Consider the following 489715-nt stretch of genomic DNA (forward strand, 5'->3'; position numbering starts at 1 on the left):
TTTCTGCCCATTTCCATTTATTCCTATTACTCATCTGCCCCTACCCCCCAGCTTCTAATTCAAGAATACCAAAAAGTATACAAAACACAACAAAAGTTAAAACACACTCCTAAAAGTTCAGTTACCTAAAAATTACTACTATTAATGTTAGAACATTTTTCTAAATATCTTTCCATGTACAAATGTATACACATTCAGACACTAGAATACAGTAGATGGAATCTAAAAATAGGGTAATAGTATTTCTTTTTTTGGTAATGATTTCCATCTTGCTCAAGGAAGGCAATTTTGTCCACATTTTCCTTTTACTCCGATGCTAATTATTTTTTTATCTTTTCCTATTTCTGAGCTACAGGATTGAGTTTATCGGTGATTTGGTTTGGTGTTCTACAGCCTAAGAGCCTGGTAACACAGGTAGGTCATGGATGGACCTATGAACAATCTTTATTTCGAGGGAAAGATGATGTTCTCTCTAGGAAGGGGCATTTCCAGTTCCCATAAAGGAAATACACTCTAGATTTAGATCATTCAACTTAGACCCTTGGAGCTTGTCTTTCAATCAGGAAGACTGACACCCACATATATTCAGTCACTTGACTCCTGCCAGCTGCTGTTTCTACTTCCTATCAGTTAGAAAAAGGAAAGCAAAGTATACTTTAGTCACCTTTTCTCCAAATTTGGGGAGTATCTGAGTAACTAAATATTCTGGGCCAAGTACTGCTCAAGGCAGTGGGGTTTCTTCACCCATCAGCAGAAGTCAAAGTCCTGACCTCAAGGGGCTAACCTTAAGGTGCCTCCGGGTGGCAGACTGGAAACAAGTAAACACGTGAACAAGGAAATTTTTTTTTTAAAACAAGCTCTGGCCAGTTTTAGTAAAGAAAAATTGTACATGATTTACTTTTCACCAGTCTGTTCTGGCATGCTTCTAATATCAGAATCACCCGGATCAATGATAGCCAGTGTGCATCCTCTGTAGTATTTTCCACATGCTGTGCCCAATTCAATATTATTGCCACTGGAGTGATGGACCACCAGTTTTGGCCAACACGACATAATATGGAAATTTCTTTATAGTGACAAGTGCTAGAGGGAAACAGAAAAACTGGCGTGACAGAGAAGTGATAGAGGATGCTTTACACGGGGACAGATCACGCGTCAGGACGGAGACTCCAAGCGGTTGGTCAAAACTCGCCCCCCCCCCCCGCGCCGGCCTCTCTGGCCTTCCGCTCCACCCCTACTCTCCGCCCCCCCCCCCATCTCCCCGCTCTCCCTTGCGCCCAGGCCCGCGATCGGACATCTCCAGCGCAGCCTACTTACACCTTCAGCTCCGAGGTGCAGTCCTCCTTGAGCATCGAATCGGCCAGTTGCTGCAGAAGAGCATCCTCCGTGCCCACCAGCTGCCCAAAGAGAGAAGGTGGCCAATGGAACCCTGGATACAGCAGCCCCGCCGCTGGGCCGGGACGGCCGCGACCCCGGGTGTAGCGCGCGAGGCACTCTTTATCGAGAGGACTACGGCAGGCATGGGTGAGGGTCTGAGGTTTGCACCCGCTCCGGTTCCGCTCACTAATCCCCCCGGACCCTCCATGGGACAGCCTTGTTTCTACCGGAGGCCTGACACGGGTACTGGGGGAAACCACGTCTTGGACCGCCCGCATCCACCCTGCGCGCGGGCGCCCGGCCCAGCCGCTTCACCAATCAGAAACTCAGAAAGAGCCCGCCGCGCACTTATTGGTGGAGACGGCCACGGCGTCAAGAGGACCGCTAACTCTGATTGGTTCGGAGAGGGGCTCTCCCGCCCACCAGACTCCAGCTGGAGCAGCCCCGGCCAGAATCGCAGAGCCGCAGAAGGCCAGGCCGCTCAGGCGCGGCCCAGGAGGAAAGGCGGGCGCGGGAATCGGAGGTGCTGACGCCTACCAAGATGGTGGCCGTGTTCAGGCCAGGCAGCTTGTCCAGCGGCCGTAACGCCGACATCCTCGCTGACAGACGGAACTGCCGCTCGTAGGGTGCGCGCCGGGCTTTCAAACGGCCCTCTGGCCCGCCCCTTGTGCGTAACCGTGGGTCACGTGACGCTGTCTGGGCGGGGCTTAGTGTGGGCGGGGCAGGGCAGGGCCTTCTTAAAGGAGAAACTACCGCTTTTCCTTTTCTTTTAAAAATTTTTTTATTTTGTATTGGGGGATAGCCGATTAACAAACCATGTTGTGATTGTTTCAGGTGAACAGAGAAGGGACTCAGCAATACAAGCACATGTATCCATTCCGCACCCCCCCAACCCTGCTCCCCTCCTGGATGCCACATAACACTGAGCAGAGTTCCATGTGCTAGGCAGTAGGTCCTTTCTAAGGGGAAGTGTTCCACGGCTGGCTCTAGGCACCAAAAGTGCTGCCTTCGAGACAGGACTTTTATTTCACTCCTGGGAGAAAGACAGTATTCAGTGATTTGTTTATTCATTTTTCCTTCACTCCTGATCATTCCAGGTGCTCTTGTTATTCAGTCGCTCAGTCAGTTCAGTTCAGTTGTTCAGTCGTGTCCGACTCTTTGAGACCCGATGGACTGCAGCACGCCAGGCTTCCCTGTCCATCACTAACTGCTGGAGTTTACTCAAACTCATGTCCATTGTGTGATGCCGTCCAACCATCGCATCCTCTGTTGTCCCCTTCTCCTCCTGCCTTCAATCTTTCCCAGCATCAGGGTCTTTTCCAGTGAGTCAGTTCTTTGCATCAGGTGGCCCAAGTAGTGGAGTTTCAGCTTCAGCATCAGTCCTTCCAATGAATATTCAGGACTGTTCAGTCGCTAAATCATTTTTAACTCTTTGCGACCCCATGGACTGCAGCATGCCAGGCTTCCCTGTCCTTCACCGTCTCTTGGAGCTTACTCAGACTCATGTCCATTGAGTTGGTGATGCCATCCAACCATCTCATCCTCTGCTGCCTCCTTCTTCTCTTGTGCTCAATCTTATCCAGCATCAGGGTCTTTTCCTATGAGGCAGCTCTTCACATCAGGTGGCCAAAGTATTGGAGCTTCAGCTTCAACATCAGTCTTTCCAATGAATATTCATGGTTGATTTCCTTTAGGATTGACAGGTTTGATCTCCTTGCTGTCCAAGGGACTCTCAAGAGTCTTCTCCAGCACCACATTTCAAAAGCATTCTTTGGCACTCAGCCTTTTTTATGGTTCCAACTCTCACATCCATACATGACTATTGGAAAAACCATAACTTTGACTATATGGACCTTTCCTGACAAGTGATGTCTCTGCTTTTTAATATGCTAAGTTTGTCTCCTCCAGCTCAGTTGACTCATTCCTTGCAGCTGCTCAGAAGAAAATCTTGGGTCATTCTTGGCTCCTTTTCTCTGCACCTCACAGCCAATTTGTGGTTCTGTTCTTAAAATGCATCCAGAAGCTGACCATGTCTCACCACATCCACCCCCCAACCAGGAGAAGACGCTGGCATCTCTCGTTGGGTCGCCTGTAATAGACTTTTCACAAGCTCCCTGTGTCCACACTGATCCCCAGAGCTAATGGCTGTCCTCATACAGCAGTAAGAGTCTTCCTTTTGAAAGAGAAATCGGAGCAGGCCACTTCTCTGCTCAAAACCCACTGGTGGTCCCCCTCTCACTCAGAGTACGTTGCAGACGCCTTACATGACCTTTGAGGTACTGTGTGTTCTGGCCCTTGACGGACTCTCCAGCCTCATCTTCTGCCTTTCTCTCTTTAACACCTGCTCCCAAGGGCTCCCCTGTTGGCTCAGCTTGTAAAGAATCCCACCTGCAATGAGGAAGACCTGGGTTTGATCCTTGGGTTGGGAAGATCCCCTGGAGAAGGGAAAGTCTACCCATTCCAGAATTATAGCTTAGAGAATTCCATGGACTGTATAGTTCATGGGGTTGCAAAGAGTTGGACAGGACTGAGTGACTTTCACTTTATTCACCAGGACCTTTGCCCCTGTGGTTCTGGCTGAAATGCACTTCCAAATAGTCACTTAGCTTGTTTCCTCACTTTATTCATATATCTGCATCAATGTCACTTGATCAGAGGAGGCTTTCTGAACTACCTCATCTCAAATAACGAGCATGGGACTTACCTGGTGGTCCAGTGGTGAAGACTGAGCTCCCAAAGCAGGGGGCCTGGGTTTGATCTCTGATCAGGGAACTAGAGCCTGCATGCCGAGACTAAAGATTCCGAGTGCCTCAATGAAGATCCTGTGTTCTGCAACAGAGACCCGACACAAAAAAGTAGAAAATAATAATAAAATAAAGTAGCAAGCACTGGGATTTCCCTGGTGGTCCATTGGTTAAGACTCTGAGCTTCCAATGCAGGAGTCCTGGGTTCGATCCCTGCTTGGGTAACTAAGATCCTACGTGCTGTTCAGCTCAGAAAAAGAAAAAATAATAATAAATAAATAAATAAATAAATAAATATATATATATATATAGCAAGCCTTGCCATAATTCGTCTCTCTTCTTTTCTGCTCAGTTTTCTCAAAAGCATTTCACATATTGCTTACAAATGTACAGCATCTGAGATTTTGCAAACTAATAAACTGTTTCTATTTATTACTGTTTAGCAAAAGTCTTTTGATGGATGCTGCAGGAGGCATGGAACTCCTGGGTAAGGGACAAAAGACATCATTATTACTCATGGTAAAAGCAGTCGCTGATACTTTATTTTTGTGTAATTTTTCCCCCATGTCCCCCAAGCCCTCATTGTGTTTGTTTGTGTACCTTGTGCATGGCATTATGGGAGAGGAACACAGAGGTTAATACTGCTTTTATAGTGAGTGATAAGCATGCTTGTTCTTTTTCCAGGAGGAGGTATTACCTCATCCCTCAACGTTGCTTGAGAAATGGCCCAGCAAGAACCTGTAGGGACTCAAAGCCCATGGCAGACTGCTTCTCCTAACAGTTATATAGTTACCAGCTCATTGTCTCTCCAACTAAAGTATAAAATACGAAAGACAAGGATTGTGTCGGTTTGAACATCCAGCACTTTAGAAAGTGCTTAGTAGGGACTTCCCTGGTGGTCCAGTGGCTAAGACTCCATGTTCCCAGTGCAGCGGTCCCAAGTTGGATCCCTGGTCAGGGAACTAGATCCCACATGCTGCAACTAAGAGTCTGCATGCTGAAACTAATGATCCTGCAGTCGACGATGAAGACTGAAAATCCTGTGTGCCAGAACTAAGGCCTGCAGCAGCCAAGATCAATAAATAAATATTTTTAAAAGGAAAACCTTTCTTATTCATGTAAGAAAAATACTTTTTAAAATAAATACAGGGGTACTCTTTCTGCCTCTTTCTGATGCCTATATCAGAAGCTTTCTGTCTCCTTCATACTTTAATAAAACTTTATTACACAAAAGCTCTGAGCGATCAAGCCTCGTCTCTGGCCCCGGATTGAATTCTTCTCCGAAGGCCAAGAACCCCAGTGTCTTTTCATGATTCAGCAAACAAACTTTCATCTTGGGGGCTCGTCAGGGATTCTTCAGGACAAAGTAAGGATGCTTGGAGCTCGAGTTCTCCTAGCGAACACGTTTTCTGCTGTACTTTACTAACTCTACGGTGTGCTTGTGTGAATGAATGAAAAGCCCTGTGCGAAGCAGTAAGGAGCCCTGCTCTGCGGTTCCGCGGTGACCTCATACGGCTTATGGCAGAAACCTGTCGGGGGTTTATACCGACCTGCCAATGCCAAGAGGTACCCAATGTCTCCTTTGGACCGGCCAGAAATGGGCAAAGTGTGTGGACCGAACTCTCCTTTCTCGGTCAAACTTTTCGGTCTCTTTGACCGTTTCATAACTCCTTGGAAATTAGAAGCACTAACCTAATCTATCGGATCATAGACTTTCAAGGGACTTGTGATCTGTGCTGTTACTGTGTACTGTGACTTAGGTCCCAAGCTTGGATTGGTAGTCAGGAAGCGCCTAGCCTCGTTAGGAATCGAAAGTTCAGAAGTTAGACGGAGCTCTAGCTACAAGAACATCTCTAAGGTTAAAGGATATTCGGATTGGAACTGCAATGGTTATTTCCTTTGATAGCGCTGGCTCTTAGTGGACCAGAGGAGACTCTTACCCTGGTGTGGTGACACGTGGAAGGAACATCTCAGTTTTACGTTCGTATCGGTCTTATTGTGGTCAGCAATATACTCAGGGTCGTGCACAGGCACTCAGGTGACGAATGTTTCCCCCAGTGGTCTTAGCCTGGGAGGCATTCCGGAAGGTTACTCTGATTGCACCCCGGGTGGCATCAGAGGCAAGCAAGGTTTTAATGGTGAAGAGCTGGATCTCAGTTAAGGGTGCCATCAGGTCTACCCCTGGTGCATCCGCACCCCACCTTGGTGGTAGAACCGGGAGGGACGAGTATGTCACCTGCGTCGGTAAGGGACAGACTAAGTCAGACCAGGAAGGAACAGCTTTGGTGTAAAGTCTGTCTACACCCCCATCTAGAGCAGGGAGTGACTCCGGTAGAAAGAGGGCGCTGGTCGCTTTTTTTCTCTCTTACAGATGGGAGCTAACAATTCCAGCCTCACTCCTTGGAACTGTATCCTGAAAAACTGAGATAGATTTGATCCCCAGGGCTTAAAGAAGACACACCTGGTCTTCCAGCGAACGGTGGCCGGTTGGAGGGTCTCTTAGTATAATACTGTTTTACAATTAGACTGGTTTTGTAGAAAACAGGGAAATGGATAGAAGTAGCATATGTGTTGCCCTTTGTCTCTCTGTGAAATATGCCAGACTTGTGTCCTAAGGGTATAGATTTGGGTGTTACTCCTTCAGCTCCTTCCTGTCCTCCTACTTTGCCCCCGTACCCGGGGCTCCCAACTGAACAAACTGAAAGCCAGAGAAACCCCCCAAGAAGGGCTCCCTTGGTCTCAGTGGAAACCCACACTGAGATTCAAACTGCCCATATAGAGGTCCAAACAACTCCTGTCTCAGTACAACATCAGACTACTCTGGTTTCCGTAGAAACTCAGACCATCGGAGTGAGAGATGAGGAGGAGGACAGGAGACAAGGAGAGAAAGCGAAGCAGGTTCCTCCACTCCATCCCTGGGATCATAGGTGCAGAGCAGCCAGAGAGACTGAGGAACAGCCGCACAAGCTGTTGGCTCTTCATGAAGCACCCACCAGGAGAAATAATCAGTCTATGAGAGTTAGTAAGCCTTTTTCTTATCAAGAAATACAAAGAATTAAGGAGGAGCTGGGAGACTATTTAGAGGACTCAGAAAAATATATTAGAGCTTTTAAAGGTGTTACTCTGCTTTACGACCTTACTTGGAAGGATGTGATGTATATCTTGGGACAAACGCTGACTCCCGACTCAAAGAATTGAGTTTAGGGGAAAGTGGTTGCTTACGGAGATGAATGGCTTAGTAATGAATCAGTAGGGAAGAGGGAGGACGAGATAGCCGCCCTCCCCACTGGGAATCAGTTCAGTTCAGTCGCTCAGTCGTGTCCGACTCTTTGCGACCCCATGAATTGCAGCACGCCAGGCCTCTCTGTCCATCACCAACTCCCGGAGTCTACCCAAATCCATGTCCATCGAGTCGGTGATGCCATCCAACCATCTCATCCTCTGTTGTCCCCTTCTCCTCCTGCCCCCAATCCTACCCAGCATTAGGGTCTTTTCCAATGAGTCAACTCTTCGTATGAGGTGGCCAAAGTATTGGAGTTTCAGCTTCAACATCAGACCTTCCAATGAACACCCAGGATTGATCTCTTTTAGGATGGATTGATTGGATCTCCTTGCAGTCCAAGGGACTCTCAAGAGTCCTCTCCAACACCACAGTTCAAAAGCATCAATTCTTCGGCACTCAGCTTCCTTCACCGTCCAACTCTCACATCCATACATGACCACTGGAAAAACCATAGCCTTGACTAGACGGACTTTTGTTGGCAAAGTAATGTCTCTGCTTTTACATATGCTATCTAGGTTGGCCATAACCTTCCTTCCAAGGAGTAAGCGTCTTTTAATTTCATGGCTGCAATCACCATCAGCAGTGATTCTGGAGCCCAAAAAAATAAAGTCTGACACTGTTTCCACTGTTTCCCCATCTATTTCCCATGAAGTGATGGGACCAGATGCCATGATCTTAGTTTTCTGAACGTTGAGCTTTAAGCCAACTTTTTCACTCTCCTCTTTCACCTTCATCAAGAGGCTCTTTAGTTCTTCTTCACTTTCTGCCATAAGGGTGGTGTCATCCGCATGTCTGAGGTTATTGATATTTCTCCCAGCAATCTTGATTCCAGCTTGTGTTTCTTCCAGCCCAGCGTTTTCAGGCGGTCCCAACTATAGAACCAGATTGGGACTGCAACACAGATAAAGGAAGATGGGATCAGAGTCATTTTGTCAGATGCATTCCTGAAGGACTCAGGCAGGCTCGTGCTAAGCCTTTAAACTATGTCAAACTAGCAAGCATAGAACAAGAGGAGAAGGAAGCTCCTGGTAAGTTCCCAGATAGACTGAGAAAAGCCCTTCGCAGATTCACTGAGATTGATCCTCAAGACAATGTCCTCCTGTCCTGGGCTCACTCCTACACTGCCTTTCATAATCAGTCTAACTGCTGGGTCTGTGGAGCACTCCCCTCTTCATCAGTGAAAGACTTCCCGTGGTAGATATCGCCACTTTGAAGAAAAGACTTTCTCCAAGTCTGCAAATATCTTCAACAACAATCACATGTGATGCCTCTTCGTAAACTGATGACATCTAACAACCTTAAGATGGACTGATGTAACTATGGACATATTGTGACTTTTCATTTTGATTTTAACTTGGTTAAATGACTATTTGCTTTACGTCTGTAACTGTATAATAGGGTTTTCTAACCGTCTAAAACCTTTTAAGTTACAAATGGTTGTCTGAGCTCCTACGAGTGCCACAGCCTCCTCCAACTATTACTTGGGGCCCCTGGATCAGAGACCCTCAATATGAGGGTTAGGAGAATATGTTGCCTCAACAATTTAGGGACTATGCCCCTAAACAGCAGGAAGTAGTTATGGAATGAAAACGACACCCCTTTCCCTTGGCAACATAATTCTCCTAAAAGCAAAGGAGGGAATGAGAGAGTCCTTTCCTAGGCAGGTTGATAAGAAGTCTAGGGGTCCCCAAGGAGAGAGGGGTCTGGAATCCTCAAGGAGGAAGAAAGGACAAACTTTTTTTTTCTTTCCTCTCTATATTCCTTAGGATTATATAACAATAATATATCCTGTCTGAGGACAGTCTCTGGATTAAACTTTCTGGCTAATTCTGTTATCTTAAAATGTAAATTATGGGAGTAGGTCTGTCTTTACAAGGATTATATAACAATAATATATCCTGCCTGAGGACAGTCTCTGGATTAAACCTGGCTAATCCTGTTATCTTAGAGTATATAACTCCACTGCTAACACTAGCAAGCGGGTCCTCTTTCTGCCCCCTTCTGATGCCTATGTCAGAAGCTTTCTCTGTCTCCTTTATACTTTAATAAAACTTTATTACACACACACACACAAATAAAATAAATAAATAAAATAAATACAAGTACCTACACCTACAGAGTAGTCACTTAATAAATATTTGTCGAATGAGTGAATTGATTGATTTATATTCATTCGTTCATTCTCAGCGGTGATTCAGTCACTCATTTCCTCGGGCAGACCCAATGCCCTACCCTGGGAACAGAGATGAACCAGACAGGACTGACCAGCTCAGTGTGATAGAGGAGTCAGGCCGTAATCACACAGTGTGACATCTGGGAGAGCAGGGGGGTACTTCCTGTCTAATCTAAATCCTTCCCCCCTGCAGATCAAAGTAGTTAAACCTTGTTTAGAAAGAGCAGGAAGCTCTTGCCCCAGCCCGGATGGCGCTTCGATTCCCCATGGCCTGCGGCATGGAGGGGAGTCCCTGACAGCCAGTTAGTAGTTAGTACTAGGAAAATAAAGCAAGGTGGCCTCGGGGATAGAACGTGATGGGCTGGAGGAGCTGCTTTAGGTTGGAGGGGGCCTTGCTAAGAGGGTGATGTTTGGGGAGATGCCTGAGTGCAGTGATAGAGGAGCCAATTAAATGTAGTAAGGAAGAGGATTCAGGCAGAAGGAGCAGGAAGTGCTAAGACCCCAAGTGGAGAGCATTCCTGAGGCTTCTGAGGGGCAGCAAGGAGGCCAGCGGCTCAAGCAGGTGGGGTGAGGAGTGGAGATGAAGTTGGAGAGGTGATCGAGGCCCAGGGAATTGAGGCCCTTAGAGAGTCAAGGAAAGACTTTGGACCCTGCTCATCATGTTCCAGGAGAGGCTGAGCTGAGATCCTTTCAGTCCCACCTGTGCGGAGTGCCTGCCTGGGCCTGATGCTGGGCCCTGTGACTCAGGCACAGAGGTGTCCTTCCTGCTCTCTGGAGTGGAGAGGTGTCCTTCATGCTCTCTTCAGGGTGGAGGGCAGATAACAGCAACGAAAGGCAGCACAGTGGGTCAGAGTCACACTGGCAAGCAGCTGGAGCCCAGATGAAGGTGCATTAAAGCTCCCTGGGGAGAGCCCCGTTACACTTTGCTGACTGTTGGCTGAGACGTCAAGGCGAGTTGATGCTTGTCCCCCAGGTAGTGCAATAGCAAACAGTGGTGTGTAAAATCCATCCTGTTATGAATGGTAGATATTGGCAGGAAGCCCATATCCAGGCCTGGAAGTTCTTGTATTTATATCATCAGAACCCAGAAATGGAAAGGCCATCAGAGACCCTCTGGGCCAGTGTGTTTTGAACTGACTTCTGTGGAACCCTGGGGAGATTCTGCTTCGGTGGCGGTGGTGTGGGCACTGTGAGGGGCAGGGGGAAGCTGAGTGGGTGAGATCGGGAAACCTCTTCCCACCATTTAACAGAAGCAGCTCTGGCTTTATCTCTATTGCATATTGAGCTTCCCACCAACTTTTGTGTGGGACTTCCCTGGTGACTCAGTGGTAAAAAATCTGCCTGCCAATGCAGCAGACAAGGGTTTGATCCCTGATCTGAGAAGATCCCATGTGCTGTGAAGCAACTAAGCCCGAGTACCACAACTATTGAAGTCGGCGTCTTAGAGCCTGTGCTCTGCAATAAGAGAAGCCACCGCATGAGAAGTTTGCCCACCACAGCTAGAGAGTAAGCTGGTGCAGCCACCAAGACCCAGCACAGCCAAAAATAAATAGCTAAATAAAAATTATAAAAAACCTTTTGTGTGAATAAAGAATCACGTGACTAAAACAATATCCAAGGGCCACTGATCACTTTAAAAAAACAGATTTATTAAGGTGTCATTGACACGTAATAAGCTACACATATTTAATGTGCATGATTTGATAAACTTTGACATAAAGATACACCCAGGAAGGCACCATCCCAATCATTTCATAATGAACATATCCATTACCTCTGAAGTTTCTCTGTGCCCCTTCGTCACCCTCCCCTACCTCCTCTCGGCCCTCCTACTCAGAACTGTTGAACAGCACTTTGGCAGCTTCACTCATCAGAGTCCAACACTGGAAATGCCCCAAACGTCCTTCCATGGTGAATAGATAAACAAGCTGTGGGACGCTGGTACGGGCATCATCATCAATGGAGTGAGCGTTGTGCTGAGCAGCAGAAGTCAGACACAAAAGAGCATGGACTGTGAGATTCCATTTGAGTGAAACGCAAGTCCAGGAAAAACTGACCTATGGTGACGGAAATCAGGTCACTGAGTGCCTGTGGGAAGGGAAGGTGGTGTTGACTGGCAAGAGGCAGGAGGGAACTGTCTGGGATGATGAAAACACCCTAGACGTGATCTGGGTGCTGATTGCAAAAGTGTATACACAGGTAAAAATTCATCACTAAGGTTTATATTTTACAGGCTTCAGTTGGGCTTCCCTGGTGGCTCCGATGGTAAAGAATCTGTCTGCAATGCAGGAGACCCGGGTTTGATCCCTGGACCTGGAAGATCCCCTGGAGAAGGGAATGGCAACCCACTCCAGTGTTCTTGTCTAGAGAATCTCATGGACAGAGGTTGCCTGGCAGGCTACAGTTCACTGGGTTGCAAAGAGTCAGACACAACTGAGCAACTAACACTTTCACACCTTATATCTTAATAAAACCCCTCTGGAGGACTTCCTTGGTGGTACAGTGTGGATAAGAATCTGCCAGACAATGCAAGGGACATGGGTTCGATCCCTGGTCTAGGAAGATTCCACATGCTGTGGGGTAACTAAGCCTGTGTGCTGCAAGTACTAAAGCCTGTGTGCCTAGAGCCTGTGCTCTGCAACAAGAGATGCCACCGCAATGAGAAGCCTGCACAGCAAAGAAGAATAGCCCCTGCTTGCTGCAACAAAGACCCAGCAGAGCCAAAATAATAATAATAAAAATTAAAAATTAATTTAAAGTCTTTGAAAAGATGTGAGAATGAAAGTTGCTCAGTCGTGTCTGACTCTTTGTGACCCCACGGACTATACAGTCCGTGGAATTCTCCAGGCCAGAATATTGGAGTGGGTAGCCTTTCGCTTCTCCAGGAGATCTTCCCAACTGAGGGATTGAACCCAGGTCGCCTGCATTGCAGGCAGATTCTTTACCAGCTGAGCCCAAGGGAAGCCCAAGAACACTTCTCCAGCAGATCTTCCCAACCCAGGAATCAAACCAGGGTCTCCTGCATCGCAGGTGGATTCTTTACCAACTGAACTATCAGGGAAGTCTGAAAAGATGTCAACATTATTAAAAAAATTCCCTCTGGAAACTCAAACTCACTCCCCTTGGATATAGGGGAGAGGATCCTTGCAGGACTCCCAGATGGTCTCAGAGCTGGCAGAGTGTGTGTGGAATGGGGCGGGGGACCCAGAGACCCAAAGCCACTTTACCCATGGCCATTCCCACCTGCCCGTCCTCAGCTTCTGGGAATGGACTCCCAGGGAGACGGTTCCTTGGACCTTCTTCCCCGCCCTGTGGGCCTCTGGGGCTGCTCTCTCCTCCTGAGACAGTAACCACTGCTGTTTCACGGAATGTTCACCAGGCACGTGAAACTCTGCACACACTCTGTCTGTAGCACAGGAGGGAGGACCCAGGCTTGGGCACGGGACCACCCCCCCACCCCCAGCCCCTCTGGCTTTGTCACTGAGAAGCCGAATGATCTTGGAGAAGGAGAAGATAAGATGCACCTCTCTGAGACGAAGCTACATCATCCCCAAAATGGGCTTTGACACCCACTCAGCTGGAGGAGCAAATGAAGTGACGTGGGAGTAAGGCCTGGCATGGGCAGGGAGGGCTCGGGGCCTGAAAGCCACGACCACCTCAGGCTACACCCCAGCCCGGGGGGCTCTGGGTTTGTGAGGAGGAACCCAGAGGGGCAGCCCCTGCGAGGCAGCCTGCAGCCCAGGCTAGGGCTCTGACCCTAGCATTGAGACTTATTTGCCATGTGACCTTGGAGGACCAGTAAATGAGTTAATATAAACAAAGCACTGAAGCAGTGCCTGGCATACGGTAAGTGCTACATTGGACCAATGTGTCCAGACTCTCAGTCTTGGTTCTTCCCTCTATAGCATATGACCCTCATTGGCTCTATCTGTTATTGCTTTTGTGTTCCACCCCCATGCCAGGGACCCCAATCTCTCCGTACCCTCAGACGACAAGCCTCCAAATCATCCTAGTTATCTTGGTCGGGGCCACTTCCTCTTGGGGTCCAGCAGCCTGCTGGGTGACTCCCATCCGTCCCAAATTTATCCTGCCCTGCCTGTCATCTCTGTACCACGTGCACAGTGCGGGGGATCCAGAGGAGAAGGCTGGTTGCCAGGGCAACGGAGGATAAAGCCCTTGCTCTGCCAGGCTGCTGATTGGCTGAGGCGGGCCCCACCTCCTGCTATCCTGAGGGTGGGGGGCAGAGGGAAGGGTCTCTTATGGGCGGGGAGAGGTACAGGCTGACCAGCCCAGGACCGCCCCTGGCCCAGTCAGAGCCCCTGGGCCTGAGAAACTGTCTCCCGTGGGGGGCATTGGCCTCGCCCCTTCTCTGCTTCCCGCACCCAGGGTGGCTGTAGATGGCAGCATCTCTGGGGACAGCAGCTACGACTGAGTCCACAGGCCGACACTGAGCTGTTTGGGCCGAAGTGGTGCGCTCAGCCCAGAGCCCCCCGGAACAGGCTTCTGCAGGGCTTGAGGTGGGTCTGCGGGCGCGGGGGTTGGGCTGCCGGGTTGAGAGGTAGGAGCGGCTTAAGAGGCAGGGAAAGGAGGTCTGCAGCTCTCACACTGCCCTGGATGGGACTTTCTCTGGAATGGGGGCTAGAAAATTCCTTATAGATCATCTAGTAACCCCCATCCTTACCTCGTCATTGTGCAGCGACATGCTGAAGTTCAGAGAGGGTAAGGAGTGACCCCAAGGTCACACAGAAGGCCAGTGGAGGTTTTGTTTCAGCTGAGCCAGTCCTCTGAGAAACCAGGAGAAGGTCTGGGGTCCTCAGTTGCCCCAGAATGCCTGGGATTTTCTTCACAGGGCTGAACAGGGTGGGAGACCCAGACCACTGCTCCATGGGCCCTCAGCACTGCGGCTGAAACGGCTCCTGCTCTGTCCAAGTCCCCCATTCTCATGTTTAAGCTCAAAGGAGCCTGGGGTCCTGGGTGGGCCAGGGGAGGGGGCGCGAACCTCTTGGCCTCAGTCAGGCTAGTTTGGAGCAGCCTTCCTGCTCATAGGTCCCCTTCTCCACCTCCCCCAAACCCAGGCCACATCAAGAAATTCAGAGCCCTCTCTTTGGCTCTCCAGAAAGGCAGACGGTTAGGAGGACAGGCTCTAGCCCTGACTCTGGGCCGTGAGCACACTCTTCATTTTATTTCCGGTGAAGAGAATAGGGCACCTTGAGACACTGTGGTCCGGAGCAGCCAGTGGGGACCCTGGAGGGCGTGGGAGGGCTTCCGAGTGGATGCAGGATTGGGGAGCAGCACCTCTTCCTCCCCTGGGGCCACAGCCCTCCTCGGAGACCCACCCGGCAGTGGAGGGACAAGAGGACTGGAGTCTGGAGCCCGAGGTCTGAGAACCTGGGGCTTCTCCTCAGCCAGCGCTGGAGGTCATTCTTCCCTCCCTAGAAGACAAGCTGGGCCTTTGCTCATTTCATTCAGTTCAGGCGTCCTTCCCCATCAAATCTCAGGACATCGCTGGGGGATTGGAGCCCAACTCCGTCACTTCTCAGCTGGGTAACTCAGGGCAAGTTAGCGAGCTTCTCCAGGCCTCAGTTGCTCCATCTATAAAATGTGGACAATAATACTTACCCCAGAGGCCTGTTGCAAGGTCCGTGACTCCATTCTGACCATGGTCTCCTTGCCTGGCAGGCAGAGGTGGGGCTCCTCACCCTTCCCCTTTCTCACACCTCAGGAGCCATTCGAGGGTGGATTCAATGGGACCTGATTTGTCCCATGTCTGGAGGAGATAATCTGTGGTGTGGCTTTTGAAGTATGTATAGGAGTTTGCCAGATGAACATGAACGCAAAGGACGTTCCTGGAAAATGAAAGCACATGCAGAGATGGAGACTGTATAATATGCAGGCACATGCAGGTGATTGACAAGCGGTTCCCTCTGATGGTGTGGCATGCGGGAGATGAGGCTGGCAAGGTTGGCAGAGAGCAGGGGTAGGCCACTCCAAGGAGCTGGATACATGTAACACTTGTGAATCACCTTAAACCTGCCAGCTTCCATTTCCTGCTCTCCCCGCCTCTGGTGCCCTGGAAATAACATCAGCTAGTATTCATCGAGTGCTGATTCTGCACCAGGCATCATGATGTTAAAGGCACTTTAGGCATTGTCTTGTTAAACATTCACAGAGACCTTAAGAACTGGGTCCTACTTCTATGCCCATTTTACAGATAAGAAAACTGAGGCTCAGAGAATAAGAACAGAGTACTATGTAGCATTCAGGAAGTGTCAGGCACTGGTTCTGAGCATTTTATATAAATTATCTCTTTTAACAGTTACAACAGCCCTATAATTTCCCATTTTTATGGATGTGGAAATCAAGGCCCGTCTTTGGGGGCTGCTGCCTGTGTCCACGCTCTTATAATTATGACATGGGGCATGGGCCTGAATTCAGGAGCCTGTGCAGACCTTGTTGATATCAACCAGGTCCCCTGGGGATGGGTGGCTGTTCACCACGCTTTCACCAAGCGACGCCTGGCCAGGATGTGCGGGTGGCTGGGGACCCACTCATCTGTGAAGGGGCTGGCAAGTGGCAGCCTCTGCAGACGCCCAGTCAGAGCCGGGAGGGGGGCTCGGAGGAGGACTGCCCGAGTTATCCTTTACTGAGAGCTCTGAGAGGTCAGTCACCTCACCCCATCCCCTCAAGTCTCTGGTAGTTGTCCCTCCTTCTGCCGAGGATAATGCTGAGGCCCGAAGAGGTTAGGCAACTGGCCTGAGGCCACACGTTCTGTTGAGGGACTGAGCCATAGCGGGCCCTCTGCTATAAGCTTCCTTGTAAAGGGGTGAGTAGGAGCTGGGTGGGCCCCTGGGTGGGTGGATGAGTGGGTGGGGCAGCTGTGTGTTTGCTCAGGGGCCAGGGTGCTGAGTCACTGCCGTCCACTCTCCGGGTCTCGGTCTGCCCACCTGCGAGGTGATGCTCTGGCCTCCTGGCTCCGTGAAGGCCGCGGGTCCCCCCTTTGGGAGGGTGGGTGGCTGCGTGGGTGGACAAGCCGCCCCTCTGCTGGTTCTCACCGACCGTGTCTCAGCAGCCAAGGTCGCCGCGATGCCGCAATTCCTGGACTGGTTCGTGCCTGTTTACCTGTTCATCTCTGTCCTCATCCTGGTGGGCTTTGGCGCCTGCATCTACTACTTCGAGCCCGGCTTGCAGGAGGCTCACAAGTGGCGCATGCAGCGCCCTCTGGTGGACCGCGACTTCCGCAAGACGCTGATGGTCCGCGACAACCTGGCCTTTGGGGGCCCCGAGGTCTGAGCTGACCTGTCTTGGTGGCGGTGGGGGGGTGCCCTCTCCTGCGCCACCCAGCTTGGAGACCCTGGGGCAGAGGGAGGCCACCCCTGGTCCTCCGGGCGATCGCTCTGCAGCCTGGCTCCCCCCAGGAGGAGGTGCTCTGGGAGGATCCCGGCTGTGCAGGGATGGGGCACCTGGGGTGCCTTGAGATGTCGCTGCTGCTGATGGTCCCGGGCTTGCTCTCCAGGTCAAGCCGGCTCACTCCACACCTGCCCTCCCCAGATCCGGGGACACCGCCCCACTCCCCCCAGTGCCTTTGTGCTGCCCAGCGCTCCTGGCCCTCCACGCAGAGCCAGACACTCTGCCTGTCCTGAGCCTCCAGGTCTCCCACGTCCCTTCTGGATCCTGGGTGACAATCAGCTCCCCACTCCAGCTGATGGTCTCAACCCTGCAGCTCTACTACTCTGGACCCAAACTTAGCATGGATGAGTGTGTGTGATGGGGCGTGCCAGGGGCAAGACCGTAGAGGAAGAAGGTGTGCGTGTGTGTGTGTGTGTGTGTGTGTGTGTGTGATAGAGGGAGAGAAAGTTTGGGAGGAGTGAGCAGCCTTGGGGGGGGGAGAAGCATGTATGTGTGAGAAGGAGAGGGGGGCCCCAAGCAGGGTGGGAAGTGGGGGACGGGTGAGTTCCGTGGGCATTATGGAGGCCACCAGCAGCAGTTCCCGCCCCCCTCCCTTGGCTGGACTTCCTTCTTTCTCTCCTTTCCCAAGACTGAGGCTGCTGGCAGGAGCCCTGCCTCCTCTCCTGGTCCTGTGCTGCCTCCCAAGCCCACCCCAGAACCCCTTCCTTTGAGGAGCACCGCTCTTTCTTTTTGGACATCTATTGGCCACCCACCTCACTCCCCTCCTCTGGGGCTTCCACCTTAATTTATTGCAATAATAAAGACTCCATGACTATCTCAGCAGGACTGTCTCCTTTCCTAATAGTAGGGTCATATCTATCATCTCACCGGGTCCTCATAAAAAACATGATACTTCAGGGACTTCCCTGGTGGTGCAGTGGATAAGACTCCTCCTGCCAATGCAGAGGACACGGGTTCGATCCCTGGTCTGGGAAGATCCCACATGCCACGGAGCAACTAGGTCCATGCACCGCAACATCTGAGCCCACACTCTAGAGCCTGTGAGCCACAACTACTGAGCCTGAATGCTGCAACTACTGAAGCCCGCATGTCCAGAGCCTGTGCCCTGAAACAAGAGAAGCCACCACAGTGACGAGCCCAAGAACCACAACAAAGAGTAGCCCCCACTCGCTGCAACTAGAGAAAGCCCGTGCCCAGTGATGAAGACCCAGTGCAAGCAGAAACAAACAAAAACAAACAAAAAAACCCATGATCGTTCAATATCCCCCATTTAGGGGATTGGAACTGAATCTCCAAAAGGAACGAGCAGTTTCTCAGCGGGTGCGCCGTTGACTTTTCGGATGAGATCATTCTTAGCTGTGGGGGGTTGTCCTGTGTGTGGTAGGGTCATGAGCACCTCTGGGCTCCACCCACTAGAAACCAGTAGCCCTGTGCCCTCCCCTGACCTGGGACAACCAAAAATGCTAACTGGAATCCCTGGGGGTAGAGAACAGGTGAGGATATAAATTCAGGCACAGAGATGCAAAACAGCATGACCTGGCACCAAATAGAACGTTCCTTCTTTCTCATGATTCTTTAGTATGGAGGTTGTCCAGACTGGTCTGGTGGCTAGGTCCACGCAGTGTTCAGGGACCCAAGTTGCTCCTCTCTTGCTGAAGGGATATTGTCGGTTGGTGCCTACCTCCCCCAGGGGGGTCTTCTGCATCCTGAAGAGCAATGTGGAAGGAGGGTGGAAGGGGTCATCTGCCCTCTTGAGGGACACTGTGGCTGGCTGGACCCTTATTTCCCCTTACACCTCACGGGCCAATACTTAGTCACATGGCCACTCCTAGCTGCAAGGGAGGCTGGGAAGAGCTGTATGTCCATTAAAAAAGTCCTTCCTTTGGAATTTTGGTTCGACATGTGCACACTACTATATTTAAAATGGATCACCAACAAGGTCCTACTACAGCGCATGAAACTCTGCTCAATGTTATGTGGCAGCCTGGATGGCAGGGGAGTTTGAGGGAGAATGGATTCATGTATTAATATATGTATGGCTGAGTCCCTTTACTGTTCACCCGAAACTATCAGAGCATTGTTAATTGGCTATACTCCAATATAAATAAAAAGTTAAAAAAAAATCCTCCCTCCTTGAAAGGAGGAGAACGCATGGAGGCAGCTGGCATTCCATCTTTTCTTTTAAATTTTTGGCTGTACCCCACAGGATCAGGGGTCCTGCAATCAGGGGTCTTAGTTCCCTAACCAGGGATTGAACCCATGCTCCCTGCATTGGAAGGTGGAGTCTTAACCACTGAACCATCAGGGAAGTCCCTGCCATTCCGTTTTCATAGAGATTTGCCAAGGGCACAGGGCAAGGGGCTGAGATTTGGACCGGATCTCCTTACCCCAGGCCCAGGCTTGCTCTTGAACAAGCCCCATCTTAGGAATGAGCCAGGATAAAAGCTACCTTCTCTCAGCTCGAAGGGTGGGGCTACCCTCCTCCCTGGAGCGAACCCAGGAATTGCAGGGGCTGTCTTGCAGAATCAGGTTAGAGCGAGGTAAGAGGGGCATCAGTCCTGGGTACCTCTCTTGTCTCAACCTGGCCCGGCTCTGTTGTTTCTGAGTCTCACCACCCTGACCTCCGTCTGACCCAGCAGAGCGTTCTGTAGCTTTCAGAGATTGTCCCACACTACCACCCAAGACTCCTGCAGCCGCAGGGCACCAAACTAGAAACAGCTGCAGTCAAAGGGTTTGCTTCTGGACTCAGGCTCGGCTGGACCCTGGGGCTCAAGGATGTCACCGGTGCTCCATCGAGCCATCCTTCTCTCTCCCCATCTCGCTCAGCCCTGCGGGCTTCATCCAGGAGGATTTTTCTTCTCCACGAGGCAGTAAGTTGCCCAGGCAGTCCCAGGCTCACACAGTCCTTGGTGCCTTGATCTCAGGAGGGAGCACACGTCGTGTTCAAGCAAAAAGTTCCCATCAGCCCCCAGGCTCTTGGGTGCGCTGATCACCAGGCAGCTCCGGCTCCAACCACAGGGGATGGGGCTGGAGTTGCTCTGCTGATCTCGTGGTCTGAGGGGGTAGGTTGCAGCTGTTACCTAAGGGAAAGGGAGAGGAGGGGAGGGGAGGGGAGGGAAGGGAAGGGAAGGGAAGGGAAAGGAAGGGAAGGGAAGGGAAGGGAAGGGAAGGGATGCTGGGTGAAAACCAAAAGAGACTCAGGCTGCTGCTTTATGGAGGAGGATACAAGGGTGGAGAGAAGTGAACCAGGGTGACCCAGGGGGTTCCTAGCCCCTGGGTTTGAGACTGGGAGTCTGGGATGGGGAGGATGGACAGAAACCCTCAGCGTTTGGTGGGTATGTGAGTCGGGGCTCTCTGTGCGGACTTTCAGGGCAGGCAGGGCAGAGTGGAGGCAGGTGAGCAGGTGAGTGGGTTCTGTAGGGACCCACTGGAGAGCAGGGCCCTTCCGGTGTCTTCCATCACCCCACACCAGAAAGAGGGGCGACAGCACCACCCACACCAGCCACTCGGCAGCCAGTTCCACATGCCTCAGTGTCTCTGGCAGCGCCAGCCCCAATGTATTCTGAGCTCTCTTCCCTTTGAGGGGTCGGGAGGGGGCGGGTGATGAACTTCTTACTTTACAAGGCTGAGTGGGTAGAGGTGTGAGGCACGGGGGAGGGGGCTGGGAGGCCAGGACCAGGAGCTGGCTGCTGCCCCTGTTTATCAGGAAAGTGGAAAGTGCCCCAGCAGAAGCCACGTGCATGAGTTAGGACCAATGATTGCCAGGACAGAAAAACCCTGACTTGACTGGCTTTGGTAAGAAGGGGAAAGTTATCACAAAAAACACTGGGGTGGTCCAGCCCTGTAGGACAGGAGAGTGGCAGGGGCTCAGGACAGCTAGACCAGGCACTGCCTCTTAGGACTCTCTTTCAAATCATTTTTTTTTTTGGCTACATCACATGGTCTGTAGGATCCTAGTTCCCCAACCAAGAATCAAACCCATGCCCTCTGCAGTGGAAGTGTAGAGTCTTAATCACTGGGCCACCAGGGAAGTCCCCTCAAACTGTTTTTTATTCCTGTTTCTGTATACCCATTTCACTAACCACCCCTGCTGCCCCCATCATGGAAAATGCAGTAGCCAACTGCTGGCAAATTTTATGTCTTACAGCTCCAGGCACTGAAGAGAGAGTTACCCGTCCCTCTCTCTGGCTGCAGGGCTTCCCAGGTGGCGCTTGTGGTAAAGACCCCGCCTGCCAGAGCAGGAGACGTAAGAGATGTAGGTTTGATCCTGGGATCTGGAAGATCCCCTGGAGAAGGAAATGGCAACCCACTCCAGTATGCTTGCCTGGAGAATCCCATGGACAGAGGAGCCCGGTGGGCTACAATGACTTTGCACGCATGCACAGACTCTCTGGCTGCAAGCACAGATATCTCAGGCGAAGGATTCATGCCTCATCCTAGGTCAGACGCCCATTTTAGACTCACCACCCGAGGCTGGGGCAGGGTCCTCTGTAAGGTCCAGCTTGGATCAGGGTCTGTCTGGACCAGCCCACACGACTTGGGCTCCGGTCCTCTCAGAACCTGACTCTGACTCCTGCTGTCAGATCTCTTGGGATGTTATGGAAGGAAGCCAGGGCTCAGAAGGAATGATGCAAAATTCTCCCTCACCCCTAGTCCAGACTCATCAGACAGTCCCTCTTGGACTATTAGGCTTAACTGACTGAGCCAGGGAAGGCCTCAAACTAGATCTGGCTTGCAGCCAAGTTTGAACAAATGCGAATTAATTGGCAACCTTTTTAAGTCAGGAGATTTCACATGAAAGTCTTTTTCTGACTCCTCTTTTTTTTCAAGCTGCACCACACTGCTTGCAGGATATTAGTTCCCTGCCCAGGGATGGACCCCATGCCTCCTACGTGGGTGAAAGCATGGAGTCCCAACCACTGCACTGCCCGGAGAATCCCCCGATTCCTCTTTAAAAATAAAAATTCTGGCCGTACTGGATCTAAAGTGTGAAGGTGCTCAAGGTTACAAGCTTCACAGCCTCAGCAGGGTTGGGGGGGGTAGTGAAACGGGTATACGGAAACAGGGGGAGGTTGACTGTGATCCTACCCGAGGCCTGAGCAGTGGCTGGTCTTCTTCACAGTAAGGCTGGCTGTATCCAAGAGTCTTGGCAGAATCTACCATCCCAGGTTGCCAAGGAGACTGAGGCTGAGAGGATAGGGAATTTACCCAACCTTCTGCTCTTAAGCCTGGATCCTTTCCCAGTGCTCTCCCCAAGGCTTATCACATTAATATTTATTTATTTAGTCTTTCTTTTTTTTTAACTGGAGGACAATTGTTTTACAGTGTGTTGGTTTTTGCCATGCATCAATGAGAATCAGCCATAATTATATGTGTGTGTGTGTGTGTGTGTATATATATATATATCCCCTCCCTCTTTTTGTTGTCATTCAGTCATTAAGTTATGTCTGACTCTTTGTGACCCCATGAACTGCAGCATGCTAGGCTGCCCTGTCCTTCACTATCTCCCAAAGTGTGCTCAGATTCATGTCCATTGAGTCAGTGATGCTATCTAACCATCTCATCCTCTGCTGGCTCCTTCTCCTCTTGCCCTCAATCTTTCCCAGCATCAGGGTTTTTCCAATGAGTCGACTCTTTGCATCAGGTGGCCAAAGCATTGGAGCTTCAGCTTCAGTCCTTCCAATGATCATTGCACCCCTCTAGGTCATCACAGAGCACCAGGCTGGGCTCCACGTGTTAGACAGCAGCTTCCTGCTAGTTATCTATTTCACATGTGATAGTGTACATACGTCAATGCTACTTTCTCAGTTTGTCCTACCCTCTCCCCCTGCTGTGTCCATCAGTCCCTTCTCTACATCTGTATCTCCATTTCTTCTCTATAAGTAGGTTCATCAGCACTATTTTTCTAGATTCCATGTATATGCAAATATTTATTTATATGTGCTCTTCCCATGAAGGACCTAAGAAGTTTCTGCTGAAGGAGCCATGTACACGGGGGTGAGAAGGAAATATTCTGACTCTGACTCCTGCTGTATTATTGCTCCTTGTCCCTGAGCTTCCTGGCAGCCAGAGGGAAAGAGGAAAGACAAAGAGGTCATTTTATTCCCATTAGGTGATAGAAGGAAGAGGTCGACCCTTAATGAAAGACAAGTTATCTGGTTCTAAATGCTAAAAAGAATGTCTCAAATGGGATGTTAAGAGCAACACAGTAGATGGCGCCTTCAGCATCATTTTTACGACCTTGACCCAGATGGCAGAGATCACAGAAACAGGCCAGTGTCCATGGAGGCAGATTTTTCCATTTACCAGGGCATACCAGGGAGCAACTTGATGTCAGGGCTCGACAATAGTAAACCTATAAAGCTGTTCATTTAAATTGCGTTTTTAGGGGGACTTCCCTGATGGTCCAGTGGTTAAGAATCCGCCTGCCAATGCAGGGGACACAGGCCCAATCCCTGGCTGGTGTTCTAGAGCCTGTGCTCTGCAACAAGAGAAACCACTCCAGTGAGAAGCCTGTGCCCCGCAACGAAGAGTAGCCTCCGCTCACCGCAACTAGAGAAAGCCCGTGCACAGCAACGAAGACTCGGTGTGGCCAAAAATAAAATAAATAAAAATCAGTTGCATTTTGGGGGGCAAGTTTCCTGTTCTCAGACACACAACTGAATTCACCAAGCATTTCTGTGTACCAGGCAGAGAGATTTCATAGATGATTAAGGCCCAGAGAAATGACCCCTGTCAGCGCCTGGCATTGTGCTCAGCTCATGTCAGGTTCTTGTAGCGACCTGGTTGTTTGTATATCGCTCCTGCCCTGCCTGTCTCACTGGGTTGTGGCAAATGTCAAAGGAAATAGTTGGCAAGAAAGCAGTGTATGAATGGTGTGCAGAATATAGTTCTTCTCCTGAACCCCACAGAGGCATGTCACATACCTGCTCCATGCCAGCACTAGGACTGGCACCAAGAATTCAAAGACAAAGAAGATATAATCTCCCAATCAAAGGAACTCACAGACTGGAGGGGCAGATGGATATGTAAACAAATAACAACACTGTAATTGTAGCAAGAGAAGGATGTGTGAGAAACTGAAAATAGAATTGAATCCCAGGGAAGGGGTTTATCAAGGAGGATATGACTGCTAGTGTGCGTTTTGAAGGCTGAATAAGAGTTTTCCCTGTAAAGAGAAGAGGAGCTGGCAAGTGCAAAGCTGCATAAGTTAGGGAGGACCCAGTCCTTTTTGATGATTGTGAGGGGTGTCACGTGGTCGCAACACAGAATATCAGTGCGTAAGTTGTGGGAGAGGAGCCTGAACAAGCCGAAAGTTGTGTTTCAAGTAAGGCTTAGGTAGGGAGAGAACCTGATCACTCTCTAGTTGCCACCTCCTCCAGGAAGGCTTCCCTGACCCCACCAGCAGCTTTCCCCATTTAGGCCCCAGTCTTGTGCTGTGATTTTGTGCATATGTCTGTGCAGAGCTGGCATGAGGCATCATGCTTGTTGGATGAATGGCGCCTGTCTCTTTTTCTTGCCAGGGGCTGCCCAGCTGCTGAGAGACAAAGATTTTAGAGAGGCTTGGAGGCTTCTTGGAGGTCAGGTTGTTATGCAGGTTTTAAAAATAATTTGGGAGGTTTTGAAGAGCCCTGGGAGCTCTCCTTTCCCACCATCTAGTTGCTGTCAGGATACAGTGGGTGTGTCTGGGCTGGGCCCAGGACAGGAGGCGGGAATGTGCAGGGTCCCTGCGTAGGCTTGGCTGCAATGTTCGGACTCTGGCCCCGGAGGGCGGCATAGGCTGCTTATTGTTCTACACCCTCGCTCTCCACTTGGGACTGAACGAGCTGGCCTTGAGAAGGCTTGAGGGGCCAGCTTTGGGAGGAGGGTGGCAGCTACCCCCCCGACCCCCCACAAAAGACCATCACATGGCCAGCCAGCATCCTTACCGAGAACCCTGGGAAGGCAAAGCCCCTTCTCCTACACCCCATCAAATGAGGGATGTGGGGCTCAGAATTTGGAGCCCTGGAGACGTGGGTGTCCAGCCACTCGTTCATTGGGTAAAGCCTGGCAAGTCCACTACCCTCTTCTGTAGCTGAAATTGATGCAGCTACTGCTGCTGCTGCTAAGTCGCTTCAGTCGTGTCCGACTCTGTGCGACCCCATAGATGGCAGCCCACCAGGCAGAGGTCCCTGGAAATCACAAGGGTAAATATAAGAAGAAATCAGAACTACCAGCAACTATTTCCTTTTTTAAAGGGTTTTTTTTCTTTTGATGGTAACTGTTTTGTGAAGTCTTCACTTTGTTACAATATTGTTTCTGTTTTATGTTTTGGTTTTTTGGCCACAAGGCACATGGGATCTTAGGTCCTCAGTCGGGCATTAAACTCACACCCTTTGCATGGGAAGGCGAGATCTTAACCACTAGACCACCAGGGAAGTCCCCAAGACAGTAATCTCAGTGGCAAAGGACTGAACTCTTTGTATGATGGTTAATGCGTTGGCACTGCTCACTGCCTCCTCACAGCCGTGCGTGTGGGCCAGCAGTGCTGCTCACCAAATACTTCTGGCTGTTCAGTTCTTATACACAGTAGGGTTAATCTCCTTGCTTCCTTGTAATGGCTGGGACCATTCGACTAGTTCTTGCCGGTGTGTTGTGATTGGAAAAGTCCAGGCCAATGCATTTCAGAGCTACTGCACACTTCACCACTGTCTCCTTCCTTCTGCCTCAATGACCAGCCCAGCTCCAGAAGGTGGCTGTTCCATCAGCCTGGGTCACCGAGATGACATGGAGCAGAGCCAAACCACAGTGGACCCAAATCACAGTGGACACGAGGCATGAATCAGAAACAAGCATTCAGTATTACAAGTCACTGAGATTTTGGAATTGTTTGTGACTGCGACATAATTTAACCTGTCTTGACTGATACAATTTCCAATTCACAGATGAAGAAACAGGAGCTCACAGAGATCGACTTGTTCAAAATCGCACAGCTGTAACACGCCCAGGTTGGAGACTCTAGAGCTCGAGTCACTTGTCTGGGAGGCTACCACGAGGATTTTTTGCTTGGGTGGCGGTCTGTCCTTTGAGGCCACTTTCAGACCCGTCAATCTTTCCTTTGGTGGCAAAGAAACTTGGGTACAGACACAAGGGGGGTGGTCATTGTCACTTTGGGCCACTAGAGGGCAGCTGAACCCAAGCTTGCAATTGGGCAGGCAGTTTTCTCTAGGACCCCCAGAATGGAAGAGAGAGCTGGGGAAGATGGGCAGTAGGAATACCGAGATGAACAAGACTCATACCTTGCTTTCAAGGCCCTAACATTCTGGCGTGGGGCAAGATGGAGGCATTCTAGACCTTCAAGAGGCCACATGGAGGCATCCGGTCCCTGTTTGAAAAGGCAACTTGAGGGCCAGATGGGCAAGAGATCTGATAGAAGCTGCAGACTGAGTCACTGGCCGAAGAGAGGAGAGAAGCTAAGACCCCTGACTCCAGCACAGGGTTTCTGCATCTCAGAGATAATGCGATCCAGTGGGGTGGGCGGTAAAGTCTCCCCCCAACACAACCTATCCAGAAAGAGCTGTGCCAGCCCCTCCCCCAGCCTCCACTGTTCTTCTGGGAGCCAGGCTGGTCCTCAGGCCTCAAAGGCAGGGGAGAAGGGGAGAGAACTCCAGGCAGATCCCCTCCCCCACCCAACCTTCCAGCAGGTTGCCCTGGCAACCAGAGCACAGCCAAGTTTGAAAACCTAAAGCTGAAGGGGGAGTGAATGAATAAGAAGAGGGACAGTTCCTGGGTCCACATATCCGCCATTCATTGAATCATTTTTTTCCTTTCATTCATTCATTCTACAGAAACTTAAGAGGCTAACCCTTGCCAGGCCCTGGGGGAGACCCAGAGAATAAAATCCAGGCCCTTCAGAACTGTGCTGTCCAATATGATAACCATAAATTAAAATGAAATAAACATTCAGTTCTGTGGTCGCTGTAGCCACATGGTAAGTGCTCACTAGCTGCGTGTGGTCAGTGGCTATCACATTGGACAGCACAGATATAGAACATTCCTATTATTGCAGAAAGTTCTATTGGCCAATGCGGCTCCAGAAGCTCGCTGGCTAAGGAGAGCGACACGCAGGAAAATGGATCAGACCACACAGCATGATATGGGCCGCCATGTCCTCATCAGGAAAAAGCAGGAGATGAGGCGAAGAGTGAAGGAGATGCCGGAAGAATGCTGAGTCTAGTTCCTGGCTCGGGGTCAGTGCTCAATGTCCGCTGTCACTGCTGTACTATAGTTACTGTAAGGATTGTTTACATTCCCATTTCTCTGAGCAGGCTGCATGCTCCTTCCCAGACCTGATGTAGTGCCGGGCACATAGTAAGTGTTCAGTAAATGGTAGCTATCATTAGCACCATAATTATTATAACTATTCCTATGACTCATTGGAAAAGAACCTGATGCTGGGAAAGACTGAAGGCGGGAGGAGAAGGGGATGACAGAGGATGAGATGGTTGGATGGCGTCACCGACACGATGAACATGAGTTTGAGTCAACTCTGGGTGTTGGTGATGGACAGGGAGGCCTGGTGTGCTGCAGTCCATGGGGTCACAAAGAGTCAGACACGACTGAGTGACTGAACTGAACTGATTCCTTTGAAACAGACAGAAGAAGACACCTAGCCCAGCCCAAGGGCCAGGGTGTGCAGACAGCCCACAATGCCAGCGCCAGGCTGGGAGGCCTTGTGGGTTTTCTCAACCCCAGGGGAGGGTCATCTTCGCAAGCTCAGGGGCTCAGTACAGGATCCGGCTGGAGTGAGTACAGGCTCTGGGGAGAGTTGTTGAAGCAGACAGCCCCTGCTGTAGTCTCCAGCTTGCTCCACGAAAGACCTCAGACAGGTGGGCAAGACCGTCTGAGGGTCAGAGAACTAAACAGAATGCGCGGCGATGCAGAGGGCAGGCAGAAGTGAGGTTAGGTCTGGGACCACCACAGTGTAGCTGTATTTGGAGTCTCGCTGTTCTTACTGTAGACATCTCTCCAAGGGTCAGAGTCTGGGGGAGACAGAGGAGATTTGGGGACGGCAGACAGCAGGGCACCACCCCCCAGGAGCCCTCGAGTCCAGGGCGGCCCAGCCTGGCTGTTACGAGCCTCCCATGGCCCTTTGGGATTCCAGAGGCTCAGAGCAGCCATTCAGTGACGCCCACTGCCGAGAAGCCAGCCCCTCCCTGCCTCGGAGCCCAGCCCAGCTGGGGACGACGCTGGTGGGACAGGTCAGGGGAGGGCTGGGCCCTGGGCCTAAGACCACAAGCCTGGACACTGAGCGAAAGCCCGTGAGGGGACCAGAGGGATGAGGCCCCAGAACTGGTCACCACCCGAGCTGGCCAGAATCTGGGCGTGGAGGAGGTGAGGGCCCTGCCCTGGAGTCCGCTTCCCAGACCGAGGACCTTCAGACCTTTCTTGTTCTCTGATCAAGGTGGGTGAGTCTTTGTGGCTGGGGGGAGGACAGGACCAAGTGATTGATGGGGGGCGGGGGGAGGCTCAGGGAGGGGAAGGCATCTGGGGACGTTAGAACAGATTCGGAAATTCTGTCCTCTGGCCAGCCGTGTGTGTGTGTGTACACCGAGGGTAGATGTTTGTGGTTACGTGCAGGGTAAGTGCACCTGTGCCCCGGTGCATATGGTTGTGAGTAAGGGCCCGCAAGCAGGGCTGCAGGGACATGCCAAGTGGGGAGGTGATAAAGCCTGTGACAGCGTTGGGGACAAATATGCAACTAGAGGGGGACGAGGGGCTGGGGCGCCGCCGTGAAGGATGATGAAGAGCCTTTGGTGTCCTGCCCTGTCCCTGCTCCAGACCTTAGGGCCTTAGCCACAGAGTCACACTCCCCCGTGAACCCCTACTGCCAGTCCTGCACCCCCCGCCAGCATCACATCCCTGCCTGCTGTGTTGAAAGCAACAGAAACAACTTTGTTCCAGAAGGAGGGTTCCATGGAGCCCAGTGTGTGCCCCAGCTGGCCTTCTGGGCACTCTGGAGCTCCCCTCCGGGGATGGCTTACCCATGCAGACCACCAGCCAGATTCCTGGATGCCCCCCTACCCCTGCCCCAACTCCCCGCAGCCAGATGGTCCCTCTGCTTCTTCCTCTGTGCTGCTCAGCCTTCACCAGCCCCAACCCAGCCCACAGAGTGGCGGCTCTCCTTGCCGCGCAGCTTGTGGGATCTCAGTTCCCCTGATCGGACTGAACTGGGGCCACAGCCGTGAAAGCACCACGTCCTAACCATTAGACACCAGGGGACTCCCTCTTTGCCTCCTCCTCTGTTCCCCCGGTCTCTCTGCCACACAGCCACGGAGTGACCACCTGCAAGATCCCACCAGGTCCCCTTCCAGGGCCTGAGCATCATGGTGGCCTGGCCTGGGTCCCAGCACACCTGCATCCTGGCCTCCCCTCTCCCCCAGACACAGCCTGGAAGCCCCAGGGGGGGTTTTCAGAAAGACACCACGTTTCCTCGCCCTTGGGCCCTCCGTGTGAATTCCCCCAGCCCCAGGTCAGCCTCCCTCCTTGAACCCCAAAGGCTGAGCTAACACTTCCGCCACAGGGAAGCTGTAGGGGAAGCTCAGATGTAGCTCAGCCTGCTTTGCTGCCCTGCAACTCTGGGGACCACACGTCCCCAGGGGCGGGGACAGAGGTGCATCGAGACCCCCCACCGTGAACGCTCGTTACTTCTGCACTTCTCAAGCCTCCCCTCGTCCAGGGCCATCTTCAGCTCCAATTCCGGCTCCCATTTCGGCTCCAGAAGCAGGCAGCCCAGGGCTCTTCCCTGGTTCTGGGAGGAGCCCCAGATCTGACCCTGTTCCCAAGCCAAAGGGGTCGTCTCTCGGCCTCCTAACTGGATGCCGGCACTCCTATTTTGGGGGCTGTGTGTGGGAACCCAGAGTCCTCTGGCCCCTTCTGGAAAAGGCAGAGAGGTCTCCAATAACCACCATCCTCCCCTGGGGTCCCCAGACATGTATATGTGGCCTCCATGGAGTTGTCCACAGACAGAGGGGCTGTGCTCAGGCCCAGGTAAAGAGAGAGGTTTCATCCATCACGCCAGGCAGCCTGCTCACTGGGTGCCACCTTCACCTGGCATCCAGGTAGGTGTGTGTGTGTGTGAGGTGTGCAGGCATGCAGCGGTGGGAGCTGTAGGAAGGGACGCATGTACCCCACTGAGGACCTGACAGCTCCCTCCAAACAAGGCCCCTTCAGAGGAGGGCTAGCCACTGGTCAGGTGGGGGAGGACCGGCACCTCCAGGCTCGAGCGCCTCACCCCTGCTTGGCCCCCTTTGCTCTGTTGATCAGGAGAAGGTGGAAGACCTGGATGGACCACGACTTTGAGATGCAGCCGCATGGTGCCCCCAGCCCCAGAAACTCCTTCTCCCGCAGCCACCTGCTGGGCCGCCCGGCCCACCCCTCGAAGCTTCCTGGCGGGGTGTCACCTCTCGTACCTGTTCTCAGGAAGACCTTCCATCTGGATGCTTTTCCCCCGAGCCACATCCCACAGGCTTCCAGCCGGCCGGGCCTCGGGGCGAGGGCCTGGAGCGTGTCCCCGCAGGAGACTGGCAAGAGCCTGGCATCCAGGAAGTTCAGTTCCATCTCCCTAACAGTCCGTCCGCACAGCCAGACACGGCCCCTGGGCCCCCTACCTTCTCACTGGGAAGAGCTGTCCAGCCCGGGCAGGGAGGCTGCCCCCCACGGAGGAGGGAGGCTGCCCACAGTTGGCTCGTCATCTGTGACCCTAGTGCCAGGGGACAGGGTCCACTCTGAGGGCCCAGGGAACCCAGGTCTGGCCAAACCCAGCAGGATGCCCACAGTGGAGAGGCCCCTGGTGAGTTCATACCTGACCCTACCGTTCCAGTCCCGCTTGGCTCCGAGTCCACCAGGTCCTGCAGGGCCAGGCTCAGTGGGTGTGAGGCACTCTGTCCCAGTGGCTGCACACGTGCCTGCCAGGGCTTCTCCAGGAAGAGGCAAGCCCCGGTCCAGGGGTATTCCGAGACCCCGGCTGCATCTCCAAAGGGCCTCCCCTACCGCGGGGCCTGCAATGGCCATGGACTTGGCTGCTCTGGATACGAGGCCAGGCACAGCCAGCTGTTTATCCACAAGGGCCACCAACAGACCCGGCTTGACCGTCAACTTGGCTACACCAAATCCATCCAGACTGGACACAGGCACTGAGACCCCTGACCTGGATACCAATCTGGGCTCTGCCGTGGACGTGGCTACAGCAGGCACAACCAAGCCTGGCAGGGGCATGGACTTGGTAACCACAGACCCGGACAAGGTGGGCAAAGCCATAGCTACAGTGGGCACAGCCAAGCCAGAAACCACCACAGGGGGTTCAGCCATGGAACGGGCAGCCCCAGATCCAGTCAAGCTGGGCACAGCCAGGCCGGACACAGTCATGCTGGCTAGGGTGAACACAGCCAAGCTGGGCGTCACTATGAATTCTCCAGCTCTGGATACAAGCAGGCTGGGCATAGCTATGGGTCCCGCTGTGCCAGTCACCCCAGACCCGGCCGCTGGCGAGACCACACTGGACAGTGTCATTAACCTGATGACACCAGACGTTGCCACCCACCCATCAATGCTGAGCCGAAGCACAGACGCAGCCCTGGGCCATGCTACAGCAGATGCTGCCATGGACTGGGCCAGAGAGCTGGACCGGGCCAGAGAAACCAAAGGTAAATGCAAAGATCTGGGCTGGGGAGGCACTGGACTGCTGAGGGGGGCGCAGGGGTGTAAGGGCCTGGAGATAGATTATGCTTGGCTAGATCTGGAAAGGGAGGGAAGATTTTTTGTTAAGGTGAGAATGCCATTTCTTTCAATATCTTTGTATTTAGTTTATTTATCCGGCTGCACTGGGTCTTAGTTGTGGCACATGCAACGTGTGGGATCTTAGTTCCCTGACCAGGGATTCAACCTGCATCCCCTGCATGGGAAGGTGGATTCTGAACCACTGGACCACCAGGGAAGTCCTGGGAGGGAAGATTTTAACTCTTATTTAAAGATTTTAACTCAGTTTCGGCACGTGGGATCTAGTTCCTCGACCAGGGACCAAACCCAGAACCCTTGCTTTGGGAGCTCGCAGTCTTAGCCACTGGGGGGAAGAAACCCTGATAGCTGTTGCTTAAAAGGTGTCTCACCTGGAATTCTTTCTTGGTCCCCCAGCCCCAGCACTGTAGTCCTAAAGGGTGAGTTGGAGATTTGTATGTTGGAAGTCCTACACGGAACTATAAACAGGTCAACACAAGGGCCAGAAGTTCATCTGGTCTTCGAGAGGCTGTGACTTGCCTAAATCACATAGCTGACATGTCTAAAGTGGCAGTAGTGGTAAAGAACCCACCTTCAGTGCAGGAGATGTATAATAAGAGACTCGGGTTTGATCCCTGGGATGGGAAGATCCCTTGGAGGAGGGCATGGCAACCCACTCCATGGGCAGAGGAGCCTGGAGAATCCCATGGGCAGAGGAGCCTGGTGGGCTATAGTCCATAGAGTTGCAAAGAATCAGACGCGACTAAAGTGACTTAGCACACATCCATGCAAGGTAATGGGGACCCAGTGATTGGAATTCTTCCGGCAGTCTCATTCCCAACCTTTCAAAGGCTCAGAGATTCTGGGTCTGGTGGATGCTCAGAAAGCATCTGGTCCTGCAGCTTAACTGGGGTTGGGGGTTGTCAGTCCCCTTCCCACTGCACTCTGCATACTCAGTCTGGGGGAGCCCACTCAGGCTCTCGTCTTCCCTCCTCCGGGACCCCAGCTCTCTCTCCATCTTCAGCCCAGGCCTCTCTTCTGAAATGCAGGTGTGGACAGCCAGCGGCCTGCTGAGCCCCTCCGCCCAGACAGCTCTGAGGCAGGTCCAGAGGTGGCCCTTTTCTTCCTGACTTCTGCCTTCGCTGATATCACTCCTGTAGCTGCAGGCCCCACACAACTAGAGACCCGGGCATCCTCCTCTTTCTCTCCCCTTCATCCCAGCCAGTCTGATTCCAACTCTGTGGCCCAACCTCCTCAGTCCTAGGCTCTGTGTCCCTTTCTCTCCACCTCTCTGCCCCTGCGAGACCACTCACCCCCTTCAACTGGCATGAGATGAGGGACTCCTCTCATGGGAGCACTTTCTGCTTAACAGCTGTTGGTGACTCACCATTGTCTTCTTTTAAAGTCCAGCCCCTTAGCTTGGCTCCCAAGGCTGTGGACTTCTCCAGCCTCTTAGCTCTATATCCCTGTCTGGAATTTTCCCTGCTTCCTTGCACCCAGGAGCTCTGTTGTCCCCAGCACCACGCAGGTCTCACCTCTGGTCTCCTCACCTCAGCCCTCTTCTCTCCATGGACTGATTTCCCTTCTTCCCTCCCACCTACATTTGCCTTTCCATCTTGGCCCTCACCCCCTCCAAGAAATCCTACAAAACTCCTCTCCCCAGAGTGTCCACCTCCCTGCACCCACCGTTCCCTGTGTACATCCCACTCCCTGTATTAGGACAGTCCAGCTTTCTGTCTTACCCCACCAGACCCAGAGCTCTTTGAGGACATAAACCATGGTCCTCATTCCTGTGCCCGCCTGGCCTGGAAATATGCTATCCATTCATGTGGATTAAATGCAAGAAAGATGATTTTTTTTCTGATCCGTAAATTGAGGCCCAGGAAAGAAATTTCCTGACCAGTTCAAGGTCATAGGGCTCGTCATCCCAGAGTCAGGCCTTGAACTCCGGCTCCTGAATCAGGCAGGGCTCTACCGGCACTCGCGCCTCGGCAGAACCCCACGGAACCAGCCCAACATCCCAACCAGCGCGTGACTCACGCTTGCGCACCGCATCCCGCAGCTGTCACCGGTCCCCCGCGCTCCCGCCCCACCCCAGCCTTAGAGAGTTAGAGGCCGGGAGCCAGATCCGGGCGGAGGGCTGGGATGGGGGCGTCGCCCCCCGCCCAGCATCTCTAGCCTGCGAGGCTCAGCGCCCCCGCTCAGCCGGCGCTGGGTGCCCGCGCTCCCGTGAGCGGGCTGGCCGGCGGAAAGCCGGTGCGGGCGCCGACGCCGTGGGAGGGGGAGGGGCCCTCGGCGGGGCGGGCGGCGCGCGGGTCACGTGGTGCGGGTGGCAGCGGCGGCGGCGGCGGCGGCGGCATCGGTGCGCGCGGGCAGGGGCAGCGCGGCGCCGAGCCACGGAGTCGAAGTCTCGGGCGGGCGCGGCGGCGCGGGGCGCTGGGGCGGCGCGGCCGGGCCGCGGGCCGGGCGGGTGGGCGGAGAGCGCCGAAGGGCGAGGCCCGGCTGCAGGGTCTACTCGGCCCAGGAGGAGCCCGCGTCCCGCTCAGCCTTGCAGCCCCGCGCCCTTGAGCATCTTCCCGGAGGAAACGGAGACAAAGGAGGATTCATGTCCAAAGGTAAGGAGGCCGGCCGGGCCATCGGCGCGCGCCGGGAGGCGGAGGCTGCGGCCCCTACCAGCCCAGCTGGAGATGCTACCGAGGGAGGGTTGATGCGCGGAGGAGCCCAAGCACGGTGACATATGTGCATGGACACACACACGGTGGCACACTCCCCAAGATGTCCAAGCCCGGAGAAATGCACAGACGGGAAGGCGGAGAGACACGGAGACCCCCGAACACGCAAGCGGGCACCGCGATGCGCGCTGGAGCACACGAAGACGTGCCCACACATGCACACCACGCGCAGGTATCGGGACCACCTACAGCCGGGCTCAGAGACCTGTGCGCTGACACAGAGACCCCTTCCCCCACACGGGGCGGGCGGGCGCACGCTGAGACAGGCACCAGCTGGTGGTCTCCAAGGGAACCCGTTGGCCTCCAGAGGACTGGGATGGAGGAAGGGGTATATATCAGGGCCCTTTGCTTCTGTGAATGGGAAAGTACTAAGATATCTTTTGTGATTTCTCCGCTGAGAGCCAGGGGCTGGAGCTAGGGGTGGACTGAAATTGCCTCTGCGGGTGGGGGTGGAGTCTTAAAGACTGCTGGGGTCTGGGGGTTGGGAATGATCTCTGGCTCCGGCTCCGGAAGGAAGAACCTCCCCACCCCCTGGATCCCCACGAAGCCAGGAAGGCAGGTGCTATTCTGGAAAGGTCCCCTCTCTTTGCGGCCACCTTCCCAGCAGAGGGGTGGGGTCCCTGGGCCGGACAAAGACAAAGCCCATTCATTTCCCTGTAAGAGAAAGCACCAGGGTTCTTGCTTGGCAGGGAGGTGGGGGGGCCGGGGTGGGGGGTTGCAGTTTCTGTGGGGACTAAGCCAGAGCTGAGCAGGGGGTGGACAGGGTCTCTCCCCGGAGCAAGGTTGGGGCAGGTGGCTCCCAGCAGGAGGTGCTGCAGGCAGGGCCCCGAGAAAGCTGGGAGCTCAGAAGGAGCCCCAGGAACCACGTAGGCAGGATGGCATATATGAGTTACATCTGGCTGTGAGCCCACCCCGAGCTCTTCCCCAGCCCTGGGGAGCCCCTCCTCCAATCCCTGTTGTGGAGGGAGGGAAAGGTCTCATAACAGAGTCTATCTACGTGTCTGGGGCCCGCCCAGGTTGGAGGTCAGCCGCTCCACCAAGGGAGCAGCATCCAAAGGAGAAGAAAGGTGATGGTTCTGAGTAACATCAGCCTTGCAGTGAGGCTTGCATTCATTCATTCATTACTGAGTGAGGCTTGCATTCATTCATTCATTCATATTGCTGAGTGAGGCTTGCATTCATTCATTCATTGCTGAGTGCCTTGTTATACTAGGTCCATCGGGGCACAGAAATCCATAAGACATGGCTCCTGCCCTGAAGAAGGGTGGCAATTGGCATGTGTTCAGTGCCAGGTTTATGCCCACACTTTTGTGTAAGGATCAAAGCAACCCAGTGAAGTCGGGACTGTCCCTGTCTTCCTGAGGAGAACACTGAGGCTCCCAGAGGCCATCTGGCTGGGAGTCAAGGATGGGCCAGCTGCCCGTCTGGAGCTGGCATGGCCGGACCTGGAGGGGCTGCAGGGGCAGAGGAGGGAGCTACAGAATTCAACTTTGGAGCTGCCTACGCCCTGTGCTCTGGAGGTCTCCTCACTAGACAGTGTGAGGCAAGGACCTTGTCTGGGGTCCAGAAGTGTCCTTGGCATTTAGTCCAGGGTTTGGCTGGAGTTGGCTGTCACTGGAGGGCCTATAGAGTGGCCCGGATGGGATGGAGTGAGTGAGTGAGTGATGAATGAATGAATGAATGAATGTAAAGACTACAGAGGTACTCGGGGCTGAGGCAGCACAGAAGGGAGGCATCCATGTGGGATGGGAAAGCGGAGGCTTTCCTGTGTAGTGAAGGAAAATCGCCAGAGGCTGGAGCAGGCAAAGGGTCTTCCAGCAAAGGCTGTGACACCGTGACCTGCCGCAGGTTTGCAATACTTGTGGCTGATGAGTGGTCGTCGTTAGCACTTGACTAGTGTGTAATCGCCATGTGGTTGGGAGGGGCATCTTGCCAGCAGGAGCTCTGTGGGTGGTGACAGGTGCTCGATGGAGGAATGAAAGTGGTGGGCTCTGCTCCTGGCCTGCTGGAGCCCCTAGAAGTTGCCCGAGAATCTGGTCAGCTGGCCTCTTCTCAAAACCAGGTTGTGTTTGGGGAGTGGTCTTTGAGGCTGCTGCGTTGATAGGCTGGGGCTGAGAAGGCCAGGGTAAGGATGCAGACTTTATAAAAATACTTATAAAAACTCCCATAAATAGATACCAGACTCATTTTCCAGGTCTGCAGTGTAAGACCCTGACCCCCCAAAACACACACGTGCACACAGATGGCTCCATCTCACAACAGTGGTTGTGGCGACCCCGTGGGCTGGCCGTAGAGGCATCCGGGGGATGCAGAGGACCGGCCTGGCGAGCAGCTAGACAGGGAAATTGGGGCATTGGCCCCAGCGCAGGTGTGCTGAGTCGGGCCCGGGAACCACGTGCGGAGTGGAGGCGCAGGCCAGGCTGCTGATAGTCAGCTGCTTCAGGCCCGAGCCAATCTGGGTGCCTTCTGGAGCCGCCTGGCTGGCAACAACTTCCTGGGAAGCAGGAGGGAACCACGCCAGGCCCTGGGGAGGTCCCGAGACTCCGTCAGATTTGGCTGTGTCCGCAGATGACAGGGAAAGAACGGTTTCCAGTGGAGAGAGAGAGAGTCATGCCAGGACCAGAGAAAGGACCAGGCAGTGTGGGGGTTCAAGAACAGACTCCTGGCTGGCTTTGGGAGTAGGGGAGGGAGGTGCTCCTGTCCCCTCTCTCTCTTTCCCATCTGCTGCTCCATCAGTTCTCCCTATGAGCCGGAGACCCTGCAGGGTGGTAACCAGGAGTCATAGGATTCTAGAATGGCCAGGCTGGAAGGGGGCCTCCAGAGAGCGTGGAGTCCAGTGACTGTGCTGGGTAATTAGCATCTCGGGCACCTCCCTTTAACAAGTGCTTTCACATGCACCACTTCATTCCCCCTCCTGACTGGGAACTGGAAAGAGGCAGAACCAAGAGGGTTTGCAGCAGTGAGGCAGAGTGGGGGTGCATCTCACGTGCGGGGCTCCCCGCAGTCTTAATCACAATCCTAAGCAGTTTACAGAAGAGGAAGCAGGTGCATGGGGGCAGGTGGTTCACCCGAGGCCATGGAGAAGGCAAGTCACAGAGCCAGGCTCTTCCCACGTCACCACACACCCCCGTCTTACGAGGAGGGAAATGGAGATGCCGTGTCCCGAAACCCACCCTGGAGGACTGTGCCCTGATGAGGGAACACACAGATTTCTCGTGTATATGAGCATACCCATGATGTGCCAGACCAGGGAAGGGCTGTGATCTCAGGCTCTCCTTTCTCCTGTTACCCACCACGCCAAGAACACAGCGTGTCATGTCATCTTAGGCCCGTGACTGCCCCTGCTTGGGTCTCATCCTCTCCTCATTGGTCAGCAGGGGAGGCTTATTCCTCCTCAGATTTAAAACTAAGGCTTGGAGAGGATTTCCCTGGTGGGCCAGTGGTTAAGACTCCATGCTTCCACTGCAGGTGGCATGGGTTTGATCCCTGGTCGGGCAACGAAGGTCCTAAATGCTGTGCGGTGCAGCCAAACAAAAAATTTGAAAGCAATAAATGACTTGAAAAATAAAAACAAGGCGTGGAGGCTGTCTGGGGCTCCTCAGGGCACAGAGACCCCTACTTTGCAGCAGTGCTCATGGAATAGAGGGGACACGGAGACTGGGAGACACAAGTGATGCTCACTCTGCTGAGCTGAGGTAGCCCCATGTGCTGCTTTTTTTAAAAAATTTATTTTGCTGCGTCAGGTCTTAGCTGTGGCACGCTGGATCTTTCGTTGTGGTGCACAGACTCTATTTGCAGTGCACAGGCTTAGTCGTTCCTCAGCATGTGGGATCTTAGTTCCCCTACCAGGGATCGAACCCACATGCCCTGCCTTGCAAGGCAGATTCTTAACCACTGGACTGCCAGGGAAGTCCCAGACCCATGGGTTTCTAAAACACTAAGCAACTGGGTCAGGGACAGGCAGTCAATAGACGTTAGATCCAGAATCCTAAAAGGTCTTTGCTTTGCCCTTTATTTGGGTGAGGCAGGACTCAGGTTGGAATAACCCCAGACATCTCTTAGGTCAGCGGTTCTCAACTGTTGGCAGTGCCAGCCAACATCTGGCACTGTCTGAAAATACTTTTGATCATTAAATTGGGAGCTACTACTGATATCTAGTAGTGGAGAAGGAAATGACAACCCACTCCAGTATTCTTGCCTGAAAAATCCTATGGACAGAAGAGCCTGGTGGGCTATAGTCCAAAGGTTTGCAAAGAGTCAGACACACCTGAGTGACTAAGCATGCACTGGCATCTAGTGAGGCCAAGGATATCCCTAAATGGACTACAATGCCCAGGACAGCTCCCTATGCTAATGATCTGACTTAGCATGTCAATAGTGCCAAGGCGAAGAAACCCCTGGGTTAGAGACACAGATCTGGTGCTTTGGAGCAGCGAAGTGCATTTGAGAGTACCCCAGCAACTGGAGGGTCTGGGTACTGGTCCAGATTTTCCATCTGACTTGCTCTGTGTTCTTAGGTGAGCCCTTACCACCGCCTCCTACCCCCAGGCCTCAGTCTCCACATCTATGAGATGGGAGACCTGTACTGGAGGACATCCATGGTCCCGTCCAGGCCGACCTCTGTATGGTTCTATATCCAAAGAAGAATACAGTGGTGTCCACGTGACCTCAGCCCGCCCCTCCCACCTTGGCTTTGCAGGGCTCCCGGAGACCAGGACGGACGCAGCCATGTCAGAGCTGGTGCCTGAGCCCAGGCCTAAGCCGGCAGTGCCCATGAAGCCCGTCGGCATCAACCCCAACCTGCTGGGCTACATCGGCATCGACACCATCATCGAGCAGATGCGCAAGAAGACCATGAAGACCGGTTTCGACTTCAACATCATGGTGGTCGGTATGGAGGCCATGGGCTCCCTGGAGACCCTGGTGGCAGGCAGCACCCTTTAGAATCCCACTTCTTTCTTTATGATGGCCTCAGCTCTGGCTTCTCTAGAATGAGCTCTTCCTCAGAGGAAAGATCTCAGCGTGCTGATCATAAAGGCCTGACTCCTTTCTCCCCACAAGGCTGGCTGATCTGAGGGTGGGAGATGTGGGTGGACGATGGCCAACCTGGTCCCATCACCCCCTGTCTGTACACTGGCAGCCTTATGTCTGTGCTCAAGGCTTGGGAGCATCACCCTTGTTCTTCCCCACCTTCAAGAGTTGGGGGAGAGTCAGAGGAAGGGTGGTCTTCTTTCTGATCTTAGGTAGTGCTTTCAAGCTTGAAGAGAATTTCCAGGACATTGGTCACTAAGTAGGGTCACTGGGCCACAGAATGTAAGAGCAGGGAGGGTCCTTTGCCTTTGATCGCAATGACATATTCTCTCAGTTGCTGAAACTGGGATCTAGGAATCATCTTTCTTCCTCCTGCTTTATCCCCAATCCAGTCAGCCATCAAATACCGTCAATTTTACCTCACAAATATCTCTCCAGTCTGTCTACCCTCTCCGTCTCCACTGCCAGCACCCTAGGCTACCATCTGCTACTACCCTGGGTTACCACGGCCACCTGACTCAGAGCTGCTCATACATCTGGGCCAGAGTGTAAATCATCTGAAACATCTTGCTCTAAAAAATACTGGCTAAACTAGACAGCGTGCATGATGACATAACTTCTTTTTCTCCTGGTTCTCTGTCTTCTTCAATCCATTGTCTACCAGTTACCGAATAATTTTTCCAGGCTGCAAAACTCATCATCACCCATCCTACTTAACAATCTTTCATAAGTGTAAGGGTTTGAATTCCTAGCTTCTCCACTCATCTCTTACCACTTCCCATGTAGCATCTTTGTTGTTCAATCGCTAAGCCACGTCTTACTCTTTACAATCCCATAGACTGCAGCACACCAGGTTCCCCTGTCCTTTACTATCTCCCAGAGTTTGCTCAAATTCATGTCCATTGAGTTGGTGATGCCATCCAACCATCTCATCCTCTGTCGTCCCCTTCTCCTCCTACCTTCAATCTTTCCCAGCATCGGGGTCTTTTCCAATGAGTCGGCTCTTTGCATCAGGTGCCCAAAATATTGGAGTTGCAGCTTCAGCATCAGTCTTTCCAATAAATATTCGAGGTTGATTTCCTTTGGGTTTGTTTGGTTTGATCTCCTTGCAGTCCAAGGGACTCTCAAGAGTCTTATCCAGAACCACAATTCAAACGCATCTTCACTCAGCCTTCTTTATTATCCTGTGATTCTTGTGCATGTTTGAGAAACACTCTGCTCAGACCAGTGGTTTTCACCTATCTTTCAGTTGTGGAGCTCTTCCTTAGAATGAAATCTTCTTCAGAAGTACAGTGTCAGTATGCAAAGTAATTCCATCTTTAAGTGTGATTAAAGACTAAACACTTAGGTCAAGCAAAAACGAAATGGAAAACCAGTACACAAGGGCAGAGGTTGCCCCTTTCCCAGTGCTCCCAGGGCTCCAGAAGGAGAGAATGTGCAATTCGACTGACGTTTTCCCAGGTCCTTCACCAGTAAGTAGGAAAGCATTCCCACCTACTCGCTCTCCCTGCTCAGCCTCCAGCCTCTCCAGTGAGCATTCAGTCAAGGACCTGGATTACAGCTCTAGAATTCTGTAAGCTCAGGGGAGAGATGCTAGGCTTGGGAGCTGGGCCTGGGGTCTCCCTGCCTTCTCATCCTCCTCCTGTATTGCTGCAGGTCAGAGTGGACTGGGCAAGTCAACACTGGTCAACACCCTCTTCAAATCCCAAGTGAGCCGCAAGGCCTCCAGCTGGAACCGGGAGGAGAAGATTCCCAAGACAGTGGAGATCAAAGCTATTGGGCATGGTGAGGACCCGGCAGGGACCCTGATGGGCGTTGTTCCAAGGGCCTCTGCCAGAAAAGGGGAAGAGTGGGGCATCTGGGGGATGAGACAAATGAAAGACAACCTGAAGACAGGATAGAATTAAGCCCTTGAACACAATGGAGCCAACTCTTTAGACTGTAAGTCCAGAAAAGGGTGTGAGGGAATTCGAGAGGAATGAAGGAGGATTTGAGTGGGATGATAAAGCCTGGTGGATTTTTTTTTTCATTAAAAAAAAAACATTTTTTTAACTTGGCTGCACCAGGTCTTAGTTACATCACGAGGGATCTTTAGTGGGGCACTCGAACTCTTTGCAGCATGCAAACAGTTCACGTTTGCAACCCGAATTCCCTGACCAAGAGTTGAACCTGGGCCCCCTGCATTGGGAGCATGGAGTCTTAGCCACTGGCCCACCAGAGAAGTCCCAAGACTGGGTAGATTTAGACAGACAGAAGGGGTAAGGAGGGCATTTCAGGTGCAGGGAACGGCATGAACAAAGGTGTTGAAGTGTTGAGGACCCTGAACTTGATTTTTCCAATCATTGGTCTTGTAGAAGTAAGGAGCCCAGGTCTCCCCCAGCTGGTAGGCAGTGGGGCACTTGGTGTCAGCTGGAGGAGTGACCCCCTGGGTGCCTTTTTTGTTTGCTACCCAGTGATCGAGGAAGGTGGTGTCAAGATGAAGCTGACTGTCATCGACACCCCGGGCTTTGGAGACCAGATCAACAATGAAAACTGGTATGTCTGCCCGAGTGTGAGACCTTCACCCTAAAGACTGCAACACAGATACTGCATGCAGTGCAGATTCACTCAAACTGAGAACCATCTGTGCCCTCCACGCTGAGGGCTTAAGTGGGAAGACTTGCTGAAAGAGGGGAGGAGGGTTGTTGGGAAGCAAGTGGAGAGGCCCAAATGGGGCCTGGGCGTGAGGATAGGAAGGACAGAGCAGAGGGAATGTCAGCCGAGGCATTGCCTGGAGATGGGAGTGGGTCTGGAGCTGGAGAGACGGATCGGGGGGAACTGGGGTGCAAACCAGGCGGGCCTGGAGGTTGTGGCAGAGAGCTTGGCCTGAGGGCCAGGTGTTGGCCTCCTGGACAAAGAGAGGGAGGGAGGAAAACACGGGGGAGGGCAGTTTCCATGAGGAGAGAGCCTCTGGGGATCCAGTGTCCAGCCGAAAGGGGGGAAGTACACTGCCCAGGTGAGGATGGAAGTGTCGGGCTGTGAGCAGAACACACAGTGCCTGCCTCATGGTGCGGCCAAAAAAAAAAAAGGAAGCAGGAGCACAATGTAAGAGTCATGAGTTGGGTCTTATTCACTCTCTTACTGAGGGCTTCCCAGGTGGCTCAGTGGTAAACAATCTGCCTGCCAATGCAGGAGACATAGGAGACGCGGGTTCATTCCCTGGTTCAGAAAGATCCCCTAGAGAAGGAAATGGCACTCCAGTATTCTTGCCTGGAGAATCCCATGGACAGAGGAGCCTGGCAGGCTGCAGTCCTTGGGGTCACAAAGAGTCGGGCATGACTTAGCGACTGAGCATATACTCACACATTGAGGACTGTACCCTGAGAGTCAGCCTGCCAGATGGCTCTGAGGACCTGCTCTGAAAAGGTGGGCAGAGGCCAATATACATGTGAGTTTTGACTGGGGATACGTGAAGTCAAGCATACATCTCAGCAGAAGGCTACTGCCAGTCAAGAGGAGCAGAGATCTCTGTTAATGATTTTAGTGCTTTTCTAAGTCGGGGAAGGTACAAGAATTTGGGTCCAAATTTTTTTTCCTGAAATACAACTATTGAAGGGCCTGTTTCCCCAAAGCACAGAGAGCCTTATCTTGTTATTTGTCCCAAATTCCTTCCAGGATATATTGTAGGTCAGTGACTACAGTGGCTAATGACTTAATCCTTGTAAAACCAGATGGCAAGTGACATTCCTTGCTTCACAGAAGGTTCTGGGCAGAAGTTTGCTCCCAGAGAGGGATGAAGACAGCTGTGCATCTGTGAGGGAGCCTGGGGCTACCCTAGACAGACAGGGCCTCTCAACAACACACCTTGGAATTGGCTGTGTTGATCTTAGAAAGTGGCTGGTCACCTTCTTCTCTGGCTATCCACACACTCCTAGACAGAGAAAGGTTACTATTATAGCAACAGCCATGATAATGATGAATTATTATGCTGGGATTATTGTATGGTTATGATTATAATATGAATTATTATAATGCCAGGACTGAGTACTTTCTATGGGCTGTTTCTCTGTTCAGTACTGTGCTGTTGTTGTTTAGTGCCTCCGTCATGTCCAACTCCCTGCAGCCTCTTGGACTATAGACCACTAAGTTACTCTGTCTGTGGGATTTCCCAGGTGGAGGTGGTGGTTTAGTTGCTAAGTCATGTCCGACTCTTGCGACCCCATGAACTGTAGCCTGCCAGACTCCTCCGTCCATGGGATTTCCCAGGCAAATGGGTGGCCATTTCCTTCTCTAGGGGATCTTCCTGACCCAGGGGTCGAACCTGCATCTCTTGCATTGCAGGCGGACTCTTTACCACTGAGCCACCAGGGAAGCCCCATTATATCTCTGTTCCAATTCTTACATGAATCTCTCCAGGCACCTGTTGTTACTCTCTTTTCACTTTTGAGAAAAGAGCTTCAGAGAAGGGCAGAGACTTCCCCAGAGTGGCCCAGCTAATAAGTGATGGATGTGAGGAAAGTGTGTACTGCTGTCAGGAGTAGGGTGGGGTTCTGCAGGTTCCCAAAGATCAATCAGAGGGCTCGGACCCCAGGGGAGTTCTACCCTTGCTAACAGGGAAAGCCATCCATGGGGGCCAAGGGAGAATAGTCAACAGGTCATCTAGAGCCCTCGGGAGGCAGGGAATGAGACGGATGTGAGAGCCTGACTCCTGACTCTGGTAAGAGGAGCTCCCAGCTCGTGTCCTTCTGGGTCCTCCACCTGCTGTCTTCCCCCATCCCCTAGCTGGGAGCCCATTGAGAAGTACATCAACGAGCAGTACGAGAAGTTCCTGAAGGAGGAGGTGAACATCGCCAGGAAGAAACGCATCCCTGACACCCGCGTCCACTGCTGCCTCTACTTCATCTCCCCAACCGGACACTCGTATGTACCAGTCCTGCCCCCGTCACTGGGCCTGCCTCTGGTTTGCATCATTTGATCCCAACCTATAGTGAATGAGCGATATCTAGGCTCAGCTAGGGAGGTCAGGTGGGCCCCCACATAGTCATGGCCTTGGGAGTCCCCCAGAGATTCTTGACAGGAGAGAGAAGCTCACCATTAGCCCCACGCTGCCTATCAGTGTGTTAGCACCATAGCACGACTGTGCCAGCAGACAGACTGTGGGCAAAGGGCTCCTCGTTTGCTCAACAGATTCCTGCCATGCAGAGGCCTGGGGTCAGGGGCAGCAAGAAGAATGAGATAGGAAGGGCCCGGGCTACTGGATTGGGGCTGGTGTTTAGGTGGAGGTGGGGAGGGGGGTCCCAGGCATTTGGATCCAGCTGGAGGAGGGACCCAGGCATTTGGAGGGTGGCCAGCCCAGCAAGAGGAGCCAGGTGTCCAGTGATGAAGGCTGACAACCAGCAGGGCATGCCGGGAACTCGGGTTGTATCAGGTGGGGCTGAACCATAGGGAGTGCCCGCAGAGAATGGAGCCATCCAAATGGACAAGCAGGCCACCTTCCTGCTGGGGAGGTCTCCTAACTGTCACTGAGCCCAGCGGCTAGGCAAGAATTTCATTCTTAAGACGATGGCACAAGCGCGGCAGGCCCCCAGTTTTGGAGGAGCCAGATGTTTAGCAGGTTTTCGACGGTGCAGCTCAGGAACTTGGCAGGAAGGTTAGCATTTATCCCTCCCTAGAGCCTGGAGCCAAGGTCAGACAGGCTAGCAGGCAGCCTGACTTAAATGAGTCCAGTGGACTTCAAACTAGAGCCAGATTGGGGGCCCAGAGTCCAGAGGCCCTCGGGTAGAGGAGGGGCCAGGCCCCAACTGGACCCCTGCAGGATTACTTGGGGACTAGGGGGAGGCCTGTCCAAAAGCACTGTCCTGTAGGCAGAATAGACACAGGTATAACCATGACACAAGGATGCATGGGTAGGGACCACAGTCCATGGCTGTTCGCAGGAGAAAGAAATCTCAGGTCAGAAAAGGTGTCGTGAAGGAGTGGTTTGAGTGGGGCTTAAAGAAAGCCAGGATATGCCCCAGAGCCAAGGGAGAGAGAAAGGGAGTTGGTGGACCACGTGTGGGTAGAGAGTTGAGTTCTGTTCTGCAGACGGGAGACGGTGGCTACCTCAGCCAGTTCCCAGCCCAGTCCTCCTGTCCCAAGGGTGCCCCTGGAGTGGTGGCAGTGGCTGAATGGGGGAGGGCATGGTGGCTCTGACACCCCGCTTCTCTGGGCCCCAGCTTGCGACCTCTCGACCTGGAGTTCATGAAACACCTCAGCAAAGTTGTGAACATCATCCCCGTCATTGCTAAGGCTGACACCATGACCCTGGAGGAGAAGTCTGAATTCAAGCAAAGGGTGAGAAGGCCCCTCCTCCTTTTCTTGTCCCCATGCTTGCCTCTCCGCCTCTGGTGCAAGCACTCTCCTATCCTCTATTACTATATCCACCTCCTACCCCACTTCCCCCCTGGCTCCTACTCAACTGTTAAAGAGGTGAGGCTGGTGGAGAAGAGAAGTTAATGCAGCTCCAGCCTTCTCACCCTCCAAACTTACCTGCAAATACCACTAAATGCATAAATCACCTTGAATGTGAGAAACCACTCCTCACTGTTAGGTTGCTTGAAGGACGAGACTAATTAATCAACTGCCCACTGGTCTTTATCATTATTTTCCATAAGCTCTGTCCTGTGACGGACACACAGGGGACTGGGTTGGGGAGATGCTGGAAAAGTATAAAGACGGTTGCTGCCTTTAAGAAACTTCATCAAGATTACTGAAAAGCACTGGATGGCTTCCTGGAGGAGGAAACTTAAGCTGAGCTTTGAAAAGGACAAACGGGGAGAGCCTGGGGCTGGCGAGCTGGACCTCTCTTCCCTGCAAAGAGGAGTGAAACAAGTATGGCATGAGCACTGCCCACGTGGAGTCTGTTCTCAGTCGTCCTGCTTGTCTGGATCTTGATTTTACACACCCTGAGAGGAACAGACTGCACCCCCAGATTCTTCCTCATGGCAGGCTGGGGTGGGCAATGGTAACCGTAGGACTGGGGCTCCCATTCATTCAGGATCCTCCTGCTGCCCAGGGCCTCAGAGTTCAAAGATGACCAGACTGCCATTTACCACTCTGGCTTCAGTATGCACACATTTGCACAAGCATGCGCGTGCATACATAGCCCTCTCTCTATCCTGACGCTTGGCTACCATGCTTCTCCTGCCTGCCTCTAGGTTCGAAAGGAGCTTGAAGTGAATGGCATTGAATTCTACCCCCAGAAGGAATTTGATGAGGATTTGGAGGACAAGACAGAGAATGACAAAATCCGGGTAGGTGCCTAGGACTCTGTTCATCACACAGATGCCCGCCTTGGTCCCCCTGGGATATGTATCATGTACCATTTCTGTTTTTCCTCCTGCTTTCCCCTTTGCAAACTCCCTGCCCCACCTTGCCTGACCCAGACCAGGAGTGGCGTGGGAGAGGATGAGGACTGGGGGCCCTGGCCAAGACTGTGAACCCTGCACCCAGAAAGCCAAATTCTCCTGTTCATCCCCAGACCCCACAAAAGCCTCTGGTTCCCCCACAGGGCCAAGCAAAACCAGAGTATGGGGTGATGGAAGGATACAGGCAGGAAAAGACTCAGGCAGGGCTCCTCCTCAGTTTCTCCTTCTTTAAAACTCAGAGATCAGGCTAGATGAGTGGCTTATTGGCTCTTGCTCCCCTAGAAGAACCTTTAAAAAAAAACTAATGTCAGACAGACTCCAGTATGTTGTTGTTCAGTCGCTCAGTCGTGTCCGACTCTTTGCGGTCCCATGGACTGCAGCACCCCAGACTTCCCTGTCCTTCACCATCTCCTGGAAGAATTTGCTCAAATTCATGCATTGAGTCGATGATGCCATCCAACCATCTCATCCTCTGCTGCCCCCTTCTCCTCCTGCCTTCAATCTTTCCCAGCATCAGGGTCTTTTCTAATGAGTTGGCTCTTCGCATCAGGTAGCCAAAGTATTGGAGCTTCAGCTTCAGCATCAGTCCTTCCAGTGAATATTCAGGGTTGATTTCCTTTAGGAATGACTGGTTTGATCTCCTTGCAGTCCAAGCACCATAGTCTTCTCCAGACTCCAGTATATAAAACATAAAAATAGAGCTGCTTTGGCTGAGTGACACAGGTACAGCCCTACCTTCTGAGCAGCCCCTGGGGTGTTTCCTGGGAATCTTAAGGCTTCATGAAACCTGGCTGGGAAACCACTGATCTTTATGATTTCCAAGATCCCTCTCAATTCTAAACTTCTACTGTTCTGTGATTCCTCATCAGAATCCTGGGTTCTAGTCTGAGCTTTTCCACTAATGACTGTAACCTGGGACAAATCCCTCGCTTTGGCCTTGAGTCCATCAAGTGTGGTAACCTAGGAGAAGCCCCTCACCTGATGTAGTTGAGACAGGTAGTTCATTGAAAAAATCAATTGAAGAAATCATTTTAAATACAAATCTTAAATGTTTTAAAATAGATGTTTTACTAAATTATTAAAAAATATCAAAAACACATCATGTTCATTAAGCATTCTTTTTATATAGAGACAAGGCCTCTTCTTTGGAGATAAGTCCACTCTTTTTTTTAATTCAGTGCTTTTTAAAAATAATAATACATTTTTTACTACGTCGAGTCTTAGTTGTGGCATGCAGGCTTTTCATTGCAGCATGTGGGCTTCTCTCTCGTCGGGGCCAGAGCACATGGGTTCTGTAATTTGCAGCATGCAGGCTCTCTAGTTGAGGCACTTGGGCTCTGTGGCATGTGGGATCTTAATTCCCTGACCTAAGGGATCAAACTCACGTCCCTTGTATTGGAAGGCAGATTCTTAACCACTGGGCCACCAGGGAAGTCCTGCTAAATCCACTCTTAATGCAAAAGGAACTCACCTTTATCAAGTCTTTCTGAAACATTCAATTTTCAGAGAAACACATCTCCACACTGATATGTCCTCAGCTTATATAATAGTTAATTTATCCAAAAGCAATAATAGTACACACCAGGCAGATAAACTTGGGAACAGACGCCTGCTGGAGCAGAGGAGCCTAGGTACATCAGAAAGTGGTCTGAACTCTGGCAGGTCTCTGCCAGTGTGGGAGACCATGTAAAACTTGTTACTTTGGCTGGATGTCATCTAAGAGGTCTGTCTTTCTTGGCTAGCTCACAGAGTTGTTCCAAATCAAACCAAACCTGTTAAAAGTGCTAAAGACTACAAAACGTTCTCCAATTGTGGGAAAGCTGACTTCCTGAGGTTAACCAGCCAGGCAGGGGAGCAATCAGGTCTGGGACCCAGGGACTTCAGACTCCCAGTCCAGTGCTCTTTTTAAGAGACAAGAGCCTGGCCTCTGCCATCAGTGAGATCACTGAATGAGCTTCAGAAGTGTGCAATTCAGGACCGTATGCCATCCTACCCTTGGAGGCGCAAAGAGTAGAAGGATGACATGCGTGTGTGTCTGCTTTGTCAGCAGGAGAGCATGCCTTTCGCTGTGGTGGGAAGTGACAAGGAGTACCAAGTGAATGGCAAGCGGGTCCTCGGCAGAAAAACTCCCTGGGGCATCATTGAAGGTAATTCAATGCATCTTCTTGAAGAACTGGTTGCCAGTCAATTATGCTTATTAATTAAGCATCTGTAGGTCAAGGCACAGTCCTAGGATGCAAGATATAAAATGAATGCCAGCCAGAGCCAGCCAGACCCTGCCGTAAGGGGCTTACAGTCTAATTGAGAAGCTGAGACTCATGAGCAGGAAGCAATAAAAGATGGATTTAGCACCTGACCGGGAGGCACTAGCTCGAGGGTCAAAGGAGCTCAGAACATGGAGAGATTAATAAGGATCCGAAAAACCAGAGAAAGGTTTTCACATGAAAGGAGGCATGATCTGAAAAGCTGCTGAAGGGTTGTTCAGATGTTGCCATTTTCATTTTATTAGGAATGATGTGACCTTAAGAAGGTCACAGTGATTCTGAGAGCTCTCAGAGAATCACTTCGGTGATGAATTCATCATGATACCCTCGGAGGGGGGTAGGGTAGGCGTGACTGTTCTCAGATCATCCTCCCCGAGGCACTCAGGTCTCTGGTTAAGTGTCCTGTTCAAGATCACATGACGTGTTAGTGGTGAAACCTGGATTTTAGACCTGGATATTTTGATTTCAAAACCAAGTTCATCCCATTATATCATGTTGTCTTTCATTTTTCTATCCTTTGTTGGGATTTTAAAAAAAATAGCCTTTTTCTCATTATTTGCATTGAATGAAATTATAAGAATATCTGTCCTACCCATAGATTGTGAGAAAGAGGGTTCACGACTTAATTCTTTTCGGCTTCCATAGTCTTTGTCAAGTGATTTGTAAATAGTAGGCACTTGATCTATGTTGAATTAGATTTATCAAGCCATCATGACCTTTTTAAGATGGCTCGATTATTCTCTGTGTGTTTACTGTCTTCCAATCAGATTATAAGCTCCTTCAAGATAGAAATTGTGTCTTCGGCCTTGGGCAAGTTTCTTAGACTCCCTGTATCAGTTTCTTTTCCTATAAAATGGGGAATATAATACTCCATATGAGAGATTATTCCACAGACTCTAGAATAGTATTGTGCCCTTGTCTCTGCTTCATGCATCCTTGTTCAATGAGTAAAATCCAGTGCAGTCGAGCGCCAAGATGAGCACACCTCTGGAAGGTGGCAGATGCCTGGCCCGTGGCTCAGTCCGTGACCTGAACAGAAATTCACCTGCTGGTACCTGCATTAGTGAAGTGACCACCTGTTTTCGTTTGTTTGTTCACAGTGGAAAACCTCAACCACTGTGAGTTTGCTCTGCTTCGAGACTTTGTCATCAGGTAAGACGCACCCCTCCCACCCGATGGCAGGTTTAATTATTTGGGGTCCCGAGGCCACTTGTTCAGATCCACTTCCTCGGTCCCCAGGCCCCTCTGACAGAGCTTCTGCCACAGTCCCAGCTCCCATCTTGAAGGACAAGGGGCTCAAGAGGTGTCATTGGCTCTCCGGTCCCAGTCATTGGGTCCAGACCCTGGAAGCAATGTGTTTACCTCAGACGTGGGTCCTCTCTCCCTCCTCCTGCCCCTAATCCCATCCCTCTTTCTCTTGCCCTGTGTCCTTCAGGACCCACCTCCAGGACCTCAAGGAAGTCACACACAACATCCACTACGAGACCTACAGGGCCAAGCGTCTTAATGACAATGGAGGCCTCCCTCCGGTGAGCGTGGACACAGAGGAAAGCCACGACAGTAACCCCTGACGACCCTTTCTCTGCATCATCACACATACCCGCTTCTCCACACACACATCCTCAGACCACCACCCACCACCTTCTTCCTTTCTACTCTGTCCCACAGGCCTGTCTGGTGATTGTGGATCATCTTGTCTACAGTGTGTGTGTGTTGTGTGTGTATGTGTGTGTGCGCGCGCTCATGTGTGTGTGTGTGTGTGTGTGTGTGTGCGTGTGCCTGTGCAGGGCTGAGGTACTGATACTGCCTCCCTAGAAAGTTCTAGTAAGTTTGGTTCTTCCGTGGCTGTCCATTATCTGTCTCCTTTCCTTGTGTCCCAGAACAAGGCCGTGTGCCTCACTCAAGAGGTCTGGGGGAGGCTTCATTTAAAAATGATGGGAACAGGTGAGCCTCAGGTAACGCTTTCTTATCTCTGAACCCACCTGTGAGCAGGGACCGCAGAGATTCTCCAAAGACGGTCTGTGGAGCTCTACCTGGGATGGTGGGGCGGGGGGGAGTTGAGGACTTAACCCTCCCTGTAAGCCCAGGGTGGTCTGTGGTGAGGCTAGGACTTTTTGGGAAAAGAAAGATCAGCGGAGAACAGAGAAGTCGGCCAGTGCTGGGCTCCTGCAGAATTAGTGCCTACAAGTGGGGGAAAGTGCTCCCCCCTTCGGTCTGTGTGGTGTTCACTGTCCAGAAGCTACCACCTGTCTCTGTCGCAGACTGCTGCTTTCCACACATCCCACCCCCGCCCCCCGCCTCACTCTCCTCTGCTCCAACCTTCTCTCTTTGTCCCCTTTTCCTCCTTCCTTTGTCCTGCCCCCTCTGACTTCTTTCATTTCCTTTTAGCCTAATCCACTTGAGCTGCACTTCTATGTTTAGGATTTATGTCCAGGTTACTTCCAAAAGTGACTTTAGGCCACTTAACATCCCCAGTAAAATCACAGGACAGTACAAAAGGAGATTACAAGGGAAATCAGATCTGTAGAGAAGCACAGGAAACAAAGTTTCTGCAGTCGAGCGATGAAAAGGGCCCTACGCTTGTGGCCAGCCCAGCAAAGAATGGGTCATAGCGAGCTATGTGGTTCCCAGTGTCTGGTTAAAGAAACTCATGTGCTGGTCAAGTGAGACGACCTTTTTTTTAGGTGTTAGGTCCTAGCAGAACTGGGTCTAAAGAAGTATCGAGAACAATATACAGTGTTTGTCTTTCTTGGTCATTTGGCTTCAGAGACAGTTTTGAACCTCATCTCCCTTCTGTCCATCAGGATTCTTCCTCCTTAAGGCTGGCTTCTGTTTTTCCTCCTTCTTGTATATATTTGACCTCCCTTTCCTTCTCTTCTATTCTCTCTCTTTCTCGTGTTGAAGCTACTTGCATTTTTGTCTGTCTGTCTTTCTCAGCTTTTAGCACTTCTTCTTCCTCACCCTTGTAGACATGCCCAGTGACACTCACAAGCCTACATGTAGCCTTTTCTTGCCTTCCCCTCCAGCCCTGTATTTATTAATGCATATATTTTCCATGTTGTTTGACACACAAGTTACTCTTTCTCCTTTAGTCTGTAAGGTGGCTGAAATTTCAAGCTGGGGAAACAGTTTAGCCTCAGGCAAGGGGGAAAATTGATACAGTTTACAGTAACCTCTTACAACCTCCTGTTTCATCTCCTGATCCAACCTGAGGTGTTTTACTGGTCCTCTACAAATCCCAGCATTTATAGGCCCTTATCACTCAGGTGCTAGGAAAACATATAGACTTAAGACCAAGATTCAGCAGACCAGGAGAAAGAGGTGGGTGATCAGATTGCTAGTGGCCCCAAGCTCATGGTCTCCAATCTTTCCTGGAAGCTCATTAGCAGTCCAACCCCCATCTTTCCTCACCCGCATGGTTATTCCAGGTTAGGCACCAGTCAGAGCAGAACAGCGCAGGGTTAGAGCCAGAGGGTGCTGTGTTTCAACAGAAGGGGGACCCCTGGCTTATATGAAGACGTGGGACTAGACACCTTGGCCTCACAGGGAAGATCTGGGGTGGGAGTGGGGGGCCACTGGCGAGGCTGAGGAAGAGAATAGGAGAATAATGCTTGGTGCTCCTAAACCATGGTCTCAGCCTCCCTGGAGCTGTTCTGTATGTCTGCTGTCAGCTGCCGGTCTCCACACCCTCAACCGTTCTCAACCCCCCTGCAGGGAGAAGGCCTCCTGGGCACTGTCCTTCCACCTGTGCCAGCCACCCCCTGCCCCACTGCCGAATGAAGGCCATTCCAAGCACCGCTCCTCCCTCCATTCCTCTCAGCTCTTCTTGCTGCAGGGCCACGCGCTCTTTAGTTCTGTGCGTGTCGGGCCCACCACCACAGCCCCTCTCAGCCCTCAGCCGATGGGAGGGGCCAGCTGCCTCTTTAGGACAGTTGCTGCTTCCATTTATCCACACCATCCCTCTCCTCCCAGTGGAATGGAGTTCCCGCCAGCACTGCCCTCCTCCATCGTCTGTGTCGGCCCGGTCCTAGCCCATCCGTAGGGTGAAAGAACTCACCAAGAGCTTCTTCTGCCCTTGCAAACCCATATCAGCTACTTGTAACCATCTCCAAAGGATATGGCGTTGCTCCCTATCCATTCATCTGCATGAGCTGCTCTTGACTTCCTTAAAGGGTCAAGAAAGCAACTTTTCTGCTTGTCGGATTTGTTGACGTCAGCTGTGTGAGCCCCAACGTGGGACAAGGGTGTCTCCTTCATTGCTTAAAGCTTATTTGTAAGGATGGGTCACTCCAGATGTGGGGGAGCAAGGGCTAGGGTCACTTTTTAAAAAGAATCACTGCTGGTGACTGGCCCAGAGTGCAGCCACCCACCCACCCTACCCCATATAGCAGCCATTTAGGAATGGTGGTTTTCCTGAAGAGACATTCCTGGAGTTGACTTCCTTATCCTTAGATTTTAAATAAGAACTATCACACACCGAATTCCAGAAGCTCACGAAATGTGAACTCTAGGAAGAAAAAAAGCACCCTTCTGTCCACTTAGCAATAAGAGGGAATCTTTTCCCACCTACCCTGGCTACTCCTACACCCCACCCCTCCCCCACTCCATTAATGTGAGTAATGAATTAACCTGGCCACAGTCGGTCACTGTAGGCTAGTGGAAAATCCCCAGTGGAGGGGAAAGCCCTCCCATCAGATGCATGAATGTTTGCGAATGTCGGCTGCCACTGCCCACCCCTGCACTGTGTCTTTATGGAATACCCCTTGCCCACTGCCTGACCACTTCCACCTGGACACAACTTGCTCAAAGGCTGGTGACTTGTGGGCCATTCATCTACAACCAAGTCGGGATGGAGCAAGAGGCCCAAGCCTAGGGGATGCAAGAACGACCCATTTCTTAAATGTTACCGGTCCCAGCCAACCTTTTGGTGACATTACGGTGAATTTTCCCAATTGAAAGTAAGCCAACAGACACTCAAACTGGTTGTGTAAATGTTGCTAGACTTTATGTGTTGTACAACTAAACATTGCTGTTTGAACAATAACTGTCTGAACTGTGTTTTATTTGTGCTCGTCAATCCTTGGCCAAATTAGCTATTACATCATCTCACTCGTGTAGAGGGTGAGACAGGACCATGTTGGTAAGAAGCAGACACAGAAATTAGAGATGGAAAAATTTTGTTCATCTTCATTTGGCAAGAAGTTGGTCGCCAGACATTATTCCCTGGAGTTTTGTATCCAAAATGAGTTATAGGTCTTTCACAGGACCTTGAGGGATGTGATACTCTGCGTAGCCTGTCCTTCCAATGGAAACAATGCTTATTTTCATTCAATTTCTGAGCCATCCTCCTTTTTCCAAAGGCATAAAACCAAATCTGTGAGAGGAGTGGATCCATCTTGCTAGAAACCTGCCTATTTTGCACTGGAGACTTTTTAAGAGTTAAGAATTTAAACTTAAAGCACTTGCTTTTCTCTTGTCCTTTTTGAACTTAAATCAGTCCTTCCTCTCTATGGGGTTCACACTCTCTTCTATAGTCGGCAAATAACACAACTCTACCTGCACATTATTTCTCTGAATTTGAATGTGACGACCATATGCAATTGTGTTTGGGTCCTCAACGTTCTGTTTGATGATCTCAAGGCATAAATGAATGGTGGGGGTCAAGACTAGAGGAAGCAGTCAGTAGGCTCTTGGGGTCATTCAAGTTAAATGATGAGGGCTAGAACTGGAGCCACAAGGAGATGGAGAAAAGTGAGAAGATTTGAGAGATAGTTTGGCAAACATAAAATATTACAGCTGAAAGAAACCTAAGAATTCTTCTAATTCTTCAAACAGATAAGGAAACAAGCCTAGGAAGCATGATCATCTTGCCCAAGGTTATATACTTAGTTAGCAATGCAGGACAGGACCTAGGGCTCAATGCGCGATGTTTTTTCCACTGCTTCACACCATTCCTATGGTCGTCATACTTAAAAATATATGTATATACATATATATTTCTGAAATCAGGATACATATTAACAACAGATGTCAGTTGATTTAGCAGCTTTTCCCCCTTAGAGTTACACTTTTTATAACTGTTGTTTAGTTGCTAAGTTGTATCTGACTCTTCACTACCCCATGGACTGTAGCCCCCCAGGCTCCTCTGTCCAGGGGATTTCCCAGGCAAGAATACTCACGTGGGTTGCCATTTCCTTCTCCAGGGGATCTTCCTGACCCAGTGATCAAACTAGTGTCTCCTGCTTGTCAGGCAGTCCTCTGAGCCACCTGAGAAGCCCCTGTTTTATAACTGACAACACCTTAAATTTAATGAAATATATGGTAGGTAATCCATATGTTTAAAGCTCAACGTTCAGAAAACTAAGATCATGGCATCTGGTCCCATCACTCCATGGGAAATAGATGGGGAAACAGTGGAAACAGTGTCAGACTTTACTTTTTTGGGCTCCAGAATCACTGCTGATGGTGACTGCAGCCATGAAATTAAAAGACGCTTACTCCTTGGAAGGAAGGTTATGGCCAACCTAGATAGCATGTTTAAAAGCAGAGACATTACTTTGCCAACAAAAGTCCGTCTAGTCAAGACTATGGTTTTTCCAGTGGTCATGTATGGATGTGAGAGTTGGACAGTGAAGAAAGCTGAGCGCCGCAGAATTGATGCTTTTGAACTGTGGTGTTGGAGAAGACTCTTGAGAGTCCCTTGGACTGCAAGGAGATCCAATCAATCCATCCTAAAAGAGATCAATCCTGGGTGTTCATTGGAAGGTCTGATGTTGAAGCTGAAGCTCCAATACTTTGGCCACCTCATGCGAAGGGTTGAGTCATTGGAAAAGACCCTAATGCTGGGTAGGATTGGGGGCGGGAGGAGAAGGGGACGACAGAGGATGAGATGGTTGGATGGCATCACCGACTCGATGAACATGGGTTTGGGTAGACTCCAGGAGTTGGTGATGGACAGGGAGGCCTGGCGTGCCGCAATTCATGGGGTCGCAGAGAGTCGGACACGACTGAGCGACTGAACTGAACTGAACTGAATCCAGATGTTAACATCCTTTTGTTGGAAAACCTCTGGTCCTATTGGTGAAGTTCAAGGAAATAAGAAAACATTTTAGTCTTAAAAGCAACTCTGATAAAATGTATCACCTGATCCTCACAATCACCCTTTGGAGGAGGCAGGGCAGGTATGATGGGAGACACAGAGACAAAAGGCTCTCTCCATGTTGGAGCTGGAACGGACTCACTCAGGGTCGAAATCCCCCCTTGGATTTCCTCACCCATCTCTTGCACCATTTCCTGGACGCTGCCTCACAAAAAATCGGCTCTGATTTCAGTCTTTCTCTGGGGGAAGAGAGTTCTGCTCGCCTCAGGAGAAATGAGGAATCATTTCGAACTCTTTCTCCAAAAGGCAACAGTTTTCTGACTCGGGTCAGGAAGGGTGTAGGAAAATCCCGCTTTTAATTTTGATTCCTGAGAGGACCAATTCAAGTCCATACTCGTGGGCAGCGGGGCAGCTAGGAAGGCGCGACAGAGCAGCGGCCAAGACTGCGTCTGGCTGTGGCGATCACCGCCTCATCCCTCACTCCTCGGCGCTCTGGGGGCGGAGCCAATCCCCTGGACACGCCCCCTTTCCCTCAGGGCTGTCTCAACCTTGACTCTGCCTGGTCCTCCGACCGAGGCCCCTCACGTGACCAGCCACCTGATTCACTCACTCCAGGTCCTTGCGCCATAATCTCCGCCCTCCCCTTCAGAACCCCACCCAACAGCTCGGCGCAGGCCCCGCCCCTTTCCATCTGCGGGGCCGCAGGAAGGGGCCTGGGCAGGATGGCAGTGAACCAGAGCCACACCGAGAGCCGTCGTGGGGCCCTCATCCCCTCTGGAGAAAGGTGCCTGAAAGGAAGCCTGTGGAACTGTCGAAGGGAGGAGAAGCCAGGAGAATTGGCAGCGGGCAAACTCTCAGTCAATCAGAGACTTTCCCGCCATTTTTGCGCTCACGAGCAAGCGTAGCTCTTCCCGGACCTTTAGGGCCGGCGCTGCCTCGCGGGTGTTCCGTATGTGAATGTGGTGGAGGCGGGAATAGGGGTGTCACACGTGTGAAGGGCACGTGCGCAGGGAGTGAGCTGCGTGCTGCCTCAGAAAAAAGTTGGAAGTGCAGTGGCAGGAAAGGAAAGTCACACCAACCCTTGGGGTGGCCTGCGGTGCCGTTAGGAGTGTGCTACCTTTGTAGAGTGAGGGCAACAAAGTCCCAGGCTTCTGGGAGGTAGAAGAGGCACGAGTGTGGATCTTTCTAGAAAGATCCTGAACTGGGGCCTCTCTTCACCCTCAGAACTTCAAAAAGCCCTCTCTCTTCTTCGCCCCCAACCAAGGAGACGACTGATCTTACTTTTTTGAAAAGAAGGGGACCAAAAGAAGACACGTCTGGGAAGAGTGATGTTTTCTCACCTCCCACGGTGGCCCTGGGGTTTGCACCCATGGCTTTGTGTGGTGCTAGCAGTGCCTGCCGCTCACCCGTTTCCTCCAGCCTCTGTCAGGTTCAGCCCAGAGTTGCCCATTTTTACTTCCCTACCCAATACCTCGGCCCCTGCTTCACTCCCCTCCTCAATCCCCTGCCCAGGCTGTTAGAGTCCTGTTCGAACTCCCCAACAGTTCTTGGATATGCTCTCTCTGCTCAGATTTGCCCTCGTTTTCCTAGCTGTGAGACTCTGAAGCCCAATGCAGTGCTCAGGTGAGGCAAAACACACCCAGATTACGTTGAATGCGTCTGTCAGGAAGATCCTTTAAGACAGTACATCATGCTGATGTCCAGATCTTTTTTTTCTATGCTCCCTTCCCCAGAATATTTTCTTGACAGATTTATACACTCTGTCAAGGCTGTACATTCTTCCTTGGTCCCAAAGGACCGCTGCTGTTTTGTTCAGTTTTCCTAGTAGTGAGATGATTGCCTACCATGCTGATGCCTTGCACACTGGCCTGGAGAACTGTGACCTGTGTGCCTGTGACTCTGTTCCAAGAAGCCACTTCTAATCTGGTGTTTGAGTGTCTTCTTATCTAGGCTACGGGTTTGTGTCTCTGCTTTTCTGTTTGTGTGCTGGAGGCAAGGAATGAAGCGTGGTCTTAAAAAAATTATAACATTGATTTTTTGTGAATTATCTTTGTGGAGTCCTTTCTGTGGTTGACCTTATCGGGGCACTGTTCTAAGGGCTTTATGGTTATAACTGCTTATCTGCAATGAGGATCAGTACTATTTTCCTCATTTCACAGGTGGAAAAACTGAAGCAAAAAGTAATTTGCTTAAAATCGTATGGTCAGGCATGTGGAAGAGCTCTGAATTTTGGTAGTGTGTATTCATGTCTCTACTCTGGCTGCCCCTCGAAAAGGATGAGGACTATGTCTCTGTTTTCTCCTCTGCAAACGAGGCTGTCAGTGCTCTAGCTTTTTGGATAGAAACTACTTTACAGAAATAGCTTGAGAGAGAGAAGATTGGTTATATTTTGACTTCTCCTGACTATTCACAATACGCAGTTAAGAAATTCATCACAGCTTGGCTGTGTTGTGTGGAGATTTTTTTTCTGATCCCAGCTGAAGAGTCATAATAAATGTATGAGCCAGACTGTACTGGTAAAAAGGAAGATACTGACTGAGTTTTGTTTTTTTTAAAAAATCCATATTCTAAAATGTGCAGGTAATACCATGTAGAAAAATTGGGAAACATTTAATTACCCCAAATTCTTACATTCAGTGCTTTTTATATTTTGATATGTATCCTTTTGCTTGTCCCCCTGTGGAAATACACACACCTTCCCCTATCAGACTGCTTTATAATTTGTTTTTCTCATTTACTGATGTATTGAGAATGCTTTGCAGTATTGGCATCTATTAATACATCATTATTTTCAGTGTCTGGTATTCCAATATGCAGACATTTTTGCTCAAGCCACTATCTGGGATAAGTCAGGTTTGTCATTGCTATAAACATTGCCACAGTGAATTTCTTAAAGATTTATTTTTGCTCACCTGTCAAAATGTTTCTTTCAGACATATTCCTGAAAGTGAAATTGTGGGGTCAGAAGACATAGACTTTTAAAAAAGTATTTATTTGTTCTTTATTTAAATATTTATTTTTATTTATTTGGCTGTGCCGAGTCTTGATTTTGGCACACAAACCTTTGCTGCAGCCTGTGGGATCTTTAGTTGTGGTGTGCAGGATCTAGTTCCTGGACCAGGAATTGAACCCAGGCTTCCTGCATTGGGAGCTCACAGTCTTAACTGCTGGACCACCAGGGAAGTCCCCAGAGGACATAGACTTTTTAAAAAAATTTTATATATTTATAATATAAAAATCCTTGTAAAAATATTTTAAAATATTACACATATTTTATATTTAACATATTTATAAATGGAAATATATTTATTGCAAAATCCCCCTACAGAATTGTATCAATTTACATTCCTTTTAATACTTTGTGTCCAATTTCACCTTGCCACCACTGAATGTTAATCTTTGATAGCTCTGCCAGTCTGATAGGCAAGGAAAGGAAAGTGAAGTCGCTCAGTCCAACTGTTTGCGACTCCATGGACTGTAGCTTACCAGGCTCCTCCATCCATGGAATTTTTCAAGCAAGAGTACTGGAGTGGGTTGCCATTTCTTTCTCCAGAGGATCTTCCCAACTCAGGGATCGAACCCAGGTCTCCCATGTTGCAGGCAGATGCTTTACCATCTGAGCCACCAGGGAAGCTAGTCTGATAATGGAATCCAAATAATGAAATCTTTTTTAAAAGTTTTATTGTTAATGAAATTATTTTTGTCTTATGGTTATCAACTATATATGTATTTGGTGAATTTTCTTAGTTCATAAATATCCTCCATTTTTTTGCTAATTTGTTCATCATTTTTGTGTGTGGTAAAAACACATAACAAAATTTACTATCTTAGCCATTAAAAAATAAAAATTGTATATAAAGTATATAACAATAATGTAATGTACATAGTGAAATGATTATTGCAGTCAAGTTAATTAACATTTCATTTCCTCAAATAATTACCTTTTTGTTTTAGTGTGATGAAAGCACTTCAAATTTACTCTCTTAGCATATTTCCAGTGTTCAATACAGAATTATTAGATATAGTCTTCACGCCTGCATATTAGATCTCTAGACTTATTCATCTTCAGTTCAGTTCAGTTCCTCAGTTGTGTCCTACTCTTTGCAGCCCCATGGACTACAACACGCCAGGCTTCCCTGACCATCAGCAACTCCCAGAGCTTGCTCAAACTCATGTCCATCAAGTCGGTGATGCCATCCAATCATCTCATCCTCTGTCGACCCCTTCTCATGCTGCCTTCAATCTTTCCCAGCATCAGGGTCTTTTCCAGTGAGTCAGTTCTTTGCATCAGGTGGCCAAACTATTGGAGCTTCAGCTTCAGCATCAGTCCTTCCAATGAATAATCAGGACTGATTTCCTTTAGGATTGACTAGTTGGATCTCCTTGTAGTCCAAGGAACTCTCAAGAGTCTTCTCCAACACCAGAGTTCAAAAGCATCAATTCTTTGGCACTCAGCTTTCTTTATGGTCCAAGTCTCATATCCATACATGACTAATGGAAAAACCAGAGCTTTGACTAGATGGACCTTTGTTGGCAAAGTAATGTCTCTGCTTTTTAATATGCTGTCTAGGTTGGTCATAGCTTTTCTTCCAAGGAGCAAGCATCTTTTAATTTCATGGCTGCAGTCACCATCGTGATTTTGGAGACCAAGAAAATAAAGTCTGTCACTGTTTCCATTATTCCCCTATTTGCCATAAAGTGACAGGACCAGACACCATGATCTTCGTTTTTTGAATATTGAATTTCAAGCCATCTTTTTCACTCTCCTCTTTCACTTTCATCAAGAGGCCGTTCAGTTCCTCTTCACTTTCTGTCATGAGGGTGGTGTTGGCTGCATATCTGAGGTTATTGACATTTCTTCCAGCATTCTTGATTCCAGCTTGTGCTGGAACTGAACAGCGTCTTGATGAAAGTGAAAGAGGAGAGTGAAAAAGATAGCTTGAAACTCAACATTCAAAAAATGATCATGGTGTCCAGTCCCACCACTTCACAAGTAACTGTGAGTTGTCAGAGAATAAGATCATTTCAATTCCTTTCTATTTTAATAAAATAGTAGCAGTAGCACCAGTAGCAGCAAATAACATTTATTAAAGTCTCCCTCCAGGCTAGAAACTGCCCCGAGAGCTTTGTTTGTATCATTTTTATATAACTCCTAAACCGTGTGCTGTCTGCCCTTTCTTTTCTGCAGTGTCTTGAAGCAGTGTGAGGATGTGGACCTCTCCTTCCTACAGAAGCCAGTGGAATCCTATCTCTTTAATGGTACAAAGAGAGGAACGTTGTTTCTCACTTCATACCGGGTAATTTCTCTCTTTTAATCTAATTTATTTTTCATTTTTTTTCACTGTGCTGGGTCTTCATTGCTATGTGCGGGCTTTTTCTAGTTGTGCCGAGTGGGGGTTACTCTGTAGTTGCGGTGCTCGGGCTTCTCATTGCAGTGGCTTCTCTTGTTCAGGAGCACAGGCTCTAGGGCACTCGGGCTCAGGAGTTGTGGCATACAGGCTTAGTTGCCCTGTGGCATGTGAAATCTTCTTGGGCTAGGAATTGAACCCATGTCCCCTGCATTGGCAGGCAGATTCCTAACCATTGAACCACCAGGAAAGTCCCATACCAGGTAATTTCTGCTTCTACTTTGATCTAATTAACTCTACGTTTGTTTCCCTTAAAACGGAGAGAGGTTAAACCTTGACTTTCAAAATGTTTTGAAACATTTCCACTTGGAGATTTTCCCTGTTGAAGAGTGATGGAAGAAAATCAGTGATGTTTCTCAATTAGGCCAGGATGCCAAAGCAGCCTTGACTTTAGAATTGCTCTTCTACGTTTCAACCCATGGACGAATTGCCTTCCTTTCCCAAAGTTTCTTTCTTCTCTTAGGTGGTCTTCGTGACTTCACACTTAGTCAATGACCCCATGCTTTCTTTTATGATGCCGTTTGGCCTGATGGGTGGCTGCACCATTGAACAACCAATTTTTGCCCCCAACTACATTAAAGGAACCATTCAGGCAGCTCCGGGTGGTAAGTGTCCCCCTCAGAAGTATATTTTTTCTCAAAAGCTTACAGAAAGTTTAAGATTCAGACTTCGCTGGGTCATGCTTCTCTCCATGTTTTTGGCAGTGCTTCTGTTACCAGTGTGCCAGCCTCTTAGTGAGTGTGTGCCATTTCTCCCCCCAGGTGGCTGGGAAGGACAAGCTGTTTTTAAGTTGTCCTTCAGGAAAGGAGGTGCCATCGAATTTGCCCAACTGATGGTAAAAGCTGCTTCTGCTGGTGAGCAATGCTGATAAAGATATCAAGCGCTTTGGGGTTTGGGGACCTGTATACTTGGAGTAGATCTGTTAACCAGTGAAGACTTCTGGCCTCTGTGGTCAGGACGTTGGTATTTGCCCATGTTGTTGTTGTTTAGTTGCTAAGCTGTGTCCAGCTTTTTTCAACCTCATGTACTGTGTAGCCTGCCAGGCTCCTCTGTCCATGGGATTTCCCAGGCAAGAATACTAGAGTGGGTTGCCATTTCCTTTTCCAGATTTCACATGTATTCAGTGGGTATTACCTGAGCCTACTGACTATGTACCAAGTACCCTACTACATGCTAAGAACAGAAGATTTAGTCCTTCCTTAACCTGAAGGAGTTCACAATCTAGTGGGAATTTACAGTCAGACACCCGAATGATTATGCCTGATAGTCTCTTGTCCATTTAAGTGCCTGTATCATTGAGTACTCTTGTTTTTGGTAGAGTTACCTTGGCTCTTCTTCCTCTGGCATGCCTTCTTGTCTTCTCTCTGGCTATACATTTGCTCTTCTTGGGTTTAATTCTCATTTTTCATGGGACTAAAGCATGGGAAGAGATACTGTCAAGTCTTGCAGCACTGATCTAATACATTTAGCAGAGGACTCTTTCAAACTTATAATACAAGTAATCTTTTAATTCAATGTAGCTTCACTTTATATCCCTCACTGTCTGAGTTTTTGTATTCCAATCCAACTGGACTTCTTTGCATCTTGCTCTCCCATCTCTGAGCCTTCAGGCTATTTGCTCTGTCTGGAATGCTCTTCCTCTTTCTCCCTTACTTTCCACCACCAACTCCAATCTAGTTGAGAATGAACACAGTCTAGTGGAAATAGACATATGCAAGAATAATACATTATCCTATCTTATGGTGGGGCTTCCCTGGTGGCTCAGAGGTAAAGAATCTGCTTGCAATGGAGGAAATACAGAAGTGGATTTGATCCCTGGGCTGGGAAGGTCCCCTGGAGAAGGAAATGGTAATCCACTCCAGTATTCTTGCCTTGGAAACCCCATGGACAGAGGAACCTGGTGGGCTACAGTCCATGGGGTCACAAAGAGTCGGACACAACTGAGCACATCCTACCCAGTTAAGATAATGCTAGCTATTGAAACAGATAAACCCCAAATTATCAGTGACTTAAGATAATGGTGGAGAAGGAAATGACAGCCCATTCCAGTATTCTTTCCTGGGAAATCCTATGGACAGAGGAGCCTGTCTGGCTACAGTCCATGGGGTCACAAAAAGTCAGATACAACTAAGCAACTAAATAAACAACAATAAGGTAATGGCTATTACTGCTTATATAAAGGCCAGTTGGAAACTTCTCTGACAGTTTGGTGGTTAAAATTTCCCCTTCCATTGCAGACAGTGTGAGTTCTATCCCTAGTCCGGAGTTCAGACCCCACATGCCTCGGGGCCAAAAAACCAAAGCATAAAACAGAAGCAGTATTGCAACGAATTCAATAAAGACTTTAAAAATGGCTCACATCAAAATAAATCTTAAAAAGAGGCTAATCAGCAGAGGTTAAAGGGACCTCTGTTCCACACAGCCCTTCAGGGACCCAAGGTAGTAGAGTCTCATCATTAACACATGGCTTCCACAGCCTCTTTGGGTGGCCAGCAGAGTGAGGAAGAGAGTAAAGATCTCACTTGGGAAGTTTTCATGGGCCAGGCGTGGAAGCTGTGTACATTGCTTCTGGTCATATGCCAGAAGCATATGTAAATATGGCTCTGAAAATATAATCCTCAGAATCTTTGAATATTACTTTGTAAAAAAAAAAAAAAGCTTTTCAGATATAATTAAGGATCTTGAGATGAGAGAATTACTGTAGATTACTCAAATACCATCAAATACTAACTACCATTAAAGTGTCCTTATAAAAGAGATGCAGAGGAGACCAGCAGAAGCTTTCTTTGGTAATGCCATTGTTGTTGTTCAGTCGGTAAGTCATGTCCGACGCTTTATGACCCCATGGATTGCAACATGCCAAGCTTCCCTGTCCTTCACTATCTCCCAGATTTTGCTCAAACTCATGCCCACTGAGTCAATGATGCCATCCAACCATCTCATCCTCTGTCTCTCCTTGTCCTCCTGCCCTCAATATTTCCCAGCATCAGGGTCTTTTCCAATGAGTCGTCTCTTCACATCAGGTGGCCAAAGTATTGGAGTGTCAGCTTCAGTATCAGTCCTTCCAATGCATATTCAGGGTTGATTTCCTTTAGGGTTGACGGGTTTGATCTCCTTGCTGTCCAAAGGACTCTCAATAGTCTTCTCCAGCATCACAGTTCAAAAACATCAATTCTTCAGTGCTCAGCCTTCTTTATGGCCCAACTCTCACATCCATACATGACGACTGGAAAAACCATAGCTTTGACTATATGGACCTTTGTCGGCAAAGTGATGTCTCTGCTTTTTAAAACACTGTCTAGGTTTGTCATAGCTTTTCTTCCAAAGAGCAAGCGTCTTAATTTCATGGCTGCAGTCACCACCTGCAGGGTACTGCCAGTATGTTGGCCTTTAATGGAGTTATCTTGACAGCTTGATAGAATCCTCACTTGAAAATTTTTTCTGAATCTCTATTATGGTGGGTGTTATGCTAGGCCTTCAATAAGCACAGGAAAATATACACAATCACTGCCTTCAGGAAGCATACAGTTGAGGTCAAGGACAGAGTATATTTTAAGTCTTGTATCTTGGGAGCATTGCCGGGCACACATGTAACATGTTGGTTAATACTCTGTTAATTATTTGGTTGACAGTTGCTGTGTATCTGTCTTAAAAGAATTAAAGAGCCCTTATTTTGCCAAATTTGTCTTCTCAGCTGCCAGAGGAATTCCACTTGGAAGTGTAAATTACTGGTTTGACACTTCAGGACTATACATAATTACTCTCCCAGGGGGTGCAGTGTGCTCCCCACAGACACCTTGTCCAGGTAAGGTATGGCAGGGAGGTTCTTCCTGGGAGGTAGAAAGGTGTGCCCAGGGCTCAGAGATCTAATCACTGATAACTTGCCTCCAATTCTGCTGCAGAAGAAGCAGCAGAGTTTTGGGGGTTGGAAAATAGTTGAGTCCATGATTCAAACCCGGTGGCAAGTCAGTAAGTGACCGGCTTTCCATTTCATGCTTTTTTGTTGTTGTTCAGTCACTCAGTCATGTCCTACTCTTTGCAACCCCATGGACTGCGGCACGCCAGGCTTCCCTGTCCTTCACCATCTCCCGGAGCTTGCTCAAGCTCATGTCCATTGAGTCGGTGATCCCATCCAACCATCTCGTCCTCTGTCATCTCCTTCTCCTCCTGCCTTCAATCTTCCCAGCATCAGAGTATATTCTATTGAGTTGGCTCTTCGCATCAGGTGGCCAAAGTATTGGAGTTTCAGCTTCAGCAGCAGTCCTTCCAATGAATATTCAAGATTGATCTCCTTTAGGATTGACTGGTTTGATCTCCTTGCAGTCGTAGGGACTCTCAAGAGTCTTCTCCAACACCACAGTTCAAAAGCATCAATTTCAGGTTTATTTTGATGTACAAATATGGAGGATATTGGGCAACTCTGATCAGTAGGAAGTCACTTGTGCTTACAACCTGAGCAGAAACATGTGCTCTTGCATACTTCCCCCTTCCTCTCTCACACAAGCACAGCCATCCTGCTTGTGCCACGCCCTTCATCCTCAATGAGGACGCCAATCCTCGGCTTTGTGACCTCTACCCTTTCCTGTAGCAGCTGTGTTTGTCCACAGTTGCTGAGCCATGTTCTCCAGAGATGCAGATCAGTGATTCTCAAATGTGGTTCACAGTCTGTGGGTGGACCACGAAAGGTCTCCTAAGAGGCTGCTAACAGACTCCCAGATGCAGGCCATTTTTGGGGTTTTCCTTGGAGCATGACATGCATGTCCATCAGCATTTAGTTTGTATACAACTGATGGGTAGTTCGGAGAAGGCAATGGCACCCCACTCCAGTACTCTTGCCTGGAAAATCCCATGGACGGAGGAGCCTGGTAGGCTACAGTCCATGGGGTCGCTAAGAGTCGGACACGACTGAGCGACTTCCCTTTCACTTTTCCCTTTCATGCACTGGAGAAGGAAATGGCAACCCACTCCAGTATTCTTGCCTGGAGAATCCTAGGGACGGCGGAGCCTGGTGGGCTGCCGTCTACAGGGTCGCACAGAGTTGGAAACGACTGAAGCGACTTAGCAGCAGCAGCAGCAGATGGGTAGTTATTTCTGGTCTTTATAGTTACCTTAATTTCTAAGTGTTAATCAACTGAAATTCAAAATTTTGAAGTAAGTATTGCTAAAGTTTTATAAAAATGTTTTTAAGTTGAAATTTGTATAACATACAATTAACCATTTTGAAACATAAAAATTCAATGGTATTTAGTGTATCACAATGCTGTGCAGCCATCAGCTCTCTCCAGTTTCTTTTTTTTTTTTTTTTTTTTTTTTTTTTTTTTTTTTTTTTTTTTAGCTCTCTCCAGTTTCAAAACTTTTCCAGGACTTCCCTGGCAGTCCAGTGGTTGACTCTGCCCTTTCACTTAAGGGGTGCAGGTTTGATCCCTGCTCAGGGAACTGAGATCCTGCATGCTATGCAGCACAGTCAAAAAGCAAACAAGCAAACAAAATGGAAAACTTTTCCATTACCCCATGAGAATACCCCATACACACGAAGTAATCATTCCTCGTTGTCCTCTCTCCTTTGTCTCTTGGTTTCCTCTAATCTGCTTTTTGTCTTTTTGGATTTGCCTGTTCTGTGTATATCACATAAAAGAAGCCAAGCAACATGTGACTTTGTGTTCAGCTTATCTCACTTAACATGATGTTTTCAAGGCTCGTCCAAGATGTAGCATGTATCAATACCTCACTTTTTGTGTCTGACTAGTGCTCCATTGTATATATCATAGTTTGTTTATTCATTCGTGCATTGATGCACATTTGGCTTGTTTCCACCTTTTGGTTATTATGAATAATAGCTGTTATAATCATTTGTATATAGGTTTCTCTGTAGACATAATTTTTCATTTCTCTTGAGTACATACTTAGGTTTGGAATCATTGGGTGATATGGTAATTCAATGTTTAACTTTTTTGAAAAACCACCAAACTCTTTTACCACAGTAACTGCAGTGTTTTTTTACTCTCACCAGCAAAGTACAAGTTCCTATCTCTCCATATCATTGTCAATGCTTGTTATTTTCCTTTCTTTTTGCTTGTTGTTTATATTAAAGTCATCCTAGTGAGGTGAGGTGATATCTCATTATAATTTTAATTTGCATTTTCTTAATGACCAATGGTATTGAACATCTTTTCATGTGCTTGTTGACCATTTGTGTATCTTCAAGTATCTATTGAAGAGATGTATCTATTCAAGTCCTTTCCCCATTTTTAAATATTTATTTATTTATTCATTTTTGGCCACACTATGTGTTTGTTGCTGCTCTTGGGCAGCAAGCAGGGGCTACTTTTTTTTGCATTGTGTTTCCTTGCAGGCTTCTCATTGCAGTGGCTTCTCTTGCTGCAGAGCATGGACCCTAGAGAGTGTGGGCTTCAGTAGTTGTGGTGCACAGGCCTAGTTGCTCTGCAGCATGTGGGATCTTCCTGGACCAGAGATTGAACCCATGTCACCTGCATTGGCAGGCAGATTCTTAACTGCTGGACCACCAGGGAAGCCTGAGTGTGGTGTTTAATTTCCAGAAATTTGTGAATTTTCTAGTTTTACTTCTGTTGTTGATTTATTAATGGTATGGACCTAACAGAAGCAGAAGATATTAAGAAGAGGTGGCAAGAATACACAGAAGAACTACACAAAAAAGATCTTCACGACCCAGATAATCACGATGGTGTGATCACTCACCTAGAGCCAGACATCCTGGAATGTGAAGTCAAGTGGGCCTTAGAAAGCATCACTACGAACAAAGCTAGTGGAGGTGATGGAATTCCAGTTGAGCTATTTCAAATCCTCAAAGGTGATGCTGTGAAAGTGCTGCACTCAATATGCCAGCAAATTTGGAAAACTCAGCAGTGGCCACAGGACTGGAAAAGGTCAGTTTTTGTTCCAATCCCAAAGAAAGTCAATGCCAAAGAATGCTCAAACTACTGCACAATTGCACTCATCTCACATGCTAGTAAAGTAATGCTCAAAATTCTCCAAGCCAGGCTTCAGCAATACGTGAACCGTGAACTTCCAGATGTTCAAGCTGGTTTTAGAAAAGGCAGAGGAACCAGAGATCAAATTGCCAATATCCGCTGGATCATCGAAAAAGCAAGAGAGTTCCAGAAAAAAAATCTATTTCTGCTTTATTGACTATGCCAAAGCCTTTGACTGTGTGGATCACAATAAACTGTGGAAAATTCTGAAAGAAATGGGAATACCAGACCATCTGACCTGTCTCTTGAGAAACCTGTATGCAGGTCAGGAAGCAACAGTTAGAACTGGACATGGAACAACAGACTGGTTCCAAATAGGAAAAGGAGTACGTCAAGGCTGTATATTGTCACCCTGCTTATTTAACTTATATGCAGAGTACATCGTGAGAAACGCTGGGCTGGAAGAAACACAAGCTGGAATCAAGATTGCCGGGAGAAATATCAACAACCTCAGATATGCGGATGACACCACCCTTATGGCAGAAAGTGAAGAAGAACTAAAGAGCCTCTTGATGAAGGTGAAGGAGGAGAGTGAAAAAGTTGGCTTAAAGCTCAACGTTCAGAAAACTAAGATCATGGCATCTGGTCCCATCACTCCATGGGAAATAGATGGGGAAACAGTGGAAACAGTGCCAGACTTTACTTTTTTGGGCTCCAGAATCACTGTTGATGGTGACTGCAGCCATGAAATTAAAAGACGCTTACTCCTTGGAAGGAAGGTTATGACCAACCTAGATAGCATGTTTAAAAGCAGAGACATTACTTTGCCAACAAAAGTCCGTCTAGTCAAGGCTATGGTTTTTCCAGTGGCCACGTATGGATGTGAGAGTTGGACGGTGAAGAAAGCTGAGCGCCGCAGAATTGATGCTTTTGAACTGTGGTGTTGGAGAAGACTCTTGAGAGTTTCTTGGACTGCAAGGAGATCCAATCAATCCATCCTAAAAGAGATCAATCCTGGGTGTTCATTGGAAGGTCTGATGTTGAAGCTGAAACTCCAATACTTTGGCCACCTCATGCGAAGGGTTGACTCATTGGAAAAGACCCTAATGCTGAGTAGGATTGGGGGTGGGAGGAGAAGGGGACGACAGAGGATGAGATGGTTGGATGGCATCACCGACTCGATGAACATGGGTTTGGGTAGACTCCGGGAGTTTGTGATGGACAGAGAGGCCTGGCGTGCTGCAATTCATGGGGTCGCAGAGAGTCGGACACGACTGAGCGACTGAACTGAACTGAACTGATTTATAAATTAATCCCTTTGTGATCAGAGAAGCTACTTTGTATGACATCTATCTTTTAAAATCTATCCAGACTTTATTTGTTACCTAGTATATGGTCTATTCTGAAAAATATCACACGTGTCCTTGAGAGTACCAGGGTCCCAGGTGGCACTAGTGGTAAAGAATCCGCCTACCAATGCAGGAGACATAAGAGATGTAGGTTCGGTCCCTGGGTCGGGAAGATCCCCTGGAGAACGAAATGGCAACCCACTCCAGTATTCTTGCCTGGAAAATTCCATGGGCAGAGGAGCCTGGTGGGCTACAGTCCATGGGATCACAAAGAGTTGACATGGCTCATCAACCGAGCATTTGAGAGTAATGTGTATTCTGTTGTTGGGTAGAGTGTCCTGTGTTTGTTAGATCCAGTTGGTTTGTTCCTCTTCTTCCTTATTTATCTTCTCTCTGGTTGTTCTATCCATCAGTGTGAGTGAGGGATATTGAAATCTTCAAATATTACTGTAAAACTGCTTCTTCCTTCAATTCTGTCAGTTTTTGCTTCATATATGTGATGGTCTGTTATCAGCTGTGTAAATGTTTGTAATTGTTATATTCTTTGGCTGTATATATGATGTGATATTTTATTAATATGTAATTTTCTTCTTTATCTCTTAATCTTTTTGATGTAAAGTCTATCTTGTCTGATATTAGTATAGTTACTTTTGCTCTCTTTTGGTTACTATTTACATGGAATATCTTTTTTCATCCTTTACTTTCAATTTATTTATGTCTTTGTATCTAGAACAAGTCTCTTAAACACATAGCATGTAGTTGAATCATGAATTTTCATTCATCCTACCAATCTCTGTCTTTTGATTGGGGAATTTAATCCATTTGCATTTCAAGTAATTACTGATGATGGGAGCCTTACTTCTACTGTTTTACTATTTGGTTTTTATATGCCTTATAGCTTTTTTGTCCCTCGTTTTCTGCATCACTGTCTTCTTTTGTATTTAGTTGATTTTTTGATAGTGAAAAGTTTGAATTCCTTTCTCATTTCCTTTTGTTTATATTTTATAGCTTTCTTTTTTTGGTGTGACTACCATGGAGGTTACATTAAACATCCTAAAGTTATAACTCTGATTTGAATTTTACAATCTTAACTTCAATAACATACAAATATTCTGTACCTTTACAAGCCCTCCATCTCACTCCTTTCAGTTGATATCACAAAATTATATCTCTATACATTGTGTCCCCAAAGACATAATCTAATATTTCCTTTAAATGCATTTGTCTCTTAAGTTATGTAGAAAACAAAAATGAAATTACAAACCTTTGTTATAATAATATTGACTTTTATAATTGCTCAGTGATTTACCTTTATTGAGATATTTGTTTCTTCATATGGCTTCAAATTATTATCTAGTGTCCTTTCATTTGACTCCCTTAAGCATTTCTTGCAAGACAAGTCTAGTTGTAATCAACTCCCTCAGGTTTTGTTTATCTGGAAACATCTTACTGTCTTTCTCTAGCTGAAAGGAGTTTGGCCAGATATAAGATTCTTGTTGGATAGTTTATTTCTGGCCTCCAACATTCCTGAAGAGAAATCTGCTAATCTTCTTACTGAGGATCTCTTGTATGTGATTATTCACTTCCCTCTTGCTGCTGTCAAGATTCTCTTTTTTGCAAGTTTGACTGTAATGTGTCCGTGTGGATCTCTTTGAGTTCATCTTATTTGGAGTTTATTGAGCTTCTTGGATGTTTATATTCATGTGTTTCATCAGATTTGAGAAGTTTTCAGTCATTATTTTTTCAAATACTTTCTCTACATCTTTCTCTCTTCTTTTTCTGAAACTTTCACAATGTATATGTTGGTCCCCTTGGTAGTGTCCCACTGGTCCCTTGGGCTCTGTTCACTTTTCTTCAGTCTTTTTCTTTCTATTCCTCTCTATCTACAGTTTTTATTGTTCTGTATTCAGGTTTACTGATTCTTTCTTCTGCCTATTCAAATATGAATTTGAATCCCTCTAGTGAATTTTTCATTTCAGTTATTGTACTTTTCAGCTCCAGGATTTTGTTTGTTTTGGTTTCCTGTTATGTTTTCTATCTCTTTATTGCTGTTTCTATTTTGTTCATATATCACTTTTCTTGACTTTATATACATTTTTCCTTTTGTTCTTTGAGCATCTTAATGACGATTCTTTTAATTTTTTTTCTAGATAGCTTAAATATGGATTATAGAAAAGTAACTTGACAGTTATCCATTCACATTGACACAGTTAAATCATTTTGGGAATGTAGCCAAGGAAATAAATAAAACCCATGTTTATTATAATATTAATTGGAGGGACTTCCCTGGTGGCACAGTGGAAAAGAATCTGCCTGCCAATGCAGGGGACGCAGGTTCAATCCCTGGTCCAGGAAGATTCCACATGCCACAGAATAACTAAGCCATGCTCTAGAGCCAGAGCACCACAGCTACTGAGCCCGTGTGACACAACTACTGCAGCCCACATGCCTAGAGCCCAGGCTCTGCCAACAAGAGAAGCCACCACAGTGAGAAGCCCGCACACCACAGCGAAGAGCAGCCCCTGCTCATGGCAACTACAGAAAGGCCCCGCAAAACCACAAAGGCCCAGTGCGGCCAAAAGTAAATAAATAAATACTTTAAAAAAATATATATATTAATTGGAAAGTTGGAAGCAACATAACTCTCTGACAATCAGGTAGCACTTATCATAAGTAGCATTTATCCATATGATAAAATATTGTCCAGATTTTAATTTGTGAAATACATTAATGATATAAAGAACTTTCTTGGCAGTTCAGTGGTTAGGACTTGGCATTTTCATTGCTGAGGGCCAGATTCAATCCCTGGTTGGGAAACTAAGATCCCACAAGCCATGCAGAGCAGCCAGGAAAAAAAGAAAAAATAATATAAAGAACATTCTCACAATGTCAAGTAAAAAGAGCCAGATTTTTAAAAATTGTGTGATTGTCATAATCATGACTGTATAAAAAATATTAACAGAGATCCTACCTATAAATATACCAAAATAATAAGTTTTTGTCTTTGATGATGGAATTATAGATGACTTTTAAAAATTTATCTCTTCTCTATTTCCCAAATACATATTCCTCATTGAGCATTTTTTTTTTATGATCAAAACAAACTTTACTGAGTTAAGTGTGTATCTGTGTACAACTATTAGTATATAGAGATTTAACTATAGGTTATTTTCATGTTAATTTGAATTCTTCCACAACAGGAAATGTTAAAACATCCAACTTATCTGCCACTTCCTTACTTATTCCTTGTCTGCTCTAAAAAATGAGTAACTGATTTTTTTTTCCTTCTCAGCATATCCAGTTGTGATCTATGGACCCCCACCACCAGGATATGGAGCCCAACCAGGGGAATATGGAACTCCACCAGAAGGATATGGAGCCCAACTAGGGGGATATGGAGCCCCACCTGGGGGATATGGAGCCCCTCCTGGGGGATATGGAGCCCCTCCTGCGGGATATGGAGTCCCACCTGGGGGATATGGAGCCCCACCTGGGGGATATGGAGTCCCACCTGCGGGATATGGAGCCCCACCTGGGGGATATGGACCCCCACCTGGGGGATATGGAGCCCCTCCTGGGGGATATGGTGCCCCACCTGGGGGATATGGAGCCCCACCTGCGGGATATGGAGCCCCACCAGCTGGAAATGAAACCCTACCCCCGGCATATGAAGCTCCATCTGCTGGAAATACAGCTGCCTCTCACAAATCTGTGGCAGCTGAGCAGGAGACTTCTCTTCCTTCTACCTCATCTTCTCAGGTCCATTTACCACCTTCTCAGAGTTAAACCTTGAAGACTCATCAAGCAAAGGGCACCCTAAAACTGAAGTCACAGTAAGAAGGAAGACTCAGGTAGGTGGTTGAAGTCCCATCCCAGGTAGTTGTCATACCCTGTGGAAGCACAACCTTGGAAGATGAAGCTTTACTTCCATGCCTAGATTTTAGAGGCCAAGTCAGCTCTTGATTGGGCTTCCCTGGTGGCTCAGTTGGTAAAGAATCTGCCTGCAATGCAGGAGATGCAGGTTTGATCCCTAGATCAGGAAGATCCCCTGAGAGAAGGAAATGGCAACCCACTCCAGTATGCTTGCCTGCGAAATCCCATGGACAGAGGAGCCTGGCAGGCTACAGTCCATGGGGTTGCAAAGAGTCAGACACGACTTGGTGACTAAACCACAACCACCAACTCTTGATTAGATGGGCTAAAGGAGAAGTACATTTGTACAGCTAATTCTCCAACAATTTGGTTGACATTGGCTGCATTTTTTTTATTACATTTTTTTAAACATGGCTTGAGTCAGTTTGGAAAAACTGTTCTGCATTTCCACCACCACCCCCAACCCAAGAAATATCCATTATGCTAAGTTTGCTAGGAACTAAGATATATGTTAAAAATACCAAGTTGAGGGATCTTCCTAGAGATCCAGTAGTTAAGACTAAATGTTTCCAATGCAAAGGGCATGGGTTCTATCCCTGGTTGGGAAACTAAGATCCCACATGCCATGTGGCATGGCCAAAAATTTTTTAAAAATCAAGTTGAACACTTATTTTTCTTTTTTTTTTTCTTCACTCTCCAAAGTTGTAGAAGTAAACTTATTTGAAGCAACAAACATCCGACATAAATAATAAAAACATGTGTTGCATAACTCCCCCCTGAACACTTATTTTTCATAGCATTATTTATATTAGTGAAAGGATATAACAACTTAAATTTTCAGTAGTAAGAGAGAATTTCGCAAATTATACAATGAAATTTTGTGCAGCCATTGAAAATGATATCTAAAGATATCTAAAGACTTCTTTAAGAAGTCCAAAACCAATGAAGCAATAAAGGAAAACGGTGATAATTTGACTATATCAAAACTTTAAACTTCTGTATGACCAAAGTTAGAAGATAGGCAATAGACTAGGAGGAACTAATTGCCAACATATATATTAAACAAAATATTTGTAGTCAAAATATAAGAAGAACTTTACAAATCAACTCAAAAGAAAATATGGACAAAAGATGTGAATTCTCAATTAACTGAAGTAATAGCCTCAAGAAACATTTGAGGACTTCCTTGGTGGCACAGTGGATAGGAATCCACCTTCGAATGCAGGGGACATGGGTTCAGTCCCTGGTTTGGGAAGATTCCACATGCCAAGGAGCATGAAAAGATGTTGAACTTGACTTGTGTTAGATAAATGAAGCTTGAAATGAGAAACAATTTTTATCTCTAAAGATTCAGAAGCATTAAAAAGATTGAGACAGTAGATGAGGTCACTTCCACCTTGAGACTTTTTCCATGCTCCTTGTTACAAACTGCTTGTGAGTGGCATCCATCCAAGTGAGAAACTGGTGTAGGCTGCTGTGGAAATCACTGTGCAAAGGTAGCCCCAGCTGGCAAGGGATGGTCTGGGTTTCTGGACTCTGTATTTTTCTAGTAAAGGAACTCAGATCTTGCAGGTCTAAAACCATGGCTCATGGACCAATAACATTCAGGTATGTGGCCATAGAGTTGTTTCAGCATGAGATGGAATTTCTCAACCCTGTTCCAAAGTTGTACTGCAGTGAGAACTATAGTAACTTGGTCTCACTGGGCCATCCCATTTCTTTTTAAAATGTTTATTTATTTGGCTATGCCAAGTCTTAGTTTTGGCATGTGGAATATAGTTCCTTGACCAGGGTTTGAACCTGGGGCCTCTGCACTGAGAGTGTGGAGTCTCAGCCATTGCAGCACCAGGGAAGGATCCCCAAGTACCTTTTAAAAGTTAAAATATTTCTACTCTTGATTTAGCAGCTTCACTCAATATCCATCCCTAAGAAAAGGAAAGATATCCCCATTTGAATGCAGAGTTCCAAAGAATAGCAAGGAGAGATAAGAAAGCCTTCCTCAGTGATCAATGCAAAGAAATAGAGGAAAACAATAGAATGGGAAAGACTAGAGATCTCTTCAAGAAAATTAGAGATACCAAGGGAACATGTCATGCAAAGATGTGCGCAATAAAGGACAGAAATGATATGGACCTAACAGAAGCGAAGATACTAAGAAGAGGTGGCAAGAATATACAGAAGAACTATACAAAAAAGATCTTCATGACCCAGATAACCACGATAGTGTGGTCATTCACCTAGAGCCAGACATCCTGGAATGTGAAGTCAAATGGGCCTTAGGAAGCATCACTACAAACAAAGCTAGTGGAAGTGATGGAATTCCAGTTGAGCTATTTCAAATCCTAACAGATGATGTTGTGAAAGTGCTGCACTCAATATGCCAGCAAATTTGGAAAACTCAGCAGTGGTCACAGGACTGGAAAAGGTCAGTTTTCATCCCAATCCCAAAGAAAGGCAATGCCTAAGAATGCTCAAGCTACTGCACAATTGCACTCATCTCACACGCTAGCAAAATGATGCTCAAAATTCTCCAAGAAGGCTTCAACAGTATGTGAGCCGTGAAATTCCAGATGTTCAAGCTGGATTTAGAAAGGGCAGAGGAACCAGAGATCAAATTGCCAACATCCACTGGATCATCAAAAAAGCATGAGCGTTTTAGAAAACATCTATTTCTGCTTTATTTACTATGCCAAAGCCTTTGACTGTGTGGATCACAACAAACTGTGGAAAATTCTGAAAGAGATGGGAATACCAGACCATCTGACCTGCCTCCTGAGAAATCTGTATGCAGGTCAAGAAGCAACAGTTAGAATAGGACATGGAACAACAGACTGGTTCCAAATCAGGAAAGGAGTACATCAAGGCTGTATATTGTCACCCTGCTTATTTAACTTATATGCAGAGTACATCATGAGAAATGCCATGCTGGATGAAGCACAAGCTGAAATCAAGACTGCTGGAGAAATATCAATAACCTCATACATGCAGATGACATCACCCTTATGGCAGAAAGTGAAGAAGAACTAAAGAGCCTCTTGATGAAAGTGAAAGAGGAGAGTGAAAAAGTTGGCTTAAAGCTCAACATTCAGAAAACTAAGATCATGGCACCCAGTTCCATAACTTCATGCCAAATAGATGGAGAAACAATGGAAACAGTAACAGACTTTATTTGGGGGGCTCCAAAATCACTGCAGATGGTGACTGCACCCATGAAATTAAAAGACGCTTACTCCTTGAATGAAAAGTTATGACCAACCTAGACAGCATATTAAAAAGCAGAGACATCACTTTGCCAACGAAGGTCTGTCTAGCCAAAGCTCTGGTTTTTCCAGTAGTCATGTATGGATGTGAGAGTTGGACTATAAAGAAAGCTGAGTGCCAAAGAATTGATGCTTTTGAACTGTGGTGTTGGTGAAGACTCTTGAGAGTCCGCTGGACTGAAAGGAGATCGAACTAGTCAATCCTAAAGGAAATCAACCCTGAATATTCATTGGAAGCACTGATGCTGAAACTGAAACTCCAATACTTTGGCCACCTGATGGGAAGAGCTGAGTCCTTGGAAAAGACCCTGATGCTGGGAAAGATTGAAGGCAGGAGGAGAAGGGGAAGACAGAGGATGAGATGATTGGGTGGCATCACCGACTCGATGGACATGAATTTGAGTAAGCTTGGGAGTTGTTGATGGACAGGGAGGCCTGGTGTGCTGCAGCCCATGAGGTCGCAAAGAGTCGGACATGGCTGAGCGACTGAACTGAAGAAATACTTGCACATGTGCACAAAGTTGTCTGTGGGAGGATTTCATTACATTCAAAGTTTCTAATGGCAGCAAATTAGAAATATCCTATATGTCTGTTACTAGTAAATATTAAATAAACTATTCTATGTCCAGGCTATGGCATGGACCAGTGGTTAAGGCTCTGTGCTTTCACTGCAGGGGGCATGGGTTTGATCCCTGGTCAGGGAAATAAGCTCCTGCATGCCACTCAGCCAAAAAAATAAATAAATAATTTCTTGAACTGAATAAAAATGAAAATACAGCATACCAAATTAAAAATTTATATGGGGAAAGTAATAACTTTGTAAAATAAAAGAAGATATAGAGGGCAGCTGGCTGCTGCTCTTCCTATTTAAGTTACCAGCATTGAGTCATGTATGAGTCTAGGAAACTGGAATGTCAGTAGCACAAGGGAATGTCAATAGCACTGCCAGTATGCCCAGACTGGCACATTATGCTCCTTAGGATTGAAGGCCCTGCATGATCTGGCCATTCCAGTGACCTCTCCAGCCGAGTGATCCAGCAGAGCATGACCTTTGCCTCTTCCTTCCTCTCTGCATGTTCTACTCATCTTTCAAAGGAGCCCAGAAGAGCTTTTTCTGAACTCCCCTTCTAGGATAATCGGGCTTCCTTGATGGCTCAGCGGTAAAGAATCCACCTGCAGTACAGGAGATACAAGAGACACAGGTTCAATCCCTGGGTTGGGAAGATCTCCTGGGGTAGGAAATGGCAACCCACTCCAATGTTCTGCCTGGGAAATCCCGTGAACAGAGGATTCTGGATGACTAGAGTCCATAGGGTCGCAAAGAGTTGGCACTTGCACACACACACACACACACACACACACACACACATGCCCTCCAGGATAATTGCCCTTCTGCTGAATTTTACTGTAATCCTGGAGTGTTTCTCGTGAAATACCATGCCAATCTTATTGGGATCGTTTGTGTCCTCATCTCCTCCATAACCTGTGAGGTCCTTGAAAGCAGAGCCTGTATCTCATTGCAGGGGCCCCTAGCAGAAGGCACAGCATAGAGTGGGTGAGTAAACATTCCTAGAGTGAATAAAGACATGAATAAATTGTGTTTCTTGATTTATGATATACACATACAACACATTCATACCTCCCTGAGTTCTGGTCATCAACTGAAGATTATAATTTGCAGAATCAGTTTTGCTTGGCAGACAGGATTAAAAATTAAAATTTCAGGGACTTCCCTGGTGGCCCAGTGCAGTGACTAAGATTCCAGGCACCTAATGCAGAGGGCTCAGGTTCCATCCCTGGTTGGAGAACCAGATCCCACATGCCGCAAATAAGAGTTCTCATGTCACAACTAATGATCCTACATGACACAGTGAAGATCAAAGATCTTGCATGCCTCCACTAAGACCCGGTGCAGCCAAATCAATAAATATTTTTTAAAAAGAAATTAAAATTTCAGACTTTGTAACAAGTGTTGGTGAGAATGTGAAGAAAAGGGAACCTCCGTAAACTATTCGTGGGAATATAAATTGGTGCAGCCACTGTAGAAAACCATATGGAGTGTCCTCAAAACACTAAAAGTAGAACTACCATATGATCCAGCAATTTCACTCCTGGAATTTCATTATCTGAAGAAAACGAAAACACTATTTCATAAATATACATATACACCAGTGTTCATAGTAGCATTATTTACAATAGCCAAGATATGGAAGCAACCTAAGTGTCAATCAACAGATGAATGAATAAAAAGGATGTGATACACACACACACACAATGGAATACTACCCAACCATAATAAAGGATGAAATGTTGCCATTTGCAACAACGTGGATGGACCTGGAGGATATTATACTAAGTGAATTAGGTCAGACAAAGACAAATACTATATGATATCACTTATAGGTGGAATCTAAAAGATAAAACAAAAATATAAAACAAAGTAGTGAATATAACGAAGAAAGAAACAGACTCACAGATATAGTGAACAAACTAGCGGTTATCACTCGGGAGAGGGAAGGGGAGGGGGCAAGATAAGGGTAGGGTTCATACTACTATGTATAAAATAAACTACAAGGATATACTGTACAGCACAGAGAATTTAGCCAATATTTTATCATAACTATAAATGGCATATAATCTTCTTTTTTTCTTGGCTGTGCTGCACGTCTTGTGGGATCTTAATTCCCCGACAAGGGATTAAACCAGGGCCCTGGCCTTCAAAGTGCCAAGTTCTAACTACTGGACCACCAGGGAATTCCCAAATGGAGTATAATCTTTAAAAATTGTGAATCACTGTTGTACCCCTGAAACATATAATATTGTAAATCAACTATACCCCAATTAAAAATTAGTAAATAAACTGACAGACAAAAAAATTATTTTTTCAGATTTTGGAGAAAGCTGTTCCCTCTCTAGCTGACTGGGCCAAACAGTCCTGAAGGCATGATGCATTTCCCTCCTTCCTATCTCACAGCCATAGTTTGTATGGTTCCTACTGGCCTAAGCCACCACTGGTGAGGTGGTCCTATAGAACTCATCTGGTGTTTGAAGATGACCTAATGAGGTGCCAGGCATGTGCTAAAGCACTTCAGAACTGTATCTCACCATAACAATCCAGTGAGGTGTTACTGTCTCATGTTACTGCTAAGCACAATGAAGCTTGGAGACCTTAGGAAACCAAAGAATCCCGATTGTTGAGCAGTGGAGGCAGGACATGGGACCCTAACCTCTGACTTGGGAACTGCTCTTTGAGCATCTCCTTTTCATCCCACAGGTGCCAAGCGGTAGGAGGTGTTCATGTGCAAGCAGTGGCCTGATCTTCTCCACACACCTGTGAGGTCCTGGTGAGCTGAGTCCCTTTCCCTGCTGCAGACTTGATCAGAGGGCTTAGAAAATCGAGTGTGTCAGAGGTGGTTTAGCAGGTCAAAGGAGGGCTCAGATTTCTCACGGGACCAGAGGACTGGTTCCAGATCTGTGGCTGCCATGTAACTGAGAGCTGAGAGTGTGAGGTCAACTGCCCCTGAGTCAGCTCAACTAGCCTAGGAAAAAGAGAATCCCGAGATCTTTGGCTGTTCACTGCCTCATGCCCTCCTGCCCTCATCACAGCCTCAGAGCTGAAGGCTCTGGTGCATTAATTGTCTCTGTGATGGCCCTGAGTAACGGGTACTTATAACAGATGGAAGGTGAAGAGTTTGAGAGGCAGTAATTATATCAATTAGACAGAATGGTTATTAACTATCTCTCCATGCCTAGCATCCTGACAGGCACTTCACATGCATAATCTGGTGAGGTGGGTGCTTGGACTCCAATCTCATAAATGAAGAAACTGCGGTTGAGGGAGAAGCAAATTGCCAAAGGCCCACAGCCGGCTAATAACCAAAAGGGCGGGATCTGAACTTGGGTTTCCCTTTTCATTCACACGCTCGTTTGTTGAGTGCTTTTTGTGTGCCATTTCTGTGAGCTTTGGTGGTGGTGGTTTAGTCGCTATATCGTGTCTGACTCTTGCAACCCCATGGACTGTAGCCCGCCAGGCTCCTCTGCCTACGGGATTTCCCAGGCAAGAATACTGGAGTGGGTGGCTATTTCCTTCTTCAGGGGATCTTCCCAACCCAGGGATCCAAGCCGAGTCTCCTATATTGCAGGCAGATTCCTTACCACTGAGCCAGCAGGGAAGCCTTCTGTGTGCTTTGTGTTCAACAAAATGAACGAAAATTCCTGCTCTTATGGAGCTAACATTCTAGTGATACTAAAACACTGTCTATATGTATATATACTATATGTATTATATATTATATAATGTGATGATATAACTAGGCATATCATACTCAAACTGCAGAAAAGGCAAAGACAGAGAACTTATTGAGAGCTGTGAAAAATATAGACCAAAGTAAGGGAGACTGGGAACCCTGGGGGTTGGCAGAGGGAGCAGATTGTACCTTGTTGAGAAGGTGACATTTCAGTAACGATATGAAGGGTGAAGAAGATGAGGGAGGTGGCCATGCAGATATCTGGGGAAGAGTACCTGAGGTAGAGGGAACAGCTAGTGCAAAGGCAGCTTAATTCCAGGTGCCTTCGCTTATACCTAGTGCCTCAAAACATTGATGAAGGTGAGAAGACGACTCCTGTTCTCAAGGAAGGAAGATGCTTGAAAACAGACTGCAAGCCAACTAGAGTGAGAGAGATGGGATCCGGCACATAAAACAGCTTGAAGATGGAGACTGACTCTCTTTAGAAAACAGGCCTTCTTCCTGCCTCTGACCTGAGCAGAAAAGAGAAGTTGCTGGAACCAAAGAGGCTAGGGTCACCCTGCTTAGACACCCTCGATTAAAGCCTGCTTGCTGTTGCATACCTTGGCTGTGGCCCTGGCTCTCTCTGTTTCTGAGGGCATCTCTGACATGCATCTCTTGGTGCTGGTCCCTTGGGGCCTCCCAGGAGGGCAGCTTGGATGTACCTAGGCTCTCAGCTTCAGGGTGGGCACCGCAGTTGTCTGGTTTCCAGAGAGTTGGGTCTTAGTGCTGAGGTCTCTGAATCCTCTTGATGGAGCACTTGCCCAAGTCAGGGAAGCCTATTCTCGGACTCTCTGTGGAGAGGAGGGCCAGAGTAAATTGATGTGAGAGCTTGTGAGCTGACCACTTGTTTGTTGTACTACCCCATACTGTATTGCCGTGGGCTTCCCAAGGACCAGTTCAGGTTAAGTATGTACTGAGGCTGCTTTCTGCCAGTCCTATGCTCTAAGGAATCTGACACAGCCTGATCTTGAGGACTACACGGACTGCTCCAGAGATAGATAATTTCATTACATTTCCCAAGTGTCCACCTTGTCCTGGACTCCACCCACCCCTAAAATGTAAGATGGAAGCAGGTAGGTACTGCACCCTCGGTGTGGTCCCCCTGGGGAGGTTGTCTAGGCCTCCTCCTGTTGACTTGCTCTGCCGGTCTTATTTTCCCTGGTCCTCGGACCTGTGATATGGCCTTGGCATACCTCAATGTAGGAACTATTTTAGAAATATTTCTGCTCAAGCTTGGGTTTCTCCCTTAGACCCAATTCTGGCATAGACTCCTGGCTTTAACCCAATGACCAGTTAGAGAGACACTTCTAATTCCAGACAAAAGTGCAGTGATAGATGTCTGCACAGGGTTTGGAGGAGGAGTCTGGCCAGCTTGAACTGGCTCTGTAGGCTTCCTGAAGGAGGGGGGATGCCTGCGTTGTTTTGTTTTGTTTTTTAAAAATATTTATTTATTTATTTGGCTGCACTGAGTCTTAGTTGCTGCATGCAAGATCTTTTAGTTGCAGCACACTAACTCTCAGTTGCAGCATGTGGGATCTAGTTCCGTGACCAGAGATTGAACCCCGGCACCTTGCTTTGGGAGTTCGGACTCTTAGCCACTGAACAACCAGGGAAGCCTCACCTGTGTTGTTTTGATGCCCCAACCAGGAAGGCCTTGGTGGTCCAGTCTTAGTAGGGAAGCTAGTCCATGTACAGGGATAGGAAGAATCAATATTGTCAAGATGTCAGTTCTTCCTAATTTGGTCTATTGATTCAACATAATCCTAATCAAAATTCTAGCAAGTTATTTTATAGATATCAACCAACTGATCCTAGATTTTATATGAAGAAGCAAAAGACCAGTAATAGCCAACACAATATCAAAGAATGGCAACAAAGTTGGAAAACTGTCTCTATCCACCTCCAAGACTTTATATAAAGCTACAATAATCAGGACAGTATGGTGTTGGTGAAAGAATAGACAAACATCAGTGAAACAGAATAGAGAGCCTAGAAACAGACCACACAAATGTAATCAACCTATCTTTGAAAAAGAAAGAGAATTTAGTGGGCAAAGGATAGTCTTGTCAACAAATGGCACTGGAAAAACTGGATATGCACATGTATAAAAAATCTAGACACAGATATTTTACAAAAATTAACTCACTGTGCATCGTAAGAGAACAACTAATGACCCTGGCTTTGCGATGAGTTTTTAGAAACAACACCAAAAATCACTATCCATGAAAGAAAAAATTGTTAAGTTGGACTTTATTAAAATTAAAAAATTCTGCTCTGTGATGGACATTGTTAAGAAAATGAAAAAAGCCACAGACTTGGAGAAAATATTTGCAAAAGACATCTGGTAAAGGACTAATACCCAAAATATATAAAGAATTCCTACAACTGAACAATAATAAGAAAAATGACCCGATTAAAAATGGGCAGAAGGAATTTCCCTGGTGGTCCAGTGGTTAAGAATCCACCTTCCAGTGGAGGAGACACAGGTTAGATCCCTAGTCTGGGAAGATTCCACCTGCCACGGAATCTTGTGGACTCTTCCAAGTGCTGTGCACCACAACTACTGAAGCCCTAACACCCTAGAGCCTGTGCTCTGCAACAAGAGACGCCACCACAGTGAGAAACCTGTGCAACTGGAGAGCAGCCCCCACTTGACACAGCTAGAAAAAACCCGTGCACAGCAACGAAGACCCAGCACAGCCGAAAAGAAAATGGGGACAAGATCTGAACAGGTATTTCACCAAAGAAGATATTCGGATGGCAAATAAGCATATAAAAAGATGCTCAGCATCATATGTCATTAGGGAATTGCAAATTAAAACAATGAGTTACAACTACACATCTATTAGAATGGCTAAAATTCAAAACACTGTCCACACCAAATGCTGGCAAGGATGTGAAGCATCCATTCATTTGCTGGTAGAAATATAAAATGGCATAGCTACTTGGAATACAGTTTGGTAGTTTCTTACAAAACTAAACATACTTGAGACTTCCCTGGCAGTCCAGTGGTTAAGACTCCATGCATCTACGCAGGGGATTTGGGCTTAATCCCTCATCGGGGAACTAAGATCTTGCATGCCACATGACTTGGAGGAAAAAAAAAACCCCTACAAACAAACAAAAAACAACTAATCACACTTTTACCACATGATCCAGCAATTGAGCTCCTTGGTATTTATCCAAATGAGTTGAAAAACTATATCCTCACAAAACTCAACGTAAATGTTTATAGTAGCTTTATTCATAATTGCCAAGATACAGAGGCAGCCAGATGGCTATTCTTCAGTATTCGAGTGGATAAACAGTGGTACATCCATACAATGGAATATTTTCAGCAATAAAAGGAAATGAGTTATCAAGTCATTAAAGCATACCTTGAAGCAAATTGCCAAGTGAGAAAAGCCAATCTGAAAAGGCCACATACTGTATAATTCCAATTCTCTTTTTTTTTCAAACAAAAAAAAATCCAATAGCATTGACTTTTATTCATTCATGTTGTCACCTGAAATGATATCTATTGCATTTAAATGCTCATTAATGTAAATGGCTGAGCAAATCCATTTTAATGGATATTCAATCCATTAAAAAAAAAAAACTCAATATCTGCATAGTTGAAGTCACTTCGGTTCTCTACATACTAGAAAAGGAAAAATTATGAAGACTGCAAAAATTATGGAGACTGAAAAAATGGGTGGTTTGGGGGCTGAGATGGGGGTAGGGAGGGATGAGTAAATGAAGCATAGAGGAGTTTAGGGCAGTGACACTTTTGTGCAGGACTGTAATGGTGGCTACAGGTCAAGACCTATAGAATGTACAACACAAAAGGTGAACCCTAATGTAAATTATGGACTTTATTTTTATTTATTTTTTAAAATTTGTCTGCACCACGCAGCTTTTGAGATCTTAGTTCCCCAATCAGGTATTGAACTCTGGTCCTGTCAGTGAAAGCACCTAACCACTGAACCACCAGGGAACTCCCTTAAGGACTTTAGCTAGTTGTATGCATCAGTGTCATCATCTGTTACAACAAATGCACTACACTAATGCAGGATGCCAACAGTGAAGATGCTGGAGGAGACTTGAGGGAAGAGGGTGTATGGAAACTCTCTTCCCAATTTTTCAGTAAGCCTAAAATCGCTCTTTTGAAAAAGGGGATGGGGGGAGACATGAGGACTGGGAAACCCATTAAGAGCGAGAGCCTGTCACTTCCCAAGGCTTCCCACAGAGCTCTTCTGGGCTTAGTGGCAAAAACCACAATGTGGAAACGTCAGGCCTAAATAATGACTTATTCAGGTGCCCTTCTAAAGTGCTTTACATGAATGATCTCATTTTATTCTCTAGCACAATCCTATGAGGTAGGAACTATTAACAGCCGTGCTTCATAGAAGAGGAAGTGGAAGCACAGGGAAATTAAGTAACTTGTTCAAGATTGCTGTAAGTGGAGCCAAGATTTAGATCTAGATACTAGAATATATAACTTAAATTACCATATGCAGCTTTTTTCTCATTCTATAAACTAGACAGTCGATTTTAATGAAGCAAATCATCCTAGTTTATTATATTGCACATCCTGATTCAGTACAAATAACCTCTGTTCCAATCTGGGCAGTATAGGATCTCTTTCAGCTGGGAGGTCAGTCTTTGCAGGACCCCTCCCATATACAGCCTCTCCAGGGACTGTATGGGGAAATAGCTTCTGAAGATGGGTTGAGTTTCTTTAAACAGGCATCCAGTTTTATTGTTTTTATCAGGGGATTCTAGAAATGTTAAACCGTTGCTCAGTTCAGTTCAGTTCAGTCACTCAGTCGTGTCCGATTCTTTGCGACCCCATGAACCGCAGTACGCCAGGCCTCCTTGTCCATTACCAACTCCCTGAGTCTACCCAAACCCATGTCCATCGAGTCGGTGATGCCATCCAACCATCTCATCCTCTGTCATCCCCTTCTCCTCTTGCCCTCAATCTTCCCAGCATCAAGGTCTTTTCCAATGAGTCAGCTCTTCGCATCAGGTGGCCAAAGTATTGGAGTTTCAGCTTCAACATCAGTCCTTCCAATGAACACCCAGGATTGATCTCCTTTAGGATGGACTGGTTGGAACTCCTTGCAGTCCAAGGGACTCTCAAGAGTCTTCTCCAACACCACAGTTCAAAAGCATCAATTCTTGCAGCGCTCAGCTTTCTTCACCGTCCAACTCTCACATCCATACATGACCACTGGAAAAACCATAGCCTTGACTAGACGGACTTTTGTTGGCAAAGTGATGTCTCTGCTTTTTAACATGCTGTCTAGGTTGGTCATAACTTTCTTTCCAAGGAGTAAGCATCTTTTAATTTCATGGCTACAGTCACCATCTGCAGTGATTTTGGAACCCAGAAAAATAAAGTCAGCCACTGTTTCCGCTGTTTCCCCATCTATTTGCCATGAAGTGTGGGACCGGATGCCATGATCTTAGGTTTCTGAATGTTGAGCTTTAAGCTAACTTTTTCACTCTCCTCTTTCACCCTCATCAAGAGGCTCTTTAGTTCCTCTTCAGTTCACGTATTGCTGAAGCCTGGCTTGGAAAATTTTAAGCATTACTTTACTAGCGTGCGAGATGAGTGCAATTGTGCAGTAGTTTGAGCATTCTTTGGCATTGACTTTCTTTGGGATTGGGGTGAAAACTGACCCTTTCCAGTCCTGTGGCCACTGCTGAGTTTTCCAAATTTGCTGGCATATTGAGTGCAGCACTTTCACAGCATCATCTTTCAGGATTTGAAATAGCTCAACTGGAATTCCATCACCTCCACTAGCTTTGTTCGTAGTGATGCTTTCTAAGGCCCACTGGACTTCACATTCCAGGATGTCTGGCTCTAGGTGAGTGATCACACCATTGTGATTATCTGGGTCATGAAGATCTTTTTTGTGTAGTTCTTCTGTGTATTCTTGCCACCTCTTCTTAATATCTTCTGCTTCTGTTAGGTCCATACCATTTCTGTCCTTTATCGAGCCCATCTTTGCATGAAATGTTCCCTTTGTATCTCTCATTTTCTTGAAGAGATCTCTAGTCTTTCCCATTCTGTTGTTTTCCTCTATTCCTTTGCATTGATCGCTGAGGAAGGCTTTCTTATCTCTCCTTGCTATTCTTTGGAACTCTGCATTCAAATGGGTGTATCTTTCCTTTTCTCCTTTGCTTTTCGCTTCCCTTCTTTTCACAGCTATTTGTAAGGCCTCCTCAGATGGCCATGTTGCTTTTTTGCATTTCTTTTCCATGGGGATGGTCTTGATCCCTGTCTCCTGTACAATGTCACAAACCTCTGTCCATAGTTCATCAGGCACTCTGTCAGATCTAGTCCCTTAAATCTGCTTCTCACTTCCACTGTGTAGTCATAAGGGATTTGATTTAGGTCATACCTGAATGGCCTAGTGGTTTTCCCCACTTTCTTCAATTTCAGTCTGAATTTGGCAAAAACTGTTGCTAGAGGCAGTGTTATGAAATACGTAATTTTCAACCACTCCCTAACACTTCTGTCTTTATTTACCACCAGTGTCCCCTGCCCACTGCCACTCAGTCATGGGGGTCTGGCCAGTCCCTCTTTCTTCATCTTCACTACAATCACCCCTGTCCCTGTCTTCCTGTCTCTCACTTGGACCTTTGAATGGCCAGTTCCAGGCTCCCTGGGTACCTGTCAAGGTCCAGCCAGATATCAGAAACCACACCAGTTACTTGAAGACAGCCCATTCTGCTGGTCCACTGACACTCTGTATTGAATTTTTCATTTCATTCATTGTATTATTCACCTCCAAAATTTCTGTTGATTCTTTTTAAAAATGATTTCTATCTCTGTTAAACTTCTCATTTGACTCATGTGTTGTTCTCTTGATCTTGCTGAATTGCGTTTCTGTTTTCTTGTCACTCACTGAACTTCCTTAAAACAGCTATTTTGAATTCTCCATCAGGTAAACTGCAGATCTCCATGTCTTTGAGTTGTTACTGTTGTTGTTCAGTCACTCAATCATGTCTAGCTCTTTGCCACCCCATCGGCTGCATCATTCCAGGCTTCCCTGTCCTTCACTATCTTCCAGAGTTTGCTCAAAGTCATGTCCATTGAATCAGTGATGCCATCCAACCATCCCATCCTTTGTCATCCCCTTCTCCTCCTGCCCTCAATCTTCCCCAGCATCAGGATCTTTTCCAATGAAAAGATTTTTGCATCAGCTTTTTGCATCAGGTGACCAAAGTCTTGGAGCTTCAGCTTCAGCATCATTCCTTCCAATGAATATTCAGAGTTGAATTCCTTTAGGATTGACTGGTTTGATCTTCTTGGTGTCCAAGGGACTCTCAAGAGTCTTCACCAACACCACAGTTTGAAAGCACCAGTTCTTTGGGGCTCAGTCTTCTTTATGTTCCAACTCTTGCATCCATCCATGACTACTGGAAAAATCATAGCTTTGACTATACGGACCTTTGTTGGCAAAGTGATATCTCTGCTTTTTAATACAACGTCTAGGTTTGTCATAGTTTTTCTTCCAATGAGCAAGCATCTTTTAATTTCGTGGCTGCAATCACTGTCCACAGTGGTTTTGGATCCCAAGAGAATAAAATTTGTCACTGTTTCCACTCTTCTCCCATCTATTTGCCATGAAGTGGTGGGACTGGATGCCATGATCTTAGTTTTTTGAATGCTGAGTTTTAAGCCAACTTTTTCACACTCCTCTTTCACCCTCATCAAGAGGCTCTTTAGTTCCTCTTCATTTCAGTTCAGTCCAGTCGCTCAGTCGTGCCCGACTCTTTGCGACCCCATGAACTGCAGCACACCGGGTCTCCCTGTCCATCACCAGCTCCTGGAGTTTACCCACACTAATGTCCATTGAGTCAGTGATGCCATCCAACCATCTCATCCTCTGTTGACCCCTTCTCCTTCCACCTTCAATCTTTCCCAGCCTCTTCACTTGCCACCAATAGAGTGTTATCATCTGCATATCTGAGGTTATTGATATATCTCCCAGGAATCTTGATTCCAGCTTGTGCTTCATGCAGTCTGGCATTTCGCATGATGTACTCTGCATATAAGTTAAATAGGCAGTGTGACAATACATAGCCTTGATGTTCTTCTCGCAGTTTGGAACCAGCCCGTTGTTCCATGTCCAGTTCTAACTGTTGCTTCTTGTGTTGTTACAGGTTTCTCAGGAGGCAGGTCGGGCGTTCTGGTATTCCTATCTCTCTAAGAATTTTCCACAGTTTGTTGTGATCTACACAGTAAAAGGCTTTAGTATAGTCAGTGAAGCAGAAGTAGATGTTCTCTTTTAATTTCCTTTTTCTATGATCCAATGGATGTTGGCGATTTGATCTCTGGTCCCTCTGCCTTTTCTAAATCCAGTTCGTACATCTGGAAGTTCTCAGTTCATGTACTGTTGGAGCCTAGCTTGAAGGAGGTTTGAGCTACCTTGAACGAAGTCAGTTCCTAGAAGACTGTTGCGATCCTTTGGTCGTGTCATGTTTCTTTGGTTTTTCACGTTCCTTGAAGTCTCGAATGGTTGTGTTCACACTTGCAGTAGCAGTCACCCCTCCAGACTTTTTACCAGCTGACTTTGGGAGAGAAATCCCTTTGGTCAGTGCTGCTAGAATCTGAGGCTTTCCCAGACCTCTATGGATACACCGCCACCATACTTGTTGCTCCCCCTTGTGGCAGAATTCTTAAGCTTGTTTGCCTTCCCTTGATCCTGAGATACACCAGGCCAGGAGCTGACAGCCTCCGCTTCCTTGGCCCAAGTTCTGATCTAAAGCTCAAGTCTCAGGTCTCTCCCTGGCCTGCACACTCAGGCTGGCTTTCTACATGTGCTCAAAAGCCATCTGCCAAAGGGCACACTCACCACCATCAGGATGTGCACAGAGAGCTGGCCACAGGGTAGTGGTGTGAGTGGATGAGGTGCACGGAGCTCGGGGTGTCGGGGGGTGGTGGGGGGTGGGCGGCCTATGAGCCAGGTGGGGGGACCTACCGGCAAGGAGTCCCCAGCAACTCACAGCAGGCTCCGTGGCGCCTCAGTACAGGTAGTGGGATCTGCATCCTTTAATGCCCTCCACGAGTCCTATCGGCCCCTCTCCCCCCCTTTTCCCACCCCCGCGTCAGGCAGCCATGACCCTGGCCTCTGGGTGGAGTGAGAGAAGTGTGCCTCTTTGGCACAGCCAGGAAGTCAGGTGCGTGCTCGCACGCTTCCCCTGTGGGAGAAATCAAGGGCCAAGCACATGCCCCTGGGCAGCGCTGTGCTGCCTGGGGGGCGGGGTGATGTGGTAAGTCTTTCTCTTTTCCTCTCCAGTGTGTCCAAACCACTGTTTCCTTTCTGCAGCCGTGCGCTGAACTTCTCCACTGGAAACCTAGACTTCCACATAGGCTCTCCTGTCTGTGGGTGATGGTCTAAGACAGAGCTTGTTCTCCAGGGTCTCCCAGACTGTGGCTGAGAGGGACTGGGGCCAGTTTAGAGGCCACTTTCTACAGTCAGGACGGGAGTCTATGCCTATTACCTGATGCATGGGTGGGTAAGGCTTCTGGGTCCCTTGACACATGGTTTTACATTGCTACCAGCAGCATATGAGGGTTCCAATTTCTCCACATCCTTGCCAACACTTATGATTATCTGACTCTTTCTAGTCATCCTTTTGGGTGTGGAGTGGTATCTCACTGTTGTTTTTATTTACATTTAGTGAGTATTAGCCATTTGCACATCTTCCTTGGAAAAATGTCTATTCAGATCCTTTGCCCGGTTTGAAATTAGGTTGCCTTTTTATTGAGTTACAATTTCTTAATATATTTTAAATCCAAGTCCCTTATCAGATACATGAAGTGCAGATATTTTCTCCCATCGTGTAGGTTGTCTTTCCGGTGATTTTAACATGGGCAAATTATGGCTATTAATTTCCCTCTGGTTATTACTTTGACTCCATAAGCCTTAGTATGTTCTGTTTTAGTATTTTTGGTGTTTCATATTCATTCTCATTCATCTCAAAGTATATTCCCTTGTATGTGATGGGTCACTTCTGTCTGACTTGCAAAATTTTCCCTTTATCTTCTGCTTATGCTATGTGGTATGGTCTGTCGTTCAGTCATCTCTGACTCCTTGTGACCCTCTGGACTGTAGCCCTCCAGGCTCCTTTGTCCATGAAATTTCCCAAGCAAGAATACTCGAGTAAGTTGCCATTCCCTCCCCCAAGGGATCTTCCCCACCCAGGGATGGAACCTGGGTCTCCTGCATTGCAGGTGAATTCTTTACTGCTGAGCCACCAGGAAACACTTTGTCTTCTGAGAGTTTGATTATGATGTGTTGAGATATGGATCTCTGACTTTATCCCACTGGTTGTTCGTTGAGCTCTTTGATGTGTAGATTAGTATTTGTCATCAAATATGCAAAGTTTTCATCCAATGTTTCTGTATTCTTTCACCCTTTCTCTTCTCGTGTCTGTGCTGCATGGTATCTCACAGGTCTCTGAGCCTATTAGTTTTTCTTCATCTTCCTTTCTATCCCTTGGGTAGGTTAGTTTCTATGGACCTATCTTCAAGTTTGTTGATTTTTTTTTCTGCGTGGTTATGTCTGCTGAGCCCCTCTAGTGAAATTTTTATCTCAGTTATTATACGTTTCAACTCAAGAATTTCTATTTGGTTCCCTTCTGTAAGTTCTGTCTCTTTGCTGGTATTCTCTATTTGGCGAGACACTATTCTTATTCTTTCCTCTAGTTCTTTGGATATGGTTTCCTTTAGTTCTTTGGACATATTTTAAATAGTGATTTTAAATCTGATACTGTTGTTGTTTAGTCGCTTGGTTGTGTCAGACTCTTTGCCACCCCATGGACTGCAGCATGCCAGGCTTCCCTGTCTGTCACTATATCCCAGAGTTTATCAAACTTATGTCCATTGAGTCGATGATGCCATCCAACCATCTCATCCTCTGTCACCCCCTTCTCCTCCTGCCCTCAATCTTTCCCAGCATCAGGGTCTTTTCCAATGAGTCGGTTCTTTGCACAAGGTGGCCAAAGTATTGGAACTTCAGCTTCAGCATCAATCCTTCCAATGAATATTCAGGGTTGATTTCCTTTCAGATTGACTGGTTTAATCAAAAGACTCCTTGCAGTCCCAAGAGTCTTCTCTAGCACCACAGTTCGAAAGCATCATTTCTTCAGGGTTCAGCCTGCTTTATGGTCCAACTCTCACATCCACTCATGACTACTGGAAAAACCATAGCTTTGACTATATGTACCTTTGTCAGCAAGTGATGTCACTGGTTTTTAATATGCTGTCTAGCCCCGAGACAATATCTGGTACTAGGGTAAATTAAAAACTCTACAAAGCTTACTGTTCTTACCAACACTCTACTGTCTTTCTTGACTGAGCACTCTCTGGGTTACTGGAAGCCTTTGGTTAATTTCCAGAGTTTAAAGCTAATTCTGATTATATACAGCAGATTTTTCATTGCTTTTATAGAACAAGCAAACTTTCAGTGGTTTTTACTGGACTACTTTTTTGACCCTTTGCTTGGATTTTGATCCAAATAAACTATAGAAAAATATTTTGAAGACAACCAGTGGGAGTTCCCTGGTGGCCTAGTGGTTAGGATTCTGGGCTTTCACTGCAATAGCCTGGGTTCAATCTCTGGTCAGAGAACTGTGATCCTGCAAGCTGCACGGTGTGGCCAAAAACAAAAAAGCAAAAACCCCTAAAAAACCACATTTGGCAAAAACTGAACACAGACTGGTCATCAGATTAAAATTTTTATTAAGGACATGTATTCTTTTCAAGGCCCTATGATCAGTTAGAGCTACACAGCGGTGTTTAGAGTTTTCTTTGATTTGCTCTCAAATACTCCAGCTCACGTGCAAAAAAGTATGTGTGGGATGAGAGAGATGAAACAATGGCACAGGTTGATGGTTGTTGGATCTGGGTGATGGGTACATGAAGGTTTAATTATCAGTCTATTTTTATTTTAAAAAATTTCCATAATAAAAAGTTTTTTAAAAACAGAAGAGGTACTCTTGGGTCCAAACAAAGCTGAACTTGGAAAAAATAATTGAGTCCCAAATTGGCCTTTGGTGAAAGGCAGTAAAACAATGTCCTAGAAGACAGGCACACTGCATGTTAAGAGAATAAAGGCTAAACCTATAGTATCGATCAGGTACCTCAGGATCAAGTTATACATCAAGTAAAAACTCTCTCTGGGTCTGGAAGGGCACAGTAATCAACTGGTCAAGCCCAGGCTGATCCCTGGCCCCAAGTCTTTTGTTCTCGACTACTATACAGCACATCCCAGGGTGGTGGAAAAGATTTCTTTCCTGGGACTGGCAAAAGAAGTGTTCCTGCCCAGACTGTTCCATTTGGCTCGAACAGCACTATGACCAAGACGTGAAGCTGGAGCTGACAGGCCTCGGAGGGCAGAGGCCGGGGCTAAGTAGGCGTCGGTCCTCCTGAGTGACCCACAGCCTCAAGGCATCAGCTGGGAAAAGGGAGCTTCCTCTGATGACCCTGGACTCCAGAGATCTTAAATTACACTACAAAATGCACATTTGTGAGTTCTTTCCACCATACTCTAAACATAAGGACCTCAGACCCTCGAGGAAGGGAACATGGGAGAGACACCCAGAGGAGTTCCCACAGGGAGGACCATGCAAAGCCTGAGGCCTGGGTGCCCCAGTGTGTGCCCCAAAGCACAAGGAACACCTACCTCACCTGGTCTGCTGCCCCTTTCCAAAGGGGAACGAGAGCCACCACGGAAGACAGACGCCCTGAGGCCTTAGCTAAAGAGAGGGCTTGGCAACGAGGAACCGAAGTCAAGAACCAGCTGTTCTTTGGATACCCCTTTCCCTAGGGGGAGGAGCAGAAAAGGTACTTCAGGTCACAAAGGGAGCCCCTGGACTTTCCTTTGGACACAGCTGAGGGATCTGAAAGTCCTCTCAGCCATGTTAGGAGAGGAGAAACTAAGGGGGAAGTTGGAGCAGTGATGGGCAGAGGACAAGCTGTGTGGGCCCTGTGGGGGAACGACGGAGCTCACTGCCCTTGGCTGCTCCCAGCCTGAGGCCGCACTGACTGAAGGCCTGTCAGAAAGGGGGAGGGCACCTGAAAGACGCCCTAGACAGTAACGCAGCATCCCTCAGCAGACCAGGGCCTTTCCCTGTGCAGCCGAGGGGGCCGCTGAGGGCCGTCGTGGCAGGCAGACCCTGTAACATCTGGACGGGGTGGGGGAGACGGCCCAGGACATCACTAGCCGGCCGCACTGTGTTGTCACCACCATGATGCTGGGTGGAGCAGGGATGGCCTGGGGCGGGAGGCAAGCCTGGCATGGTCAGAAGTACAGTCTGCTGGTCACTGTGGGGTGAGGGGCCGGAAGATGCCATATGTCTTCCCTGTGAGGCGAAGTCTGAAACCGGCACTTTGTGTCGGGCTCCCCAGAGTCCCTACCTGAAGGTACCCACGGCCCCAGGTCCATGGTGCAACTGCTTGACAGAAGAACAGCTTTATTAGTGACCCGAAGGAGCCAAGGTCACTCCCAGGCCACGTGAGCCTGCAAGGCCTTCTCCGGGCAGGAAAGTCAATCACATAATTCGTGGGGGTTCCTGACAAGAGGTCAGAGCTCCACTCCTAATTATAAGAAAAAGTCCCCAAATTCCTGATTTCAGAGTCAACAAAAAGAAGGTCTGAGGCTCGTGTCCTGACAGATATTTGTGTCCCTGCCTGTCCCCACAGGGGAGGCTGACCGAGCTGTTCAGCTGTATCTGTGGGGCTGTGCAGACAAGGTAGAGGCCCACAAAGCCACAGGAAATCTTCTCGAGACGTTTCCTGGAGAGTTCACGCTCGGGCAGGGCGCGGGACCTGGCCCTCAGCTTGCACCCTGAGTCTGATGAGGGCGGGTCGCTGAGCAGGCCAGGGAAGCAGAGAACCCCACCGCACTGGCCCTCAGCACATGGACCCTCCACTGTCCGGGCTCGGTGGTGCCGCCACAGCCTGTCACTGGCCCCAGCCCCTCACTGCTGGGGTGTCCACAGGTTCCTGATGGGGTACAGGTACCACATCACCACCCCCGAAGGGTTGATGATCACGGTGAAGTTGGTTTTATCCTGGAGGCCACTGATGATGTCACCCGTGTAGACGTCCTGGGCCTGCAGGGGGAGGACAGCACCAATGCCACCCTAAGCATGGCTGCACAGACCCCACCCCACCCCGCATAGGATGTAAACGCCTGGACTTTGGCCTGTGTGGAGCCTCCAGTATGCCCTGCAGAAGTGGGAGCGTGAACCCCCATCATGTCCCCTCTGGCAAAGCCAAGCGGTGCCCAAGCACAGGCAGGAGTGAGAACCAGAGAAACATGCCAGCAAGACCGAAGAGGGCAACCCACGGCCTCAGGGGCTGGCAGGACTCTGTTACACACAGCAGTTCATCTGTGTAGCTGGAAAACACAGGAATAGAGAACCGCACCGGCCGGAGGACCCACGGCTTAGGGGGGCGGGTGTGTGAGTGAGGACCCAGCAGCGCCCCCAGGGAAGCCCGAAGTCCTGAGATAGCAGGGCACTCACCTCATACACCTTGGAGCTGCTGAAGTTCAGGCGGGCGAGGGAGGAATGGTAGTGATAAGGCATGTCCATCCTGCGGCTGAAGAAGACGATGGCGCTGGCCTCATCGGCCAGGGGCCGCAAGTACACTTCAATGTGGGATTTCTCCTGGGCACGGAAGATGGCTAACTGGCTGGGGCCCCTGTGCATCAGGCCCCGAAGCCCCCTTCCCAACCCTCCCTTGAGCTCTGGGTCCCGCCAGCCCACAGAAGCTTAGAGGAAAAACACAGCCCTCCAGCACCAACTCCTCTAACTCCACCTTCCTTCCTCCATTCTTTCTTTCTTCCCTTCTTCCTTCCTTCTTTCCTTTCCCTTTCTTTTCCTCCCCTGACTCAACAGACGCTCCTGGACACTTCCTCTGTGTCAGGCCCCCTGTTTGGACGTGACAAATGCTGCCTGAGGTCCTAACGTCAGAGAGCTCACAGGGTAACAGGAGGGACACCGTGGACAGCCCCTGGCACTAGACCGGAAGGCACCGTCCAGTGGGAATGACGAGCTCTGCCCCGAGGAGCCAGGAGGGTGCGGCCCCATCCTCCAGAAGGTCTCCGGGCCTGGCTCCACTGTCAAGCCCCTCTGCAGGATCAGATGCCTCCTCTGGGCATCACCGGGTCAACGGGTGGCTTCCAGAGTGGTGGAGATTCCTTTTCACTAGAGGAGCAAGGGTTCTCCGCAGAGAGCACAAGCTTTGAGGCGACACTGCCGGCCTCTAGTCCTGTTGTGCCACTTACCAACTGTGTGGCCTTGGGGCAAAGTCACTGAGACTCTTCAAGTTTAAGTTTCCTCATTTGTAAAACCAGGAAGGAGCATCTACCCTCTGAGAAAATGTATCTAGAATGCCTAGCACACAGCAGGTGCTCAAGAACTAGTAAACGCTACTACTAGTACTTAGTTATACTCCTTGGTTCAAGCAAGTCCTAAACTCTGAAGGCAAGCCCCAGTTCTCTGCCATACATCACAGACTTGTGCGGACGTCTTGTATTAATACTTCCAAACCAGGGGGCCACGCTGTTCCCGTGTGCGTTTGTGGTGATGTCTCCCTTCCCCCAGTCCCATGAGCTGTCCTGCTCTGGCCCTGCTATTACCCCGGTAAGTAGGGGACAGTCAGAGCAGCTGCCAGTAGAGCCTCTGACTGAAAGCAACCAGGAGGGACTGAGTGGATTTCAGAGACCCTCGTCCCGACCACTTAACCTCCGGCTTGCAGCCTTGTTTTCAGGGAAGCCCAGTCTCTCAGCCTCCCCCCTTCCCTGCCCCCATACCCCAGTACCCTGAGAATCCTGCGTCCCTGGATGCCTAAAGGATCCTGGTTGATTTTGATCATGAGTGGATTCTGTAGGATGTCCATGTTCTGGGCGGAGATGGTACGCAGGTCTGTGGACATGAACAGGGGGGCCGCCAGCACCGTCCACAGGGCCATCTGGGCTTGGGCTTGATCGAAGCTGAGGCCAAAGTTCCCGATGAGCAACTGGGGGCAGGAGAGAGGAGTGCTCAGCTCTGCCTTCTACAGGGCGGTGGGCATGGGGACCAACCCTAAATGTTTGTAGCAAGACAAGATAGAGATGGGGAGGATGGCCAGGTGTGGGCCCTAGTTCTGCCAATATCATTCCCTGGAACTGTGGCTTTGGGGTGGGTCACACCACTTTTCAGAGCCTCATTGTCTTTTTTTTTTTCCACCCAGAGTGTAGGGGTGATAATATGCTCTGCCCATGTCACAGGTTGTTGAAAGGATCCAATAAATCCTACTGCCGAAGGCATTTATAAACTGGAACATGGAAGAAATACAGCCAGGGTGGTACGAAGTCAGACCTGAACAGTGTCTGCTCCTGCCATTAGCTACCCACCTGCCCTAAAGATAGCTGACTGCACCAATGGGCACTCCTGACCCCAGGGCAACCAGTATACCTACAGGACACAAACGATTATTGCTAACTCAACACTGTAATTAATGAGACCAATTTAGTTACACACTGCATATGTGCCAAACAGTGCCAAGCATTTAAAGGACCATCCGTTTGGGGACTTCCCTGGTGGTCAGTGGTTAAGACTCCACGCTTCCACTGCAGGGGGCACGGGTTCAATCCCTGGGCGGAGAACTAAGATTCTCCATGCCATGTGGCATGACCAGAAAATAAAAGTACTTGGCCTTGGGCCTAGCGCTTAGTAGGTCAATGAAGGTCAGCTCCTCCCTAACCCCTGGGGAGCTGAGTCCTGTTTACAATAACATACACTGGCCTAGAAAAATTAAAATAAAGGGTCATCCTTTTAACCCTCAAAACAATCTCATTACGGGAGCTACTATTATTTCAATTTTCCAAATGACAAAGCTGAGGCACAGAAAAAATGAAGTCAAGTGCCCAAGGTAAGTGGCAGAGCTAGAGCTCAAACTCTATCAAGCAGGTCCATTTCTCACCCTCACCTGGCCTAGTATTTGTAATTATTGTAACCATCACTGGGGGTAAATACTTGGTGACTAAGTGAAGAGACAGCTATAAAACTGTAGGAGAAATTGCAAGGGAATTTAAGTGGTCAGGGCTATGAGTGAGGTAGGTATGAGGGGTCAGTTCTGCCTGTGGAGGGAACAGCACAGAGTGTTGAGAGGGGGCTCAGAGGCAGACCTGGCAAAGCCAGTCTAGGGAGGGAATGACAGGAGAGTGGGGGCTCATGGTGCTCTCCACCCTACGGAGGGATGATGCACCAGAGTCACTCCAGACCAAGTTCTCAAGTTTCAGAAAACATCAGAACCATCTGGGAAGACTGTTAACAATGGGCATTCCGAGGCCCTCCCTGAACATTCTGATCCAAGAGGTGGGGGTGGGGCCCTGGGAAAGAATGGTAAGCAAGCTCCCACAGCGTGTCCCACATGGTGGTTCAAGGACACGCTTCAGAGGTGCCGAGCTAGAGCCTGGCAAAGAGCATCCAGGAAAACAGCATGGGGCCATGGGCCTCAGGCCAGCCCCCTCCATGCTGGTACCATGTCTGGGTCGTTCCAGTGCCCTGGGCCGGCCACTGGCTGCAGCACGTCCTGGTGGATCACAAACCAGTCCAGGATGGACAGCACGCTCCTCCAGGAGTCCTGGATGTCATAGAAGTTGCGCCAGAGGTTGCAGATGTCCGCCAGCAGGGTATAGTTCACCTGGATTTGGGGGCAGGCAGAGAGTCCCGGGCCAGCGTCACACTCTGTGGCCTGGAGGCCTGTCCAGGGGCCGGGGAGCCTCAGCAGGAGACACAGAGGGTGGGAAGGGGGAAGAGATCAGCCTGTGAGCCTGCTCAGGATGAGGAAGGGCCTCAGAGGGAGCGCTCCTCCTCTGGGGCTGCCCAGGCCTCCCCTCCAGGCATGCTGCTTGCCAGAAACCGACCCTTCCCTCTCAGGCCAGTGGGGACTAAGCCCAGGGTATAGACCTGGGCTGGGGTACCTACCCATAGCCTTCCTCCCACACGCCACCCCTGTGTTCTCTCAGGGAGAGTCTCACCCTCCACCAGGGTTCTTCCTTCAGTCTGCATGATTGATTCCACCCTTTCTAGCATCCCACATGCTGAGGGGCCCCTGGCAAGGTGCCCACGAGGCCTTTCAAAGGCTAGGCCCCACCTGCCTGGCTTCACCAGTCTTCTGGCCCTCCAAGCCCACTCAGTACCACCCAGGATTCTGACTGCTTGCAGGGGTGCCATGTTAGCACCTGACCCACGGCTCCCATGCCCTTCAGCCCACCTGACAACTGTCTCTTCTAAGACCCTAGGCTGGCTCTGGCCCCTCAGGTATTTATGACCCTCCTACAAATCAGCATGTGAGCAACTAAGATGAGAGCAGCTCTGGCTGCACAGAAGGCAAGAAGGCCTGGGTACTGAGGGGGCACTGCCAGGTGTGGAGAATGGCTCACCTTTGGGGGGAGGCCACCTTCGTAGGCTGGCCAACTGCAGGAGAAGGCGATAGGGCGGCCTGTGGCATTCAGGGCAGCAGCCATCTTGGGGTACCCTGGGGAAATCCAACCACCACGTTTTAGGATGAAGAGACCCAAGGTGATATCAGGCCTCAGCTCAAACCTCCCCCCACACATGAGGACACTAATGCTCAAAAGAGGAGGTGCCTCCCCTGTACCCAGAGCTGCAAACACACCCTGGGTGGAGCAAAGCACCAGCCCTCTGGGAGCCAAGATACCCCTAGGCCCTAAGGGAGAGGAACTGGGAAACGCTACCCACTAGGGGCCATACAGACGGGCACTGAGGGACCTTCCACGGCCACCCCTCCCTGTCTACCTAATGGCTTCCAGCCAGCTGCGGGACCCACCCTCGGCCCGCTCCTTGGGGCTTGAGTAGCAGCCATCCAGCTTCAGCATGTCCACTTTCCACTCGGCGAAGGTTTGTGCATCCTGCACCACCTTGTCTAGCGTCGTGCCCGGGTAACCCATGCAGGTGAAGTTGCCCAAGTCCTCATAGATGCCCAGCTTCAGGCCCAGGGAGTGAGCCTGGGGCGGGCAGGGGTTGAGAACACAGTGGATACCTCAGGGAACCACTCACAGGCACAGCTGACCAGGCCCCATTACAACCTTCAGTGGCTCCCGAAAGCCCGGAGGGAAGGGTCCCAGCTTTCTGGCCTGGCCTCGCCTCTGCCACCATGACCTTTCCCCTCCCTCCTACACACACACCTTGCATGGGCTGTCTCTGGCCTCTAGGCATTTCCTCCTGCCATCCCCTCTGCCTTGAATGCCCTCTCTGGGATCAGCCTCCTCCGGAGAACTTTCCTGAAATCCCAGGCTGAATAAGAGGTCCTTCCTTGCTCTTGCCCACGACCGTGGCTCACAACTACCTGTTCACCTATCTATTTCCTCCACTAGACTGTTTGTTCTCAGGCAGGGATTATAGAAATGAGCCCTAAGTAGGAGGGGGTGGAAAGAGTGGTCTGGCCCACAGGCCAACGGGCAGGGCAGGGCTGAGGTGGAGGGCTCACATAGTCAGCCAGGAAGGCAATGCCATGGGGGAAGCGCTTGCGATCCGGCACCAGGTTGCCCTTGGCATCACGTCCACCAATCCAGCAGTCATCGATGTTAAGGTATACGTAGCCCAGGTCCCGCCATCCATCCTGCACCAGCCGGTCAGCCATCTCCATGAAGAGCTGCTCGCTGGCGAGGGGCAGGGGAGAGGGCTGCTCAGTGGCCCAGCGTGGGCCTCGCCCTAACCCCACCCTGCTTCCTCAGAGCATTTCAAATTTCTTAGATACTCTGAGTGTGGATCCAGTCTGTAAGTACCATGGCCTTTGCTGTCAAGCTGAAGACTAAGCCAGGCAACCAAGGGTTACGTCCTGAGCCATAAGCAGGGTGGAGCAAAAGGGGTGATTTGGCTTCCAGGCCAAGAAGCAAGACTGGACCAGTGGGAAGCACGTGGGGTCAGACCCGACCCTTAACCATGATCTCCTTTTCCTTATCTCAGGGGCTGGGTCCCCTACAGGCTTGACTGAAGTCACCACAGATGCCCCCACGCTGGTCATGAGGCTGAGTGTCAGATGTCTCAAAAGTTACCTCCGGTTGCTTCCTCTCGGATGGGGCGGGGGCCCTAACCCTGCCCTCTTTTCGAGCTGAGCCCCCCTCCCTGCCCCCACTCTTGTCAGGTGGTGCAGACCTGACTCACCTGATGCAGTTCTTCGGGTCCTCACTGCAGTCGATGTTGCAGCGGAAGCGTTCCCAGGCCAGCCAGCCCATGGGTGGCTTCCGCAGGAGCCCATTCTCCAGTACTAGCACCTGGGCCACCAAGGCCAGCAAGAGCACTGCGGGGAGTGGGGGGTGGACTGTGAGTGGCTCCCACAGCCCCAGTCCTCTCCCCACCCCATCCGTATGCCGCCCCTGCCCCCACATTCGGGGAACTAGACTCTCCAGCTTAAGGTGGAATGGGCTCTTCCTGCAACTGCTGGCTCCCATCGGGCTGTGAGTGGGTGGACAGTGCCAGGTGCAGGGCGTTGTCTGAGGCCTGGATTCCCCCCTGCTGTCGCCACAACAGTGCTGGGATCACCAAAATCTAACACCTGGGGTCACAGCCTTTCTACATCCTGACCAGCTCCCCCCACTCCATTCACACAGAACTTGACAGGACACTGTAGCCAGGCTCCAGGTCTCCTGAGCCTCACCCATGGCTCAGGGTTCTCTGTAGGCACCTAAGAGGCTTTGGAAGGGCTTAAGAGGTCAGCTGGTGGGAACAGCACTGTAGGGCCTTAATTTGCTTATCTGTAAAATGGAATTTCTATACTGACTTTATAGGGTTGTTCTCAGCACACCTTGATGTTACAGAAGATAGGGCCTCTGGCTGTGAGGTAGAGGGTGTGAGCAAAGAAGAGGCCTCTTTGGAGGGGAACTGATGTCTTGCGTGGGAAGGATCTCCTCCTTTCCCAGCCCACCTCCAAGAATAAGAGAGGGACATGTCTCCCCATATGCCCACATAAGGGAACGAGGCCCAGAAACCACAGGACTGGAACTTCCTCCAGGCAGCCCCCACCCCCAAGTGGTCCCTTACCCTCCCAAAGCCACCCCCTCCCCCCCGTCCGTGTAGGTACCTGTCTTCAGCAACATTGCTCTGGACTCAGCGGTCTCAGGACCCGACCAGATTTGCTCCGCTTTTACCAGCTTCCGTATGTCGGGATTTGGAAGCTAAGAAACGTTAGAAACGCACTGAAAAAAAAAAGAAATAAAAGCACTGGGGTCCCTCCTGCCTGGCTAGCCCTGCTGCCCTTAACTTTGGGTGTGGATCCCACACTGGGTGCCCAAGCCGCCCTCACAGGCCCCAGTCTCTCCCCCCCAGCCATCACTTCCTCGAGCCTGGGTTCTTCCATCGGAAATACTAAACAAGGTATCGTGGACGTTAGACCGCACCTCCTCTGCCGTGCTGGGAACCCCGAGTGCCCAAGAGCGACCTTCTGCCAGGCTAGGGTCAGAGAGGCAGCGACAGATTTGAGGACGCCCAGGAAGAACGAAGGTGGCGGGCTGGGGGCCAGGCCTCTGGACTCCCACCGGGGCTGGGATGCCGCCCCCGCCCCCAAAGACCGCAGGCCCAGCGCCCCAGCTCTGGGATCCCACCCAGAGTCGCCCATCCTCAGCGGCTCACCGACTCTTCCGCTGCCATCAGAGCCGCCGCCTGGTGCGGCCTCCCGAGTAGACTACCGCCGCAGTCACCTGATTCGTTTACCGCGTTCCAGCGGGGCGGGGCCTGACGGAGGCAAACCTTCCCGGCGGAACCTATCAGAATCCCCCTAGCAACGTCCTGCCCCGCCCTACACGGGCCCAGCAAGCCCTCGGAACCTCCCAAAGCCCCTCCTCCTTCGAGCTCCGGCTCTGCGCGCTCCCGAGGCAGGCACGCGCCCACCGCACGGACTCCCCATCTCCGCCGAGCTAGTCCTTTCACTTCTGCCGGGTCCTTAAGGCGAGGATTCAGTTCAGTTCAGTCGCTCAGTCGTGTCCGACTCTTTGCGACCCCATGGACTGCAGCACGCCAGGCCTCCCTGTCCATCACCAACTCCCGGAGTTTACTCAAACTCATGTCCATTGAGTCGGTGATGCCATCCAACCATCTCATCCTCTGTCGTCCCCTTCTCCTCCCGCCTTCAGTCTTTCCCAGCATCAGGGTCTTTTCCAGTGAGTCAGTTCTTCGCATCAGGTGGCCAAAGTTTTGGAGTTTCAGCTTCAGCATCAGTCCTTCCAAAGAATATTCCGGACTGATTTCCTTTAGGATGGACTGGATGGATCTCCTTGCAGTCCAAGGGACACTCAAGAGTCTTCTGGATAGGGCACTGTCGATGCTCATTTAATAGCTGTGGTGTGGATACTTGCTGAGGGCTTTTTTAAAGAAAAATGAGACCATGCCCTGGAGTAGGGCCCTTAGTAAACCGCTCAGAAACGGTAGTGGAAGATGAATAGGCGCTACGAACCGCTTTTTAAAGCCGGGAGACTCTCCTTCCCTGCCTGACACTTGGGCCACCCGTTATGCTCATCCAGACACTCTGCATTCTTTCCTCTTTCATTCATCGCATACCTATTGAGCAACGACTAGATACCAAACACTTTATTCTTGGCACCTTCACTTGGATGGTCAAAGGCATCTCAAACAGAACTGGCTCCAAACACCTGCCACTTTCATATTTCAGGTTAATGGCAACTTTCCTTCCAGATGCTCAGGCCAAAACGTTCGAGTTCTCCTTGGCTCCTCTTCCCCTCACTCCCTACGTCCAGTCTCTGCAAACCTAGTACTCTCCACCTTCAAACGCCATGCTGAGCCCTCACACACCCCCCGCCCCGCCATGCTGAGGAATTTCCCCGCGGTCCAGTGGTTAAGACTCCGTACTTCCACCGCAGGGGGCGCTGGTTCCATACTTGGCTGGGGAAGGAAGATGCTGCATGCCCACGCAGTGCGTCCAAAAAAATAAACAAACCAACCTGAATTTGGCCATCTCTACTCTCCCAGCCCCCATCACATCTTGCCTGGATTACTCCAGCATTCTCCTCACTGGTCTGTTTCCACTCATATTTTTTTCTTCTTAGCAGCCAGAGAAATCTTTTAAAACATAGCTCAAGACCTCACTCGAAGGCTTCCCTGGTGAAGGGAAGAGGTGAAGAATTCAGATTCAGTGGTAAAGAATCTCCCTGCCAATGCAGGAGACATGGGTTTGATCCGTGGTCCAGAAAGATTGGACATGACGCACAGCAACTAAGCCCAGGCGCCACAACTATTGAGCCTGTGCTCTGGAGCCTGGGAATTGAACTACTGAGCCCAGGGGCCGCAACTACTGAAGCCTTCTCACCCTAGAGCAGGTGCTCATCAAGGAGAAGCCACGGTGATGAGAAGCCTGCACACTCCAACTAGAGAGTAGCTCCCGCTCCCCGTAACTAGAGACAAGCCTGGGCAGCGATGAAGATAGAGCACAATAAATAAATTATTATTTTAAAAAAAAAACAACAACAAACCTCACTGAAGACCTGGTGATGGTTGTTCATTTCAGTCTGGAGTAGCAACCCTCACAGATTTACAAAGCCCCACCCCACACATTCTAACCCTATATCCTGCTGCTCCTGCCACTCCCCAACACACACACACACACACACACACACACACACACACACACAGGTCTCCTTGCAGTTCCTCAAACACAGCAGGTCTCAGAGCCATTGCACTGGAACGTTCCCTCTGCCTGGAATACTCTCCCTCTCGATTCTGGCATGACCGGCTCCCTCATTTCCTTCAATTATTTCTCAAATATCACCTTCTCCGTGAGGCCTACTGTGACCATTCTATTTAAAACTGAAACCTTCCTACCCCCCCCACCCCCCATTCCCAGACTCCTTGCCCCAGCTCTATATTTTCTACAGAACTTATTGCCTCCTAACTCATTTATTATGGTGTCTATTAGTAACTGAATAAAAGTTAGTGGGAGAGACAGATAATAAACAGGAAATAAAAGCATGAATGTAGGGAAGTTTTTTTTTATAAGCGGTTAGTGCTATCATACAAATACAAACCAGGGATGTGACAGGGCTGCGGAGGGGACAGGAGCTGAGGCCTAAATAATGTGAAGGAGTTAAGAGCCTCGGGGTAGGGCTGGGAAGGAGGAGTGTTCTTGCAGGAACTGCCAGGGCCAGAACTCTCCGAGGTGACAACCATCAAGTTCATGGGCAGATGTTCTGAGCTCACCAGCCTCCCAGGGCTGTCAGGAAAGCCTCCCCCGTGTTTGGTTGTGCACCCCTGCGTCCTTCGACCGCAGGCCTAGCTGTCCACTGACCCCAGGCAGAGCCTGGGCGCTGAAGATGGGTTGCAGGCTGGCATGAGTGAAGGGAGCAGAAACGGATAATGTCTCCCCCACGAAGCGGAGATCCAGCCGAGTCCAGGGGGCCGGGTTGGGTGGCTGGGAAGCTGGGCTGGGCCTCGTAGGCTGGATAGGAGCCCGCCCAGAGGAGGCGTCTGGGCCGTCCCAGACTTGGCTGTGTGCGAGAAGTGGGCCGGGCGGGTAGAGGGGGGCTGGAGGGAAAGAGAAGGTCTCGAAGTTCCCCGGGAGGTGGCCTGGGTCCGAGGCCCCCGGATGGCCCGAGGTGGGACTGCGGGTTCGAGGCCGCCCACCGCCGACCAGCACTGGGCCTCAAGCCGGGCACGGCCGGCCGGGCCTCAGTTTCCCTCTGGCGTGGATCGCGGAGCCTAGTGAGTCGAGGGCGGGGAGGGGTGAGGGCGGAAACTCGAGCCGCCCAGGCGGGGTCTCTCGGCTCCCGCGGCCACGTTTAGCGGCCCGGACGGACGGAAGCATGGGGTCTGGAGTCGAAATGGCCCCGGGCCAGCCCGCGGGCCGCGCTCCTGGGCTTCGGGGGCGTGGAGGTGAGAGCGGGCCCGGCGGGCTCGGGAGGAGGCGGCCCCGGGAAGGCGTGGCCCGCGGGGACGTGGCGGGGCCGCTCCCCGCGCGATGGGGAAACCGAGGCGGCAGCCGCGCCCCGAGTCTGCGGCGCTGGCCGCAGAGTTCCCGGAGAGGCCACCCCGTTTCCGGGCGACAGCGGGTCAGACACCACCACCACCCCCCGCGGTGGCCATGGCCAGTGGGTCCCACGCGCCAGCCCGCCGCTCCTCTAACAAAAGAATCTAGAAAAATGTGGTGCAGCGGATTCCCGCCGGGGTTGAAGTGCGGGCCTCGCTAACCCGGGAAGCGGGTGGGGAGGAGACGCCCTTCCCTGGGGAGGGGAGACAGTTCGGTCGGCTCCGGATCTCCTCTTCGCGCCCCAGTGCTGGACGGCCGGGAGGTGAGGCCACTGCTCAAGGAACCAACCATCTGTGTTTTTCTCTTCCTTCTCCTCCGACCACCATCGGAGACCGGCCCCGCCCCCATCTCAGGACCCTGCTTGCTTCTCTCCATAGCCCTTATCAAGGCGGGTCTTCACGTTATTTAATTGATTTTAAAAGACACTAATTATTATTTATCTTTGTCCTTTTTTTTTTTTACAGTGTGCCGCCCCCTAGGAAATGTAGGCTCCAGAAGAGAGGGGCTTTATTTTGTCCACTATTGTATTCAGTTATTTTAACAAATACTTTCAGAGAGCCTCCCCAAGCCCTGCAAGGGGCTGGTTATTGGGGAGGATCCACCGGCAACCAAGTCCAGTTGGTTGGTTCTAGACATTCTGGGGCTGGGGACAGCGCTGTAAACACAAAGGAGATCATTGTGGAATGAAGGCTGCTGTTGGGTCACCTTAGATCTGACCACCTTCCTGATCAGGACCACCTTACATATAGTGATCAGGGCAGGCCTCTCAGATTAGGTTACTTAAAGACCACAGATAAACTGTGTGGCAAGTGCTAAAATGGAAAAGCAACAAGCCATGTGGGCATTTAACTCTGTCCTAACCTTAGAGGGCAGGGAGCTGAGGTCCAAAGAGTGATGATCAGGACAATGGGACTCAGATCCTTAAACTGCTCATAAGTGCAGGGCCTGGGTGGACCTCTGTGTGTGTGTGTGTGTGTGTGTGTGTTTGTGTGTGTTTGGGGCAGGGCTGTAGATTATCAGGGGCCAGGGAAGGCTTCCTGGAGGAGGTGGTGGTTTCATTTGGCCCGAGGTTGAGTAGGAGTTTTCATCCTTTAGGATGGATTGACTGGGTTTGAGAATTCTTTTGCAGGTGTCCTGGAAACCACGTGGTCAAAGGGCTGAGCTGTGTGGCTAGACAAGAGAGGCCCCCACCCCTGCCCACGGAGCTCTGCTGGTAAGTGGGTCACTGCCAGGACTTGCCCCCCAAAGAGGTGAGGGAATCAGAAGACCAAGCTCTGCTTCTCACTGGCCACATGATCCTGGAAAGTTCACCTTCACTGTTCTGGGCTCAGTTTTCTGAGTCAGGAGAACAGTTGGATTATATGACATTTGTGTGGGTTCCCTGGTGGCTCATATGGTAAAGAATCTGCCTGCAACATGGGAGATCTGTGTTCGATTCCTGGGTCGGGAAGATCCCCTGGAGAAGGAAATGGCAACCCACTCCAGTATTCTTGCCTGGAGAATCCCATAGACAGAGGAGCCTGGCGGGTTACAGTCCATGGAGTCACAAAGAGTCGGACACAATTGAAGTGACTTAGCACACAAGTATGGGGCACCAACACTCGGTAGTGGAGGTTGATCCTACACCACGCCCTGTGTCTGTACTTGTTTACTGAGAAGGTCCCTATCTGAACCCACACTGATTGAGGAACGAGGCAGGCCTGCCCCACCCCAGCCCTATCTGACCCTGCAGTCTGCTAAAGGACAACTGTGCCATTAACAAATGAGAGGCCAGCAGGGACCCACAGAGCCCATGGAAACCCTGGATGTTTGGCTTCAGGGTTGGAGCTAAGGGGCCCTCAGATTAAGGAGTGACGTAAGCAAAATGTTTTTTATGAGTTTGGGGTCCATTTCAGCCCAGCTAATGCCTTTTTCTTTGGGTTTTAAAAAGCTGTTCACAGCCCTGCCATACTTCCTGGTCTGACACAAATGACATTTTCCTTTTCTCTGAGTCCTCTGATAACCAATTTTTTTTTTTTTTTTTGCATGATCCTCACAACCCTTTGAGAGCAAAGGCAGGGAGACTAGCCCATTTCACAGATGGAGACACTGAGAATCTCAGGGCACAGAAAGTAAGAAGAGGCCACAGGGCTCGGGCCCAGATCTCCTCCAGAGCCAGTACTCTTTTTCCCACGGGGCGCAAGAGCTGCCTCCCTCCCTGATCGCTGTTCGCCTCTGTCATCTCACAGTTCTCATGGGAGCCATGAAGCTGAACGAGAGGAGTGTGGCCCACTATGCGCTGAGCGATTCCCCGGCAGACCACACAGGCTTCCTGCGCACCTGGGGAGGTGCAGGGATGCCACCCACCCCCAGTGGCGCTGGCCGAAGGTGCTGGTTTGTCCTCAAGGGCAACCTGCTGTTCTCCTTTGAGAGTCGAGAGGGCCGGGCCCCCCTGAGCCTGGTGGTGCTGGAGGGCTGCACGGTGGAGCTGGCCGAGGCTCCCGTGCCTGAAGAGTTTGCCTTCGCCATCCGCTTCAACGCTCCTGGGGTGCGCCCACACCTGCTCGCAGCGGATGGGCCGGCGGCCCAGGAGGCCTGGGTGAAGGCGCTGTCTCGGGCAAGCTTTGGCTATATGCGCCTGGTGGTGCGTGAGCTGGAGAGCCAGTTGCGTGAAGCCCGCCAAAGCCTGGACCTGCACCGCTGCTCATCCTGGAAGGCCGTTTCCAGCCGCTGCAAGCCCCCGGCTCCTGACCGCTGGTCTCCTAGCCTGGAGAACGGCCACTCCCTCCCCAGAGATTGCAGCCCAATGGGCTTGGTGGAAGAAGGGGGCAGCCGGACAGCAGGGCGGGGCTTGGCCTTGGCCGAGTGGGAGCTGCAGGGCCCTGCCAGCCTCCTCCTAGGCAGGGGGCAGAGCCCCGTGTCCCCTGAGACCTCCTGCTTCTCTACCCTGCATGAGTGGTACGGCCGGGAGATTATGGAGCTGAGGCGGGCCTGGCTGCAGAGGGCCCAGGAGAACCAGCCAGAACGCAAGGACCAGGACAGACCCTGAGCTTGGGCCCTTTGGGTTCAGCCCTTGTCCTGCTGGTCAGGACGCCAGGGTCAGTGCTTTTTCACGAGTTTAAGGTTTTACTGGTTCTTTTTTTTTTTTAAACTGGTTTCTGAAGTTGCTTTTGAGGTGAGCACTCTCCTTCCAGCTTTTTAGGTTTTCCCCCCAGGTTCCAAGTCTACCTTCATGCCTAGAGGGAACTGAGAAATCATTAACTTTCAACCCATTTATTTCCTGAGGCCCAGAGAGGAGAGGTGGCTTGCTCAGCAGTCACAGAGCAAGACTCAGGCCTGCTGACTCTGTGCTGGACTGCCCCTCTCTCAGGGGATATTAATGAAGTAGGTAATATCACATGACCACAGGCCACTCCGCCTTCACCTATACGATTCTACAGTTTCCAACACGGGGAATCTTGTGTAAATACCCGAAGTCGCCTGCAGTGTTGGCTTGAGGGACTGACATTGTCAGAAAAAGTGGATTTACTGTGTCACAGGGGTTTCTGGGGCCTCGCTCCTCCTGAGTGGTGAGAAGATTGGACATGGGATGCCTATCCTGCAGTGCAGACAGGGCCCTCTGGAGGGAGAGGGTCTTTAGCTAGTAAAGAGGGATTTATCCTGATTAGAAAGTGTTAGGGCCCCTCTTCTTTCCCTGACTGCCCTGTCAACAGATGGTGCTGGTCACTGCCCCAGGAGGGGCCAGTAGCTCTTCTGTTAGCAGAAACTCTGTCCTCAGCTGCCAAGCGGGAAGCTGAAGTGGGCTCCCTGGGAAAGTCAGTGCCTTTGATTTTCAGTCCTGGGCATTCTAGGAGCTTGGACATAGGATTCCTGGCACCCTGTGATAAACTCTTCTCTCTTGACTGGGCCCCTAAAGGTATTCCTGACCCAGACACCCCTAGGAACTCCTTCAGTCTTTCTTATTACCCTCTGGTTCCTACTCTCACCACCATGGTGCCAAGCATTTTCTTTACTAGGTGTTCTGAGAGCCAAAGTGACTGGGTAGACAGGGCCAGAGGCCGATCAGCCTGGCACCCTAAGGATTCTGGTGGCAGAGACTGGATGGAAGATTCAGAGCCTGGCCCAGTATACACAGTCTCTCGCTGGGGTCTTATGAGGCCTGACAAGGGGCCAACTAGGCCTAGAGTCTTCGGCTTAAGAGCCTGTTTCAGTCCAGGAGGCTGTGATGCTGCCCAGGGTCCAGGACCTGCTCCGAGGAAGCTAGGTTTGTTTCCTAAGAAGAGGGGCTACCTTCCTAGCCTGTATGGGAGCCCCACAGCTTGTGTCTCTTGTTTTATGCACAGATATTATAGATTTTTTGGTTATATATTTTATTGTTACAGTGCTTTTTATACAATTAAAACACCATGTTTATTACTCGTATTGGTTCCTTTTTAGCAGTTTGTGTGAAAGCCCCCATTTTCCCCCTTTTCATATATATTTTCCCCCTTTTCAGATATATTTTCCATTTGGTTGTATATAACATATACTGTGGCATGAAATAAAATTCCAAAATCATTTAGCACAAGTAATAAATTTGAATTGTATTTTTAAAATGTTAAAAAAAATAACGATAGTTTGAAGTTCAATTAAAGTGGTCTTTCATTTCAATAACTCCCTGCTCGGCCAAGCCCTGGCCGTCCTGGGTGCCGGAACAATAACAGAAATCTGCAGGTTTCACAAGAACAACCCCAGCCAGATGGTCCCGCCCACCAAGCCTGGAATGAGGCGTGTACCCAGGCCCTGGCGTCATCCTCGTGACGTCACCATGTGCCGCAGCAGGAACTAGGCGCACTGCGCAAGTCTGTGAGCCGGACCTCTCGTCCGATCCCTACAGTCTCGCGAGGCTTAGGGCGGCTTTCTTCCTGAGGGCGTCACTGGGGCCGGGCAGTGGGGTCCTGGGGCCCGGACTAGGGGCGGAGCTGGGAGATGGCGTCCGGAGCAGCTCGGTGGCTGGCGTTGGTACGCGTCGGATCTGGGGCTTCCCGGAGCGGGCTAAACCTGAGGAAAGGTGGTGATGTCTACGCCGGACGGAGCTGCTCAGGTCGGAGTCTGGTACCGTCGAGGTCAGTCATCGTTACTCGCAGCGGCGCCATTTTGCCCAAACCGGTGAAAGTGAGTGTCTGCCTGGAGGTGGGGCGAGGGGGCCGAGGCCAATCATTGTGGGGAGTGTGTGCAGGTTGACGCTGATTGATAGGAGCAAAGGCCAGTCGAACGACTGCCTTAGACCGGAAGTCGGATCAAGGACAAAGTTTTGCGCTGATGCACTGCTAGTTTTGACAAATGGGAGGAAGTGGCCGGTTTAGTTTGGTCGTTGTTGAGCCGGGTACAAGGAGACAGGAGATGGGGGTCAAGAGCGGAGAAAGACAGCACTTTGCACTAGCTCATCCAGAGGAGCGCAGTGCCCTGGCTTTTTGGAGCCAAAGGACTCGGCTTTATGCATACGGTATAGACAAGTTTTGCAACTTCTCTACTTCATAGTTGATGGGATGAAAAACGAATTGGTAAATAAACGGTTCGTGTGACAGACCTTATCTTTTTGTGAGTTTGGACCTAGTATTTAATTCATGTGACTAGGTGTGCAGGGAATTACTTCCTGTTGGTACAGCCCGCACCAGATACTGTTTTCCCACTACTAAGTGTTATTACATGCCCTCAGTACCCTTGGAGTTTTTTCAATAAAATAAGAACAATCCCTTATACAGAATAAGGTTGCTTTTTTTTTTTTTTTTAATTCCAGGGCTGTGTAATAGTTACAAAACAAAAACAAATACTTCTAAAGCTAGTGTGGCCAACGCAAGCTTATACAAAGTGAGTTCAAGCCTGTTTCACAGCAAGAAACAGGGTCCATGTTAGGGAAAAGCTGCCTTTAAAGAGGCACGATTAAAAAAAAAACATTTTTGGGGGGGAACCCTTGTAGGGAAATAATGAGAGGAAATGTTGAGATTTTATTGAAACTTCTCAAGTTTCTTTAAATAGCTAGTCTTTTACTATAAAGACATACTCAATTTTCAAAATACACGTTTCTAAAATGTCATATAGTGAAGTCAAATTTGTCAGGCACCAGGGAACCAGTTAAAGAACTGTACAGAATATCTCCAGTGTACATGTTCATAATTTTGTAATCGATTTACATGTATTTAGTGACTTGTTAGAACTTTTTGTGAGAATATATTGTTTCTAGCACATTTACAGGGTATGCAGGAGAAGGCAATGGCACCCCACTCCAGTACTCTTGCCTGGAAAATCCCACGGATGGAGGAGCCTGGTAGGCTGCAGACAATGGGGTCGCTAAGAGTCAGAAATGACTAAGCGACTTCACTTTCCCTTTTCACTTTCATACATTGGAGAAGGAAATGGCAACCCACTCCAGTGTTCTTGCCTGGAGAGTCCCAGGGACGGGGGAGCCTAATGGGCTGCCGTCTATGGGGTCGCACAGAGTCGGACACGACTGAAGCGATTTAGCAGCAGCAGCAGTGACTTGCTGAAGCAGAACTGAACTTTTATTTCCCTAGTCCACCTCCTAGTACCTTTTCACCTGTTTAAAAGCATCTGCAAGTAATTAATAGCTTGTGCCCTAATTTTTAGATGTCTGTAAGAGCGCCTTGTATTTTTCTTTCTGGTGTACAGTTTGATGGCCATAGAATCACTTTATCTCTTCTAATCATTTTTCTTGCTCCGAATTTTTCCAAGGACTTTAAAATCAAATTGCTTATGATGAATCTGAGGTCCACAGGAGGGAATGCCCCTGAGAGGGCCGGGCCTTCTGTGGTCTTGCTAGAGTGGGCACTGGAGCTCACAGCCACCACTCTGACCCTCTGCAGATGTCCTTCGGCCTTCTCCGCGTGTTCTCCATTGTGATCCCCTTTCTCTATGTCGGGACGCTCATTAGCAAGAACTTTGCTGCTCTACTTGAGGAGCATGACATTTTTGTTCCAGAGGACGACGATGATGATGACTAACAGGTAAGATTTGCTTCTGCCCCCAACATGGCCCAGGAGCCGGAAGTGGGGTGGAGCATTTGAACTGTGATGTGGTTTGGATACTCCAAGCAGGAGCACAGACTTTTAATGAATTGACACACTTGCTGACTAACCTCTTATGTCACCTTTTCTCTATGTTGGATAAAGGAAACTATCTTATTGACTTACAAATTCACTGGGGTCTCTACCAACCAGGTTGAATCCCAACCACCCTTTTCTGTTTGCCCTTTGAAAGTGTTAGTCGCTCAGTCGTGTCTGATTTTTTTTGTGACCCCGATGAACTGTAGCTCTTGAGGCTCTTCTGTCCATGGAATTCTCCAGGCAAGAATACTGAAGTGGGTAGCCATTCCCTTCTCCACGGGATCGTCCCTTCTGACCCAGGATTGAACGCCAGTCTCCTGCATTGCAGGCAGATTCTTTGCAGTTTGAGCCACTAGGGAAGCCCAGTTGCCCTTTATGTACCCTCAATTCTCTCAACCCACAAATTTTGTAGACAATTTAATATGCCTTGCACACCTACCACAGCTTCATTTCACCAGCTCCATACTGAAATTTAGAAACTACAGGCCCTTATCAGTGAGCTCCGGTTACCAGTACAGTCTGTACACAGGCACTGCAGCCTGGCTCATACACTGCTCACAAACCTTTCCCCAGGGCCAGTTCCATTCAGCTTTCTTGTTTTGACTTCCGGTGCCCTAATAGGTGCTGACTGGCTGTATTACTGTTGTAAATAAGAGTCATCCTGACTCTTTGGTCTGGTTTTTAAGGCTTGCCATGATCTGGTTACACCTATTATTCCAGCCTTATCTTCCATATTCCCAACCACATACCTGTCTCCAGTTATTCACGATTTCTTGAATTCTCCACACTCTTACCCACTGCCAGGCAATAGCCCATTATTCCTCCCAACTGAAAGGCTATTTCCCACTGGGCTTATTTCTACCAGTTCTTCATTATCTTTGATGAAGTGTTTCCTCATTCCTCCACTTGAAAGTGTCTGCTCTGCCCCCTTACTGACCAGTACCTCTTGTGGTCTTCAGTATTATACGCTTAAGATATACCCTAAACTCGACTCAACTACATTCTTGCTGCAGGAAACATGTTTTGTTTTGTTTTTTTATATCTTTGGGGCCCCAGTGCCCGGTCTTTGGTGAATGTAAATATATGAATGAATAATTGAATGTACTCAAAATTGCCTTTCTCCTGCCATGTTTGGTAGAACCTCTGTAGAATTCTCTTTCAGTATATGGTTAGAGGTCTGTTCTGTCAGCCAGTTCATTGCTGCTTTCCTTTTTTGCAGGGCATGGAAGAAGGACAGAAAGGAGAAAGCCCTAACTTAAGAAATGGTGATGCTTGGAGCCTCTCCTCCTTTCCCATCAGTAGATGGGCCTGGGGAAAGCCCTCAGCCTCCCAACCCCAGTGAAGACCCCTGCATGGTCTGTGACCACAGCCCAAACCCCCAGGCTCTGGGAGGTTCCCAGAGATGTGCTGTCCACTGAGCATAATCAGATTATGAAAAAACATAATAAACATCAGCTCTGTGTGACTGAATGATGGCTGAAGTCTCTCAAGTTGGCTTTAGCTGCAGTTTCTTGTCCTCGCTGTCCTGTCTCTATCTGCTGAACAAATAGGTCTTTGATTTACAACCCAGGGTCTTCAGGCCCCTGTGGATCCACAAAGTAATTTGGGGAATCTGGGACAAATTTTCATTATTTACAAAAGCCTAACAGCTGCACAGGCTAACTAAAGGCTGAAGCTTTTGTGCTGAGTAACACTGGCTAGCTATCACATGCAATCAGAAGAAGCTTTGAGTGTTTAAAGAAGTCCTTGAGAAATACCACTTTTTAGCAAAATGTGGGTTCCTTAGCTGAAAAAATAATAAAGGGGTTGTTGGTGCTGAAAGTGGAGAAGAACTAAAGAGCCTCTTGATGAAAGTGAAAGAGGAGAGTGAAAAAGTTGGCTTAAAGTTCAACGTTCAGAAAACTAAGATCATGGCATCTGGTCCCATCACTTCATGGGAAGTAGATGGGGAAACAGTGGAAACAGTGTCAGACTTTATTTTGGGGGGGCTCCATAATCACTGCTGATGGTGATTGCAGCCATGAAATTAAAAGACGCTTACTCCTTGGAAGCAAGGTTATGACCAACCTAGATAGCATATTTAAAAGCAGAGACATTACTCTGCCAACAAAAGTCTGTCTAGTCAAGGCTATGGTTTTTCCAGTGGTCATGAATGGATGTGAGAGTTGGACGGTGAAGAAAGCTGAGCACCGAAGAATTGATGCTTTTGAACTGTGGTGTTGGAGAAGACTCTTGAGAGTCCCTTGGACTGCAAGAAAATCCAACCAGTCCATCCTAAAGGAGATCAGTCCTGGGTATTCATTGGAAGGACTGATGTTGAAGTTGAAACACCAATACTTTGGCCACCTGATGTGAAGAGCTGACTCATTGGAAAAGACCCTGATGCTGGGAAGGATTGGGGGCAGGAGGAGAAGGGGACGACAGAGGATGAGATGGTTGGATGGCATCACCGACTTGATGGAATTGGGTTTGTGTAAACTCCGGGAGTTGGTGATGGACAGGGAGGCCTGGCATGCTGCGATTCATGGGGTTGCAAAGAGTCAGACATGACTGAGCCACTGAACTGAACTGGTGCTGAAAAATTTGGGACTCCTCAGGGTGATTGTACCTATAGATACTGAAGCCCCTTCTCCAGCATTTAGACTGTCGAGGGATGGAACAGAGACCACCACCATCCAGAGCAAACAGTTCTTTAAATGGGGTCAAAATGCATTCTTGTCACTTGAGCTACACCTCAGTTTACAAAGGGAATATTTCTGTTCTGTGTGTGCATTGAACAGCTGGGTCTCTAGCAGAATGCCTGAGAAGGAAGTTGACTTCATTTTTAGGACCAGCATTGTTGCAAGTAGAGGGCTCGGCAGCTGGGCAGACATTTTCTTCAGAACCCAGGGAAAAACAGCCCAGCTTGTCAGCTCCACCTCTCAGCCCCTTAGTGCTGCTCTAACCCTTTCCAGTAGTAAAAGCTGGTTAATTTTGGATAATCTGTGCCATTACACCAAGCTATCCACTCCTGGTGGCTGTAGAAACAGCAAAGTTAACGAAGCCATCCAGCACCATACCCAGAATGACAGTTTCTGAGCAGATGGCCTCTTCCTTCTGTTTACCGACATGCAAGGCTCGGATAAAAGAGAATCTAATTTACTGGAAACACCACACTTCAGGAAAAGGGAAAGAACAGGTGGTGTGTATACTGGACCCAACTTGTTCAGACAAAAAGTGAGAGACTGCAGAAGTAGAGCTTCCCGCTGAGGAACCAATGGAATATCTTGAAATGACCGTCATATGTTGAGTTTATTTTTGCTTTAAAATATTTAAATATCAACATGCACCTTTTCCATTGAGTGATTTCATGGGTCATGCCCAACATAGAACTTGGACAGGAAATCCTTTGGCCTTGGTGCTTCTGTTTCATGGAAAAATCGCATAACATGTGTCCGCTGCTTCCACACTTTAATTGTTTCTTCCAGTTCCATCTTTCCCTGTACAAGTGAGGGGACAGGTCTCAGTCAAGAGTGGCTGGGTGGAAGGAATACAACACTGAAGGCCAGGGTTAGATCATCTCTAGCACTGACTTGTTGAGTGACCTTGGGCAAGTAATATGCCCTGTCCAGACCATAGTTTCTGCATCTGGAAAACTTAAGTGGTGGACTAAATAATCTCTGAGGCCTGTCAAATATATATATTTTTAACCCTTTGGCTGACTGGTTCCAAGGGGATAACTTTTGGTCACCAGGCCTCTGCCCCATGACTGCCTAACCTGACTGGCTTTAACATGTACCATTCTTTCAGCGTTACTTACTGGCCCATGCTGAAGTTGCCATTGATGCTAGCGAGACAGACCAGAGAGACAGAATCAAGCTCAGGATCTGACTCCACTTACTCAGCCAACTGGCCTGCTCTTCTGGCTGTAAACTGGCAACGTGGTGAAGCGGTAACTTGCATGGATTAGGTTCAGGAAGAATTCAAACTTCCCTCTTTTTAATTTTAAAATGCAAGCCCCAATGAATTTTCCCTTGAATAATCTTATAATCTATTTAACCAGGTGAGAACCTCCAATCAACTGTTCCTTTGAAACACTAGGTTAACAGTTGCTGACCCAGTTGTTGCTTTTAAACTTGGTGATAAAATATTCATCTGGAAAGCTCTGGACAAGTTGGCTCCTCTTTTAAATCAGTCAGGGAGAGTCAGTTACCTTAATTACCAGAAGATCAACCACCCTGGGGTCTGTGACGTGCGCATTCTTCTTAAACATTTCCCGGACTTTATCCCGTCCCTGTTTCACAGAGATGTCTAGCTGGAATAAATGCACTAGAGAGAAAACATGATTCAGGGTAGAGATGATTAAAATGTGTTTTTAAAAAATTGAGTCAATGTCTACTCACTGAATACAGAGGTTGCCCATTCACTCCATTCATCAAATTTTAGCCTGACCCTAAGCTAGGTACTTGAGGATGTGAAGAAGCATGAGATATGGTATTATCTCAAGAGCTTACGTTTTGTTTGGGGAGGCAAGCCCACTACATTTGAAGAGGCAGCATAGCACAGTTCAAGAGTATGAATAACCTGGGTTCAAATCCCAGCTTTGTTGTCCATCAGCTATATTATTCTGTATACATTAACTTCTCTATGCCTGAGGGTATTTATTTGCTAGTGAAATGAGGATGGGAGCTGCTGCTGCTGCTAAGTTGCTTCAGTCGTGTCCGACTCTCTGCGACCCCATAGACGGCAGCCCACCAGGCTCCGCCGTATTAACTCCAGGGCTACTGTAAGGATTCTATGAAAGTGAAAGATGCTTAGGCCAGTGCCTGGCATGGAATAAGCTCTCAATAAATGTCAGCATTATTATTACATGGAACAACTGGCAAGAGATGCAGGGCTGACATTAATGTACAACGATATGGTGGAGGTTTGTGTACCATGCAAACTTAAGAGCTGAGGGAGACTGCTGAGTGTGCAGGTAGGGAAAGGCGTCAATCCAGCAGGCAGTTACTACCATATTAGGTTTACCAGGGGGAAGTAGAGGGAAGTTTAAGATGTAACAGCTCCTGCTTTCTAGGTCTTAAATCCACCAGTGCAAATACTGCAAAAATCACAATATTCAGTAATCCCTGATTAAGTGCTAAAACAGTGGGACAGACTCAGTGACCTGGGAGTTTGACAAAGTAGATATATGTCTTGAAAATTAGGTTTTAGTCATTTTATTCTCATCTTCTGGCAGTTGGCCTTCAGTGGATTTTCTGATGACAAGGAAATGAACGGAGCCTTGTATGGTAGGTAGTTGGGGTAAGGAGGGAAGAAAGGGGCGCATGAGGCTAAGCGGACAGCATAACCAGGCTCACACGCCAGAAGTAGCACTGTGGTTGAGGAGACCAGTGGGCTCACTGGTGAGAATACCCTGTGGTGTGGCCATTCCTGTGACAGGTCCACTCGACGGAGCTATCACAGCCAGCTCTGAAAACCACAAGGGCCATCTCGTGACCGAATTAACCAACAACAAAGTGTGAATCTTTAATTACACAGGTAGCTTAGTGACAGCAATAGAAAAATAAAGCTTCTGCTGAGGGAAAGACCATGCCAGGCTGACTCAATCAAAGAATAAGCAATAGCAGAATCTAATAGGAGAAACTGCATCCCAGCTTTACAGGAAAGTGTTAACAGAGGACAGAAGATCACATGAGAAGGAACTCAGTCTCCAGTGGAGTGCTGGAGCAGCCTGCCACAGTGAGCCAACTATACACAGCTCTTCCCAAATGCGGCATCACCGACTTCACTGAGAGCCTAAAATCAGCCGTGCAGGGGGGTATTCATGGCACTGAAAATGGCAGGGGCTTTCCTGGTGGTCCAGTGGTTAAGAATCCACCTGCCAATGAAGGCGACACAGGTTTGATCCCTGCTTCAGGAAGATCCCACACGCTGGAGCAATTAAGCCCGCGTGCCACAACTATTGAGCCCATGTGCCTAGAGCCCATGCTTCTGGGATAAGAGAAGCCCATGCACCACAATGAAGGGTAGCCTCAGCTCTCTCACGGCAACTAAAGAAAGCCTGTGAGCAGCCACGAAGACCCAGCACAGCCAAAAACACACCATAGTATCACATTAGGAATTTTAGAGAAGAGCCAACAAAGAGAAAAGACGACAGAGACACAAATTAATGCAAACTAATATGGATCCTGAACGTTGGAATCTTACCACTAGAGCACTGTGGGGACCTGCCTGAAGTCAGACAACTGATCCCTGGCAAACACAGGCCAAGAATCCAGGTTGTTGGTTCTTTAATTTATAATTTTGTGTTCTGCTGCCGTCTATGGGATTGCACCGAGTCGGACACGACTGAAGCAACTTAGCAGCAGCAGCAAGGAAAGGAGTATGAGGAATCTTCCCCTGCTATCAGTGCTTACCTTTCCTACATTTTCATATTAGAATTTGGTCCAACCTTAGGAGAAAAAACCAAGGTGCCTCTATGCACACGAGGGGAGCTGGTGTCTACCCGATTTCCATTCCCCAAGGTCTCCCGAACCACACACCAGCACACTGGGCATATGAATCTTCTCAGGAGAATGTTCACAGGCACAAAGGCAAAGTTTTGCTTACAATGTTGTTCAAAGATCCCCAAAAGTCCCTCCTGTCAGGTTAAGAATCCTTGTTTCTAGAGGGACAAATGCCATAGCTTTCACCCAGCTATCCTCCTCCTATCCCACCCCCCTGAACACACCCATTCACCAGTGAGACAGGCTGTGGGAAGGTAATCAGGAACAGCTAAGCAACAGTCTGCTGAACTGTTCTTTGGTCTAAATCAGTGGTTGTCAAACCTGTGATGATTCTGCCCACCAGAACATTTGGCAACATCTGGAGGCAATTTTGACAGTCACAGCAAGGGGGAAAGAGTGCTAATGGTACCACTGGGTGGAGGCCAGGCATGTTGCTAAACATCCTACAAGGCACAGGGCAGTCTCCACAACAAGGACCTATCCAGCACAGATGCTGCTGTCGAGAAGCCCTGGTGTAAACCAATTCTAACTGTTCCTTCTCAACTCACAGATTCCTGGCTTACTCTTTGAATCCTGAATATTTTAATTTCAATTTTAAAAACATCTGTGAGGCTCAAAAGGAAGATATGAAAGTGCCCCTTCTGGATGAAGGTGACTTCCACGGTGTGTGTTTTCCTCAAGTAACTGTTAAGAATTTTCTGAGTCAGGAAGTCTTGACACATTAGGAAAGATGACACTGGTACGGTTCTCAGTCATTTGCTCCAATTCATTTTGGGAGCATTTATACCAAGTGCCAGGAGATCCTTAGATGGGAAGGTAGCAAGGTGCGATGAAAAAGAGCATGGGATCTGGGGTCAAACGAGCTGGGTAAGGTCTCCACACCATCATGAACTATGACCTTGGCTGGGGTACAACCTCCTCAGTCTGTTTCCTCATCTAAAACACAGGCGAGAAAATAACCTCTGACCTAACTCCTCTACAGGAATGTGGTGAAAATCAAATGACAACATCTTATTAACAGTAAAGCACTGATACAGATGTTAACTGTTAAAAATTTCAGCACTTATTTCCCATACCTCTATTATGTTTGGGGTTTTAATGATCTGGTTATATGCCTATTTTCCTGACTAGACCATGAAGGCAGAGTTGTGTTTTAATCACTTTTCTATCTCTCTAGGCATCTAGTACTGACCCTGTAGTACAAGAAGTACCCAATAAAATGGAAATTAAATGAATAGTTTCTATAGAAAGTCTCCTATTACACTGTAACCAGCAAGCAGCATGTATTATTTTTTTCAAAGGAGGGAATCTGGGGTGGTTTTGTTCTGTGCTTCCGAGCAGAGGCAACCAGCCAGGCAAATGGCAGTCTGTTCCAAGTGTGCAGCATAACTGGGCCCTGTGAGATTCACGGAAAACTACAGTAGGAGCTGAGCTAAGCATAACAGCTGACAATCAGGGTCTGATGGTGTGATGTGAGATCAGCTTATGTGCCTCAGTTCTCTCATCTGTAAGACAGGGAAACAATTGGAACCCACACTACAATGAGGCGATGTAAAGCATCTGGCATAGTCTGGGCCATATGTTTGCATTTCAGTGAATGCTGTGTGTGTGTGCGTGTGTGCATGCGTGTGTTCCGTTACTCAGTTGTGTCCAAATCTTTGCAACCCCACAGACTGTAGCCCACCAGGATCCTCTGTCCATGGGATTCTCCGAGCAAAAATGCTGGAGTGGGCTGCCATTTCCTCTTCCAGGGTATCTTTCCAACCCAGGGACTGAACCCGTGTCTCCTGCATCTCCTTGCATTGGCAGGCGGATTCTTTACCACTGAGCCACCTGGGAAGCCCCAGTGAATGTTGATCAGGCCAGTGTGTACACTAGTGTCATGATATCCATCACTGGGGATTTCAGCTGAGGATCCAAACTAAGGATTGGGAATAAGTAAAAGTATAGTATTGATAATAACTAACAGAGTAATTATTATGCAATTGTGCAATCTCAAAAATGACAGAATGATCTTGGTTCGTTTCTAAGGCAAACCATTCAATATCACAGTAATCCAAGTCTATGCCCCAACCACTAATGCCAAAGAAGCTGAAGTTGAACAGTTCTATGCAGACCAGAAGACCTTCTAGAACTAACACCAAAAAAAGATGTCCTTTTCATCACAGGGACTAGAATGCAAAATGAGGAGGTCAACAGATACCTGGAGTAACAGGCAAGTTTGGCCTTGGAGTACAAAATGAAGCAGGGCAAAGGCTAATAGAGTCTTGCCAAGAGAATGCACTGGTCATAGCAAACACCCTCTTCCAACAACACAAGAGACGACTCTACATAGACATGGTCAGATGGTCAATAATGAAATCAGATTGATTCTATTCTTCACAGGCAAAGATGGAGAAGCTCTACACAGTCAGCAAAAACAAGACTGGGAGCTGACTGTGGCTCAGATCATGAACTCTTTATTGCAAAATTCAGACTTAAACTGAAGAAAGTAGGGAAAACCACTAGACCATTCAGGTATGACATAAATCAAATCCCTTACGATTATACAGTGGAAGTGACAAATAGATTCAAGGGATTAGATCTGATAGAGTGCCTGAAGAACTATGGACAGAGGTTCCTAACACTGTACAGAAGAGCTGATCAAAACCATCCCCAAGAAAAAGAAATGCAAAAAGGCAAAACAGTTGTCTGAAGAGGCCTTACAAATAGCTGAGAAAAGAGAAGTGAAACGCAAAGAAGAAAAGGGAAGATAGATCCATCTGAATGCAGAGTTCCAAAGAATAGCAAGGAGAAGTAAGAAAGCCTTCCTAAGGATCAATGCAAAGAAATAGAGGAAAACAATACAATGGGAAAGATGAAAGAGCTCTTCAAGAAAATTAGAGATACCAAGGGAACATGTCATGCAAAGATAGGCACAATAAAGGGCAGAAACAGTATGGACCTAACAGAAGCAGAAGATATTAAGAGGTGGCAAGAATACACAGAAGAACTACACAAAAAAGATCTTCACGACCCAGAAAACCACGATGGTGTGACCACTCACCTAGAGCCAGACATCCTGGAGTGCGAAGTCGAGTGGGCCTTAGGAAGCATCACTACAAACAAAGCTAGTGGAGGTGATGGAATTCCAATTGAGCTATTTCAAATCCTGAAAGATGATGCTGTGAAAGTGCTGCACTCAATATGCCAGCAAATTTGGAAAACTCAGCAGTGGCCACAGGACTGGAAAAGGCCAGTTTTCATTCCAATCCCAAAGAAAGGCAATGCCAAAGAATGTTCAAACTACAGCACAATTGCACTCATCTCACACGCTAGCAAAGTAATGTTCAAAATTCTCCAAGCCAGGCTTCAACAGTACATGAACTGAAAATTTCCAGGTATTCAAGCTGGATTTAGAAAACACAGAGGAACCAGACAGAGATCAAATTGCAAACATCCATTCGATCATAGAAAAAGCAAGAGAATTCCAGAAAACCACTTCCTTCTGCTTCACTGACTATACCAAAGCCTTTGACTGTGTGGATCACAACAAACTGGAAAATTCTTAAAGAGATGGGAATACCAGATCACCTGACCTGCCTCTTGAGAAATCTACATGCAGGTCAAGAAGCAACAGTTAGAACTGGACATGGAACAACAGACTGGTTCCAAATTGGGAAAGGAGTACGTCAAGGCTGTATATTGTCACCCTGCTTATTTAACTTATATGCAGAGTATATCATGCAAAATGCCGGGCTGGATGAAGCACAAGCTGGAATCAAGACTGCCGGGAGAAATATCAATAACCTCAGATATGCAGATGACACTACCCTTATGGCAGAAAGTGAAGAAGAACTAAAGAGCCTCTTGATGAAAGTGAAAGAGTGAAAAAGTTGGCTTAAAACTCAACATTCAGAAAACTAAGATCACGGCATCCGGTCCCAACACTTCATGGCAAATAGATGGGGAAACAGTGGAAACAGTGACAGACTTTTTTGAGCTTCAAAATCACTGCAGATGGTGACTGCAGCCATGAAATTAAAAGACACTTGCTCCTTGGAAGGAAAGCTGTGATCAACCTAGACAGTATATTAAAAAGCAGAGACATTACTTTGCCAACAAAGGTCTGTCTAGTCAAGGCTATGGCTTTTCCAGTGGTCATGTATGGATGTGCGAGTTGGACTATAAAGAAAGCTGAGCACTGAAGAATTGATGCTTTTGAACTGTGGTGTTGGAGAAGACTCTTGAGAGTCCCTTGGACTGCAAGGAGATCCAACCAGTCCACCCTAAAGGAGATCAGTCCTGGGTGTTCATTGGAAGGACTGATGCTGAAGCTGAAACTCCAGTACTTTGGCCACCTGATGGGAAGAGCTGATTCACTAGAAAAGACCCTGATGCTGGGAAAGATGAAGGCAGGAGAAGGGGACAACAGAGGATGAGATGGTCGGATGGCATCACTGACTCAATGGACATGAGTTTGAGCAAGCTCCAGGAGTTAGTGACGGACAGGGAAGCCTGGCCTGCTGCAGTCCATGGGGTCGCAAAGAGTTGAACACGACTGAGCGACTGAACTGAACATAATAATTACAATGATGAATGTTAGATATGAATGAATGTCAGTTATTATCAATACTTCTACTTATTCCCAATCCTTAGTTTGGATCCTCAGCTGAAATCCCGTGATGGATATCATGACATCAGTGTACACAGGCCTGAGCAAACAACAAGCTACAGATCACCGATCCTCCCCACAAAGGTGTTGCACCCCCTTTGAGCGTCCCCTACCCGAAATCTCCCCTGCTCTACAGGCTCCTATAATCTCCTGGTTTTTCCTCTTCTCAGGACCCTCCTGACTCTGGGCTTATCTTCTCAAACAGTATTTGAGGGTCAGTCTTGGAGTGTGTTGGTTCTGAATGAACTGAATACCTGGGTTCTATCCTCAGTTCAGCCACTGATGTTTTACCCTTTGCAGAGTATGCTTCCTGTCACCTGGGTCTTGCTGCCCACCTCCTGTCCTCCCTGCAACAAGAAAACGTTCTTGGACACCCATGAAGTGTTCTGCCAGGCAAACCTATTTTTAAACATCTGCATTTGAACACACACACCACCTCACACACTAGCTACTGTCACTGCTCAACACTTATCCCTCTGTTCCCTGGAGGTTTGTGAATTTGTAGTCCCTGAACCCGTGGATCACTCAGGTTTCTCCCTCCCTTGTATCCTATGGGTTTAAAGTTTAAATTCTGATCCTTGATAACCTCTAAAAAAGTCAACCTGAGGGCAGTGACACTGTGGAGCAGACGCAGCTCTCATACAGTAAAGAGCTGGGTTCTGCATGGAGAGTAAGCCCTATAAATAACAGTAACAGTAACAAGACAAGAGGAGCAGCCAGCATTTAATGAGTGTCTAAATGTCAGACCCTATGACAAGTACTTTAGATGCATAAACATTTAATAGAGCAACTCTCTAAAGAAGGTACTGAGGAAAACTAAAGGCATAGTTTAGGAAACTATGGCATAGTGGAAATGGAGGAAAAGTAAGGAAACTGAGGCATAGTGAGATGAAATAGCTTGCTCTCGGTAACACGGCTAGTAAGGGCCAGGGTTTGGAGGCAAGTCCACGTAACTACATTCTACTGCTTCTCACACACAGGCAAGGAAGTGGCAGCCCTGAGAGCTATGGTGCTGAGGTCACTTAAAAACATTCCCTCTCAGACCACCAGTGGTGGCCTCCATTAAAATACACTTCTCCAGATCTTTCCAACCCAGGGATCAAACCCTGGTCTCCAGCACTGCAGGCAGATTCTTTACCAACAGAGCTAGCAGGGAAGCCCTAAATCACACTAAGTCAGATTAGACAGTTACAAACTATGGACAGTGCCTGACATTTGTACTGCCTTTGACAGTTTGCCCAAGTTTTCTTTGGCCAGGTACACTGGGCAGCAGCACTGATGGAGATGCCAAGACAAAATCTCTCTGAACCCAGGGAACTTACGTTTTAGTCCTTGAGGAGGAAAGACTGATTCTCTGACATCTAAGTGAAGACAGGGGCTCTGGTGCGGGCAGGGAAAGGAGTTCCTAAGGAATATTAGGGGCCTGTGGAGTTAGGGAAAAAGACCTGGGAGACTGCAGAAGGAGGCCACCTCACCCGGAGGGACTGGAAAAGGCACCACCATCTTACTGGATGACCTTGGGAAACTCACTTCCCTTCTCCGGTACTGTTTCTTCTCTGTGGTGGATGTGGGAACCAGGTGATCGCTGAAACCCCACAACCCTTTTATTTATATAACCTAATGGGAGTCTGTAAATACATTCAGGAACTCGAGTTGGGTTCCAGATCCAACACGGGCGGGCCCTCGGCCTTGCACAGATCACTTCGACTCTGAGTGCCTCGATTACTTCATCTACAAAACGAAGTGTGTCACTGACAGTCCCTGCTCTCCCTCCCAAGGGTTCAGGAAGAATTAGGGGGCCAAACAGCGAGGGCGTCTAGAAGAGCGGTTCCGACGCACAGCACGGCTGGTCTGACCCCCGCGCCGCCGCCAGGTCAGGTCCACCAAGGCTCGTGTGACCCTACTCGCCTGAAGCGCTCGGAATCACCTCTGCTCAAGTTGGTGACCTCAGCTCGGCCCGGCAGAAACGGGAGGCCGGGACGGCTGCGACCTTGGGCGGCTGTCTCCAGGGCCCCGCGTGAGCCGCTGCCTCTCACCAGTGTTCGGAACCTCCCGATACCAGGCGCGGTAGAGCTCGCGCACCCTCCTCTTGGCCTCGTTCATGTCCCGACTGAAAATGGGCTTCACCGAAGTGCTGGCCGCAACAGCAGCCTGGCGGACTCCGCTCGCCGCCATCTTGCTGAGAAAATCACTTCCCAACTCCACCCCGTTTCAACCTGTAAGACCGGCCGAGGTACGAGTCTTTTTTCTCATTGGCTAGAACAAGACCGGCCGAGGTACGAGTCTTTTTTCTCATTGGCTAGAACGTAAAGTCCCGCCCCTAAATGCCACTGGTGGAGGGAGAACGGCTACAGAGCTCTCTGATTGGCGGAGAAACTCTCTCTCTCTCTCTCTCTCTCTCTCTCTCTCTCTCTCGGGGAGACAAGCAGGTGCAGACTGCGCATGCTCACCTGGGGAATCTTACGGTCTGCCCCTTGGGCATCCTAACTGTCGCCCGACCGCGCTGACAGGGGGCGCTCGGGCCCACGCTGGCGGCAGTGCCGCGAGCTGGACCCTGGCTGCTGACTGGCGTCCACTGCATCACCCCCGCGAGCTGCCCCGAGCGCTGGTGTGGTAAAAGTACATCGGCGCGCACTTCGTGGAGGTTCTGTATCAGCTCGCCGCGCTCGGGTCACGGGCCCTCCTGAGGTAGATAATGGCGCCTGGGCTGCTGTGTCGTCGGCCTGGCCCTCTGCAGATTTTCTGCAACTGTTTTTCCTCACCTTTAAGCCAACTCTTTCGAAGCTCGATATAGATGTGCACGCGCTCTCCTGGCCTTGAGCTTCTCTGCGCTTCTCCACAGCCCAGGGAGGTAGCTTATATCATCTGTTCCCATTTTAGACGGGGACGTTTTCATCCCAAACTCTGGATGAAACTCTGTGAAAACAGGCCAGAATTTTGGAGCCGGAAGGAACCTTAGGTCGTCCATTCTGGGTACCTCTCTTTTTCCTGGTATTTTTCTTTTATTTATTTATTTAGTTTTCAGCCACGCCTGTGTGGCATGTGGCGTCTCATTTCCCAGACCATGATTGAACCCATGGCCCCTGTAGTGGAAGCTTAGAGTCTTAACCGCTGGACTGCTGGGGAAGCCCCTTTCCTGACATTTGTCTACTGAGGCTATCTATGAACGTCACGGGGGGAGCCTGGAAGGGTAAAACGAAAAATAACCGCTAACAACATGTCAGGCGGTGGGTAGATATTGTTAGTCTTCCTTCATCTCCTAGATCAGGTAGGTCCTGTTAGCACCCCCATGTTACAGGTGAGGAAGCTGAGATGGTACAGGCTGTCACTTGCCATTTTAGTTTCTGCCCCAGACTGCCTGCTGTCTGGAGTCTGTCGGTCTCTTCTGAAAATGCAGTTGACAAACACCTTATGAGTGTTAGGGAAGGAGAAGTCAGGGCTGAACTTAGCTTTGAGACAGCCACCATAGGGGATGGACCTGAATCTAGCCCAGTCTTTCCCATTTTAAAGGGTAGAAAATTGGATTTCTCCCATTGTGTTATTTTTTTAATGTACATTTAAACGAGTCATGCATTTAAAGAAAGCATGTAACATGTGTAAGTTATAAGGGATAACAGAATGGGAACTTTTGAACTTCAGTACCCTCCTCAAGAAGTTATAGTACAGTTAAGATTTATGTAAAGTGTTCAGTCGCTCAGTCATGTCTAACTCTTTGTGACCCTGTGGACTACAGCAGGCCAGGCCTCCCTGTCCATCACCAACTCCCAGAGCTTGCATTTAAAGTGTACGGTGCTCCTATTAACCACTGTTTTACCTTCTTCAGGCACATTAACTAGTTGAAGCTTCCCGACACACCTGTAAGATAAATGCTGTTATACCCATTTTACAGATGAGAAAACTGAAACACAGTGGCCAAGTTACTTGACAATATTGGCTTGACACCCAGGTAGCTGACCTGGTTCATGCTCCTGCCTCCTCTAGGAGTAACCACTATCATGAATTTAGTGTTTAATATTCTTATCCATTGAAAAAAGTAAGCTCTGGACTTCCGTGGTGGCCCAGTGGTTAGAATCTGATTGCCAAATGGATTTGATCCCTGGTCCAGAAAGATTCCACATGCCTCCAGGCATCTGGGGCTTCCCTTGTGGCTCAGCTGCTAAAGAATCCACCTGCAATGCAGGAGACCTGGGTTCGATCTCTGGGTTGGGAAGATGCCCTGGAGAAGGGAATGGCTACCCACTCCAGTATTCTGGCCTGAAGAATTCCATGGACTGTATAATCCATGAGGTCACAAAGAGTCGGACACGTCTGAGCAACTTTCACTTTTCTTTCTAGGCATCTAAGCCGCTGTGCCCTAACACCTGCGAGCCACAACTACTGAACCCTGCACGGCTAAAGCCTGTGCTCTCCTGCAAGAGAAGCTGCTGCTATGAGAAGCCCATGTACCACAATGGGAGGAAAGCTCAAATGCAGCAATGAAGACCCAACGCAGTCAGAAATAAATAAAGTCTGTGGGGAAAAGTCTCTAACACAGCTCACAACTAGAGGGAGAATATTTGCAAATCATCTATTCCATAAGGGACTTCTATCTAGATATATAAAAGACAACTCAATTTTTTAAAAAGCCCTATTTGAAAATAAGCAAAGGTGACACCACCAAATGCTAATGAGAATGCTGAGCTGCAGGAACTCGCATTGTTGATGAGAATACAGCCAGTGTAGAAAACAGCTTGGCAGTTTCTTACAAAACTATCATACTCTGGACTTGCCGGTGGTCCAGTGGCTAAGACTTCAATCTTTCACTTCACGGGACTCATATTTGATCCCTGGTTAGGAAACTTTAAGATCCCACATGCCACAAGGCATGGCCAAAACACAAAAAACTAGCATACTCTTACCATATAAGCCAGTAATCACATACCTTGGTATTTACCCAAATGAGATGAAAAATTATGTCCACACAAAAACCTGCATGTGGATATTTATAACAGCTTTATTTATAGTTGTCAAAACTTGGAACTCTGTTCATTTCCAAGGCAAACCATTCAATATCACGGTAATCCAAGTCTATGCCCCGACCAGTAACGCTGAAGAAGCTGAAGTTGAACAGTTCTATGAAGACCTACAAGACCTTCTAGAACTAACACCCAAAAAAGATGTCCCTTTCATTATAGGGGACTGGAATGCAAAAGTAGGAAGTCAGGAAACACCTGGAGTAACAGGCAAATTTGGCCTTGGAGTACAGAATGAAGCAGGGCAAAGGCTAATAGAGTTCTGCCAAGAGAACGCACTGGTCAAAGCAAACGCCCTTGTCCAACAACACAAAAGAAGACTACACATGAACATCACTGGATGGTCGACACCAAAATCAGATTGATTATATTCTTTGCAGCGAAAGATGGAGAAGCTCTATACAGTCAGCAAAAACAAGACTGGGAGCTAACTGTGGCTCAGATCATGAACTCCTTATTGCCAAATTCAGACTGAAATTGAAGAAAGTGGAAAAAACCACTAGACCATTCAAATGACCTAAATCAAATCCCTTTTGACGATACAGTGGAAGTGAGAAATAGATTTAAGGGACTAGATCTGACAGACAGAGTGCCTGATGAACTATGGATGGAGGTTCATGACATTGTACAGGAGACAGGAATCAAGACCATCCCCAAGAAAAAGAAATGCAAAAAAGCAAAATGGCTGTCTGATGAGGCCTTACAAATAGCTGTGAAAAGAAGGGAAGTGAAAAGCAAAGGAGAAAAGGAAAGATATACCCATTTGAATGCAGAGTTCCAAAGAATAGCAAGGAGAGATAAGAAAGCCTTCCTAAGTGATCGATGCAAAGGAATAGAGGAAAACAACAGAATGGGAAAGACTAGAGATCTCTTCAAGAAAATGAGAGATACCAAGGGAACATTTCATGCAAAGATGGGCTCAATAAAGGACAGAAATGGTATGGACCTAACAGAAGCAGAAGATATTAAGAAGAGGTGGCAAGAATACACAGAAGAACTGTACAAGAAAGATCTTCACGACCCAGATAATCACGATGGTGTGACCACTCACCTAGAGCCAGACATCCTGGAATGTGAAGTCCAGTGGGCCTTAGGAAGCATCACTACAAACAAAGCTAGTGGAGGTGATGGAATTCCAATTGAGCTATTTCAAATCCTGAAAGATGATGCTGTGAAAGTGCTGCACTCAATATGCCAGCAAATTTGGAAAACTCAGCAGTGACCACAGGACTGGAAAAGGTCAGTTTTCATTCCAATCCCAAAGAAAGTCAATGCCAAAGAATGTTCAAACTACCACACAATTGCACTCATCTCACATGCTAATAAAGTAATGCTTAAAATTCTCCAAGCCAGGCTTCAACAATACGTGAACTGTGAACTTCCAGATGTTCATGCTGGTTTTAGAAAAGGCAGAGGAACCAGAGATCAAATTGCCAATATCCACTGGATCATCGAAAAAGCAAGAGAGTTCCAGAAAAACATCTATTTCTGCTTTATTGACTATGCCAAAGCCTTTGACTGTGTGGGTCACAATAAACGGTGGAAAATTCTGAAAGAGATGGGAGTACCAGACCATCTGACCTGTCTCTTGAGAAACCTGTACGCAGGACAGGAAGCAACAGTTAGAACTGGACATGGAACAACAGACTGGTTCCAAATAGGAAAAGGAGTACGTCAAGGCTGTATATTGTCACACTGCTTATTTAACTTCTATGCAGAGTACATCATGAGAAACGCTGGGCTGGAAGAAACACAAACTTGAATCAAGATTGCTGGGAGAAATATCAATAACCTCCGATATGCAGATGACACCACCCTTATGGCAGAAAGTGAAGAAGAACTAAAGAGCCTCTTGATGAAAGTGAAAGAGGAGAGTGAAAAAGTTGGCTTAAAGCTCAACATTCAGAAAACTAAGATCATGGCATCTGGTCCCATCACTTCATGGGAAATAGATGGGGAAACAGTGGAAACGGTGTCAGACTTTATTTTTTTGGGCTCCAAAATCACTGCTGATCGTGATTGCAGCCATGAAATTAAAAGACGCTTACTCCTTGGAAGCAAGGTTATGACCAACCTAGATAGCATATTTAAAAGCAGAGACATTACTCTGCCAACAAAAGTCCGTCTAGTCAAGGCTATGGTTTTTCCAGTGGTCATGTATGGATGTGAGAGTTGGACGGTGAAGAAAGCTGAGTGCTGCAGAATTGATGCGTTTGAACTGTGGTGTTGGAGAAGACTCTGGAGAGCCCCTTGGACTGCAAGGAGATCCAATCAGTCCATCCTAAAGGAGATCAATCCTGGGTGTTCATTGGAAGGTCTGATGTTGAAGCTGAAACTCCAATACTTTGGCCACCTCATGCGACGAGTTGACTCATTGGAAAAGACCCTAATGCTGGGTAGGATTGGGGGCAGGAAGAGAAGGGGATGACAGAGGATGAGATGGTTGGATGGCATCACTGACTCGATGGACATGGGTTTGTGTAAACTCCGGGAGTTGGTGATGGACAGGGAGGCCTGGCATGCTGCAATTCATGGGGTCGCAAAGAGTCGGACACGACTGAGCGACTGAACTACTCCTTGGAAGGAAAGTTATGACCAACCTAGATAGCATATTGAAAAGCAGAGACATTACTTTGCCAACAAATGTCCATTTAGTCAAGGCTATGGTTTTTCCAGAGGTCATGTATAGATGTGAGAGTTGGACTGTAAAGAAAGCTGAGCACCAAAGAATTGATGCTTTTGAACTGTGGTGTTGGAGAAGACTCTTGAGAGTCCCTTGGACTGCAAGGAGATCCAACCAGTCCATCCTAAAGGAGATCAGTCCTGGGTGTTCAGTGGAAGGACTGATGTTGAAGCTGTAACTCTAATGCTTTGGCCACCTGATGCGAAGAGCTGACTCATTTGAAAAGACCTTGATGCTGGGAAAGATTGAGGGCAGGAGGAGAAGGGGACGACAGAGGATGAGATGGTTGGATGGCATCACCGACTCAGTGGACATGGGTTTGGGTAGACTCCAGGAGTTAGTGATGGACAGGGAGGCCTGGTGTGCTGCAGTCAATGAGATGACAAAGAGACATGACTGAGCGACTGAACTGAACTGACTGAAATGCAAATCAAAGCCATAAGAAGATACCATTTCTCACCCACTAGAATACATTTTTTTGGTGGGGGTTATTGATAATAGGTTAAGGAATAACCGCTTTTCTGTGCCCCCTCTTGCTGCTGTCGTTGGTGCTCAGTGAATGTTAAATTGGGTTGAATTGAAGACTTCAGCATGTAAGAGACTTGTGCTGTTGGTAGTGGAGTGAGAACTAGATCCCAGAACTTTTTACCCAGGCCTGATGCTTTTCTTCTGCTCCATCCCTCCTCTCACCCTACTTTTGGCCTTGACTTGAAGCTCGTCTAAGATGGTTGCATCCTTCTTCCTGAAACAACCTTACAATCAGAGATTCAAGCGGAGGGTCTTTTGGTTTCCAGTGGTATATGAGGTCATGGGGTCCCAAGATGAAAGCAAAAACAAGGGGGAGGTATCAGGAACTGATTCATGAGGTCTGAGATACTCAGCCACACATTGCCCTATACCCTTTTCTTTCTAGCCTCTATTATTTTTCTGGCCTCTATAGGGACAGGAAAGCAGCTTTTATAATTTTCCCTGTGTTATATTTAGGGACTTCCCAGGTGGTGCTAGTAAAGAACCCACCTGCTAATGCAGGAGACGTTAAGAGACACAGGTTCGATCTCTGGGTCGGGAAGGTCCCCTGGAGAAGGTCATGGCAACCCACTCCAGTATTCTTGCCTGGAGAATCCCATGGACAGAGGAGCCTGGAGGGCTGCAGTTCATAGGGTCACAAATAGTTGGACATGACTGAAGCAACTTAGCACGCGCTGTGTTATATACTACACGTTTTATTTATTTTTGGCTGTTCTGGGGCTTCATTGCTCCATGGACTTTTCTCTAATTGTAGCGAGCAGTGGCTACTCTCCAGTTGTAGTGCACAGTTTTCTCATTGTGGTGGCTTCTCTTGTTGCTGAGCACAGGCTCTAGGGTGTGTGGGCTTCAGTAGTTGCTCCTTATGGGCTCTAGATAGCAGAGGCTTAGTAGTTGTGGAGCACTCATGGGCTTAGTTGCTCCGAGACATGTGGAATCTCCCCAGACCAGGTATTGAAGCCATGTCCCCTGCATTGCCAGGAAGATTCTTAACCACTGGGCCACCAGGGAAGTCCCAAACTACACATTTTAAATTAAATGTATATGATAACTATAGATTCCTCTGTATAGAAATAACAGAGAAAGGTCAGATGCACATTTTACCCAGTTTTTCCCAGTGATAACATACTGTAAAACAATGGTACCATATCACAAGGATACTGACACTGATAAAATCAAGACACAGAACATTTTCCTCACCACAAGGATCCCTCGTGTTGCCCTTCTCCTTTGTTGTTGTTCAGTTGCTGTCATGTCCAACTCTTTTGCGGCCCTGTGGACTGTAGCCCACTAGGCTCCTCTGTTCATGGGGTTTCCCAGGCAAGAATACTGGGGTGGGTTGCCATTTCTTTCTCCAGGGGATCTTCACAAGTCAGTGATAGAACCCATGTCTCCTGTATTGACAGGGGGATTCTTTACCACTGAACCCCCTGGGAAGCCCTCTCCTTTATCTCCTCCCTAATCAGGAGACTCCACTTTGATAATTTTGTTAATTTCTAGAATATTATATAAATGAAATCATACAATATGTAACCTTTTAGATAGGATTTTATTTTGTTTTGTTTTCCCTCAACATAATTCCTTTGAGATTCATCCAGCTTGTTTTGTGTGTCAGTAGTTTATTCCTTTTTTTTTTTCTGAATAGTGTTCCATGGTATGGATTTATCACAAGTTAATCATTCACCCTTAAAGGACATCTGGGTGTTTCCAGTTTGGGGCTATTATAAATAAAACTGTACATATTTGTGTACAGCTTTGTGTTAACACAAGACTTCATTTCTCTGGTATAAATGCCCTGGTATGCAATTGTTGGGTCATGTATTTGTTGAATATTTAGTTGTGTAGAAAACTACTAAATTGTTTTCCAGAGCAACTGTACAATTTTGCTTTCCATTTAGCAATATATGAGTGACCCAGTTCCTGTTCTACTTTTGGTGCAGCAACTTTTTAATTTTAGCCATTTGATAGATGTGTAGGGATATCTCATTATTGCTTTAATTTACATTATGGCTAGTGATAAGCATTCTTTCACATGCTTATTTCCCATCTTATATTCTCTCTAGTGAAATGGATTTTCATGTCTTTTACCCCAATTTAAAAAAATATTTTTGCTTATTTATTTTTTGCGGTCTTCACTGTGTCATGCAGGATCTTTTGTTTCAACACACAAGACTGTCTAGTTGTGGCATCCCGGCCCAGTAGTGACTTGTGAGCTCCAGAACAAGACAGTTTCAGTAGTTGCTACTCTTAGGCTTAGCTGCTCCATGGCATGTGGGATCTTAGTTCCCCAACAAGGGATCATACCTGCATCCTCTGCATTGCAAGGCGTATTCTCAACCACTGGACCACCAGGGAAGTCTGTGACAGTGTTCTAATCAGATTGTCTACTTGTTGAGTTTTGAGAGTTCTTTGTATGTTCTAGGTGCTAGTCCTTTGTCAGATACATGGTTTGCAAATATTTTCTCCCACTCTGTAGCTTGATTTTCCATCTTTTCAGCAGGGTCTTTCACAGAACAGGAGTGTTTAATTTTGATGAAAGCCAATTTTTTTTTTCCTTTTATGGATTGTGTTTTTGGTGTCAAATTGAAGAACCCTAGCTGTAGATTCAGCAGATTTTCTTTGATTGTTTTCCTAAGAGTTTTATGTTTTACATTTAAGTACATGGTCCACTTTGAGTTAATTTTCATATAGGGTGTTAACTTAGATTGGGGGATTTTTGTTTTGTTTTTGCTGATGGATGTCCGATTACTCCAGAACGATTTGTGAAAAACCCAGCTTTTCTCCATTGAATTGCTTTTGTACCTTTACCAAAATTCAGTTAAAAGCTACAATAATCAGGACTTGCCTGGTGGTCCAGTGGTAGATAATCAGCTTGCCAATGCAGGGGACATGGGTTTGATCCCTGATGCAGGAAGATTCCACATGTATGCCAAGGAGCAACTAAGCCCGTGGACAACTACTAGCCTGCACTCTAGGGCCTGCTAGCCACAGCTACTGAGTCTATGTGCTGCAACTACTGAAGCCTGCACACCTACAGCCTGTGCCCCACAATAGGAGAAGCCACCACAATGAAAAGCTCAAGCACTGCAACTGGAGAGTAGCCCCTGCTCATTGCAACTAGAGGTAGCCTGCAAGCAGCAATGAAGACCCAGCACAGCCAAAAATAATAATAAATAATTTTTTAAAGTAAATTCTAACAGTTCTCATAATAAGGAGAATTTTTTATTTTATCTATGTGAGAAGGTGGATGTTAACCATTTGTGGTAATTATTTCACAATATATGTAAATAAAACCATCATGCTATATGTGTTTAAGTTTTACAGTGATATATGGCAGTTATTTCTCAATACAACTTAAAAAACTAAATAAAAATTATATAATCAGGATTTTGATTGAGATTGCATTGAATATGGATTGAAATTGAATATAGAAATGACATCTTGGGAATCCCTGGTGGTCCAGTGGTTAGGATTCCATTCTTTCACGGCCAAGGGTGTGGGTTCAATCCCTGGTGGGTTTAATCCCTAAGAACGCACCAGCCGTTTGGTGTGGCTAAAAAAAAAAAAAATAGAAATGACATCTTTATACTGTTGAGTTTTCCAAACAGGAAACACAGCATATTTTATACATAGTATGTGTATGTATGGTCACACTCTAAGAGAAACTCAAGACCTCTGGATGGGGATCAGAGAACGGAGCATTTATTACTCACAAAGCATCTTGTACTTGTTCCCCACATTAACTCTATTTTCTGCTGTATCTGCTGTTAACCCATAAGTACAGAGAATTTTTAATGTCAGATATTGTATTTTGTGTTCTGGAATGTCTATTTTATCTATTGCTATGAACAAATTACCTCAAAACTCTCAGCTGAAACAATAAATATGTATTATCTTACAGTTTCCTGTGGACCAGGAATCCAGGTGAGGCTTATTTGTGTGCCTCTGTCTCGAGGCCCCTCAGGAGGTGGCATCAGTCAGCTGGCACTGTGGTATCATTGAGGGCTCACCTGAGCCAGGGAAGAGAGTGTGAGCTGGTACCCACATCATGGTTGTCGACAGGCCTTGATCCCTCATCACTTGGACCTCTCCACAGGATGCGTCATTATAAGGCAACTGTCTTCCCCCTCATGGTAAGTGTTCAGAGAGTGAGTGAGTATTCAGGATGGAAGCCACAGTCCTGTTTTTTGTAAACTTATTTGGGAAGTAACATCTCACTTCTACCAAATTTATTCAATAAATCCAGGCCACATTCAAATGAATAGTAGGAGGTTGAGATTATTAGGGACTGTCTTAGAGATTGTCCTACCACAATGTCTATTTGATTTTTTTTTTACAGGCTTGAATTCTCTGTTGAATTACTCTAACTATTCATCTGTTTTGTCTATCTTTTCATCTGTTTTCTTTAACATACTAATCATAGCCATTTTTAAAGTCCTTATCTGGTAACTCCAATATTTAAATTATCATTGGGTCAACTTCTCTGACTATTTATCTCTTAATTATCAGTTAAATTTTCCTGTTTCTTTGTAAGTTTAGTAACTTTTTATTGTAAGCTTGAAATCATGGATATGTTGTAGATTATGTTAATTTTTCTCTAAAGGAATATCAAGAAAAAGGATGTATGTATATGAATAACTTAATCACTTTGCTGTACACCTGAAATTAATACAACACTGTAAATCAACAATACTCCAATACAAAATAAAACCAACCACAAAAGATAAAAAGGAATGTCAAGTTTTGTTTTGACAGGCTTTGAGGCTTGAATTTAGGCTTCAGTTGATTGGAGCTGTTTTAATTCTGCCTATACTTGTAGATGTAGTCCTTATTCCTAGGGCGATGCTTTTCTGGAGTCTTAACTGGTGCCTGGAACACGCACCAAAGTCTCTTCTCTTTGCAGGCCCAGTCTCCAGGGTCATCCAGCAGCTGTGTTCGATCCCTAGGTTGGGAAGAGCCCCTGGTGAAGGAAATGGCAACCCAGTCCAGTGTTCTTGCCTGGAGAATTCCGTGGACAGAGGAGCCTAGTGGGCTATTGTCCATGGGGTTGCAAAGAGTTGAATGCAACTGAGCACGTATGCCTATAAATAGTTGAATGTGTTTTGTCCCCTTTTATATTTGTTTATTGTGGGAGGGTAAATCCAACATGAGCCACTCCCTCATGGTTGAAACTTTTAAGTCCTCAAAAAGTGTAAGTGTAGTGGGAAGCCAGTATTTTACCAGCTTTATTTTTATTTCCACAATAGCTGTTTATTTTCCCCAATCGATAAGTCACTTTCTCGGGGTGCCACATCCTTTCTTATCTTTTTGAGAATTTTAATAATGTTTAAAGTTTCTTGTGATTTTCTCTATTCACTCTTTTCCTAGTCATTAGGGTTTTTTTTTGTTTGTTTATTTCTTTGTATAGTGTTGCGCCTCTCTTTTCTAGTGTTGGTTTTCTTAAATATTTGGCAAGTTCTACTCAAATGTTCAGGTCTGTCTTTGAGAGTCTCTGATGGATTCTTCTTGAATGTTTTTATTTTCTGAGAAGTATCATTATTCTCTGTGGAGCCAGGATAAGACAATGCTAGGCAGGGTATACTTTGTGGTTAGTTTGCGACACTGGAGCTCCTGTTCCTGCTGGTGTTACCAACCATCCAGCACTTCTCTGGCCAAGGAGTCTCACAGTCACTGCTCTTTCCTGGTGCTTGATACATCTGTCTTGTCTGCTTGCCACGGGTGGAAAGAGAGGAAGTTGGTCATCTTTTTGCTTCACATGAATCCCCAAACCAATCATCCTGATGAGTTTCTCTCCTGCTTCCCAGGTCTGTCACTTTGATGGACAGAGACACCCAGGGACCCTCCACCTCTCACAGTGATGTCTTCCTGCCTGTATTTTGTCCTTTGGTTTCCTCTGTCGACCTCATCCTGCCTGACTTCCATTTTTGAGAGATTCCTTATGGCTTCTGATTCAACAGGGTATTATTTTTTGCTTTCTGAAACTATTATGAATTTATTTAAAGATTTGCTTTATTTTACCTCTGTTGTTTGAGGTGTAGGAGACAGAAGCAGTGTACACAGGTGTCAGTTTGACATCATGGACTTAGTGGCTCCTGAGAACCTTTCTGTTGTCCTAATGCCAAAAGCTGACTTGGCTCAGTATAGAATTCTTGAGTCACAATCATTTTCCCTCAAAATTCTATAGAACAGTATCCCACTGTGCTTTAACACTTAGTTCTTCTTGTGGTAATTCTGATGTTGAACTGATTTCTGACTCTTATTCTTTTTAGGTAACCTGTGTTTCTTTTCCCCCTATTGTAGTGTTTTCTTGTTCTTTATATTAAAAAATCTTACCAGGATATGTATACGTATGGAAACTTTTGTGTTACTTTTTCCTCATTAAGTTAACTTAAAATTATGTGATTCAAGAGTTAAGGCTTCCTTTACTTCAAGGAAAAATTAATTAATTGTCTGAAATCAATTAACAATATATGAGTCTACATCCAGTCTTTATTCTGTTCCATCTATCTTGACGTCAGTAATCCTATACTGTATTGATTATTGTCCAACTTTGTTTTTTCAAAATTCCAGGTCCTTGGTGCTTCTGTATGAAGTTTAGGAATAGCATATCCATTTCAACAACCAAGAGAGTTTGCTGAAATTTTTATTGAGATTACACTGAATCTATAGATCAATTTGAGGGTGGAATTCACATTTTAATAATTTTGAATCTTCTGATTCATGACCATGGTATATCTCTTCACTTGCTTAGATCTTTAACTTCTTTTAACAGTGTTTTGTAGTTTTAGGTGTACAGATCTTCCACATATATTTTGTCAGAATATTTCATATTTTTGACACCATAATACATTTTAAAATTTTCTCTTTCTAATTGTTCATTGCTGTTATATAGAAATGTAATTGATTTTTAATACATTTTAGAGCAGTTTTGGGTCACAGCAAATGCAGTTGACTTTTATATATTGATCATATATCCTTCACTTTGCTAAACTCTAGTAGCTTTTTGGATGACCCCATAGGATTTTATATATGATCATGTTGTCTGCAAAATAAAGGTAGCTTTACTTCTTCCTTTCCAATATAGTTACCTTTTACGTCTCTTTTATTTTTTATTTTATTTGTTTAACTGCACTGGGTCTTTGTTGCTTCACACAGCATCCTTAGTTGTGTCATGTGAACTCTTAGTTGCGGCATCTGGGATCTAGATACTTGTTCAGGGATTGAACTTGGGCACTCTGCATTGGGAGCTCAGAGTCTTAGCTAATGGACCACCAGGGAAGTCCTTATTTTTTATTTTTAATCTTTGTAGTTCATTGAAAGAAGTGGTCATTATTTAATGACTGAATGTGTCAAATTTGAAAAACATTAGTGTAATCAATAAGTAAACTTATGATATAGATACGAGTGAAAAGTTTTGTCTCATTTGCAATTTGCAGCATAAATTAATGGAGAAAATGTTATAACTTATAAAATTAACACCAATAGTTTTGTAAATTATATATGTAAAGGGCTGAATCACTGCAATCATGAGGTTCTGGGTTTTTTTTCTGTTTTTTTGTTGGCCTCTCCATGGGGCATGTGAGATCTTAGTTCCTTGACCAGGGACTGACCTCTCATTTCTGCACTGGAAATGTGAAGTCATGACAATTAGACTGCCTGGGAAGTACCCCACCATATATATATTTTTTTAAATTGTGGTTCTGACTCTAGAAAACTGTTACTCAAAGTATACAGTTTGACTTCAGGAAAAAGATCAACAAATGATAATAAATCAGATTTTTGAATGTTAGGTTGATTTCTGGACTAGACTAGGCATGGGAAGGGAAGTCACAGTTATGTGAACCATGAACTTCCAGATGTTCAAGCTGGATTTAGAAAAGGCAGAGGAACCAGAGATCAAATTACCAACATCCGTTGGATCATAGAAAAAGCAAGAGTTCCAGAAAAACATCTACTTCTGCTTTATTGACTACCCCAAAGTCTTTGACTGTGTGTATCACAACAAACTGTGGAAAATTCTTCAAGGGATGGGAACACCAGACCACCTGATCTGCCTCCTGAGAAATCTGTATGTAGGTCAGGAAGCAACAGATAGAACTGGACATGGAACAACAGACTGGTTCCAAATAGGGAAAGGAGTATGTCAACACTGTATATTGTCACCCTGCTTATTTAACTTATATGCAGAGTACATCATGAGAAACTCTGGGCTGGATGAAACACAAGCTGGAATCAAGATTGCCAGGAGAATTATCAATAACCTCAGATATGCAGATGACATCACCCTTATGGCAGAAAGCAAAGAAGAACTAAAAGAGCCTCTTTATGAAAGTGAAAGAAGAGAGTGAAAAAGTTGGCTTAAAGCTCAGCATTCAGAAAACTAAGATCATGGCATCTGGCCCCATCACTTCATGGCAAATAGATGGGGGTGGCAGACTTTATCTTTTTGGGCTCCAAAATCATTGCAGATAGTGACTGCAGCCATGAAATTAAAAGACACTTGCTCCTTGGAAGAAAAGTTATGACCAACCTAGACAGCATATTAAAAAGAAGAGATACTATTTTGCCAACAAAGGTCTGTCTAGTAAAGGCTATGGTGTTTCCAGCAGTCATGTATGGATGTGAGAGTTGGACCATAAAGAGAGCTGAGCACAGAAGAATTGATGCTTTTGAAATGTGGTGTTGGAGAAGACTCTTGAGAGTCCCTTGGACTGCAAGGAGATCCAACCAGTCCATCCTAAAGGAAATCAGTCCTGAATATTCATTGGAAGGACTGATGCTGAAGCTGAAACTCCAATACTTTGGCCACCTGATGTGGAGAACTGACTCATTGGAAAAGACCCTGATGCTGGGGAAGATTGAAGGTAGGAGGATGAGGGGACGACAGAGGATGCGATAGTTAGATGGCATCACTGACTCAATGGACATGAGTTTGAATAAACTCCGGGAGTTGGTGATGGACAGGGAGGCCTGGCGTGCTGCAGTCCATGGGGTCACAAGGAGTTGAACACGACTGAGCAACTGAACTGAGCTAGGCATGGGAAGGGAAGTCTGGTGTTATGCTTCTTATTTGACATCATTGCCCCATTCAGGAGTGTGGTAGGTTTACTGATGGGGTAAGGGAAAATAACTTCTCTTTCTTGACTTAGTTTACGGCCTAAAACCTCCAGTACCGTGTTGTATAGAAGCAAAGAGGGCTGATATCCTTGCCTTTTTCCTAAATTTAAGGAGAAAACATTCAGTATTTTACCATCAGGTATATTGGTAGCTCTATTTTTCATAGATGGCCTTCATCAAGTTGAGGATGTTCCAACTACTCCTAGTTTGCTGGGAGATTTTTTTTTTGTTTCAGGAAGAGATGTTGATTTTGTTAAATGTTTTTTGTGCATTTGTTGAGATAATCTTATGATTTTTGTTTTTTAGTCTATTAATATGGTAAACTGTATTGATTGGTTTTGGAATGTTGAAACAGCCCTGCATTCCTGAGGGTAATGTATTATCTTTTTATATGTTGCTGGTTTCAATTTGATGAGATTTTGTTAATAATATTTGCATCAATGTTTATGAAAGATGCTGTTTTGTAGTTTTCTGGTGTCATCTTTGTCTGGTTTTGGTGTATCTAATAATGATGCCGCGTTCAGAAAATGAGATGGGAAACACTTCCTCCTTTTTTTCTGGAAGAGTTTGTATAGAATCGGTATTATTTCTTCCTCCAAAGTTTGGTATAACTAACTAGTGAAGCCATGTGGACCTGAAGTTTTCTTTGTGGGAAAGTTAAGTAAATTCAATGTCTTTAATAAATATAGAATTGTTCCAGGTTATATGTTTCTTCTTGAGCTTTAGTACTTGGTGTCTTTTAAAAATATTGTCCATTTCATCTACATTGTCAAACTTATTGGCACAGTGTCTTGTTTATAATGTTCTCCGCATTAGCCACCTTTTGCCATTCTTTTTTAAAAATAGTTTTATTTATTGATTTGTTATTTTTGACTGTGCTGGGTCTTCATTACTGCTTGGGCTTTTTTTTTTTCCTCTAGCTGGCAGTGAGCAGAGGCTGCTCTCTAGTTGTGATGTGTGGGCATCTCATTGCCGTGACTTCTCTTGTTTTGGAGCACAGGTTCTAGAGCATAGCCTCAGCTGGGTTTATCACTGCATGACACGTGGGATCCTCCCAGACCAGGGATCCAGCCTGTGTCTCCTGCATTGGCAGGTGGATTCTTTACCACTGAGCTCCACCTTAATCATTCTTGATATTGATCATTTGCATTTTATTTTATTTTTCCTGATCTGTTCTATCTAGAGAATTGTACATTTTGTTGATCTTCTGATTTTATTGATTTTAGCTGAGGCATGTGGGATCTAGTCCCCTGATCAGGGATTGAACCCGGGTCCCCTGCACTCAGAGTGCAGCGTCTTAGCCACTGGACCACCAGGGGAGTCCCTCTTTTTCTGTTTTCTGTTTCATTTCTTTTCACTCTGATCTTTAAAATTTCTTTTGCTTACTTTGATTTTTATTTGCTCTTCCATTTCTACTTTCTTAAAGTAGAAACTGAGGTCACTGATTTGAGACATTTCTTATTTTCTTTTTTAATTAATTATTTATTGAACTATAGTTGATCTACGATGTTGCATTAGTTTCTGGTGCACAGCAAAGTGAGTGTTATACATATATTTATATATATATATATATATATATATATATACACACACACATATGCTTTATATTCTTTTCCATTATCTTTTTTTACAGGATAGTGAATACAGTTCCCTGTGCTCTACATTAGGACCTTGTTGTTGATCTATCATATGTATAGCAGTTTATATCTACTAATCCCGATCTCCTAATTTATCCCTCCCCCACTCTCTTTCCCCTTTGGTAACCATAAGTTTGTTTTCTACAGACATTTATTATTTTCTAATATGGGCATTTTAGTGCTGTAAATTTCCCTCTATGTAGGGCTTTAGCTGCATCCCACAAATTTTGATATATTTTAAAAATATTTGTTTATTTGGCTGTGTCGAGTCCTAGTTGCAGCATGTGGAATCCTTGTGGTGCACAGTCTCTCCAGTTGTGGCACATGGGCTTTGTTGCTCCTCAATATTCAGGATCTTAGCTCCCCGACCAGGAATTGAACCCATGTCCCCTGCACTGTATGGCAGACTTCCAACTACTGGACCATCAGGGAAGTCCCTGATATATATATATTTTTTTCTTTTCTTTTTGTTTAACATTCTTTCTTTTTTATCTTTTTATTTTATAAACTTACATGAATTTTTTTTTTTTTAAGGCTGTATGGCAAAGCTTCCAAGGATCGAACTTGGGCCCTTAACAGTGAAAGTGCAGAGTTCTAACCACCGGACAGCTGGGGAATTATCTGTTTCACACACTCGCACACATATACATGTGCATTTATTTATTTTTGTCTGCACTGGTCTTCAGTGCTTTGCTTGGCTTTCTCTAGTTGCCGTGAGTGAGGGCTACTCTTCACTGTGGTGCAGGGGCTTTTCCTGTTGCAGAGTACAGGCTCTAGGCGAGAGGGGTTCTATAGTTGCAGCACGCAGGCTCAGTAATTGCAACTGGAGGACTTAGTTGCTCCATGGCATGTGGAATCTTCCCAGACCAGAGATTGAACCCATGTCCCCTGCATTGGCAGGCAGATTCTTATCCTCTGCACCACCAGGGAAGTCTTATTGTCATTATTTTTTAATTTATTTGGCTGCACTGGGTCTTAGTTGTGGCACATGGGATCTAGTTCTCTGGCCAGGAATAGAAAATCTGCATTGGGAGTGTGGACCACTGGGTCTTAACCACTGGACCACCATGGAAGTCCCCACACATACATTCTTTAAAGTGTGTTGTTTAGTTTCCAAATATTTGGGCATTTTTCAGGGATCTCTCTGTTACTGATTTATAATTTAATTCTACATGGTCCAAGAACATACTTGCAATTACTTAAAACTTTTAAGGGATAGAGGCTTGTTTTGTGGTTGAGAATATGGTGTTCCATGGTAAATATTTCATATATATGTGGAACTAAGGTATTCTTCTGTTTTAACCACCGTGGTTTTGTAGTTATTATTTAGTTACAGTTGTAGTAATTTGGGGAGGGTGTAAAAGCTATTGTCTTGACTCAGAAGATGTCTGATGTCTTCAAGCTCCTCAAGGGCAGTCTCCATCCTGTTTGCCTTTCTGTGTGCTCAGTTGCTCAGTCGTGTCTGACTCTGCGACCTCATAGACTGTTACCCACCAGGCTTCTCTCTCCATGGGATTCTCCAGGCAAGAATACTGGAGTGGGTTGCCATTTCCTTCTCCAGGGGATCTTCCTGACCCAGGGGTCGAACTTGCATCTCCTTATGTCTGCTGTATTGGCAGGTGGATTCTTTAGCACTGAGCCACCTGGGACCCTCACCATATTCCTGGCCCAAACTGAAAGCTCAGCAGACATTGGTTGAATAAATGGATGACACTTAGAAATGGTCCGGTTGTGTTCTGGCTTTTTATTTAAAAAACAAGATTACTGAGCCATGTGAGTGAGTCTTATGCACCTTTATGTCCCTGCAGAACTTTGCGTGGAGCTTGGCACATCGTGGGTGCTCAGGCAGCACTGATGGCACTGAATGGACCGGAAGAGATATCTACAAAGGTGCTGCCTCTGACTGATGGGGATTTACATCCACCCTGAGGCAATGACAAGCTACTCTGGTCAAGGTTGGGGAGGTTGTCCTGTCATAAAGCCTCCAAAGACATGATGTCACACACAGACACTGCTTGTGAAAGGGAGGGGCTGTGTGCTGGGCTCCCAGGCTTAGCTGTGCTCCAGTGCCCTTCTCAGTGTGTCCTGGAGCCTGAGGGGAGGTGAATAGGCTGCCTGCACACTGATTGGTCAAAGAACACTCTGCAGATCGCTAACATCCTTAAGGTTGGTAGATCTGGTAAGCAGTTTCAAAAGGCCACCCTCAGTAAACCACCCAAGCAGGTGATAATTGTCTTCACGACTCCTAGCCTAACTTTTCTGCCTCCCTTCCTATGTGGTGTTCTCTCTTCCCTCCTCTTCTCTCACTCAGGACTCATTTTCTCTCCTCCAAGGCTTCGTTCAGAAAAAGCCTGATATCTTGCTTTTTGAAAGCTTACCGAAAGCTTACTGTTGAATATGTTGCTAGCAGTATTCTCAGAGAAGGTGGTTCAATAGGAAGGGAGGTCTAGTAGTGCCCCGGAGAGAGACAAAATGAGCTGAGGCCCCAAAAAGGCCCCCTGGGTTTGGGGACTAGGAGCTTATTGATGACTTTGGTGAGAGAGGTCTCAGAGGTTGATGGGAACAGAAAGAGTCTGAAGTGGGTTGTGGAGCGAGGGAGCGGTGGAGAGGAGCCGAGACACGCATGGCAGAGTCTCTCAAGGAGATGGTGTGAAGGGAAGGGGACAATTAGGATGGCACCTGGAGAAAGGATATGGGCTGAAAGGACAAGAGCTGGGTGATATGATTACATACGGATGGGAAGAGAAGGAAGACAAGTGAGAGAGGGGACCCCCAAACACCAGGTTGTGAGAAGATCAGAGGGATGGAGCACAGGAGGGGGTGAGCCCCAGAGAAGAGGGCACGGTCTCCTCCCCTGAAGAGGAAATGGCCTGTGAGAAGCAGGGAATGGACGAGTCTAGTGGCGGGAAGTCTGGGAACACCCGTCTGATAGAGCCTGTGGGCCTGGGTGAAAGTGAGGAAGGCGGACAAGGGGCTGAAGGTTGAAAGAGAGATTCCCTAACAGTTCCTGTGGAGAATGGGGGACTCAAGGGGAACAGAGGCTCCCCAGGCCATGCTGAGGTCCACCTCACCCTGGAGACCTTGACTTAACCTGGTGTTAGTTTATATGCAATTCAATGCTGAAGGTGGGATTCTAGACAGACAGGGTGCTTTTGAAAGGCTAAGGAATCTCCCCCTGTCCTCCCAAGATTATTCCAAATCTGCTGCATAACACCGAAAATACTTTAAACTGGTGGTAGTTTTTAATCATTTTTATTTACTATTAGCTGCCTAGCCCCTGGGGTCATTTTTCATCAGATGTTCAGTAGAGCTGTATCTTTTCCCTTAATCCTCTCCCAGCCCGCTCTCCCCATCCTGACCCCTGCTTTTCCAATGGGAGGTCTGAGGTCTTGGGAGAAATTCCTGAGCATTTTCCAAGCTCCGAGTACTAACTCACTCCATCGTCCTGAGTTTAGCCTCAAGCTGCGACCAGCGGGCTCTCCCTTGGATGAACCCTGCTGGTGGAGGTTCTGCCATTCCCCCAGCTGCCTCTGGCCCATTGCAGTTCCCGCCAGCCACAGCGTAAAGGAATACCAGGCCCCTGGGGCGACGTGATGCACTGACTAATACCCATCTTCTCTCCTTAGACTGAAAATGGTGTTTGGTCTGTGCAGCCAGAGAGAGAGGTAAAGTTTATGTGGGCCCTGTTATCATGCCCTCATCGACCAGGAAAGGGGACCCCCTCACTGGGTCCCATGAGGAAGGGAAAATGGGGTTCTGTATGGCCCTTTTCCTGACTATTACAGTGTCTCTGGGACTCAGGGTCAGAGTGGAGAGCCTGGTGCAGACAAATGGGACATGCCTCTGTGTGTGTGTGTGTGTGAGAGAGAGAGAGAGAGCATGTGTGTATGTGTATAGACAGAGTGCCAGTATCCTGGCAGTGTCAAGATGCTGTGTTTGAGGGGGTTCTCAGGTGGCCTAATGGTTAGGATTTGGCACTTTCACTGTGGAAGTTCGATCCCTGGTAGGGGAACCGTCTCACGTGCTATTCAGAGTGGCCATAAAAAGCTCTTTTTGTCCCAAAGAAGGTGCTCTAGAAGAGCAAGATGGACAATGGGATATTATTTCTAATTCAGGCTGGGGGACCTGTCAGTCCAGAGGAGGGAGGGAGGGCTTTGGTGGGCCATGGGCCAAAGAGCTAATACAACCCTTGAACGAACAGCTATAAATGCTGAGCCAAGGCTAAGCCCCTACCTTCAGGCTGGAAAGGCAAGATGGACCTATGTAAACAAGAAGGCAAGGAGAAGGGAGTGGGTCAGAGGAGCTGTGTGGGCTCCAGGCTCCAAGTCTGACTTTCTGAATAAGCAGAGGCCAGTCAGCAGGGAGCCTGGGCTGAGCCCTGTTACAGCTGCAGATTTATTCATCCACAAGTGTTAATTGGACGCATCCTGGTGGAGTAGGTGCTGGGGCTTGGATGGGGGAGGAAAACCGTGAGGGCACGAGACCCCAGCCTCACACTCTGCTCTGCTTTCCTTCCAGGCTCTATAGTCTCTTCTACGCAGTACAAATCTTCATTCTTACAGGTGAGGGCCTGGGTGCTGGGGTGGTCAGGGGAGTGATGGCAGGACCCAGGGAATGGGTGCTCATCTCTGAGCCACTTCCATCTCCAGCTACTCCCCGAGATTCCCAGAGGCCCCTTCCTGAGATCACCATGTGCCTGGCTCCCCAGGGCTGGTCACACTGCTCAGAACCAAGGCTGGCCTTCTTTCGCCCTTTCCTCCCTCTGTACCTCCATGGTGAATTGGGATTTGAACCTGTGTCTGACTCTAAAACCCATGCATCCTCCCAAAAAACTCACAAACTACCCCCTCAAAACATATATAACCAAGTCATACCCTATACCAGTGATCTTCAAATATTTACTTATACCTTTTGAATAACACTACTTCCCTGGTGGCTCAAACGGTAAAAAGCGTCCGCCTACAATGCAGGAGACCAGGGTTTGATGCCTGGGTTGGGAAGGTCCCCTGAAGTAGGAAATGGAAACCCACTCCAGTACGCTTGCCTGGAGAATACCATTGATGGAGGAGCCTGGTAGGCTACTGTCCATGGGGTCACAAAGAGTCAGACACGACTGAGCAACTTCACTTTCTTTTCTTTCACTGTCACTTTAAAATAACTGTCCCCTCACACATTTGTAAGTTAATGTCTAATGTCTTTCATCACACATCAAAATAGTTTAAAAATATACCACTATTGCCATATTGTACATACTGACATTTAAAACTAATTGTTATTTTTTAAATGTTTTAACTAGTATTTCTTTATCTACCTGCAGGCGTGGTGTACTACTATTTTCAGGGGTCTGTGGGGAAAACAGCCCCTGCCCATGAGATTGCTGTGGAGTCATCACAGGTGGGGACCTCTGATAGGGGCTAAGGGGACTGTCTTATGCACCACAAAGAGAGGTCATACTGCTTGATCAGAATTTGTTGACCAACTGTGTGTGTGTGTGTGTGTGTGTGTGTGTGTGTGTGTGTACTCTGGAGAAATTCCCTGTGTTCTCTGCAAAGTGTCAAACAAAGCCCCCCTCTGCCACCATCCCCAATCGCCCCCACCACCATGGGCTGCCTATGTGGTCATCTCAGGGCTCCGTGGCAGGCACCTAGACACAGCAACAGGAACGGATGACCCCTAATGTGTGTGAGTAGTCTTGGAATATTGTTCCACATTCATACGTGAAGGGGGTGGTGGTGAGCAGGACACCTGCCTGGGGTTACATATCCTCTTGGACATTCCAGGTCCCGGAACCAATGACCGAAGCCCCTCATCTCAGCCCTCTGTCAGGAAAACATACACGGAAGCTGGATGTCTACTGAGGGCCGTATGCTGGATTAGGTGTTGCCCATCTGTTGAAACCTCACGGCACCCCAGCAGCATTTTTCGTGTGTGTGTTGGGGCATAGCCAGTAAACATGTTGTGAGAGTTTCAGGTGTCCAGTGAAGGGACTCAGCCATACATGCACATGTATCCATTCTCCCCCCTCCCACCAGCAGCTCCCACTTTGTAGAGGAGGAGACTTAGGCTCCCAGAGGGACAGTGACTGGACCCAGGCTGCCCAGGATGACAAGTTAGAGTGACATGCCTGGTCTCTGGAGCCCTCCTGCTCTCCTTCTGGTGCTACTGGGAGGAGAGGATTTTCACAGGAACAAGCTTCTCTGTGACCCAGCAACATGGAGACGGGTGGGCTCCGTAGTCAGGGAGTGACTGTCAGGGGTTGGAGAGCCCCTACGAAGGCCCAGGTGGGCAGGTGCCTTAGGGCTTCCCTGAGGGCTCAGTTGGTAAAGAATCTGCCTGCAATGCAGAAGACCCCAGTTCGATTCGTGGGTCAGGAAGATCCGCTGGAGAAGGGATAGGCTACCCACTCCAGGATTCTTGGGCTTCAGTTGTGGCTCAGCTGGTAAAGAGTCCGCCCAAAATGCGGGAGACCTGGGTTCAATCCCTGAGTTGGGAATGTCTTCCCCTGCAGAAGGGAAGGGCTACCCACTCCAGTATTCTGGCCTGGAGAATTCCATGGATTGTATAGATTTTCAAAGAGTTGGACACCACTGAGCAACTTTCACTTTCGGAGACAGACTCCTATGTTGCTTCCTTCATGTTTTTTTTTTTTTAATTAACCAAACTTTCATTTTAAAAACTTTATTGTCATCAAAGAAATGTGTATACATAGTTTGATGAGTCAAAGTTTTAAGACTTGGAAAAAGTCTGCTGTTTGTCCTGACCCTCTTCACTCACAATTCCCACAGCCCAGGGTGGAAATGTTTCTAGCTTCAACTTTCTGGCTGAAGCCTTTGATTTTGCCTCCAGTGCGCTAAATAGAAAGCTTATCTTGCATTGTCTTGATTGTTCAGATTTAAACATTATCCAATGAATTCTTACAAAGAAAGATGAGGATTTAGCTCTCGTAACCGCTGAACACTTACTGCCACCTCCAACTCACATTTCACCTCTCTCTAGTCTTCCTCATGATTATATCCTAGGTTTTGGCATTCTAAATGTTTTGAGTAATGACGTCTTTGTTAAAAATTTTTAAGTGTCATTTTTGCTTTTTTTGCTTTTATATCATTTTGGCTTTTAAATCCCTCTCCCATACAGTGGGCTTTTTTAATTCATTTCTTAAAACTTAAGGAGCTATTTAAATAGAGTGATATCCATTCTTTTTAGCGTACCGTTCTAAGTTTTGACAGATGTATACAACTGTGTAATTGCGACTACAGCTAAGATATAGAACAGTTTCAATCAGTTCAGAAAATTCCCCCCTGCTCACTTATACTCAATCCTTGCCCTGCTCCCAGCCCCTGGCATCCAGTGAATGGTTTTCTGGCCCCATAGTTTTGCCTTTGCAAGATGGTCATATAAATGGAAACATACCAGTACGTAGTCTGTATTCATTTGGCCACGCAGCAGGCTTGGGGGATCTCAGTTCCCCGACCAGGGAGCAAACCGGGCCCCCTGCAGTGGAAGCAGAGAGTCCTGAGCCCAGGACCACAGGGAAGTCCCCAGTATGTCGCTGTGAGGCTTTCACTGAGTACAGGACACCTAGCTGTGTGTCGTGGTGGTTTGTTCCTTCTCATTGCCGGGTAATTGACCCTTGTATGGACGGACCGCTGTGTATCCACTGACCAGGTAAGAAGCATTTGGATTGTTTCCAGCTCTGGGCAGTTTCAGATAAAACCACTATAATATTCATGTACCAGTTTTGTGTGAACATAGGCTTTCCTTTTACTTAGGTAAACACCTCACAGTGGGGGTGGGTCATGTGGTCATGTGTACTTAGTTTGTAGGAAACTGTGAAACTTTCCAAAGTGGCTGGTATCCACTTTGCATTCTCACCAGCAATGAACCAGAGGATCCGTTTTTTCCATATCATTTCCAGCATTTTCCTTTTTTAAAGTCATTCTAATAGGCTTGTAGCATCATTATGTTTAGCTCAAAATTGAGGGTTTACATTTTAAAACTATGTAAACAGTATTCCTGGGTCATCTAGTATACTATAATCAGTCTTTGCATATAATTTGGCCATTTTCCTCTTTTTTAAATGTTAGTTTTCTCTGTACCTATAATTAATACATCTAAATTTTCTATTAAAAACAACTAATCTCCTTGCTATACATTTAAGACAAATTAGGTGGTTTATCAATATGATCATTTCCCTGGGGACATACTTCATGAAACCCTCCACCCTTTTCCCACCCAGACGGACGTCCTTGACGTCGGAAGCTCACTGTCCTGGGACCTCCCTTCACCGCCATTCTGCAGAGTAGGTCACGTCTTTCACGTGTGGGAGCCCATGTTATCTTTTATTTTAGGGGGAGCACAACCTCCAGTTGCTTCCTGAGGGGTAGTCCTGAGATATTATTACCTGTCTAAAAAGGTCTTACTGCGTATTTAACTCAGTTTGGCTAGGTACAGAATTTTAGACGAGAAATAATTTTCTCACAGACTTTGAAAATCCTCCTTTTCTTCTGGCTTCAAAGGTTGGTGTTGAAAAGTCTGATGAAACTTAATAGACTTCTTTTCTCATATCTCTGGAAGTTTTTAGGTTCTTCTTTTCATCCTAGGTATTTCAATATTTCCTGATGACATAATCTGGAGTGGGTCTCCTTCATCCATTTTCCTGGACACTTGGCGATTCCTTCTCTTCTGCAAACTCAGGTCCTGCATCTTCAGAAAAGTTCTCAATAACACATGAATGGTATTTATTTGGGATCTTTCCCTGCCACCCCAGTTTGCTGACTCTGTTCCTTCTTTCAGAAAGATCTATGATTTAGCTGTTGGAGTTCCTGATCGCTCAATTCTTTCTGAGAAAATGCGTTTTTTTTTCAATTTTATCTTCTACACTCTGATTGGATTTTTAATTCCCATGATCATATTTCTGTTTTTGAATAACTAGAAGTTGTAGGGACTTCCTGGTGGTCCAGTGGTTAAGAATCCACCTTCCAATTCAGGGAATGCCGGTTAGATCCCTGGTCGGGGACTAAGATCCCACATGCCATGGGGCAGCTAAGCCTGTGGCCAGCAACTAGAGAGAAGCCTGTGCATTTGAGCTAGAGAAAAAAAAAAAAAAGCCCAAGCGCCGAAATGAAGAGTCCATGCACCACTACAGGCTCAATGCAGCCAAACGAAATTTAAAAAAAGAAAGAAAGAATAAAAGATTATTGTTGGAACATTTTTATTTTAGCACCTGTCCTTGTTTTGTGAATGCAGCATTTATGTCTAAAGACATCAACTATTGATAGTCTCTAGTGTCGGCAGCATGCACTGACAGTGGACCAATGCATAACTGAGCCCTTGACATGTCGCCTCAGGCTTCTCTCTTCCTCCTTGTCATGCAGCCCGTCGGGGAGACCTTAAGGCCAGTGTGGGGGCCGATGGATAAGTGCTACCCCATGACCACTCAGGTGGGTAAGGGCTGGGGTCTCCACCTTCCCTGGAGTGGGGTGGCTGTCCTGGGCCTCCTTGGTGGGCACACACAGAAAGAGGATGGCCCAGGCAGGGAAGGACTCCCGGGCACTCAGAGCTGTATGTGACGGCCGCTGTTTCCCTCTGTAGAGACGCAGAGTCAGGAGTGGGAAGAAGCGCGACTCTGCGGTAAGTGAGGCCTGGCCAGGAAGGGCCCTGGGCTGGGGGCTGTCGCCTGTCAGTGCTCCCTGAGACAGGAACTCTGTGACCAGCACAGGGTCAGGGTCCCAGGGATAGCGGCGGGGCTCCTTTAGGAAACTTACAGCCCGACCACACCTCAAGCTGGGAAGGAAGGGGCTTCCCTGGAGAAACAAAGAACTATACACCCCAAGTGTGCACAGCAGGAGGCGGGATACACCTTCCAAGTGTGCGCAGCAGGAGGGGGGATACACACTCCAAGTGTGCCCAGCAGGAGGGGTAGGGCATCAGGGGGCCTTTCTGCCCATATTCTGCCCTCTTGCTCCTCCTTGCAGGCCATGACCCCCAAGGCAATGGGAGCACCGAACCATGCTGCCCCCAAGAAGGAGACTGCTGTCTTGTCTAGGGAGGAGGGGGAGCTGGGGCCCCTGGGGGAGGAAGCAGCCAGCCTCATCCCTGGTGCGAAGGGGGTGACTGAGAAGGAAGAGGTGGCAGGGACCCCAGGATGGCCGGTAAGGAAGCCTGGTGCTCAACTGCAACACTGTCCCCGTGTAGGTCCTACTGGGAAGTCCCCGGGCTCTGCAGGGTGGAGTGCAGAGGCCAGGCCCATGCCACCGTGGCAACGGTAGGGGGAGGCCGGGGCATGCCAAGACCACTGGGTCAAACTGCCATCCCGGTGGAGCAACAGATCTGTGTGCAGGGGAGAGGTGCAGACACGGTCTGAGCGGCGAGTGGATCTGAACCCTGGCCTCCCCCGACTTCTTGTGAAGCGAGGCCCGTTTCCAACCTGCACAATGTAGAACCTGCCTCATCCCACCCCGTGCCCCTTCTCCCTCCCTAGGAGAATAAGAAGGCCCGAAAGGAGATGGCCCTGTACATTTCTGGTAAGACAGCAGATCCCACCCTGTGCAGTAGGACTGCCCTGCTCCCTCATCTCAGGGACCCTGCAGAGGTCACAGATGGCTGAGCTCCTCCCCGACCCTCCTGGCCCAGGGAGGGGGCGGGGACGAAGCCCAGGTAGCCCGATGCCCAGTCTTTCCTGAACGAGCCCCCCTGCGTCCTTCTTCCTTCTTGGGTTGAAAGGACTTGAGGCCACTCCCGTTGGGCTGCAGGAAGGTTTCTGGCCTTTTAGCAATGCTGACCTGTTCTCTTGGCAACAGAGGGTACCCTAGCCCTGGGCAAGGTGCCTTCCAGCAAGGAACCCACAGGGCGTGTCTGTTTGTGCTTTTTAGCGGCTTCTGAGATGGACATCGTGGAGGAAAGGCCCAGGGGCTGGGTCCCCCAGCTCTTGAGGAAGCTCTGGCTGGGCTGGTTCCCCGCCTCTGACATCCCCAAGACTCAGAGCCACGAGTGACACTGCGTCCAATAAATGCACAGTTGTTGCTTCTGCAGGCCCGGTTTCGTCCTTGCAGGGGCCTCAAGTTTCCACAAACTCAGTGCGGCTTCGTCCACGCCCCCTGTCCCCACAAGCTGCAGGAACACCACCTCCTGCCACTAAGCCCACGACAGTGGGTATGCTGGAGACTCAAGGGGGCCCTGGCTGGTCTCCTGAGTCAGTGTCAAGGGATAGACCCAGTTCCCTGAATGTTAACATCTGACACGAAGGCACAACTGGCTTCATTAGGGGCTGGTGCTTCTGACCTGTCTGTGGTCTCCTAGCAGTTAACCTCAATGTACCAGGGGGTCTGCCTAAGACTCAGGTGAAGAGTCAGTCATGAGCCCTTGGGCGGTGCCTGTGTGATCTCAGTTCAGACCAGAGTGGGGGCTGGAGGGGGAGGTGGAGGATGGGGGGTCCCCTGCGCTTGGCCGGGGCTCCAGGCTTAGAAGGTCACAGCCTTAGAGTCGGCGCAGGAAGACAGGACCCGGCAGCCATCAGAGGCAAACCTCCTATTGGCTGAAGGGCAAACAGAAGCCCAAGGTCACATGGAGTCATAGCATAGCAAGGAGGAGAGCCAGGGTGTCCTCCTCTGAGCTCCTGCAGGGCTTCCTTCTGCTCTGCCATCCTGCTGTCCCAAGGTCCAAGGTTGACCCTGTCCCCAGGGCACGTCCACGGTCCACAGGGGCTCATTCCCGACCCCTGCCTAGCCTCCTGCGAGCCCGGCCTCACCTGGCCACTCAGAGGATGGAACCCCGGGTTGGAGCCGAGCTCTAGCGTGGCCGTGAGTGGCAGTTCCTACTGGGCAGCGGCTGGGGGATGAGTGTCGTTAAGGGGCAGGGAAAGGGGGCCCATCCTAGAAAGAGGCACAGGGAGGGGCTCCCTCCTCGGAAGAGCTCCGGCCTGAAGAGCACTGAGCGCTGGGGTCTCACTCGGCGTATCGCTTCCCAGTCCCCCCCCAACCACCACCTTCTGGGGCAGCAGACTTGAGGTGCTGGCTGCGGCCTGTGGAGCAAGTGGGTGTGGCTGGTCCTGAAATGTCGGTGTCTGAGCTGATGCGCTCCTCTTTATCCCATGGGCGCCTGAAAACCCTCCCTAACCTATGTGAGCTCCTCCCAGCAGAAGCCAGGGCCTGTTTATATAGGGTTGGTCACTATGCCCAGTAACCAAGGTTTGGTCTCCCAAGGTGACTGGGGTTAGGCCTCAGTACACCCATCTCACAGTACAGCCCAGTACACCTTCTGAGCCTCAGTAGAGCCATCTGTTAAATAAGGTCAAATGCCAGGTAAGGATGAATCAGACCGGGGGGTGGGGGCTGGTTTTGGGGAGACTGCCGAGGCTACATGACTGCTAAGGGGCTGGTCAGGGGCCCCAGGTGGGGCTAAAGTCAGCATGGAGCCACCAGACACTGGTTTATTGAACATCAGGGCTACCCCTGAGGAGCGGGATGGGGCTGGGTGCCTGCTTCTAGCGGGGCACAGCACAGAGCTGGTAGGGAGATGGGGTCACCAGGAAGGCAAAGACACCGTGGTCGCTGGGGCGGGGCTGCCCGGCAGGCACCGAGAAGCTGAAGTGCTGCAGGAGGCTGGTGAAGAAGAGGAAGAGCTCCATGCGGGCCAAGGGCTCCCCGAGGCATGCACGGCGGCCTGTGGGTGGGCACGGGGGCTCTGTGAGCCTGGGTCTACCCCTCCAAGACGCCCTCAGGTGGGGAAGCAAACGGGGCACCCTCCGCGCAAGCTACCTGCGGAGAAGGGTATGAAGGCCTCCTGCTTGACGAAGCGGCCCTGGGCATCCAGGAAGTGCTCCGGGTGGAAGCGGAAGGGCTTCTCCCAGATGGTCTCGTCCTTCAGCACTGACGACAGGTTGGTGATGAGTGTCGTCCCCTGGTGGCAAATATCTGGCTTGGGTGAGGTCTGGACTGGGTGGGGGGTGGTGCTGAGACCCGTGGCAGCAAACACACGTGGGCACACACGCTGCCTGTCACACACCCGGACTGTTCAAGTAACCCTCAGCCCAAGAAGCTTCTCAGCACCATCCCTGTCCCCATGGCAGGGTGCCCTTACTGCCCCTCAGTGCACGGGCTCCTCCAACACGTGACACATTCTAGTTTGTCTTCCCTGCCCGACTAGGGGCTCCGAGTGGACAGAGCCAGCCCTGCCTCTGCTCTCGTCTCCACGCCCACCCAGGCTGGGACATTCAGTACCTGTGGCCGTGAGGACGGGGTGGCTCGGATTGCAGTCCCGGCCACACCTGGCCACACTCACACTGGGGCTACCAGGTGGAGGTGGTGCGGAGCCGGGGCGGGGAGAGCCCCAGGCCTACCTTTGGGACGTGGAAGCCCTGCACCTCGATGTCACGGGATGTCATGTGGGGCACTCCCAGGGGGATGATGTCCGCAAAGCGTTGCACCTCATGGACCACGGCCATGGTGAAGGGCATGAGGGCCTGATCCCCCATCTCTGGTCGCCTCACCTGCCCTATCACCTCATCGATTTCCTGCTGGACCCGTCCTGCAAAACAAGTGTCCTCGCGGTGGTCAGACCCAAGGGCTGGGCTCCCGCCTCCTCCTGACGCCCAGGTAGGGCTGCATCCAGGCTGAGGAGGGCGCTGTGACCTACGAGCAGGGGCTCAGCCCCTGCACGGAGCTGCTGCCTGTGGCCAAACCAACCGAGCTCAGGGCCACGGGCTGGCCCCATCATACCTCGCCTATCTTACCCCCCCACCCCCACCCCGGGCTAGACTCACGCTGCACGTCTGGGTGCAGGATCATGAGCAGGAGAGCCCAGGCCAGCGTGGTCGAGGTGGTGACCATCCCGGCGGAGAACAGGTCGGCCACCACCAGGCGCAGGTTCTCATCATTGAAGCTGCTCTCGGGGTTCCCCTTGGCCTGGGTCACACCGGGAAGGTAAGCTCAAGGACGGAGAGAGGAAGTCCCCACATGGCCTCCCACCCTGCTCCGCTCAGCCCAGGCGTCTGATCTCTGGCTGATACAGAGGCCTGAGTTTGCCTCCTGGGCTCCCAACACACATCCCTGTCCCGATCACCTTACCTCCTTCACGTCATCCAGGAAGGCATCGATCAGGTGTCGGGGTGGCTGGGTCGGGTCCCGGGTCATCTTCTGCTCAGTGATCAGCTCATCAATCAGGGCCATGAAGGCCTTCTGCCCCGGGAAGATCTTGGCGGCCAGCCCTGGGATCCGTAGGAGCACTGGCACAGCTTCCACCACCTGTGCGGGTCACAGCTGTGGGGCCCTGGGAAGCTGGGACCTCCTGGTGCTCATGCACTCACCAGTCAAGTCCCAGCCTCTTCCAGTGGCCCCACCATCGACATTGCTCCTCCCTAAGTTCAGACCCTGCACCTCTCTCCTGGCCCTGTGCCCGGAAAGATGGACCTAAAACGTACATCTCATGGGTGCTGCTGCCTTCCAAAGAGTCCTTCCACCCCTAAGCGCGGTGACTTCCACCCGGCCTCTCTCATCTGGGTTGTCTGCCATCTCGCCACTTCCAAGCCTTTTCCTTGCAGCCCTTGGAAAGCCCTCTCCCGCACTGGCCGTCGACACAAGTCCTCCTCCTGGGGGGACCCGTTGGAGGACCGAGGCCGCCTCTACGGAGCTCCCTTCTCGTACCTGGCGCACTAAGTTAGACTCTTCCTTCAGGGCATCCTCCGTGAAGTCCAACAGCTTGACGAGGCGAGGATCCTTGTACTCGAAGCGGCACCCGAAGGTCAGGGAGGCGATCACGTTGCTCACTGCTTTATTCAGGAGGTCCTTGGGGCTAAAGGGGCGTCCTGGAAGGGGACGGTGCAAGGCAGGGTGTCGCCTCCATCTCTTCTTTCCCAGACCTCTCCAAACCTGTGCCATGGGCCTCAGCCCCAGCACTCACTCACCGGCCTGGTCGGCGAAGGCGGCACAGAGGCACGAGGCCTCCTCGGTCACCCACTGCTCCAGTGACTTCTTCCCCAGGCCGAAGTTGCGCAGGGTGGACAGGGAGAAGCGCCGCTGCTCGCGCCAGGCGTTCCCATAACGCGCGAGGATCACTCCTGGGGGCGGGGCGGGCTCGTGGGCGTGGCTCGTGCCTGGCCCCGCCCCGCTCGGGGCTCTGCCCACAGCCCCGCCCCGTGGGGGAGGTCTCGGCCCCGCCCCGCCCACACTGGCCTCGCCCTCCCCTCCCAAATCCCGCCCACTTTGACACCCCCTTCCATCTGGGGACTGGTCCCATTTGCTGTCGGCCCACAACTGCTCCCAGAGTCTCCGCTTCTAGGGGCCTGTCTTGGCTCCACTGTTTATTTTACCCACCGAGACCCCGTTTGCCACGTGGGGAAGCTCCTGGTCCGCCCCTGCCCTGCTCACCCCAACTTTGTCCTCTTCCCTGCCCACCCCGACGTCCCCTTCTCGCTCGTAATGGCCCTTGGCCGCCCTCTCTTAGTAAGGCCCCGGCTGTCTGCCTCATCCAGTTTCTCCTTCCCCAACGCTTGGCACAGTCTCCTTTCGCCACGTGCCGCCCCCTCAAATCTTTTGCTCTTTCCTGCACCGAATGTCCCTAACCCTGCCTATGCCTTCAGGGACGCGGCCTGCCGTCTCCGCTTGCCTTCCGCGCGCGGCCCGTAACCTATGTGCTCGTAGACGGCCGGAGGTGGACGGTCGGAAGTGTCCTGGCTGCGGTCCACCAGCGCCTCGTGCACCGCCGCCAGCCCGTTGAGCACGACCACCGGCGTCCAGACCTGCTGCAGGCTGAAGACGTTCCCGAAGCGGCGCTGCAGCTGCAGGCCAAAGGTCGAGGGTGTTTGGCAAGCCCAGGCCCCGCCAGGCTGTGGGCCCAGCCTCCTGGCGATACTCTTGGGGCACCTCTGAGCCGGCCTCCTTTCGCGAGCAACTGCAAGGACTTTAGTCTTGTGAACTGGGGTCTTACATCCACTAGTTTTGAGGATCTCAAGTTGGATCAGACCATCCTACTCATAGAGCCACCTATGACTGTGCCAGGGTCACCAAAATGGTCAGTAGGCCAAGTTAGCATCCTATTTTACAGGTGAAGAAACTGAGGGTCATAGCGGGGAGCAGGGAGGCCCAAGGTCTCATGGAGGCAAAAGATTTGAACTGTGCCTCTCTCAACCTCAACTTTCCTGATTTAAACAGGGCTCATGACCAGACCCGTCTCCCCCATTCTCAAGACCTTTCCTCCCAATGTAACCCTCAGGGACTCGGGCTCACATAATTTAAGAGCTGGCCGACTGAATCCCCAGCCTGTCGCCATGCTGTAAACCACTCCCACCCTCTGGCCTTTGTCCTCTCTGACCTCTGTTGGGAAAATCCAAACTGTCCTGGGGCCCAGAACAAACGCCCTCCCTTAGGAAGTCTCTCAAATCCGCCTCCTCTTCTTGGCCCAGTTCCTCTTCCGGCCTGTGGCTTCACCCAGCGCCCACTGTCTGCTGCTAGGTGGGGCCCTAGGACCACCGCTGCCCACTCCCTACCCCACCGTCCTCACCTGGTTAAAGCTGGGACGCGGGTCCTCGAAGTCCACCTGCAGCAGGTTACCCAGCACCGGCAGCGGCGTGGGGCCTGGGGGGTAGCGTGCGGCCCAACGTGCGCGCCGGTGCATCAGGTCCAGCAAGAGCAGGAAGATGAGCACGGCCACGGCCAGGGGCCCCAGCGTGTCCCCAGACAGCAGCCCCATGGCTGCCTCCGTGTGTGCTGGGCTCCTCACCACACCGGCACCTAGGACCAGGCCAGCAGGGCACTCTCACCCCACCTCCAGGGCTCGGCCAGTCCGGGGCCTCTTTATAAAGGGAGCGGAGAACCGGCCTTTGCCCTCTGCCCTGAGGTATCTTGTCAGGGAGATTGTGCTGCCAGAGGGGACAGAGAGGGGTCAAGGAGAGTCACGTGCAGGGGCGGACACTGTCCCTCCTGTGTGCGCTCCACGTGCTTCGGGAGGGTGGCTGGAGATCACAAGAAGTGCCCTCTCCCCCGAGCCTGACTCCCCAGCTCGGCAGATTCCGAGGAAGAATCCAGGGGCTTGGGAATGGATTCTGCCACCCACCTGTCACCTGTCACCCTCTAATGGGGTCACAGTCTCATTCCCAGAACCTGTCCCTGTCCTCCTCCTGAGCGGCCTTCACCTCCCAAGTACGTTGCTGGTCCTTGCCCAGTGCTGGACGGAGGACCTAATGCTCAGAGGGACCACCGGTAAAGTTCTTGGTGTCCCCTCACTTCTGACTAATACACTCAACACACAACAGAACCACACACTCATAAACCACATTTACACATATTCACATACTGACTACCCCATGCTCACATGCCTATCTACACACCCACAGAACCACATGCATGAACGCCTGTGTGACCCCTTTCCACTCACAGAGACCCAGCACCAAGGTCTCCAGTTCTCAGTAGCTGCCTGGACTCAACCAACCTCCCCGCACCTGGAGGCTGCTCACGCTGATGCCGGCACCTTCACCTGGCTGGCTGCTGCCTCAGTTTCCACCTGTTGTGGCTGTGGAGTTCGAATCTGGGGTAGGGAGGCAGCAGGATTGTTTTCTAAAACCCGTGCATCCTCCCCACAAACCCACAAACTACCCCCTCAAAACACATATAACCAAGTCATATTTACAGCAGTGATCTTCAAATATTTACTTATACCTTTTGAATAACTGTCCCCTCACACATTGTACGTTAATGTCTAATGTTTTTCATCACACATCAAAATAGTTTAAAAATATACCATTTCTGCCATATTGTACATAGTGACATTTAAAAATAATTATGTTACTCTTTTAAATGTTTTACTAGTCTTCCTTCATCTACCTGCCGGCGCGGTGTACTATTTTCAGGGGTCTGTGGGGAAAACAGCCCCTCCCCATGAGGTTGCTGTGGAGTCATCACAGGTGGGGACCGCTGACAGGTCCTAAGGGGACTGACTCATGTAGCACAAAGAGAGGTCATACAGCTTGATCAGAAATGGTTGACCAATGGTGTGCGTGTGTGAGAAGACTCTGTAGGGATTCCCTGTGTTCTCAGCAAAGTGTCAAACAAAGCCCCCCTCTACAGCCCCCTGTCGCCCCCCCCCCCACGGGCTGCCTGTGTGGTCATCTCAGGGCTCCGTGGCAGGAACCTAGACACGCCGACAGGAACGGATGACCCCTAACGTGTGTGAGTAGTCTTGGAATATGGTTCCACATTCATACGTGAAGGGGGTAGTGGTGAGCGGGACATCTGCCTGGGGTTACACATCCTCTTGACATTCCAGGTCCAGGAACCTACGACCGAAGCCCCTACTCCTAGCCCTCTGTCAGGAAAACGCACACAGAAGCTGGATGTCCACTGAGGGCCATGTGCCGGATTAGGTGTTGCCCATCTGTTGAAACCTCGCGGCACCCCAGCAGCAATTTTTGTGTGTGTGTTGGGGCATAGCCAGTAAACATGTTGTGACAGTTTCAGGTGAAGAGTGAAGGGAAACTTTTTATTTTGTATTGGGGCATAGCCAGTTAACATGTTGTGAGAGTTTCAGGTGTCCAGTGAAGGGACTCAGCCATACATGCGCGTGCATCCATTCTCCCCCCTCCCACCAGCAGCTCCCACTTTGTAGAGGAGGAGACTTAGGCTCCCAGAGGGACAGTGACTGGACCCAGGATGCCCAGGATGACAGGTTAGAGTTACATGCCTGGTCTCTGGAGCCCTCCTGCTCTCCTTCTGGTGCTACTGGGAGGAGAGCATTTTCACGGGGACAAGCTTCTCTGTGACCCAGCAACATGGAGACGGGTGGGCTCCGTAGTCAGGGAATGACTGTCAGGGGTTGGAGAGCCCCAACGAAGGCCCAGGTAGGCAGGTGCCTTAGGGCTTCCCTGAGAGCTCAGTTGGTAAAGAATATGCCTGCAATACAGGTTCGATTCGTGGGTCAGGAAGATCCACTGGAGAAGGGATAGGCTACCCACTCCAGGATTCTTGGGCTTCAATTGTGGCTCAGCTGGTAAAGAATCCGCCCACAATGCGGGAGACCTGGGTTCAATCCCTGGGTTGGGAATGTCTTCCCCTGGAGAAGGGAAGGGCTACCCACTCCAGTATTCTGGCCTGGAGAATTCCATGGATTGTATAGGTTTGCAAAGAGTTGGACATCATTGAGCAACTTTCACTTTCGGAGACAGACTCCTATGTTGCTTCCTTCCTGTGTTTTTTTTTTTTTAATTAACCAAACTTTCATTTTAAAAAGCTTAATTGTCATCAAAGAAATATGTATACATAGTTTGATGAGTCAAAGTTTTATAACTTGGAAAAAGTCTGCTGTTTGTCCTGACCCTCTTTACCCACAGTTCTCACGGCCCAGGGTGGAAATCTTTCTAGCTTCCAACTTTCTAGATGGAGCTTTTGATTTTGCCTCCAGTGTTCTAAATAGAAAGCTTATCCTGCTTTGTCTTGATTGCTCAGATATAAACAGTATCTAATGAATTCTTACATCGCAAGATGAGGATTTACCTCTGAGAACAACTGAACACTTTATGCCACCTCCAACACACATCTCACCTCTCTCTAGTCTTCCACTATAATTATATCCTAGGTTTTGGCATTCTAAGTGTTTTGAGTGATGACATGTTTCAGTTCAGTTGCTCAGTCATGTCTGACTCTTTGCGACCCCATGGATCACAGCAAGCCAGGCCTTCCTGTCCATCACCAACTCCCAGAGCTTGCTCAAGCTCATGTCCATTGAGTTGGTCCAGCCATCTCATCCTCTGTCGTCCCCTTTTCCTCCCTTCAATCTTTTCCAGCATCAGGGTCTTTTCCAATGAGTCAGCTCTTTGCATCATGTGGCCAAAGTATTGGAGTTTCAGCCTCAACATCAGTCCTTCCAATGAATATTCAGGACTGATTTCTTTTAGGATGGACTTGTTGGATCTCCTTGCAATCCAAGGGACTCTCAGGAGTCTTCTCCAACACCAGAGTTCAAAAGCATCAATTCTTTGGCACTCAGCTTTCTTTATAGTCCAACTCTCACATCCATTCATGACTACTGGAAAAACCATAGCCTTGAGTAGATGGACCTTTGTTGGCAAAGTAATGTCTCTGCTTTTTAATATGCTGTCTAGGTTGGTCATAACTTTCCTTCCAAGGAGTAAGCGTCTTTTAATTTCTTGGCTGTAATCACCATCGTCAGTGATTTTGGAGCCCCCCAAAATAAAGTCTGTCACTGTTTTCATTGTTTTCCCATCTATTTGCCATGAAGTGATGGGACCGGTAGCCATGATCTTAGTTTTCTAAATGTTGAGGTTTTCACTCTTTTTCACTCTCCTCTTTCACTTTCATCAAGAAGCTCTTTAGTTCTTCTTCACTTTCTGCCATAAGGGTGGTGTCATCTGCATATTGAGGTTATTGATATTTCTCCCGGCAATCTTGATTCCAGCTTGCGCTTCATCAGCCCAGTGTTTCTGCGTATAAGCTAAATAAGCAGGGTGACAATATACAGCTTTGACGTACTCCTTTTCCTATTTGGAACCTGTTATTCCATCTCCAGTTCTGTTTTTTCCTGACCTGCATGCACATTTCTCAAGAGGCAGGTCAGGTGGTCTGGTATTCCCATCTCTTGAAGAATTTTCCACAGTTTATTGTGATCCACACAAAGGCTTTGGCATAAACAATAAAGCAGAAATAGATATTTTCCTGGAACTCTCCTGCTTTTTCGATGATGCAACGGATGTTGGCAAATTGATTTCTGGTTCCTCTGCCTTTTCTAAAGCCAGCATGAACATCTGGAAGTTCACGGTTCACATACTGTTGAAGCCGGGCTTGGAGAATTTTGAGCATTACTTTACTAGAGTGTGAGATGAGTGCAATTGTACGGTAGTTTCAGCATTCTTTGGCATTGCCTTTCTTTGGGACTGGAATGAAAACTGACCTTTTCCAGTCCTGTGGTCACTGAGTTTTCCAAATTTGCTGGCTTATTGAGTGCAGCACTTTCACAGCATCATCTTTTAGGATTTGTAGTAGCTCAACCGGAATTCCATCACCTCCTCTAGCTTTGTTTGTAGTGATGTTTCCTAAGGCCCACTTGACTTCACATTCCAGGATGTCTGGCTCTAGGTGAGTGATCACACCATTGTGATTATCTGGGTTGTCAAGATCCTTTTTGTCCAGTTCTTCTGTGTATTCTTGACATCTTTAGTTGCTAAGAATTAAGTATCATTTTTGCTTTATTTGCTGACTTTTATATCATTTTGGCTTTTAAATCCCTCTCCCACACAGTGGGCTCTTTTTGATTCATTTCTTAAACATTAAGGAACTATTTCAATAGAGTAAAATCCATTCTTTTTAGCGTACCATTCTGTGAGTTTTGACAGATGTATACAACTGTTAAATTGCCAACAGCCAAGATACAGAACAGATCTAATCAGTGCAGAAAATTCCCCCATACTCGATTATACTCAACCCTTGCCCCACTTCCAGCCCCTGACATCCAGTGAATGGTTTTCTGGCCCCATAGTTTTGCCTTGGCAAGATGGTCTTATACCTGGAAACATGCCAGTACATAGTCTGTATTCATTTGGCCATGCAGCAGGCTTCCAGGATCTCAGTTCCCCGACCAGGGAGCAAACCGGGCCCCCTGCAGTGGAAGCAGAGAGCCCTGAGCCCAGGACCACAGGGACGTCCCCAGTATGTCGCTGTGAGGCTTTCACTGAGCACAGGACACCTAGCTGTGTGTCGTGGTGGTTTGTTCCTTCTCATTGCCGGGTAGTTGACCCTTGTATGGACGGACCACAGTCTATCCACCGACCACGAAAGAAGCATTTGGATTGTTTCCAGCTCTGGGCACTTTCAGCTGAAACCACTATAATATTCATGTACCAGTTTTGTGTGAATATAGGCTTTCCTTTTACTTAGGTAAACACCTCACAGTGGGGGTGAGGTCATGTGGTCATGTGTACTTAGTTTGTAGGAAACTGTGAAACTTTCCAAAGTGGCTGGTTTCCACTTTGCATTCTCACCAGCAATGAACGAGAGGGTCCATTTGATCCATATCATTTCCAGCATTTTCCTTTTTTAAAGTCATTCTAATAGGCTGGTGACTGTATAGTCCATGGAATTCTCCAGGCCAGAATACTGGAGTGGGTAGCCTTTGCCTTCTCCAGGGGATCTTCCTGACCCAGGAATCGAACCAGGATCTCCTGCCTTGCAGGCAGATTCTTTACCAACTGAGCTATGAGGGAAGCTCATTCATGCAGCCATGAATTTAAAAGATATTTGCTCCTTGGAAGTAAAGCTATGACAAACCTAGACAGTGTATTAAAAATCAGAGACATTACTTTGCCAAAAAAGGTCCATATAGTCAAAGCTATGGAGAAGGAAATGGCAACGCACTCCAGTATTCTTGCCTGGAGAATCCTAGGGATGGTGGAGCCTGGTGGGCTGCCGTCTATAGGATCGCACGGAGTCGGACACGACTGAAGCAACTTAGCAGCAGCAGCAATAGGCTTGTAGCATCATTTTGTTTAGCTCAAAATTGAGGGTTTACATTTTAAAACTATGTAAACAGTATTCCTGGGTCATCTAGTATACTATAATCAGTCTTTGCATATAATTTGGCCATTTTCCTCTTTTTTAAATGTTAGTTTTCTCTGTACCTATAATTAATACATCTAAATTTTCTATTAAAAACAACTAATCTCCTTGCTATACATTTAAGACAAATTAGGTGGTTTATCAATATGATCATTTCCCTGGGGACATACTTCATGAAACCCTCCACCCTTTTCCCACCCAGACGGACGTCCTTGACGTCGGAAGCTCACTGTCCTGGGACCTCCCTTCACCGCCATTCTGCAGAGTAGGTCACGTCTTTCACGTGTGGGAGCCCATGTTATCTTTTATTTTAGGGGGAGCACAACCTCCAGTTGCTTCCTGAGGGGTAGTCCTGAGATATTATTACCTGTCTAAAAAGGTCTTACTGCGTATTTAACTCAGTTTGGCTAGGTACAGAATTTTAGACGAGAAATAATTTTCTCACAGACTTTGAAAATCCTCCTTTTCTTCTGGCTTCAAAGGTTGGTGTTGAAAAGTCTGATGAAACTTAATAGACTTCTTTTCTCATATCTCTGGAAGTTTTTAGGTTCTTCTTTTCATCCTAGGTATTTCAATATTTCCTGATGACATAATCTGGGGTGGGTCTCCTTCATCCATTTTCCTGGACACTTGGCGATTCCTTCTCTTCTGCAAACTCAGGTCCTGCATCTTCAGAAAAGTTCTCAATAACACATGAATGGTATTTATTTGGGATCTTTCCCTGCCACCCCAGTTTGCTGACTCTGTTCCTTCTTTCAGAAAGATCTATGATTTAGCTGTTGGAGTTCCTGATCGCTCAGTTCTTTCTGAGAAAATGCCTTTTTTTTTCAATTTTATCTTCTACACTCTGATTGGATTTTTAATTCCCATGATCATATTTCTGTTTTTGAATAACTAGAAGTTGTAGGGACTTCCTGGTGGTCCAGTGGTTAAGAATCCACCTTCCAATTCAGGGAATGCCGGTTAGATCCCTGGTCGGGGACTAAGATCCCACATGCCATGGGGCAGCTAAGCCCGTGGCCAGCAACTAGAGAGAAGCCTGTGCATTTGAGCTAGAGAAAAAAAAAAAAAAGCCCAAGCGCCGAAATGAAGAGTCCATGCACCACCAGAGGCTCAATGCAGCCAAACGAAATTTAAAAAAAGAAAGAAAGAATAAAAGATTATTGTTGGAACATTTTTATTTTAGCACCTGTCCTTGTTTTGTGAATGCAGCATTTATGTCTAAAGACATCAACTATTGATAGTCTCTAGTGTCGGCAGCATGCACTGACAGTGGACCAATGCATAACTGAGCCCTTGACATGTCGCCTCAGGCTTCTCTCTTCCTCCTTGTCATGCAGCCCGTCGGGGAGACCTTAAGGCCAGTGTGGGGGCCGATGGATAAGTGCTACCCCATGACCACTCAGGTGGGTAAGGGCTGGGGTCTCCACCTTCCCTGGAGTGGGGTGGCTGTCCTGGGCCTCCTTGGTGGGCACACACAGAAAGAGGATGGCCCAGGCAGGGAAGGACTCCCGGGCACTCAGAGCTGTATGTGACGGCCGCTGTTTCCCTCTGTAGAGACGCAGAGTCAGGAGTGGGAAGAAGCGCGACTCTGCGGTAAGTGAGGCCTGGCCAGGAAGGGCCCTGGGCTGGGGGCTGTCGCCTGTCAGTGCTCCCTGAGACAGGAACTCTGTGACCAGCACAGGGTCAGGGTCCCAGGGATAGCGGCGGGGCTCCTTAGGAAACTTACAGCCCGACCACACCTCAAGCTGGGAAGGAAGGGGCTTCCCTGGAGAAACAAAGAACTATACACCCCAAGTGTGCACAGCAGGAGGGGGGATACACACTCCAAGTGTGCCCAGCAGGAGGGGTAGGGCATCAGGGGGCCTTTCTGCCCATATTCTGCCCTCTTGCTCCTCCTTGCAGGCCATGACCCCCAAGGCAATGGGAGGACCGAATCATGCTGCCCCCAAGAAGGAGACTGCTGTCTTGTCTAGGGAGGAGGGGGAGCTGGGGCCCCTGGGGGAGGAAGCAGCCAGCCTCATCCCTGGTGCGAAGGGGGTGACTGAGAAGGAAGAGGTGGCAGGGACCCCAGGATGGCCGGTAAGGAAGCCTGGTGCTCAACTGCAACACTGTCCCCGTGTAGGTCCTACTGGGAAGTCCCCGGGCTCTGCAGGGTGGAGTGCAGAGGCCAGGCCCATGCCACCGTGGCAACGGTAGGGGGAGGCCGGGGCATGCCAAGACCACTGGGTCAAAATGCCATCCCGCTGGAGCAACAGCTCTGTGTGCAGGGGAGAGGTGCAGACACGGTCTGAGCGGCGAGTGGATCTGAACCCTGGCCTCCCCCGACTTCTTGTGAAGCGAGGCCCGTTTCCAACCTGCACAATGTAGAACCTGCCTCATCCCACCCCGTGCCCCTTCTCCCTCCCTAGGAGAATAAGAAGGCCCGAAAGGAGATGGCCCTGTACATTTCTGGTAAGACAGCAGACCCCACCCTGTACAGTAGGACTGCCCTGCTCCCTCATCTCAGGGACCCTGCAGAGGTCACAGATGGCTGAGCTCCTCCCCGACCCTCCTGGCCCAGGGAGGGGTTGGGGACGAAGCCTAGGTAGCCCGATGCCCAGTCTTTCCTGAACGAGCCCCCTGCGTCCTTCTTCCTTCTTGGGTTGAAAGGACTTGAGGCCACTCCCGTTGGGCTGCAGGAAGGTTTCTGGCCTTTTAGCAATGCTGACCTGTTCTCTTGGCAACAGAGGGTACCCTAGCCCTGGGCAAGGTGCCTTCCAGCAAGGAACCCACAGGGCGTGTCTGTTTGTGCTTTTTAGCGGCTTCTGAGGTGGACATCGTGGAGGAAAGGCCCAGGGGCTGGGTCCCCCAGCTCTTGAGGAAGCTCTGGCTGGGCTGGTTCCCCGCCTCTGACATCCCCAAGACTCAGAGCCACGAGTGACACTGCGTCCAATAAATGCACAGTTGTTGCTTCTGCAGGCCCGGTTTCGTCCTTGCAGGGGCCTCAAGTTTCCACAAACTCAGTGCGGCTTCGTCCACGCCCCCTGTCCCCACAAGCTGCAGGAACACCACCTCCTGCCACTAAGCCCACGACAGTGGGTATGCTGGAGACTCAAGGGGGCCCTGGCTGGTCTCCTGAGTCAGTGTCAAGGGATAGACCCAGTTCCCTGAATGTTAACATCTGACACGAAGGCACAACTGGCTTCATTAGGGGCTGGTGCTTCTGACCTGTCTGTGGTCTCCTAGCAGTTAACCTCAATGTACCAGGGGGTCTGCCTAAGACTCAGGTGAAGAGTCAGTCATGAGCCCTTGGGCGGTGCCTGTGTGATCTCAGTTCAGACCAGAGTGGGGGCTGGAGGGGGAGGTGGAGGATGGGGGGTCCCCTGCGCTTGGCCGGGGCTCCAGGCTTAGAAGGTCACAGCCTTAGAGTCGGCGCAGGAAGACAGGACCCGGCAGCCATCAGAGGCAAACCTCCTATTGGCTGAAGGGCAAACAGAAGCCCAAGGTCACATGGAGTCATAGCATAGCAAGGAGGAGAGCCAGGGTGTCCTCCTCTGAGCTCCTGCAGGGCTTCCTTCTGCTCTGCCATCCTGCTGTCCCAAGGTCCAAGGTTGACCCTGTCCCCAGGGCACGTCCACGGTCCACAGGGGCTCATTCCTGGCCCCCGCCTAGACTCCTGCGAGCCCGGCCTCACCTGGCCACTCAGAGGATGGAACCCCGGGTTGGAGCCGAGCTCTAGCGTGGCCGTGAGCGGCAGTTCCTACTGGGCAGCGGCTGGGGGATGAGTGTCGTTAAGGGGCAGGGAAAGGGGGCCCATCCTAGAAAGAGGCACAGGGAGGGGCTCCCTCCTCGGAAGAGCTCCGGCCTGAAGAGCACTGAGCGCTGGGGTCTCACTCGGCGTATCGCTTCCCAGTCCCCTCCCCCGACCACCACCTTCTGGGGCAGCAGACTTGAGGTGCTGGCTGACCTGCGGCCGGTGGAGCAAAGTGAGAGTGGCCTGAAATGTCGGTGTCTGAGCTGATGCGCTCCTCTTTATCCCATGGGCGCCTGAAAACCCTCCCTAACCTATGTGAGCTCCTCCCAGCAGAAGCCAGGGCCTGTTTATATAGGGTTGGTCACTATGCCCAGTAACCAAGGTTGGGTCTCCCAAGGTGACTGGGGTTAGGCCTCAGTACACCCATCTCACAGTACAGCCCAGTACACCTTCTGAGCCTCAGTAGAGCCATCTGTTAAATGAGGTCAAATGCTAGGTAAGGATGAATCAGACCGGGGGGTGGGGGCTGGTTTTGGGGAGACTGCCGAGGCTACATGACTGCTAAGGGGCTGGTCAGGGGCCCCAGGTGGGGCTAAAGTCAGCATGGAGCCACCAAACACTGGTTTATTGAACATCAGGGCTACCCCTGAGGAGTGGGATGGGGCTGGGTGCCTGCTTCTAGCGGGGCACAGCACAGAGCTGGTAGGCAGATGGGGTCACCAGGAAGGCAAAGACACCGTGGTCGCTGGGGCGGGGCTGCCCGGCAGGCACTGAGAAACTGAAGTGCTGCAGGAGGCTGGTGAAGAAGAGGAAGAGCTCCATGCGGGCCAAGGGCTCCCCGAGGCATGCACGGCGGCCTGTGGGTGGGCACGGGGGCTCTGTGAGCCTGGGTCTACCCCTCCAAGACGCCCTCAGGTGGGGAAGCAAACGGGGCACCCTCCGCGCAAGCTACCTGCGGAGAAGGGTATGAAGGCCTCCTGCTTGACGAAGCGGCCCTGGGCATCCAGGAAGTGCTCCGGGTGGAAGCGGAAGGGCTTCTCCCAGATGGTCTCGTCCTTCAGCACTGACGACAGGTTGGTGATGAGTGTCGTCCCCTGGTGGCAAATATCTGGCTTGGGTGAGGTCTGGACTGGGGGGTGGGGTGGTGCTGAGACCCGTGGCAGCAAACACACGTGGGCACACACGCTGCCTGTCACACACCCGGACTGTTCAAGTAACCCTCAGCCCAAGAAGCTTCTCAGCACCATCCCTGTCCCCATGGCAGGGTGCCCTTACTGCCCCTCAGTGCACGGGCTCCTCCAACACGTGACACATTCTAGTTTGTCTTCCCTGCCCGACTAGGGGCTCCGAGTGGACAGAGCCAGCCCTGCCTCTGCTCTCGTCTCCACGCCCACCCAGGCTGGGACATTCAGTACCTGTGGCCGTGAGGACGGGGTGGCTCGGATTGCAGTCCCGGCCACACCTGGCCACACTCACACTGGGGCTACCAGGTGGAGGTGGTGCGGAGCCGGGGCGGGGAGAGCCCCAGGCCTACCTTTGGGACGTGGAAGCCCTGCACCTCGATGTCACGGGATGTCATGTGGGGCACTCCCAGGGGGATGATGTCCGCAAAGCGTTGCACCTCATGGACCACGGCCATGGTGAAGGGCATGAGGGCCTGATCCCCCATCTCTGGTCGCCTCACCTGCCCTATCACCTCATCGATTTCCTGCTGGACCCGTCCTGCAAAACAAGTGTCCTCGTGGTGGTCAGACCCAAGGGCTGGGCTCCCGCCTCCTCCTGACGCCCAGGTAGGGCTGCATCCAGGCTGAGGAGGGCACTGTGACCTATGAGCAGGGGCTCAGCCCCTGCACGGAGCTGCTGCCTGTGGCCAAACCAACCGAGCTCAGGGCCACGGGCTGGCCCCATCATACCTCGCCTATCTTACGCCCCCACCCCCACCCCGGGCTAGACTCACGCTGCACGTCTGGGTGCAGGATCATGAGCAGGAGGGCCCAGGCCAGCGTGGTCGAGGTGGTGGCCATCCCAGCGGAGAACAGGTCGGCCACCACCAGGCGCAGGTTCTCATCATTGAAGCTGCTCTCGGGGTTCCCCTTGGCCTGGGTCACACCGGGAAGGTAAGCTCAGGGACGGAGAGAGGAAGTCCCCACATGGCCTCCCACCCTGCTCCGCTCAGCCCAGCGTCTGATCTCTGGCTGATACAGAGGCCTGAGTTTGCCTCCTGGGCTCCCAACACACATCCCTGTCCCGATCACCTTACCTCCTTCACGTCATCCAGGAAGGCATCGGTCAGGTGTCGGGGTGGCTGGGTCAGGTCCCGGGTCATCTTCTGCTCAGTGATCAGCTCATCGATCAGGGCCATGAAGGCCTTCTGCCCCGGGAAGATCTTGTCGGCCAGCCCTGGGATCCGTAGGAGCACTGGCACAGCTTCCACCACCTGTGCGGGTCACAGCCGTGGGGCCCTGGGAAGCTGGGACCTCCTGGTGCTCAGGGACTCAATTGCCAGGTCCCAGCCCCCTCTAGTGTCCCACCATCGACATTGTTCCTCCCTAAGTTCAGACCCTGCACCTCTCTCCTGGCCCTGGGCCCAGAAAGATAAACCTAAAATGTACATTTCATGGGTGCCGGTCCCTTACAGTGAAAGAGCCCTCCCACCCTAAGCACACTGACCCTCGGCCTTGCTGACCCCTGCACGGCCTCTCTAATCTGGGCTGTCTGTCATCTCCCCACTTCCAAGCAGTTTCCTTGCAGGTGCCTTTTCCGGAAAGCCTTTTCCTGTGCTGGCCCTTTATACAAGTCCTCCTCCTGGGGGGACCCGCTGGAGGACCGAGGCTTCCTCTAAGGAGCTCTCTTCTCGCACCTGGCGCACTAAGGTTATCTCTTCCTTCAGCCCATCCTCCATCACGTCCAACAGCTTGGCGATGCGAGGATCCTTGTACTCGAAGCGGAACCCGAAGGTCAGGGAGGCGATCACGTTGCTCACTGCTTTATTCAGGAGGTCCTTGGGGCTAAAGGGGCGTCCTGGAAGGGGACGGTGCAAGGCAGGGCGTCGCCTCCATCTCTTCTTTCCCAGACCTCTCCAAACCTGTGCCATGGGCCTCAGCCCCAGCACTCACTCACCGGCCTGGTCGGCGAAGGCGGCACAGAGGCACGAGGCCTCCTCGGTCACCCACTGCTCCAGTGACTTCTTCCCCAGGCCGAAGTTGCGCAGGGTGGACAGGGAGAAGCGCCGCTGCTCGCGCCAGGCGTTCCCATAACGCGCGAGGATCACTCCTGGGGGCGGGGCGGGCTCGTGGGCGTGGCTCGTGCCTGGCCCCGCCCCGCTCGGGGCTCTGCCCACAGCCCCGCCCCCGCGGGGGAGGTCTCGGCCCCGCCCCGCCCACACTGGCCTCGCCCTCCCCTCCCAAATCCCGCCCACTTTGACACCCTGTTCCTTTTGGGGACTGGTCCCATTCGCTGTCGGCCCACACTGCTCCCAGAGTCTCCGCTTCTAGGGGCCTGTCTTGGCTCCACTTTTTATTTTACCCACCGAGACCCCGTTTGCCACGTGGATAAGCTCCTGGCCCGCCCCTGCCCTGCCCACCCCTACGTCCTCCTTGCTCTTCAGTGGCCCTAGGCCGCCCTCTCTTAGTAAGCCCCACCGCAACCCCCCAACCGCCCCCCCCCCCCGCCGCTTCATCCAATTTCTCCTCCCCCAACGCTTGGCACAGTCGCCTTCGCCACATGCCGCCCCCTCAAATTCGTTGGCTCTTTCCTGCACCCAAGGTCCGCGACCCTGTCTCCGCCTTCAGGGATGTGGCCTGCCGTCTCCGCTTGCCTTCGGCGCGAGGCCCGTAACCCAGGTGCTCGTAGACGGCCGGAGGTGGACGGTCGGAAGTGTCCTGGCTGCGGTCCACCAGCGCCTCGCGCACAGCCGCCAGCCCGTTGAGCACGACCACCGGCGTCCAGACCTGCTGCAGGCTGAACACGTTCCCGAAGCGGAGCCGCAGCTGCAGGCCAAAGGTCGAGGGTGTTTGGCAAGCCCAGGCCCCGCCAGGCTGTGGGCCCAGCCTCCTGGCAATACCCTCGGCGCACCTCTGAGCCGGCCTCCTTCTGCGAGCAACCTCAAGGACTTTATCTAGTCTTGTCAACCCGGGTGTTACATCCACTAGTTTTGAGGATCTCAAAACAAGTTAGATCAGACCATCCTACTCATAGAGCCACCTACGACTGTGCCAGGGTCACCAAAATGGTCAGTAGGCCAAGTTACCACCCTATTTTACAGGTGAAGGAACTGAGGGTCATAGCGGGGAGCAGGGAGGCCCAAGGTCTCATGGAGGCAAAAGATTTGAACTGTGCCTCTCTCAACCTCAACTTTCCTGATTTAAATAGGGCTCATGATCAGACCCCTCTCCCCCATTCTCAAGACCTTTCCTCCCAATGTAACCCTCAGGGACTCGGGCTCACATAATTTAAGAGCTGGCCGACTGAATCCCCAGCCTGTCGCCATGCTGTAAACCACTCCCACCCTCTGGCCTTTGACCTCTCTGACCTCTGTTGGGAAAATCCAAACTGTCCTGGGGCCCAGAACAAACGCCCTCCCTTAGGAAGTCTCTCAAATCCGCCTCCTCTTCTTGGCCCAGTTCCTCTTCCGGCCTGTGGCTTCACCCAGCGCCCACTGTCTGCTGCTAGGTGGGGCCCTAGGACCACCGCTGCCCACTCCCTACCCCACCGTCCTCACCTGGTTAAAGCTGGGACGCGGGTCCTCGAAATCCACCTGCAGCAGGTTACCCAGCACCGGCAGCGGCGTGGGGCCTGGTGGGTAGCGTGCGGCCCAACGTGCGCGCCGGTGCATCAGGTCCAGCAAGAGCAGGAAGATGAGCACGGCCACGGCCAGGGGCCCCAGCGTGTCCCCAGACAGCAGCCCCATGGCTGCCTCCGTGTGCGCTGGGCTCCTCACCACACCGGCACCTAGGACCAGGCCAGCAGGGCACTCTCACCCCACCTCCAGGGCTCGGCCAGTCCGGGGCCTCTTTATAAAGGGAGCGGGGAACCGGCCTTTGCCCTCTGCCCTGAGGTATCTTGTCAGGGAGATTGTGCTGCCAGAGGGGACAGAGAGGGGTCAAGGAGAGTCACGTGCAGGGGCGGACACTGTCCCTCCTGTGTGCGCTCCACGTGCTTCGGGAGGGTGGCTGGAGATCACAAGAAGTGCCCTCTCCCCCGAGCCTGACTCCCCAGCTCGGCAGATTCCGAGGAAGAATCCAGGGGCTTGGGAATGGATTCTGCCACCCACCTGTCACCTGTCACCCTCTAATGGGGTCACAGTCTCATTCCCAGAACCTGTCCCTGTCCTCCTCCTGAGCGGCCTTCACCTCCCAAGTACGTTGCTGGTCCTTGCCCAGTGCTGGACGGAGGACCTAATGCTCAGAGGGACCACCGGTAAAGTTCTTGGTGTCCCCTCACTTCTGACTAATACACTCAACACACAACAGAACCATACACTCATAAACCACATTTACACATATTCACATACTGACTACCCCATGCTCACATGCCTATCTACACACCCACAGAACCACATGCATGAACGCCTGTGTGACCCCTTTCCACTCACAGAGACCCAGCACCAAGGTCTCCAGTTCTCAGTAGCTGCCTGGACTCAACCGACCTCCCCGCACCTGGAGGCTGCTCACGCTGATGCCGGCACCTTCACCTGGCTGGCTGCTGCCTCAGTTTCCACCTGTTGTGGCTGTGGAGTTCGAATCTGGGGTAGGGAGGCAGCAGGATTGTTTTCGGAGTTCCCTAGTCACCCTGACCCACCAGTTTGGTGGCCCAGAGGCCCCTTCCTAAGTTTGTTACAAATTGGTCCCTGGACTTTTGAGCTGTTGTGGCCTCGAGGTGATGAATCTCCTCATGCAGGTGTCCATTTCCTGACTTGGAAAAATAAGGTGGGCACCTTACCTTGTTGACTGGGCTGCCAGTAAGCTCAGGGTACTAGGGTGGCTTAGCACAGGCTGTGACTGTCCTTAGAGAAGTGGGCCTGCTTCCTCCTCCTCAATTTGTCCTTCAGTTCAGTTCAGTCGCTCAGTCGTGTCTGACTGTTTGGAACCCATGAACCGCAGCACACCAGGCTTCCTTGTACATCACCAACCCTGGAACTTGCTCAAACTCATGTTCATAAAGTCAGTGATGCCATCCAACCATCTCATCCTCTGTCGTCCCCTTCTCCTCCCACCTTCAGTCTTTCCCAGCATCAGGGTCTTTTCCAGTGAGTCAGTTCTTCCCATCAGGTGGCCAAAGTATTGGAGCTTCAGCTTCAGCATCAATCCTTCCAATGAACAGTCAGGGTTGATCTCCTTTAGGACTGACTGGTTTGATCTCCTTGCAGTCCAAGGGACTCTCAAGAGTCTTCTCCCACAGTTCAAAAGCATCAATTCTTTGGCACTCAGCCTTCTTTATAGTCCAACTCTCATGTCCATACATGACTACTGGAAAAACAAGAGCTTTGACTAGATGGACCTTTGTCGGCAAAGGAACGTCTCTACTTTTTAATATGCTGTCTAAGTTGGTCATTGAAAAAGCAAGAGAGTTCCAGAAGAACATCTATTTCTGCTTTATTGACAATGCCAAAGCCTTTGAATGTGTGGATCACAATAAACTGTGGAAAATTCTGAAAGAGATGGGAATACCAGACCACCTGACCTGCCTCTTGAGAAACCTTTATGTAGGTCAGGAAGCAACAATTAGAACTGGACATGGAACAACAGACTGGTTCCAAATAGGAAAAGGAGTACGTCAAGGCTGTATATTGTCACCCTGCTTATTTAACTTATATGCAGAGTACATCATGAGAAATGCTGGGCTGGAAGACGTACAAGCTGGAATCAAGATTGCCGGGAGAAACATCAGTAATCTCAGATATGCAGATGACACTACCCTTATGGCAGAAAGTGAAGGAACTAAAAAGCCTCTTGATGAAAGTGAAAGAGGAGAGTGAAAAAGTTGGCTTAAAGCTCAACATTTAGAAAACTAAGATCATGGCATCTGGTCGCATCACTTCATGGCAAATAGATGGGGAAATAGTGGAAACAGTGGCTGACTTTATTTTTCTGGGCTCCAAAATCACTGCAGATGGTGACTGCAGCCATGAAATTAAAAGACGGTTACTCCTTGGAAGGAAAGTTATGACCAACCCAGATAGCATACTAAAAAGCAGAGACATTACTTTGCCAACAAAGGTCTGTCTAATCAAGGCTATGGTTTTTCCAGTAGTCATGTATGGATGTGAGAGTTGTACTGTGAAGAAAGCTGAGCACCGAAGAATTGATGCTTTTGAACTGTGGTGTTGGAGAAGACTCTTGAGAGTCCCTTGGACTGCAAGGAGATCCAACCAGTCCATCCTAAAGGAGATCATTCCTGGGTGTTCACTGGAAGGAGTGATGTTGAAGCTGAAACTCCAATACTTTGGCCACCTCATGCGAAGAGTTGACTCACTGGAAAAGACCCTGATGCTGGGAAGGATTGGGGGCAGGAGGAGAAAGGGACGACAGAGGATGAGATGGCTGGATGGCATCATCGACTCGAAGGACATGAGTTTGGGTAAACTCCGGGAGTTGGTGATGGACAGGGAGGCCTGGCGTGCTGCGATTCATGGGGTCGCAAAGAGTCGGACACAACTGAGCGACTGAACTGAACTAGGTTGGTCATAGCTTTTCTTCCAAGGAGCAAGCATCTTTTAATTTCATGGCTGCAGTCACCATCTGCAGTGATTTTAGAGCCCAAGAAAATAAAGTCTCTTACTGTTTCCATTGTTTCCCCATCTATTTGCCATGAAGTGACGGGACTAGATGCCATGATCTTAGCTTTTTGCATGTTGAGTTTTAAGCCAGCTTTTTCACTCTCTTCTTTCAGTTTCATCAAGAGGCTCTTCAGTTCCTCTTCTATTAAAACTTCAGAAGACAAGCGGATGGAAACCAGACAGGAATATAGTTTCTTGACCCTCTCCCAGGCCTGCCAAGGGCCTCATGGAACGGATTCCTGGGCCTCCCCCTCTCCATGGGTCCAGCGCACTCTGGCTGCGCCCCATGCCCTCCGCCCCTGACTCTCCGGTTCCTCCCAGTCCTCCAGCAAAGGTGTAAATGCAAACCTTGGTACCACCCTGCGCCAGTGTGTGCCACCTCCAGACTGCAATCATGGCTGCCAGGCACTCCCTCTTGGTCAGCCTCTTGCCTCCTCCAGGCAGGCGGTTGGTGACATTATGCCAGGGTTCTACTAGCCTCAGAACCCTCTAACAACTCAAGGGGTAAGATTTGAAGTTGAGTTTTTAAACCAGTGAAGCTGATGGGAACTCAGAGGCCCAAACCCATTCAAATGTAAAGGTGTGGGAACTCAGAGGGTGGGGAAGGGGGCATTTCCTGGGCAGGGGTGTATGTGAGGCAACCTTTCTTTCTGAACACAGCTGGAGTAGTTCAGGGTCCTGGAGGCTCTCCCCTAGCTTACTGAGAGCCTGGAGGAGGCGCTCTGCCCTCCTGTACCCCCCCTTACCCTGTTCCCTCCCTCACACCCCCCCTCCAATGGTGAGAGTTCTTCCCAGGTGCTTGTGGTCTGCAGGTGGGAGTCATCAACATTTGCAATCCCTGCTTGGCTTGTGCAAGCGGCTCCTCCCCTTCCAAATTCCCACATCCCCACTCTCCTGCCAGGCCTGGGGCCGGAGGGCGGGCGGGGCTGGCTGGGGCCCAACTGGCCTTCCTCAGTTTATTCAGCCTTTCCTGAGTCTTGCCTTGGCCAAGGCTTGGATTCCGTTCCGCTCTATCAGGACACACCCTGAGCCGGTTGCTGGGCTGGGTGGAGGGATGGTGAGGGTGGGTCCCTGCTTCAAAGTGCTCACGACCAAGAGGAGGAGTGGGAGCCAGGGAGGTGACATGCCAGGCCAGCAGTTGCAGGGATGGCTTTGAGGGCTGTGGGGTCGTTTCCCCAGGCTGGAGAAGACTTTCTGGGAAAACCTCCTGGAGGCCTTTGGGTGGCTTGGGACTGTAAACCGAGGTAACCTGACTGCGCGGCATTAAGGCACCACTGCCAAGTTGCTAAGAGTTGGACACGACTGAGCGACTTCACTTTCACTTTTCCCTTTCATGCACTGGAGAAGGAAATGGCAATCCACTCCAGTATTCTTGCCTGGAGAATCCCAGGGACGGCGGAGCCTGATGGGCTGCCGTCTATGGGGTCGCACAGAGTCGGACATGACTGAAGCGACTTAGCAGCAGCAGCAGCCAAGCAGCAGGACAGTGGCAGCTCCAGGTGGGGCTTGTAGTCTGGCAGAGGACTGGATCGTGGGAAACTCGGGTTCTTGGGCCTCAAGGAGGCAGGGAGACCAGCTTTGAGGCCCCTGAAAAGGCCAAGAGGGGAAGACCTGTGGGGAACCCTGGGGACTTCTTAGAGCCAGCGGATGGGCGGTCACCCATCTGGCCTCAGCTGAATGTTTCTGTCCCAGTTGGCAGCAATTTTCCACCCTGGATGGCCAGAGAGTCCGGTGGTATGGTGGGGCTGGCAGGATGGTCGTCACAGCTTTGTCACAGTGGCCCCGTTAAACTGCCCCCATCTACCCTTTGTTTTGTGTCATGCCCTCTGCAAACAGTCACCCTAATGGATGTATGAAGGGCAGTGACAGATATGCTTGTAATTCAGGCAGTGCTCTCCAAACATCGGGGCTGGGGGGCTCTAGTCCAGGACAGAGTGGCCTTGAGGAACACCTCAATCATGAGGCCAAGGGCCTGTTTCAATCATTGTGCTATCGTAGCCTTGGATTACCCTGCACTCACATGCCAGGCACTGCTGTTCACGCCCCATCCTCCCCACCCCATATAAGATAGGCGGCTTTATGGTTCCCAAGGCACAGAGTCTCAGGGGTCACAGCAGCAGGTCAAAGTCATAGAGCACCATTAGGGTCGATCTCAAAACTCAGGCTCTGGACCACTGCTCTACAGCGGAAATAAACTTCTATGAGGCCCGAGGGCCAGCATTTAAGTTCCTGCAGGCTTACTATTCTAGAAACATGCTCAGGCGGCCCTTGCTGGCTTCTGCTCTGGTGAAGCGGCTGGTGTTGGAGGGATGGGCACCCTCCCTCCCCCACCCCGCACACCTCGGGCTCGCAGGTGTTGGTCCTGGGAGGGAAGGCGCTTCGGGACCCCGGAGACCTGGGCCTGAGTCCGGGAGACGTCAGCAAGATGGCGGGCGAGCAGCGCCCCGGGCCTGATGCCCCCAGGCACGGAGACCCGGCCCTGGGCCCCCAAGGCGATGCGGAGCAAGCTCCCTGGAAAGCAAGTGAGCAGCTGCAGTGCCCGGGGAGGGCGCGGGGTCAGTTGGTGGCATTTCGCTCGCCCCCCGCCCCGCACCCGCGGCAGACACCCCCTCAGTTCCCGCTCCTGCCTGGGGGGCGAGCGAGAGGACTGGGAGCCGGCTCCGGCCGATGCGGGGGTCCCGCGGGCCCAGCGGGCTCACCTGACTCCGGTACCGCCCGCTGGGGTCCAGAATGCGACCGCGCCTGCAAGTCCGGCCGGGGGACAACGGCGGGGCGGGGCCGGGAGCCGCGGGGAGGAGGCCGATCCCGTGGTTTTCTGGGAACTGGGTTGGGCAAGATGGGAAAGTTCTGGAGCTCGCCTGCACAATGTGAACTTGCCTCAGGCTACTTACAGGTTAAGGTGGTCACCTTAACCTTGTGTTTTTGAACCACGGTTTAAAAACTTAACTTTTAAAAAATACACCTACACTGCACACCTATCATAGAATGGTCAAAATCCAGAACACTGACACTACCCAACGCCGACAGGGGTGAACTCTCATTCCCTACGAGTGGGTGGGAATGCAGACTGGGGCAGCCACTTTGGAAGACAGTTTGGCAGTTGCTTATTAAAAAAAAAAAAAACAGCCCTGCACACTTGTGTTTATAGCAGTTTTATTCATAATTGCTGAAGAGTGGAACAACTGTCTTCCAGTAGGTGAATGGATAAACTGGGGTGCATCCGGGCAACAGAATATTCACGAGACGAGGAACTGAGCCTCTTAAAGGTGAAAGAGAGTGAAAAAGCTTGAAACAACATCCAAAACACTAAGCTCGTGACATCTGGTCCCATCACTTCATGGTAAATAGATGGGGGAAAAAACGGAAAAAGCGACTTTATTTTCTTGGGCTCCAAAATCACTGCGGATGTGACTGCAGCCACAAAAGTAAAAGATGCGTGCTTCTTGGAAGAAAAGCTATGACAAACCTAGACAGTGTATTCAAGCAGAGACATCACTCTGCCAACAAAGGTCCATATAATTAAAGCTATGGTTTTCCAAGCAGTCACGTATGGATGTGAGAGTTGGACCATAAAGAGGGCTGAGTGCCGAAGAAGTGATGCTTTTTAACTGTGGTGCTGGAGAACAGTGTCTCTTGGACAGCAAGGGACCAGTCAGTCCTAAAGGAAATCAACTCTGAATATTCATTGGAAGGACTGATGCTGCAGTTGAAGCTCCAATACTTTGGCCACTTGATGTGAAGAGCCATCTCATTGGAAGAGACTCTGATGCTGGGAAAGGTTGAGAGCAGAAGGGGATGATAGAGGATGAGATAGTTTGATGGCATCACTGACTCAATGGACATGAGTTTAAGCAAACTCTGGGATATTGTGAAGGACAGGGAAGCCTGGGGTGCTGCAGTCCACAGCATCACAAAGAGTCGGACCCTGAGCAACTGAACAACAAAGAAATGAGCTATCATGCCATGAAAAGACTTGGAGGAACCTTAAATGCCTATTAACAAATGAAAGAAACCAATGTGAAAAGGCTACATACTGTGTAACTCCAAGCATATGACATTCTGGAAAAGACAAAAACTATGGACACAGTAAAAGATCCGTGGTTGCCAAGGGTAAGAGGAGGGAGGGATAAAGAGAGGAAGCACAGAGAGTTTTTACAGCAGTGAAGCTGCTCTGTATGATACAACTGGTGTGTACATGTCATTATGGGCTTCCCTGGTGGCTCAGAGGTAAAGAATCTGCCTGCCAATGCAGGAGATGTGGGTTTGAACCCTGGGGTCGAAAGATCCCCTGGAGAAGGAAATGGCAGCCCACTCCAGTATTCTTGCCTGGGAAATCCCACGGACAGAGGAGCCTGGCGGGCAACAGTCCATGAGGCTGCAGAGTTGGACAGGACTTAATGATTAAACAACAGCAAACCCATGTCACTGTACGTTTGTCCAAACTCAGAGCGCACATCAAGAGTGAACCCCAACATAAACTATGGGCTGTGGCTGACAATGATGTGTTGATGCAAGTTCACCACAGAAAAGGCACTCCTCTGGTGGGGAATGTTGATACTGAGAGAGGCTGTGCATGAGTGGGGGGGTAGAGGATACACGGGGAATCGCTGTACCTTCTGCTCAACACTGCAATGAACCTAACACTGCTCTAGAAATAAATTCTGTCCAAAAAATACAGAGAACTCAGGAGTGGCAGGAGTTGAAATGCCCATGAACAGCTGAGGCTTCTTGCAGAAGCCGGGAAGCTAGAGTTGGGAGTGACGTGTGGAACAGGGCCACTCCCCAGTGAGTGGTCATTCCAGGAGCCAGTTTGAGGAACCATCACCAGCGCTTTACTCCCCAGCCAAAAAATGGAATAAAGAAAAGGAAAATGATAAAGAACCAACCATCTGCTGTCAGGAAAGTATTTTCCTGAAGATACGTTCAAGTTTTGTGGTTTAAGCCCAACACCTGCAATCTCTCAATCTCATTTGAACTGTGTTAATGCCAAGTTAAGACCAGATGGGATGCCAAGGAAATAAAAAAAGATCATTCTTATGCAGGTTCCATGGCCCACACAGTACACCCACCCGTACCTCCATCCTGGTGGAGCAAAATGAGAAATGGACCACACTGCTGGATGGAGCCATTACAACAAAATTAATCTGCCATTTCTGCAGCCTCAAACTGATAAGCACACCAGAACTCATTTATAATTGCTTGTTTCTACTTCACGACACTCCTTCCAGTGTTTCTGTTCTCTAAAACAAAGTCCATTAACATTGCATTATTTTTTAATAAGCTTTAAAATTCACGTTGATTGGAATTTTGTCATCTCAAGTAATCTGGCCATCTCCACACACGGCTGAGTTCCACCTGCCAGGCTGAGCGGCTAGAACTGTCCTTGGTTGGGATCATTCCAGGGTCTGCTGCCAGGGCCCTGGGCCTGTGGGAGGCCTGGGTGGCTGGGGCAGTCCGATGGCAGCCACCTCTGCAGCAGAACCAGAGCCACCCTGGGGACTGGGATGGGAGGAGAAAGAGACGCGTTTTCTTCAAACAAAAAAGGAAACAAGGTTAAAATGAAGTTTATTATTTTTTTGATTTTTTTGTTTTGTTTTTTAAATAAAACTGTTTGTGAAACAGCTATTTTATCCCCACGGCAGAGTGACCCCTGAAAGATGCACTAACCCCTTCTTAAGGCCTTAACAAGATTTTTTTTTTGTATTTTTTTCTTCTTTTTTTAAAACTCAGATATTTAAAAATTATACAGTTTACAAAACAAAACAACACAACAGAGAGAATCATGTAGCGTGGGGCTGCTCAACTGACAGGCTGCCTTTTCCTTTATAAAAATGAAACCAAAAGAATAAAGGGTGGAGTGGGTGCTCCTGGTCAACTCACCCCACATGACCACACCTGACACTCCCTCCCTGCGTCCACTCCTACGGCTTAGGTTCGGCTTAGGTTCGTCCCGTCCGCCCTGGGGGTCAGGGCACAACAGCTGCCTGAAATATGCCCAGGGATCCTGCCGGCAGAGCTGCTTTGGTGGGATGCTTGGGGCTCTCACCGGCCAAGGACCCAGAACACAGTTGTGACTGTGGGGCCTCCGCCTTGGGGCATCCGCCAATGTCCCCCCCAAAAAATAAAAATTTAAAAAATAATAAATAAATAGTGTTTCTGGAAATGAAAAAGATTTATTTTTGTGTTTAAACATCATTCTCCCATTCTTGAAAACATGGACCATCCCCCACTTCCCTCCCCCTCAACCTTCCCACTTTGAGACAAATTACTGACAAAGACATGGTTTGGTGTGGTTTGTCTGTTCTTCCGGCCCCGGGTCTAGAGTCTCTGAATTGTGTGAGCTGGGCCAAGGATCTAAGCCACCCCTGTCCTTGTGAGATCAGAGTTTGTTCGGTTCAATTTCACATTTAAATTTCATGTTATTGGAACAAATTTGGAGTTCATTAACTAGATAATTTTAAAATAGAATCAAAAGGGATAGCGCACCTTTCATTTAAACAAAGTCTTTCCAGACTAAAAATAGATTTATATATATATATTTTTATCCCTCCCTTTTAATTCCCCCCACCCTTTCCCATCATCCCCCCTCCCCCCTCCCCCCACACTGTCACTATGGAGATTGTGTCCATGGAAACAGCCATTCCAACTTCTTGGGTCTTTCTTTCCTGTGGTGTCACCGGTTTGAGAGTGATGTAAGAACTTAGGAAGGAAGTGCTGGCGTGGGCAGGCACGCGGGGTGGGGCGGGGTGGGATGTGGCTGCACAGGAGGACCGTTTCCATTCCATCACGAGTGTCCACCACCTTCTCATCTCCACAGTCTCACCTGCAAGACAAAGAGATACTCGGTGCTGGGAACCTCTGTGTGGTGCTGTAGCCCACAACCCCCGCTCTGTGGTGGCGCCAGGGTGCGGGGCTCTGCAGGGTCCGGCAGCCAGCACCCGAGACACCCAGGGCCAATGGTGGAGCCGGTGGTGTGGCCCTGGGCCTGCAGCAGGGCAAAGGCAGCAGTGACCTGGCTGGCCACAGCGGGAATGGACTCGGAGTGCCCCTCCCCAGTGCGTGGAGGGAGCCGGGAGCAGGAGAGACTCCCCTGACCCCCGAGGTGGGGCTGCCCGCAGAGGGGCAGCTCTCGGGGTGACCCTTGCTAAGGACGCTGCCCCCTGGGGCCTACAGCGGGACTCAGCACGTGGGCCTGGGGACCTGTCCTCACAGAGGTAGCTGAGCACCCAGCTGATCTGTGGAAGAACCGGCTCAGGACCATACCCGGGCCACCTCCGCCACAGGCGGCTCACACCTAACAGGGAACACTCCTGGGAGCTCTGATGGGAGGGCGGCTCTCAGGTCACCCTCTGGGGCTCCCCAGGCCCTGCCACTGGTGTCTGTTTCTCCTTCCTGCCCGGGCTCCAGGATTAGGAAGACTCTCCTGGTGACCACAGAGGGTACACAGGCTTGTACCAAGGACTTCGTCAAGGTACTTCATCGGTCCTTGTGTGTGCAAAGATCTCAGAGAGACACAGCAGTTTCTGAGGAATTCAGTCCAGAAAAATTAAGCCAAAAGTCATATGTGGTGACACCCTTGTGTGTAGGGGGGGCTCACCTGGCTTCTTCCTCAAACCCTTTCCAGTGCCCTCCACCAACCAGTAAACCTTAGGAAAACCCAGGCATCACCAGTGCCTTCTCTGCTTCTGTAAAACTTACTAATACACGAACCAGTTAAGACTAGCCTGTGTGTACGAGCTAACAACAGACGTTCCCGCCCGCCCTTGCCAGAAAGAGATTCCTCACTGCTTGGCAGAAAACATGAATCAACAGTAAGAGACTCGCAGGGACAGCAGGACAGTGTCACCGCCCTCAGGTAAAAGCAAACCCTGGGACTCCGGCTGCCTGAGCCAGCAGCTGAGCCGTCCTGCCACAGGCCACAGTGTGGCTTCCCCTGCACCCAGGGGGTCACCCCAGCCTGGGTGTGTCACCCCAGCTCCCTCTCCCGCAGCACAGACACTCTCCACTCCGGTTTCCTGAGGCTGAGGCTGCCAGGAAGCGGGGAGAAGCGGCCTTCTCTGGTGTTGCTCCAGGAACCAAAGGCCCTCTCTCAAAGCAATGCCACGGCAGGGCTGGCAGGGCGCCTCAAACAAGGACCAAAGGGGTCAAACCTTGCCGGGGATGTGGGCCACTGGCGGGAACAGAGGACAGGTGCCCGCATATCCTGCAAAGCTCGGCTCGTGGAGCGAGGGCCAGGGCGGGGTCTGCCCCCTCCCCAGCGCTTGGCACAGTCTCCGGCCTGCACCCCCCTCAGAATGCAGGTGGTCTCCACACCAGGGTCTGCCTGGTTGGAGGGCTCTGCAGGCTGCTGGCCCTGGGGTCCTTCCCTTGGTGCCACTGGGGGGCCTGGTGGTCCGTCCACCCCCTCGGCCTGCGCCTGGCCTTCCAGCCTTCCCCGCAGGGACCTCCCCCGGGTCGGATACTTGACTGGCCCAAACACCTGGTACCCTGAATATAATGGGACCCTAACTTCTCCGTTATTCCTAAAAACTATTTCTTTAGTAGGAAGAATGGAAGAAAACCCTTGAAACGTCTAGTAGGGGCCAGGCACTATGCTAGGAGCCCTGCAGACATTACTTCACTGGGACACTGTGAGGCCTGACCCCCGTTATCTTGGAGACACAGCCCTAAGGGAGGGGACCTGTGTGGTCCAAAGCCCTGGGGCTGGTTAGACTTGGGACTGGGGCTCACGGCCAGCAAACCTCTTCTGACTGGGCCCCTGGGATTCTGCCTTGGAGCCTCCATCGCTGCAGGTCTTCTCTAAAGGTGCTGGACATGGCTGAGGAGGCACCCGGGCAGAGCCGTGGCCCGTGAGTGAGCGGGCGGCCCTCTGTGCTGAGGCCTCTCCCTTCTCTGTAGAAAGGCACCAGCATGTTCGGCTGTCGGCGAACGATCCGGCCTTCATCCCAGGCCAAAGCGTTCCCGTCAGCCTCTTCCCGCTGCCCTTCAGCTTCACCTCGGCTGCCTGGACCTGGGCGGGCGCCCCCCCCCCCCCAGCTGTGTCTGTCCCTCACGCTGGGGCTTCCCACAACCTGCAGAGAGCCGACGAGTGAACCCAGGAGAAGGGCCCTGCCTTGACATGACGACAAGCACTTCAGGGGGACGAGACGGCGTTCTGTCCCTCCCTTCCCTCCAAGAGGGAAAGGTCTGACCTCAACAGACTTGAAACAACCCCAAACTGAGGGAGAGGCCACTTAATCACTCAGTGCCTCATTTCTTTGGTATTAACAGGACAGCAACACCAACCCTGTGAGGAATGAACCATGAGGCTTGTTGTCCTATGAGAGCCGAGGGCTCTGTCAACTGCCAGAGCCCAAGAATGGGCAGAGAGGATGAACAAAATTAAAATTTCGTAGAGGAAACTGGGCCCAGACTTCCTATTTTTCTCAAACACAGGCTGGGACTCCAGGACAGGAACAAAAGGCCCCAAGTAACCCATGGTTCTCCCCCAACCGACTCTTCCCGGACACTTCTGGGAACACTCCCCCCGGCCTCCGCTCCAAGCGGCTGTAAACACTGGGGCCGGGAAGGTGGCAGAGCTGCCCAGAAACAGTGACGCCATCAAGCCGAGGGACAAGCGGAAGGGCCAACAGAAACGGGCCTGGAAACCACCCAGACTGCTGCTGGCCCGAGGGTCTCTGGACCCTGTGAGTTCTAGAAACGCGGAGAGCTCCACGTGCTGGTCAGCCTCCCGCCCCCCTGCGCCCTCCATTCCCAGCCCCTCCTCCTGCAAGAGCAGGAGAAAAAAGAGAGCGTGGAGTCCTCACTTGACACCTTCATGAGAGCACTGTAACTCCCACGGGCCCCATGGACTCGTCACTCAGTGGAGGGGCCTTCTCTGGAGGCTGGTACCGGGACCCACCTAAGAAACAAGTGACTTCCCAGACGAAAACTGCCATGTCCTGATATGAATTTTAGGCAGACTCCCGCCCCGGTAACAAGGACGCTCAGTTGTGTCCGACTCTTTGCGACCCCATGGTAGTCAGCCAGGCTCCTCTGTCCATGGGATTTTCAGGTAAGAAAACTGGAGTGGGTAGCCAGGCCCTCCACTGGGGATCTTCCTGACCCAGGGATCGAACCCAAGTCTCCTGTCTCCTGCACTGCAGGCAGATTCTTTACCCGCTGAGCCCCCGGGGAAGATTCATAACAAGGGGGAGGGAACATTCCAGAGACTCAGGCACACAGTGCTGCCCCGGAGAGCCAGGCCTTGCACACCCGTGTGGGTTGCAGACGCCTGGAGTAAACAGATGCCCTCACCTGAAGAGAAATAATCCCTTAATGAACATTTCTGAGACAACCACCCCGTTCTGTAGAAGCAAGTGCCCCAGGTTACATTTTGCTTTTTCTTCTCATAATCTGTTTTGCTTTTCCCTCAGTGACTCAGTAAGGAGGGGGAGGACATGGAAGGCGGGGTGGGGGTGGGCACTGCGGCCCCACTGCTTCGAGAGACCCAAGTCATATAATCCTGCTCTCACAGGCACACGCTACCAGCCCTGACCACAAACCCACAGACACACTCACAGATAGCACAACTCAATCTCCCGAGATTTTTAAAAGTAAGATTAAATGTGGTGCTAAAGTCTACTAAATCTTTGAGGGGATTTTCCTTCTCTTTGTAGTGCTATGAAAGGAATCTTTCATAGCACCGGGAGGAGGCGGAAGATTTCACATAAAACTTGGGGAATTTTTTGTTTTTCAAAGGAGAACTCACTCAAAGGTTCAGAGTGGTGGTGGTGGTGTAGTCGCTAAGTCGTGACTCTTTGCGACCCCATGGACTGTAGCCCACCAGGCTCCTCTGTCCATGCGATTTCCTAGGCAAGAATACTGGAGTGGGTTGCCATTTCCTTCTCCAGGGGATCTTCCGCACCCAGGTATGGAACCTGCGTTTCATACACTGCAGGCAGATTCCTTCCGGCTGAGCCACCAGGGAAGCCCAAGCTTTAGAGACATCAAGCAAACTAAAAGGAAAAGATCTCTGGTGAGAAGCCTTTCTGAGATGGGGAAAGAGCAAGGGCTGCAGGCAAAAGCACCCTCACCTTAGAGGCTCCGTCCTGGAAGCCAGCTGCCCCCAGGAACCCCACACAAGGCCTGACTTCAGGAACAGTCCCCTGGACCCTAGTGGATGATGGTATCATTTTAAAGCCCCACATTATCTTTCTACACGTATTCTGAGGGGCTAAGCAACAAACGGAGAAGTGCTTTATCCACCAGGTGTTGGCTCCATGCAATTAGGTACCGTGGTGCCGCCTGGCCTGGGCGAGCAGGAGGCAGAGGCCACGACACCCCCTCGCAGTCCGCAGGGGCGGTGGCCCCGACTCACCTGTGCTTGCTGTACTTTCCATTCCCACGAGCACACTGCCCCCCTCACCCCCGCTCCGACTGCTCTGTGCTGAGGCTGCCTTTCGCTGTCTTGTTCTGCAAGGGGGGGACAGGGCATGGGAGGGGAGGCTGACACCAGCAAAGCCAAGGAGACGAGACAGGAGGGACAGAGAACGAGCATGCGGGTCAGGGCAGGCAGAGGTGAGGCGAGGAACGCACATGGAAAAGGAAAGAAAAAGCAGAGAGTCAGTACTGAACGACATACAGGAGATACTCAAGACAGGGTTTGCTGAGGCAAAATGTGACCCTTCAAAAAGGGAAGTTTAAAAAAATAAAAATACAAATTAAGTAAAAAATAAAGACAAAATTGTAAGATCCAAGGATCCATCTCAGGAAATAATTTTTAAAGAAAAGCATCAGTAAGCATCCTTCAGAAGCAATGAGGGCAGACCGTCAGGATGACCTCTTTCTAGTACCTTCTGGCCCCCTTGAGCGGAGACTGAAGACTGTGAGCACCAGTGGCCACCAGGGGTCAGTGTGACCTCAGCCGGAGGAGAGCCGCCGCTGCAGGAGCACCGGGTGGAGGGCTCCACCAGCCCAGTCCTTCCCGGGGGGGCCCTTCTCCACACCCCCCCACACCCGTGAGTGGTGTCTTGGAACAGGCCATTCACACACTCCGCCCACATCTTCCTTCCCTTCCTAAATTTGAGAGGTGACCAAGAGACCAACTCTTGAACCAAATGCAGACACCATGGGCTGTGTCTATGGAAGCAGAACCTGGCGGGGCAGCGTTTCCCCAAGAGCTGGGCGTCAACTCTCTCTAGTCGGGAAGCCGCCTCTGCTCTGCCTCCAGGCCCACAGCCAACCTCACCCCACGCCAGTCTGTGGTCTGGGGCCTCCACTAAACTAAGGCGGAAACCAGGAGTTTCATGCGTTTCTCTTAACAGACAAACACCTTCTCCAGAGCTGCCCCACCACACCGTGCCGACCTGACATCACAGGGCTCCCTCCGGTTTGCCCCTCTGCCCACCGAGCCCTGGCCTGAGACTGAATATCAGGTCTCCAGGTCTTTCAGGAGGAGCCCCCGAGCCCCTAGTCCTGCGGGGACCACTGGCTCTGCAGGCTGACTCACCTTGTGCTTGGGGCACCTCACCGAGAAGTTCTCCTCGTGGAGCAAACAATCTGCAAGACAGAGGGAACAGTCAGGAGGAGCCTGGCATAGGGCACAGCCCGGGGGGGTGGGGGTCACACATGGAGATAGAGGACCCCGCACTGTGATTTCTAATAGGAGAACACGAGAGACACCCCCAAATAACCTATGGCACCTCAACATGGTGGAATATCCGTCGGTTAGACAAGGTTTCAGAGTAGGGGAAACACGATATAGACCGCTCGGACACATGCCTGCGCAAGCGCAGTCCTATCTGTCACAATGCTTCTATGCATAAAAGAGGACAAAGAAATCCACCAAAATATGGCAGTATCCAAAGTCTTACTCTTTGGATAGTAAGATTATAGGTGACACTGATTTTATTTTTTCTGTATTCCCATGATCATATCCTGTTATTTTAACAATCTCCAGTAAATATTCTTTTTAGACTTTCTCATCCTAGGCTAAGCCCACTCCACAGGCCCACGCCAAGGCTTCCTTGTGAAAACACTGAATCTGCAGGCCTCTTTTCTCCTGTCGAGTCACAGGTCAGAGGCAGAAAGGAGGCCAGGCCCAGCCCTGCTGCCGCCCTCTCCCCCCAACCATGGAGGTGCTAGAGAAGTCCCGCAAGCCACGCTGAGGGCTTCAGAGGACAGTGAAACCCCCAAGGGGCTGTGAATCCTCGGCCCTAGAGCCAGAGGTGGTGGCAGGACGTTTATACTGGTCACACGTTCTCAGAGAGTTCCCGGGCACCGCGGCTGGAGGCGGCATGGTACTTAGCCTTGTTAAATTTACAATTTAACTCAGCTTTAAAGCGAGGTCCAGATGAGCAGCCTGTGTAGCCACAGATTTCAAGTGAAATAATAATAAGCAAGGGGACACACAAACGGAGACTTCTGAGGCCCTCTACATTTTATATAAACCAACAGAGACCCTCTCACAGTTTGGCTGAGCCACCTCCCCTCTGGAGTCCCAGGATCCTAGGACTGGGCGGGTTTAGTCCTCCCAGCCCCTGGTAAGCCTGAGGGCGGGATACAGCAAGTCCTGCTCACCTCTGCCTCACCCCCCACCCCCAAGCAAACAGCACGGCAGTAAATGAAACGTGCTCATTTACAACCCACAAGTACACGGTGTGACCCAGGCTCCTGCCACTCCAGCTGGCCAGAGAGCTCCCGCACAGCAGGGACAGACGGCCGGAGCCCGAAGGAGGTGCCTTCGCCTCACCTGGGCGGTGGCCGCAGCATGCAGGTAGAGACGGCACAGGCCACGCGGGGCGAGGCCACCCTCCCACCCCAGGGTTTTACAGAAACGAGGAGGGGGGCGTGTGAGGTGGGAAAGATACCATCTGGAAGGCAGAGGTCTGAGAGGGTCCTCACACAGCCAGGGAACAGTGACCAGTGGCGATGAACCATTAGTAAAACGTGCTTCTAGTTAGGAAACATGTTCCTTCAAAGTCAAAAAGCAGAAAAGAAAGAAAACGATAGAACTGCACGCTAAAGGTAACTTGGAACTAATGCCTGGTACTTCTGGAAACGGAGTGTCCTGAACCAATCTACGAGACCTTCTGGCAAGGCCTCCCACGCAGGCAAAGGCGTGCCTCATTCTGGTGAAGTCACAGGCCCGCAGGACATGCACTTCCCCTTCCTGGCAGGACGAGAAGCTCAGCTGAAGAGCGCAGACACCTGCAGGGGCCGGGGAGCCTCTTCTTGACGGCCTCCCGCCAGCCTCTGCCAGGGGAGAGTGAAGAAAGGCGGGAGGCTCACAGCAGGCGCCCAGCCCCACACCCGCCGCCGGTTTACACAGTCGGCTTACACAGTGCAGAGGGCCCGGTCAGCACTTTCCCACGGTGAAGTCAGATCATCACACAGGCTGGCAGAGACTCACCAGGTTGTCGGGTCGGCAGGGTGGCTTCCAGACACGGACGCTAACACCTCAGGACGGTGCTCTGCTTTGAGAGTCCTTTCTAGGCGTAGGGGCAAAGGACTCTGCTGAGCTCCTCTCAACAAGCTATGTGGAGCCTCAGATACCCACGTGTACCCACATACGCTCCAGCTAGGGTGGTGAGCCCCAGAAGGGAGAAAACGGAAGGACGTCTAGTGTCCTTGGGATCTGCCAGGCCCCAGCAGTCTCCAGCTCAGCTACAGTCTCTTGGGGCTACACTGAGTCCTCACAATGGCAAAATCCAGGCTGGGACTCGGGGACCGGCCAGCCTCACCCCACCTCATCGAGGAGCAGTCTCCTGGAGCTGGAGGAAGGGGGAAGAGGGCAGAAGCAAGGCCTTGAACTGGCTTCTGTGATGCAGACAGCTCCTCTGCAGGGAGTGGCCAGACCACCAGTCGTTTCACAAAACCCATCAGGGGCTCTAAACCTGCTGCCAAGATCAAAGTTGGTGGAGAGAGCAGCTTTAAAATGCTGCAGGAAAGCAGGCCGGCAGGTGAAATTCCCAGCTGTGCTTCCTCATGAAGCCCCTCTAGGCAAGATTCTCTCTGCACAGCAGGATTACTGCTGAGCCACCACAGGTCTTCTGTCTCTGGTCTCTGTGTGGTGGCTCGTTGCATTAAATACGTTCCATCTTTTCCTTTTTAACTGATGCTCATGCTCTTATGACTGCCTCTTCCTCTGGGAGACAAATCCCGTGTCTGCGACATAACGAGCACACAACAGAGAGAACCACGATGTCACGAGTGTGTGACCACGGTTAGCAGGAGCCACAGATCCTCAGGTTTCCACGGAGATACGCCCGGAGGTAAAAGTTTCCCCTTCAACACCAACGACTCTGTAAGGTTTGGGCAGCTGGCGAGAAGGCAGAGACGAAAATGCTAAACTGTTCCTTAGTCTGCACAGACGGGGGACTTGAACCAGAGGACTTAATTTTTATTATAATTAGAAAAGAAATCAATGAAGTCTTTTCTGGACACAAAGACTCACCACTTACAGAATTCCTGGGAAGAGTGTGGATAAATCCAGGCATCAGTCCACAGAGTGACGCGGGCTCTGGGTTACTGTGACTCAGGTCATGAGAGACCAACAAATGCCCCAGACATGGTCACCCTGTGAAGCTGCTGCTCTGGGACCAGCTCCACGTGGAGGAGCAGAGCTTGCAGCGGCTGGGGCGGCAAAGCCAGAGGGCCAGGGCCCCGACCGGACAGCCTCCCTCTACCTGGACACTCGGCCACCAACTTCTGCCCAATAGAGATGGTACCAGCTTACCTGGCAGGCCACACCAGACAGGCTCAAACAGACCGACGAGGAAGTCACTGACTTGCTAACCCTCAGCCTGCAGAGCAGGCCCTGCCTCCTCCATCAGAGGGAGGAAAGCCCAGAGCCTTTCCCAAAGAACGCCCACCGCCCCGCCTGACCAAGGCGGCGCCAAGCCTGTGCTGCCGGCCACCAAGGGAAGTAAGATAAAACAGAAACTCAGTCTCTCCCTTCCACCAGCTCCCTTCCAAGCACTCAGTGGTAATACATGGCTTGTGGCTGCTATATTGGACAGTACAGGTCTGGAACATCCCCCCATGGCAGCAAGTTTATCGAGCAGCACTGCTCAATCCCTGGAGGCAGGTGCCCAGTGTGCGCACTGGGAGCACGCCTGCAGGGGGCGAGGTGGCCTGCCTGCTGCTCACTTGGTGCTTCTGGGCAGAGCCCCTGTGCAGGAGACCTCCGCTCACTGGCCAATAAGGGGGAGGTAATTCTTGCTGCATTTCCCCCATAAAACTTACAAACCACCGCCAAAACCCCAAGACTTAAAAATCTTCATTTAAAGACCACAAAGCTTAAACTAGAAAAAGAAACAAAACATTCTGACGGAACCCTGACTGTATCATGAAAATGAGAAAAGGAAGTGGTTGGCCCTGAGAGAGAAGGATTTAGTGGCTGTTCTACAGAACACCCCAGACCATGGTCCAGGTGAATTACAGCTCAGACTCAACCTGGAAACACGCAGAGGAGGACAGGGGACGGAAGGGACAGACCGGAACCCAAACTCCCTGAGCTGACGTTTCAAGGCTGTCTTCTCATGCCCACTTCCCCCTCTGGTCACACGGGGCCCTGGCCACCAGCTGCCCTTCAGCATGTGCAAACGCACTGTCACCAGAATTTAACTTCCGCATGGAGTTAGAGTGTTATCTTTCTCTATCTGTCTTGTTTTTTGGCTGTGCCGTGTGGCTCGTGTGGTCCTAGCTCTCAATCAGGGACTGAACCTGGGCGCCCGGCAGTGAAACCCCAGAATCCCATCCACTGGACCACTGGGGAATTCCCTTTCTTATTCTTTTCAGCTGCAGCCCCTACAGAAACCTGGAAAGACGAGAAAAGGGAGGGGGAAAGGCGGGACAATGAGAAGGATGTGAGAGGCAGGAGTGCGCGCTTCAGCAAATGTAGGTGAGCAGGGTGAAGGGTAGTCGAGAGGAACTTGGATTCCTCCTTGACTGCCAGACCTGACTCCAAGCGCTCTGCGCCTCTGCAGAGCTGTCACCTGCTCAGCCCCCAGGCCCCGTCAGCACTCTCATCTGTCTTCCCCTTTTCTCGCCCTCCACCCTGACTGCCAACATGATGCTCGACCTGCCAGGTGAAGGTGTCAGACCCATCTAACACTCAAAAAGTAACTGGTGAAGACAGTCAACAAAGAGCTATGAGTCAGGAGAAAGAAAGAGGATTCTCCCAGGCCCTGAAGCTCTGAGTCAGACTCGAGTCTCCTGCACTGCTCACTGGATGGCACTTCTCAGACAGAAGGGATCCTTCTTTCAACAGTTGTCACACTGCAAAACACCACTCTGATTACCTCCAGAGACCTGGAAAAATGTCTGACAAAATCCAACACCAGTTCATGATAAAAACACACATCAAACTAGGAGCAGAAGGGAACCTCCTCAGCTGCATCAAGAACGTCTATGAAAATCCCACAGCTATCATCATAAGGGGTCAGAAACAAGGCAAGTGTACCAGCTCTTGTCACTTCTATCCAACATTATGTGGAAGATCCAGCCAGAGAACTAAGGCATCTCTCTGATTGGAAAAGAAGTAAAACGACCTATGACTGGGATCCATATGGGAAGGAATGAACTGGGCCCCCTACTGCTTACCATATACAAAAAATAACTCAGAACGGATCAAAGCCTCGTCTTAGGGCTAAAACTAAAACACAGTATAAATCTTTGTGATTTTGGATTATGCAATGGTTTCTTAAATATAAGAAAAGCAACAAACAGCAGAAGCAGCAAAAGAAAAATAAACTGGATTTGCTTAATGTCATTAGCCATCAGGGATGTGCAAACCCAAATCACAAAACGAGACACCACTTCACAGTATCTCGTGATACCGTGGGGATAGCCACAGTGAAAAAGACAGATAAAAACAGGTGCTGGTGATGATGGAGAAGATAGACGATGGACAAGATAGACGTATCTTGTCTACAGAAATCCACTAAACCACTATTAGAACTAATCAATGAGTTGAGCAGAGTTCCAACATCCATGATCAATACATATACATACTCAATCAATTATACTTCTATACACTCACAGTGAACACCCTGAAAACTGACTTAAAAAAACAATCCTATTTATAATTGTACTAAAAATAATAAAAATACTTAGGAATAAATTTAACAGAGAAAGTGCAAAACGTCTACTCTGAAAATTACAAAACACTATTGAAAGAAATTAAAGACTGAAATAAATGGAAAGACAGACATCTCGTGATCATGGCTTGGAGGATACATTATTACCAAGATAGCAGCACTCCTAATTGATTTTCAGAATCAGTGTAATCCTTATCCAAGTTTCAATGGCTGTTTCCCCTCTCATCCACAGAAATGGACAAGCTGATCCTAAAATTCATCACAGAACAGCAAAAGACCCAGAAGAGCCAAAAAATCTTGAAAAAAAGGAACAAAGTTGGAGGACTCACACTTTTCACTTTCAAAGTCTACTACAAAGCTACCATAATCAAGACAGTGCGATACTGGAGAGTCCAGAAATAACCCTGTACGTCTGCAGTCAACTGGTTTTCGACAAAGGTGACAAGGTCACTGAATGAGCAAAGAGTAGCCTTTTACACAAATGGTGTGGGACGACTGAGATCCATATGGGAAGGAATGAACTGGGCCCCCTACTGCTTACCATATACAAAAAATAACAGAACGGATCAAAGCCTCGTCTTAGGGCTAAAACTAAAACACAGTATAAATCTTTGTGATTTTGGATTATGCAATGGTTTCTTAAATATAAGAAAAGCAACAAACAGCAGAAGCAGCAAAAGAAAAATAAACTGGATTTGCTTAATGTCATTAGCCGTCAGGGATGTGCAAACCCAAATCACAAAACGAGACACCACTTCACAGTATCTCGTGATACCATGGGGATAGCCACAGTGAAAAAGACAGATAAAAACAGGTGCTGGTGACGATGGAGAAACTGGAACCCTCACACACTGCTGGAGGGATGTAAAATGACTCAGCCACTTTGGAGAATGGTCTGGTCGTTCCTCAAACGGTTAAAGAGAGTTACCATGTGACCCAGGAATCCCACCCCTAAGGTTTATGCCCAAGAGAAGTGAAAACACTAACTGCACACAAGGATGTGTCTATGAAAGTTCACAGCACCATTACTCATAATAATAAAAAAGTGGAAAACCTAAATGTGCATCAACAGAATGATAAATAAAATATGGTGTATCCTTACAGTAAAATACTGTTTGAAAATAAAATGAAGTACTGACACATGCTGTGATGTGGATAAATCTGAGAATCAGGAAGCTAAGTCATACAGAAGCCAGTCACGAAGATCACATATTGTGTGATTCCACATACATCAAATGCCCAGAATAGACAAATCCACGGAGATAGAAAGTAGACTCGTGGTTGCCAGGGGTGGAGGGTAAGAGAAAGAGGCCACCAATGGGTAGGAGTTTAAGAGGTGATGAAAATGCTCTAAAACTAACTGTGATTTGTGCCTGCACCACTCTGTGAATACGATGGTAAAAATCACTGAATTGTGCACTTACGTAGTTGAATCTTCTACGAATTACAAAACTTATAAAAAAAAAAACCACCCCATTTAATTTCTTTTTAGTACCTTCTCTGCATTCCTTCAGAATTTACAAACAGAACAGGGTTAGATGAGACAAAACAAACTATAAAGAAGACAGAGAATCAAAGTGCATGTCCTACCCTTCAGATGTTCTGAACAAGGGTCTGTGGTCCCATCTTACCTGCGTCAATGGCACACGGGTAATGGTATCGGAAGGAGCAGCCTTTGTTGTAGCAGCCCAAGGTGGCGCCTGCCTCCTGGCAGTGGGAACATTTCTGCAAGGGAGGAAGAAGTCAGGCGTGTCAGCATCCCAGACACCCTCTCCTCCAGGCCTGCCCCAGACCCCGTCGGTCAGACCTCAGCGCGTGTCTCTGCGGTTACTGGAGTCTGGCGGCAGGGCGGGCTGTCAATTTCTAACCGCCACTCACTGACCACATTGTGGAAGCCATCCAGCAGCAGCGTTTCAGGCCAGGCCTCCCGAATGTTCACAAATAAATCAAACAGAACGACACACAGGCCCCCAGCCCTGCCTCTGGTGTTCCTGCTGTCTGCCCGCCCGCGAGCCTGCCTGTCCTTCCCTCCGTCCTCACCGCTACGGTAAGCTGTTTACAGATCCTGCCCGTCTATCTCTGCTGTGGAAGTCTGGGGTAGGAGGAGAGGGTGAGATAGTAGTTATATATAAGTCTTTTAGAATTAAAAGTGGAATTTGGTTTCTAGTTCCTATTTTTGTAAGAATTTATTTTTATTCTGCTTATTCCAAATGCCCAATACAAGTATATTTCTCTTTTCAGAAAATACGGGCTCCTGTGTGCACACGGTATTTTTACACCCAAATCCTATTTTAAAGGCACTAGGAAACCTGCCATGAATTTCTGGCTGAGACACGATCCTGTAATTGAGACGCTCTTCCTTCTATGCTCAGGTTTTCATAAAGTGGGGCACACCTCTAGCGTGTGATGCGGCTGCCTGTGTGTGCTCGTTCTGTGTCCTGTCAACAAGAATCACATTTGTGAAATGAGCCCCACTGGCCCCACTGAGGAAAGGCGCAGACTCTTCTGGTGGCTGAGGCCACATAGATGAGGCTACCTGAACGACGTGGACGCTTGTTCTTGATTCTAGGAAAAATAAAAGTGCTCCATAAGCAGTTACATTTGTGGAAAATGGCTTCCTCCCCCAACATACACCGCACCCCTCCTGGGACAAGGGGACCAAAGGGCACCCTTCTGTCTTTGCTCTGTGGCCTGGGATGGCTGCCCATCAAGGTCCATGCGGCTCACAGGCCTGCAGCAGTCAGGAATGCCTCACCGAGTGGGGTTCGTGAAGCCCATCTGGACGGAGCCATGGAAGGACACCCCTAACCCACAGCAGCAGCGGCAGAGTGACAGTGAGCTGGATCGGGCGCCCCTGATGCGGACGCCGATAGAGAACCACACGGACGCCAGCAACAGCGTGGCCCCGAGCTCGCCCTGCACCGCGCGGCAGGCATCGCTGGATGTGCCCCATCTGGTCCTCATAACCAGCCTGTGACAGCCCTGCTCTCAGACGAGGTGCCTGGAGCATCAGAAGGGGAGCCTGGCTGACCACACCTGGCCTCCTCCAGAGGCAACCGGGGCAGGAACAGGGTGGTGAGACAGCCCTGGAAGAGCAACATCCTTCCGGGTGCTGATAACCACGTGCCCTCACACCCTTGCCAAGAAATAAAAGACTTCCTGGCCCAGAGTACACCAAGGGCAGTTGGCAGCGTCTCAGGCAGCCCTTGTCAGTGCCACAGGGTACCTTCAGAACAAAGGTCTCAATCATCAGCCAGAGAGAACAAACATGGCTAACTCCTCCATGGTCATCCACAGCCCTTTCTGCTACACCCCTTTTCCCAAAGGAGCCCTGAACGGTCAGCCACCCAGGGGGCTCACACTCCGGGCCCTTCCTACCCTGGTGGCCATTTAGGAATAGGTGTGTCAGACATTTCTGGTAGAAAAGTCTGAAGAGAACAGAACTTCTGAGAAAGCTTAGGCCTCTAACAAGGGACAGGAAGCAGGACAGTCAGTCGCCTTCTTACTCGGCCTCTGTGAGGAAGGGATGGTGAGATCTGTTGCAACCATCTTGTCACCACAAGGGGACAGCCTGGGAGACAGAGCCCAGCCGGCTGAGCACTGCAGTGTGACAGAGTGGACAGAGTGTGGGTTTCTGGGACATAACTGAGCACCAGGACCACCTTGTGTCCAGACCTGTTGAGGAGGAGGAGACTTCTTAAAACACACACACACTTTTTAGTTTAACTCTGTAACTTGCAGTCCAAATACCCTGACAAGCAGGAAGGGAGCCAGTGCTTGAGGCCCTGCTGTGTTTGGTTACAGGTGTGGACTCTGGAACCCAAGTCACTCCCTGGTTAAGTGACTCCACTGCTGCACATCTTTGTGCTGTTCTTGGTCAAAGTCTTAACCTTCATCTCTTCAATCTGCAAACGTGGACCTGACAGTATGACCCACCTCAGAGATCCTGGGAGGGTTGAATGTGTTAATCCAGGCTTTTAACAGTGGCTGGATCAAAAGTGCTCAGTAAACCTGACCCAAGACAACCATGTGCCAGACACAGACTGACAAACAGCCACCAGCGGAGCAGCCTTGTCACCCCCTTGGGTTCGAACACTGTCCGTTTCCTTCCTACCTAAACACATGCCCCTGTGTCCCTGGCAGGGCTTCACAAAGCTTCTTGCCCCGAACCAGGCCCCATTTTTCTCAGAGAAAAAAAAAATCAAACTCCCTCACCAGGAAATGACATCAGTAAAATGATGCTTGCTTCTTCTAATTAAAAAAAAAAAAAAAACCATGCAATTAATTTACTGTATTACATCTAGAGGAGAAAGACCCTGCAGGGCCTATTCGGGCCTTAGAGAAAGGACCTTATAGCATTTAGTTCAATGCTTCTCCAAGTGTGGTCCCTGGACCAGCAGCATTGGCATAACCTGGAAACTTGTTAAAAATGCAAATTTTGGGATTCTGGGCAGATTATAGAGTAGGCAGAACCAGGAACCTGTCTCCACTGGTAGAATCTATCTGATGTAACTGCTCCAGAGCCCTGGAGTCTGCTCAAGGCCTGCAACTTCCCAGGGAGACGTGGATGGAAAATGGCAATTGATTCTGCCCATCTCCCACTCCCAGCCAAGTGCTGGCAACCTACCTTTATAACTTTGTAAGTTAAGGAACTACAAAAAGAACAAACTAAACCCAAAGCTAGTGGAAGGAAGGAGATAATAAGGATTGAAACAAAGATAAGTGAAACAGAGAAGAACAGACTATAAACAGAGAAAAACCAAACTGAGGATGTCACTATTGATTCTACAGACATAAAAAGGATTAAAGAGAGTACTGTGAGCAACTGTACACCAGTAAGCTGGATAATCTACATGAAATGGACAAATTTCCAGAAACACAAAATCTACCAAAGGTTAAATCACAAAACTCCTGATAAAGAAACACCCTGGACCTGATTGTGGCTTCATTGGTAAATTTCACCCAGTGTTTAAGAAAGAACACCTGTCCTTGTGAAACTTCTCCCAAAAACTGAAGAGAAGGGGATAATTTTCAAAATCATTCTAATGAGGCCAGCACTAGCAGATACCAAAGCCAGAAAAAAACAGACACACAAACCCTACAGACTAATATCCTTTATGAACACTGATGCAAAAATCCTCAACAAAGCACTAGCAAACAGAATTCAACAGCACATGGAAAGATTATATATCCTGACCACATGGGGTTCATTCCTGGACTGCAAGGATGGTTCAACATACAGAAATGGATCAGTGTACTATGCTACGTCAATGGCATGCAGGAAATAACTACACGAACACCTCAATAGACGCAGAAACGGCATCTGACAAAATTTAACACCCTTTTATTATAAAAACACTCAACAAACTAGGAATAAAAGGAAACAAAAGAAATATATGAAAAACCTACAAGGAACATCATACTCAATGGTGAATCACCTGCAGTGTTTCTTCTAAGATGAGGAGCAAAACAAGGACACTCGCTTTCACCACTTCTAATCAACATACTAAGTTCTAGCCAGAACAATTAAGAACGAGGAGGAAATAAAAGGGGTTCAAACTGGAAAGAAAAAGGTAAAATTATCTGCTTGAAGATATGAATCTTACGTTTATAGAAAACCCTAGAGTTCACACACACATACAAAAACCCCTAGAACTAATAGATGAATTCCGCAAAGTAGCAGGATACTAAGTTAACACAGAAAAATCAGTTGTCTTTCTATACACAAACAATCTAAAAAGGAAATTACAAAAACAATTCGATTCTCGATAGCATCAAAAAGAATAAAATACTTAAGTATTAACTATGGAAGTGAAAGACTTGTGCAAAGAAAACAACAAAACATTGCCAAAAGGACTTAAAGAAAATACAAATGGAAACACATCCTATGATCATAGATTAGAAAATTTAGTATTATTAAAATATCTATAGAGTGACCTACAGAGTCAACACAATCTATCAAAATCCCAACAAAAGTTTTTTGCAAAAGTCGAAAAAGCTATCCTAAAATTCACGTGGAATCTTTTTTGTTGTTGTTGGGCCTTATAGCTTGCAGGATTCTTAGTTCTCTGACTAGGGGTCGAGCCTAGGCCCCCAGCACTGAAAGCATGGAGTTCTACCCACTGGACTTCCAGGGAATTCCCACGTGGAATCTTAAGGAAACCTGAGTAGCCAAGACAATCTTGAAAGAAAAAAAACAAAACTGGAGGACTCATGCTTCTAACTTCAAAGCTATAGTAGTCAACAGTGTGGCATTGGCATAAAAACAGAGATATAGACCAACAGAATAGGACAGAGAGCCCAGAAATAAACCCTTCCATATATGATCAAACAATTTTTGACAAGGGTGCCAAGATCATCCAAAGGGGAAAGGACAGTCTTTGCAACAAATGGTGCAGGGAAAACTGAATATCCACATGCAAAAGAATGAAGTTGGACCTCTACCTAACAGCATATACAAAAATCAACTCAAAATGGATGAAGGACCTAGATGTGAGACCTAAAACAATAAAGCTCTTTGAAGAAAACATGACACCAAAGTTTCATGACATTGGATTCGCAATGATCTTTTTTTTTTTTGGTTATGAACCTAAAGCTCCACATAACAAAAAGTAGACAAATTAAACTTCATGAAAAATTTTAAAGCTGTACATCAAAATAACTGTCAACAGAGTAAAAAAGCAACCTATAAGTTGGGAGAAAATATTTAAAAATCATGTATCCGATAAGGGATTAATATCCAGAATCTATAGAGAACTCCTAAATCTCCATCAAGTAATAACAACAGAACCCCCAACCAAAACAAAAAACCTCAACCCACTCCAACAATGGGCCAAGGACTTGAACAGATACTTCCCCAAACAAGGTAGACAAATGGCCAAAAAACATAGGAAAAAATGCTCAACATCACTCAACAGTAACGAAGTGCAAATTAAAACCAAAACGAGATACCACGTCACACTCGTAACTACTATCAAACAGAAAACAACAGTGTTGTCAAGGATGTGGAGAAACTGGAACACTTGGGCATTACTGGTGGGAGTGTAAAATAGTACAAACACTGGAAAACTATACGGGAGTTCCTCAAAGAATTAAAACTAGAATTACCATATAATCTAGCAAGTCTACTTTTGAGTATATATCTCACCAAAATGAAAGCAAAGTCTGAAAAGTATCTGTACACCCTTGTTCGTAGCAGCGTTATTCACAATACCCAAAATATGGAAGTAACTCAAGTGTCCATTGATGAAGGAATGGATAGTGAAGTACAGTATACACATACAGTGGAATATTATTTGGTCATAAAAACGAAGGAAATTCTGACACAGGCTGCACCTTGAGGACATTGTGCTAAGTGAAGTAAGTTAGTCAGCAAAAATCAAGTAACACATGACTCAACTTATATGAGGTATTTAGAATAATCATAGTATAATGGTGGTTTCCATGGTCTAGAGGGAGGAGAAACTGTGGGGTCGTGTCTAATGGATACAGAGTTTCAGTTCTATAAGATGAAAAGAGCTATGGGAATGCATGGTGGTGACAACTGTACAACAGTGTGAAGGTATTTAATACCACTGAACTATGTACTTAAAAACAGTTAAACCACAACTTCCTCGGCCATCCAGTGGTTAAGACTCTGTACTCCCAATGCAAAGGGTATGGGTTCAATACCTGGTTGGGGAACTAAGAGATCCTGCATGATGTGTGGCACAGCCAAAAAAAACAACAAAAAATGGTTAAACCTACAGCTAACATCAGACTCAATAGTGAATAGCAGAAAGTATTTCCTCTAAGATCAGGAACAAGACAAGGACCCCCACTCTTTCCACTTTTATTCAACATAGTTTTGGAAGTCCTAGCCACAGCATCAGAGAAGAAAAAGAAAAGGAATGCAGGTTGGAAAAGAAGTAAAACTGTCACTGTTTGCAGATGACATACTACACATAGAAAATTCTAAAGATACTAACAGAAAACTACTGGAGCTCAGCAGTGAATTCAGTAAAGTTGCAGGATACAAAACAAAATCAACAGACAGAAATTTGTTGCATTGCTACATACACATTGACAACAAAAGATCAGAAAGAGAAATTAAGAAAACAATCCCACTTATCACCACATCAAAAGAATAAAATCAGGAATTCCCTGGTGGTACAGTGGTTAGGACTCATGCTTCCAAGGCAGGGGGCATGACTTCGATCCCTGGTCAGGGAAGATCCCATGTGCCTCGAGGCAACTAAGCCCACATATCACAGCTACTGAACCTGCACCGCAGAGTCTGAAAGCCACAGCTACTGAAGTCACACACAGCGGGGCACAGCCAAACAGTAAAAACAAAACAAACAAAAAAAAAGAATGAAATTAGAACATTATCTAACACTATATACAAAAATAAACTCAAAATAGATTAAAGACCTAAATGTAAGACTGGATACTATAAATATAACCCCTAGAGGAAAACACAGGCAGAACACTCTTTGACATAAATCGCAGCAATATCTTTTTAGATTCGCCTCCAAGAGTAATGTAAATAAACAAATGGGATCAAATTAAACTTAAAAGCTTCTGCACAGCAAAGGAGACCATAAACAAAATGAGAAGAGAACCTACAGAATAGGAGAAAATATTTGAAAATGATGCAACTGACAAAGGATTAATTTCCAAAATATACAAACAGCTCATGCAGTTCAATATCAAAAAAATAAACCACCCAATCAAAAAATGGACAGAAGATCTAAATAGGCATTCTCTAAAGAAGACATAGACAGCCAATAGGCACATGAAAAGAAAGATGCTCAACATCGCTAATTACTAGAGAAATGTAAATCAAAACGGCAATGAGGTACTAACTCACTCTGGTCAGAATAGCCATCATTAAAAAAACAAAAACACTACAAATAATAAATGCTGGAGAGGATGTCGAGAAAAAGGAATCATCTGGTGGGAATATAAATTGATACAGCCGTTATGGACAATGGTATGGAGGTTCCTTAAAACTAAAAATAAGAGTTCCCACATGATTTTGTGTATACCCAGAGAAAAGAGTAACTTGAAAAGATATACACACCCCAATGTTCACTGTAGCACTATTTACAGAAGCCAAGACATGGAGGCAACCTAAATGCCATCGACAGATGATGGATAAAGAAGTAGTCTATATATACAATGGAATATTCTCAGGTATAAAAAATAATGAAATAATGCCGTTTGCAACAACAAATTAGAGATTATCATACTAAATGAAGTGAGTCAGCATATGATATTGCTTATATGTGGAATCTTAAAAGAAACAAAACAGATAAACATCAAGGATCTACTGTATAGCACAGGGAATGATACTTAACATTTTGTAACAACATGTAAGGGGAGAAATTTCTAAGGAGATATATATATATATATAAAATGTATATATACACACACAATATATAACTGAGTCATTGTGCTGGACACCTGAAACTAACATGATATTGTAAATCAACTATACTTCAATAAAAAATAACAAAAATGGCTAGGATGGTAAATTTTATATTGTTTATTTCACCACAAAACAACAAAATTCCAAATTCTCAAGCCCCATGTCAAGTCTCCAGGCAATTCTGATGCTCCAAGACAGTTTGAGAATCACTGGTCCAATTTCAACTCCCAGACTTTTTAGATGAGGGAAAACAAAGATGCTATGACTGGATGAGGTAGAATTTCAGGTCTCCTGGGTGCCATTGAGTGTTTTTTCCATTATGCTTCTGCCCCTTTCAGACTAACGTAGACAGTGGGTCATAAGGGATAGAACTGACTCCCACAGATGTCCAACCTCATTGTCAGAAGCTCTGCCTCATGGCCATGGACCCTGCAGATGTGGTTCAGTCAGGGACCTCAGATGGGGAGAGTCTGCTGGATTATCCAGGTGACCCCAATCTAATCACGTGGGTCCATAAAAGCAAAGAACCTCTCCCAGAAGAATCAGAATCGCAGGCACCAGGGAGATGCGATGATGAGAGCAGGACCAGAGAGATACAGCGCTGCTGGTTTTAACAGTGGAGGAAGGGGCCATGAGCCAAGATGCGGGCAGCCTTCAGAAATTGGAAAAGACGAGAAAAGTTCTTCTCTGGAGCCTCCAGAAAGGAGCACAGCCCTGCCAACACCTTATCTTGGACCTAGTGAGACCGTGTGGGACTTGTCAGCTACAGAACTGTAAGATAACAAGTGTGTTTTCAGCCACTGAGGTTGTGGTAATACATTACAGCAGTGACGGAAAACCAGTGAGTGTGAATTTCCTGAGAAGCTCAGAGTTAGAGAAGTGACTGTTTATTTTCCTCTTACATTCCTCGAGGTAACAAAATTTCATTCACTTTTTCTTAGGCAAATTCTGGCATCAGATCAGTGACACTGGAACTAGAAGGGGCCCTGGGTCTGTCTTCAATGACTTTTTTTTTTTCCTGGTTCAAGAAACATACTAGAAGCAAGATGACCTGCTGAGGATCACATAACTAGAAGTACCAGAACTTAGAACTAAAGATTCTCTTCTTCTGAACTCCCAGGTTCAACCACTCTTTATACCACACAGTGCTGCCTTCTAGTCCCCTTCATTTACTCAGCTACCCAGCATTTGAAAAGTACTTCCTACATGCCAGGTGCCAAAGACAGAATATAAAAAATTTCTCTAACAGCTTCTAGGTCTGATCACCCCTTCTATCCTAAAATCAATACCCAAGCCAATACTGCTTCCAACTGGATTTTTATTCTTCACTTTTTACCTGAAGAAATTATGCTACCATTCTCCCACAGTGCAAATAATGTAATAATATCAGTGTACAGCTAAATGTCCTTGTTTTTGACGCCACTGTTGTTACAAGTTTAATGATATTCATTCCTAGGAGAGGTAAGTCCACACAGTACTGCTCCCCACACAGGGCAGACACACAGTGGGACTTTTCAGTCATGGTTGCTATTAATAAATCAAAGTACTTTTTCAAACAAGCAATGGATTATCTCAACAGTGAATCTTTCATTTATTTAGGGGGTGGAATAAAGGTTATTTTTTAAGCAACTCTGCATTTTGTGATACTGTAAATCTTGGGAAATAAATTATAAAATATATCCTTAGTCTGGGGACATGTTTAAACAAGAGAAAGTAGCCACACGCCCTCCCTAACCCTTTCACCAGCCCTTGTCACTGCCCAGAGGCAGGGCTCATTGACTGGAGGTGGCAAACTGCAGGGGCAGAATCTCAGAGGGAGAATTTTGCATGCCTCTTCATTCACAGAAATGTCTTTCCTGTGAGATGTAGCAGTGACCTGAATAATTGCTTTGTTTTAATGAGCATCTCTGAGCAGCCTCCGTGCACCGAAGCATTTGGGTCAGGGTATTATTAGCGCTGACAACAATCAGTTCTGTTAGAGCTTCAAAGATCACACACGTTGCCACTACGGAGCCCAAGATGGCTTTTACCCAGCACTGCACATACTTCTGCTCATGCTTATGGCATTAACCTCTTCATATCTGCCCACCTCCCAGAAACCGCGAGACCCATTCTTGCATCCCCAGGGCCTGGTACACTGCAGGAACTGTGCGTACGGCCGGATGGAATGAACGCGATGCCTGACACATCTGAGCGTGGAGAAGACTAACGAGGCTACTCTTCAACATGAACTAAAAAGCTGCTGCTGGTAGAGCTGGGAACATGTGAAACATGGCACATGTTAATTTCTGGCCACCAGTGAGAGCTTCCTTTCCTCTTCAGGCCGCCTTCCGTATCTAGGACAGAAGCCTCTGCCCCGAGCAGTCAACTCCAGCCACGTGGCAGTGACACAGTCCACCTGCAAGGAGCTGCCTTCTATGTTTTGGGTTCTTGCTTCTTCAGAGTCAGATAATCTCTTTATGTTCCCTGAAAGCTCGTGAGACCAGCTGGAAAGTTCTGCAGCTGCTCGCCATCCTCATAGACATGGAAGGAGGGCGCAGCACCAGCCTCTGGAGCTCACTCTACAGCCCAGAGTGCCATCAAGGCCTCAGCCCCGCTTCGAGGGGAGAGACACTGGGTCTTTCCACGTGCATTTACTCCGTGCTACGAAGAGGTAGATATTACAAAGTAGCATCTCTGTCTCATAGCTGTTCCAGCAAAACCATTACATTTTGAAAAAATTATGATGACACTAGTTTAAATGCCATCATTTATGTCAGCAGCATTCACTGGCTAACAGCTAACTGTGTGCCTTAAGACAAGAGCTTCAGGTCTGTCTGGCTTTTCAGAGTAAACACAGACGGTCTAATGAAAATACTACCCACATGTGAAGCAGCACAGGGGCCAATGGGAAGAGAACCTGAGGTGTAAAAAGCCAAACAAAGTTACCACCTCAATTTTATCATCTGCAAAATGGGGACAACAACACCGCTGACCCTTGAACAAGTCAGGTTTGAACTGCTGGCGATTACATGTGGACGGTTTCAACAGTAAACACTGCAGAACTACACAGTCCACGGCTGGTTGAATCTGCAGAAGTGAAGAAACCAAGGATTTGGAGAACTGGCATCAGCGATCCTCAGACTGACCCCCGTGCTCTTCAAGGGGCTACTCTGTCTTTCTTTCTCATACAGTTTTTCGAAGGAACTGTGAGAGTGTTTTATAAACTAGAAAGAGTTTATATAATTGTTAGGGCTTATAAAAACATGTCATCTATAATGTGTCATGTATTTGGTAGTTACATAACACATACCAAGTAGATCCTATTAAATTAAGACAAATTAAGTTTAAAAATTGCTTTTTGGAACTAATTTTTCCCTTTAGAATACTGCCTGAAACAAGCAGACCCTGGGTGGACCTGAGTGTCTGCTGTCAGTCTTTCTGTAACTTGATTTTCTGTGTATGTGTTTCAATAGTATTTCACTTCTGAGGGTGTGTATGAACAGCTGTTGGCCAAATCTCTGAACACTGCATCTCTTGGCTACTATTAGCTATTGGTGGAGGGTTAGTTGCTAAGTCGTGTCCGACTCTGTGATCCCATGGAGTGTAACCCACCAGGCTTCTCTGTCCATGGGGTTTTCTAGGCAAGAATGCTGGAGTGGGTTGCCATGCCCTGCTCCAGGGGATCTTCCCGACCCAGGAATCAAACCCAGGTCTCCTGCATTGGTAGGCAGATTCTTTACCACCACCAGGGACTCCCACTATTAGCTATTATTTTCATTTCATTTCCCTTTCTACTTCTATCTTTGAACAATACAGATTCGTGGGAATTTTAATGTTTTGTGAAGCACTTCTGCATTGGAAGGGAAGGTGTAAATAAACAAGGAATAAGGCGGTGAAGTACAAATTAAACACTAGCAGGAGGTCAAAAGTGTCGTAAGCTGAGCACAACCAGAAGGAGGAAAAGGGCCCCTCAGGCTAGTCTGCCACCTGTCCCAGTGCCACCTGCCATCCTCCTAGCCTCGGTTCTCCCAGACTGTCCCTGCCCTCGTTATGCAACTCCCTCACTCACATTAGAATCATCTCATTTCCACCGCTGCTTCTGGATCCCTCACTAGGAGGGGCTGAGGCCCAGCAGGCAGTCCTGCTCCGCTTCATGACACACCTGGACCTAGCGGTTCATCTCCCCCCACCCCCAGGACAGAGTCCTCTGCTTCCCCTGGAAACCAGGAGAGAAAACACACATGCACAAACTCTCTCTAATCCGACTGTGATCCTTCAGACAGAAAAATCTGGACTAAAACTATTCATTGAGATTCCCATTCCCCTCCCGCAAAAATCCAAGTCAAAATGAGTGGTTCTGCTGCTGACAATAATAGTTTCTGAAAAATATTAGTTTCTCCGAGAAAGCTTTTTAAACCACTTTATAAACCTATTAAAAATGTGGTTGAGTGGGGGCTGGGGGTGGGGTGACTGGCCTCAGAAGCGGAGCACAACACGGACAGTGTGACCAAGGTCGAAACCGAAGTGCTGCTGTTGAGGCCGTGTCTCCCAGCTACCACCCTGGCCCCTGTTCCCTGAGTTCCCTTCCTGTCTTTGTACTTGCAAATGGGTTTACACCGAAGTTATGATGCTTTGAATCATGGTACAAGGTGTGAGATTAAAGGACTTTTTTCTGTCCTTTCTTATTTCTTTGCACTTTGTCAAACGGAAGAGGCCAGAATTTACCCTCAACCTTGAGCACATGAAAAATATTACAGTGCACATGCTTTTCTATGACGGATTTGTTCATTCTATCGTTCAGCAAGCAAATAATGAAAACATTAGGACGCAGCTGGGGAAGGAGGTCTTTTCTCTAGAAGATTCTATCACATACATATCTTTTCTTGTGGTTGCTGTTTTACAAGTCCGGATTCTCACGTGTTAGGTGTTAGAAGTAAGGCATATCTGTTGTACCTCCATCAGATGCAAAGGTTAGTAACCACTGGCTGACAGTAAAAACCCAGGCTGGTACTTCTTTACAGAATCATGAAATACAAGTTACTCTACTCTACTAAAAATGAAGAAAGGATTCTGACTTCCTAACGAGCTGCTCTTGGGACTTTTAATTTGCCTTATTAATATGTCAATTCTGAGTCTACAGCATAGAACTGCAAAGCCGAGAAACTGGAAACATGGGTTAGAAGAAAATTAGTAAGAACCCAATTAGTTTGGTCTTTATTGGCTCCAGTTTCCTCTATTCAATTGCTCTAAAGGTTGAAAGAGACTCTCAAGGTGCCTTTGATTATCAGTGGCCTCTGCTTTGATATTCTTCTTAAATGGTATGAACTTCAGAAATATAATCATTTTTCCTTTTTATTCATTCAACAAATTTAACCTGCCTACGTGTCAGGCAAAGGGGCTGAACTGAAGATCAAAAGCCTGCCCTCGAGGGACTTACAGAAGGGCTTGCAGGTAAGACTCCAAAACTGTGATGTGTCAAGATATAAATAGTACTTCAGAGCTTAGAATTGGGGTCTCTGACTTGGTGAGGCAGGTCAGGAAAGCACTCAGATGTCAAGGCAGAAGGAACAAGCTGCCTTGTAGAACAAGCACTGTCGCGTGTGGAGGGCTGACACAGTGGAGCAGGATTCCAAAGGGGTGGAGGGCTGATGGGCAGGCAGGTGGCATCAAAGATGGCCCATTTTTGAGTTAGGGGTGACATGGAAGAGTCTGGGTATGAGGGGGGTGGGGTGGAAATGCACTCAAGAGGCTGCATTTAGAGATTTGGAGATAAAACCAACAGGACTTGGTGATAGGCGACAGCCATGGAGGTCTGAGACAGGGGTCTGAGATGTGTCTCGTGGGTCCTAGGTGTGTGTGGTGAAGTGGGGGGACCCTCACTGGGCAGGCACGGTGGAAGGGGAGCCCTTCCAGCATCTGTGCAGCTGGATTCTGATGAGGAGAGGACACAAGGGGCCTTTGAAAAAGTCCATTTACGAAGAGAATGTTTTGGGCTTTGCAATGATGAGAAAAGGGTTTAATTCCAAATGACATTTTCTGGGTAACTGAAGGTAAAACTAGAAACCTTTCTGGAACACATAGGTCTACTGATTATTCTCTATTGCCCCAGAGTGATGACTCTATTATTAGGGACACTCTTGCAAGGTAAAAGGTAGAGACTAGGCTTTTTTATTTTTAAATCAAAGTAACTCCCAGATATAACTTAAAACTTGCTTTTAAAAATAAATCCCTGCTAGTAAGCTTTTTTCCTGATCATTTTCTTATTTATCCTAAAGTGGAAGGAAGGAAAAAAAAAACCTGGTTAAAGACATGTTCTGGCTCGCTGCTGACATCTCCTGGATCTGCCTGCCTTACATTCAGTGGGCTCTTTCTCTTCATCTCTGCCTCAAATACAGGCAGCCTAAACAGAGACAAGACACAAAAAGAGAAAAATGGAGAGAGAGCGGGCGAGGAGAGGAGGCTCTGAGTTCCTTCCTGGGGCAAGCTGTCCAGGGAAGCCGTGGTGGTGGTGGACTGGCAGGCAGCAAAGGACTCCGCAGGAGAGGAGACCAGGGCCCGGCCGGCTAACCCCCGCTAACCCCCTCCGGCTACCCACCTCCTCCACAAGACCAGCCTGGGGCCAGTTAATTTAAGACTCAATTTCTTTTTTTTTTCCTCAACAGTAAACTGGGAACAATACCCAGATGGGGAAAAGAGGAGGAGGATGGAGAATCTTTCAAGAAAATTAACAAGAAAAACAAACCAAAAGTCTCCCCAGTCAACCCAAAACATGTTTGACAATGAAGGGGAAAAAAAAAATCTGTTTAAATGACGTGGAGGGGATTCCTAAGACACTCTGTATAAAAACAGAAGGGAAAAAGAAGGCCCAGCAGCGTTCCCGGGACAGCTCCCGAACAGGAGAGCCCTGTACCCACTACTCGTGCCTATACCCAGCAATGCTGCCATTTTCATGCACTGGTTTTGAACATTTATCTTTTTATTACAATAGCATTTTTTAAAAACAGGCCAGGCACATTCTTTTTCTTAACCATTTTTTTTTTAACCAGTAATGTTCTCTAAACATGTACTAGTATTAGTACAGATTCTAGTAATTAATTTCTACCAAGGCACCCACAAAGTTGAAAGTTTTAATTACCACATGTGGTATGAACTTCAAATGTGGCTGTGGTGGGCACAGATACTGGCCGTTCACTGTGGGTTTTAAATGTTCTATAATTTCCTGTCTAACTCTAATTCTCTTCGGTTTATAGTCTCCAGGTTCAGCAATAATACGTTTATAGAGGCAAAGTCAATGCAATACAAAGCAGGTTTCCCAAGAAAATACATCCATTCACCACGATTTAAGTTAAAACCAGTCTTCATCCCCACACCCTTCTAGAATATTCAAGTATATAAAATGCTGGTTCAACCATTTTTCTCCTGCTCTTGAACTGTATATTGTTATGTTAACATGTATCCTTCATAACTCCACTTAAGAGAAAGTCAATACTGGCCTCACTCATGAAGTTTCTTTGGTTTAATCAGACTTTGGTTTTTTCCTGAAACATAGTCTGCATTTTATCTACCCACAGGTACATATACTCCATTAAAATAATTCTAATCAGAGACTTTCTTTGATATCTGGAGAAGAAAGCTTTAACTCCATTGAGAACATTATATAGTTTGTCTAAGGGGAGTCTCCACATGGTAGGAAGAAAAGGGATGTGTGCCCTTTAAGAAGTTAGAAAGGAGGTTTGAGGCAGTAATTAGTACATTTGCTCTGAACAGCAGCTGAGAACCTGAGAAAGGCCAGCCCAGCAGGAGGAGGAGCCCTTGGCAGCCCAGTGAGAAGAAAGACGGGCCTTTTCTCTAAGGGCACAGATAAGTGCTTATACACAGAGTTTAAAAGAAGACTACATACTAGCTTATTTTTTACCCCTTGCTCAAAGAGTGGATTGGCTTTTAAGGAGAAATGACTGCTTTCTGAATCCAAAAAGGCATCTTTTGAAAGAAATTACCTGTTAGGAAAGTGACTCCCGCTCCTTTCCAAGGCTCCTCCAACCCAGGAGTTGGGTCTGTGCATCCAGAGAGGGGCTCGCATTTAATTGTTCCACCATTTCAGCAGCAGGAAAGATGGCTTCCTTTAACAATGTCTCAAACCTGCCCAGCTTTTCCTGGAACTTCTATCTCCGAAGATGTTCCAAACTCTCGGAGATCTTTCCCCTTATTTTCACTGCCTCTCTCCCTACTTGCATTTGTTTTATCCCTTCTTGACCAGATCTGCCTCTACCTCATCCATCCCCGACTCCCCAACGGAACAACAACGGAGTTCTTTCTGCAAGTCCAGATCTTGCCAGGCAAGGCCACCCTATTCCTGGAAGCAGCAGGTTCTTCAAGAGGAAGGCATCTTGAACAGGCATAGAGGGCAGAAGCACTTATACCTGGGGACACAGTGCCAGCAGAAAGGAATTTTTAAAAACGGGGACATCTTGGCATATTTAAGCTACTGCCAATGTAACCATCCACAGGGTCACTGGCCCCCACATCCAGAGCCAGATCCCACCAACCCTCTGAGTGGGCTGCATGGGGCCACTTAATGAGACAGGGCCTATTCTTCCCAGAAACCCTGCACTGGAAGGGAAAACTTGGTCCAAACCTAGCGTGGAAACTTTGGGACCGAGTCAGTTGACTATCTTACTATTGAGCTTTAGTCAACTGGCTAAACACTGAGTTTTCAGGGTTGATTCCAGTCTGTCGCCTGCCCTGGCATCGCCACCACCCAGAAAGACTGAACATGCAGCAGCTCAGTGTTTCTTCCACCCAAGGAAGTCCAACAGCTATTGGCTCAATCCACCTTCATGGATGTGGACACTTTTCTTCTTCAAGAGCAGGAAGATACTCAGCAAGAGGCCACTGCTGACTTCAGCAGGTGGAGGAAATGGGAACTTGGAAATTATATGACCAAGAAGATCACAATTAGTTAAATTCAACAACTACCTTAGCCACCACCATTTTGCCATTTTTTAATGTCAAGTGACTGTTGGACATATTTTATCCCTACAACAATCTGACATGGTAGCCCAGTTTCTACCTCCACTTCATAGGTTAAGAAATTAGGGTGGCAATGGGAATTTGCTGTATGGCTCCGGAAACTCAAACAAACTCAAACAGTGGCTCTGTATCAACCTAGAGAGGTGGGATGGGGAGGGAGATGGGAGGGAGGTTCAAAAGGGAGGGGATATATATATGTGTACCTATGGCTGATTCATGTTGAGGTTTGACAGAAAACAACAAAATTCTGTAAACCAATTATCCTTCAATTAAAAAATAAATTTTAAAAAATGAAATGATAGGGGGGAAAGACTAGAAAAATAAACAGAACATCACAAAAAAAAGAAAGAAAGAAAGAAAGAAATTAGGCTGGGGATAGGCTAAAGTGACTTGTGTTGTTACAATTTTCCAAGAAGTCAATCCTTATCAATATTTGGATGAAGGAAAAAATGACATCTACAAAATTCTGTAACCATTAACGCTCCCCAACAATCTCTTCCCGTGTTTTCAGAGGCATCAGTGGGGTAAATCCGAGAGCCTCTTCCATTCTCCTCCGGTCCCTGTTCTTGGGGCAGCCTGTGAAGTGAGGTGATAAACAGGGATGTGATTAAACATGGTTCCACCATATATACGGGTTTTCTTCCATGTGTCAGATTACAAAGAAACAACAGAAAATGGGGCTTCACAATCCCCAAGTCAAAGTCAGGAGCTAAAGGCAACAACTGGTATTTGCTGCCTGTGTGTGTGTGTGTCTCTCTCTGCGTGAGTGTGTCTGCATCATTTGCTGGGCTTCTGAGAGTTAACTGGGAAGGTTGTGAATGGAGTCTTCCAGCGCTGAGCAGTGAGATCTTGTTGGCCTATTCACACTAAAAGGAACTCCAGAGTGGGGGTGGGGTAGGTGGAATTACCCTGCTGGAGAGGCAGCATCCTGGAGGGGAGGGCTTTCACGAGGAAAAGGTCTGCAGCACTGCAGGGCCTTGCCTGCCAGGAGGCAGCAGCAGCAGTTCACAAGGATGCCACCTACAACCACATGGCGGTTTTGTATATCATTCCTCAGGGGCTGCCTTTTCAAGGCATTAATATATTTTGATTCCTTCCAGAGAGAACTCGACCAAGAAAACGAGCAGAGAGAACCATCTGGCAATTATCCTATTGCTTACCTTAATCACTTTAAAGCAATTTTTGAATGAAAAAAAGAAGTTACTCTCAAGGAAACCAAGGACCTACATCTGACACCCGTGTGAACCAAGATTTAAACTTCTTAGACTATTTTCCAAGTCTGGAACCACCTGGCATCTCCATGGAGCCAGTCACAGTGAATATGCCTGACAGTTGTTAAATGAACATACATTTTCCAAAACTCTTCCACTAGCTGCTTAGTGAAACAGATAAGAAATTAAATGCCTTCAAAGATGATGTCACAGGAGAAAAGGTAACCCTCCTACACTGCTGGAAGGAATGAAAACTGTGCTGCCACTGTGGAGAACAGTATGGAGGTTCCTTAAAAAAACTAAAAACAGAGCAACTATATGATTCAGCAATCCCATTCCTGGGCATATATTCAGAGAAAACCGTAATTCGGGAAGATACACGCACCCCAGTGTTTACAGCAGCACTGTGTACAACAGCCAAGACATGGAAACCACCTAAGTGTCTATCAACAGAGAAACGGACGAAGAAGATGCAGTACACACACAGTGGAATACCATTCAGCCATCAAAAGAACAAAACGATGCCATCTGTAGCAACACAGATGGACCTAGAGACTGTCCTACCGACTGAAGTAAGTCAGACAAAGACAACTATCATATGATATCACTTATAAGTAGAATCTAGAAAAAACGTGCAGGTAAGCTCTACAAAACAGAAATAGAATTACAGATGTAGGAAAGCAAACCTCTGGTTATCTGGGGGTAAGCCGGGGAGATAAGCCAGAGATTGGTTTATTGCATTACTATACATCAAACAGATAACCAACGAGGACCTACTGTGTCCAGAGGGAATTCTATTCACTGTTCTGTAATAACCTATATGGGAAAAGACTTTAAAAAAGAGTGGCTATATAGATATATATATATATAACGGATTCACTTGGCTGTACACCTGAAACTAATACATCGTAAATCAACTATACTCCAAAAAAAAAAAAAGAAAGGCGGACATCACTGTGGTCACTCCCACCAGAATGCACCAGCACCGCTTCAGACTTGAAGTTTGTTCTTTTGTTGACCCTGGCTCAGGCATCTGCTTATATGGCAGTTCTTTAGCTCTGTTCTCACGAGGCACATTACTTGACAGCAGTGTGCTGCGGACATATTCAAATCTAGTGTCAGTTGTAAGCGTACACAGACTATACCTGGCTTCCTGGGACAGGGTCCCAAAGGGCTGAATTTTCTCTTCAGTTTGACTTCCACCCAATAAGCTTCATGACAGGAACACATCTTTACTAAAATGCCATGGGAGGATACCTTCTAGGACTGACATCAGCCCACAGTACTTATTTTGTCTAAAAACCACAACTCAAAAGCCTCTAGGAATGGTCTAGAACCCACCAAGGAAGCTACCTGATCTCTGGCGAAGTTAATTTCACCCCAACAGTCCTCTGTCATCTTCCTATTTACAGCTGAGAAAACCATCCAAGAGCTCTCCCGATGCCTACTCAGGTGGCGCTCCTGAAGAAAGGCCTTTCACACACCTGACATTGCCAGGTAACCGAAGTTATTCAGACTGGGAAAAATATGCACAAAAAAACAACAACTCCCTGAGGAGAAACTTTAAAGTTCTAAATTAATGATCATCAGGCATAAAGCTTTAAGGCAGGAAACAGCCATACCACCAATATAAGAAGTAAAATTAAAAAGAATAAATAAAATTTTTTTTTAAATATCCAGTGTCATAAGACTGTAGTGAAACGTACACTCACATGGATGATCATAGTTTGGTATGATCCTCTTCAGTTAAACCACAAGATAAAGCCTATCAAAAACCACAAAATGGTCACACTTTTTGATTCAGTAGTGGACATCTTAAAAATTTCCCCTAAATAAAACTCCATGAATAAAAACGTATACTCATCTGTTTGCATAACAGAGGAGCCTGGCATGCTGCAGTCCATGGGATCACAATGAGACAGACACAACTGAGCGACTGAACAACACAGATAGTAAACTAACTGGAAACCTCAATGTTCAACAGTGTAAGAACACTTGCAGAAATTACACTGCATTAAAACAAAAAACATTAACATTGTTATTATTCACTTTTATGTAGATAGGAGCACCTTTATAAATGGTATTTCATATTTACACAGCTTGGGAGTAAGGCTGGGAACTTGATCCCACCAGGGGCCCCGCCAGGTGCCTCCTCCAGACCCTGAGGCCAGCCTGTCCCGTTCTCTCTTCCGCTGCCCTCCTCCATGTTTCCTGTGAGTGCAGCTGCCTCAGGCCCTCAAAAGACAAGTGTCCGTCCATGGACACGGCCTCAGAGCCCAACGGACCACCTGGTAAAAGGCATGCACTCTGTCTAGTCTCAACTCAGTACACAGAAGGCTTAAGCTACATTCTGGAACTCTTGAGAATATGGGTGCTACCGTGCACCACAGAGCCTTTTTCTGACCCACCTATTAGCCAGCCCTTCCTCACTGTAATTATATGCAATTTGGTATTCCACTGTGTTGTCCATAATGTCAGTATCTTGGAAAAAATTATTCGAAAACCAAAACTAGCAAATTACCCCTTCTGCCCCACCCCACCCCTCCACAATCATATTTTAGGCAGTGAATACAATGATAAGCTTAATTTGTTTCTTTGACACCTTTTCAGGGTTCACTGGAGAAGGCAATGGCAACGCACTCCAGTACTCTTGCCTGGAAAATCCCATGGACGGAGGAGCCTGGTAGGGGGTCCATGGGGTCGCTAAGGGTCAGACAGGACTGAGCAACTTCACTTTCACTTTTCACTTTCTCGCATTGGAGAAGGAAATGGCAACCCACTCCAGTGTTCTTGCCTGGAGAATCCCAGGGACGGGGGAGCCTGGTGGGCTGCCGTCTATGGGGTCGCACAGAGTCGGATATGACTGAAGTGACTTAGCAGCAGCAGGGTTCACTACATGAGATTTTTAAGAAATGACACAGATCTCATGATTTCCTATTTCCCCTCCACTTTCTTGCAACTTAGATTTAAAAGTTTTCTAGTTTTCACATTAACTCAAAAAGCTAAAAAGAAATTAACGAGTCTTTATTAAACAGGCCGAGTGCTGACTCATGTGAACTGCTTTCATACCAGCATCTTCCGTCTGCTGCGCATCTGCCACAAAACGAAACGTCGCCCTTCTCTTTCTCAATCTCTCTCTGTGGTTGGTGTCCTACTCACACTCACATGCCCACTGACCTCACTTTCTTTTACCTGCCAGGTCTAATCAGTTTCTAGACGCTATGAACTTTATAAATTCTAAAATGTTGTTAGCATCTGCCCATTCCTCTGATTCCTTCACTACCCTTTCCTTCAGCCCTTACCATCTCCTGTATAAATTAAAGCCACAGCCTCTCATCTGGTCAGCTTGCTCATCTCTCCCCACGTCCTTCCTGAATCTCTTTCAAACAACACACACCTGATCATATGATACATGCTTAGAAACTGGTCAGTGGTTTCGCATTGCTCATAAATTAAAGACTATGACAGAGCCTCCGTCATCCATATATACGACACATACTAACTATTTTTGGTGGGAGACAGAGCGTGGCTGTCCCGAATCATTCCATGAATTCTTATTTTGCATCTCCATTTATAGGGCTGAACTGTCAAAAAAAACTGCTTATTTAAAAAACGTTATTACTAGGTAGACTCTCTGCTGTGGCCTTAGGTAATCACTATCAAAATTTACCAACTCACAAGAATATTAATGCTTTTACTTAGTGTGCAGGCAGATTTTATCCTCTTCCTTCTGCTCCTCTCCTTTGAGGAATCTAACTCCTGAGGGTGTTCATGTGGGCTAAAGCTATTTCGTGAGACAGTAATTAATACTGCACCTTACATACCAGAATCCCTGCTCCCCCAAAACTACAGCCTCCCACAAGGGTAATAAAAATGAGGAGAAACTGTTTGTTTTATGTGCAGGGCAACTTTGCTATCCAGGAGGATATGTTCTGGACACTCCTGGGACGAAACACTAATCGTGCTAGGATGAAATGATACAAACCACCACTTACTGAGTGAGTTTACAACAGGGATATATCTTCGCCAAAACAACACGTGAGAATGCCACTCTCGGGCAGACGCCAGCTCACAGCACATGCCGAGCCCTTCTCTAGGCACTCTGCAAAGAGTACCTTGTTTCACGCTCAGCACAAACTGATTTACGGCAGGTGCCGTCTGCTTCCATATTTCACAGATGAGGAAAGTGAAGTACAGAGGTCAGTGGCTTGAGCAAGTGACCAGCTAGGAAATTCCCCAGAAGCAACGTGACTCCAGGTCTGACCTAGCCCCCTCCACACAACCCCCAACACACACGCGCACGCATGGTGGCTGACCACATGGTGAAGGCAGGAAGGGGAGGAGGGTCTTTGAGGGCAACCATTAAGCTGACTGGATTTTCCCTTCTTAGACTTCTTTCCAATCAATGGGAAGATGGGAAGGAACTGGCCTGCGCCTGTGGCCTTCAGGGTCCTGTGAGACTGGCCTTGGCACGGGGAGGGCGGGGCTGGGGGCACGGAAGCTGCACCTCCCTCATGCAGGAGTTGTGTGGGGCAACACACCGCTTTCTGCGGGAAGCACGCAGACCTCCCTGATGGAGTCCAGGAGCCCCTGCACGTGCTTCTCTTGACATCCCAGCCCTGGGACCTGGGGCCAAGGCCCATCACCTGTGAGGGACAGAGGTCCTCACCTCACTCTAACATCAGACTCTGGTTTTCTAACAAGGACTCGGATACATGCTGAACTGAAATGAATACTTAACTTTTATGTGCTATTTGATCCCGTGAGCTCTTTAACATTAGCAATACCTAGTTTAACCTCTCCGGGATGAATTATTTGGCTTAATATACAGTAACCTGTCAATATTCTTATTTATGGTCCTTTAGCATTTTCAAAGAATAGTTTAAGCCTTATAAATTTTATTTAAAAATCTGGGGTAAAGCTTCTCTCATCATCCCTCCACCCCTAAAAGAAATAAAGAAATAGACTGTAGGAAAACTCTTCCAATGTGTAAGGTAATATAATCAATAAGATTAAAAACTTCCAAGTTTCACAGGAGATTCCCTAGAATTCAGAAAAAACAAATTCAAAAAGAAAATTAACCCTTTCTCTGGAGGTCTCGTCTCAAGGCTATCATGTAGGAATATAAAAAGAGATATCTATCACACAGATAAAATGTTAAGAAAAATAGGAAATAAGGTAATTACACAACTTACTGCTGCATGATAACATGGCAATAGAGATGAACAAACCTTGGTGCCTTAATGTTAATAGGACAGGCTGTGCCAGCTGTGATGACTGAGGGCTGGGGAGGGAGGGAGTGCGAGGAAGACAGGAGAGGACAGAGAATGATGCAGGAATGAGGGAGGAGAGGAGAGTGCTGGGGGCAGAGCAGGGGCAGCGGGCAGGCACAGTCACTAGGGGAAGGCAGGAGACCGGAGCTGAGGGCAGAGACCAGGAGTCAAAAGAAGGTTCGGGGGGACCTGGGCTGGCGGCTGCACCCTCGCGAGGCTGCTAGCTTATGGAGCACACGGATGGGATTCAGGGAGAGTACGTCTTTACTTTACAGATAACAGGAGAAACTCACCAACCTGTTCTTGATATTTTAACACGCAATCACACGTTCAAGATAATCAACGCATTAGTACTTTTACACTTGTCAAATTATGTTTTTTGTCACAGTTTAAAGTATATTAAGGAGGATGTTAGCCTGTTAGATGTAAGAGGGCAAATTATTATTGCTCATTATTTAAACCTACACTCAGAAACGTAAAGAGTGAAAGCCGTTTGTACAGAAATGTTCTAGCTTTCAGCTATTTTCAGGTTAGTGTAACTTAGGCTTACAGGGAGAGGAATGAGTGTGTTTTGAAGACTTTGCATTATTTTGCTAAAATATCACACTTGTCAAAACACCTGATAAATACCCAGGCCAAAATGGATCTTTAATATATGTGGCCTTATCTCAACATGATAGGACTGAGAACACACTTACTGAACAGACCAAAACTGAAGGCATCTGCTAAAACCTAAGATAAAACTAGACTCAAAGTGACCCTGACAAATTGAAACAGCATCTACCAAATTAAATAAAAGAAGTCAAGTTAGTGTCATTTTAATTTGTTCTCAAGTACATTACAGAGAATAAAAGCTAGACAAATAAAACTGAAAACGATCTCGCAGTCATAGTTGGTATATCAGTTCCAAGAGCCAAGAAGCATTAACTTTTTAAAACATTGTAAAAACCAACACATCACTGGGGGCAATGCTTCCTAAGCATGTGTCACTAAAGCCAAGCCATCCTGTATTCTGAGGGTAAGGGACTGGTGTCTTCTCTCTTCCTATCTCATTGGGAGGCTTGTGAGAATAAAACAGATGTGCAGTGTATTGAAAAACTAAATTCAATACAACAAGCTAGCATTCTGTTCTAAAAGAGGGATGTAAAATATAGAATGGGATCAAGGGAAGAGAAATGTAATATTCTTAAAGGGCACTGGTAGAGTGAGTGAGTACAATACAAGAAGATAAAGCAGCAGTATGAGATTTATTTAAGAGATTTGTCATGAAAGTAATATAACCTTCTATGTCAATTACATCTCAATTTTAAAAAACTAAAGTAGGTCAACTGTTATGAAACCTGTTACTAAAGGAGACAGTGGAACCTGCAGTCCTGATGGCACTACCATGGAACCTCAAGGTCTAAGTTCAGGTCTCTACTGTAAAGAGAAGTGTAGGGACAAAAAAAAACACCTGTTTTCATGCCTTTTACCTTTAAATGAAACATTCCAACTGAGACAATTGAGGCTGCAATTACTATTTTAAAAATCAAAAACTACTTTCAATGTTCTCTACCTAATGTGGTTCATGTTATTTAAACCATATGAGGGATGGGTTAAAGAAAGAGACTGCTTTCTTATATTCAGCATATTTATTTCAATTATAATGTTCTGGATTTTATTGTGGGATCAAAGCAGACAAGGAGAAGACTAAACTGTTACTTTTGGAAGACAGGATTCCTGACTAGGAATTCCTTATTCCTGAAAATGGAGAGGGTTGTGATTTAGGGTGGTTGCATCACTATAGGGTATTCTCTACCTTCTATGAACTAGGCTTGAATTGAGACAGAGGATCTAGTGATCTGCCGAGAAGGATTTAGCCTGCTGATTTAGGATTCAGGCCATCAACTGGAAAGGGACACATATTGAAAACTAACAACAAACTAGCCTACCAAATACTGTAACCTTCGGGGGAAAGCAGGCCACCAACTGGGCAAGATGATGATTAATAGATCACTGAGCTCTCAGAACCAACTAAACAATTTTGTACTGACTTGGCCAAAAAGTTTCTTACAAGAAAACCCATAAGAACTTTCTGGCAACCCAACACTTTAGGGTCTTAAATTTTATGTCCCTTTAGGACTTTCACAAATGCCACTGTGGGGGAGTTCCCTGGTGTCCTAGCGGTTAGGATTCTGGGCTTTCACTGCCATGACCCAGTTTCAACCCCTGGTCAGGGAACTGAGATCCTGTAAGCCAAGCAGTGTGACCAGAAAAAAAAAAAAAGCTGCATGTCTAAGAATGCAAATCTATTTCAAACTTGGGGTTTGGGAGTGACACTGATGATGGAGAGGAGAAAGGGGGAGGAAAAAATCCTGTGAGGAAGTAAGGGGGTAGGGAAAGGTCTAAGAGGGAAAGGCAAGCTCCTTGTGAGGCGGAACTAGAATGTTCTCATTTAAAATATATGTAAATTTCACACTAATTACATCCCTGACTATAGTTTACCAGTACTTCCTTTTTCTCAGACACTGTTATAAATTCTGGGGATAATACAGTGATAAAACAGAGCTTTGTGGGGAAGACGTAGTGGGGAGGGAGAGGACAGTGTAAAGTGTCCAAGAATACTATGATCCTGGCTGATAAAACACTTACTAAGTGTGACTGGAAGTCATCAGTACACGTGTCAGGTATGTTTTAAATACAAATCAACACAAAAATCTCTCATGTGACTATACATCACAGATTAAACAAACATGTACACATCTGTTTCCACAAAAAAAAGGGAATAAACTTATCAGTGGAACAGACACATTAACGGGACATGAAGAAAGGGCAGGGAAGCAGACAACGCACAGGAGGTGTCCGAACTCTGGAAACCAGAAGCAGGACAGACAGAACAAGCGCTTCAGCCGATGGAAAGCAAGCAGAGCGCGTGCAGGAGAGGAGCCACCGAAAGCCAGTCCATTGTGGCCCGGAGCCGGGGAACTGCAACCCCCAGCAGGGCTGGAAACCAGAACACTCGCTCCGAGTTTTTATGAGGAGTTAGGTCCTTTACTTACCCCAATTTAACCAGGTAACTGTCCCCTCAGAGAGACAGAGAAGAAAACGGTTGTTGAAAATATCAGAAATGAAGATAAACAAATAAAAGGTTAATTAGATGAAGTTGAAGAAAGCATGGAGAAATCAGAACAAAAGGAGCTAGAACACAGAATAGGAAGGAAAAGACAAAGCCAAAAGGTTAAGCCAGGAGGTACAATTCCTAATTAGTAAGAATCCCAGCAGAAGGAGAGAACAGAGAAAACAGGAAATTTCAAAGAAGTAACACCTGACAATCTTCCTGATCTAACAGCTATGAGCTACAGATGGCAAGATCTCATAGCAGCCACCCAGCAAATGAAAAGGCCAAAAAGGCCTATCGTTTGAAATTTCAGAACTCTAGGGAAATGAGAAGATCCTCAGGCTTTCAGAGGAGAAAGACTCAATGCAAAATTAAGGCCTGAAAATCAGAGCAGTTCCAGTCAATTCTAACAACTCCTTCTCTAGGAGCTAAAAAACAGGTCAGGAACCACGACTCCCAAGACAGCGAGAGACAACTAGATGCTATACCCAAGCAACCTTCTGTTAAACATGAAGATGGAAAAAAGACATCCCGATTCACACGATCTCAACTTACTGCCTCCCAGGCATCCTTTTTCTCATGAAAATGCTAAATGATGATGCACACCATTAAATGATGGCCCAGACCAAGTAAGGTGAAGACATGGGTAAGAAAACAGCATTCAACAGAGGAAAGAAGTAGATGATGATGGTGATGAAGAATGCCCCAGAAAATCAGATATAAAACAGACCTGAAGAACAAAAGTCCCCTTGGAAAGTTTGAATTGGAAATATGTGGTCCAAGAAAATAAAAAGCAAATAAAAACATGAATTAGTAATTCTAGGGAAGTAAAAAGTTTTAAAAGAAAGACGTTATAACCACAGTATTAATTTCATCAGTATTACAGAGAGAGATGTTGAAAAACGAGAAAAAAGATCCATAGATAACTCAAACAGCAGTAAAAGCTTATTTTGTTCAGAAACAGAGGAAACTGGCAGAGGACAGGTTTGAGAAGGGGTGCAACACTGACGTTTGTTTTAATGAGCTGGAGGAGACTAGCATGACCCTGTAACCTGTGAACACAAATTACTGATAAAAATAAAAGCTAAACAAACGTCTAAATTACTTCATTTTCTGTCCACCACCTGGGCCTAGGGGCTTTATTATTATTGATGTACTGTATGCTACAGGTATACAACACAGTGATTCACAATTTTTAAAGGTTATACTCCACTCAGAGTTATTACAAAGCACTAGCTATATTCCCTGTGTTGTCCATTAGTCTTGGGGCTTTACTGGGGAGGAATTACCATGCGATTTGTAAGAATAAAAAGTACGGCTGAAATAAACGAAGGTGGAAGAAAAAGAACCCAAAGGAAGTAACCCAGAGAGCCACGGCGGGGGGGATTTCTCGTACTCACCATCTCTCTGGCTATTTCCAGCGCTTCCTGCAGGCCATAGAGCCGGCCACAGACCAGGTAGATTCCATTGGCCCAGAGAATACAACCCTCGTGGACCCAAAATTCATTGCTGTCGAGAGGTAGTTCAGGGATTTGTAACTCCAACTCGGGGCCACCTTCTGAAGTGGTGGGCACGGAGGGCTTTGAGTCCAAAACAGTCTTTTCGCTGCTGCCCTCGGTGGTGGCTTTTTTACAAGGGAGCCCCCTGGACAGGGACCGGGGGCCTCCAGCACAGTCTTCCGAGCGGTGTCGCCGCTTAAACCTGGGGTGCGTGGCCAGGCTCCTCTGCTCCTTCTGCTGCTGCTGCTCTTCCTCCTCCTCAGTGTCCGTCTTGGAGCCGTTCGAAGCGCTTTTGTGCCGGACCTTCACCTTGCTCTGCGTTTCCGCGGCCCTCTTGGGAGGTGGATTCTTGGGGAGAGTGGCTGCATAATCTTGGGGGTAAAAAGGTCCAAAGAGGTCGCCCATGTTTCGGTAACTGGCCCACTTGCCGCACAGACAGCAAACCAGGTGCCCCATCACAGAAGACTCAGTCACCACTGGGCCCTGCAGCACGAAGGACGAGGCTGGGAGAACCTTGCTCTCGGTGCTGCTGGGCGGAGGCGTCAGGGACCGCTGGCCCTTCCGCCCCCTCACCAATTTGGTCTGTTCCTCCTCCTCGGCATTGATGATTGTACACACAGCTCCAAGTTCACACTTATTTACTACGTGGATATAAGGGAAAAAAGACTTGTTCTTGGCATCGGTTTTATCCAAGGGCTGGGTGGCGTACTTCAGCTTGATCTCCGGTTCTTGGGGTTCTACGATGGGAACGGCCTGTTTGGTTTTCCGCTTCCTGGGCTGTGCCCCAGGCTTCCTTCGCTCCCTCCGCTGCCTCTGCTTTTTTGGCTTTGGCTCTCCATCGGCAGAACCTTCTGGTATCTGAGGGGGCTGAGGGGGTGGCGGCGGGGGCTGCTGTTGTTTCTTCTGCTTATTCACGCTACCAATGGGTCTCCCTTTCTTCTTTCCTGAGGGGAAATAACCCTTTGGGGGGAAGCCCTCCTGTTTGGGGGAAATCGTCACGGCATCGTTCTCTTTCTCTTCAGCCTTGGGGTTTGCCTCGGGAGCCAGCGCGCCCACTGGAGGCACACTCTTTGAGTCAGGAAAGAGTAAAGGTGCTGCCCCGCCCAGGGACCCGTCTGGTCTCCCTTGGTTACTCCCAGGCTTCTGTGAGGTCGCAGCTGTCATGGCACCAGCGGGTTCTTTCCCAGCGGTGACTGCGTCGGGGTGTGTCTCCGTCTTCACCTTGTCGTCCCCACCACCGCGCCACTCCTCCGAAGACCGGGCGAGAGGCTTTTCTCCGCTCAGCTCCTGGTTTGCGGGACAGGCCAGCTCAGCTATCACCTCGCCTTTTCTCTTCTCCAGCTCAGCGTCCTGAACAGCACTGCTCCCACTTTCTGGAGGGCCACTTTTCAAAGACAGGATGTCGTCAAGAGTAACCGCGTCTCCCCCGGCCTCCGCGCTGTTCGAGGACGCACTCCTCCTAATGTTTGGGGATGTGATCTTCTGGACGATAGCTTCCAGTTTCAACCCCCGGCCTTTCCTCGGGGGCAGGATTTTGGTCTTAGCAGGACTTGTAAGGGTAACCGCGGGGCAGTTTCTACTATCTGGACTCGGAAGGTCCTTGGAGGACTCCCTCTTAGGGATGGACTTGATCTCCTGACTGTGAGAAAGATGGGCATAGGAATTGTACGCTTTATCAGTGCCTTCTTTTGACGGGTGAAGGAGGCGCCCTTTATCTTCAGCATTGCTGTTCTTCACATCCTGTGACTGTCTCTTACTGGGAATGGGAGAGATAAAAGAACGGACACGCCTCCTCATGATTAAGGGGTTTTGAGAAGAATGATCCTCTTGACCTGGAAGTCTCAGCATAACATTACTCGGTTTGGATGACTGCGTAGACTCCGCGAGCCCGTGTCCGTCGGTCTCATGGGGTGGTCCGTACCTTTTCTGATTGGACATTCCTGGAGGGCCGCTGCTTTTGGCTGGAGAAGTCTGCCGAGAGAGATCCCAACAAGATTCTTGTTGTAACTTCTGGGAGCCATGCTTCAGTTCAATGCCTTTGTTAGAAAGACCATCACTAGACATGAGGCAGCGCCCGCCATCCTGACCGCTGGGGTCATGGTACGTCCCCATCGGTGGGCCATACATCATACCATCTTTGTCATTCTTCAGGGGGCTCCGGACTCGGTCGAGAAACTGCTGCTGCCGTGGACTCTTGCGGGGTCCCTCCTGCCTGTGCTGAGCTGCAGCGATCACTCCTTGAGCAGAACTGCTGCCCCAGTCCTTATAGTCCTCTTGCTGCTGTTGGTACATCTGTCTCTTGTAATGGAGCTGGGAATTCAAACCTGCACTGGGGTCCCCATAAGCATGAGCACGCGTGTTTGTGTGATAAGCAGAGGCCAGGCTTTCCGAATTGGGAGAAAAGGGAGCGTGCAAAGAACTCCTGTTGGCCCTCTCGGAGAAGGTCATGTGTGGACTCATGTGGTGAGGGTCTCCCCCTGGGCCTCTGCTCCTCCCAGGGGACATCTTCAACTTCTCTGAAAAGTCATGATACTGAGAAGGGGACCGACCCCTCATGCCCTCCCGACCACCAACTCTGCCGGGGACTCGCCGCATTGGCGTGGGTCTGCTGTCCTGCGGGCCGTAGTCTGAGATGGAATCGTGGGCCGCCGCTCCGGGGCTGGCATTGCCTCGGTAGGACTCATGCTTGATGCTAGCAGGGTGGCAGTGCTCTCCCGATTTCTTGTTGTTGAAACTAGCTTGGGACTTGGACTGTTCAAAGTCTTCCTCTTTTATCTGCCCACTCTGAGATTTCAGCTTTGTTTCCATGGACACCAGCCCACCTGGAAGAATGACCGACTGACTTAAACTGGGATTGAGACGCTCGTTCCTCCCGAGTCTGGTGTCGGCGCCCATGTGTCCCAGCGAGTGAGCCCCCGGGTCTCTGACAATCTGTCTTAGTGGAGAAATGTCACAGATGACTGATCTTCTCTCAGAAAGGGAACCCCCAGGCTCATGGGCTGACGACGGAGGCTCTATTTCAAACTTTCTGGGAATTGGGTAGTCAGCCAAATTGATCTGTTTCATCTCAGGAGCCGTGCCACTTGACTTCCTTTCCCAGGGGCCCCAGTGGGGGTTTTCTAACAGGGACCCAATGCTTTTGTTCAAAAGGCCCCTGCTAGCTAACTCATTGGTCTGACTCACTAAGACATTAGGCCTTGTGGCTCCTTCGAGGCTGCCAGCCATGGCCTGGTGCTCCTGAGAACTCCGGGAGTACCTCCTGTCAGGGTGGTGGTGGTAACCCTGAAGCACCTCCTGCAGGAGGCTGGGGAACTTCTCATTTCTACCCTTTCGCTCCCCGTGACTGGTGAAGTCCCCCTTATCTTGTCCTGTAGGATACTGAGCAAAGCCGCCGATGTTTCTTGGCACGGCTGACCCAAAACTGTCTTTGTAACTATAGCGCAGGCTTCCAGGAGATTTGCTGGGCTCAGTCCTGCCTGTGAAACCAGAGCCCCCTGCGGGGTGCCCGGTCTGGCCGTTCCCTTCCCCGTTGTGGCTGGAGTTACTGTCTCCACTCTTGTTTCCTTTACTGCCTCCTCCCAGAGGCTCTGGCTGTGGAAGTGATGCGTGGCTGGTTTCCTTCACCCCCCCAGTGCTGGGCGGCCTCTGCGTGGCTGCAGGATCCTCCTCCTGGGAGCCTTTGTCCTGCCCACCAGGCTTTTCCACCCGGCCTGTCATGGCTTCCCGGGAGACAATCACCCCGACTGTCTTCTCGTTGACTTTCGGGTTGCCGTCAGATGACAGTGGCGTGTCCTTGGCACCCGGCGAGGCGGTCTCTTCTCGGGCTGCGGGACTGGTGCTGAGTCGGGGGGCTTCGTTCTGAGCGCCCTGTGCTGGTGAGGAGCCTGCCTTCTCCGAGGCCCCGCCCTTGTAGGTGGTGTCCGAGCTTGTGCTCTGGCCGCTCAGCTGCCTCACCCTCTCGCCTTGATCCTCAGAACTGCTGGAGCAGCCTCCATCCAGCGATTCTGCCATCGGGGACTTCAGTTGTTCTTCAGCCTGCGAGGAGCCTTCCGAGTTTGGGCAGCTGTCTGTTTTCTTGGATGACGAGGAAGGCCTCTTGGAGGTCTTCTTCTGAGGGGTCAGGGCGTCGGAAAGTAGCATGTGCTGAACTGTATTAGGAAGGTTGGCCACCTGCGTACTCAGGGCACTCAAACTACTCAAGCCGGGATCGGTCAGCCGCTTTTCGGGCACCCCTTCCAGCCCGAACCCTTTGAAGCCCGCAGCGTGAGAGTTGGGACTGGGCATCATCGACGGGGTTGGGCTGAGCTGAGGCATCAACTGCAGGATCCTGTTTCTGGAGCCCATCGGCACATTGCCTTGCCCACACTGGAGGTTCTCCCCGCTCTGCGTGAGAGGAGACGGGGTAGAGCTACAGCTTGGAGACTGAACCACGGAGGCAGCTGGGGAAGGGTTAGAAATGGGGCTGAAGTTCTGGTGAAACTGCATGGGGGACCTCACGGGAACCTCGGGCTGGCTGTACTGCCCGACCTGGCTTTGCAGGGGCAGCTTGGTGGCGGCGTTGGAATACTGCATCACGTGCTGAGGGGGGTGCTGCTGCTGCTGCTGCTGCTGCTGCTGCTGCTGCTGCTGCCCCTGCTGGGTCCCTGGTGGAATCTTGGCCTGTTCGAAATTCTTCATAGACTGAGGCTGATAGCTGTAATTGGATTGTGTTCCATAAGCCTGTGCATTGGAACCCACGTTATGTCCTTCGTACTGCGAGCCAGCATTCACACTGTAACTGCCGTCATAGCTCTGTCCGGACTGGCTGAAACGCTGCGGTGATGGGAAGGAGGAGGAGGAGGCGGTGGCAGAAGACTGGTAGTGTTGGCCAAACTGACCCACTCTCAGCTGGTAGCCGGCGGCGGAGGCCCCCAGAGTTGAGGGCCGCTGCATGGGCTGCAGGTGGGAGGCGCCTGATGCTGGCTGGCTGGTGGCCTGCGGCAGGGGCTGATGGGACTGATAGAGCTGCTGTCGCAGCTGCTGCTGCTGCTGCTGCTGGCTGGAAGGCTGCTGCTGGTACTGAGCGCTCCCCGGAGAGAACGGCCCCGTGTAATCCTGCGAGTAATGAGACACACCGCCCAGGGCAGAGTGCTGTGCTTGAAACTGGCCCACGTGACCCTCACTCCCGTACTGATTGCCAAAGCTGCTCCCCTGGGGGGGTCCGTAGCTCTGCACCGGCCCGGAAGGCCTTCGCGGAGGCGGCTGCGGGGTTCCTGCGGCCACGGGGTCCTTGTTGCCTGCCATGTAGTAGAAGTCTCCAGCCTCCTTCCTGAAGCCCTGGTAGCCCTGATGGCCGGAGGTCTCACTGGCCATCGCCGCCGCCGCCGCCGCTGTTCCTCGTCGTCCACCGCCACTGCTGCCGCCACTGCTGCCGCTGCCACCACCGGCACCCCCAAAATTCTGGAACATCTGGGCCTGGCGAGGGCTGAACTCCTCTATCCGGGATGAGCCGTGCACCTCCTGGGCGTAGCTCTGCTGGTTCCCGTGGTAACTGCTTTGCTCCCGGAAGGACTGCATACTGCTCAGCAGCGCGGCAGCAGGCCAGCAGCCCTCCTGGAAACAGAAGGAGAAAAGAGAAGCATTAGACACGCATCGCCCCAGGACAAACAAAGCCAAGTCTAGAGATGGAGGGGACACGGAAATTCAGATGCCCAGGTGAAGTTAATTACATCTCCTTTCTTTCTTATCTGGGCTTCCCTTGTGGCTCAGCTGGTAAAGAATCTGTCTGCAATGCAGGAGACCTGGGTTCAATCCCTGGGTTGGGAAGACCCCCCAGAGAAGGGAAAGGCTACCCACTCCAGTGTTCTGGCCTGGAGAATTCCATGGACTGTATAGTTCATGGGGTTGCAGAGAGTCGGACAGGACTGAGCGACTTTCACTTTCACTTTCCTATTCTTATCCTATCTGTTTCTAAAGACGCAAATACACAGAGAAATGGCCGTAAGTGTGAGGCCAAAGTCTATGGTAGTAGGATAAGAAAACACTCTGGGTAAATACAAAGTACAGTACACTTCACTACAGTAAAGACCTCACTCTTTAACAAAGGAGCCCCGCCCCCCATTCAACTGGGTTAAAATATGGGGTTATATTATTATTGTCAATAAAATATCCAGCTATTTTGGTGGGGGAGGGGTGAGGAAAAATCACATTCATTTAGTTTGTTTCATATATTATTAGACTGATCAGTGAACATTATGTGAGAGCCTCACATAATGACAAGGCAGTCCATTCCCCTGGCCTGTTCCCTCCCCGACTTAAAACAGAAGTCAGCTCCGTATATCCCAATGCATGTTCTTGCAGGTTTACTATAACTACCACCAACCTGTGATGCTGGGTGAGCCCAGGACACTCAACTCTTATCACCACATGGGTGCCTTACTGCTTCAGCCAGACATAAAATCTTAGGGGGTTAACCTCTTCTTGACACGTAAGTATGTCCAAGACACTCCCCCCAACCATGCCCCCCCATCTTCAATTCCCATGCAAATGGACTAGGCAGCATAAGCCAAAGTAGCAGTGATTATTCTTCCAGATTTTTTCCAAAGGTGTGCAAGAAGTTTCAGCATCTCTGACCCCCCATGTAGTTTTTGACTCGTCAATATAGTATTCACAAAGTTACTACTGGCCATTCCTATGAAAGAGGAATTCAAACAGTCACACGGGAGGACAGCGAAAGATACAGAGGAGAATTGAATTCACCGAGCTTAGGACCTAGACTCTTCTCCAAGTCATCTGATTCGGTCAACACTGCATTACCTTAGTCAATGTAATTCTCACGTAACGTAATATTCCTCTTACACAATTAATCAAGAGCTGATTTTATTTTGCCTTTCGCCTGGGCCTGTCTCCTTCTCAGAGTCAGAGATGAAGAAAAGGCCAAACTGCTCCAAAGGATTTTAAAATCAATTATTCAACACAGAAATTACAAAACACACATGGGTAGGTTAAGACAAAGTTTTCCTACAAAGTTTTCCTACCTTTTAAATTCCCTCTCAGGGGAGCCGAAAAAGGAGTTGCCAGCAGGAAAGGCCACGGTCCTTTTTACAGGTAAGTTGATGCCTCACGTCCAAGCCCTGCAGTAGTTCCCCATCTCATCCCGAGTGACGCTGGCCTGGGAGGGCCGCCCTCACCTCATAACCTCTTTGACCTCCTCCTCGGCCTCTCTCTCCTTTAGTTCTGTTGTTGTCTCCTTGCTTCTGGGACAGGCCACCAGCCTTTCCACACGGAAAGGTATTAGCCCTTCCTCCAGGCACTGGCTGGCCCCTTCACCTCCCCCCACCTAGCTGGCCACCTGGCCGGCCTGGCCCCCCGGCCAGCCTACTAACACACAGCTGGCTCCACACGCCGCCTGGGCCCTCCTGACCCCTGCTCGGTTTCCTCCCCAGTGTCTGCCCCTAACCAGCACAGATACACACAGCCCCCACCCCAACAGAATGCCAACTTTCAAGGGCACAAATCTGGTGCCGTGCTGTAATCCTCCTTTCATGAAAACAGTAAGGAGCACATGGCAGGCATTCTGTAAACCAGTACACGCACAGGAGGTGAGCCTTAGAGAACTGGGCTACACCTTCCAAACTCAAGGCAGTGGAGTGGTGGTGATTATGAGAGGAGGGCAGGAAGGGAAGACAGAATATGACGGATCTGAAAGCTACATGATGCTTAAGACTCTGCCTGTAAAATTCTGCAGTTCCAGGGGAAAAAATCCAACTCAAGTCCACATGAGGGCTGTGAGGAGACTGCAGAAAGCAAACAGGGATGGGAGCTGAAGACGGTCAGGTAACTCCAAACTCTGAAAAGCTTGAGCCATTTCTTCCTGAAATATCTTGAGTCTAAACAGCAACACAAGAGTCTACTACTCGGATATTAAGGTTGATGATATGATCACATGACCCAAAGTACAAATAATCTCAGCATCTAAAGGAAACCGTTTCTCAGCCTCTTCAGACTGCTGTTCCCCATGCTGCAGCGGATCTGCTGGGCACCAGGTAACTCCTACTGGAGTGTCTGCTGCAGTGCCTGACACTGTACCAGTGCTTTACAAGCACCAACTCATCGAATCCTCACAAAACCGGTATCCTCCCAGGAGAGGAAACCAAGCCCCGAGTTCACAAAGCTGGCCGGGCAGCCTGCCCCTCAGGCCATGTTCTCAGCTCTACAAATCAGAGGATGGAAGCTGTGGTGAGTGACAGCTGCACTTGTCCAGTCACAGGTCAGCCTGCAAAGTGGGTGCCTCCACCTTCTCTGTTTCCCTCTCATAAGGAGCCCCCGAATAAGCCATCTGGGTAGGAGTTAAGGTAGTCAGGACCGCTTCTGTCCACAGTTATCTTTCCTGTTTGTGGTGTTCCACCCTGGCTCTCGGAGCCAAAGGCCTTCTCTACATAATAAAAGGCAGCTGAAAGGCTGTGGACAGAGGAGCTGGCCAGCTACAGTCCATGGCGTCACAAAAGAAACACGACTGTCTCAGTATGCACGGCTTAAACAGAACAAAAAGACTAAATCTGGCCGTTTAATGGAAAGCTTCCTTGAGAGATAATCTCTCCATAAATAAATACCTTACATGTAGTTTAATTAATCGTTCTGCAAATAAAATCAGGCTTCTGAAAACTGAATATATAAACAATGTTGCCACTTGCCCCAAATTTTTCCTAAATAAGCACTGCTAGAAAGCAAAGAACCCTTAGCATCAGCACTCCCCTCTGGCTGCCAGGCTCCTTGGAGAATCCCATCTCCAGAAAGGGAAACAGGTGTGGGTGAGTTTCCTTCAGAGGTCTGCTCTTGGCCTTACTTGGAGGTCTCCTGTCCTATATAACGATGTCATCCTCCCTACTATTATAATTGTGGTTTTTGGACTAGATGAGGGGAAAAAAATCACTCCCAAGTATACTAGCAATTGAAAATGTAAACCCAGAATATTTTAGTTTCAGCATTAGCATATAAATAAGCTACTAATCGCTAGTGGTAAAGAACCCGCCTGCCAATGCAGAGACGCAAGAGATGAGGGTTCAACCCCTGGGTCGGGAAGATCCCCTGGAGAAGGAAATGGCAACCCACCCCACTACTCTTGCCTGGAGAATCCCATGGACAGAGGAGCCTGGCGGGCTACAGTCCATGGCGTTGCAAAGAGTTGGACACAACTGAAGTGACTTAGCAGGCAGTGGTCAGGCAGGCAAGCTGCTAATACATTGATCCAATACTATTCCACCATTTAAGAGAAGCAAAGCCATCAGTGTAATCAGTTTTATAGCATTGTGATTAACAGTGAAAAACATCTGAATATCCTCGTTTGAATGAGTATAGATGTAGTAAAGAAAATGTGATACTCTAAAAGGAAGCAAGCCACACACTGAAAAGTTCACTAATGCTACCTCCCTCCCCAATTGTCCCCTTTCCTGTTTTCTCCCATTTTCCTAACCTCCTGAATGGTTTCAGGAGGGCTATGGAGGTGCACTGGTGAGGTCCAGAATTTAGCCTTTTTTGGCCCTTGTCTGGTGGATTATTCTGCTTTCTCTCCAACCTTACTCCTCACCCACCTCCATCCTACTCTCTGTTCTGGGAGGGTCACCATAGAGACTCAGGAGGCTCCACTGCCCCTCTGGCTTCTGGTCCAGTTGTCTGGGAAGAGGCAGGAAGAGAGTGAGAAGGAGGAATTTACCATCCTGGGGCCCCCCTACAGTGGCTGAGATCCCTCTTCTCCAGCCTCCAGAATGGCTTCCTCCCGTCTTCCAGGCGCAGGGGTAGCAACCCTAACTGCTGCCAGCCCAGGAGACACCACTTTCTCCACTGGTGTCCCCACTCCCTGCTCACCCTTGGTAAACAGTCCCAGTCTGCACACTGTGGACGACTCAGCAGCACTGTGAACACCCTCTAAGTTCTCTGCAGATCACAAGCTGGGAGCTACCTTTTCAGAACCCTCCAGCATAATCCAGACTAGAGTTTACAAACAGAAGCACAAGAAAGATTTGAAAGGCAGAAGAAAATGAAAGGTTTACAACTCCCGGAGGTGGCTGCAGCAGACACGGACTCACAGCAGCTTCCCCATGAGCTCCTGAGAACCACTCGCTGGGGGGCTTCGGTCTGAATGGCCAGGAGAAGCTTCCCTGACCATCCCAATCGCGGTTCTCCCAACAGCAGGGCAGGTTCTAATTCCCCTACCACAACTCTTCATATCTAGAAGAGAAGCCTCCGGATGCCTGAAGGAAACAAACGCTCCTGAAATTATTCAGTTTCTGTGTGCTATCTGTTTCCTACCAGGACTCCGACTAGTATCATTCCTCTCTCAATCCTAGGATTTCAGAGTAACATATTTTTATTTGGGGAGTGAGAGACTTCTATTTCATGCAATATACCACAAGGTCTAAAAGTCCTCCCATAACAAAACACCTAGAAATGGCAGACACAATGCACAGCCAAGTGGTGAAGAAGAAAGAAATGCCCAGGATTCTAAACTGGTTAGAACCCTGACCACGAGGGATGGGTTGGGTCAGGTCTACAGGACTTATTAATTGCCATGAACATGGTGATGCTTTTAATGACCACACAGGGACTAGGAGAAGGCAATGGCAACCCACTCCAGTACTCTTGCCTGGAAAATCCCATGGACGGAGAAGCCCGGTAGGCTGCAGCCCATGGGATCGCGAAGAGTCGGACACGACTGAGCGACTTCACTTTTCCCTTTCATGCATTGGAGAAGGAAATGGCAACCCACTCCGGTATTCTTGCCGGGAGAATCCCAGGGACCAGGGAGCCTGGTGGGCTGCCGTCTATGGGGTCGCACAGAGTCGGACACGACTGAAGCGACTTAGCAGCAGCAGCAGGGACAGCAGACAAGGTCTCCAGCCCTCTTTTGGTGGTGGTGGTGGTGAAACAGAACAGCCACTTTTGCACGTAAAGACTCTAGACACTGTCACTTGTGGCTGGATTAATCTCTATAAAGATGACAGGATATATTTTTAGGCAGTCACCAACTCATTCTCAACAACAAAAATGTTCTTTCCTCAACTAACCCAACTTCCTATCCCCAGGGAGAACCATGATCATCTCTTGATACTCTAAGGAAGATGCCTTAGAATGGCCCCAAACTCATTTTTTGCTTGAACTCTCTGTATTTAAGGTATTATCTAACCCTGCAACTTCTCCACCACCTGCATTTGCCCTTTACCTCTCCAGCCTTGTCACTGCAGTTTTCATCTTTCTTGGACTAGAATAGAATCTCTCTTCCCCAGGACCAATCTCCTGGAACAGCTTTTCTTCACCAGCTGTTTTGATAGCACTACCTCTCTGCATGCCTTATGGCCCTCTGGCATGTTCGCACCCATTTCTGCTCCTCCTACCCTTTCAAGTTTTGGAGAAGGAAATGGCAACCCACTCCAGTATTCTTGCCTGGAGAATCCCACGGACAGAGGATCCTGGCAGGCCATGGTCCACGGGGTCACAGAGAATCGGACACGACTGAAGCGACTAAGCACACCCTTTCAAACAAACCTGCTCAGTCCCCTCGCGCCACTGCCCTGCCCTCAGCTTGAGGCTATCTCTGAAACATCCCTAGGTCCACAATTCCTTCCTACTAAGTCAGGTCGCATGGTTCCCAGAAAGAGCGCTGGAAATGTGACCTTTTCCACAAGTCTTCCTTACAGCAGATCATGTTAGCTTTTCTCTGTTAATAAAACAAACAGTGAAGTGTATTTGCCTTTGTGCTTACTCGTGTGTCCGATTCTGTGCAACCCTATGGACTGTAGCCCACCAGGCTCCTCTGTTATGGGGATTCTCCAGGCAAGCCTGGAGTGGGTTATCATGCCCCCTCCAGGGATCTTTCCAGCCCAGGGATCAAACCCAGGTCTCCCGCATCACAGGCGGATTCTTTACCGTCTGAGCCACCAGGGAAGCCCTTAAACCATTTGGGAAGGATTTGCCTTTAACCACTATCTAAGGTATGTGCTATTGATGATAATATCTACCATTTATTGTATGTGTGAGGTGCTGGTAGTTTTACATGTATTTCAACTTATGGATTAAAAAAAAAGATAAATTATGTTATTTGCCAAAAGTCACTCTTCTAGGGTAAACTGAAGCTGATAACCTATAGCTCAAATTCTTTTGGTTCTAAACCCCACTTTCCCTTCTCTCACTGTGCCATAAACTGAGCAGGGAGCACTTGAATCCAAGTTTTAAAAGTTTCTAATACTTTGAGACTTCCCTGGAGGTCCAGTGGTTAAAACTCTGCACTTCCACTGCAGGAGGCATGGGTTTGCCCCCTGGTTGAGGAACTTAAGATTCCTCACGCCATGCAGCATGGCCAAAAACAAAAATCCTAACAGTCAATAATGATAGCTATCGCCTATTTTCTGCATGTCTAATACAAGTCACACACTGCACCAGGCCCTTTATATAAATATTAATGTATTTAATCCTCACCATGCTCTAAACAAGTATTAGTGCTCCTTTTTGTAAAGTGAGGCTCAGAGAAGTTAAAACAAGCAAAACATTCATAGTCAATGTCCAAGTGGGATATGGAATCCCCACCCCAACCCAGTCTGTACTTCTGGCAGAAGCCTTCTGTGAAACAGCAGCAAGACTGGCAGAGATTGGGAGGCATTTTATAAAGGAATTGTGACGTTTCCTAGAATTGAGTTTACTGTCTATACCTGGATAGTTTTATGTTATTTGCTCTATGTATGTGCAAACACGGGATCTTCTTAAGTAGATCAGGCAAAAAGATTTGCTTGAAGATTTGACTTGGTATTTCAAATTCTATGTTCTATTTGCTGATGAACAGAGCTTAGATCTTTCTCAGTGGCTTACAGGTGTCTCGGTACAATTAAGCCTTAAGAATCAGATAATGTGCTGATGGTGCTGGCTTGTCCCCTGGTTTGGGAGCCTAGAAAACAGCTTAAGGAACCAAGTCAGCCAAAATTTGCAAGTCAACAGTCTAGAGGAAAAGACACCCACTAGAATGTCACAGATCTAAAAAGTCTTCTCTAAGGGTAAAAACCTATATTATATTAGCCGTGCAAGCTACAAAAAACATCCACCTTCACCTGTGATCAAATACACGCTGGCAAAAAGTGGGGACACAGAACTACAGCTTTAAATTTTCAAAAGAAGAGATGATATGATACCTGGTGAGGCTGGGGTGAAGCTGGTACAAACAATAGTGGCATTAATTACTATAACCCTTCAAAAAGCACTTTGGTAATAAACATATTAATATCTTTCAACCCAGTAATTCTATTCACTAGACTTTTATCCTAAAGAAATCTCAAAACAACCAAGCAAAAACCAAGGTACCAACATATTCACTCTAGTGATATCTACAAGCAGTAAAGACAGGCAAGAATCTAATTTTCTATCATCTGAAAATGATTAAACATATTATGGTATTTTCACTCAATGAAATGGTACATACTCATTGAAAACAACTGTGAAGATTCTAGCACCATAGGAAATGCTTATTTTATATACTAAGATGAAGGAAAATAACCTGTGCTAGGGTTGCACCTATCTGGAAATCATTTGGTCCAGGGCCAATCAGCATGGAAAAGTGAAAACCCTTCCATTATTCAGGGTGGCAGGACTGTGGATGCATTTTCTTCCTTTTCATTTCTACTGACATTAATTCTTGTGTAGAAAATAACCACTTTAAAATTTCATTAACCTTATTTTAAAAATATACCTCTCACACTACCTCAAAAATATCTTGTCGAGGGGCAGGTGGGGAAGAGAGGCACTTGCAGAAATCCTCGCTTCAGAAAACCTGGCACTAACACTGCACATGCACGGCGGTGCCCAAGTGAGCGATGGCACACTATTTTGTGCACACACAAAACACCAGCTCTGAGCTACTTTTCAGAAGTAGGCATAAAGACAACTGACTTCCACCCCAGAGTGGGCAGTCCAATTTTTAGACGTAATCTCAAATAGCAAGGAGACTGTAGCATCCTATCACTGCATGCTTCCGTAACTGCATGGAGTTGCCATATACCTGCTCCCGGACAGGCCAAAAGGGTCCCAATGCCATGCATTAGATAGCTGCCTGTCTCATAACTGCAGTGCCAACTTAGATGACCACCGTTGTGGGCAGGATGGCCACAGTTGCTGGGAAAAGGGTAGGGCTGCTGGTGTCTCTGGGACCCGCAGAACACGGGCTCCCTGTGGGGTTTTCCTAAGTTAATCCTGAGGGCTTTTGAGATTTATTAATTTTTTTCCCTCACTTAAAGGTTGTATGTGTATATAATTTCTAAACCTTCACAGACAAAAAGGATCACAGAAAGCAATCCGTGTTGCCACCTGTAGGCAAAAACAGCTCCATTTTATAATAGCAACACAACAAATATCAGAGGACTAATTCAAAGTAGAAGCAGGCAAAAGCTACATGTACAGATAAACTCTACTGAAGGACCTCAAAGAAGAGCTCAAAAACAAACCAACCCGTTCGATGCATGATACAGGGTGCTTGGGGCTGGTGCACTGGGATGACCCAGAGGGATGGGATGGGGAGGGAGGTGGGAGGCGGGTTCTGGAAGGGGAACACATGTACACCCATGGTGGATTCATGTCAATATATGGCAAAACAAACACAATATTGTAAAGTTAAAAAATAGATAAATAAACTAATCAAAAAAGAAAAGAAAAACAAAACAAACCAACCCACCAGAGAAACACACAAATGTATCCACACGCAACGACACAGTATCATACAGAGGTCAACTCCCTACAGACTAGTTTATAAAACTAGTAACATGCCAGTCACAATCTCAATAGGGTCTCAGAATATAACTTATTTTGAAATAATTTCAAATGTACAGAAAAGTTCAATAGTACAGGGCTTACACAGCCCCTTCAACAAGATTCCCCAACTGACAATACCACTTCCTTTTTTAATTTAATGATACTTCATATCATTTGCTCCATTACCTGTAAATATTCATTACCTATAGAGTCAGCCCTCTCTTATCTATGGGGTCTGTATCTGCGGATTCAACCAACCGCAGATCAAATGTATTAGGGGAGAAATTACAGAAAGTTATAAAAAGCACAACTTGAATCTGCCACATGGCTAGCAATTATTTATACAATATATTCACATTGAGTTTATAACTATTTATGTAGCATTTACATTGTGTTAGATATTATAAGTAACCTAGAGATGATGTGTGGAAAGATTTATATGCAACTACTATGCCATTTTATATAAGGAACCTGAGCACCCACCGATTTTGGTGTCTGAGGGGGCCTTGGAACCATTCCCCTACAGATACTGAGGGAGATGATATATACGCTGTATAGATACCCATTAGCTTCTTCCTGACCTCTTTGAGAGTAGGCTGAAGACCCAATCACCCCCAAACAGTCCAGTGTACATTTCCAAAAACAGGAGCATTCATCTACATAACCAGCACAAAACCCTCCACACCAGGAAATTAACATTCTTTTACCACTGAGCCACCTGGGAAGGTCCCCTGGAGGAGGAAACAGCAACCCACTCCAGTATTCTTGCCTGGAAAATCCCATGGACAGAGGAACCTGGTGGGCTACAGTCCATGGAGTCACAAAAGAGTCAGACGTGACTTAGCGACTAAACAGCAACATCAACTATACCAGCAATCCGGTGCACAGCTGCTGCTGCTGCTGCTGCTAAGTCGCTTCAGTCATGTCCAACTCTGTGCGACCCCATAGACGGCAGCCCACCAGGCTCCCCCGTCCCTGGGACTCTCCAGGGAAGAACACTGGAGTGGGTTGCCATTTCCTTCTCCAATGCAGGAAAGTGAAAAGGGAAAGTGAAGTCGCTCAGTCATGTCCGACTCTTAGCGACCCCGTGGACCGCAGCCTACCAGGCTCCTCCGTCCATGGGATTTTCCAGGCAAGAGTACTGGAGTGGGTTGCCATTGCCTTCTCTGCAGTGCACAGAGTCCATTCCAATTTTGTGAACTGTCCCAACAATGTTTCCTTTTCCTTTCTGGCCCAGGATCCCATCCAGGAGCACAGGCTGTCCCACCTCACATCTTGCCAATGTGAAATGGTCCCCCAGTGTTCTCCTGACTTCTGTGTCCTTGACAGAGTATGGTCCTCTCATTCTGCAGGATGCACGTCCAGCCTCGGGCCCCACTTTCTTGGCAATGATACCAGAGGCGTGACGCTGAGCTCTTCTCAGGGCATCACGCCAGGGAGGGAGGGCAAGTGTACCCTCCACTGATGATGCCAATCACATTCATCCAGTCAAGCTCATCCCTGCCAGGTTTCCCCACTGCTTACCACTTTACCTGAGTAATCAATCAAGTATCTTGTGCCAATAGCTTGTTCTTTGTCAAACATCCACTTATTGATGACTCCCGTGTCAACCAAGCACCATTAGGATGGACTGTTGTTTAGTCGCTCAATCGTGTTTGACTCTGCGACCCCCTGAAACGTAACCCCGCCAGGCTTCTCTGTCCATGGAATTCCATAGGCAAGAATACAGGAGTGGGTTGCCATTTCCTTCGCCAGGGGATCTTCCCAACCCAGAGATCGAACCTGCATCTTCTACATAGACAGGCGGATTCTTTACCACTGAATCATCTATGAAGGATGAAAAACGGTGATTCTCTGTCCATCATTATCTGGCAGAACTTCCCCTCCTAACCCATGTATCCACCCATCTATTTGTTTCTCAAACTATCCAGCTCTGGCCAGTGGAGACCTCTTCAAAGTGGCCCCTATGCCCTTTGGACATGTTCCCTCCCTTGAGCATGCCTTTGCTTCAGGTGTTTCAGGCTCATACTACCCCCCTCCACGCCGCCCCTAGCAACAAGCCATATCTCCAAGGACACGATTCATTTTAGAGAAGGATAATATATAGAAACAAAGATCTGGATGCTAGGATTGTTCACTGCTGCTGGGATGTCACTGCCTCTAGCTAGAAAATACTATGTATGAACACCCACACCTATAACTATTTCCATACCCACAGTTGTATATACGTTTACGAACCATGGGTTCATCTTGAGACCTCCAATTCCAACCCAACACCCTCCAGGATCTTTCCAACCTTTTATCTTTCCATGTTTGCAATTTCCTCCTCAAAACAGTTAAGGCACCTGGCTCCCATTAGCCTCAATATATACTTATATACTTGCTTACTCAATTTATTTATTTTGCTCATCTGCTCAGTAAAACTGATCTCCCAAGCTCTGCAGCCTCATCTTTCATGTCTCCTCGCCATCAACCCCTCAACCAGAAGACTCTCCACTGCCTCTGTAAGGCTCTGATAAATCAAGTTCGATTAAAGGAAATACATGAAGCTAGTCAAGAAAAGTTGGGAAACTATGGAAAGTCAGAAGATACTTGCTCTACCATGGACTGACTTTTTTCTAAATTATAATTAAAATAAACTAAAGGGTGTTGGGATAACATGCTACCTTTCCGGCGTTTTTCAAGGAGAAAAATAATTGTGTTAGACCCATCTCACGATATCCATAAAAATAAACTCCAGGTGAATTAAAAAGCTAAACATCACACACACACACACACAGAGGCAGGGCAGTTTTAAAAGAAAACGTTAATAATTCAAGGGAAACAAGCTAACATTCAGTTTTGAGTTTGTAAATGCCATTCCTCACTAAGTGGAACCCAGGCTAGAAAAATGTCTGATTCTCCAAGGGGTAGACAAGCATAAGGCATAAATCTATAATACTTCAACCATGCCAGAAAGCCAGGATACACTTTCAGCTGAATGCAGATATGTCAAACCAGACTGAGGGGGTTCTCGTCACTTGGTGGGATCAAGCTTTTATCCCTTTTACTGGATTAGATGAATTAACAATGGAAAACTTCCAAACTAGTTCTGCAGCTCTGTATGTATGGACATGGGTAAATTTCAGAAACAATTTACAGAAAAAAAAAGAGTGACAAAGAGTCAGACACGACTTGGTGCCTGAACAACAACATATACACGGAAAGGCCTGGTGTTTGGGAGCGCAGTCTGGGTGGACGGAGGGAGACGCTCAGAAGGGCCCGGTGTGACCGGTGTGGTTAAGCCTGGGTGATGGGCACACGTGTCATTAGTCTCTGTGCTTTTCTGTGTGTCTGACGTATTTTGCAAATAAACAGAATTCTGGCTTCCCACTTAGCCAGTGTGAGGAAACATCACCGGTTCATGGCATGGAATTTAAGATCCTTCAGCTTCTGACATGAACAGAATTTCTAGCTCCACATCTCATGACCTCATTTTGTACCTCCTACTCCAGGGGGCTTCCCTTGTGGCTCAGCTGGTAAAGAATCTGCCTGCAATGCGGGAGACCTGGGTTTGATCCCTGGGTTGGGAAGACCCCCTGGAGAAGGGGAAGGCTACCCACTCCAGTATTCTGGCCTGGAGAATTCCATGGACGAGTCCATGGGGTTGCAAAGAGTCGGACACAATTGAGCGGCTTTCACTTTCACTCCAGTGGACAGTGAACTTCTCTCCATTCCCCAAAGGTGCGCCAGACCTCCAGGATTTTGTCCAAGCTGTTACCTGTCCGGAATGCTAGTTCCCTGCCCACTTTGACCATCCGATTAATTCAGATGCTCTGTGCTTCTGCTCAAACATCCCTTCTTCGGAGCCTCCTTCCAGTGAGTCAAGCACTCCAGGCTCTCTCCCCACAGCTCCTGGGAGCATGAAGCAGCAGCAAGGGCATGCCTGGATCTGGAACTCAGACACAGTCAGATTCTGAACTGGGTTTTGTAGCTTAATGTTAGTGAGCTCTTGAGCAAAACTGCTCACTTCTTAAGCCCTGGTTTCCTCAATGGTAGAACAGAAATGCCCCTGGAGTTTGCCTGTGGTGAGGTGAAACATACAGTGGAAACATTCCACTGAGAAGACTTCTGATCCTGGAAGCGAAACAAGTCCCTCCCCTCTTTTCTTTTATTACTGATACATTTCAAAATAGTAAGTCGGGGGAAATGGCTGGAAAGGATTCATAGCAACATTAACTAGGGGAGGAATGACTTTTTAATTGTTTTTTATTTTTAGTAAGACTATAGTCACGTGTTAGGCAGAGAAGGAAATGGCAACCCCCTCCAGTATTCTTTTCTGGAGAACCCCATGGACAGAGGAGTCTGGTGGGCTATGGTCCACAGGGTTGCAAAGAGCTGAACACGACTGAAGCGAGTTAGCACGCACGCATGTGTTCCTTACGTAAAAGTACGGTTGTAAAACACATAAGGTTATCGAAAGCCCCGAGCAGAACGGCCTAGCAAACACCAGCTCACAATCACTGAGGACTGCTGCTCTGAGCACGCGGCAGGCTGAGAGGGGCCTGGAGTGAGGACGCAGGCTAACCACCGGAAAAGCAGGAGTTAGGAAGGGCCCCTCCCTCCAGGGGCCCGTGTCTAACACGGGGAACATTTACACACATGCATAGACATCCTTCAATACACATTCTGAGCAAATATCACATTCCAGGCACTGATTCTAGGTTCTGGAGATATAGCTACAACAAACAAGTCTCAAAAGTCCCGACCTACCACAAAAACAGCAAATAAAGACAGAACAATTACAAACAGACACTGGGTTGGCCAGGAACTAAGAAATGCTTCGGGAAAACTAAGGGAGGCTAAGGGGACAGAGAAGGGTGGAGGGAAAGGGTGGGACTTGAATAGGATGGTTTACAAAGGACAACAACCCCCCTTGAGGTGACAAGCGACTGGAAGGAGGGGCGGGGACGGGCTGTGCGGAGACCTGTGGAGAGGTGGGCACAGAGGTGAGGCGGGAATGGGCCTGCCATGAGGATCCGCAAAGTGGCTGACGTGGCAAAGGCCAAGTGCAGGGAGAAGACAGGGAGGTGCAGCCAGAGGAAGGGACCCTGAGCACACAGGCCCTGCTCTCGAGGGGTCCCAGACCCGCAGCACTGCCGTCTGGGTTGCAGAGTCTCGGGTCTTGGGGACCTACTGAACCAGAATCTGCGTGTTAACACGCTCACCAGTCAGTCACATACACGTGACAGTTTGAGTACAGATGAAGGGCCTTTTAAGCCACGTAAGAACGTCGGATTTTCTGAGAAGGCTTTGGAGGGTTTGAGCTAGAGAGCAACACCTTCTGGTTTCAATTCTCAAATGGCCAACTCTGCTCTGGTTGTTTTGTGGAAAACAGACTTTGGGAGGGGTGAGGGCAGAAGCAGGGAGTTGGTGAAGAAGCTGTTTTGGTCGCCTGGGTAAGGGGTGTTGGCTGCAGAGATGAATGTGGTGTTGATGGAGGTGGTGATATGTGGTCAAAGAAAGGACATATTTTGAAGTCAGAGCCAATGGGAATCGCTAATAGATCAGACGTGGATGTGAGGGACTTGACAATGCTGACAAACTGCAGCAGCCGTGGGACAGTCACTGCTCCACATTCTCTACAGGTAAAAATCTATTCAGGCTTCACAGCAGTCCCGGGAAAAGGCACAGCTGAAAGCCTTGCTTTATTAAAATGAAGACAGTCAGGCAGAGGGAAGTTCAGTGACTGCCCAAGGCCCCAAAGCCCGTCAGACGGCGGCACCAGGTCCAGGGAGCTTGCACTTGGGCACTGTCCCGCACTGAGCGGCTGGGTCCACGGCACCATCCCTGCACAGGGAACGAGGCAGGGAAGGGAGGGGCTGAAGGAACCAAGGCTGCTTTCCTGGACACGTTCACTGAGATTCCTGGTGATGTCCACGTGCAGATGTCAGGTAGACAGCTGGTGTGTTTGGACCTCAGGGGAAGGTGGGGATGGAGATACATATGGGAAAGTCGTCAGCACAGAGATAGGACTTGAAGCCAGAAGAGTGGATGAGATCACCCAGAGCAGTTTTTCAAACTGGAGGTTGTGAAATCAATTTAGTGGGTCATGAACAGCATTAAAAAGAAAAAAATGAAATAGAACAGAATGGAAAATAACAGAGGCGAACTTTATTGTGAAACTTTTGTTTCAGGCTTGAGTTTAGGTGCATAAGTGAATGCAGTGAGCATATACCAGGTTGGCGTGTAGTTTGGTCAAAAATGGTGTAAAGCCACTGGTCTACAGACAGAGAGTAGGATTGATCCCTGAATCCCACCAACATTTGGAGGCTGGGAAAGAGGAAAAGGAGCCAACAAGGGAGAGTGAAGGGAAGAAACAGCTGGTGAGGAAGAAAGGCCATGGGGGTCCCCGGAGCTGAGGGAGGGGGACATGCTCGTGTGAGCCTACATGGGTGTACACAGATTATGGGATGGAGAGGTACATGGGCACTCAGGGGAGGGTGACCTGTTTGAGGCCTTGCAGCTGAGGGCAGAATGAAAGGGGGAGAAAGATGAGAGGAGGGTTTTTAGACCTTGATTTGTGGGGACAACAGCGTATCCAGTCATAATTTCCATAAATAGCAAATACTCGGCTGTTCAGCTGTTTTTTTTTTCTTTTTAAAGCATCTACTATGTACTGGGCCCTTTACCAGGCCTGGGAGCACAGGGTTGACTAAAACTCTGCCGTTTTTTTAAAAAGCTTACACTCTGGCAAAGGAGAAACTGCAGTACAGTGAGGTCAGGGCCACAGGGCAGAACACAAACAGGTCTGACGAAGGCAGCAGCCACACTGCGGGCAGCTGGAGTCCACCAGCCACCCAGACCAACTGTCGATACCTGCTCTCCTACCTCCCGACTCGTGCTTTGCCCCTCCCAAACACTTTCCAAATCAGAGTCATTCTTCAAGGCCTGGATCACACCAGCACTTCCTGTCCACACGCCACACGACATCGGTGCCTGGTCCCTGCCTAGTCTGCACTTCCCTGCCTCAGGGAGCACCTCATTTCCCCAACGAGGATCACATAATGGTTGGAAGCAGGTAACAAACCTTTTCAACATCTGCTTGGTACTCGAACAGCCAAGCAAAGACTTGCTTCCCCACTACAAGCCGACTTATGTTATTATTCAGCATTATTACTGAAACAGAGCTGATCATATACTGTGGCCACCTGATGCGAAGAGCTGACTCATCGGAAAAGACCCTGACGCTGGGAAAGACTGAGGCAGGAGGAGAAGGGGACGACAGAGGATGAGATGGCTGGATGGCGGACTCGATGGACATGAGTTTGGGTAAGCTCTGGGAGTTGGTGATGGACAGCGAGGCCTGGCGTGCTGCAGTCCATGGGGTCACAAAGAGTCAGACATGACTGAGCGACTGAACAGAACTGAGAGCTGATCATGTCACCCCTGACTCTAAAACCTTCTCTGGCTCCTAATTATTAGCACAAGACATAGCTCAGTCCTGTCTTCTAGAAATGCCACATGGTCTTGCCCTTCCTTGCCTCCCAAACTCCCTAATGCTCTAACAGGCACAATCAAAACAAATACGAAAAAGACGTACAGAGTTGAAATTAGAAAGAAGACATTCCTCAAACTGTTGACAACAGCTGTCTTTGGAGTGAGACTGCAAGGGACCTTCTAGGAACTGATATAATGAACATGTTAACTTTAAAACAAAAGTTAAAAAGCAAAGAAATTTTAATGGCAGCAGCTGTTTTTATTGGGTGTTTACCCTATGTACTAGAAAACATATTACAGTCTCATTTAATTTTAACAAGTCTGTGATGTAGGTATTAGAGACCGAGGCGCAGAAAGTTGAAGTAACTCTCACAGGGCTACACAACTCGTCTGTGAAGAAGAAATGCTGGGATTTGAACCCAGGTCTAGTTAAGAATGTGCCCTTAACCTCTCCTGTCCTTAGTCCTGTTCTGTGCATCCCCCAGCACCCCTGCATGCACCATGCAGTCTTTCCTTTGTTCTGGCTGGCTCTTCTGCCTGAATAACTGAGCTGTGCTGACAATGCCACTGGCTTTTAAGATCCAGGGCAAATCCTGCCTTTCCCCTGACTTCTCCCCTCCCTAGAGGTGTTTACCAACACTGCTCAGTGATGTCCGACTCTTTGTGACCGCATAGACTGTAGCCCACCAGGCTCCTTTGACCATGGGATTTCCCAGGCAAGAATAGTGGAGCAGGTTGCCACTTCCTCCTCCAAGGGTTCTTCCCAACCCAGGGATTGGACCTGCATCTCCTGTGCCTCCTGCATTGGCAGGTGAATTCTTTACCACTGAGCCACCTGGGAAGCCCTCACCAACATTACTTGACAGTAATTAAACCCTCTACTTCCCCAACAGAGGAAACATGTGAGCATTCAAGTCCTGAATGAATTAAGTTGACAATGTAATCTCTTTCTGACAAAAGCAAAGAAAACAGAGACCAAAAGTTCTCTGAGGGAAGTTAATCTTAAGAAGGGAGTTTCTGTGAGCCCTCCCTCACCCCTTCCCCCACTTTCAGCCTCAGCTTCCTGCACTTATTAAAGGAGCTGAACATTTTAGATCACCACTTCTGACAAATAAAAACCTCTTACTATTTAAAAATGTAAACAGTGTAAATCAAAAGGTTTTCTTTTTAAACATCTTTTTAAAATTGGTTACCTTTTCCCAAAGGCTCTGACCTTTGAAAGAAAATACTTCTTAAGTTCAGCACAAAGAAGTGTAAAAATATTAAGATACTTTACATACACATAAACGTGGGGAGACGTGACCCTGTGAATCAGACATGCTTAAAAATGCAGAAAGCTCTTTTAACACCATCTGACCACATCTGAATTTATGAGCAGAAGTAAGGCCAAACAAACAACACACAGTAAAACAAAAGCACTGCCCCAACAATCTTAGAAAGGAAGTACAGGATGGAATGAACAGATTCCAACGTGTCCTTGGCCTTCCTGGGCAAAGCAATGAGAAATGCAGCCAGCCGAGCATTAAGACTTGATTTTACTGGAGGTACCAAGACCATAGGTCAGCCTGTCAAACGAAGCAGAGGCAGAGCTGAGCTCTCAGGGTGCAGTCCTCTCCCGATAAAAGCCAATGGGCCTTTTTACTGTTTACGGGATCCTCTGCGTATGGCTGGGGAGGCAGGCATGGGAAGAATACTGCCTGGATGACTGAGTCCTGTGAAAGAGCACAGGTGTCAGGAGAAGCTGAGGTTGAGTGTCGACAACTTGGACCACTGCCTCAAACTCACAGCTTGAAAATACTGAGGAACAATGTGTTAGTTTTTGTTAAATGCATCTATAAGCTAAATGTCCTAAAGATTACTGAGTTTTCCACTTAAAAACAGAGAAACGAAAAACAAAACAAAAAACCCCACAAAAATCCCACACCTATAAATAGCTAAAAGATTGTTCTAAACATACTAGCAAACTTCTAAACTCCAACTCCAAACTAAAGCGAGTCAGTGCTAAGCCTCCAAGAACAGCCTCAAGAATCAGCAAATTAATTTGGGGTTGGAGAACTTTAAAGAAATAAAAAGCAGATCATTTCAGTCGTGTAAGGTCTTCTACTGGATGGCTTTAGCTCAGCACTGTATTTTATGTTCTCATTCCATTTCAACAAGGAAAGGGGGGGGACGGTGCCAAGTGTACAAGTTACAGTCACTGACAGACAAAAGAAGCCACTCCAGACAACTGTTTGCTGTCTTTCTCAAGAGATTTGCAAAGGAATAACCATAAAAACCCTCCTTGACTACCCCCGCCCCACCCCAATGAGCACAGAATCCTCTCTCCCCTACGGGACAGTGCAGCACCAAGCATTCCTTTCCCCTAACGAGAGGCAAGCCAAATGTCTTGAAGAAACCAAGAAAAACATGTTTAAAAAACCTTCTGGAAATAGAATTTTATTTTAGCAAGCAAGATGAGCAAAAATACAACTTTATTTTTGCAAGGTACAATTGCTTTCCCTATTAAACCTGTTTTCAATGGATTCTCCTGGGTGATGCACTGGAAAAAAATACTACATTCAGAATCAGGAAACCTATATTTAAATGCTAGTTTTGCCACCTGTTCTGTGACTTGGGCAAGTTCCTTAACTTCAAAGTCTCACTTTCCTCATTTGCAGAAATGAAGTTACCTACCTTGCTGCCTCACAGGAATGCTCAATAATAAATCTGTAAGCTACTAAGTACCATATAAATTCAAGTGATCATTATCAGTATTACCATCATCTCTTTCCCAGGTAAAAGTCTGAACGAACAACAAAATAGGCAAAAGACAATGAGGAAAAACACTGGGAGAAGTTACCTATCAAACAAAATACAACCAAACAAATCCTAAAAGACAAAATAGCTAATGACTGATAGAAAACCACTCTGTGACTGTTAATTTCTGTGTCATTCTCCCCTGCAATGCGGGAGACCTGGATTTGATCCCTGGGTTGGAAAGATCCCCTGGAGAAGGGAGAGGCTACCCACTCCAGTATTCCGGCCTGGAGAATTCTATGAACTGTATAGTTCATGGGGTTGCAAAGAGTCAGACCCATCTGAGTGACTTTCACTTCGCTTCATTTTACTTCTCCAATTAAGAAAGCTCCCATACTCTGGGGTCTATAGTCCATTCATAAAAATCACATCCTGGTTAATCAGTGCTCCTAATTCACAATCAAAACGCCAATGGAGCATGTTCCTACTCTACAGGCAGGAGCCACCAGCCACAAGACAAATCCCCACCCTCCCCACCAAGGGTCGGACCCCCTCAGAGGCAGTCAGTCTCTGACAGCAGCGGAGTGTCTCTTTCTTCCCTGACTACTGGCATGGAGTTAGCAAATACCAATCTCAGTTCTTCTGAAATAAGCCCAAAGAGAATAGGTGGCTAATAAACAGGCTTGCAATCCCAAGTTTTAAAAATAAAAGTCAAAACAGAAACATTTTCTGAAAAATCAGCAATTTCCAAATTTTCTAGATGGTTATAACAGTAACTAAACTTTATCTGTGGTGTTGGAGAAGACTCTTGAGAGTCCCTTGGACTGCAAGGAGATCTAACCAGTCCATCCTAAAGGAGATCAGTCCTGAATATTCATTGGAAGGACTGATGTTGAAGCTGAAGTTCCAATAATTTGGCCACCTGATGCGAAGAGCTGACTCATTGGAAAAGACCCTGATGCTGGGAAAGATTGAGGGCAGGAGGAGAAGAGGATGACAGAGGATGAGATGGCTGGATGGCATCATCGACTCGATGGACATGGGTTTGGGTAGACTCCGGGAGTTGGTGATGGACAGGGAGGCCTGGCGTGCTGCGGTTCGTGGGGTCGCAAAGAGTCGGACACGACCGAGCGACTGAACTGAACTGAAACTTTATCTGGTGATTACTATGAATCAGGCAATATTCTAAAAGCTTGAGTTATTAACAAATTAAATCAGAGCAACCACAGGTAAGTACATTCACGTCTTCATTTTTTAGACAAGAAAACAGAGGCACAGAACTTGCTTACGGTCACACTGCTAATAAGTGGCAGAGCTGGGATTCAAAAATCGGGTAGCTGGCTTTGGAGACCATCTCAGATGCTGATTCCTGGAGAATCCTCTGACCAACAATGCCTGGTTTTCCTGATGAGTGGTGCTACCCTATACTTGGGGCACACTGAGTATGGAACCGAGACTCCAGTGTAGTGTCTCTCACATTATGGTCACATGTTTCAAAGTGAACATTAGAATAACATGAGCCCATGAAAACAAGGTTTCCTTTTCTGCATTCCAAAATGATGGATTAAACAATCTGGGGAAAAAAACTGGATGAAATATATATACATCTTTTAAAAAATAACAAGAAGCTAACAGGATAGTGAGGCATTACCTAGTTAAAATCCTAGAAGGAATGGAAACCCAAAGATGGGATAGACACTCGAGGGCAACTGCTGATCTGCCAGACGTGGCCAAGAGGCCCAGGGGGCATGTCTGCCCTTCTGCAGAGGAGACGCTAAGTAACCTCGGCCTGGCCCTAAACCAGGGGACTGAGGTCCTAAAGGGCTGCATCCTAGGGCTGAGAGTGAACTAGAAGTAAACCTGGACCAGTCTTCTCATGGACTCAGCATCCAATTAGCAGGATAAAATCTCAAACTCTCAACCTGGATTAAAATAATCCTGGTTTGCTAGTGCCCTCAGGCACCTGGAAAAAGTAAACAAAAATCTTCCCTGGAAAAAGACATCCAAGGCCTCTAATTATTTCTATAAATAATGTTTCAAATACTACATCCAGCACACAAACGCATGAATAGAGAAAACACCATGAGTAAAAACCATCAAAACAGTCAAAGACACAGGTAACGGAACTGAGAAAAGGAGATCATTAAAACAACTACTTCACTCTGTTTTAGGGAATAAAAGCAAGCTTGAAGAATTTAGCAGGGAAGAGGAATCCATAAAAAGCAACACAGCAAATTTGAAAGGTGCCAAATGTCTCAGTTTTTGTTGTATTTTTTCAAACTTCTCCATTGAGTGCTTAATTTCAGTTAAACACAGATTAGACAGAGAGAACTGGTTAGATGGAATACAGGTCAAAAGAAACCACCCAGAATGAAAAACGTAGAGAATAAAAAATACAGGAGAAAGGAAGAGTGCTCAAAAGGAAACCCTGAGAAGGTCTAGCATATCCATATAAGTGGAGCTGCAGAATGAGAAGAGAATGGGGCCAGAGCAGTGTGTGAAGAGCATCACTGGGAATCCTCCAGGACAGATGACAGAAGTCAGGCCACAGACTCAAGAAGGCTGCTAAATACAAAATCAATGATCTTTATTATCCTGGAAGATCTTCTAAAAATAATACGGCCTGTTCTAGAAGGTTAGTGCCACAGCTAACTGAGCGTCTAATGCGGCCCTACGAGGGGCCAGACATGGACAAGAGAAGACATAATGCTCCCAGCATGTGAAGAGCTCGTCAAGCCCTTAGCATCACAATAATCTAGCACTCTCTATACCTGCACTACTGAAAATAAAGGGGGTGGGCTGGGAAGAAAAGGAAAAGGCAGAGAAAAATGCTAGAGAGACCTATTTAAAGAGAAAATGGGTTAAGCTTAAAAGCAATAAACTAAAAGGCGCTTGCAGAAGTAAAAGTAAGGACATGTCAAAATGAGCCAAGGCCCAGGCCTAGACGCTACTTCTGTCCCATTCACCATGCTAACGAAGAATCCTCACAAGCTAAACTCAAGTCCTTGGCATGAGAAAGTCAAAGAATTGTTTCTTTATACCTCCTCCTCAATCTAAGTAAAAAATTTTTTTAATGTTAAATCTAAACAGACAATTCTTACTGAGCTCGTAGCTCTACTAGTGGTGACATTGTAATTATAATGACCATCTTCTCCTCTATTACTTGAGACAACATGGAGAAGCTGGCTCTGGAGGATCAGGCAAAGGAAGGAGAGTTCCACCAGAAGCTAGCCGAGTGAAGAGGAGAAACAAGAGAAAATGTAATACATGGAATCCTCAAGTTATAGGAAAATCAGTCTTGTGAAAAGCCGACGGTCTCTGCCTTCTAGAAAGCTCAAAGTGCGCAGGGAACTCTCTCATCCAGCCTGCATTGTTGCCGTTCCCCCAAGCTTCTGTGACTCGTTCATCCCCACACAGGGAATCAAGTGGAAGAGGAACTGGCTGAAAGGTTAATGCATAAACCCTGCGCCCGAGTTGGAAAGCTCACATGCAAAGAAGCAGGTGATACAGTGACCAACGTGTTGATGAAATAAAACAAACCCTTCCCGAAGCCCAGTGCTACTGAAGTTTCAGGACAGGCTGTCCATCACTCGGGAGCGCTCCTGTGTTTCTGTGTTTGGAATATGACCTTCAGACTAAAACACAGAGACATGATTCAGTACCTAACTGTAAATGTCTGTCTTGGGAATAAAGTGGCTTAGAATAAATACCTTATGCATGCTAGGTCTGCCTCTCAAAGCATGCTCTCTCTAGACCTCATGAGTCTTGTGAGCTGTATAGGCTTCTAAGAGATTAGGAAAGGATACAATGACTAAATAAGTATACAGACATCAAACAAACTTCAAAATCGTTCAAAATTTCTTCCATTTCTGGGATGCAAGTAGTTTAAATCTGCATACAGGCTTATTCATATCTAAACCAAAGTGTCCTGGGAATTCCCTGGTGGTCCAGTGGTTAGGACTCAGCTCTTTCATTGCCAGGGCGTGGATTCAAACTCTGGTCGGCAGAACAAAGGCAATGTGTCCAAACTTATTCAAATGATACAGGAAAAAAAGGATCCCAAATTCTCAGACAATGTAAATCACATATCTAATGTCTGATCAGAGTAAACATATAAAGAACTCTTACAACTCAACAATATAAAGACATCAACTCAATAAAAAAATAAGCAAAGGACTTTAACAGACATTTCTCCAAAGATACAAAAATGGCACACTAGCACATGGAAAGATGCACAACATTATTAGGGAAATGTAAATCAAAACCACAGTGAGACACCACCTCATACCCACTTGGATGGCTATAATCAAGAAAAGGAAAATTACCAGTGTTGAGCAGGATGGAGAGAAACTGGAACCCTCATATATTGCTGGTGGGAATGGTATAGCCACTCTGGAAAACAAGCAGTTCCTCAAAAAATTATACACAGAATTACTACACGACCCAGCAATTCCACTCCTGTATACACCCAGAAGAACTAAGAACAGACACACAAACAGATACCTGTATGCCAATGTTCACTGCAGCACTATTCAAAACAGTTAAAAGGCAGAGGCAACCCAAGTGTCCATCAGAAGAATGGATAAACAAAATGTGGCATATACATAGAATGAAGTATTACTCAGCCACAAGGAGGAATGAAGTTCTGATAGGTACCACAACATGGACAAAACTTAAGAACATTAAACTGTGTGAAATATGCCAGATACCGAGATACATACTGTACGATTCCATTTATGAAATATCTAGAATAGGCAAGTTCAAAAAGATTTGAAACTAAGTAAATGAAGATGGTTGAAATGGCAATTTTGTCATATTTTTTCCTAACCAAAATTAAAAAAAGAGAAAAGGTAACATGCAGCTTTTTTTTGGCTGCGCTGTGCAGCATGTGGGTTCTTAGTTCCCCAACCAGGGACCGAACCCGCGCCCCCCTGAAATGGAAGTGCGACCACTAGGGGAGTCCCACATGCAGCCATTTTGGAAAACAGTTTCACAGTTTCTTATAAAGTTAAAACAGTCTTATACAATCCAGCAGCCATGTTTCTAGCTATTTATCTAAATGAATTGAAATTTATGTAAACACAAAATCTTACATGTTTACAGCAACTTAGTAAGCTACCAAAAATTGTAAGCAAGAGAAAAGTCCTTGAATAGGTAAATGGATAAACAAATTGTGATATATCCATACAATGGAGTATCATTCAGCCAAAAAGGAACGCACATGCTACAAGGCAGATGAACCTAAAACCATGCTGAATGAAAGTCGGGCGCAAAAAGCCACATACTGTATAATTCCATTTATGTGAAATCATCAAAACAGGAAAATCTATTGACAGAAAGCAGATTGGTAGTTGCCAGGGACTGGGGGAAGGCAGAAAACTGAACTGTCTGCTTAAGGAGTACGGGGTTTTTTCTGAAGTGATAAAAAATGTTTTGGAACTAGACAGAGATTGTGGGTGCATAATGTTGTGAATGTACTAAATTCCACTGAATTGTCGAACTGTTCACTTAAAAAGAGTTGATGTTAGTAGAAGGGCACAAACTTTCCGTTGTAAGATGAATAAATTCTAGAGATTTAAGGTATGGCACAATTAGTATAGCTAATAATAATGTTGCTGTTTAGTTGCTTAGTCATGTCTGACTCTTTACAACCCCATAGACTCTAGCCCACCAGGCTCCTCTGTCCATGGGATTTCCCAGGCAAGAATACTGCAGGGGGTTGTCATTTCCTTCTCCGGGGATCTTCCCAGCCCAGGTATCGAACCCGCATCTCCTGCATTGGCAAGGGGCTTCTATACCACTGAGCCACTTGGGAAGCCCCAGTTATTAATATTACATTAAAAGAGATTCACTTTATATTGTGTTTCACATCAATTTAAAAAAAAACAAACAAAACCAAATCCAAAAGAGGTACCTTACAGAATCTAGACACCGAAGAGTGACGTCATCTCACCACTCAGTGCCCCTCCCCCCCCCAGTCCTGGCTCACTGCCATGACTTCCATCTCCCATCCTGCAAACACACCAGCTACTGAAGAACAAGCTGCTCTATAGGCTTCAAACACTAAATTCACCATTGTTTCTGTTAATACTAACTTACTTCTCCCCTAAGATCTGAGTTGAAACACTAAGAGCTAACATTTCACCATCACTGTTCTAAAATAGCTTTTAGATGCCCTCTGTGATGCTCATTTAGGGGACAGGACAATGGATGTCCTGACCCTAACACCACCTCCTGTTGCGTGATGCCAACCTTTCTGTCCACCTGTCAGGACCACAATCTTGCTAAGACTGCTGGTTCTTACTGCTATCACTTCTCTAGAACCAACAACCGTTTTCTAGCACCTTCCCTTCTCTGTGGCCAATTTTTTTACAATGTATAATCACTGATCTGCCTGTTTGCTTCCTCACTGCACTACTGAAAACCCTGAGGATAAGTGCTAGGACTCATCCCAGAGCTCTGAAAACCAACTGCTATTGCTCTCCTGGTCATTTCTGGCTTCCTGTTGTGTACTCCAACGTACGAGACCTGCTACACTTCATTCTTTACCTACCTCCATCCTACCTTTCCCAAAAGGTTCCTAACTACCAAAACAATCTTTGGATAAGGACAAGACTTCCCTGTGCCCAAACCAAATACAGTTGGCTCTCTGTATCCACGGGTTCAGCCAACCATAGACTGAAAACATTTGGGGGAAAAAAGATTCTAGAAAGTTTCAAAAAGTAAATACTTAAGTCTTCAGGAGATGAACCACCTGCAAACAGAAATCTCAGAATATTTTGTAAACCAGTACTAAGAACCATCTTCATTTACAAATAAAAAGACAGTTCTGTTACTGAGTGCTAAAAAGACATGAGCCATCAAGCCATGAAAAGACAAAGAAGAAATGTAAACACATATTACTAAGTGAAAGAGGCCAATCTGAAAAGACTATGTACTGCATGATTCCAACTATATCATGTTGTGAAAGTCAAAACTAGAGAGACAATAAAAAGACCCTGGTTGCCAGGGATGACAGGGAGGGAGGGGGGAACAGGTGGAGCACAAAGGAGTTTCAGGGCAGTGAAACTACTCTGTCCAATCCTGTGATGATGGCTACAGGTCATAAATTTCTCCCAAGCCACAGAATACACAATATAACACTGAGAGTAAACTATAATGTAAACTATGGACTTTGGTGAAAATGTGTCAAGGTACGTTCATCAATTGTAATAAATGAACCACTGTGGTGGGAGATGTTAATAAATGGGGGAGGCTACGCATGTGTGGGGGCAGAGGGTATATAGGAAATATTTGTATCTTCCTCTCAATTTTGCTGTGAATCCAAAACTGCTCTAAAAAAAAATAAAGCCTATTTTTTTAAAGTACTGGATATGCACTAAGCTATAAACAATAGCTATATCCAAAGAGTAGGATTATACACCTATGTACTGTTTAAATTTTATACCAAGAGCATGCACTAATTTTATAATAAAAGGATACATTTCAAGGGAAAAAAAAAGAAGTTCTAAAAGTTGCTTCAACTAAAACACTATGCTAACATTCTTGAAATTTTTCTTTAACATATATAATTATTTCCATGTACAACTATTTCAACAAAAGTAATGATTTTCATATGACTATTTTAACTCTAGAACAAAAATACTGTTAAAGAGTAGCAGGGCTTTTTTTTTCCAAATTTTTAATTTAGCAGATTCTAATGTTATTCTTAAAATAAAATACCATAAAGTGTATCTCAATAAAATGTTAATAAGCTGAATAAAGTCAACAAGAGAAACGATGTATTGGCTTACAGAACCAAGTCTTTAAAGTCTTTACTCCTCTCTAGATGGAAAGACAGAATTTCCCATTTTCCTGTTCCCAAATGATTTAATTTAGAACCATGCAGGTTTAATTTAGAACTAAAGCAGAGAGAAAACATTAGTCTCTCCTCCTCAGAACCGGTATCACCTATTAATTGCTAATGAAATCACATACACGACTTCTACAGTCAGTGTTGTGACTTTTCATTAGCGGAGACACTCCTTGAGCTGTATTATCACAGGCTTCCTAGAAGAGATTTCCTGATGAATTACTCACTGAGGAAGATTCTTGAGCAGATACAGAAGAACCAGTATCAAATATTAAGAATATGGCAAAAAAAAAAAAAAGGGAAGTACAGATAATGTTTGGTCTGTTGAGAAAAGATTCAATAAACATATAATCAACTACTACAATTAGAAGTTAATTTCAATTCTCTTTAACATTTTCAAGGTTTACATCTTAAACACAAGCAAAAAGCATCAACAAAAGAAATCTTTTCTACATAAAAAGATTTCTGATGAAATCTTAAAACCTAATATTTTGATTTTGAAAACAAGCCACTGATTTTTTTTTAAATCCAGAAAACAGTAGACTGGGCTGGCAGCCTTTGAAAGCTGAGCAAGATAAGTTCAAGCAAGTAATAAATGCATGGAACTCATTAATTCAGAAAGGGATCATGAACAGTGAGCCAAAGGGGAAAAAGAAACTAAAGTTCCTATGGCACATTCCTTTGAAAGCTGGCAGGAAAACTCTACTTCATTTATTAATTCACACAAAAACTATTTGCTGAGCGCTACCTACTTGCCACGCACTACTCTAGATGCCGAGGATATGATGGGAACAGAAAGTCCCTGCCCTCACACAGATGATGTTCTAACAAGCAGGCCCCAAAATAGCACTTCTGGACCCCACTCTATCTTTTTCTAAATCCAAACCCAAACTCTTCCCTTCAAAGGTATCACAGAGCAGGGAGTTCTGTGGTGTGTCCACCCAAGCCACAAGCACTCCCTCTGACCTCATCTGCTGTTTTCCTTGTCAGAGGAAGAACAGGCAGTCACTCTCTAACATACCCTAAGACCCTCATCAACTCATTGCTGAGAATACTTTATCAGGCTAAATTAACTCATTTCTTTGGCTGATATTGTCTCTGAATTTTCCCTCCATTCTTCAACTATTTTAGTTACTCTTAGAGATGCTTTGCATGTTTTTTTTTTTTTAACAACAAATTCAAATTTAACATTACTTTAATACCTACTATGTGAAGGGGACATAAAGAGATAAAGATTAACAAAGTACGGCGACCATCTAAGAATACAATCTTGTGGTGAAATAGACACATTCCACATTAACTGTAACACACGACATACATCCCTGTAACACAGGGACAGACACAGAGAAGAAAGAGAGGACAGTCCAGGGAGAGGCTCAGAAGCGTTCACTGTCCATGCACTGACAGGCAGCGCGCCAGCTGCGGGGGCTATAAAATAAATCAAAACACAGCCCTGACCACAAGGACCTCAGAGCCTCGTGAAGTAGTATTTGAAAATATTTTGCCATTTTTCCAGCAAAAATCTTATAGGTACCCAAGATAAGGAGAGAGAGATGATGAGAGCTGCTCGAGCTGCGGAGCTCGGAAGAGGATATACTTCTTCCACCACAGCCAGGCCACCTGGGGTGCCCAGGTCCAAGGGGATAAGAGTATCCCCCACCTTGCCTGTGTTGACACAACCCTGAGAACCCTGCCACCCACCTAACACAGGGAGCGCATATAAGCAGTGGTTAAGTCAAGTCTGAGAGCTCTGGGGTAATTTACAAGCCACTGGTCTAATAAACGGGAAGCATATGGGGACACAGGCAGGAAAAGCTGAGTCTAAATCACTGGAATCCAAAACTAGACAAACAACTGTCAAGGTCCGACCAGTTTATCTAAAATCCCAAGAGGCAGCAAGCTCATCTTAACTACTTTCTACTTTATCCCTGCAGACCTTGTTTCCTCAGCCGGCTCTATCTGCCTGCCACAGCAGTCTCTTCAAACCTATCCTTGTTCAAGCTTCCCACTCTCCACCTCGCTCTTGCTCCCCAGCAGAGACCTTCACAGAGCGCACTGGAAAGCACTTTTACCTGCTGCCCCCAGGCCCACGTGAATCCCACCCACACAACTTGCTTTCCCCCAGAAGAGGGTATTCCTACAATTCAAAGCCAATCACTTGGATCACACGGGGCCCTGCGATCTCCTGGAAGGTCCTCAACAGAGTGCTCTTCTGCATCTTCAAATCAGCCCCGTACTGGCTTCTTCCCACCTCCGTTTACACGTGCTTAAGTTTTTCTTATGTCTAAAAAAACTCTTCGCTTAACCCCAGGTTCTCCCTATAGCTAGTTTTTACTTTCCTCAGTGGCCAAAGTTTACAAAGGCTTGACTCCAAACTTACTGTCTCCACATCTTCACCCCACTTTCTCATCAATACACAACCACCTGGCTTTAGTCATCCCCTCTCCTTTCAAATGACATGTTTCAGTAAGCTTAGCTACCACCTCTGACTTGAGGCTCTTTCTTCATGCCAAGCTGTCTGGGTTTTCCTTCTCACCTGCTGGTTGCATCCTCTCTGCTCTTCTTTAAATGCTGCCCTGCTGCCTTAAATGTTCATATTCCTCAGAGTTCTGTCCTGACCCTTTGAGCACTTGTCATTATTAGCAGCAACAATATAACTGGGGCACAAGGTGGGCGGGGCGGGGCGGGTGGGAGTGTCAACTACAAGACCTGCAAGGAGCTGAGTTCTGTGAAGTCCCTGTTACTGGTGGGAGACGCCCATCACTCAGGCAGGAAAGAGGAAGGAACACTTTTCTACATACAGACATTCCCTGTTTACCCTGAGAGCAACCTCATCTATTCCCAGGCTGGAACAGATACGCTCACCTCCACGTCTTACCTACAGCCCAGTCCCTTCCCCTAATGTCCGTTTTGTGCCTCAAACACTTGATGCTGTCCTTATAAGCATCTCAAATTTAAGTTCAAAATTAAAATTTATCACTTTCTACCACACCCCAATCTTCTCATTCTCCGCTGTTTTCTATTTCACTGAATGGCACCACCACCTAGTTTACGAGCGATCAGTCTGGACTCTCCTCGGTTCTTCCTTCTCCCTCACAAATCTACTTCCCAGTCAGCCTGTTCTCATCCCGTATCACCAGCATCATTACCTTCACTTAGTCAATACACAGGGTCACTAAGTCATGTTCAAGTCTCCTCTCGCTCTCAATCTTTCCCAGCAGTGGCGCCTACTATGTGCCAAATCAACCCACTCCAGGATTCTTGCCTGGGAAACCCCATGGGCAGAGGAGCCTGGCAGGCTACAGCCCATGAAGTCACCAAAGAGTCAGACACGTCTTAGCGACTGAACAACAACCACCATGTGCCAAAATCTTCTCTCGTGGCTCAGTCGGTAAAGAATCTGCCTGCGATGCAGGAGACCTGGGTTCGATTCCTGGGTCAGGAAGATCCCCTGGAGAAGGAAACGGCAACCCACTCCAGTATTCTTGCCTGGAAAATCCCATGGACAGAGGAGCCTGGCGGGCTACAGTCCATGGGGTCACAAAGAGTTGGACACGACTTAGCGACTTCACCACCACCACCACCACCTCTATGGGCCAAACACTGCTGCTGACATTGAGTGTACAACGGTGAACAAGCCAAGCTCAATCCTAGAGGAAGGGACGGGTGAACAAATAAAAGGATGAGATAATTTCAGGTGGTGATAAAAATTTATAAATAAAATAAAGCAGGCTGATGTGATGGAGCACTACTTCAGACCATGAGGGCTAGAGAAAACTCACAGAGAAGGATATTTAAATGGAATCCGGGGACTTGCCTGGTGGTTCGATGGTTAAGACTCCCAATGCAGGGGGTATAGGTTTGATCCCTGGTTGGGGACCTAAGATCTTGCATGTGGCTTGGTGTGGCCAAAAAAGTAAAGATAAACTGAACCTGAATGACAAACAGAAACAAGTCTCACACAGATCTGGGAAGCAGGATGCCCCAGGCAGAGGCCAGGCTAAGTGAACAGCTCCTAAGGTGTTCAAGAAACAGAGGGAAGGTCAAAGAGGCTGGAACTGAAGGGAGCAAGGTGGCGGCCAGGCCAGACGGGCTCAGAGGGAGGCAGGGCCAGAGATCCTTGTCGGTCACCAGGGAAGCGATGGAAAGCTACCGCCGGGCGGCAGGAAGACAACCGACAAAACCCAATTTGAATTTTTAAAGATCATTTTAGCTGAAAAGCAGGAAAAATTATTTGGGAGGGCAAAAAATATTGGGGGCTGAAGACCCAGTCAAGAAACTAATAGTACAGTAGCCTGGATAAGAGGAGATGGTGCTTGAGATGGGGGGGGGGGGGGGCGGCGGGGACAGGGACAGATTCAGAATGTGTTTTGGACATAAAATGAACCGAATTTGCTGGGAGATTAAATATTGAAAGTGAAAGGGAGAAAGAAATCTAGGACAACTCTTAGGTTGTTTTTAGGTATAATCTACATACAGCAAAATTATATACAGTGTATCACTCAGTAAGATTTGATGAATGCCTATCAAGATGCAGAACATTTCCATCACTCTAGAAAGTTCTCTCATGTCCCCTTCCCAGCGAACCCCCTTCTACCCAGGAGGTAACCACTGATGTGATTTTTGGTATCACAGACTTTTGCCTATTTTAGAATGTCTTATAACTGGGATCATGGGTTGTGTACTCTTTTGTGTCTGGATGAAATTCTTTCTTGTTACCTGTGTCAGTAGTTTGTTTCTTTCTGTTGCTGAGTGGTCTTCCACTGTGTGAATATACCGTTCTGTTTATCCATTCTCCCAATGATGGGCAACTGGACTGTTTCCAGTTTTCAGCTACCATGAATAAAACTCCCATGAATATTCTTGTGCTTATTTGTGGCCATAGGTTTTCATTTCTCTTGGGTAAATACCTACAAATGGAAGTGCTGGATCACAGGGCAGACATTTTTAACCTTTTAAGAAACCTTCAAAACAGTTTTCCAAAGTGGCATCATTTTAAAGTCTCATCAGCAGTATAGGGAGTTCCGGCTGCCTGACTCCTAGGTGTTTCGCTTGAATAACTCCACCTGCAACACAACCAAACTCACATTCTTCTAGCTCTTCAAACATTTCTCTTTAAGACTGTGTGAATCTCCAATGAAGCTCTGATACTTTGACCACATGCTAGAAGAGACAACTCACTGGAAAAGACTCTGATGCTAGGATAGATTGAAGGCAAAAAGGGAAGAGGGCAGTAGAGGATGAGATGAATGGCATCACTGACTCAACAAATATGAATCTGAGCAAACTCTGGGAGATAGTGGGGGACAGGGAAGCCTGACATGCTGCAGTTTACGTGGTCGCCGAGTCAGACACGACTTAGTGACTGAACAACAACAGATGCACTCCAAGGACACTTTTCTCCTTACCCTATCCCTTTTACTGCTATGTATTTTCATTCCACAAATATCCTGAAGGATGAGAAAAGGCTGGGTTGGCCAGTGTTCTGAGCAGAGGACATAGCCTATAAAGAAGTCCCTGAGATGAGAAAGAGTTTGGCGGAACACAGAGAAAGTCAATGTCGCTGAAAGATGGCAAGCAAAAGCAGCAGACAGGCAACCAGGGAGGTGGGCAAGGGCCAGGATATTCAGAGCCTTGTGAGAAATGGGAAGCCTGGATTTTCTATTTAGTGCTATGAGAAACTGCTGAATGATTTAAAGTGGAGGAAAGACAGGTGACTCTGGCTGCCCTGGGCAAAGTGGAATAGAGTCAGACGAGCAGAATTCGAGGGGCCATGTTAAGAGGCAATCACAATGTTCCAGGTAGGAGATGATGGTGGCTCAGAGACTGTGGCAGGAGAGTGGACAGATTCAAATCATATTACGGCAATTGCACTGACAGTAACGTGATAGATTAGATGTGGAGGGTGGTGAGAGAAAAGGAGGAATGGGATCTCAGAAAAGTGCTAAGTCACTTCAGTCGTGTCCGACTCTGTGCGACCCCATAGACAGCAGCCCACCAGGCTCCCCTGTCCCTGGGATTCTCCAGGCAAGAATACTGGAGTGGGTTGCCATTTCCTTCTCCAGTGCATGAAAGGGAAAAGTGAAAGTGAAGTTGCTCAGTCGTGTCCGATTCTTAGCAGCCCCATGGACTGTAGCCTACCAGGCTCCTCCATCCATGGGATTTTCCAGGCAAGAGTACTGGAGTGGGGTGCCATTGCCTTCTCCCTGAGAAAAGTGGTTAGATGTTAAAACCACTTATGAAGAAGGGAACAAATGGAGGAGAGTTTAAGGAGTATGTTAGTTTTGGACTTACAAAGCTCAACCTACTGATGAGCTATCCAAATTGCAGCCATCAAGCAGGAGTTGGAGGAGCTAGGACAGTCTGGCTGAAGATATTAACATGATGGTCATCAGCTTATGGGCAATCATCAAACCCTAGTGATATCTGAGAGCACCTGGGGAGTGAGCGCAATGAACTAAGAAGGTCCAGAGAATGCCCACGGAGAAGCAAAAGCGGACGAATGAGCCACAGAGGTGGGAAGAGACTGCTGAGAGAATGACAAGCATCAGGACAAAAAAGCCAATGGCCATCCTTTGAGAAGCCTCATATGACCGTTTGAGTCAGAATAATATGTCTTCATTCAGCTCCAGGTATTTTCCCATTAGAGCACTTCCAATAGCCCTGTTTTAACTGCCCTTCTCTACCGAGCAGATGGCTTCCCAGGTGGCTCAGTGGTAAAGAATCTGGCTGCCAATGCAGGAGACTTGGGTTTGATCCCTGGGTCAGGAAGATCCCCTGGGGTAGGAAATGGCTACTCACTCACTCCAGGATTCTTGCAAGGGGAAGTCCACGGACAGCGGTGGGCTACGTCCATGGGGTTGCAGAGTCTGACGCAACTGAGCATGAGCACTGAGCAGACCTTTGAGGATGTAAAATCGAAAGGACTGGCAGGAATCAGTCAGTCAGTCAGTTCAGTTGCTCAGTTGTGTCCGACTCTTTGCAACCCCGTGGACTGCAGCATGCCAGGCTTCCCTGTCCATCACCAACTCCCGGAGTTTACTCAAACTCATGTCCATTGAGTTGGTGATGCCATCCAACCATCCCATCTTCTGTCATCTCCTTCTGCTCCCACCTTCAATCTTTCCCAGCATCAGGGTCTTTTCCAGTGAGTCAGTTCTTCGCATCAGGTGTCCAAAGTATTGGAGTTTCTGCTTCAGCATCAGTCCTTCCAATGAACATTCAGGACTGATTTCTTTTAGGATGGATTGGTTAGATCTAGATCTCCTTGTAGTCCAAGGGACTCTCAAGAGTCTTCTTCAACACCACAGTTCAAAAGCATCAATTCTTTGGTGCTCAGCTTTCTTTATAGTCCAACTCTCACATCCATACACGACTACTGGAAAAACCATAGCTTTGACTAGCCAGACCTTTGTTGGCAAAGTAGTGTCTCTGCTTGTTAATATGCTGTCTAGGTTGGTCATAGCTTTTCTTCCAAGGAACAAGCGTCTTTTAATTTCATGGCTGCAGTCACATCTGCAGTGATTTTGGAGCCCCCAAAATAAAGTCTCTCACTGTTTTCATTGTTTCCCCATCTATTTGCCATGAAGTGATAGGACCACATGCCATGATCTTCGTTTTCTGAATGTTGAGCTTTAAGCCAACTTTTTCACTCTCCTCTTTCACTTCCATCAAGAGGCTCTTTAGTTCTTCCTTCGCTTTCTGCCATAATGGTGGTGTCATCTGCATATCTGAGGTTATTGATATTTCTCCCGCAAGCTTGATTCCAGCCTGTGCTTCATCCAGCATTTCTCATGTCATATTCTGCATATAAGTTAAATAAGCAGGGTGACAATATACAGCCTTGACGTACTCCTTTCCCGATTTGGAACCAGTCTGTTGTTCCATGTCCAGTTCTAACTGTTGCTTCTTGACCTGTGTACAGATTTCTCAGGAGGCAGGTCAGGTGGTCTGGTATCAGCTCTGCTCTAAAGGGAATCAATTCTGAATATTCATTGGAAGGACTGATGCTGAAGCTGAAGCTCCAATACTTTGGCCACCTGACGCGAAGAGCTGACTCACTGGAAAAGACCCTGATGCTGAGAAAGACTGAAGGAAGAAGAAGGGGATGACAGAAAATGAGATGGTTGGATGGCATCACCGATTCAATGGACATGCATTTGAGCAAGCTCTGGGAAGATGGTGAAGGACAGGGAAGCCTGGCGTGTGGCAGTCCATGGGGTCACAGTTGGACGTGACTGAGCAACTGAACAGCAAGCTCCGCCCCAGTCGGTGTCCTGGCACGCGGCACAGCGTGGGACGCTTCAGCGGGCGACTACCATTAACTACAGGGGGTGCGTTCCACAATATGCTTTCCTATTTCAGTTCCTTTTCCCACTCGCCCTGAGGAAGACGTATCTCCATTTTACAGACAAGGAAACTGTGGCTCAAGCAAAATGCCCAAGCTCACTCATGCTAATAAGTGATGGAGCCAGACTGAGGCCATACGTTCTCCTTCACAGTCTTCTGCCTCCATAAACCGCCTGTCACATAGACTTTCTATAGCAAGAATTCCCTTGCACATTATTGTGAAAGGGATACAAAACCTGCCCCCAGGTAACTGACCCACCTGAGCACTAAGTCATGCAAACGTCCAAGGATGTAGTCCTGCTCAAGAACCCCCACTCTGATCGGGCACCGTGGATGATCTCCAGGCTCCCAAAAGAAGGCTTTAGCTTAGAGTGCTTCCAAACGTAAAGGTGAAATCTTCCCTGAAACTGAGGTTGAGAGGTGAAAACCTTAGAACTGCCAGGGCCTTACCTCTTTTGAATTCTAGAACTCATTTTTAGCCACGTACCAGAAATTTCTCCCTACATCTAAAGGGCCTAGTGTGAACTTCACAACTAATGCTAAATGTGGCAGAACTTCTCCATGTCATCCATTCTGGACCAAGATAAAATCAGGGTGAGACTATGTGTTCGGTGGGCCCAAAGAAACCAACACTATATATCTGTGTGAAAAAAAAAGAGCAGTACAATTCTCTTTGTCCATATTCCACTTTCCAGGTTGATGTTTGCTTCTCCCTGACTTCTTAAGACTGAAACTATACAGGCTTTTCTAAATGAGTACAATTGCAACCCGAGGTGGCCGTTCTTTTTCTACTCAGGAGCGAATGTTAACGACCAACTCTCTGGTCAGAGCATGAGCTACAGTGGAGAGAACACCGGCCTTCCTGGCAAAGAACAGGGTCCTAGCCTTGACTGTCAGTGTAAAGCTACATTAACTATGGGCAGGTCACCACCTCCCTGGCCCCTTCCCTGAGTTGTAAAGAGGTTGTAAAGTGCTAGACGAGACAATTTCTTTCAGCTCTCTAGGTAACTACCAGAGAGCACAGAAAGGGTGGGTGAAGGTATCTGGATGCCACTGGCTGGCTGGCAAAAGTGCAGGGAACAGACCCTCCCGGCTGTGGATAACAAAGCCTCTCTGACTGCACTATCTCTTCCCCTGAGTCCACAGAGTCCCCACTCTCACATACCCCTGCTTCCTCCACCTCCCTACCCCAGCCAAGCTCACTTGGGATCTTCTCTTTGAAGCAATATCTAGCAGAGTGTCCTGCATACAGATATCACTAATTTTTGCTAGCTTCAGTTGAAATTTTAATCAAGTACAATGATTGTTAACACCCCAATCCAACTTCTCAACAGAGAAACATAAACATAATTAAAAGATGTTTCTAATCATGCCCAGCACTCATCAATATAACAACACATCTCCGTGGTTTTGTTTTTTTCTTTTGTGGGGTGGGGGGCACCGTGCACGGCTTGCAGGATCTTAGTTTGAACCCACACCCCCTGCAGTGGAAGAGCAGAACCCTAGCCACTGGACTACCAGGGGAATTCCCTCCACATTTCCGGGTCTTATCAGAACAATTTTAATAAAGCACACACATTTCTCTTTCTCACCCTTTATAAAGTACCACTAATAATCCCTCTTAAGTTCTCTTGAGCCACGTCCCCATTCACAAAGCAGAGATACAAACAGAGGGAAGACTTCAACCAACCCACTTCTATTCTTTGGATTAACTTCTCAAGATGCTCAGGACTAAAGCAAATCATTTACTTTGTTTAATGTCACTTTCATCCATCCCACAGATCCAGTCTGAATGCCCGACTGGTAGAAAATTCTCCAGAAGAGGGGACATCTTTATGATCACTCAAAGCAGCTTCCCTTGAGTCACTATCACATTGCCTTTTTATTCTCTTCATCACTATGTTCAGTGCCAGACACACTTACTTACTGTCAACAGTCCGTCTCCAGAACAAGCTCCTTCTCTATCTTGCCCACCACTGTACCTCCCATGTTTTAGAACAGTGCTTACAAATGTTTGTTAATGAAAATTAGAACACAGAGAACCTTAATCCATGTTTAGGGATGTGTTGTTCAAACACACAGAAAACAATCTTCCAATCAGGCTGATATTCAACTGTTGCAATAACTTCCACCCTTTCCCACAGAACAGCTTACATATGCAGACTGCAGTAAGGATATTTTCCCCTGTAGCTAATGTTTTCTCTTTCTTAACTTTCCCACAATGAAGCATCAGATAACAAGCCACAGATACACCAATAAGTCACTTTACAGTTCATCTTCCTGCTGGGCCATGCACATTACCTACAAAGTAAATACAGCTCTAATGCAGAAAGTACTGATCATGTTTGTCGCCATGAGAATCTTTCCACCCATACTGCATGTAACATAGGTATTGAGACGACCTTCAAGCCTAATAAAAAAAAACTATTCAGTTTAAATGCAATGTGACCAAATTATGCTCTATGAAAGGCTTGATTTCATTATACTTCAAATGTATGACTTTTATGTGTACAGTTATGCTCCAATATAAATAGCATTGTGCTGTTTTCCTTTATCTTGTTACTTTTACCTCCACAAAAAGGAAATGAAGGCACACGGTCAGAAGTCCCAGACAGATCTAACGATCACCAAGGTGTCTTGTACACAAGCCCCATGAGGAAGAGAGCTGAAGGCATACTAGGGAAGGGCTGTCTTTTACAAACGTACCTTTTGAATCCCACCTGGCCAAAATGAGAGCAGGTACCAGATAATGATTCCTGTACATTGTAAACCAGTAACACAGACAGGAAGGGAGAGAGCCTCTTATATATTGTGTCACTCTTTGAGTTGATAGAGTTTTCAGCTCAACACAGAATGGCAGAATTGGGTATGAAAGAGAAACTTTTTTGACTGAATCTCAGGTGCACTGGCAAAACTGGCCAGGTATGAGGAAAGCGAGATTTTAGAAAACTCGCGGGGAATCACTAAATCACAAGGCACAGCCTTCCTGAGTCCAGGTTTCAAGTTCATTATAAATTAAAAAAAAAAAAAGGAAAGATGAAGAAGGGAAACACAGCAGGAAATTTGGATTCCAAAGTCAATCCACTAGCTGATTTGTTTCTTGAGCTGGCAGTGAGCTATAACGGACCTAACAAAGGCTTTGGAGTCAGGTGGAGGACAGTCACAACCAAACCCTGACCCTCATCAGCTCCTTGACCTCTCAGGAAAAGAAGAGGTGATATATCTCTCAGGTCTGCTGGGTGGATTTTGTTAGATAAGTTAAAATGCCTTGGACAGAACATCCTGGGGTATTTCTGGTTTTGTTTTTTAAAACAAATGCTCTAGCATCCTTTCCTCTCCTTAGAAGGTTGAACTTAGAAGAAGTCCAACTCTAATTTCTTGATCTACAATCCATTACACTTTATGAAGGTTAAACAAAAGAAGGTTATAGAACCTAAAATCCTTATCTTCTGACATCTGACCGCCTTGGCAACCTTCTCTCACAAACGTACACACAAACAAACATTTCCTCTGTAAGAGTTTTATAGCTTTTCCCTCATAAGTTACAACAAAAATGTAAATTTACATGAGTAGGGTAACTGTTTGCAATCTAAGTAACTGTAAAGTTTTTAAAAGCCCACACAAAGGAAGGTCATAATTCAAATATCAACATAAATTGTTTATTTTGGAAAACTCCAAATAATCAATCTGCAGAGCCATATAAAAGCATCTACCTATGTGACAAGCCTGATGTCAACATACAAGGAAAAGTCTACCAATCCATCTCCAAGGTGGGCATTATGAGCGTACCTCCCAAACTTGTGACCCTTTTTGAAATGTGTGTACAGAAAGAATTAAAAAGTGGTCTAAGAAAGACAAATCACACATTAGGCACATGTCCTTCAAGAATCCCAACACTAGAAATTTAAGACAAACAAGACCAACCTCTGAGGTTGGTCCAGAAGGCCTAGCTAGTCAAAAGCATGGCCTAAGGCCCTCACACACCATAAAATCAGTGAAATTAATTGGGGTTCTTCAGTATCTGAGAGGAAGCATCCAGCTACCATTAAGGAATAAATTGGGGATGCAAATAATTAGTGCACCCTGAGGTGACAGTTAATTCCACTAGCATGCCACTTCACAGGAGCTGTTACAGAATTCCACTTTATTCCTTCTCTGAGAATACTAAAGCTGGAAATTTCGAAAGTTAGCGAAATATCCCTTGAAGGAACTTTAAATAAGATCCCTTCGTAATACCCTATATAGAAAGATCTTGGATCTCCTTGAAGTTAACCAACACACAGAATCAAATACACATTATCCACAATTCCAAGTAGTCAGATGATGACTAAAAAATCTTTTCCCTGATAACTCCTTCTTGCAAAGACAGAAAAAATACAAGGCACATTCAGCCCAGAATATACTTTCTGAGAAGCATAGAATAGCATTTGGAATTTGAGGAAAAACTGTACTCTGACCAAGTCTTACCCTCTGTCGGAGTAGAGGCTGAAAACTAAAAGGTGAGACAGGCTTTTAAAAGCCAGGTAAGGAACAGTGCATCTCCCAGGAAGTCACCTACCACTAAACCAAAAGCACAAGACAGAAGGAACTACCTAAAATCCCTGTAACGTTTGACCTAGAAAGGAGCCTTTATTCAACCGGACAAAATTGAAGTGTTGAGATGGTAGGTAACTTAGCCAGGGTTATAGTTTACTTGGTGGCAAAGCTGGAAGTAGATTCCTGGGTCTTTCAGGTCGAACTTCATTCAGGGCAGTTTCCCACTTCAGCCAGCTGCCACTCCCTTTTAAGATCCTCACTGAGGATCTTAACTGAGGATCCTCTCTTTAACTCCCCACTGAGGCTGTTAACAGAAGGGTCCGATTATCATTCAAAGATCTGCCTGTTAGATAATAGCTCGAAAATTCCATCCATTTTACAGAAGTTATCAGAGACATCTAATCATCGCGAGGTAGGGGGGGGCGGTATCCTAATTCTGACCTGTCCCCTAAGGGCAAACGAAAGGGCGGCAGACAGTTCTAGTACCCACAACCACAAATACAGACAATAATCCCCACCCACAGGCCCAGGAAGGCGGCCGCTCCTCTGCACCGCCTCCCCACACCCCCCCTCCCCGCCCCTCAACTCACTAAATTCCACTCCCATCCCGGCGCACGAGAGACATTCCACCTCCATCCTCTGCCAGAGCGGGCTGGGCCGGACCGGCCGCTCTCCTTCCACCACCATTCCCCACCCTCCCCCAAAAGATCAGAAGCCTAGAGCCCCGGGCACCCCCCCCAAAAAAACGAGCCATCCGCTCGCACACGGGGGACCACCGGATCCAACACCCACAGCCCTGCTCCCCGCGGCGGGGGAGAAAAACCCCACGCAGGAAGGGTGTCCCGTGCTCGGCTCTCCGCCCCCGGGAGGGGGGGCCTGGGACCTTGCGCCCGGCCAGCCGGTACCTGCCCTCCGCCCCCAACAGGCGAGAAGCAGCCGCGTCCACATGGCTTCAGGTGTTCACATGGCAAGAAGCGGGCCCTCGGCCCTCCCCGCGGCGGGGGCGCGCGACGGCTCCCCAGCTCCGCTCCCGCCCGCGGTAGCCCGGCCGGCCCCTCCCCAAGCCCGGCCCTCCGCCCGCCCGCCTCGCCCCCAGCAAAGCGGCGAGAGCTGCGGGATATACCCGGGGCTGCCAGGGGGGCACCCCCCACCCCGGGGCGGGTGGCGCTGACCCCGCCGACCCCCCGGGCGCCGCCTGCTCACACCCGCCGCCGGTGCACCCGAGGCCGCGAGGAGCAGGTACCTTTTTCCCGGCACCCTCAGGCCAGGACCGATGCCCAAGCCCGGTCACACCGAGACCCCCACCCCTCAGCGCCCTGATGATGCCAGGCCGGGCCCTTTCCCCTCAGCGCCCCGAGGCCAACGCAGGCCGCTCCCCTCTGCACTCCCGGGTCGGGTCGGGCCGGCCCCTCAGCACCCCGAGTCCTGGCCTCGGAGTCCAGGGGGCTCGGCGCACTCTCAGGTCGGGCCGGGCAAGGACCTCTGTCTGCCCCCAGCCCGGGAGGCCAAGACACACGGCCTGGCCCCCCCCACAAGCCCCTCAGCCCCTGACCCGGGCCCCTCCCCCTCAGGCGCGGGCGGCGGTTACCTGAGGGAGCCCCCCGCCCGGTCCCTCGGCCTCAGCCGGGGGCGGGAGGGGAAGGAGCGGCGGCGGCGGACGGCGCTGCGCGGGGTGGGGGTGGGGGAAGCCTCCGCCGCCTCCAGCTCGGGCGCCCGGGGCCGGCGGCGGGGCGGGCCGGGGGGCCGCGGCCCCTCGACGCTCGCTCCAGCCCGCGCGCTCGCGCTCGCTCGCTCGCTCCCTGGTCGGGCGCGCCTCAGGGCGGGCTCCCCCGGCGGAGGCCGCGGCCGCCTCGCAGGGGCCGAAAGCCGCTCGGCTCGGGGTTTTTTCTCTCCATTCTCCCAACACACAGGAAATAACAGAGCGTCAGGTGACGCTGGACGGCCAATCGCGAGGCTCCGAGCCGCGGCGCGCGCGGGCGGGCGGGAGCGGGGCGCGCGGCGGGGGCGGGGCGCACTGCGGGGGCGGGGCGCCGGGGGGCGGGTCCGGCGGCCGCGCGCGTGCCCACCCGCGTGCGGCCGTGCCGAGGCCTGCGCGCGCCTGGCCGGAGACCTCCCCGCGCCCCCCCGCCCGCTCCTCCCGCCCGCCCGGCGGCCGGGGTCGCGCGGAGGCTGCGGCGGGTCCCCCTCAGCAGCTGCGGGGTGCGGCGCGCGTGTCTCGCCGCTCACCCAGTGCCATCTTGGCCCGCAGATCCCGGCCGTCCTGGGAGTGGCTGCGAGCCAACTTTCTGGGGAGTTGGTGGCCCGGAATCTCTCCTTGCGATTTCTGGAGTTCCCTCGGAGCCGCCAAAACCAGGATCGCGCCTCTGGCCCCGCGTGGGGAGCGCCCCCCGCGCGGGGCCAGGGGCCCTGCTCTCTCTCCCTGTAACCTGGCTTAGTGGGGCCGGCTCCTGCCCGCCTTAGCGCCCTCCGGGCCCGCAGGCCTACTTCCCTAACCGCCCTCCACCCCTTGGCGCCGCGTGTCCTTGGATGAATGACTTGGGCCCTCTTGGGACTCAGTTTCCTCCGCAATAAAAGCAAGGATGAGGAGGCCCACCAACCTCGCCTGTAAAATAGATGCTCACCAAATGCCAGTTGCCTTTGCCTGAGGCAGCCTTAAAAAAAAGCTGCCACGCCTGGCTGGCTGGACCCAGGGTCCAGAATTAATTTGGAAATGAGGTGGAGGATTTGTGGCGCCAAGGCCTCGGGCCGTTCCCAGCCTTCTTTTGCAAATCTCATGTACCTTTCATGGAGCAAAGGAATGGTTGACCTTTTTTTTTTTTTTTTAAAGAAAATCTCAGTTGTAAAACAACCGGAGATGTTTCTGCTGCACTACCCACTGCAATCACCAGTGAGACGACCAGTGAGGGTCGGTTGTGTTTGGAGTATTTGTGATCCCCTCTCTCGCTCACCCAGAAACCTGGTCAAATTCTCTCCCCACTCTAGGCCTGTTTCCGGTTGGTACAGTGGGAAGGAGGAGCATGTGGACTAGATGTCCCTAACGTTGACTAAAACTGCTAATTCTAAATTAGGCCCCCATCTGCCCTAGATGTTAAGGGAGTATATGTGGGTTCCTTTCCTGGAGCAACCTGACTTGAAAGTAAACTGGAATTGAAAGAAGTGGGCAGCAGGTGGAGGCTGATAGGAAGCAAGTGTGGCCTGGGGTGCAGTTTCAGTGTATTTGAGGTCCACAGCTCCCCAGGGCCTGGCTCTGCCCTTTCACCTCCCACCCCACCTAGACAGACATTAGCTTTGTCTTGCCCTGGGCCACCAGAGAGGATTCTGGCTGTGGCAACACCTGCCGCCAGCAAAAGGATCCAAAGCAGGGCCTGAGTTGCTGCTGGCTCCCCAGGAGAATGTGGCTGGGGAAGGCCGTGATTTCTCCTGGCTTCTGTCCAATCATACAAAGTGGGGGCTGGCTCCAATGTGGGTCAGAGCTATTCTTGGACACTTGGTCCCCCAGCACCTCCCGCATGCCAGGTGGGGTGCCGGTCTCTTCCGGGGTAGAGCTTAACAGGCCGCCAAGCCCTGCCCTCTGGCTGTTCCATTGTTCTGTGAGTTTCATTTTCAAATTCTTTGGCACCAAGACTTAAAAGACCAGTGCTGGCTTTTGCTTGAGTCAGAGCTACAGAGGGAAAGAGGGAACTCTTAGCACTGCTGCTGCTGCTGCTAAGTTGCTTCAGTCGTGTCCGGCTCTGTGCGACCCCATAGACGGCAGCCCACCAGGCTCCTCCATCCCTGGGATTCTCCAGGCAAGAATACTGGTGTGGGTTGCCATTTCCTTCTCCAACGCATGCATGCATGCTAAGTTGCTTCAGTCGTGTCTGACTCTATGCGACCCTATGGACAGCAGCCCACCAGGCTCCTCTGTCCACAGGATTCTCTAGGCAAGAATACTGGTGTGGGTTGCCATTTCCTTCTTCAACTCTTAGCACAGACCCATGTTTTCTGGACAAACACAGAAAAATATGTGAGAGCTCCCATTTGGTGTTGGGAGCTCCCTCAATTTCTTGAGAGAATTCGTGAAGAAAAGGGAAGCCCATTTCCTAAGAGTCTCCTGCCCCATCCTTCTCCCCTTCCTTTCCCTTCTTCCTCAGCCCCTTTGGGTCTCAGACTGGGGGACCAGAACATGAAAGGGATGGCAACAAGCCATGCAAACCTCATTCAGAAGGGAAGGAATGCAGACAGGTAACTGAAGTCCAGGCTTTTGTTTGTTCCTGCCTGCTGTCCTGAGACTGACCCTACAGCCCCCATCCCCCTACTTTGGACCCTGGGGAACAGTGGCTAGCTAACCTCCAACCTGGAAACTTCCCCAGTCCTCAAGCCAGGCCAGCCTGGACATCTTCCCCTTAGCAGCCTATCACTTTCCCTTCCAGTACCATCTGGAAAGAGAACGTGTGGGCATTATGACCAACAGACAGACTTGGGCTGTGTGGCCTTGGACTAGTCACTTCACCTCTCTGAACCTTGATAAAATGGGGATAATGTGACCTCACTCATAAGGTGTTATGGGAATCTAAAGAGATGCATAAAGAATTCAGTACAGTGCCAGGCACACATTAGCAATAGCAACAGTTCTATGATGTGGACAGACAGCAGACTGAGGTTCAGAGAGCCAGTCAGTCACTGGTCAAGACCCTATAGTGGCCAGAGCACAATTAACTGGGGGCCTCTTTGATCACCTTAGTGTCTTTCATTGTTCTCTCACTGTCTCATCTGTGAGAATCCTGTTTTTCCTACCACACTTGAAGAACAGTAGATTAGTTGGGGTTTTTTTTCTTTTCCTCCCTCTCTCTCGTCTAACCCAGTCCCCTCGAAAAATACTTATTGAATTGAATCAGTGGTTTCAATTCCAGAAGCAAAATTAATCCTTTCCCTCCTCCTCCAGCTCCGAGATGGCTTTTGGAAACCCCGTGTCACTCCCTTTATTACAAACTCCTCTGCCCTCCTCCAGGCGCCTGAGCCACTCCGGGATTACAAATGGAGCCTTCTGCCTCTAGGTCAGTGATTCTGCTACCATCTGTCAGCACGGATTGATTGAGGAGACTGGCCCTGCCCGGCATATCAGTGACTTGTTCGAAGTGAGCCGGGTGCGGCGCCTTCAGCGGCAAGCGGATGTCCTTCCTCTTGCTGCCTGGCTCTCTCTCAAGCACACGTACCGCCCACCCGCACCTTTATCCTTCAGTGGGCCCCAGCTCTCCTTCCTCTTGGGAGGGGCCTCCTGCTAACTGGAGCACACGAAGAGGGAGGCCTCCTGGAACTCCTGCTCACAGGCCTCCAGGAGACGACTTACCAAAAAAAGCCTCCTCTTACCGGAAGTGGGGGAACCCCCCCACCGCATCCTGCAGAGCCTGTCCCCAGCCAGGCACTTTCCCCAGGCAGAGCACAAACAGCAGGGCTGGCCAGAACCTCTGTGGGCACACCTTCCTTCCACACAGAGCACCTGCAGTGTGCGAGGCTGCGGGGCCCTGATGGAGGGATTGCAGGGCCTCAGAACAGGTCTTTCCCAGCCAAGGGCAGGGCAGGCAGGAAGGCACAGGGGGTGGGGACGGCTCCAGATTATTAGATAGAGTGTCCAGGAATCCCAAGACGGAGCCGCGTGTGGACAGCCACTGCAGTTCCCAGGAGAACTGTGTGCAGTGCAGGGCCATGGGGACTGGAGATGCAGAGGTGAGCAGGGGTGGGATCCTACAAGGCTTTGTATCTGGGACACTTGGTTTCACGGGGTCTCCCAGTGACCTCTGACCCGGAGATCTGCCCTTCAACCCTGCCCTCCCCCTCATTCCTCCAGGCCCCAAGTGGTGGCTGCCTCCTCCTCAGCCCTCGCTGGTCACACTGGGCCCTCTGCCTCCTTCCGGTCTCCGGCATTTCAAGGCAGGGCCAGGCGCTATCACCATAACAACAATCCCTTTAGAAATGGATCTCCAGCCCAGAAGAATCCAGGCTCACTGGGAACAGGGGGGTTTGCAGCGATGCAATGAGGTTGGTACTGTTCCCATCCCCACTTTACATATGGAACCACTGAGACAGGGAGAGCTGGATGGCTTGTCCCAAGTCACCTCGCTCAAAAGAGGCCAAGCTGGGATTGGAACCTGGATCTTTAGAGGTTGCACTCTTAACCACCAAGTTTCCCAGCACTCGGTAAACATGGGAAAGATGGACGGACACAGACAGTTGGTGGGCCCCAAAGTTTGCAGGCAGACGGGGAAAGAGATGGAAGGGGACACAGCAGGGTGGGCACCAGCCTCTCCCCAGAGTAACACTGTAAATCCCTGGAGCCTGGGTGGTTTGCAGGCGTTGGACCCTCAGACTCACACCTGGAAGACTAAGGCCTGCCCACCAAGCGGCAAGAGCCGGGCATCAGCGTACTCAGAACACCAGAGGAGATGCAGCTGAGCAACGGGAGGCCCCTCTCATGGGACAGATCACCCTTCAGCCCACTCCCAACTCCTGCCACCCGTGGCTTGAGTCTCCCTGGGAAGTCCCTGGTGTGGTGGCCCTGCACAGGGCACTGAGCTGGGGGCCTAGCCTGGTCTTACTGACATGTGTCCTTCAGCAAATTATCTGATGGCCCTGAGTCTCATTTCTTCAAATCAGAACAGGTGGGAAGAAGGGCCCAGTGGTCTACCTGCCTCCAGGAAGTCGGGTCCCTTACCTGGCTGACCCCAGTCACTCCTCCCCCCTCCCAACATTATGAGGCAGGGATTGCCATCTTCACGGTGCAGAGCAGGAAATGGGACCCACAGAAAGGTTAAGAAACTTGGCTGAGGTCACACAGCCAGCAAGCCGCAGAGCTAGTCTGAACTCAGCCTTCTGCCCTCGGAGCCCCCGCTGAGTCACTTGCAGCCCGGTAAAGTGTTAAAACTGAAGATGAAACGATCTAACAATAGTAGTGACAAAGGCGTGTTCTAAGAGCTTCACCTGCGTTAACTTGCTTAATCCTCACCGAAGCTCCATGAGGTGGATACTATTATTACTTCATTCCGCAGATAAGGAAACTGAGTCAAGAGGCAGAGACGAAATCTGAACCCAGGCGGGTCGGGCTGCTAAGCCCCTGCATAGCTTTATCACAGGCGAACAATAGGGAGGTTCCTTTCCATCGGGATTATTTCTGCTTGAAAGCTCAAGACTTTTAGCCCCGTCCCTGTTGGGCTCCACGGGAAGGCAGTGCTGCATGCTGAGGCATGCTGGGAAAAGACTTTGTTCCGTCCTGTTCTGTTGACACGCTCTTCACTTTAAGCCTGAAACCCCAGCTTCCTGCGAAGAATTCAAACCGTGGAGAAAATACGCAGCCATGATAACAGCCATGACTTCCCGCACCTCCAGTGTTCCCAGCACTTGGGGCTCCATGTGTGTGTCCTCACCCTTGACCCTTCACGACACCCAAGTAGCCCCCCACTTCACAGCTGAAGACACTGAAGCCCAGAATTGCTAACAAGATGCCCACCCCCCCCACAAAGGCACACAGCTGCCAAGTTGCGGCTCCGGGTCATTCTCGAGAATCCCGGTTCTTTGGACCACATCGGCTGCACCCCCCGTGGGGGGCGGGAGGTGGCCCTGGTGTGCTGGGCTTTGATGGAAAGCTGCTGTTGCTCTTTGGCCACACAGGCTGGTCCCTCAGTGTCACAACTCCTGGGCCACAGGGAAGGCACTAGAACACAAGTGTGGGAAGCGTGGACGTCAGTGTCCGCTCCTCTCCACCTCCCTCCCTCCAGGGGCTCAGGCGTGGCTGCCCTGCCACTGAGGTGAGAGCCTTCTGGAAGCAGTCCTGCCCTGTGAGGTTCTGCATCACTGACTGCATCTCCCCAGGAGCTCACAGGATAACTCCAAGGCACACGTGTGATGCCGGGGAAATAGAAAGCAGCCAAGTCAGTGGATTCTCCAACTCCCAGCTGGTCTTCTGGATGGCAGCCTCTCTTCTCGGCCCACCCCTCCCTGCCGCAAACCCATTAGTTTCCAGAAGCCAGCTCTGACCCTACTCCCCCCCTACCTCGGGCTCAAAGGTTGTCGGTGGGGCCCAAGGAATTTCAGAATTCAAGTAAATTCTCAAAGCCCTCATCTGGCCCCCACCACTCTCCAGCCTTCTCTCACGTGCCCCATCCTGCTTCTTTGCTGAACCAAACAAGTCGTGTCCCCACCGTGTGCCTGCTACCCAAAGCAGGAAGCCCTTTCCTCTTCCCTACAGACTGAAATCATACCCTCTTTCAAGTCTCACGCAAATGCTACCACCTCCACGAAGCCTTACCCTAATACTTATAAATTCATTCAACAAACAGTAATTGAGCCCTCACCATACATGAAGTCTTGAGCCCAAGGGTCTCTATTGTCGTGGAGCGTGAAGTCCCCTGGGACCATTAGAGCAAAAATCATCACATAACTAATCATTTGGTAATAGCCATGAAGGAGACACAGAAGACACAGGTTTGATCCCTAGGTCAGGAAGATCCCCTGGAGGAGGAAATGGCAACCCATTCCACAATTCTTGCCTGGAGAACCCCATGGACAGAGGAGCCTGGTGGGCTGCAGTCCACGGGGTCGCAAAGAATCGGACATGACTGAACGGCTAAGCACACACGCACATACAATACACGTTGGTAAGAAAGCAGGCAGGTGCACAGAAGGGATGTAATAGGAGCCTGGGTCTTGGGGATCCAGGACATTTGAGCTGAGACCAGCAGGACAGATAGGAAGTTGCCAAGCAATGAGGTTGGAGGAGAGAGCTCCAGGCAGTGGGCACAGCACGGGCAAAAGCCCTCAGGCAGGAGGGAGTGAGCAGATTTCCAGGAAGGGAAAGGAGTCCAGTGCAATTCAAATGAAATGAGTAAGCTGGAGGTGCAGCTGGAGCAAAACAGTGCAAACCACGAAAGGCTTGGGGACTTTATCCCAAAGGCAAAACGAGGAACTGCGGAAGGTTTCCAAGCAGAGAAAAGAGTCAGTGTTCATTTATAAACCACTCCGCCAATTGCTCCATGGCTAAGTGTCTTCTGAAAAGCCCATGCTTTGCATCCAGCCACCCCTGACCCTTGGCCGTCTGGTCATTTAGGGGTGGGGTTTTCAATCCCTTCCTCCTGGACTGAGCTCTCAAGGGTAGAGCTGACCTCCAGTTTTCCAGCATCATCCTTGGTGTGGAGCTGCTCCAAAACCGTTTGTGGGATGAGCTAACAGACACGACACTCACAAGCTTCCCCCCTGGAAGGGGCCAGGCTGCCTGGGGGCCTTCCACATTCTCTGGAAATCACAAAATTCAAGGGTTTCAGTGAGGTCACTCCTCAGGGAGCCCTTGCAAGTTCAGCTAGCATCTCACTGATGCCCGCGCCCAGGGCCAGCACCCAGCAATGACACCACACAGGCGCCTGCCCGTGACCATGTCCCGAATGACCAGAAACAGAACTGAAAGATCCCAATCGCTATAAGGTGCTTTCGAGTTTACAAAGCACATTTCACACGCGCAGCCTCACACAGGGTAAACCCTCATGGGTGGATTCGGTTCCTGGCCTGTTTTACAGATGGAGAAACTGAGGCCCAGGCAGGGGAGGGTCTCTGAAAAGTCATCTCAAAGCCAAGACTGGAACCTGACAACCGTTCAGGCTACTTATGGTCCCTGTGAGGTTAAGAGAGCTTTCCGGAAACTTCTTTCGAAAAATGTTTTAAAGTGACATATTTCATCAGGATGTCTGTCACGCCAGCAGTGGGAGCCAACACACCAATTCTCACAGGCCGTTCCCCCTGCATGTCAGATCTGTTGCACGCTCAGCCCCAGGCCCTGGCGGCTTAGCCCAGGGTGTGGGAGGGGCCTGAGTGACGGAGCCTCAGCTCCCTGGGCTGGGTGCTGGCACAAAGCAGATGCTGGGGAGACTGAGAGTTCCCCAGGGCAACCTGGGCGGATTGGAGGGCTAACAATAGAGAACATTCCTTCAGCTCTCATGTGCGCCAGGAGCCACGCTCATGAGTTGCCTGCCCTGGCTCAGGTGCAGGCTCCTTACAACAAGCCTTAAGAGGTGAGTACCTCAATTACCTCCACTTTTGTTGTTGTTTAGGGCTTCCGTGGTGGCTCAGAGTCGGTCACGACTGAGTGACTAACACTTTCTTTCACTTTTGTTGTTGTTTAGTCGCTCAGTCGTGTCCAACTCTTTGTGAAAGAACCGTGGACCATAGCCTGACAGGCTCTTCTCTCTGTGGGATTTTCCAGGCAAGAATACCGGAGTGGGTTGCCATTTCTTTCTCCAGGGGATCTTCCCGACTCAGGGATCGAACCCACATCTCCAGCATTGGCAGGAGGATTCTTTACCACTGAGCCCACCAGGGAAGCCCAATTATCCCCACTTAAAGATGTGGAAACTGAGGCTCAGAGCAATAACTAATTAGCCTGCAGTCCCACAGCCAGAGAGTGGCAGAGCTGAGTTTGAGCCCTTTAATAAACCCCATGCCCTGGCTAACTAAAAGTGGGCAGAAACATCCCTGGCAGAGGAAATGACAACTATGCATCCTCCAGGACTGGGAACATGTGGGGCATCCCTCTCTCACACACCTGATGACCATTACTTTTTTTTCTTTCTTTCTTTTCTGTTTTTTGCTTTTTCTTTTTTATTTGATGACCATTATTTGGGGCTTCCTTGGTGACTTGAGGGCTTCCCTGGTGGCTCAAACGGTAAAGCGTCTGCCTACAACACAGGAGACCAGGGTTCGATTCCTGGGTCAGGAAGATACTCTGGAGAAGGAAATGGTAACCCATTCCAGTACTCTTGCCTACAAAATCCCATGGATGGAGGAGCATGGGAGCATCCGTCCCATGGACGGATGGAGGTAGGCTACAATCCATGGGGTCACAAAGAGTCAGACACGACTGAGTGACTTCACTTTCTTTCTTTCTGGTGGCTCAGTGGTAAAGAATCTGCCTACCAATGAAGGAGATGTAGGTTCGATCCCTGGGTCTGAAAGACCCCCTGGAGCAGGAAATGGCAACTCACTTCAGTATTTTTGCCTGGGAAATCCCAAGGACATAGGAGCCTGGTGGGTTAAAGTCCATGGGGTTGCAATAGAGATGGACACGACTGAGCGACTAAAGCACAGCATTCTTGTTCCAGTGGCATGCTGGCATAGTAACTACCTCATTGCAGGCTTCCTGTCTCCCCAGCCTCCTTCTCCCACCTCTACCCCATGGTCTCTGGGCTCCCTTTACCTGTCCCGCTACCTGTGAGCTCCCAGCATTAGAATCTACCCCATCTCCTTTATGGTAGTAGGTGGGAAGTACAACAGGCTTCCCAGGTCATTCGAGTGGTAAAGAACCTGCCTGCCAATGCAGGAGACGTGAGACTTGGGCTTGATCCCTGGGTGGGGAAGATCCCCTAGAAGAGGGCATGGCAATCCACTCCAGTGTTCTTGCCTGGAGAATCCTATGGACAGAGGAGCCCGGCAGGCTACCGTCCATGGGGTCACAAAGAGTCGAACATGACTGAAGAGACTCAGCACGCACGCATGGGGTATACAGAAGAAAGGGAGGGCAGAGGGTGATGCTGCCTTGAGAAGCTCCCTAAGCCCTGGAGCTTCAGCTTTTTCATCTGAGGAACGGGGACATTAACATTGCTTGCCACGGAGGGCTGCATCCACGCAAGTGCTTACTCTGCAACCTTGCACCTAAGCACTGGTTCTCTTATTCTGACTTCAGGTGCCCTTTAGGATGGAATCACTCCTCCCGTGAGCAGGCAGGCTCATGGTCAGGCAGCATCGGTCACCCAGCACAGAACGGTGGGACAAGATTGAGCAGTCTGTCTGACCCCGAAGTTCGAGAGGAGGGAGGGCAGATGAACCGTTTGGGTCTTCCAGGCAGCTCAGCGTCACCCTGCTGGGTGTGGCTGGACATCGTGGCTCCCGAGTCCTGTACCCGCCCACTCCCAGGACTGTCCCCAAACGGTGCACATCGAGTGGTGTGGGGGCAGTCCCGTGCCCTCCTGGGAGCCTCTATTTCACTGGACCCGATCAGCCCCCTCCTCCAGCCCAGTTGAGGGATGCTGGTATGGCAGGAGGAGCAGTGGGAAGGCTGGACGCCCACGTTGTTCAACTGTGGGCTGACTGTAGAACGGAAGGGAGGAAAGCATCCTTTCTGGAAAAATCAATGGACAGAGGACACCCCTCCAAGTCACAACCTACATGGAAGCCAGCCAAGAAAACCAAAGAGACCAGAGAAATGGCCGCCCCTTACAGCAGCTGAGAAGTGAGCGAGCCCAAACCCCCATCAGACAGACAGGAAGACTGAGACCTCGGGTGGGGCCATGACTGACTTGGGGCCCCACGTGTGTCTGAGGCTCTGCCCTGTATAAAGGGGTGTCCGGTCCCAGGTGGCCCATTCACAGTGGTGGGTGGGCCCTTGTGTTCCTCGTGCAGCACACCCCAGCCTTCCAAACCCTCTGGTCTGGCCCATAGTACCAAGGGTGCCAGCTTAGCCTTGCCTAGAAAACAGCAAGTCTCTGAGGCTCTTCCCTGTGTGCTTCTGGCTTCTGGGATCCCCTGCCCAGCCCACCCCCACCCTCACATGTCAGTCAGATACTGTATTCAATAAGATACTACATAGTTATGCAATTAGAACAGAGCCTGCCTGACTCACAGTAAGAGCTTGTGTGTGTGTGTGCGCGCGCGTGTGCGTGTGTGCTAAGTCGCTTCAGTTGTGTCCGACTCTCTGAGATCCCACGGACTATAGCCCACCAGGCTCCTCTGTCCATGGGATTCTCCAGGCAAGAATACTGGAGTGGGTTGCCGTGCCCTCCTCCAGGGGATCTTCCCAACCCAGGGAACGAACCCGCGTCTCTTACATCTCCTGCATTGGCAGGCAGGTTCCTTACCACTAGCACCACCTGGGAAGAAGCCCAAGTGCTCATAAATATTAGCTATTATTACCAGGCATGATTATCTTCCCAATTTTACAGCTAGGAAAACCGAGGCTCAGAAGGATTGAGTGACCGGCCCACAGACACAAGATGCAACAGCCTTCACTCTCTTGGTCTGACTTTTCTTTGAGCTAACAGTTCTTGGGTGGCTCTCGGGGAGCCAGGCTCTGGGCTGACTCCTCTGTGAGAGTTATCTCCCCTAATCTTCACCACAGCCTTGTGGCCAGGAAATCGAGGCTCAGAGAGGGCAGGTGATTTGCCTGAGGCATCCCAGCTGGTAAATGGCAGAGCCAGGGTTGAAGCAGGCAGCCTGGCTCCTTTTGTGAACTGGGGAGAGTAGTGGCTCTGGCTTCTTGCAGGAACTTCCAGTGACATCAGGGTCCCAGGCTAGAGAAGCTGCTCCAGGAACCCTTGCTCAAGTTGGGGACCAGGCATCTACTCTGATTCCCCGGCAATGTTGGCCCCGGCTCAGAGAGGGGACTGGGCTGGCTCTGGGTGCCAGATGTCCTGAGACTGCAAATTAGAAGGAGACCCAGGCTGGTCCTTAAACTCCCAGGTGGTCCGGGAATCCCAACAGTACAAGGCCAGCCTGCAAGGCTGATTTGGGAGGAGCTAAAACGAGCCAGCTTTGTGGGAAGCCTGCCCACTCTCATCAAGTCAGTCTCTCCCTCTTCCAGAAATCCCGTTGTCCCTCCCCCTTCCCCTTCCTGGGCTTCAGCCACTTGAGGTGACTGGCCTTTCACACCTACAGCTCTACTGTTGCTCTTCCTTCTGGTGATACACCTTCCTCTGCCTTAGCCTGGCAAACTCCTACTCATTCTCCAAGATCTTCAAATGCCACCTCCTCTCTGAAGCCCCTCTTGATTGACTTGTCAGAATTCACAAGCGTACCCTCAGGAGAACTTTTTGCTGTGCCTCTAAGTTGCTGGCCCAGCCAGCTCCCTCACAGCCATGGCTGCCGTTTGCCGAGCACCTGCTGTGTACAGGCACGGCACCTGTAGTCTCCTTAACCCCATAACAAGCCTGCAGGAAGAGCTTACTGCTAGTAAGTCACCGCATCTCTGAGAGATTAAATAACTCGCCTAAGATCATATAGCTAGAGAATGGCCAGGGAGAACTGTAACTCAGGTCTGCCTGCAAAGCTCCTGGGGTCCATCAAATTGCGGGCAAACAGAGGAGAGGGGCTTGCTGTGCATCTCTCCTCTATGTAGGCCGGGAGGGTGGACACACAGCTCCAAGGGGGCAGGCTCTGTGAGCCTGGACTGGGTGAAATGAGCTGACTGGCCAGTTGGAACCTCGCCTGGTGCTCCCAGCACCTCTGGCAGAAGGCTCTGGAGCCCAGGCCTGGAACGGACCCAGCACCTCAGCCTTAAGGAAAGTCTATCAACCGTTCCTTCCTTTTCCATCTGGCAAAGGAGGCTCCATGGGGCACCAGAGTCCTGCAAGGGAAGCCCAGGTGGGCAGCCGCCCCTCACACACAGCTCCTGGCTCCCCCACGCAGGTTGCCTGTGGACCTAGGACCTGAAAACAACTCTGAGGGAGATGAGCAAGCCCACCACCAATTTTCAAAGGGGGCATTAGCCACAGGAAGCTCTCCAGCTCAGGGCAGATGTCCTAGCCACAGGCATAGCTGTGGCTTGTTCCTGCAGGCCAGGCTCCTTGGGGGAAAAAATCCCCTTCTGGCGGGTTTGTCCAAAGGAAGTGAGCCCATGACCACTTCCGGGGTGCGAGGCGAGGCAAGTGTTCCATCTTGATGGCCCGCCTTCCTGGGGTATCGGTGAGTCTGGATCTGCACCCTCCCACCCCTGGTTTCCGGGCACAAACCTCCTCTGTGCTCAGCTCTGGGCAGGTGCTGGGAACACTGAGGATGCCTTAAAATTCCTGTCGCCCTGGACCTGACAGTGACGATGCTTCTCACAGCACTGTGTGTGTGTGGGAGTGGGGGAGGCGAGGATAGGCAGGCCCCCAGGTCATTCACACTGAAGGCAGGGAAGGCTTCCTGGAGGAGGTTAACTGCGTCCAGAAGGACTTGACCAGGCGAGAGAGGCGGTAAGGAAGCAGCTCCTGAGGAAGGAGACCCAGCCTGAGGCCTAGTGTATGAGAGGCCAGACCCAGAGGACCACAGTCTTCCCCCGACCCTCCATGTGAGGTGGGCTCCCGCCTCGACTGCTCAGCTGGGGTCTTCCCATCCCTACTGGGGCCCAGGCTACGGCCCAGCCCTCTCTGTGTCCTCTGACCTGCTGTGTGCTTGCTCCTGCCCCTGCCTGAGGCCTGTTGGCAACCACAGCTAAAGGGCTATGGCTGCCCTCAGCCCAGGTCAGGCTCACGCGCTCTGCCCTCTTGGCTCCGTCAGAGGAGACGAGGCGTGGGGGGGGCGGTCCGGGGATGCTCTGCCATCACCCGCCTAGCCACAGAACCCATGGCCTGCCTCCTGCAGCTGGGGAAGGCCCAGCTCTGGCCTCTAGAAACCCCATCGGAGCCCCAGCCCCTGGCTGGCTGTCTCCTGTTACCCTGGGGAAACAGCTTGGGTGGACGTAGCCTTCTGAGACCTCAGGCAGCCCCAGCCAAGCGCATGACAGATCGGTGACCCTGGGCTGGGGAGACAACCAAGACAGGGCAATGGCTGGGGGTCAGGAAAACCCCCGCCGGGGGCCTCCCACGGAGTGAGGAGGGGGCTGGTGGACTAGGGAGGAGGGGGAATCAGCTCCTCCCCGCCATGCTGGCCTGTCTGTCTCCAGCACTTCACTGTAAAAATAAATGGAAGAAGCACACGCCAGACAGAAAAAAAAAAGCCCCAAACCGCCCCACACGGGGCTCCCTCGGCGGGTTTGGGCCAAGGCCTTGGCCTGGGTTACTCGCTGCCGCTTCTCCCGGGGAAGCTGCTGGAGCCAAATTTGCATTTACCACAAACAGAGACAACACAATGTCATAATCCTTCTCCTGTCATTCTCCCCTCTTTTCCTCCTCCCACCTCAGACACACACACACACACACACAAACGCACACACTAACACAAAATGACGGCTCCCTCGACAGCCTGAATGAGCAAAGCCCTCGATCGGCCTTTTAATTGTCGGCGTTTCTCTCTGGCCCGGTGCTCCATGCCCCTCGCCCAACTTGGAGCGGACCACCCACTGCCCCCTCCTTTGTCCCGAATCACCGCTGACAAATGGCCTGCTGGAGAGGGAAGAATAAGCCTTGGAAATAACGGTGGTGGGGGGCTGGGGGGGAGCAGCCAGCCCCCACCCCCCCGCCGCCTCTTCACCCTCAAGGCTGGGGTCCTGGCCCCAGGATGCTGGCTGGACCAGAGGGGGTGGGCAGTGAGAGTGACTCGGCCCCTGGGACTCTGACCCAGAGCCCTGGCCTTCACGCCCCTGCCCTGCCTCTGCCGCCCAGCCTCCCGGCTCCCAGAGCAGTCCCCCCCCCTCCTCTCCCGGCCACCCTCTGGGCCCTGCTCTGAACATCCCCCGCGCTCCCCTCCCGCTATCGCTCTTTATGGCAGTTTCAAAGCTGCAGCCGCCACTCGAGCAGCTGCAGCCTTTGATGGGGGACAAGGCAGTGAAGGCCGCCCGGGAGGCCCCTGCCCGCCCTGCCCTGGCCCGGCCCGCCCGCCCCCGCCCCCCCCCGGGAGCCTCGGCCAGGCAGCGCGGCGCGGCGGAGCGCCCAGCGGGCACGCCTCACACGCCACAGCAAACTTTCGTGACCGGAGGGAGAGACACGGCACACACGCCGCCTTTACCTTTGCAGCAGCATCCTTCCGGCCACTTGCTCCAGACCCCTCCAACAGCCCCCCCGGCCGGGCGACAGGCCGGGAGGAAAACAACTCCGCGGAGGCTGGGGAGGAGGGGGGTGGGTGGGGTGGCGGGAGGACAGCGAAACAAGGAGCGGGAAGGAAAGGGGGCAGTTTCTCTCGTCTCTCAGCCTCCTCGCGATGCCTCCTGCCCGAGCTGGCAAGTGAAGTCACAGGGCCGGGGCGGTGACATCAGCTGAGCCTCTGACATCACGGGCCCCTGCCCGATCTCACCTCTGCAGGGTGGAGATGGAGGAGCAGCGGGGAGGAAGGATGGATGGAGGAGGGAAGGGAGCCCTGATTCCTCTCCATCGCCCTCAAATGCGGAGAGCGCGTGCCAGCGTGGGGGGGGGGGGCGCTGGGGAGGGGCTGGCGGCTCATCTCTGAAGAATTATGTTTTATCTCTATAGATAGGGGAGATTATGTGTCTATTTATAATTGGCCCTTGAGGGAATGGCTTAAAAGGGGCGAACGCCCTCCAAGGCGAGAAGCACAGCTCACCCCACTGTTCTTGGTACCCAGCAGGTAAAGGCTAGCATGTCATGAGCAGGTAAAGGTCAGCGGTCATGAGCACCTACTGTGCACAGGACCGTGCACTCGGCCTCTTGGGCGGCGATGGCAAAGACCTGGTGTGGCTCCAGGAGGGGAGGGCCTCCCTGAGGCAGCGCAGCAGGAAAATGAGCTGAATTTGAGGTCGGGGGCACAGAGGGTGAGAAAGGACCCGTCACAGCCAGCACAGGGGCCCAGAGCTTGAGGAGGGCCAGCCAGGCAGCCCTGGGGCCTCTTGAAGCCTTTCCCCAGCTGCTGGAGCGAGGACTTGGGTTTGATCACTCAGCCTAGGCTGCCTGCACCGCCCTCCCCCAGGAATGACAGGCTTCCCAGGGGCAGGCAGAGTGCCCCAGATCGCATCTCCAGGGGCGGCAGCAGCAGGCAGCCTGCCCTCGGCATGTGGCCAGCAGCACTGGTTCAATGGGCTGAGCACCCACTGCCACGTGCGTTCCCAGCAGCAGGCGTTCAGACCCCCTGGTACTCCGTGACCATGCCTAAGAGGGAGACACCAAAGCCCCATATCAAGACGGGGAAACTGAGGCCCAAGACACGGTGGGACAAAACAAAGCCCCAGGCGTCTAGTGCCTAGGTGCCAGACCATGGCCAGATTCTTGGCCCTGCAATGCCCTCAGCCCGAGCCGCCTCCTCCACGGCTGTGCAGACCATCCGGATGCCCACTTCCTTTAAGGAAACTGCGTGCTCGAGCCTCTGCCCTCAGATGAGTGGCCGCACAACCTGCTCTGCTGTGCTCCCTTCAGCTCAAGACCCCAGCCCCGCAGGCCCCTCGAGGCAGCACCTTCCTCCTGGCACCATGGGGCATCTGGGCTGTTGACCACTGGCTGCCCCCACTTAGCTCACAGCTTCGTTTGAGCTCCGGGGCCTGGCATTGGCTGAGGACCTACTAAGCGCCAGGCTCCAGTTATCTCACTTCATCCCTCCCATGTCCCAGATGTCAGGGGTAGAGGCCAGGAGGCCGGGCTGCTCCCGATATCTGGAAAGTCATTCCCTTTCTCCCAGGCTTTCCCTGAAGCCCGGAGCCAACAGCTCCACCTCAGTTCTCAGGACTCCAGCCATGCTTTGCGCTGGTCCTTTCCCTACCTGGTGGCTCAGCTGGTAAAGAATCCGCCTGCAATGCGGGAGACCTGGGTTCAAGCTCTAGGTTGGGAGGATCCCCTGAAGAAGGAAATGGCAACCCACTCCAGTACACTTGCCTGGAAAATTCCATGGACTGAGGCGTTTGGTAGGCTACCATCCATGGGGTCACAAAGAGTCGGACACGACTGAACGACTTCACTTTACTTCACCCACTCCAGTATTCTGGCCTGGAGAATTGCATGGACTGTATAGTCCATGGGGTTGCAAAGAGTCGGACACAACTGAGCAACTTTCACTTTCACTTTCCCCCGCCAGGGCCTGACATGGTGCAGAATCTACACCAGGCACTCAGTAAAGTCTTACAGTAGATTGGCCCTATTCACAGAAGATGTGCACCCAAGCACAAACCCCAGCGAGTAGACCCAGGAGAAACAACTCCATTCAGTTCTCTAAAAAAAACCATGTTCCTTCTTGCCTCCAGGCCTTGGCACCTACGGTTCCTCTGCTTGAAACACCTCATCCCACCCTCCTCCCACCCTCCTCCATTCCCTGGCCACAGGAGGGTCTCAACTGAGACATCACTTCCTCTAGAAGCATTTCCTGAATCCCAAGTCCAATCGAGATGTGACTTTTCAGGTTTATCCCCCGTTGTAGCTCTTACTCCGTCCTAGGAGGCAGCAGGAAGTGGTGAATAGGGATGGGGCTCCAAGGCAGAGGGCTGGGGTTCAAATCCCAGCTCCCCAGCTCCCTCACTGTGTGACCCTAGACAAGCACTTGACCCCTCTAAGTCTGTCTCCTCCTCTGTGAAGTGGGGCCAAGAAGAGCAGTGCTGACGAGAGGGTCTCAGCGCAGTGCAGACCCTCAACAGACCCAGCAAAACCATTCCTCCCTGTTCACCTGCCTGCCTCGCCAGCCAGGCTGCTACACCAGCCAAGGAGATGGCTCTGTTTGGTTCTCTGACCCCTGGCATGGTGACTGTGCACAGTGGGCACTCAAGAAATATGCACTGAGGAAACCAGGCAAGGTTGGTTGACACAGTGGCTTTTCATTTTAATTCAGTTCGGCAGTGCCTGGTTTTAAATCTTGGTTCCACCACTTCCTTCCTGTGTGATCGTGGGCAAGTTACTTAACTTCTCGGAGTCTCATATGTTCCACCTGTAAAATGGGTATAAGACTAGACCCTACCTTATAAGGTTGTTGAGATGACATGAGAGAAGGGATGCAAAATGCTTAGCCCAGTGCAAACTCGTAGCAGAAGCCAGATCCGTGTCAGTTACCATTGTTATTACCGGGTTCCAACACAACCTCCCAGTAATAATAATGGGAAAAAGCAGAAGCAGTGACAGATACCATTTTCCTGGGCTCCAAAATCACTGCGGATGGTGACTGCAGCCATGAAACTAAAAGGATGTTTGCTCCTTGGAAGGAAAGCTATGACAAACCTAGACAGTGTATTAAAAAGCAAAGACATCATTTTGCCGACAAAGGTCCATCTAGTCAAAGCTATGGTTTTTCCAGTAGTCATGGACAGACATGAGAGTTGGACCATAAACAAGGCTGAGCACCGAAGAATTGATGCTTTTGAGTTGTGGTGCTGGAGAAGACTCTTTAGAGTCCCTTGGACTGAAAGGAGATCGAACCAGTCAATCCTAAAGGAAATCAACCCTGAATATTCATTGGAAGGACTGACTCTAAAGTTCTAATACTGTGGCCACCTGATTCGAAGAACCAACCAACCCATTGGAAAAGACCCTGATGCTGGGAAAGATTGAGGGCAGGAAGAGAAGGGGGCGACAGAGGATGAGAAGGTTAGATAGCATCACTGACTCAATGGACATGAATTTAAGCAAACTCTGGGAGATAGTGAAGGACAGAGGAGCCTAGTGTGCTGCAGTCCATAGGTTCGCAAAGAGTCAGACACGACTTCGCGACTAAACAACAATACAACCTCAGTGAGCCTCACCTTCCCACTCTTGAAGGAATGTAACTAACATTCCTTACTTGGCTGAGTTTCTGAGTGGGTAACTGCAGACAAGGAGGATGAATGAGCCGAGCACAGAGTGGGCGCTTAGTAAATACAGAATAGATACAGGTTCCCTTCTGTTTCCTCAAACTAGGGACACACATGGACAGTTACTCAGTAACTTCACAAACATGAGTGCGGTGGGATCACAAGTCAGGAGTAACAGATGCAGAGAAGAGGCTTAGGAGGGAGGGCAACTGGGGGAGGAACCAGGAAAGGCTTCGTGGAGGAGGTGTGTGATCTGGGTCAGGAAGGGGCAGGGAAAGCAGGGAGGTGGGAGTGAATGTATGGACAGAAGAGCTGGGGCACCCACCCCTGCAAAAGCAAAGCAGATTTCAAAGCAGCATCTCAGAGGGTAGGGGAGATGTTTCCATGCCTCTGTTTGGGAACTTGGGGTTTGGTAGCACAGTGGCTGAGCTAGAGGGCTCCATGCGCACGGAGCCTCTGTGCTGGGAATGTTGTCATGGATACAGGCCAACAACACAGACAGCAGAATAACTGAGCTGGGGTGGGGGGGACATGCTGGAATCATCTGCCCCAATCATTCTTCAGATGTAGAAACTGAGGCCCAGAGAGAGGAAGGGACTTGATCAAGATCACACAGCAGGTCAGTGGCAGAGCTGAGACCTACGCTTAGTCTCCTAACAGCTAGGTCAGAATTCTTTTACTGATTACGGCAATGACAAGTTCACGGTACTTGTGTGGTGCTTATTGTATGCACCTGTGTCTTAGCTTCTTAGGAAGATGAAGTCGTTTGAGCCCCACAACTACCCTTGAGTGAGGGACTACCATTACTCCCATTTTGCAGGTGAGCAAACTGAGGCCCAGGGAACTCAACTGAGTTGCCTAAAGTCACACTGCTAATAAAGAGCAGAGCCAGGATTCAACCCCAGGCTACAAAGCCCCAGAGTCTGGGTGCTTAACCAGTACACTCAACTGTTCTCAGCATGCGTCCATCCCATCATGCATGCGTGCACCCATCCACCCAGCCAAGCATGCATGCATTCATTCAAGCAGCATTTATTTGAGCGCCTACTGTTCCAGGCACTCAGAAATCAGCAGTGAATGAAAGCCAACCCCACGGAGCCCTGCCTGCCCCTCTGTGACCCCTGCCGCCTTCTACCACACCCAGCCATTTCAGCTCGCTAAAAACTGTCTACCTGTAAAGCCTGGTCTCAAATTTAGCTGCTCAAGACCACAGACCACTGTACTGCTGGGAAACCACAAACCAACCCCTCTTCAAAAGCCATTCTGTCACTTGCTTAGGAAAGGGGGAGTGAAGACAATTGATCCAGTACCCATTTCTGGATAGAATGATGAGTTGCATGGAGGACCAAGGCCTCACTGGCAAAAAAAAAAAAAAAAAAAAATTCCTCAAATCAGATTTGGGAATAGTACACAGGACTTGAAGCAACAGAGCAAAAAAGTACAACGGTTGAGTTTTGCCACCACAAGAGCTTTCAACAAGTCCAGAACCCTTGGCAGGGAGGAAGCAGGCCAATCACATGCCCTGGACACTCTATCAGATAGCTGAGCACTCTTTCGGGTCTCGCAGAAGACCCTGCTCCTCCTGCTTATAGCAGAATGCCTGCTTGGTTCCAGGCCCACGACACTGTTCTTCCCCGAAAGGCTGGCGTGACTGTCCCCCTTCTCAGAGGAGGAAACAGACTCAGAAAAAGGAAGACTTTCCCAAAGTCAACACAGGCCTGGCTCTCCAAAGACTGTGGTCCCCCCTCAACATCGCCACTTGAGTGCAGCCTTGGGCAGGCCTTGTGGCTTCTCTGATCCTCCAGTTTCTTTTTCCTTAAAGTGGCGACACTGAGACACAAAAGCAGAAAGCTCCCTGCCAGCCCTGGCGTTTGGTGCTTTCATCTGATGAGGCTGCACGATTGGGGCCAAGGACAGGAAGAAGGGCCAGGCAGATGTTTCCCCAACCCACATCACTGCCAACACCTTCATCCCACCTCCACTAGGACCCTGAGTCAGCTTATAAACAGTCCCAGAACAAGGGATCTTAAAGCAGAGATCCAATTCAGGGAAGTAAGGTGTTTTATGCCCATTCTACAGATGGGACTACAGATTCAAATCTGTAAGAGAAGTACTCTCTCCCTGCCACTGCCTTCCCTCAACACGCTGAGAGGTTCTGAACATCCTGTGCCATTTGACCAAGTGAGAGGAACTGAGTGGCTACCGAACTCAGGTTATTAATAGAATTAAGTTGCTGACTTAGTTTAGTTGCTGACATGTCTGACTCTTCGTGACCCTATGGACTATAGCCCACCAAGCTCCTCTCTCCATGGGATCCTCCAGGCAAGAATACTGGAGTGGGTTGCCATTTCCTCCTTCAGGGGATCTTCCCAACCAAGGGATCAAATCCGTGTCTCTTATGTCTCCTGCATTGACAGGCGGGTTCTTTACCACCAACGCCACCTGGGAAACCCATGCATGCATGCATTACTAATAATCCCCAATATCTGCATAATTGCCACCTCTTGGCTGTGCCAACACTCACAGCCTCAGTTTCCTCTTCCACAAAACGGAAATACTTGTCATTATTTTTCCCTGAGGTGGCAGGACAGGAATCATGCATCCCATTTTGCAGATGAAGAAACTGAGGCTCAGAGAAGTGGCATTCAGTGCACTGAAGCCACAACTCGAACACAGGTCTGTGACACTTAATGTAGGAGGCGAAAAGGAGAGAAAAGATCTGGGGTGGGCTGAGACTGTGAACCAACCACACTTTTATCTGCTGGCAGTCTGCCGATGGCCACAAATGAGCGGTGATTGGCCCGCCCGGGGGCCATCAGGGGCCTGCAGCCTGCCCCGGGCACAGCTGCCACCCTGGCAGACCCCCAAAGAGCCCCCTAAAGAATCTCTGCGCTCTCAAGCTTTTTTTCCCATTCCAAACATGCCAGAGCCCCACGGACCCCGGAGGCTGCTACTTAGCGCCAGATTAATCACACCGAATTCTCCATCCAGATATTGCGTGCAGGCCGAATTCCCACCGCTAATCGCCGTAATATTCTCCTCGGCGTGTGCAGGCGGCCGGGGCGATGTTCCAGGAATATTAATTCTCCACCACCAGCTCACTCCCGCCACACGCATGCGCCCCCTGCACTGCTGGCTGATGTTCGGGGATCAGGGGGCTGGGCAGGGGGACAGGAGACCAGCAGGAGGCAGAGCCCAGGTGGGAAACCCTTCCTGGGGCCTGGGGCCCCCCAGGTGGGAAGCAGTGGTCCCAAGGCCTGCCTGACAGTTTAACCTGAGCCACTGCAGGGCTGGAGGTGGCTCATGCCTGCGGCGGGGGTCACCCCGCTCACCCTGTCTCTCCTTCCAGTTCTGCCCTGGAGTCCCCTGTCCCTGGATCTGCAGGAGTCTCAGGGCTCCTGAGAAGTCACACAGTACGAGTCCTCTGATGTCCTCAACACAGCAGAGCTTTGAGGAAACGGGCAGCCAGGGACCAGCTAATCCCAGCCAAAAAAAAAAAGCACACACACAAAAAGGAATGAAAATCTTTCATCTGCTCAAAATATAAAAACGTGGGCGGCAGAGGGGACTTGGGTGAAAGGAGTTGGGCTCCACTATGGGCCTGTCCGGCCTGGAAGGGACAGGCTGCTGCTGCTGGCAACATGGACCCTTGCCTATCACATGTAGGGGACCCCCTCTCCACAGCGTGATCATTAGCAGAGGAGTCCAGGAAAGGCTGGTGAGGACAGTGTCTAGCTTCTGGAGGGTCTCTGAGGAGAGCAAGCCCACTGGCTCTGGTTGAAGCATATGGGCATATGGACAAGACACTGGTCTGTCCTCAGGGAGGGCCCAGCAGTCCAAGAAAAACAGTCCTCCTGAGCACAGGCCCTGGAAGCACACCTCCTGCCCACCCTGACCCTAGGACCCCCAGAACAGTGCTGGGAAGAGCCACAGACTCCAGGGCTTTGAAGAACACCCTTCTGACCTTTGTTTTTCAGTCGCTCAGTCATGTCCAACTCTTTGCCACCCCATGGACTGCAACATGCCAGGCTTCCCTGTCCTTCACTATCTCCCGGAGATTGCTCAAACTCATGCCCGTTGAGTCGGTCATGTCATGCCTCTGATCTTATCCTGGTTCAAACTCAGTACCACCAGGGGAAGCAGTTTCTCACGCAGTTCACCGATAAGGAGCCTGATGCGTGGCCAGGTGAAGTCAATGGCCCAGCCAGAGCAGTCCCCAGGCTGACAGAATCCAAAGCCAGTGCCCTCTCCAAAGCACAGCCTCACCCCACAGAAATGACTTCTAAGGTCCTTCCTGCCCCCCCATCCTGACCAACAAGCCAAAGCATTTATTGAGCACCTACTGTGTGCCAGGCCCAGGGATCCAGAAATGCATAAGGTTGCATTGTTCAAGGAGCTCACCGTCGGGTGGGAGCAAAGAAAAGTAAACCAGTGACCATGCTCCAGCCTGAGCCCCACGGGAATGGGGCCTTCCCCATGGGCTTCTTGGGGGTTAGGGAGGCCTTCCCGGAGGAGGAGGAGGAGGCAATCCTAGAGGAGAAAGTGGGGGTGGTGGAGGGATCCCTACACTGGTGGTTCTGGGCCAGAGCAGACCAATAAGGCTGAGAGTGGTTTCTGTGAGTGGTTCTGTGAAGGCGGCCTCCGTGTGCGGAATCAGATGAGAGCAGGAAGGACATGGCTGCCGGTCGGATGGTGTGCTGGGCAGGGCAGGGTCCCAGGCCCAGTGTGGGTCCAGGTGAGCTGAGCCAACACCTGGCCAGGCAAGGGCAGGGCCCTGGGCTATGGAGGGCTGAGGAAGGGGCCTCTTGACCCCGGGTCTCCTGACCCCTGGTCCAGGGATCTGCCTGGGAGGTGGGCCTGTAAGAACACCCCCAAAGGTGGGTCCAGCCTCACAGAGTGAGGAAAAGAGGGTGGTGTGACAGTTTGGGGTGCAAGCCAATTCCTTTCTGGCACTAAGCGATTAATAAGAGAATCAAGGTTTAAACCATAGAGGCGGGAATTCACTGGTGAATTCCGGAGGTTGGGACTCCGCGCCTTCACTGCTAAGAGCCTGGGTTCAATCCCTGGTCGAGGAGCTAGGATTCCACAGGGCAGCCAAAACAAAACCCACAGAGGTGAGGGATGGAGTTCAAGTCCCTGGCCTCTCCCACAGCAGCCAGCTCCTGTCCAGCCCATTGGCCTCGTGCTCATTAGAGTCAAGAGGTCACTCACTCGTTTCTCAGATGAGGACAAGTGGCTTGGAGACAAAGTCGCAGGTGGAAATAAACATTCACGGCCCTCACACGTGCCGGGCTCTCTGCCTGTGATCTCACAGGGTAGTATTACAAGGAGGGAGCTCACCCAGGTCCCGCTGGCAGCAGGAGGAAGCATTTCATGGCCCTTACGTTTGGGCCTGGGTGTTCAGTGTCCTGTCCCTCAGGCCCTGCTGTTCCCAATCAGAACAGACGCACAGAGGCCAGGATGAAGCAAAAGGACAGCTTCTCGCTCTGCTCCTGCCCTCACCGTCCCCAAGCACCAGTCCTGTGCCTTGGACTCACTTTTGAGAAATGCCAAGGCAGGGCGGAGACTTAGCTGAGACCCAGCAGATACTCTGAGAGACTTGGCGGGGGGAAGCCAGGGCCCAGCCCTGCCTCTAAGTAACATCCCAGCCTGTTAACTATAACTGAGGTGGACCATGGGACCCCAGGAGGGTAGACAGCAAGTTACCCCGGGAAAATCCCAGAAGGCTTCCTGGAGAAGGGGGCATTTACCAGCAACCTAGAGGGCAAGGAAATCTATGTGAGCTGCAAAGCTCCACACACGTAAGACACGGGGCCCCGTAACTTCAGGGGAGAGTGGGCCCAGTTTCAGTTCTCAGCCCTCACCTCCCTCCCAACCTCATTCCAGGCCAGCCCCTTCCCATTCTCTGTACCCCTATCTTCAGCCTCCAGGTACCTTATGACTGTGGCCATTCCCTGTGAAAGGAAAGTCCAGCTGAATGACTAATGTGACCACGGCGGCACAGACACGTACTTGGTGTGCCCTTGGGCTCCGGTCCCACACACCATCTCCCCTTTGGCACTGCCCACCAGGAGTGGCAGGGCCTGGGTGTCAGGTGCTGGGCCCTTGCAGGCAAGATAGATGAACTAGCGAGTCAGGCTCTGGGCTGTCTGTCTCTAGACCCAGCCCTGGAGCAAGGCAGAGGACAGGGTGCGAAGATCTGGATGAGCCAGGGGCCCAGTCAGTCCCCCACAGGAGGCCTTTGGTCAGGCCCAGGCTCCTGGAGGAGGCTGACAAGTATCATTCCTGAGCCCCAACCCCCAAGAGAGCCAACAGCGTCAAGCGTTGGCTCCTGGCTCCTCCAACCAGGGAAAGATCGGGGTCTGGGCTCAGCACCCCAACTCCTGACTGAGACTGAGCAAACCAAACTCTCGGCTCCAAGCCTTAGTCTGTCCATCTGAAATATGGACTGGCCACACCTATCTTGCAAGGTTATTGTGAAAACTCTGATGAGTGATGCAAGTGATGCATTGTCTCAAAGTGAGTGACAGAAGAAGTAAAATGCTAGCTCCTTCCCCAGGGCTGGGCATTTAAAGAGACCCAGGCAAATAAAAACAGGGCCTCTCCTGGACAGGGGAATTCACACTGGCCTCCTTTATGGCTCATAACAGCCCAGAAAGGGAGAAACTACTCTTCCAATTGTACAGGTGGGAAACTCAGGGCAGGCAGGTGAGGGCTCTCCCAAGGTCACAGAGCGCCAAGTTCCCAGGTGTTCCACGCCTGACTGTCTTAAGTGGGCGCTTTCAGGCAAAGGGGTGGCAGAGAGGCCAGGGGCACCAAAAACCAGCCCACTAAACCCCAGCTAAGAGGCTTAGTTGGCCCAAACCCTGAACCCTAGCTCAGGAAGAAGACAGCCCCCCTACCCCCACCGCCAGCTTCCCCAACGCTGCAGCCCTCCTGGGCTCTGGCGCGGTTGCGGGGCTGTGGTTGGGGGGCTTGCTTTGAAAGCCAGGAGTTTTTCAGCCCTAGGATGGAAGCCAGGAAGGGGCTGGGAAGTGGGGAACAACCCCGCAGGATGAGCCTCCCGGTGGGGAACCACCCCCTGCCAGCACCCTGCCCGCGGAGCCTGCAGTGCGGTGCATTAAGGGAGCTCAAGGCGCAGGCAGGCACCTGCCAATCTCAGCCCACGGCCCCCGCCCCGGCCCCCCTCTCCCGGAGGACAGATAATTCTCTCGCTCTCCCAGCCTGACAAAATAACTAATGCTAACTCAATAAAGTCCCCCTTGAAGGTTTTTAATTACCAGACTGTGCCGAAGACTAAAGACTCCAGGAGTGGGAGGGAGGCCGGCGGGGGAGGGGGGTGGGTAAGGGCGGGGAGGAGGCTGATGGAGGTCGGAGGGGCGGAGGCAGGAAGCAACTCCCCTTCCAGCTCAGGGAAGAGGGCAGGGCCAGGCCCGCTGCTGTCCAGGGTGCTGGGCCGGGCGGTCACAAGGATTTTTAGGAGTCATATTCGCAACAGCGGCCACTGATGGAGACAAGGCTAGTTACCTAGCAAGGACTTGAAGGAGATCACCTGCTCTAAGCCTCACAGCTGACCGCAAGGTAGCCGCTCATGTCCCCACTGTACAGATGAGGACAGGGAGGCTCGGGGGGAGGGGCGGGGGAGTCAGGCAGCGGTATGCTGTGGTCACACAGCCAAGCCAGGATTGTCCAGCTATACTTGGCGACAGGCTGAGTACCTGGCTGCCGGCAGAAGGAAACTCAACCCAGGGATGCGGTTGGAGGGCACAGGAATGACCCTCAGGGAAGGTCAAATGATGTGCCGTGGCTTCTATGCAATAAGATGGGCTGGGCTGGGGACCCAGACAGCAGAGCTAGGAGCTGGCTGGCTACAAGCTCTGCCTGAGGGGACCCAAGCTGAACCTAAAGGTGGGGGCAGAACGTGATGTCATGGGCAAAGGGGGGCGGGGCTCAGACACTCCCATGATGAACTCCCACGGCCATCCAGGGAGATGATGAAGGGAGGAGAAGGCACCCCAGGAGAAGGGGTGGTACCTGAGCCACACCCCCACCCCCGGCCTGAGCACTTCCTCTCTGAAACAGTAACACCTGATGGGACCTACCTGGCTGCCTCTGCTCCAGAACACCCCCAAGCCCCTCCCTGCCCTGCCCCTGAAGGCACCCACCCACCCACTCCTCTCTTCCAAGCCAGGGACTTTCCTTTCAACTTGCCTGAGCCTGTTTCCACCGCACGGTTCCCTCCCCTGGCACAGTCTGCCCTGATACCTTTATCCCCAGGTCACAGCCCAAAGGACCCTCCTTGGATAAGCCTTCCTTGGGACTCCCTACCTCGGCTTTCTCAGTCGCAGGCCTCCGCAGCAGCTGCCGGCAGAAATGCCGCGTGGCCTCCGAGGGTGCCAACCCCACACTCATCCCCTCCCCTGGGCAGCTTTCTCAGGCCCCAGTTGCTGACCAGCTCCCCATTCAGTACAGGGTGCTTGGGCATCAGTGAGGTGGAGACGCTGAAGCCATCTTGCTGGGTTCGAATCCTGCCTTAGCAGCTTATGAGGCATGTGAACTTCTCTGAACCTCACTTCCCTCCTCTATAAAATGAGGGGTAAGTCCCTTATTTGTAGTGGCCTTAGTGCCCGGTGAGTGTGTGGTGTTGCTTAGAATTACTGTCACTGTCAGCCCATCCTCCCGCAGCCAGGTCTCCCCTAACTGGATGCTGCATCCTTTGGCCTCAGCACAGGCCCTGGACACGTGTGCATCAGGGGCACCGGTTCGATGTCTGACCCTGGGAGACAGGCCACGGAGGTCCCACTGCCTCCTTTTCCCAGATGAGGACATGGAGGCTGTGGGAGGCTTGCCACTATGCCGTGGACCCATTGCCCGCCTCTGCTCTTTTCGCTGCTGCTTCTGAGAATTTGCTCTTCCCAGCTCTTCGGAGGCACCAACTTGGGGGGCGGTGCCGAGAGCCAGCGCAGCTGTGCCTGGCTCCCAAGGGCTGCAAGCGGGTGGCTGGAGGCCCCAACGCCCAGCCCTGCCTGGAGCCTCCTGGCTGGGATCACAGCCCTGCGGCGTTCGAGCTGCTGCCCACCAGCCGGCCTCCTGGCATTGGGCCCGGGATGCCAGCCAGCCGGGAGAGGAGGCAGCTTGGCTGGCAGCCAGCTCACGGTGCCCGAGCTGTCAGCCAGGAGGCAGGCCCGGCAGGGCCGAGACCCCCTGCCTCTGAACGGGGCCCCTGGCCAGGCTACGGGACAGGGCCAAGCTTCTCATCGCCACAAGGGGGCCCTGCGGGTGCCCGCTCCAAGCTGGGCTCGGGGACGTAATGTTGCCGGGTGGGGACCCAGGAGGACTCGTTCCCACGTACTCGGCTCAGCTTTTCACTACCGCGGAAGGAGCACGTGGAGCGGAGGGAATTTTCAAGTCAAATAATAATAAAAACAGCAACAACCACAGCTGACATTTAGCAAGCACTTACTCCGTGCCAGGTGTTTTATGTGTGACTGCACTGATTCCTCCCAAAGGGAGATGCTATTATTATCCCCTCTCTACAGACGTGGCAACTGAGCTCAGAGAGGCGTAGCAACTCACCCGGAACCACACAGCAAGCTGGGGAGTACGCAGAATCCGAACGCAGCCTTTAGAACCTGTGCCTCAACCTCTCCACTGCACTGGCTCAGGCAGGGCTAAGTATCCACACGGGACAGTCCAGCCGGGTGGCCTTTGGCAAGGAAGCCACCCATCTGCAAAATGGGTATCCTCAGAGAGACCGCACTGTACAGCCAACTGGGGGCTGAAGACAGAATCGGGCTTGGCAGAGGACATGTTCCCTAAATACGGCTGGGGGGTTGGTCACATTCATGGAGTGGCTGAACAAGGAGGAGTGAGCCCCGGGATAAGCAGCCCGTCTCATCACTCTGCCAGCCTGTCTCCATCCCTGCCCCCCACAGCCTCCTGGGCACCCCCCACAGGCACGGCTGAGCTAGAAGGAGGGGATGCTGGGGAGGGGCAGTTCCCGGGGCCAACCATGAAAGCCCAGCAAGCCAAAACCTTGAGGACTGGCCCCAGAAGCTCCCCTTTGTACCTGCCTCTCCCCACCCCGGAAGGTAAACTCGGGAAAAACTGGCCAGAGAATAAAGGGCCACCGGATTGAAACAGATGTGTGCAGACACATCTCTCCTGTGGTCTCTCTGCCCAGATTCTCCATCCTCCCAGCAGCTGGGGACTATCAGGCAGGGCCCTCCATTCCTAGGTCAGGGTCTCACAGGAAGGGCACAGAGCAGTCATTGGTGAGCGTGTGCCAGGCTCAGGGCTGCCCACTGAGGGGACACAGGCTACTACTCAGCCCAGCTGCTCACATCTGTACAAAGTGCTGGGGCTTGTTTTTTTTTTTAGTATCTCTCTTCTCGCTCAATGCAAAACAAGCCCAATGGAGACACCATGTTGCCATCATCCCCATTTCCCACCTGCCCAGAGAGGGACACTGCCCTACCCAAGGCCACACAGCTGACCAGGCTGCAAACCTGGCACACCTATTACTAGATCCCCTAACCCAGGGAGGGCCAAGCCCTGTGGTTGAGAACCACTGCTTTGCTCCCAGAGCAACTCCTTTGAGAGGTTGAGGGGAGCAGAGGAAGGACTGAGAAGGAGGACCGTCTGGATGGGCAGGGAGCATTGTGAAGGAGGACCCTCTGGATGGGCAGGGAGCACTTTCAGGGAGAAGCCTCCAGATGGGCAGGGAGCCCTGTGAGGGAGGAGTCTCCAGATGGGCAGGGAGCACTTTCAGGGAGGAGCATCTGGATGGGCAGGGAGCACCGTGAGGGAGGACCCTCCAGATGGGCAGGGGGCATTGTGAGGGAGGACCCTCCGGATGGGCAGGGAGCACTGTGATGGAGGACCCTCCAGATGGGCAGGGAGCACTGTGAGGGAAGAGCCTCTGAGTGGGCAGGGAGCATTGTGAGGGAGGACCCTCCGGATGGGCAGGGAGCACTGTGAGGGAAGACCCTCTGGATGGAAAGGGGTTTTCTGGAGACAGGGTAGGTAAGGGCCCAGCTGACAGTGGCTGGGGACGTCCAGTGGGCACCCCAAGGCAGGAACCAGCCCCAGCATCACTGACTGAGGCCTCAAGGGAAACCAGGCAGTGCCAGGAGCACTCCTGGTGACTCAACAGTTGGAGAGCTGGTGAGAAACAGTGAAAGTCCCTGTGGCATCACAGAAGCCCAGCCTCTGCCCTCCTGCCAGACACCCAGGTGCAGAAGGCATGCTGATCTGGGTGGGGGTGGGAGAGGCAGAGGCAGTCTGGGCTCTGGCTCAGCTGTGCAACTATGTGAGTCTGGGCACCTCTCAGAGCCTGGGCTCCTCACCCGTGCGCTGGTGGGGCAGTATGGATGACCCCCTTGCCGCCCCAGGACACACCGGTCACACAGTAGGCCTACTTGGCCTGCTGGCACAATTACAGTCTTTGCCCTAATTCCTTCATCTCAACACTTGCCTGTCATGGACACACCTGCCAGGAGGACAAATTTAACCACAGAAAATACAGCAGGGACAGGCCAAAGCCTGGGGGCCAGTGGGTGGGGGTCCCTTGCCGCCAGCACACATCGCCCTCCTCAGGCCAGTCTGGGACCCACGAGCCCAGCACCTAGACTCCATCCCTGTGTCAGCCAGCCCAGAGGAGGCCTCAACTGGTGTGTTCTCAGCCTCAGTGGCTGTGGACCAGGGCACAGGGCAGTGAAGAACCGGGGGGCAGGGGGGTGGAATCGCAGACACTGAGATTTCTACCCCACTCCCTGCCCCCTCTGGAAGGGGAGGAAAATGGAGGTTCTATGAGGCCACCAGGCAAATCTGGATACAGGCCCTGGGGACTCAGCCTTTAGAAGGCTTGGGAGAGACAGGAAGGGGTGGTGGGCAGAGGGCAAGGGTCCCCAGGGGCACCAACTGGGAGTCCCAGAGAACATCTACTGGGCAGGAGGTGATGGGGGGTCCTAAATTCTCCCCTCCCTCCCTTCAACCCCCTCTGGGTGGTCACAGCCTCCCACATGCACCCCCTCCGCTCTCTGCACTGCCCACCCCTACCTTCCTTGTCTTACTCCCCCACCAACAAATTGCTCCCTCCCAGCCCACTCTCTCCCCTCGCCCCATCCTGCAAGTGGGCTTCCAAAGCCCCAGGCCCCAGTTTCCCCCCAGGACACAAAAGGTTGCAGCCCCCTGAAACTGGGCAGCTTTGGCCTCGAGACCTCATGAATAAAGGATGCTGACAGTGGCTGGGCACTCAGGCGCAGGTAGGACTGGGGCAGGAGGCAGAGGGTGGGGGGTGGGGTCACTCCTCCACAGTGGCCACAACCCCCACTGGCCAGGGCTGCTTCTCCCTGTCCTCAGCCAGCAAGGTGCCAACCCCTTTAACACCTCTCCCCACAAGGCAGCCCCCTCCCCAAAACTAACCTCCCGTGGGGGTGACCTGGCCAGGCATGTAATGTCAGGAATGGAAAGCAATTAGCGGGCACCTGGAGGAGGAGGGGTGGGGAAGAGAGAACAGCAGAGGAGAGGAAGTGGAGGGGACGGGGGAGGAGGGAGGAGAAGGGAGGAAGGGGAGGAGAGACAGGGGAGGAGGAAGTAAGGGAGGAGGGAGGAGGGGAGAAGAGAGAAAGGGGGAGGGGAGAGGGAGGGGGAGGGGAGGAGAGAAAGGAGGGGAAGGAGGGGGGAGGGGAGGGGAATGGAGGGGAAGAAGGTGGAGGGGCAGGGAGGGGGAGGGGCGCCTGAAATCCCGCAACATCAAAGCCTTCCCCGCCGCAGAGCTCAGTCACGTGCACGGCCTCGTTCCTTCGCTGGGAGAAGCCGCTGGGCCCGGGGCTGCTGAAGGAATTTTAAAACGAGGCAGGCTGCCTGGAATATTGGGGGGGGTGCTGGGGGGGTGCAGGCAGAGAGCTTTGTCTCGAGGCAGGTTTGAAACCTTTCTCTCCGAGGAGAGTGGCAGGGCGGATGGGGGCCTGTGGTCAGCTGCCGGGCAGGTGGCCAAGAGTCAGGACCACCCAGCGACGCCAGGGGCCCCGCTGGTGCGAGGCTTGTGGCCAGGCCAACCCAGTGATCCAGAGACGCCGGAAATCTGGACTTTTTACGTGAATGCTTCCTCTGTTTAATACTGGAGGGTGAGGGGTAGGGAGAAAGAGAGAGAGAAAGAAGACCACATGGGCCAAAGACAGCCTGTGCTCACCCGGTCCAGGACTCCAGGATGCTGGGCTCCAAACCCCCTTGTATCACAGTGAGGACATCGAAGGTCAGGTGTTGCTCGAGGGCAGGCAGACTGGCCTGCCTGAGGATCCTGGAGGGCCGGCCCGACTGTGGCTGACGGGCAGGGGATGGGGTCATAACCCTGCCGCCTTCAGCTGGGGCAAGAGCGCTCACCCAGGCCCGCCTCTCCACCTCCACGAGGCCTGTCCCCCTGCCCACTTCTCACATTCTGTCCTGACCCATCCAGCGAAGTCCTTCAACTCCCTGAAGGCCCCGGGCTCAGCTGCGTTCTTATGAATTCACTCAGCTGTTGGCTGTGCTGTCCACTACCCCCACAAATAGTGCCTACCTGGACTCTGGTTGGGACAGAAAGGCTGAGCCTCCGAGGAGGAGGCAGCAGTTCCCCCAGCAGAGAGGTGAGCGGGGTTGGCGGGGCTGGGGGGGGGGTCCTCCCCAAAGGAAGGCCCAGCTCAGGGGACAGAGAATTCCAGGCAGAAGGTGTGCGTTGCGGGTAGGTTGGTGTGTGTGTGTGTGTGTGTGTGTGTGTGTGTGTGTGTGTAACCGCCACCAGTAGCCAGAGGGGAGGCGGGGTGGGAGGTGGCTGTGCCAGCCTGGGAAACCAGACTCAGAGCTCAGGTCTCTCTTGGGGACACTGGGAGCCCCTGAGGTGTCTGAGCAACAGGGGGGCAGCTCAGATCTTTGCTCTGGGGTCTCAGGACGCCTCTCTGCAGTCCTTGTCCCTCCCTGCGTTCCCCGCACACGGATTCACTGCGCACTGACGCTGTGCCAGGCCCCAGGGCAGGCAGACGGGTGCTGGCCCTCCGGTGATGGGGGAGGCCGATGTGAACCCCACAGGGTGAGAGGGGCCTGGACTGGGGAGGGCCTGACCCTTTGGGAGCCCCCCTGTAGGGGGAGGCCGAGGGAACACCAGGGGCCTGGGCACAGAGAGGAGACACAGTGAAGCTTTTCTGAGCAGTGAGAGTGGCTCAGCAGACCCAGGTGTGGGCAGGAGCCAGGCCGAAGGGCACAGAGCTTCCTGACTTTATCCCAAGGGCGACGGGGAAAGTGAGGGAACAAGACGCTGATGCTTGCGGGGCCGCGTGCATGTGCCTTGGCTCTGGGAAGGCCATCCCCAGGTGGAAGGGAGGACTCCTATTCTATCTGCAAAACCCAGGCGGATGGGCAGCTGTTCCTGCAGACAGACTTCATTTCCAGCCAAGAAGGAACCTCCAGGGCAGGGAGCCCTTTGGCTGGACAGCCACACAGGCTGGTGTGAGCAAGGCTCAGACAGCCCCCTTCTCCACCCCCCCTCCCCAGACAGCTAGATGAACTCCGGCAAGTCCCTCAACCTGAGCCCCTTGGAGAGGAGCTAATGGGGAACTCGACCTCATGTGGCACTGACCCCTGACCCCTAACCCCAGAGCCAGCATCAGAGGAGCAGTTAAGGGGACAGTGGGGAAGGGGAGAGGCTTGGGGGAGGTGAAGGGTACCCCTCACTGAGCGGGCTTCCCTGGTGGCTCCAACTGTAAAGAATCCACTTGCAATGCAGGAGACCAGGGCTTGATCCCTCGGTCAGGAAGGAGGAGGGCATGGCAACCCACTCCAGTATTCTTGCCTGGAGAATCCCATGGACAGAGGAGCCTGGTGGGCTGCAGTCCATGGGGTCACGAAGAGTCGGACACGACTGAGCGACTAACATTTTTTCCTCAACGAGCAGGAGCCTGATGCCATCAATAACGACACTACGAGGTGTTATGAGCCTTGCTCTCCAAACGAGGAAACTGCAGAGTTAGGACTGGACTGGGGCTGGCAGAGATCACAGTCAGGGTCTCCAAAAGGGACACGGACAGGGCAGACGGGCCCCAGCAGAGGGGCTGCTCTGGGACAAAGCCTAGGATCTCTGGGGAGAGTGCCCAGAGACGGGGCGGCTTTGTCCTCAATCCTGGACTGTCCATGGGCAGCGGAAGTGGGGGCAGAGAGGGTGGAGGGGAAACCACCCAGGCGGCTTGCCTTCCTCACTCATACTTCCATTCATCCACCATGTACCCAGGAGACCGATCTCACCTGCCAGCCACCAATGACCCCCCTTTTACAGATGAAGAGACCAAGGCGAGGAGAAGATGCTTTACCAAGGTCACCAGCCGATGAGAGGCAGAGCCCAGGGCTGGCTCTCTGTTCCCTGGTCCTTCATTAATGGGATTTTTGGATGTCTTGTGTTGGAGGCGGGGGCAGGAAGAAGGAGAGGAAAAAGGGAGAAAAAAAGCTGGCACTGTTGGTGGCCCTGCCCCAGACAGGCTCTCCAGGGACATGTCCCCAGCATCGTCATCATGCTGGGTACACAGCCCCTTCCTGCCTGGCAACTCTGGAATGACTTCTTCACTCGTTGCCCGCCACCACCGGCCCAGGTTGGGGCCCCATCCGGCTGAACCCCAGCCTCCAGCCCTGCACACAGTAGGAGGTTCTGAAACACTGCAGTATATTGTTCATGGAAACCACCATGTGCCAAGTCCCGTCACACGTTATCTTTCGATCCTCACCACCCATCCGAGGAGGGGGCGGGCGGGCAGTGTGTTATTCATTCCATTGTACAGAGGAGAAAACAGAGGCCAGAGAGGTCCAGCCCCTCCCCTCAGTCATGGAGAAATGGTGACTTACTGGGCAGAGACCCAAGCACTCAGCATTTTTACTCACGTCACTTTCACCACAACCCCTTAGGCAGCCGTGACAGTGTCCCCGTTTTTCCAGGCGAGGACCTGGATGCGCAGAGAATTCAGGTAACTTGCCTGATACGCGGGAGGGACACTGGGTTTCGATCCCAGGCTGCCCGGCCCCGGCCCACACCGTGAGCAGCCTTCTCCCCACCTCCCAGCCTCCTGGCGAGGAAGGAAGTGGGTGGGTTCGAGCCCTGGCTGGTCTGTGCCCTTTCCAGGTGTTCACAGAGGGGACCCTCAGGGATGGCGGGGGGGAGGGGGGGTGGCTGTTGGATGGGAGTGTGGATGGCACAGCTCCGAACTGGCTCAGGCCAAAGGGAGGAGGAGGAAGAGGAGGGGAAGGGGCGCACACAGGGGGAAAGGAGGGGGCGGGGGAGAAAAGAGAAGGAAAGGGGGTGAGGGAGGAGAGGAAGAAGACAAAGGGGAGGTGGGGGGGCGGGAAGGAAGGAAGAAGGTGAAGGGGGGGCACTCTCAGGACCAAGGCCCCAGCCCTCTCCGTGCCAGGGAAGGTCTGCCCCGTCCCCCTGCCGCTGGAACATCAAAGCTGGGTTCCCAGCCAGCCCCAAGGTAGCGTCCTTTGAGGTTTGGCAGAGATGGGGCTATATTTCAGGCTGATACAAAGCAGGCTGCACCCACCCCCTCCTGCCCGAGATCCCCATCTGGGTTGTCTACTTAATACCCCATTAGGGGAGAAAATATACAGTCAGCTCCCGCCGGCCTCAGCTGCCCCATCCCTCCCTCCCTCGGAAAAGATCAAAGCTGTGCTAGATTCCCGCCCAGAAATTCCATAACCAGAACACAGACTGTGGGGAGAGGCAGGTAGAGCCCAACGCAGGGGTGATTCAGGAAGTGGGGAGGCCGGGCAGGCGCAGGTGGAACCTGGCTTCCAGGTGGGCGTTGGGGTGGCTGGCTCAGGAGCTTGGCAGGGAGAGAGCCCCCTGGCCTTGGGGAGGGGTGGGGCGTCACGTGTTACCCTGGGTCCCGGGGGTCTCCTTGGCCAGCACCACCCCACACCGCTCCACCCAGCCCCTCCATCGCACCATCCCCTTGGCTGACAAAGCCTGTTGCCTTTATGGCCATGATGCCCTCTGAGATCTTCCCCAGTCCCACTGCAAAGCCTGGGGGATGAGTGACAGCTACAGGTCAGTCTGTATCTACTGTAACCAGCACAGCACAGCCCGGGCCGGCCTCGGACCAGGACTGTGCCAGGTGGCCACTCGGACGAACACTTCCATCTCAGAGCCACGCTGTGACGTGGGCAGAAGCACCTCCTTTCATAGCTAGGGAAACTGAGGCACAGGACTTGGGTGACTGGCCCAGGCTCACCAGGTGACCAGGGGAGCGAGCTGCAGGTCTGGGCTGCCCAGTGTCCACTTCTTCGTATCTAGGCACACGGTTTCCCTTGGCCACCACACCCTCACTTCCAGATGGTCTTGGTGGGATGCGAACCAAGTGTCAGGCTCCCCAGGGGAGCTGACAGCCACATCCTGTACAGTGGGGGCAGGCTGAGTCCCTGGAGTCACCAGCTTACCTGGTCCTAGCTTCTACCAGCGGCCCCATGCCCTAGGCTTTGTCTCCATGGCTGGTGCCTTTTCCAAACCAAGGAAGTAAGTTCAGAGAGGTCCAGAGACCTATGGAAGATGCACAGCTCCTGCGGCGCTCTGGGCACACAATAAACCCTCTCCCTGGTCACTCGCGGGAGGGAGGGCAGGACTGTTAGCGCACACCATCTGGGTCATAAAGCACAACTGCAGCCAATGTCAGCCCGTCTGTTCCAGTGCTGTCTCCTGGGCCCGAAGGCTGTGGGTAAGACTTAGTTAATGAGTTGGGCCCGTTCCCTAACTCATACTAGGTAGCGGCTGACTCCTTCCTCTTGATGAGGACCGCACCCCTCCTCCTATATCTCCCTCCTCCCATCTAGCCGGGGGCACCCCACCCCTCATCCCGCAGCACTCTTCCTGCTCTTCCTATGTCTCCCTCCCAGACACACTCCACACTGGCCACCCCATCAGCCTCTCTACACCGCACATCAAACCAGGCCCCTCTCAGCTCCCAGGGGAGACCAGACTCCTCACCTTGGAGGGACACCCGACCTGCCCCTCAGTCCATGCCATCATTTCCCCAGCAGCTGTTTAACCGTCCTCTATGGGATGAATGGAGGGATGAAGTCCTGTTCCCTTGCACAGGTTGTTCCAGAACTGGGGATCTGTCCCCCCCACCCCACCCATCCTTCCCGATCCTGGCCTCCCCATCCTCTGCTCTCCATCCCTTTGGTCTGACAATGACCCTTGGCCAGGTGTCATCAATGGTGTGTTGTCGCCTCCCCATGGCTGGGGGTGGGGGGCGGTCTCTGAGGACCACATGGTGTCCGCCCTTCCTTTACCTCCCCATGTCCATCCCTGCACCGGGCTGGCCCTCAGAGGAACTCAAAAGAGCCTCTCAGGAGGGATATGCAAGGCACAGCTCGCCCTGCGCTCACCCCAGCAGGAATCAACCGCGGGGATAGCGGTACCCCCTGGGGACTCAGAGGCCTCTGGCCCCTCACGGTCCACCAGGAAGGCCAACCCTGGCAGGTCTCCACGTCCACCCCCCTTCTTCACTGGCGGTGGAAACAGCAAGCACAGGGCGAACCAAGCAATTTTCAAGACCAAGCAGGGCTCAGCAAGCCGATCCGAACACAGAGCAAACCTCTGGCCTCTGCGAGGGGGCACGGCAAACTCTGTGAGCAAGAGCGGCTGCTGCGACCCTCACAGCCACCCCCCACCTCAAGCAGAGCGCGCGGCTGGCCAGGAGGTGCAGCGCACACACGGCCGCTGGTTCCCCGGCTCAGCAGAAAGCCTCCATTTTGCAGGGAGAAATTAATGAAAGGGAGAAGCCTGGGAAATTACGAGTTGCCACCTGCAATTTCTCCTTCCAAGGAAAAGTGGTGGGATGGCTGATTGAAGCTGCAGCCGCCCTGCCAGGCTGGGCCAGCAGCTGAGGACCTGGTCTGCCTGCGAGAAGGCAGGTGGGAAGCAATGTGGCGGGGCGGGGTGACAGGGACTGCTAGAGGACCCCCTGGGGCTTATACAGCCCCTCCTGGGAACTTCTGGACCGGGGAAGCCTCCAGTTGATAGAAACTTCCTGGCCCCTTTTATCAACAGGCAGTCAGTGGGCCGCCATTGTGACCCATGAATTAAGAGGATCCCATGACCACCCAGTGGCTTCCCTGATGGTTAAGCAGCTAAAGAATCCGCCTGCAAATCAGGAGACACAGGAGACGCGGGTTCAATCCCTGGGTCGGGAAGATCCCCTGGAGGAGGAAATGGCAACCCACTCCAGTATTCTTGCCTGGAAAACCCCATGGACAGAGGAGCCTCGTGGGCTACAGTCCATGGGTTGCAAAGAGTCGGACACGACTGAGCAACTAATACTTTTTAACACGTCACTGCCCCAACCCCCACCTCCAGGTGCTGAGTTCCTTGTAGACCAGTGGGTGGTCTCGGGCTTCACCTGTGCTGTGCTGTGGGGCTGGGCTGGGTGCCTCCACCCAGTGAGGCCACAATGCCTTGGGATGCGGCCACTGTAGCCATTTCACAGACGGGCAAACAGAGGCTCAGGGAGCAACACTTGACCGAGGCTGAGGACGAAGGAGAGTCGGGGCTGGGTGCCAACTCGAGCCATTTGGTGACAACAGTGGGACGCTGCTGACAGCAGAGGGCAGCTCCTGGGAGGAGCCGAGGGAGGGCCGCAGGGCAGCCACTGCGGCAGCCACGACTCGCCCCTGGCCAGGGGCACGGAGCTCTGAGACCACAGTCGTCCTCTCTCCCTGCCTGGTCACCACCCTGAGCTTCTCCTTTCAAAATCAAGCCGGGTTCCCTGATCCTGGCCTGCTTTCTGTATTCAGGGCTAGCGTGTGCATGCTCAGTTGCTTCAGTCATGTCTGACTCTTTGCAACCCTGTGGGCGGTAGCCCATCTGGTTGTTCTGTCCCTGGGATTTTTTTCAGGCAAGAATACTGGAGTGAGTTGCCACACCCTCCTCCAGGGGATCTTCCCAACCCAGGGATCGAACCTGCATTTTCTGCATCTCCTGCATTGCAGGCGGATTCTTTACTTACTGAGCCACCTGGGAAGCATCCAGGGCTAGGGCAGTAGACATTGCAGAAGGATGACTTCAGAGCCACTGCTCTGAGTCTCACTGCCCCACCTAATCTGACAGGAGTCAGACCATTTCTCCCTTCCAGAGAAGGGAGAGCTCCCGTAGATCTCAGCCTTCATCAGGATATCAATTTAGACTAAGGTGTGAATGACTGATACCAGCTTCATCTCTTCTCCTCTAGGGTTTATGCATTCAGAAGGACTAGGCTTCCTGCAAAGAGAGTGGTTCACAGGGGTGAAGAGCCCCCTGGGATGAGAATCTGGAAGCTCCAGTCCTGACACCAAGCATCTAACACAACAGAATGTAACCACCCCAGAGGAGTACCAGGCCTCCAGTGCCGGCTCATCTTCTTTGGCTGTGCATCTCAGGGTGAGGCCCATGACCTCTCTGAGCCTCAATCTCCTCTCACGCTCCCCTCCCCAGGCAGGTCCCTCAGCCTCCCTGGGCTCCAGCTCCGAGAGTCTAGAGGCAGCCTGCCGTGATATCCTTCTGAAGGCAAACTTTGAAGCACCGCTATCTCCCAGCTCCACAGCCCTGGCCGTATATTATTATAATGGCCTTGGCCAATAGGGGCGCAGGCTATTAGAATGAGTTAAGACCAGATTAATCTGCTTAAAAAAATATGCCTGGTTTTTACGCTGTGTATTCCCTCCTAACAACTCAGGCTCCTTCCAGGCCATTATCTCGTTTTATCGTTAATTCAATTCCATAAACATGTATTAAGTGTCTATTACGTGCAAAGCCCTGGTCTGGTAGCTGGGGTGGGGTGAGGGGGCTATGGAGCGGGCAGCCCCAGCCCCCAAGGTGCCTACAGTCAGGCAGGGGATCCACCTGACCCTCAGATCTCATCACTGGGACACAAAGCGACTGAGTCATAGCTCGAAGGAGAGCAATGCTCACCAACCTGGAGGGCCTGGGGAACACTTCCTGGAGGAGGGGGCCCCTGAAAATTGGGATTGGAGACAGTAACACGGACAGAGGGTCTACTATGTGCCAGCTCTTGTCCTCAGCACTTCACACACAAAAACTCAATCCTACCAACAACCCACAGGGTGGACACTAATATCACCCCCATTTCACAGATGAAGAAACTGAGGCTCAGGGAGGTGATTTATCCAGAGGTATCAAAGCTGGTAAGAGCAAAGCTATGAAATCTAACCACAGAGCCTGGGCTTTGACCTCTCTGTAGGATCCTCAACGCCCAGAAGGGTGCCTGAGGCGGAAGGCAGGCACGCAGTACCTGGGAATGAATGGAGGGAGGGACACAGAGCCACAGGCCAGAACTGGCTTTGGTTCTTCCCAGCAAGGCCTTGAAGGATGGTCGGATTTGGGTGAGCAGAGATGAGACGGAGCTTGAGGCGGACTCCCCTGGGCAGGGCCGCTGGGGAAGAAGCAGGACAGTAGAGCCAAGCAGGCTTAGGTCCAAACCCTGGCTTCAGCTCACTGGCTGGGTGATCACACTGTTCCTTAATCTCTCTGAGCTTCAGTTTCCATCTCAGTGAAAACGGGACAGGAACAGCTGCCTTGCTGGGCAGAGACGAGGATGAAACGGGCTGAGACTGCCCACTGTGAACGCAGTGTGGACTCTGGTGCCTGCTGCTGGTGTAGAGGACGGACAGGACACACTGGAGAGGCCAGCTGGCCCGGACCACTGGCTTGGGAGCCCGTGTCAGAAGCGTGGACCACAGACCTCAGAAAGATGGCTCGAAGCTGGGTTTGGGGGAGCAGGCGGCACACACCCATGATGTAAATCAGAAGACAGATAAAGAGGGACCCAGCAAATGCCGTGTGACACTCATAGGGCTCCTTCCCCTGTTCTCCCCCCAGGAAGTATAGATGGCAAACAACCCCTAGGCTCCTAACTGCCCTGTCCGCCTAGAGGGAACAGGGTGGAGACTGGATGAGCTGCAACAAAGGACTGTGGAGCCTGGAAGCTGCCAGAAACCAGAGCCCACAGTGGCCACATGCCAGGACCACAGCAACAGACCACATGCCAGGAGCTCCGATCCATCACCCAGCCCTCTGCAAGCATCCACATCCTGGGCCTCCCCGCCTGGCCGGCCCCCTCCCCCAGCCCCCACTTCCCCAGCCTCCTTCCTTATCATCCCCTTTCTCCCTGCCCCCAGCAGCCCCCAGGCTCCTAAGCCACCCCTATTCAGGAATTTTCCTCCTCTACACCTCCTGCACACCCCTAACCCAACCCTCCCCAGCTCCCAGTAGCAGCAGTGCCCTATTTGCCTGGAAAAACGTGTGCTTTTCCTTCCACTCTCACCTTAGACATTTTTTCCCTCTATGAAACCATCTGTGTGACCCCACCCCTGGCCCACAGACACTGGAGGAGGGGGCTCCTCTATACTCTTAGAGCCCTTCACACTTCCCTTAGTGGAAGCAGAGCAGCAAGTGACAAGGAATGCAGCTTTGGGTTCAAGTCCAGCTTTTCATGAATCGGCGGCAAGTTTCATCACCTCTCTGAGCCTTGTCCTCGTCTGTAAAATGGGGTAACACTGGAACCTCACGGTGTGGTCGGTAAAGATGAAATGAGAAAAGCATATGGGAATTGCTTGGAATAGTGCCTGACTTTTGTCACCATCATCCCCATCAGGATGCTCTGAGGCTGCGGTCCACAGGGCTGACTCCTCACTGATCCTAATCTCCATCCCTCCCAGTCCTGTCTCCCCAATGCCTGGCATAGGATCTGATGCCCAGCCTGCTGCTGCATCAAAGGGCTGCTGCAACCAACTCTGCCTGGAGGAGCCAGGAAGGCTTTGTAGAAAGAGTAGTACCTATTGAGGTTTTGAAGGATGCATAGGAGTTCGCCAAGAAGAGTACAGACAAGGAAGAAACTCCAGGCAGGGAGAATTGTTTCAGTTGGCTCCCATAACGCCTCAAACGGCACAATGAGGAGTGTGGCAATGGGAAATTAATTTCTTAATGAGAGCAATGGCAGTTGTCTGACGTTCACTCATCAAACATTTGCTGAGGGCCTACTACGTAGCAGACACTAGGGATACATTGGGAAAACAAGATGAATGCGGTCCTGGGGCCACAGAGCTGACATTCCAGTGGGGGAAGACAAGACAGTAACAGAGATTCTCATAAATAATTCATTGATTCCAGCTGTCGGGAGAGTTCAGCTGGAGAGCTGAATGGTGCTGAGAGACCACTGACAACAACAAGAACCCAGCCTGGCGCGGGTGGGAGCTCCAAGGAGGTGGGGTTTCAGCCAGACCTTAACAGCCGGGGGAAAGCAGAGACAGGAGGGGACAGAGCGTGACGAGAACCGCTCCAGGCAGAGTGAGTAGCATGGAAAAGGTCCTGGGGCGGGAAGGGGCGTGGCCTGCGTGGCTGGAAAGTGCCACTGGGGCACCAGGTGGTGATGGGGTCCGCAGGGGCAGGGCCTGGGGGCTGAGGTGACCAGTTTGGATTTGATCCCTCAGGCCATGAGCAGCCAGGCTGGGAGCCTGAGAATATGGAAGATTGCCAAGTCCTGGTCACCCTGCAAATTCCCGCACAGGGAGCAATGAATCAGCCCCGGCAAAGGTAGATTTGTGGTTGAAGAAGACCACACGGCGAGCCCGGAACCCCCCCACGGCCCGGCCCACATGCCCGCCCTCTCCCCCCCAGCAGAGCGCCCGCAGGCAGATTGATGAGGTGGGGACCCGATCCGTCTTGAGTTTAGCTCAGCTTCTGGCTGCGTCCTGGGTGACAGAGGCTCATCAATACTGGAGAAAATACAGCCTGGAGGGTGGACAATTAGGAGCTGCCTGGCTGACCCATGGCTGGCCAGAGCAGTGTCCTCAGACCGCTCCCCTCGGGAAGGCAGACACGTGAGCAAGGGAAGTGGGAGGGGGTGGGGGGTGCCCAGAACTCACAGCCGGCACCAAACTGGAGGCCCCACAGGCCAGCAACTGGATCTGTGCTCAAGAAGGCAAAAGGGGGCCGCCTGACCACCTCATCTCCTGGCACCAAGACCAGCCCTGAGACCCTCAAACACCCCCAATGCAGGGTGGCGAGGAGGCTCTGGGTGCTGTTCTGTAAGAATGGATTCTCCGACTCTCACACCCCCTCGCTGCAGGGCCACACATGAGGCCCCTGGACTCGCCGTGCCTGTTCTCTCATCAGAGAAATGGGAACATTGCTACTTCAGAGGGTAGTTGTAAGGCTCAAACCAGATTCCAGAGTGACTGCCTTTCAAAAGGCTACCAGGATCGGGCCCTCCTGCTGCAGCTGGGAGCCCAGAGGAGCTGCCCTTGGTGCCCCACCACGGTCACATGACCACATCCCGGGCAGGAGGGAGGAGCAGTAAAGGGTGTGGCTGGACTGGGGTTTCTCAAGCTTCATTTGCTCCCTGAAACAGGCACAAAAACACCTTCAGCCCAGGGCTGTGGGGTCAGATAAGAGTAAGAATGTGTAATCCTAGGCAGCGTATTAAAAAGCAGAGACATCATTTTGCTGACAAAGGCCCGTCTAGTCAAAGCTATGGTCTTTCCAGTAGTGATGTACGGATGTGAGAGTTGGACCATAAAGAAGGCTGAGCACCAAAGAATTGATGTTTTTGAACCGTGGTGTTGAAGACTCTTGAGAGTCCCTTGGACAGCAAGGAGATCAAACCAGTCAATCCTAAAGGAAATCAAACCTGAATGTTCACTGGAGGGACAGATGCTGAAGCTGAAGCTCCAATACTTTGGCCACCTGATGTGAAGAGCCGACTCATTGGAAAAGACCCTGATGCTGGGAAAGACTGAGGGCAGGAGGAGAAGGGGACAACAGAGGATGAGATGGTTGGATGGCATCACCGACTCAATGAATATGAATCTGAGCAAACTCGGGGAAATAGTGAAGGACAGGGAAGCCTGGAGTGCTGCAGTCCATGGGGGTCACAAGGAGTCGGACGTGACTTAGAGACTGAACAACAACAGATAGAATCTCAGGCCCCTTGCAGGTGCACAGAACCTACCACCTGTCCTACTGACCCTGTTTTCCCTGTTTCTCTTATAACTCCCTCGGCCACAGGCCAGTAGGTTCAAGACAGTGTCAGCTTCCTGGGAACACGGGTCACCCAGAAACTGGGACTCAAAAGGGCCTCCTCCTTGGAGAGAGTACTGAGACGCTCAAGGTCTGCGTTTTAGAAGAGGAACTTGGACAGGGCAGTGCGCTACGGCGCATGTGCGTGCTGTGCATGCTAAGTGGCTTCAGTTGTGTCTGACTCTGCGCAACCCTATGAACTGGAGCCCACCAGGGTCAGGGCAATAGTTGTGCCAAAGGAATGAATCATTAACGGCAAAATTTCTGCCAGCTGGCACAGACAAGGGAGGAAGACACTGAAGGCTGGGAACAGATCTTCCCAGGACTTTGAAATCATCTTGTAGAGATGGGCAGTATTCACAGGGTATGTACCATATGGCTGGCAGTATACCAGGCACAGGGGCCATAGAGAAAATGGAGAATCTCGGATGCCTAGGAGGTGCCCATCGTGAGTGAATGAATGAGCAAGTGACTGGGGATTAAAGCATCAAGGACTCTACTACCAGCTGTTTCTAGCTGATCAGTAGGCTGCCTGCCTGGCCCCAGGATAGCACACGCAGACATGGCCCTGCCTGGTCTGGCCAAACTCTGCTGGGAATGGGATTCAAATGGACACAGCAGAAGAGCTGGATCCTTTGGTTGGATCTGACCTTATTAATTGTGGTCTGACAAAATCAGGCCAGGTGGGGGTCCCAGGCTGTAGGGGCATCCTTGAAGGGAGCTGTGAAGGTGGGCGCAGGGGGCAAGGGCATGTGTGTGTTAGCTGCTCAGTCATGTCTGACTCTTTGCCACCCCATGGACTATAGCCCGCCAGGCTCTTCTGTCCATGGGATTCTCCAGGCAAGAATAATGGAGTGGGTTGCCATTCCCTTCTCCAGGGGATCTCCCTGACCCAGGGATCGAACCTGGGTCTCCCACACTGTAGGTAGATTCTTTACCATCTGAGCCTTCCTTCAATTCTGGAAGGTCCCTGGCAAAACAAGTGTCAAGATCAAATCCCAAGATGTCAGCCCACCTTCATGGCCACCACCATCCTCATTACTGTCCGCTGGGCACCCCGTGGGGAGGGACAGCCCGTGGCTGCCCTGATTCAACCACTATGGCTGTGACGCCCCACTCCTCCTGTTCCTGTCCTGACCCTCGGGCTCCTCATCTGAAATGTGAAATGGTCACCCCGGCCATGAAAAGCCAGGAAGCTGCAGGCCCCCGGGAGCTCATGGAGGGTCTCCTCCCCCTCCCCACGTCTGAGCCACAGGTGAGGGCAGGGGGTGCCCAGCTCCTGGCCACCACCCTCCCCATGCCTGTGCCCCACATGCCCATGCCTAGGCCTCAGAGCACATGTCCACACAGCTCCGGGGATGGGTGTCAGGGATGGGCCATCATTCCCTGTGCAGAAATGTTCAGGAAAACCAAGTTCTTGCAAGCTTCCCAGCTCAGGCTCTCCTGCCTGGCTCACACCACCACCAGTACACAGGCCTCCTGGACACGCCTCTTTTCTGGGCCTCAGCTTGCCCACCTGGCAGTGTGGGTGATAACGCCCACCTGTGGGTGGTGTCCAGCATATCTGAAATGCCTGGCACTTGGTAGGCCTGTGATGAGTGGAGGTGGCATCTGGGATGTGGGTGGGCGCCCAGGTGCATGGCCGGACTTCAGTCCCCACGCTGCAGACCCCCTGGGCCTGATCGGATGCAGTCAACCAGGGGAGCTTACCAAAGGCTTGCTGGAGGTGGCCCGCAACCACCCAATCCAAAATAGGGCACCCTCTCCCCAGGTCGGAGAGGAGCCCACAGCTGCACACACAGTGCCCCGCCCAGCAGGCTCAGTCCTGCTCACCATCTGGGCCTCATTCAGGGTGCTCCTGCCTCCTGGAAGGCCCCTCCTAGTATTTAACTCCACCGGACAAAACCCTGCTGCTCTTCATGACTTACGCCCCTCGCCACCACCTCCTCCAGGGGTCTCCTTGATCATCAGCCAGAATTCTTCCTGCTTCCCTGGGGCACCCCCAGGGGTCTGAGAAGACCCTGGCTCTAACCCTGGACAACTCCTGAGATTCACAGCGGTGTAGACAGGATGCTGTCCTGTAAACACAGCAAGCTTCAGGGCTGTCCTACATGCTGTTCCCTCTTCCCAAAATGCTCTTCCTCGAGATCGATGCATGGCAGTCTCCTTCGTGATTTTTTTTTTTTACCTCTCAGCTAAAACGTCACCCTCCCAGGCCAGGGCAGGGAGTGTTCAAAGCTGAATCCTTTGCAACTAGAACGGTGTCTGCAACAAAGTGGATATAGGGCCGCAGGGCTGCTCCATTCCTGTGGGGCCCTGGGCTCCTGCTGGATCTGACCCTGCCAAGGGCCCCAAAGCACCTGGTAGGGGTGGTTGTTTAATCGCTAAGTCACGTCTGACTCTTTGTAACCCCATGGATTGTAGCTCACCAGGCTCCTCTGTCCGTGGGATTTCCCAGGCTAGGATATTGGAGTGGATTGCCATTTCCTCCTCCAGGCTGGGGGGTGGGGGATGGGGTCTTCTTGATCCAGGAATCGAACCCGCCTCTCCTGCACTGCAGGTGGATTCTTTACCCCTGAGCCACCTGGGAAGCCCCAGGGCCCCACAGGGTCACCCCAATACGGGGCGGGGGGAGACACCTCCATGAACCCTAGGACCTAAAGACAGACTTGGAGGCGACGTGGTGCGCATGTGAAACTGGCCAGAACAATCTCTCCTGGATGTGTGCTCTGGGGCAGACGCCTAATGCGAATCGTTTCTGTCATCAGGACACGGAGGGGCTTGACACGGACCAGCTGCTGCTGCCGGGGACAGGCTGCTGGAGCGCCGAGGGGCTCTCAGTAAAATTGATGACCACTGTCAGAAAGTGATTTCCCCACGGCCCGACGCAAGCCCTCGGAGGAGCTCAAATCCCAGGCAGCGATGCCTCTCCGGGCGGGTGGGCGGGGGCCAGGCGCCTGCACCTGGCCCAGCTGTTCCCCAGGCCGGGCCGGCCTGAACTCCCTGGAGGGAAGAGGAGCCAGCAGGGCCCACACCCAGGAGGCCTGCACCCAGGGAGCCCTGCCTGCCCCCAGCTGAGAGTGGGGACTCCCGTTCGTACCCCTTCTTATTCATTTCTGTATACAGTACAGGCACAGCGCAGGTAACCAGTGAGTGTATGTGGAATTAACGAGCAAATAAATGACAATTCTAGACAGCTCACACCATACCACTCCAGCATCTAGAGAAGAGATGTGCCAAATGGACAAGAAGGGCAGAGAGCGTGTGGGTCTGGCCACCCAGAGTCTGCCCAGCCATGCACCCACCCAGGGACGGAGGGAGAGACTGCTCGGCGGGAAACGGCATGAGGATACCCCCTATCACGGTCCAACCTGGGCCCGGGCCCACCCCCAGCCCCTCTGACACATAGCAGAAGCGGGCAGAGGAGAGGGGAAGGGTATCCAGGCAGAGGGAACCCATGCCAGCAAAAATACGAAGACGAGAGATCACGTAAAGGACGGGGCTCTGATTCATCCTTCATCTGAGTACCAGGGGGCCTGGCAGGGTCTGGGATGGGAGTGACCAGGTCCCATCTGCGTGCCACAGAGGTCCCTGAGTAGAAACAGGACAGAGGCTGCCAAGTGACACGCAGGCTTCTGGGATCAGGGCGGTGATGAGGGGACGCCCGGCAGAGGCTCCCAAATGTTGATCCTGTGACGCCCGGAAGTACATGAGTGTGGGGGTCTCACCTCAGCTCAGACCTCTAGACTCACGGGGCCTTCATTTCACCCACCCCTGCCAGGGGACACTGCGGCCCCTCCGTAAACACAGACAGACCCACTGATGAACCTGTTGGTGCCAGGGCGATCAGAGGAGCCTGGCAGGGTGAGGGTGTCAGGGGCTCCCCACCTGCGCCCCGGTCCAGCCAAACCACCCCTGTTCCCGCCTCGGTGCCCCTGCCACGGCCGTGCCCCCTGCCTAGAAAGCTGTCTCTTCCTGTCCAGTCAGCTCTTCCTTCAAGACACCCAGATAGAGGTTCCCTTCTCCAGGAAGCCTCTCTTGACCCCAGGGCTGGGTGCTGGCCTCCTCTGGCCCTTGGTGCTGACCACACCCCAGCACTGATCCCCTGGGTGGGGTCACTTTGCATCTGTACACCTTGGGGTCCAGGGCTGAGCCCCTAAAGGGCAAGGCCATGTCTGGCCACCAAAGGTGCCCACGGCCTTGTCCAACCTTGACACCGAGCAGGGGGCTCCGAAACTATGAGCAGAGAGGAAGTGAGGTTTGAGGAGAGGGAGAGGTGATGAGCGCAGGGACCCCCTTGGCTGGGAATCCTCACTGGCGGCCAGGAGCCCCCGGAGCGGCCAGGCAGAATTGCCTCCCTCCAAATACACAAAGCTGCAGCACCAAGGCCAGAACACAACCCGTGAAAACCTGGGTCCCAGCGAGACATCAGCACCCTAGGCCATCTCTGCTGTCCCCTCCTCCCAAAATGCCCAGGGCAGTGGCTTTTCCCTCCCACTGCTCCTGGGGCCCCAGAGAACAAAATGCTCACATCTACTGTGCTAACTACACAGGCTCCACAGCCTGGTACTAACTGCCCCCATTGGTCAGATGAGGAAACCGAGGTCCAAAGACAGATCACCTGTCCTGATCCTTTTCCCATGGCAAGAGCAACTCTTGGCTACAGGGGCTCCCAAAGAGACTGGGACCAACCATGACTATTTCCACCTCACACCCAGCCCTCTTGGGCCCATCTTTTCTTTCCGAAACCGGGATCTGATCCTATCAGGCCCCCGTTCAAGTGCCATCGTGGCTCTCGCTGCCTCCGGGACCACACCCAAACTCCTGGTCTTCCAACCCCTCTGGGGCTGGCACGTGAACTTCCTGGTGTCATCTCCACTGCTTTACTCGTTACAGCCAAACATCTTCCTTCCCCCAAATGCTGGGTGTGCTTCCCTACCTCTGAGCCTCTGTGCCCACCTGCCTCCCTCCCTGGAGTGTCACCCCCTCGCCTCCACTGCCAAGGGGACTCTGACTCGGCCTTAAGGTATCAAAGACCCCCACGCCCTCGACAATCTTCCCAGACCCCCCAGTCCCAGGGAGCCCTGGTGACACTGTCTGTCTGCCCCCTCAGCCCACTGAGCTGAGCGCTCTTCACGCCGGGCCCGACCTGACTCACCCCCCTCTGCCTAACCGCCCCCACCCTCACTCTGCACACCTTCAGCATTTGCTGAGTGAATACATTTTCTCATTTAGCCACAGAGCATGCCCAGCTCGAATGTCAGCAGTTCAGCCAAGAGCCCTTGTGTGGAAATCACCACAATGAAGGTGGAAGTATTTCACCTCGCCCAGAAATTTACTGCAACTTCTCAAGTCTCACCAGAATGTGTGTGTGTGTGTGTGCGTGTGCATGTGTGTCTATCTGTGTGTGTTAGGGGGCAGTGCCGGGTGACAGAGCCTTGATATAAACTGAGAGGACAGAAAATTTCCTCTTCCTCCAAACGTGTCCGGCCCATCGAGGCCGGACCAGGCCTTCTGACACATAGCACGGGATGAGGACCCTCTCTCCAGTGTGGGAGACCCCCACACTCACCCAGGCCCTTCCCCTCCCCGACCCCTGATCACCTCATTAGCCCCTCATCACTCTGTGAGGTGAGTGGGCAGGGAAACGATGCCCCCATTTCATGGAGATGGAAACTGAGGCTCGGAGAGGCCAAGCGACATGGGGAATGTGTGAAGCCACACTGTTGGAATGAAAGGCTCTGCTGTCTCCTCCCTGTCAGGTCTAGGCCGGAAAGGGGGTGCTGGATGCACCAGTGGAGAGCTGCGGGGGGTTTCTATGGGCCTTTCTCACCACCTGGAGGTGCAGTGGGAACCAAGTGGGCACACGGTGACCCCTCCCTCCCAGACCTGAAGAGAAAAATGGCGGCAAGCCAGCAGGGCCCAATTAAGTATCTGGCTCCAAAGACACCCAGAAGCCAAGAAGAGTCAGATCCCACTAGAGCCCGGGCATAGCAGTGCCGCCCATCCCCTGGCAGCCCCGTTGGCCACGCTCCCAGAGCCCCACGGGGCAGGCAGGCCCAGGCAGCCTGGGTCCCACACTGGAAGCCCCTACCAGCCCCGGCACAGGGCATGTGCCAGGGGAGGTTTGGGCCCTGACCTCCACCCCCGCCACCAGCCCCAGCCCGCTTACCTGCCAGAGGCCGGGGCCATGGCCATGGGCCCTGCTGGGGCATCCCAGGCCCCACCCTGCTTCCCAGGCCTGATTTGCATATGCTAATTAGCTGCACATCCCTTGCTCCCCTTGCCAGCTTGTTTGGGGAACGGCTGGATCCGGCTATACCTGTACTGTGCTGATGTCACGCTGAGCTATTTCCAGCCTGGTTGCCATGGAAACCACAAGGCCTCAGCTCCAGTTAGGAGTTCAATATATAATTTACTTACTCCCCCATCCCCCCAGCCCCACCCCAAAGAGACTGGGGCGTACGGGGAACGATCGGCTAAAATATACAATAACACCCTCCACCTCCCTCGGCCTGTGAGGGGAGAAAAGAAGGGAGGAGGAGGGGCAGTGTGGCACCATGGAATGGTAAATCCATTTGGGAAGAAGGGGGATGGCGGGGAAGAGAGAAGAGCTTGCCTCATTAAGAGGAAAAACAGAGCTGGCATTTGGGGATGATTCCGGAGAGTGGGCTTAGGCCTGGCAGATGGAGCCTCTGCCCAGTGGCCCCCCGGCACTGCTGGGCCCAGCCTTCATCAGGGGCCTTGGGTGAGGAATGACTCCCGGCTGAGCCACAGGCCTGCAGGTGACCAGCCTCACTCTGAGACCCCAGGGCTTTGGGAGGCACTGCTGTCTTGGGTGTTGCCAGGGCCTGCTATTCAGGAGCTGTCCCAAGAAAGGGGCATTGGCCACCTCCAGGCCTGAGTGTACAGGGTAACCTGGAGCTACTGTGTGGCTAGCTGGGGCCATGAAGTCATCCAGGGGTGGCACTGCCCAACAAGGTACAAGCCCTGCCACTGCCCTGGCCTGAGGTCCAGCCAGCTCTGTTCTGCAGGCATTCACTGATATCAGCTCCATGCCATGCCCTGTGAGGAACAGTGGGGGCACGGGAGGGCTGGGACACAGCCCCACAAGCAGGGAGCCCCCAGGCTGGGTGGAGGATGGATCACAGCACCAACAAGGTCCACACTGAGTGACACAAGCACGAGGCTATGGGACACCCTGTTGGTGTGTGATCTTTGGGGACGACGTCAGGGAAGGCTTCCTGGAGGAGGTGCTGCCCTGAGCTGAGACTTAAAGGGTGAGGACTTGGCTAGGGGGGGACAGCGTTCCAGACAGCAAGCACAGCAGGCATGAAGACCATCATGGACATTCTTCTGGCCCTGACCTTGTGCCCCACAGACAGGGAAACCTGAGAGCTGGGCCCACCTACCAGTGCTCCAAGCTCAAGTTATTCCAGCCCACTCCTGCCAGGGCAGACATGGAAGGCTATGGAGGGGGGGGTGTCTCACTGTGTGTGTGTAGAGGACCGGGGCCCAATGCCAGGTCTCTTTCTCTCTCCTTTGCACTCTGGGTCTGGCCATATTAGGGCCCAGAGGAGCTCTGAGCAAGTCACTTCCCTTTCTGACCTTCAACCCCCTCCCTACAAAATAAGGAAATTTACATGTACCCCAATGTTTATAGCAGCATTATTCCCAACAGCCAAGATAAGGATGCAACCTAAGTGACTGTCTACAGATGAGTGGATAAAGAAGATATGGTGTATGTATATATATGTGTGTGTGTGTGTGTAATATATATATAATGGAGTATTACTCAGCTATAAAAAAGATTGAAAATTTGCCATTTGCAACAACATGGATGGACTTGGAGGGTATTGTGCTTAGTGAAGTAAGTTAGAGAAAGACAAATGCTGTACGGTATCACTTATATGTGGAATCTAAAAGATAAATTAGTGAATGTAACATAAAAGAGACAGGCTCACATACACACAAAATGGGGACATAATTTGAGCCCAGAGAATGGAATGAGACAGCAGGGAGTCAATAAGCAGAATTCTAACTTTCCACCAGCGTCAGAACATTACAACCAATGCATCTAGTTCTCATGAGTATCAGGATTCCCATTTTCTGGATGAAAAAACTGAGGCAGGGGTGGACACCTGAATAGAGCATCAGGGCTGGGCTCTGAGCCCCTTCCTCACACCAGGCAGAGGCAGACAAGGGAGTTGGCCGAGAAGTCCCGGTTTTCTGATGCCCAGAACAGGGCTGCAGTGTGGCTGAGCAATGGGGCTTCCCGCGCTGAGCCTTTCCCAGGAAGCCTGCCTCTCCTCCCTACCCCAACCCTCCCAGGAATTTCCCTCCTGCTCATCTTGCCCCACAGGGACCCTGAGATCCTGCCTACTGGGGGGTTCTGCCCTCTCCGGATTACTATGCCCCCTCCGCCCTCCCTCACTGCTGCCTTGATTCAAGAATAAGACAAGGGAGCACAGTGAGTCCCCAGTTTGTCCAGATCAAGCCCCTCAACTTCTCCACCCTCCCCTCTTCCACGTTCACCCTCAGTCTCCAGCCTCACTGGCCCGCTGGCCGCCCCTCTCACTCACTAACCATGTTCTGGCCCCTGGGCCTTTGCATGTACCGTCCCACCCCTTTGAAATGTCCCTTTCCCCAGAATGCTGTGGCATAGAGCAGTGAGCACACAGATGATGGAGCCAGAAAGCCTACAGTTGATGCCAGCCTTGCCACTCAGCAGCTGTTGACCTTGGGCACCGTCTGCAAAATGGGCACAATGACCCCCATGGCCTTGTTGGGCAGGCTGGACGAGTTACCACGTGCAGAGCAGGGCCTTGGTCAGGCACGGTCAGCTATGCTACGTGCCCACCCCAGAGCCACTCTGCTGGTTCCAGACCTCCTTCGAGTCTCTGCGTTTCTCCCCAGTCCCCAAGTGACCTCCCCCCACCTCAGGCCCTACTCCCACCTCCCCATCGGGCTTTCCTTTGCTCTCAAGACTGTCTCAGTCCCCAGCACCATCTGCCTGTCAGGTCAATATCCATCACCCGGCAGGCCACCTCGGGAAGACAGGACTGCCAGCTGTGTGTCTGCCGTGTCTCCAGGCCGGGTGTGCAACAGGTGCTCAGCATGTGTCGGGGGATGAAGGAGAGGATGGACACGCTTGGACATAAAGCACGAGGGACACGTGACCCACGGGCCTCACCCGGGCTCCAGAGCCACTTCTAACGGGGATCCTGAGTTTCCCAACCTCACAGCGCGATCTGTCCTTTTTGGGGGGGGCAGACTCCGGACTGTGAGCCCCTGGCTGGCGGAGCACCCTCTCATGGGGGCTCACGAGGCACCCCCGGTCAGGCCCCAGGACCAGCCATGCTCACAGCTGTGTTTGTCCATGTACACAGCCGTTCCCACTCCCCCACCGCCCCAGGAATGTACACACGGCCTCCCAGGAAACTGCAAAAAATGAGTTAATATAACACGATGGCTGAGAATTTAAATACACAGGAGTCAGGCAACGTAGACTTACAGTTCCCCAAGCAACTGTAAAAACCGCACAAGCAATTCAGGAGCGAGGGCCCAGAATGAATTTAAGGCCTTCTGGTTCAGAGGCAGACTGGGGGCTGCTGTGCCCTGACCTGAAGGTGACGGACGGAGGCTTTGGACAGATGGTCCTTCAGGGCCCAAGGGAGCACCGGGCGCCAGGGACATGCAGCTCAGGCCATGCAGCTCACTGGACACGGCCCCCTGGGGGATACACAGGAGGTATCAGCAGGGTCTGAGAGGAAGACCCCTGCCCCACAGCCCTGGGAGCTGGGCTCCCCATCTCCCCCAGCTCTGATGCACCCCAGCTTCAAAGGCAAGCACACCCTAAGGACTCAGGACCCAAATGCAGTCTGACACCTTGACACTCGCTTGCTCTCCGTCTGCAGAGGCAAGTCCCGCGGAGCAGCTCCCCTGGCCTCCCGTCCCCTTTTCAGCAAAACAGATCCCTGTCTATAAGGACTGGTTCAAAGAAACAGGCTCTGGGGCCCTGCTGTGTTTACACCCCAACCTCCCTCCCACTTCAGAGCCCAGTGACCTTGGGCCCAGGGCCGGCTCAGAGTGTCTGCTTCCTCATGTAAACGAGGCCACTCACACCTGCGTCCCAGGACACGTGGATGAATTCACACACGTAAAACATTCACAATGCCCAGCACGTAGCAAGTGCTCGATAAATACAAGCAATTATTATTGCTATCATTATCATTTTGCCTTCCAATTCAAAAAGGATCTGAGGGTGCGCTGCAACTAGAGAAAGCCCGCACATCGCAACAAAGACTCAGTGCAGCCAAAAATTTTTTTTTAATTAAAAAAAAATCTGAGGAATTACCAAACACAGAGAATGGCACCTAAGTGAGGGAAATGGAGTAAAGAACTCAGTCATCCACTTAGTAAAGACTGACTGAGGGTGGCCATTATGGAAGACAGTGCAGAGGTTCCTCAGAAAACTAAACGCAGAACTACCATAAGACCCAGCAATCCCACTCCTGGGCAGGTACCTGGGCAAGCTATAATTCAAAAAGATATCTGCACCCCTGTGTTCACAACAGCACTACTGTTGCTGTTGTTCAGTTGCTCAGTTGTGTCCGACTCTATGTGACCCCATAGACTGCAGCACTCCAGGTCTCCCTGTCCTGCACCATCTCCAGAGGTGCTTAAACTCATGTCCATCGAGTCGGTGATGCCATCCAATCATGTCATCCTCTGTCGTCCCCTTCTCCCCCTGCTTTTTATCTTTCCCAGCAGCACTGTTCACAATAGCCAAAACATGGAAACAACCTAAATGTCCAGTGATAAAAGAATGGGTAGAGAAGAGGTATATACCATGGAATATTACTCAGCCATAAAAAGAACGAAATAATGCTACCTGCAGCAACATGGATGCAACTAAAGATCATCATACTAAGTGAAGTAAGAAAGAGAAAGGCAAACACCATGTGATATCATTTACATGGAATCTAAAATATGGCATAAATGAACCTATCTACAAAACAGAAATAGAGGCACAGAGACAGAGAACAGAGCTGTGGTTGCCAAGCGGGAGGGACTGTGGAAGGGAAGCACTGGGAGTTTGTGATTAGCAGATGCAAACTATTTTCTGTGCGATGGATCAACGACGTCCTACTATATAGCACAGGGAACTATATTCAATATCCTGTGATAAACCAAAATGGAAAAGGATATTAAAAAAAAGAAGGCATATATGTGTATAACTGAGCCCCTTTGCTGTTAGCACAGATGGGCACAACACTGTAAATCAACTATCTGCTATGTGTGCTCAGTCACATCCGACTCTTTGCGACCCCCTGGACTGTAGCCTGCCAGGCTCCTCTGTCCACGGGATTCTCCAGGCAAGAATACTGGAGCGGGTTGCCCTTTCCTACACCAGGGGATCTTCCCGACCGAGGGATCAAACCCATGTCTCTTGCATTGCAGGTGGATTCTTTACCTCTGGGCCACCTCATCAACTATACTTCAATTAAAAAAGTGATTGAGAGCTTAGTGTGTATCAGATTGCATTCTGGGCACTGAGGGGCAGCTGTGAACGCTCAGATACACAAGACAACCCTGGGGGAAGTGAGTCCCAACACACAGCATGTGTCCTCTCGAGGCTGGCTGCAGACCTGGCTGGCTGGGGCGGTGGGGGTGGGGGTGGGGGGCAGCAGTCGTCACCCACCGAGGGAGGGAGAGAAGGTGTCAGAGTGACAGCAAGCCCTTTGCTTGATCGTGACATCGAACGTCCAGGGAGGGTCCAGGGTCTCCCTGGAGAGGAGGCAGGGAGGGACTTCCCGCGGAAGAGACAGGGCCTGACCTGGGCCAGGAAATGCTGGGCAGAGGTAAGGACAGACATTCATTCCTTCCCTGGAGAAGTGTTCGTTCAGCACAGAGCACATGAGCAGCAGAAAGGTTCCTAAGACGCCACTGTTGAGTGAATAAATGAATGAGGGGGTGAATAAATGAATGAGGGAATGAATGGGCGACAGAGTGAATGCGTTCTAGCGACGGCATTCTGAGTCCAGATTCGGATCACTCATCCAGCTCAGTTTTCTCTGGCCTCTAGTTCAGAGGCTGAACTCTCCACTGGATGAGCCAACCAAGGACGTCTGAGCTCCAGGACCCAAGTCCAGGAGCCTCATGTGAGGCTGGGGCGGCAGGAGAGGAGGGGCCAGCACATGGGGGCCCCTCAGACCGGAGCAGCTGAGTTCTGAGGATGCTCGATCAGTCAGGGGTGACCTCTTTGAGGTCACCAAGAGACACGCACAAATCTGGAGTCAGAGCCTTCCCGCAGGGGAGCCTGCCAGTGCAAAGGCCTGGAGGCAGGAACAAGCCCGACATGATGGAGGGACAGGAGAGGCAGGTGAGGTGAGCACGGAGCAAGGTGTGCAGGGGGGTAAGACCAGAACCAGGTCTCCTGCTCCAGCCAACGGGTGCAGCCGTGTTTTCTTCACAGAGGCAGAAACACAGTGGGCACCGTGGTTCAGAGCACAGAAACCCGGAGCCAGGGCCTGAGTTTAAATCCAGCTCTGAGCCTCAGTTTCCTATCTGTAAAATGGGGATGACAACTCTAGCAACGTCAGGAGGCTGATGTGAGGATGAAATGAGTAGATGTGCTTCTGAGCAGACGCTGCAGGAGGTGCTCTCATTATTATTGTTATTATTATTACAGGAAGGGACAGGGACGGAGGAAAATGAGGAGGATATGGGAGGGAGGAGGACAAATTAGCCAGCAATGGTAACAAGTAAACACTAATTAATTTCACCAGGCCTGATAAGGAGCTGAGAGAAATGGAAGTTGGGAGACCAAGCGTAGTGATAACAGAAAATAATCTACAACTGAGAAAATCGCCACCATTTGTTCTGAATCGTGTGGTTTGCTAATGCCCTTTCACACCCATTGGCTGGGATGATCTCCCTAGCCACTTGGAGAGTACTATTATCCCCATTTTCCAGGTGAGGACACCAAGGCCTCGAGAGGCCCAAAGGCTGGTTCAAGGTCCCCAGCATGTTCGTGGACGAGGCGAGAGCAGAATCCCAGCCTGGTCCTCTGTGTCCCAGGCTCTGCAAGGGCTGGGTTCAGGAGCAACTGCTGAGTGAACGAATGAATGCATGCGAAGTGAACACGAGTCAGATCTACACTGGCAGACCCTGTTCCAGGCACTTCCCCCAGCTTCCAGGCCCCGCGGCCAATCCTTCCCAACCAGCATCCTGCTTCTCCTCCCCGCTGGGCACACAGACATGAAGCCACCAGTAGGTATCCACCGGCCCCTTCACTGGGCTCCCTTGGCTGCTGTAGGGACAGGACCAGAAAAGGGGATGTGCCCCAGCCCAGGGGCCCAGGAGAGTAGCAGTCACCCCCCCGAGCTGGCCTCATGAGGGAAAACCACCAGGAAAAAGGCCCCCAAGGTGTCCCCTCCTGCCTCCTGGCCCCTTGTCCGACTCCATTCTCTCACTTCTTCAAGGAGAGCCCCTGGGGCCAGCCCATCTGACTGCCCCAGCAACACCACTGTTTCCTGCTGACCCTGGGCATCACCAAGAGACAGGGCCTGGCACCAATCCTAAACATTCGTGGCAGTGAGTCACGCTGGCTTGGTACTAAGGGGGTGCCAAGGTAGGGGGTGGGGGGCTGAAGGTTTCATTCAATTCTGCTGCTGTCTGTGCAGTGCCACAGGCCAGGGCATTATGCCAGGAGTCTTGGCGGGGGGGCAGAACACCACGATCCTGCCCTCAAGGAGCTCACACTCCAGATGGGAGGCAAAACTGCGCACAGGTGACCTCAGCAAGGGGCTTGCACCGGAGAAGAGGGCCTCGCAGCCAGGAGAGAGAACAGTCACCATCCAGGGCTTTGAGGACAAGCTGTGGCAGAACCAAGATGGCCTTCAACAGAGAAGAGGGTGATCCTGGCGGGAGGGACAGCAGGACCCGGGCCGGGGTCTGAGGGCTTGTGGTGGTAAGTAGAGGCTGTGGGGTGCGGGGTGCCACATTCAGAGCCCCAGTTCTGTTTTATAAAATTAGTTTATTCGGCTGTGTCAGGGTCTTAGTTTCGGCACACGCGATCTTCGATCTTTGTTGTGGCATGTGGGATCTAGTTCCCTGACCAGGGATCGAACCCGGGTCCTCTGCTTTGGGAGTGTGGAGTCTTAGCTGCTGGACCACCAGGGAAGTCCCCAGAGTCCCAAGGCTGCCACTTACTGCCTGGGCAGTATGTGTGTGTGTGTGTGTATGGCTTGTGAGCCTCAGTCTCTCAGGTTTAAAGTGGCAATCATCCTCACAGGGATGCTAGGTGGGAGGGGTGGTCAGAGGCACAGAAGGGGCAGGGGCTGCTGCCCCTGCTACTGCCATCCTTGAGATTAACCCACTTGGTACCCAGCTGGTGATGTCACAGGACACCAGTCATGGTACATCACCCAGCCTCTCTTCAGGGCCAACATGAGGGTTTCCCCAGTTGCCAGGGGTATTTAGTTGCTGGGGCTTCACAGCTGTGCCCCTCACCCCCAAGGCATGCCCTCTCCCCGGGGGCACTGCAACCAGGGATCTGTCAATGTAGTTCTGCAGGACCACCCCAGCTCTGGAGCATGCATGTGGTCCGGAGTCCTCTGCTGTGACTGCCTTGCAGCCCAGCTGCACCCCGTGCCCCCAACAAGGGCTGACCTGAGAGCGCACCTGGCAAGCCTCCTGCACAGATGCCCCCAAGTCTGTCTCTGGTGACGCCAAACTATGGCAATGTCCCTCCCACCTCGCCGGGGCCCAAGGCAGCACATCCCGGCAGACATGAATCACGGCAGCTCTGCCTTCGCCGACTCTGCAGCCTCACCTCGGACACACCTCGCCATGTGCATCGGACACGCTGCTCTCAGTCGCCCCTGGCTAGTGCCAGGAGAGGGGATGTCACTGCACTCCAGCACAGTCCGGTGAAGGAGCACTGGATTCAGGGCATCAGACAGCTGGCAGCAACCCCAGCTGGGCTGCCCCAGATCGTCCCCTTCACCCCTCTGGGCCTCAGTTTCCCCATCTGTGAAAGCACCACTGTGTTCAGGCTAAGCCTTTAGGTTGGCAGAGAGCTGCCACAGTACTCTCTCCGGTGGCTTTCCCAGACCTCATCGGCCTCGCTCACCTTCTACACAGGAGCCCAGAGAAGGCACACAACCTGCCCAATGTCACACAGCCAGGTGCCCCCAGAACTGTAGCTCTGGGCACAGCTGGCCCTGCTCTGTCCACTAGTGGCCGCTCAGCCCTTCAGTCTGTCCTTCAATGAACACTTACCAAGTGTCTTTTCTAGAGAGGAAAGGCCATGTCTTTCTCCATAGCCTGGAACAAATCCCCACGGCCTCAGATCAGGAAGGGGACAGAAATGAATGTATTAAATGACTGCTCTTTGCCAGCTGCATGAGGCAAGAGGGATTGTCTCAACTTAAGAGGCAAGGGGCGGGGGCACAGAGCAGTAGCAGAGCTGAGGTTCACCTCGCATTTGCCTCCAAGGCCAGCACTGCAGCGGTGGGCCCGGGGGCACAGTGAGAACACTGCTGGATGCAGCCTCTCCTGACAGTGTCTCAGGTACGGAGACATCCTGTGCTGAAGGACCAGAAGTGGGGAGTGGTGGGCACCTGCCATGGCCCTTAGAAGACTCTGCTTGTGGGAGGGAACCTCTGACCTTGGCCATGAACTCACTCTTCCCCCATGTATCAGTGAGATGGAAGCCAAAGTTGGGGGCACAGGTCTCCCCAGCAATCTTCAAATGGTGAGTGGGAGTGGAGTGATGAGGGCTTGTTCATTTCCTGGGTGGGACCCTTAGGACCAGGGCGTGGTACCTCACACACATTCCCATACTGTGTCCTCACACCCAAGCTTTGATGGAGGCAGTGAGCCCATTTTATAGATGGGAAAACAGAGGTACCTTCCTTACCCAAGAGAACATGTAGAGGAAGTGGTGAAGCTGGACTGGGAACCCTGAGCTTCTAGACTTAGGGCTATAAGGACTCTCTGGATTCAGACTCTAATAAAAGCACATGTGTGACATCTGATTTGCTCACTCCCCAGCCTAAACTACCCCCTTGCGGGTCCTGCCTCATAAGGTGCCACATCCCTCCCCCCAGATCTTCTATTTTAAGGTTCCCAACTTATTTTAATATTTTTGTTATTGATTTGGCTGCACCAGGTCTTAGTTGCAGCATAAGGGATCTTCCATCTTCATTGAGGCATGTGGGGTCTTTAGTTGCAGCTTGTAAACTTCTGGTTGCAGCATGTGGGATCTTGTTCCCCATCTGGGGATGGAACTTGGGGCCCCCTGCATCAGGGACGCGGAGTCTTAGGCACTGGACCACCAGGGAAATACCCTCTTCTCCCAGATTTTCTTGCTCCAACTACACATGCAGCCTTTCACTCCCTAGGCAGTATGGCACTCCCTACCACAGGGCCTTTGCACAGGATTTCCTTCAGCATGATACACTGGTCCCTGCTTCTACCCATTTAATTCCTATCTCCTCCATCATAACTCTGGGCCCCCTCCTCCAGGAAGCCTCCCTGATCTCCCCGTCTTTGAAGCCCTTGTTTCTACAGTTGTGTTATTTTTATATCTGTGAGCATCCAGTTTGCCGTTACTGTTGCTGGGTCAGGCTCTACCCTCTCTTAGCTGAACTAATGTTCCTCTCCACCCACCCTCCCAGGCCCAGCCTGGAGAGGCTGTCCGTTGCTCCCTCAGCATGAAGACCATGCCTCTGCCTGCCCTGCCCACTGTTCCCTCCAACCCAGTGCAGAGCCCAGCTCTCCAGGACCTGATTCTCAGCAAATGACCAAGGTACCCTGGGAAGGCAGGTGTCCTGGAGCCCTGGCCTCCCTGAGGGGTGTCTCGGAGGTTTCCCCAAGGCAGGACAGGGTGGGGACCTTCAGGATCCAGGCACCTGATGGCCCCGAGGCCTAGTGCTTAGCAAGAGTGGGGGGGCAACTCAGCCCCGAGACCCCAGAAGCACTCAACCCCCAGGGTGCAGGCCCTTTCTCAAGCATAGCATCCACTCCACAACCCACCCTGGTCACCTGTCCAGCTCCCTTTCTTACCCCTAGGCTTCTGGTTACAAGCCCAATCCTTAGCTTCAGACTGCTCAGGATCAAACCCAGCTCACCCACTCCCTGGCTGTGTGACCCTGGGCAAGTCATTTAACCTCTGGGCCTCAGTTTCTGCCCGTGTGAAATGAGAAGAGGGACCATACTACCTTACCTGGCTGTGGTTCAAGGTCAAGAGGATGACATATGTGAAATGCTTAACGTGGGCCCAGCTCATGGCAAGGGTCTGACACATCTTCAAGGGCATCACCGTTCATTCTCGCTGAACTCATTTGCTGTGGCCTGTTCCCGAGCCCGGAGGGAGTGCCTGACGCGGGCCTTGGCCAGGGAAGGGCATAGCGGGTGGGAGAAGGAACACGAGCGCAGGCTGGGGGATGAGGACCCATGAATTTTCCCGTGGTCTTCACCAGCCCTCGCCTCTCTGCCCACAGTTCGTGAGGCCTGAGATGCCCGGTAGCCCGGGCCAGGCTGAGGCCCAGTCTGTCCACACCTGCATCCCACCAGCCTCCGCCAACCCTGGCCTCACGCCACCTCCCCTCTTAGGCACCCTAATCTCCCTCCATCTCTCTTTGAGCCAGGGCAGAAGCCCAGCGGAGTCTCCCAGGGGGGTGAGAGGCGATGAATCTGATAAACCCGTTCTCCTCCAGAGCCACTACCTCCCCAGGCAGGCAGCAGCGACAGCAGCCGTCACGCTGCCGCGCAGCGATAAGGAGGGAGCAGAGCGGTGGGAATTCCTCCCTCCCTGCAGTGAGGCCAGAAACCAGCCCTTCATCCCAGCTCTAAGGCTGCTCATGTCTGCCCGGAGGCAGGGCTGGGCGCCTGCGGAGTCTGGGCCACACCTGCTCCGACAGCGGCCATGCAGACCCCAGGGCCCCAGGCACCCTTCTCTAGGAGGAAAAGGCTGTGGTCACTGAAGGCAGAGTAAAGAGACGGGTGGGGGAAGGCGGCTGGGCCGGGATGTGGGCTGCATGCAGTGGAAGCAGGGAGCCATGGACAGTTGGGGGTTGTGGGGAGACAGGGTCAAGACAGAAAGTGGGGCCAGGATGGTCACAGCAGACACACACGGGAAAGCCACCCAGGAGGCCACTGCAGGGATGCAGGAGGGCAGAGATGGGGCCTGGCTGTTGATGAGGGCAGAGAAAACTGGGAAGCAGCCAGGTGGTGGCCGTGGGGGAGGCCAGTGTCCATTACACATGCACTCACCTGCCTGGCCCCCCATTCCGCAATCCAAGCAAGGGTAGCCTCAAGCTACTTGGAAACAGCTCCAGGGGCACTGTTTCTCTATGAGTGGGCTTACATATACACTATAAATGTTTAATATGGGACTTAATAATTTTCCTTTAAAGTTAGGAAAAGTTGCTATGCCCAGATCCTTAAGGAAAAATTTTTTTTGAGTTTCCAATTCAACATTTTAAATGCATTCAGTCAAAAGCCATAGTGAAGAGATAGGTTGCTAGATGTAGGAGAAAGGGTAGGCTCAGGAGCCACGAGGCTCAATTACAGGTCCTGGCCCAGAGCGTCAGGAGACCCACTCACCGTTCAGGGGGGGTCCCATGCTGCCTGCCCCACCTCTGCTGTGCAAGAGTTCAAGCCCTGGACAGGGTGCCAGGCCCCAATGCAGCCCCCTCCTCATCCAGTGCCCCTGTGGACTGTAACCCACGCTGAGCTGACAGATCCTGGTCCGGGGCCTCTCGGGGGGCCCCCACATAAACCTGAGGCTGCAGAGGCCTGCAGGGTACCACACCCCCATGCTGTGGGCCTCAGTGTTCCCATCTGTAACACAGGACCGTGATCCTTCCTTCCAGGGCGGTCAGAACAGTTCAATGAAAGGTGAACTTGCCCAGCAGAGGGCACGGACTGAGTCCTTTCCCCAGGAAGCACTGATACCTTCAGCCTGTTTCAGAGGGTGCTCACATCCCTCCACTCTCTACCTTCTACCTCAGGGCCTTTGCACATGTTGTTCCTCCTACCAGGAAGACTCTTCCCTATGTTGCTCTCTCCTCTGGTTGTTCTGGGCCCAGTTGCCCCCTCCCCTAGGAAGCCCTCCCTGGCTCCACAGATGGGATCCAGGTCCCATGAGTCTCTCCCACTGCAACGCAAACTCCATGAAGGCAGCATGGTGACTGACTTGCCCACTGCTGTGTGTTCTCATCAATGTTCACTGGATGAGTGAATGAGACACAATGACAATCATCCAGACCTTCAGTGACAACACAGGGCCATCGGGGTGATGGGGCCTGTCTTGAGGGCGCCTGTCGAGGTCTCTGACTCAGTATTGAGGGGTCTGAGAAAAATTCCTGGAGGTGACTTGTCCGCCCAAACTCTTGAAACTTCAAGCTGCCAGGAGCACCCACTTTACAGATGGGGAAACAGAGGGCAATAGTCAGGGGGCTGCCCACTAAGGGTCCTGAGCAGCTGCCCTGCTCCACTGTCTGAGGCTCTGACAGTCCCCCACCCCTGGGTGGCCCATCCCACTCCCCGGGGACCACTCCACAGCCCACCAGGGGCCACTGCCTCTTCTCCAGGTCGTCCCGGTGGCAGGGCCACTCGCGGCTTGGGTGGTGCGGGGCGCGTCTGCACGGCTGAGTTGGGCAGCTGGCAGCAGCGCGGCTCCGAACCAGCTGTTTGGATGACAAACTGCGTTCAAGCTTCATTAGGGTAATCACGGGCTCCCCTCCTGGCAGCGCCGCAGAGCGCGACTGTCAACCTGAACTAATCAAACCCGGCCCCAGGACACCCGCCCGCCTGGCTGACAAGCCGCTAAGCCGCTGAGCCACCTCGCACGCTGCGCATCTCCCGCCCGGCTCCCAGCAGAGGCTGGTCCAGCCAGGCCCTGGGGCAGGCTGGCCTCACAAAGACCTACCCTGTGCTCCCCAAGATCTCAAGACCCTCAGAGACCCCAGTAGGGTGGGACGACTGTGACTGTCACCCCCAGTTTTTTACAGTCGGGGAAACTCTGCTCATGAAGGGAAGGCCGCACAGCTGTGCAACCAGGCTCACACCCAGGCCCCCATCACCTACTGCCTTCCACACCTGGGCACCCTCATGTTTTCCCTCCCTGCCAGGCCCAGCAGGCCAAGCTGGAGCTCAGAGCTTGAGGGGGAGGGGGGCCATGTGGCCTTGGCAAGCCCCTTGATGGACGTGGTGGGCCTTGAGCCTTGTACCCCAGCAGGGACATCAGGGGCTCTGGTGACGCAGGTGTGGAAAGCATCCTGCCAGGCACTGGGGCCGGCACTGGAGCAGGCACTACTGTCTGGGGCAGGACCTGCCCTGCAGCCTGTAGTCACCACCCTGTTCAGCTGCGCTGCCCTCAGCATTGCCAACCAAAACCAGCCCCCGTATCCCAGCCTCAGAATCAGAGCTTGGCTGGAAGGTGCAGGCCTGGTGTCTTCATCTGACAACTGGGGACACTGAGGTCCAGAGAGGTAGGAACAGACACGATGGAATGCAGTGCAAAGAGGACGGGCTTCAGAGGCAGATGGACATTCACTCATTCATTCATCTATTCATCCATTCAACAAACCCTCACTGAGAGGCTGCAGTACGGCAGGCACTCCATATTTACTGAAAGAACAGATGATGAGAAGACTGGGTGAATGAGTCAATGAACAGCACCAGGGACGCAGCCATGAGCCACAAACACCATCCCTGCCTCCTGGAGCTGACGGTCTAGCTGGGGGAAGCAGACTTCCCCCAGCTTAACTGACAACTAATTACAAGTGGCACCGGCAGCGAAGAAAAAGCAAGAACTAGCCTCATGACGTCTAGCAGGAGGGCCCAGCCTGGTCGGAGGGAATCCAGGCAGGCAAGCTGGAGGAGGTGACATTCCTGGTGGGACGCTGGAAGGAAGCTGAGGGCGGACAGGAGGAAGGAACAGCATGTGCAAAGGCCCTGAGATTGGGAGGAGCAGAGGGGTTTTTGAGGATGAAAGGCCCAGGGCAGAGACGGGAGCGGGAGCTGACACGAGCAAGGTGTGGGGGAGGATTTGGGTCTTTCTTTCAAAGGTGATGGGAGCCACTGGAGGGCAGTGAGCAGTGGTGAATCTCCGGGTGCCGTGGGCAGAGTCAGTGGGAGGGTTCAAATCCCAGTTCTGCTAACCTTCTGCTAGATCAACGGCTGGACGACTCGCCCAGATGTCACACTGAGCCTAAGAGGCAGTTACGGTGGGGACACACTGTGATCTGCTTACGTGATGAGCAGAGAGGGACAAAGCCAGCCTCCACCGTTTACGCCAGGTGCGCGGCTGTCGGTAGCTGGTGGGCAATGACTGACAGGGGTGCAAGAGAGCTTCCTGGGGGGTGCTGGGAAGGTTCCAGGTCTGGACCTGGGTGGGGGTTCAAGGCTACACGTGTACGTGCAAATCCATTCCTCTGTGCACCTAGGATCTGTACGCTTTCCTGTATGAACTCACATCTCCAAAAACAAAGTAAAGAACAAATCCTGCCTCTGCCGCTCTGTCTCTCTCAATCTGTTTCTGCATCGATGAAACAGGGGTAGTGACAGGATCTAGCTGGCTGCACACAGGGTTTCGGGGGACGGTGTATATCCCCACTGTTCACAAGCCTGGCTGGCAGCTGGCACACCGAGAATGCAGGGCACGCCCAGGCAGAAACGCGTCTGGCTTCCCCCACACCTCTGCCCTCTGAGGGTCTCAGTTTTCCCATCTGCAAGGGCCCAGAGTCTCCCTCTGGCTCAGGGCTACAGAGAAAAAGGGGGTAAAAACCCTCCTAACTCAGGCTCCTGTGAGCCCTCTGCTCCTGGCCACAGCATGAGAACAATTCAGGGGGTGGCCTGCATGGTTCTCAGGCATCTCTCCCAGCTCTGCACACAGTAGGTACTCAGCCAGCGACCTAGTGCCCAAGGCCACACACAGGGGTCAGCAGCAGGACCGAGGCCAAGCCCAGGCCTCCAGGGCCCCACCCTCACAGGCACACAGTAGGCCCTTTCGGAGTATCTACTATGTGCCAGGCCCTGCGCAGCACGGGGTGGCTCCTCCAGGGCCCACTGGGATTCAGGACAATGGGCACAGGGGCAGCGGGAGCCCTGGCTGAGGGTGGATAGCTAGAGCTTAGGACAGATTCCTGTGGGAATGGGCTCTGTGAGACACTAAACAGAGCTGATTCAATGTAACATCACCCTTGACACTGGAGGGGCGTCTGGAGGTAGAGAGAGGCCTGCTTCCCTGTCTACAGCCTGAAAAGCCCCTTGACCCTCCAAGGACCTTAGGCAGCCTTGGGAAATCAGACGGTATCATTGCTAACTTTCGTGGGGGCTCAGTGATCCTCAGGGTCCTTTAGGTATCATTTTCTCATGAGTCTGTCACAACTGGGGATTGGTCATGGGGTTCAGGATCACCTTCAGCTCCATTTCTCAGAGATGGAAACTGAGGCTTGAAGAGGTGTGGTGTTCCAGGACCATCCCAGATGGCAAGGCTCCCAGCGCTCAGCCCACCAGGCACCGGCCAAACTCCCAGAGGGGGAAGCCAGTGTGGTCTGTGCCCAGTCTTCCCCACTACCTGGGGGGCCACTCACTCATGGCTATTTCGCTCCATCAAGCAGTCAGTCAGCAAACACTGACAGAGCAGCCACTGTTCTGTTACCCACGAGCCCTGTCTGTTACTCACTCAGCAAGTGCCAAGAATATCCACAGTAGTAAGGGCAACGCACCGGGCATCTGTCCCGTGATAGGCGCTGCACTAAATACTACCTGATTTGAGCAGCCTCGTGAGGGAGGCGCTGCCATGCCCATTTTACAGACGAAGACACGGAGGCTCGTGTTTAGTGACTGCCTGAGGCTGGTCTCGCAGCCTCTAAGGAGAGCAGGGTCCAGCCACAGGCTTGCAGGCGCCTCATTCCTGTCTGTCCGTCGAGCGGGTGTCAGTCCTTCACGGGGATTATCTCACAGGACTCCGTACCCATCCCGTGCACAGGCCCAGGCCCATATCCGAACGTGGCTTTGGCCTCTCCCTACATTCCTGGAATCTGGGCTCCAGGGGGCCACCATGGACCATCTCTGCCCCGGAGACCCTCAGCTTAGCCCCGGTAAAGACGCCCCAGCTCTGGGCTGGCTCCCCTATGGAGGAAGGGAGACACACAAGAAGCAGTCCCACCTGGAATGCTTTCTCCCTACATCTCCCATGGCTGGCCACTTCTCTGCCCTCAGGTCTTGGATAAAAGCCTCCCTGACTTGGACTCCAAGGAGACTCAACCAGTCCATCCTAAAGGAGATCAGTCCTGGGTGTTCACTGGAAGGACTGATGTTGAAGCTGAAACTCCAATACTTTGGCCACCTGACGCGAAGAGCTGACTCATTGGAAAAGACCCTGATGCTGGGAAAGATTGAAGACAGGAGGAGAAGGGGACGACAGAGGATGAGATGGTTGGATGGCATCACCGACTCAATGGAGATGAGTTTGAGTCAACTCTGGGAGTTGGTGATGGACAGCAAGGCCTGGCATGCTGCGGTCCAGGGGGTCGCAAAGAGTCAGACACGACTGAGCGACTGAACTGAACTGAACTGACCACTCTGTCTCCATTAGTGCCCGCCTCACCCCCAACACCCTCTCGCCAGCATCCCTGAGCTCTCCTACACAGCTCTGCCCACAATCCGGCACCAGACGTATTTTAGCTTGGTTACCAGGTGACTGTGTTTCCTGCCATATTGTGAGGGTTGGGACCTGGTCGGTTCTATTCACAAGTGCATCACCCCCCACACCTCACCCCTCCACCCCCAGCACAGTTTCTTGTGCACAGTAGGGCCTCGATAGCCTTACTATGTGAATAAATTCACTGAATAAATGTTGTAGAGGGAAAAGCCCAGGGGTTGTGAGAACACAGCAGGGGCATATTATCCCCACGTGAGTGGGGAAGGGGGACCGGGAAGTGTTCCAGGCAGAAGGCCTGGCAGAGTCTAGAGCCGATTGCAAGAAAGGCCTGGGCTCTGGGGATCTCTAAATGCAGCCATGAGCGTGAGAGGAACACAGGGTGTGAAAGTGGGCAGCCACCGGGATCCTGGAGAGCTTGGGGGCTCTTGGCAGGGCGCCAGCTCTGGAGCAGGAGTCTCCCAGCACCCGGATCACCTCCCAGCCCTGCCTGAGCCAGCCTGACACCCCAGCCCACTGACACCAGCACCGCCCCGGGTGCCCGCCTATAGGTCAGGGAGCCAGCCCACCACCCATGCTGGCTGCAGCCTGTGACCTCAGCCCCAGGACCTTGGTATCCGCCAGCAGAACAACCTGGTTGGCCCCAAGGGACAGAGCAGCTTGGTGAGCTTCTCGCTGCAGAGGGTGGCACGGCCATGGTCAGCAGGCCATGTCACTTACATGCTCTGGCCAGGACCTATGGAGGGGTGGGCAGCTGGTGGTGGCGGCAAGAACTGGCTGTGTTCAGCGAAGCACACAGCTCTCGCATCCCATACCAGCACCAGCTGGCACGCCCTGCCACAGCTGGGGTGGTCAGGTGGGCAACACTACTGCCCATGTCCTCCGTCTCTCCAGGCCCAGGCCGGGCCTTGGCTCTCACCTCCCCAAACCACAAGGACTCTCTCAGCTCCATCCCCACTGCCATCTCCCTCCTTCCTCCGTCTCTGCCTCCAGCCCTGCTCCTGAGACCCTCTAAAGATTCCCCATCCCAGGGACAAGAAAGCCCAAACCCCTTCCTTTCTGCCCCTCGAAAGGCCAAAATCAGACCTGCCACAGGGCCTTTGCACCTGCCTCTGTCCGGGATGCTCATCCACCTGATCTCCCCACGGCTGGCCCTCCTCATCCTTCAGGTCTTAGCTCAAACATCTCTTCTGAGAGAGGCCTGCCCCAGAGCACCCTGGCCAGTGGTACCCACACTCCACTCACCATTACTTGACTCTTCCACACTCTCACATACTTCTCTCCCGGCTCACTGCCTGTCTCCCATCAGCCTGGGAGCTGCCTGGCTCTATGGCTGTGACTGAATGGTCACCTCTTGTGTTCTCTGAGCCTGGCATATCGTAGACACTGCATACTGATCTGCTCAATGAATGAGTCCATGAACTGCCAGGCTCCACAGTACAGCTGGACCTAACCACATCAGGGGCTCCTGGGACCCTGTGGATGCTGCAGCCTCGTGTTCAAGGCCTCTGTGATCTGGCCTCTGCCTACGTCTCCAGCCTTGACTCTGGGGCTCCTCCTCTCACTCTGATTCCTAGACTCACACGGTGCCAGGAAACCCTCGCTGCCCCTTCTCTGCCAGCAATCTTACTTATTCTCTCCACAGCACCTTCTCTGACCTGCCCAAACCCATGCCTCCTGCTCCTGCCCATCTCTCCCACAGTCCTTAGCACCTTCAGTTCATATCCCTTCTTAACCTGGCATTCAGAGCCTGGCATCATTTTCATCCCTCACCTCCTTTCCTGTCATTTGTGCTTACAAACCCTGGTGCCACAGGCAGTACTTGGTGTCTCCCACATCCTACATTTTCACATCTCCATGCCTTTGACCCTCGCTGTTTCCTCTGTTTGAGTGCTCTTCTCTGCTGCACAAACTCCTATTCATCCTTCAAGACCCAACTCAAAATGTCACCTCTTTTGTAAAATCCTGCCTGGTTTTTCCCATCCATCAGGACTCTTGGTAGCAAGAGAAAAAAATCAACTCAAGAGACCCTGAGCAAAAAGGGGGGACATTTCTGTTTATGTAACTGAAAACTGCAGGCGTAGTTTCAGGCGTAGCTGGATCCAGAGACCCAAATGAAGGAATATATACTTCCACCTCCGCTCTCTCTCCCTCCACGTGATGACCTTACTGGCGATTCCCCAGCCTAGACATGGTCCCGGAAGAGGACAGCCAGCAGTCTCATATGTACACCCTCTGGGCTCGGCAACCACAGCCAAGCCAGCCTTCCCCACAGGCTGGAAGTCAAAGTTCCAGAAAAGCCTCTGATAGGCTCTGATGGGCCACTGGTCCATTTCTCAACCAGTCGTTGTGACCAGAGGTGGGCTAGGGTGTTTGGGCTTGGGTGGAGGAAGGCTGTGGGTCCCAGGACCTCTGGGGCCCCGGTCCCGCTCTGGACACACCTCCCCTCAGTCTCCACGCATCCCCATGTCGTGCTGTGGCTTCTACCAGCCAGGGCCCTGGACGTCCACAGCCTCTCGGGACCAGGAATCCCATCTCCCTCACAGCTGGTTCCCTGGGGTCTACTCGGTGACAGCCCCCAAAGGCGGCCTGAGAAACTCCGTGTCTGACTGAATGGAGGTCAGCTGCATGGAGGAGTCTACACATGCCAGGCGTGTAATAACGGGTTAACCGTCACCCCTGGCAGGCCGAGCAGATCTGCATTTTCACGGAGGCCTCAGGGGGACACAAAGCTTCAATGGCAAGGCAAGAAAGAGGGTGCCCACAGTATGTGTGTGTGTATGGGGGGGAAAGCCCCTCAGAGCCCAGTCCCAGCAGCCCAGCCTGTGGGGGCCACTTGGCCAATCCTGAAGAGCTCGTGAAAGGGCTGCGAGTGGAAGGGCTGGGAAAATAATTACCGAGGAGGCCCGGGAGGGAGGCGGGGAGGCTGGCGAGAGGCTTAATGAAACTGCTAACGCGTTAGTGATTCCTGCCTGCTCGGGAAGGCGGAGGCAGACAGCCATGTTGCCAGCTCCCGCGACTGAGTCTGCCAGGCGGGACGGGCTGGGCACGGCGAGGCGGCAACAATAGGCACCCTTCATCACCAGCCTTCCACACGTGACTCTCACGGGGCGATCTCAACGCACTGAAGTCGGAGAACAGTCTATTCCAACACATCTCAGGTTACATGGGGCTCGAGTCCATGCAGATGCATTACAAAACAGAATGGCTAAAATTCTGATTAGACACAGCATCACAGACCTCTAAGGACCAGGATGAGCAGAGTGTCTACTCCCATTTTTCCAGACAGGAAACAAGGGTCCCAGGAGGCCACCCACCCCTGAGGACAGCAGGGTTATTCCGAGAAAAGTACCCTGCCCTTTGAGCCCTTCCCGGAGCAGCCCCTTCCCCCAGCCACACACGTCTTTTCAACCTCAGAAGAGCTCTGGGAGGCAGGCAGGTGCCACGGCCCCCTTAACACATGCGTCCAAAGAGTCTCATCCAAAGTCACCGTGTGAGATCAAGGGACTAGAGCAGCACCCCAGGCTGAGACTCTTGGGCCAGCGCTCCATCCTCCACCCTAGGTGGGTGCTCACTGAGCAATGCAAGCTGTGGTTTTCAGTTTACAACATCTCATTTCCGCTCCAGACGAGAAAACAAAGGCACAGAGAGGTTAAGTGATGATCCCAAGGACACACAGCTGCGTGGCCACAGAGCAAAGACTCAGAGCTGGGTTTTTTGACTCCAGAACCACGTGCTTTTTGTTCAAACGTGCCATGGTACCCAGTGGGTACTTGGTACCCCCTGGGGGGCTGACAGAGAGAGGCAGAGAAGCCCACACTCCACTCTGCCAGGCTTCTCTGAGGAGTATTTACAGAAGCTGGGGCGGCTGCCTAATGCAGAAGTGACCACGCAGCCCCGCTCACTGCGCTCCACTCTGCGTCAGGCATGTGCCTGGCACGTAGCACAAACTCATTCCCACGGCACAAATGAGGAAACTGAGGCTTGGAGAGATGAAGCCCCGTGCCTCACAGAGTGACCCTCAGCTAGCAAGTGGCAAAGCTGGCAGCACGCAACAACCCCACATGGGGCAGCCCTAACCCATCTACTGCCTACCCCCAGCCTCAAGTGGCCACTCAGCCGGACAAGTGCCTGTGGAACCCAGCCTCAGGTACAGACTAGAGGCCAGGCATACCAGGTACTGAGTTGAGCCCACCCTCCACTCCCCTCCCCCAGATGCACAGGAAAGGCTGGGAGACAGGAGTGGGTGTGAGGAGATGGTCTCAGTCCCTGCTTCCGCTCTGGTCCGGCTAGGGGACCCAGGAGGCCAAGAACTTGGCGACTAGCTGGATGCCCACATCAGAGTTTAGTGCAGATGAGGTCTGCAAGGAGAGACTACACCATCTCCACATTACAGGTGTCCCCCTGGGGCCATCGGGATAGACCCAGGTTTGAGGAGACTCCCTTCTAGGGGTTCTAGCAGCTCATCCTCTCCTGGGTTTATTTTTCCAGGAGGATGAAGCCACTTCTGAACCCCTCTGTGGGTACAAGACCGCAGTGCAGGAGGCGTGTCCTGAATGAATGAATGAATGAGCGAATGAATGATGGAACAAGGCCATGCCCCTTGACCTGCCGCCGCAGTCCCTTCCCTTAGCAGCCTCCACCCAGCACAGAGGCTCTGTTCTGTAAAGAGATGCCCACCTCACGAGACCAGCCGCCAGCCCTCCACCATTGCCAGGCAAGGAAACGGAGGCTCGGAGAGCCCAGGGCCTCATGGCAGGTGGGAGTACAAGGGTTCAGACACAGAAGCCTGCACTTCAGTCTGTGCCTCAGCCCCCGGCTCTGACCGGTCCTCATCTCTAAAGACAAATCCACACACACTCCCTTTTCTGGCCCCACCCACCCCAGAGGGGCATGACCTTGCCCATCCCAGTGATGAGAACACTCAGGTGCAGAGCAGTGGAGGGCCTAACCCTAGGCCACGTGGTCACAAGGATGCAAAGGATCCCTTTGATCCTCCCATCCTCACCCTCTAATCCACACCCCAAAGCTGCCTCCTTCCCCATCATCATCATCACCATCATCATCGCTGTGAAGAAGAAGGGGAGGGGGGCGGGAAGAGGGAGGGGGTGAGGCGGGAAGCCCCTCCTCTCCGCCCTGCCCCCAGCAGGCTGCTTTCTGGTCAGAGGAAAGGCCTCTAATGAAAGCCCCACAGATGCTGCTGAGCTGGCGGTGTCAGCCTGGGAGCCCTGCAGAGCTGCAGGGCGCGCATCTCTGCTCCCAATTAGCACACAGGTCCTCCATCAAAGCGCACTCCTACTGCCAGGAGCAGAGGCCAGAGGGACGGCCCTTCGAACAGTAGGAGGAGGCCGAGACTCTCTGGCAGGTGCTGGCTCCTGCACCTTGCCTTTCTGGGGGGTGGGGGGTGTGGAGTGCAGCCCCCACCACCACCACCAGCCCCCTCACTCACTCAGACCCTCTCCAATCAGCCAGTTCGGGGCAGACGCCGTCACCCCAGGGGACGCACTAATGAAGATGGTCGACATTAATCTCTTCCCTCTCGCGACAGGTCAATTTATAGTTCCATGGGGAGCCCTGGCACTCGGCCAGAGGGCCTGACATAACTCTCCCTGTTCCCTGGGAGGATGGTGGGGGTGGGCCTGATGCGGTGGAAGCGGGCTGGGACAGGGTAGGGAGGCCCCTGCACCTGAGTGCCCACCACCCTTACCCCAACGGATCCAGGTGGGACTCTGTGGATGCTCCTGAATGCGAAGGCTGAAGGTCAAGGCCTGCAGGTATCTGGGTGCAAATGTGGTCCTCAGTGCCTCCATCTGGGGCACCCGGGTCCCAGCAGAAGACCCCAAGGAGGCAGGAGGCATGTGATTCCCCACTCCCGATGGACCAAAACGGGGTTACAAGACCTCTCCAAGGAGGCTCTGGTTCATCTCCTTCTGATACACTCCCTGCTGTTCATTCCTCAAAGATCACCGAGCTGGCCAGAGCTCCTAGACTGGTGGGAAGCACCTTGGCACCTGCTGAGGGCCATATGGAGGGGGGGTACCCAGGGGTAGAAGTACGGATGGCACCCACCAGAGAGAGGTGGGGGTCCTGGAAGGACCAGGGGGAGGAGAGGACACAGGTGGGCCCTGAGGATAAGCAGGAAGTTCAACAGGCCAGAAGACACAGGGAAGGGGCTTTGGAGGGATGAGACCATGACAGTCTCAGGGCAGACCCGGTGCTCAAGGGCTCTGTGCCCAGAGCCCATCTGGTTCACAGAGGAAGGCTGCAGAATGAGGCAGGGCAGACCACAGAGAAGCCCAGCCTCGAGAGATGGCTCAGGAGTCTGGCCTAGTTTAGGTCTGTGGACGGCTGAAGAGTTCAGAAGCTCAGAGCTGCTTTTAGAAAGACAGTTTTGGCTATGGTATCCCAGAACAATGGTTGGGGCTGGGGAAGAGAGGTGGCAATATCCAGGACGGAGGATACAAGGAGGGAGAGATGCTTGTGGGGTAGAACCAAAGGAACCCTGTGGTTGATGAGACGGACGGACAGGTAGATGTCTGGGAGGTCACACAGGCCTGGGGGTCTCCAGTTTGGGTGCTAATGGAGGCGATGTCTTTGGTTTGGGGTATCATAAGGAACTGGGCCTGATGCTAAACTTGAATCTGGAAGGTCCTAGAAGGCTCCCAAACCCAAGCCTGGGCTTGGCAGAAGCCAGGACCCAAATGTTCGCCCCAGGGGGCCAAATTCGGAGCAGGTCTGGGCCTCTCCTCCCAGATGCAATTCATTTCCGTGGCAAAGGTGAAGCCAGGGTACCCTCTGCCTTTCCAAACATTCCAGGAGGAAGCAGGGGCCTGGCAAAGGCAGAATGCGAAGCCAGGCAGGCAGTTCCACAATGCTGGACAGAGCCCTCCTGCAAGAAGCACGGATGGGCCAGGCTGCCCTCACTTTCCCCAGAGCCAGAGCCCAGGGCTGGCTCTGCACTCAATGGGTCTCCATGAGTCCCTGCTGAAGGGACTCCCCTATCTCTCAGGCCCCGGCCTATCCCCACCCTGTCAGGGCTCTGTCAGGGCTACCCACTAGGTCTCATCTAATGCCCTCAGTAATCCTGGGAGTGTCCCCATATTTCCAGGCTGGAGACCCAGGCCCAGAGAGCTAAGGGACTTGCTCAAAGCCTCTCGGCTTCTAGGTGCTGGAGTCAAGATGGAACCAGGGTCTACATGGCCCCAAAGCACACATTCTTCAAGAAAGAGGGGGGAAAAGAGCACGGTTGAAATAAAGAACCTGAAGGCCTACAGTAGCTGCATTATGGTGGTGGGACAATAGCTGATTTTTTTCCCCCTTCTTTTCTACAATGAAATATTCATACCGTCTCCGTGGGTGTGCGTGCCCTAGTGGGGAGAGCTCCAGCTTTGGCGTCAAGCAGCCTAGGGGTCAAATCCTGGCTGGCTGGGGACCCTGAGCCAGCTATTTGCCCTCTCCCAGCCTCTGCTTTCTCATCTGTACAATGGGGACAAAAAAAATCCCACTTCAGATGAGCCGGTCACGCCCGGCGCACAGTAGGCACGCAGTAAGTGCCAGCCTTGGAGCACCACACCCCCGCGTTCTCGCCACCTGCCCGGCCTCCAGAGGGAACTTGAGACGCCCCCACGTGCCAGACGCTGGCGCTGGGCGGGCATCGGGTCCCCCGCCCCGGGGCGGGTGCCCACCCACCCTCCTGCCTCACCCCGCCGCGCCCGCGCTGCCCCCTTACCCTGGCGGCCGGAGGGCCGGCATCGGTCCCGCAGGAGAGCCCGGGCAGCGGGGCCGGGCTCCGGAGCGCGGGGCGCGAGCGCGGGCAGGGCGCGCGGGGGCGCGGGCCGCGCGCTCCGGGCCGTGCGCCCCGCGGCCGCCGCGTCCTCGCCTCCAGCGCGGGCCCCGCGCGCCCCGGCCGGCCCGGGGGCAGGCCCTGCGCAGCGCCGCGCCGGGTGGGGGCGGGCCTCGCGGGCCCTGGAGAGGCGCCCGGGCGGCGCGGGTTCCCGGCGGGCGCGGGCGGCGCCGCTGCGGTGGCCCCGCTGCTGAGTGGTGGGACGCGATTTACTGGCTGCAATTCCCGGCGCCCCTCGATGGCACTTAAGAGAGACCGGGAGGGAGCCGGGGAGAGCGGGCGGAGGGCGGGCGGGCGGGCGGAGGAGGGGCGGCGGGAGCCGTGCGCGCCGGCGGGGGAGGGGCGCAGGCGGGGGCGGGCGGGCGGGCGGGCGGGAGGTGGGGAGAGGCCCGGATGGAGGCGGCGGGCGGCCGCGGCGCGCCGGGCTGGGGTGGGATGGGGGGGCCCTGCCTCCAGCCCCCGCCCACCCGCGCCCGGTTCCCCCCAAGCGCCGGCGCCGCGGGTGGGGGTTACACTCCAGCGGTCCACTTCACCCCGACCTCCCTCTCCACTGATCCCCACCCTCCAAGCGGCCCACCCCGCCCAGCCTCCACCCCCCTCTACAGCCCCCCAACTTCTAAGCGGCCTGCTCCACCCCCACGCCCCCCCCACCGCATCACCATCACCATCACCGCTGGAGATCAGAAACTCTTGGCCCGTGGACCCAAGCCAGCCAAAGCCACGCTTGCTTTGACCTCGTCGTATTTTTTTTATTTTTAATTCAAATGAATTCCCATCATTTTTTTAAAAATCGGTCATTTTCACAGAAAAATCTACATGTCCGGCTTAGTTTGGAAAAAGAGGAGGCTCAGTCGGAAGCCTCTCCCCGAGGATGGCCGCTTGGTGGCAAGCTGGCCGGGGTACCAGCCTGAAGCTCACCCCGGGTCCCTCCCAGGCCCACCTGCCTGGCCCCAGAGGCCTGTGCGTTCCCACTGTGGCACCTCGCCTTTCACACACCCTCACCCATGCCTCTGCAGTCCCTCTCCATAAGGAAGCCCACCCCCATCCCTCAGGCCCCTCTTCTGGGAAGCCACCTGGACCTGCACACGCGCACGCACACACACACACACACACACACACACACACACACACACACACACACACACACACACACACACACACACACACACACACACACACACACACACACACACACACACACACACACACACACACACACACACACACACACACACACACACACACACACACACACACACACACACACACACACACACACACACACACACACACACACACACACACACACACCCCCCCAGTGGCCACCCAGGGCCCCCTGCCCCCGCAGCCCCAGGAGGTGGTGGCGCCTGCCCTGCCGGGCCTGATTCCTCGCTGGCTGGCACTGGGGCCTCTGCGGCTGCGCTCTCACCACAGGGCTGCTGCGCTCTGGCTGGATCCTCCCTCCCATCCTGGCTATGGGCCTGGCCCACAGTAGGCACTCAGTAAGTGTTGGCTGAGCGGCAGGCAAAGATAAACAGCCAGGCCCGGGATTCCACGAGGCCGCCTGGGCCATGGCGGGCACAGGGCATGGGTCCCTGCAGCTGATGTTCATTTTAAAAGCCCCAAATGTTCACTCGGAGCGGGTCTTGCCAACCAAGGAAACGAATGATTTCCACGCTTCATTTTTCTCCACCTTAATCCCACTGCCAAGGCTTCAGGGCCTCTGCTGCTGCTGCTGCACTCAGACTGGCATCAGACCCTCCCTGAATGTGCAGTCCACTTTGGGAGTGCCCAGGAGCTCAGGGAGGACCCAAGTGTGCCTCCCAGGCCCTTGTGAGGTCATGGCAGGCTTCAGGGCCACAGATCTGGGGGCAACCGCTGGCCAGTGCCCAGGGGTGGGGGTGGGGGTGGAACAGAGGAGCTCAGAGAGCCTTCCTGGGCTGGGACCGCTGTGATGACTCTCCTGGGCAAGTGCCTCAGGTACCCCTTCATCCTACTGCTTCCTGAGCAGAAGACGGGCGGTACCAGGCAAGAGCTACCCTGCTCCAGCCACCGGATACACCACAGATTTTTCTAAAAAGCTGTCACAAATCCAGCCAGATACTAAGATCCCATTTTATAGAGAAGAAACACGTTCAGAGAGGGTGACCTTGCTAAGGTCACTGGCTGTAGGGCACTGAGCCAGGAGCCTTTGTGGCCCTCGAGAGTCCCCCTGTCCATGGTGAAGTGAGACCCCACCCCCCTCAAGGCTGCATCTAAAGTGAAATCTAGGAGGTGTGACTGGTCTGTAATGGAGGAGATGCAGGCACCTGGATCCCAGAGCTGGTTCTGGACAGTCCTCCCTTCCAGAGCCTTGCACACCTGAGCAAATGTTCCTGGCCCCTGTTCCCTGTTCCCAACTCCTCAACCACCCCCTGCCCATGACGGCCTGACCAGGTGCCCTTTCAGTGCAGAGGCCAGGAAGCAGGCCTGGCTCAACAGCCAGCAACTATGAACAAGCCAGATACACCTTCCTGGGCCTCAGTATGCTCATCTGCAACATGGGGGGACAGGCCCAGCTTCTGTGGGCTTTGGGGCACAGAAACAAGACAGCAGATAAGGAGCAGAGAGCACCAGAAGGTTAAGCCCTTAGATGAGCTGGTCTGAGTTTGCATCCTGACTTCCCAACCTCCTTACTGTGATTCACCCACTCAGGGCCTCAGTCTCTTTGCACAAAGTGTAGGAGCAGATCCTAAGACAATCAACTGACTTAAGAGACTGTAATGCGACTGACATGGGACAATGCATGTAGAACCACTCAGCACAGCCTGGCAATCATAAGGTTTGAGACATGTGACCTTGACTGGGAAGGCAGAACGTTAAAAGCGTGAGCCCTGGAGGGTTCACATCCTAGCTCCACTGTACCAGCTGTGTGGCCTTGGGCAAGTTACACAGGGTTGCTGGGCCTCAGTTTCCCTGTCTATAAAATAGGAACGTGAATGACAGTTCCCACACTATCTGATTGTGCTGTAGATTAAAGTAGATCACTCAGGTTTGATGTTTAGACCAGTGCCTGGCACCAGGAACACTCAGACAGCTCACTGCTCACTACTGTCGAGATTAATAAAGGCAGCCAGTCGCAAGCTCAAGGATCCAGGGCAGCCCCTTGACCACAGGCCTGGGAGCCTCAAGACTGCCTAGCCTACAGGCCTTGGTGAAAGTGAAAGCGTCAGTCGCTCAGTTGTGTCTGCCTCTTTGTGACCCCGTGGACTGTAGCACACCAGGCTCCTCTGTCTATGGAATTCTCCAGGTGAGAATACTAGAGTGGGTAGCCATTCCCTTCTCTGGGGGATCTTCCTGACCCAGGCATCAAACCAGGGTCTCCTGCATTGCAGGCAGATCCTTTACTGTCTTGAGCCCCCAGGGAAGCCCACGGGCCTTGGTAGCAGTGACCAGTGACTGGTGGGGGGCGGACCGAGTCCCTCAAGGTCCAGGATTGTCCTGGAGGACCCAGAGAGAGGCCTACCTGGAGAAAAGGGGTGAGGGAGGCTTACAGGGGCCTTCTCTCACCTCCTGACTTCAGTACTTCCTGTTTCTCCCGTCTCACTATCTCTGTAGAAATGGTCAGTGTTTTAAATCGTCTTTATTCATCTGTGGATTGTCTGTCTTTGCCCTGCCTGCACATAAACTGCATGAGGGTGGGAATTTTGGTCTGTCTTGATCCTTGCTCTATGTACTCTGGGTCAGAGGCGAGCACATAGTAGGTGCTCAACAAACATTGGCCACTGGAAAAGAATGATCAGATGACAACATTTAGCAAGAAGGGTGGGATGGCGGCTCGCTTCCCAGAAGACAGCCCAGCCTGGCTTCTGTCCCTTGTTAGGTCAGTTCCCCACCCCCCACCACTTTGGGGGGTCGGGAAGCCAGAGTCCTCCCCAGGAAGCGTGTCCCTGTCCCTGCAGTGCAACTGAACCTCTGGGGTGAGGGAGGGACCCAGGCAATTTTCTGGCTCACGGCTCATTTCAGAGCTGCCTGCTAACACAGAAAGGCCTGCAGGCTCATGAAGGCCCGGTTCCAGCAGATGTAGCCCGGAACTCCCGCCCTAGAGCCCGGCTGGGCTTCTCCACCCCCGCCCCTGGGGGACTGGAGGGGTTTCCCCCGCTGAGTCCCAGGATGTCCTCTGGGGGCTGGGCCACCGCCCCCTCCCCAGCCACAGTCCCCTCACTTGTGCACGGCACTCCCCCGTTACAGTTTACAAAGTGCGTTAACAGACATTATCACATCGGCTCCTAAACGCCCCCTAAAAACCACAATAAATCTCTCGCTCTGGCTCCCGAGCGGAGCCCACCGGCTGCCGCGTAGCAGAGGGGCCTCAGGGCACAGAGCCTGCCAAGGCGGACGCCAGCAGGGGCAGAGGGGGTTCCACGTGGGCGGGTGGCAGGTGGTGGGTGGCAGGCCCAGCTGGGGCGCTGCGGGAGCGGGCGGGGAGGAAGCCCGAGGGCCAACCCTGCAAAGAAGGGAGAAAAAAAAAAAACGGCTTGTCTGGGAGAGCAGCCAGCAGGGCTGGAGGGGAGAGGTCTGGGAACCAGACTGAGGGGCGGGGCAAAGGTTAGGGAGGGGTGGGGAGGGTTCCTAGCACTTAGGACCGGCCTCAGGAGTGGGCGGGCTCGTGGCCAGGCACCAGGGGACCGGGGATGGTCCGCCTCCGCAGGCTTTTGGCTTTCCACCTGCTTCCCTCCAACCCCCAGACAAGAGCCCTGACCAGTCAGTTCCCTGGTGCGCTGCCTGAATGCCTTCACTGCCTTTTTGCAATCCTAACCCTCCTGATGCTGGAAAAGATTGAAGGCAGGAGGAGAAGGGGATGACAGAGGATAAGATGGTTGGATGGCATCACCGACTCGATGGACATGAGTTTGAGTAAACTCCCCGGGAGTTGGTGATCGACAGGGAGGCCTGGCGTGCTGCAGTCCATGGGGTTGCAAAGAGTCAGACGCGATTGAGCGACTGAACTGAACCCTCCTGAAGGACAGCTCAGAACTCCCCCACCTGTGGCCCCCTCCCCAGCTTCCAGAGCCTGCATTCAGGTGCCTCAGCTGTTCCAGGGACCCTCTCCTTGAATTGGCAGGCCCCTGTCCCTCTCTGTACCCCGTCAAACAGTGGCATGAGGCTGGGGGCTGCTGGCAGGCAAACACCCGAGCCTGAAGGGTTGTGGGAGGGAGGTGAGATCCCCACAGGACAGGCCCAGCCAGCACTGCTCCTGTGTTTTGAGTCCAGCACCCACCCGGCCCTGGGCAGCCACGAGAAGAGAACTCCCCGATGTCTGAGCAGAATCAGCCAGCAGCCGTGGCTGGGTTTTTTTGTGTGGTTTTTGTTTTTTTTTTTACCATTTTCCTTGATTCTCCAACTTGGAGGAGCTCAGCTTACAAACTGTGGAAAGTTCAGGAAAGTTTAAATAAGCAGGGCGAGGGAGGGCCTGGCCCGAGGGGGCTGCGGCTGTCCTGGCAGGCGTCCCTCCCGCAGACAGGCCTGTGTCTTTCCCCCCACCATCGCCTGCCCAGTGGGCGGGTGCCCAGGCCGGCCACAGGCTCGGCCTCAGGGCCGCGGAGACGGCTGAGCTGTCACAGCTGAGACTGTGGCCGTGTCACAGGGGGACAGGTGGTGGCTTCTCTGCGGTCACCTCTGAAAGGACCGGCATTTTTTTTCTTTTCCTTAATGTGAAAACCACCTGCTGGGCCTGGTCCCCGGTGGGTGGAGGTATCATAGCGCCTGTGAAGTGTTCAGCCTGTGGTGTCTCAAGTGGTTCAAGGCAGTGGACACGAGGGAGCTGGAGGTGGAAGGTGACGCCAGGGTCCCCTCCCCACCCCGGAGACCTGGGAGACGGCCCCCAGGACTGGGAGTGTGGAGCTCAGGGAAGCCCAGGGCTTGTCTGCCTGGCCTGCTCTCCCAACTCGTTTTCCCAAGAAGGGATTTGTATCAAGAAGTATAAAGAACTCTTAACAACTCAACAATAAAAGGACAGGAGTTCCGGGGTGGTCCAGTGGTTAGGACTCAGGATTTTTCACTGCTGGGGCCCAGGTTCAGTACCTGGTCAGGGAACTAAAATCCTGCAACCACGTGGTGCAGCCAGACAAGCAACCAAAAACAATAAAAGGACAAATAACCCAATTTTAAAACCAGCAAAGACTATAAACAGACATTCCCTAAAGAAGATGTGTAAATGGCCATCGGTCATTAGTCAAAACCACAATGAGATACCATTTCTCACCCACTGAGATGGCTGTAATCAAAAGACAGGCAATAAGGAGTGTTGCTGAGGATGTAGAGAAATTAGGGCTCTCATATGCTGCTGGTAGGGATGTAAGATGGTGCAGCCACTGTGGAAAACAGCCTAGCCACGTGTTGAAAAGTTAAACAAAGAGTTACTATGTAGGAACCTCCCTGGTCCCCAGTGGTTAAGACTCTGTGCTTCCACTGTGCTTTCCTGCCCTGGTCTGGGAACTAAGATCCCCTGTCCTGTGCCGCATGCAGCCAAGAAATAAAAATAAGAAAAAAAATTACTATGTAACCCAACAGTTCTACCTCTAAGAAATAAAAACACACATCCACACAGTTTGTGCAGAATGTTTGTAGCAGCATTATTCATGTTGCTGTTTCTGTTTAGTTACTCAGTCCTGTCCGACTCTCTGTGACCCCATGAACTGTAGCCTGCCAGGCTCCTCTGTCCATGGGATTTCTCAGGCAAGAATACTGGAGTGGGTTGCCATTTCCTTCTCCAGGGGATTTTCCTGACCCAGAGATCGAACCCATGTCTCCTGCATTGGCAGGAGGATTCTTTACCACTCAATCACCTGGGAAGCATTATTCATAATAGCCTCTAAATGGGAACAACTCAAATGCTCACCAACTGATGAACGGATGAAGGTGGAAATGTAGTCAAGCTATTCAAGGGAATATTATTTGGCCATAAAAAGGATTGGCTGACAGAAAGCATGATTAAAATAATATTATACCCATGTGCTTAGTGATAATTGAAATACCTCATAATTTAAAAAAAATAAAAGAAGTTAGGCAATAAAAAAAAAAAAGGAATGACACTGATTCATGCTACAACATGAATGAATCTTAAAAAAAAAAAATTATGCTTAAGTGAGAAGAACCAGACACAAAAGGTCACATGCTGTCGGACTCCATTTGTGTGAAATGTCCAAAACTGGCAAATCCACAGAGACAGAAAGTAGATTAGTGGTTACCAGGCGCTGGGAGTAGGAGAAATGGAGAGTGACTGCTAATAGGTACAAAGTTTCTTTGGGGGATGATGGAGTTGTTCTGGAATTAGATAGTGGTCATGGTTGCCAATTCTATAAATATGCTGAAAACTACTGAACTGTACACTTCAAAAGGGTCAATTTTATGGTATATGAGTTTTATCTCAATAAAGCTTTTTCTTTTTTAAAAGATAATTATCTCAATAAGGCTATTTTTTTCTAAATTATAGAATGTCCCACACCTCAGTCTACCCCTCATGCCTCCCCCTAGGAGGGGGAGGCTCCATCATCTGTTCAGGCTTGGCCCCAGCCCTTCCCAAGCTTCCAACCTGGGACAACGTTGGGTGCCAGGTAGTGAATGCCTTGATGTAGGCACAGGACCCTGCTTCATCCAAACCCACTGATGTCTGGCTCAGGCCCTTTGCTCTAGCTATTCCTTCTTCCCGAAGCACTCTTCCCCTCACCTCTTCCTGTTCACCCTCTGGATCTCAGTTCAGATGTCTGGTCCTTAGAGAGGCCTTGTGCATGCGTGCCTGCTAAGTCACCTCAGTTGTGTCCGACTCTGAGACACTACAGACCGCAGCCTGCCAGGCTCCTCTGTCCGTGGGATTCTCCAAGCAAGAATATTTGAGTGGGTTTCCATGCTCTCCTCCAGGGAATCTTCCCCAACCCAGGGGTTGAACCCCCACATCTTAGCTCCCCTGCACTAGCAGATGGGTTTTTTACCACTAGTGCCACCCAGGAAGCTCTAGAGGGGCCTTGAAAGTGAAACTGAAAGTCGCTCAGTCGTGTCTGACTCTTTGCGACCCCATGGAGTCCATGGAAGGCTCTAGGCCAGAATACTGGAGTGGGTAGCCTTTTCCTTCTCCAGGGGATCTTCCCAACCCAGGGATCAAACCCAGGTCTCCCACATTGTGGGCGGATTCTTTACCAGCTGAGCCACAAGGGAAGCCCAAGAACACTGAAGTGGGTAGCCTGTCCCTTCTCCAGCAGAACTTCCCGACCCAGGAATCAAACCGGAGTCTCCTGCATTGCAGGTGGATTCTTTACCAACTGAGCTGTTAGAGGCCTTACCTGTTCCCAGACCCTGTGACTGAGTCTCTCTCCTCTCATACAGTTCCCACCCTTCAATGCATGCCTGGTGCCAGCCTGGAGTAGGCACACAATAAACCTTAGCCAAATGAGTGAAGCAGGAACAAGAAGTTCAGTCTGAGGTTGGGAAGCATTGACTGCAGCTAGGGGAGCAGGTAGCTGAGGAAGGCCTGTGCTGGGTGGGCTTTTCTTGGGCCAAAGGGAAACCATGAGGAGGAGGAGGATGGTGGCCTTTCTAAATTCAGGTTCTAGAAAGATAGATCCCTTTGACTCTTCTGTAGGGATAGCCCAGCAGTACAAGGCTGGAGGCATAAGGCCGCAAGGAGGCCATGGCCTTAGTTTAGGTCCAAAGAGGCAGGGCCTAGCCTGGGGCGGTAGGTACAGAGGAGGGATACCCTGGGGAAGAATTTGGGAGCCAACCTCAAAGTGACTTTGGCGATGGCAACATTGCGGGGTGTGGGGGTCCCGGGTGGCCCCTAGTACTGGAGATCCAGAGGGTCAGGTGAGGATAGGGACTTTTCCAAGGAGAGGGCAGTGCCGTAGGAGCCTGTCTGGTGTGACATGATTGGAAATGGTGGGACCCCAGCAAGCAGCACCCACCACCATTTACCAGATCTACACAGTTACCCCATTCCCATGTCCATCTGCCTGACCCCTCATTCTCCTGGGTCAGGGCTCAGCATCCCTACTGATCAAGTTCACAGCCTCCTCACTGGTTTCCCTGACTCAGACCATTCGCCTTTTCTCATTCGTCCTCCGTGGGGCCTCCAGCACAGAGTGGGTCATACCCCAGCTCAGAAACCTCCCGTGGCTCCACCCACCCACCACCACTGCCCTCTGAACAAAGGCCAGATGCTGCCCCAGGGCCTATGAGAGCCTCCGTGGTGGCCCCATGTGGCTCCGTCGTCTCCGCCCACCTCCACACACGCATCCCCTGTGCCTCCACTCCCAAGGGCCCTCTCCCCCTCTGTGCCTGGGTATAAAGACCACCTCCTTGGGATGCCCCCCTACCTCCACCCCAAGACCCCAGCCCTGAGTCTTGGCAGCATGGAAGTCTCAGTTCTGCTCGTCTTTTCTGGAACCCAAACCAGGAGGCATGACCTGACCGAAGCTTTTTAGTGACGGCAACTTGGTATGAAATGACTTAGAAATGTTCACCGGTCAGATGACGTGTGGTCACAGACGTGTTGAGTGACCTGAAGTTGGACGGAAGTAAGAGTGTTCTCTGGTCTTATTCTGCCCCGTGGAGCAGTTGCTTCAGGCCTGGACACGAAAACATCAATCCACCAGGGCAGAGAGTGGTCGGCTGGGTTCATGGACACAGCCCCAGTGTGTGGGACTGTGCCTGGGTAGTTGGGGTGCTTGAGATGGGGCTGGATGGGTGAGAGCAGGGATGGAGGGTGGACAGGGAGGGCAAGTGGATGGATAAGCGGATGTCCAGGAAGGATACGTGGAGAGGGTTCATATTGGCCATGGACCACCTCAAGCCCAGCCTGCAGTCCAGAGCACAGAGAAGGTGCCCCTTCCTAGGGCTGGGCTGGGATCCATGTAGCCCCCATGGGCACAGAAAATCCCAGCTTTCTAATCCACCAGGGGCTGCCAAGCTAGAGACCCCTCTTGGCCATGGGCATTTGATCCTTTGGAGCTCAGCCACCCTCACCCCTCACGGCATCTCTGGCCTCCCTTCTGAGCCTCTAGGCCCAGCCAGCCTTTCCAGCGATTTGACCAGAACTCTTCAGAGCCATCCCTGACACCTCTGTTTGCTCATACGCGCTCTCTCCTTCTCTTGCTCTCCCACATCCAATCCATCAGCAAATCTTGTTAGATTATTTTCAACAGCCTCCTATCCGTCTCCCTGGTGCTGCCCTCGCCCCTCCCCCAGTCTGCTCTCCATCAGCAGCCAGAGGGATCCTTTTAAATGGTGAGTCCAGGAGGCCTCACCATCTGGCCCCCATTTCCTCTCTGAGCTCATCTGCTACCAGCTCCCCCCCTCCCCACTCCCTCCAGCCACGCGAGCCTCTTGCTATTCCTCGGCCGGCCCTGCCAGGCACGCTCCCGCCTCCGGCCCTTTGCCCTGGCCGATCCCTTTGGCTGGAACACTCTCCCCCAGAGAGCCATCTGACTCACCTCCTCACCTCCTTGCCAGCTTTGCTCAAATGTCACTTTCTCAATTAGACCTTCCTTGGACGCCTCATTTATACATGAAAAAGACATCCACCTCTTGTTTCCCTTTCCTGTTTAATTTTTCTTTTTAGCGCTTATCACTCTGGGCCACAGTATATTTTCCTCCTTTTTTTTCCTGAGAAATGTTTTAGTCTATTTATTTATAGACTGTTGCTGCAAGTGGGCTTTCTGTAGTTGCGGTGAGCGGGGGCTGCACTCCCGTTGCGGTACCCAGGCTTCTGGTTGTGGTGGCTTCTTTTGTCGCAGAGCACGGGCTGTAGGACACACAGGCTTCAGTAGTTGTAGCTCTCGGGTTCTGGAGCACAGGTTCCATAGTTAGGACACATGGGCTTAGTTGCCCCATGGCATGTGGGATCTTGCTGGACCAGGAATTGAACCAGTGTCCCCAGCATTGGCAGGCGGATTCTTAACCCCTGGACTACCAAGGAAGTCCTGTTTCACTTCTTTATTATGTTTTTAGTCTATATTGCTCCATTCAAAAGTGATCTCCATGAGGGCAGGGGTCTTGCCCACTTCCTCGTGCCCAGCACTGAACAGGGGGTCTGCAGGACACAGATGAGGGGCTCAGCAGTGAACAGGGGACTTTCCTGGTGGTTGAGTGGCTAAGGACTCCACACTACCAATGCAGAGGGGCACAGGTTTGGTTTCTGGTCTGGAAACTGGATCCCACATGCTGCAACTAGGGGTCCCTCATGCCGCACCAAAGATGGGGGATCCTGCGTGCTGCAACTAAGACCCACTGCAGCCAAATTAAACAAACAAACAAAAACACATATTTTTTAAATGTGTAGAACGAAAGAACGAATGAGTGAACCTCTCCAGGGTCCAGGCTTGCTCCTACCTGAACTGGCCTGCCCTAGGCTCGACACCCAGGCAGGTCCTCCCAGCCTCAGCCCTGCCTTTGTCCCCTGGCCACTGGCAGCTGTAGCCCATGTGCAGTCACTTTGAGAAGTCCCAAAGACCCTCGGAGCACTAATCGTAAAGAACCCATCTGCCAATCCAGGAGACTTAAGAAACTCCGGTTCGATCCCTGGGTCGGGAAGATCCTCTGGAGGAGGGTATGGCAACCCACTCCAGTATTCTTGCCTGGAGAATCCCCAAGGACAAAGGCACCTGGGGTACATGGTTTTGAAAAGAGTTGGACAGAACTGAAGCGACTTAGCATGCAAAGCCCCTCCCCTGCCTGAGGGCTGCCCACACTCTCTTCAAGGCTCCTGGCAGGTGGGTGCCTCTACGGGTGGCTCCCGGATTTGAGTTCCAGGGAAGATGATTCAGGGCTGGCCCAGCCCTCACTTGGTTCCAAACCATTTAAGGTTTATAAAGCATCTTCTCTAGTGAGTCCAGATGGAGCCCAGCAGCGGGGACTCCTCTGAACACCACTCCCAGCCACCACTTTACACGTTCCTGCTCTTCCCCTTTGGGATTTCCCAGGTAAAGAATCCACTTGCCAATGCAGGAGACACAGGAGATGTGGATTTGATTTCTGGGTCAGGAAGATCCCCTGGGGAAGGGAATGGCAACTCACTCCAGTATTCTTGCCTGGAGAATCCCGTGGACAGAGGAGCCTGGTGGGCTACAGTCCATGGCGTTGCAAAGAGTCGGACACAACTGAGCAAGTGAGCACACACACACACTTGTCCTCTTTAATCCTGCATGTTCATTGTCCTTCTTGAGCCATGAATCCAGCCTGGCTGAGGAGACAGAGTGGATGGAGTTGTGGGATCACTGAACAAATGAGGAAGCTGGAGCTCAGAGAGGTCATGTGAGCTGCCCAGGGCCCCCAGCAAGGTCCCAGGCTTCCCTGGTGCTGGGCTGAGACTGGATGGAGTGTGCTGGTTCTTTCCTTGCCACACCCACTGCAGTGGGGACCCTGAAGTAGGGGGCGGGAGTCCTCAAGTCCCATCTGACCCCATGAATGATGAGCCGACAGGAATGCCAGCGAAATCAGCTTGGGGACTGAGGCCAACAAATTGATGAACAGAGACAATGCGACTCAAACGTTTCACATGGACTTTATACGGACACCGTTGCAGAGATGTGGTGGAGACATGGCTCTGGAGACCCAGCCAGGGGAACTTGTTAGCCACGGAGGTCAAGTGTGTGTGTGTGCACGTGTGTGCACATGCATGTGGGTGTATCACAGGGCACAGGACTCCTGAGCAGATAGATCATATCACGGGTCCTCAAATCCTCATTCCCTCACCCCGGTGGCTGGGAAGGGGTGACCTTATGATGGGGAAGGGCACCCAGGAGGGAGAGAAGGGGGCATATGGATTATTCAGCAAAGGGCATAGCAGGACACAGGAGGAGAAAATGGCAACCCACTCCAGTATTCTTGCCTGGAAAGTTCCAAGGACAGAGGAGTCTGCAGGCCACAGTCCACGGGGTCTCAAAGAGTCAGAGATGACTGAGCACAAACACATGTAGCAGGACAGAGTCTTCACCCACCCATACCCAGACTCAGATGTGGAAGCCAGCTCAGCTGCTCACTCTCTGGGCTTCAGACCTAAGCTCTCTAAGCCTCAGTTATACTATCTGCCAAATGGGTCTAACAATTCCCACGTTGACGGGCAGTCAGGATCAAAAAGGTAACGCAGACATGGTAACGATTTAGGTTATTGGTAGTTTTATTACAGCTCACATTTGCACAGGAGCACAGGCTGCCCATTTGTTCTAGGAGTCTCCAAGCACCCCCACCTTCTGCCTTGCTACGAGCAGGACTCCAGACACCAGGCCCTGCCTTCAAGAGACTCGCAAATACTAATAATGACGTGCATGAACGTGGATGTCCCAGCTGGCTGACTTTCAGAGGTGGTGTGGTTTGCTGCTTTATTAGCACAACCTCATTTAATCCCCTAGAGACCTCTGTGAGTTGGGGGCAGCTACTGTCATCCTTCAGAGGCAGAAACAGAGGCGTGAAGGAGCTTGTCGGTGGTCACCAGGGGGCGAGGGGCGGAGCCGGGACATGAGTTGAGGACCTTACCGCCACGCTTGGGCAGGACACAAACCCGCATGACCCCCTGGGTCACTCCCTGGATGCTCACGTCAAGGTGGTACTTGGAGCTGTGGGAACACGGTGGGGGGTGGGGAGGGGGCAGGGAACGAGGAAGGGATGGACAGGGAACTCCAATGAGCAAGGACTTAAAGGCACAAAGGCTTTGACAGGAGGAGGAGGAAAAGGCAGGCCGGGCACAGAGGCCAGCCTGGGCCCAGCCCCAGAGTGGGGACAAGGCAGCCCAGCCCAGGCCTCCCCGCCTCTGCCGGCTCCACCCTCCCTGCTGATGTGGCTTGCAAAGGCAGGGCTCACAACCTCTGGCCTCTGCCCATGCCATTCCCTGCACTCATGGTTCTCCCTTCCAAGTTCAGTGGTGGGGCAGGGCAGGATTTGAAAAGCGGCCGCCGGATTCGAGGCTGCACTGCCCTGCTTCACAGAAGAGGGTTGAGATTAAGGCGAGAGAGACCCAGGGGAGGGAGGCGCCTGCCAGGAAGAACACAGTGAGCAGGGGGAACAGAACGTGCAAAGGCATGAGGGCAGAGTCAGGACCTAGATCCGTCCTCCTGTGCAGCCCGAGCCCATCCCACTCTGGGGCTGAGAGACCAGTGCTTCTTCCACAGCCACCCCCCTCCCCCGGGGACGCAGGATGCAAAGAGCACTCACACCCGGGGATAGAAGCCCAGCTCCAAGGCTGCTTGGCCAAGCTCCTGCTTCTCCCCAAACCTTGGTTTTCTCTCCTGAGACATGAGATCTCAGGCCCACCTCAAGAATTATTTGAGCCAAGGTCAGGACAATATGTGGCACAGAGGAGGCGCTCTATACATGCCAACTGCCTGGAGCTCTGAGACGGAGCCCATTGGAGTGAGAGCCCTCCCCCCGCCCAACCGGGTCCTGGCTTTGAGCCATTTCCTAACTAGGGAGCCAGGAAGCTCTGGAGGGCAGGGAGGCTTGGGGCTTAGCCTGGGTGGGATGCAGTGAGGTTATTCAACAGGTGAAACATGAGCTCTGCCTCCTGAAGGCCCGTGTCAGTGGTGGCAAGAGGTCAGTGCCTGCCCACAAAGCTGTGCTTTTCAAAAAGTCATTGTTGAGGGGAATCCCTGGAGGTCCATTGGTTAAGACTCTGAGCTTTCACTGCAGGGGGCCCAGGTTCAATCCCTGGTCTGGGAACTAAGATTCCCACAAGCTGTGCTGTGGAGCCAAAATAAGGCATTGTGGGGTCTCCACATTACTCAAGGTAACCCATGGCCCTACTGATAGATGCAACCAGTAGGCAGATGTCTGGGGACCCCAGCCTGAACCACCCACCAGCTCCCCATGTCTGGGAGGTGGTGGGGTCTAGGGGGCTGCTCCCCAGGGTCAGGGCTGTTGGAGGGGTCCCTTTCCCCATTTACCCTCCAAGCTTGGCTGTTATAAGGGGAAGCTTGGGAGCCCCCGGAGGGGGTTAGTGGCACTTAGTGGGCACCTTCTGTTGGCTCTTTGACAAGGAATGCCTCTGACAGCTAGGTATTAATATCCCCATTTCACAGATAAGGAAACTGAGGCTTGGAGAGGTCAAACAAACTTGGACTGCTCAATCTAACAGCCCTTTTGACCTTAATCTCCCCTCCCTCCACTTGCAGAGGTTGTTGAAACTCCTGCAAAGATTCCATCTTGGACACATCTAGAAGAAAGTTCTTCATGTAGGCTGAAACTCCCACTGTAGACCCCAGCACCAGCTCTCAGCTGTACAAGGAGCCAGGCCCTCTGTCCCCAAAGTAGCATTCAGAGAGTGAACCCAGCTGGACATCCCCAATTAACCAGTGTGCCTGCCTTGAGTAACTCACCTCTCCAAGCCTCAGTTTCCTGAGCTGTAAAATGGAGATGGACTCAGTGCTAAAGAATGGTAAAGGTGGCTCAGTGGTAAAGAATCTACCTGCCAATGCAGAAGATGCAAGAGATGCGGGTTCAATCCCTGGGATGGAAAGATACCCTGGAGAAGGAAAGGGCAACCCACTCCAGTATTCTTTCCTGGGAAATACCATGGACAGAGGAGCCTGGCAGGCTACAGTCAATGAGGTCACAAGAGTCAGACATGACTTAGTGACTAAACAACAACAACCTCTGTGAGGGGTGGTTGGGTGGCTCCAGGGAGTCAATAATCCTGGAACATTCCAGGAGCTTCCAGAGTCTTCAAAGAAGCCCCAGACAAGGGGAGTAGCTCAGAGGGTTTTCAAAGGCCTGAGGCACCTTCCCTAAAGGAGGAAGTGGCCTTGAGCAGAGCAGCCCCACAATGGGGGGCTTGGGACTCAGGCTTGGAGCCTGGCATGAATAGGCTCTCACTGTGTGGCCCGCGCACAGGGTGTGACTCAGTCTTGGAAAGGAACAGCAGGGTGAAGGGCCAGGTGGGTCTGGATTCAAGTCCTCCGTCTGCCATTCACCAGCTCTGTGGTCGTGTGGCTGTCAGTCACCTCCCTCCTCTGAACCTTGGCTTCTCCAGCTTCCTGGACCTGTCCCAGGACTGTGAGCCGAGGGTGAGGCCAAAGCTGGGTGGCCCCTCAGCTGGAGAACTGGGCACTGCTGTCCCCCTGGGGGAGAGCCGGCCTGCCCCCTCATTGTCTTCTCTGCCTCTCTGCTTGCTGAGGGAGCAACTGGATAAACACACCTGGGAGCAGGGCTCCATGTCTTTGCACATTCTGTTCCCCCTGCTCATCATGCTCTTCCAGGCATTCTCCTCTCTACCCTGGATCCCTCTTTCCAGGCTCAAGTCACCGTCTCTGTGAGGCAGGACATGCGGCAGAAAAGGCACGGAGTCAGGAGTCCACTGATGGGAAAGCTGAGCTGAAGGAAGGGGGAGTGATGCGTCCAGGATCATACCGTTGGAGGGGGAGAGCCAAGGTTCCAGCCCAGGCTCCGCTGCTCCTCCTAACACCTCTCAAGGCAGCACTTAAGACCTTCCTCAGTCCACCCCCGCCAGCCACGCTGCCCACACACACGGCCACTTTGGAGCCTTTCCCCACCTGGTAACCCCAACCTGGAAAACCTGTCCTTCTCTCTTACCCACCTGGGCCCTACTGACCTTTAATCAGTGGTCACCTGCCCAGCAGGCCCATCTTTAGCCTTTGGAGCACACTGCCCACGTATCCACCTGGCCCTCCTCCCTGGCCAGATCCTCTTCATCTTCCGGGTTGACCCTCCTTCAGGAAGCTCCCTCCGACCAGCTGGACCAACTCCTCCTCTGAGCTTGTTCCCGGACACCATCCCCTTCCACCTGCTTCGTGATTTCTTGCTCGGTGCTCTGTCTGCAGACTAGGGCTCTGTGAGTGGGACAGGAGGTCTTGTTCATGTGCATTGCGTCAACACTATACACAGCACTTGGTACAGACCAGGTGTTCAATACGCGCTGTCCCAGCATGGAACCCATCCATCTGGCTTTTCATTCAACAGATGTTTAATGAACATGAGGAAAAGGGCAGTGAGAAGACAGGGCGAGGTCTCTGCCCCGTACAGGTCACATCCTAGTGACAGATACACACACGTGTGACATCAGGGCAAGTGGGAACAGAGGAGCAACAGAGCAGAGAAAGGTCAACAGAGTGGGTGGGGGATGGGGGAGGGTGGTCAGGGAGATGCTCTCTGAGAAGGGGACACTGGAGCAGATCTCTGAAGGAGGAGAGGGAGCGGTGTTAAGAAGCAAAAGTAGGTAACAGGGAGAAGGAACAGCAAGTGCAGAGGTCCTAAGGTAGGAATACACATGGAAGAATAGCAAGGAGATCAGTAGTCGTGTACAGATGTGAAAGCTGGACCAATAAGAAGGCTGAGTCCCGAAGAATTGATGTTTTCGAACTGTGGTGCTGGAGAAGACTCTTGAGAGTCCCTTGGACTGCAAGGAGATCAAACCAGTCAATCCTAAAGGAAATCAGTCCTGAATATTCATTGGAAGGACTGATGCCAAAGCTGAAACTCCAATACTTTGGCCACCTCATGCAAAGAGCCAACTTATTGGAAAAGACCCTGATGCTGGGAAAGATTAAAGGCAGGAGGAGAAGGGGACGACAGAGGATGAGATGGCTGGATAGCATCACCGATTCAATGGACATAAGTTTGAGCAAACTCCAGGAGATGGTGAAGGACAGGGAGGCCTGGTATTCTGCATCCATGGGGTTGCAGAGTCGGACACGACTGAGCGACTGAGCAAAAAGAGTGAGCGAGATGAGGGGTAGCAGGAGCTGAGGTCAGCAAGGGACCAAGCAGGGGCCCTGGGGCAGGACTCTGCTTTGACCCTGAATGAGCTGGGAGCCATTTCTGGGTTCTGGGCAGAGGAGGGCAGGGTCTAAGTTCTAAAAGGATCACTCCTGCTGCTGCATGGAGAATGGGTTCCAGGGACCGAAGGGAAAGCAGGAGAGCCTCGAAGAGGCTGCTGCCTTCATGTGGGTGGGCAGTGCAGGTGGAGAAGGGGTCGAACTGCTGGGATATTTTGAAAATACAACCAATGGTATTTGCTAATGGTGAATGAGAGTCGGGGTGGGGCAGAGAGAGCTCAAGATTATGAAAAAGAGCCGCATGAAAGACGATTTCAAGGTTTTTGGCCTGGGGAAGTGAGTAGAAAATGAGGGTGCCATTACCTGAGATAGAGAAGGCAGTGGGCATGAATTTCAAGAGCTCGGTTTGTGACCTGCTGAGTGAAGCTGAACCTTGGCCATCCACATGGAGATGTAGTGGGAAAAGGCATCGGCCAGACGGGCCTGGAGCTGGGGAGAAAAGTCAGGCTGGGTGTGGGGAGCTGCTGTAGGAGTCCCCACGTCTTGCACATAGTGAGGGCCTCAAGAGGGACCTGAGGCTGGCCACAGCCCAGCTCCTGGCCTGTAGGAGAGGCAGACAAGGACCCCAGGGCCACCCACAGAGAGCCCCACCCTGAGAGGGGCACACGGGGCCCCCCAGCGTTCATCGGATGACACGGCTGGAGGGTGAGCTGGGATCTCTTGGCCAAGATGGTACAGGCATCCTGAGAGTCTCGGCAGGCGGAGGTGGGACAGGCATCCTGAGAAGGCAGGTGCTCTGGCTTTCAGGATGAGGTGGGAAACAGAAGGAGGAAGGTTCAACGGAGCTGGTGGGGCTGGGGTTCAGTGGATGGTGCAGGAGCCCAACCCCTGGCTCCAATCCAGGCTCTGGCAGCTGAGGCAAGGTACTTAAGCCCTGAAGTCTCCATCTTTGCCTCTAAAACTGGAAATAATAACCCTGCATGGGTTGGTGTGAGAATCAAACGAATTTGTCCAAAGTACCCAGAATAAAATGATAGAAGGTGCTGGAAAACATGACCTACCCTTTAGTACTGAGTCCAGAGGAGACAGCGTGCTTCAGCTGAGAGGACAGCAAACAGGGGAAGGGAACAGGGCAGGAGGCCCAGGTGTGAGGGACCTGGGGCTCGGATAAGGGAGGAACTTTATTCCCTTTGGGCAGTGGGGAGCCATGGAGAGTTCTGTGCCGAGAGGGGAGTGGGGCTGTATTCAGTCCTTGATTATCCTCTACCTGTGCTCAGCCTGACACACCCCTTCCCATCCCAGGCCCCACAGTCCCACCCAGCACCCCGCCTGCTGGGCTCAGGGCTCATCTCCTGTTAGAACTAAGGCTTGGTGAGCACTTGCTATGCTAGTTCTTTCAGCTGCCCCAGGCATGAGATCTGTCCTGTTATTACTGTGGTTTGACAAACGAGGAAACCAAGGCACAGAGAACATCACACAGATCAAGGTCATTACGCAGATCGTGGCCGGAGAGTGGACTCGACTCCGGCATCTACCCCAGCCTCTCCCAGCTCTGAGAAGCGGCCAGGCATCGTGGGCAGCGTCCAGCACCATGCTCCTCCCAGCAGGCAAGGTGGGGTCCTTATGCCCACTCACAGGGCTGCAAGGTCAAGGACTCCACAGCTTGTCCACGGAGGAGCTGAGACTCCCACCCCGGTCCGTGAGACCCACGTGCCCACACTAGGGGCCTGGCAGGCACAGCACCTGGAAGCCTGAGCTTCCTCTAACCCGAGCCTGTGTTCAAGGGAGCTGCCTCAGTCAGGAGCTCTTTCTGGGGTCCCTCGCTCCCCTTTGGGAGGATGGGGAAGATGGTGGACTCATCCTGTCACGCTGCTCTGGGGCTCATGTCACAGCCCCCTTTACTGTCTCTTCCCCTGCTTTGTCCTTTCAAAGTGGTTTTTCATCCCGAGAACCGACCTGGCCCACCAGGTCCCAGCCCTTCCCTGCAGAGAGGAGACTGAAAAGCAGGTTTAACTGCATCCGCTTAACAATTTCACAGCCAGAAAAACCAGCAGAGGGAAATACAATGTTTGCAGACCGGGTCAGGTCCAAGGTCACTCCATAAAAATGGATTCCTGGAAAAACATAAACCAGCAATTTACCCAGTGAATTTTATTGGCTTCCAAAAAAAAAAGCTATCCCATTTGAATAATGAAGAGAGAGAAAACATCTCCAGTTCCTCCTTTATTAGTGAATAAGGACACACAAAAACTCAACAGAGACGGAACATGCGTTCCCAGGCAGTTTCAGGTCTGGTTTATTAGCCACTTTCATTTCATGAAAACCAGCATTTCTATTCAAATAGGATGATGTCCAAAAGGTCTATTCGCTTTTGAAAAAAAAAAAATGTATTGAATACAGGTTAAGTCTTAGTTCTATTTTTTGTTTTTTAAACAAAGCTCAGATCCTCCTGACTTCGCGCCTGTTACTACAGCCGGAGGGAAACTGATTACAGAATCCATCTGATATGTCGGATTTCTTTGTGGCATCCACTTCATCTCTCAGCAGCCAGCCATGATGTCATAAGCCCATCAGATTTCCGGTAGGGGGGAAACGCTGGGGAATTGGAAAGAATGGATGTTTCTTACCGCCAGGAAGGGGGGGGAAAGGGCTGGGTGAGTTTGGGAAGCGGTGGGGGGTGGACGGGGGACATGGGGACTGGAGGCAGCCTCAATGTTTGTGATATTAAATGTCAGGCAGAAACCTGAAAAATCCAGCCACCCAGATGTTTTCGAAACATCCAGATGTCTGGCACCGAGCAGCCGCGTTCCCTTCTAGCCCCCTCCCATCCCAAGAGGCGTTCGACATCTCGGCTCTGACCTCAGGTCTCCAGCAAGTGCCCACCCTCGGGTTTGGAATTTTTTTCCTAAATCTTTACACATGGATGACAGGCGTAACTAGGTCCAGATTTTTAAAAGCTGTTGAAGCAGTGATTTGAAAAGTTCAGTCCCTGGAATTAGCTTCCATGGAATACACTCTGCAAGCCAAAAAGGAGGAAAAAAAATCCCTCAGCCAACACACACACACAAACATATGTGATTCTGAAGCCATAGGAGTTAAAAACCCCAAACAAAACCAAGGAGTCTGAGAACCAAGGACTCTCGCCTGACACTGAGAAGCGATGAGCCCTCCCCCAGGAGTTCGCTTCCCCCAAATCAGAAAAACACCAAACAGCTTTGTTCTTCCTGACAAAGCCCCTCACTTCCAAGGAACAGACAGTTGCCAACAAAAGCACAGGGTAGAACTAATTTACACTCAGACTCGGGGCTTCAAGGAGTCATAAAGTACAGAAATGGAAATGGCTTTGCCGAGGACTCTGCCTCCCTGCCACTGGCAATGGGGACCCCAGCGCCTGGGGGAGCCCTGCAGGCCACAGACGGAGCAGAGTCCCGGCTTCCAGTGGCCTGGCCACACGCCCACTGAGGCCCCCTCCAAGGCTTGTGGCTAATTGCTCCTGAAAAAGAGCCAAGAACTGCAGGCCCCTGGGGTCCCAGCTCTTCGACTTCACAGGGAGCCAGGAGGAGAGGCAGCTGGGGAGGGGGACCCTCTCCAATTAGAACTGAGAGCTTGGATAACGAGGAAGGGGGTGGTGAGGGCTGGGGGTGGAGGGGGGCATCTGGCAGAGGGCAGGAGGAGTTGAGTGGGGGCTCAGGGCTGGAGGTGGGGAGCTCAGTGGCATCCTCTCCTGAATCGAAGGCCGGGAGAGGCTGAGTGGCCCGCCCAAGGTCACCAGGCTCATTAGAGGGACAGCTAGTACTGGGGGAACAGAAAATACAGGCCTGGCACTGCGTGGCTCTTCCCTGAACGTTATCTAATTTAATCCTCGCAACACCCTGTGAGGGAAGGATTATCATTAACCTCAGTTTCCAGAGGAGCCAATGGAGGTGCAGAGAGGTTAAGTAATTTGCCCAAGGTCACACAGCCCAGTCATTAGCAGAACTTGGCAGTGAACCACTGACTCCAAATCCAGTGCTCTTTCCGCTGGGTGGGGGGAGGCAGTGAAGGTTTAACGGGGAACAGTGATCTGATTTAAATACATCTTTAAAATGCTGGTGATCCCCATAGAACAGAAGGGATTAAATCATTGAAAATTAATTTTTTAAAATGACTCCAGTCAGGAGGGCTGGGTGGGTGGGTGGGGAGCCCGTTTTTATTCCGTCCCTGCTGGAGCCTCAGTAAAACATGCAGACATTGTCTAGCTGTGCGTGGAGGCCACTCAGCCCCTGAAGTGGGGAGAGTGGGGGTGGGGGGTGCTAAAAGCTTTGTCGGGCGTCTGTGAGAGCGTTAATCTACCACCGGAAAGCTGCCAGGTGCACAGGTCTGACAGAGCCCCAGGAGGGAGAAATTCACTGACGACAGAAACTATAAAAAATGAAAGTAAGAGTTGGCCCTCTAAGCCTGATTCCTCCTTTCCAGCTTGGAGTTTAAATAAACTGCAGATTACCTGGGCTGTTATTTGTGGCCCGGAGGCCTGACTCTGGGTCCTGTCTGTCCAAGATGTGGGGGAGAAGGGCAGTTAATATGGCCCTGTACCCCAGCCCTCTGGGGGACCCGGCTGACCCCCGCCTTCTCCCAGAGTGGGATTTGAAGGAAACCAAACCTCCCAGAGCTAGGACACAAAAATGAGGCATAGGCTGGTCTGAGCACAGAGAAAAAGACATTCACCTGTCCCCAGGCCTCCCGCCTCCCCAGAGTCCCTTTGCTTCCCAAGGGCCAGCTTGGCACTTTAGCGGGCCATCCGTGCCAGGCCTCTCCCTGCCCTCTTCCTCACCGAGCCTGCTGGTTTCTTTTCACTTGTTTCTGTGGACAGCAAATGGGGTGTGGAGCCCAGGACCCAGGCCAGGGAAGGGGAAAGAAAAATTTCTGCCATCTGGGTGCCTGATTTGGCTGAGCAGCTCCTGTTTTTCTGGGAAAATTTTACTCAACCTTTATTCAATTTGCCTACAAACACCCTGAGACTCAGGTCCTGCCCTCCTGGCACTTACAACCGATGGAAGGAGTCAAACATTAACCCAGTAATGCCATAAAAATGTCCCTGGAGGGAGGGGTTCCCAGGCTATGGAGAGCCTGTCATAGAGGAAGTGTCGAGTCAGGGGAGATCAAGGAAGGCTTCTTGGAGGAGGTGACTGATGATGAGGCATTAACCCTTCTGACTCACTGTCACCTCTGCAGAGGAGCCTTTCCTGATGGCCACTCAAAGTTGCCTCCTGTCCCCATTCCTTTCCTGATTCTTGTTCACCGTCTGTTTCCCTGCACTGGTCTGGGAGTCCCTGAGAGGTCAGAGGTCTGTCCTGTTCGCCACTGAGTTGCCTGTGCTTGGGACATAGTAGATGTCTGTAGTCATAGTTTGATGACTACTTGTTGATCAAAAAAAAAAATGTAAACAACATGTGCAAAGGACCTGTGGTAGGAGGAATCACAGAGACTAGGAGGGTGTAGGAGTCAGAAATGGGGGGGGGGAGGCACAGGGAGTAGTGGGAGATGAGACAGAGCTACCCCCAAGAACCACCCTGGCCTGACCGGCGTCTCCTCCAGCCTCTGGGCCCCCTTCTGCTCTTCCCCGGTGGCAGAGACTAGGGTTGGGTATCTTCCTTCTCCTCTGGAGGAGTGTCACATGGATACCCTGCCCCACTTGATCTGCGCCAGACAGCGCTGCCCTGGGGTGGAGGCAGGTGAGCACTCACATCACCTGCCCAATACTTTCCGTTTCATCACTGCCTTCCTTCCTCCATTCATTCCCTTGCCTGAACCTGGGGGGTCACCTGGAGCCCCCGAGAGGCAGTGGGAGGCAGATCCAGGGCCTTCCTACAACCCACCGCCAGGTTTCATCTGCATTACAGCACCAGCAGCCTGGCACCCTTTTTCCTCCCGGAGGCAGAAGTGGAAGGAGAGAAGGAGCAGGGCTCCGGGCTTGGACCAGTTGGGTTTGTGTCCCCTCGGCTGATGACCAGCGTGTGTCTGGACACCAGGCCGGCCTCTGCCCCTCAGATTCCTCCTAGGTGACATGCAGATGCCCCAAGCTCCAGCGGAGACAGAGGAGGTGTGCCCGAGAGGCTCAAAATCAATCTCTGGCTTTCCTCTAGGGCTCGGTTCAGTCACTCCTGAGGCTGGGGTCCGGGGTTCCCCCGAGGGCGCCTCCGGCCAGGGGAAGCGGCTGAGACCCACGGCGGTGATGGAGGTGGGGGGGGCGGTCCCCGCCTCAGCGCGGACCCTCCCTCCGCGCCTCCGGCGCTGCGCTCTGGCAAACTTTCCGCGTCTGCCACCTGCCCGCGTCTACACCTGCTCGTGGTTCTGCGGCGCGTGTCCAAACGGCCTCACCTGCCCCCAGGTCGCTGGCTCAGTCATAGTCCGAGTCTCCATTCTCACTCGCCACGAGTTAGGAGGACCGTCAACCCCAGCCTTAGGGATCAGTCTCGACGACTTCGGGATTTCGGGTGGGGGGGCGCCTCAGCCGGCTCCCCTGCGCTCGTCTACACCGCTTCGGCAGCCCCCCAGGTTACTGGACACGTCTCAGCTCAGGGTGCCACGTCCACCCCTCCTCGGGGACACCGCAGCTCTGGGGGCCGCGTCCACACTGCTCAAGGCGCACGAGACCCTCCAGAGCGCGGACCGGCACGCAGACCCCCGCGAAAGACAGCGGCTCAGCGTAGGAGGTGCGCCCGGATCTCCTCCTGGTGCCCTCCATGCCCAGACCAGCCGGCCGGGGGCGGCTTACCTTGCCCGCGCCCTCACGCTCCTGTCCAGGCGATACCGTCTCTTTCATACATTGTGCAGTATTGTCGATGGTGGAAGAACATGTTATAAATCCTCTCCCGGTCACTTGGCAGTTCCCCACCCTCCCGCCTGTCTTCTTTTTTCGGCGTTTAAGACAACACTCGGCCCCAGCAGCCGGCCGCGGGCCAGGGGACTCCGGGGCAGGCGCGAAGGCGGCGGCGGGGCGGGCCTTGGGCGGGGCCCGGCGCCCTGGGGGCGGGGCCGGGCGGGGCGGGGCGGGGCACCCGGGCTCGGGCCGCACTCCCCGGGGAAGCCTCTGTCGGCGACTAGAGCTCCTGTTCCGGCTTCTGATTGGTCGGCCGGCCTGGCGATGCTGACGCCTGATTGGTTAAGGCAAAGAAGAGTAGAGGGTTACAGGATCCATTCTTTGACTTTTTTTCCTGTAGCCGCCACTACTCTTTTGGGTCCTCCTGAGATCTGTAGCCCTTTCCTCTCTGCTTCTGTGCACTCTGTCGTTAACACTTAACTACCTCGAGGGTAACGCTTTTCTTTGTCCTTTTCTACCAGATAGACCGCTTGATGCGAAGAACTGACTCACTGGAAAAGACCCTGATGCTGGGAAAGACTGAAGGCGGGAGGAGAAGGGGACGACAGAGGATGAGATGGCTGGATGGCATCACCGACTCGATGGACATGAGTTTGAGCAAGCTTCGGGAGCTGGCGATGGAGAGGGAGGCCTGGCGTGCTGCAGTCCATGGGGTCGCAAAGAGTAGGGCTAGACTGAGCGACTGAACTGACCAAATCGGTAGCAACTTGAAGTCAAGACACCGGGTTTGTGATGCTCACCACTGTATCCCCAGGACCTGGTACTCGGGAGGTGCTCAAAACGTGTTTGTTGATTGAATTCATGGAAAATGTACGTATAGGTTTCTAGAGCTATTTTTAAGGCTGGGAACATTCCTAGAAGAGGATATTAATATTCTTCTAGAGGGGGAGGTAGAGCAGCAGGGCGCAGTGGAAGCATGCTGAGCCCATAACCCAGAGATCGATGGATCGAAACCACCCTCTGCTAGCCCCCAGCTTGGGCTTCTCTTGTAGCTCAGTTGGTAAAGAATCTGCCTGCAAGGCAGGAGACCAGGGTTCGATCCCTGGTTCAAGAAGATCCCCTGGAGAAGGAAATGGCAACCCATTCCAGTATTCTTGCCTGGAGAATCCCATGGACAGAGGAACCTGGCAGACTATATAGTCCATGGGGTTGCAAGAGTCGAACACGACTTAGCAACTAAACCACCAGAATGGGGAGACTGAGGCACTGAGAAACACTGTCACTTGGGACTTCAGATCCCTACGCAGCGAAGCCGTGTGAAGTGTCCAGGCCTCAGTTTTCCATCTGTCAAAAGAGAGTGTTGGGTTAGAGCCGAAGATAGGTTAGAAGATGAATTGTTTCTGTGAACAGATTATACCGTGCCACTGTGCTTGGCAGTATGAATGAAACAGCTCTGGTCATGTTAAAATCCTGGTTGCCTGCTGTCCCCTCTCCCTCCCTGACCACCCCCAGCCCTCTAATCACAGGGGAAGTAAAAAGCACTTTGCTCAGACCAGGGGTACCTTGCCCACTTCTGAGGGCTTGGGGCCATGTAGGAGGATTTTCTTGGGGAGGAGGTGCCACAGGGGTTCTCATTAAGCAAACTGACTTGAGCAGGCATGCTGTTCTGGGGGGAGGGCAATTCTTGGGAACACCCTGCTTCCCAAGAGAGTCATTTTGATTGTGGGGTGGTCTCTGATGGGGTGGGGAAAGGGCTTCCCTGACAATGGAGGATGTAGGAGCTGCTCCTGGAGTTGGGGGTGCTAGGATTAGAATTACCACACATGTGTGCTCAGTCGTGTCTGACTCTTCGCGACCCCACTGACTGTAGCCTGCCAGGCTCCTCTGTCCATGGGATTTCTCAGGCAAGAATACTGGAGTGGGTTGCCATTTCCTCCTCCAGGGGATCTTCCCGACCCAGGGATTGAACCCACATCTCCTGTGTCTCCTGCATTGACAGGCATATTCTTTACCACTGAGCCACCAGGGTGGTGGAGGGTTAATTGATCAAATAAAGGCTGAGACCCTCAGCAGCCAGGTTCAGGTTTGCAGAGGAGCCAGCTTGGCGGCACAGTGAGTTCTCCCTGAGTCTCTGTCTTCATATGGCTTTCTTGTAAGGATGCCAGTCATTGGATTCGCGGCCCACTCTAATCCAGTATGACCTCATCTTAACGTCATCACATCTGAAAAGACCCTATTTCCAAATCAGATTACATTCACAGGAACTGGCAGTTAGGGTTTCAGACCTATCTTTTGAGGAGACACAATTCAACCTGCAAGGCCCAATGAGGAAGGACCATTCTGGTCAGACGGGAATAGCAACAGTAGGGACCCTGAGGCTGCCCGGGGTAGATTACCTTCCTAGCTGCCCGCTGCTCTTTTGGGGCTTATCTCTGGCTCATCTCAGTTCCTGAAGTCTGGAAGCTGCCTCAACCGAGCCAAGAGGGAGCTGATCCCCTGGATATCAAGCATTTCCTTCCAGCAGACCCTGCTCAGCCTGGGACCCTGAAGAGAGCCCAGCCTGCCTTCCCTTCTCCTGCCTGCTTGGTTCCCACTCCCACCCCCACCTGCATCCCACATGCAAGACAGACAAGGACAATAAAAGCTGTTTCCCAAGCAGGTGGTGATTAATCTCCAAGTTAATTAAAGAGGCAGTAATTACTCTTGGATTTCAGAGGAAGGAGTGATATCTTAGACAGGGGTGGGTGGTCAGCCTTCAGGTCTCCCTGAAGCGGTGGAGCTGGAAGATAGAATGTGAAAAGGCAGGAAGGAGAAACAAACAAACAAACAAAACATTTTAAAAAACAAATAACATTTAAAAGCTTCAGGCATAGCTATATAGTTTTATTTGACAGAATCAGGTGGTGGGCTTTAGATTAAGCCTGTCTCAGTACTTTTCCATCTTTGAAATATTTCATTAACAACCCCCCAAAAAGGCAAGGGGAGGTTAAATATTTCCAAACTTCAGTTTGGGATTTATAAATGGCCTTAAATACCCATGACTTCACTTCACACAATGGAGAGGACCTTAAAATTATGTGTAAATCAAACCCCGTCTGCCCACCCTGTACATCTTAACACCAGTGATGCTCTATCTTCATTTCTGATTGATTTTTCCCTGGCAGAGGTGCAGAGTCCTTTGCTTTAAGTGTCAGGCTGTCTCTGTCAAGTAGTTAATGACCTATAGAGCACTGAAAACGGACTGGAGGAGATGCTGTTTAGAGGCACCCCATGGCGTACCCTCTCCTATTGTCAGTAATCACCCCTCATTTATTTGCTCTTATTGGTTTGGAATTTGCTATGGAGCCCACCAGGAAAGGTCCCATTCCACAGGGACCCAGACGAATGCTGGCTCGGCATCCAGGGGCAGCAGGCGAGGAGGAAAAGAGTCAGTTTCTTGCGAGTCCTCCATCATGGGTGCCCTAGTCACCCTCTGAGCACACCTCCTCGGATTACTTCATTCCTCCTGCCGCTGTGGCCACCCCAGTCTTCCCCGTTTCTCCCCATCAGCTGTCTTCAGCCTCAACCTGTCTCCTGACCCCTTGTGTCGGCTGCTTTGGGAACACCTCCCCCTGGTGGCCACCTGGATTTCTCCCTGCATTGCTGCTCTACTCTTGTTCTGCCTGCAATACAGGAGATCCAGGTTCGATCCCGGGGTTGGGAAGATCCCCTGGAGAAGGAAACGGCAACCTACTCCAGTATTCTTGCTTGGAGAATTCCATGGACAGAGGAGCCTGGCGGGCTACAGTCCATGGGGTCGCCCAGAGTCAGACACAACTGAGCGACTCACAATTTCACTGTTACTGGTTCTGTTTACTGACAACAGCCTCTGCCCACTGGATGGGGGTATGGACATCAATCAACCAGTAGGTCAACAGGTCTCATTGCCCGCCTCCCCTCCTTCACAAAGTGGCTCTAGAGTCTGGTTCTCTGTCCCAATCTCTGTCTCCTTGGTCTCAGTCCCAACCCCAAAGCTTTTACCCATCTCAGCAGCCTCCAAATAAAGAACAGGCCACCCTCCCCAAAGTCACTCAGTTGAACAAAGTCACCTAAAGAACAATATGGGGGATTTTGCTCTCCTGTTCCCCAACTCCTGTGGGTTCCTCGGGCTTCAGCCTGATATCGAAGGCCCTTCACAACCTGGGCCTGGCGTTGTTTCTGCAGGCTCCTCTCAGTACTTCACCTTTCCTGCCATCTCACTCTTTCCATCTTCAGGCCTTTGCTCATGATATTCTCTGCCTGGAGCACACTCATCCTTCAAGGGCACCTCTTCCAGGAAGCCTTCCTTAGTTTGCTCAGGATCTCATAGCCCTTCCCGTAATGTGTTTTCCCTGGAGTTCTGCTGTCTGCCTGCCTTGTCACTCATTCAGGGACATTTACCAAGTGTCCACCGGGAGAGGAGTTGTGGGGAGCACCAGCACTGTTATCAGACAGGCCCAAATTCAAATCTGGCTTTTCCCCTTGCCAGCTGAGTGACCTCGGGCATTCACTGACCCTCTCTGAGCCTCAGTTTCCTCCTCCGCCATGCCCTAGAGCTGGTGCCTGTTCTTGGGCAACTGGAGGATGATACCAGCCTGGCAAGGTCAGTGCTGGGAGTGAGAGGAGAGGCTCAGGCTGGGGTGAGCAGAGAGGCTGTGGCTGCAGCAACCTCCAGGGTCAGAGCCATGAGGAGTCATCACAGGGAACACAGAGCGGGCGTGAGCGCCTGACTGGGGGCCTGGGAGGCTGAATTGGCTCTTCCAGGAGGAAAAGGGTATCCGACTCCTATGGTTGCCGTAACCAATTGCCCCAGACTTGGTGGCTCAAAACAATGTATACTTTTCCTCTTATACTTCTGGAATCCAGAAATCCAAAATTGGCTTCAGTAGGCTGAAACCAAGGCGTCCGCAAGGCCATGCTCCTTTCAGAGGCTTTGAAGAGAATCTATTTTATTGCCCTTTCCAGCTTCTAGGGCTGCATTCCTTGACTCACGGCACCTATGTCCATCTTCAAAGCCAGAAAGGTAACATCGCTAAATCTCTGTCTCTCCTTCCATCATCACATTGCCTTCTGTTTTCTGTCTGTAAGCTCCTTCCGTGTCTCTCGTATAAAGAAACTTGTGATTGTAATAATCCAGGATAATCTCACCATTTGAAAATCCTTAATCACAAGTGCAAAGTCTTTGCCACGTTAGTATTCATGGATTCCAGGGATTCAGAAGTGGACATTTTAAGGGGAGCCATTATTCAGCCTACTGTCCAAGGCAACCAAGCAAAGAGGTTGCAATCACAGGCTCTAAAGCTACTTCTGGGGGCTTGAACTCAGCGGCACTGCGTGGCTGAGTCTGGCTTTGGGCAAGTTGCTACAGCTCTCTGATGCTCAAGTTTCCTCATCTGTGAAATGGAAACAGTGCCTGAAAGAAAAGTCTAAGTGTTAGCCACTCATTTGTGTCCGACTCTGTGTGACCCCGTGGACTGCGGCCCACCAGGCTCCTCTGTCCATGGGATTCTCCAGGCAAGAATATGGGAACAGGTTGCCTTTCCCTTCTCCAGGGGATCTTCCTGACCCAGGGATCGAACCCGGGTCTCCCACACTGCAGGCAGATTCTTTACCTTCTGAGCCACCAGGGAAGCCCAGTGCTTAGCTCCAGGCAAGAATTCAGTAGATGTTTAAGGAATATCCATTAGGTTGACAGAGCTGCATGTGCCAGGGTTAAGAGAGACCCCAGAGACTTCCCTGGTGGTCCAGTGGCTAAAACTCCATGCCCCCAATGCAGGGGCGGCCCAGGTTCAATCCTTGGTCAGGGAACAAGATCTCACATGCTGCAACTAAAGATCCTGCATACTGCAACAAAGATTGAAGACCCTGCAAGATGCAACTAAGACCTGATGTAGTCAAATAAATAAATAAATATTTTAAAGAAGAGAGAGAGAAAGACCCCAGAAGGACCCTACTATAGAAAGCAGGGAAGATGAGCAGGAAAGTGGACAAGGCAGGGCAGGCTGGGTAGGGGTTTGAGGGTGGAGCCAGACCAGGTCCCAGGGAGGAGCGTGTGAATGTGTGTGACTGCAGGGCAGGTTTAGGATGGAGCATCTCTTTAGTCTCTCTTTAGTCTCCCACTCTGGGCTTGAACCCAGGGAGAAGGCAACAGCATTCTGAAGCACTGAGATGTCGGGTATGAGTGCTGGCAGAGGGGCCAGACCAACCTGGGGTCAACTCCTCTGCCCCTCCAAGCTTCCTCATCTGATCCAGGGAGGCTAAGATGACCCACGGTACAGGCCGAGGCGGGGGAACTCTGGGTTTGCTTTGCATCACCGCGGTTACTGCACCTGGTCTCTTGTCTCCAGAGTCTCCTTCCCCTGGGGACTCAACTGCACAGACTTGTCCTAACAGACCCAGGGAGCCAGAAGCAACCTTGCCCCCACCCCAAACACACAATGCAACCCCCTCCATAGGAAGCAGGAGACTGTGGGGCTGCTGGAGCAAGTACGGGGCATTTGAGGCTGGATCCTGACTCGTTCCCAGGAAGCCAGAGTAGGGGGTCTTGAAAGTCCTGAGCCCCAGAGCCTTTCTTACCCACCCAGACACTAACAGGGTGGCTGTGAGCCAACCTGGCCACTAGTGTTCCCACCCTTCTCTCCCCACTGGGCTCAGTCCCTGTCCACTGCTTGGAAGGTCCCGGGCCCCACATGGTCAGAGCTGTCTGGTCTAGACTAGAGGCAACGGAGGAAGGGCATCCCTGAGCTGACCGAGGCATCCCCTGGCGGTGATAGAGGCTTCTGGGATGAATTATCAGAACCACCCTACCAGGGCTCACAGCCCCTGCCGCGCACTCCACAGGCCTGCATCAGCATCATCGATTGATTAGAGCTTCTGACAGCTTCCGTGGCCGGGAGGTGGGGTGAGGGGCCCCTGCTGGCCCGTCTGCTGTGTCTGGGCTTCGCCTCCAGCAGCCCAGCACAGAGCCTGCCTCTTCCCATCAGACAAAAGGGGACTGCCTTTCCAACACCTGCACTTTCATTGCCCTGCCTTTCCTGGTGCTGCGGAGGCAGCTACCTGTCTTTCCCAGTTTTCACGTATGTGACATGGGTCATGTACTAATTACAGGTGCTGGAAATTGGAGGGAAAAAAATCATTCTCCCTTTTCCAGCAAGAACCAGCCCTAGGGCTTCCCTGGTGGCTCAGTGCATAAGAATCCACCTGCCCATGCGGGAGGCACAGGTTCCGTCCCTGGTCTGGGAAGTTCCTACATGCTGCGGGTGACTAACCCTGTGCTCTAGAGGTCAGAAGCCACAAACTACTGAAGCCTACCTGCTCTAGAGGCCACGCTCCCCAACAGGAGAATGAGAAGCCCGTGCACCGCGACTGGAGAGTTGCCCCTGCTCCCCACAACTAGAGAAAAGCCTGCACAGCAGTGAAGACCAAGTACAGCCAAAAAAAATAAACAACAATTTTTTTTTTTTTTAAGAAGAGCCAGCTCTAAATCACCAGCAGAGGAAAATTTGCATTTGTTCTTTAAACAAATTGCTGTTAGGCTCTTGAGTCAGACAGAAAGAGAGACAAGTAAAGTGAAAGTTGCTCAGTCATGTCCAACTCTTTGCGACCCCATGGACTTCTCCAGGCCAGAATACTGGAGTGGGTAGCCTTTCCCTTCTCCAGGGGGTCTTCCCAACCCAGGGATTGAACCCAGTAAGGGGTTTGCCATATTCAGGAAGCTCCAGCCTCCTGGGGATGTGTGTGAACTGATTCAATGCCAGGAAGTCAGAGCAGTCAGAGAGATGAAGAAACTGTTTGGTGAGGGGGGGGGGGAGTTTTAGGGAAGGCTTCCTGGAAGAGGTGGCATTTGAGCAGGAACTCCAGCTCAGGATCAGAGGTGGGGAGTTTGACACCAGGGGTAGCAGTAGCTATGATTGGAGCATGGAAAGGACTTGGGGTGACTTTGGGCCAGTGGGAGCTGGTCAGAAAGGAGGGTGATGGACTCCATGAGGACAGAACTATCTCTTATTCTAGCCCCAGGACGGGGCGTGGCACATAGTCAGAGCTGGACAAATGTCAAAGGAATGAAGGAGTTGTAAGAGCTGAGGGGTCAAGCCTCCCACCTGTGGACAGCGGAAGGCACTATGAGCTTTTTACAGGTTGTAAGGCAGGGCTCCAACTTCATCCTTTCTCTTGTGGATGTCCATTCCTCCCAGCACTGTTAATTGAAAAAGCTGTTCTTCCTGTTGAATTATCTTGGCCTGTTTATTGAAATGAATTGACCATAAATGTAAAGTACTGCAGGGTTTTTGAGAGGGGAGTGACACGGTCAGATCTGTGCTATAGGAAGATCAATTTGATGGCAGAGACGGGGAGAGGCTGGAAAGAGGAGGGGTGGAGACTCTATACGCTCAAGGGGGGGGGGGCGGAATTGGGGAGAGGAGCAGTTCCCAGGTCAGCCGGGCTGGGGTGGGGGGACCTTGGCGGGGAGCTAGGTACAGAGATCTGCTGGATTGTGGCATTCACTGGGGAATCTGAATGGGGGTGAGGGGACGACAGAGAAAAAGCCTGGGCTCCTCAGCCTCTCAAGATCCACAAAGTGCTAAAATTAAACCCTCTCCACATATAGCCACTATGAGTGAGTTTTCAGGTAACGAGAGGATTGCAAGTGCAAAGCAATGCCAATTACAGCAGCATTACCCCAGATTACAAGGCTTCCAAGAAGCGGCTCATACCTCCAGGCAGGCTGTGCTTGATAATTTCCAAGGGAGGTTTGGGATCCAAGCATGCGGGCCACATGAAAACCAGGTCCCACACTGGGTACCGGCAGCTGGACAGGCCTGGCCTCATCCCCGTACTGACCTGCCTTCATTTCCCCAAGGAAACAGAGCACGGAGGGACAGGAGGACACTCCCATATCCCCACAATTCTGAGCAATACTCTTAAGGAAATTAGCCCCTTCATGGATACCGCCCCCCCAGCCCTGGGGGCACAGAGTTCCTCCTTGGCTCTTTTCTGCTTCCCCCGATGCCCACTCCCCTGCACACAGCTGGAGCCAGCCCAGCACTGCCCTTCTGTGCTAAGCGACCTTTGGCCAGGCAGCTGCTCTGAATCCTAGCTTCTGCTTCTATAAAATGGGGAGACGAGCTCCTTCCCTTTGTGGCATGTTTTCAGGATTAAACAAGATATTGTAGATAAAGAGCCTGAGCAGTAGAAGTCAGGACAACCTCCACGCATGGCGATTTGGCAGTGTCTGTTAAAATGGTAAATGTCCACACCCTGGGCTCCAGCAGTTTCTTCCCAACATTTCCTGTGGAGAAAGTTTTGCAGATACGTCCGAGGGTGTTCCCTGCAATATCTCCTATGAGATTGGAAAATCATAAACAACTGGAAAGGGCATTAATCAGGGCCTGATTGAATTAGGATCCATCAGTCCTGCAGACCCCTTCGCTGTAATTAAAGAGGCTGGCAGTTCCTACGTGCTGTCACGGGCAGATCCCCGCCACGTGGGGCTGCACAAACAAAGCAGGAGCAAAGAACACCTACAGCTGATTCCGTTTCAGCTTCTTGGAACCCCACACAAGCGCTATATATTTTATGTTCGTATACACGCATCTGTGGATGCCATAAACACACCCCGGAAGAAGAGAATATGACCAAATGACCCAGTGGTTACTCCCAGGGAGAGGACTGGGTTGGAGGTTTGGGAGATGGCAAGAACAAAAAAGAGAATTTCACTTTGCTGGAGGGTAAGTCTTTCACTGTAGTATATGCCTATGTCCCCTGTGGAGATACACACACACACAAAACACCTGCTGGCACCAAGTGCAGAGAATCGTAATGGTTAGCCTGACCCACGCCAGCCTCGGGCTTCCCAGGTGGCTCAGTGCTAAAAGAATCCACCTGCCAATGCAGAGCCTCCAGAGACTCGGGTTCGATCCCTGGGTCGGGAAGACCCCCTGGAGGAGGAAATGGCAACCCACTCTAGTATTCTTGCCTGGAAATATCCCTTGGACAGAGAAGGAGCCTGGTGGACTATGGTCCACGGGGTCGCAAAAGAGCCAGACAGGACTGAGCATATAACCAAAGAGGCCTGATCCACGTGCCATCAGGGCTCAGAGGCCACAATTCTGAATGTAGGCCAAGGGAGGCACCCTGGGAAGGAAAGTGTCTCAGTGCCTCCCGCCAATGTCCCCAGCTCTGAGTCTGGGTTCTGTCTGGGGAAGCCCTTCAGGTGGTCAAATGATATTCCCTGGAGGGCCGGAGAGAGGACGCTGTTAGCATGGCTGGACCAACGCCATAGCCCACCCCTCCCCTGCTGAGCGGTCTGCCAAGAAAACTATTGAACGACATAAAAATCCATCCTAGAAATCCCAGAGGCATCCTTGGAACGGAGTGTGGCCTTTAAATTAGAATGTGGGGGGGGGGAAGGCAGATTTGCCTGTAGCTTGATTTCAGGTGAGTGAGGGCTGGTGGCCAAGAGGCAACAGCTGTGCGCGGCCCCCACACCAAGGTCCTGCCCCGCACACCAGGGTCACGCCTCCCATACCGAGGTCCCGCCCCACACATCAGGGTCCCGCCCCCCACACCGAGGTCCCGCCCCCCACACCGAGGTCCCGCCCCACACATCAGGGTCCCGCCCCCCACACCAAGGTCCCGCCTCCCACACCAGGGTCCCGCCCCCCACTCCAAGGTCCCGCCCCCCACACCGAGGTCCTGCCGCGTGTTGTAAAGGAGACCCCAGCCCCACCAAGGCTTCCGGTGTAACCAGCACAGGTTCCCATGGAAACTCTACTTTGCAGAATCCTTTGGAAATCATTCCCCAGGAGAGGAAAGCACTTCTCACAACCACTTTGTGTTCCTGGGCTTGGTTTCCAGGAATGCTTTTCTTTAAGTGCTGCGAGGAACAGGAGCCGAAGGAGGGCTGGAGGCTGAAAGCGGCCCAAAGGGGCAGAACAGACCGTTTCTAAGCCACTACCCTGGGGAGGCCATGGAGGCTGAGGGTGTCGGCCGTACTGAGAGGTTTCAGACGCCCAGAGGTGCCAAAGAGGGTGGCGGGGCTGTGACCTAGAGACGGCAGGAAATCCCCAGTCGGAGCCGGGGCGCGTCAGACAGACAGAGGGCTGGCAGCTGAGGCCCTGGCACACGTCCGCCCGCCGTCTGAGCGGGGGCTTGGGGTACCGTCCGGGCAGCAGGAGGCAGTGCCCGAGGCCGCCGTCAGGGGCTGCCAGGGGCTTCTTCTACAAGCTCTAGGCCCCGGGGTCCACCCTCAGGATGGCCGCCATCCACCCTTCTGGTCTAAGGCCCTCCTTCAGGTGGGCTCATCTGTGGTTCCTCAGCCCCTCCCCTCGGGCATCCTCCTTGCTGGTTAAGAGTCTCTCTCTCTCTCCCGTCCCTCTCAAGGCTCCTTCTGAGCCTGAAACAACGCGCGCGCACACGCACACACACACACACACACACACACACACGTGTCTCCGTTTGCCTTGTACCCCTCTCAAGGCCCCTCCTGGGCCCGGCACACACACACACACACACATACGCACACACACGTCTCTGTTTGCCTTGTCCCCCCTCTCAAGGCCCCTCCTGGGCCCGAAACAACACACACACACACACACACACACACACACATGTGTCTCCGTTTGCCTTGTACCCCTCTCAAGGCCCCTCCTGGGCCCGGCACACGCACACACACACACACACACGTGCGCGCGCGTCTCCGTTTGCCTTGTCCCCCCTCTCAAGGCCCCTCCTGGGCCCAGAACAACACATACACACACACACCTCTGTTTGCCTTGTCCTCACTCCCGGGTCCTCCCTGTAGGGGAACCAAAGAGGGGGTCCCCACCCCCAGGGAGGCCCGCCCCTCATTTAGCAGCCCCCCCACCCCGCCCCACACTGTGCGGTGGCAGCCTGTTTTTCCTGAAGGCTGAGCGAAGGAAACACACACCCGCTGAGCCTCCGCAGAGCAGGGAGTTCCCCATCTGTCCGCTCCTGATTGTCCCTGAAGCCAGGGCTCAGGTGGACTTGGCTGCTTGGAGCTGGGGTTCGAAAGAGGCCGGCGACCACCCAGCCCCAAGCTACCCCCGAAGGCGGCTCCTCTCTCCTCTTCTCCACGCACTCAGTGTCCACTCGAGCCTGCCCTCCAGGAGCTCAGTTCCAGGCCCCTCTGCCCCTCCTCCCCGCCATGGCCGCCTGTGCCCCCTACCCCGCAATCATCTCCCGCCCCTCACCCCTGACCGGCCTGTCTCCGCAGTCCTGGCTCAGTCTTGGGGGCTGGAGGACGGGGGGCTTGGTCTTCCTGGCCCCAAGTGTAGGGGGTCTCAGAACATTCTCTTCTCAGTGTGCCCCCCTCCCCCTCCCTGCCTCTCTCCTCGCTCACTGAAGACCCCAGCGAGCACCCAGCTCGGCCACCACTGACAACATCTGTGTCCACAAGAAGGGTGACAGGGGAAGCCCTGGTGGTCCAGCGGCTAAGACTCTGATCTCTCAATGCTGGGGCCCTGGGTTTGATCCCTGGTTGGGGAACTAGATCCCATATGCCACAACTAAGACCCTGTGCAGCCAAATAAATAAAAATTAATATTAAAAAATAAAAGGGTGACGGGTCGGTCCCTGAGGGCCTGATGGGCCGCCCAGAAGAGCTTGGATTTTGTTCCAGGTGATGTGGGGACCGTGGAAGGTTTTGAGCCTGAGGACAGTCAAGGTCCCACGTATGTCTCACCAGGATCCTTCAGATGCCTCGTGGACAGGGAGCTGCGGGGGCCTGGGCCAGGGCGGGGGCTTGCCGTCCCTCCTGGCTCCCCGCACTACCGCTGGGGCCACGTGGAAAAGGCTGGTTGCCAGCCTGCGGGTCCGGGGTCCGGGGGTGCGGACGCCCCAGGGGACATCCAGATGGCCCCCTCCTGCTCTCGCTGGCTTTGGCTTTTCCCGGAGCGGTTCCTCAGCCCTGTGGGCCGTGTGTCTGCCTCACCCCAACCCCGGCCCTGGCCTCTGCGTCAGGCCGTGGGAGTCAGGAGACTGGATGGCAGCTTTGCTCGAGGCAGCTTTCCCCCCTAAATAGTTCATTAAACCGCCTTCTTGGGGGGCAGAGCCTCTGAGTCCCCACCCCCACCCCAGCCCCATAATCCAGTTCGGAGCTCTCCTTGCTGTGCTCAGAGGCTGGGCCTAGAACTGAGCTGGGGGCTGTCCTGTGAGCCCAGTGGGTCCTGTGAATCCAGGGGGCCCTGTGAGCCTGGGGGGGGGGTGTCCCATGAGCCCAGGGGGTCCGGTGAGCCCAGGGCAGGTCCTGTGAGCACAGGAGGGGGGTCCTTGAGCCCAGGGGGGTCCTGTGAGCCCGGGAGAGGGGTCCTGTGAGCCAAGAGGGGGTCCTGTGAGCCCAGGGCGGGGGTCCTGTGAGCCCAGAGGGGGTCCTGTGAGCCCAGGGGGGTCCTTGAGCCCAGGGGGGTCCCATGAGCCCAGGCAGAGGGTCCCGTGAGCCCAGGGGGTTCTGTGTGCCCAAGGGGGGCCCTGCTGCCCTAGCAGAGGGGCTGGGGCTTCTTCTGGACATCAGCCTATAGGCCCGGCCCTGCTCCTCCAGCCCTTCTATCCCTGCAGGATCTGGGCAGGGGGGTACTGACCTGCCGAGCTGACGGTGCTGCTCACAACCACCCTTCCGGGCAGGCTGGGGTTTGGATGCCCGGGCCCCTGAGGGGCCTCTGGGGCCGCCCTGGGTGTGGGGAGGGAGGATGAGCAAGCAGAGGAGGTGAGGAGGGGATGAGGGGAGCAGGGGAGGAGGGCGCAGTGCCTGCAGCCCTGCGCTCCCTAGCCTCAGCCCTGGTTCACCCATGAGACAGGCTGCCGCAGGCGCTGCTGAAGGTGAAAGTGAAAGTGAAAGTGAAGTCGCTCAGTCGTGTCTGACTCTTTGAGACCCCATGGACTGTAGCCCACCAGGCTCCTCAGTCCATGGAATTTTCCAGGCAAGAGTACTGGAGTGGGTTGCCATTGCCTTCTCGAGGGGATCTTCCCAACCCAGGGATCGAACCCCAGTCTCCCGCATTGCGGGCAGACGCTTTACCATCTGAGCCACCAGGGAAGCTGAAGGTGAGACGAGAGGTAATACGAACACACGCTCGTGCAGCAGAAAGGGCTCAGGATCAGACACTGAGGAGCCGCGGGCCTGAGCTTCTGCCGCACAAAGGGACCCCTCTGCGCTCCCCAGGGAGAGCCCCAGGAACCAAGCCATGCAGCTAGACTGGGATGGAGAGGGGTGGAGAGGGGTGGCCTCGGGCAGCTGGGCAAGCTGGGAAGGGACTGGTCTGCCCCGATCCCCAGGGGCCAGGGCTGGGGCCTAAGGCAGATGAAGAGGAGGAGGAGGGTGTGGTGGGGACAGGCCAGGTGGAGGGGGGCTCCGGGGAACCGGGCTGCAGGGAGGCACCGCTGAGGCCCTGAGGGTGGGGAGCTTTGAGGAGGAGGGCGTTGGGAGGCAGCAGTTGGCATGCTGAGTGTCGGGGCAGGCTGAAGGGGAAACAACCTTGGGGTCCTCGTGGGGGGAGGCAGAGAGCGTCAGTCTGTCTGGCACCTGTCTTGCCAGCACCCCTCCTCCCCTGCCCCGCTGATGCCCAGATCTCCCTCCTCACTTGCGTGTGCCCTAACCCTCCCAGGCCCAGGCCCCCAGACCGATGCCCACCTCCTGGGCCTCCAGCTCGGTCTCCCAGCCCAGCCTCCGTATAGTTCATTCTTGCCCACATCCCGTACCTCCCGCGCCGGCCCCCCGGTTCCACTTTGCATGTCTGCTTTGTCTTTGGCCTAACCGGGCAGGGGGCAAGGCATGGGGGGCATTTGTACAGTTGCTTCTTTATTCATCTACTCTGCAACGCATTTGCACACAGTGCTGGGTCCCTGCTGGAACCTCCTGGTGGCTCAGGCTGGTACAAGAGAGCCCGTGTGTCCCTAGAGGGTGAGGAGGGCCCCAGGGATGGGAGGTGTCCAAGAGAGCCCTTGGAGAGGAGGGAGTGCCCACCCGCAGAGGGAACAGCTTGGGCAAAAGCCTGGAGATGTGGCACAATTGAGGGGTATGACTGGGCTGCAGAACAGACATGGGGGCCAGCCTCTTAAATGTGGGGGTGAGGTGATGGGGTACCCCGGAGCCTCACTTCCAATACAGATCAAGTTCTTGGGGAGGAGAGGCTGCCCCAGGGCCTCTGATCCAGGGCAAGACCCGTGGACAGGCAGAGCTCATCCTAGAGATTTTCATAGACCAGGTTAAATTCACCGTCACCCTCAAATTTATGCTGTTTCTCCTGGAAAGAAAAAAAAAAGAAAGAAAGAAATGGTAGGGAGGGAAAAGATAAATTTGCACTAATTTAGTTTTAGGCAAAGGCAGACAAATAGATGACTTTCAAAGTGGCTTTGACCGGGAGCCCTGTCCTTGTCCCCAAGCCCACCTCACCAGCCTCCTCTCCCGTCCTCCCACCCCACACCTGCTCTCTGCCTTCCAGCCCCACGGGCCTCTTCTTTCCCGCCTTAGGCCTCCCCAGATGCTCTTCGCTCCTCTTGGGATGCTCCCAGAACCCTATCTGTTCCCCGATGACCTCCTCCTCACTCTACAGAGCTCAGCTCAGCATGCCAAGAGCCCCCTCCTCAACTCTGGGCTAGTCCCTCCCCGGAGCCCACTGTTCACAGATGCTTCTGTGTGTCTGTAAGAATCCATGACCCTGTTCCTGCAGACCCGAGGATGCTGGGGAACTGGGACAGGTCTAGTTGCCCTGGTCAGGACCTCAGGGCCTGGCATATGGTGGTCACTCCCTGGGATGGCCCAGACATCCTTGGGGGTCCCAGAGTGGGGGAGCCTTGCCTCCAGTCACAGCCTAGTTCAGAGATGATCATAGAAAGAGCTTTGAGAATAGGAGATTCAACAGACAGAGTCAGCCTACACCAGGGGGCTCAAGCACCTACGCCTCTCACTTCCTGATGGTTCTTCCAAGGTGCCCAGCCACGGTCCTTGAGCCCCTTGCACTTGATGGTGCCCAGAGTTCTGGTATAGATGCTACTTAACTTGGAACTCATTTGAATTCATGGGCAGTTGGCTTTGCAGGAAAGTGTCATGCACCCACTTGACAGATGAGCAAACTGAGGTTTAAGAGAGACTCATGATCAAGGGATGTGCCTTAGCCCCCTTCATGATAGTAACAGAGCCCTGTCCAGGCCAGCGCCGGCTTCCGCCAGCACAGTCCCCAGCCACCTTCAGCCTGGGGACAGCGAGAAGCCTCACACCCCTGCTTGAATGACTGGCGCCTACTGGGTCGCAGTACCACCTGTGATCCTCATGGCAAGTCTAAGAGGTGAATGGTCTCAGGGTCCTCGGGTTACAGATGTGGGCACAGAGGTTAGCCGCTTGGCCAGGGTGGCAGAACTGGAAAGGGGTGGTGCCGGGGTGGGGGGTAAACCCACCAGGCCTCCTAAGCACCCGGTCAGCCGCCTCGGGGGAGGGCTCTCCTTCAGCAGTGGGTGGCTCACCCCGCCTGGCACACGGTGGGCACTTCCCAGATGAGGGGCAGGACACAGGGAAGGAGAGAAGGAGCCAGGCTCGCTGCCCCAACCCCACGTACCTGGGAGAGCAGGCTCTGGGAGGCAGGCGGGCCACTGGCTTCACCCTGGATGCAGTCATAGACCTCGGACTCGCGGCGCTGTAGGTCCTGCAGGAGACCAGTGAGGTCAGGGGATGCCCACGGCGCCCAGTCTCACTCCTCTCAGTCACATGGCCACACCTTCGCACCCACCATTCCCTCTTGGGGCCACCTCACCCCTCCCCCGTTCGTAGACTGCCACTACTCTGGGTGTGCCCTGCCACCCCCTCCCACCGCCTCAAGCCTCTTGTGGAGCCTGTGCTCAGCCTGGTAGGCTCTCCAGGCCTCCAGCTTGCCGGCAAGAGGAAGGGCCCAGGCCCACACTCACTGTCCCTGCCTGTCCTTAGGGCCTCAGGCACCTGGCAGCCAGCAGTCCCCCGACATGACTCCCATGGCCAAGGCTCCAATAGGATGCTCTGTGGACATCCCCCCCATCACTCCCTGGACCAAAGCCCTCCACCCCTGTAGGTCTCCCTTGACCCCTCCCCCCCAGCCTATGCTCACAGAGGACCTAGGCTCACACTGAAATCACACTGTTCTCCCACAGAGGTGCTTCGTCTGTCTCTCGGTCACTGTGGCTGCAGCTGGGACCCTTGGAGAACAACCCTGAATGAGCTGTGGTGAGGGGGCTCCTTGCTCACCTGGGTGTGTGCCTGAGGGCCACACTGATTCGTGGTCCAGCTATGAACAGCTTGACCAGAGGCCTCAGGATGGTATGAATAGAAAAAAATGACTTCTTGTTTGAAATCAGACAAGATTAGGCTCAACTCTCAGCTCTGACACCTGCCAGTCACAGGCAACTGGGTGCCTCCCTATGCCTCAGTTTCCTCATCTGTAAAATGGGAATAACTGTGTCCATCTTGCAGACTCGGTGGATGATTAAATGAGATACTGTGCACAAAGGGCCCAGCACAGGGTCTAGTGAGTTACATGTGCTTAATAACGATTGAATGATCATCAAGGGAGGCTTAGTGCCTCCCTCCCCTCTCTGCAGTCACAGCCTAGACCCTCGCTCAGACCCGATGGGCACCAGGGTGGGCACTGCTCCTTGGGAGTTGTTGGAGCAGAGCCACCAACAGCCTAAGCAAGAGGCAGGAACCTTTCCTTCCCACGTGTACATGTCATATGGATGCCGGCTCGTTGCCAAGGAGGTGGTTTCCCTGGCAACAGGCAAGCAGGGGTTGCTGAGGAAGACTGGAGAGACAGGTGGTACTCTGATGCAAAAGAAGGGAGGGGTGGTAAGGAGGGGTGGGAGGAGGCTCCGAAGCAGCGGGGCATGAAAACCTGTGTAATAAACCATTTGGCACTTGGGAGACCCTCACTTCAAGGGCATCACACACAGGGATGGCAAGGCTGCCCTAGGGACCCCCGAGTCAGAAAGAGGGAAGGTCTTGGAAGAGGGGCTTCCGACCTGCCTGTGGGAGCAGGGAGGCCCCAGGGAGGAGCCCCAATTCCAGTGAAAGGCATCTTCCGAGACCTGCTCTGGCCTGTTGGGTTCTCACGCCTACCCAGAGCACCAGCCACAGCTGGCAAGCCTGACACACGGGGTGTGGGTCTCCCCAGCGGTCCTGGCCTCCAACCTCCATCCACCCAGTCCTGGATCTCCGAAGATCTGACAGCCGCCCTCCCACCAAGCTGGATGTTCCTGGTCACAGAGAGAAGCAAGAAAAAGGGCCTCTTTGCCAACATGTTGACCGAAGACCAGATCTCGGGCCCCACAGAGGATCCCCTTCTCCCTCAGGTCCAGTGCCCATGGGCCGCCCACCACATATTAGCCCAGAGACACCCGGAGCTGTCTCAGGTCACACAGCCTCTCTCGCCCTCCGTGCTGTGTGCTCCCACCGGCCTGGGCATGCGGCTAAGTGATTTCCAAACCAGAGAAGAGCATCCTGACCCCGGGCCCCGCAGGCCTCTGACCCACCCTGGCGGTGGTCAGGCTGTGGGCTGGAGCAGCTGCGGGGCTGAGGACAGGGCAGCTGCAGAAGCTGCTGCCAATTAGCAGCTGCTGAGTGAAGCCTTTGACAAGCCCTGACCTGCTGGGCTGCATCTGCATGCCGACTGTGACCTGCATCACTAGGCTGTGAAATGCAAGCAACCTGTCAACAGGATACCTTCCTGGCCTTCCGGGGAGGGGGGTGGTGGGGGCCACCTCCCTCCGCGGGGAGAGGGCCAGGCCTCTGAACCGGCTGCTGGGCTGGGCTGGGCTGATGCTGGCTGTTAGTGCTGGCCTGGACAGTGCTGGGATGCGCCACGCTGTGGTGTTGTGCTTTGGGCTGGGCCTGGGCTGAGCTGGGCCTCTTCCCTGGGATGCAGGCCCTCCGAGCCCTTTGCCTCCCGCTGCCCTGTATCGACAGTGGTGCTGAGCTGAGTGGTCGTCAGCCCTGGCAGAGGGGTGAAGTCAGCGCCGAGGCCTTTGTCCAGGTGGGCTGAGGCCACAGTCGAAGTCAGTGACCCTGGACCAAGACCTAATCTGAGGGTCCTGGACACTGATTCCCCCAGTAATACCCGCACCTGTCACCAAGGAAACACAAGAGCTCTGTCTCATGGACACCTGAGATTTGCCTGATGCCCTCTGGGGGCTTCCCTTGTGGCTCAGCTGGTAAAGAATCCGCCTGCAATGCGGGAGACCTGGGTTCGATCCCTGGGTTTGGAAGATCCCCTTGGAGAAGGGAAAGGCTACTCACTCCAGTATTCTGGCCTGGAGAATTCCATGGACTGTAAAGTCCATGGGGTTGCAAAGAGTCAGACACGACTGAGTGACTTTCACTCACTTCACTCTGGGGGCAGATCTGGGAGCCCTGTTCAGCAAGGATTGATACTCAGGAGAGACCGAGCACTTCTGCTCTAGGTCAGGATCCTGGCATGTCTGAAGCAAATGGCCCACGACGCTAACAGGAGTCTGGGAAGGCAGGGCTGGGCTAGGCCTCCAGTGAAGGCCTCATGTGCCAGCTGAGGAGCTGGCAGTGGGAAGTCACTGGAGGTTTCTGGGTGGGAAGCGACGGCATCAGGGGTGTGCTGGAAAGGCCCCTCTTCCTGCCAGAAGGATGGGGAGGGCTGGAGGCTGAGCGCGAGAATGAGGGTGCTGGGCCAGGCGGAAACTGGAGCAGAGCTGAGGGGAGGTGTCCAGATGCTCCTGGAATGTGTGAAACTACAATGCTGACGCCCCACATCCGCCATGGAGCGCCCACTCTGCCCAGCACGGAGCCCCCAGGTAACCCCAGGCACCCAGGAGCTAAGAGCAGGCCTCCACTCAGCTGACTGCTGAGCGTCTGCTATGTGCCAGGCCCTGGGGCCCCAGACAGACCACAGTCAGAACGTAAACAGTGGCCATGAGGGCAGTGGAGAGACCTGGAGAAGGAAGGCAGGGAGGCTGGGTCACGGCGAGGGGGGGTGTCGGGAGGGAGGTGAGGAGGTCAGAAAGGCCTCCCTGCAAAGCTGCCCCCTGAGCAGGGAGATGGGAGCAAGGGAGGGGCCCCACAGACAGCTCCAGACAGAACCCCGGAGCGCGGGGCACGCACACAGCCAACACCAAGGCCCTACCACAGGGTGGACTGTGGTCAAGCCTGGCGTGTCTGGAGAACAGCAAGGAGACCAGTGTGCCTGGAGCAAGTGAGTGCCCTGGGGGGAGGGCCTGTGGGCAGAGCTCTCAGAGAAGAGTCAGGGCTCCAGTGCCCACTTGGAGTGAGGCGGAAATCCACCTCACTAGACGGTCATGAGAATGTGATCTGCAGACCTCCAGCTCCAGGGATCATTGGCACCGACCCAGGGCCCCGGCTGCTGGGCTCCGAGACCCAGCGCTCTGTGTGTACAGAGGCCACACCCCCCTGGGCTGCCCCCAGCCAATGGCTGAGCCCAGCAGGGATGCCATCCCTGTCTCTCCTGTCCTGGGAGACCCCCGGACCCCTCTGACCAGGCTGCCAGGGTCCTTGCTGAAGCTTCCCTAGACCGTGCGGAGGTCAGCACATCCTCTCTGCCTTCCTTCGCCCTTTCCTTTACTCAGAACCAGGTCTGCATCAGTCGGACAGCTCTCCCAGTCATTTCCATTTGCTTTCACAGGTGGTTCCCCGAATACCACTATCACACATTTACTCCTGCCTTGGTGTCTGCTTCTCAGAGGACCTAGGCTCACCAAGGGCTCAGAGCAGAGCAGGATGGGACCTATGTTTGGAGGGAGTGACTGTGCTGCTGCTGATCGGAGCACAGACGGTGGGGCTAGGGTAATAACGGGCCAGCTGATTAAAAATCAATTGCAGGGGGACTTCCCTGGTGGTCCAGCGGTTAAGACTCCACGTTCCCAATGCAGGGGCCTGGGTTCAGTCCCTGGTCAGGGAACTAGATGCCACAGCTAAGACCTGACACAGCCAAATACGAGAAAGAAAGAGAGAGAGAGAAAGGAAGGAAGAAAGAAAGAGAAGCCAAATGGAGGGCTCCAGGCAAGAAATGGTGGTGGTTCCCACCAGCGGCAGCCCTGGAGGGGTGAGAAGATTCAGATTCCAGATATGTTTGAAATTAAGTTGTGCTGATAGATCTGATAGGAGCAGTGATGGAAGGAGAGAAGGAAAGGACAGCTTCAAAATGTTTAGCCTGAGCAACAGGAAGGATGGAGCGACCATTCACTGCATCAGGAGGACTGCAGGAAAAGGTAGTTCCATGGATGAAGAACCAGAGACTGGTCTGAGAGGGAAGCTGATGAGGGGTCCAAATAGAGCTGGTTCCGGTGTTCAGAGGAGGTGTCTGGGCTGGACATAGAAATGAGGGAACTGTCAGAGTGTAGACGGTCTCAAAAGGTTGAGGCTGCATGAAATCACCCAGGGAAGGGAGAGAAGCTCAAAGAGAGAGGGCTCCAGGCCTGGATTCCAACGTTTAGAGGTCAGGATTCCTCTGGTTTCTAAGAAGGAACCAGTGAAGGAGGCTGAGGATGTATGGCCGTGAATCAGAGAGGCATCATAGGAGGGTGGAATGTTCTGGAAGCAATTAGAGAAAGCATGTCCAGGAGGCGGGAGCGCTTGCTGGCCTCAGACATTGCAGCTCATCAAGGAAGAGGAGGACCCAGTGGACCACTGGGTTTAATATCATGGAGGTCAACAGCGACCTTGAGGAGGAAGGCTTTGTTAGGCAGAGAGAACGGTGGGCAGAAAGCCTGGCTGAGCGGATCGGAAGGGAGAGAGAGAGAGAGACTGAAGACAGAATTTTGACAGGCCTGTTAAAACGAGTCGTGGAGAAAGGGCAGGGCGACTGGAGGGGGCTGTGGGCTCAAACGGAGAAACTTAAGGTGGGAGAAATCATAACATGTTTGCAAACTGTAAATGGAAAACTGTATCATCAGCCCTATATCACAGATTATGGAACCAAGACTCAGAAAGTTTAAGTAGCAGAACTCATGAACAAAAAAACTAAGTTTTGCACCCCAGTCTCTCTGGCTCAGTCCAATCCATGCTCCTTAATCAGTCAATTTTCACACACAAACACACACGCACGCACACACAAATTGGAGTAGGATAGCCTTTTCTTTCTCGTCACAATATATCATGACCATTTTCCCACATGAATGAAAAACAAAAATGGACATAATTAGAAGGAGAAATACACAATCTACAATCATGTGGGCAGATTTTAACTTAATTCACTCAACATCTAATAGACAAAAAGCCAATAAGGATATGGCAAACTTTAACAACACAATCAATACGCTTGACCTCTCTGACACACACAGAACACTCACTCAGCCATGCACAATGCAAGTTCTTTTCAAATGCATTTGAAATGTAAGCTGACCTAAAGCGGGTCTCTAAAGACCTCAGAAGATTGAAATCATACAGAAGGTATTCTCTGATCACAATAGAATTAGTAAGAAATAAAAAACAACAAAACCAGAAAATAAGTAAACATTTGAAAATCAAGCAAAACATTTTAAAATCACTCATGGGGCAAGAAGGAAATCTCAGTGGGAAATTTAAACTGAACAATAACGAAAACATGACATATCAAAATTTGTGGGATGCAGCTAAAGCCACTTTTAAAGGAAAGTTCATAGCTTTAAGTGCATGAATTAGGAAAGAAGGAAGATTGAAAATCAGGGATCTAAGTATCCAAAGAAAATAGAGGAGAGGGACTTCCTTGGTGATCCAGTGGCTAAGACTCCGTACTCCCAATCCTGGGAGTCTGAGTTCAATCTCTGGTCAGGGAACTAGATCCCATCTGCTGCAACTAAGAGTTCACATGCCACAGCTAAGGATCCTGCATGTCACAACTAAGACCCAGTGCAGCCAAATAAATAAATACAACAAAAGAGAGAAAGAAAGTAGAGAGGGGAAGTACACAAAGGTCTTTCCCTGTCCGCTGTCGCCACTCCTATTCACCATCACTGTCTGAGGCAGTGAAGTAAGACAAGAAAATAAGAAATACAAGGTCTGAAGGTTAAAAAGAAAGAAGTGAAACTTCTATCATTCATAGATGACGTGGCTGGGTCCATAAAAAATACAAAGGAATTTACAGAGAAAGGATTAGCGAGTTCAGCAAGGTTCCTCTTTATATAGTCAACATACAAAAATCAATCTTATAAAAAATAATCAATCACATCTCAGCTTACCAGCAATAGACAACTAGAAAATAAAATGGGGACAACACATATACCCTCAAGCCCCGTTATGAGTGTTAATGAGGTAACAGGTGTGCCACAGCACCAGGCATGTAGTAAGGACTCAACAATGACCTCTGACATCATCAGCACACTTGTTCATGCCATTCTTATCTGCCCAGGTCCAACCCTAGCTACTAGGGACAGGTCTCAAGGGCTAGCAGAGTCTGTGGCCTCTCTTCCCAGCTCCTTTCCAGCCCTAAAGCCTCTTGAACCACCCAGCAACCTGGCAGGGCCGTCAGAGCTCTTCCCCAGACTCCAGCAAAGTTAGCCCGAGTCTCAGAGAAGTCTAAACACAGGCAAGAAAGATGCTCCATGCAAAAGTGAGTCTCTTCCATTAAAAATAACCTTGGAGAAGGATATTTATTCATGTGAAAAGATGTTCATGAGATATTGTAACAAAAATAGCGGTACTACTCCAATTTTCTTAAAAAAAAAACGTGTGTGTGTGAGTGTGTGTATGAGTCTCTCTGTATGTGTTTACAGAAAAGACTGGAAGGTATAGAAGTCAATGTTATAGTATTTATCCTGGAAGAAGATAGGTTTAGGATGATGGTTATTTTCTTCTGTTTGATATATATAGAAAGATCGTGTGTGTGTGTGTTTGTGGAGAGAGAGAGAGAAATGTTTTTATTTAACAGTTGACATCAGAATTCTTCCTAGGGAAAATACCATGATGTGTTGCTGGGAGAAAAGAGAAAATATGGGGAAGTCTGGGGCCACGTGGGAAGCAGTGGCTGCTGAAAATTCCCTGGGGTGGGAGTGGGGGCAAAGGCTGGTGGTGCCCTGAAGGAACCCTGTCTTCACCTCGTCCCCATCTACCTCATCCTTGATAATCAGGGTTATATTCTGAACATCCTCTGTGTGGGGATTTTGGGGCACTGAGCAAAGACCCGCGTTTCATGTATGGGTCAGGGTGGTGGGGACAGGAACAGCTGAATCTCGTACAGGCAGAGTCCCAGAACATGCCCTGGGGGACCCTGCAGGACCCCCGGCGTGGCTGTGCACCTCCCAGGTGTGGAGCCAAGACCCGCACCTGGAGGGACCTGAAGGTCCCGTAGAGTTGAAACCGCAGCTGACATTGGGTAGCCTTTATTCTTCACTTTCTCTACAATGAGCATATGTTCCTCCTTCAGCTAAAATAGATGCAACTGAAAAGGAATGTCTGTCGGCATCCCGGCCCCTGGGCAGAGTGGCCACGTGTTGACCAGGTGGGCAGGCCCGGCTGGGCAACAAACAGCACCCGGCTGTGCCTCTGCTTGGCTGTAAGGACATAAAACAATGTGCGTGCGTGTTTGTGTGTGTGTGTGTGTGTGTGTGTATGTGGTGGGGAAGGGGAGAGTGAAGAATTGAAACTCCTTGCTATATTTAATGGAGGAGGAAATGGCAACCCACTCCAGTATTCTTGCCTGGGAAATCCCATGGACGGAGAAGCCTGGTAGGCTGCAGCCCATGGGGTCACGAAGAGTCGGACACAACTGAGCGACTTCACTTTCACGCACTGGAGAAGGAAATGGCAACCCATTCCAGTGTTCTTGCCTGGAGAATCCCAGGGACGGGGGAGCCTGGTGGGCTGCCGTCTATGGGGTCGCACAGAGTTGGACACGACTGAAGCGACTTAGCAGCAGCAGCTGTATTTAGGGGGTGGGACACTGCCTGACCCTTTCCTCTTTTTGTGATTCTTCTTCTTGTTGCTCCAATGTCGTTTGTGCAATAAAAACAGGAAGGAGTTGGTGAGCTGGTCACTGTCATTTGGTCAGACGGGGGAAATTTCTTCATCCCTCACCACCTTGCCGCCCCCTCGTTCCAGTGGAGGGGTGTGCCACGGAGGGGACCCCAGCGGCAACTCCCCTCTACATGTCTGCCAGGGGCCAGGGCCACAAACCTGTAAGCCCGGTTCACCTTCACAGAAATCTCACAGGGTGTGAATACTGGTCCCCAGTTCACTGAGGAGGAAGTGGAGGCTCGGACTTCACAGGGAAGTCACACAGCTGGAACTCTGACCGAGCTGCAGAACCAGTCCCTGAGTCAGGCCTCAGGGGGTGGAGAACTCACCGTGTAGACAGATTCCGATGGAGGCTGCCCCAGGCTGCTGGTGGCACTGGGGCCCGGGCACTTGTTGGCAGCGTGCTTCCACAGAGCCTGCATCTGTCTCTGGGGGAAAGAAACCAGGGTCGTCAGGCTGGGGACCAGCAGCTCCCCTTCTCCCCAGACCCCACCAGACCCCACAAAGGAAAGGATGGCAGATATCCATGAGGCCACTCAGAAGTGGGTTACTCAGCGCCTTCCACCCACCTTCTCCCAAGAAGCATGGCAAATACCCACAATGCAGGCATGCATGCTAAGTCACTTCGGTTGTGTCTGACTCTTTGTGACCCTGTGGACTGTAGCCCCCCAGGCTCCTCTGTCCATGGGATTTTCCAGGAAAGAATATCAGAGTGGGTTGCCATGTTCTCCTCCAGGGGATATTCCAGACCCAGGGATCAAACCTCCGTCTCTTATGTCTCTTGCATTGGCAGGAGTTTTTTGTTTTTTTTTACCACTAGTGCTAACTGGGAAACCAAAACATCTTCAAGACCTACATCAAATCACTCACCTGCCCAGCAATACTGGAAATGATCAAGATTCCATCGAGGCACCCCGCCCACCACACAGGGCCTGGTTCTGGGGAGGTGGGTGCTGCAGGGCACAGGGCCAGCAGGGAGACGGGGTCCCCGTCTACAGGGCTGATTACTGTGGAGGGCTGCTGAGTGAGCACCAGCCAGACCAGGTGTCCAGTCCCCTCTGTCCGTCACGGGCTCTGCCTTTGCCCCCCCTCTGCACCTCAGTTTCTTCAGCAGTCACCCTCCTTTGATAGAAAGTTACACAGATTCAGGGAGACAACGAGGGAGTAAGTGCTTGCCATGTGGGTGTCACTTAGGTGGCCCTTGGCCAATAACACAGCAGGCACCTCTAGTGAACCAGGCAGCGTGGACACGGGGGCCCCATCCCTGTCCTCCGGAGCTTAGGACCCAGTGGAGAGATGGACGATAAACCAGCAGTTTTCCCAAGCGTGGTTCCTGCGCTGACCGACAGGGACAGAGCGTCTGGCTCATGGGAGGAAACAAGCTCCTCGCCCAGCAGAAAGGGCTCTTAAAGACCTGAAGGCTGGGGCTTCCCTGGCGGTCCAGAGGTTGAGAATCCACCTGCCAATGCAGGGGGCGTGGGAAGATCCCACGTGCGTGCACGCGCCATTGAATCTAGAGCCTGTGCACCACAGCTAGGGAAAGCCCAGGCGCAGCAGCGAAAACCCAGTGCAGCTAAAGGTTTTTTTTTAAGTCCTCTTAGTTTGGAAGAGAGGAAGGAGAGGAAGAGGCAGCAGCAGGTGCCAGGGCCTGAAGGTCTCGAGAAATGAAAAGATGGTCAGCGTGGTCAGAGATGCGGACCTGCCTGGGATGGATCAGGACGCCTGTACCTGGTGGATGGTGGAAAACGTCTGAGGGCTGCAAGCAGGACACGCTAGAAGCGGAAGGCGGTTTCAGAAAGCTCATGCTGGGTGCTGCGAGAAACTCTAGTGGTTGAGGAGGCGGGGGCGGTGTGGGGGGAGCCTTCCAGAAGGCGGGGACTCTGGGAGCCAGGAGGCCGTGCAGAGGCAGAAGGAGGCTGTCCACATGCCCCCCTCTCATCGCAGGCACCGTGCTGCCAACAGTGGAGCAACAACAGCCTCATCTCGGGGCAGGAGCTAATTAAAAACCCTGGCCGCCTGCCAGTCCCCAGCCCATTTACTTGGGATTAGCTCTTGAGAGCTACTTAACTCTCAGGCAGAAGCCAGCGCCATCCCCAGTCACAGCATAATAATGGCTCAGGACTAGGAAGGAGCCTCAGTGGGTGCCAGGTGGGGCTCTAAATGTGTGATCTGCCTGACCTCCTGCGCCCTGCAAGACCAGTCTCCACGGCATCCCTGTTTCACACAGGAGGCTGTAAAGGCTCTGTTCGAGAGGGCTGGCAACTTGCTCGAGGCCACAGAGTCAGAAGCAGCAGGGGCAGGATTTGAACCCAGGTCTGTGTGATTGACCAAGATGCTGCCCTGACAGAACCTGGGGTTTTGGCTCTTCTGTTTTGTTTGGATGAGTAGGTCTCCCAGACAGGGGCAGGCATTCAGGCAGCACTTTACAGTTTACAAAGAACTCTAGGACTTACTCCTGCTAAGTCACTAAGTCAGTCAAGCCCAACTCCTTGCAATCTCATGGGCTGCAGCCCACCAGGCTTCCCTGTCCTTCTCTGTCTCCTGGAGTTTGCTCAGATTCATGTCCACTGAGTCAGTGATGCTGTCTAACCATCTCTTACTGTTACTTAATTCTCATAACTGCCTGAGGAAGTGGGCATGGAGTTCCCACCTTCCAGAGGGGGAAGTTGAAGTTTGTCCAGATAGTCCGTGACCACGCTTGGATCAAACCCAGGTGCCCTATTCTCAAACCAAGTGCCCCTCCTCTGTACTACCTGCTTCCCTGCCAAGGCCGGTGGGTGTGGGTTCATGGGCAGGGGCTCTCCCGGACCCCGTGGTGACAAGACCCAGGTAGGCCTGGCCTCGTGGTGCTCCACTGAGGCTGGGTGGGGGGCCACCAGGAAGGTAAGAGACGCTGTGGGGTCACAGGAAGGAGTCCAAGCCTGCCAGGGGCTGGGACGGACTTCTCGGAGCTTGCTTGTCTGCCTGAAGACAGGAGCGGAGCGTGAGAAAAAGTCCAGGTCCTGGAAACAGTGCATTGTGTTACGGTAGAAGTGACGCTCCCTGGAGCCAGCCTTGCCCCATTCGGGTGCCCCGTCCCAGATCATTAGCATGTACCCTTCTGCCTGTGATTTTCAAGTGGATAAACCATTCAGCTGCTCAGGAAATCTGTAAAGCCTCTGTTTCCCGCTCTGTAAGGTGGGAGCAATACTGTCACCTTGCCCACCTCACAGCCCGGCCACCTCGGACTCATCTTTGAGGTCTCAGCGCTCACTTACCCCATCATTCCTTCCACAAGCACTGCGTGTCAGGCTCCCCCGGACACCAAGTCTGGGGCCTCTTTCTGGGGCTTACGCTCTGGTGGGGGAGACAGTGGTGACACAGAAGCAAGGCTGAGGCGGGCAGAGTGAGAAGAAGCATGTGGAAAACAGGGAGACCTGTATTCTGGGCGAGGGGTGACGGAGGCCTGGGCTGGGGGTTGCGGCTGGATCGTGGGCAGATTGCCGGCGGGATGGGCCCAGGGATCAGCCAGGGGGGCGGCAGGGAGACAAGCGCAGCACCAGGGCTTCTGGTCTGAACATCTGGGATGTGGTGCTACTTGCTGGGATGATGCTGGCCGCCGGGGACCAAGGAGCACTGTTCCCGACAAGGTGGGTGCAGATGTCCCTGGGCGCCTGCATGGAGAAGACGTGATCTGGAGCACGGGGAGGGCTTGGAGCAGCCACACTGGGTGGGGTTGTAATCCCTGGAGCAGAGCAGTCGTGGAAGAGTGTAGACAGATGAGGGGAGCTCTGAGAAAGGGGCCTGGGACGAGCCGATGTACACAGGCCACAGAAATGTGGGTGACCCAGCGCAGGGTCCCCCGGGAGGACCCAGAACCAAGGATGGAGTGTGTCATGGAGGAGGGAGACCCGCTGTGTCCGATGCCCTGCAAGGATGAGGATGGACCAACGTCGGAGGCTGCCTGCTCTGGGAAGCCCACCTTGACCTCATGCTGAGAGTGGGAGCCCTCGAACCTGCTCTCGATCCCAGGACAGGACTCATCTACCTCTTCTGAGTCAGTAGCTCTCGGCTTTGATGCGTTTATCAGCTGTGCTCCTGGGGTCCTCCGTGCCTTTTCCTCCTGGGCCTACAAGGCGGGCCGGCTGACCTGTCTCTGGCCGGGGACCCCTCTGTGTGTTTTGTTCCTGTGCTCAGCTCAGGGTTCAAACCACGCAGGCCATCACGTTCTGGGGCAGTGTCTACAGGGTCCACATCCGGATTTGGATGCAGCTCCAAGGAACTCTGGGAGCTTCTTTGGCAACACAAACCCCGCGGCAGCTCCGGGTCTTCCGAGTCCTCCCCGCTTCAAGGTCAAGCTCTCACCCCAGTGCCCCCGCCCCCAAGTGCACAGACGACAGTGGGAGATGCCCTTGCACTGCGCTCCCACAGGGGCCAGGCACCAGCTGGTGTCTGGCAAACGTCGTCTCTTCCACCCTTTCAGATGGAGGAGGGGATCCATCCCTAACCCCATTTCTGGAGGAGAAAACTGAGGCTCGGAGAGGGTGGAAACTTGCCCAGAGGGCAAGGGCTGCCTCTGTCTTGCTTCCCACTAGGTCTGGCACTTAGGCCAGAGCCTGGCACACACGAGACACTCAGCAGCTATTCCTGGAAGGAGGGGAGGGAAGGCGGGAGGGCGTGGGGAAGGAAGTAGGGGTCTCCGAGGCCGTGTGGCAGGGGGAGGGGCTGAGAGAGAAGTCAAGCCGAGGCTTCTGAGGTCCGCCCTCTCCTGTCCTCCCCTCTTTAGTGACCTTCTACTTTGTACCACGGCCTCCCTGGCTTCGCTGGACACTGAGATCCAATTATTAAAATCCTTTTTTTTTTTTTTTTTGCAGAGCAAGGGGTGAAGTAGGTCAATTTCTCGCCCGGACACAGCTCTGCCCTCACCCCGCCCCTGGAAGGCACCTGTGTGCTCACACAGCTATGCCCAGGCTGGGGGTCCGCAGGTGGGGGTGAGTCCCTTGTCTCCCCTGCCTCAGATTTACTGTGTCCAACACCCAGGCTGCCACCTGGGGGCTGCTCTGGAAGACAGACTCAGAGCCTTCCCGCCTGTCCCTGTCCTTGGAAGAGCCGCAGTGGGGGAGAAACATATTGTGGGCTGGTCCTCTGAGCCTCACTGTTCAGAGCTGTAAAGTGGGAAGAAGTGACGGAGGTCGGCCCACCAGAGCACGCAGGGGAGGGTGCCCAGCACCCAGCGGCCCTGAGGAAATGTCCCTTCCTTCCTTCTGGGTTGCTGGGGATCCAGAGAATATGGGTTTCCCTGGTGGCAATAGTGGAAAAGGTACCTGCCTGCCAGTGCAGGGGGCTTCCCTGGTGGCTCAGAGGGTAAAGCATCTGCCCGCAACGCGGGAGACCCAGCTTCGATCCCTGGGTCGGGAAGATCCCCTGGTGAAAGAAATGGCAACCCACTCCAGTATTCTTGCCTGGAGAATCCCATGGATGGAGGAGCTTTGTAGGCTACAGTCCACGGGGTCACAAAGAGTCGGAAACCACTGAGCAACTTCACTTTCTTTCTTTTTCTGCCAATGCAGGAGAGATAAGAGATGCGGGTTCGATCCCTGGGTCAAATCTGGTTGGAAAGATCCCCTGGAGGAGGGCACAGCAACCCACTCCAGCATTCTTGCCTGGAGAAACCCATCGACAGAGGAGCCTGGTGGGCTACAGTCCATGGAGTCGCAGAGAGTCAGACTGTGTCAGTCTGACGAGACGGAAACAACTTAGCACGCACGCACAGAAAATATGAGAAACGGTTTTGGAACCTTAAGAAGCTAGAAATGGTATGAACGCAGGCCCGCGGCTTCCATCAGACACTCGGAGGAACCTGCGAGCCCGGAAGACTCAAGATTCCTGACCTCTCACAACAAGATCAAAAAGGACCTGGTGGCCGTGGGAGTGGGGGTGGGGCGAGGTGGGGGTCCCTGGGGCAAGTGGCCCCGAGAAGCACCTATTCCAGGCACCGTGCCTGGGGGGTAGCTGTCCCTAAGCCACGGTGAGTGGGGTGGGGGCGGGGTTGCCGTGGGTCCGCATCCCCTACCTTCTTCCAGAGAAGCAGGGCCGTGGCCAGGATGCTCAGGACGGCCAGGACCCCGATGAAGCAGAAGAGCAGGAGCTTCTGGGGGCCCCGGGGGGGCTCCTGGTACCCTGTGTCTGGGTGAGGGCAGGGAAGGCAGAGAGGTCAGCTGTCTGGAGAGGCACACCCCACCCCCAGCCCTCCTAACAACCCCCCGACTAGGACCCCTGGACCCCACCTCTGTGGAGGTCCTCCACCTCCCCACACTCGCCTTGGCCGAGCCCCTGCCTGTGTTCGCTGCCTTGATTCTTGGCAAGGGCAAGGACCACAGCCTTTGCTCCTTAGGTGCCCCTGCCTCAGGGCACTGGCCCCACTGAGAGGTGCTTCTGGGGCCTGAGCGAGTCATGTCACCTCCCGGGGCCTCCTCCTTTCCACCCATGATGTAGTGATCACACGGGCAGGAGCGGTGAGGTGAAGCAGGGGTTGGGCAGAGTTGGTACCAGGCCTGGCAGGTGCTGCCCTGCGCCAGGGGTAGGCGAGGGCACAGTCCAGCCGTTTCCCTTGAGCCACCCATCCTTTCGTCCACCCCTGTCTCCCTCCATCCCTCAGTCCCGGTGGCGGACCCAGAAACAATGGAGTGCCAACCACGTGGCCAGCACATATGTGTCTGGTGTCCACCCGGAACATCCTGCCACCGGGCTGCATTCGGGATCCCTCTCACCTCAAGAAAAGCCTCTGAAAGGCAGGGTGTTGCCATGAAGAGCAAGTCCAGGGTCACATCCTGGCAAGCCGCAGGACCGGGGGGCCAAGCCCAGGTCTGTCGCCTTCTGAAACTCTGGCACGACCAGTGGGAGTGGCAGAGCTGGGTCAGAGGGTCATGACTTTGGTGATGGGCTGTTCTTATTAACTTCTGGGAGTCATTACTCACTCCTCTGAGAATGTGATGAAAACTAAGAATCTAACCCCAAAAAGGTGTCCACAAGCCGCGTGCTTGCTCACAGGTCTCCACAAACACACACGGGCCCCCGGGCTCCGTTCCGCACTCACACGACCCATGGTGCCAAAGGGACCCCGAGGACAAGGGCCTGCCAGAGGTGGCCAGAGCCGATCCATACCCCAGACTCTGCCCTTTCCACTCGAAGGTGGGCATCTCGGCACACCTGTGTGGCCAGGGGCTTCTGGAGGCGGCTCGGTTCTGTTGTGCCACAGCTGAGCGGTGAGGCAAACATTCCCTACGTTCGCTCCTGTGCCCCCAAAGTCTGCCATACCCTGTGCCCGGGGAAGAGCCACAGAGGAAGCTCACCTCTGACCAGGATGAAGGTGCCCTCGCCAATAATTTTGGAGTCCCACCAGCTCACGGAGCAGTAGTAGGTACCGGTGGCAGACGCGTTAGGCAGCTTGAGGGTGATGGGACAGACAGTGGTGTGGGTCTGGTTCTCAGTGCCCGTACCAGGTTGGCAGCTGATCTTCTCCTCAGAGATGGTCCGGCCCTGGAGGTCCACGTGCAAGTAGCTGACTACGAAGTTCTTGAACTTGGGGGTGTAGGGGTAGGTGATACTGCAGCGGAAGGAGACGGCCTTGTTGGCCAGAGAGACCAGAATGGGGAGGCCGGTGTGGGTCACGGACCGCTCTTCTGCCGGGGAAGGAAAGGGACAGAGTGGCAGCTTTGGTCCCCCTGTGTCCCCATGAGGACTGGGGCTCATGCTCACACGCACGCCCTGTGTGCGGGTAGCGTGCCGAGCACTTTTCACACATGACTCAATACTTCCCAACATGCCCAAGGCCGAGTGCGTAAGGGCTCCGTTTTGCAGGAAGAGTCTGGGCTCAGGAGGTCCAGCTGCTAACAACTCTCAGTTTCCCAGCAGGTGTGGAGGGCAGCTGCAACCCCGCCCTGGGGCTGAAAGACGCCAGACCCCACGCTCCCAACCACCCTCCTTCCCAAAGGTCAAGAAGCCAAGTTGGATAAAAAGCACAGGCCCAAGATGACCCAAAGCTGGAGAAGGAGGAGAAGGAAAGAGGAAGGCAGCAAGAAACCAAGTGAAGAAACACTTCCTGGCAGGAAGAAGCCCTTCCGGGTACAGGCACGCTCTCCCCAGCCTGAAGGAGGCATGGGCGGGGGGGGGGAGACAAAACTTTCCCTGAATCTCAGCTTGGAGAAGAACTTGTCAAGTGTTTATAAAATACAGCAAGTGAAAGCGAAACTCGCTCAGTCGTGTCCAACTCTTTGCGACCCCATGGACTATACAGTCTGTGAAATTCTCTAGGCCAGAATACTGGAGTGGGTAGCAAACCTCACCCCTAAAAGCAGTTCTCAGACAATGGAGAGGAGTTCCACGGGCTGCCCTGTGGCCGTGACCATGACTGAGGCAGTTCTGGGGGAGCTGTCTTCTCCCGGCTCCCATCTAGCACCCCTTTCATCAGAAAAGTAAAGTGAAAGCGAAGTCACTCAGTCGAGTCTGACTCGTTGCGACCCCAGGGATTGTAGCCCACAAGGCTCCTCTGACCATGGGATTTACCAGGCAAGAGGAGTGGAGTGGCTTGCCATTTCCTTCTCCAGGGCCTTTCATCAGAGGCACCTAGGAAAACAGTCTGAAAGCCCCCCTGAAGCAGGAGCCTACCTGGCTGGACGTCCCACCCTCCTGCAGGCTCTGAGGTGCCCGTCAGATTCTGGGCTGGGTCAGTAGCGGCCACCTCCCCACCCCTGGACTTCAGCTGCCCAACCCCCCCAGCTTCAGTGCACCCTGTCCCCCTGCCTGCCCCGCACCTTCCTTCTCCCGCAGCAGACAGTTCTAAATTGAGGTCGGCAGCGAGCCACCGAGAACATGCAGGCCGGGTTGTTAATCGGAAGATCATTTGTTGGAGCCACTCGGAGCCAGCAGCAGGATTTATTTGGTTGCGGAAGTGAAACGTGGGCACCCCCCGCCTGCCTGTGGGGGGTGCGGGGCTGGCGAGACACCAGGCCGGTTTCTTCTCAGGTCTCCAGCTCAGCCCTGGGTCAGGTCCCCAGGGGCGTGAGGTCAGGCTCCCTGGGGGACCCCAGGACAGGCCCTCCACACCTGATAATTCCTCCAAGCTCGGGCCACACTGGTATTTGGAGCTCCAGGGAAGAAGCTAGACACCCTCTCCCCTGAAGGACTCAGGCTAGTCCCAGGGGATCGACTGGCATGTCTGGATGTCACAGTGGGTTGGCTTTGTCACACATGATGCTCAAGCATGGAGACCCCGCTGAGCCGGCCCCAGGCGCTCCCCCTGGGGAGAGGAGGAGGGGAGAGGACATTACACCACACTTTATATCTCTGGGCTGGTGGGGTGACTGTTTAACTATAACAATATTTTAGTTTTGTCATAAAACAAGGAGCCTTGAGTCAGGGCTGAGGTTTGAGGTGCAGCAGGGGCAGGGTGTGGGTGCAGAGGCTGCAGGAAGGGGTGGTCAGTGATCCCCCAGGGTCCCAGCTGGGCTGGGAAGGACAGGAGGTGAGATGAACAGTGCTCACCGCCAACCCCTCAGCAAGCCCACTGTGTCCTTCCTATACACACAGGCCACCAGCCTGCTCTGCAGCCCCCTCTGCTGCCCCTCTGCCCAGACCACCACTCCCTCACCCGGCCAACGCCTCCCTAGTCCCCTGAGCTCAGCTCAGGAACCACTTGCAACATTTACGCATCTCCTCCTGTTTGGTTCTCACAATGAAGCTTCGAGGCAGCCCGGCAAGCACAGTGACTGGCTGGTGTTTCCTCATGGGGGTTTGGGAGGTTGGAACCCGACCCAAAGTGAAGTGAAAGTGATAATCGCTCAGTGGCGTCCAACTCTTTGCTACCCCATGGACTGTAGCCCGCCAGGCTCCTCTGTCCATGGGATTCTCCAGGCAAGAATACTCGAGTGGCTAGCCATTCCCTTCTCCAGGGGATCTCCCCGACCCGGGGATTGAACCCAGGTCTCTCCCATTGCAGGCAGATTCTTTACCATCTGAACCACCAGGGAAGCCTGGAACCCAACCAAAACCACCAGGAAAGTGGCCGCACTGAGGCCTCTCCCTGTCTCCCAGCACCTCCTCCTCTCCTGGATCCAAGAGGCCATGCCAGGCCCGGGGAGGCTGGCCATGCTGTCATCATGTCGGGACCACCCTTCTGTTTGTCCCGACAGGAAGACATCCATCCAAGTGTCTTAAAAAATGATCCCCATTTGAGGAATGCTTCTAGAAAATGATGAAATCTGCTAGTGCAATTAAGCCCGTCTTTACAATTCTGGGGAAATCTATAAAAATAGATGACCATTGTTCTGTATTCTTCTGGGATTCGTTATTTTAAGGTCAGAAGGATGGGATTGTGGAAGTGGATGGCTTTGGCTCAGGTCCACTGCAGAAAGAACCTCAGATCTGGGGTGGATCTGTCTCCAAAAACGTGGAGGGATGAGGCTGTCTCTGTGGACCAGTGAGAGCAGCCGGTCGGGAGACAGCGGGCCAAGAACAGGGAGGAGGAGGGCCTGCTGTTGGGGGAAAGCAACTGGGTTCTGACCCAATGATGCAGCTAACTGCCTCCAGTGTCCCTTCTTTTTACTGGGGTGTCAGCACCCCAGAGCGTGGGCTATAGCAGCCCAGCTCCCCTCATTTCTCCTGGACCTGGTGCCTCCAAGCAGCCCCTCTGGGGCCCAGGCTGCTCCAGCTGGCGGCCACCTGAAGCATTCCACAGTTTAGGCTCAGAGCCACAGTCAGGTTCAGAGTGATTTTCGAGTCCACGACGGCTTTTCAGCTACCATCTGTTTACACCTCCAACAAACATTTAGGAGTACCTAAGGAAATGGCAACCCACTCTGGTATTCTTGCCTAGAAAATCCCTTGGTCGGAGGAGCCTGGCAGGCTACAGTCCATGGGGTTGCAAAGAGTCGGAAACAACTGAGCGACTTCACTTTCTTTCTTCCCTTCCCTGGTAACTCAGATGGTAAAGCATCTGCCAACAACGCGGGAGACCCGGGTTCAATCCCTGGGTTGGGAAGATCCCCTGGAGAAGGAAATGGCAACCCATTCCAGTATTCTTGCCTGGAGAATCCCATGGACAGAGGACCCTGGTAGGCTACAGTCCATGGGGTTGCAAAGAGTCGGACACGACTGAGTGACTTCACTTTCTTTCTTCCTTTCACTTAGGGACTTCCCTAGTGGTCCAGTGGCTAAGACTGTGCTTCCAATGCAGGCGGCCCCGGGTTCGATCCCTGGTCAGGAAACTAGAGCTCATGTGCCGCAGCTAGGAGTTCGCATGCCACAACTGAAGATCCTGCATGTGTCATGAATCTCGAAGATCCCACATGCCACAATTGAGACTCAGAGCAGCCAAATAGGTGAATTAATATTAAAAAATAAAAAGAGTCCCTTAAGGCCCAGAGGAGCTTCCTGCCTTGCAACGTTCTCAGTCTAACAGGGCAGCAGAGGGAGCCTGGAGGGGGAACCCCTAATTGAGACTGGGGGGACAGGAAGGGGTAGTGATATCCTAGAGTGTGGGAGCAGGAACACACACACAGGGTGAGGCCAGAACTGGCCCAAGGACAGAGGGGAAAGAAAGCATGTAGAAAATGTCCCCTGGCTGGGTGTGACCCAGGTCCTATGTCAACTAAACATCATGGCAATCCTATGAGGCAACCACGGCAACCCCATCTTGCAGACTGAAAGAAAACAGAGGGTCTTAGAGGTCCAAAGCCCCAGAGTTCCTAAGCAGTAGCATTGGGATTTGAACCCAGGTTTGTTTGACCGTGCTGAGGAAGAAAAGCCAGCTGCCAGGTTAGGAGGTGAGGTCAGACCCAGACAAGCGTGACGGGTGCTGGGCTGTGAGGGCTCCTGGTGGCCCCAAGCACAGTGACATCAGATGATAGAGAGGGGCGCTGCTGGCAGGAGGCCTACATTTTCACAGTTGGAGGCTAACAAGGGGCAGCAAGGCTGCAAGGTTACATGGAAACCACGGGCCAGAGAGCATGGGTGAAGCGGGGCTTGGACAGAGCTGCCAGGGCACCCAGCCTGACCTGCAGGGGCCTGCTTCTCACCCTGGATGCAGTGGGGGGGCTCCTGGGGACCTTCACTGAGCTTGAGGTGTGACACTGAGTGCCACAAGGGTGGCATACTGGCTGGTGTCTGTTCTGTCTCAAGCCCGGTGTCAGCTGCTTCCCGCTTTCCTTTAATTCAGCAAAGGGAGTGTCTCCCAGCGGGGCCGCGTGAGCCAGCCTGGGGGTTCCCTTAGATTCACGGGCTGCCAAGAGGGGCAAAGGGCCCAGAGAGGAGGACGGGGGTGGGCCTTGGATTCCTGAGGCCATGGCAGGAGCGAGAGCTGCAAGAGCCCAACTGGGGGCCCCTGAGTGGCCACAGAAGTGCCCAAGGGCGTCCATTCCACACCCCTGCAAGTGCCCAGAGACAGGGCCCCATGTCCGCAGCACCTGATGGGCAGGGCTTCTCTGCTTCTTCCTGCTCCTCCAAGCTCCTGCCTCCAGCTGGCGGACCCTGGAGCCGGGGTGGGGGAGGTTGGAGAGGGGGTTTGAGGAGAGAGAGAGAGCCAAGAGGGCCCTCACCCCTTATTCTCACCCCAGATGGCGCCAGGGATGAGTTCAGTGGGAACCGGCTCTGAATCTTGGCCAGGACTTGAAGAACTAGGACTCATTTGTGGCTGTAAATGACCGCAGCGCTCCGACTCGCTCAAAACGGCTGGCGCAGATCCAGGAGCCTCTCCGTACACCAAGAGGTCTGGGCTGCAGGAGCATCCCAGCGTAGATTTTGGATTATTCTGTGCATCCCCAGTGCAGCCTAGGCTGGGACAGGCACCGGGAGGGAATCACTTCAAGGAGTCTGGCGTTGTTTTCTGCAGGGGGGACAGGTTGGTGGCAGAAGGGAGGAAGGGCTGGAGGCGACTGCTCTTTCCAGCGCTGATCTGAAAGGAGGGAGCAGGAGACGCAGAGAGAATTTGAAGGTCAGGTCCAGGGGGAGTTTTTCGGGACAGAGAATTGTGAGCCTGTGTCAGTGTGGATGGTGTAAGGCCAGAGGAGGGGCACCCCTGCTGGGTGAGGTCCATGGCGAGTGGGAGCCGGCTGGGAACAGGGTCAGCCAGAGAGGGACTAGGAAACAGTTGCAGTGGGGTGTCTTGCAGGGCCCTGCTCCCCAGGGCCACCAGCCCAGCCCAGCCCTGCTGGAGAGCTTGGCTGCTTATGACAAATCCCCGAGTCCTCCTCTCCCCACCCCCACACAACTGCGAGGACAGAAGCTTGCACTGGGCAGCCCAAGCTACCCCCACAAAGCCCGCCCACTCCTGCTTTGCGGGAGATGGTGTTTTCAGGGATGGTATCTCCACCATCGGATTTCCCTGGTGGCTCAGTGGTAAAGAACCCACCTGCCCAGGCAGGAGATGTGGGTTTGATCCCTGGGTCAGGAAGATCCCCTGGAGAAGGGAATAGCAACCCACCCCAGTATTCTTAGGAAATCCTATGGAGAGAAGAGCCTGGGCTACAGTCCATGGGGTCACAAAGTGTTGGACAGGACTTAGCAACTAAACAACAACCACCTCCTCCATCCCTCGCTTATTGGCAGCTCCAAGGACTGCTAGAAAGCCAGGGGCCTGACCAGAAATGAGGGGGCAGGAGGTGTCTGGGAGAAGACCAGTTTCTGGAGGCAGCCAGCCTCGGTTCAGATCCTGGCTCTGCCATTAGAAGGTGTGCAAACTTGGGACTTCCCCTGGTGGTCCAGTGGCTAAGATTCCATGCTCCCGTTGCAAAGGGACTAAGCTCGATCCCTGGTCAGGGAACTAGAGCCTGCACATCGCAACTAAAAGATTCCACACACCGCAACAAAGATCAAAGATCTCAAGTGCTGCAACTAAGACCCAGCGCAGCCAAATAAATAAAAAAATTTTTTTAAGCTGTGCAAACTCAGGCAAGTGCCTTCACCTCTCTGAACCTCAGCGTCTTCCCTGCAACAAGGGGAGAAGAACAAGGCCAACCTCACAGGGTTGTCATGCGATAAAATGGATCCAAGAACACAGCACACCTGCCACAGAGCTGGGCTGCGTCTCCCCAGTGACAGGAGGCAGGGGAGCCAGACCACTCCTAAGAGTCCTCGCTGGGAACCTGGAAGGGCAAATGCCAGCCTGACTCTTCTGCCCATGTAAGTGACAGGCCCTCACATGGAGCACCGCAGCATGGGGTGGTCTCTGGGCATGACGGGACCGCCCAAGGGCCCCGTGCCTCCTGCCCCAAGCCTCTCTGACACCTCAGGCCCTGTGCTGGCCTGGATATGGGGATAGGCTACGCCCTGGGGCGTGGATCTTGGGCTTGGCCCTCGAGGCTGCCCTGCAGGCTGAGCAGTGTGTGCCCAGAGAGCCCTCCCCGCCAGCAGCCTCCTGCTGCTCTTCCCCCATCCTGCCCGTGCGTCTGCCACCCTGGTTGGGAAAGACTTTATCCACCACCCTCTGGCGCCTGATTCCTTCCTTTTCCAGTTCTTCTTTTGAATCTGTGGGCGCTTGAACTGTGGGTTTGAGAGCTGGTTGGCAGTCGGTGCCTCACTCCCACCTATGGCCCAGGGACTCCAGGCTGAGTTCTCTGGGGGTGTGTGTGGGGGGTGCAGATCTGCAATCACTTGACCGGGTGTGGGAGGGCTGCCCACCCTATCAGACCTCCCTCTCCCAGCACAACATCCCCCTCTGACAGCTCCAGCATCCAGCCTTCTCTCCTCCCCTGCCTGGCCAGCCTGGCACTGCCCTTGAGGGAGCCACCTGCCATCCTGCTCCTGCCCTGCCTGACCCTGCCTGAACGCCCCCCCCAACCAACCAGAGGAGGCCCAGGAAGGAGTCTGAAATCAATTTACAGGGTCAAGACACACAATTAAAAAAAAGAAATAGAACAGAGAGCATCTCGTTTGTAGTAAGGTCGCTGTTTATGACCTTCTGGCTTGTTACATTTGTACAACTGGGTTCAGACAGGGTCACACTATAACTGTGTATCCCTTAACTTGGGGCCACTGTTACAGAATTTTTTTTTAAGTTCCCTAGCCTGGAGGATCCAGCCCAATCCTCCAGGCTCTGGGCAGCCCAACTCAGCTGCCCCCGGCTCTCACTTGCTCCCGGACATATGCCAAGCTTGCCAGGCTCTCGAGCCTTTGTCCACACTGTTCCTGCCGCCCAGCACGCCCTCCTGTGCCCTTCTCCTCCACAGACTGTGCAGTCTGCCTCTAGGTGTGCAGGACTCGCTCAGCCCCTCCCGGAGCTGCTCCTCTGCGCACACACTCTGTTTATACAGCACAGACCCTCAGGCTTCACAGTCAGGACTGTGATGATAAGAACTAACCTCCACTGAGCATGTTCCCTTTCACAGATGAGAAAACTGAGGCTCAGAGGATGGAGAGGTTTGTCCAATCAGCAAAGTACTTAATAGTGGTGGAAAGGGTTAGTCACTCAGTCGTGTCCGACTCTTTGTGACCCCATGGACTGTAGCCCTCCAGGCTCCTCTGTCCATGGGATTCTCCAGGCAAGAATACTGGAGTGGGTTGCCATGCCCTCTTCCAGGCGGATTCTTTACCACTGAGCCACCAGCAAAGCCCTAACCTCTTAACCACTACTCTAGGCAACCATTTTAAAATCTCAAAGCAAGCAAAAGAGAAAACACTTTTCACATGAAAGAACTGCCCTCTTTTAAAGGGAGACAAAAATTCAGAGGCCCTTCCCCTAAATTTGGGTCATCTAACAGGCAGACGGGACTTCCCCATAGCTCAGATGGTAAAGAATCTGCCTGCAATGTAGGAGACCAGGGTTTGACCCCTGGGTCAGGAAGATTCCCCTGGAGAAGGAAATGGAAACTGGTGGGCCTCATGAGTCCCGCATAGCTGGTCCTGTGGCAAGGCTAGCCAGAGACCACCCCCCCTTCACCATGGCAGTAGCAACATCCCCTCACCCCCAGGATCTGACACGCTCCCCAGTACCACCCTGCTCCAACCGCCCTGGCCCACTCTCTGTTCCTCTCATCCACCAACCCTGAGCCAGGCCCTGGGCCCAGCTTCCCCCTCTGCCCGGAACGCCATCCTTTCTAGGGCACCGAGCCAAGGCTCTGAGAGCCCAGAGGTGGTGATCAAAGGTATCCATTCCAACTTAGGTCGATTTTAAATGAAAACACTTTGATTCTCCGGCTACAGAAGAAAGCCGTTCCCACGGTCTGTATTTTAGGCAGGAGTTCTGCCCTCCAATTTAATTCTGGCATCTCTCAGAGCCGGGCCTCTTTTTCAAGGCCCTTCTGAAGGGCTGCAGGTGTGGGGCGGCTGGTTTTATCACGGGGCTCCGGCCATTCGCCCAAGCACGAATCCCAGGACGCCACCGAAAAACGGGCGAGCCCTCAGGGCACGCGCATCAAACACCGCGGTGCGCTGACCGAGCCGCTGATTAGGGAGAAACGCGGAGCGGGCGCTGGAAGGCAGTCTTTGAACAGAGCGTGTGTATCCTGGAGCTTTTTAGCGCTCATGCCCTCGGAACACTGCCATCAGGCTGGCTGTCACATCTTTCAACACCTCCGAAAGACAAAGATGCTCACGGATGTGGCTTGCCTGGGGGTGGGGGAGGGCGTTTCCACGTCTGCCTGCATCCTGTTCTCAGGCCTCCAGACTCTGGCCCCTGGGTGCGCAGTGGCCACGTGGGGACACAAACCAAGGGCAGACCGTCAAGTGTTTAGTGCAGAAATGTCTAAGCTTCACTGGTGTTAATTGGTACTTTTACAGCAGTCACTTCCCTTCTGGCTTGTTTTGAAAGGCAAGTTGCTCAAACTTGGGGGCTCCTTTGAGAGGGTGGCCTGGGGGAATGTGGGACTGTTTATCCCTTTACAACCTGTTTTACCTTCAGAGAAGGCTGTCAGGACGGGGTGAAGGTGTGGGAGAGCCAACGGGTGGGGTAGGTGCTGTTCCTCGTCTCTGAGAGGAGAGAAATGGAGCGAGGGGAGAGACCCCACCAGGATACCCCAGTCAGCAAGGAGTCTGCAGCCCCTCAAAGTCCCACTGCCGCTGGGAAGGGGGGTGCCCGACAAAATGGAAAGTGGTGAGATAAAGGGAAGTCTCAGGGGGCAGGAAGCAGCCGGCTGGAGCGGGCAGGGGCTTCTTGGAGAGGCGACCCTGGGAGCCTGCACTTTGTTTTTTAAATTAGAACTCTTAAGGGCACCCCCCTCCATTATAAAAGCGTGCAACACGCTCCCTGTGTACATTCTAGCAGCCACAGTGAGGGGTCAAGGAGGCCCTGGAGCTTGTGTGCAGTCCTCCCCTCCCTGGTATCACAGCTGTGAGCACTGTGATCTTTCTTCCCCATCTCTTTACCAAGCTGAACTTTGAAGGAAGAGTAGAAGCTGGGTTTAAAGGGGAGAGTCCAAGTGAGGAGGTTTAAGCACAAGGAAGCTCTCGGGTGAAGCTACTACAAGCCTTGAGCCAGGGCAGGGAGTTGGGGGGCTCCAGAGCCCTGGCGGAGTTGAAAGAAAGGGTTCGGGGGGGGGGGCCAGGGGGAGATTGGGGATTGAGTGCTGACCTAGGAACCTGGGGAACCTCTGCAGGCTTCGAAATTGGGAAATGACATGATCACACTTCCTGTTAGGGAGAGGCCGAGAGAAATACTAGAGAGCTCCAGATGGCCTTCCTCAGCAGCCTGAAACCCTCGCATCAGTGGTTTCCTTCTATGGGGTTCAGTACCCGCCCCCAACCAGCTCCAGCCGCCTTTTAATAGATAAATGCTTCTGGCCGACTTCCCGGGGCGCCTGTGCCAGATCACCTCTATCCCAACTTCTTTTAAATCTCCACCTCCCCAAAGCTCCTTCCCCTTCCGGGCACAAAATCTTTCAGTGCACTCCCTCCTCTCCCTCCCCTTCCAGCGTCCGCCAGTCTGCCAGCCTGGCCCTTCCCTCCCGCTCCGTCCCTGCACCGCCCCCCCTTCGCCCCTACCCCATCCCCGCCCCTCCCCCACCGCTCCTCCCACCCCACCCCACCGCACCCCATCCCCGCCCCTCCCATCCCCGCCCCTCCTATCCCCAACCCCTCCCACCGCACCCCATCCCCGCCCCTCCCATCCCCGCCCCTCCCACCGCACCCCATCCCCGCCCCTCCCATCCCTGCCCCTCCCATCCCCGCCCCTCCTATCCCCAACCCCTCCCACCGCACCCCATCCCCGCCCCTCCCACCGCACCCCATCCCCGCCCCTCCCATCCCTGCCCCTCCCATCCCTGCCCCTCCCACCGCACCCCATCCTCGCCCCTCCCCCCACCCCTCCCCTCCCACCCCATCTCCGCCCCGCCCTCCACCCCACCCTTCCCAACCCCCAGCCCCCAACCCCTGATGCTTCCCATGCTGGAGGTCAGTCAAGACCCTGAGACTAAGCTGCGGCTCCTTTCCGGCCTTGACCCTGACCCTGCAGACCCCTCCTCTGCAGCCTTCCCCTGCCCTCTTCCCTACACAGCCCACCCCCAGAGGTTGAACACCTGTTCCTGGGCCGCCCCTACCCTCCCCTGCTGCAGGTGAGCTCAGTCCCGTCCCACACGTCTGAGCTCCTGCACGTTCAGAACCAGGGGTGAACACTGTGCGGAGCAAGGCGGGTCTGTCAGGGGCGGGAAGAGTGGACCCAAAGGGACACTGCAGAGGGAGCATCAGAGTTCGACCTTGAACAACACGTTGGAGTCACCAGGTGAGGCAAGGACACCTTTCAGGCCAAGGGACCAGCAGGAGCAAAAGCTCAGGGGCAGGCAGTCGTCAGCTCGGAAGTGGGGTGTGGGCTGCAGGCGGGAGGCTGGGAGGGAAGGGAGCCCAGGGCCAGGGGCAGGGGTCAGGGCAGATCGAGATGCTCTGCAGTGAACCAGCTGCTGGCAGCGAGGCTGAGCTGTGCTCCAAGGGACCAGGGGCGGTCATCCTTCTATATACACGCTGTCTCCTGGGCCCCCACCTCCTTAGGACAGGTCTGAGAAGGGGAGGTTCTCATTTAGAGAGTGTGCCTATTTTAAATCTCTGGGAGAAGGTGAGGGACAGGGAGGCCTGGTGTGCTGCAGTCCATGGGGTCACAAAGAGTCGGACACGACTGAGCGACTGAACGACAACAAATGTTTTAAATCTGGTGTGTGTGGCCAGGTGTGAACTTGCCTTCAGACATGTCCTTAGACTCTATGACCAACGCTGGAGCAAGGGCCTCCCCTGACTGTCTGAGGACGGGCTGCCCGATGGGAGGGCGTGCCTGCCCTGGGGCTTGGGCTGCACCCACTTGTTGCCTCCCTCCTGCCCACCGCCCCACAGCATCCCCATCAGCAGCAAGCAGGGATGACCCCAGAGCCTCCAAGGGGCCACCGCCCTGGCTCTGCTGTACCTCTGCCGAAGCCCACGCAGTCCTGGGGCAGGGGGTGGGGTGGGGTGCGAGCAGATACCTGCCAGGCCCCCCACCTCCTCCAGACAGCCTGTCCCCAAGGTCGAGGCCCACAGACCTTCCCTGAGGGGTCCCAGGTGCCAGCCCTGGGGTCATCCTTGTCCCAGGTGTGCCTTCCTATTGCCACGGGCAAGAGGCCTGCATAGGGAGGGAAGCTGGGGCTCAGAGCGGGCAGGGAAGTTGGAGGGGGTCAAATCCTGTCTCGGGGCTCTTGGGCACCCACTCCCTCGGTCACCAGTCAGGAGGGTTTTGTCACTCCTCCTGGTGGCATCATATCTCCACCCTGCTCAGTGCTCCACAGGGGTTTGTCTAGCTGGGGGCTGAATTCTTCCGGTTACTGTATTTCCTGGGCATCCTCTGGGTGCCAGACTCCATGCTGGAAGCCAAGGATTTGAAGCCAAGTAAGTCCACATGTGTCCTGCCCTCGCGAAGCTCGCAGTTCACACAGGGAGGAGGAAAGTGCAGAGAGAAGCAGTCTTAATGGGAACATACCCGCTGCAGGCAGCAAACACACGTGTGTCTGGAGACCACACATGAGAGTTCTGAGATGGGAACACCTGGAACGTCAACCATAACTAAATAGATTGCAGTATGTTCATTCAGTGGGACGCTCCACAGCAGGGGTTGACAAACGTGTTCTGTAAAGGGCCAGGGAGTAAATATTTTCCGCTTTGTGAGCCATATGGTCTCTATCGCAGCTACTCTACTCTGCTGTTGTGGGGGCAAAAGCAGCCATAAATGAGCCATGAATGGATAGGCGTGGCTGTGTTCCAATAAAACTTTATTTATGGACACGGAAATGGGAATACAGTCAGCATTCACTGTCCGTGGAGAACTGGTTCCTGCACCCATTACAGACACTGAAATCCACAGATGCTCAAGAGATGGGGTATCTTGAGGGTGATGGGGGTACAGGGGCTTTGTTGTTGTGTTTAGTCCCTAAGTCATGTCTGACTCTTTCCAACCCCATGGACTGCAGCCCACCAGGCTCCTCTGTCCATGGGATTTTCCAGGCAAGAATAATGGAGTGGGTTCCCATTTCCTTCTCCAGGGGATCTCCCTGACCCAGGGATCGAACCCGCATCTCCTGCATTGGCAGGTGGGTTCTTTACCACTGAGCCACCAGGGAAGCCTATACAGGGGCTTTGGGGCACTGTAATATTCTCTTTCTTGACTGGATGGTAGACACATAGGACTATATTTATTTAATAGGTATCATTCTTTTCTGTGTCTGTATTATATTTTATGCAGCTCCCCTGGGGCTCAGTGGTAAAGAATCTGCCTGCATGTAATACAGGAGACTCAAATTTGATCCCTGGGTCGGAAAGATCCTGTGGAGTAGGAAATGGCAACCCACTCCAGTATTCTTGCCTGGGAAATCCCATGGACAGAGGAGCCTGGCAGGCTATAGTCCACTGGGTCACAAAGAGTCGGACAGGACTTAGCGACTAAATGACAACCACAAAAGTTATATTTCATAATATAATGACATAGGATTCATAAAATAGCACAAGATTCCCATATACAGCTGACCCTTGAACAACGTGGTGGTCAGAGGCTCTGAACCACGCACAGTCGAAAATCCAAGTGTAACTTTACAGGCAGCCCTCCGTATCCAAGTTTCCATATCCTCAGAGTCAACCAACAGTGTAGGTGTTGTATTTACTACTGTAGTTTTTACTACTGAAAAACACCTGTGTATAAATGTACCTGAGCAGTTCAAATGCATGCTGTCCAAAGGTTAGCTGCACTTTAAATCATCTGTAGATCACTTGTAGTACCTAATACAGGAATTTCCCCGGTGGTCCAGTGGCCACGACTCTGTGCTCCCAATGAAGGGGGCCCGGGTTTGATTCCCAGTCAGGGGTCTAGATGTCACGCAGGCAATTAAGAGTTGCACATGCCACATGCCACAACTAAGACTCAGTGCAGCCAAAATAAAAAAAAAAAGACTAATACAATGTAAGTGCTATGTGAGTAGTTGTAAACACAATGTAAAAGCTATATAAATAGTTGCCATGAGAACTGCAAATTCAAGTTTTGCTTTTTGGAACTTTCTGGAGAAATTTTTTTCCCCGAATATTTTTGATCTGGTGTTGGTTAAATCCGCAGATGCAGAACCGGCAGATACAGAGGGCTTTAAGTATAAAATTATACTTTATTGTATCATTTCATATTCACACTGTGAAATATGTATTCTTCTCTTGATGTTTTTCTGACCATTAGAAAAATACATTCATAACTCCATACAAAAAGGCAGTGAGTTGGATTTACCCCCCCCTGGCCAGGGTTTGGGACCCCTGCTCTTTACCAACCAAAATAAACAAACTTCAGTCACATTGTCAACCGGACATAGCTTAAAAAACATAATGTTGGGACTTGCCTGGTGGTCCAGTGGTTAAGAATCTTCCTGCCATTGCAGGGGACACAGGTTCAATCCCTGGTCCGGGGTGATCCCACATACGGAGAGGCAAGAGGCAACTAAGTCTGTGTGCCACAACTGAGCCCTCACACTCTAGAGCCTGTTTTGCACAAGAGAAGCCAAAGCGGTGAGAAGCCTGTGCACCACAACTGTGCCTGTGCCACTTGCCACAACTAGAGAAAGCCTGCACACAGCAGCAAAGGCCCAGTGCAGCCAAAAGTGAGTAAATAAATAAAGTTTAAAAAGATGTTGAGTGAAAGAAGTAGGTCGCAAAGAACACCCACAACATCGTTCTGACTATACAAAGTTCAAAAACAAAATCAGGCTAATCTATATCGTTTAGGGACACAAACCAAAGGATAAAGGTACAAAAAAAAAAAAAAAATACCAGGGAGCAATTGCCCTAAATTCAGGATGGTGGTTCCTCTGAGTGGGGGAGAGGGGGTGTCTTGGGAGGTGTCTAGGGGCTTTGGGGCACTAAAATGTTTTCTTTCTTGACCTGGGTGGTAGACACGCCAGACTTTACTTTATAATATTTATGGTACTTTTCTGTGTATGTATTCTATTTCGCAATTTTAAAAGAGAAAGCACTGACAATAGGCCCCATTGGAACGGCATCTGCACTCCTACCTGACAGGCGTTTGTGATCCACCTGGACCCACATCCCAGTGGGAATCGTATCCCGCAGCTCTACTAAGAGACCCTCCTCCCCAGCGAGTCTGAACCTCTCGCCGTTCCCTCCCCCGGGCTCTGCCTTCTGGCCTCCCAGCCTTTATTCGTGCTGTGCCTGCCACCCACCCACCTGCTCCATCTCCTCCCCGCCGCCGCCTCCAGCACCCCCCTGCCCCACCTCCAACAGGGAGGTCTTCTCCTCCGCCTGCCTCGGAAGCTCTTTATTGGGATTAGACAAAGATCAAAAGCAGAGGCCAGTCCTGACAGAGGCCGGGAGCTGCGGGGAGGGAGGCAGCAGGCTCCTGAACATCTTTTGGACAACAAAGGAAGCAGTGACACCTGAGTCCAGAGCTAACGGGGGAGGGGAGGCGAACCTGCATCAGGACTCTGGCCCCGGGGTCGTGTTTCTGCCGGTGAGTCTCACAGTTTCCTCCAGGCTGGGAGTAGGGGCTGTGGCTTATTCACCCCAAGATCCCCCCAGTGCCTGGAACTGGTCCTCTTTAATGAATAGTTGAAAAATAAACACAGCCAGGGAGAGAATGGAGACTGATGTTTGTTGAGGACACCGAGGCTCAGAAAGGTTAAGGAACTTGCCTGAGGTCACACAGCAGTCAATAGAAGAAGGCAGGATTTGAACAAGCTCTGTCTGGCTTCAAAGCCCTTGGAGGTGACTTGAAGCCTGGTGGAGGCAGGGCTTACAGCAGGCGTGTAGCTGCTCTCAGGAAAGCTGAGCCTCAGACTCAGGTGATTCTCCTCTAAGGAGGTGCCCTTGAGACCAGAGGTAGCCGCTAGACCCTTTGAGAAAAGTAGAATTTGCAGAGACATCAGAGGAGAGCAGGGGGAGGAGAGTTGGGAGCAAGAACGGTCCTGAGATGCCATCCCAGGGTGTTGCTAGAGACCCCTGGAAAGGTCAGAGTGACCCCAAGGACCCTGGGGGCTCCCCAAGATGTAGAACCAGCCAACTGAATCTTGCATCTCCATTGGCTCTGCTAGACAGGCAGGTGGCTGACATTCTCTGAGCTCTCATCACGTGCACCTTCAGGCGTTACTATTGTAGCCGCTTGACAGGTGAGGCCATCAAGCAACACTAAGAACCTGCCCAAGGGGACTTCCCCGGTGCTCCAGTGGCTAAAGGGCTTCCCAGGTGGCTCAGTGGCAAAGAATTTGCCCGCCAATGCAGGAGACAAGGGTTCAATCCCTGGTCCGGGAAGATCCTCTGGAGAAGGAAGTGGCAACCCACTCCAGTGTTCTGGCCTGGAGAATCGCATGGACAGAGGAACCTGGTGGGCTACAGTCCATGGGGTCGCAAAAAGAGTAGCACATGACTTAGTGACTAAACAACAACAACAACCAGGGGCTAAGACTCCTCACTCCCGATACAGAGGGCCTGGGTTCAATCCCTGGTCAGGGAGCTGGATCCCACATGCCGTAACTAAGAGTTCTCACATCACAGCTAAAGATCTCGTGTGCCACAACAAAGACCGCTTGCAGCCAAATAAACTTGTAAAGAAATATAAATATTGAAAAAGAAAAAGAAAGAAAGAAAGAACCTGCCCAGGGGCCCAGATCCAAAGCAGAGCTCAGATCCAGACTCTGTACACCCTGGCCTGCACACAGCCCTACATCGGGTGGTCCAGGGAAACGGTGCATTGAGCCCAAGCTTCAACTACGACGCTCCCCAAGGTTCCCCATGGACACCGCTGAGGCTGCAGGCTGGGTCTTGGTGCTGGTGGTTGATGGAGCTGGCTGCACCAGGCGGGTGGGTGAGGTCAGGAGAGGTTTGGGGGATGTGAGAGAAACTGGATTCCCTCCATCAAACTCTCAAAGCTCAGAGACAAGAGGGTGGGGAGGAGCATGGCACAGCCTAGAGACAGAACCCAGGACCCGAAGGGGAAGGACCAGGAGTACTGGGGTGCTGTCTGCTGCTCCAAGAGGAGACCACAAGTTGTTTTCACCTCTTGCGAAAGAGCAGTTTCTCTTGTGTATAATGTTTGCTGCAATCCTGGGAGTGGGGGTGCGGGGGCGGGGAATATGTTGTTTGTTCGTGGTCAAGATAGTTACAAACAGCACTTTTCACAGCAGCACCCCGAAAAGTCTCTTCTACTCAGTTATTGGGGTGTGTGGGGTCCCTTTTGGGGAGGAGGGACCACACAAAGAGAAATGATAGGAACTGGGGGGAAAATTAAAACGAATGAGTTTCAACACGTTGTCACCAAGAAGCTGCATTTCCTCAGCCTTCTTTGCATTGCAGGGGGGGGTTGGTGACGGTGAGGGGGTGGGGGGTGGGGGGAGGGGAGGTGCACAGATGAGAGGAGGTGACCTCATAGGGGCTGGGCCGTCAGGCCTGAGGGAGGGGTGGGTACACCCAGTTGAGTCTTGCCTTCCCAAAGGGGTAGATTTTTTGTGAAGGATGTTCTTTACAAAGAAAGGCAAGAGGACCCCTGGAGCCCACTTCCAAGGGTCAGTTGAGAGCTGAACCTGGCCTCTACTCACCCTCTAGGGTGTGGGCGAGCTATCTGGCTGCCCTGGGCCTCAATTTCTCGGTGCTTACATAGTGGCAGTGGGAACAGCGTCCCAAGGGTGCCTTGAAGGGGCCTGAGTACAAGTGTGACGCCCAGCTTATGTGCTCAGAGAGGCTAATTTATGATAATAAGAGTAGATGGCAAACGTCCCTGGTGGTTCAGTGAGTGGCTAAGACTCTGCTCTCTCAATGCAAGGGGCCCGGGTTAATTCCCTGGTCAGGGAACTAGATCCCACTTGCCGCAACTAAGAATTCACATGTTGCAACTAGAGATCTCGCATGTCGCAACTAAGACCCAGTGCAGCCAAATAAATACATTTTTAAAAAATATATGGACAAATACAGCTGTTATTGCTTATGGTATGAATGAAAGGCTGAGGATGGAACAGAAAGGTGGGAGCAGCTCCTGGAAGGCTCATAAAAATCAAGGTGAATGAGAAAGAAAGCATCCAGCCTGCCCAGCAATGTGGGCGGATGCTGGGGGTACAGGAGAGTGGGCACTGCCCAGGTGAGACAGCCTCAGAGACCCCAGGGCCAAGGTGGGCGGCCCTGGAGGGGGTCACTCCTGGGAGTTCCCTGGCCTGGATGAACTGGCCCCTAGGCCACCCATCCCAGGGCCAGACTTGGATGCATCCCCCCAGCTTCCCAGGCACCTTGCTCTATGACCAGCGGTGGCCTCCCTCCCTCCACCCCACCCCTCCCAACGAGGGGCTGCAACACCAATGGGCAAGTTCAAAGCGTGGGTTCCACAGTCAGATACCTTGGGGGTGAGCTGCCCCTCCCCAGAGGTCCCACACCCCACCGGATGCGTCCCCCCCCCCCCCCCCCCCGCGCAGCAACGCCCACCCACCTCGCAGAGGGGCCAGGGGGTCAGGAGGAGCCGGGAGGGAGGCTGTTCCAGCAGCGAGAGGGGGGGCGCGGCCCCGCCTCTTCAAAAGCCACCTCGGCAAGGCATTAGCTAAACATCTCCCGGTCCCCGAAGGCTTCCCCTGTGAAGTCTGCAATGTTCAAACGCAACCAGCAAATCCCCAGAGACGGGTCCGGGAATTAGCCGCGCGGCGGATGAAAGCGGCTGTGATGTGCACCAGGCAGAGAGCGCGGGAGGAGGGGAGGACCGCGTACCTGCGCCTGCCAGCGGCAGGGTCCAGGGGAGCAGGATCAAGCCCAGCAGCCCGGGGGCCGGGAGGGGGCCCGGCCGGGCCCGCCGCCGCAGAGGCCAGCTCTCCATCGGGGCCTCCTTCCTCTTTAGGTCGCGGGCGGGGACAGCCTGCTGGTAGCCACGGTTGCCCTTGGCGTCCTTAACAGGCTCCTCCCCGGCCGGCCTTCTGCTTCCTCCAGGTCTCAGTTGGCCGCCTTGTCCTCTCAATGACCCCGGACTTTCCAGGTGGGAACAGTTCCAAGCCAGGGCACCGCCAGGCGAGGATCTGGGGCTCCCACCGTCCAGGATGTGCAGATGTGAGAGTTGGACCATAAAGAAGGCTGAGCACCGAAGAACTGATGCTTTTGAACTGTGGTGCTGGAGAAGACTCTTGAGGGTCACTTGGACTGCAAGGAGATCCAACCAGTCCATCCTAAAGGAGATCAGTCCTGAATATTCATTGGAAGGTCTGATGCTGAAGCTCCACCTGATGTGAAGAGATAACGCATTGGAAAAGACCCTGATGCTGGGAAAGATTGCGGACAAGAGGAGAAGAGGGTGACAGAGGATGAGATGGTCGGATGATATCACTGACTCAATGGACATGAGTTTGAGCAGACTCCGGGAGATAGTGAAGGACAGGGAAGCCTGGTGTGCTGCAGTCCATGGGGGAGCAAAGAGTTGGATTCGACTTAGCAACTGAACAACAACAATGACACGCAGTAGAAAAACAGAGAGGGGCTAGGCCCCCCATTCCCACCCCACCCCCACCCCTGAGGCGGTGGCTTCTCTCCTTCTCAGCCCCTTTTCTGCTGGTTAAACTAGCCTGGAGGAGGGCTGGTCTAGCTACTCAAGCCTGAAACTCTTAAACAACAGACTAACCCCATTCGCACAAACTGCCCCTCGGAAGTAGCCCAGGAGCCCCTTGGATCAAGGTGCTCCTCAAAGAGGATGGTTTGGGATGGGGGGGTGGAAGGGGCTAGGGGGATGAGGGAGGGGCAGGCATTTGGCAGGGTGGGGGGGTGGGCAAGAGTCCCAAGTTCCCAGCCTTCTGTGGAGACCAGAAAGCCTGCTGTCTCTCCTTAGCCCAGCGACAGCCGCCGTGGGGGGTCCTCCTGAGAGGCCCGGCAGACACGTCCCCTCCGACCCACCTCAGATGTCTTACCTGCTGCAGCTCTCCTAAATTCGAGCCTGCCCCTCCGCCACCAGGAGGCCCAGGAATCACTTCCCCATCAGGAGGGAACCCCAGTCCCTGTCCTGCCCTCCATTGACCCCAACATGGGTCAGTGACTACCTGCCACTTGGGCCCCTCTCCCCAGCAGCCGGGGAGCCAGTGCAGGCCTGACATTCTGGAGCCCCGCACCAGGCAGAGCCGGATGGCGTGGGGGACAGATGCGTGCCTGCCTGTCCAGAGGGGCAGAGGGAAGGGGTCTGGGGTGGAGGTGAGCAGCCAGCCAGCCCGCAGAGGAAGGTGGGCGTCACTGAAGGAGGTAAGTTTCAGCACAAGCTGAGCATGGCCCCTTTTCCCCCCATCGTTGTTGGTGCTCCTCAGTCTCTGGTCATGTCCGACTCTTTTGCGACCCCATAGACTGCAGCCCGCCAGGCTCCTCCGTCCGTGGGATTCTCCAGGCAAGAATACTGGAGTGGGTTGCCATGCCCCACTCCAGGGGATCTTCCCGACCCCAGGGATCCAACTCGAGTCTCCTGCAAGTCACCTGCATTACAGGCAGATTCCTTACCGCCGAACCACAGAGGAAGCCCCTAGTACCCCATCAACCCTCAAGATCAAGGTTTTTATCCCATTCTGACAAACTGTGCCCCCAAGAGGCAAAGCGACGTGCCCACCATAGGAGCAGCCTGGCTGGGTGAAGCCAGAGCCTCTCTCCGTAACCCTGACCGGCCTCCAGGGATGGCGGCACTGGGTCCAGTTTCTGGCCTTGGTCTGAATGCTTTCCCCTCAGCCGCTGAGCATGCGAACAGTGAAAACCAGAAAGCTGTTTCCTACCAACTCCAGGAGTACCAGGAGGACGGCAGGCAGCAGGGCCCGCCCGCCAGGTGAGGAAGACGTATGAACAGCAGACACTTCCTGCGGGCTGGGGGGCGGCGGGGACCCCAGTGGTATTGACTGTGGATCCATCACCGTGATACATGATCACAGATGTCGCAGTGAGACACAGATAATCAGCTTCACGCTGTCTCCGAGCTCCTGGGGGGAGCAGGTTGTCTAAGCACCTCGATGCCATGGTGATAGACGTCATGTTAACGCCTCCACGCATGGAGAGAGCATTATAAAGGCATCGGTCTGCGCCTCCAGGAGTCTCTTTATGACTTGGCATCAGGAGGTGACCGAGTGCCAGGCTGCCTCGGAGCAGGGACTCCTGCCTGTCCCCTCTGGGGTCACTCTGCCCCCCTCATCCCCGTGACCACCAACACAGAGCCCGCGGCCCCCTAAGGGTTCTGCCCGCACCCTGGGTCTGCACGCCCCAGGGTCCTAGGAACTTTGTTGCCTCTGGGCCCGAGTCCAGCCTGCAGCCTCTTGCCTGCCTGGGAGCCTCCCATTTGTCTTTTTTTTTAACCTCTGACTCCCCTGAGCCTAGCACAGGGCCGGCACCTGGTCTGTGCTCAATAAATCCTGGTGCACAAATGAAGGATGAATGAATCTAAGTGCCTCCCTCCCAGGCTGGCTGTGAAGGTGGGTGCCTCAGGGTATCAGGCTGGACTTCAGGGTGGGGCAGGAGGAGGCGGGCACACTCCCCAGGCAGACGTGACGTGAAGGGAAGTGGCCAGAAGTCCGGGGTCATTGTTGAGTTTCCTAGATAGTCTGAGGCCACCCAGCCCCTGGGGTGAGGCAGGCGCAGACTTTGGGTGGGGAGCCAAGGGCCCAGGCCCTGCCGTCTGGGCCTCAGTGATGGTGATGAAAGAGAAGTCACAGCACATTCAGGAACCACAGTTTCCTCGAGGCTCTCCACCTCCTCTCCCTGAAGCAGCTGCCGGGTGGTGAACTTGCTGGACTTGGGGCCACAGGCTTCTCCTCTCCCCTGCCTTTGCAGGGAGCTGCGATCAGTGGGTAAAAGGAAGAGCAGACCGTGTAAGGCTCCACTGGCATCTCTGGGGTGCAGCCTTTGGGCCAGGACTTCACAGCTGAGTCTGCATGTGAGGACCCCGGGGCCCGCTCATTTCAGCTCCCGCTCTTGCCCAGTCGTCTGTTCATCCTTCTATCCATCCATCCATCCATCCATCTCTTCGAATTTTGCTGAGCACCTGTTCTTCTCCATGCGTTGGCCTCAACAGAAGGATGCAGAAGTGAAAGACCCCAGTTTCGAGGAGCCCACATCTCGGGTAAGAGAGCAGCTGTCGGAACAATTACACAATCGCATGGCAGTTCAGAGCAGTTACTCAACCAACGCCAGACACACAGTATGGGACGATTTTAATCTACACATCAATTTAATGCTCACTGCAATTCCATGAGGTAGGTTTTATAATCGGCCTTCCCAGGTGGCACTAGTGGTAAAGAACCCATCTGCCAACACAGGAGACGTGAGATGTGGGTTTAATCCCTGGGTCTGGAAGATCCCCTGGAGGAGGGCCTGGCAACCCACTCCAGTTTTCTTGCCTGGAGAATCCCATGGACAGAGGAGCCTGGCAGGCTACAGTCCGTGGGGTTACAAAAAGTCGGACCCGACTGAGCAGCTAACACACACTCGGGTTTTATAGTCACTCTTATTTTACAGATAAGGACAATGAGGCACAAGAAAGTTAAAATTTGCCCAAGGTCATACAGCTAAGAAATGCATCCAGGGGAAATGACTCTGAGGATGACTCCAGCCTCTGCTCCAGCCCACCTCAGTAGCAGAGTGTGTACAGAGCAAAGAGGGAGGCAGGGGAAGAAGTGAATTACTTGGGGTGGAGGGAGGAAAGGGTGACCAGGAGGACTTCATGGAGGAGGTGGCAGCTGTGAAGGAGGAGGACGTGGGGGAGCACACAGGTCCCCTGCAGTCCTAAAGCGTCTTGTTCACACAAAGACTAAAGCGTCCTCAATGAGACCACATGTTGTTGGCCTCCATACACCTATTAAGTACCTACTGTGTGCCAAGCAGTGGGGGTACACGTAAGTCATAGTTTTGCCCCCTCAAGGTGCTCCCCATTTAGGGAGGAACACAGAACCCCCAGACAGAACTTCTGGCTGCCCCAAGTGAGCGAAACAAAGGTGAGTGAGCAAGTGAGTGAGGCCCCAGAGCTGCGTTTGGCCCCGATGCTCAGGATCTGCTGTGTCTCCTCTCCATGTCCTCTCCAGGCTGCACTGTGGGCCGCGGGGGCACAGGAAGCGGAAGGGGACCACTCTCCTCCTCTCCCACTGCAGGAAGTCGTTTCCTTCCTCCCTGTAGACCCCGGCACCAGGAGAAGCCTGCCAGGGCCCCCTGAGAACAACCTCTGAAGCGGCCTGGTAGTCGGGATGGAGAATGCTGCCCTCCTCCGGGCTCCGCGACCCCACTGCCCAGGGCACCAGGGGCAGATGGATTGGCTCCTTGTTTCCTTCCATCCTCTGCCTCGGGTACCCCACACACTGGAGGGAGACGGTGGTGTGGAGGGAGGCCTCCCTCCCCTCCTAGCAACACCCGGGTTTGCCTTGGGGGCCCCTTTCTGCACCACATAGCAGCCAGCCTCGCTCTGAGAGTGACCCTGACCACCCAGCCCAGGGGCGAGAACGGGCTGCAACTCAGCTGAACGAGACCCATCCAATCGTGAACTAGGCTGGTCCACGGTCGACCAGCCTCCTTTCTCAGGGGGATGAGATCTCTGTTACCAGAGGTATGCAAACCACCCGCCCTGCACGCTGCTGAAATACACCTGCCTGGCCTGGAAGGCTGACCTGGCCCATCTCCAAAGTCCCTTCTCAGCTCAAGCTGCCCCAAATTTGACCTGTTTATGAAGTATTTGCTTCATGCCAGCCACAATTCTAAAAGCTCTTTATGTATTGAATACTTCAGTGCCCACAGAAACTTCGTGTGTGTAGGTATTAGTATTGCCCCTATTTTACAGACTAGGAAACTGCAGTTCAGAGACTGCAAGTCACTTCCTTAAGGCCACACAGATAGTCAGCAGTGGAACAAGGACTCGAGTTCCCTGGCTTTGCTTTTAATCACTATGAAAAGGGAAGTGAAGGTATTAGCCGCTCAGTCGTGTCCAACTCTTTTCGACCCTAAGGATTGTAGCCCACCAGGCTCCTCTGTCCATGAAGTTCTCCAGGCAAGAATACTGGAGTGGGTTGTCATTTCCTTCTCCAGGGGAATCTTGCTGACCCAGGGATCTAACCTGGGTCTTTTGCATCGCAGGCGCATTCTTCGTCATCTATGAGGGAAGCTCTTTAACCACTATGCTCTCCTGCAGTTCATTTGATTCTCCAGGGGGGCCTAGCATTACAACCCTCATTTAGTGATGCAGCAAAATAGAGTTAACTGGCCTGCCTGGGGTCACAGAGGGGACAGAGTCCAGGGTTTTCCTGTTGGATGTATACCCAGAGTTAGATAAAGACTTTCCTTGCTAACACCGTTGGAGGCAGCAAAGAGCTAGTGCCCCCTCCCATGCCCCTGCCGGACTGAAAATAATCCTGAGGATCTGAAGAACAAAGGTAGCATCGTTTTTCAACCTTTATTGCATGTTCACCACGTGCCATGGCCTTGATAGGTTTAGGCTCTTGGTACAACTGTGTCCCTGGGAGAGACAAACACCCACCAGGAGGCTGATCACTGGAGGTCCTCGGGTGGTGGGGGAGGGGTGGTGTGCAGAGCTTGAAGGTCTTGACCTAAGATTGCCACCCCCTTCCCCTCCAGCCTGGAGGGCGGCCCCCGGCTTGTCCTATGCCCATGGCGCCACCTGGTGGCACACGTGGCTCTATCTCACCTGGGATGCCTGCCTCTCGAAGTCACTTCTTCCCTCTCCAGGGGTCTTGGGCTGCCCAGAGGCTGCTGGTCAGCAAGGCAGACCAGGGCTTGAGAAGCCACATGATAAAGTGGCGGGGAGAGGGGGAAGGACAGGGCAGGCAGGACCAGGAATGTGCTGGGGCCCGTGGGAACAGAAGGCAGGGCGAGAGGCCATAGGACCCCACACCGCCTGCCTCTCTGATGCTTTTCCGCAGCACCCACGAGAACCTCCTTCAGAGCCCGCCCTGCTCCGTCCTGACAGCTGCTTTGGCTGGGAACACCTTAGAAACTCCTCTTGGGGCAGCTTCACAGGAGCCAGCTCTCAGGCACCAGGCAAACCAGTCCGCGGCTTTGCAGTGACAACTGGGGACTTTCCAGGCAGGACTCCCCATAGAGAGCTCAGCCAATTAGGGAGCAATTAGCCTCCCCTGAGGCTGAGTCATGCACTGTCAGCCCTCGAGGCTCAGGGTTCTCTGGGACTGAGGACCTCTTCCCCTCTGGGCAGAGCTCATGGCGAGGGGGCGGTGAGGGGGTGGCAGCCACTGATTGCAAAGATTTCTGGCCCCACCCCAGAGATCCAGCTCCACAAGGCTTTGGGAGACCAGAGGACCTGTGTTGTAACAGATGCTGGTTCTCACACTTGAGAAATTGCCCACAGCGCTTCCCAAGGTGGATTCCCAAGGGGCTGTGGGCAGTGATGGGCAGCTCTCCAGGGAGCCAGCTCTGAAAGGAGGCTCTGGCCAGGAGGAGCCCTTCAAAGAGACTGAGTCGTCCCTCCTCCCTTCCGTCTCCTTCCTCCTCCCTCTTGGAAAGCCAGTTGGCGAAGCTCAAGCAACGCCCCCCTTCATTTGCATCCCAAGCCAGTAGGGGAAGTTGCCCCACCTACAATATGGGGGTGAAATACCCACCTTGCACAGATCTGATGAAGAACTGTCATAGTAACAGAGGTGAGAGCGCTTTGCAAGGAATGAGGTGTTCATCGAAAGTAGCTGCTTTGCCTTAAACCTTTGAGCCTCTTTCGAGGAGGTCTCTTTACAGGGGCTGGGCCAGGGGCGCGGGTGGAGAGGGTGGGTTGTTGGGGAAGGTTCTGCAGAGAAAACAAGGGTCTGCACCAGGAGAGAGGCAGGTGCAGCCCCAAACGGTGTGCGGTTATGGATGAGGAAGTCTGCCGTGGGGGACAGGTCTGGGGGGGCAGCAGGGTGACATACAGGAATGGGAGGAGGGCCTTCCAGGTGCCTGTGGAGTCCTGAGCCGACCCCTGGTAGGTTCCAGAAGCAGGGTGCGGGGGGCTGGGCAGCAGCAGGGGGCTCTCCCGGGGTGTCTCTCACCGCTGACCGCTCGGGAAAGCTCTGCTTTCCTTTCTCCTATCTGTCCATTGAATTGCATCTTGGCCTGCTCCCTCAAACCCTCATGCCTGGGGACACCTGGGTCAAGGCCAGAAAGCCTTCAATCCATAGTTGGCAAAGACCCCAGGCTGGCACCTCTAATTCCTACCCAAGTCCTTCAGATGACCCACAAGGAGCTTTGGTTCACGCATTCATTCATTCAACGAACGTCTCCAGAGCCTTGCTCTGGGTCAGGACCTGTCCTGGGCACCTTCCATCTAGGACAGAGCTTCACGCCTACATATCTAAGTCACAACCCAGTGGGAACCCCATGTGAAAGAGACGCAAACCCAGATCAGGTTGAGCCTGCCATGGAAACCGTGGCCACCGTGTTCTGAGACTTGGTAAGGAGCTCCCAGGAGTAGAAGAGAGAGGGCGGGCAGGAGGGGCTGAGATGTCACCTCCAGGCTACGGAGCTGAGACAGGAGAGGGGGCACAGGGGAGCCGACTGAGACAGCCTCCCTCCTCTCTCATCCTCTGATGAAGACACCTTCTCTCCAGGGTCAACAGTCAGATGAATAAAGCCATTTATGTTTCTATTAAAAAATTACTGGTGTTGCAACCGGTATCGATTTCTACTGTGTTCATTTCACAGGTACAGATTTTCAGCCACACTCTGAGTTAAGCAGCTTGCTGGCTGTTTCTGGAAGCCTGGCATCATTTGTGATATGGTTTCTGAGTGGCAAGACTTTCTCCAGAAGACAGCTCATTTGGAAGTAAAGAGACTTCCTGCATTCCCTGGAGTGAAAATCCCATTCTGTACAAAATGCCTGCAACACTGTGGCTTTTAGGACCAGAAATCTGCAGGGGATGTGCTGATTGACAAGAACCACAGCCTGCCCTGAGTCCAGATAGGAAAAGGAAGGGAAAAAGTCAGCTGAGTCCAGACCTTCAGATGCTGTGATCTTTCTACCAGGTCCCACAGAAGAGCAGCAGCCTGAGGGCCTGAGGATTTCACGCTCCCAGAAACCTCCTCCCCAGGAAACCCCCGACCACCCCCGCGGAGCCTGGAGGAAAGTGTCTTCAGGCTCCTTGCATCTGGCTTGGGTGAAAGTATTCCTAAGCAGCGGCCCAGCCTGGCGGAGCGCCCAGGCCTGAGTCACCGCATCCCCGCGCCCTGCTGGCTATTCCTTTTCCTTTCTCCGCTCCCTAAATCTATCTGCTGATCTTTGTTGTCACCACGTTCTAGAAGATGAGCCGTGCACAGGCCGTGGACATCCCTGAGCCACCCATGGGACCGGGGCTGGGCTCCAGGCTGAATGCAGCTGACCTCAGGGCGGGCAGGAAACCCAGGGCCTGGAGCAGGCAAGGGGCCCCTCTGACACTACTCTGCGCTGAGCCCCCTGCCCCAGCGTCGACCTGCCTGCCTGTGTCCGGCCAGTGTCTGGGGTTGGGGGGAGGGGACGGGAAAGGTGGCCGCAGGAGGGAATGGAACTCATCTTTGCCAGATGCTGGGCTTGCATCCATCATCTTGGCCACCCTCCCGGGCAGATATCCCCATCTTGCAGGTGAGGAAACAGATTCAGAGAGGGGAAGTCACTTTTCTAAGGCTACACAGCTGGCAAGGGCAGAGCTGGGGTTTGAATCCTGTTCTGCCCGCTCACACGGGCTACCTCTTAACAACCTCTGGGGTGTCTGCCCTCCCTGGCTAGGCGGTGAGCTCTCTGCGGCCGCTTCTCCTCCCAGGTCCTCACCTGCCCTGCCTGCAGCAGCTGTCCCTTCCAGGGTCAGGGCACCTCTGTCTTTGCAGATGCTCAGAACAAGCACATGTATCTCTTGAATGAATGAATGGGAAACTGGGAGAGGAGTCCTGTATGAGGCCCTTTTCTGAATGCAGAGGTAAAAGGGGCCCCCAGGGAGTTCTGATTACATTTTTGTTGTCGTTTAGTCGCTCAGTTGTGTCCGACTCTTTGCTAACTCATGGACTGTAGCCTGCCAGGCTCCTCCATCCATGGGATTCCCCAGGCAAGGATACTCGAGTGGGCTGCCATTTCCTCCTCCAGGGGATCTTCCCGATCCAGGAATTGAACCTGTGTCACCTGCACTGGCAAGCAAGTTCTTTACCACGGAGCCACCAGGGAAGCCTTAGTCAAATTAACAGTAGATAAATATGACTTTGGTTACAAACTTGTAGAAAGTGGATGTCAGAATCTGAAAACGTGGAGTTTGGCCCTTCATAGGAAAGAATTGGCTAACACGTAGAATTATAAAGTATTAGGAAGTTGGCCTCAGAACGGAGTTCCTGCTTCAACTCAGTTCCTCGGGTGTTTAAACTGTGCTCCCGGGGACAAGGCCTTGGGCTTGGTGCTGAGATCATGGGAAAATAAGAACCCTCCCAGATGACTCCCTTCCCTTCGTGGGGACTCCAGATGCCTGCGTCACAGGCTCCCAGGGACACGGTGCCGAAGCAGAGGGGGAGGGGAGGGGACTAACATGGTCCTGGGGTCCAAGCAGCCGAGGCAACAGCTGTGCTTGGGGTCAGAGCAGGGGTGGGGGCAGGAGGCCTTGGCTGTTTGGGGAAACTGATGGCAGAGGAGGAAGTAGGGGGATGGGCTCATGGGCTTCCTGGGGTCTGCAGATGACCTAGGGCTCCCGCCACCTCTCCCTAGAGTCCTTGTGGCTTTGCCCCTCCCCTTCCTGCCTCCCCCCCCCACTTGTGTTCCACCCATAACAGGCAGCTCTCAGCCCCTGTCCTGGGTGAACAGTCCTTCCCTAGGAGTTTCCACCCCCTAGTCCTTCTTCTTCCATTTCCTTCCCACAGGTGAGGATGAGGGTATGGTCCCCAGCCTCCCACCAGGCCAAGACATCCCTGGTCCTGCTCATTCCCGTACCCGGCTTCCAGACCCTTCCCCCCCCGGGAAAGCTTCTCCAGTTGTATCTTCTTGGTGTCCAGCTGGGGTCTGTGCAGGTGCTAAGGTCAGTGGGAGTGTGGCCCTGCCCGCATCCTGGTGCTGACCAAGAGTCCCTCAGCTCTTTTTGGGTCCCCTGTTGCCCTCGAGTGGCTGGTGCACCCTCTGCTGTGCCCCCTATATGTCCTCGGAAGCCACCCCCACCTGGGTCCTCTTTTGAGGTGACTCTTGTTGGTGACTATCGTCTGCCTCAGTTCAGTTCAGTTCAGTTCAGTTGCTTAGTTGTGTCTCTTTGCAACCCCATGGACTGCAGCACGCCAGGCCTCCCTGTCCATCGCCAACTCCCGGAGTTTACTCAGACTCATGTCCATCAAGTCAGTGATGCCATCCAGCTATCTCATCCTCTGTCATCCCCTTCTCCTCCTGCCTTCAATCTTTCCCAGCCTCAGGGTCTTTTCCAGTGAGTCAGTTCTTCACATCAGGTGGCCAAAGTATTGGAGTTTCAGCTTCAGCATCAGTCCTTCCAGTGAATATTCAGGACTGATTTCCTTTGGGATGGACTGGTTGGATCTCGTCTGCCTCCCACGTGGCAAAAGCCTGGCTTTCCCTGAAGGGGCCCATCCGTGGGGCTTATGGGGAGGCACTGTTTGAGAAGCCCCCCTTCTCTGTCCCCTCTGACACTCTGATCCCAATCCCTCGCCTCATTAGCTGAGGTTGCCCACAAGTCATTTTGATTTTGAAAAAGGCTTTCTCAGGCTCTGTGATCCACTCTCTGTGGGGAAGCTCAGAATGCAGGCAAAGATAACTCACCCACTTAGTGTGGCCCGTGGGGGGAACGGCAACCATCTTTGTGGGACATGAACCAGGAAAAGAGGGAGGGATGCGGCCAAGAACTGGCTTCTGTGAAGATACAGGAGGCCTCTGGTCACTTCACACAGGTGATCTCATAGCCCCCCAGGAGCGACACGCTGCCCCTAGTGATATAGAAAGAGCTGAGCTGGGAAGCCTAGGTAGCCAAGATCCGGGGCAAGGCAGCGGCGGACCAGGCCCACCCCTTTTCTGTAAATTGCCTGCTTTCAGAGGAAACTGGGGGCTGAGGCTTACAGTTTTGACCAGAATTTCTTTGGAAAAAAAATCTCCACACTTGCAAAACCGATATGAGGTGTGACAGTGAATAGTAACTTCCCCTTCCAGTGAGAACAGAACTCACAAGTTACAAATTCTGAGAGGCTGACAAAGCCATAAACATCCAGTAACTCAGGAACATAACCGGGAGGTCTGTATTAACCGCCCAACCACCTCTATACACTACTCCCTGTAACTTTGTACACTGATCACCTCTTTGTCCGACGAGGATTTTGGAATGCCACACTCTATACAGAGAATGCATGGTATCCGGTCCCATCACTTCATGGCAAATGGATGGGGAAACAATGGAAACAGTGACAGACTTTATTTTCTTGGGCTCCAAAATCACTGCAGATGGTGACTGCACCCATGAAATTAAAAGACACTTACTTCTTGGAAGAAAAGCTATGGCCAACCTAGATAGCATATTAAAAACCAGAGACATTACTTTGCCAACAAAGGTTTGTCTAGTCAAAGCTATGATTTTTCCAGTAGTCATGTATGGATGTGAGAGTTGGACCATAAAGAAAGCTGAGTGCCGAAGAATTGATGCTTTTGAACTGTGGTGTTGGAGAAGACTCTTGAGAGTCCCTTGGACTGCAAGGAGATCCATCCAGTCCATCCTAAAGGAAATCAGTCCTGAATATTCATTGGAAGGACTGATGCTGAAGCTGAAACTCCAATACTTTGGCCACCTGATGTGAAGAACTGACTCATTGGAAAAGACTCTGATGCTGGGAAAGATTGAAGGCAGGAGGAGAAGGGGATGACAGAGGATGAGATGGTTGGATGGCATCACCAACTCAATGGACATGAGTTTGAGTAAACTCTGGGAGTTGGTGATGGACAGGGAAGCCTGGTGTGCTGCAGTCCACAGGGTTGCAAAGAGTTGGACACGACTGATGAACTGAACTGAACTGAACTGATACAGAGAATGTAAATTTTGATCAAGTTTCCTTTGCAGATGAGCAGGAAGAATTCAGGGCATGTCATTTCCTTCCACAGAGACCAACCTGCTTCTTGGATGGACAACCCTCAATACCCAGTGTAGCCTCGATGGCCTGTCTGCAGGGACATATTTTGAGTTTTGTGTTATGTTTATGTATTTTTATTTGTTTTTTTGGCTGTACAGTACGTGGGATCTCAGTTCCCTGATCAGGAATCGAACCCGCGCCGCCTGCGTTGGAAGCGTGAAGTCTTAACCACTGGACCGCCAGGGAGGTCAGGACAGTACTGATGTCAGGAAAGTAAGAAAGTGAAAGTGTTAGTCTCTCAGTCATGTCTGACTCTTCGCAACCCCATGGACTGTAGTCCGGCAGGCTCCTCTGTCCATGGGATTCTCCAGGTAAGAATACTTGAGTGGGTTGCCATTCCCTTCTCCAGGGGATCTTCCCGACCCAGGGACCGAACCTGGGTCTCCCACACTGCAGGCAGATTCTTTACCATCTGAGCCACCAAGGAAGCCCATCAATGTCAACATTTCATGCCAAATCATTAAGAAATTCAAATATTATTTCATCGTTTTCACTGGATGTCCTCTTTTTCCTTCATTGGTGGGATAATTCCTGGAAGTCATCCAGACCCTCAGCAGCCCAAGGACTGGCCTCCACGTGGAGGTAACTGGGAGCCACATAAGCAGTGGGCAGTCTAACACCTCCCACCTGGGAGAGAGGAGGGGAGGCCATCAGAGCGGCAAGAGGCTCAACTAACTGAGGTTAAAATGTCTGCAGAAACCTATGATCACATAAACACAATGCAGTGACAGATTGCAGTTCAGTGGCTGAAACAAAAAATGTATTTTTACTGAATGGCACTGACTGAGCGGGTATATCCCGGCAGGCGAAGCCAAGGCACTCCTTGGCTGTTCCAGGGGAAGCGGCCCAGAGAGGATGCAGCAGCTGAACTCCTGCTGAGGTCTGCCACGTCCTACCTGCGGGAACCTGGGCCAGTCACCAGGGTCCTCTGAGCCTCAGCCTTCTCCTCCTCAAGGCCGATGGGAAGAGCAGCCACAAGGAGAGCGAGTGCCGTGACAGTGAGAAGCCGTGGATGAACGTGGGGCTGCTCTCTTCTGTCTGGGGACCCTGCCATTTAGGGCTCTGCAGGGGGCCCTGGCTTCCCAGGTGGCGCTAGTGGTAAAGAACCCACCTGCTGATGCAGGAGACAAAAGGGACTCGGGTTTGATCCCTGGATCTGGAAGATCCCCTGGAGGAGGGCATGGCAACCCACTCCAGTATCCTTGCCTGGAGAATCCAATGGACAGAGGAGTCTGGTGGGCTACAATCCATAGCGTCGCAAAGAGCTGGACACAACGGAAGCGACTTAGCACCGCACAGCAACAGGGGGACCTGGAGGCCGGTTCTGGGGGCTCAGCTGTCTCCCAGGTGTGGAGAAGGGGTGATGGCTCTGATCAGGATTCAGAACCAGGTCTAACTGGGCTGTGCTTTCCCAGCAGGTGGAGCCCCAGCCCCTTGCCCTGGCCCAGGTCTGCCCTCACCCTGGCACTCCACCAGCCTACATGGACACCTCAGCGGGCAGGCTGCAGGAGATAGCCTATTTTTTCCCCCTTTTCCTTTCAGGCTTCATGGGCTTCCCTGGTGGCTCAGACGGTGGTAAAAAAAAAATCCGCCTGCAATGCAGGAGACCCAGGTTTGATCCCTGGGTCGGGAAGATCCCCTGGAGAAGGGAATGGTTACCTGCTCCAGTATTCTTGCCTGGAGAACTCCATGGACAGAGGAGCCTGGCGGACTACAGTCCATGGGGTCAGAAAGAGTCCAACACGACTGAGTGACGAAGGCTTTCACTTTCACTTTCAGGCTTGATGGATGACGGAAGGCTCCTCCTCCAACTGTCGAAAACTCCAGCCCACACTTTGCCTGCAACTTGATCATTCAGGACCCGGCTCCCCTTCATCCTGGCATCAAACGTCTGTTTCATCAGTTTTTCATCCATTTTCTGAAAGCGTGGTGATTTGGGGCTGTCCTGAATCTTGCAGGACTATTCATGTTGCACCCTGGCAAGATACTGATGAAGCCCCCGAAGCTGAGGTTGGATGACTGGCCTGCTCCCTGGGGGCCCCTTCATGCCCTCAAGGCCCCCCCCACCACAGCCTGCACAACCCCTGGCTCTCTGCACTGTAACAGAGCCCCAGTGAGGGACAGACAGTGAGCTGAATGCTCATGGGAGAGGGTCAGAGAGGCGCTGAGCCGTCCTCCCTGGGTGGGGATGCTCTGTCCACACCTGCTCCAGGTTGGACAGGAGGGACAGGGTGGGAGGGGAGGGGGTGACAGTACAGACTAAGGTGGCATCTCTGTGTTGGTATCCTGGGCTCCACGGTCCCTCTGCTCAGCCTTCCTGACAATAAGGAAAAAGACTGATTCAGTGCTGGCTAAGTGTTCTGCATCCCACATCTTTAGTAATAAGCTTTCTGATTTGACAGCGAATCCCAGTTTTACGAAAGCACTTTCTCAATCATTTTTTTGCCCCTTGTGCACAGAACCCTGTGGGGTAGCAGCTCCCCAAGTTTTCAGAGAAGGGAGCTGGGGATTGGAGAAGCTGTGCCACGTTCATGGGTTACTGTCAAGGATGCTCTCAGGTCAGAAAGGCCAGGGGCACCCGGCTGGGAACCTGCGCGGGTGTCAGGCCCAGGGAGCCAGGGAGATGGGAGTGGGCCTTGGACCAGGGCTCAGGATGGAAGCCGTGACATCCCAAGGGTGAGGAGGCCGAAAAGAGCAGGGCAGAAACAAGGACCCGTGAGAGTGAAATCAGAGCTCAGAAAGTGTAACAATCAAAGATTTATAAAGAGGGCTATCCTGGTGGTCCAGTGGTGAAGAATCCACCCTGCAATGCAGAGGACAGAGGTTCGATTCCTGGTCAGGGACGATCCCACCTGCCTTGAAGCAAGTAAGCCCACAAACCGCAACTCAAGAAAGCCTGTGTGCAGCAACAAAGACCCACCACTGACACAAAGATAAATAAATCTTTTAAAAAATCTATAAGGAGAAACTTCATCACCCCCACCTTCCCACCTGCAACCTTCTTCATTCTTCTGACCTGCAAACTTATAAAGCAACAGAGCCACATGCTGCCAGGGAGCTGGACTTGCTGGGTTTTACTGCAGTAGGGCCACCCTCACCCTTTCCACTTGAATGCATCTTGCTTTGGGCTGGCGGGAGGGCTGGTGAGGGGCAGGTGCAGCCAGCACCTGGCCAGTCAGCTGTCAGGAGGGAGGACCAGGCAAGACTGCAGCAAAGCAAGGATCTGCTCTGCCCAGGGTAGGGGGTGGGGTGGTGTTGGGGGAACTGGCCCTGGGCAAGGTGGCAGAGGGCAGGGAGCTGAAAGAAGTCAGCTGGGGGTGGGGACAGCCCTGCCCAGCAAGAAGACCTGGTGGGGGACAGAAGTCCCCATAGGAAAATCAAGGCTGTTCCTGGTGGGAGAGGGGCAGAGAATGCTAGACTGGCAAAAACTGGCAAGAACCACGGCCAACAAATAAAGATATGTTTTTGTTAGGCTCTTTTCTAATCCATACTCCCCTCCCTCCCACCACAGACACTACTGTGGAAATTGCTGGGAGAATGAAAGAAGGAAAAGCAATGGAGTTTATTCAGAATGGGGACTTTGTGATTTTTCTTTTGCTAAGTAGCAACTCTAGGGATACCCCCCCAACCCCGCCTGCCAGACAGAGGAGCTGGGAAGATGGAGCGACATCCCAGCCTGAGATCTGAGAGTGATGGTCAAGGACCACAAAGGCTACAGGGCCATCAGTGAGCACCAGGCTCCAGCTTGCCTCTGCCCTCCCTGAAAAAGTCATAGTGAAGGCAGTGGGTTGAACTGTGTTCCCCAAAAAAATACCTACAAGGACTAACCCCTTGTGAATGAGACTTTATTTGGAAATAGGGTCTTTGCAGATATAATTAGTTCCTCTCATCTTGAGATGAAATCATCTTGGATTTAAGGTCGGCCCTAAATCCACCAGCTGGTGTCCTTGTAAGAAGGGGATGGGACACACAGAGATGCAAGAAGGAAGGCTGCCTGGAGATGGAGGCAGAGCCTGGGGTGATGTTGTTACAAGCCATGGGATGCTGGGGGGCCCCAGACGTCAGGAGAGGAAAGGAAGGATTCTCCCCGAGAACCTCCAGCAGGAGAATGACCCCCCGGGCTACTCACCACATCTCAGTAAGGTGCTAGTTGATTACCAGTTCCTCTCCCTCTCTGATGAAAAGCTCAAACATGATGAGATTGGCTTGCCGTTTTGTCGTTCTGTCGCTCTGTCGTGTCCGACTCTTTGCGACCCCATGGACTGCAGCACACCAGGCTCCTCTGTCCTCCGCTATCCCCTGAGGTTACTCAAACTCATGTCCATTGAGTTATGATGCCATCCAACCATCTCACCTCTGTTATCCCCTTCTCCTCTTGGCTTCAATCTTTCCCAGCCTCAGGGGCTTTTCTAATGAGTCAGCTCTTCGCATCAGGTGGTCAAAGTATTCGATCATCCCTAAACGTGGACGTATCACAAATTTCCCCTTCTTTTTTTCCCTTCCTTCTACATTTTTTTCTTTTAATTAAATTTATTTTAAATTGGAGGATAACTGCTTTACAAGGTGTGTTATGTTTTCAGCCATACATCAGCATAGATCCGCCCTAGGTATACATATGTCCCCTCCCTCCAGAACCTCTGTCACCTCCCACCCCGTTCCACCCCTCTAGATTGTCACAGAGCACCGGGTTTGCCCTCCCTGCGTCATATAGTGAATTCCCACTGGCTATCTATGTTACGTATGGTAACGTATGCGTTTCAGTGCTACTCTCTCAATTCCCACCATCTCCTTCCCCTGCTGTGTCCGAAAGTCTGTTCTCTGTGTCTGCATCTCCACGGCTGCCCTGAAAACAGGTTCATCAGTACCATCTGTGTAGATTCCTTTCCTTCTTTTATTTGGAAACAATGAGTTTGGGTTGTTTTTTTTTTTTAACTTTTAAAAAGATTTATTTTTAAACTTATTTTAAAATTTATGTACAGTTAAATTCACTCTTTTGGGTATATAAGTCTCTGGGTTTTGACAAGTGCATAGAGTTGTGTAACCACCACCACAGTCATTATAAGGAACATTCCATATAACCAAAAAAGGGTTCCCGGATGGTGCGGTGGTAAAGAACCCACCTGCCAGTGCAGGAGACTCAGGAGACATGGGTTCAGTCTCTGGACTGGGAAGATCCCCTGGAGTAGGAAATGGCAGCCCACTCCTGTATTCTTGCCTGGAGAATCCCATGGACAGAGGAGCTACAGTCCATAGCGTCGCAAAGAGTCAGACACAACTGAAGCGACTTAGCATGCACACACGCACAATTATTGGCTTCCCTAGTGGCTCAGACAATAAAGAATCTGCTATAATGTGGGAGAGTTGGGTTCAATCTCTGGGTCGGGAAGATCCTCTGAAGAAGGAAATGGCAACCCGCTCCAGTATTCTTGCCTGGAGAATCCCATGGACAGAGGAGCCTGGCAGGCTATAGTCCATGGGGTCTCAAGGAGTCCCCAGATGCTTGAAGCAAAAACTGATAGATCTACAAAGAGAAATACACAAGTTGACAATTACAGTTGAAGCTTTCAATACTCTTCTTTTAATAACTGGTAGAACAAGTGGACAAAAATCAGTAAGTACTTAGAAGACTTGGAACGTTATCAACCATCCTGACCTAACTGACATTTATAAAATACTTTGCCCAATGATAGCAAAATACACATCCTTTTCAAGTTCACACAGAACATTTACCAAGATAGACAATATTCTGGGCCATTAAACAAGTCTCAGTGCATTTAAAGGGATTCAAGTCACACAAAGTATGCTCTCTTATCACAACGAAATTAAATTAGAAATTGATAACAGGAAGATCTCTGAAAATGCTCAAGTATTTGGAAACTAACACACTTCTAAATAACACATGGGTCAAAAAAGAAGTCAAAACATAAATTTGAAAGTATTCTGAACTGACTGAAAAAATAAAACACAGCATACCAAGTTTTGTGGGATTACTAGCTTTAGATGTCTTGTGGATGCTCTTTATCAAGTTGAAGAAATCCTCCTCTAGTCCCAGTCTACTGAGAGCTTGGGGTTATTTTAAAATCATGAATGGATGCTGGATTATGTCAAATGCTTTTTCCGCATTATTTGGTTATGATCGTAACGTTTTTCTTCACATGCCGATATGGTGGGTTACATTAGTTGATTTTTTAATATTGAGATAGCCTTGCATACATAGAATGTGTTCCACTTGATTGTGGTATATAATTCTTTTTTAATATTTGTTATAAATTTGATTGGTTAACGTTTCGATGAGGATTTCTCTGTGTTTGTGAAATATATTGGTCTGTAGTTTTCTCCATGCTGTCTTTGGTTTTTATATTAGGACAGTGCGTGCATGCGTGCTAAGCCGCTTCAGTCGTGTCCAGCTCTCTGTGACCCCATGGACTGTAGCCCTCCAGGCTCCTCTGTCCATGGGATTCTCCAGGCAAGAATAGTGGAGTGGGTTGCCATGCCCTCCTCCAGGGGATCTTCCCGACCCAGGGATCAAACCCGAATCTCTTATGTCTCCAGCATTGGCAGGCAGGTTCTTTACCACTAGCACCACCTGGGAAGCTCGTATCAGGGCAATACTGGCCTCATAAAATGATTTGAGAAGTATTCTCTTCTCTACTATTTTCAGGAAGCGATCGCATCATAATATTGGTGTTAACTTTTCATTAACTGCTTGGTAGAATTTTTTATTGAACCCACCTGGACCTAGAGGTTTTTTTAATGAGAGATGTGAAATTATGAAGTCAATTTCTTTAATGGTTATAAGACTTTTCAGATTATGTATTTCACCTTGGTTGAGTTTTGGTAGTCTGTGGTTTCAAGAAGTTGGTACCTTTCATTTAAATGATTGATTTATGAGTGTAAAGCTGTTCATAGTATTCCTTTATTGTGCTTTTAATGGCTGTTGGATCTATGGTGATGTCCTTGTGTCAGTCCTGATAGTGGTGATTTGTGTATTCTCCCTTTTTACGTCCTCAGTTTTTCCAGAGGCTAATTTTTTTTTTTCCTCAAAGAACCAGTTTTAGTTGCATTGATTTTCTGTATTGTTTTTCTCTTTTCAATTCCACTGATTTCTACTCTTTATCATTTCCTTCCTGCTGCTTGCTTTGGGTTTATTTTGTTCATATTTTTTTCTAGTTTCTTGAGGTAGGAATTTAGGTCACTGATTTGAGACATTCCTGTCTTCGAATGTAAGCATTTCATGCTATATATTTCCCTCTCAGTTCCAGTTTAACTGCATCCTGCAAACTTTCAATACATTTTCATTTTCAGTTCTATGTAGAGGGTTATTTTTTAAAATATTTATTATTTATTTATTTGGCTGTGCTAGGTCTTAATTGTGGCATGTGGGATTCAGTTCCTCCACCAGGGATCAAACCTGGGCCCTCTGCATTGGGAGTGCAGAGTCTTAGCCACTGGACCAGGGAGGTCCCCTAGAGGGTTATTTTTTTTAAGTGGCACTAAGATATTTGGAGGAGACAAAGACAGCTATCTACCAAACGGCATGCTCCTCCCCTAGACAGCACAGACTTGTTGCCAGGAAGTGGCTAACCAACCAGAGACTGTGTTTCCAAGTTGTCCTTGTCTCTAGTGAGACAATAAAAACAGTTCTGGCCAATGGAATGTGAGAAGTACTGTATGTCACTGCCAAGCCAATCCAGTTGAGAAATAAACATTCTTTCTTCACCCTCTCCCTTTCCAAAACAGAGGCAGGTAATGCTGAGGAAGCCTTAGAGGGTAGTGGAGCCAAAGAGAGAAAGGGCATGGTCCCTGAGTCACTGTGTGGAGGAAAGCCTCCCGCCAATCATGAACACTCACATTGGTTTGTTACATGGATGAGACAGGTGTCTTTTTGTGTTAAATTTACGATTAATAGTTTGGGCTTTCCAGGTGGCTCAGTGGTAAAGAATTCATCTACTCATGTAGGAGACACAGGAGATGTGGATTCGATCCCTGGGTCAGGAAGATCCCCTGGAGAAGGAGATGGCAATCCACTCCAGTATTCTTCCCTGGAAAATCCCAGGGACAGAGGAGCCTGGCAGGCTACAGTCCATGGGGTCACAAAGCGTTGGACATGACTGAGCATGCACACACAACTCATTAATAGTTTGAGATTTATTTGTTAGCAACAGCTAACATTTCCCTGCTGTTAATCTCAATGGTCAGCAGTAGAACTTGAAAGACACCTTCTGACAATCCATTGAGGACATGGCATCCATAAATGTACCTGAAGTTATTGATTTCATCCAGGATCAATTCTCGGGTATGGAAGGTCTTCAGTTTATTGCCTTGTTATATCTGCTATACAGAGAACACACCAAAAAAGGGAACATTTTGAACATGAGACCTGAAATCCCAGTTCAAAAGCATTTGGGAGCAATTCAGAAAACCACACAGCCCCAGAGCCATCATCTCTGACAGTGCTGGCCCAGACCTCTACTTTCCCCCCAATAATGTCTGCTGAAGACAAGTGTCTGGAGAAATGAGATCCCTGCACTGTCTCACCAGCCAGTTTCTGCTCCCTGCCTGCCCATGAGAGGCACGCAGATGCCTCAGGAAGAGCCGGTGCTCTTAGACACTGACCCCGGTCTTCTGTCTCTGTGTTTCATTTTTGTAAATCAGAGAGGACATGGCTCTGAACCGTATACAAAACATGGCCCCAAACTGCTTGTCAACATGTTTCCAGTGAAAACAAACAACTGTTCTAATTTCAGATCTCTTTGGTATCATTTGCTCTATCTTACTGCCTTCCTCTTTTTTTTTTTTTAAGCAAAACGTACTTATATTTAAAATAAAGACACTTCCCTGGGGGTCCAGTGGTTAGGACTCCCCATGCTTCCACTGCAAAGAGTGTGGGTTCTAATCCCAGGGAACTAAGATCCTGCATGCTGCACGAGGTGGCCATAAAACAGAAAAATAAAATAAAAGTTAGAAAAATAAAATAGAAAGTGAGAGGTTACATTTTTTAAAGCTAAATGTCTTCCCCACCAGGCCAAATGAGGGTGCCTCCCCCCCCTTTTTTCCTCTGCACTTCCTTTCATATTAAAGCTAGTGCATTTGAGCTCTATTAACTCCTATCCTGGTTTATAAGCTCTGATTTAGAGAACCAAATTACCCACCCGTAGCACTCAAGAAGGCACCTGTCTGTCAGATAGCTGGCATTTGATTCTTCCGGCTGCCCCCGCGCCCGTTTATTCATTCCTGGCAGGGAGAGAGCCGGAGCAGAGGAGCAATTTCATCAGCCCCTGGAATTCACAGGGCTGAGAGCGTCTTCCCCCCAGACCACGCCGCTGCCATAAATAGGCATCACATGGCTTCCTTTTATGATAAGGTCAGAGGAAACGAGTGTACAGGGAGAAGCCGTTGGGAGAGCCGAAGCTCTGAGTTCCAGGGATAAAACCTGAACAGGGCTCGTCTTCTTGCCTGGGGGCCAGACCAGTGAGGACGGGAGCCGTGGGTCACCTCCCCAGACGGCAACACCTCTGGCCACCGGAGCTCCCCTGACTCCCAGCAGCCGTCTCTGCCCTCAGCATCCTTACCCCTCAGTGAGGAGCGCCCACACTCCCCGCCCCACCTGCCCCGCCAGGCTCTGCAGGTACCCCCCTGGCTCATTTTCTGATAGAGCTGTCAGTTTTTATTGCTGATGGGAGAAATCATTTTCTCTCTTAGCGGAATGTTAATTGGCCTTTCCCAGTTCTTTGGTACAGTGAGTACATTCAGTCCCCTAGTTTTTTTCCAACCCCCCCAAAGGAAAAGTACCTTATAGAGAAGCATTCCAGAAGGACAAGGAAGGTGGTTCTCGCATGACTGCTAATTGATCATTGCTAAATCAGAGGTTAAGAAAAAAAGCTAAAGAGGAGGGCCAGGAGGTGGGGTACCTAGGCATTTCAGTAGTTGCAAGGGAGTTTTACTACCTGCATGCTCACAGCTCCAGCGCCTTCCACTGTAGAGGGCTCAGGACTCATTAGGGAGACCTGGGAAACCAGCTGGGTCGGCTTGAAACATCAATTGAGCATCTTCAAGGTGCCAGGTGCCTAGATAGACCCCAGAGACGACAAAGATGCTATCGCAGGAGACAAACCGATAAAACTGGGGACGTTGGTTTCCACATGACCAGAGCCGTGGCCAGGGTACTTTGGGATGCATAGAGCCTCAGAGTAACTTCTGGAGAAGACCACGCTGCAGCTCAGCCATATAGGTCAACTAGAGGTCAGCGGCAGGGGCACCCCAGCTGGAGGAGGCGGTCTGTGCAGCCCCTCGGTGCCTGGAACAGGGTGGTGTGGGCGAGGAGGGTAATGGCATGTGGAGGTTACGGTTACAGCAGGGCTTGGGTGCCCAAGTAGGTTTCCTCCCACAGAATTTCAAGCCCTTAAAAAATTAGTCTTATTGGGGACTTCCCTGGTGGTCCAGTGGCTGAGCCTCTGTCCTTTCAGTGCAGTGGACCCAGGTTCAATCCCTGGTCAGGAAACTGGATCCTGCGGGCCACAACTAAGACCCAGTTCAGTCAAATAAATAAATATTTAAAATTTTAAAAAAAATCTCTAATTGAGAATTTATACATTCACTGCTTAAAGAGCACAATTCAATGGTTTTAGTTTTTTTGTATATTTAAAGAGTAATATTTGTGTGTATTTACAGTCATACACCCATTGCCATAATCTAATTTTAGAACATTTTCATCACCACCAAAAGAAACCTTCCGAGTGGGATTTTGATAAGGGCCTGGACAAATGAGCCCCACATCTGTTTGGCAGCAGGGCAGAAAGGGGTTTGGAGGGGCAAGCCCAGTCCCTCCCTTCTCGAGCCCAGAAGGTAAGCAAGGAGCATTGAAGGAACTGAGCACAAGGCTAAAGATTTGTGGCAACAGCAGGTGAATTTACTCCATCTCTTCGAGTCTTCTTCCTTGACAGGAAAGGAACTAGGTTTATGAACACTCAGGCCATTTTTTACTGGCTGGCTATTTAGTGGCACTGATACAAATCAGTGTTTTTGATGACTGTTGCTCATTTACAAAGAAAAATGGACAGAGCCATACATATCACAGCAAAACCCAGAATTCTAGGGTGTCTGCAAAATGGGAGTAGTACAGCACTATTCATGTGTTTCATGCACCAAAAACCACAGCTGGTCTGTAAGCCAAAAAAGGCGGGGGCTCTGTCCTGGAAGTCCCTGGAAGGTGACCGAGGTGCAGTCACATGAACCAGGGTTGTGAGCAGGCCTTCCTCTGTGTAGCGTCGTAGATGGACCATTCAAACCCGGAGTCCTTAGCCAGGCAAGGACCAAAGAGAATGGATGCGCCTCGGCAGTGGCTTTGGGGGCAGGAGGGTCAGATCTGAGCATGATGCTATGGTAATTATGTTAGGTTTATTTGTTTTTAATTGCAAGTAAGAAACAAAAGCAAAAACAAATTAAATCAGCTTTCACAATAAAGGAAACTCAGTTCCAAAATCTTGACCAGAGAAATGTGAAAGAACTCTTCATACAAAAACACAGAAATGCATTATAAAATATGCATGCTTAGTCACTTCAGTTGTGTCCGACTCTCTGAGACCCTATGGACCATGGCCTACCACGCTCCTCTGTCCATGGGATTCTCCAGGAAAGAACACCAGAGTGAGATGCCATTTTCTTCTCCAGGGGATCTTCCAGACCCAGGGATCGAACCCACGTCTCCTGAGTCTCCTACATTGGTAAGTGGATTCTTTATCACTGAGCCACCTGGGGCACCCATAGGCTGAGTTAGCAAGCAAGCAAGGGATATCCCCAGGGAAAGAATGACGAAGCCGGAAAAACCAGAGTGGTGATCACGTGATTTGACCCCACAGCTGCCTCAGGGAGGGATGCAATCAGAGCCGGTAACTCAGGGACCCTGCTTTGGCCTTCAGATTAAGATGAGAGGTGGAGATAGGAGGTAAGATCTTCCGTTGATAGGATGTAGAGGGTTGGAACTCGGACTCCTTGCAAAGCCAGGCTCCACTGAAGGCTGATCTCTTAGTGAAGGGGTGATGAACTAAGAAAACCCAGTCTCCTTGTTAACAAGGAGATAATAAGAAGCTTGCTGTTACCGCACAGGCAAGAGCAGTCGGGGGGTTGGGGGGAGGCTTCAAAAGGATCCTTGGAAAAATCAAAACCTCACAGATATGCTATGAGTGGATTTGACATCCAGATTTGTATCGTCTGCATGGTCTCAGATTCTCATGCCAGAAGAAAAAAATTGGTCCCAGGCTGGTGATAACCCTGGACCATCTGGCAAAGCAGATGCAAAATGACTTTAGGGACTTCCCTGGCTATCCAGTGGTTAAGACCCTAGCAGAGGTCGAGGATTCAGTCCCTGGTTGGGGAACTAAGATCCCATGTGCCGAGTGGTGAGATTTAAAAAAAAAAAATTGACTGTAGAGGAGCGCTCTTACAACTCAGACAGCAGGAAGTTCTCATGGGAAAAACAAGCTCCTCCAAAGATGAGCTCACAATAGCGAATCCCAGCACAGGCGTACCCCGTTTTATTGCACTTTGCTTTATTGTGCTTCCCAGATACTGTGTTTTCTACAGGTTGAAGGTTTGTGGCAACCCGGTATCGAGCGAATCTTTCAGCACCATTTTTCCAACAGTATTTGCTCACTTCATGTCTCAGTGTCACATTGTGGTAATTCTCACATTTCAAACCTTTTCATTATGTTCATACTTGTTACCATGATCTGTGATGTTACTACTATGACTTGCTGAAGACTCGGATGATGGTTAGCATTTTTTAGCAAAGAAGTATTTTTAAATTAAGGTATGTGCCTTGCTTAAATAGCCATATTGCTGTTGCACACTTCAGAGACGATGTCATTGCTGTGCTTGAATGCTCAGTCGTGTTTGACTCTGTGACCCCATGGACTGCAGTCCACCAGGCTCCTCTGTCTATGGGATTTTCCAGGCAAGAATACTGGAGTGGGGTGCCATTTCCTTCTCCTGGGGATCTTCCTGACCGGGGGATTGACTGAACCCACGTTTCCTGTGTGTCCTGCATTGGTAGGTGGATTCTTTACCACTGAGACTATAGTATAGAGTAAACATAACTTTTATATGCACTGGGAAACCAAAGAATTCATGTGACCCATTTATTTTGGTATTTGCTTTATGGTGGTGGTCTGGAAGCAAACCCACATATCCAAGGTATACCTGTATTGATGAAGAAAGAGGTCATGCTGAATACAGCAGATGCCACAATCAGGAGGATAGAGCCGTAAGACTCTGAGACGGCAGAACAGCAGGTCCGAGAGAGACTATGTGATAAGAATGCTTATAATGACTCCAAGCCAAAATGAAAGATTCAAACGCTCAAGAAAATAATAGTACTTTATGAAAACAAGAATAGGCTGATTTGAACAATATTTATAGGTAAAATGATATGGCAACTGAGATTGGCCTCGAAATAATTTCAGAGTGGGGACTTCCCTGGTGGTCCAGTGGCTAAGACTCCATGCTCCCAATGCAGGGCGACCGGGTTCGATCCCTGGTCAGGGAACTAGATCCCACATGCTGCAACTAAGACCTAGAGCAGGCAAATAAATAAATATTTTTTAAAATCTCAGAGTGGACAGGTGTGGGAAGGCATGTATATAAAACAAGACTAGTTACGGGTTGATACTTGTGGAAGGTGAATAAGAATAAGTACATAGGGGTTTCTTATTCTATCGTCTCTAATTTTATGTTTGAAATGTCCATAATAAAAATTAAAAGCAAATGACATTAAAAGCTCCAAATAGAACTTCTAGAAATGAATAATATAAATAATGAAATTTAAAGCTCAAGACCAGTTTAATGGCAGATTGGACAGAGATGAAGAGAGAACAGATGAACTGGAAGATATTCTTAAAATATCCAGAATGCAAAGTAGAGGGGAAAAGGTAGAAAACCCTTCAAGAGAGGTTAAGAGACACAGAGGACAGACAACCACTTGTGATTTGACTGGTGATGCTGTGGCCTGACAGCTTTACTTCTAGTTTTGCTTCTCATACGTGAAAATATGAGCACTAAAGCTACATGTAAGAATGTTCATGGCAGCATTGTGTACGATAGAGAAAAGGCAGAAATAAGCTAAATATCCTTTAGTGATAGAGAAGATAGATTACATCTTAGTCATATAAAGCGGTAGAAATAAGTGAACTGCAATTATATGTGTCTCCATTAATACATAGAGTGAGATATACATATACCATATCCTCTTTATCCATTCATCGGTCAACAGACATTTAGGCTGCTTCCATGTCTTGCCTATTGTAAATAGTGCTGCTATGAACATTGGGGTGCGTGTGTATCTTTTCAAATTATAGTTTTTCCAGGTATGTGCCCAGAAGTGGAATTGCTGGATCATATGGCAACTCTATTTTGAGATAAAACTGTTTTTTAACTCCTATATTTTAAGCTTTACATTTGTGGATCACCCAATATAAGGGTCAAAGAAGGTGTCATAAGGGAAATCAGAAAATACTGAGAACTGAAAGATAACTAGATCACTCTGTACTAAACTGGAAGAATCCCACAGCAGGATTACATAGGGGGAGAGTCAGAGCTGCCAACACACACAAGAGAAACGAAGAAACTTTTCTAAACTCCAGTTGAGTGAGTTCAGTGTCCAACTCCAGAAGGAAGAAAGGGAACAGAATAAAGCAAGAAAAACAAAAATAGAAGGAAGGAAATTAGGAAATAACAAAGATAAGAACAGAAATTACAGAAAAAATAAGACCAATAAAACCACAGCTGGATCTTTGAGAAGACTGAAAAACAGGCAGATCTCTGGCAAGAGTGGCTGAGAATATAAAGGAGGGATGGAGCATGTTAGGAACGAACAAGAAGAACAGAACATAGCTAGGATCGAGATTCAGCAATAATGAGAGCTCACATTTACAAGTCAGTCTCTATACCTCATTCTATAAAGGAATATTTATTTACAATTTAGGTTGACCTACAAATCCTCTCTACAGAATCTTCTGCCTGGGTATGGTTTATACAGAATCTGCTAGGAGCCCCTGCAACTGCCATGGGCTCTCTCACCTCCACCCATTTGGTTATGCTGTTTCCTCAGCTCAGAATACCCCTTCTCTCTTACACATCTTGGAAGGTTCTGCTAAAATGCCACTCCTCTGGCTGTTCTTGTCTACCCATTATCCACTCTACTCTTCTTCCTTGCCAACAGAACCATAATTTTGCTCAGGATAATAAAATGCCCCATTTAAAATAACCACAACTACAACACTTCAGTCCCAGATTCCTCTACATCCTAGGGTGGCATGTGACACCATTTGGTCAATGAGATATAAGTAGGAGTTTGCTGGGTATGAGGCTTTCCTGGTAGCTCAGTGGGTAAAGAATCCGCCTGCAATGCAGGAGACCCTGGTTCAATTCCTGGGTTGCGAAATCCCCTGGAGAAGGGAGAGGCTACCCACTCCAGTATTCTTGCCTGCAGAATTCCATGGACAGAGGAGCCTGGCGGGCTACAGTCCATGGGGTTGTAAAGAGTCAGATACAATTAAGCAACTTTCACTTTTTGCTGGGTATATTTTTTTAAGGTTTAAAAATTCCTTCCACCCATCCATTCATCCACCACCCATCCTTTCACTCATTCACTCATCCATACACTTGTCCACCTGTCTACCCACCCACACACCTATCCATCCATCCATCCATCCATCTAACCATCCATTTCTGGCAGTCTGTAAAGTGCCAGACTTAATATTTAGGTACTTGGTACAGAAAATGAGTGATATTTGCCCCCTGCCTTTAAGCGAATACACTCTACTTGGGAAGACAGATAAGGAAACAGTCTCAATACCTTTGTGGTAAGTGCTATGCTAGAGGTAAGAGAGAAATAAAATTCTAACATATTAGTATTTTTCCTTTTCTTATTCAACCAGGGCTACCTGTTTGCCTCACGGAGGATTGTGATTTTCATAGTAGAAATATAACAAGAGAAAAAAAAAGACTCTTTTACCTTTGAGTGTTAAGATCAACTCTGAGTGTACATGAGATAATAGTCTTGAAACTGAACTTGGTTCAGAGAAGAAAGGGATTGTCTAAATTCCAGGGGCTCCCCTTTAAGAAATTATGACTGAATCTGGTGGACTTGGACCCATAACAGGGTCAGAGGACATGACTTAGGGAAGTTCCCATCAGATAGGAAGAAGCAAGAGATCAGAAGCTTGATCAGACCCTCCTCCAGGACAAAACAGCAGTGGGAAGCCCTGAGCGGAGCATGACTGCTGGGCGGTCCTGTAGGAGGACCCTGTGGCCAGACCCTGGGCTGGAGCCCGAGAACCAGGCGGATGGCCGCTCATCGGGTCCAGGACAGGCAGCCTGGTACCACCTCAACCGCACGTCTTAGAGGCAGGAATTGGAATCAGGATCCTGTCTGGGAAGGCGTGGGGAGAGGAGTGAGCCTGAGAGGAAACCTGAACCATAATGGACTTGAACTCTTGTCTTGATGTTTCTGACTTAACTCAGAAGGAGTTTTTGAAGCCTGGAGAGACTGAGCCAGCTTTGATTAGCAAGTCCACAGTGTTTAAATTTTCTTTTTTTCTGCCCTTAGCAGGAGTGGGGACTTGGGAGCAAGACAGAATCAATTATAGACCATTTTTCAGTTGCATTTCTGTGCGCCTTTGCTTACCGCATACAGACTTTATCCGGTGATGGAGGCATGCATGGGGTGCTGAGGAGCCAGACGGCTGAGGGCGGTGTCTGGGGGCGGGGGGGCACGGGCTTGCATCAGGGCGGCCACATAGGGCGCCGGGCTCAGAAGGGCCCCGTCCTTAGGGTTTCATGCTCCGTGATCGTGGTCTTGAAATGCTTGATAATTTTCCCTCTGAATCTGTGTTTTGTAAGTGAAGTCTCATGGGGCAATAGACGGCTGGGGGCTTGGGGTCGTGCCTCCCACTGCCTCCTGGGGCCAGCGACTAGACAGTTCTCAGTCACCTGCTCCCCCGCCTCACCCTGCCCACCCTGGCCTGCTGCTCCCCTCCACCCAGGGGCCAGGGACTGGGTGGTGATGGTGGGGGGGTGGCAGGGAGGCCAGCGTGTCCCTGGCACCCTCAGATCCCAGCAGGAGCCTCAGAGCACGCATCTGTCCTTGCTCAGGGCTGGGTGTGCCATGGCATGTTTAGCAGGTGGCTTGTCGGGGACCCACCCTTTACCCAGGCACCAGGTGTGCCCAAAGAAGGTGCATTTCCTTGGAGGTCCCCCTCCACCATGAGCTCGGGTACCAGGCCTGTGGGAAGGGGAGACTGCTCCCTCCCCAGTCAGGGTCAGTAGCTTCGAGAAGGGGACCCTGGCAACCTCTGCACCTTGCCTCTAGCATCCTCTTGCCTGATGGAGCATAACATTAAGTGGCAAATAAAAGCATCACGACAGGCCTCAGAAGAAAGGAAAAGGCGCTGTGTTGTTAATATCTTTAATGGCGCAATTTCCTACTTTTCTAACAAGAGGCTTGAATTTTTTTTTTTTGGCCACACCATGGGTGGCGTGTGGAACTTCCCTGACCAGGGATTGACCTGTCCCCACCTCTGCTGTGGAAGCTCGGAGTCTGAACCACTGGGCCGCCCACTGGGTCCCACAGATCCTGCAGCTGGCTCTGGCCTCATGGAAGCTTCACCTGGAGGAAGTCTGCTGGGTTTAGGCCTTCAGCTGAGCCGGCCCACCCGGTAGCAGGCCTCCTTGACAGTCAAAACTCAAAAGGCATCACCCCGCTTGGCAGGCCACCCCAACCACACAACCAAAGCGGGGCTGTGGTTTCAGGAACACAAGGTCGAGTTCTGGCCCCACCAGTGGCATCTCCAAGGACCTTTCCGTCAAATATTTCCGAATCTCCAGGAGCATCTCATTTCTTTTCAAGTACAGTTCTCTCACTCGCTCATGATTTCTGCCGTATTCCTTCTCTCCCTTCTGGGATGGCTGCCTTTGGAGCTGCCTGCAGCCCTCAAAGCCTGCCCCCCACTGAGTGTCTTGATTCCGGTCCCCACTGACAGATGAGTGATGAATAGCTCGGACATCTGCTGTGCCTGCCATGAGCCAGGGACCCCTCTGAGCACTGGACTCAGTGAGTCCTCTTATCAGCCCAACCAAGTATGCGCTGTCATACGGCCTCTTTCTACATGAGGGAACAGAGTCACAGAGGAAGCAGATCCAGTAAGGGATGGAGTTAGGATTTGAACTCAGGCAGAAATAATAACGGGCTTCCTAGGTGTGTCCCAGACGGTAAAGAATCCACCTGCAATGCAGGAGACCTGGGTTCGATCCCCTGGAGGAGGGCATGGCAACTCACTCCAGTATCCTTGCCTGGAGAATTCCGTGGACAGAGGAGCCTGGCATGCTACAGTCCACAGGGTCACAAAGAGTGGGACACGACTGAGCGACTAACATGCATGTCAGAAACGATGATAATTTAATGATAAAAGAAGTCACACCTGGGATGGCACGCTGGAAACTTGAATGCAGTAGCTGAACATGTGTTTAAACTGCCAGAAAGGAATTTTACCCGCAAAATGGACACGCTGACTCATTAACCTGATAGTGACAAGGCATCCAGTTTGGAGAGCTTAGGTGAGGTTAGCCATCCCCCTCGTGATGGCGAAGAGCAGTGGGGGACAGTCAGAATGAGGAACGTGGGGTGTCAGATGGCTGGTGGTACAAATCCATCTGGAAGCCCATATCAAACCCCTCACCAAATATTTCTGATTCTCCAGGGGCATCTCCTTTCTTTTCTGCCTCAGAGCCCTGGGATTCAGGTCACAGCAGAACTCAGGGGAGAGGCTGTGTCTCCACCATATGACACCCCCTTGCCCCAACTCTAGTCTAATAAGGCCAGTTACAGAAAGTCATAATGCTCAATCTGGTTGGTTTAGCAGCCAGGGTTAGATTTAAATTTTTAATCAAAATGTTCTGTACTTGGCCATAACTGATTTACTTGAAGGTCATCTTAATTTCTTTCAGCCCACGGGGGCTCAACTCAATTTTCAAGGTTGATTAACTCTTCCCCGCCTCTCGGTGATGGCACCCCCAGAGCCCTCTCCCCCCTCGTCTGACCCCGGGGTCCTCTCAGTTTCTCCTCCAGTGATACCTGGAGCCTTTGGTGTTTCCATCCCCCTGTGGGTTTTGATGGTCACAGCCCTTTCTAGGAACAGATAAAGATCCGTATCACCCAGGATTGGCGGTCTCCCCAGCCTGAAGCTGACTGGGAGTCTGTCCTAGTTTTACTGTCTTAAGGCAAAAGTGGGCTTGGAGCTGGCAGACACTGCCCGCTCGGGAGGACTGGCCACCATCCTCCAACGGAGCAGAGGTGACACTTTGAACGTAACTCTCTGCAAATTCAGAACGATGACATTTTGGATACAGTAGTTTCTGGGGAAGTTTCTTGCCCACATCTTGTTTAGGCACACTTTTACCTAGATATTTGCCAAAGAATCCCGGAATTAAAATTCAGTTATTTGCCAATGAAAACGTAACTTAAAAAAAAAAAATTTAACTCTGTGCTGCCTGTATGTGTATGCATACACACATACTTATTTTACGCATGCATGCATGTATAGTTAAGCCTCTTTAGGCCTCCGTTGCATGCATGCTAAGTCGCTTCAGTTGTGTCTGACTCTGTGAGACGCTATGGACTATAGCCTACCAGGCTCCTCTGTCTATGGGATTCTCCAGGCAAAAATGCTGGAGTGGGTTGTGTACCCTCCTCCAGGGGATCTTGCCAATCCAGGGACTAAACCTGCATCTTTTACGTCTACCTGCATTGGCAGGTGGGTTCTTTACCACTAGTGCCACCTGGGAAGTCCTAGTCCTCAGTTAATAGTGGAAATAGCAAAGACCAACCAAATGAGAAAAACAAGGCTATTTGTTCTGAACTTGCTGTAGCGAAGGAGTGGGCCAGTGTCACCTGCATTTTGGCAAAGACTTCAAAGCGCTTTGAAGTGGAAAAAAGGGAAGGCCTCAGGTGTGCCCTGATTGGAGGCTGTTGGCCTAGGGAAGCTGTAGGCAAGCTGACTACAAGTGGACGTCCTACGTGATTGGTTAAGCATACAGAGTTGGCTTTCTCTGATTGGTCCTAAATTGGAAGCTAGGATAAAGATTAAGAAAGCTGTTGGTTATTAATCTAAATCTGGTCATTTGGGGTCAATTGCTCTAGAATTTGCTTTTTGGCTTCTTGGATTGTCACAGGATAGGAATCTGGCTTCCTGAAATCTGATTTACAGCAGACTGGCTTCCTGGGTTGTTTATTGCAGGGCCAGTTTCCCAGGCAGGTGGAGGCAGACTGTGGGTAAAATTTCTATGTTTATATGTGGTGTGGCCATTGTCATTACATATTCAGTCTCTCATAATAATGATGTAAAATGAAATTAAATGTCTGTGTGCTCAGTTGTATCTGACTCTTTGCAACCCCATGGACTGTAGCCCACCAGGCTCCTCTGTCCGTGTGATTTCCCAGGCAAGAAAACTTGAGTGGGTTGCCATTTCCTGCTTCGGGGGATCTTCCCAACCCAGGGATTGAACCCTTATCTCTTACGTCTCCTGCACTGGCAGACGGGTTCTCTACTACTGTGCCACCTGGTTTGTCTCTCATGAGATATATTCAGTCTCTCATGATGATGATTTAGCGATTGGTCAGATAAGTCCACCCCTTCTCTCTGAAGGGCAGACCAGTCCATTCAGCAAATTTAAAAGGTGACCTTATTAATGAGCAGTGATTCATCTGATTGATTCTGTGAGATCTCCAACAACTTCACTGAACAAATCTGCAAGAATAACACAGGATCAAAATGCAGCTGCCTCACACACAGAACCAAGCTCGCGTCTGGCGATAGCGTGGAAATCCTCCATGACCTAGATTGAGAGAGAAAACCAAGACGTCTTCTCAGAAAACTGCAGGCAGCTCCTTCGTCCACCTTCCCGGACGCAGCTCCTTCGTCCACCTTCCCGGACCCAGCTCCACTGTCAGCGTCTCACCAGGCAGTGCTCCTGGATGGATTCCGAGGGAGGAGAGAAAATTCAGGCAAGGAGAAAGGTAGCTTGGTAAGGCGATTCAGAAACATGCCTGCTTTCCTCTTGAATTATTAGGACAAATAACTCTGCTTGGCAAGACTGTCCTCCCTTGTGCAGTGGCGACGAAAGCAAGGAGTTCGGGAGACTTGTCCTCAGTGTCCCGTCAGTCCTGATGGGGGAACAGAGGCGATGCTCCTGATTCTTTGGGGTCCAGCCCAGTTCAGTGCCCTTTCTCACATCAGGAGCACTTGGAGCTTTTCCTTGTGAAATTAATTCCCGATCATTTGTAACTGTGCTTTCTAAGCCCAGCACTTCCAAGGCTCTTACTTCCCCCATGCACCAGGTTTCAAACAAAGGCAAGGAAACGGACCAAGGATGTGAAGCAGGGAGGCAATGAATCTACAGCCAGGTGCTACGGAGGTGGTGTTGGACGACCTGGACTTTGCTTCTGAGAAAACAATGATTTGGGCAAAGCATTTATTTAATTTGTTTCAGATTTCTTATTGGCACAATAACATGCTATTTTGTGCCAGACAGCTGGGTGCTGAGCAAGCCAGACAGGCTCCCCACCCCATGGATCTTCCATCTACACAGAGGGAGAAGACAAGGGGGTCGGAAACTCACAGACTTGGAAAGTCCCTGCAGGAGATGAGCTGTCATCCTTGGCTTCCCTTTCCCTCACCCCACTTCTGGTCTGAAGACATCCTCTCATCTCTGTCATCAGACTCTGTCCCTCCAAGTCCACCACACAGGGGCCCCTGGGCATCCCAGGCATCTTTACCAGCCTCCTGCCTCTGCCCTCTTGCCCTGAGGGTCAGTTCTTACCATGCCAGCGAGGGAAATCCTTTTAAACATAAACCCATAGTATTCTGATCAAAACTCTCCCATGACTTTCCACCTCTCCTGGAGTAAAAGCCAGCCTTCTCACTGTGACCTGTAAGGCCATACCAAACCCAGTCCTTGCCTCACAGACTCCTACTCCCTCCTTCAGCCACTGTGATCCAGCTGCCGGTGACCCTGCGCTGAGACGGGGCAGGTTCATGCCTGTTTGGCCAGCACGGTTATTAATGGTGTCACTTCCACTCTCAGAGGCCCCCGTTTGCATGATGAATTAGATGGCCGCGCTGGCCACTCACTTGCTATCATGCTTTCTCTCCTCTGCCTGGCCTGCTCCCTCCCCGGAGAGCCGCTGCCATCAGGCACCATGCCATTTACACAGCACACTCCCCTGACCCCGGGACCCCCTCCTCCCCTGCCCTCCTCCTGCGTCTGCTTTTCCTGCCTAGACTTCTCACCACACCGGTTATTTTTCTCATCTGTTTATTGTGTCTCCCTGCCTGCCCCCTTGTGCAGGCTCTGTGAGGGCAAGGTTTTATTTTTTTTCTTTTTTCAGTTTCTATTTTATCTTTTGGCCTCACCATGTAGCATGTGGGATCTTAGTTACCCACCCAGGGATCGAACCCATGGCCCCCTGCATTGGCAGCCCAGAGTCTTAACCACTGGACTGCCCGGGAAGTCCCGAGGGCAGGGATTTTTAACGTCTTGTTCACTGCTGCTATCCCTCGTGCCTAAAACAGTGCTTAGCACACAGAGGTGTCTGAGAGAGAAACTGGATGAGAGAGGGGGTGCTACTCTGGATCTGGTGGTCGGAGGAGGCTTCTCAGGGGTTGGCACTGAGGTTAAGGTCTGTATTGGTTTCCTCTGGCGGCTATAACAAAGTACTACAAACTTAGTGACTTGAAACAACACAGATGTGGGACTTCCCTGATGGTCCAGTGGCTAAGACTCTGAGCTCCCAATGCAGAGGGCCTGGGTTCAATCCCTAGTCAGGGAATTAGATCCCATATGCCACAACTAAGAGTTCATATGCAGCAACTAAAGATCTTGCATGCCACTACTAAGACAGTGAAGTCAAATAAATACATACAAATTTAAAAAAAAACAACATAGATATATTATCTGATGGTTCTGGGGGTTAGAAGTCCAAGATGCATCTCACTGCGCTAAAATCAAGGTATTGGCAGATACGCACTCCTTTCTGGAGGCTCCAGGAGAGAATAAGCATCTTTGCCTTTTCCAGCTTCTATAGGTCACTCATATTTCTTGGCTCCTGGCACCTGCTTCCATCTTCAAAGCTTGCGATGGTCAGTCAAGACTTTCTCACAATGCCATCTCTCAGTGCTGAATCCTCTGCCTTTCTCCGCCCCATTTTGTTCTTCAGTCACTCAGTCGTGTCTAGCTCTTTCCGACCCCATGGACTGCAGCACATCAGGCTTCATGTCCTTCACTCTCTCCCGGAGTTTGCTCAAACTTAAGTCCATTGAGTCGGTGATGTCATCCAACCATCTCAACCACTGTCGCCCCCTTCTCCTCCTACCTTCTGTCTTTCCCAGCATCAGGGTCTTTTCCAATGAGTTGGCTCTTTATATCAGGTGGCCAAAATATTGGAGCTTCAACTTCAGCATCATTCCTTTCAATGAATATTCAAAGTTGAATTCCTTTAGGATTGACTGGTTTGATCTCCTTGCAGTCCAAGGGACTCTCAAGAGTTTTCTCCAACACCACAGTTCAAAGGCATCAATTCTTTAGTGCTCAGCTTTCTTTATGGTCCAACTCTCCCACCGGTCCATGATTACTGGAAAAACCATAGCTTTGACTACACGGACTTTTGTAGGAAAGTAATGTCTCTGCTTTTTAATATGCTGTCTAGGTTTGTTGTTGTTTTTCTTCCAAGGAGCAAGCATCTTTTAATTTCATGGCTGCAGTCACCATCCCCATTTAAGGACCCTTACTATTACACTGGACCCACCCAGATGATCCAGGATGATGTCATGAAATCAGTTGATTAGCAAACATAATTCCATCTGCAACCTTGATTCCCCTTTGCAGGAAACTCACTATATTCACAGGTTCCTGGGACTGGGACGTGGATATCTTTGAAGGAGGGGCATTATTCTGCCCTAGTGAATAGGGTGGTCAGGAAAGACTTCTCAGAAGAGATGGCGTTGAAGGCAAAATCTGAAGGACAAGGAGAAGCTGATCATGTGAAGACCCAGAAGAGCTTTCCAGGCAGAAGGAGAAGCATGTGCAAAGACCCTGAGGCAGAGAAGAGCTTGGCCTTATCAAGAAGCAGAATGTTACCCAGAGAGACTAACATATATCGAGCAAGGGGAGAGTGGTCCCCAGTGAGGCTGGGGAGGGAGGCAAGAGTCCAATACCAGTGCAGATGCTGTGGTTTTGTATTCCAGTCCAGGGCACGTATGATTCCCATGCTGTTGGTTCTGCTGCATTTTCAGAATACGTGATTCTTGCCGGTTTGCTCTATGAAATTGAGATCTGACAGTATAAAGCAGAGAATTGCTATCCGTTGATAAGGCTACCTTTTAAACTTGATGAACTGACTGATACACCCTCCAAAGAGAAGAAATTTACTCTCTCACAGTCTTGGACACTAGAAATCTGAAATCAAGGTATCCATAGAACACACCCCCTCTGAAGGGTCTAGAGGAGGATACTTCCTCATTTCTTCTAGCTTCTGGTGGTTCCTGGCTGTTATCAAATGAATTCCTGTCCCCCCAAATCCAAATGTTGAAACCCTAATCTCCACTGTGACGGTACTAGGATTTGAGCCCTTTGGGAGGTAATCAAGTTTAGGTGAGGTCATGGGGGTGGAGCCCCCGTCAGGGGGTTAATGCCCTTATAAGAAGAAAGACAAGATCTTTCTGTCTCTCTGTCTCTCTGCCATGTAAGAACGCAGGAAGAAGGCAGCCATCTAAGCCCTCGAGTCTGTGCCATTTTTAAAATTAATTAATTTAACTTTGGGTTGCGTGGGGTCTTTGTTGCTGCACCTGGGCTTTCTCTAGTTGCAGGGCTACTCTCCAGTTGCAGAACATGGGGTTTCTCATTGTGATGGCTTCTTTTGTTGAGGAAAACCGGCTCTAGGCACTTGGGCTTCAGCACTTGCAGCATGTGGGGTCTGTAGTTGTGGTGTTTGGGTTTACTTGCTCTCTGGCACGTGGAATCTTCCCCGACCAGGGATTGAACCCATGTTCCCCACACTGGCGGCAGATTCTTATCTACTGTGCCGCCAGGAAAGTCCAATCTGTGATATTTCATTTTATAATACCAGCTGGGACTAAGACACTCACAGTTCTTGGCGTTCGTCGGCTTGTAGCAGCATCACTCTAATCTCTGCTTCCATCCTCCCGTGACCATCTTCCCTTTGTGTCCAAGCTTTTCTCGTCTTATAAGGACATCAGCCATTGGATTCTGGCCCACCCTAAGATAGTGGGGCTCCACCTTAAACTGGATTACATCTGCAAAGACCCTGTTTCCAAATAAGGTCACATTCACAAATTCTACGCACACACTAATATTTGAGGGACACCGTCCAAACCAAGACACCTTTAGTCCCTCTGTTACTAAGACTCTCCAGGCCACCCCAGTTCCCTCTCCTTGAGCCACCCTGCTTGGAGCTACCTTCTCAGCCAGACTTTCCTGTCTGTGGGTCTGTATACAAGTTATCTCTCCTCCCTATCCTCTCTCACCCTTTCCCCAGATCTTGACTGCAGCCACAGCTATTTTTTTTTTTTTTAATCAATAAGTCTTTCTACAATGCAGTTGCCTAGCAGACTGAATGCCATTTTAATCCTCCAGACACCTGCTTTCAGGTCCATTTCTCTCTGCAAAGTGCTTATCTTAGAAAATCTGGGAAGAATCTGAGTTTGATCTTTATATCAACTAATTAGTATACACAGGCTCACTCTCCTAAATGGTTACAGCTATCCTGAGCTGCTGGCTGACTTCAGGCCACAGTACAAAGGAGGTTTGTGCCGAACAGGCTCAGGGAGAGGAGCTGAGTGATACCAGGGGCAGAATACTGTTCTCCATCATCCCCCAGTGGACACTCACTGCTGTGTCCTGTTAGTCAGATGACCTCAGAACCCAAAGAGGCCACTAACCATCCTGTTTGGGAAAGGATGAAACTGGGGTCCCAGACAGAGGTTTACAGGAGTTTCTCAAAGCCACAAGTATGTGACAGATAGAAGGCTCTGCAGTGAAATTGATGAGTGGTTTTTAAAAAAATTTTTTTTAATTTATTTGGCTGTGCTGAGTCTTTGTTGCTGCACAGGCTTTTCTCTAATTGTGGTGCACAGGCTATGGGGCACCCCAGATGAGTGATTTTTTGAGATGATAAAAATATATATACTTTGTTCCTAAAGCTAGAGTGTAACTTAATGGGGAAATTAGATTTTATTTTCTTGGGCTCCAAAAATCACTGCAGATGGTGACTGCAGCCACAAAATTAAAAGACACATGCTCCTTGGAAGAAAAGTTACGACAAACCTAGACAGTGTATTAAAAACCAGAGACATTACTTCGCCGACAAAGGTCCATCTAGTCAAAGCTATGGTTTTTCCAGTATCATGTATGGATGTGAGAGTTGGACCATAAAGAAAGCTGAGCACCAAAGAATTGATGCTTTTGAACTGTGGTGCTGGAGAAGACTCTTGAGAGTCCCTTGGACAGCAAGGAGATCAAACCAGTCATCCTAAAGGAAATCAACCCTGAATATTCATTGGAAGAACTGATGCTGAAGCTCCAATATTTTGGCCACCTGATATGAAGAGCCAACTCATTGGAAAAGACCGTAATGATGGGAAAGACTGAGGGACAGAGGAGAAGGGGGTGACAGAGGATGAGATGGTTAGATGGCATCACTGACTCAATGAACATGAGCTTGAGCAAACTCCAGGAGAGAGTGAAGGACAGGGAAACCTGGCGTGCTGCAGTTCATAGGGTCGCAAAGAGTTGGACACAACTTTAGCAACTGAACAACAACAACTAAGGGTATTACCATAAGATCAACAATAAATCAAAGAGGTCCTCTACTATTCACCATCGTACTGGAGGCATTAGGCAAAGCAGCGAGAGAAGATAAATCAGTAAGAGGTATAAGAGGACTTCCCTGGTGGCCCAATGGCTAAGAATCCACCTGCCAATTCAGGGAACATGGGTTCAGTTGCCGGTCTGGGAAGATTCCACATGCCGAGGAGCAGCTAAGCCCATGCACCACAACTACTGAGCCTGTGATTCAGAGCCATCAGGTGTAAGGATAGGGGAGAAAAAGAGTAAATCTACCCTTCATAGGTGATATGACTGTGTACCCATAAAGCCCTAAAAGTATTTTATATTTGTCTTCATTGTTATCATTTCTGGAGTCATTCATTTCTTGATATAAATCCAAATTTTTATCTGGTATCATATACTTCCTGACTGAAAAACTTCCCTTAATGTGTCTAATAGCACAAGAATTAATTCTTGGCTTTTGTTTTTCTAAAAACATCTGTATTGTTGCCTTAATTTTTGAAAGATATTTTCACTGGATATAGCCTTTTGAGTTGACAGTATTTTTTCTTTCAGCTCTTTAAAGATACAATTCTTATCTTTGTTCCTCTGAGTGTAATGTATTTTTTTTTCCTCTGGCTGCCTTCAAGATTTTCACTTTATCTTTGGTTTTCAGCAGTTTTAATATAACATGTCTAGATTGGGGAGAGGGGGAAAGAAGGTTCTGGAGTCACACCTGCACTTCTCTGCCCAATCTCCCACCTGTCAGCACCCAAGCTTTGGAAGGACTTGCCAACATCTGCTTGTGTAAGACAGTTACACATGGTGTGCGTAATAGCCAAGGGTCCCCCCTCCAGCGAGCTCAGGTCCTAGGGAATGTGCCAGGTACACTATGCTACACAGGGCCACAGCCAAAGGACTGTGGCTATTACTGCCCCTGGGATGGGTGGTGGAAACCCAGAGGAAGAACCTACCAGATGTTTAGAGCATGTTGCTTTTGTTGTTGTTCAGTAGCTGAGTCCTGACTCTGCGACCCCCATGAACTGTAGCACAGCCAGGCTCCTCCCTCCTCCACGATCTCCCCGAGTTTGCTCAAATTCATGTCCTTTGAGTTTGAGTGTGTGATGGTATCTAACCATCTCGTCTTCTGCGGGGGGCCCCCATACCATGTTGCACCCACCTTTCAAACACTGCAGGATCTGTCTCAGCAGCTAGTGCTGGTCCGTTCCCAGCTTTCGGGTCTTCTCCACTTGCAAATGAACCGCGCCATAAATGCCCTCACAGGCAAACGTATGATTTTCTCAGCAGGGGGATGAGGAACGCTGGGAGACCTATATAATAAGCCGCGATCGGCAACAAGCACTTTCTCTCCCTGTTCATTATTGCTGCGCTTTAAGAGGAACAGGGAGGCCCCGATCCCGCCCGGTTCCAAAAAGACGCTCTGAGACTGCCCCGGGGGCGGGGGGCGGGGGGCGGGGCGCTCTGGCACCAGCAGAGACAATGGAATACGTTTTGAAATGTCTTTTCCCCCTTGCGCTGCCAAGCAAAAGCCTCGGAACCCTTCTGGGAATTCACTGGACGAGGGAAGAAAATAAGGCCGGGCGGTCGGAGCCACGTGCGCCCCCCTCGGCTCAGCTCCCCCCGCCCAAGGTCGGTGGCCGCCGCCCGAGGTCTCTGAGGCCGCGCCGGTTCCCAGCGGCTGCGTAGTTGGGGACGTGCTCGCTAAACGCAGTCGCTCCTCTGCAAAGGCTCACGTCCCCTTCGGTTTTGAAGGCGTCACTCTTTCTTCCCATTGATTGAACCGCCCACCGCCGAGGACGAGCCCGACAGCTAAGCCCCGGAGAGCTGTCTTCCCTTTTCTTCTCTCCCCTCTGGACAGACCCGTGCCGGTGGTGCACAGCAGAGGACCTGGCGCGCGGCGACCCCCAGCCAATGCTTGAGCGATGGGTCGCTACCCGCCCTCCGCATGACGTTCCCAAGAGAACACCAACTTCCCATGCTGTAAAAATTCCCCTTAGAAATAAAAAAAAGTTGTAAAGTCACCGAAGAGTCCAGCCAGCCGGGACGTCAGAGATGGAGAGCTTGAAGTTACAAGCTCTGAACGTACTGCTAAACCCGCAGAGTCCCTCTGATCCCTGCTGGGTCAGGAGTCCATGCCTCTCCCAGCGCTGGTGACAGTGGTGTGTGGCACTTTGGCCGATTTGGCCCACTTGAGGGGAAAGGCCACTCTGAGTCAGGGAAAGTTATGAATTAAACCAAGTGTAATAAAATGTACGCCTTTTAAATGATCTATTTACAATCGTTATGTATAATTCTTCATGCATGCTGTAAAGAAAGGGCTTATTAAGGGAAATTTGGGGCAGGCCCCTATCAGTCATCCTTGCATGTTTTGACTCTTGCTATAAATACAGTTGAGGACTTCCCTGGTGGTCCAGTGGCTAAGACTCCACACTTCCAAAGCAGGGGTCCTGTATTCTATCCCTGGTCAGGGAACTAGATCAATATGCTGCAACTGAGACCTGGCGTAGCCAAATAAATAAAAATAAATAAATAAGTAAGTGTTTAAAAAAACAAACACAGTTGAGGACCAAAGTAAGTCATTCATCTTCTGCCACTACCCAGGAGGAATGAAGATGCGGTATTTATCACCAAGACACTCAAGAAAGATTTTCTTTCATTAACTAAACTTATAAAACAGTATAATAAAATCAATAATATTTAAATAAAAATAAATAAAAATATAATAAAATATCTGTGAAAACCAGGGCCAACTGATCAATTTTTTAAAAAAAATCAATATTTGGCTATAAACTGATCAATTTTTTTAAAAAAATCAATATTTGGCTATTTAGAAGCCAATATATCTTTACCCAGAATATAAAGTTCCTAACACCAGAAAAATCTTTTTTTTTAATTTTTTAATGAATTTATTTATTGTAGTTGGGGGCTAATTACTTTACAATATTGTAGTGGTTTTTGCCATACATTGACATGAATCAGCCATGGGTTTACATGTGTTCCCCATCCTGAACCTCCCTCCCACCTCCCTCCCCAGAAAAATCATTTTAACCATGACCTTTGACCAACTCTTACTAATGTGCTTTGCAGCAAGGACTTTCTAAGAATTTTAGAACTCGACCTCACTGTGTTATTCAGAGTTCTTCAGAAAAGTTCACTGAGTCAAAAATTAATTCTGAATTAAGACCAAGACTCTTAACAAGACTAAACTTGAGCTTCCGCTTCAAGTTACAAAATATTTATTAAATGTCTTTAAGGGAAAATCATTAAGTCCACTGAATTATGCATCACAGACAAACTATATGGGGCATATGTTTGTTTGTCTTATATAAAACATATTCACACACAAAAGAAACATTTTTCAGAACACTTATGCCTAACAATTGTGCAGTTACATTAAATGTGGGCTCAAATGTATAAAACTGTTACCTTCAAAAGACATTTTGCATAAAGGTTATGGCATAAGTCATCCCTCAGTGCCTGTCTCCATGGTGTGTTTCTGGTCCCTTTTATTTTCTGTTTGGGAAGTTCTCTAGTCAACGCCCACTTTACAGACCAAAGAACTGGAACACAGAGCCTGTGCTCTGTGATAGCCTCTATCACAGCCTGATCCTGTGATAGAATCCATCATGAGCTCGTGAGCTGTTCTCTCCCACCAAGAAGCCACAGTCCTTGAGGGCTCCACATGCACCCACTTGTCTGTCTGTAGGACAGCGGATTCTAGATAAGCATATGAGGTCAGTCACTTCATTCGTGTCCGACTCTTTCTGACCCTGTGGATTGTAGCCCGCCAGGCTCCTCTGTCCATGGGGATTCTCCAGGCAAGAATACTGGAGTGGACTGCCATGCCCTCCTCCAGGGGATCTTTCCAACCCAGGGATCAAACTCAGGTCTCCCACGTTGCAGACAGATTCTTTACCATCTGAGCCACCAGGGAAGCCCAAGAATACTGGAGTCTGTAGGCCATCCCTTCTCCAGGGGAACTTCCCAGCCCAGGAATTGAACCAGGATCTCCTGTGTTGCAGCTGGATTCTTTACCAGCTGAGCTACCTGGGAGTAACTAAGTGCAAACTTTAAAAAAAAAAATCTGATTTAATGTTTAAAAATGGCAACCCCCTCCAGTATTCTTGCCTGGGAAATCCCATGGAGAGAGGAGCCTGGTGGGCTACAATCCATGGGGTCGCAAAGAGTTAGCCATGACTGAGCAACTGAGCACAATAATATCTCATAGAACTACTATTGTTCTATGAAATACAGTTTGGGAGATTATGTTTTCATATAAATCCAATGAGCTTTAAGAGTATGAAAATGTTTTCCTTTTCCTCCAAAGTTTAAAAAATCAAATCAAGAATACAGTGGGCATGGGACTTCCCAGGTGGTCCAGTGGTTAAGAATCTGCCTTGGGATGCAGGGGTTGTGGGGTTCCATCCCTGGTCAGGGAACTAAGATGCCGCATGCTGTGGAGCAACGAAGCCTTCGCACTGAAGCTACCGAAGCCTGCACACTCTGGAGCTGTTGTGCTACAACTAGAGAGTCTGTGGGCCATAAGGAAAGATCCTGCTGATGCAACGAAGACCCAACAGTTCAGTCCAATCGCTCAGTAGCGTCCAATTCTTTGCAACCCCATGGACTGCAGCACACCAGTCCTCCCTGTCCATAACCAACTCCCGGAGTTTCCTTAAACTCATGTCCATCAAGTTGGTGATGCCATCCAACCATCTCATCCTCTGTCGTCCCCTTCTCCTCCCACCTTCAATCTTTCCCAGCATCAGAGTCTTTTCCAATGAGTTAGTTCTTCACATCAGGTGGCCAAAGTATTGGAGTTTCAGCTTCAGCATCAGTCTTTCCAATGACTATTCAAGACTGATTTCCTTTAGGATTGACTGGTTTGATCTCCTTTCAGTTCAAGGGACTCTCAAGAGTCTTCTCCAAGACCACAGTTCAAAAGCATCAAATCTTCAGCGCTCAGCTTTCTTTATAGTCCCAGCTTTCCCATCCATACTGACTACTGGAAAAACCACAGCTGTGACTAGGTGGACTTTTGTCGGCAAAGTAATGTCTCTGGTTTTTAATATGCTGTCTAGGTTGGTCATAGCTTTTCTTCCAAGGAGTCAAGCGTTGTTTTTTGTTTTTTTTTTTTCCAAGCGTCTTTTAATTTCATGACTGCAGTCACCATCTGCAGTGGTTTTGGAGCCCAAGAAAATAAAGTCTGTCACTGTTTCCACTGTTTCCCCATCTATTTGCCATGAAGTGATAGGACTTGATGCCATGATCTTTGTTTTTTGAATGTTGAGTTTTAAGCCAGCTTTTTCACTCTCATCTTCCACTTTCACCAAGAGGCTCTTCATTAGCCCTACCATCATTTGGTCAAACAACAGGGAGGGAACACAGCCCCGCCCATCAACAGAAAATTGGATTAAAGATTTACTGAGCATGACACCGCCCATCAGAACAAGACCCAGTTTCCCCTACAGTCAGTTTCTCCCATCAGGAAGCTTCCATAAGCCTCTTATCCTTATCTGTTTGAGGGCAGACAGAATGAAAATCACAATCACAGAAAACTAATCAAACTGATCACATGGACCACAGCCTTGTCTAACTCAGTGAAACTATGAGCCGTGCTGGTGTAGGGTCACCCAAGATGATATAAATAAATGAAGATGATAAAATAAATAAAGATGATACAAAAATAAATAAAGTCCTTCTTTATGTGTGTGTGTATATATATAAAGATAACAGTGGACATAGTCTTGAAGTAAATCTTATAGGCTGAAGTTAGGGTGCGTGCATGCTAAGTTGCTTTAATTATGTCTGACTGTTTTTTGACCCCATGGACTGTAGCCCACCAGGGTCCTCTGTCCATGGGATTTTCCAGGCAAGAATACTGGAGTGGGTTGCCATGCCCTCCTCCAGGGGATCTTTCCAACCCAGGGATCAAACACAAGTCTCCTGCATTGGCAGGTGGATTCTTCACCACTAGAGCCATCTGGGAAGCCCCTGAAGTCAGGAGGTCCTGGCAAGTCATTTGATTTCTTGTCTCCAGGTCTTGATCTCTCGCTCCCGAAGGTCCAGGGTTCAGCTCACACCAAGATCTGTGACCTGACCTTACACCTCATACCACGGGCCTCCTCCGTAGCTACAAGGATGCTCCACGTGGGCTCAACACGTTTTTGCTAAATGAATCAATGACCCTAAAAATACAAATGATGTGGTGCTGTTGGGAGGAAATAGGAACAGGCATCTTCGTTTAAAGCACTATCATGAAAGAGGACATTTATTGGGCTTTTAACTTAATCTGGCTTTCCTATCTTTTACCTATATATTAATATATGTTGTAATTTCCTATTTGGGGCTGACTTACAGAGTTTGCTAGGAGCAGAGGAGAGAGGAACAGTGGGAGGTGAAAAACCCATATAGCTATCTGTGTGCTTCTACTGACACCAAAGGTTTATCATGAAACTGACACTCCCAGCACAGCCTTGCTTCAGACTGTCGAGTATACATCTGCTCTTTTTGTGCAAGAAAGTCTCACGAGGACCTGTCAGTAATGGGAAAACGAGATATACCAACTACTGACCAAGTCTTAAATGCAAGTTTTTCCTCTCTCTGTCTGACCTGTGCCTAATTTTGCAGGTATGTATTAGCAGTCAATTGCTGGTAGCCTCATCCTGCTTAAGTGTCCTTTCTAGGATGCCCAGGCCAGCCTTGTTTTTCTTTTTTTTCTCCTTTTTTTCAATGATGGTTGTAGTTTGGAAAGGTTAATGATCCTAAATAGATGGTCCTGGTCCCCTACGGCAGTCCCTAAGGAGGCTTGTGGCTCTACTCTTAGCAAAATTAATTCCTTTTTTCCTGTATAGCTTTTGAAAAGGCAAGATGGGGATTTTGTGGCTGCTGGTGTGTGTGTGTATGCTGTGTGCTTAGTCTTTGCAACCCCAAGGACTATATAGTCCACCAGGCTCCTCTGTTCATGAGATTTCCCAGGCAGGAATGCTGGAGTGGGTTGCCATTTCCTACTCCAGGTGTTCTTCCCGACCCAGGGATTGAATCCGCATCTCTTTCGTCTCCTGCAATGCAGGTGGATTCTTTACCACTGCGCCGCCTGGGATGCCCCAGGTGGCTGCTGGTTCATCCTTCTAATACATACCTGACAAATTAGACACGTGCTGCAGTTGGGCACACGTTAAAAAGATTTTAGGGACTTCCCTGGCCATCCAGCGGTTAGGACTTGGAGCTTCCACTGCTGGGGGCATGGGTTCAGTCCCTGGTCAGGGAACTAAGACCCCACAGGCCGTGCAGTGCAGAAAAAAACAAAAAAATTTACATTTGAGAGAGTAAAATTCATCCCCTGCCCTTCTACATAGTAATCCAGAGCCCTTCGCTGGACATGATGAGCTGCTGTCGAATTTCTTCAAACACCAGGAACCACGTGGAACCTGGCCACACCTTCAGCTTGCAGGATACCTTCATATTAGTGTCCTTGACCCCCTTTCCCTCTCCTTAAAAATTAGCCTCCATTTTTACCTCTGCGGAATGCTAGTTAGTTCATGGTCCAGGAGTCACACAGGCAATCACCCTCAGGGCCCCGGAGGCCTTGGTGAGGAACCAGACTTCATTATGAGTGACGGGGAAGCTGGTGAAAGATTAAGAGGTGAGGCATAGCCTGGCCTCACTTACATTTTAAAAGGATCATTTCATTTGCTCTGGAGACTATTTCCCTGGTGCAAGGGCGAGAGGATGGCTTGGATCAGAATGGGCAATGGTGGGTGGAGGAAGAGATGGACCGACTCTGGATTAATTCTGAAGATAAAGTCAGTGGGATTTGCTGATGAACTAGAACACTTTTACCCAATTTTTAAATCCCTGCTACTGCCTTATCTACTGTGCCAGGTAGATAAGGATCTGCTTCATATGCATTACTCAAGTCAAAACCCATTTTCCTGCCCAAATGTAAGTGGTCAGGGCAGTCCCGTTGGCTGCACCGACCTCCTGCCCTAATCTGGCAGCACTGGGCTAACTGTACAAGCAAGCCTGAGCCCCCAATTCCACTGCAAGTGTTCACGTGCACTGGATGTGTGTGTGCTGCAGACTTATTTAAGAGACCAGATAGGGACTTCCTCAGTGGCCCAGTGGTTTAAGACTCCTGCTTCCAGTGCAGGGGCCGCGAGTTCAATCCCTGGTTGGAGAACTAAGGTCCCACATGCTGCATGGCACAGCCAAGTTTTTAAAAAATAAAATAAAAATCATAAAAGTCTAGATGGATGGCCACAACAGAAATGCCCATCCATAGATAAATTATGGCATATCCAGACTCTGAAAACGGACACAATTGTTAAAAAAAGAGGTAGAAATATACGAGCTGATGGGAAAGATATCTGTCACATAGATACTGTCAGTAAATGAATAAAGTGCATGAAAATACGTATGCTTTCTATTTTTATTTAAAAAGCATGATCTAGGAGAAGGAAATGGCAACCCACTCCAGTATTCTTGCCTGGAAAAGTCTATGGACAGAGGAGCCTGGCAGGCTGCAGTCCATGGAGTTACATGACTGAGCATGCGTGCATGAGGGTGGAGGAAGATGGGTTGGTAGCAATAAACTGGTAGAACTAAAAAAATAAAAATAAAATAAAAAGCATGATCTATATATTTGCATAAGCCTAGAACAGAGAGCTGGGAGGATGCATAACATTGTGATCGTTAACTCCCCCAGGTGTAGGAGGGCAGAGGGTGAGAAGAAGCATATATACTCCGTGCTGGTTGCTTTTTTTTTACAATTATTGTGTTCTTTTTATAGTGAAAAATGAGATCTTTTTCTCCCCCAGATCCTGTCCAGCTCTTGCAGGAGCTGGAGGAACATCTCTGCCCCTCCCCGCACCCTCCACCTCTTGTTATCTCTCCCAATGCCTTGCTCCCCTAGTCCTGCCAGGCAATGCCCTGCCAGGCTGCTTCTGGCTCCCAGCTTTTGGCTTCACTCCCTGGACTCCATTAAAGCCTCTTTTCCATCTGGCAGTGCCTACAGTCTGCCATCTGGGGACAGCCCTCATGCCTGGATCCTACCCGGCCAGCCTAAGCTGACCACCCACTGCTCCCGGGCCCCCTTCTTTAACCTGGCCCCCATGCCCATGTCCTGGAAGATCTAAGACACTGATACACTTTGAAGCGCTTCTCTGCTGGGAAACTTCCAAGGTTTCCATTGCCTGTGAAATAAAATCCAAGCACTCTGGCAGGGCAATAAAGGCCCTTTGTGAAACTTGGCACAACGTCCCTGCCCACTTGGGGCCATTCTCTTGCTTGCTGTTACCCAAGCTCAAGCCACACCAAACTGCTCAGGGTTCCAAACATGCCACACCCTGTAGGCCCTGTGGTCCTTGTACCTTTGCTCAAGGAGCCTGGGATCAGCTCCACACAGGTCCTTATCCTCCACCCCCACTTACTGATCCCAAGCAAACAAACATTTAACTGTCAAAGCCTGTGTAAAATTCCCCTCCCCCGGAAGCATTCTCGATCTTACCTTAGTCCTCCAGGAATAGTTACCCTCTGCCTGCTCTGTATTCTGTAGCATTTTGTACATTATGAGGTCAGTCATAGCTCAGGAATCAAAAAAAAAACATAGCCTGTGGGTCAAATCTGGCCTGCCACTGATTTTTGTATGGCCTGCAAACCAAGTATGTCTTTTACATTATAAATGGTGAACAAAAATCAAAAGGAGAACATTTTATGACATATGAAAATTATATGAAATCTAAATTTCAGTCCATAAGTAAATTTGATTGGAACAAAGCCACACTTCTGTACTTAGTTAATGAGTGTCCATGGTTGCTTTTCATGCTACAATGATAGAATTGAATAGACTATATGACCGCAAAGCCTAAAATATTTACTAGTTGGCTATTTTTTGTGTTCTCACCTCATGGCATGTGGGATCTTAAGCTCCCCGACCAGGGATTGAAACCACCTGCCCCAGCAGTGAAAGCATGGAGTCTAAACCACAGGGCCACCAAGGGAGTCCCTACCTGGCTTTTATAGAGAAAGTTTGCCAACCCCTGGGCTGCTCTGTGTATGTATTTATATGACAGTTTTCAACAAGACATTAAACTCATAAAAACAAGAATATGTTGTACTTTCCCGTTGATCAAAAAGATAGCCCTTAATACTATATCCAGCATGTAGCAGAATTTCAGTATTTAGTGAGCAAACGCCTAGCCATGCTCTCAAAAGGGAGAATATACCAGGCTCCTGATCCACGGAGGAAATGTTACCATAAAACAAAGATCAATGCCAGGGGTCACTGTGATCAGTGGTTAACATTATTTTCATGAAGTGGAGAGAAAATAAAACATGTCACCATCTCGATTCCATTCACAATTTCTACAGATTAAGGACAAAAACAGACATAAAACAACAAAAGAAAAGTTGCTTTCAAGAAAAATTCCCAGGCTCCATTCATTTCACTGATCTTATTACCCTAATGCAGGCTCTTTTAGTAGGGACTGTAATTATCTAAGACTTTGCTTCAGATACACAGGGCCTCTCCATTTCCTCTCTCGTCACATCCAAAAAGCTGATTAGTTTCTGAAGTTCCCCATGATTTGGTCCTACCCCAACCCATCTAACCCCAAATAGGAATTCTCTCCCCACAGGCAATTTGGGCTCTATTCCCCCCAAACACTCCTGCCAAGGCCACCTACTGAACTCTAAGCATCCTTGAAGACCTACCTCAAGCCCGCTCCTCCTTCCTCGAAGATTCTGACTCCTCTAGGTTTCCAGGATGTGTGTCAAAAACAAAGCAGTTACCTGGTTAACATCAAAATATCCACAAACAATAAACGCTGGAGAGGGTGTGGAGAGAAGGGAACTCTCCTACACTGTTGGTGGGAATGTAAATTGGTACGGCCCCTATGGAGAACAGTACGGAGGTTCTAAAAACAGAGCTATCATATGACCCTGCAATCCCACTCCTGGACATACATCCAGAGAAAAACATATTCTGGACGGATACATGTACCCCAATGTTCATTGCAGCACTGTTTACAATAGCCAAGACATGGAAGCTACCTTAATAATGTCCATCAACAGAGGAATGGATAAAGAAGATGTGTGTGTGTGTGTGTGTACACAATGGAATATTATTCAGCCATTAAAAAGAATGAAATAATGCCATTTGCAGCAACATGAATGGACCCAGAGAATGTCACACTGAGTGAAGTAAGTCAGACAGAGAAGGAGAAATATCGTAGGATATCCCTTAAAAGTGGAATATAAAAGGAAATGATACAAATGAACTTACAAAACAGAAAGAGACTCACAAACTTAGAGAACGATTTTATGGTTGTTGGGGAGAAGGATAGGAGGCAGAGATAGCTGGAGAGTTTGTGATGGATGTGTACACACTGCTACATTTAAAATGGGATAACCAACAAGGACCTACTGTATGGCACATGGAACTCTGCTCATTGTTATGTGGCAGCCTGGATGGGAGGAGAGTTTGGGGGAGAATGGATACATGTATGTGTATGGCTGAGTCCCTTCACTGTTCACCTGAAACTATCACAGACTATCACAGTTTGCTAACTGGCTATACCGCAATACAAAATAAAAAGTAAAAAAAACAAAACAATTACTTGTCCTAGAACTCTTGGCACTTGATAGAGTCTGGAAAACTAGTGGCCACATTGGAATTACATATATTGTATATAGTATTATATACACTGTATTATATTATATATAATATACTGCATATTCTTTGTGACAGAAAACTTCATGTCACCTGTGTTTGTGTATCCCACATGGGTCAAGACCCTCAGCAAATGCTTGAAGGTTTTTTGAGTTGGGCGGATCAAAAGAGGAGTAGCCGAGATTAAACAAGAAGCCCAAAACTGTAATACATGGAAAACGAAAGTAAATTCTTTTTTTTTAAAGTAAATTCTATAATGGAAAACAACATACGAAGCTAGTGGCAAGTCAGTGGGATCAGCCTGAGGTTCAGGGAATAGGTACATGCCCTCAATTCAGGAAGTTCTCTTTCACCAAAAGAAAGTGTCACACAAGTCTCCAGGCCAGGATGGAAATGCACCCCACCCGAGAAGGGGTTCTAGACGGAGGGAGAATGGAGTTTGGAGGGCACGATGAGGATGAGACACTGTTTTTGTGTGGGGGGTGTCTTTCTGTCTCTCTCAGAAGCAAATTCCCTCCTGGAAACCATCCAAAGGGCAGGAGGCGGCCGGTGCTAGGTGGCAAGAGAATCAAATTGAGGCGAACTTCACTCGGTGGAAAGCAGTTTTCCCACCCGCCCGTCCTGGCCTGCAGGATTGGTTAAAATACCTGTGTTTCCTCAGATGCAACAAGAGGGCTTGGATGAAACTTTTTCTGGAGCCCATCTGAAGGCCTCTGAGCATCTATGCCGCCTTCAACCTGAGACTTTTCCACAGTCTAAATGGAGACTGAACTGTGGCCTCAGCAGAGGCGGCCAGGAACAGAAGCCAAGGGGAAGCACTGGGGTAAAATCAGCAGGTGACCGTTCACGCACGTGGGCGATGCCTACCACGGGGATCAGAGACAGGATCCAGTTCTGAGTGTCCAGAGCTCTATGATGGTGAGATGAGCGCGAGGTGGAGCCTGGCATCTCATGGACCCTCAGTCCCTGTTGGAAGAGAGAAGCTGGCAGGGCTGGGTGGAGCACCCCACATCTCCACCCTGGGGCGCTAGGGAGGGGGCAAGCCGATGGGCAGAGGGAGGGAGACTCAGAGATAGGAGGAGGCACCGAGGCCAAACTTGACCTCCCTTGAGAAGCTGTCTGGGGTCTGCCCTGCTGTGCTGGAGTCCAAAATAATCACCACCCTGACCTCCCGCAAACTATGTTCCATTTAGTAAACATTAATTTAGGGAAGCCCAGCACTCCCAGCAAGAAAGCAGCCTACGCTTATTGGGAGAAACCACTGTATCGTCATAGCAACCACGGGTTATGCCACCAGTCCCTTTCAACTGAAAGCCTCTTGTCTTAGGTTGGGTCCCCTGGGAAACAGAGCTGGAGTCTCTTACTGGTGCATTCAGAAAACTAACTGGGCAGCCTCTCAGGAACTAGCCTTTGAGCAAATCAAACAGGCTGGGCAGAAGTTGAACTCTGATGCATCTGGGAGTTGTTGTTGTGTTAGCCCGCCAGGCTCCTCTGTCCATGGAATTCTCCAAGCAAGAATACTGGAATGGGTCGCCATGCCCTTCTTCAGGGCATCTTCCCAACCCAGGGATCGAACCCAAGTCTCTCTCTTTGCAGGCAGATTCTTTACCATTTGAGCTACCCAGGAAGCCCTGGTGGGAGCCTCACCTAATTCCACAGGGAATTCAGGAGCTGGGATGGACTTTCAGAGTGGTCCTGAATCGAGGTAGGGGGCCAGCCTCTTGTACCCCAGCATGGACTGGACGTTAGCAGAGGACTACTCCAGGGACGTCATATCCTTGGGCATGGCAGGTCCCTTCAGTAAAGGGCAAGTCTCAGGGAAGAACAGCTATGAGCTGTGAGCTTTCACAGCTGAGGGCTGGAGGAACAGTGCCTCAGGCCTCAGAGGATGCTGGGTGGGGCACCAAGCACCCCCTCCACTTCTTGAGGGCAGCCTGTTTTGTTCTCTGTTCTCTGCATGTCGGATTTTTCTTTTCCTACTTCTTAGGTTGCAAGGATAGATGATGGTCACACCATAGCTCCTAATTTTTTAAAAATGTGTTCCATTCTGATAACAAGCCTAGACTAAGGCTGGAATATCAAACCCAATTCCAGATTTGCGGGGCAGAGACCTTGGCTCAACTTGGGTCAGGTTGCCCACCTAGTAATTAGCTATGGTCTCAGGCTAGAGTCCAAGATACCAACAAGGCTGCCCAGGACCCACCCTGGTGACTATGTTCATGGGAGGCGGACAGATCTCCCCAGCGGAGAATTCTTGTGAATCAGGCATCCATCCAGAGGTAACCACAGTAATGAGTAGGAGCTTCTAGACTGAAGTAACAACATATGCCTAGGCATGGGAGAGTGGAGAGTACACCATTTCCGAGAGTTCATACATTTATTCATTTGACAAACATTTACTGAGCACCTGCTATGTACCAGATATAATTACAGGCTAGAAATACAACTGCGAAGAAACTGGGAAACTGACAACAGAGACATTAAGCAGCCTTCCCCAGAGCACTTCCCAGCAGTGCTGAATGTAGAACCTACTAGAATAATTCCCCGAGGTGTTTTGGTGAGATGTTGATGTATAAAGTAGCAGAGGCCAAGTTGACCTTTATCGTGGTCATTGAGCAGAAAGAAAGAAAACCCCACTTCTTCCGTTATATGGTAGCAGTTGAAGCATTGTAGTCTGTGCTGCTCTGGTTGCTTAATAAACCATGAAGAGCCTACCTCATTTTACTGTGGAGACCATGGTGGGCAGGATGCAGGATTCAGGGCAAGGGCGTGCCCTGAACCTGGCTGGGGGATGCTAAAACATTAGAACTCTGAGACCACTGCTTCATTTTACAGCAAGAAAATGTGTCCCACACCTGACTCAGAGGAACTAAATGCAGCTGGACTCCCTGTTCTGTGCTCCTTCCATGCCCCAGGGAAGATTTGAGCCCTGGGCTCACCTGTCTGACTCTGGCAATTGACAATGGCAGTTGACAATGGACGATCTGTTAGCCCTCCTCCCTCCTGTCCCTCTCCCCAAGCTCTCCCCTGCAGCTTGAGGGTAGTGATATTATTGAATTCTGACCCCATGCCATACATGGGGCTAGGAGCCTTCTCTGTCTTATCTAGTCTACCCAAGGAATCAGGTGTTAGAGATTTGCTAGCTTATCTTCTTTTCCCCTACCTCTTGATAAGACAATCAGTTTAATAAAAGATAACCCATACTATCTGAATTTGTATAACAAGAACTTATTCTTCTTGGGATTAAAAAGGTAAAGGAGTTATTCACATGCAAGACTGTATATGAGCCCAAGCTGTAACGACATTTTGAAGAAGCAAGGACAACCTAGAATGCAGTTTCCTTAACTGTAACCTTTGAAAAATAAGAGAAGCCCTAAGTGAGAGGATCTCTTACTGTCTGTCAGGATTTTATTTCCTGGGCAACAGCAAAGGTCTGTGGGTAATGCAGTCCTAGGCAACTCAAGCGTCTCTGGGTAATGCCCGGGTGGCAGCAAGGGTCTCTGGGAAATGCCTGGGTGGCAGCAAGGGTCTTTGGGTCATTTAGTCCTGGAAAGTGCAAGGGTCTCTGTGGCAAGTGTTTCTGGGTAACAGCAAGTGTCTATAGGCAGTGCAGTCTGTCACTGATATTGCAATGACACAAATGCCCTGACGTGGCTTTGTTTAAACACCCAGAATGTGTTTCTGGTGCATTTGGCGACACCCCCTCTTCCCTGTGGAAGGACTCTGTTTGGATCAGCCCCTCGCCCATTTTACACTTTTTCATTGTAAGGGTGGGTAATGGGAAGCCTTCTGGAGATTCACACATGGACTTCACTGCAGAGGCCCACGTAGCTATCATCCTATCCCAAAATATCTGTGACCGGGCTCCAAAACAAGAGATGCCTGTGTCTTGTGTTGTGCATAATTTTTGGTTATTAATTTACTTTTAAAACTTCTGTAATTCTCATTCCACCATTCCTTATCAAAATTTTTTATTTCTTTATTGGCTGTGCTGGGCCTTCACTGTTGCATACGGGCTTTCTCTAGGTGTGGCGAGAGGGGGCTACTCTCGTTATGTGTCGCTGGCTTCTCTTGTTGCAGAGCACGGGCTCTACGGCATGAGGGCTCAGTAGTTGCTGCTTGTGGGCCTAGTGCCACACAGTATGTGGAACCTTCCCGAGCAGGGATCAGGGATCTGCCTGCGCTGGCAGGCAGATTCTTAACCACTGGATCATGAGGGAAGTCCCTCAAGCTCCTTATGTTAATTGAATCTGCAAGGTCTCTTGCCACGTAAAGTAACACAACCACAGGCTCCAGATATTAGGACGCAAACATCTTTGGGAGGTTTTTTTTTTTCTACTACAATGTACTTTATAGATTTTCTGTTTTTGAACTCCTTGTAAAGTGTATTACACTGTCATTCGCTTTTGTATCTTGCTTCTTTCGCTCACCATTATGTGTGTCACATTCGTCCATGGTAATGTGTGTAGCATTCATTCATTTTTTTGTCATTGCTGTATTGTAGTTCCTCAAATTCATACACCACAATTTATTTATTTATCTTCATTGATGGCCATTTAGATCATTTGGCTTTTGAATTTCACAAGCAATACTATTTGTACACATGCATCTTGATGGTCAGAATCCTTAGTCATCCTGATTCCGCCTCTTCTGTCTCCTCCCCACTCTCAACCACCCCCAGCCTGCCTGTACTACCTCCCCGTCTCTCTAATCTGTGCTCTCTAATCCCTGCTGTCATCACCGACTGAGGCCCTCCTGACACGTCTCTCTGCTCTGGCTCCCAGCACAGGGTCTGGGGAAAACTGCCTGCCCACAAAATGTTTCTTTGATGAATCTGAAAATAGAAGTGTTTGGGGCAGATGAACCTTGAGACCCCCTCCAGTTAGACACTCTGAGATAAAGAAAGTGGCTTCCCTTTCTCACCTGAGGCAACAGGAAGACCCTGGTGGCAACATAACGGTGCAGCTGGACAACTCGTTGAGCTACCGAGATCTTCTTACACCTAATAGTCAGGAGCCTCCACAAGACCCTCCAGGAATGGTTTGCAGACCTCCCCAGCGAACAAAGCGTTAAGGTGGACTCCAGCCTGGCAAGTGGTCACATACTTTGACTATCACTCCAGAAGGGTGAGTGTGGAAGGAGAGTTAGTTTCACTGCTGTTGCTGCTGCTAAGTCACTTCAGTCGTGTCTGACTCTGTGTGACCCCATAGACGGCAGCCCACTAGGCTCCGCTGTCCCTGGGATTCTCCAGGCAAGAACACTGGAGTGGGTTGCCATTTCCTTCTCCAATGCATGAAAGCGAAAAGTGAAAGTGAAGTTGCTCAGTCGTGTCCGACTCTTCGAGACCCCATGGACTGCAGCCCACTAGGCCTCCTCCGTCCATGGGATTCTCCAGGCAAGAGTGCTGGAGTGGGGTGCCATTGCCTTGTCCGTAGTTTCACTGAGTCAAGGTCTATTGGTCTGAAAAAAAAAGCAAAACTGTTGGTTTGGGTGAGCTCTATTTTATGACTTCTTAATTAATTAATTTTACAGTAGGTCCTTGCTGGTTATTTTAAATAAGCAGGAACCTCCCTGGTGGATCTGTGGCTGAGAATCCACCTTCTCATGCAGGGGACACGGGTTCAATCCTTGGATGGGGAACTAAGATTCCACAGGGCAACTAAGCCCATGTACCACAACTGGAGAGAACCCCCCAAATGCTGCAAATAGAGAAAGCCCACATGCCACAACAAAGACTCAAAATAATAATAATAATAATTAATAAATGTAGCAACATGTCTGTTTTGTGACTTTAAGGTCTAAATGAAATGAAGTGAACCCCCCCAAAATAATAATAATAAATAAATAAATAGAGCCACATGTCTATTTTGTGACTTTTAAGGTCTAAATGAAATGAAGTAAAAATCCCCAATAATAATAAATACAGCAATGTGTCTATTTTGTGACTTTTCAAGTCTAAATGAAATGAAGTGAAAAAAAAAACCAAAATAGTAATAAATAAATACAGCAACATGTCTATTTGTAATTTTTAAGGTCTAAATGAAATGAAGTGAAAATCCCCAATAATAATAAAGAAATACAGCAATGTGTCTATTTTTGTGACTTTCAAGGTCTAAATGAAATGAAGTGAAAACCCAAAGTCCCTGGGCCAAAAGACCTACAAGGGAAGCTGTGGGTCTTTCTCAGGAGGAACTGGCTGTTTAGTCCCTCAAAGAAGGGGTTTTGTCTGTGGAGAAGCAGAGAGCAGGGCCATTTCCCTCCGTCTCATTGGTCACCTTCGAGCTCTAAGGAAGCAGGTCAGGCCTGGCCTCCGGGCAGGAGCGGGAGATGAGGTGGAACAGCTGGCCTGGCAGAGGGTGCTGAGATCACTGTGCTTTAGGCCAGTAGGCGGGGCCAGCCGGCAGCCAGCTCGGCCTGAGGGCAGCAGGGCACAGACAGCTCTTGTGACTGCGTGAGGTGGAGTGCCAGAGTGCATGGCCAGCCTCGAGGCCGGGTCAGCTGCCCTCGGCCACCTCGCTCACCCTGAGGCTGCTTGCTCGGGAGCGGGCACCCCACTGGGACCCGGCACTCCCGTCCATCAAGCCTCCCTCGCTGAGACCCCAGCACACCAGCCCCCAGGCCGACCAGCCTGGGCTACTGCTGGGCGCTGTTTCAGTCGGCTCTGGTATACCCCCTGTCCCCTAAGGCACCATCTAAGTCCTGAATCCAGGCCCCAAACAAAGAGGATCTGCTCTCTCGAAGCCTCTGGAGCGTGTGTCCACTCACTCCTACCCTCCCTGTCTGCAGGGCTTGGTGGGGTGGTGGGGGAGAGGGCAGGGGTCTGTCCTGAGGCTGAGCCCAAGTGGGTCACCCTCGGTCAGGGCCCTCGTGACTGGGCATGCATTTATGTAGAGCGGGGACATCTCTAACGGTGTGAAACTAAACTGACCCACTGCTGCTAAGTTGCTTCAGTCGTGTCCGACTCTGTGCGACCCCATAGACGGCAGCCCACCAGGCTCCGCCGTCCCTGGGATTCTCCAGGCAAGAACACTGGAGTGGGTTGCCATTTCCTTCTCCAGGGCATGAAAGGGAAAAGTGAAAGTGAAGTCGCTCAGTCGTGTCCGACTCTTAGCGACCCCATGGACTGCAGCCTACCAGGCTCCTCCATCCATGGGATTTCCCAGGCAAGAGTACTGGAGTGGGGTGCCATTGCCTTCTCCGAACTGACCCACAGGGGACTGCAAATAAGATATGAGCAACATCCCCCACTGCCAGAGTCCTGCTCCAGCTGGTCCAGGGGTTCCCTCAGGATGCACGGAGTCAGCGAAGAAAATGATGCAGTCTCTCGCTCAAAGCACTGGGCTGCATGTTTATTTTAAGCATCAGGTTTTCTTTTATACTTTTACAAAAGCATTAGGTCAGAGGTATGACATCTTCAGTTTCCCCTCACCCATATTTACTGTCTCCATAAATCATTGTTGTCCTTGAGAGTTCCCTCTTAAGTGTCCTTGTGATAACATTGTAACTCAAGTTTGTCTCTAGGCTGTATATCACATTCCTCAGTATATTTCTTATCTTTCTAAATCCTGCTTGAGCTCATTAACTCCTAAAAAGACTTCTTTAGCTATTAGTATCTCTAAAATTCCTAGTTTCTATAAGCTATAGTAAAACACTACAATATACCTTAAACTTTTAGCTTCTAACTATCCTTAATTATTCCTAACCCCTAAACTCAGCAAACTTCTTTTGCCATAAACATTCCCCTTACAGGCAGGTTTCAGATAACAATGTTTCCCATGGCCTCAGGCTGCAGCCTATGTGCTCATCCTGGAACATTCTTTGTAAAGATCCTTGAACAAATGTCAATAGTTAACTTTATGGATTATAACATTCTTTCCAGGCAACTCAACCAGAGGAAGGAAAGGACAAGTCAGAATCACAAGACCGAACTCCTTCATCCCGGACCGAGCCTGCGGGAGGAGGAGAGGGGGTTGGGGCCGTGCCTCCATTTTGTCAGTAATGCCTATCGCGGCTCCTGACACCCCACAGACCCATAAAACCAGACACCAGAGGCCCCCGAACATGCTGGAGCATTCCCATGGGCACTGCATCTAAGGAGCTAAAAAGAAAAGTACAGTTCTTCAGAGGCCCTCGTTTCCTGAGGTTATGCACCATTCCTTATTCTTTCATGTATTAATTCATTCAACAAACAAATCTTCAAGCTCTTTTCATGGGCCACAGCTGTTCTAGTAACCTATTGCTGTGTAACCATCCGCACTAAGACTTAGTGACAAAGGCTTTTCTGGGGATGACTCAAAACTAGAAGTGAAATAAGACTGACCGATTCAACTACATTAAAAACAAAACAAAGCAAAACAAACTTCTGTGTGAATGAACGTGTGAATGTGTGAATGACACTCATAAGTCAAATGAAAGACATTTGGGGAAAATGTACTCAACTCATGTCACAGAGAAAGAACTAATCTCTCTAATAGTTGGGTTCTAAGAAATCAGGAAAAAAAATAGAGAAAGGACATTTAAAAACACAAATGGCCCTGAGGTTCATAAAAAAAAATCAAGCCCACTTAAGCCAAGAGAGAAATTATAATTATAAGCGCCCTGAGATACCATTTCTCTTCTAGCAGATTGATAAAAATTCAAAAGCTGGAAACTGGCCTCCTCTCTCAAGGCCACAGGGGAGAAGGCAGGCTTGTCCAGCACAGGTGCAGTGCAGCATGGGACAGTCTGGCAATGTGGAATCATCTAGCAACATCATGGGAAAAGTGGGAAAGATTTGCCCACATGTACATGAAAAAACAAAAAACTGAGGAATACTAAGAAATTAATAAAAGTTTCCTGAATTGAGTGGTAAGAGTGGGTTGGCCAAGGATGGGGTAAAAACAAGATACCCCACTGCATACCTTCTTGTGTGTTCCTTCTTTGAACAACAGGATTGCTTTATTGCTTCAAAAATCTTTAATATCCATAACTTAATGAGACAGAAAATGCACAATATCAAATTGTATCAGTTCACTTCCGTTCGGTCGCTCAGTCGTGTCCGACTCTTTGCGACCCCATGAATTGCAGCACGCCAGGCCTCCCTGTCCATCACCAACTCCCGGAGTCTACCCAAACCCATGTCCATTGAGTCAGTGATGCCATCCAACCATCTCATCCTCTGTTGTCCCCTTCTCCTCCCGCCCCCAATCCTACCCAGCATTAGGGTCTTTTCCAATGAGTCAACTCTTTGCATGAGGTGGCCAAAGTATTGGAGTTTCAGCTTCAACATCAGACCTTCCAATGAACACCCAGGATTGATCTCCTTTAGGATGGATTGATTGGATCTCCTTGCAGTCCAAGGGACTCTCAAGAGTCTTCTCCAACACCACACAGTTCAAAAGCATTAATTTTGCGGCGCTCAGCTTTCTTCACCGTCCAACTCTCACATCCATACATGACCACTGGAAAAACCATAGCCTTGCCTATATAGAGCTTTGTTGACAAAGTAATGTCTCTGCTTTTAAACATGCTATCTAGGTTAGCCATAACCTTCCTTCCAAGGAGTAAGCGTCTTTTAATTTCATGGCTGCAATCACCATCAGCAGTGATTTTGGAGCGCAAAAAAATAGAGTCTGACACTGTTTCCACTGTTTCCCCATCTATTTCCCATGACGTGATGGGACCAGATGCCATGATCTTAGTTTTCTGAACGTTGAGCTTTAAGCCAACTTTTTCACTCTCCTCTTTCACTTTCATCAAGAGGCTCTTTAGTTCTTCTTCACTTTCTGCCATAAGGGTGGTGTCATCTGCATATCTGAGGTTATTGATATTTCTCCCAGCAATCTTGATTCCAGCTTGTGTTTCTTCCAGCCCAGGGTTTCTCATGATGTACTCTGCATATAAGTTAAATAAGCAGAGTGACAATATACAGCCTTGACGTACTCCTTTTCCTATTTGGAACCAGTCTATTGTTCCATGTCCAGTTCTAACTGTTGCTTCCTGACCTGCATACAGGTTTCTCAAGAGACAGGTCAGATGGTCTGGTATTCCCATCTCTTTCAGGATTTTCCACAGTTTATTGTGATCCACATAGTCAAAGGCTTTGGCATAGTCAATAAAGCAGAAATAGATGTTTTTCTGGAACTCTCTTGCTTTTTCGATGATCCAGCGGATGTTGGCGATTTGATCTCTGGTTCCTCTGCCTTTTCTAAAACCAGCTTGAACATCTGGAAGTTCACGGTTCACATATTGCTGAAGCCTGGCTTGGAGAATTTTGAGCATTACTTTACTAGCATGTGAGATGAGTGGAATTGTGTGGTAGTTTGAGCATTCTTTGGCATTGCCTTTCTTTGGGTTTGGAATAAAAACTGACCTTTTCCAGTCCTGTGGCCACTGCTGAGTTTTCCAAATTTGCTGGCATATTGAGTGCAGCGCTTTCACAGCATCATCTTTGAGGATTTGAAATAGCTCAACTGGAATTCCATCACCTCCACTAGCTTTGTTCGTAGTGATGCTTTCTAAGGCCCGCTTGACTTCACATTACAGGATGCCGAGCTCTAGATGAGTGATCACACCATTGTGATTATCTGGGTCGTGAAGGTCTTTTTTGTACAGTTCTTCTGTGTATTCTTGCCACCTCTTCTTAATATCTTCTGCTTCTGTGAGGTCCATACCATTTCTGTCCTTTATCGAGCCTATCTTTGCATGAAATGTTCCTTTGGTATCTCTAATTTTCTTGAAGAGATCTCTAGTCTTTCCCAATCTGTTGTTTTCCTCTATTTCTTTGCACTAATCACTGAGGAAGGCTTTCTTATCTCTCCTTGCTATTCTTTGGAACTCTGCATTGAGATGGGAATATCTTTCCTTTTCTCCTTTGCTTTTCGCTTCTCTTCTCTTCCCAGCTATCTGTAAGGCCTCCTCAGGCAGCCATTTTGCTTTTTTGCATTTCTTTTCCATGGGGATTGTCTTGATCCCTGTCTCCTGTAAAACGTCAGGAACCTCTGTCCATAGTTCATCAGGCAATCTGTCTATCAGATCTAGTCCCTTAAATCTATTTGTCACTTCCACTGTATAATCATAAGGGATTTGATCTAGGTCATACCTGAATGGTCTAGTGGTTTTCCCTACTTTCTTCAATTTAAGTCTGAATTTGGCAATAAGCAGTTCATGATCTGAGCCACAGTCTGCTCCCGGTCTTGTTTTTGCTGACTATATAGAGCTTCTCCATCTTTGGCTGCAAAGAATATAATCAGTCTGATTTCGGTGTTGACCATCTGGTGACGTCCACGTGTAGAGTCTTCTCTTGTGTTGTTGGAAGAGGGTGTTTGCTATGACCAGTGCGTTCTCTTGGCAAAATTCTATTAGCCTTTGCCCTGCTTCATTCTGTACTCCAAGGCCAAATTTGCCTGTTATGCCAGGTGTTTCTTGACTTCCTACTTTTGCATTCCAGTCCCCTATAATTAAAAGGACATCTTTTTTGGGTGTTAGTTCTAGAAGGTCTTGTAGGTCTTTATAGAACTGTTGAACTTCAGCTTCTTCGGTGTTACTGGTCGGGGCAAAGACTTGGATTACTGTGATATTGAATGGTTTGCCTTGAAAACGAACAGAGATCATTCTATCATTTTCGAGATTGCATCCAAGTACTGCCTTTCGGGCTCTTTTGTTGACCATGATGGCTACTCCATTTCTTCTAAGGGATTCTTGCCCACAGTAGTAGATATAATGGTCATCTGAGTTAAATTCACCCATTCCAGTCCATCTTAGTTCGCTGATTCCTAGAATGTCGACGTTCACTCTTGCCATCTCCTGTCTGACCACTTCCAATTTGCCTTGATTCATGGACCTAATATTCCAGGTTCCTATGCAATATTGCTCTTTACAGCATCGGACTTTGCTTCTATCACCAGTCACATCCACAGCTGGGTATCGTTTTTGCTTTGGCTCTATCCCATCATTCTTTCTGGAGTTATTTCTCCACTGATCTCCAGTAGCATATTGGGCACCTACCGACCTGGGGAGTTCATCTTTCAGTGTCCTATCTTTTTGCCTTTTCATACCGTTCATGGGGTTCTCAAGGCAAGAATACTGAAGTGGTTTGCCATGCCCTTCTCCAGTGGATCACATTCTGTCAGACCTCTCCACCATGACCCATCCGTCTTGGGTGGCCCAACACGGCATGGCTTAGTTTCATTGAGATAGACAAGGGTGTGTTCCGTGTGATCAGATTAGCTAGTTTTCTGTAGTTATAGTTTCAGTGTGTCTGCCCTCTGATGCCCTCTTGCAACACCTACCATCTTACTTGGGTTTCTCTTACCTTGGACGTGGGGTATCTCTTCACAGCTGCTCCAGCAAAGTGCAGCCATTGCTCCTTACCTTGGACAAGGAGTATCTACTCACAACGGCCCCTCCTGACCTTGAATGTGGAGTAACTCCTCTCGACCCTCCTGTGCCCACGCAGCTGCTGCTCTTGGACCTGGGGTAGCTCCTCTCAGCCGCCACCCCCGACCTTGGGCGCAGGGTAGCTCCTCTCGGCGAGCGCCCCCGGCCTCCGGCCTGGGCTAGCTCCTCTTGCCACCACCCCCAGCCTCTGGCCCGGGCTAGCTCCACTCAGCCGCCTCCAGCCCGGGCTAAGCTCCTCTCGGCCGCCACCCCGCCCCCGGTCCCCGGCCCAGGCATTATATCTACTACTGTGGGCAGGAATCCCTTAGAAGAAATGGAGTAGCCATCATGGTCAACAAAAGAGCCCGAAAGGCAGTACTTGGTTGCAATCTCAAAAATGACGGAACGATCTCTGTTCGTTTCCAAGGCAAACCATTCAATATCACGGTAATCCAAGTCTATGCCCCTACCAGTAATGCTGAAGAAGCTGAACTTGAACGGTTCTATGAAGACCTACAAGACCTTCTAGAACTAACACCCAAAAAAGATGTCCTTTTAATTATAGGGGACTGGAATGCAAAAGTAGGAAGTCAAGAAACACCTGGCATAACAGGCAAATTTGGCCTTGGAGTACAGAATGAAGCAGGGCAAAGGCTAATAGAGTTTTGCCAAGAGAACGCACTGGTCATAGCAACCCTCTTCCAACAACACAAGAGAAGACTCTACACGTGGACATCACCAGATGGTCAACACCGAAATCAGATTGATTATATTCTTTGCAGCCAAAGATGGAGAAGCTCTATATAGTCAGCAAAAACAAGACCGGGAGCAGACTGTGGCTCAGATCATGAACTGCTTATTGCCAAATTCAGACTTAAATTGAAGAAAGTAGGGAAAACCACTAGACCATTCAGGTATGACCTAGATCAAATCCCTTATGATTATACAGTGGAAGTGACAAATAGATTTAAGGGACTAGATCTGATAGACAGAGTGCCTGATGAACTATGGACAGAGGTTCCTGACGTTTTACAGGAGACAGGGATCAAGACAATCCCCATGGAAAAGAAATGCAAAAAAGCAAAATGGCTGCCTGAGGAGGCCTTACAGATAGCTGGGAAGAGAAGAGAAGCGAAAAGCAAAGGAGAAAAGGAAAGATATTCCCATCTCAATGCAGAGTTCCAAAGAATAGCAAGGAGAGATAAGAAAGCCTTCCTCAGTGATTAGTGCAAAGAAATAGAGGAAAACAACAGATTGGGAAAGACTAGAGATCTCTTCAAGAAAATTAGAGATACCAAAGGAACATTTCATGCAAAGATAGGCTCGATAAAGGACAGAAATGGTATGGACCTCACAGAAGCAGAAGATATTAAGAAGAGGTAGCAAGAATACACAGAAGAACTGTACAAAAAAGATCTTCACGACCCAGATAATCACGATGGTGTGCTAACTCACCTAGAGCCAGACATCCTGTAATGTGAAGTCAAGTGGGCCTTAGAATGCATCACTACAAACAAAGCTAGTGGAGGTGATGGAATTCCAGTTGAGCTATTTCAAATCCTCAAAGATGATGCTGTGAAAGCGCTGCACTCAATATGCCAGCAAATTTGGAAAACTCAGCAGTGGCCACAGGACTGGAAAAGGTCAGTTTTCATTCCAAACCCAAAGAAAGGCAATGCCAAAGAATGCTCAAACTACCACACAATTCCACTCATCTCACATGCTAGTAAAGTAATGCTCAAAATTCTCCAAGCCAGGCTTCAGCAATATGTGAACCGTGAACTTCCAGATGTTCAAGCTGGTTTTAGAAAAGGCAGAGGAACCAGAGATCAAATCGCCAACATCCGCTGGATCATCGAAAAAGCAAGAGAGTTCCAGAAAAACATCTATTTCTGCTTTATTGACTATGCCAAAGCCTTTGACTGTGTGGATCACAATAAACTGTGGAAAATCCTGAAAGAGATGGGAATACCAGACCATCTGACCTGTCTCTTGAGAAACCTGTATGCAGGTCAGGAAGCAACAGTTAGAACTGGACATGGAACAATAGACTGGTTCCAAATAGGAAAAGGAGTACGTCAAGGCTGTATATTGTCACTCTGCTTATTTAACTTATATGCAGAGTACATCATGAGAAACCCTGGGCTGGAAAAAACACAAGCTGGAATCAAGATTGCCGGAGAAATATCAATAACCTCGGATATGTAGATGACACCACCCTTATGGCAGAAAGTGAAAAAAAACTAAAGAGCCTCTTGATGAAAGTGAAAGAGGAGAGTGAAAAAGTTGGCTTAAAGCTCAACGTTCAGAACACTAAGATCATGGCATCTGGTCCCATCACGTCATGGGAAATAGATGGGGAAACAGTGGAAACAGTGTCAGACTTTATTCTTTTGGGCTCCAAAATCACTGCTGATGGTGATTGCAGCCATGAAATTAAAAGACGCTTACTCCTTGGAAGGAACGTTATGACCAACCTAGATAGCATAATTAAAAGCAGGGACATTACTTTGTCAACAAAGGTCCGTCTAGGCAAGGCTATGGTTTTTCCAGTGGTGATGTATGGATGTGAGAGTTGGATGGTGAAGAAAGCTGAATGCCTAAGAATTGATGCTTTTGAACTGTGGTGTTGGAGAAGACTCTTGAGAGTCCCTTGGACTGCAAGGAGATCCAACCAATCCATCCTAAAGGAGATCAATCCTGGGTGTTCATTGGAAGGACTGATGATGAAGCTGAAACTCCAATACTTTGGCCACCTCATGCAAAGAGTTGACTCATTGGAAAAGACCCTAATGCTGGGAAAG

The 489715-nt window shown here is 50.7% G+C and overlaps 14 protein-coding genes, 4 long non-coding RNA genes and 1 other non-coding gene across 97 annotated transcripts in view; 10 read left to right on the top strand and 9 right to left on the bottom strand.

Moving 5' to 3' along the window:
* The window catches only part of CENPM (centromere protein M), an 11646-nt gene extending 9598 nt beyond the window's left edge, over positions 1–2048 (bottom strand). For 2 of the 4 annotated variants that reach the window (XM_081587707.1, XM_081587709.1), the window contains exons 1-2: positions 1915–2048; positions 1318–1397 (exon numbers count right to left, since the gene is read on the bottom strand). In XM_081587707.1, coding sequence (XP_081443833.1) covers positions 1318–1397; positions 1915–1971 — 137 coding nt within the window. In that variant the 5' untranslated portion in view covers positions 1972–2048. Of the gene's footprint in view, positions 1–1317; positions 1398–1604; positions 1669–1914 lie in introns of those variants that run through there. The other 2 variants (XM_081587708.1, XM_081587710.1) reach the window with 1 other exon arrangement.
* Positions 2049–13819: 11771 nt separating this feature from the next.
* On the top strand, positions 13820–17803 carry SMIM45 (small integral membrane protein 45). 15 transcript variants are annotated; one of them, XM_081587716.1, is made up of 5 exons: positions 13820–14094; positions 15300–16400; positions 16647–16861; positions 17091–17378; positions 17613–17803. In XM_081587716.1, the coding sequence occupies exons 3-4, from the start codon at positions 16661–16663 to the stop codon at positions 17340–17342; spliced, it is 453 nt and encodes a 150-aa protein (XP_081443842.1). In that variant the 5' UTR covers positions 13820–14094; positions 15300–16400; positions 16647–16660; the 3' UTR covers positions 17343–17378; positions 17613–17803. The 15 variants fall into 15 exon arrangements, with proteins under 15 accessions (XP_081443842.1, XP_081443845.1, XP_081443843.1 ...); XM_081587719.1 differs by having other exon boundaries at positions 17091–17334; XM_081587717.1 differs by having other exon boundaries at positions 15300–15480; positions 16644–16861.
* A 9255-nt stretch (positions 17804–27058) lies between these two features.
* On the top strand, positions 27059–54191 carry SEPTIN3 (septin 3). 16 transcript variants are annotated; one of them, XR_014081588.1, is made up of 12 exons: positions 27059–27217; positions 30290–31668; positions 39170–39361; positions 41158–41286; positions 41955–42036; positions 44263–44400; positions 45696–45813; positions 46677–46776; positions 48937–49033; positions 50251–50302; positions 50586–50679; positions 52865–54191. XR_014081588.1 is itself a non-coding variant. In XM_081587733.1 (12 exons), exons 2-12 carry the CDS (start codon positions 30309–30311, stop codon positions 52928–52930), a joined length of 2427 nt encoding a protein of 808 aa, XP_081443859.1. In that variant the 5' UTR covers positions 27059–27217; positions 30290–30308; the 3' UTR covers positions 52931–54191. The 16 variants fall into 16 exon arrangements, 12 of the variants coding, with proteins under 12 accessions (XP_081443859.1, XP_081443857.1, XP_081443858.1 ...); XR_014081585.1 differs by having other exon boundaries at positions 27059–27213; XR_014081586.1 differs by having other exon boundaries at positions 27059–27213; positions 53123–54191.
* A 4-nt stretch (positions 54192–54195) lies between these two features.
* LOC145544708 (uncharacterized) lies at positions 54196–56806 on the bottom strand. The gene is made up of 2 exons (XR_014081589.1): positions 56425–56806; positions 54196–56224 (listed from the first exon to the last, which is right to left on the bottom strand). It is a non-coding gene; the product is annotated as an uncharacterized LOC145544708 (long non-coding RNA).
* A 138-nt stretch (positions 56807–56944) lies between these two features.
* On the top strand, positions 56945–81937 carry WBP2NL (WBP2 N-terminal like). Of its 11 annotated transcripts, XM_081587741.1 has the most exons (12): positions 56945–57033; positions 57514–57678; positions 57840–57872; positions 60357–60518; positions 61438–61546; positions 62121–62262; positions 62419–62511; positions 65352–65462; positions 73249–73807; positions 78185–78291; positions 80364–80433; positions 81676–81937. In XM_081587741.1, the coding sequence occupies exons 2-9, from the start codon at positions 57578–57580 to the stop codon at positions 73740–73742; spliced, it is 1245 nt and encodes a 414-aa protein (XP_081443867.1). In that variant the 5' UTR covers positions 56945–57033; positions 57514–57577; the 3' UTR covers positions 73743–73807; positions 78185–78291; positions 80364–80433; positions 81676–81937. The 11 variants fall into 11 exon arrangements, with proteins under 11 accessions (XP_081443867.1, XP_081443866.1, XP_081443871.1 ...); XM_081587740.1 differs by lacking the exon at positions 78185–78291 and having other exon boundaries at positions 57514–57872; XM_081587745.1 differs by lacking the exons at positions 60357–60518; positions 78185–78291.
* A 12900-nt stretch (positions 81938–94837) lies between these two features.
* NAGA (alpha-N-acetylgalactosaminidase) lies at positions 94838–103096 on the bottom strand. 4 transcript variants are annotated; one of them, XM_081587755.1, is made up of 11 exons: positions 103027–103096; positions 102795–102846; positions 102479–102572; positions 101563–101698; positions 100886–101057; positions 100226–100403; positions 99819–99913; positions 98915–99076; positions 97211–97408; positions 95911–96054; positions 94838–95496 (listed from the first exon to the last, which is right to left on the bottom strand). In XM_081587755.1, the coding sequence occupies exons 3-11, from the start codon at positions 102492–102494 to the stop codon at positions 95362–95364; spliced, it is 1236 nt and encodes a 411-aa protein (XP_081443881.1). In that variant the 5' UTR covers positions 102495–102572; positions 102795–102846; positions 103027–103096; the 3' UTR covers positions 94838–95361. The 4 variants fall into 4 exon arrangements, with proteins under 4 accessions (XP_081443881.1, XP_081443880.1, XP_081443878.1 ...); XM_081587754.1 differs by having other exon boundaries at positions 102479–102593; XM_081587752.1 differs by lacking the exon at positions 102795–102846.
* A 2740-nt stretch (positions 103097–105836) lies between these two features.
* Positions 105837–110983, top strand: PHETA2 (PH domain containing endocytic trafficking adaptor 2). 6 transcript variants are annotated; one of them, XM_081587758.1, is made up of 3 exons: positions 105837–106104; positions 107559–107642; positions 108658–110983. In XM_081587758.1, the coding sequence occupies exon 3, from the start codon at positions 108663–108665 to the stop codon at positions 109455–109457; it is 795 nt and encodes a 264-aa protein (XP_081443884.1). In that variant the 5' UTR covers positions 105837–106104; positions 107559–107642; positions 108658–108662; the 3' UTR covers positions 109458–110983. The 6 variants fall into 6 exon arrangements, with proteins under 6 accessions (XP_081443884.1, XP_081443888.1, XP_081443887.1 ...); XM_081587762.1 differs by having other exon boundaries at positions 105883–106104; positions 108477–110983; XM_081587761.1 differs by lacking the exon at positions 105837–106104 and adding an exon at positions 106147–106275 and having other exon boundaries at positions 108477–110983.
* A 325-nt stretch (positions 110984–111308) lies between these two features.
* On the top strand, positions 111309–114981 carry SMDT1 (single-pass membrane protein with aspartate rich tail 1). The gene is made up of 3 exons (XM_081587782.1): positions 111309–111562; positions 113272–113412; positions 114731–114981. The coding sequence occupies exons 1-2, from the start codon at positions 111377–111379 to the stop codon at positions 113407–113409; spliced, it is 324 nt and encodes a 107-aa protein (XP_081443908.1). The 5' UTR covers positions 111309–111376; the 3' UTR covers positions 113410–113412; positions 114731–114981.
* A 1802-nt stretch (positions 114982–116783) lies between these two features.
* NDUFA6 (NADH:ubiquinone oxidoreductase subunit A6) lies at positions 116784–126856 on the bottom strand. The gene is made up of 3 exons (XM_081587781.1): positions 126690–126856; positions 117704–117819; positions 116784–116990 (listed from the first exon to the last, which is right to left on the bottom strand). Exons 1-3 carry the CDS (start codon positions 126826–126828, stop codon positions 116859–116861), a joined length of 387 nt encoding a protein of 128 aa, XP_081443907.1. The 5' UTR covers positions 126829–126856; the 3' UTR covers positions 116784–116858.
* Positions 126857–127155: 299 nt separating this feature from the next.
* LOC145544711 (uncharacterized) lies at positions 127156–154657 on the top strand. 16 transcript variants are annotated; one of them, XM_081587769.1, is made up of 12 exons: positions 127156–127626; positions 128989–132061; positions 136775–137006; positions 145436–145517; positions 147254–147292; positions 148146–148189; positions 148945–149021; positions 153002–153067; positions 153219–153257; positions 153602–153778; positions 154108–154150; positions 154499–154657. In XM_081587769.1, the coding sequence occupies exons 4-12, from the start codon at positions 145492–145494 to the stop codon at positions 154618–154620; spliced, it is 633 nt and encodes a 210-aa protein (XP_081443895.1). In that variant the 5' UTR covers positions 127156–127626; positions 128989–132061; positions 136775–137006; positions 145436–145491; the 3' UTR covers positions 154621–154657. The 16 variants fall into 16 exon arrangements, with proteins under 16 accessions (XP_081443895.1, XP_081443904.1, XP_081443894.1 ...); XM_081587778.1 differs by having other exon boundaries at positions 127156–127341; positions 145436–145806; XM_081587768.1 differs by having other exon boundaries at positions 127156–127341.
* LOC145544714 (uncharacterized) lies at positions 149021–151040 on the top strand. The gene is made up of 2 exons (XR_014081590.1): positions 149021–149309; positions 149408–151040. It is a non-coding gene; the product is annotated as an uncharacterized LOC145544714 (long non-coding RNA).
* A 1371-nt stretch (positions 154658–156028) lies between the features above and the next one.
* Positions 156029–161142, bottom strand: CYP2D6 (cytochrome P450 family 2 subfamily D member 6). Of its 3 annotated transcripts, none has more exons than XM_081587788.1 (9): positions 160122–161142; positions 159228–159399; positions 158527–158679; positions 158267–158427; positions 157691–157867; positions 157387–157528; positions 156964–157151; positions 156383–156524; positions 156029–156287 (listed from the first exon to the last, which is right to left on the bottom strand). In XM_081587788.1, exons 1-9 carry the CDS (start codon positions 160308–160310, stop codon positions 156109–156111), a joined length of 1503 nt encoding a protein of 500 aa, XP_081443914.1. In that variant the 5' UTR covers positions 160311–161142; the 3' UTR covers positions 156029–156108. The 3 variants fall into 3 exon arrangements, with proteins under 3 accessions (XP_081443914.1, XP_081443913.1, XP_081443915.1); XM_081587787.1 differs by having other exon boundaries at positions 156090–156287; positions 156964–157195; positions 157365–157528; XM_081587789.1 differs by lacking the exon at positions 158527–158679 and having other exon boundaries at positions 156090–156287.
* On the top strand, positions 160960–169138 carry LOC145545736 (uncharacterized). Its single transcript, XM_081590533.1, has 7 exons — positions 160960–161149; positions 161426–161520; positions 167521–167586; positions 167738–167776; positions 168086–168262; positions 168592–168634; positions 168982–169138. Exons 1-7 carry the CDS (start codon positions 160960–160962, stop codon positions 169101–169103), a joined length of 732 nt encoding a protein of 243 aa, XP_081446659.1. The 3' UTR covers positions 169104–169138.
* Positions 169139–170524: 1386 nt separating this feature from the next.
* Positions 170525–180459, bottom strand: LOC145544715 (cytochrome P450 2D14-like). Of its 3 annotated transcripts, XM_081587783.1 has the most exons (11): positions 180393–180459; positions 180034–180204; positions 174637–174866; positions 173734–173905; positions 173037–173189; positions 172777–172937; positions 172177–172353; positions 171874–172015; positions 171451–171638; positions 170869–171010; positions 170525–170773 (listed from the first exon to the last, which is right to left on the bottom strand). In XM_081587783.1, the coding sequence occupies exons 3-11, from the start codon at positions 174823–174825 to the stop codon at positions 170595–170597; spliced, it is 1503 nt and encodes a 500-aa protein (XP_081443909.1). In that variant the 5' UTR covers positions 174826–174866; positions 180034–180204; positions 180393–180459; the 3' UTR covers positions 170525–170594. The 3 variants fall into 3 exon arrangements, with proteins under 3 accessions (XP_081443909.1, XP_081443910.1, XP_081443911.1); XM_081587784.1 differs by lacking the exon at positions 180034–180204; XM_081587785.1 differs by lacking the exons at positions 173037–173189; positions 180034–180204; positions 180393–180459 and having other exon boundaries at positions 174637–178402.
* A 2782-nt stretch (positions 180460–183241) lies between these two features.
* TCF20 (transcription factor 20) lies at positions 183242–272907 on the bottom strand. Of its 8 annotated transcripts, none has more exons than XM_081587792.1 (6): positions 272584–272907; positions 225182–230872; positions 197408–197501; positions 190184–190233; positions 189053–189147; positions 183242–184516 (listed from the first exon to the last, which is right to left on the bottom strand). In XM_081587792.1, the coding sequence occupies exons 2-5, from the start codon at positions 230834–230836 to the stop codon at positions 189097–189099; spliced, it is 5850 nt and encodes a 1949-aa protein (XP_081443918.1). In that variant the 5' UTR covers positions 230837–230872; positions 272584–272907; the 3' UTR covers positions 183242–184516; positions 189053–189096. The 8 variants fall into 8 exon arrangements, with proteins under 8 accessions (XP_081443918.1, XP_081443916.1, XP_081443917.1 ...); XM_081587790.1 differs by having other exon boundaries at positions 189053–189180; XM_081587791.1 differs by lacking the exon at positions 272584–272907 and adding an exon at positions 260647–260705 and having other exon boundaries at positions 189053–189180.
* A 107619-nt stretch (positions 272908–380526) lies between these two features.
* On the bottom strand, positions 380527–383285 carry LOC145544718 (uncharacterized). Its single transcript, XR_014081591.1, has 3 exons — positions 383226–383285; positions 381252–381826; positions 380527–380777 (listed from the first exon to the last, which is right to left on the bottom strand). It is a non-coding gene; the product is annotated as an uncharacterized LOC145544718 (long non-coding RNA).
* A 4050-nt stretch (positions 383286–387335) lies between these two features.
* On the bottom strand, positions 387336–423756 carry NFAM1 (NFAT activating protein with ITAM motif 1). Of its 3 annotated transcripts, XM_081587801.1 has the most exons (8): positions 423635–423756; positions 420586–420786; positions 410072–410414; positions 404818–405147; positions 403539–403651; positions 397816–397914; positions 389106–389192; positions 387336–387797 (listed from the first exon to the last, which is right to left on the bottom strand). In XM_081587801.1, the coding sequence occupies exons 3-8, from the start codon at positions 410145–410147 to the stop codon at positions 387738–387740; spliced, it is 765 nt and encodes a 254-aa protein (XP_081443927.1). In that variant the 5' UTR covers positions 410148–410414; positions 420586–420786; positions 423635–423756; the 3' UTR covers positions 387336–387737. The 3 variants fall into 3 exon arrangements, with proteins under 3 accessions (XP_081443927.1, XP_081443928.1, XP_081443926.1); XM_081587802.1 differs by lacking the exon at positions 420586–420786; XM_081587800.1 differs by lacking the exons at positions 410072–410414; positions 420586–420786.
* LOC145544720 (uncharacterized) lies at positions 395887–405718 on the top strand. Its single transcript, XR_014081592.1, has 3 exons — positions 395887–396083; positions 402340–402456; positions 403036–405718. It is a non-coding gene; the product is annotated as an uncharacterized LOC145544720 (long non-coding RNA).
* A 35020-nt stretch (positions 423757–458776) lies between the features above and the next one.
* On the top strand, positions 458777–458849 carry TRNAG-CCC (transfer RNA glycine (anticodon CCC)). Its single transcript has one exon. It is a non-coding gene; the product is annotated as a tRNA-Gly (tRNA).
* The last annotated feature ends 30866 nt before the right edge of the window (positions 458850–489715 follow it).

Source organism: Giraffa tippelskirchi, chromosome 4 (genome assembly GCF_054371585.1).
Source record: "Giraffa tippelskirchi isolate mGirTip1 chromosome 4, T2T-mGirTip1v1.2.pri, whole genome shotgun sequence".
In the NCBI taxonomy this organism is placed as follows: domain Eukaryota; kingdom Metazoa; phylum Chordata; class Mammalia; order Artiodactyla; family Giraffidae; genus Giraffa; species Giraffa tippelskirchi.

What these genes read in the sequence shown, in the direction of transcription:
- CYP2D6 (XM_081587787.1), bottom strand. Translation starts at nt 160,310, where the DNA reads ATGGGGCTGCTGTCTGGGGACACGCTGGGGCCCCTGGCCGTGGCCGTG. An exon ending in TTACGGGCCGCGCGCGGAAG is followed by an intron (nt 158,680 to 159,227) that starts GCAAGCGGAGAC and finishes CCCCGCCCCCAG; the next exon opens with GAGTGATCCTCGCGCGTTAT. An exon ending in GAGTCTAGCCCGGGGTGGGG is followed by an intron (nt 157,196 to 157,364) that starts GTGGGGGGGTAA and finishes AGGAGGCGGGAG; the next exon opens with CCCAGCCCTTGGGTCTGACC.
- NDUFA6 (XM_081587781.1), bottom strand. Translation starts at nt 126,828, where the DNA reads ATGGCGGCGAGCGGAGTCCGCCAGGCTGCTGTTGCGGCCAGCACTTCG. An exon ending in TCGGGAGGTTCCGAACACTG is followed by an intron (nt 117,820 to 126,689) that starts GTGAGAGGCAGC and finishes TTTTCTCTCTAG; the next exon opens with TGCATTTATTCCAGCTAGAC. An exon ending in TTGATCTTCTGGTAATTAAG is followed by an intron (nt 116,991 to 117,703) that starts GTAACTGACTCT and finishes TCACTTGTACAG; the next exon opens with GGAAAGATGGAACTGGAAGA.
- LOC145544715 (XM_081587784.1), bottom strand. Translation starts at nt 174,825, where the DNA reads ATGGGGCTGCTGTCTGGGGACACGCTGGGGCCCCTGGCCGTGGCCGTG. An exon ending in CGCGTCCCAGCTTTAACCAG is followed by an intron (nt 173,906 to 174,636) that starts GTGAGGACGGTG and finishes TTTGGCCTGCAG; the next exon opens with CTGCGGCTCCGCTTCGGGAA. An exon ending in CTTCATACCCTTCTCCGCAG is followed by an intron (nt 170,774 to 170,868) that starts GTAGCTTGCGCG and finishes GCCCACCCACAG; the next exon opens with GCCGCCGTGCATGCCTCGGG.
- TCF20 (XM_081587790.1), bottom strand. Translation starts at nt 230,836, where the DNA reads ATGCAGTCCTTCCGGGAGCAAAGCAGTTACCACGGGAACCAGCAGAGC. An exon ending in TGGAAATAGCCAGAGAGATG is followed by an intron (nt 197,502 to 225,181) that starts GTGAGTACGAGA and finishes CCTCCCTTGCAG; the next exon opens with AAATGTTCCCACTGCCAGGA. An exon ending in TGAGGTGCCCCAAGCACAAG is followed by an intron (nt 189,181 to 190,183) that starts GTGAGTCAGCCT and finishes TGCTGGTGTCAG; the next exon opens with CCTCCCCTCCCATGCCCTGT.
- WBP2NL (XM_081587740.1), top strand. Translation starts at nt 57,619, where the DNA reads ATGGCTTTGTGTGGTGCTAGCAGTGCCTGCCGCTCACCCGTTTCCTCC. An exon ending in GGTAAAAGCTGCTTCTGCTG is followed by an intron (nt 62,512 to 65,351) that starts GTGAGCAATGCT and finishes TTGTCTTCTCAG; the next exon opens with CTGCCAGAGGAATTCCACTT. An exon ending in CCCACAGACACCTTGTCCAG is followed by an intron (nt 65,463 to 73,248) that starts GTAAGGTATGGC and finishes TTTCCTTCTCAG; the next exon opens with CATATCCAGTTGTGATCTAT.
- LOC145545736 (XM_081590533.1), top strand. Translation starts at nt 160,960, where the DNA reads ATGCATGAACGCCTGTGTGACCCCTTTCCACTCACAGAGACCCAGCAC. An exon ending in CTGTGGAGTTCGAATCTGGG is followed by an intron (nt 161,150 to 161,425) that starts GTAGGGAGGCAG and finishes ATGTTTTACTAG; the next exon opens with TCTTCCTTCATCTACCTGCC. An exon ending in CAGGGACCCCAGGATGGCCG is followed by an intron (nt 168,263 to 168,591) that starts GTAAGGAAGCCT and finishes CTCCCTCCCTAG; the next exon opens with GAGAATAAGAAGGCCCGAAA.
- PHETA2 (XM_081587758.1), top strand. Translation starts at nt 108,663, where the DNA reads ATGGGAGCCATGAAGCTGAACGAGAGGAGTGTGGCCCACTATGCGCTG.
- NFAM1 (XM_081587800.1), bottom strand. Translation starts at nt 423,740, where the DNA reads ATGGAGAGCTGGCCTCTGCGGCGGCGGGCCCGGCCGGGCCCCCTCCCG. An exon ending in CCCTGCTTCTCTGGAAGAAG is followed by an intron (nt 397,915 to 403,538) that starts GTAGGGGATGCG and finishes TCTTTCCCCCAG; the next exon opens with AGACAGATGCAGGCTCTGTG. An exon ending in CATCGGAATCTGTCTACACG is followed by an intron (nt 389,193 to 397,815) that starts GTGAGTTCTCCA and finishes GGTCTCCTGCAG; the next exon opens with GACCTACAGCGCCGCGAGTC.
- SEPTIN3 (XM_081587726.1), top strand. Translation starts at nt 27,188, where the DNA reads ATGCTGAGTCTAGTTCCTGGCTCGGG. An exon ending in CCGGGCCAGAGAAACCAAAG is followed by an intron (nt 31,669 to 39,169) that starts GTAAATGCAAAG and finishes TTGGCTTTGCAG; the next exon opens with GGCTCCCGGAGACCAGGACG. An exon ending in ACAATGGAGGCCTCCCTCCG is followed by an intron (nt 50,680 to 53,122) that starts GTGAGCGTGGAC and finishes CTCTCCTCCCAG; the next exon opens with TGGAATGGAGTTCCCGCCAG.
- SMDT1 (XM_081587782.1), top strand. Translation starts at nt 111,377, where the DNA reads ATGGCGTCCGGAGCAGCTCGGTGGCTGGCGTTGGTACGCGTCGGATCT. An exon ending in TTTTGCCCAAACCGGTGAAA is followed by an intron (nt 111,563 to 113,271) that starts GTGAGTGTCTGC and finishes GACCCTCTGCAG; the next exon opens with ATGTCCTTCGGCCTTCTCCG.
- SMIM45 (XM_081587713.1), top strand. Translation starts at nt 15,441, where the DNA reads ATGCAGAGATGGAGACTGTATAATATGCAGGCACATGCAG. An exon ending in TAATATGCAGGCACATGCAG is followed by an intron (nt 15,481 to 16,643) that starts GTGATTGACAAG and finishes ACCGTGTCTCAG; the next exon opens with CAGCCAAGGTCGCCGCGATG. An exon ending in TGCCTGTCCTGAGCCTCCAG is followed by an intron (nt 17,226 to 17,612) that starts GTCTCCCACGTC and finishes TCCTTTCCCAAG; the next exon opens with ACTGAGGCTGCTGGCAGGAG.
- NAGA (XM_081587752.1), bottom strand. An exon ending in TTGCCTTCCTGGCTGACTAT is followed by an intron (nt 100,404 to 100,885) that starts GTGAGCCCTCCA and finishes TGCCCGCCCCAG; the next exon opens with GCTCACTCCCTGGGCCTGAA. An exon ending in AGGGACGCAGGATTCTCAGG is followed by an intron (nt 96,055 to 97,210) that starts GTACTGGGGTAT and finishes TTCCGTGCCCAG; the next exon opens with GAGAAATCCCACATTGAAGT.
- LOC145544711 (XM_081587763.1), top strand. Translation starts at nt 145,492, where the DNA reads ATGGACCGGAAGAGATATCTACAAAG. An exon ending in GGAAGAAGCGCGACTCTGCG is followed by an intron (nt 153,258 to 153,601) that starts GTAAGTGAGGCC and finishes TCCTCCTTGCAG; the next exon opens with GCCATGACCCCCAAGGCAAT. An exon ending in CAGGGACCCCAGGATGGCCG is followed by an intron (nt 153,779 to 154,107) that starts GTAAGGAAGCCT and finishes CTCCCTCCCTAG; the next exon opens with GAGAATAAGAAGGCCCGAAA.